At 40.8% G+C, this 576,716-nt stretch overlaps 8 protein-coding genes and 1 long non-coding RNA gene across 20 annotated transcripts; 3 read left to right on the plus strand and 6 right to left on the minus strand.

Moving 5' to 3' along the window:
- Nucleotides 1-77,576: 77,576 nt before the first annotated feature.
- Nucleotides 77,577-125,647, minus strand: TINAG (tubulointerstitial nephritis antigen). The gene is made up of 11 exons (XM_069851520.1): nt 125,149-125,647; nt 118,835-118,898; nt 117,743-117,832; nt 116,061-116,175; nt 110,293-110,416; nt 107,768-107,918; nt 100,132-100,312; nt 99,636-99,681; nt 93,832-93,937; nt 78,845-78,890; nt 77,577-77,771 (listed from the first exon to the last, which is right to left on the minus strand). The coding sequence occupies exons 1-11, from the start codon at nt 125,582-125,584 to the stop codon at nt 77,661-77,663; spliced, it is 1,470 nt and encodes a 489-aa protein (XP_069707621.1). The 5' UTR covers nt 125,585-125,647; the 3' UTR covers nt 77,577-77,660.
- A 7,678-nt stretch (nt 125,648-133,325) lies between these two features.
- On the minus strand, nt 133,326-244,480 carry MLIP (muscular LMNA interacting protein). Of its 9 annotated transcripts, none has more exons than XM_069851501.1 (14): nt 244,295-244,479; nt 199,497-199,655; nt 197,144-197,512; nt 190,866-192,476; nt 185,363-185,431; nt 176,838-176,903; nt 176,672-176,755; nt 176,516-176,575; nt 174,791-174,835; nt 169,240-169,284; nt 160,830-160,955; nt 142,210-142,263; nt 135,667-135,701; nt 133,326-133,673 (listed from the first exon to the last, which is right to left on the minus strand). In XM_069851501.1, exons 1-13 carry the CDS (start codon nt 244,355-244,357, stop codon nt 135,675-135,677), a joined length of 2,778 nt encoding a protein of 925 aa, XP_069707602.1. In that variant the 5' UTR covers nt 244,358-244,479; the 3' UTR covers nt 133,326-133,673; nt 135,667-135,674. The 9 variants fall into 9 exon arrangements, with proteins under 9 accessions (XP_069707602.1, XP_069707601.1, XP_069707604.1 ...); XM_069851500.1 differs by having other exon boundaries at nt 185,363-185,434; XM_069851503.1 differs by lacking the exon at nt 185,363-185,431.
- On the plus strand, nt 182,879-426,670 carry KLHL31 (kelch like family member 31). The gene is made up of 3 exons (XM_069851516.1): nt 182,879-182,893; nt 416,858-418,061; nt 419,993-426,670. The coding sequence occupies exons 2-3, from the start codon at nt 416,890-416,892 to the stop codon at nt 420,723-420,725; spliced, it is 1,905 nt and encodes a 634-aa protein (XP_069707617.1). The 5' UTR covers nt 182,879-182,893; nt 416,858-416,889; the 3' UTR covers nt 420,726-426,670.
- LRRC1 (leucine rich repeat containing 1) lies at nt 252,807-355,652 on the minus strand. Of its 4 annotated transcripts, XM_069851510.1 has the most exons (20): nt 355,308-355,648; nt 337,931-338,048; nt 323,278-323,356; nt 320,056-320,145; nt 306,076-306,132; nt 304,459-304,522; nt 303,638-303,712; nt 301,752-301,896; nt 297,989-298,107; nt 296,845-296,928; nt 288,352-288,467; nt 287,286-287,458; nt 285,607-285,743; nt 283,595-283,714; nt 272,563-272,769; nt 270,177-270,413; nt 268,265-268,354; nt 267,523-267,600; nt 265,664-265,759; nt 252,812-253,486 (listed from the first exon to the last, which is right to left on the minus strand). In XM_069851510.1, exons 1-20 carry the CDS (start codon nt 355,464-355,466, stop codon nt 253,343-253,345), a joined length of 2,388 nt encoding a protein of 795 aa, XP_069707611.1. In that variant the 5' UTR covers nt 355,467-355,648; the 3' UTR covers nt 252,812-253,342. The 4 variants fall into 4 exon arrangements, with proteins under 4 accessions (XP_069707613.1, XP_069707611.1, XP_069707612.1 ...); XM_069851512.1 differs by lacking the exon at nt 283,595-283,714 and having other exon boundaries at nt 252,807-253,486; nt 355,308-355,652; XM_069851511.1 differs by lacking the exon at nt 268,265-268,354 and having other exon boundaries at nt 252,813-253,486; nt 355,308-355,646.
- LOC138717622 (elongin-A-like) lies at nt 386,738-407,564 on the minus strand. Its single transcript, XM_069851194.1, is given in 14 exon segments — nt 386,738-387,770; nt 387,911-388,020; nt 391,373-391,502; nt 392,005-392,185; nt 392,730-392,827; nt 393,354-393,530; nt 394,324-394,423; nt 395,858-396,560; nt 397,336-397,433; nt 397,435-397,452; nt 399,406-399,462; nt 405,565-405,794; nt 406,797-406,970; nt 407,537-407,564. Coding segments are annotated over 14 exon segments (2,166 nt in total). The 3' UTR covers nt 386,738-387,708.
- LOC138717749 (uncharacterized) lies at nt 409,143-413,907 on the minus strand. Its single transcript, XR_011336932.1, has 2 exons — nt 413,760-413,907; nt 409,143-410,021 (listed from the first exon to the last, which is right to left on the minus strand). It is a non-coding gene; the product is annotated as an uncharacterized lncRNA (long non-coding RNA).
- Nucleotides 426,671-454,716: 28,046 nt separating the features above from the next.
- GCLC (glutamate-cysteine ligase catalytic subunit) lies at nt 454,717-490,910 on the plus strand. Its single transcript, XM_069851492.1, has 16 exons — nt 454,717-454,924; nt 470,204-470,316; nt 471,701-471,883; nt 473,486-473,599; nt 474,440-474,498; nt 474,589-474,725; nt 476,494-476,568; nt 477,412-477,528; nt 478,390-478,528; nt 479,068-479,180; nt 479,862-479,954; nt 481,823-481,927; nt 484,033-484,114; nt 484,206-484,309; nt 484,412-484,532; nt 489,234-490,910. The coding sequence occupies exons 1-16, from the start codon at nt 454,775-454,777 to the stop codon at nt 489,437-489,439; spliced, it is 1,911 nt and encodes a 636-aa protein (XP_069707593.1). The 5' UTR covers nt 454,717-454,774; the 3' UTR covers nt 489,440-490,910.
- A 26,292-nt stretch (nt 490,911-517,202) lies between these two features.
- On the minus strand, nt 517,203-525,296 carry LOC138717624 (keratin-associated protein 5-9-like). Its single transcript, XM_069851197.1, is given in 4 exon segments — nt 517,203-517,214; nt 524,563-524,892; nt 524,894-524,944; nt 524,946-525,296. Coding segments are annotated over 4 exon segments (744 nt in total).
- A 2,177-nt stretch (nt 525,297-527,473) lies between these two features.
- On the plus strand, nt 527,474-567,693 carry ELOVL5 (ELOVL fatty acid elongase 5). The gene is made up of 8 exons (XM_069851521.1): nt 527,474-527,620; nt 549,161-549,226; nt 551,124-551,311; nt 560,147-560,224; nt 560,570-560,741; nt 562,250-562,374; nt 564,200-564,334; nt 565,778-567,693. Exons 2-8 carry the CDS (start codon nt 549,169-549,171, stop codon nt 565,907-565,909), a joined length of 888 nt encoding a protein of 295 aa, XP_069707622.1. The 5' UTR covers nt 527,474-527,620; nt 549,161-549,168; the 3' UTR covers nt 565,910-567,693.
- The last annotated feature ends 9,023 nt before the right edge of the window (nt 567,694-576,716 follow it).

Below are 576,716 nucleotides of genomic sequence, written 5' to 3' on the forward strand. Positions count from 1 at the left end.
TACAATCTCTATCAAGAAGATTAAAGTTTAGAGTTGCAAGAGTATGTCAAATCTCTCAATAAGACGAGCTGTAAGAACAGAGTAAAGAACTTTAAATGGAAGTTTCCATTAGGCAGGTGGACAGCATTGTTTAACATAAATGCTCTCAAACCTGTCTTGGAATATTTGTGTGAAGAAGAGGTAATTGGGTGAGAACTATTTTCCGGAAATATAAAGTCAATGTAGCATAAGTGCCCTCTGTGTTGTGAGTTACGCATACATTTATTTTATATCACATATCAGATATTACGGGAACTTTGACACAGTGCACAATTTTCTAAAAACTTTGGAGAAAAAGACATTTCTAGAATAAATTCTGCACTAGACCTGCTGCTTTTTTTGTCTTATCATGAAGTCTTTTGTCTCCTCCAACAGCATCAGTCTTGGACAAAGAAGGGAAAGTGGTAAATACACAGTGATTGCCAGATTTAGCACTTTCCAGCTTTAACTAGTGAAGTTCCCAGGATGGCTGAGTACACACAGCAGGCTTGCCAATTTTCTCATACCTCACCTAGCAAACTCTGTAGTGGGCTGAGAAAAGAGTCTGTGAGCAGCTGCATGCTCTGTCCTCAACAGAAGATGCTGCAAAAAGAGGCAAACAGGTGAATAAAGGGATGCTTCTTTCACCTCCACCACACCTGGCAATTTTTGTCGCATGTCTGAAGCTATGTCATAGGTTAATTGGGATGTGGCATTTTGGGGTAATAGAAAATAATTGACTCGGCTGTCAGCAAATTTTCAGGTTTTGACCAGGGTTTCTTCATCCAGGGAACTAATTGGGTTGCCGTAAGCTGAGCCTTGGGAGTCAACTAATATGTGTGCTGTGTAAAATGGTCATTTGACTTGACCCTGGAGAAAACAAGGAAGCAGTATAGCTGTATTCCAGCATGACAAAAGGTCACCTACATTTAGTTAAAATTGATTTTTCCATCAACAGATGACCTATCACTATCTGTAGCAGTGAAGAATTGTTTCTGTTTATTGAATGTGTTATAAAAACTATACTCTCTGATACGCAGCATTATAAATATAAAGTTCATGCTAGGAGGACTGTTTGTGGCAGTGAGGGCAGCAGCTGTCCAGCTTAGGACACTGAAACAATTACTTTTCTAACATATATAGATGTAATAAATTTTGAAGTGTTGTTCTCTTCTACATGGCCCAGCAGAGGACAGTGATCTAGAAACCATTGGATGCAGCTCCTGTTCTTACCTTTGCCAATAATCAGCTGTTGGAGACATAACTCAAATTCTATGGTTAAAGATGATACATTTTGATAACAGAAGTCCTGTTGCCATAGGAAGTCAACAAATTTTAGTAATTCATCCAGATTATGCATCAGCTCTGTAACTTTCCATAGACATGGAGAATACATTTACTCTGAAAATAAATAGAAAGAGTTTATTTTCTAACTTCATATTTTAAAAAGGCCAAATCACAAAAGAACTGCATCATTTCTGTTAAAAAAATTTCTAGTTTGCATTGACATGAAGATCTCATTCATTCCATTATTCAGTTTCTGTGTTTCATCACATAGAGAGGGAAAATAGATTACTTGAAGGTTTTTTTGCATGAAAAGCCTATGCTAATGTCAGTAGATGTGCTTTAAAAATAACTTTTAATCTTTGATTAAATTTATTCCAAACAGAATTTTAAGAAAAAATATTAATCAACACTTTACTTATTTGTTGGATTTTTAGCCTCAGATGTTGCAATGCTCTTTCTGATTAATATATTTTAGATTTGTTTCCATAGCTATAAGGTTATGGGTAGGCAAATCCAGATCTCTCTGCCTTTTTTTGCTCCTGAAACATCAAGTTGCAGAATGGATCATGTCATAAGCAAAAGCCTGAAGCTACAAGTCATGTCCTGTATGTATTTCTTTGAGTACATCGTGAAATGTACCAGCATAGGTTGAGGTCTGGTGACAAAACCTGAAAGCTGTCGCTTGCAGGGGAGTGGATCAGACTGACTGAAATACATGAAGCACTGTCTTAGGGATTGGGAAGAGTCACAATGTGGTAACTGAAGTTAGGTAAAGCATATGTCTGGCTGAAAGAGAGAACGATCCGATGATACTAATTTAAACAATTGATATTTGACAGCTTGGTGAAGCCCAGATGAGGATCAGGGGCACCAAAATGAAAGAAACTATTATGTTTTTCATGAGGGTCATTTCTTGGTCCCAAATTCTCAAGCATATTCCTCAGATGACTGTTAATAAACTGATAGTTTTCTCAGAGCGTGGGCAACATTCTTCCTAAATGCATTTTCAGACGTAGTGACACAATCCTGAATCTGATTGCTCCATAAACATTATAATCAACATCATATTTAGAAGTATTTGCGGTAAAAGCTGTTACCACTATTATCGTGACAATCCTTTTCTCCTCCCCTTTAAGTCTGAAAACTCTAAGTAGCCTGAAACAGGAAATTTCACAATGCATTGTTCAGGCAGATGAGATCTGTTCAGGGAGGAGCCCACACCACACTAATTTGTGGCTACCTTTGCCGTAACTCACAAGTATCTAAGTTTGTTTAATAAAACGTATTCCTTCCTTGCCTAATTTAAGCACACAGTAACTCATTGCAACTGCATAAGAACACGCAATAACTTAGGACACAACAGCCAATTAAAATTTCTTCTTAACGAAAGAGAAAAGAACAAGGGCATGAACAGTTCCTTCCAGCACATGACATATCTCCAGAAAGACTGGATCCCACTTTGTTCTCACGTGTCCTATAAGGTTCGTCTTAGCTAGCTAGATAAGTTTCCCAGAAACTCTAGGTCCTCTAGGCTCTCTCTTGGTCCTTCTCATCCTTCATGACACAGATTTAGTGTAGTTATTTCTGTCCAAGGTATGCTCAGTTCCTGCTGAATGAAAGTAGGAGACAGGAGGTGTGCATTTGGAATTCTTCATGCAGAGGGGAGACCTGAGGGCCAGGCTTTGGTCTGGATGAACCGTGTGAGCAGTCCAGTTGCCCAGCACCCAGTAACACCTCAATTCTGTGAGGAAGGACCACAGGAGCAATCAACTCCAAGAGGTTGAAAAGTGACGTGTCCTAAATGTAGCAAAATGCTTTTCTATAGCTGAGGATCGATTGCACCTCCAGGTCCCTGAGGAAGGTGAGACTCGCCCAGGTGTCTGTTTAACTTTGCTAAGGGGCAGTCTGGAGAGCTCTGAGCTGGACACGGTTTTTCTGGTTATGAGCCTTGATAATTCCTGATTGCTCTCCTATTGCAGGTAGACAATACACATCAGTCCCAAAGCTCTGTTCACCCTGTGTTGGTGTACAAAGGCTGGCACTGTCAGACGTGCCTGGGATGCATCCCCTCACTGTTGTCTTCTGGCTGTGGGCTGGAGGCAGCCAAAGAGCCAGCCCGACGCTGCCAGCCCAGTGACAAAGTGGTGTCAGCTCTCCACGAACCACACTGAAACCACCCGAAACTGAGCATATGTTGGCTTTCAATAAGCTTGTTTGTACTGCAATCTAGTCATCTGGCAAACATCAAGAAATCAAGCCCCTCCAGGGCAGACCCAGGCATTTAGTAAGTCTTACACTGAAATGGTAGAAATTATAAATGTCTATCTCACTTTGTCAAATTTGCAGCCTGGCTTTCTACCTTAAACAGCTAGTAGAGGTGGCTATGGGCTAAAATATCAAAGGTTTTCCATGTCAACATGGACAGAAACTTTGCATAGAGAGGTGGATATTGGGCTGTGTATTCCATCAGACGGGAATGCACCACAGGCTTGGACACTGCCCAGCTCCTGTGTACACATCTCCCTTGTACACTAGGTGCTTGCAATTCAGGCTTTCACGGTTGTGCCATGTGAGCCAGGCTGAGTGAAAGTAACGGAATTTCCACCAGATATCAGTAAAACCTGGCAAAAGCTGACACCAGTAATCAAACTGTTTGCAAACTGAGGAGGAAAGGGAGTGTACAACTTAATCAGAATAACAACTCTCTGCTGAGCAGCTAAAATACAAGCAATGACTCCTGGTAAGTAAGAGAAAACCTGAAAATACAGCAATTGTGACCTTTATTTAGCAGTTAACAGGCAAGTACACGCAATACCATGTACCTTTACACAATCAAGCTCTAACAACTTAAGAGATGTCCTTCAAAAAAGTGCAGCCATACAGTATTCATTGGGGTGCATGATAGTAACCTGTTGTTTGTTCCTAGTTCTGAATAAACACCAGTGGAACTGGATCTCTGTAATGGGATGTGGCATGAGGGAAAATATCACTTGGTTGAAGGAATTTTTTGTAGTGGCATCTAAGAAGCAGTCTCTTGCAAGTACAACATTGCTTTTTGGTGTTTGGGGTGTTTTTAAGTTTAATCACTGGTGTGGCTGCAGATGTTCGTGAAAGAATGAATCACAGAAGTTACACAAATGTTTAGTTTTTCATGTTTATTCACTTCACACTTGTCCTAACAGAAGGAGGGCTGAGTATTTGCTTGCAACGCTTTGCAGCACCTGTACGGCTGTTGCACTGCTTGTTCTTTCAAAGGAGCAATTTGGCCCATCCCCTTGTCTCTGTCACTTTTCTTGTTCTAGAATCTCAAGGACAAGCACAACTTAGAGGCTGCTGGCCCTGTCTTCTTTCGACACCATGGGTAGACATAATTGAAAGAATGTCAGCTAATTTCATCTCATGAAACTTTCTGGCTCTGCTAATCTCTTTCAATGACACAGGGAATGGAGAAATAGTACGGCTCTAAATTAAGTACTGGATGAGTTAAAAACCCCTCAATGTCAAAAGCAAACAAACAAAATGTAGCGACTATAAATGAAAGCAAGTAAAGCAACAAAACTGTGTAACAGCTGTTGATGTGGTTAGAAAAAACTATTATTCTATGAGAAACAATTAAATCAAACAATTAAGCATGAGGTTGGCATAAGGCAGCTAGGTAAAGCCTAAGAGTATGGGAAAGCAAGCAGGTTAAGCCGGTTTTGCTGCTCTCTCAATATCCCTGAGGCCCCTATGGATAATACTAGGCTTGACTTGCTCAAGTTTCATTGGAGTTACATCAGAGATGCCAAAAAACTGGCATTGTACTTAAGGAAACCCTGGTCTGCTCCCTTCCCCAAACCTGTGTTATTGCTGTCACAAGAACAGGGAAGCCTTTAATAAGTGTTTTCTTGCTCAGATTACATAAACGAGCAACTTCTAAAGAGAAGTCAGTGGGAAGGCTGATCTGAGGTTCCTCTCCCACATCTGGGAAAAAATCCTGACAACGAGCTAACATCTGCTCACACCTTTGACTTAAGATTATCATTACAGCAGCAATGATTGTTACTTCTTATTTTTCAAAGGACAAGTTAACCATACAAGGGTCAAAATTATTCTACCAGAGTGTAATATGAATAGGTAACTTTGTTTAATATGTTCATCTTAAAAGAGAAAAGACCAGTCAAGAATTTTTAAATAAATGTAAATGGATACCTAATCAGAGGAATAAAAGAAACATGACTGTTTCGAACTAATATTTGCATCCTGAAGCTGTATAGGGATGAAAAATATTCACTGTGCCCAGAGGAAAATATGCCTTCTGATTTACTGTGTAAAGTGTTAACCATTCTGAATGCCCACCTCCATTCCTCATTATATGTGAGGAATTTTCTGATTTGTTTTATATTTTATAGGAGTTTCTATTTTATTTTATTTACAAACCTTCCTTGACTCCTACATGATGTAGGATAAAACATGTATATTTTTATGAGATCATCTATTCCATTTCCAGTCAATATTTTCCTAGGTATTTTAAATATTTCTGTTATAATTTTATGGACCTCATTCAACATTTGACTCATATAAACTAGAGGTACACTACGTTTACTTCCCATAGTGATTTAAAGAAACAGAACTATAAAGGCAAAATTGGGCAAATGTGCAGGATATGGAATGGGGTAACATCAAAGTTCTAACTAGTGTCTATGTCTTGTAATTTATCTACAGCATTCCTGATGTCAAATCATTCTTTTATGAAAATTTGTTTGGCTTCTGTTCATGAACAGAAGATGCATCGGGCAAAATCATAGATTGCAATGTTTTTGCAATACAGTGGAAGGCTATCACTGCAACAGATGTAGATTACTGATCCAATGATTCTGCTTCATACAGTCATTAATGATGAATAAGCAGGGTCTGGAAAATCTTAGTAAGGCAGGACTTGGGACAGAGTCCCCGGTTAAACTCCCTGTGTGAACTGGCAGGCATTTCAGCTCTTTCCTTAATGTAACCCTTGCTTTCCTAGTGTCTGTCAACCTACTTTTACATCAACCACCTGGTTTTAACTTTTTGAACTTCCTGGGTGAAAAAAGCCAAGTGGCCATCCAATCTGAATGTAACTAGAATTCAAAGAGCCAGCTGGAGAAAGGAGAGATAGCTCCAATATCCCTTCCTGCTACCCTTTAAATCACATTTAAAAATCAAGATCTAATTAAACAGAATATCATAGAATCATAGAACATAACCCAGCCTGACCTTGAACACCTCCAGGGATGGGGCATCCACAACTTCTCTGGGCAACCAGTGCCAGTGCCTCACCACCCTCACAGTAAAAAATTTCTTCTTAATAACTAAGACTAACTTAATAACTAATAACAAGCCCAACTCTCTCAGCCTGTCTTCGTATGGGAGGTGCTCCAGCTGACTCAGGCGCAGGACCTTGCACTTGGCCTTGTTAAACCTCGTGAGGTTTGCATAAGCCCACCACTCAAAGCGGTCAAGGTTCCTCTGGATAGAATCGCTTCTCTCCAGCATGTTGGCCTCACCACTCAGCTCAGCGTTGTCAGCAGACTTGCTGGGGGTGCGCTCAATCCCACTCTCTGTGTTTGTGACAAAGATGTTGAACTATACTGGTCAAAATACTAACCCCAGAGGGATGCCACTTGTCACTGGTCAGCATTTGAACACTGAGCCAAGTTGTGTATGAGCTAATGTGACAGTGGATTATGTAATTCTAGGTTGAAATGGAAACAGTGCATCAGAGTCCATGTATTTAACATTTACTTATAACCCAGTGATTCTCTGCTCTTCATCTCCAGGTTCACAGAATCACCAGGTTGGAAAAGACCCACAGGATCGTTGAGTCCAACCATTCCTATCAACCACTAAACCATGTCCCTCAGCACCACATCCACCTGTCCCTTAAACACCTCCAGGGAAGGTGACTCAACCATTTCCCTGGGCAGCCTGTTCCAGTGAAAGGTTGCTTCAGACTGTACCATTGTGTCTTCTCAATAGAAGCCTCATGATCCTCACATTTTGCCTTTAAACATGCATGCAGTTTACACTCAGCAATCCTCCTTTACACTAAAGGTTGTAAGAAGAGACAAGTAAAACCTCTATCTGAGATGTATTTTTGAAACTCTCTTTGTTCCCTAATAGGATGGGGAAAATGTCTTCTGCTTCAGGGATACAAGGGCGCTATTAACAGATCAACCATACCTTCCTCCATAATTTTTGAGTTCTAGTTGTGCTGTACACCAATTTCCCCACGTTTACACATGAGGTACAAGGTAGTGCTATAAAGATAATAAATTAATGCTTATAATGCACCAAAATTTCCCAGAAGGATTACATGTAGCAAGCACTTAGGAAATGCCAAGTTTCTTGCGACATTGTAATTGGTTGTAGGATGTATTTAGAATTAATTGTATTTTTCTGTCAAAGTAATTAGATGGTGTTTTCTGTGATTTGAATTCTTAGGATGAAACTTTGTAGATTTTTCAAATTGCATTTGTCTTAAAAAACCAAATAGGAAAAGAACTTTTTCAGCAAAATATTTAAAATATTTCTTTGATCTTTTGAGAATGAACGGCCTAATTTTAGTTTACACTTCTCACATAGAATCACGGAATCATAGAGTCATTGAATCATAGAATAGTTTGGGTTGGAAGGGACCTTAAAGATCCATCTAGTTCCAACACCCCTGCCATGGGCGGGGACATCCCACTAGATCAGGCTGCCCAAGGCCCCATCCAACCTGGCCTTGAACACCTCCAATGATAGGGCAGCCACAGCTTCCCTGGGCAACCTGTTCCAGCGCCTCACCACCCTCATGGTGAAGAAATTCTTCCTTACATCTAGTCTAAATCTGCCCCTCTCCACTTTACACCCAGTGCCCTTAGTTCTATCACTACAAGCCTTGGCAAACAGTCCCTCCCCAGCTTTCTTGTAGGTCCCCTTCAGGTACTGGAAGGTGCTATGTTTTAATTCAACTTGTAGGTGAAGGTGAATTTGCGATACCATTGCCCCAAGGTTGCTTACACTTAAAAAAAACCTATGAGGCAGCAAGATTGCATGGGCCCCACAACATATTACCTGATACCCACCTTTGTTCTGAGACTAAGACTAGAGCTGCCTAGACTATTCCTGACAAATACTTGCCTAATCTTTTCTTGAAATTTTCCATTCCATTACCTTACTTTTCAAAACTATTCAGAAATTATGATCCCACATCTGGAAAACTTATTTAAATAATTTAATTTGATAATTTGAAAGAGTAGCCTAAGGATTTGGAGTGGGAGGGAGGGGAAATCCAAGTAAAGAGATTGTATTAGAAAGTTGATATGAAATGTGATTATATTTTGGATCTGAAAGTCAGCCCATTTAAAAACTGGCTTATCAGAAATCCTAAAGACTGCAGTGTATAATAACAAAATGCTATTACATTAACCTGTAACAAAGACAGAAGAAGAAATATAATTTGAAAATTATTCTGGAAATGGTATAGAATTTAAAAAAAAATATTGGAAACTATGTTTTAGGTCATGTCTTAAATGTATTAAAATAATTATTAGGTATGAGGGTTTATAAAACAGTTATCTTTTTCTATTAAGTTCTTTATTTTAGAAAGAAAACTTCTATTCAAGTTTAGAATTAGAGGATAGAGATGAGATTTAAATAAGGAATAATGTCTGCTTCTTGCATTGACCCTCCATTTCTTTTTTATGAACCAGAAATTATATTACAGTAGACCTTAGGAGAACCTGAAATACTGGTATGATTTTTTCTGAAAATATGGATTAAGTTGTATCATTTGCTAAGTGAGACATAATTCACTCACCTCATAAATTATATAGCTTGCTCTCAACTACTGTTAATCTGAGATGAAGCTCTCTGGTAGGCCTGGAACATGCCTGCTGCAATGTGTCTCCCAACATTTAGTATGTAGGAGGTGTTTAAGAAAGAGCCAACTCTGGCAATGTTGGCACAGATTGCCTTGTTCTATCTACTTTTCCTTAACAATACTCTCCAAATCGCTTGAAAGTTCATCCCACACATGATTAACCACCATGTTCAGGACAATGAGGTGAAGAGTAGGTTGGATTACAGTGCCTCACCCAAAATTGTGTTTCCAAATTATAACAATTTCCTCCCAAGCAGGACCTTGACCTTCAAAATATACCTACAATTGTCCTCAACATACTGCAAACTTATGCTATGCATATTAATGTATGCAAGGCACATTACCCGCCTACTAGTCTCTCATGCCACTCAAGGTGTGTCTTGCTAGTTCTAGCTTGCAGAAGCAAGGTTTTCATTGATATGCTACAGGATGTTCAACCAGTTCTCACTATATTTGCCAATAAACAAGCATGACTACAGATATAGATACATGTTTTATCCAAGTGGAAGCCATCATATGATAATCTTCAGCAGGGACAGCCACAATTTCTCTGTATGCTTTGTTTTTAGAAGGCTATACACATACCTCATTGTATGTAGTATAGAAACATCAGCTTTCATTTCACAATCAAAATGTGACATAGCACCCTTTCAGACTTTTACAGCAATGGAAAAACCTGGACACTGAGAATTAGTAACTGCTCAGTGAAAATCCTAACTCGGTAATGCCTCAGGAAAGTTGTGATTAGCTCTCCATTCTATTTCATCTGGCCAACACGGTTGCATTGTGAAGAAGTACACAAATGCATTAGTGACAATCTGAGCCCAAATCTGAGACAAACATAGTCCTGAATTCTCTTTCTGAGTCAGTTAACAGGATTGGATTAGCTTCCAAAAAGGTTCACAAGGCTTGTGGTCTCTAGGAATGCTGAGAGGGAAAATATTATCAGCTGTGGACTCCTATAGTTCCACTATGATGTGGAACTGAAGCCCAGAGGAGATCACTACCATAAGATAAGTTTGCCTGTGTAATCTTCCATGGATACTCTTCTCCTTAAGGACCAACACATATAAACAAAAAAACAGCTTCAAAATTAACATCCAGAATTATGTAGATACATTCCTTTATATAAAACTCCTTGAAATTCCATCTACTGTCTACTGAGAGTCTCCATTTCCATGATACCTCTTCAAATTCTTTCTTTTTTTGATCTACTCCCTTTTCATTAGAGCTCTGACTTAACCATACCTTGACACCCAGCATTGGTCGATCTTTTTTTCCAATATTATTCATTATAGCTTTCTCTTTTTTGCAGAAAGGCATGTATTTAGGTCTTAGACTTTCTGTGAAATTAACTTTTACCATTAAGCAATGAGTTTTGAGCTCACACAGTCATCACTCAGTTATCAGGGGTAACGGAGGGTTGGGAAAAACTAGATACAACAAAAATACAGATAATAACAAGCACACGAATTACCCTGTGGGAATACACTTAGAACAGTCTCTTCTCAAAGCCTAAAAAGTCCTGTTTATCCAGTTTTCACTCAAGAGAGGGCATTTTTACATAGCAACAAGCAGAGTTCAACCTGTTAGTAACAAACCCTCTTTATTACACATTTTAGAGACAGTTCTGTTTGTGATATGTGCGTGCGAGAGGAAGGAAAGGGGAAGTGTGGATAATATACAATTTAGACAATCCACTCAGAAGAATCAAGTTACCTGAAACCTCTGGTCCCTGTATCTCCTTCATTAGTACTGGTCCTGCTATTTTTAATAGGATAGGCATGTACATATGCAGAGTTTAAAACTAATACACTACACTTGATTTCTTCTTTGCTTACAACTACCTCTCCCATGGGGGATTCTGGGAGCCATCAGTGCCGTCATACTCTTTGACCATGAACCATGTGCTCCCAGGGTGTTTCAGATATCTCCCTGCTTGATGGACGTAGTTGCAGTAGTCACATTTGGATGATGTTTTGGGCAGAACGTGGTGCTCTTGATCTTCATAGGGAGCTCAGATTTTGAATTGTTCATGACTTTCAACCTGCTTCTGACTGCAGTAATTTTGGGTCTCAGTGTTGGACTTGTGTCACAGAGCAAGCTTCATACAAAACTAGGTGATTTTCTTTCTCAGCGCATTCTAGTTCCTGGCCTGAGTGTTAGCTCTGGGTTTCCTCAACATTTCTATGAGCATTGGCCTGCATCCCAGTCATGATTTAGCCTGTTATCAGACTCCATTAACCCCAAAAACTTGTAAGACTGGATCTGCTACCTTAGAGTAAAGTGCCTTGTTTTATGGGTGCTTTTTGGGGGGTTTCATGTTCTTCAGAAAAATATCTGTATTTGCTCAGGATGTTGTATTCCCTGAGCATTGTTAACTCAGGTATAGGTGATTCACTGTGCCTTATTAAGAGCAAGGCCATCTGTGGCCAGGAATAATATCATCTTCTGACTAGCTAGCACTGTCCACCATTCCTACATGTTTCCAGAGAGTGTCACTGATGCTTTTAACGGATGCACTAAAGGTGATTTTTAGCTGCCTTTAATTACGTTAATGTATTTTGCTTAGTCAACATCCAGAGCCAAGAGCCTTAGATAGATCTGAACATGGGCTCAGGCAGTGAGATGCTGTTGTCCATACTAGACAGTTGCTAGCATATTCATAACATAAGAGTTCCAACCAGTGTGGTCTGTAGCGGTTCAGTTCCCAACATCCACAGGCTATTCCCTTAAAATTAAAAGTGCTCAGTTCGGGTTTTATCCACAACATTATGCCAGTGCCAGAGGAGGACAGGGAGAGAGGGGCTCATAAGGAGGCTGAGGACCAGCGCAGGGGCAACCAGGGAAGTCTCTGCAGCCAGAACTGAGCCCTGTTTCTGATCTCCTTGCAGTTTCATCTTGCAGGGGGAGGAATTAAGGCTTATCTTCCCCCAACACCCTCCCTGACTCCAAAGGGGCATGTTCTGTTTATTACATATTAATAATTAGATCACACACTAGTTATCACAGCTTAACAGTCAAACAGTACTAAGAGGCCACATCTGATAATGATATATTGAAGAAAAGGTACTGGCCTACTGGCCATGAGGCTGGTTACACAGAGACAGTGAAATGACAACGTCCACACTCAGGTTGCTAGTAAAAATATTCACTGATCTTTAGCCAAGAAATAATTCCTGAAATGCCCTGCAGAAATATAATGAAGAGTTTTCCCTTAAAATTACAATTTAAACATACAAAATATATAATCATCACATATCCTGTTGTTTCAGCCTGTTCATCAAGAAGTCATGCAATAAAATTAAGATTTTTTATATGTCCAAGTAAATGAAACCGGCACTATGGCACTAATATCCAGTTGTTTGATAGGACACGCTTTCATTAGATACATTTTTAGTATTAGGTGTTTGGTATTATTTATATTCTCATCCTTTAACTTTCTATTAGTAATGCTTCAGATCACCTTCAGCTTTTATGTCTTTTACTCACAGGCCTGCCATTCTTAGGTGACATAGTTCAGTCAATATTATACAGAATTATTTTTCTTTGATTTCTATGCTCATTTGATCAATACCTAAAGATTTAATTTGATATAAAATATGAGTCAATAAAATACCTTGCTCCCATGCTACTTTGTCTCCTGCTGAAGATTATCACACAAAATTAAAAGCTTCATCATCTAAACAAATACTCAATAATCTATTTTTCTTGTATGATTACCAAAACCTTGACACACAAACCCAATACAATAATTGTATAAAAAGATACCAATTTTTTGCCAGCAGTGAGCAATATCAGTGGAGATTTGTTAATGAGAACTCCTTAGGGTATTTTTTTCTCTTCCTCTTAATGTTATGTAAGAGGTGGTTTGCAAATAAGACTTCATTTGCACACAGGTTATTTTTTTCAGCAAAAGATGTGTGAACAAGAGTTTTCTGGTTTAGGTGGGGCTTTGTCCCACGAGTTCTGATTAATATGAATGCTGCAGAAATAGGAGGTCTGCTCTGTATTTTCAAAGTGTATACACAGCAGGAGCCAGAACATGAACTGCCTAAATATCAAGAAATCATCCAGGAAAGAGTACAGTGGCATATGAAGTTTGGGGTTTGGTTCTGTTATTTCCATCCATTGTTTCTGATATTTCTATGAGGCTGGAGCTACATGAAGTCATTTTAGAGAACTATGCTCTGAAACTTACGGTGAATTCAAGCAGCCCAGGATTTTTCTGTCATTTCTGCAAATAGGCTACTGCTCTCAAGGATGCTAGATTCATCTCTTTCTGAAGGTGGGAATGGGGTAGTTCTAACTTACTGCTTGCTTTCATAATAGAAAAAAACATAGTACTTTTCTCATCTGACGGAACTAGAGGATTTAGTTCTGCTCTCTCACAGAGAAAAGTCTCATCCCTTTGAAGGGATCAGCTGTTATGTCACCAATTGAAGTTAGAAATGTACCGTAAGCTACAAGAACACTGAGTGAGGCCACCGTTCTTGCCTTTATTCTTATTTACTTTTCCCAGAGGTCAAGATTTTTTTTATTTTATTCTTTCAACAGAAAAATGAACTGCTTAAATTGAATATGCAATATTTTCTTTTTATGTTTAGTCTGTTTTTTTGCTTAACAGCTCATTGGTTTCTGTTCATCCTAACATTCTTTGCAGAGCTTCAAATGTGCTTTTCTACTACTATTGTGAAAACTAAATTGTACAATCCATCTGTGATTTCAGATCATTTGCATTTGGGGCTTGCTTTTAACTGCTCATTGACCGGAATCTTGTGAAGTATTGAGAACATTGTGGGATCGGAATTTGGCCAGGTAACTCCTGGGTACTGTGTCCAGTTCTGAAATCCTCCACGTAAGAAGGGCATGGAACTGTTGGAATGGGTCCAGAGGAGGCTATAAAGATGATCAGAGGGCCAGAGCTCCTCCTATACGAGGACAGGCTGAGAGAGTTGGGGTTGTTCAGCATGGAGAAGACTCCAGTGCCTGAAGTGGGCCTACAAGAAAGCTGGTGAGGGACTGTTTACAAAGGCTTGTAGTGATAGGACTAAGGACAATGTGTGTAAACTGGAGAGGGGCAGATTTAGACTAGGCATAAGGAGGAATTTCTTCACCATGAGGGTGGTGAGGCACTGGCCCAGGTTGCCCAGAGAAGCTGTGGCTGCCCCATCCCTGGAGGTGTTCAAGGCCAGGTTGGATGGGGCTTTGATCACCCTGATCTAGTGGGAGGTGTCCCTGCCCATGGCAGGAGGCTGGAACTGGATGATCTTTAAGGTCCCTTCCAACTCCAACCATTCTATGAGTCTATGATTCTATATGCAAAAAAACAGCAAGATACAATTAGCTGGACATGGTCATGTACATGTATGGACTAGCATGACCCAGCTATTACAAGTTAAGCTAATAAACCTGCACAAATACATTGTATTTATTTGATTAACGGCACTTCATGTCATTCATAGAGTCGAAAGTCAACAAGTTTTCCATCTGGAAAGATGTAGCAGATGTAACATAATTAATACAACCAACCTAACTGTTTCAATATAGGAGGTTTCAGAGAGTGGTTGTTTTTCATTTCCATGGAAACTGTTGCCTTGTTTGTCAAGTACCTTTCTCCACTCCTGGGATCCTTCAGGAACACACAGTTAATTAGGGTTCCACGGGGGCTTTTACCACATTTTGTGGTTTTCCCTGTTCATTTTGCATCTCACAAAACAGAATTCCAAAGGTAATTTAAAAAATCAGTGGTTTCTGAGTCTTTATAGAAAATAATGCATGTTTATGTAAAATGCCAAAGAGAAGGAAATAGAGATCAAAGAAGAAAATAGTTGCAGCCCACTGATGAATACTATTTTTCCATTTGACAACTGCATCACGTAGGAAATTCAGAATTAGTTTAAACTGATTTTGAGGTTCTTTACTGAGGTGGGCATTGGTCTCTTCTCCTAGGTGACAGAACAAGAGAAAATGGCCTCAAGTTGAGCCAGGGGAGGTTCAGATTAGACATTAGGAAACTTTTTTTCACTGAAAGTGTTACTGGGTGCTGGCAGAGTCTGCCCAGGGAGATGGTTGAGTCCCCATCCCTGGAGGTATTCAAAAGACAGATAGATGAAGTGCTTAAGGATAGGGTTTAGTAATGGGCAGGTACAGTTGGGCTCAATGATCTCGAAGGTCTTTTCCAACCAGGTGATTCTATGATTCTGCTGGTTTAACACACACACAAAAATGATATAACACAAAGGTTTTTACCCATAAGAGTGTTTCTATGCATGTATTTCTCAGTTAATATCATACTTCAATCTCTGGCTCTGGGTTTTGTCACATTACATTTTTTATAAGGCTTTTTTTCTGAATGGATTGCAAAACAGTTTATAAATCATATGAAGGATAGTTAAAGTTGTATTGCATATATATCCTACAAAGTAACTTCCTAGTTAGGAAATGCCTGAATCTGCATCTGTTATTGGTTTGGTTTGAGAAGATAACAGGACTGGAGGAAGGAGGGGCACTGCAATGAGCATGTTTGTGTGTGGGTGGGCAAAGAGAGGGCTGAGAGAGGCAGAGGATGTTTTGAGCAGTTTTGGGTGAGGAGGGGGTGAACTGGCAGGATAGACAGCTCACTTTAATTAAAGAAGGATGGCAGAGAAGACCTACATGGGATGCTGAGAAAGCGTGAGGAGTCAGAAGGGTTCAGGCATCTTCAGAGGTCTGTGTAGGAGGGAGGAGTCTGGATAGTTTCAGAGAGAGATTTCTGTAGCGGATTATGGGTGAGTTTAGGGGAGACACGAAGGCCACCAATGCTCTTTCTTTGCTCCTTTACTCATCAAATTCCTCCTTTTGTGCTCTTCCAGGCTGTGAGAACAGTGCTTCCCCTTTTTCTCCTAGCAGTTCTTTCTCATAGAATCATAGAATCACCAGGTTGGAAAAGACCCACAGGATCATAGAGTCCAACCATTCCTATCAAATACTAAACCATGCTCCTCAGTGCCTCACCAGGAACAAGCTCAAACCATCTTGTTGGGCTTCTGGGACCTCTTGGCAAGGGTGAGGCTGTTTTCTTTGGGAGGAGAGAAGCAGGGTGCTGCCAGGGTGGTTCTGCAGCTGCAAGTGCATCAGGGTGAGTGGTGCAGTGGGACCAGACAAACTGGGCTGGACCGGGGGGGGTGTGGGCAGATGGCAGGATATCTTCTCAGGTAAGGCTGCAGCAGACACCGTTCTCCGCACCACAAGCCACCACTGCCCTCAGCTCTTCTCAAGCATATGCCAAGCCTTTTCTCCAGAAAAAAAATGGCTGGAAAGCAAACGTCCTGCCTGTAAACTGAATCTCCAGCTGCCAGATTCTTTCCATAATGCCAGCCCTACCCCACTGATCTTGGATCTGTGCAAGGAGAAGTGTCAGGACTTCACCAGCAGCTATGTCCCTGCAGCTGGCTGTCCTCTCCGCAGCAACAGCTGTAACTGGAAAATGGGAAGTGTGGGCTTGGGTACATTCGGGCTAAGAAGAGAAATCTTCTTACTTCTGGATGATGATTTTGAATTCAGGGCCATTTATACATTACTAGGGAGGAGTGTAACTCTTCCTAATATAGTTTGGAAAATAAAAGCCAACATTTTTTTTATTTTTATGATAGAGAATATGTTTTCAGCACTGTAAATCCAGAGCATAGAAGGCACCTTCTATCAGCAGGTGACTGATCAATAAATATCCCAGACAGACTGTCCTTGACATTTCCTACCTTGGATAATTCCAGTCTTCTTCATACACTATCCTCTGAACTCTGTTCCTATGACAGGCTGGAGGCACACAGGGATGGCTTTTGATCCTGCTATGGAAATCAGATAAATAAGTCCCATTGGGGAACTTGGGCTGAGGTGAAGTGGGAATTAGAATAATTTAATATTTTAATTAGGAGGTACTTTAAAAAGATCACTTAGAAAAGTGATTCATTCATTTTATCTACATAGTACTTTATGTGTGAAAATTAAATTTTATTAAAGGAAATACAGAGTGCTGGTCTCAGTATCACTTAGGCACTGAGAAATCAACTGCATGCTAAATGAACTTCAAGCAGTGGAAACTCTTATTGATATAGATCACATTTAACCAAAAGGATAGCAATAGGGACCCAGCCTAGCAAAAAATCTGTTCGTGAATTCCAAGTTACTCCGGGCTCATGGTCACAAATGCTTCCAAGCAAGCTGCAAGTCGGTATTGTTGAGGACTGTTGAATGGAAACACTTTATTTAAGAGGTGGCCTAGCAGAAGGACCTCCACTTAACTGTGAGTCTTAGAGCTACTGCAGCTCACAGCTCTCCATTTTCTCTGTGTTCCTCTTCCTTCTTCAAAAGCATGGGAAGGACAACAGTGCCTTGCTCATTATCCCTTTTTGGAGCAGGACTCAGTTGTACTGGGAAAGGTAAAGTGGCCTATACTAACTCATGACTCAAATGTGTGTGTACTTCTTCCCAGTTTTGAAATGACTGGCGTTAGAAAAGCCTTTGCATCTCTGAAGGGATTCTGTTATGGCAGCCGAGAAGGCCTAAGATTGACCCTTCAAAAGGTCTCCACCTGCCTGGCTCAGAATATGAGTTGATGACTTATCACTTAGAATAAGTAAATTTTCATCTTTATTATGGTATGGATACAAATAATCTTTCTGGAACACCAATGATGTTTCTGACAACTTTGGTGTGACCTAGACTGTATCCTTTTAGTTTCTCCAAAACAAACTCCCTATCTTTCTAGACATATAGTGAGATCAGGTTTAAAAAAGGATCGGCATGTCTGGAGTTACCTGCAATATCTATTTGATGATTTTTTCTTTCAAGTTTTCTCTCATCTGAACTATTAGAATACGTAAATCGAGCTGTACTTGCATGCTGTACCTTCTGGAGATTGAGAGTACAGCGTCCTGCTCATGGGAGTGCTGTAAGTTGAAGAACTGAACTGCAAACATTTAAATTCATCACAAATTCATAATTATCAATTTTGCCACATACCATGTACACCACAATGGAGTTTATTAAAATTAAGAAAATATACAGGTAGGTTTAAGAATAATTGTTACTAAAATACATCTTATTAAATATAATGCAGAGGATAATTTCTTTCCATTGGGTATTGTATAGTTCTCTGTAACTATGGGAGAGGAAAGGAAAACCACCCAAAAGAGTTGCTTGAGGCATTTCTTTCTTCTACATCCATTGTGAAATCTCTTCAGCTCTTGGCAGGAAGCCTGACGTTTGCATACACAGCCAAAGAAAATAGTTACAGTTTTATACATTAATATAAGAAAGAAAAAGATGACAGCTATTTAAAACAAAAAGAAATTTAGCACATAGTAGGTTTTGGTCTACAATATATGATGGACTGACGTTATAAGAAAATAGATGCAGTTCAGTTTCAAAATCATTTGAATGGTCCACTCCAGGATTCTAAGGGATAGCAAAGTCATCAAATAATTAAACTATCTCAAAAAACGCTCAAATGCTATTTCCTGAAACTGTGAAAACTAGGGATTGAAATCTGAATTTTGTTATTGAAAAAGTAGAGTCCTTCAGGCAATGCTGTGACTGTTTCTGAAACTGCTACCATAAATGCAACTTCATCCTGAAGCACTACAAAACATCTTTCTCAGCTTTCAGTTGGGAGAAGCACCTGAGCAAGGGATCACCGAAGGTCCCAGCAGAAGAGAAAAAAACCCAAACAAAGTAGAACTTTGTTTCATAATTCCCATGTACAAAATTGCAGAATAGAGATAATCAGAAAGTGATTGTATTCGAGAGGTCTGGTGGAGGAATGTCAAATCCTCAATAAATATCAAAACCAAGTAAGCTAATCTTTCAAACTATTATGAGCTAAAGACAAAGCAGGAATTTCATTATTTTCTGCCAGCCTGTGATGATTTCCACCCATCTTAAAGATTCAGTACAATCCAGACCATATATATCAACAAAAGAAATCAAAAGGGCTACATTGATGTCCAAAAATATGAGAGATGTTCAAGAGTTATTGAAAAAAAAAAAAATTCTTTGTCTAAAAGTGGCCAGAACATTATGATACTGATCCAGAAAATCAAAACCAACAGAGATTTAGAGGAAGAGGGTAGGGATGGATAATTCACTATTGTCAGAATGTCTTGGGGACAACTAATGAGATGATGAGCTGGCAGATTTATAGCTAAAAACAATTACTTTTTTTCTGCACAATGTATAATAAAACAGAACTCATTGACAGGATGTATTAGAGAGAAGAGATTATAATGAAATACAAGCAAAGAAATAAATGTTAGTTTGGTCCATTGCTGAGCAGTAAAACCATTGATGTTTTCAACATAAAATAGCCTAGAATGACCAAAAACTGGGAGGATTTTCTATTAAAAAATTGCTTTATCCATGCAGAATACTTCAACGCTTGTCCTCTAATGGTGAAATTCTGACCAATGGATCAAAGACCTGAGGAAATAACAAGTATCTCATTTTGTAAGAAACTACAGGACTAAAGTAAATGATTTATGAGACAACAAATAAGAAGAGGAATGGTTGGACTCGAAGGTCCTGTGGGTCTTTTCCAACCTAGTGATTCTGTGAAGAGGAAAAAAAGAAAATTAGATGTTTAAAACAGTAAAATTAGAGATGCCTTTGCTCTGCACATATCCTTTCACAATAGCATTGAAGCAGCTAATATTATGGGCCAGCCTGGAGGCAAAACAAAACAAAGGATATGCAGGAGGCCCAAAGACATGTCCAAATTGCTAAAATAATAGGGTCATGACAATAGCTCAACATTATTCCTATCATCTGTACGGTTTCATTCCTAGAAGCCTTCTAGGCATGGCAGGGCTACTTTTAGTGCTGTAATGACTATCAGACAACGACCAGGAAAGATGTGAGGAACGGCATGAACCAGGGATTTCCAGTATGCAATCTGAACAGAGGTGGGAAGTTTCAGTTAGAGAAAGGAGTTTAGCAATGGCAAGGTTTACTACACTGCTTGCCCTCAGGACCACGTAACAAATCTTATTTTCTAGTATGGATATATGTAATCATAGGAAATTGTGTTAAAATTTATGTAGAGTGGGTGGGCTTCTTGCTCTTCACCACCTTGGAAGGGTATTGACCAGGAATTCCCAAGATTACGAAATCATAAAGGATATAAGATGAAAAGCTGAAAAGAATATAGCCAGGACGTCAGTATAATGTTATAATATGTGTCTTCATGTCACCACAGAAAACAGAAAGAGAGAATAGAGGGATTCATTGGTATTGTTTGGGGTTCAGTGGAAGGAAAATCCACAGCACTGTTCTTGGGGCAGGAGCAAGAAGGATGGACATGAATTGAAAAGACGTTATCGTGGCTGACAGTAACAGGTAAGTGGGTTATCCCACTTAGGCTGAACTGGATCCTGTAGGTGTCCTAAACATCCCCCTAGGAGAGGAAGTAAAAGGCTTGACCTGCTTCCACACTCCCCTCTCTCCTCTTTAGGACCATGCAAAGATGTGGTTCTTACTAGAGACTACACAGGGCACGTGTCTGTTAACCTCATTTATCTCAATATTGCCTTTACACTGGCTGATTAACAGGCAGTGACTCTACCTCCAGCAGTAATATCTATAGGTGTTTCTTAAATTCAAGGTGCAGCCAAGATGATAAGTCTTTTAGAGGATATATATGTTCCTATGTGTATGAAAAGCATTCATATAAACAGTCATTTTTGTTGTGTTCCTATTTAAAATTCACAGGAACAAGCAAAAGAAATACAAGCCTCTCTTTGAGCCTTCACTCACAAACTTATGACTTTATGCAGATCGAAAGAAGTTCCTGTTTATAATGAATATACAACAGCAATGTAGCAACTTTGACACAGATCTTGGTTTAAAACATGAAATATTTCTATGGACCCCAACAACCACCCAGGCTTGTCTTTGCCTTCCTTATATTTTCACCTTGAACGAAACCAACACACCTGACAATCAGGCCACTCCAAAGAGGATCTCCTGGGGCTGTGCGCTCTGCTTTTCATTTAATTTATTTTTGAAGAGGAAAAGTAATAGTATCTCCCAAGCATATTCCATTTTTTACATCAGGAGAAGTTCACTAGGTCAGTTATGTCAATCTGTGACATGATTTCACCTTCCTAATTCAAAGAGAAAAAGTGTTTAATTGCTGATAACTTGTAACGAGGCAACACTTCTCACCAACAGGAATGGGTTAATATGAAGCATCCAGAGTTGTTGTACAGTATGCATGCCAGGGTTGTCTGTGCATCCCCGCACTTAGTTATGAGCAGAGTTCTGTTTTCATCAGAATGACTCCAGCTGAATAAAGCAGGATTAAAGCTAAGGTTGTGGAAAATCAAGCAGCAGTATATGAGCTACACATATAGCCAGCAGGCATCAACCAGCTATTTCCAGCAGAGATGAGCACAATGAGAAAAGATGCCATTTATGTGTGTAACTGTGAGGATTTTTTAACTAAGATATCTATTGCCCTCCTTGTGGGTATGGGATAGAAATGGATAATAACAATTTAAATGGTTAACCTGGTCACAACCTTGCAATATATAAACTTACGAAGAGCTCCTTTGATTTAGATTTCTTAGCTCCAACATCTGCATAAAGGGGAAAAGAAAGTTGCTTTTTCAATTACATATACTTGAAGTGGATGGATATTGATGGATTTTTCTTGAATTTATTCAGGAAGTTAGACACTGAACAGTCCAACTGTGCAACCCAAAGTTGGACGAGTTCCTTCTCATAGGCCCACTAATTTCAGTAGGTTTTCTTTCTGAAAAAGAAGCAACCATCCTGAGAAATCATTGCATGAACTGGTCCAAATTGTATCATTTTGACTGCTTTGGACAGTTAAAAAAAAAGAAAACGAAGGTACTTTTCGATATGTTTCATGTTCATTTCTACCAATAGGTGTGGGAGAAGCCATTGTCTGAGTACTTTTTATTCTGTGGTGACACAAAATAGCAAGTGCCAAATAACAAGCATAAAAACCTGCTGAAGAAAGAAGTCAGCAGAGTCCCATTTTATTGAAGAAGAAGAGGTGTTAATTACAGACCTTGTGGTAACTGAACTGCCAAGAACTAGTAAGTGTAGTATTCAAATTCAAATAGCGCATTATTTCCTGATTCTTACTTGTTCTGATATTTAGACTAAGATCAAGATGGACAATAATTTTCTTTTTACTTCCAAAAATATTCTACACTTCGCATTAAAGTATATTTTATCTGCTAATACAGGGGAGAGCATAAGGCAGTAAGAAAGGCAATGAGGTCTTACCAGAAATGTAACTACTAAAATATCCATAGACCTAAAGACAAAAGTAAGCTTGAAGCAGACATGCTACATCAAGAGAAACCAGTGCAGGTCCAGTCAGTAGTATCAATTTTTCGTTAGTGTGCAGCAACAAGCCCAGCTCTCATCTAGGTGGAAAGTGCTGGTCCCAGTGGCCAGATGTTGCCCCAAGGTTCTAAGGTCCAGGTTAGGTGTCTCTTCTGCATCAGCAAGATTTGGGTTTCAGCCTTACCTCATTTGTTTGGAGAAATGTCATTTCATTGCCACAGCAGTTTCAGGCATCTATGTTCCTCTCAAACGATGTGGTTAGGTCTCTCGGCACTGCTAGTGGGTACCTTCAGGTGCGCTTGCCTGTTGGTTGCACTCTGGCACAGGTAAAGATTTAACTCTACCCAAGCCTATTTGGCATTTAGGTGAAGCACCTCTTTATCCAAGTCTCTTTGAGACCTCAGTCCAGCCTTCAAACACCTTTGATGCTAATTATAACAGCCATGCGAATTTTACTCTTTATTTGAGTTGACTAAGACAAAGTCTCATTACTGAAACCCCTTAGGATTTCCTGTACACAGCCTGTTGAGTGAGTGTGGGATTCATCTTCGCTCACTTCAGCCATCTAAAAGTTAAACTGCCAATCTAAGCTACATGACCTCAAAGACACTTCCAGAAGATGATTCATTTCATACACCATGAACACCTCTCAGAAGTATTTTTCTCTCTGTTGATCACAGCATGCTCTGAGGTGCCTGACTTAGGCTATGATTAAGTAAAAAAAAAATAATTTAATGTTAGGGCTATTTTTAACATACAATTTGGTGTCTTGTAACCTATTATGTTTTGTGTATAAATTAGGTTCTGTATGGCAAATTAGTTATCAGAGCTTCCTTTTGTCAGTAATTTATTCTGTAATTCTTAATAATGATCCAGCAGAAGAAGATTATTTGTACATTTGTTTTCTTAAATAAATACTGCATCGATCACGCAACTGAAGTTTGAGCTTAGTTCATATTTGCGGAGGTACTTAAATTGTGGTTTTACTACCATTTCTTATGTCCTTACACTGTTCTTCAGAGTAAAATTCTAACATGCTACTATGGACACACAATACAGGAAAGATTCAAAATATGCAGACAGAAATATGATTCCCACTGATTTTTAATAAATGTTATACCTAACTGCTATTTATGTCTTTAAAGTGTTCCCTGAAGTGGTTTTAATCATAGAGAAAACAGAATCTTCAAATCCTAGCAAGTACAAGGAAACTTTGTGAGGATTTTAAACCTGCATGCTGTTTTGGTACTTACATGGTCTGCTTAAGCATCATAAGCATCATATCATTAAGAATTTAAATACAGATCTGCCCTTCTCTCTTGATGAAAGAAAAAAGACACGGGCTACTTATTTTTGGGTTTCCTGCCCCAAATCCAAAGTGCACAGAAAAACTCATGCTGAGATTTTGGTTATTCTTATTCCACAGCTAGTGCCTAGCACCAGTGAAGGCTGTGTTCCACCACATTGTAAAAATACTGTTCAAGATGTGCTTTGTTGAGTGAAGTGTTGACTGTGGCCATGGTGACGACCGGCACTGGAGATTCACAGGTAGCCAGGGCACACAGTTTCTGTGGGAAGTTTGACACGAGACTGTGTTCAGGAGAAATAACAGTAGTGCTTACAGCCACATCTTACCCAGTGCTTTTGGAATGTCAATGAGTTGCTGCTTTTTCTAACTGGAAAACTGTGATAATCTGGTATTTCCTGATAACTAGCTCACATATGACTGTACATATGGGTGTATCTACTCTTTCTCCAGATGTCATAGAATCATAGAATAACCAGGTTGGAAGAGACCCACAGGATCATCGAGTCCAACCATTCCTATCAAACACTAAACCATGTCCCTCAGCACCTCATCCACCTGTCCCTTAAACACCTCCAGGGAAGGTGAATCAACCACCTCCCTGGGCAGCCTCTGCCAGTGCCCAATGACTCTTTCCGTGAAATTTTTTTTTCTGATGTCCAGCCTGAACCTCCCCTGGCAGAGCTTGAGGCCATTCCCTCTTGTCCTGTCCCCTGTCACTTGGGAGAAGAAGCCAGCTCCCTCCTCTCCACAACCTCCTTTCAGGTAGTTGTAGAGAGCAATGAGGTCTCCCCTCAGCCTCCTCTTCTCCAGGCTAAACAACCCCAGCTCTCTCAGCCGCTCCTCATAAGGCCTGTTCTCCAGCCCCTTCCCCAGCTTCGTTGCTCTTTGGACTCACTCCAGAGCCTCAACATCCTTCTTGTGTCAATCCATGCTAATGTGTCATCAGAGTTTTGTGCTTATGATTTAAGTGCACTTGCTATCAGCAGTGCACTTGCTATCAGCAGTGCACTTCCGTCCTGCTAAATCCAGAGAAATCACACCTGAAACAAAAATCATATGAAGGGGCTCAAATAATACAGGAGATATAAATTTTTTTAATAGTACTTTATGGGAGTTGCTTAGGAAACCAGAGTAACTTCAGCCCCTACATTTTGTCCTGAAAGAAAGTACTTGAGAGAGCTCAATTTGCCGCATCAATCAGAAAGAGTATTGGTTATTAGCAGTCCACAGTCAACAGAATATGTTCACGCTCTCCCTTCTAGTCTTTTCTGTGGTACCACTTATCAGATGGAAGAGTTTAGGATGCTAGTAGCAGGCAGAGACAAGAGATTCTTTGAGGAGTTATGTACATACTAAATACATTGATTATTTGTATTCATTACGACTGTAGAATCTACCATTCAAATGCAGGCTGGTAGATCTGAACTATCAATGTCTTGTTTTCTGTACCTTATATTTTACTAACTAGTAAAATCTAGTAAAACTTGATTGGTGTTGGTCTACTGGTAGTTTTAAATGTAAACCAAACCCTCTTTGTGGGTAAGACATCTGAAATGACAGGAATAAAAATGCGATTAAGAAGAATGAGTTTCTACAGCCTTCAGCTCTCACGATAACAAAAGAATTTGTACCAAAAATTCACAGAGTAGGTTTCAGGAGAGAATATGGGACATCACAGAGTATTTCAAAGTAAGTTTGAGATCTCAGAAATACCTCGTCAGAAGAAATTTGATAAGGGTTAATCAACAAATCATTTTTCTTTCTGATATTCCTCATCTGATCTGAGACATTTCTAGCAGAAAGTGAGATATTTTATTCTGTGTAACCACAGTTTCCTAGCAACAGTTTTAGACCCACCTCTGTCCAAGTGGGTATTCAATGGCCCCCTCTGCTTCAGACCTGAGTCATTGTTGAGTTTCCCTCTGTGATTTGTAACAAATTCTTTATGTCTTTCTTAGTTGTCTTGCAGATACTGCATTCTCATTAGCTATTTACATCAACTAGTTTCCTGGTTTATATGATCAATTTTATGAAAATTTTTTATTTCCTATTAAAGCCTTTCTACCAGAAATCTTAAGTCAATCATCATGCCTTTAATTTTATCCAAAGCAAGTGGTTTTCATTACACTGTGCTTAATCAAATAAACAACGATAGCTCATAAGTAGCATTATTTGAAATTAGTCTGATGAGCAGAGCAACTGGAGGAGCCAGAGAACAGAGCAATAAGCAGGAAAGCAGGTGATGTGACAAGTAATGCAAGGTAGTAAAGGCCATGATGGAAAATGATGCAGCAGTAGAAGCAATCCGAAAATGTAAAGATGTGTTATGCTTGCGTAGATGTAAGCTAGTCATACAAAGGAATTACAACCTGACGTCTTCCATTTCCATGTACTCTGAAAAATGGGGATAGAGCTGAAGAAAAATAGGTATTTGAGGGAACAGCAAAGAAAAGATGATGCTTCAGGGGCAGCTGAGCCCTTGCATATAACTGCTGAAAAGCAGTGCCTGGAGAACAGATAGATATTGAAGAACAAAAGTTTTATGAGCACGGCCAAGGACTGTGGTGGCTGGTGGAACAAACAGAGAGAGCTGTTGACTGCCACATTAGATATGGGGGTTAATCCATGTTATTTCTGCATTGACACAATGAGTCATAGAAAGCCACCAACTTCAGCATCAAACAAGATAATATTGGTGGTTTTAATGCCAAAACTAAAAGTTCTGAAACACAACAATCTTTGTACTAGCCAATTGATCTACCATACCAAAGAGGATGGATAGAGAGGGAAACATATGGCATGAATGAGCATGAAAATGCCCCTTAAGCCCACTCTTATTTTATTTTATATGTATTCCACACTACTATGTGTATACCCCCAGTACAGTTGAGTTATTTTAATTTTCTGGTTGAACTTCACTAACGGCCTTTAAATATATTATATATTTGAAACAACAGTAGGAGTTCTGTAATCCTTATCAAAATTACATAGACATCACAAGGTATTCTGTCAAAATACTTGGCATCAAGGCATCCCAGTCTCATAAGTATTTTGTGAGAATATTCTCATTACTATTTAAACAGCTTTCAATTCAAGAAATCAAACACACCAAATTAAGCCTGTTAACACACATATCTTGTATCAAAACCAAGTAATTTCTTTGCATTAACTATCCATTAAACTTCCCAGTTACATCTATCAAGAGATCAGGGGTTTTTTTTCTCACTTTCAAAGCAACTAACAGCACAAAAGAGAAAAGAAGATTATAGAGATAGTCAGAAGGTAGCATAGATTTCAGATCAGAGCTGAAGGTGCTTCTCTGGAAGATGTGAAGGGAAAAAGTGAACTTGAAGGGGGAGAATAAGTTTTGCACAATAATATGAATTCTGAAACCAATTTGAGTCAAAAGAATTAAACAGAGGCTTCAAAAGTTGATTTCAGTGAGGACCCAAGGTCCTCTGTAGTAATAATATAGTCAATTTTTGAAATAAACTAGGACTTCTCAGTCAAAATGTGTTTACTGGTTACTGCCTCACTGACTGATGACAGAGAACTGAAACACGCACCAACCTACCCACAGACAATTTGGTTTTCCGATGAAACAGGAACATAAATACAAGAGAAATAATAGAAAAGTCAGAGAAGTTTCCTACTTCTATTACAATGAAAGAAAGGAAGCAAATGTTATTTCTGAATAAAATTGTCTTTGGTCTGATATTTAAGAGATAAGAATTTTCCTCATGTGCTGTTGACTCCATCGCACAAAAGCCTTGAAGGAGTTTTAAGACAGCCAGGTAAAATTGTTGGCAACATGTAACTTTTTTACACAGTCACGTTTTAACTTGCAATAAAATGGCAGATACTTAAAAGAGTTTAAAAGTTCACTTAATAGCCCATTTTTGGCTATGACCATGAATCTCCTGTGAATTTCTTCCACTGGATCCTTTTTGCATAATACATTAAGTTTGAATGTGACCTTATTATATTTAAGTGCCATCCCTTGCCTGCTGAGAACATCATCATGGACTTCACCTAAACTATCTCCTTCCCTCTTTGCCATCTCCTATATGTCGTTAGATGCTTTCTTTGTTTATATATGGATTTTAGTTCATTATCTGTCAAAACCCCATGTATTTCTTTTTCCTAAACTGTATCCTCTGCTATGAGATATTCTGTCAGTGTTTTAAACTAACACCCCTCCTGCTATATGAAACTATGCCCATAATGCTTAATATTGGCAAATTCCCTGTTGACCACTGCATTCCCAAAGATATTCTGTGCAGTTTTCAAGTCTTTTTCAGGAATATACAGCATGGAAACAAACCATCAAGCTAAGTTGATATCAAAGTTGCAGCTGCAATTCCAGCTTGATTTCTTCAAAAGAAGAAAGATATTTGTATTTCCATTGCTGTTGTGTTCAAAGCCTCATTGTTATGAACAAGATTGTTACAATTAAGTTTGGAAAGAGATGACATGGGGTTTTTTTTACAAATTACAGCAAAACGTTTTGCATACTACAAGGCAGACTTTGGCTTCCATGGGAAATTTTGCCCAGATAAGACTTAGAATTCCATTTCTTTAGCCCAAGTTCCCTAATGATTTCTTCTATTTCCAGTTTTCAAAATTTTTTTGTGTCTGTCCTTGACTAATACTAATTAGGGTGCTCTCTTTAAACTCTCATTCTCGCCACCAAGTGTTTTAAAAGTTGCCAAGCATACCATCCAAATTTTGTGTGCTGCTTCTGCCATCTCCTGTATATCTGTTTAATCTCTGACAGGTTTGTAAAAAGCAAGAGAGGAGGAATAATTTAATATTTATTAGCAAAACCAATTTGAGAATAGTAACAATGCAACCTACTGATTCTTCCCCCAGCAAACAAACAAACACAATACTCTAGCTCATCATAAACTTATTGTATAGATTAGATATTTAGATGAAGAAAAAGGTTTTCATCTTACCATGACATTTTTACAAGTCAGCAGTGTTTCACCAAAAAATGCTAGATGAGAAATGTTCAAAGAATGTCCTGGGTTGGGAGGTCAGCATTTTATTTACTTGATCCTGGGCATAACGATATAGAGATTTCATAAAATTAATTAAATGATGACAAATTTCCTGGTTACACACTGTTTGAAATGAGTGTTCACAGTTACTGCAGAGACCTTTTTAGAATTTTTTTTTTATTGTATTTATGAGACCTTTCTGGTTCTATTAAGTGTGCTAAACATAGACCAAAGACAAACCTAAAGCCCACTGAAGTTATTATGTTATTTATCTACAAAGGTAAGAAATCTACCATCTCTTTCCTGTGCAGGTTTGAGGTCACCTACAAATGAGCTTTTTCTTGCTCATTTACAAGAGTTTTTCTAAGCCTGCCTAGGAAAACTCTTCACTTTCAGAGAAAACAACCTTCCCTCCCATTAATCAGCTTCTCCCTATGCTGAGGGAAAGCTGGTGTACAAATTCCTTCTGAGAGCCCCAAAAAGACAAGAAAATTTGCATCAAGAGGAGAGGGAGGAGGAGGAATTTGCAGATGCATGGGCAACCAAGAGAACAAGGGAAAAACTTCAGTCTCCTCTTCTGCTGCTTCTTGCTGAGGACAGCCCACATTGATTGGTGCCAGACTACAGATTGTCCTGCTATTCAGAGGAAAGCAGAGAGTAACACTAAGGATATAAACAGCAATTAAAGAAAAAATGGTCAGGTGCAGGTGCCACTATTTTTAGGTGATAAAAAGAGACAGTTTCAGTTAGTTCAGAAGGGCTGTATGATTACTGATGTTGTATATGCTCCAAGGACACCAGAGGAAATCAACTTTCCCTACATGGGACCCAAAATCTGCAGGAAGTTCATCTTTTAAAGCCCAGCTTTTTAAAAAAATGCTATATACAGAACTGTGACTCACCACCATGTAAGTAGTTCAAGAGAAGAAGTTTAAAGAAAAAAGGAAATAAACAAACCCAAGCTTGGTGTCTTGCTCTCTCTCTCTCCCCATCCCTCTGCCTTTCTTCCCCTCTTCCCAGGAAAGATTCAGAAGAGTTTATAATGATAAAGAAGCATAGCCTTATAAAACTTTAAAGAGGCCAACAGAAAAATCTGCTTTGAATGTCTCTATAGCCCCCTTAAGCTCTTAATTACTAGTGACATTAAAAGCTCTTCATACAGACTCTAATTGAAAATTAAGGGTAGGAGAAGTGAAATCTAGCCTTATTTAAGTCAGTGGGAGTTTTATCATCAACACTGACAGCAGCAGAATTTCACACAGGATATTTACTGTTGCCATCCTCGTAAATCATAGAATCATAGAATGGTTTGAGTTAGAAGGGACTGTGAAGATCATCTAATTCCATCCCACCTGCCATGGGCAGGAACAAAAATAACTCAGCCCTTTTTTTAAGACTCAGCTGGAAACTTTCTAGCAGCACAGTATAACAAAATCTTACAGCCTGATCTTTGGTATATCTTCTAGTCACAGTGAATAGCAAAGCTATACAGAGGTGACAACAGTTACATCTTTCTAAGATTGCTTGGACTTTTACAAATGGGAAGTGTTAAATGACTCCTATGAGCATTATTATGTAGTGCCTTGCATACAGGTGACCCCTAAATTCTTTGCTGTTTTCAGTTGTGTAAGAATTTAGAATTATGTTTTGCACTGTTCATTTTTTCACAGGCATCATCCTAGGACTGCGGAAGGGTCCCTTTCAAGTCTGAAATGCAGTGGAGGTAATTTTGCACTTCTTTTGCTGCTTGTTTATCATAGAATCATGGAATGGCTTAGGTTGGAAGGGACCTCAAAGGTCTAATAGCTACTTACTGTAATTCCTATTCAAATAACATTGAAAGAAAATGAACAAACTTGAATTATCAATTTGACTGTTTGCAAAAAGCTGCAAAAGACTGAGATTCAAAGGCACAAAGAAATTGTGAGAAAATATTTTGAACAGAAATAAAATACTGTGAGGCATTACAATTAGATAACTGTTTATTTAATAGAAAATATACTATCTGAATCGAAATGAATTATTTTGCTTACGTATACAGCTGTGCATGAGTGTGCTTTACCTCTTCCCCCAAAAACAAGACAGACAAGGAGCAGTTACCAGTGTTCAGCAGAAGCACAAAAATACTGGAAAACTTAAGTATTCCAGGAATTCAAAAATCACAATCCATATATGCTTTTGTGCCATTTAAAATGCACAAAATCTGGGATGCAGACAGCAATTTCATGTGTTTCATTAAAATCCTTCTTTTTGTTATTGCTGTAACCTGTGCTTTTTATTCACTAAAGTGAAGTTCTGTCAATACTTACCTTTTAGTCCAGCTATTGACCTTTTGCTAGAGTGACTCCAGAAGGGCATTCTTGCAACAGGAATGTACCCTGTATCTGATAGAGAAAAAACAAAGAGCAAGCCAGGCATGAGGGAATGATCTATCTTCATCTATTCTGCGAACTATTTTTTCCCCCTCTTTCTCCTCCTATTCTGTTTCTTTCAATAGAAGATGAACTGCACTGTCTAGATTCTCACCACTTGGCAACTGCAGAGACATCCTTGCCTATCTGAAGTTTATAACTAAAAGACATCAGTTCATTTCAGAATGAGTCATGATTCAATGTATTAATTCAAACTATTAAAATGGCAGTGCATTTAACTAAGGAGTTTATGGGCTTGTTTTTCATTCTCATTTATGATAAGTCTCCAGGTTTTGTAGCATTTTCTTCTTTGATAAGATTTCTTAAAACATATGTAAATCTAAGTGACATTTTCTTCAAAACAGATCCCAACTACTTTCTCATTGTTTTGCCAAGTGTTAGGAACGGGGTTCTTTAATCTCAGTTTCTCAATAGCCTTGAAAGGAGATATTACTGATACGCTTAAAGGTATTCTACTTTCTGGCAAAATAGACCTCAGCATTTTCAGGACAGCAAATAACAGATGTTTAATCTATTTTTATGTATTAAATCGTAAGTCTAACAGATTTAAGATACAAAGGAGTCTGAACTGTGTGTGTACAGTTTGTATACTTAGTACTGTTTGAACAAACGACTCTGTAGTGTTCACCCAGGGTGAATTCATTTAGTGTATTAGGCTCATTATTTGTCTACAAAGCAAAAAAGAAATCCTGTATGAAATAAAACTTAAAGGAAAATGGTATTTTCACATAAATCAAAGTTCTTCCTGTGGAGGCTTAAAATAGATTTACTATAGAATACAGCACTCTGTTGTGGTAACACTTCTGTAAATGAGGATAAAAGATAAACAGCAGTTTCCTTAAAGGCAATTGATAAATAAATGTAAAATTTCTTAATGGATGTTACAGTAACATATCTTCAGATATAACCCATAGGCATATGTTACCCATTTATTTATTGCTCTAAGGTAAGAACTATTACAAAATAGAAAGCAGGTATGGGTAAACTAGTATTTAGTTAGTTGTTTATCTTATAGTAAGACTAAAAGCATCCAAAGCATGCTTCAGGGTACAGTGGTGTCATCCTGGAAGAAACTACCAATAAGATGAACAAGGAGTGAACAAGGAGACTCTAGAAGAGTTGTCATCTTTGAAAGATCTGGATTTTTGGAAAATTGTTACAACAGATCACAAAGAGGAAACAATTTTGTAAGTAACTTTTGTGCTGTATAATAACATAGGCTCAGCTTATCCCACTGTATTTCTGTGTCACAATGTAATATAAAATCAGACACTCTTTGAAATCTTCTCACATTGATTTGGGAATTTGTACAAAGTAATCTACCTTTGATTCTATTATCTTATTTTATAGGACTCTTTTTCATGTCACAATAGGCCTTGATAAAAATTCTGTCCCCATCTTTCCTATAGGCCCCCTTGAAGTACTGAAAGGTCATTATAAGGTCTCCCCAGTGCCTTCTCTATTCCAGCCTGAACAACCCCAACTCTCGCAGCCTGTCCTTGTATTTGAGGTGCTCCAGCCCTTGGATCAATTTTGTGGCCCTTCTCTGGACCCGCTCCAACATCTCTATGTCCTTCCTGTGTTGAGAGCCCCAGAGCTGGACGAAAGACTCCAGGTGAGATCTCACAAGAGCTGAGTAGAGTGGCAGAATCCTCTCTGTCTCCCTACTGGCCACGTTTCTTTTGATGCACCCCAGGATACGGCTGGTTTGGGCTGTGAGCATGCTTTATTGACTCATGTCCAGCTTTTAACCCACCAGTACCTGCAAGTCCTTCTCCGCAGGGCTGCTCTCAGTCACATCATCTCCCATTCTGTATTGAAATCATGGATTGTCCTGACCCAGGTGCAGGACCTTGCATTTGGCCTTGTTGAACCTCATGAGGTTCACATGAGCCTGCTTCTCTGGCTTATTCACGTCCCTCTGGATGACACCCTGTCTTTCTAGCATGTAAACTGCACCACTCAGCTTGGTGTCATCTGCAGATTTGCTGAGGGTGAAATTAGGTAACTGAGTTGTAATACCAGTGTTTTTTTAAAAAAATAATTACACCAGATTTTCAAGGCAATTTGGTTGTAAATTATTATACCATGGTGTTTTCTTTTTCATTATTAGGATAATTTACTTGGATTCCTCACAAGTCTCCTAGTGAGTAGTGTGGATCAGTGCTCCTTCATAGATTTTGGAGGACTCAATAATTATTCTTTTATTATTGTTTTTCTTGTCTTTCTATTGACACTTATTTGCTCTTTGAGCAGATGAACAAGTTCAATGCCCACTTAACAGTCTGAAAACATTGGGTCATTAGTTTTAAGCACTCTTCTCCTTTTCTAATAGTTTTAAAACATTACATATAGGGTAACATAGCCCATTTATTTAGAAGGTAGATGGCCAGGCAGGCAGAAAGGGCAGTGGACAGTAAGTAAGAGTAGTGAGAATAATTTAAGCCAAAAGACAATGCTGGAACAAGAATACCTCCAGTACCTGAAGGGGCTACAAGAAAGCTGGGGAGGGACTGTTTACAAAGACTTGTAGTGATAGGACAGGGGCAATGGGTATAAACTGGAGAGGGGCATATTTAGACTAGACATAAGGAAGAATTTCTTCATGATAACAGTGCTGAGGCCCTGGCCCAGGTTGCCTAGGGAAATTGTGGCTGCCCCATGCCTTGAGGTGTTCAAGGCCAGGTTGGATGGGGCCTTGGGCAGCCTGATCTAGTGGGAGATGTCCCTGCCCATGGCAGGGGGGTTGGAACTGGGTGGGTTTTAAGGTACCTTCCAACACAAACTATTCTATGAGTCTATGAAATTGCCCATGAATAAGATTAAACTTAATATTAAAAAGTTTCTAGTCTTTTAATTGCTACCTATTATAATACCCACTTAGCTTCTGTACATGGTTGTTATTTTGTACGCAGAAGAAACAAAATCTGAAATCTGGCAGCTCCAGCTTTCACTCCTAGATATTTTTTTACTGTTATAACAGATAGCGGTGTACTTGAGGCAACTCTTGTAACAGCCTAATGTGCAAGTGAAATATTAAAATTAAGAAATATAAGATGCAATTGTAGCCCACAGGAATCCTTCCTGGCTGCTTTGATACCTCTCTCCTACATATCCTTCAATATCTCCAAGCATCTAATGGAGGTGCAGAACTGGAGATGTTCCGTTTCCCCAGCAGCTCCACATGTCTACTTACTCCTAACCTGCTTTCATTTAGGGTTATATTTTGGACAATAGTAGAAATTTTCTTAACTAGAGGCAGCTTATACAGATGCTTAAGTGTGGTTACTTGTAACTGGCTAGCAAGCAGATATGAGTCTTCTATAAATACCATTGGATAGACGTTGCTGGAATGGGGAATACCTGATATTTAAGGAGTTTTCCATATGCTTGTGATTAACTCTACCCACCAGTTATTTCCACCCAGTCGGGACTATTCACTTATGCCACATGCCTCTTCTCCCAAGTGACGGGGGACAGGACAAGAGGGAATGGCCTCAAGCTCCACCAGGGGAGGTTTAGGCTGAACATTAGGAAAAAATTCTTCACAGAAAGGGTCACTGGGCACTGGAACAGGCTGCCCAGGGAGGTGGTTGATTCACCTTCCCTGGAGGTGTTTAAGGCACGGGTGGACGAGGTGCTGAGGGACATGGTTTAGTGTTTGATAGGAATGGTTGGACTCAATGATCCAGTGGGTCTCTTCCAACCTGGTTATTCTATGATTCTATGATTCTATGAATACTTGCACAAGTAATATAACAAATTTTACTGAGATATTAAATTAATCTCATGATCTCTAGTTCCAACACAAGCTTTTTGTAGAGTGCCTTGTCCTATCCATGTCCAGTAATCAAGCATCAACCATACAAAAAGAAAAGATAAACAGTGCTTTGCATATTTTCTAATCAGGAGAGCTATGCCTTCTGTTCAGCATCTGTTAAAGACATCATCTGCATCAATATGCTTGATCATATAATAATTGCAGATGCACAATTAACCCGAATCATTCAATTATTTCTGTTGGTGAAAATGAAGTTCTTGTCTGTGTTCCAGCAAACTAAGTTGCTTCATATAAAGTACAAGAATGTAGCTTTAAAATCCACATACTATATTTACAGTTTAAGTTTTCTATAATATCGAACAAAGGAAAACATGTTCATTATTAAAGATCACAATTATGCTAAGGAATAAGCAATGGTTTTGTGGGACTATGCTATTTTTCTTGGTTTAAAAACAAATTGAACCTGAACATTGATGCTGGAAGACACATCTGGAATTTTTTAAGCAAGTGTTCTTGTTTATTTCAGAGCAAAGCCTGATGCAGGCACATTCTCCTTGTATCTGCAATTCTTTGTAAATTGAATTAAAAAAGTTTTCACATACAACTTAGCTTTGGGTTTAGCTCACTTGCATATTTAAAAAATAAAATTTTAATACCTTTGAAAACAAGAAACTGATACTTTAGTTGGAATTTTAAGATTCTGCTGAAAGCAATAAAAATAAAGAACCTCATAAAATGAGTTGAAATGAAAGAAAGAAAAGAAAAAATAAGAGGTTTTGCAGACTTGGATAATAATTGATTCACAGTTCTAAAATGCCTATCAAGCTAAGTTTCTGGGCTGTTGTAGTCAAGAATAATGATCTTCGAAAAAGAAAAGATGCTAGCAAATTGATGGGAAAAAAGTATTCAAGACTGTTATACTTTACACATAACTGTGAATCTGTGTAATCCATACTTATATAAGTGAAACAAACCTAGATCAACAGTATTTTAAGTTTTTGCCGCAATGACTACTCCCCCAAGTGAGGGTCATGCAGTCAGGAATGGATGCAATAGAGCTTTCTCTCAAATCAAAAACTATTTTACCATAGATTTGTGGATTGTATGCTCACTTCTGATAAATTTTAACCTCTTGCTTTCTTTATTTTTGAAGACAATGACTATGCTTTTGTGTAGGTTTATGCTTGTCCCCATGGATGTTCCAACTTTTCAGACATGACAGTCATAGAACTAATGATCCAGTTGGTTTACTGGTTAGTGATCCAGTTGACTAGTAAGTTAGCCATCAGGGCCACCTGTTTATGTAGTGTGTGCTTGTCTTTTCTCAGGACAGTGTTCATCTTTGTACTTTCTAGTGATTTACTAGACATATTTTCCACAAGCGCTTTCCACATTATCACATTCTGTAGCAAGGTGTACAAAACACTGTGGTGACTCCAACTCTTCTGCAGCCTGCTCCCAATGACTTCAACATCCTGACTGTAGACATGATCCAGTCTGAATCATAAAACCAGGAAAACCTTGCTATTTTCCTTACAGAAGAGATCCAAGTGAGGCTAGTATCTTAGCCATTTCCTTCACCCATTCTTTATTGCTGCCTACTGTCCTTCCTTCCTTGTTCACCAATATGCGTTTTTGACCTTTTCTCATACAGGACTTCCTGATTTTATTACACTAGTTTTCAACTCCTGCTTTTTTCTTTTTGCACCAAGTTGCTGATGTCCAAAGTAGCCTATGCAATAAGCTTTTTGGACTTTTTAAACTCCTTGTTTGTCATTAAATATACTTTTTGATTAATGCATGTTATATGAGAAAGTATGCTGTATCTTACTAACACGGAATGAAATTTAACAATGGCATTGTTTTACAAGAAGAGTAAGTTTGAATTTTCTTCTTTTAAGTATGATGGGTGGACTCAGACAGTAAAATATAAGATTATTTTTGGACTATAAAGACAACTTCTATGCAGTACACTGGAAGTTTATTGTCATGTTTTAAAGAAATAGCCATTCTGTGTTTACCCGCTAGCAGCTCAGAGTGAAACAACTCTGGGATGTCAGCAAAAGATCCACAAGCTTGAACAGCCACATAGGGAAGACCCTCTGAACTGTAGTTTTTGTACTAAAATGGATGAGTATGCTTACAATTCCTCTCATCATCTCTGAACTTAATTGACCACAAAAGTCATACCATAAAAGATGCGTTAAGAAATATCTACATCCAGTTTTATTATTAAAGGAAAGTGATACAAGGCAAATCAATAGGAACAATTGGATGGAAATTCAAGTATTTCACATGACTTTTAATACAGCAAAAGCAGCACTGAGACCTGACTCAGTGTCTGAGCCCTGACCTTGAGGTCATGAGAATCTGACCTGATTAAAGTATATGCAAGTACAACCTAAGGCTGTAACAGTTCCACTTACAATTTAGGGGCTTTTTTTCATAATTCAGTTAACTTCATGATACCTGTGATCATCTAATTTGTGACACGACACAAACTGCATGAGCATTATAGCAAGGGTGGGATGGCAGCTGAGTCTAATATTGTGTTTACAAGGCAAGTTTCATTAACATCAATGTTATGAATCATTATGTGACAACTTGCAAAATGAATGCATACAAACAGTTAATTTCTTTCATTTGAATACATTGTCACAGGCTCCCAGCTAGCACAGAATTGTTGACAGTTGATTCTTAGATGATCTCTGTGACTATGTCCCTGCCCATGGCAGGGGGGTTGGAACTAGATAATTTTTAAGGTCCCTTCCAACCCAAACTATTCTATGATTCTATGATTCTATGGTTCTATGGTTCTATGGTTCTATGATTCTATGACTATGAGAACTGGTACAGACATTCATTCTGTTATGGTGTTTACTAAAACTCCATTTCATGTAGCACTGAGATACTCCACCTAGAACATAAATCAGAAAACGTATGCTTCAGAGTTAAAGATGAAAATGGGTCAGATGTGGCAGGATCACTCTGTTGTGCCTCTTCGAAAGCATAGTCTGTTCCACTTGCCCACTCCCTTCACTCCAAGGATTATCTATTGTCAGCAGGTAAAAGCAAGAAAAAAAATAATAAAACAAATCTTCTGAAAAGTTTGTGAAGTCATTCTGTACCTGAGAAAATCTGGCTGCATTCTTTTTGAATCAACCTCCAGGAAATCTTTTTTCCATTAATTTCCTATGGTAACACAGTGTGAATTAGTGAGTCAGTGAAAACTCCCAGTACTTAGTGCATTTCTCAGAAATCTCATGTATCTTGTAGCACAAACATCACCTCTTTTCAGTTCACAATCAGAGATGAGTATGAACACAATCACTACTCTGCATACATTGTGCTAGAGATAAAAATTTTAAAATTCATTGCTGCCTTTACAAATACAAATGGCTGTCAACTTAAAAAGATGGAACAATAAAAAAAAATCTAAATATAGAAAAGAAATAGAATACTTTCATCTTTTACGAAGGCCTTTTTTTTTTTTAATTCCACAAATCCCCTTTTAAGATATTAATTAACCAATTGTGATGTCCAGCTTCCAGCAGAAAGGACTTTGCCAACGTGCCTCTATGTTCTCGTTCCATTTCCTTTCCTGAGAAAGTGGATTTCTTTTCTCGGGCATTGCTACAGGGTGAAGAGACAAAAGTATCAGCAGTTCTATCCACTTTTTGTATTGCAGGTCCTGAGGGATTTAAAGAAACTGATGAAACATATGACACAAACAATGCTGTGTGTGGAGAGAAGCACGAGAAGCATGTCTTTCTAAATTGCATATCTTTATACTGCATTGCTTCCAGCTGCTCTCAATTTCAGAAATATTTTCTGTAGGCTGTAATTGTCAAGGTCAATCTCTACCTTCTTTTGGAAAGAGAAACAAGAGAATAATACTCTTCAAAAAAAATCTAAACTATGTCAGGTAGATTTTAGCTTTTGATTTAATATTCTTGTAAGGTCACCTTTTAAGGTAATTTTGTGCAAGGCATTATGTTCCATGAGAAATGCTGAGAGGAATGAGAGGTGAAAAATCTACAAAAAAGGATTTTTTACTCATGGCAAAATCAAGGAAATCCACCACATTTCAGGTTAATTGACACAGTTTAAGTTCCTTATTTTGTATCAAAATAATTAAATGTTCAGTGTGAGCTTTCAATTATCTATTAGCATAATAAATTCTGGACAAAATGGCTTTTTGTTTGATTTTGCTCCTTGTTTGCTTGTTTTTTTTAATCTGACCCATTGCAGTTGGAATTCAATGAGGGTACTTGGCAGCTGCTTCTCAATCCAAGAGGCAGAATCTATAACTCATGAGATTGTGCTATCTATCAGCCCTATTCTTCCTAAATGGGTCTGTTCCTGACAGATGAATTTAAAACTACTTTGTTATGTTAAGTTATTAAGTTAAACCATACAAAACATCTGATCTGGTGGGAGATGTCACTGCCCATGGCAGGGGGGTTGGAACTAGATGATCTTTAAAGTCACTTCCAACCTCAACCATTCCACGTTTCTATGAAAACATCAGCTACAGGGCTAAAAAAAATATGACACATTGCACTTTTTTCATCAGTGAGTTAGATTTGGGTCTTCAGCATTAGCTGTAGCACTGTAGTAGCTTAGTTATCCAAATTTAAAGCCAATATCAATTGATAGATATTTAAATTACATAGCCATAAGTCAATGCAAAGGATAATAAATGGGAATTTTACTCCAACTTGTCTGTGTGGCCATAAGACTTCATTTTTCTGGAACAAAGGAGGGAAAGATGCTGTCATACTTCTGCTGTTGTTTGAGATATTCCATTTAGGCGCCTGCTGGTTCACAACATGTTCCCAACATGTCACTCATTTAGGGTGTGGTTCCATTTTCAGATTATCTGGCAGGGAGGGGAAACACTACTATGGTCAGATCTCACCTTGCTCTGCTTTGGTCAGATCTCACCTTGCAAATGCCCCACAGGTACAAGGGGCAGTAACTGCCTCTGCCCTTGGCTGGGCAACTTGCCCCTCTCTTGCCATTATGGTTTGTGGAAAGAAAGACTGGTTGTACTGGGAGGGAAGAGCAGAAATTCTGAATGTGCTGGACAAAATTGGTCTTTTTGGTATTTAGGCACTTTAGTGCAATTAAGTTTATAGAGTCTAATAGGACTAATTTCTTAAGCCAGTCTTGGTCTGAGCATGAATACAACTATGAACAAATGAGAATTTCATTCACTCTGGTGTAAAAAACTTATAATCTAAGTTAAGCAGCTCATGAGTTGTCATTCTGAAGCACAATTTTATCAGCATTTTAACTCCTATAATATTTTTAAGTTCTACTTCATTCACTGAAAGTCTATAGTGCACTACGGAAAGAACTGGTCTGTCTCAACATTACACCTAACCTGAAGATTTCATCACCCAGACAACTGTATGTGGACTGCAGCACTGAACAGGACAGGTCTGCAGTGTCCACCCTGATAATGGGTATGGCTACCAGGCAAAACAACTGCCAGCAGCTGAGCATGGCAAAACAGGTGCACGTTTTTGGTGGGAAAATAAGGGATGGAGTTAGTGAAATGAGCCTATTAGTAAGGACTGACCCCGAGCATATAAAGGGACGAAGCAAGGGTGAGGACTGGAGAATGTTCTTCCACCAGACTGGCCATCAGACTGGTGGAGTGCCACATGGGTAGCTATCTTTATCTCTCTCTTTCTTTCCTTCTATTTCCACTTTTGATGCATGCCTCATAACCGAATAAAAAATGGCATGTGACTTCATTTGAGTCTTAATTCTGTGTCCAAGTATCTTAGCTAAATATACCCATATCGTTGTAGCATGTATCAAAGTATTCTCTTTGGATATGGCCCTTTGTTTCTTTAAAGCCCTCAGCTTTGTTGGTAAAAGCAGATGTGGTTTCTATATTTCAAAGGAATGTGACAGAGGTAGACATATAGCCATGATGAGATGATCAGCTGTTGTGGTGGTGTGGCTGTAGAAGCACCTAAATGGCTAGATGCATTTTCTTAAAAGATGTTTCCAATAAATTTATCAAAGTCTATAAAAATTCCCGCAAGGACTCGAGATGTATTAGTATAACATTGTCTCATTATTAAAGAAAATTTGCCAAAAAAAAATTAATCAGTACTCTGATCACCAGTATTCAAGACTCCTATGCTTATCGTATATTTAAATATTAACTGAAACACTTTACCACAAGAAAGGGATTGCTTTCAATGCAACACTAAATAAGCTTTGTTAAAAGATTTTGATCTGCAGTCTGACCACTATGTTTAATATGTATCAATTATTCATAGTGAAGTCTGGAGTTTAATTGATTGCTTTGAAGACAAATTAATTTGAGATTTTGAAAGCGGTCTTGCATATGTATTGTTTTGTATCTTCAGATCAGAATTATCTCAATTGTATTACCAAAAGAAGGATGAAATTTGAAAATTTGTGACCTTTTCCATAAGATTTAAGTGTAGCTTTTTAGTTTTCTAGATGACTGGGATGTTGTAGATGAGACAAGAGATTATGCGTGCATCTTCATACGTAGCTTTCTAGTAATTGTACAAAAATGAAGTACAGGGCAAAGACAAACTAGCTGTTACATTTTGTTTGTGCTAAAAATAGAAAACTGAACTCCATCTTGCAAAAATACATAGGAATATTCAACTCTCGGGGCACAACAACCCTATGCAGTGCTACAGACTAGGAGAAGTCTGTCTAGAAATCTGCCTGGAGGAGAGGGACCTGGGGGCGTTGGTTGACAGCGACTGAACGTGAGCCAGTAGTGTGTCCAGGTGGCCAAGAAGGCCAATGGCATCTTGGCTTGGATCAGAAACGGCGTGACCAGCAGGTCCAGGGAGGTTATTCTCCCTCTGTACTCGGCACTGGTGAGACCGCTCCTCGAATCCTGTGTTCAGTTCTGCGCCCCTCACCACAAGAAGGATGTTGAGGCTCTGGAGCGAGTCCAGAGAAGAGCAACAAAGCTGGTGAGGGGGCTGGAGAGCAGGTCTTATGAGGAGCGGGTGAGAGAGCTGGGGGTGTTTAACCTGGAGAAGAGGAGGCTGAGGGGAGACCTCATTGCTGGGCTCTTCTACCAAGTGACAGGGGACAGGACAAGAGGGAATGGCCTCAAGCTCCACCAGGGGAGATTTAGGCTGGACATTAGGAAAAAAATTCTTCACTGAAAGGGTCATTGGGCACTGTCAGAGGCTGCCCAGGGAGGTGGTTGATTCACCTTCCCTGAAGGTGTTTAAGGCACGGGTGGATGAGGTGCTAAGGGACATGGTTTAGTGTTTGATAGGAATGGTTGGACTCGATGATCCGGTGGGTGTCTTCCAACCTGGTGATTCTATGATTCTATGAACTGGCCTTTTATCCCGAAAGCGAGATTTGTAGCTTCGGAAGGATGTTAATAATGATTGCATGGGTAGCGTATGATGCTAAATTGAATAAGCCTTCAGTTAGATTTGAACTATCTCTATAGTGTCTGTATGTACATTGTCTCTTGAAGAATCAAGGATATTGCTTACTGTGATTGATACCAGACTGGTCTATTTTATATGGGCCTTTTATAATGTAAGCAGCTATCATTTTCCAGCTAGATACATAGTAGGCAATGTGTGAAATACAATGTGCTGTCCTTTTCCATGAGGTGTAAAACCATAATCCATTCTGATATAAACCTAGTTCTCTTGGCCTGACAACCAGGTCTGCCGAGAGTGCTGAGCAGACTTGGCGTCAGCCTGGCTGAGGTTTAAAGCCTCTCGCTGCAGACTCCAGACACTGCTGACCACAAACACTTCAGGAAGGAGGGTCAATGCTTGCCAAAGCCCCCATCTTTTACTTTATTGTCTCTTTCCAATTGCTCTTAGTTATTCCCAGAACACCCCAACTTCTGTAGCTTTCTAGCAGAGCTTTGCCTCCTTCCTCCTCCTGACAATTCTCCATTATAACAATGCAATTATTTAAGACTTGCAAATGTGAAATGTAAATAGTTCACTCTCGGAAATACTCATCTCTATCTGCATTCCTGAAATTGTTCCTCCTGCTTCTGTAATTTTCTTTTTGCCTTCATGTTATTTTAATTTGTATGACAGAGAGGTGAGTAGCAAGATGCACGTAGAATGCAAATGGAAATAAAGTCTCATGGAACAGAAGCAGGAAACAGTTTAAGAACAGATACTGGTAGTCAACAGCAATATAGGTGATTAGAGTTCATGTAGTGCCTAGAGCAGAAATGGTGATTTGACTATCTGTGTTCTTAGTTAAAAATTTCAAAATTTCTGCTTGTACTGACTCTGTGAAGTTATGAGTCTTTGTTCATAAACTATATGGATGGAAAGGGAGACTAGACATGTAACTGCAGATTTTAATGCAACATGGCATGAGAATTCCAGTTATCATGAAGGAAGTGAGATAAATGCTGAACTGTTTCTACTATAAAAATAAAAAAAATCCTCCCCAAAAAAGGTATTGAAAGTTGCTGTTCATGTAAATAGTATATTTTATCTTTGTGTTTGAAGAGCCGAACTGTTTTATTACAGTGAATACAGGAGACATGCAGTTTTAGAAGATCAGTATTTTCAATCAGTAGTTGTAACAGTGGCCCTTTAAATGTTGAGACATGTAATAAAGTCCAAAAATATTTTTATAGTATTATGAATTACTGGTGATTGATGCACCATACTTTCTATACTTTCATGAGAAAACAGTAAAATAACAACAGAGCAGGAAAAAGCAAAATGGTTTTGAAAGGATAATCCCACTTAAAATTGGCATTCATTAAAAAAAAAAAATATGCATTTTTATCTCAAAGCATTCCTTTAAGAACCATATAATTTACAAAAGAAGAATGGAATCAATATAACTTTCTGAAGAATTATTTAACTGATGATAAGATATTTAATGATAATTTTACTACAGTTTGTCAGTCAGATTGATGTCTCAAATAAATAATCCAGTTATTTTTAAGAATGTGAGACCCCAATCTTTGGAAAAACCTACAGGTGTATTTCTAGTATCATGACATTAAAAGTACGATACACTTCCCATGTTTACATTAATTTTTCTTTAAATTTCTTGATTGTAAGGAAGTTGATTGTGTGTAAATTCGGTTTTGCATATTGTTTCACCCTTTACAAAAATTACTGTTCATCTTTCCGTGCTTGTCAGGTTTTATAAATAAACCAGGGGAAAAAAATATCAACTCACATGCCTGGTTTGGATTGACATATGTTTTTCCATAGAGCAAACAGATACACTTAAGCATCTGGATTTCTTTTATATACTGCTGTAAAACAGTGGCTTATTGCAGACCCAGGAGCACAAAGGGGAGCAATATACAGAAGCTGCACTAGGACATAGATATTGGCTTTCCAGTACTCTGTGACAGAACCAATGCAGATAACATAGGCTGTAGAATTTCCAGGTCACCAGTCATCAAAGAATATTCCATAGGTCCTGGGCTATTTAAGAATCTGGTGTAGCTGGGTTTTTTTGCTTCTAGTTTCATTTATTTATTGTTAACCATCCCTGACAGAATGTGCTTATTGTATGAGACCTTTCTGTAAACCTTCATGGTTTTTGTCACTTCTTTGTCTAACGTCTTTATTTTTTCACCTCTAGGTTCTTTCTTAATTTTTAAGAAGAATAATATGCAAAACAGGTTGTAAAAATAACAATACTCTCGCTTTCCTTATAACACTTACTATTTCTTGATTGCTTCCAAAACTACAGCATCTTTTCTCTTCTTGGCTTTTCTTCTCTGCTTCTAATTTTATTCTCTCCCTTTCCTGGATTTTGCTGCTATATAAAAGAAAACAGCAATCCCAATCATTTGCACTCAGGGGATTAGTAAATCATAGCACATTTAGACCATAAATGATATTCATTGATCAGGCACAAGTATTTACCAAGCACATCACAATATTATTCCTTTTTCTTTAAGAAAAGCATATCGATATAAATCAGATTTACAAGGTAGCATCTATTTCCCTGAAAAATTGAAATGTCTGTTCCACATATATAGCTTACTTTTTTGAAGCATTCCTCTTCTTTACTCTAGGGTTACCATAGAGGATGCAAAGCTATTGGTTCTGATATCAATATATCTGATGGCTAATATATGTTTGGTGGAAATGAGAGGGACTAGAATTTTGTCATTATAATACAGTGTTTAAAATGTGTTTTATAGAAAAATAGTGCAAAAATGTCGACTTTAATTTTAATCAATTTCAGTCAAATGGAAAATCTTGGATTTGAAAAAAATGCTGTAAGTAAAAATATAGAAAGGGAAGCTGTTGAGAACAGTGAAAGAAATTTTAAAGGCGGTCATTGCACCCTTGGTTCCACATTAACACAAAAACATTAAAATGCTAAAATGTTAAAATCCATTAATTCTTACTGAGAAAACATACTTGGCTGTGGAGCAAAATATATGGAATGATGATGTTCAGCGCACAGTGGCTGCTTTATTTTGTCTAGAAATTGTAAGAAAAGCTTTTAAAAATGAGTAAACTATTTCAGAGAAAACCATACAAATTTCCCAAACGTACGTTATTTTGATAGACATTGCTGTTGGGCATAGGAACATTAAACCATTTCAGTTCTTAAAATTCTCACTGAGTTGAAAATATGTCCTGTTTGCAAAGTGTGGGCATTTGTCTCTAAATTGTGTTTAGGCAACGCAACCCGCAATCACTGCCCAGTGTGCTATTCAGGAGCATTTTCATGCTCCTGTGTGTGCTCCCCCATCTCTTCATGTGCTGTGTACACTTTTTGGATGGATCTGGCAGGCGTGAGTAATTCTCACCACCTGTCCAACCATGCCCAGCAAAACTAGCACTCACAGCACCGCCCCCGCCGCCTTTATTTTTTGGCTCAATACCTTGTTTTTATTTTTCATTATACTTACCAGTTTGTCACAGGAATTTCAGAAAATATCTTCACCTTGCAGCCTTCATGTCACTGAAAACAAACAAAAATTAAGAGCACAGATTACTTTGACCTTCCTTCTGCTTTTCACAGCTGGAAAGGTGGGGTTTTATACTGCAGTATAATCTTCTTTCAGGATAGGTTGCCTCGGCTTCCTATGGTTCTGCCTTTCAGCTAATTGTTCCCTGATGGGCGAGTCAAATACTAGGGGCAAATTGTCTGCACATTGTAATGATTTTTTTTTAACGTAAGATTTTTTTTTCTTAAAATAGTGACTCTTTTCATCACCATTCTTCAGCGAGCTAGGCAAGCAGTTATAAATGTATCATACTCTATGATCTCGCAGCCCAGGGCTGCACAAGTTGTGTGTCAAGGCACAATTTGGCCTCTAAATGCGTAAACATCTGAAATGCAATGTACATGAGGAGAAGGGCAACTGTAAGGGAAACAGAAAGCAAACTCGTTTTGTTAAAGCAGCAATGACTGGCAGATCCTTAGAAATAAGTAATTTATATATGCTTATTGCAGTACTTAAAGCTCTGCCAGATTATATTTGAATGTATTGATGAGGATGGGAAACCTTGGAAGTCCAGTTGCGAAAAGCGTTTTTATAGAACTGCACTTGCTTTCCAAGTAAATAGAACAGGTGCAATAAAACAGTCTTGGAAAGAAGGAATATAAAAGAGAAAAAGAAAACAGAAGTTGGATTAGCAGTAGCCAACCCCAAAAATTCAGATTTCTGATGAGGCAAATATTTACATTTTGGGTATTTACTCAAATCTTGGAACCTGTGAAGTTTGCAGAAATCATGCTCAGATTTTGTGTACAATGTAATTTAATCTGATGTAGGTTCTTTAGACAGCAAGTTTCAATTCTTGCATGAAGTGGTTTGTAAGGGTTAAAAGACAAAATCTCTAAGAAACAATATATACTACCTCATGGTACTAGCTAGAAAAATAGGAGCCTGAAAATGAAGCTTCCAGCTATTTCCAGAGCCTGAAGCAATATTTGCTTCAGTTCTACTGTTCAACATGGATAAAAGTTGAAGATGAAGTTTATAATGTTAGACACATTCAGCCAACCTATGAAGGCTTTGATATTAATAACTTTTCACCTCAAATGTAAGAATAATGACATCTATGAAAAATTTATCCAATGATCTTATGAGGGAAGAAAATTAAGCTGATGGTTTTACATATTTAATGGCATCAGTTACAATATGATTACCAGCGTGTCATAAACATCAAAAAAAGGACTGTGTTAATGTTTTAACCTAAAAAATCAAACACTCTGCCCAAGCTTCAAGGATATTTGAGCACCTTAAGTGACTGATAGTTGCCTCCACAATTAGATATCAAATTTATGTCAAAGCAAAATATGCCCCTAACAATTGCCCTAGTTGTGGGTCACATTTCTGCATGAAAATGGCTAAAATAGCTAACAAAAAACCAGAACATCAAACAAGATCTGTACCTATTCAGAAGATACTGCCACTTACATGGCAAAGTTTCACTCCTTGCAGAAGATGACAAAAGAATAGGTCAATAAAAAGAAAAAAAAAAGATGATTAAGTGGTTAGATAGAATTAAGATTAATGGTTTCATTCAGATTCTCAGGAAGTCTACACAGTTTCCCATTCATTTCAGGCCCTGTGATGATACAATCTAATCTTACAGAAATTTGTTCTTTGTACTTACTTATTCGATAAATAACATTAAAACTCTGTTTAGAAATATGTACTGAATTAATGCAGTTATATAACAGAAATGTGTTCAATAGCCATAGTTCTAGCTGATGACATTATCTGACCTCGTTTACTGCTGCATACTAAAAGGAAGTGAATGAAGAGCTGTACAAAGTCATCAAAGCAAGGTAGAAGTGACCAAGTTTCAGTGGAACTAATACATACAAAAAAAATTAAAAGCAGATAATTAAAATCATAAAAAGGATGCAATGCATATTAAATTTGAGAGGAACACGCATGACCTGAGGTTGCCTTACAAGGTGATGGAGTAATTATTATCAGAATTTTGAAAGCACCAGTAAAGAAATACAGTTAAAAAGGTGGCTTTATGTGAGTAAAATCCTATAAGATAATTATGGCATCTGTAGCTGAAAATTCATTAAACTTTAAAAACTGGATACTGAATAAAACAGAATACAGTCACCATCCCACTTTGATTCTTATTTGTTGCTGTATGAGAAACCATTCCGTTTCCTATTAGAAAGCATAGGTAGAAAAAGCTGGTTACAGTGGAAGGAAAGAGAAGTTAATAAAAACACTGACTGAAGAATGTGTGTCCGCTTTCTCATTTTATATCGTATGTGACAAAGCATTCAAACAGCAAGAAATTAAGAGGTCATCATGTACGCTTAGCTTCTTTCACTGTCAAATAATGTATGGTTGCAGCAATGGTGAACACTGAGGAGATCTGTAGCAAGGATAGGCACTGAACACGTGCCCTATAAACTTGATATATGGCTTTCAACAGACTGGTTTCATGCTTTTGTAAATATACTGCTACATGAATGTAAAAGGTTTCTTAATGCCTCAGTTAAAGGCTGCTTATTGGTAACGATATTAATGATACTAATATCTTTAGATAACATGAAAATTGTTTGGAAGATACAAGACTAAGGAAATAACTTCGAAGTGTCCTTTTTCTCCAAAAAGAAATATACCTTCTGTGCCCTAGGCAGAAATAAAAGAGACTGCTGGCATTTGTGTGCCTGTTGAATACATACGTAACTTGTGAATGCAAAAGAAATTTTGCATGTGGTTCCAGATGAATGCCTTGGTAAAACAGTGAAGAGAAAGTTAAGATTTGTTCTATTTGTCTTAATTGCTTATAGGTGTTTTTTCCTCTATTTCTTTCAGTGAGTTTATGACCTTGATATCTCTGTTAAAATTATTTTAAAATGAAATCTTGCAACTGAGTTCATTTATGCAGTTGATATTGCAGAAAGCTATTGTGTAATGATACAGTCATGGACAAATGAACTGAGGAAGTTACTAGCAGCCATAAAACAGTCCTAAAAACCAGAAAAGCCATTTAAGAACTGAAAAGAGAAAAAAATGAAGAATAATCACTAATGGAACATTGTTTCCACTAGATTATTTGTTTTATCAATGTGTTGGAGTGAGTCCAGAGGAGGCCCACAAAAGTGATTGGGAGATCAGACCTGTTTCCTATGAAGACAGGCTGAGAGACCTGGAGTTGTTCAGCCTGAAGAAGAGAAGGCTCTGTGGAGACCTTATTGCAGCCTTTCAGTACTAAACGGAGGCCACAAGACCAATGGAGACAAACTTTCTAGAAGGATCTGTTGTGACAGAGCAAAGAGTGAGGATAAATCCAGACTGGATAGAATGAACACATTTTTTATAATAAGGGTGGTGAAACACTGGAACGGGTTGTCTGGAGATGTGATAGATGCCCCATCCCTGGAAATATGGGTCAGGTTGGACGGGGCTTTAAGCAATACGATCTAATTGAAGATGCCCCCGCTCACTGCATGGGGGATGGACAAGATGACCTTTAAAGATGCCTACTAAGCCAAACTATTCTGTGATCTTACATCTCTCTTTACTTTTTAAGCGTTAGCTTAAAACTTGCATACATTGAGCTTTGTACATATATTGAAGCAATATATGTATGTCTGTTAGCAATAGCACAAAGAGTTTTGTTTCAGCCAGTTCAGGCCCGCTCTGAGAGTGCATGAGGTGAGGAAAGGGATCCTGGTTCTTGCTACATCAGGCATTAGGGGTATGAATGCCAAAGTGTTAATTCCAAGAAGATTATTTCCACCTCTTGTTTATCAGAGGAGAGGTAACACATTAAATTAGCAGCTGAAATGGATAGTTGCTACCAGCAAGGTAATTATAAATTGTTATTTTATAGAATGCTAATATTTATTCTTAAAACATTACGTTATTGTAATTAGTCTGCTCCTTTACTGAACTTCAGGTGTCATCTGTTGCCATTTGTACCCATGATGATAGGAGAGAATTGCCACTCCTGATATTACTGGTATTTTGTGTACTTATTTCATTAGATTACATGAGACAATTTTATTGTCTGGCTTACATCTCTTACTCCAGTTTGGTTTTGATGGTTTTTTTAAGTTTCAAAGGTATTCATATTCTTGGCTGTGAATACTCTCAAATGCATTTATAAAGTCTTAGAAAAGCAGATTTTGTAGTTCTCATTTTGCCTTAATTTTTCTCTACTGTTTTAAAATATTTAGCTGTTTATTCAAATGAATATATAATATATGAAACTGCAAATTGCAGTGCTTTGCAAATTGTTACTTATACAGGTAGGAACTATTATCTGTTATCTGCTCTTTTGATTTAGCTTTTTCTTTCTTAAACAATAAAGTAACCATTTTTGGTAGCTTTGATTACTGAATTTTTCTGCAGTGGAGGTGTCCTCTATATTCTGATAAGGGTTAAAAGAGAGGGTCCTCCTTTAGAAAGTGGATTATATCAATTCACATTGCAAGGTTAATTTAATGTGGAAAAGATTCCAAAAAAGGACTCTGCTAACTAGGTCTTCAGGTGAGTCACAACAATTCTTATCCCTCCCCTCCTGGCTTATGGATTTCTCTACAATTAAAAGCCAGACATCCTGAACTAAATCAAAGCTGAATCAGTTATATAATAAACTTGCTATTACAGACTCAGTCGGTTTCGGTATCTGGTCCAAGGTCTTTAGGTAAAATCCCAATGCTGATGCCTTCTTTGTAGAATGATACATAGCAGGAATAAACATCAGAGCATTCAATTTGGACAAAGATCGTTGTTCTTAAGTGCAGGTATAACAAAGATAAAGTCATAATCTTTTTTAATTCCTTTAACAGAATGAAACAATCCAGGAAGAATGGAAAGAGAAAATTGTTTCTAAGTTTCTATTCAATAGCTGCGATCGCTGATCAAGGTGACTGACATATTATTGTGTGGTCTCAGCAATCTTTCCTGAATTAGAGTACTTGAAAAATGATAGCATTTTAAAGTTTTTTGCAAATGTGAAATTTTTAATGAAATGCTTTGATTTCTTTTCTTTTTCTTTTCCTCCTTTTTTTTTTTTTGTTCATCTTAGTCTATCTTTTAAAAGGGCTAATTTGTTAATTCATTACTGAACTGGAGACCAAGAACATATTTTGACAGGGTGTCCTTTATAGTAAAACATATGAATTCATGTGCCGTTAACTGCCTCTGTAAAAGCCAGCAGATGTGAAGGCCATTGTGAAAAAAATATACCTCTCACACATCATTTGTAAAATATTGCAAATGTGGATTTGTAACTTTAACTCAGTTGATTTCCTAGGTGAAAAAAAGGTTTATATGGGTAGAGGAATCAGAATTAAGGAGAGGAGAAGCTCACTAATTTTCAGATAAACTGGAAAGCAATGTATTGAAATGTCCACAAGCACCAGATACCTAAATGAAGACAACAGTACAGATACAGAATCATAGAATAACCAGGTTGGAAGAAACCCACTGGATCATCGAGTACAACCTTTCCTATCAAACACTAAACCATGCCCCTTAGCACCTTGTCCACCCGTGCCTTAAACACCTCCAGGGAAGGTGAATCAACCATCTCCCTGGGCAGCCTCTGCCAGTGCCCAATGACCCTTTCTGTGAAGAATTTTTTCCTAATGTCCAGCCTGAACCTCCCCTGGTGAAGCTTGAGGCCATTCCCTCTTGTCCTGTGCCCTGTCACTTGGGAGAAGAGGCCAGCACCCTCCTCTCTACAACCTCCTTTCAGGTAGTTGTAGAGAGCAATGAGGTCTCCCCTCAGCCTCCTCTTCTCCAGGCTAAACACCCCCAGCTCTCTCAGCCGTTCCTCGTAAGGCCTGTTCTCCAGCCCCCTCACCAGCTTTGTTGCTCTTCTCTGGACTCGCTCCAGCTAGCAGATTGATATAGATGTTCGACAGATGTGATGTAAGGAGCAGTGCCACTGGGCTGGGCCCTTGCAGCCAGAAAAGGAATCTGAGTCATCTCTTGCTGTAATGAGAACACGAGGTTGAGATCTGGTGCATTTTTGAGTTTGAACCTTCTTGTGTTTTTATAGGATCAAGAGATAATTCAGGTCAGAGGAGACCTCTGGTCACCTCCTTGTTCCTGTCTTTTTCTTTCTTTCTAATCTTCTTTCTAAGTTTGCAATTAAGGCCTAGAGTAAATTAGGTTTCTTCCTAAGCTTCTGCCACTTTACAAAGATGGGACAGTGCATGTCAATATACACAGTGCGGCTTCTGTCCACATCGAGAATTATCAGATTACTCAGCATTATACCCTTGTGTCTATTGCTGAGGCATATATTACGTACACTAAATTCACAGCATCATCTCTTTTTTCATATTTATTTTCAACAGAACATATGGAATCTCTTCTGTATAGAGTAACTCTCTTCCTTCAGCTAAGATAGCTCACAGGAATATTTTATGAGAATGAATTGTCAATTCCCTGTCTTTCAGAAGTGTGTGATTACAACTAAGTGTTTTGCCAAAGTGCCTCAATATTGTTTTATTCTTCTTTTGTTGATACAAAGACATTTAAAATGATTATTTCCCATTACATATCTCCATGCTTGCCCTTTGTAATTCAAGCTGAATTTAATTAAGCAGCTAATGTTGACTCTAAGCCTTTCACCGAGATGTGAAGATTGTGGCAAAGTGTTCCTGAAGTAACTATGCACGGGATAAAAAGAGTTCTCTTTTATCAGCTTTAGATTTGCAACTCTCAGTTTCTCAGGATGAGTCTGGTACTTCTATTATAAAACCCAGCTCATACAGTGTATGATACACATTCTGTGATTTGTGGTTCCTTTATATATCCATATCTCATGTCCTCTTATTCATCAGCTTTACAAAACCAAGTAGTGATATCCTGACCTGATTAAACTCTGTAGGAGTTTTGACCGTACCTTCAATAACTCTGGGATTTCACCTAAAATCATAGCTTTTAAATGAAAGAGCCTTTGGTCCTTTATTTTTGGAGGTGGAGGAAGATCACCAAGAGACAGGGTGATAGTATGCACGTTTTCATTAGAATTATCCCTTTGAATTGTGAGATGTAACTGTCAATGGGATCAGAGAGGATACAATGGTGAACTAATCAGTATTTGCCAGCATGAGAATTCATTGGCTGAAATCTGCATAAGCATTTCTTTTGCCAGTATGTGTAAAGAACTGGACTTAAGAGACTACATTTACTCATTTGGCTTGCCAGCAATAAGCATAAGTAAGTTAAAAAGAACTGTAATTCTGGTCTCTATTAAAGAAAAGCCAGGCCTTAAACAAAGTTCTAAATGAATCAGAGGAAGGTGAAACAAAACTACACAGAGGTTTAATTATAGTTTGAAATTAATGTAATTTCCATTCCCTATTCATTCCTTTACTTCCCATGATTGATGGATCATTTTCTTCCCTCTCACTGAGTGCAAATACCAGGGATGGGAGCCCCTTTCATGCTGGGTTGCTATTAGAGAGCTTTCTAGTATTCCTTCCAGTATCCTTTGTGCACTAGACTCTACTGCAAAGGAAATGAAATGTGTGTAGGGTTTTAGAGATGGAAAATAATGTACAGCTTTATACTTCAGATGTAGAAAGTGCAGTCTAACAGGAGCCAGTAGTGTTGGCTGTGGGCTCAGCACAGGAGACTTGGCTAATGAAACCAAATTCCTTGAACTTGATGCCATCACTGACATTAGACTCTAAAACTCCCTGCTGAATTGTGCCAATGGTGGGACCATTACTGCTGTGTTGCCTATTAGCTGATGGAAAATTGCTGCTTGACCAGTCCTGTGACTGCTTCCCTGTTTCCACTCTTTTGCAATTTCCCTTTTCAGCTTCTAAGCCTGTAGAATTTCCCTTTTCAGCTTCTAAGCCTATTGAGGAATACACTGAGCCTCAGTAACAGTGCTCTGATGTTGAGATGACGCATAGAAGTTGCATATGACAGCAGTAAACAGGAGTCAAAGTGGAGCCTTGGAATGTATCCAAAGAAATATTTTCAATATTTTGTCTATCAATTGTCAAACACATTCTAGGGAGTTATATCTTGACTGATTAAGCGATGTGCAACGTTCAGCATGAGGTAAGCAAGCTTCCAGCAGCTCCTTGAGCTAAGCAGGCTGGTCTGTACTCCTCTATCTATGATTACATTATTACATTTATTGGTGGCTCTGCCACACATCCCATGCTCTCACTCCACTCTATTCCATTCCACTGACATTACTTTTGACGGTTATAGTCTCTCAATCCACAGACGTAAGCAAATAAACACCTCACAGGCTTTATTAAACTTAGCAATGTACTGTGCCTCTGAAATGGAAAGGTTTTCTTTATATTATAGATGGGAATGGAAGCTTTCTGTAATCATGTCAAAACAGAATTGTTCCTGCTTTATGGAGGAAGAGTTGGCCATGCAAGATTTCCAACATCTTTTGAAGGTCATGCAACAGCTGAGTGAATAACATCCAAGTTTCTGTACTTCTGGCAATGGGTCATCAGATAATGTTTGGGTTTGTGCTATTACTTACTCCTTAGATGTCAACCTGAGAGATATATCTTAGGACAGAAAATCAAGCAATTATTTTTCAGTGCAATACAATCTATTCAGACTTCTTAGACAATAAAATTCCATTAAGGATGCAATACAAAAATAGAAAGCTGTTTATCAGAAAGGGCTGAGAGTTTGGGGCTTTTGGACAGCAAAAATATCAACAAGATAATCAACTCTCCTTAGCAATTTAGAAGTATTTTCTACCAGGTCCTCAAAATGACAAATGTTTTTGAATGACTTTTTAGGTGTTTGGCGTAGAATGCTAAACTGAGACATAAAAAGAAAGATGCCCCCAGACAGAAGTCAAGCTGAATGAAAAAAAGAGAAAGGAAAAGCTCAAAAGAAATGCTGAAAACTTAGTTAAGTTCAAGAAGGAAGATCTTTTCTTGCACTCAAGTGCAGAATTCTCTTGCTAAGATAAATGCCTCACTCAAAAAAAATTATACTTATATAATTTTATATTTAAATACTTAGAACTTGTATATAAGGTATACATTTAGAACTTATGAATGATACAGGAAACATAAAATCTACATACTAGAAAGGAGACTAGCCGCTATTTTCCATCTCTTTTGTCATCAGGCTTTAGCAGAAGTTGGATGCTATACTCATCTGCTCCTCTTGAAACTATTCCACTGGCCAGTGACTGAAAAAGTCACCAGAGAAGATATGTAAAATTGTGGGAATGGAGACTGTTTAGGGGCTGTTTTTTTCTTGAAGGACTATCCAAAGTGTTGGGACAGAAAGTCATACCTTTCTCTTCAAGCAAGGCTAATTTTCCCTCCCCGGGTGGAAGTACTTCTCAACTACTTATGAATGCCAGTGCTGTGCTTGTGTGCAACAGGGTAGGCTCTGCCAGCAGCTTAGAGACTGATGACCTGATGGGCCATGGTGGAAAGCCCCTTTTCCACAGCTCCAGAGCAGGGTGAGGTGTGGGAACTGGGTACCTGACTTCTCAGTCCTATCAACAAGTGACTAGAAACAGATCTTCCAGTAGTTGGTTCAGCAGTTCGGTTTAACTGTTGACGGCAGAGTCTATCTTATCTAGGTTCCTTCAGTGTCCAGTAGCAGCTGAAAAAACATTTTTAGGATCATTTTTGGAGCCTTACTCTAAATTTAACTGAAATTTTTCATTCATCTTGGTCCCTTGTGTATGTCACTACTTGCTTCCTTTATTATTCTCTGTGGTATTCTAGAAAAGTTTAAAGTCATTTTATTGATTTCAGTAAACCAAATTCAATTGCTTATACTTTGGTGATTTTTAATAAGATTTCAGCCATTTCCCCTAATAGTTTCCTGATTAACATTAATTGTAATTTTGTGAAGTTACCTTTAGAGCTTTAGAGCATTAAGGTTACCTTTTGTGAAGTTACCTTTACCTAAATCAAAGTTTTTCAGCTACCTTCAGTGCTTGGACAACTTCTGTACTGATACATTCCCATCTCTATTAAACTCAGGATTCAAGCACAAACATTGCAATACCTAACTTCGAGCTAGCCGGTTCTCCTGGAGTGGAAGCGTGTAGGCTTTTTATATGAAGATGTACAAATTTCATCCCTCTTGTCAGGGTCCCCAGATGAAGGTGGTGAGAGTCATCAGTGACCTCCTATAAGCCTCAAGAAGTTATTGCAGTCAGACATTTCTACTCCCAACTGCAAATTCTGTCCTTGAAAATTTTTAGTTAAAAGTGGGTGGCAATGATACCAGGGAGAGGGAGTAGGGAAAAAAAGACCCCTGACCTCTTCCTAGGATACATTTTGTGTTGGCAGTGGATGAAAAACCATAAATAGTAATAACTATGGGAGCTTGACCTGTGTGCGAGTCTCAACTTTACCATCCAAGAGCTCTTACCACTAGTTCACTGATTCATATTCTTTGCTTGTTTTTCCTCTTAGTCCTAAGTACACTTTTGAGTCTGGCTCTTAGATATCTAAGACATACTTAGTAACATAATGGTTATCAGAGGGGCTGAAAATTATAATTGTTTTAACTTATATCCTAGTGGTGGTAGAGGTTATCCAGAATCTACTGCAATGAGTGGCTGCAGTAATTTGTACTTTTGATGTATGCCTGTTGAGCCATAGCCCTTGTGTTTGACCTTGGCATCAATGAAAGGATCATGATGGGCCCCAGAGGTTTTCATGCATCTGTTAGCTTGTTTGAAATTATTACTGCAGTGACCTCTAATTCTAGTAATGAATCACATTTTCTGCATGCTGTAATGTCAGTGATTTTTTACATTGTGTTCTTCATCAATTACAACTATCTCTTATTAATTCTACAATGTATTTCCCTTGGCTATATTCTGTTTTAAATCACTTCTTACATAAAAAATAACAACCAGACCTAGTGTGTATTTTCTGGTATATTTTACAATGAGGAGTTGAATATGCCCAGATCACAAGTTCTATTATATGTTGTTTTCATTGTTTTGGTCTCAAACCCCAAATTTACTTCTCTTAATTTAATGTAGTAATCCATACTGTAGTAATGAAGAAGAATTCATCAGCTCTCCATTGTGAAATTTTATTACTTGTGGTATTTAAAATTACAGAGATGCCCTAAAGATATTTCCCAGAAGCTTAGAGACTAAAACACCCTTCAGAAAACAAAAATAAAAGTAAATTGTTTTTGTTTATAGGCATTCTCTTTGGGGAAGTTTTAATACAAATTAACTCAGCAAGGCATTTTTACAGTCTGAGGACAAAAAAGTAATGATATTCTCTGTAAAGAGATGTTCTCTCTTGTGCCATAAGGCTATAACTCATAAGGAAGATCAGTTTTCTAGCTGATAGTCAGTCGTGTCTAACAGCTATCTCTTGCAATTACTAAATGTTTTATTGGTTATTCTCATCATTGGAACATTACATATTTACAGTAATGTATTTTTATTATATGTGTTTGGAACTGTTTTCTAGATCAGTGTTTCCCACTCTATTTGGTCTAAAAAAAAAATGTAACCATGTCGATGGATCTGTATTCATAGTTTCCTGAGAGAAAAGAAACATTCTTCCCCTCCCAATCCCATGTGCTGTACAGTCTTTGACCACAACACGTTACAATGTGACTCCTGATGTCGCACATTTCCCTTGGAATGCTAATCCAGTCTGTCCTCAATTCCTTTTCAGTTATTGCAAGAACATACATTTAAATTCTGCAATGTACTGATCCCACAACAGTAATTTTCGAGGAAATCATTCAAGTTTGGAAAGACCCCAGGAGGAAGAAGCAAATTGGCTGGAAACTGCTGTGTTGTCAAAATCCCTTCTGTCTGACAAACAAAATCCTCACATTGTATCTTGGTCCAGGTTTCCACACAATGTGTCTTCCACTTTCCTGCCAAGAAAAAATTGTCAGGGAGATCACCTGGTGTGAGAGGTGTCTTCTGTCAGGCTAATCAAGTGGGAGATCTTGGATGACTGAAATTGGTTAAGGAGTTGCAAGACCAGAGTTATCAACATAATGGACAAGGAAATCTCAAGTGCAGGGGGAACTGATTAGCTAGGACAAGATGCAGCAGTATCAGGAGAATAAATATGCTATTCATTAGGTCATTTGCTTCCCATCCAGCGTCCATACCACAGCACCAAAGAGAAATTACTTGCAGTGATGGACAAGGAGGAAAATTTGTTTGCCCCTGAAGATATTCAATTACTACTGTGCAAATTGGAAATAAAATTGTGGTAATGGTTGGCTGGTGTCCCTTATAATCACAACATCACAGAATCACTATGTTGGAAAAGACCTCCAGGATCACTGAATCCAATAATTCCTATCAATAACTAAACCATGTCCCTCAGCACCTCATCCACCCGTCCCTTAAACACCTCCAGGGAAGGTGAATCAGCCACCTCCCTGGGCAGCCTCTGCCAGTGCCCAATGACCCTTTCCATGAACAATTTTTTTCTGATGTCAAGCCTCAACCTCCCCTGGTGGAGCTTGAGGCCATTCCCTCTTGTCCTGTCCCCTGTCACTTGGGAGAAGAGGCCCTCATCTCTACAACCTCCTTTCAGATAGTTATAGAGATCAATGAGGTCTCCCCTCAGCCTCCTCTTCTCCAGGCTAAACACCCCCAGCTCTCTCAGCCGTTCCTCATAAGGCCTGTTCTCCAGCCCCTTCACCAGCTTTGTTGCTCTTCTCTGGACTCGTTCCAGAGCCCCAACATCCTTCTTGTGGTGAGGGGCCCAGAACTGAACACAGGATTCGAGAAGCGGTCTCACCAGTGCCGAGTACAGAGGGAGAATAACTTCCCTGGACCTGCTGGTCACGCCGTTTCTGATCCAAGCCAAGATGCCATTGGCCTTCTTGGCCACCTGGGCCACTGCTGGCTCATGTTGAGTTGCTGTCAACCAACACCCCCAGATCCCTCTCCTCCAGGCAGCTTTCTAGACAGACTTCTCCTAGTCTGTAGCACTGCACAGGGTTGTTGTGCCCCAAGTGCAGGATCCGGCATTTGGCCTTGTTAAACCTCATGCCATTGGTCTCAGCCCAGCGGTCCAGCCTGTTCAGATCCCTTTGGAGCCTCCCTACCCTCCAGCAGATCGACACTTCCACCCAGCTTAGTGTCACCCGCAAACTTGCTCAGGGTGCACTCGATGCCTTCATCCAGGTCATTGATAAAGACATTGAACAGGGCTGAACCCAGCACTGAGCCCTGGGGAACCCCACTTGTCACTGGCCTCCAGTTACAAGTTACATAATGGATGGATGCATCGAGGCGATCCCTGACAGGAGCTCATGCCTGTGACAGAATGAAGGTTTACCAAAGCTCGGCAAGGCATGCTCTGACTACCGCACTGTGGCATGGATGACACCTGAGCAAAGGTGACAACAGGTTATGAGCCTAAGGACAGTCAAAGATCTGGATGCGACAACAATCTTCCATTCCTCTTGCCTAGCACAGCAGCCACACAGGGACAGAGCCATGGAAACACGACTGTAGAGGTAGTGCCTCCTTGGGAATGTTTTTGGTTTAATTTTTGTTTCTTTTTTTCCTTCGTCATACACTAGTGTCCCAAGAAGGAAACTCTTGAGTAGGAATTATGTCTTTCTCACACAGAAGGGAGAAATAAAAAATCTCAGGCCTGGATTTTCTCACCGGATGAGGAGAGCTACAATAAGGACTGATAGCAGCTCATGTCAAATTTGGAGGTATGTGGCCTAGCTAAAGCCCTGAAAAACTGATGAAGTACAGAAGGGGGATCAAGTAGGTCAATCAATCTACCAAATATTTTAAATGCACCTACACTGCAAAAGAACTATGGCAAACCAAAATGGGTACGTGTAATTAACATCATTGCTGCACCAAAGCTATCACTCAGTTGATCTTTTCTATAACATGAATGCTGATGAAGAATAATGCCACCTCTTAAGAAATGGAAAGAAGAGACAGAATTCTATTCAGGGTGCATGCACCTTCCTTGAGTCCAAACTGTAATGATAATTAAGCTCATTAGATCTTTGCACAATCACAGAAGCTAAAAACTCAATAATATTGCTGTCATTGCTGTCAGGTATGGTCTATTGCTGGCCTCTAAAACAGCAAGATTGGGTGGAAGCTGTCTTTAGAACAGAATACGAAGAAAAAAATTGTTAGTACAATCATGTAACAGAAAGGCTTTGATGTTAATGGCAGGTTTCTAACTCCTTATCTACTGAAGAATGAGAACAACAGCAGACAAGCAGGGTATGGCTAAACATCTTTAGATCCAGGAAGTTAAGACAGCACTCAAAACAACAGCAGCCTCTTCAGTTCTGAACAACTTTTGAAAAATGGCACTATAGGCGACAGCAGTCATAACATCATGCAGTGTTTCGCTCCTGGAGAAAAAAAAAGAGACCAAACAATAGTATAGGCCTAAAAGCTACTGAAATCAATGAAATTTCTCAAAGAAAAAGTCTACTTATTATCTAGAAGATACAAAAATAGTCAGTATTAGTGAGTCAACAAGAAATCATGTTGAACCAATTAAATTTCTACGACACGACACCAAACCTGGTAGTTAGGTGAAAGCAGGTATTTTGAATTGAACAGGACTTTTGACCCTGTCCAGCAGGATATTCACTTGACTGCCTCAAAAAGTCTACTCATGATTAACTTACCACAACATGGGTAGGCAACTGTAGAAAAAATTTCATGGGGTGAAAAGTTAAAGGATGAATTAAGTATTACGGGAGGCTTTTGTGGGTTCCAACATCTTCCTCTGCAGGTTTTAAGAACTAACCAAGGATCTGTCAGAAATAGTTTAGGTACAGCAAGTCTTGCCTCAAATGAGAGAGAAAAAAAGAGATGGACTTTCTATTCCCAGCCTATTTTCTGTGATTTTGAGAAAAAAATTATTTAAAAAAAAAAAAGAGGGAGAGAGAGGGAAAGCAGAACCCAGGTTAATAACAGTAAGCTACATTGGATAACTAGCATCATAGGAAATATTTTCTTGCATCGCTTTCCACTATGATTTGTGCATTTTACAGGTATCATTTTTACAGTTTCAAATCCAGCAGTTATTCCTGGTTTTCCAGCACATATTCTCAGCTGCTCAGTTGTCATTTCAGCTCAGACCAGCTTCAGGCTCTGAAAGCTTGATAACATTTCTTGTGCAGTACAGCAGAGTGCTTGTACAGTATAACCATGCTGGCCTCTTCTCCCAAGTGACATGGGGCAGAAGAAGAGGGAATGGCCTCAAGCAGCACCAGGGGAGGTTCAGACTAGATATCAGAAAGAAATATTTCACAGAAAGGGTCATCTGGTACTGGAACAGGCTGCCTGGGGAGGTGTTTGAGTCACCTTCCCTGGAGGTGTTTAAAAGATGAGTAGATGAGGTGCTCAGGGACATGGGTTAGTGGCAGATAGAAATGGTTGGACTTGATGATCCAGGAGGTCTTTTCCAACCTGGTGATTCTATGATTCTATGATTCTATGAACTAATGAATCGCGCCTCCATCCCAAACGCTCTCAGAAAGACTTTTACTTGAATTAAAAATCCTCAGGGTTTAAAGCAGTATTCTTTCTTACCTCCAGTCCCATTCCAGTTTGTTCCTGCACTGGGCTAAGACTGTGTGTTGATTCCTCAGCTTTGACATCATGCTTTGTTTAATTTATTGGAATTCCATGTAGGCTAGAATGATCCATAAGATCTGTTTGCCAAATGGATCATAAGAAAGTACGGTCACTCAGCTGGAAACTTTTTGTTTTCTTATCTCAATAGCATTCAGGCAGCTACTGCTTTTTGAATGTGAATTCTGTGTTTGTATTGCTAATGTGTTTGTCTTGATGGCAATTTCATTACAGAAACAAAGAGCTTCATGCTTTTTTCCAAGTTAAGCCTAATGTTCCACATTTGTTCAAATCTTTAGACTCACTAACATAATTTGACTTGTGTTTCTGTGCAGGAAATTATATAAGCCAAGCCAACAAAGTTTGTATATTCACTTTTTATTCAAAAGAACAATGCAGCTTTAATACAAAAAGAAAATAGTATTCGTGTGAATGCATGTGTTCCTCTTAGCTGCAGGAAATACATAATGGGAGATCACTTAACTATCCCATGTGCTAGAGTTTTTTATGTTTTTAATGGGACTGGCAGTTATCCTAGTGCAGCATCGTGTAAAGGTGCATTAGGAAGAAGTGTAAGAAACATAGTACACACAGAATGATCCCTCCTTAGCATAACTTCTTCTCTTATCAATTTTATAAGCTATAGTTGCATTTAGAAATAGTTATTTTAAAAATTGATCATCAAATACTTCCTTTCTAAAGAAATAATGTAAATGTTACCATATATTGGGAGGAGGGGAAGTGCCCCCATGGAAACATTTATCTTTTATATCACTCCTTGTTGGAAGGGGAAGGAAGATCATCTACGTCAAAGCTATACTCCTCAGTGTAAAACCAAGAAAAGCATAAGTTTTGGGTTGTTTTTTTTTTTGTGCTTTTAATACAAGTAGAGGTGTTGAATCCCTAGCCCTTTGGCCAAGTCCCAATGAGGACAGGACAGCATTTAGTCATGTTGCATCTCTCAGAGGAAAGCCCTTTGCCCTTTCTAGAGGTGTGCAAAGCAGGGTTGCCCAGCCTGGCTGGGCACACAGAGCATGCCTTCAGAGCGTGCAGTGGCCCACATTCATAGAATCATAGAATCATAGAATCATAGAATCATAGAATCATAGAATCATAGAATCATAGAATCATAGAATCATAGAATCCAGCCACCAGCTGAGTGGAGTAAAGAAGTTTTGCCACCTCTCATGCACTCCTGGCAGCCTGCATTTAATTTTTGCAACTACATCTTTGATATAAAGTTGCTAACAAGGCACTGATTTTGAGATAATCAAAAGGAGAAGGTTCTTGCGTTACACAGTAGTACTCTTCATGGTGGCCCAGGCATGCCACAATGCTCAGGTTAGCTTAGGAGCTCTTTGAAACAGAGTGCTGTGTAAAAGCCTTCTGTTCACTGTCACTAGCCTGGAGAGCAAACAAGGGATGGACGCTTGAACGTTTGGTATCCCTAGGGAATTTGCAATAGATGCTATAGCGCAAGTCAGACTTCACTGAGCAAGAAAGCAAGGAATGATGTGACTAGAAAAGTTACTTATTCATGTCTGCGAGAAAAAGATCAAATGCTTCTAAAACACTCTCAAAGCTTCTTCCAGATCATAAAATCATGGAATCATAGAATAACCAGGTTGGAAGAGACCCACCAGATCATCGAGTCCAACCATGTATATTGAAAGAGAGACACCTGTACTTCTGCACTCCCATGTTGTAGCTCTAATTACTGTTCATATGCCAGAAAAACTACAAAGAACTAAATGCATTTAATTTTCACAGACCCAAGGCAACTGTTTAGGAAGAAGCAGCAGCAGTGTTGAAGCACACTAGTGAGTGCACCAGCCACGTTGACAAGCAATTGCGTAGGAACACGCATCTGCCTTACACAGTTTCAGTACTTCACACCTACCCACCTGAGGTGTTATTAGCAACACTTCCTCTTAGGAAAAAAAGTGGTTAAACAGCTCATAGCTTGAGTAGTGCATGATGTTACTCATCTAGAAACTGCCTCACTAGATTAATGATTGGGACATCGGAATGAACTTTAATAGATACTATTGCTCACAGTGCAAACAGCAGTGGTGCCCTTTTTTACTGCAGTATTGGACTTACTGGAGAGCTATTGACAGCTACATGGTGAATTCTAACTAAGGCAGGCTGGGTTAAAAAACAGCAAGAAGAGTAACTGTGTGGAAATGGATTAACAGAGCTTCCAAAAGGGACCCTGGACTGAAGCTGTGCATGGCCTGAAAAAGCAAATTCCAATTGAAAGGAGTCTACTAAACATAACTTTGATAAGTTTACTAAAATGGCTCTGGGACTTTTCTGCCAATGCCTGACCACTAGGATGAGAAATGATTGAAAGAGCACAATGAGAGGAGACAAGGCAGCTGGCTGGGCTTAACCCAACAACAGGCTTACTAAACCATGATTTGTTATTTAAATGCAAATGCTGGCATACCAGCTAGCACCTCAGTGAGCTGTATCTTAGCCACTTGCTCTTTCTTCAGAAACTTGCAAAAATATCTGTGCAGGTGGACAGAGTGTGAACAGTAGAACTAAGAACATTTAATTTCTTTCTTTTTTTTTTTTTTGGCTTAACATCCTTTTTCTTCAAGTATGTTTGCAGCCCAGCAAATCCTCAGTGAGAGATCTTTAGGCATTTTCAATAATTTCATCCCCAGTGTGTCTTATCCATTGTGCAATAAGGGATGCTTCAACTCTAGCAAGGATATAAAGTCTGCCTGCAGTTACATCTCTAGATTAAGTTCCTATGTATTTCATGAAATTATCTGTGAGTCCTACCATTGAATTAGGCTGCAGCTGGCAATAAGTTATTAAGGGAAGATTCAAACTCACTTCTTCTTGAAACCAGAGTAAAAATCAGCAACAGGAATGTTTTGTTTAAGTGAAGTAAGAACTACTGAAGAAAACACAAGACTAATGCTGGTAAAACTCAAAGATCCATGATAAGGTCTGGCTATTTTTCTTCTAATTGCTAGATCAATTCCAGGGGTGTTCTACTGCCAGTATACTCTCCTATATCAATGCAACAGGATCATGTATTTTCTGCTGAACTTCTACATGACACTACGAGTCACTTTTCTTCAATTTTTCCTCTGTTTTTAAAATAATATTCATGTTTCTGTGCCTTATGAAGATTAATTCATCAATACTTTTCCATACCTTCAAGATATTCTGAAGGTCATATGATTGGCATTTGGTACAAGCATATAATTTGGTCCCAAGCATATAATATTGCCATTACCAGGGACAAAAATCCATCTGACCCAGTAGAGCTATTACCATGAAACACATTCTCATGTTTCAGGACTTTCAATTTGTGCTCCTGAGAATTTTGAAAGTGAAAGGATATACATCTTAATGAGTCACTTAGTGGATTTTGACAATTCCTTATTTCTTTTATCTTGTTGAATATTTCACAATTATTAATTGTAAGTGCTTCTTGTGAGATAAAAATCATGTCTCAAATATTTAAAGTTAAAATATACATTAAACAAGAAACAGCTCTCTTTATTAGATGCAACAACTGCTGGATTTATACAAGTTACTGTATTTTTCTCTACTTTGTTCAAGTGAGAATGGTAATAAAAATTCTGCTCAGTTAGCTAGCAGCAGAATCATTTAGACTTCTATTACCAGACCATAATTACAGGGCTGTTATTACGAGCAAGGCTTATAACATGGGATGCATTTCTGCAATGTGAGGCAGAAGAATAACAATTTCTTTCTATACATGGCAAATCAAAGTGCAGAAAAATGCAGAAACTTCCTCAGGGTGACACAAACCGCGCTGACAGAGATAAACTCCAAGATTTGAAGGCTGATAAATCAACTATACATTTAGCTTGTACATTGAGATGTAGCTCAGCTTGCCATCCAAAGCCAGCTGCCACAGGATAATTTTTTTATAAGATGGGAATGAAACTCCTAAGTCTAAGTGATTATTGTATTTTTATAGGAAAGTGTGCATCAGGTATGGTCATGGTGATTAAAAAGGACCTTTTCTCTTCGAGTAAGATTTCTTCCACCAAGTACAAGCTTATAAGAACTTCTCATAGTGGTGTGATATCTTTAATTGGTCCGGAAAAAAGGGTGACTCAAACCAGGGAAGCACATAAAAAAAAATTCCTGTATAATCTATTTGATTTATTCAATTTAATACTAGAACAAGTGGAAATGTCAATAACTATTGACAGCAGTCAACTTAAAATTGCCACAGCATGTTAAAATGTTTCCTAACAGACACACCAAATTCACTAGCATTCAGAATACTATCTTTACTGAATCTAAGGAATAAATATGCATGTAATAAATGCACACATTACTTGATACATTGTGATACATTTTTTTCAGCATTTTAAATTTCACATCCTGGAGACTTATCAAGTGTTTCATGTTCCTGAAGTCAAGTGAACGTGGGAGAGTTTTGGATTATTTTTACCACTTTTAAAGGGATTTCAAAGCTCACAGAGCTACAAATAAAGGGTTTGAAGTATGTGATCGGTATGTAAACCAGAAGTCCTTGAAACTGACAAAAAAAAACTAACAAAAAATCAGCTTTTAACTTTCTGATTCACATCAGTCTCTTAGTTCTTTGAGGTCTGATTGACAATTATCTAACTGTAGGATTTAGCCAGACACTTCTACTAAAGAATACAGTAGGTGAATGCTGCTTTTACTTTGAAACGTGGCATTGATTATTGTCTTCCCATTACAACTAGATTGAGATCAAGCTAGAATTCAGCAAAATAAAGCCCACCATACTGGAATCAATTTAAATGATGCATATCTAAAGAAACTAACAAATGAGATGACTTCATTCTTTGGTTCCATTCACCTCAGACAGAATTACAGCTATCCTGGAGAAACCGCAAAAGAAACTTGCTGCCTTTCTTAAAACAGAAATCCAAGCTTGAAATCTAGTGCCTCTACAGAGTCTAAGGAGAATAGAAATGTAGCTATAAGTAATATTTGGAAAGCTATCACTGCATTACAATGTTTGCTGATATTCAATTAGCCTATAATAGAATCATGGAGTTGTTAGGTTGGAAAAGACCTTTGAGATCATTGAGTCCAACTGTACCTCTCCACTCCCAGTTCGTATCCCTGAGCACCTAATACTTCCAGGGATGGGGACTCAATCACTTCCCTGGGCAGCCTGTTATGGTGCCCAGTAACCTTTCAGTGAAGAAATTTTTCCTGATGTCTAATCCAAACTTTCCCTGGTGCAACTGGAGGCCAATTCCCTCTCATCCTATTGCCTATCACTTGGGAGAAGAGAATTATATTAGCCTTTTTGAAGAACTCTCTATACCTTTCTACATTAAGAAGCTTTATCCAATGAAAAAAAAAGAAAAAGGAATTTAAATCCCTGTGTTCTATTACCATTGTGGGAACTGCATGTGTAAGTTTTAACAAAAGAAAGAGAAAGGGAACAAAGTGCTACACTAGGTTCAAAAACATTACTATTTTTTTAACTTATTCCATACAATTCATATTGTAGGAAGTTTCATTTCACCTGAAAAGGTAAATTCTCCATGAAAAGATTTTTTTTGAATGGTTATAATCTTAATTTATTTTTGCTTCAGGCTCATGTAATGAATGATTCCAGCCTCTTAGATCTTATGAATTGCTGTGGATTCTGCACACGTGTTCAGCTTCTCTTCCAGCCTCACACAGTTTAGAAGAATGAACACTACATGTGTGCTGAAATCAATCCGAGTCCTCCTGAGGGCAAGAAGTTGTAAAAGCAGACGTGATCATAGTTTCAAGAACTATGTGTATTTGGCAAGTAAAGAGCAGTAGTACAGAGATGGAAGAATCTAACACATGCCGATTTATTATGCCGAGCAAAGTTAAAGTAGGAATAAAAAGATAATGTGTGCTCTGCGTGCAGCTGGTAAACAGTGACAATACATAAGCTACAAGAAGGTGTATAAATGCCTCCATGTATTTCAGTGCACAGTATTGTTCAAAGCATCCATCACATTTCCTTTACTATCCATCATTTTAACCAGCCTCATACACCTCCACAAGTGAGTACAAAACACGCAGTTACCTGGCATCTTCTGCAGAAGATGACCCTTGTTCTGGTGGATGCCAGACCTGAGAGCAAACTTACCTAGCTGACCTTGGAGCAACTCTAAGTTTCCACTGTTAATACAAGAATCTACATGTAAATTCATATGCAAAATTGTGTACCTCTAAGCTCAAATCAGCTGCTTAATTATGAGCTGGATGTGATGTACAAATTTATTCTTGACAGAAGAAAGCAGTGTAAGGTGTAAATTAAAGAAAATGGCTGGTACCACATGGTAATTCTAGTGATGAAGGATTGCATGACCTTAGGCAGAATCTCTTCCTTTCTTATTCTAGGCAATATTTCTTGTGCCATTTAAAAAGCAAAAGCTCTCTTTATAAGAAGAGAAATATTGATTTTAGGTTCTAGCTAGACTCCATTAAGATGCTCTTTTAAGTCATATTGTGTCTGCAGAGAGTGGAGTTTTATGAACATACATCAGTTTTCTAATACCTGTAAGTGGGTTTTTCATAAGCACCCAGAAATAATTCAACAAACTCCCCTGTACATCAATAGAACTTGACCCGCATCATAAGCACTTTCAAAAAACCTTACCTGTATGTCTGGTATTGAATGTAACAAAGATGACTAAGTTATACTACAGACAGACTCTTTTTTTTGGTGAATATAGAAGCAATAGAAACAGTGTTCTGAAAACCCACAATCAATAACTTGCAGAGTGTTTCTTTGTGTGTTGAAAGCAGATGGTTTGAAAATACATTTGAATAAAGAAAGAACTGATTAACTTGATACATGGTTCAGGATGCCTCTGAGTTTGTTAGCTCTGGCTACATTGCCAAATGTAGCAACCCTCAAACTACAAGAGGAGCAAAGGCAGTGCTTCATCCTACTCTGTTTGGGTGAATATTAGCCCTGGAAACAAAAATAAGAGGAAAAAACTGCTGATTCCTTGTTTACCTCACTCTTTGCATGGTCCAAAGTTTTCCTGTGTCTCTGATGATTCTATCCAGTTACCTAATCCTGGGAAGTGTGCAGGTGGGCAGGACAGCCCGAGGGGGACAGACTAATAGGCAGAGAAGCCTCTTAGGGGAAAAAACTCACATGGACTGTAGTGGGACAGATTTAATTTCAGAAGAGAGGATTCCTTTAAAAGTAATTTACTAGATGATATATCCAGGTCTTCAGTTTTTTTCCCACGGACAAAATTAGTACTCTCTACAATATTTTTTACCTGCTGACATAAGAAACACATCCGATAATACCTTACACAAAGATCATGGATTTCTTACTTACAAATAAGCGCTGATTAGCAAAACTGAATATTTAAGGACACACAAAAGGATATTTGTCCAGTGGAGGATCAGGAACAGTTTTATTTTTCAGCAATAACAATTTGACATTACTCATGCCTGCTGTTATAGTGATACTGTTGGCTTTTTAAGAGTTACATCATAATTTGAAAGTATTACATATATATGGAAATTTTCTATATTCTGCTCTATTGAAAAAAAATATAATGGTGAAGAAATGTAATTTTTTTCCCCAAAAAAGCCATTAGCACAGACATTAACTTCCTTGACCATATAAACACTTATAGAATGTTTATATTAAGAAGATAGATTTCACTTGTGTAGATGTACAGAGGCCTACACAGATGGTTACACATGTTTCTGATACAGAGTTTGACCTCTCTGAATAAGGACAACTACTATTACCCAGACAGGACTGGCTTCGAGGTCATATCATGACAGCATCTTGAATGCTTCCACGGGCCATACATGTGAATCCCTTCAGAACAACATGAGCATTAAGCAGCACTGAGAAAAAGTGTTTCAAGGGTTTTAAGAAAGAAGAAGACTTTCAAATAAATAAAAAGTAATGCTTTTCTCCAGTTCAGTTAAATCTGAATCAGGCCATCAGTCTCATTAAAAGCTAGGCAGAGAGTAATCTTTGTGCACACGTAGTATGCCAACACTGCTCCTTAGGGTTTCTACAGTCATTGGCAAAGGAAGAAGGAAACCAGTGAATAAAACAAACCATTTCAAATCTCTCATTATGACACCACAGGAGTTCAAATCTTTGTATTCAAGAACTTACAGGAATGAAGAGTGCAACTGTGATTTCTTTCCCCTCTCTGACCTTTTCTCCTCTTATGTGAAAGAGCATTGCCACTGATGCTGAAGGGTGTGATACTGTTGTTGAGCTCTTCCTGTGGTAAGAAAAGTTCTTGACCTCTGACTACAAATTAATTAATGTATAATGAGTCATAAAAAAAATACAGGAAGAAATGATTATACAGTTCTATCATGTCTAGTCAGTGTTCTCAGCAAATTGAATTTACCTGTTCTTTACAGATACTTTCATAGTATTTAGACTGAGCAACCTGCTTTTAGAATCATAAAGTCATAGAATTCCAGGTTGGAAGGGACTCACAAGGATCATTGAATCCAACTCATGTCCCTGCACAGGACAACCCCAAAATTCACATCAGGTGTCTGAGGGCATTGTTGAAGTGCTTCTTGAATATTGTCAGGCTTGGCACCATGACTGCTTCTCTGGGGAGCCTGTTTCAGTGCTCCACCACCCTCTGGGTAAAGAACCTTTTCCCTGAGATTTAGACAGCTCCGAATACTCTGACTACCTGCATTACCTACCAATGGGATTTAGCTCTGTTTCAGGACACCTCTTACCCCAAGACAGTGCTATGGAGAAGAAAATTCTCTCTGCGTGTATCCAGACACAGAGATGCATGCACCCACAGATGCACGTCTGTACTGTAGCTATTCTCTGCATCACACACATTCCAAAAAAGCTTTAGCTCTCTCTGGACCTGCATTTAGGCATGCGAAAACTCAGGGTATCATCTCACACAGAGGAAATTTTATATAGCATTAAAAGCCATTTATATACAACATTACCTTGGGGCACCAGTCTGAACTATTCAAACAATTCACTTTCCCAACCTCAGTATGGATTTTCAGAATTAATCCAAAGGCTTTTCTTAAGGTCTTTCCCTAAGTTGGCCCACTTTCTCGATATTTTATCTTCCAGTGAATAATAGTTTAATTCTTTTGTAGTATGAGCCTCTGCTGTTGGAGCTATATATTGAGTGAGCAGAGTACCCCAACAAGGACTGAACAAGCACTGTCATGCAGGAAGGGAAACTGGCAGAGACTCAGGCTGAAAGAATGGTGCAACTGAATCAGACTGATAGCCGTTATCAAAATTTCTGATATACTCATTTATATTTTTTTCCTCTCTCTGCTCTTGTCAATTGGATGGTCTGTCCATTGAGAAAATTCAGTACCCAGGAATTATGTTAAATTTCTCATTCTCCTGTTGTCCTGAAGTAAATTCCAGCAGCCTTTCTGAAACATCATGGAAACTTATGGGAGAACAATTTTTCAAGCATATACAGATGGCCTGCCTGCAACTTATTTAAATATCAACTTCCCTGTCCAAAACATGAACATGTCAGTAAGGACAAAATATATAGCAATGCAGCACACATTAAGAGGCAACGCACTATGAGGAGGCAGAGAAGCATTACAATGGTGAAAGAAAATTCACATTAAAACTAGCCAATTAGTGAAATGCCATCTGTTCAACCATTTTTCACTTAAAAGCAGGAAGCTTTCTTGTTTAATGAAATAATTAAGTCTTCAAGTTTTGGAAAAATGAGTGACTAGCTGTATTTTTTCCCCCTCTATCTGGCCTTTTATATTGGATGAATCATTACATGATTATTTACCTTTAAAATTCCAATACAGCAGCCTCCCCCATGGTGCTCTTGTAGTTTTGTCTGTAGCGGTGTTGTATGAAACTTGGCAGAACTGTTCACTGGACATCAAACACACTCTTTTTTTTTTTAATCTTCATGCTCTCCTTCAGCACAGCTGTGTTAATCTCCTGTCACAGCTCATTTTGGTTTTGGACAGTTTTCCAACAAGGAGATTGAGAGTGAAACAGGGTTGAGTTCCAAGCCAAGTTGGAATGAGTAAAACCATTACAAGATGATGTTTAATGTAACTTCCAGTAGAAACATACTCTTGCTTTGGGCTTTCTCAAAGCTTGGCCCAGACCTGATGGAAGATCTGTAAGTATGGCCCTAATTTTTGTTTTAAAATAAGCTGAAACACAGCAAAACCTGGTGAGTTTTATTTCCAGGAGAAAAGTACAGTTAATTTTTATTCCAAGTCCTGCCAGAAAACAGAAAGAATTATTAAACCCTTCCCTCTTCATCCATCATTTTTTGCCTTGCTTCTTACATCAAGACTTTCACAAATTTCAGCAATTTGGTTTCTTTCTATTGAGGTCACACATTTTTTATGTAGTTTTCCACAGGCCATGGATCATACCAGGTAGGAGTACAGGGTATTTTTTAAAACTACTTGTGCAGATTGAAAAAAGAAAAGATGCGCATATTCTAAAGCCTTAATTGTCCAGTTTCCCTGCTTGCAATGTCCTTGATGTTCAGAAGTGCTGTTGGCTAATTTATGCCATCTCAACAAGAACAGTTGTGCCATTATGTTCAATAGCAAACTTGCCAATGAATCTGGACCATCAGTTGAGTCCTTCACAGTATGACAGTACATCACACGAGGAATAAATATTTGTCTTTTGAACACAAGTTTTCTACACATTTTTCTTTGATAAAACATTGTGCCGTGTATAATGATCTGATAGACACAATGCAGTAAATTGATGCTTTTGTGCTGGTTTCGCTGCAGACGAAAGGAGAAGGTGATAGTCTTCAGAGTTCTGCAATGCAAATGTGGTTGTGCTTAGATTAAGGCAGTAGTTTAAATTCATGAGTTCCTATCTATGTGTTTATGTGCCTGTCATTCTTGCACAGGTAAGTGAAACCTCCAGATAACACTTAATTGTTTCATACACAGCCTGAGGCAGTCCATGGCTTCAGGTGCTCCCAAAAGCTTTAAAGCACTGAGAATTTCAGTGGCAAGCAGAAATCAGGCTTCTCCCTCACCTGCCTTCTCCAGTAACAGCTTTGCATGCTGCTGCTCCACAATCAAGATCTCCAGACACAGCAATGAAGTGTTACAGATGAAGTAATACATTCACTAATGTCATTTGGTATGCATATTTGACAGCCATTCTGTTATAAAGAAAAGGAAAAATTGATTCCTTTCCTTTCATTCATACTGCCTTTAATATACCCCAACAAGTTGCTGCCATACGAAGCAGAAGTTCAGGGCATGCGACCCTCACTCACCCACATCTGCCAAATTCCATGGCTCTGAGTGACTGCTGAACAGTACATGGGACCAGGAATAAAAGACCAAGAAAATTCTAGCAATGGGGAGTCCCTGCATTGAATCTATCTAGAAATAAACGTCATAACTGGATACGGTTGTATCTTCTCTGAAGGGACATAGGGGTGTTTCAGAATAAAGCAAGGTTACTCACAGGTTCCTCTGGTAACTTGGGAAAAGACACCCATCCTGCTAAAGGCTTAATCCTTGCAGTGAGGAATGGGTGCAACAAGGCAAGCCAGTTGTTCACATAGAAAATTGTTACATAATGGTAGGTGCAGCATTAAGTGCCCAGGTACAAGATCCTGTCATGTCTCCAGTAAAACACTAAGCTGAAAGGATTTAGAAGCAAATCTCCCTCTCTCTCTGGTTCCTAGAAGTGTAGCTTCTTTTCTTCAGCCTTGTTGTCAGTCTAGGAACTTTCCTTGATCCTTGGAACTTAAGAAAAATAGTCTCCTTGTCATTCCTCTCAGGGTTTGTTTAGTCCCTGTTCCACAGGCAAGTTCTTACGCCCCTTGGATGTCCCTTTCCACTCATTTTAGGTTGCATTTCCCCAGAACATGACATTTGTTGTACCAAGGTTCGCATAAAGCTGTGCAGCTTTGAGTCCTGGTGCTGGCTGCCAACTTGAAGCCCAGGAGCCTCCCTAAGCTTAGCATGCCCAGGGGAAGCTCTCCTGGAGGGAGTTCAACCCCCACATCCAGGAGAAAGCAACCATCCTAAAAACTCTTTTTTCCCCCTCATCTAAGGTAAAAGTACAGGCAGTAAAGAGCAGGCAGGTAAAATCCAAGCCACGTGTTACATCCCTTAGCTAAACGCAGGGTAGCAACAACACAGTGCTGGCACAAAGGCCTCTCAGTTTTCTTAAGACAATGTTTTGGAGGTTGTCCAATATGCCTTACTTCTCCCATATTTAAAGTGTTTAAATACCACCCTGGCAAAACCTTTCCCTCTGCTCCAACCTCATTTGCAACCTGGCTGCCTTCAGCTTTTTGTTCTCTAGCAGTTGTGCTCATTAGGAGAAGTATTCAAATGCTTCTCTTTTCTCAATTAATTTTAACAGGAGTATGCACATACTGTGCTTTTAAGCTATTGTATGGCTACATAAAAGCATTTTCATCATGCATGCTTCTAAAATAATGACATGAAATGAAAATCCCTACTTTGGCAAGTGTCATCATTTTTTCAGACTTGCTAATGATGATGAGCAAACTCTGGAGGTGGAGAAACCTGATTGTTGTGTGCAGTGATTGCTAGTGAGGTAAGAAAGGAGCTTTCTGTCTCTCTTAGCCCCACCAAATTCTCTAACTAGAGCAAGGTGTAGAGACACCTCCCTGTGACTCACATGTCTGCACATGACTCAGACCCCTGAAGGTCTGAGAAGGTAGAGCCTTCAGGAATTTGGTGCTTGTCAGGCACCTCTATGCAAACATAATGACTCACTCACAGAATATTACCAGACTTTATATGCTTTCCATGGCATAGGAATCCAATCTTCAGGGTGTAATTTTCTATAATATAGCAGATAAGTGATGTACCTCTAACAGTAGGATGGAAAAAAAAGGGGTGAAAATAACATGAAAGTAGTTGTGTTCCTTTATTTGCTTGCTACAGCAGTTTTAATTTTAAAATTATTTTCCACTTGAAACCATCTCAAAGGGTGTTAGCAGTGTTCATCTACTAGATATTGCCAGTAACATTTAGGACATGGTTGTGGGAAAGCCCTGAAGGATGATCATTATAAACTGCAAAAGAAGCCTGTTCTGCTCAGTTAATATTGGGGAGATTAAAACTCTCCCAAAGTTCATGGGTATTTCTGTTCAGAGCTGTATCTGAAACTGTTTCTAAATATATAGGAGAATTTAGACAGAGGGTTTTCCATTAGTTATGGATACTGTCAGCTACCAGGTCACAAGACATATGTCCTTCTGGCTATTACTTACCCCATTTTAAAATTTCACAGTTAGACTGACAACTAATTAAAATTTCATATACTATGTTGTTAACAAGAAATATTTCAATGTGTAATCTGAGTGAGGATTTTTTTTTTTCCTGTCATCAAAATGTTACCTTCCTGGTTTTATGGAAAATAAAAGTTAAACTAAGTCAGAAACACAAAGGTTATTCCTGCATTGCCTTCTCTTCCTGGATTCTGAGCTGTCTAATGAGTTAAACTGAGCCACCTATTGTTCCTTTCTATTCATACAGGCAAATGCTCCAGGCTGTATGACACTTTTAGTCCAAGGTAGAAGACATGTCTGAGAATTAATGATTGAAAAAAAAAAAAAGAGAAATGAGAGAAGTGTCATCTTAATGAAGAGGAAGTTTCCTTGTACTCCCACCAAATAATGGACTAGAAAAGCTCAAAGCCTTTCTGGCATTTAAAATCTGTCTCCAGGTGGTCTGCATGAAGCAGAGGCACTGGTGTCCCCCAAGCCCCTTTGTCACCTGATCCCTGTGAGTGAGAAGACCTGCACTGGGAAACCATTTACCTGTGCTCTGAACAGCAGCAGAAGAGCTGCCTCAGCATCAAGTTGGTTTCAAAGAGGTAATTGGCTTCCAGGTGCAGACACATTTGGCTACATGTTAAATTCCAGGTACTGTAGCATTTCCACGGATAGCAACTTTATGGTACTAGAGAGTATGGAGAGGATCCTGGACACATAAATCACTCAAAGTACCAGCTGTTCACTCCAGAAGGTACTTGGAGCAGTATCACTCTGTAAACCATTAAATTGCTTTGATATGGTTGGTTTTGCTTCACTTGCATATGATGTTTCATTCGAGGCAAGATGATTATATGATCAAGATCTAGGAAAGTACTTTTCTCACCACTGAAGAAACTTAACATGACAGACCAGATCATGGAAAGATCTCGCAAGCAAATCAAGAATAGCAACAGCCACTGTCATAAATAAGAGCTACAGCAGTGCAAACCAGCTTGAAACAAAAAAAGAAACCACAAAAAACCAGTTGTCTAGATATGTTTTTTTACAGTTCCATTCATTTCAGAGCTAAATTCTTCTTCTTGAAATCTTGAAGTTTATGGAATCAATACATACCAAAAGGCTGGGTAGTAGCTGTGTAGATGTCTCAGTACATTTCACTCTCAAGTACAGGTTTACCTCACTAAACCTAGAAAAGTTACTTCTCTCAGAGCTCTAAGATATTCTAAAATTCCTTGTGTTAAAATTTGATATAAATTTCAAGTGGCTAAGGTTTTTGTGTCCAAATTCAGTTTATTATATGATACTAGAGACCACAGAAAAGATGTTGTACAACAGCATGATACCAACATTCTAATAATCGTTAAAGAAGAAGCTGGCGAAGGGTCTGGAGAACAAGTCTTATGAGGAGTGTCTGAGGGAACTGGGGTTGTTTAATCTGGAGAAAAGGAGGCTGAGGGGAGACCTTATTGCTGTCTACAGCTACCTGAAAGAAGGTTGTAGTGAGGCAGGTGTTGGTCTCTTCTCCCAAGTAACAAATGATAGGACTAGAGGAAATAGCCTCAAGTTGAAGAAGGGGATGTTTAGATTGGATATTAGGAAAAATTTCTTTGCCAAAAGGATTTTCAGGCACTAGAACAGGCTGCCTGGGGAAGTGGTGGAGTCTCCATCCCTGGAGGTATTTAAAAGGTGTGTAGAAGTGCTGCTTAGGGACATGGTTTAGTTGTTGACTTTTCCGTGTTAGGTTTACAATAACCTTAATGGTCTTTTCTAACCTAAATGATTCTCTGATTCTCTGTTTCTGTGTGATAGGAGGGGATGTATGCCAGTAGGCTTTTTCTTTATAAAGAAGCAGCTATGAGAGCATTAGGAGTGAAAGGGTTTCTTGTCTGCACTAATGATCCTGCTAGCCAACACCAGGGACTGTGCCTGAACTGCAGATGTGTCAGTAGACACAAATAACAGAATGTCTTTTCTATCTTTATCCATTGAAAATAGGCTTTTGGGAATGGTGACACATGGCTGCTCCCAGATTAAACAGTGAGAGGAAGGCAAGAAGTTCAGAAGTTAGCCTCATCCAGACTTAACTGAGGAGAAATTATATTTTCTTCATTATTTTCCTCTAATTAAATAAGCTATTAAAATTTTGATTTTTTAATTGTGGCTGTGGGAATCGGAATATACCATTTCACTGCAACTAATTTTTTGTGTGACTCTAAATGCATTGACTCGGTAGGACCTACCAGTAAAAAATGAATTTCTTGGAACAGATAATGATACATAGATACAACTTATCTAAGATAGGATAGGAAATAATTATTCTGTAACAGAATCAGAACTCTGCTTACATTTCTTTGGAATTTTTTACCCAGTAAGACCTTGAGCTGTCTGAGCCAATTAGTACTAACAATGTAACTGTTTATTTCAGGCATTGTTGAATTAACCATTAATAATATAACAAGGTAGTGGTGAGATGGAAATAAAAGAGAAGGGAGCTTCCTGCTCTGTGAGACACCAAGTTTTTCAGTAGTCCTGGACAAAACTGTCTTTTAGTACAAGGAAATGTTTGTCCCAACTTACATTGGAGAGGGTTGTGGTGCCTGCAGTGTGTTCCAGTCAGGAAGCCTTAATAAGCCATAATAGAAATAAAGGTAACTTACACAGACGACATTTTTATTTCTCTAGAAATACTCAATACGTGATGATGGAAAGAATAGTTACATAAAGCAGCATACGGTACAATACAATTAGAGTAGACAACTATGGCTATCCCAAAGTAGTTAAAATCAGCTTCTCAATATCACACTCATTTTGGCCACGTAGAATCCTAAAATAGCCATTTTCTCCCCAAGATTTTCCCCAAGAATTTGCAGCAATCTAAAGGAAAACAAAGAGGAAGAAAAATTCCAATTTTAATTTTAAAGTATTATTTAAAAATGCAGAGCATAAAATGCAAAATAAATCTTTTGTACTACTTTCCTTTTTAAGAAACAGAGTTTCTCACATCTGGTGTACTGAGAATCAGAACACACCTTTTTCTGACTTCTAATCATTTTCTCCTTTTTGTTTTGATCAAAATTTCAGTTCCAAAACCGGGCTTAATAAAAATGGAATGCTATGTATGTGTGGCAGTTTCATAAACAGAAGCAGAAATCATTAGATAATTCAACTACTGGCTGGACAAAGTAGTCATTGAAACGACAGTGGACAAAATTCCCATCACAAATAATCTGTTAAAGAGAAACCCAAGATACAAAAAAGGTGACTTCTAATAAATTAGTTTCATTCATTTAGGTGTTGACATATTGAGTAACTTAGCTTCTAATGAAGTCAGTAGAAGTTTTGCTATAGGTGTCAGTGTAACTACCTACCATAAGCCCTGCCATCAGCTATGTAAACTCAAATTACCTTCTACTGAACACAGGAATAATGAGATGAGCTATTAATCATATTCAAAGTAATAAAATCTGACTTACTCTAAATGGATGAAAGCCAATGTTTTTTTTTTTTTCCTCATAGCTGGATAGCATTTGACAATGTTGTTTAAATAGATAGCTTGTCTTTTCCAAATGTTTTAATAATTAATATTAATTACTTTTATTGAGTCTCATTTGCAGACATCAAAGAGAACTGAGTCGTCATAGGCTATTTGAGTAACATTTGAGGATTTGAATAAGATCTGAGATGGAAAAGACAGCATAGGGAAAAGCACAGATATAGGTTGGAGACCGGATGAAACAGGCTTTGAAGTTGAAGTAGATGATGCTGTAGTTCAAAGGTCAGCATGATAAAAGTTATCATAAAGGTGACAGAATTATGCAGGAAGCTTTAAGATGAAGGGTAAGAACAGATGCAGAGAGAGTGGATGGAAGGAAAGAAGCTGGTTTAGACAATCTGTCTTGTAAAGATTTTGCTTTGTCCTCAAAACACAGTACTAAGGATTCACTTACCCAGAACTTCTGTTTCTGTCCATTTTTGTCAGGTAATGCTCCCCACCTGTAACAAGAGACAGTACTAGTGAGACCTTTGATGTGTACATTCACAGTTTGTAGCTTTATGCAAGCAACCAGAAATGAGAACTTGTCTTGCTTATTTGTCCTAATACCAGTACCAGACCAAAGCACAACTGATAGATGTCTCCATGTTTAAATACCAAACTCTGCTAATGATGAAAATGAAAATAAGTATCCTGGTAACCATGAGACAAATTGCCGTCAGGGACTACAAATACTCAACACAAGTGTTATTTTAGTCTGTCATTGGAAAAAAACGTTTTCATTGACAGAATCTCTCCTCTGGAGAGCTTGTCAGCTCAGCTGAACTGCGTAGGAGTACTGAAATTAATGTGAACACTTTTCTTCAATTCAGCAGAAAATCCTTAAAAACATTTCTGTTAAAGATCTTGTCCAACACCTTTAAAAAAATAGCTGGTTAGATTGGACTGAAAATGTTCCCACCTTTTCTCAGCTCAAATTAAATTGTTGACAACCTTATCTGTTTTAGTGTACAGTGTGTATTGTAAACCTGATGTTTCTTTGACATCTTTGAGGACATCTCAAATGTTGTGTCAATGTCCATGAAAACGCACAAGAGATTGTCCTTATCTGCCAGGTAATACAACTTTCAGAACTGTTTTGTTGTAGTGCTCTGAGTTTTTAGCTCTGCAGAAAATGTTCCAAGGCCATCGTCTGGATGTAGTTCAATAAGTAAAAGCTTCCTGCACAGCTTAGGTAGATAAGTATATATGGTGGATCTACTGATTGCTTAAAGACCTCTGCCACGATTTGCATTTATACAATTATAGAATGAAGGCTTATCTAGTTACTATTCACAGGTCATGATACTTGGATTCCTGTAAAAGGGCACAAATGAGGTGAAAACTGAAGATGTGAGCTTTCAGGTTTTTTTTCCACAGTATAAATGTAATCCAAGACTGTAGAGAATGCAATTGACATGGTGTTTATTGATGTATATCCTCCAATGTCGTATGTTTGAGTGGTATTTGCAGTGCTCCATTCACTTTGAAAGGCAAACCACAAAAATATAAGAAAGCCCACACTGTGAATGGAAAAAACTAGGATTTTGCTGTCATCTTAAAAAAACTTAAAAATGTAAGAAAATGTAAAAAAATTTGAACAGCCACAGTGGCATCATCTCTTCTTGGTTAATAGTGAACCTTAATGTATATGGAATACCTGCACTTCCAGCTGAAGGGAAAAAAGAGCAAGATAAATTAGTGATTAGCAGAGAGGTGAAGTCTGGATTACAGTTACAAGCATAAATTGTAGCTACTGCTCATTAAATGCAATGAATTATAACAATGATGTTAGTAGTAATGACCACTGAATGTAATTTTTTTTTTAAAAAGCCTCATGATAATTTTTCTTTGCACTACTATGCAACAGTTCAGGAATTATTAAAAATCTTTGCCATTTCTTTGCCAAATATATTTCAGATACAGTCTGTCATGATCATGAATTTAAAACAAAGATATAAGTTATCTGATTTCATATCAGATTCAAATTACTTCTTTGACCATTTTACTAAAAATTCAGCTGCGGTGTGAAAGTCCAATATTTACATCTGTCTTAAAGACAGAAGAAAATTGCCTTGAATTTATATTCATATAATCTTGTTTTCATTGCTTCATATTATATCTCCAATTCATTTCAGCAGGATGATGATCACTTCCTGTAGATTCACATTTCTGCCATTAAATTTTTTTTCCAATTTTTGTTATTTTCTAAAAAATAAGAAGTCAAATTCTAGTTTCATACTCTGATAGGAATTTATTGATTATCTGAAATGTTTCTAAATGGAAGAAAACTTAGAAACCAAAGTGGAAAAGGATCTTTTTTTATCTTTGATTATAACATATCCATGTATTTAATTTCCTGGGGTTTGTTCCATTACAAGAGAGGTACTTGACATGAATTTTGTCTTACAGTTTAGAAAGAGAGCTGCTTACTCACTAATCCATGCCCATGGGCGTTCATCCAAATACTCTAAATTAAAATACATTAAATTAAAGTGTACAAGAGTGCACCCAGGAGGTCAAGAAAAGTGACTAATCCCCTTTATTCAGTACCTGCCTGTCTGCGTCCAGAGCACTGTGACCAGTTTTGGGTTTCCCTATACAGGAAAGACATTAACAGCCTGGAACAAGACCAGCAGGAGTCCGCTGAGATGCTTGAGGTCTAGACCACATGATGTGCAAGGAGAGGTTGAGGGATCTGGCTTTGTTGAGCCCTCAGGGAAGGTGGCTCAGGGGAGATCTATTTATTGTCTTCTGCTTTAAAAAGGGAGGAATATAGAGAAGATACATTAGACTCTCCTGATAAATGCACAGCCAATTCCCCCTTCCAATTTAAAGCCATTTTCCCTTGTTCTGTCACTACAGGCCCTTGTAAAAAGCCCCTCCCCAGCTTTCCTGTAGCCCCTGCAGGCACTGGAAAGTCGCTATAAGATCTCCCTGGAGCCTTCTCTTCTCCACGATGAACAACCCCAACTCTCTCAGCCTGTCCTCAGAGCAGAGGTGCTCCACGAGGTCCTAGGCATGTTTCCTAAAACTCAGCAGTGTTTGTTCAGGTTTATTCCGAAGACTAGCTGTGATTCACTAATTCTCATTTCTCCCGGGCTAATGGGTGTCTCTCTCAGTCTAAAAAAAACACTGAGCTGTAATGGAAACAGCTGCTGTTTTCTGAACCATGCTCCCTATATATTGTTTAATGATGCAGTCTTTGTGGCCACATGCCAGTTTGAGTTGACTTCTTGCCTCTGGGAGTGAACGCCAGCTCCATCAAGAGCATTTCTGGGGATTTCTTGGCACATTCATATTAATATACCTTTTAAAGAGGAAGCAATTCTTTCAAAGTACTCCTATGTGGAACATGATTCTGCAGTTGTATCTTTAGGAAAGGAGGATATATTTTCTCAAATAGCTTTCTCAATATAAGTATTGCATTTGATCTTTGTAATTTCTCTTTTTCCCTTTTCTTGCCTACAAAGTTATACTTCAGTAATTTTCATGATTGCAGCTTTACTGCTGGAATAAATTCATTCTGCATCGTATCCCTTAATTGCACGTAACAAACATGTTCTGGCATCTAAGCACAGATTCCACTTTAAGCTTGATTTAAGTTAAGATTCCGCAGAGAAAAAAAAATTTCTAACCTTTCTGGTGCTAAGCCAAGCACCTGAAGGTGAATTTTCTGAGTTATAAAACATATATGCTATAAATTAATAATTTATAATTTAACTAGTGTTTTTCTTGCTGTTGTAAGTTCTAACCCTTGAAATACGTACAAAGAATGATTGATAAGAATTTACTAAAATGATCAGATTATAGTAATATAAATCCAGAGGATTTACTAAAATTCTTAGCCATCCACTAGGCTGAATGGAAACAGCATGGCATCCTATTTCAACAGTTCAAAACCCCATTTTTTCAATTGGATTCCTGCCCTGTATATTTTCCTATGCAGACTGGACTCTATACAAATATCTTTTCCTGAGTCTGGGTGATCTTTGAGATTTGACTTCTTTACTTATTTCCTATTTAAAAATAGACATTAGCCGCAAAAATATACTCATTAATAAATTAAAAAGGAGCCCTCATGGAAGACACTATGGAGTAAAAAGTAACCTGGTGTATCATTGATAACAACAGTGAAAAGTAATAACATTCCAGAACATTTTCTTGGTGAGAAGTAACTTAGAGAAAGTGTTTATTGGTCTGTCAAAATCTTAAAACACAAAAATAAAAAAATTCGAAACATCCCTAAAAATATAATCACAGAATCACTAGGTTGGAAAAGACCTCCAGGATCACCGAGTCCAACCATTCCTACCAATCACTAAACCATGTCCCTCAGCACCTCATCCACCTGTCCTTTAAACACCTTCAGAGATGGTGAATCAACCACCTCCCTGGGCAGCCTCTGCCAGTGCCCAATGACCCTTTCCATGAAAAATTTTTTTCTGATGTCAAGCCTCAACCTCCCCTGGTGGAGCTTGAGGCCATTCCCTCTTGTCCTGTCCCCTGTCACTTGGGAGAAGAGGCCAGCACCCTCCTCTCCACAACCTCCTTTCAGGTAGTTGTAGAGAGCAATGAGGTCTCCCCTCAGCCTCCTCTTCTCCAGGCTAAACACCCCCAGCTCTCTCAGCTGTTCCTCTTAAGGCCTGTTCTCCAGCCCCCTCACCAGCTTTGTTGCTCTTCTCTGGACTCTCTCCAGAGCCTCAACATCCTTCTTGTGGTGAGGGGCCCAGAACTGAACACAGGATTCGAGGAGCAGTCTCACCAGTGCCGAGTCCAGAGGGAGAATAACCTCCCTGGACCTGCTGGTCATGCTGTTTCTGATCCAAGCCAAGATGCCATTGGCCTTCTTGGCCACCTGGGCCACTGCTGGCTCATGTTCAGTCGCTGTCAACCAACACCCCCAGGTCCCTCCCCTCCAGGCAGCTTTCTAGACAGACTTCTCCTAGTCTGTAGCACTGCTCAGGGTTGTTGTGCCCCAAGTGCAGGACCCGGCATTTGGCCTTGTTAAACCTCATGCCATTGGTCTCAGCCCAGCGGTCCAGCCTGGGAACTTGAATCCTGAAGGAGCGAAACAAACCACCAGAATTTAAAAGTGAAATGCTCACCACCTTTGTCTGTCCCAGAAAATTGACAGATCTGCACAGATTATGAAAGGTACCAGCAGTTCAAGGGTCATATTAATCAATGCAAATTTTCCTTTGGGAATACTGTGGAAAAGTAGAATACATAATATAATTACAATGCTTAAAAAAATGTGCTTAATACAGTGTATAACTTTTTTACTGGTTTCTTCTGAGATTTAAGCAGTACATTGGTATAATAATGTAAATGTTGATGTCGGAACTGGAATTAGAATGTGTCTTTCTAATGACAGTAAAACACTGGGATTTATTTCAAGTTTAAGATATCTAAATGTGTGTGTCCCACCGTAGGAAACCGAGTATATTTTTATGCATTCACTTGCCTAAAAGCAGGTGTCTAGGGCTATTTCAGATGTCTTAGGGTGCCTGGGACATCCACAGGTTTCTGGCAGACGTGACAGAGGACCTTTGAGACATCCACATCCTTTTGGAGACACAACCAGCTGGAAAGATTTTTGTACTTCTGGTAGCACCAAGTACTTCTGTGTGGGAAACTAGTGGATCTGTGAGCAGTTGTAGCTGAGTTGCTCTCCAGCCTTGCACTTTGTTGACTCAATCACCATCTCTGTGATGAGAATTTGGATGTCTAGCACATCACATTTACCTGACTCACAAATTAAATCCTGACATAATTAATTGTCTAATGAAGCATGAAATGAGCAAAGGAGAAGATTGGAAATCTTTAGGAAATATAAAGTATTAGCATAGGAATCAGCAGACAACATTTGCCCAAAACTGTTAATGTGCTAAGATAATATAAATAAAAGTAATAATAATTGGCAATCTTCACATGTGTTTGATATTATTCAAAAGAAAGGAAAAAGAAAAACAGCAGTTATGAAAAATATATTGCCTACAGAAGACTGTCAGGATGTAAATTTAGATAACTGAATGTATGTAAACATGAAAAAATAAATATGGATTTATAAGCTACTATTAATTATGTATCAAAAAAATGAAAGGGAAGCATAGCAGTGTTTTACAGGAATTTAAAAAAAACTGCAGATAATGAAAAACAATTCTTGGACCTGTGCAAAATTTATTTTAAACTCCAAAGTCATATTTCACCCTAGAAAAAAAAAAAACCACAGCAAAAATAATCAAAAGTTATTTACTTTTAAAGTAAATGTCTTATCCACTTGTTGGGGAAATACAATGCATCAGCTTCCAAAACTACACAAATGTAACACATGATTTCAGAATAAATTATGAAAATTAAGACATTAGAGACTGAAGGACTCACATGCGATCCATTTTAAACCATCAGAGATAAAATCAAATCATTTAGAAAAGTGGGGAAAATTATCATAATAAACAACATAGAAATAACCAGTTTTATGTGTATCAGTTTTTCACAATATAGCACAAAATCACAGATTATACAATTTGGTTGAACAAAATTAAACCAGGAATGTATTGTGTGAAAAATGTTCTTAAACTCATCTGGGATGCTATTATGTTCCCTCATGTCTTGGAGCAATACCTGGTTTAGGGACCAACAGACTGGAAGGGAAAATGATACTTTAGTCATTTTTTCCTGTAAAACAGCTGTGCTTTGGAGTGTTAATCATAGAAAAGAACCCCTTTGTTCTGGACATTGTAAGTGAATATTATTTAGCAGAAGAGCAAATCTTGTTGCCATTATCTGCTTTCTGAAAGTAACCTTTAAAGAAAAAAATATAGAAGTATATTTATGAATCTGAGAAGTATCAGTATTTTGCCTATAAGTTAAAATCAATGGGAATTAATAAATTATTGTTACTACTCCATGAAATACTATGACATTTTCAGAGTTTTCAGCTGATACAATTTCTTTAATACAGTCCGTATTATATCTCCTCCTACAATACTTTTTCTTTGAGATTTCTTGTTCCTGAGACTCTGCAGTTCATGTAGCCAACATAGTCACTACCAGTTACTCCCTAAAGTAGACCTATCCAAACTTTGTGTTCCTAACTAATGACACTTTGATCTGATAGAAGATAATAAGAGATTTCTAGTGTCTCCAGGGAAGCCAAGTCCTTGGAAGTTTGTAGATGTGATAGTGAGAAGAAAATTAGACATGGAGTCTCCCTTAAGTATGTTAACAACATCAGAAAGAAAATGTAAGAAGCTGAGGCTAAAAGTAGGCAAGATCATGCATGTTTTGAGCAAAGAATTATGCAGTGTATGCTACACTAAATCCAGTAACTGCTAGGAATAAATAGAGCAGCAGTAACAAGCATTTGTGTGACAAACTGAGAAATGAATAAATGAAAATGTATAGACACTAACCATCTCAATGTGTGTAGGGCTCAAACGCCAAGCAGAAAGAGGAGATTAAATGTCCTATATTAATCTATAGGGAGAATAGGAGGAAGAAGTCCAGGAAAAAAAATCAAGAAAGAAATATCCCAACAATGAAGTAATTTAACTCTTAGTGGAATTAGTTTGCAAGTGGAAATTACAGATACTTTTGAAAATGGGTTGACAGGTTCTTGGATAACATCCATTAAAGAACAATATTACGTTTCTGGAAGATAACCAAAATAATCTGATAGTGCTTTTTTCTCTTGCTTTTGTGATAATTCCAGCTTGATATTTACTCCAAATGAATGACATTTCAAAAGCAAACAGCTGCTGGACCTCATTACTCACAGAGGCAGGGAATCTGTTAGGGTTATTTTTACAAAGGTTTAGACCACTAATGTCCCCACCTTCGGTATTTTTAGGAAAAGCTTTCAACCTTACCACTCAAAATTTCCATTTTTATTAAGAAGAAAAAGAAGAGATTTTAAGGAAACATTATCAATTACCAAAAAATCACTTTAAAAAGGGAGTTTTCCTCTGTCTGACAGAAATATCCTGTAAGAAATAAATCACTTAGTTTTCTAAAAGAAACTATCATGATCTTCAATCTAAAATAACCTTGAATAAAAAGAAGTAATTTCAATGAACTCCATTTGATTCCCTTCAGGAGAAAAAGAAGGGAGGTATTTCCATTTTCTCAGGGAAAACCACCTCCAACTGGCTCTGTAAAGAGGATTCTGGTGCTTTTCCAGATAAAAGGACAAGTACTTGTGTGCTTCTAGAAAAGGATATTCATAATTTCGTGTCCAGTTTTACACAGCAGAGGCACCCTATCTGTCCTTTCCAGTAACAACTTTCCCTTGATATTAATTCTGTAGGTGTAGGTCCTGAATGCACAACTATGCACAACACTTAAAAACTGGAATATGGAGACTGTTTCAGTATTCTTCCATAGAATGCAAATTCATTTTGCATGAACATTTTCCTCATTTCTTTTGTAGTGTATCACTACAATACAAGTGGACCACACAAGACTTGGGTGGAAATATAAACCAAAGGTTCAGGAAAAAAACCCCAAAACACACATAGCATTTGATAATTACATGTCATTGAATAAAACAGTGCAAAAACTGGAAATAAAACCTAAAATTAAAAAAGACACTATCAGCAATGGCTTCAAAACTGAGGTGTAGTCAGTTTTGTAGGATAACAGAAACTAGATTCAAGCATGGTAAGTAAAATGCTGTTAACAGCAAATACATCAAAGACAAAGCAGAGCATGTAACTGTTATTTAAGCTGTGCCCTTAAGACTGATGATGTTTACTAATAAGAAATCAGGTCTTAAGAGTGAAAAAGAATGACAGGTCTCAGATCTCATGCTATTAATTCCTACAGATGTGTCAATGTTACTGGACATCTGTGCTTTGCATTACCTTAGAAATTAAAGTGTTTACTGAACATGAACACCAATGCTCTAGGAAGCAGCATTCTACATAATCTTTCTATCTTCTGCCATTAAACAATTTATATCTGGAACAGACTTCTCAGTTCCCATATACAAATAAAAAATACACAAACGCTGAAATACAATTTAAAATCACTCCTGCAATTTTTTTCAACCATTTCAACCCACAGTCGCAGTTTCCAAGTTATACGGTTTATAAGTTGAATGTTGGATTCACTGAAGTCACTGGCAAAACTCTCAACTTTAAAGGAATAAAGCTAAGCTTCTTCTGTAGTTAGTCAGTCAATTTGGTTTTTTGTTTGCAATGGCTCCTCCCTGTCTTCCTAGACTGGGAGTTCATTGAAGATAGGATTGTGTTACATCCTATCTTCACAGAAATAAGCCATGAATGTGCTAAAGAATAACATACATAGAGGATGACTAAAGAAAATGTATGTATTCTGTTTTTAAGGTTATGGTGTTTACTCATATTTTGCTTTCTCATTTTTTTCCTAATTTTGTACTTTTTTTCAAATATTTTAATTGCTGTTAACATCTGCATTCACAAGGATCTTCAGGTCAAATGAGACAACTAGAAACCTTATATAACATCCAATACAATCACAACATAGACGTAGAAAAGAATTTTTCAGTTGGAAAGGACCTATAATGACCATCTCGTCCAACTGCCCAACCAATTCATGGCTGACCAAAAGTTAAAGCATGTTTTTAAGGGCATTGTCCAAATGCCTCTTTAACACTGACAAGCTTGGGACATTGACCACTTCACTAGGAAGCCTGCTCCAGTGTTTGAACACCCTCTCAATAAAGAAATGCTTCCTAATGTCCAGTCTAAGCCTCCTGTAGCACAGCTTTGAGCCATTCCCATATGTCCTACCACTTCATACAGGGTACAAGAGATCAGCACCTCCCTCTCCACTTCCTCGGGAAGCTGTGGAGAGCAATGAGGTCTCCCCTCAGCCTCCTCTTCTCCAAACTAGACAGGCCCAAAGTCCTTAACTTCTCATAGGATATGCCTTCCAGCCGTTTCACCAACTCTGTTGTCCTCCTCTGGATGCATAAAAGGACCTTCACATCCTTCTTAAACTGCAGGACCCAGAAGTACACGCGTACTCCAGGTGAGGTTACAGCAACACTGAGTACAGCAAGTTAATCACGTCTTTTGGCCTGCTGGTTAAACTGAGTTTGATGCATCGCAGGATGTGGTTTGCCCTCTCGGCTGCCAGAGCACATGAACCACAGGATTTCCACAGTCATACATTTAATGAGATATTTCTGACCCTTTCCATCTCTGAAAAAAAAATGCTGGTGATCAAACAGGACTCAGTGAAGTCCAGATTCATCCAATTCAACTTTAGGGAACTGAGGTATTTGGATAAGGAAAAGAACCACTTTGCTATTAAGAGAGAGGGGTAATTCCTGAAGTTAATTCATCCCACCTAAGTGCTGACCACAATCAGTGCTAAGAAATTAGACTCATTTATCTCTCTAATACTGTATTTACTATGTAGCCATTCCTAATTTGCTGTCACCACACTGGCCAAACAAACAATGAAGCCTCTTGGATTAAAATACCGTCTTCCCACAGACAATAAGTACACAGCAATAGGACACAAAGATTACTTAATGCCTCTCATCTTGACCTGGTTTATTTTAATAATAAAGTTATGTTTCTGTAAAAGGCTCAGTGTACCTCCTTCTCCTGATAAAAAGAGAGTAGGAGAGAAATACATGCAGTCTAAAGATTTCATCTTACTTTATTCCCTGAATTTAGTCTTATAACTACCACAATGTTACTTGACAAAAAAGGCATGATGATTGCAGGTTATGTCTTATTCTTAGTGCTGTAACACAAAATCAGTACTTCTCAAAAAACAGGATTTTCATCTACTCAGTTAGACAAAATTTAGTTCTTAATATTTTACTAATAAAAAGAAAGTTAGAGTTCCTAACTAGTATTCTCTGTGAGACAGAACTTCTTAGAAAATGGTTCCTGGAATTTGAAACTATGGTTCAGCATGAGAGATGAGTCAAATTATAAATGAGTCAATTGTTAAGTCATTTCCACAAATCAACTGTAATAATTTGTATGGGTTGAACTGAATGAATTGTCTGACACTATATCTTTTCCCCATTATTCTCTACTGCATTTCTCTTTGCTGTAAAATACTTTTGGGTGTTGCTGCTTGATTTTTAAGCTATAATATCTGATGTTGGTTGTCTGAAAACACTAAAGTAAATTTTTTCCCCCATGAAAGAAAAAGGGAACTCAACCCAAGGTTTCTTTAGTCAGGAAGAAAATAATTTGGGTCATAACTTTTGGTGGTTAAGATGTTGCTTGTTTGTTTTTATTCTGACTCTAGGCTTGAGCAAGGACAAGTGAGGAGGAAAATGAAGAGGAAAAAAGTGTCATTAAAGCCAAAACCTGAGATGTCACTGACAGTAGTGGACTTTGCACGCATGAGCCTTTGGACTTTGCATGGGTGAGTCATTTACCTGTGCATTAAATTTTAGAGTGCTCTTGCTCTGTCTAGCTATCCCCTCAACACTAAAACACCAGTTTTTGCATTATGTGTCAATTTTATCTCCCTTAGTAAGGCTTTTTGTGTTAAGAAGCCTTCAAACAATGTTTATTTAAGGGCATAGGTGTATCAATGCCATTTATTATGCTGCTCTATTGAATTTAAACCTTCCAGTGAATCATTGATAAAAATAGAGGTGGAATGTGTTTCCATTTAATGTACATCTCTCAGTGGCCTCTAATCAAAGTCTGTATGAAAGCAATTTCCAAACACCTGAAAATCTATCTTGGTCATGAAACAGCATCCAACTCTTTTAACAAAAATATCCTAGTCTCCTCCAAACCTTAAGGTCCATGGAATTCGTTGTAGCCAAAGACTTTGGCTTTTGGGGCCCTTCTGATTTTTTCAGTGCCAGGAGATCAGCAGATACAGGTTTTTGAGTGAAGGGATGGACCCGATATTGTAGTTTGGCACTGACACAGTGATGCAGTGAAAGAGTCTGAGATTTGTTTGAATGGGCTGCTAATATTAAAGATGAATACTTTATTTCATGATGTCTGCATTTGAAAAGAGATATTTTTTCTACTAGAACCATAGCTATTTAAGCCAATCTACTTCCTCTATGTTGAATAGAATTTGGGATGTTTACACCATCAACAAATGTGCCTCATGTTATCATTCCCTGTGGACACTACATTTCTCTTCTCTTGTCTTTTCCTAAATGGAACTAAGAAAACCAGAGAAGTAGATGGAACAGAAGATTAATTAAAAAGATACACCAGTTTTACAGAGAATCTGCTATAGAATAAACTTGACAGTTTTTTCAGCAACTCTGCTTACATGTAGAAAACTGGGAGATAAATGCTCTGCCAACTTCATCTTTGATGTGAATTCAGTCTGCCTTTATTATTAGTAAGAAATCTTGAGATAAAGATGACAGTTTTGCATGTCATTTTTCAGTAATTAGATTTCTAAAAATAACAGAGTGCAGATGACAAAGTGAAAATTCTCAGTCTTTGAACAATTTGTCTTAGTTCCACTTACCGTTTGCAGTTTCATTTAGCCTCCTTAGCTTATTTTCATTCTGGTGTTAGAGTGCAAGGAGTTGCATTCTGTATGTAGCAATTGTATATGTAAATACACATAGATCCATGAATGCGCGTGTGTGTACATGTACACAAACATATATGTAAGATCTTTTAAAGATACTACCTTACCATAAATCTTATGTACCTGTCAGACAGTTATTTTGTGGTTTAAGCTATTTTATGATGCTATAACAAGTGGGATTCAGCTAGTTGAACTTAGACATTTTAATCTTATCCCCACAGATTCTTTTATAGCCAGCAAAGATAATTAAGATCCAACAAAGCAGTTTAACTCACCGTGAGATGGACACCTAGGACAGAGTATATTAACAGCTATGGACATAAAGGGAACCACAGCTGCCTAGAAGGGACGTAGAAATCTAACTTTACACATCAAAATTTAGCTGTTGTGAATCCCAGTCTTCAATAATTTTTCTGCTTACCTCCTTTTCTCTAGAATACGCACATGGAAACTACTTCAGAGATCTTACTAGCTCTAAATGTCAGTGGAGTCAGCCCACCCTGCCTTCATATTGCCAGAAGCCCTATTTCACTGTCGACAGGGACTGTGATCAGGCTTAAATGCTCTGCTACCTGCAACTCCCTTCGTCTGACGGTTCCACACTTTCCCCTCCTGCTTCCGTGCTGCTCTATCTTTCCCGTTCTCTCCCTGAGCCTGAGGTCACACAGTACCTCACCGAAGACAGATTTGTAGTCCTATCAGAGCTGATTTTATAAATAAGAAGCTTTCAAATGATAGAAAATAACTAGTAATTTCAAGTTGCAGGACAATGTGGAAGCCAGTCAATGTATTTACCGTTCTTATGAGCTAATGATCAATTAAGGAGCTTATATTTGCTTTTCTGTTTTTGTACGAATGCCTCATGCAAACTTCACCAAAATTTATTTCCATTTTATGACTCCATCGCTCATATGTTGTACAATTCATGGGCAGTTCAAGGCCTCCTCAAAAATTTTTCTGTGAGATTACAAACATCAACTCAATACAGTCATTCATTATTATGGCTGCCTTTTACAAATATTGAATCTCTTTTACTGAAGGGGCTATAAATAAAAAAATCAGACTACAATAAACATCAATCCGTACAAAACTGTATTTTTCACCTTATGTGTCAGCATGTCTCTGCTTCTTTTTCTCTCTGCAGAATGCAAATGACCATGCTTTTTTTTTTTAAGCCTTTTTAATGAGATTTTTCTGCTTTTTTTATTTAGACACAGGAGTTTGCATTCTCCTTTGCTGAAAAAAAACACCCACCCAAGCTATATGTGAGTGGTAAAGAGCTTATACCTAGACCAGGGCCTTTACATTCAAATTAATTAATTATAATGAATGATATGAAAAGGTGATAGCTTAATCCTGAAGACATTTAAACTTCATTTAAACTTCTTGTATTAGACTTCATGCTGCAGAATCACATCTTATGACTGGTTTTATTATTGCTGGAGACTCAAGTACACCCAGCCTTGGGCTCAAACAGCCTCCAACTTGTCAAACTTGAATTCAACTTTCACAGTTAAGCAACTCTTCATATATTTTTTTATGGTGTAATCTCAGAATTCAGAAGACTTATGTATTAGACAATGAAAGGATGGGTAACTTTTTATAGTGTTGAATACGTTGGATACTTTAGCAATGTTCAATGAAACTAAGTAAATGCATTTCCCACATATTAAACTCCAAACCAGGCTGAGGTTTCTTAAATATCATCACCTTCAGTTGTCTTCTTTTTACTGCAGTTCTCTTATTCTTCTGCAGTATGTTAGATGCTTTAGAATCATAGAATAGTTTGGGTTGGGAGGGACCTTAAAGATCATCTAGTTCCAACCCCCCTGCCAAGGGCAGGGACATCCCACTAGATCAGGTTACCCAAGGCCCCATCCAATCTTGTCTTGAACACGTCCAGGGATAGGGCTTCCCAGGATAACCTGTTCCAGTGTCTCACCGCTCTCATCATGAAGAAATTCTTCCTAATGTCTAGTCTAAATCTGCCCCTTTCCAGTTCATATTTGTTCCCCCTCATCCTATCACCACAAGCCTTTATAAATAGACCCTCTCCAGCTTTCCTGTAGCCTCTTTCAGGTACTGGAAGGTTGCTATAAGATCTCCTCTGAGCCTTCTCTTCTCCAGGCTGACCAATCCCAACTCTCTCAGCCTGTCCTCATATGGGAGGTGCTCCAGCCCTCTAATCATCGTTGCAGCCCTCCTCTGGACCCATTCCAACAGCTCCATATCTTTCTTATGTTGAGGAGTCCAGAACTGGACACAATACTCCAGATGAGGTCTCACAAGAGAGGAATAGAGAGGAAGAATCCCCTCCCTTGACGTGCTGGTCACACTGCTTTTGATATATTTGAGGGGAAATCCACTAGTATGTTATACACATTCTTCTGCAGCAGTTGCAGTCCTGAGTATATATTTCTTATGCAACCAAAATAAAATCAGCGGCTTCCCAGCAGCAGCTGATTTCTGTTTGGGGTGTAAAGATCCTGGACTGCTGTGTCAGTAAGCTGTGCTTGTTGCACACTCACAATTTTCATATTTTCTTTTGCTTTCTGGCATGTTTGGATGAAATCATATACTTGATGTGTACCTGGAATATTTGAGAATACACAGCAAAACATTCTATTCTATAAACCAGTATACTTTTAGTTTTTGAGCAAATGTTAGAGTGAAATAAAATACTGTTTTTCCATATTTCTTTCCAATGGTCTCACATTCTCAGACATTCAAAAATGAAACAACAATCTCATGTTGGGATCTAAAAGTGCTCCACCTCTAGCAGTAAAATCTTTGGATTCCAAACTGGGCATTAACATTTTACTATATTCATGACTGAAAGAAGAAAAGGGTAAAAGAATTCGCTTTACTCACCCAAGGAGTTTGACTGAATGAGTTTTCCATTTAGATCCTGCTTTCTGGGAGCATCTATAGATCCCCTCTTTGTAAAGGAAAAAATCTTCATACACTTTCATTATAGCTAAAATACAACAGGGAAAATCAACAGTCAGTAAATATTGCTTGTATTTTTGTTTGCTCCTTGCATTTACCAGTACGAATTTTTGTTGTCTGTTGGACTGCATAAACGTTCTTTGCAATTATACTAAGTTCAGTAATTGCTCAGAAGTTCCCCGCTGCAAGTGAACCAGGAGAAATACTCTAGCAGAGTTCTCTCAAAGGCGTCTCATCAAGTTAATTTGGTTTCCCTGTCATGGAAACTCCCTATCACAGACTTATTCCAGTACAGTGAGAAGCAATAATGCCTCATGTAGACTTAGGTAAGTTTTCGCAATTCCAGTTAAATTTAATTCAATAAAACAAATCTCAAGGTTCATGCATGAAACCCTCTGTTTTGACAAGCATCTGCATATTCAAGAAGACAATTTAACAGACAGTTTAAATCCTGTGAAATACAGTGGAGTGACCTGTTTGCCTTTTTATGAAAGGCTCATAGAGTTCATTTAGTACACTGGAATCTCCTTACAGAAAAATAGATTTTTTTATATATGCATTCATCCTGACTTTCAGGTAAAACTGGGGGAAAAAACTTTGTATCCATGAAAATGTAAGGCCAAAGAGTTCATGTACTGGAAATTTCAGGCAAGAGAAAGATTACAACTTGAATGTTATATCTATTTTTTTTTCCTAAGAAAATTATTATCTTCTTTTTTAAGATAAATATTTTGGGTTTCCTTTCCACATTTGTTCTGCTACCTTAATACTATTTGTTTTGCTATATGGTGGGCTACTTGTTCTGGAAAAATGAAAATATATTCCAGGTCTGCATTATATTAGATTACAGTGAATCAGAAGCATTAAATACTAGCTTAACTCCAACTTATTAGACTGCCACACAGCTTGGAACGTGAGAATTGGTGAAATCCAGTTTCCTAAAGTCTTTTATCTTGGGCGTTCCATAAAGTACAAGTTTAACTGTCTATTTTTATGTGGTTTGAGAATTTATAACATATGTGCCTGGTATAGATCTGCAGCATTCAGTAAGGTGAGCTCATGCTACAACTTTTCTGTTTGACAGACTTTCAAATTTACTTCTCCTACCTGAATATTTTCACAAACTTGAAGGAAATGAACTGTTTTTACAACCTCTTCACCTCTGTCATACTGGGCAGAAAACATTCACAAATTTTAGGGGCTGAAAGGGAACAACTCAATGTGTGGTCAAATGAGCCCATTTGGCCAGGAAACCTTTATTATATACTTTGCTAAAGAGGTCACTGACGTAAAAAATGGAGGCATATATCAAGACATGGGGAATAGGCAGCTAGGTGGCCAGCCTAGGAAAAGCTATATCAGTTAATCACAGAGAAAGTTAAATGTGTGTGATGAACAATGATACAGCTTCTGCCAAGCTGCCTGCAGAGCCAAAGTTCACACATATTGACAGCAACAGGCCAAGTGGAAAAGAGCACAAACTTAATTCTTGATTTCTAGCTGCACACTCATGACCCTGTTAGAGCTCCCTGCAAAGGTTCTCCCTCTCCCCCTACCTCCAGGCTCACCAGTGCACAGAGCTAGGAGCTCAACTGCCGTGGGCGTCCTTGTACCGCTATGTAAAATATCAGCTGTTGAGGTCTCTGAGTTGCAGAGGATCCTGCAGAGGGAGAGCTTTCAAGAGGTACAAGGAAACAGAAAGGGCCTTGGCCCAGGTGAAGGTGTCAGAGGAAAAGCCAAGAGGATAAGTCATTCAAAAAATTACTACGGAGGCTTCCCTGGATCTTGTTTTGGTACCTTGGCCAAAGAGAGGCAAAGAAGAGAGGGTGAGTGCAAGGACTGCAAAATTCACTTCTCTCACAGAAGGTTTGAGGTTACGGGATCTCATCTATCATCAAGGCGACACAGGAGAAGGTAGTTTCATTTCTAAATTACATTGTTCTATGAAATCAAGATTAGTACGTCCAGTTTCAGGAAACAATGTATTACTTATGAGCAACTCTAAATCAGACATGTTCTTGACTCTGTGAAGAAATATCATATCGAAATTATTTGCACTGAAATAAAATAAAAAATTTTGAAGTGTGTTTCCAGAATAACTTTAGTCTACATGAGGAAATTTTATCCAAGATTGTACATTATATCTACATTTAGTATGTGTATATATTTTTATATGTATGTAAATATGTATACTAATGTATATGCATATGTCTATAAATATGACCTGCAATCAGGAGCTAAATAATGATATAGTATTTGGAGTTAAGCGAGCTAGGTTAATGAAGCGTAGACCGTGAAGAAACATGATAATTCGAAATCACAGAATCATAGAATCACAGAATCACCAGGTTGGAAGAGACCCACCGGATCATTGAGTCCAACCATTCCTATCAAACACTAAACCATGTCCTTGAGCACCTCGTCCACCCGTCCCTTAAACACCTCCAGGTAAGGTGACTCAACCACCTCCCTGGGCAGCCTCTGCCAGTGCCCAATGACCCTTTCCATGAACAATTTTTTTCTGATGTCAAGCCTCAACCTCCCCGGCGGAGCTTGAGGCCATTCCCTCTTGTCCTGTCCCCCGTCACTTGGGAGAAGAGGCCAGCACCCTCCTCTCTACAACCTCCTTTCAGGTAGCTGTAGAGAGCAATGACGTCTCCCCTCAGCCTCCTCGCCTCCAGGCTAAACAACCCCAGCTCTCTCAGCCGTTCCTCATAAGGCCTGTTCTCCAGCCCCTTCACCAGCTTTGTTGCTCTTCTCTGGACTCACTCCAGAGCCTCAACATCCTTCTTGTGGTGAGGGGCCCAGAACTGAACACAGGATTCGAGGAGCGGTCTCACCAGTGCCGAGTCCAGAGGGAGGATAACCTCCCTGGACCTGCTGGTCACGCCGTTTCTGATCCAAGCCAAGATGCCATTGGCCTTCTTGGCCACCTGGGCCACTGCTGGCTCATGTTGAGTTGCTGTCAACCAACACCCCCAGGTCCCTCTCCTCCAGGCAGCTTTCCAGCCATGCTTCTCCTAGTCTGTAGCACTGCACTAGAGATTAAAAAAATCAAGCACTGAGATAATTTTATTTATTCAGTGACTCTGTCCTGATATGGACTGTTGTGACTTGGACAGGATGAGATGATCACACTCCACCAGCCCAAGGTGTTACCTCCCACTTAGAAGAGACTTTGCATTTTCCAAAATGAATGGATTAATTAGTAGTGAATCAGACAAGGGAGCAATTTTCATAAGACTGACTGTAGCTCATGCATGAGCTGCCTCAGTCATGTTGAGCTGTCAGACCTGTGCATATAAATGCAGCAGATTATAAGATTCATTCCACTATGGATTCCTCTGCATAAAATACCTAAATAAGAATTTGTGTCTCTAAGACATACAAAGAAACAAAAAACTAAAAGTACTTGCTAAAAAAAAAAATTAACTCTAGCACTGTATTTTGAAGTAGCCCTCTGCTCTCTCCAGGTCTTTTTCTTCTATCAACAAAGTAAATATTCTTTTTTTCCCCCATGATAGCTGAAATTATAAGTTTTGTAGAGTCAAGTCTTTGATGCATTGCTAGCTATGTGTTAGCTTTTCTTTTGGCTGAGACTGACTAATGTGACAGAAAGGATTATTTTCCTATATCAGCACTATCACTATCAGAGTATTTCCTAAAGTCTATTTTTTTAAAAAAAAAGTTGAATAGGTAATATTAGATATTCTAGTTGAATGTTTTCAAAGCATCAATAAAACTTCCTTATGTTTGTTTGAAAGTGGATTTCTTTTAAAAAACTAGTGTTTCACCATTTACATCTGAAAGTTCTAATTGCTCAGTTCCCACACCATATGAACCAATGACATATTTCAGAGAGAAATTGTCATTTAAACTTGAAAGCTGTGTAACAGAAAATTTTCAATTAGATTCCTATACCTGCTGTTTCACAATTGTTAAAAAATGTATACTTTTCTTAACCTTGAGTATGCACAAACCCCCAAGTATATTCATCACCAACCAGAATGAATTTCTGCATCATGATCTTGAAAGGATCTTGAATGTTTTCCAGCTATTAAATATTACTTAGTACATTAGATAAGACTGGCCGTAAGCACTTTGCAAGTTCCTGAGGAACGACAAGTGAATGAATAATGGAAAAATCTCTTTTAGTAGCTGAAGACCATTTGCAGTATGTTATACTTTTTTTAATTTAAAAAAAAAAAGAAAAAATGAGTATGATATGTTTTTAAATTAGAATTATGCCCTGAGTGCATTTGTAATACTGGAAGATAGAAGAGTGAATCAATGACAAACTATTGGTCCATAACTGTGCCTCATTTAAAAATCACATTATAGCAAAAAGAAAAATCTGAAAGTGATTTCGCTGAGTGATACACACTCAGTTATACACTATCTTAGGTCTTGATTTTCCATATGCAACATTATCTTAACTTTATACAGACACTTTCTCAGAAAAAGCATTGACATTTCACAAAATGCTATGAATTATTGAGTCATTAAAACCTAACAAATGGCTGAATACAGATTATTTTCCATAGAAAATTTAGCACTGACAGGTTAATCCAGTGTATGTAAGGACTATGAATGCAGTATTAAAGAGTGGTAGAATATTTTATCTTGAGGAATCTAATTCTTTATTTTCTTAAAACCAGAGGAAGCTACTGTATTCACTTCTAGATCAAACACAGCATGGGGAAGAATATTCTCTTTGAGCAAACAAACTTGGGAAGAACCAATAAGACTGATAATATTGATCTTGTTAAGTTTGAGTTTCAAATTAATTGCAAGTGACCACATAAAAAGCTTTAGGAAGCAATTTCAACTTCACAATGCACTGAAATGTATTAAATCTTAGAATCAAGACCATATCAATAATAAATTGGAAGTTATAATAATTCATTAGATAATTCAGGCCAGTAGAAATGCAGAAGTATCCTGAAGTAAAATGCTTTAGGTTTGCACTGGCCATCCATCCAAGAGGGGTGGACATTTCGCACTGTGACCTTTCCCCGTTACCGCAAATCCCACATCCCTCAGCCTCTTCAGCCTCACCCGTCTGGGGTGCCAGCAGGGATGTGGGATTTTCAGGTGCTGCCAGCACCACCCATCTCTACCAGAGGAGAGTGTTCAAGCTAAACAATTCTTTTACAGTCCCTCGCTCCCTGCTGAAGCCTCTGTATTTCTCCAAGACCTCTGGGATTTCATTGCAAAGTTCAGCAGGAAAATTCAAAACTGATAACCCTCCACAACAAGAGCCCTTGAGCCACAACAGGGGAAAATCTGGGAGTGTTCTAGCACTGAATGATTTGCTGGAGGGCCCATATACTGCAGCATTGTGTGTTAACCTCAGCTAGTGGGGGAATTGATCCCAGCCCAAGAGAAAAAAACCTTTGCTAGCATTAACTTCTGCACAGCCCCAAACTGTAATTTCATCAATAAGCAAAAAACAGCCATGGGGAAAAAAGGCACATTTGCAGCATACAGATTTTGCTCACGTTTTCAGTAGATTCAACTTAAGGTCATTTTACTTATTTTGAACTCCGTATAGCTGCCTTTAGGGCTACTAGCTGTCCACCAAACATCCCTGGTTAAACTACACTGCATATGTCTGTTTTATTCACTGTGGAGTGCAATTTGTGTTTTCTCCTGTTATGGTACAAGGACATTGCACACTTGACTTATTTCAGTAATGATTTTATCATCTTCCAGACTTACCGTACCTTGCACTGGTCCTTTGTCCATGATCTCTTTCATTATATCGGTTTCCTGAGGGGAGGTGAGAGCGGCAGCAGAGAGGGCAAGGGAAAATAATACATTCTATTTACTAAAATTAAAACTTATACTAATTTATCATTGTGTACATATATATGGTATAAACATACAATTGTACTTGTATTTCTGCTAGACAATATTTGGTTTGCCTAAGGAACAAATCTTCAGAGACAAGTTTAAGAAGCACTAATGAATGGTTATGACTGCATACTTTCTTTTCTATCTCTAATTTCTATAGGACCACAAAATAGTACCTTTAAAAGGATGTGATAAAATTGAGAAACTATAAAGAATTCAAACTCTTCTCAAAATGCAAGAGCAATATAAAGGAAAATTCATGTCTCTAGTCTTCAAGATAAGTAAACTTATTTCCATATGCCAGACAATTTTCAAGCCCCAGAGGAGAAAAATGGGTGAGACGATGGGTAAACAGCATAAACTTACTTTTGAGGAGACCCTGTAGTGAGAGGCACACCGATATAACCGATTGGAATCTTCTAAAGCATTGGGACATGGCCCATTTGTATAGTTTTTTCCATATTCACTTGACACATAACAGTGATTTTCCCCTGATGGCTGCAGGTGATCATTCCAAAATGATGGATAACAAGCATAGGATACAATCCTGTTCAGATATTAAAAAAAAATAAAATAAAATTGATAAGCTTGTTTAAAAGTCTTTGCAGTTTTATTTCAAGCTTTTAACTGTTTTACAACTGTCACACCTCACATAAATTTACAGAGTCTCTCATTCTTCAAAAGTGTTAATGTCTCATATCTTCAGCTGGAAGGTGCTTGCTTCAGTTTATATGCATGATGTTTATAATTAAGTTTCATTTGTGGTAGCCCTCTCTCCACCATTCTCTAAAGAGAGGTAGGGTCAAAATCTGTGGTTCAGCACTTGTCACCTTGTACATTCATATCATTAATGATTCATGGAAGTTCACACTGAATAAGATCAATAAATTACCAGTGCTGTCAACAGGATTCATTTAGCAAAAATGGCTTGTGAATGAGTGTATTTGCAGCAGAAAAAAATTAAGGGAAATGAACCATTTTCTATTTTTATCTAAATTTTCTACAGGAATTTTGGTGAAAAGCTACAGGTCTTTTTATTTCTTTTAGCTAAACAGTGTCTGACCTTCCATATTTCTGACAATAGAAAGGGAAAATTTGCTCACATTTTTGTGAACATTTGATGAGGTAAAAAGTACTATATTCGTTTTTAAGGGTTTTTGTGCAAAAAATTCGTGTCCTTTTGGCACATGAGTAAATGTGATACTCCTTCCCAAGAGAGGTATAACCCTTACTGATGGATACCAATAGCTTAATTGATACTAACAGATTTGGGAGGGAGTGTACCTCCTTGAAAAAGAACTGAACAGAACTCTGGGAATAACAAAAGAAAAATTCATCTGTCCCACACATTCCTAGCTGCAGGCTTCAAAGACTGGAATAATTGGGATTTGAAAATCTCCAAAATGCTGAATCAAATGAGATTTGAAGCACAGTTTAAGAGCCCTCATCACATCCAGGAGATGGTAGAGGGGCAATGAAAACAAGAGGCGGTTTCAAGGAAAGGTAAGGAGGGATTTTTAATCTTTACCTTGGCAATACATCAAATGAACTTCTGCTTCATACAATAACTTTGTTTCTTGCAAGTAGTTTATCCTGAATTGTTCAGTGGTTTTGACTGATTAACTGAACAACATTTTTACTTCAATAAAGCAAAGGAAACAAAGTATATATTTAAAATGCACTTAGGAACAATCTGAAATACCCTAATAAAAGCACAACCAACCTTCCACTTATTATTTTATCCTTTTTATGAAATATTAGGACCTCCTAGTTTTCTACATTATACTGCTACATGTTTCCAAAACAATATACACACTGATAAGGCCATGGAGATCTATCAGAAGGCTTCTTTTAAAGAGCATAATTAAATATTTCAGTGAAGTAGAATATTTTAAAATAAGCAGTCCTATAAAAAGGATATGTATTTAAGTTGCTCACCAATTATACGAAACTTTCTGAATCTGAAGAACAGATATATCTTATTTCTACGCAATATGGAGGATAATTCTGTTTGCCTCTATATACTGAGTTGTCAAGATTTTTACAAGATGAGCCCATATATGCTTCAGCTACTTTGAATAAGACAAGGTATTTTCCCTTTAGCTTTTGGTGGTAGAAAAATTGACCTTGAGGAGAACATCTTTTTGCTTACCAAACTCTTTCTGCCCCAACTAGACCAAAACACCCGTGAACTGCAAAAAACAATCTTTCTACCTACTTGAAAAGGGGTTGGCCATCTAAGGTTATTAGGCTGCTATTGCTTAGGTCCTCGATCTGTTCACTGGCAACACCTTTTAAACCTTTCTGAATGTCTGAAGGTATTCTGGATTCCCAAATTTCCAACAGGGAACAGTAAGTATTTAGGCCACATATAAAGAGTTTGTTAATACTAGTTTTTTAAATGTATTATGCCTTATTTCTATTGTTGAGTAGAAGAAAACCTTTGGTTTGTGTATATATACATTTATACTGTTTATAAAATGTATCTGTCTGTTTATACATAATGATTCTAGTCACCACTGATCACAGATTTCTGAAAAAGTAAAGGATTGCTGCTGAGTGCAATCAGGCCTGCAAGGTAGGTAAAGTGAGCAAATACAGTCCTCGGAGCACAATCTTGCATAAGCAGGGCAGGAGTAGGTGATTGCATCCCAGCATAAGGAATGGTATGACACCTGTTCCTGAAGTGTACTTAGAAATATGTCAGAGACAGAAAATGGAGGAGAAATTAATTTCTGGGGCATAGATTCTTTTTCTCTCCCTCTCAGTCGGATTGTCTTGCTGGAGTGGTCGCAGATTCTGCATGGATGGGTCTTACTTCTATGGCAACGGAAATGAAGCACCAGATGACGCATCGACACACTGGAGCTGTGTGGTAATCCCGACATGATGACTCATTCTGAACTAATAGTCACTTCCAATTCTTTTCACTAATCATAGTTTCTGCAGTCATGATTAACATAATTTAGCAGTTCTTTGCTGAAACATGAGTTTGTTCATGCTGAAGCACCAGCAAAAAAATAAACATCAAAAACACTTCAAGTAGAAGACCTTGCCAGAAGGCTTGTTGAAGAAAAAACAGAAATAAATGTGAATAAATCTGAATGTGTTGATGCGCACTTATACGTACACAGAGACAAAAATACTACTAGGAGCAAGCAGCAACCAGAGAGAAGCAGCAAAATTCTGTGGTGTGTTTGTACATTTCTGGCAAAATTAATCTGAAGTCATGTTTATACATTCGATCTAATGAAAATTTTTGTGGCTTTGTTGTATCTATATGTTTGAACATTGAGAAGAGAACATAATCTAAAACATTGTTATTAGCAAGTTGACTGGAACTAATAACACTAATACGCTTATCATACAACTATCATGCAACTGCTAAGAACCCGAGGTACAAATCAGATCAAGCCCTAATTAGAAGCAGTATTTGCATTCAAGTGTGTAACTTTTTAGTGCCTGAAAATTAATTGTTTCTTCTTCATTCTGAAGGACTATAAGCTTTTAATTTCCCTTAGCAGATAAAACAGATGTTTTTCAAATCACATTGTTTCCTCTTAAATTATGACTTGTAACTGAAATGCCTAAAATTATTAATAACTAGAAAGAGAATACAGATTCATTTTTTAATTAATGGAGGAAGACAGAGAGAGAGTGAGAGTTAAACACTCCATTTATAGCAGATTTCACTGTTAATTGGGTACTTAGTGATTCTGAAAAGTGAAGTCTCAGCACTGGCTTAACTTCATTGAGCTTTATGAAGTCTTCCATTGACTTCACTGGGGATAGTTTAGGCCAGCACTCAATTTTCCTGAAAATCAAAACCCTCAGATAAGTACAATTCTGAAATCAGAAAACCAGAAGCTTTAAAACAGCATTGAACACCTGCTGTGAAAATTTACAAGCCCACACAGAAAATCAATTTGCTTTCTCCCTACTGCAAGGTATGGAGATAATAAAAAAACGATTGCAATATACTGGCTCATAAAATAAAAGTCACCCAAAAGTGTGAGGAAATAAGCACTATTTAACACGGCTCATTCAAAAGACACTTCAGTCTTTTATGCCATAAATTTCAATGTTTTTCATTGGCAAAGTTAAAAGGTTGTGGATTATGAAGGTTGTGGATTATGGGGTTTCAGCTACAAAAATGATTCAATTATCAGTCCAGTGAATTGAAAATGTTGATTTTTTTCTTCTTGCTTTTTCTTTTTCTTTCTGGTTTGTGGGTTTTTTTTTAATACTATTTGCTCTTGGCCACTGTCAGGGCAACATATTTGGCTAGCTGAATCCTTGCTCAGACCCAGCATAGCTTTTCTTGGGTTCTTCCAGTGTTTGTCCTCACCGTATTCATGGATATTTTTCTTAAGGTGTTCATTTGCGTCCAGAACTGTTGGAATAGGATTTGAAATATCACTTGACCTTGAGGAAAATAATTCAGGATTTAGAAATTTTGTTTATAAAAATTGGTAAGTAGAGGTATTTTTGTGTGTACTACTTTGATGGAGAATCAGTGATCGGAGATAGGTGGCAGGCAAAGGTCTGTAAGAGCTCAGTGATGTTTGCTACATGTTGGAGCTGCCTCCATGGGGACAAGAAAGCTGGATGAATGATTAAGAAAACAGTATTGATAATCCCCCAAAATCTGGGATGGTTCTCACAACAGCGTTGCAATGAGCAGGTGAATACCATGAGGTGGCTGAGCATTAATGCAAGTACTTAGGACTTTGGAAGTGAAAAGACAGTTCACTGGTGTACTCTGGTGAGCTGAGGTGCCTTGACTGTGTGTTTTCAGGCTTCCATCAGACATCTCTGCTCTGCACACCACTTTCAGGTTGGTACTCTGTAGGTCAGTCAGGGAAAAATCATAGAATCATAGAATCACCAGGTTGGAAGAGACCCACCGGATCATCGAGTCCAACCGTTTCTATCAAACACTAAACCATGTCCCTCAGCACCTCATCCACCTATGCCTTAAACACCTCCAGGGAAGGTGACTCAACCGACCTCCCTGGGCAGCCTCTGCCAGTGCCCAATAACACTTTCTGTGAAATTTTTTCCTAATGTTCAGCCTAAACCTCCCCTGGTGAAGCTTGAGGCCATTCCCTCTTGTCCTGTCCCCCGTCGCTTGGGAGAAGAGGCCAGCACCCTCCTTTCCACAACCTCCTTTCAGGTAGTTGTAGAGAGCAATGAGGTCTCCCCTCGGCCTCCTCTTCTCCAGAAATCTTCTCACTACTGTGTTTACACCAGCACAAAGTCCTCGATGGTCCATAACAAGGTGCCTCAAAACTCCAGCCTGCTTTTCTTTCTCTATAGAAGTAAGGTAACTCTTGTATATTAAACTGCCTCTGCAGAACTGGCTGCATTACTAACCCCACTGCTTCAAGTGAAAATATATAGCTTTCTGGCATAGGAAGAATCTTATTAATATGGGCTCGTAGTGGGTTTACCCACACAGGGAGAACAGTTACTGGTAACAGGAGACCAGGATGTTGTCTTATTGCCACATTCCTGTGGACTTATCCTCTTAAAATAGCTTGCTTCAACTTTTGTGGAGATAATATTAATTAAAATGAAACTCTTATCTTATCTGCACTGGCAATTCTTGTCCTTAACATGGTAGGCAAGCAAAAATTCCAGTGAGAAAGAGTGGTATTTATTCTCTCAGGAGCATGAGCTACTGATTAAAAGGACCTCGTTCTAGTTACAGAAAATCTTGCTTAAAATGTTAAGCTATAACTTATTTCTTTGTCAATTATGCCTTTGCCTTTATTCCCATGAGGTTCTGAGGGGCCTTTGCTAGGTGGAAACCATATACTGTCTACTGTAATCATTCGCTTAAAGGGTCTTTCACTCAAAACCTAGATCAAAACTTGTTTAGTGTTTAAACCACAGGAGAGAAAGACAGAGGAACACTTGATGAAAACTCTCCGCCTAACAACCCAAATCCCTTTTTCAGGTCAGAAATTGTTCTGTACGCTTGAAGAAAGCAGAATGATCGCTTTGTGTACTGTGTTCCTTTGAATGACAGTGCTTTAGTCTTCACCTGGGTCCCCAGGCTTCCACGTCAACTATGCTGTCTGATGCATCACGTCTGACTTTGTTTTGCTCTTCTCACAGTTTGTTTGTTTTTAACTAAAACTAAAACTTGACAGATGGCACACCCAAGATCTCTCTGTCTCTCAGTATCAGATATATCAAAGACAGAGTAAGGGATGAGAGTGTGTGAAAGTGAGATAAGAAACAGATTTTGGTATGGAACAGGAAATACGAAAAAGAATTCTGAAAATGTGAGAAATAGCAGAATCTAATTATACAGCACACTACAATTATACAGTGAACAATCACTACTGGGTTATGTTAGCAAAGACATAGCCAATACAGTGTGAAAAGTGATTATTCCCCTGAAAGTGAGGTTACAAATGCAGTATTGTGTTCAGTTATGGGATCCCCAGTAACAGAGCAAGTCCAGTGGAAGACGGTTAGGGGGGTGAAGCGTATGATGTGCAAGGAGAGTCTAAGGCAATTGGATTTGTTCAGTCCAGTGAAGAGAAGTCTAGAAGGGGATCTAATTAGTCTTCAACTATGAAGAAGTCATAAAGGAGACAGACTGGTTTTGGAGAAAAATGAAAGGTACCAATCACAAGTCGTACCAAGAAAAAATTCCGATTAGATATAACAAAAAAATATTTGATCACAAGAGTGGTCAAACAAAGTGACATTCTGCAAGAAAGTTTATGGAGCCTCCATCCTTGGAGAGACTTGAAATATGATGAGGGATATGGCCTGAACAGCCTAATCCAATTTCAGAGTTGGTCATGCTGTGAGCAGAACACCGGACCAGGTGACCTTCAAAAATTTATTCTAACCTAAATCATTCTGTGATACTATAAATTATTGCATGCAATTTTAAAAAGCTCTTGCTGTTCACGTGGAGTTTGAGAGCTGTTAACTTTGCTTATTTTGACCTGAAGGAAAAAGAATCTGGGTATAGTCCCTTCTATAGTGCTGCATTCTGGCACAAGCTTCATAGAATCATAGAATAACCAGGTTGGAAGAGACCCACCGGATCATCGAGTCCAACCGTTCCTATCAAACACTAAACGATGCCCCTTAGCACCTCGTCCACCTGTGCCTTAAACACCTCCAGGGATGGTGAATCAACCACCTCCCTGGGCAGCCTCTGCCAGTGCCCAATGACCCTTTCTGGGAAAATTTTTTTTCCTAATGACCAGCCTAAATCTCCCCTGGCGGAGCTTGAGGCCGTTCCCTCTTGTCCTGTCCCCTGTCACTTGGGAGAAGAGGCCAGCCCCCTCCTCTCCACAACCTCCTTTCAGGTAGTTATAGAGAGCAATGAGGTCTCCCCTCAGCCTCCTCTTCTCCAGGCTAAACACCCCCAGCTCTCTCAGCCGTTCCTCATAAGGCCTGTTCTCCAGCCCCTTCACCAGCTTCACCAGCTTCGGATGGGATGATTACAGTTTGCTTTACAGAAATAAAATGTTTGATCCTTTTAAATATTCAAATGCTGTCTCATGCAACTAGCTGCTTACTCAAGGTTGGGATACAGGCTTTTCATGTTAAACAAGAGCCATTGAAGTTTTGGTATAGTTTTTAATATAAAAAATATAAATCCTTTCTTGTTTGTCTTGCTGTTAGTGAGGCTACCATTTCCCTTGGCTCTATTATGGCTAATAATATCTAGTCGCACCGATTCTTAAATGGGAGCTAGGTGGTTGCAGAGTTTTCTCACTGAGAGCCCTCATTCAAAATAGTCTTCACTTATTTCATAGCTCCCAATTTTCATGAAGGTGATTTAAAGAAGGTGTAAATGAGAGCGATGGATAGTCTTGATGAAGTAATACAGTTAATGTGACCCGGGGCAGAGCCAAATGCTTCTTTTTTTGAAAGGTCAGAAATCATCATTGTAACACAAGCAACATTGTAACCTAAGAAACTTGTTTAAGTTAAAATAATCTAAATAGATAGATAAAATATTTACCCGTGTGTTTTCAGGTATCTCCAAGCACCATCAATACTTCCACCATTGCATCCATGTTGATTCCTGGTATCGCAAGAGATCAAATTCTGAGCAGAAAGGTTCTCAGTGATCTGGCCCTCAGAATGAATTGTTATTCTATCTGCTGCAACACCTGTTTTGAAATAAATACTCTGTAATCAAAACCAAAAACTTACTTACAATTTTACACTGGTTATTGTGAAAGAGGGATTTTCTTAGTATTTTCTGCCTCTTAAGACATCTTGAAATATATATATATATAATCTGTACAAACTTTCAAGAGAAAGTATTGTGAAACTGCAAAGCATCATGAGCAACTTTGATCTAATATCATAAATCGATAGACTTACTAGCTATCACAAAGTTCTACATATCTAAACAACAGGTGAGTCTTTAGTTTAGTTTGATAATCTCTCTCACGTTTGTAAGTATATATCTCTTGGTAACTTCAGCAGAAGATGCAAGTACTTCCCCACCTCTCTGCAGCTGAGTCTCCAAATCTCTTTTCTTTATTTGCTACCCTTCCTTCCTTTATTTGAGAAAAAAATAAAACCAAAAATTAACAGTTCTATGAAGAAGAAAATTCAAGGCTGAAAGTGTGCATTGGTGCTACTGGAAAGAATGTTTTAAAATGCTCATATTAATGTGTAAGTGTAGTATTCATTGGAACTCTTTCCCTTATCACACAAAATTCTTGCTCTGAGATAGACACTTTAGATTTCTGAACTCAATCAGATGTCATAATTCTGAGTACTAATATATTTATGCCCTGATTTAAAGGCAGACTAGCTTAACTAACTTGTAAGTGAAATTAAACCACTTCTCCTTTCTTTAACAAGTGAAAATACAATTATTAAGCCCTAATCCCAATCACTACCAGTGCTTAAATTATTTTTATTATTGTTAGAACTTCATTTTGAACCTGAAAATAATATAAAAATATCCCTTGAAATCTAAAGCTCCATCAAAATCAACCTTAACTTCAGTGAACTTTGGACAAGACTTCAGAAGAATGAATATGCTGATGGCAGCTGGTAACAATTGTGTTTTGTGCTTCTGTGAGGTGTAACACGATGATTAATTTATTTTCATAGGTATAAGAGCTTTGTACTAAAGAATTTTGGAATAATTATAGAAAATACTCATGATGAGAAATGATACAGTAGTGCTTGTCTGTTCAGTGAGCAACAACTAATCTTACAAAGAAGGACTGAAAATTCAGTTTGAAAATGTTAGATCCATGTAAACAACATGCAAAGGTATATTATAATTAGCATTGAAAATAATTAGGTGAATTAAAATCAAGAAATTCAGTTATGAAAGTGAAAATTTAGACTGAACATCTGGAAAGTCTTTCCCTCGGTGAGCTCTGTTCATCTCTGCAGTTGTCTTTCAGGAGAGCTGTTAGAACCTCTCTTGCTTTTCTCTTTTATAACTGCACTAGACAGGACACATTGGTGACAGAATGTGTTCAGTATGGATTTACCAGGGAGCTGAGATTAACTGGCCTAAATGTTGCTTTCACAGAATCATAGAATCACCAGGTTGGAAAGGACCCACTGGATCATCAAGTCCAACTATTCCCATCAATCACTAACCCATGTCCCTCAGCACCTCGTCCACCCGTCCCTTAAACCCCTCTGGGGAAAGTGACTCAACCCCCTCCCTAGGCAGCCTCTGCCAGTGCCCAATGATTTATATGAAGACAGATTTATATGACAAGATAATTAAACATACAAACCAGCTGCAGCAAAACTTATCAATTAACTCTCACATTTCCTCCTCTTCCCACTGTGATTTAAATAAACAGTTGCAGTTTTTTCTTTATATTAGTATATCCCAATGTGTGCTGAGATCTATTGCAGCATAAGAAAAATGAACATAACTGATCACTGTAGCTTCTTTGGAGAAAGTGGCACAAACACTTGTGTCCATTTATCATGAAGCCAGGGATTGCAGCACATGAGGTTGAATTACATTACTGACATGTCTTTACTTACAGAATTTGAAATATTTTCTTCCAAAAATATCTGAGCAGATATAGAGTTCTCTTTTAATAAAATCATTGAAAAGATTGTACTCAATATACCTGAGTAGCAAGAGTTGTTTAATAACAAACGCACAAATATATAAATCCATACAAAAAAAAATAAAATCTACCTGTTAATCTTTCAAGTCGAGCATATATTTGTGCAAGTAAGGGATGAAGATTTTTTAAAAGTTACTCTGCCAGTTACAATAAAATGCATTATTCAATTAATTTTCTACTTTCTGTTGCAAAAAAATCTCCCCATATTACACAAATTTGTGGGAAGCAAACGAAGTTCTACAGCTTAGATTGATTTTCTAAGACTTTGGGACAACTCAAAGGGAAACATGTAGCAATTTTAAATGTTTCTATTTACTGATAGAAAATGAACAGCAAGCTGAAATTACTTCATTAATGATCAATACAAATGTTGATCAAACATCTAACATTTGTAAAAGGAGAAAAAAAAATATATTACTTGCAGTTGAAAAAGCCCACGATGCTCCACAGTTCCGTTGATCTAAAGGGTCATGAATCCAATCAGGCCATTTATAAGTGGCTGAAAAAAATTCAGGAAATTTTTCTTCTGGGAGTGAATTTCCCTGAAACAAAAGGTAGGAGATCGCTATATGTTTCAAGTCAGAATTTTCTCTTAAATTTTACCCTAATTTTGTTTTTAAAATTCTTTATTTTTAAATTGAAGAAACCTAAAGCGTTGGTACCTGTGGCTTCCAAGCATCTCTGAGGGGGTTACCCTCCGTCTAGCTGCTTTGGATCCCCTGAAATCAGTGGATTCTGGCACTCCACTAATGCCAGGCTGAATAATCTGTCCGGTTTCTCTCTGATTTTCATCTCAAACATGTTAATTATTACTGAGCTGGCACTTTTGGAAAGAAAAGCCTTTTACTACATTTCGCAGTGAAGTTAGGTACCCATTGCCCTGTTCTCATTGAGACATGGGCTGTTGGTAGGAAATTTCAGTTACCATGGGGGAGGCGTAAGTATAATGTATCATTGACTTGTCTTTTACACAGATTTTTCAATCTCTAGCTCTTATTCTCATTCCAGAATGGAAATCAGTGATTTTATTTCTGCTCTACAATCTGATGTTGAGTTGATATAAATTTTTGCTCTGCTCACTAAAATCATTTAGGGAGCCATTCTTGGCATCTTCATCTCTCATCTTTAACTTATGTCTTCCAAACTTCGCACAAATATCCACATATGCAGGAACCATCTGATACAACTGCTAATAATCTACTCTGTATTGCATCTTTCTCATAAGCAGGGTCATATCTTGAAGAACAAAGGCTTCTGTGCTGTTCAAATTCCTTAATTTTACTTTAATTTCCTTAGTTTTCTAATTCTGGCTGCCCTTGCTGCACCATTTTGCTAAATTGCTTGTTACATGTAAGACAATTTTTCCTAAGGTGATTTAAATGTGAGGTCAGTTCTTTCAAGCTGTTTCAGGACTCTTTGTGGAACTGAACTTTCCTACTTTGGCTGTATCCACATCACTTAGTTGTGAATGCTGGAAAACAGTAGCGGCTCCATCCAGCTTGTACACTTCGGTTTCCCACAGAAAACCCACAGCTGAGAAGTGGGTAATCAAAAAAGAAGCTTGTACTTCAGCTCTGTATCTGACATTAGATTGGGGTGTAGCTCCAACATACAGATTGACACACACTGATCATACACCCAGACCCAGTAACCTTCAAGTGTTTCTAGGTTCACTGTGTTAGAAGCAGACTGCAGGTCCTAAATATCATCGATGTATACTGCAAACTGTTAAGTCACTTAAGTGAATTTGAAACTTTTACCTCCATCTGTAGCAAGTCAGTAATCTTTTAAACCTTGCTAAAATATTAATCTCAATATCTTGATTAATAACTTTCAAAAGACTGCTTTGGCAAAAGCTTGTTAGATACATGAGACTTGCAACCCCAAAGGACACACAGAAATCAACAATTAATTTAAAGAATATCTTGCTAAATTATCATTGTGTTCATTAGTAATGAGCAAGAATAAGCATGTGATTTACTTTAAATGTGAAGGGTACAGGTGAAATCCTAGACAAACAGGGTTTTTTTTAGTGGTAAGACTGTTCACTATCAACCAGTAAACAAACAAAAATTAGCAGAGGTTGTTTAGCATGATTATGTGGGCAATGACTGCTTACAATGCCACAAATGAGGCAGCTGAGGAAAGCAAAACTCTAAATAGATCTTTGGCCTGAGACAATGTGTTACTTTCTGTATTCCTAACTACTGCCGATGTATTTAATAGCCTCATATTGTAAACCCCAGAGCTAATCCCTCATTAACCCTCAGCCTTGTCATTTAGAAATGCAGGACTGACCTGTAGCCAGAAACACTAGCTTTTCATCTGAGAAAATGCTCCTCAGATACTGAGAAGCACCGCTGTTCCATGACAAATATTAAGTCTAGACAATTGTTTCTCGACATGTGCTCCAAGGACCAGCATCAGACAGCACTATACAATCAGGAAAATGACTGGTAAACTATTTTTAAACCTTCATGTGTATTCTCTGCAGTGAAGCTAGCAGTCTGGACAAAGGAAGGTAAAAGGGTACAAAAAAATACTCATACTTCAGCCTTGGCTTCTTTAGAAAAGCTAGATAGTCCATCAGAGAAAAAAAACCTGAAGAATACTGAACTTGCAAATGTAGAATAGTTTATCTGAGGGAAAGCAATACCTTTTTTAATGTAGGAAAAAATTTCACTTGCTTTGTGAAGACAAAATATGGACGTATGACCTACAGTTTGCAAGATGGACATCTGCAAGTACTGAGCTTTTTTACTATGACTCATTGTTCAGGTGTAGTCATGCTTTGCAGCAGAGCCATCCTCAGTTCAGAGTTAGTCCTCATGTTCCATATCATTGTCTATTAGGTACTCTAATGTGCCATCACGTTGAACTACACTTCCAGAAATAAACATCCTCTTATCCAGGTAATGTTATGAAGATACATTTGTAGTTGGCTATTCCAGTCAAAGAGACAACTAAAAAGCCTCTACTTCACAAACAAACTTTTGAACACTGATGAGTTTCTGCCATAGCTGATTAATACAGAAGGGCTTTACATTCTTCAATCTTTTTTTTCTATGCAACTGAGAAAGGAGCCCCTTCTGCACAAAAATGCTTTTCTCAAGGATCCCCAAAAGGCAGCAGAAAATAACAAGAACAGCAGGCTTTTAGGTTCCAGAAACTGTTATTTATTACCTAAATAGTAGACAAGTAGCATGCTGAAGAAATGGGTTTTGTTTAAAGTAAAAAAAAAATAATAATAAATGCTGTACTTAATGAATAGGTATCTATACTTTTTTCTTTCTGTGCTAGCAAAGGTAGAAGGTTTTGATCAGGTCAGCACAAGATACAGCCAGAAACTCCTGAACACTAATTCAGAATTTTTGATAACTAAATATATGACTTTGGGCAAATGACTTGCAGTTTTCTCTCTTGCAAAATAGCAAAGGCAGTAATAATCCTAGAGAATGTATGAATATTTAAGCAGTGCCAATTTGTCCACAGTAAGGAACTAGTACCTTGGCCTGCAGGTGAGTCAGTACTCAACCAAGTTGCTTAAAGGTCAAGTCATTAAGGTTTGGAGAAAGTCTCTGAAAAATATTAAAAAGTCATTATTTCTGAATTTCATCATTCATATATCTTTACTCTCTTCTGAGCTGTGGAAACACTGTCATGAAAACTCACATGTTCTTTTATCACTTAGGACTTTGCAAATGTGTTAATACACTTCCGAAAATATCAGTGACAGGAAATTCTTTATGGAAGGCAAAGCAGGGGCAAGCATCTCTGAAAATCTGTTCAGATACTTATCTTAAAAAGTGCTTGGAAGTTAACTCCATAGCTCCTGTTGTTTTGCCAGCTGTCAGAATCTGTCAATGTACTCCTGGTGAGCCCAGTTCACGACATGAAAGTGTTGGATTGTGCAGTGACCCCAGATATGGAACTGGCTATGACTGAAGCTGGTTAATGTGGCAGGCAGAAAATTTCCCAGGGCAGAACAAGGACATAAAGAGATTATATTCTTCTAGAATACTACAGAAGGGAACAGAATCAGGGAGATGTGGAGCTTCATAGGAAGCTTCAGAGAATAACATTTTCACATCTATACTAGTCAAGACAGAAAATACTGGAGTAAGAACAAGAAAGTTCTAATAATTCTGAAGAAAAGCTTTAGGTAGGAGATGGACTCATGTACAAATCAGAGCAATTTTCTGCAAGCCCATAGAATTCTTCAGAAGCTGAGAAAGGCATACAGAGATCATTATTTTATATTTTTAGCTTTTATAAGTAGAAAGAAAGATTTCTCAGAATCCTGTGCAAGGCTTGTGCTTCTAGCATCATGTAGGACTTCCTGAAGGCTAAATGCATGATTGTTCAAAGCTGGATTTCTGAACAAAACTACATTGAAGAATAAAACTTCTGGCACTGCCACAGGTAGTGGGGTTGTGGAACACAGATTTTGTAAAAGACAGCAGATAGAGGAAATACACCTGAGAAATGTATCAGTGGAACAAAGGCTATAAGCAATATAGGAGTCAAAGAAACTAGAGGGAGCTTAATAACAATGATTCAATAGCCTGGACATAATGCAGGACCACTGAGTGACCAGCTACCCCAAAGTGAATGGAAAAGAGGAAATATCATAATTTCTTGTAATCTTCTATTTCTTGTTTCCCTGGGTGGGATTTGTCTCCCTTAGCTAAGTATCTAGGAATGTAGATGCCATCCTTTGAGCCAGGTATATGATAACCACTTCTAGCTTCTGCTGTATCAAGATCACATTGTATGCCTCAAGGAAAAAGTCAACTACAACAACAAATCAACCTCACTCCGTTGACCTTCAATGAAATTCACTGGTAATTTGTGGCAGATACCTACTGACTATTGCACTAAACTCTTTTATGTCATTGTCTTATTTTGACTTGCTATTTTCAACTGAAATGGGTCCTCCTTTGGCTGCGAAGAGTAGTCCAGCAAATCCTACAAGGCAGTGCTCCAGAAATCAATTTCTCTCAGCTTCTTGCTCTGACAGCCCTCCACAGTGTAATTTCGAGCAAGCTGGCCAATCTGGGCCAAAGCTCCACCACACTGGTGCAGCGAGTTGACTTTTTCTGGGACAAAGACCCAATCTACATCAAGAAAGGGGTTAGGGTTGTTAAAATTGTTGCAGAAGCACATGGACCTCACATCCTGTTAAGTGGTAGCTCTACACCTCTGTCCCTGCAAGGTCTTCTGTGATGTAGAAATTCTTCTGCCATAAACATATACAACAAGCATTAACCATTGACTTGAAATAGGTGATGAAATTACGTCACTTGCCTGAACGATATAGAAGCCAAAGATGTAATCCTGTTATATTTAGTGTCATTCAAAAGCCTTGGATCTATCTATTTATTCTTGCAATTTTCCTCATTTCACTATGGTGAAGTACTTAGTTTTTTCAGTCTATGTTTTCCATAATTTCAAGTCTTGTAAAAAAGAAGCCAAGTAATTGATACAAAGCAATGGAAAATTAGTTCTGGATTCAATAACTATGCATTTCTTCCTTAATTGCTTAACCTCCCTAGATAATTGAAAATATATTTTCCTTGCTGCAGAACTAATTTTAACATAAATTTATTATAGGAAATTTAATTTAGCTGCCACAAAAATGGCCATGACCAAGAGGTTTAAGAAGCTGGGAGTAGGGAATCTTCTCTTTTTTCCCAAGCTTCCCATCTTCTCTTTCTCCTCTTGGCCAGAACTTCATCCTTCTGCTGCATCTTTACATTGCTTTATCCTATGGGCTTTCAAAGATTATTTCAAAGATTACTATTTAGTCTCAGCTGTTAGCTTTAATGAACTATGCCCAGATTTATTATCTGATGGCTATGGCTATGTGTGCAATTATTAACAAGTGGAGAGCATAGTATGAGACCATCCTAAATAAGTAAAGATTTCAAACACAGTGATCTACAATGATAAGTTAATATTGGTGAACAGCTTGCCGATGGTCAGCATTTGCTTTTCCTTCTCCTTGTTTGATTTCCATCAACAGGACCACACAGATTATGGCTAAAAGAACTATTCTGGGATCTTCATATTCCACATGGAAGCGTTTAGTGTCAAATCACTGAATCATAATCTCATAGTTGTCCACATTTATTTTTCCATGTGAAAAAGTTATTAAAAAAAAAAAACATTGTACATGATACTTACAGAAGCTTCTCTCATATTCAGCAAGGAATGAGATGGAGGCAAGGTGCCCAGGCGCTTTTTGAAACCTTCTCCCACTGTCATTCCCCAGAACTGACTGTAGTTGTCAGCTTTCCATCTTACTCACAAACAAACAAAACCCAGGTTAGAGATACCACTCAGGTTAATACTTTGCTTCTTTGTAAAAGCATCACTGACAATAACATCTAGATAAAAATATTTTTAATTATATTTCAAAACCTTGTGTTCAATAGGCATGAGAAAATATTTAATACAGGCTCTTCCACTGCAAATGAGTGTAGGATGGAGCAACACAGCAGTATTTGAAAAGTGATGATTTGAGGTCAGCATCATGTCAACCTACGGGAGATGAGCATGCCGGGCTTCAGAGAAGAACTGGAAAACAAGACGCTTAGTCACGACAGTTACTGTTATCTTTAACTTATGCTCAAATTATGCTTCAGACCAGATGCCTACAGAGAACTAGCAGCTTCATGTAGTAGATTGCAGTGCCTTCAGGCTCTGGTGCAGCAGCAGCGAGACACTGTTGAACCCAACAGAAAGCCCAGCTGACACTTTCTGCCTGAGTTTTACACCAATAACCAGGCTGAGAGAAAGGCCTCCCTGTGGCTCTTAATTTATTCCCTCAGATTCAGATGGTAGCATTAACTGTATGCACAACAGAAAAAAAAATACCTTATAGCCACTCATATTTTGAACTCTCTGAAAATTATTATTACTAGAGAAGAACTGAGCCATAGAGAAGAGCATTCTCTTTACCCGTTTCTTCCTTGCTTGTGTATGAAGAACAAGGGGATGGGATTCATAGTGCATAAATCAGAAGCCTCATTGCTCTTGTTCTGCCTGTAGTTAATGAAGAGTTCAAACACCTGCTGAAATTGAGCCGGCTATCAGATGGCCCCATCCTAACCACCCTGTGGCAAACATAATTGCTTACCACTGACAAGAGAGAAGGGAAGGGCTCCAGGTGCCTAACTTAATTGTCTATATTAACTCAGTTGGTTTGAATGTCTTCTATGAAGTATAAAATGTTTCAGTGATGAGTCAAAGCTTGCAATCTGGGCAGGCTTCATGGGTGAATTTAGCACCTTAGCTCCTAGGGTGGTAACCTCTTCCTCTCTGTCTGTAAATGGCCAACAGGCTCCCAAGGCAGAGCTCCAGAACTGGGGTGTCCCTCATCTCTCTGCACTCCCTGAGGGGAATAATAACTACCAGCACGAAAAATACTGAGTCCCACAAAATTCTGATCCCTGTTTGGCCCATTCTTTCCTCTTCCAATGCTACCTAGAGTCCTCTTCTGTGGAACAATGCTCTCAATGGAAGAGAAAAAAATACTTAAATATCTAACCCAAGTAATGAATACACTGAAGAATAAGAGAGAATTGTGAGAAAAAAATATTGTACTAAATTTGGCAAATAATTTAGACAGATGTTTACAATGTCAACTCTTACCAGCATGAGACTTCCAACGTTTCTCCATTTAAAAATGATATAATCTGCCAGAGATTTAGGAAATTTTCACAGATGTACATTTACTGTCAAATTGCTGTAATTTAATAGAGGAAGGAAGGGGTGGGGAGGACCGCATAACCTGTAATTTGCACACATATGCAATAAGCAATATGGTGATTTACAACAAAATGTTAAAATATAATAGTTCTCACCCATAATCTCCAGAATTGATGCGTTGAATTAAGTCCTGGCGAACAAGGCATACTTCTTTTGAACACTTCCAGAGACTTTGGAAGCATTTGCTGAAAGGGCAAGAATATCACTGAGCAGAAAATTGATTGTCAAGGAAAAATACGCGCTTTAAGAGCAGAAGGAAAATGGAAGGGGAAAAAGCATAGATAATATAAATGCCACATAGCATTTATGAAAACATAATGCTACTTCTCACTACTTCACTACCTAATGAATCCTAGTTGAAGCAACGTAGGAAGCTTGTGGGAAAGGTCATATTTGGACAACTTTTTTGCTTTCTTTGTGAGACCAGACCAGGGAAAAACAGGCACTGTCCTGTAAATAAGATATATGGAGGAAATTTCACTCTGGAAATCCAGAAAGGAGCCATGTGGCCATAGACCCCTTGCTCCAAGGACCCTGAGCTAAAGCCAGGGCAGTGGGAGACCCAGACCTGCTTGGGTGACACTGGAGCAAACTTGTCTGACCTGAGGCTGGTTTTTAGAGAGGCAAAGCAGGGAGATGGCTCAGGCTGCTGACTGCCAGGGCTGGCAGCAGAGCTCTCCTGTCTGCACTAGGGCAGAAAAAAGGGATGCTTAGGCAGTTCAACCTTTTCCTTCATAAATACTTATAAGTATACATACGTCCTTATGAAATAATGTAAGGTCTCATCACTCATGCCAAAGAAACAGCTGAAGGTTTTCTAAAATAATCCCCTAAACTTTAATGATATTTATTTTGTTCATGTTCAGGCCAAGGTCCAGGTCTAGGCTGAAACCTTTTGAACTCAGGTCAGAGCAAGCAGGTTAACTGATCAGGAACAGAATTAGGCCAATGAGGAGGAGATTTTAATTCTCTCTTTTTTATGTCTCTATTAGAAACATCATTGACCTCTTGCTGCTATTCTAAGCTGGTTGTAATCTAGTTATGCAATAGCTTATTACAGCACTACTTTTCCAGACATTTTGATTTGATTACATGTTTAATATGAATTTAAGGATGCTCGCTACCTTAATTCCTGTTTCAAGACATATGCTAAATAAAATTCAGTTTTCTGTTCTCTGAAACATTACCAGGAATTGCAGTTGTCTTTAATTATTGTTCCTTCTCCATAATATTGGCCATCTTTATAACAACCTGCCAACATAACATATAGATGTGTGAAAAAAATAACAATTTTGAAGTGAATTAACTCAAAACTCTTGCAACTATTGAAATAAATGGTTGAATACAGTATGCATAAGTTCACAGTAAATAAAACCAGCAACAGATTCAAAACATCCACTGAAAAATTATCTTACATATAAATAAAAATAATTGATCACTTATTTTCCAGTAATAAAAATAATACATTTCTAATAAAAATAATTTTCTAATGTCAATTAAAGTAGAAATAAGTTTCACCAGTCATAGAATTTAAAACTTATTGTAATATATACTTTTTACTCCTCAGTTTAATTCCTCTTTGAAAAACATACATCAATGTATTTCACATACTTTCCAAAGCCCAGTGTAATATGTAAATTTTTTATTTTTTTCTTTGATAATGCTTCACTGAGAAAATACTTTGTGCCTGCTTTAAGAACTTCTTCATAAACTGTTTTTTTGTGTGTGTGCTTGATTGTCAAAGGTTCAGTAAAAGAAAGACACAGAATGCTTACACAAGGTTTTGGATCAAGTCTATAACAAATGTCGTACATTTATCACACGAGCCGCTGTTTTCCATCCTGTTCTCACAGTGTCTCCGGCGGTGAACCAACAGGTAGAGATCATGTTCCTTACCACACTGAAAGGATTTGGAGTCAGAAGTTTGGACCACCAATTTCTGCTTAGTCCTCCATTTTCAAGAAGCTTAAACCATATTTCATATCCTAGTCGTACAGACTAGGAGAAGTCTGGCTGGAAAGCTGCCTGGAGGAGAGGGACCTGGGGGTGTTGGTTGACAGCGACTGAACATGAGCCAGCAGTGGCCCAGGTGGCCAAGAAGGCCAATGGCATCTTGGCTTGGATCAGAAACGGCGTGACCAGCAGGTCCAGGGAGGTTATCCTCCCTCTGTACTCAGCACTGGTGAGACCGCTCCTCGAATCCTGTGTTCAGTTCTGGGCCCCTCACCACAAGAAGGATGTTGAGGCTCTGGAACAAGTCCAGAGAAGAGCAACAAAGCTGGTGAAAGGGCTGGAGAACAGGCCTTATGAGGAACGGCTGAGAGAGCCTGGAGAAGAGGAGGCTGAGGGGAGACCTCATTGCTCTCTATAACTACCTGAAAGGAGGTTGTGGAGAGGAGGGTGCTGGCCTCTTCTCCCAAGTGACAGGGGACAGGACAAGAGGAAATGACCTCAAGTTCCACCAGGGGAGGTTGAGGCTTGACATCAGAAAAAAATTGTTCATGGAAAGGGTCATTGGGCACTGGCAGAGGCTGCCCAGGGAGGGGGTAGATTCACCTTCCCTGGAGGTGTTTAAGGCACAGGTGGACGAGGTGCTGAGGGGCATCGTTTAGTGTTTGATAGGAATGGTTGGACTCAATGATCCTGTAGGTGTTTTCCAACCTAGTGATTCTATGATTCTATTCTATGATATTAATATAGTGTTGACTGGCATTTGCATTATATCATGCTTTTTGCCCACTGCATTTGTGAGGAAGGCTATTCCCCTCTCACAGTAAGCGCTGGAGTCTGTCTGCCCAGACATACACATGTATGTCTCGGCTGTCTAGTCCTCTTTTATTGGCAGGACAGAAATATGCACTGTTAAGCCATAGCTAATTTCATAGCAAAGTGCAGAAGTAGACTAGAGCTGATGAATTATAAGTGCCTGTCTTTCCATATTAGTCATACAGCAGGCTACATTAGCTAGTGAAGAGGTAGGTGAGAGATATTCCACCTAAGCAGTCTGAGGCCCAAAGTGTCTGCCTTAACTCAGCTTCTGCTGAGATACAAGACATTTTTAAGAGAATTCCCAAAGCAAGTTAATTTAATGTCACAATTTGCCACAGCCTGCCCACAAAGTCAGTTAAGACAGTAGTTAAAAGAAGGTATCAAGGAAGATGTTTTCATAGAATCATAGAACCACAGAATCACCAGGTTGGAAATGACCCACTAGATCATCGAGTCCAACCATTCATATCAACCACTAAACCATGCTCCTCAGCACCTCGTCCACCCGTGCCTTAAACACCTCCAGCGGTGGTGACTTAACCTCCTCCCTGGGTGGTCTGTTCCAGTGCTCAATGACCCTTTCTGTGAAATATTTTTTCCTAATGTCTAGCCTGAACCTCCTCTGGAGGAGCTTGAGGTCATTCCCTCTTGTCCTGTCCCCTGTCACTTGGGAGAAGAGGCCAGCACCCTCCTCTCCACAACCGCCTTTCAGGTAGTTGTAGAGAGCTATGAGGTCTCCCCTCAGCCTTTTAAATATATCAAGGGAAGGAAGTATTGATGCAATGTCTGAGAGACAGGATGGAGCCTCCTTGGTGCTCTCCTGGCAGAAGACCTCACCACCGATGCCTGAGAAAAGATGCAAACAAGTACAGGAGGTTTCTAATAATGTAGGAGAAGGGAACTGAAGATTAAAACCATACAGTTTCTTTAGTGTAGTCAAATTAAGACTTAGAGGGTCAGGAGTGCTGCCTGAGGTATCAGTGGCAGAGTGCAGAGATATCCAGGCTAAATATGCTTTTTGCATGAGAACACAGCGAGTGTCTGGCCATGAATATGTTAGATTGAAACATTAATATATTAAGTGGGAAATAAATTAATTTGAAGATGCAGCCTTATTATGAATGGGATTATATGATGTGAAAATCATGAATGAAAGGAAGAGTATCTGACAAATAAGGACTTCCCTCCCAGTCCAGTTTTCGTTTACCGTACGGCTCTTATTTCATTTGCCCTTAGTATTGATGTAAGTTCTTCTGTCAATGGAGTGTCCCCAGGTTTACTCACTTGTAGGCTAGAACCTGACCATGTAATATAAAACCAATTGGCAAACTCTCTGATTATCGCTTTCACATGACCACCGGGGTGAGATCCAGTGTGTTGACTCTGACAGGGCTTTTTGTACCATGAGAGTAACTGATACAAAAGGATAAAATAACTAATGAACATAATCAATAAATAAAACTCTAACAGTTCTTATAGTAACAGAAATTTAAATGATAATAATTGAATTAAATTAAAAATTAAATTGTTTAGCCTGGAGAAGAGGAGGCTGAGGGGAGACCTCATTGCTTTTTACAACTACCTGAAAGGAGGTTGTAGAGAGGAGGGTGCTGGCCTCTTCTCCCAGGTGACAGGGGACAGGACGAGAGGGAATGGCCTCAAGCTCCGCCAAGGGAGGTTCAGGCTGGACATTAGGAAAAAATTCTTCACAGAAAGGGTCATTGGGCACTGGAACAGGTTACCCAGGGAGATGGTTGAGTCACCTTCCCTGGAGGTGTTTAAGGCACAGGTGGACGAGGTGCTGAGGGGAATGGTTTAGTGTTTGATAGGAATGGTTGGACTCGATGATCCTGTGGGTCTCTTCCAACCTGGTTATTCTATGATTCTATGATTCTAAAAGGCCTAGAACTTTTGGTATACAAGTCAGGAATGTGGACAGTTTCTTCTGGAGGCAGGAGCACCTCTGCTATGAGGACAGGCAGAGAGAGTTGGGGTTGTTCAGCCTGGAGAAAAGAAGGCTTCGGTGACACCTTAGAGCAGCCTTTCAGTACCTAAAGGGGGACTACAGGAAAGATGGAGAGGAGTTCTTTATCAGGAAATGCAATGATAGGACCAGGGGTAACAGATTTAAGCTGAAAGAGATTTCGATTAGATATTAGGAAGAATTTTTTTACTGTAAAGGTGGTGAGGACTGGCACCAATTGCCAGGGAAGCTGTGGCTGCCCTATCCCTGGAGGTGTTCAAGGCCAGGTTGGATGGGGCTTTCAGCATCCTGATCCAGTGGGAGGTGTCCCTGCCCATGGCACAGGAGTTGGAATGAGATGACCTTAAAGGTCCCTTTCAACTCAAACCAGTCTATGATTCTATGATTCTGAAACTACACAGGAAAACCATCAAAACATACCAAAGGCTGTGCTCCTAGAGGCAAAGGCAAAGCAGTTCCACATATTTGTATGGAGACAGGTCCTCAGCATGGTGCACATGTGTAAAAGAAGTCACAGGGTAGCACACTGTTGCTGTGCACCCAGTCAGAATAGATGGGGATTCAGAAATAAAGCACTAAGCAATTTTATTTCTGCTCCTTCTGGCCCATGTAAAGCACTTCCATTTATTGGTCTATTTAGAGAAATATGACTCAGGAAGCACCGAAAGCAAAACCACAGGCAACCAAAAGATCAGAATCTTCCAGATGAAAAGTACTTTGTCATATGTGGTCTTCTAGTGTTTAAATAATTCTTAGCCAAATGCAGAAGTGTAGTCTCAGTTACTAAAAGTCAACTAAAACAACTTATGTCATTTCTAAAAATGCTTCATATTTTGCTGCATCTTTAGGCATTCAGTCCTTTTTGTTTCTCCATTTTTACCTTTCAATTCTATTATCTTTTTCCCTGTTCCTCAGTCATTCCAGTTCTAGAAAGTTCCTTTGGAGTTATTTTTTTTCCTTCTGCATTTTGTCTGCTTTGTTATTCTCCCTTTACCCTTTAAATTACTTACATAGCAAGTATCCAATATTTTTAAAAGTGGCAGATATTCTGTCAGGGAAGCACATTAAGTATTGAAATAACAGGATCTTTTTTTGAGATATATAGAAATACATAAGTTCAGCTACAGGACAGTTGACAGGACAAGAAGGAATGGCATCAAGCTCCACCAGGGGAGGTTGAGGCTGGACATTACGAAAAAAATTTTCACGGAGAGGGTCATTGGGCACTGGCAGAGGCTGCCCAGGGAGGGAGTTGAGTCACCTTCCCTGGAGGTGTTTAAGGGACGGGTGGATAAGGTGCTGAGGGACATGGTTTAGTAATTGGTGGGTATGGTTGGACTCGATGATCCAGTGGGTCTTTTCCAACCTGGTGATTCTATGATTCTATGAAATAACGGTGCTTAAATAGAGTAAATATAATTGCTGCCTCTGGCAGGTACGTACATTCCGGGAGTTACAAAACAGTGAACACAACATGCAAAAAAATAGAATAAGAAAAGCAGTAGAAATATGACCCCCTCATTTATTTCCTTATCTAAACCTTCTGTTACGCTTTTACCTTTTGGAGGCAGGACCCAAATGGCAAACTGCTGCAAATGTTGCAGTGAATCAGTTCCAAGAAACAGTTTGCCAAACTAGGCCCACAGGTTGTCAGCTCTGGAGCAGAAAAGCTGCTAAATGTTTTTGCAGAGCTTACTACAACCACCCCCGATCTGTTGGAAACAGACACCACAACAACAAAGAAGTCTGAAACAAATGTCTTTTTTTACATAAACCACAGAACATTCTTTCAGGTTATAAGAAACACTTTGGAAAATCAGGTTTTTTTTACAACATTTCTGTCACTCCTGCTTATCAGATACTGGCTGTGTGCCTGGATTAAAAGTACAGCGTCCAGAAGAGCTTGTGATCTGAGTACTGGAACACAAGCAGCAGTGCTATTGCAAAGAAACATTCAATTTTAAACATTGTGATGGTATTCTTGTTGATTTTAGGCTTTGGACAGTTTGATACATTCCCCATATTTTCAGCTAAAATTGCTCTACTAACAGTAACAAGCTACATAGTCTTAAAATTCATTATTCTAAACTTTTCTTGCCAAATGGGATTTAGCCCATGGAGGAACCAAGGGAGGACAAGCTGTTTGTAGATTCTCTACTTATAAAACAAATAGATTGAGTTCAGAGTTCTCCTGAAGGAACTTCCACTACAAACTAATGAGTAAAAATCTAAAAGATGCCAGAAATCCATGTTTTAACCACATTCCATCATCTACTCCTGCACCTGAGCTGTTCTAGGAAAAACGGTATTCCACAGGGAAGCAATTCTGAATTAAAACTGCTGAAGAACATTTCAGAGCAGTATCATTCACGTTAACCCTCAATTTTCTTGATGATTTATTTGTAGTGATTGATTAAAAAAAAAATAGATCTTGCTGTTCACCTCACGTCAATCTGTGAAACTCCTTTGAAATTGATGAGATTACAGGAATTTTGACCCAATGAGTTTATCTCTGAGAAGTTTCAGGTAAAACAGAGATTCTGTCCAACAGAAATGTGATCTGGCCAATTCTCAAAATGTGACCTAGAGACATAGAAATAGCAGCAAGCATAATTCTTGCTCAATGTCTTTGTTTGCTGTATCTTTAGTCACATTTATAAGAAGTTTACAGTCTAAAGATTAATTAGTATCGAAGTAAACTTTTATCACAATGCATTAATGCCAACCGAGCATTTTCTCTGTACCTACCCGATGCTGGAGGTGGCCAAGGTTCATCTGACCTGGTGGGCTCAGCAGGGTGGTCACAGACTTCCCAGTAGTCAGCACAACAGTCTACAGGGCCAGGAGAACCTGAGGTACAGAACTGGTCACAGTAACATACAGCTGCTCTGGAGATGATGTTAAAGCTGCAGTCATCATCTCGTCCTCTGCAGCAGCCTCGTACCCTGCAGGACCTTCCCTGATACAGATTCCTTTTTAGCCTGTTCCCCTTTGCAGAACCGCCGTCCTCGACAGAGTAAAGTCCTCGGGGAACATTTTTTCTAGAGTCAAGCTGTCTTGCCATCCAAACTTCACTCGCAATGCAATATAAAAGCAAGATCTCACTTTTGAGCCACATTCTTCTGCCCCTAGGAGCCTTTTTTTGAGATACTCTGTGATTCACTTTATCTGCAAATGTCCACATGCAGTAGATGTGATACCTTCAGACAGTATCGAGAAAGAAATCTGAACAGAAAGCTGCAGACTATGGTCTTCTAGGAAATCTCTGCATGTGTTAATTATTAGTCAAACACGTTACAAACTGATTTATTTGCCAAAGGTACAGAGGTACTTGAACCAGAGCCACAACTATACATTATGAAACATTGCGTGCGTTCTTTTGCAAGTGAGAAAGTTTATAGCAAAGGTCTCAGAGCATACAGAATAAACATGGTCAAATATTTTAGTTGTATTACTACAATTAAATCAAAGTGATATAAGGAATGAGCACAAGGTGTCACAGGAAACTTTCTTTTGGTTTTTGTTTACCTGTAATTAACCTGTTCTGCTTATAATTGAAAACTACATAATACTCAGTTTGCTTCCTGATCTATATTTTCTTTCCTGATATGTAGGGCTCTATCACTGCCATGAACTTAACCTGCATCCTCCACTTCAACGTTGTTTCCAGTGATCTAGCTTAGCTTTATGTGCTTAATTTTGTGCTGGTTTATTGTGGGTAAATTTTTAAAAAGTCATGAGATTCTCAGGAGAAACTATTACCCCAAGATATTCTTTTAAGTTTTGTATTTCTTTAGTCAAAACAATTTGGTAATCTCTGAAAAGAGTGTAATAAATGCAGATTGATGAGTGCTCATTCCTATTTAAAAAGGAAATGGTTTTATTTATTATACCACAAAGGAAAACAGACCAGCTATCAAAAATTAAATCTAACAGCCTCTACTACTTGATCTGTGATTTCCAGGCTTTTGAACAGCAGACATAAAGAAATATGCATGGTGCTATTGCCAAAACTTAAAAGATTTGGGAAAAAGCAGCAAAGAACTTTGAAGTTCCTAACAGAGATAACATATAAGGCTAAATAGAAAAAAAAAAATCATGGTTTCGAATCTTTGTCATTACAAGACAATTTAAGTCTCCAAAGCTGAACAAACAGAGGTAAAATCCAGCCATCCTTCTGCCTCCATTTTGTAGTAAATGAGATGAACCTGGAGAAGTTAGTGGCAGACTATTTTCTATGGAATGAAGGGGATCTTTCCCCTTGTGACTTCAGCTGGCAGTTCAGTACTGCAAGGAATCACAGCATCAAAGGGCAGCTACTTTTGGCAGCACAGCTGGTTTGGATGCGTTGGCTTGAATGGCAGAGACGTGAAGTGGGAATATGTGTGTGTCTGTTTATCTGAGTTTGTAATCCAAATGTTCAAGTCTTTAATACAATTTCTTGCCAGCACTGCTTTTATTGGACCTGCCTCCCACTACAGCTAAAGAACTGCAGGAAAGAGAAAATTGCATCAGGCCACATGATTTTTATTTTGTTCTATTGCAGGCAATCTTCTATGTGGGAGATAATATAAAGGCCAAGGTCAGCAAAATGCAATCACTGTACATCACATAATAGGGCATAAATCTTAGCCTTCAAAATTGCTCTGTGTTTTTTTAATTCAGTTTTGTTTATGAGATGAGAATCTGGACAATGTTAAGTCTGTCAGTGACTGCTGTAATACATCAAATGTAGCGTCAGAAAAATAAGAAAAGACATGTTCACGTAAACTCAGGTGAAATGCTCACTCTACAGGATAATCCAGTTCTTTTCCTTATGTCTATATGGCTCTACCAGTTCCAAGAGAATGACCCCTGATTTGCACTGACACAGGAAAAATGCAAATATTCTTTGTTATTACAGATCTTTGGAAATAATTTTATGAATTACAGTTATCTCCTTGCTCTAGAAGGATAAGAAAGAAAATAAGTATGCGATAGATGCTATCAGCCAATCAGGTTAAGTGATGAGGCATATCTGTGTTTTAAGTAACAGACCTCTGCTTTCATTTTGTTTTGTTTGGTGGGGTTTCAGCTTTAAAGACTTGTTAACAATACAGCAGAGGCAAGGGATATTCTTGGAAATGACATGAGCTAGTTTACAGAGGAATGAGATTTCTTTAAAAGGAATGCGAAACTGTGACTTGTTCTAAACAGCTTTGTTTCGACACACAAGAAATTGTGCTGAAACTTGATAAAATCTACTTTTCCCATTTGTTTGCATGTGTTCCAACCTTAAAAAAACAACCCATGAATCTATGCTTTTGTGGTTCAACAAATATTCTTATTTCAGTAGTTTCCTCTGTAAGGAAAAGTAGCATTCTGTTCACTGTATTTAAGCATGTGTTGACTTAGCTGCAACAATTTAGAAACAGTTAAGCATGATCAGTTTGCTCTATTGAAAATTAACCTATTCCAAGCATAACAGCTCTGCTAAGCATTTCAGTTAGGGTACTAGTCCGTGATCTAGTCTTCATAATTAAGTACAATAATACTTGACTTGTACCTGCATCAGCACTATCTGATGTCTACCCCTGAGCTTCAAAAACCACCACATATTTAGCAGGAATTCAAATATTAATATCACTAAAAATTTAGTGAAGTAGCAAATAAAAACCAGCTTTATATGTCCAAGAATTTCTTTAAGGTGAAGTGGGATTATTCCACAGCCTTTCTTTCAAGTGCCTCACTGATTTGTCTGAATGAGCCTCTTAGATACTCTAAAAATCTTATTTCTAAGCACCTTCAGAGTACAGATGATGGCACTGGCCAGTGGGGCTCTAGACACTGGAGGTCACTCCCAGGACAGAGAGCAGAGCCCATCCCATCAGAAGACCATGGTGCCTTTCCTACTTCTGGCTGCCACGAGCAATCTGGAGTCAAGCATTGTGCCCAGACCCAAAGGGAGTATTATGGTACTGCTACTTTGTGCCAGGAAAATGAAGTGAGTCTTGGCCAGTTTAGGAATAAACCATGATGCCAGACCCTGATTCAGTCACTTGCCAGGAGACAAAAGTCAATGCATCAAAGAGCCTCTGTAATTGCTTTTTTTTCCAATTTAAACTCTGTAATCATACAGTCCACCCCTTTATTTGACCGTAAATGGAAACTTCACCGGTGACTCCTTGCACAAAATACTTCACTGATCTGCAATGGTGCTGCAATGGTTTGTCTTTAGTCTTTATTATTAATGGTTGCAATGCAGTAAAATATTTTAAAGAAAGGACTCATCCTCCCAAACTGTCAGAGACTGGCTCCTAGATGTGTTTATGCAAAAAAAATGCTGCACGTTAAAATGATTTCCTCACTGTCACTTTCATCTCCTTATGTTTGGAGAAAGTACAGGAATAGGGGTGCTTTCAGTCTGGCAGCAGACTGGCAGCTCACTGTTGTGGGTTATTGGCACAAAATCAAGCAATGCCACTTTTAATTCAAACATTTCAGAGCTGCCTATCTCGATTCTTACGGTGCTAATCCAGGTTATGTGTAACCCAGAATAGCGGTCGCTTAGGTGACAAATTTGATCAGATGTATAAGTAGAGTCCAGCCACAGCGCAATCTGCTATGCACAACCCTTGGGACCAATGCACCCAGTTCCTCAGATATTTAAATAACCAGATTTAGCATCAAAGTCAGTGGCGGAGGGAGAGAAACAGACCTTGATTGCCCTTGCAAAGAAATCCCATTCCTCATACACACAGACTCACACAGACAAATTCTCAAGAAATCAGAATCAACAACCACAGGTAAAAGATTATTTTATAGTTACTACACAGTACTAAGTGGTGGTTACAGCCTTACAGCCTTTTTGTTCTTCCCATCCCAGCTGCATCCTTTGGTCAACCTCCAGTCAGCAGGTGCCATCTCACTCTTCCTGTTGTCAGCCGTAATCTAGCATCGTATTAGGAAGAATTTCTTCACCATAAGAGTGGTGAGACACTGGAAGAGGTTACCAAGGGAAGTTGTGGCTGTCCCATCCCTGGAGGTTTTTAAGGCCAGGTTGGATGGGGCCTTGGGTAACCTGATCTCATGGGATGTCCCTGCCCATGGCAGGGGGTTGGAACTAGATGATCTTTAAGGTCCCTTCCAACACTAACTATTCCATGATTCTATGATTCTATGATCGCCCTGAGGCCATGGCCAGCCCACTCTGGGCTCAGTGAGTAAATACATGGGAAGAACAGGGGAACCTGTGTGTGAATCAGCACAATGCGCATACAGTTACATAGCTACAAGTGCTCTCCTCAATAGTGATTTACTAAGGGTTGCAGAACAGGGAATAGTAGTGGTTTATTTCTGGACAGGAACATCTCAGAAGACACACTAGGGTTGGAAATCTTGGCAGTGGCCCCACCCTACCATTGGTTATGCTGTCACTGCAGACCGTTGTGGACAAATGAGCCTGTGCACAGCTGCACATCAATACTTAGATACATAGAGGTGATACTTGCAGTGAGTTTGTCAGTTCCAAGCTGTTTCCTCACCATCTGGTTAAAGGTGAAGGTCAAAGTGAACACGACGTCTTTCACTATATGAGCTTTCCGAAGGCATTGTGCCCGTTTTACATCGCAGATGTGTATCCACCAGTGTTCATCTGAAATGTGTGGCCCTAGCTGACCTCACCAGTAGGTGCTGGCACCCCAAGTCTATTCTCTTGTCTATGGGGAGACTGACAAACACAGAGGCAGAAGCAGCCTCCCAGACCAATATCAGAAACCTGAACAGGTTTTCCATGTGCCCTACCACCAAGCAGTCTTAGAGGCACTTCAGATACATATTAAGTCTGTCATTATTGCAATGTGAGTGTCACTATTTGCTTGCAGCAAGCCTTTCCCTTAACTTGTAAGCTACTCTGTGTGATTTGTTTTGGGCTGTATGACTTGACTGGTGTTGAAATAGTCTAGGATTGCCCCCTGTATGGTTAGATACTTCTTGCATAAGTGAGAGCACTCCTACATAGAAATAACCAGCCCATTTTTGTTCAGTCACCTTGTACAATGTACAAATTGATACTGCAAGAATGATGTATGCAACTTATTCGTATGCAACTTTTTCATATGCAGTAATTAAGCCTTGGGTAATGCACACACTAGTTGTGGGGCCAGGTGGTTAATTGTTAACTGAAAACAATAAAGATATTATTGTTCTGGTAGGCAGGAGACTGTGGGATACAGAAGGCTGGAGATCGCAGGACCCTGGTTGATGCTAAGAGCTGTAGATAATTGGGCTAAAAACAGACTTTGCAAGGTTGGAAAACAAGAAAGCATAACTGAGCTATTTCAGCAAGTGGAAAAGCATTGCCTCAATGAGTCAGGAGTATAAAAGGGATTGCTTGTGCTTAATAGATTCCGTTTGTCACCCCAAAGATGGAGTCCTTGCCTCAATCACTACAGTTAGTCACTATTAGTGTACTCGCCAACCCCAGTGAGGCACCCAGCGAGCTTGTGTAGATGAGGAAAGTAGCTGCCAGCTGGGGAAGAACTACACCTCTTGATCCTCACAGGCTGATCCTCATTGTTGCTGAGCTGCCACTTTCTGATTCTCTGGTTTTAAGGGGTTTTTTTTTACCTTCAGGTATATATTTTTTTCCATTTGTACCTTTGAGATGTTATTGCTAGCTTTTTAATAAAATCCCCTATGCTTTCACTTTATTCATTTTGCACAAATTTAACTTGTGAACTTCCTGATATTCAAGGAATTTTCTTATTCAAACTGATTCAAGAGCACAGATCCATACCACACCAAACCAGGCTTTGGATCCCAGACAGACGAACCCTTGGGCCAAGAGATGCACTTAGTCTGATGCAGCACCCCGTTTTTTCAAGGAATGAATGCTGACTTCACTTTTCACGACCCATTATATGTTGCTGCCCAGGTGTATTCCTTGTTCTAGGCAAATCTCCCTTCTGGTCACTTGGACCAACTTTAATAAGTCTTTTTTTTGCCAGCTTGAGTTGCACATAACAGCAATAGAAACACCACAAACATGTACAGGAAGGGGTGTCACTGTCTATCAGACTATGAGAGAGAATGAGGGGAAAAGGGGGTTATAATCCCTCACTAGACAGTCACTGTGATCTTGACAGGAATGTGTATTTTAACAGAAAAATAATGATTAAAAGCAAAGTAAAGGCATCAGAACTTGGACTAAATGCTCTGCATCACCCATTATAGTACTACTGCAAATGTAGTCAATTTTTCAGGTTGAGTTTTGCTCTATATAATCTCTCCTTAAAGGATTTTTTTCTCCTAATACTTTTACCATTGGTTTCTTGGCATAGACTTCCTAGACAATGATTGCCAATATATTCTCATTTGTCATTCATAGACAGAAGCTGTTTGAATAGATAGGGAAAATATTTTTTAAAACATGCACAGATGAACAAACTCACAAACCCAGAAATCAACAAAAGGATTCCTCTTTTGCCTTTTCTATAATCTCAGCAGTTTTTTCTCTCGCATATGTTCCTTCCACCTATGGGCCTCAGTCTATCACCTTGACTATTTTAAAGCTAAGCCATAGCATGTGAATAATCCTCTTGGCTAGATGTGCTGGGTAAATTTAGGCTTTAAAAAATGAAATTCAAGAGAAAAAGAAAGCTTGGTTTGGAACAAATTCAGAACAAGTCATATGCTTTGAAAAAAATAAAGACATAGGAAATCTTGCTACAACTTTTGAGAAGCACATAGATCATATTGTTTCTAAATATTAATTTTACCCACTTCAGTGCTCTACTGAAAATAAGAAATACTCTTAGATCCTTGGTGGCTAGACCTATTACAACTTGTGCAGTAATTATAACACCTTTATATTTATAGATGTGTTTATGAATATCTCAGGAACTCTCTCTTGAACTCACTGAAATGCTTTCCTCATTTTTTTTCACCATCTGGTTAATGGGCATACTGTCCAAAAGAGATACACACTTAACTTCTATTATTTTTTCACTGAGAAAAGAAACTGGTACAAAATCAAACCTTATGTACCTATAAATCTGTTCATGACATTCTGAAGGACATGTGTGCTCCCGTATCAAGGGAAAAATATACATTTCACCTATATAGAGAAAATCACTGATTTCTGAACTTGTCTTCTGTTTTCACAGTTCCATATTTCATGAGTTTAGATGTGGGCTGGACTGAAATTACACCAGGTCCAATACTGCAAGAAACTAAGCCTAAGGACTATTCCTTTTAAACTGGTTTTAATTTTGATGTTTTAACTATAATAATATTTTATAAATTAGTTCACTTCATTAATTTTAATGAAAGCAGCAGCAATTCTCATTAAAACATTAATCTTAACCACAACACATAGCAGCGTGTCAGGAGGTAAAATGTTCCTGCACACCAGGACAGGGCTGTGATGCAGAAGGTCTGAAGATGTGCCTACCTGGTGGGTGATCTGTGGTTCAAGGGATCAAAGGATCAGGGAGAAGGTGGTTGACTCATGCAAGAACAGTCGGCTTCCTTTTATAATGCGTTTTGGAAGCAAATTGTTTAAGAACCGGGCTCAGGAAACGTTGTGTGGGAGCAGCATAGGGTGAAAAATACAGCAGCATAAAACAGAGAGGAAAATGGTTCATCTTCCATGTGCACCAGGAGTGCAGCTGGCGATTCTGCCTGCACTGTCTGACCAAAAGGGCTATGGACATTGAATCACAGGGAAGAATTACTGCGCATGCTGATTGCTCTGAGAGCTGTTACAAACATGAATAATTCCTGGAGTATTTCACAAAACATAAGTGTTTGTGTGATGGCAAAATCTGACCAAGGTCAAGAGCGTGGGAGCTTTCCTTTCCCAGTGATGCTGACATCCATTCTCAGCTATTTGAAACGTGTGGAGTGAGATTTGCAGGAGTAAAAATAAGAATCACAGTAGACGCTTTGAAACAAAAATACAGCTTTATTTAATTTCAATGTTTATATTAATTCTAAAGAAAATATGCTGTGTTATATTGGGCATCTCTTAAACCAGCAAGCACTTCAAGAAACAATATTTCAATATGGCACATTCAGGTGTGTATCTCTGGGGTTAATTATGCTAGTACATAAGATTATCTCTTGAAAGAATATTTGATTGTGATTACAGCTTTGCAATTACCATACTGGAAGCAATTTTTTTTTGTTTGTTTTAAGTGGTGCTTTAAATAACATCTGTGCCGTGGATTCCTTCTCTATAGAAACAGGCCTCAAAATACTCTACAGTGTTAGGTCTTGATCCTAATTCAGGGCTGGAAAAGAAGAGTTCTCACATGAACATAAGTTATCAAAAGTACAGATTAGTAAACTGTATAGCATGCACACTGATCACTTAGTTTTCCTAATTAATACAACTTGATGATCAAACATCGTTTCACAGAAAAAAAATCCCTAAAGGTGTATTCAGCCACTTGAGTTTTGCTATAGCTGTGGGAGAAGATGAGCTGCTTTCCTGTCTTTGCAGCAGCCTAAAGTAAACCGTTTTAGCTCTTAAATTTCCACATAGTTGTGACTGTTCAAATTCTAAACTAAATCCCTCTCCCTAAAATTTAAGTCCACTTCTTTTTCTCCTGATCTCAGGAAGCATGGAGAAGTGACTGATATCCATATTTAACGGCCCGTTATGAAAAGATATAAACTGTTGTGCCTCCACTCTGACCTTTTTTCTTCTCTGTGAAGACACTGAAAGCTTCACATCTTTTCTACATCTCCCATTTATTTCCTGTATCCCATGCAACTGATTCTTTGCTAACACTGAACAAAGATGAGTAATTATCTCCATCATATTAAAAGCACTCCCTTCAGCATCTCCCTGGAACAGTATTTTTCATAAGAAACTTGCCTCTTCAAATCAGATTCAGTTTATGGTCCCCTTTAATCCTCAGATTCTCTCCTGCAGTATTGTTGTCATTCCTTTTCTATCTGTGCTTTTCATATTACTTTTGTATTTTTCTTCGATGCATGTTATCACGTTGATTTCAAGCCATTCCTCTAATATAAATGGCATTTTTTGAATTCTTATCCTGTCTTTCAGGCTGCTTGCAAGTCCTTCTAAATGGATATTATCTGTAAATTGGGGAAGCTTACTGTCCATGTGATTGAGCAGGCAATTAATGGCAATGTCTTACAGTGCTAGAGCTAGAAGACAGCATTGTGGAAGACTGTGTGAGATGTTCTCCCACTTCAGCAGCAAATGCTTGTTTCTAGAGTCCAACTTTCCAATCAGTTGCACATCTACCTTACATGAATTTAATTTACTCTGTATCTGCTTTACTTGCGTATGAATATCTCACGGGACTGTGTTGAGGACAGGCTGCATCAAAAGCAACTCCTCTATCTGTTTTGCTGTCAAAGAAGGAAATGAGATGAACTTGATAGGATTTGTTTCTGACGTGTCCCTATGCAAGTCCTCTTATCTCCTTACTATTCTCTAGAAGCCTACAAAAGGTTTTTTTAATACTGTGTTCCAGGGTTTTAGAAATGCTATTAGGACAGACTTTTCTGTAATTCTCTAGATTTTCCTTTCCTGCTTTTTTAGATATGACGTTGTGTTTGCCTTTCTCCATTTCTCTGGGAATTTACTCACCCTGCTAATAACAAGTGTTTGAGAAATTGCTTTGGCTGAGTATTTTAATGGTAATTTTCATTAGTCTGTGCCATCCTGAATACTCCAATTTACGTCAGTATTCCTTCAGATGTTCTCTTCCTTTTCTCCCCATGATCTACTCTCAAGTTCTTAATAATAAGTGAAATAAACTTTAAGTCATGATTAACCTTTTTTACGAAGGTTGAAACAAAAAAAAGTATTGAACGTTTCAGCCATTTCTATATCATCTGCACTGAAGCAAACCATTAACTTTAATGGCACTATATGGTTATGCACTCAAATATAAAAGAATATTAGTTTTATCTCAATGACATTACTTCACAATCTAATTCCAGACCATACCTCAGTGTCTTCTAACTGTTTGGCTGTATGCTACTTAAAATCAACTCAATTCTGACTTTATTTTGTGATGCTAAGAAATGGAGCTATCGTGCATTGATCATTTTTAATAGAAAATCATTCACCAAAACCAGAAAATCATTCACCAAGGCCGGCTTATTATTCAAACACTAAATTGCATAGCTAAAGCATCTTATCATCCTTTTAAAGAAAACCATAAAGATCTGTTAAAATGACTGTAAAGTAGTTACATATTCAAAGTGTGACTGTAATCAAGTCAGAAAAATATTAATACTCACCATCACAGCTAAACAGAACCTCTTTCATTGGCAACCTGAAGAAAATAAAAAAAAAAGATGTAAAAGGTGAAATCAAAATGGAGAGGAGAATAAAATATGCAGTATGTTAAGAAGGCACAGCTCTATAAACCATAGGACAACTTCATACAGCACCTTGTCTTTTAAAAGTGTTGATTCCTTGTACTGTTAATTTATAACCATAATTAGTGAACTGGGGGTGATTTTTTATGCAGTGATATTTCTGAGGAAATATACTGCACGTGGCAAATATTAACAGACAAATATCATCATACTTAAAAGCATGTTAGAGGACATTTCAGACTCATGCTGGGTTTCCACTACTTTTTTGGACCACATCCTGGGAGGAAGAAGGGTGTGGCCAACCTTGCATTGATATGACACTATGCTGTTTTACTCCACTTTAACAAGGCTTTCAGCAGAGTCTTCTACAGTAATCTTCTACCAAAACCAATGAGCAGGGTGGACTACAGAGTGAACGAATAACTGGCTGGACCACTGGTCTAAAAGGATCATTGTCAACAGTTCAAATTCTGTGGATGCCACTAGCTTCAAGGGAAGAGAGAGATTGGTAACTTAAGGGTACAGCTCCTGTTCTGGAGGACTTTGCCAAACTGCGAAAACGGGCTAGCAGGAGCTTTGTGAATAAAGGCAAACATAAAAACTTGCACCTGTCAAGGAACAAGGTGGGCAGAGGAAGTGAACAACCCCATATGGTGGTAAAGGCTGGTGGCTGACTATCCAGGTAGCAGCTCTGCAGAGAAGGACCTGAGGTCTGACTGACACCAAACCGAACACGAGTCACCCTTATTGTGGTGCATTAATTAAAGCATAGCTAGCAGGCTGAGGGAATTGATTATTCCCTTCTGCTGGGCACTAGTGAGCCTGCATCTGAACATAGTTTCTATTTTTGAGCCTTTGCAATAGGAGAGAGTTGTCAAGCAAACAGAAGAAATCCAACAGAGCAGCATCAGGATGGATACAAGCATTCCTTGATTTCTGGCAAAAAGCATATGACACGTGAGGGAAGGCTACAGGGCTTGTTTAATGTGAAGAGCAAGCTAAGGGATATCTGTTTTTCGTCTCCTACTATTTAAGTGAGGTTTATAGACACCTCAGTGGCAGAAGGTGAGGAGGAAACAAGCAGGGAAGATTTAACTAGCCATAGGGAAAAATGGTTTTTATCCCAAGAGCTGGTCAGACACTAAATGCATTGTCTGTCTAATTCTGTGATTAAAATTACTTGTGCGTTACTTTAAGAACTGAATAATAAAAAAGCTTTCTTCAAACTACAACTGTGTTCTGACTACTTCTTCAGGGGAAGCTCTTTTCCTCTGAAACTACTATATGATATTCCTGCCACTACTTAAAAGGGACAAAATACAAGAGCTGTTTCTTAAAGCCAAACCAAATTAGATGAAAATGGCAATCTAAGTGACATACTGACATTTTGTACTTTCTCTGTATCACATTTACATTACTAGCCTTTCAGCCTTTTAAACGTATACTTACCACATTTGCAGTAATCATTTTTATAGCGATCATATTAGAAATAAAATGCTATAAATCCATAAAAAGGCTTTTTCCATGTTAATGTGTGATGATATAATATGCCCTTCTATGTCAGTAGACTATAACCAAAACTTTTTACTTAAAACAAGGAGATATCAATGAAATTGGCCAAAAGTATCACCCAAATACACGTTGCAAGTAAAAATTTCCTATTACATATATAAAGTATTAAATATTTAAAAGCTTAAAACATTGTTAAAGTAAATAGAAAGTATGTCTGCTGATACTTAAGGTTTTTATTTAAGAATTTACAAATGTATATTGTTTGGACCTACCTTTCTATTTAGAAATATCAGAAGACGGTGGTTGACTATTCTATTCTACTGGCTCATCCATTTAGGAAGTTAAAGAATTTGTCACAACTAACACCTGAAATTCTTATTCTTTTAGCAAAAGCATTTTACTAAAATTAAAAGCTCATTTCCAGGGTTGTTCAATTTTCAGTTAAATGAACTGTTACGATGATATGGGGAGAGCCTAGGGCTGCATCCTTGGTTTCGTCAAAATAAACTGAGTGATGAGACTATCATTTCAGGGATGTGCTGCTTATTTCATTCCCAAATATTTTGGAAAATCACAGGCCACGTCAAAACAGTTCTGATTTTGGAAGTAGGTAACATCAGAAAAAAAGTCTAAGTTGCATTATCTGAGAGTTTTATTTATATGCATTGCTCTTGATCTTTGCCTTATTATTTGCTGCTTTAATCTCTAGGCCGGGTCTCAGTTTTTGCAGCATTCTTTATGAATTGCCTAGTGCCCCCTAGTTCACTAAATAATTCATAAACTCTGCACTGCTGCAAAATTTGCTCAGACAGTGGAACACTAGTATATACCAGCTTTCCACTGCCCTGAGGGCAGGGACTTAGTTTTATGCAAAAACTAAAAGTAAAAAGGGATTAGTGTGTCCACAATTCATGGAGAGCCTGTGTTTGTCAGCAAGGAAAGCACAAAGAGCAATGCAGACTTTTACCCCAATATGTCTGCATGCAGGGAAGGACCTATCCCAGCACCAAATGGAAGAAGCAGGTGCTTAAACAAAGGAGATGATGTTTAAGTAGCTGTATCCTGCCCTCATACCTTCCCACAAGAGGAAGGGAAAGGCAGGTCTTCGCTGTGGGCACAGCTCTTCCATCCCTGCTACATGCTCTAGGGTTTTCTTTGTAAATACAGAGTTCAATAAAAGTATTTTTAACTGGAAGAACTTTTTGCTTTAATATTGCCATTTTGAGTTTTGGCCTCACATAAAATAAATTTAGATGAACGTATTTAGTACAGGAACTCTTTCATAAAATGGATTCGTTTTCTTCTTATATGTAGAATCTATCAATGATTAATACTAACGTTGACCTCTGACCAGAAATATTCCTTAAGTAAATAAAGATTAAGAGCAACATATAATAGAACTTTAGACCTTACTGACATTTTCATAGAATAGAAAATTTCAAGACTTTTTTGCCATTAAAGTTGTTTCAAATGTAGCAAGGTGGATTAACTTTTCCCCTTAGTTATTAAAAAAAAAAAAAGCTTCTTGTACTAAAGCTCTCACAAATTCTCACAAAAGAGAGAAATCCTGTTCAGGGAGGTGGTTGAGTCACCTTCCCTGGAGGTGTTTAAGGCACGGGTGGACGAGGCGCTGAGGGACATGGTTTAGTGTTTGATAGGAATGGTTGGACTCGATGATCCAGTGAGTCTTTTCCAACCTGGTGATTCTATGATTCTATGAAGTCAATGGAGTGAGTTTTTTCTCATGAAAAATCTCTTTTTATGAATGTTGACCTTACAGATGCTATTATTTTGTCAAATAATTATTTCAGATCTTTCAGGAATAACAAACAGATAAAATAGTGTAACAGCTGCAGCAAAAAGATTATATGAATCTAAAGCAGTTGTACAATAGACTTTGTTCAGTACTTCTTGACTGAGAATAAGCAAAGGAGTTTGTCTCCCAGGGTGCTTCTGTCTTCTATGCATAGAAAGACATTGCTTAGTCTCAATATGGCCAGCACAGTGTCCCCTCCAGCTAAAATGAGATTAATAATTGGGGACTGGGAGGGAAATTAGATATCATGCCTTGTTTGAATACTTTGAAAAGTTAATTGGGGGAGACTTCCTTTGATTTGTAACAAAGAAAACAGAAATTGTGTCATCTCTTTACACTGTTTCCTGACCAGCTTGTGATGAACCTGCTCACCTCCTTTCTGCCTTGTCTACATGTGGTGACCCAGAGAAACAGCACAAATACTGATCTTGCTCAGCTGTACCAAATTGTATCAGATTATTTTTTTTTTCAAAGCTATTTGCCTCTAGTTAACATCATTGTAAGTGGTGAATGACCATCATCCAACAAGATGTTAATCAAGGGAAATAAAAAGAGTACTGGAAACAAACCAGATAAATCCTCTTCTTTTCAATTGATTGTCTTCTCTCTTTATAAATGTAATCACCATTTCATTGGGGATATTTATTGGTACAAATGTTCCAGTTGTTTGAGTATATTTAGGGTTTTTTTAATAAATTGGTTGATAGAAGTTCTGTTTAAAGTGTTTGTTTCTAATAAGAAGGAACATTTAGGAGACAGTGTTATATATTTTATCTACCTTGGAACAGACCAGCTTGGCCTCTGACCAAAGGAATTTTTCACTTTTGTTGTTACTGACATAAATTTAGAACATCCTACAACCTCACGTTTTCTCAGTCATGGTAGTCTGACTTTCCTATGTCAGTACGAGATGCTTCACATTCTGAACCGATTTAGATAGTGCATCAGTCAAATTATGTGTCATATTTCTTAAAAGATTTCTCTCTGAAAAGATTGCACTCTCTATTAATTCTGCAAAGCTCACCCTCAGCATGTAAATAGTAAAGAAGTAGAATGAGAGATGGGAATCTAGATATTGGCTTTTCCCTGTATTATTTTCAAATAGAGGAAAATCAGTTGCATCTTAAGAACCACACATGCCAACTAACACATACACATACACACACACTGATACCTATACACAGCTATACATAAATGTGTATATAATATATGTGTGTATATATGTACACACACATTTTAGGGTACCTGATGTAGACCAGATCCGTTTCATCTCAACAACTAATTTATCCTCAGACATATTCAGGCCTCCACATTGCCTTCCAATGAAATACCTTTACTTCAATAATATTACAGAAACTTTACAAATGATATGGAGAGAAAAATCCTATCTGAGAAGCTCAGCAAGGTATTTGTTGTCCAACCTCATTTTTTGAAGAATCTTGGGGCTCCCTTTGGATGGATCAACAGCTGAAACCGTAACAATTGCTTTCAAGAGAACCAAGAATTGGCTCCTGGGAGGCAGAGGAAGTAGATTGATGATATAGAAACAAACAGAAAGGTCAAAGGCAAGGAAAGAGGGAGGTGGCCAGAAGGTCCTGGTGGAAATTCAAACAATAAGTGATGTGAAGTACCACCAAATCCCTGACTCCCTGCACAGATGTCTTTTATTTTTCTTTCTTTTCCTTCCTTATTTTTCAGTGGACACTAAGATAAACTGTAAGGATATATTGACAGGCTCTGCCAATAAACTCAAAATTCAAGCAAACCCTCTGCTCTCAACATATGGAGGTCTTGGCCTCAAAATTCCCCTCAATATTTTTCAAAATAATGAGTTACTCATTTGATAGCAATTATTGACATCGCCATCCCTGGAGGTGTTCAAGGCCAGGTTGTATGGGGGCTTGGGCAGCCTGGTCTAGTGGGAGGTGTCCCTGCCCATGGCACAGGGGTGTGGAATGAGATGATCTTTAAGGTCCCTTCCAACCCAAATCATTCTATGATTCTACAGTTCTTTGATTCTATGATTCTACGACAAGCACCCATTATATTTATTTAAATGCTCATTTTGCTCCTTTTATTGAGACTAGAACCTAATTTTAAAACAATAAATTGAACATTTATGAAAATTTAATTATCATTCCCATCAACATTGTTAAACTGATCAAAAAATTTGTGAAAAAATTATAAGCATGCAACTGGCAACCAAAGAAAGTCTCGGGAGCTAAATTCATTCTTGCATCAGAAATGTGCTCGTACTGCTATTATAGGTAGTAAGTTACATCTTCATATGTGAAGTTCTAAAATAATGGTGAAAATATCATTTAATTAAAGATGTTCTACTACATTCTAAACCCTGCAGTAAAGAATATGATTGTTAATTACATTATATATGTTTATTTAAACATTGAGGCTATACTTCAGCTTTATGTTCATGACCTTTTCGGAAAAAAAGGCTTTCCTGTGCCAGCAGAACCTTTTTAATTTTTATATGCTCTATCTCAAGAGAAAATTAATGATGCATAGCAGATTGCTTCAGCTCTCATTGAATGAATTATCAAGGGTGGTAACCACTACGGTCCTAGATTTTAGATATGTAAAAGCAGTAGGGAATTGGTGACAGAATTTAGACTTCAAGATTTGCCTCCTTCCTCAAAGTCAAATAAAACTGGCACCGAATTTTGATGTTGGGCAAACTTGCAGTATGTGTTGTCTTATGTTTTCTTGACAGTTCTTTATTAAATTCTCAACATCTAATTATTCTTAGTGCTTCTGATAGTTGTACTTGGTATTTAAAACAGAAGCTATACCAGTGACTGAAAATTGTGGAATGTGTGATTTAAATTGGGCTAACAGCAGAATTTAACAAATCCCACTTGATAACGTTCCAACAGCACATATCAGAAAGCTAAAGTGTAATTGTTAGTGCTACTCTAAATTCACATAAACAATATCATCTGCAAAATAGCTCTTTTTTTCTTCATTGATCATTAAAAATAACTAATGCTTAACTAGTATATGCACTGGACAAAAGTAGATTTGGGAGCTGAGCATATTTTTGCTCATCAATTCTATCCAAGCTACATAAATAAAAGATAAAGCTAACATGCAAATGCTTAAACCCATTAAATTATTACCTCCTTGGAGATGAGTGCTTCATTTTCTGGAATAGGCACTATGGGATGACTGGGCTGCCAAGCCAAGATGTCACAGGTTGGAGGGTGCATGAGGTTAAAAACAGAAAAAATAAATCCATTATCAGTTCAGTTTCTGTCTAAAATATGATTGAAGTTTAATAATCAAAGCCAATACTCTCAGTCATGCAAACGATAGCAAGGCAATGAGATCCCATTCATGCTCAACAGGTTCATTGTTGAATAGACTCTTTCTTAGTACTCCTTGTCTATATGAAAATCTATTTCAGGGTATGGTCTGCGTTTTTTTATATCACATTCCCATAATTAAAGGGGTGGGGAAAGGATAAATCACTTTCCAATCTGAAAGAGACATCTCAAGTAAAAATCATAGCACGGGTACCCACCTTATAATACATTTATTATGAGATAGTACACATAAAGTTATTTAAAACTGCAACCATATTTCTGTCACTTTGAATATCTGTCTTCTTAAATCTCCTTCAAAATCTCCTAATCTTGAATTTCATAGACATAAACCATACAAATATTTCACTAAAAAATGCTATATAACAATAACTATTATGCAGGCAGGATGTTTAGATCCCAATAATTTTCCAGTGTTTTGAGTACTGTAGAACTTGCATCTGAGCAATGAAGTTTGGTATATGTGACTCAACTGAAAAACCATCCCAATTTCAATAAGATTTTAATTAGAATACATATAAATAGATAATCCAGAGCATATGAAGACAATGTTAAGATCATAAGTTTGTGAGGTTTTCCTATACAGTGACACTGAGACATCCCCTTTAGAGCAAAGGCTGTTGAAAGTGCTTGGGTATTTTAGGCTTGTATGAAAACAAAGTTGGAAGAGGCCTGCTACTTTTAATATATAAAAGGCATTACTTTGTTTTGGTAGTTAGATTGAACAGTAAATTAACAAATGATTTGTTTCTTAAAAATGAATTGGTCTTTCCCCAAGAAAATTAATTTTGAAACTGTGTTTTTTCAGAAGCAAAACTGATCTGCTAAACTGTCCCTATACACAAAGACAGATAATGGAGTGGCGTATACTCTAATTTTCTGTAGTTACATTATGGATGTGCCATGTGTTTCTCTCTCTCTTTGTAAATTTGCCCTGATTAATTTTCAAGGATGTAAGATTCAACACTAGCAATGATAGAAGCAGTTACAGAAGCTTTGAATCATTTACCAATTTTTTTCCCCCAATAAATAAAAAAGCAACTGAAAACTTTAGGCAATAAGTTTATTTGTTTACTCAGTAAATTTAGACAAGGAAATAATTTAAGGCAAAGGAAGGATATGGAAGGTTTAAGGATGCTAGATCCTCTCTGGCAACATCCCTCCCTCTGCTGCACACCTGGCTCACAATTTCAGCCAGCACAGCCACCAAGGCAGCTCCCAGACCTGACACAACTCCAGTGCTGCAGTACAGCTCTTCATAACAGATACAGGAGGTGTTTAATGGCTTACATGGGAGACAGAAGTCCATATCCAAACCCATCCTGCAGCTACTGAGGGTGGAAAACCTTTGGTGATACATAGGTACAAAGTTATAGCAACACCTGAACTATCTTTCCAAGTTTATTTCATTGAAATAAACCCTAGAGTTGAGTTACCTATTACCTCACCAGAATACGGCATCTCTGTGTTCTGAGCAAATTAAGAAGGGTCAATCATAAAGAGAAGAGGGAAAGTATTGTTCATTTGCCATTTAATTTCTTATGTATACCTAACCTCTCTGAGAATTATGAACTGCTTGCAAGAATGAAAGGCTCCTTAGTCAGGTAGTGATCATAGAATGTAACAGCTCTTTTTCTCAAATTGCACAGCCATCCAATCAATGAAAAATGTACTTTTATTATGTTATTTTGTCCTGACCTTTCTTGCTTGTATTCATTGCCTACCATGTTAACTTGAAATGCCTCTCAGAGTCATGACCCTGCCTTACCTTGTTGCTTGAGTATGAGGTCTCAAGTCCCTCCTTATACCTGACAAAAGTAATGATCTCTTTTTTAGTCCAAGGAATACATTTGCTTGCTTTATATGGATAGCATCCTCTTTTGAAAGAGCTAACTTGTATAACAGTATCAAAGGGAGGAAATTATCTGTATTTTCTGGACAGACACTCTTGACACTGATAATTTTGGAGAGACTTGAAAGAAGACAAGTGAAAGGTAGACAAGGACTTTACTGATTAATAATGGGGGGAAAAGTGCAATCTTAAGACTTGGACAAAAACTGAACAATATACAGTCCTCTATGTTTTCACAAGGCTTCTCTGACATAAAACCCCTGAAGATATTGTATAAGAGTCTATATATTCTACTAGTCAGGTGCCTGGAGACCTGATTCTACCATGACATGGGGTCTAGACTTAAGGAAGTCACACATGGCTACATTTATAAAGAACTTTAAGTACTTCGTGAATACAGAGTAGATAAGCCAAGTGCTGCATCCTTTCTGCTGAAATAGCACTTGGTCTTGCAGGTCTCTGAAAGGAAGGCATTGGGTTTTTCCCTGGAATCATACAGCTCTTCCTCCCCCAGCTGCAAAGAAGCTGAGTGCCTTGCTCTGAAAAAAAGTCTTGTGCCTGTCCTGCTGGGGTTTTACCAAGAGGCTAGAGAGTCTTATTCTTTCATGGCTGATTTTTCATTACAAATATGATTTTTCTGTTCTTAAATGCACACCGTGCAAGTCCCACAAGCAGGATGGAACTCGCTGTCCCAGTGCACTCTCTTTCTGCAGCTCCATGGGTAAAGACTGGACTCTATTGGAAGAGAAAGAAGGTAGAATCTCTAGAGGGTGAGCTAAGCACTGTAATCAGGTCTTTCACTGTCTGGGGAAGTACTAAAGGAGGGCATTGGCATCACCATGTCATCTTTTCTGCCCACGTTATTTGGAGGTTGCTTAGCAGCACGGAGAGAGCCTACCTTATTAAAATCATCTTTGTATCTGAATCATAGTGCAAGTTATGACTCTAGGCGCAGGGGAAATATCCTCAGAGAGTATGGTCATCTCTGCAAAACTGAGCTGTCAACATCACAGTACCAGTACTTAAAAGTACCAGAATGCAAAGCAGACAGAATGAGGTGGGATTAACCCTTCCGTACTAGACTTTGCGTGACTGTCATCCCTCAGAGTCATACAGGAATGTGCTTTGTCCACAAGATCTGAAGTGTGAATGCAGCTCGGTCTGTGTACTTCTGGATGTGTTGTCTTATATTTTCTTCTACTGTAAAAGAATTGCATCTGTTGATGGTGGAAGATTACAATATTTCTTTTGTAATTTGAATTCTTGATTCCTTTGCCAGTTACGGACTTCTGAATTACGCTTACAAGTAATAATTCTTGACTTTTTCCAGATGTCACTCAGTTTTCTAGTAATGTAACATTCATTTTATTACTTCTAAGAACAGTGAAAGAGTAAACTAGACAAATCTACATTTGTGGCTGCAAACCTTGTACTGAGGAGAGTAGAATATCTTAACAATATGTAAGTACTTTCAGTATGTAAAGTCAAAGTGAAATTAAATGCCTCACCAAAACAACCTCTTGCAGACTCAGTCTTAGAAAGGCTTAGAAAAGAGGTGGTTATATAACATCTTTAGTTAGACCTTTGTTCATTTAGCTCTGTGGAGTAATCAGCAAGACATATTTGCCTTTAAAAGGTCAGTTTATCTTCATTGTGCTATGAATCACAGCTGCCTCCAAACTAATACAAAGCTTTCTGAGGTGTTCTCAATGTACAACCTTTTACATAAATTAAGTAACTCTCTAGAGGGTCTGCAACCTTTGCTAATAGAGACACAGGTTAAAAACTCTTTGGAAGCAGTGAGAGGTAATGTACATTGGAAATAAGAATGTTTCAACTAGAGTAATCACAGCAAATTCATGTATACAATATTCTTTCAAAGTACTCTGTTAAGTCTTTGATCCACTTCGAAAAAAATTAGGTACTCTTGACTCTTATGAAACATGAAGATATTCCTTCATAATAGGAAAAACTAGTCATTTCTCAAGACTAAAAATGTTTACTCACACATGCATAAAAAGCAAACTTTTTGCATAAAATAGTTGCATAGATAACCACTTCTTCTGAGTACAAGAACCCAGTAAATGGTACCCAATAAATGGGTGCCAAAAAATGGTAAAACACCCGCAACAGCAAAGCAAGGACTAGCTTGAAATAAGGGGAGAGAGAATATTTAATGTAAAAGGGACAATTTACAATTAGGATGTCTATAGTGTCTCTGAAATCACACAGTGAAACACTCTGAAATGGATTGAAAAATCCGTTTCAAAGATTCAGCCAGTTAAGTACCCAATTCTTCTACACCTCTCACCTTTCTGTTAAAGGAAATGTAAAGTAAAAAGTTTGTGATCACAACAAAGACTTATAATGTGCCTTCAGGCACATATGGGATAGAACATACTGATCTGCAAATCATTATTACACATTACTGTACCTTTGTATTTACTTGAAGATTTCAAAACTTTCTCTGGATACTGGTAAGTACATGCCCAAGAGGGTCAACTCTCACACAGATCTGGTTCCCTGATAGAATCCCACAGGACACCAGAGTGGGGAGAGGCTGAAATATTTGTATCTGAATAGCAGAGGCTGGTGAAGTTACAGGGCTTTGTTGTAGGGATTCCTTGTCTCTGAGTGGAGCTGGAGATGTATGCAAGCCAGCAAAGGATTGATTTTCCTTGGGCTGCCTTTTCCCAGGCCAAGCTCAGGTCCTCAGACAGGGCTAGTCTGTGGTGGAATTGGCTGTGAATCATTTTCTGCAAAAATGATTTTTCAATGAAAAACACTAGCAACAGAGAAATTAAGTCATTTGCAAAACATTTTTCTATCTCTTGCAAACTCTCACTAGTCATTTTGAAAATTAAAATTGTTTAATTGTAAGAAATCCCATCCATAGTTGGAACGTTGTATTTTCTGACCTAGGTGCTTCATTTTGGATCACTTCCATAAAATATTAAAATGTATTTTACTATCAGTGCACTTTGGGGCAATTATAACAGCATTTATATTCTGCTGTGAGGTGATTACAGGGGCTGATGGGCAGCAAGGGCATCAGGCTTGTGATGAAGACTTGAGGCATGAGAACTGCAAACTATGCACCTATAAAGTAAGGCAGCAGCAGTCAAACATCTTCTAGTTACATGGACTATGACTATCTGCTTTGAGTTACTTCATATAACCTAAATTAACTTCTGGTGTTTTAATGGCTTTCAAATTTTCATCTGCATCAGAAGGAGAGTTTCAGAATTTCCAATAACACAAGTGTTTGAAATTCCCCTCAGTGTATTAACTATGAACTATTTATGGACTTACAGAAATGTAGACATTGTGTAGAAGAGCCAGTGTTTCCATGCCCCAGGAAGGGGCTTGTTGTTCATTGACTGATAACAGCTGAAGAACTTTAACTGCTTTCCAGGTGAGAGTGTGAAATGAAATGGATTTAATTTTCAGAGCTGACCTTCCTCCAACATATTGTCTTCCCAGATTAGCTGCAAAGCTGAATAAGCCTTGTTTTCTGAGTAAGCTTCTCATGCAATGGAATTCTTTGACCTTAGCTACTTTAAATCCAAACCACAAACCACAAACCACAAACTGAATGAATTTTCAAGGAGTATATAATATCACCTACTATATTAACATTTGCATTAAGATCATGTTCTGCCTGTCATATAACTAGTAGAATTATAGCCAATGATTAAGAAAAAGAGAAAACTAGTACTACAATTTACAGTTTGTCATGAAGAGTTTGTCACTCTTCATCAGAGTTCAGAACACTTTGCCAGAAAGAAGGAAAAAACCACTAATGCCTTGAAGTTCATAACATCTCTGTAATACAGGTAAATATTGACTTCTTCGATTCAGACTCTGGGATTTCAGCAGAACTAACTATATTTTATACATTTTTGTAATGTAACTGGAAGTGGAGTTAATTAAGGACATATTTCAGAGTACACACTATATCAATACTTGCAATAAAAGTTAAGTGAATTCTAATTGTGCCAATTTGTCCTTTACAATGTAGATTCCAAAGGTTCATCAGATCACTGTTTACTTTTCCTTGATACCTCTGAAGAGTTTTTCACAAACTAAAACATCACCAGGAAATTGTCTAGGAACATCTGTGTTCAGTGAGATCTAAGATAGAAATTTCTCTATAGCTCTAGATATTTTGGGATAGTTTCTATTGTTTTTTTTTTTTTTTTTTGCTTCAGACTACCTTTTCTCACTGCCTTCAATAAGAAATGTACAAGTATCATTTTTGTTTCTCATACAGGTTACATGCCCACCAAAACTTGCTTGATATCTTTCATGCAATAATGTATTTCTACTTTTGCTGCTAATAACAACCTTTACCTCTTAGAGACTTTTGATCTTTGAAATTTTCTCTTTTGCTTTTATTACTGTATTACAAGCGAAGACATGTCCTCAGGTTGTAGTTCCCATTTGCCAAGTCATTAGTAGAGTCTATTTTTTAACATTCCAATTTTCTATGGTTTCAAATGCCCTAGAGTTTTATCCAGTCCAAATCCAGCCATGGATCAAGGTCCTAGCATCAGAAGCAGCCTCCGACCTATGGCAACCTTCCCCCCATCACCATAGGGCATGTCATAGAATCTCCTCTACAAAACAATAGATATTAGAAGCTGACACTAGGATTGCTGTAATATTTGGGTTATTGTGTTTCCTTTAGTTGTTTTCCTAAGAAAACGTGTATTCACATATTAAACTGAAGATAAAGAAGGGTAAGATAAAGGCATGTCAGAAATTAGTGGTTAGACAGGCCAGAATTTCTGCTGTGTTTGGTACTGGTTTATGCATTAAAAATGTCTGCCTGAAAGCCACTATGCAAAAGACTGGATGCAATCATCCTAGAAAATCAGACATAAGATTGAACTCAAGTATTATATTGTGTAAAGAACACTAAGAACAAAGGCAAAGCATTTTAAAGCTTTTTTTTTGGTGCTTGAGACTGGTTTAATATATCCCAGCAGAGACAACTTATATAAATGAGAAGGCAGAAAGCAACAGAAATGGCAACAGAAGTAAATAGTTCCATGAGAAAACCTGCACACTTTTGTGCACAGCGTTCACCGAGACGCACATTTCAATTTCTAAGTATAGAAAATGCCTGCTGGGGTTTGATGCTACTGCTTTCAAGAAAACAACTTCTATGTGCATGTTTTCCAAGTGAAGAGAAGTACCTCAAAGAATTACCAGGCTCCCACCATCAACGGCTTGTCTTTGTACAAATAAGAGCAAAGCTCTCAAAATTGCCAAAATACCCAGGCCAAAAGGAGAGTGACATGGTAATCAATTCCTTTTTCACTTCTGGAAGTGATGTCTCTACAAGAATGGGCAGCAGGGTTCTTTCCAGGTAGTGCCATGCTTGAGGCACTCCCACATGAAGTGCATGCTGCTCTGTCTCCTGTTGAGCCTAAGCTACCTTCATTTTCTCTTGCTAATTTGATGGCTTCAGAGAAAGTGATTGATTACCAGGTTATGATCCTTCTAAAGTGCTTTAGAAGAAATGTCTTTCTTCAAAGATGAGGTGAACAAGAACTCTAGAGGCATTTTCTGCAGCCATTATCAAACCAAGTCCAAAGTGACAGAAATGTCATCTAAGTGTGCTATGATTAAAACAGTTCACCAAGCCCAAGCAATGACATAAAAGAGTATGCAAAGGAGAAAACAATATTAAGCACTAATATTTTCCAAATGAAGAGGTCTAATTTGTAGCATAGCAATAATAGACTGGGTTGTTTGCCTCTGATTTCTTTTTCTACACTAAACCAATTTTTCTGGATCACAGATAGTTGAAGACTGATCAACCACACTACACCTACACAAATCCAGCATTTAAATATCAAAGTTCAAAAGAGAGAAAGAAACTCTCTTCTGGAAATAAAAGCAATTGAGATGATATCTGGGAGAAAAGTGCTTTTCCATGGCAACCTTGAAAGACTGCTGTGTTCACAGAATGTCAATCCCCACTATGCTACTATTAGCATAATCAAACACAAACTCCAATGAGTAGGAGATTGGATGGTGAGGTAAACACCATTGATTTCATTTAAAAAAATAATAAAGGTTCCCTTCAAATATTCTGCCTACCTATGAGCTTGCAGACCTGAAAGCGATTATTCCAACATGACAATATTTAGTGATTTCAACAAAACTCCATTTAGGTCCTGGGAAAGAAAAAACTCTCTTCAGTATGTCTGCATCGTTTTTCAAATTGCAAGGACCAGAACTGAACAGTACTCCAGATACGGAGCTGTGTTTTTCCACTGTACACAGTCCCTCATTAAAGGCTGGAGAGATTCCCAGCAGAAGCACACTTCGGAAAATTAACCATAGAGTTAAATGTTTCCTCAGGCTCTCCATCACTGCAACAGTTGCATTCAAGTCCAACTTCCAGAACTGTTTTATTCCAAACAAAAGGAAAAGGAACATTTTTATAATAAGAAGTTCAACTCTCAGAATTATTCAAGACCAAGGAGCATAAATAAAAGCAGCAATGCCTGGAGCCTGGGAGGCAGACTAGGGAAGGAGAGGACAAGGAAGATGACAAGGCCAATGAGAACAGAATCAGCTCACTTGAATGGGCAACATTTTTGCTTCAGAAGCAAAGTGGAGCACAGAGGAGTGCAGTGAGCCTTCTCTGCTCTTCTCCAAGCAGAAGGACAGACAACACATTGGTTCTTGCTGCCTCCTTCCACCAAAGCTAAAACCACGCTGTGAAATTATTTAGGGTCAGCCTACAGATTTAATCACTCTGAAGAGTTATAATCTACAAAACCTTCCAGGTGTATCTTTCAGCTTTATCTGTGTAATTCAATCAGCTATGAAGATTCAGGTACTCGGCAAAAATTCGAACAAAACCAGCCTGGCACTGAATCCAATTTTCCTCAACACCACCACAATGTCCTTTCAATAAAGTATTTCAGATAGAGACAGCTGTTATTTCCTTGCTCCCTGAGCCAACAAATGAAATGAAAGCCCACTCTATTTGCTTCCCTAATATTAGACATAGGTGGTCGTTCTGATTTTTTCCTATATCTCATTTCCCATTTCTGAGGGAACACTTGTTTAAGGTAATTTTTCAATGAAAGTGCTGGTGAAGGGTAGCAAATCCATTAACTGGTACATCCTGTCCTGTCTGCTCTCTGTAAGCTGTTTACAACACATTTCAAGTGATTGTAAGAACTTATGGCAGTGCATTTTGCCCTCTAGTGGAAGGCAAAATAAAATACATAAGGTTAAAAATGGGACATATGTACAGCTTGACCATGTGGACATGGACTGTGTGTTTACTGGATGCCTGGAGAGAAATCAAGTGAGTCCCAGTGAATATTATCCCTTATCTCAATGAATGAGGAGTGGAGAGGGGGAACTCAAGGGAATTTACAGTGATGGCAGTCCAGGTTTTGTAGAGAATGGAAGGAAGTCCCCGTGATTTCAGGATGTTGTTTATGGAAGAGGTCTAACTCTCTGAAATTTTAACACTTGGTACCATGTCTACTGTACTATGTTTTCTGTTACTTCAGTTATTTATGAGAATAAATTAACTCATTTCTCTTTAAAGACATGAATAGCTCAGACTGTAGTTGGGTGGTGCAGAAGACAGGGTTATTGGAAGAAATAAGAGTCAAATATTGTTAGGGGGTTTATCAAATATATTGACTCAAACATTAAATATGTGAATAAAGTTGAGATTAATCTTCTTTTGGTTATCAAAAATGTTAATACTATAGACTAAACAAAAGACATTTAAAAATATTTTAAGTGGTGAATATTATTTCATGTGTAAATAAACTTCTGTTTGTATTAAACTAGCCTAGTATTGACATCTGATTATTCTGTTTCCTACAGTAATGGGTCATACCTACCTAGAGAGTGCTATCAGTTCAGAAATACAATACATTTTACTAAAGTTATTTACTAACACTACCACTAGTCCTTAAAAATCTTACCTACCTCTGACAATTTAGTCATCTTATTTTATATTAGTTAACGTTATTGTCATTGGCTGAAACTTTAAAATTATTGCAAATAATTAAATAATTAAAATTATTTTAAAAACAGGGAAACAATCAATGGTAAATTGAGTTTTACTGAAAATTCTCCAAAGAAGTCTCAAAACAGACGCTGATCTTGGTCTCAAAAATCTTGGTCATTCTCACCAATCCTGCTTCAGAATATCTAATTCTTGAATAACTAATCATGGTTGATATCACACATTCCCATGGATTTTCACTGAATCATATAGGATGGAAGAGTGGGCTTCCTACAATAACTAAAGTTGTGTGTTTGGAGAAGTTTACACAGATAACACAACCAGGCGCATGCAAGAGATTCCCACAGAGTTTTGATAACTTCCTGACACAAGTGGTAAAGGGACCGATAAGGAGTGCTACTGGACCTTGTACTAATAAGCAAAGAAGGTCTGATTGTCAATGTGCAAGTCAGGGGCAGCCTTGGCTGCAATGACCACAGGATAGCAGAGTCCAGGGTCCTGCATTGAAGTAGTAGGGCAATAAGCAGGATTACAAAACTGGACTTCAGGAGAGCTAACTTTAGCTTCTTCAAAGCCTTACTTGGAGGAATCACTTGGGACAGGGCTCTAGAAGGTAGTGGGGTCCAAGAGAGTTGGACAATCTTCAAGTACTTCTTCCTCCAGGCTCAAGATCGGTGCATCCCTAGGAGCAAAGGAGGAGCAAAGGAAGTAGGAGAACTGCATGGATGAGTATGGAGCTTCTGGGAAAATTCAAATGGATGAACGTTTACGAAGGGTAGAAAAAGGGACTGGCCGCTTGGGAAAATATAGGAAGGCTCTCAGAATATGTAGGGATGCAACAAGGAATCCTAAAGCCCACTTGTAATTAAATCTGGCAAAGGATGCCAAGGACAACAAGAAGAGCTTCTTCAAGTACATCAGCAGCAAAAGGAAGACTAGAGAGAATGTGGGCCCACTGTTGAATAAGGTGGGTGATGGAGGATGGAGAGAAAGTGGAGCTCCTGAGTACCTTCTTTGCCTCAGACTTTGCTGCTAAAGAAAACCATGTAAAACACCTTTGCTAACAGCAGACAGTAAAAAATGACCCAAGCAAAAAAGCAAATTCATGTTATATAGGGAAGCAGAAGATATCAAAGAGATGACGTAGCTCTTGTATTTAGATTGTACAGGAAGAACTTGTTAACATCAGTGAGGTGTGGCTGCCTTTATCAGTTCACAAAGCTCTCAAAAGTTGCTTGGAATGACAAAAGTTCCTTGAGATAGAAGATTGTGGATGAAGAGGCCTTGTAATCATCACGTTATATGTGAAATGCAAATACACAGGCTGGGCTGCCCTATGACCTCTGCATTCAAGAGAAGAGTTTTGAGTGCATAGCCCAATGGGAAATCATAGTAGCAGTAAAATTTCCTTATTTCAGCAATTACTCAGCAAGAATATTCTTGTTTGAGAAAATGGTTAACAAGATGTATCAAAAAAATTCAGTCTTAAATATCTTCAGACAGTTTTTCTCTGCCTTATTCCTATACAAATTTCTGAGTGCCTAGCAGTGTTTTCATCAGCAACAGCAAATAACTATTTTCACTATAAAAGTGGCTTCAGTGATCATACGAACTTCGTTTTTTCATGTGAATGCCTTGCAATGAACCGGGGAATTTTTTGAAATATTCTTGATCATAAAATCATTGGTCTTACATAAATCTATCATCCCAGTGTACTAAAAATTGGCATGGAACAAAGCACACTTTAACAGATGTGAAAAGGTGCTTATGTTCAGGATGCCTCAAAGACAGAATCAGAAGCTGGGTTTAGTGTTAGTTGTCCACCCTAAGAAGTAGGTAAAATGGTAAATTCCATAAATCCCGCAGAACAGAGGCCAACTTCAGGCACTATTAACATTGGCTATCAACCTAAATTATGTTTCTAGTCAATGAGGAGAGAAAAGCCTTTCCAGGTGTTTCTTCAGAGTCTGTCAGATGACCAAGGTACATTCTCTGCAAAGCTGATGCTTCTCTCCAAAGCAGTCTTGGCTCCCAACATTCCCTAAAAGAGTAATGCATATTTCTCCCTGGTGATTCCCCTTGATGAGGAAACCATGACACAACCTAAAGAAACAGCATCTAATGTCTGTCTTTTATTCTCTTGCATTCCAAATAAAGCACATGGTACATCTTAGAGTGGGTTTATCTCTCCTGGCATCAAGGTTTTACAGCCAGATTCTGTGCTACAAAGAGGACACAGAAAGGATGCATCTGAGGGGTTCAAATAGCATCTTCTATGGACTTCCACAACTGATGCTTTTCTAACTCCAGGCAGGGGCATGGAGGTTATTGTAAATACCTTGTGCCAGCTGCTTTTCAAAAATAATTCAGTTAATAATAATTCAATTGGGGCTTGGTTTTCACCTTAAAAAACTCATTAGCCAGCCTTGTAACCCACACACCTTGGACTACAGAAACTTTGTGTAACTTCTTTACTGCTGTTTCAAAGAAGACTCAAATGTCAGCAAGAGTGTAATTCACTTTGCATTGGCAAAAGAAAAATGCTTGTCAGGATGACAGATAAAGCCACAGGAAAAGTCTGTTAATTAGGTTAATGTCCCTTCCCTCAGTCCCCGAGAAATAGTCCATTATTTTAGTATGGGTAAATGTTAAAAGTAATCTGAGCATGAGGGATGGAATAGATTATTCCTCCTTTAGAGAGCAAATACCTTGAATGAAGAGTGGTGGGAGGCCTGTCCTTGCTGGTCTGGAGGAAGCACGTTCTGACAGGAGCTATTCTGAGGAAAGAAGTAACATCTCTAGGGATGCTGGAGACTAGGGTTCACCTGGGATGCATCTCCCAGAGAACCTGCCTGCACTGAATCCTAATGACTGAGCTCAATCCTGCCTAGGATTTAAAGGATAAAAAGCCTGACAAAGCTCTTGAATTGCACCCTATTTGATGCTCACCTTATTGTACAAAGAGTTGTGACTGTAAGGGGTATAAGGATTCTTATGAACATCACATGTGAAGGAGGACAAGTGGCTGAAAGGTCCAGGGTTTAGATAATCATCGAGGGAGACGGATGGAGGATGCAAAGGGGACCTAGTTGGAGGGATCAGTTTAGGTAGATACAGAGGGTGTAGGAGAGAAGCCTCCTATGAAAAAAAAAAAAAGAAAAGTAAAAAGAAATGGATTACTGGATAGAAAAAAAAAAGAAACTTTGAGCAGAAAGCAAAGTACTCATCTTGCACCTTTTCTACATTTCATAGGGCTTGATGATTAACTAGGAAAGATACTATAGCTTCATGCCAATACAATTGCTCTACACTAAACGCTTACATCTGCATGAAAGTACACACAAAAAAACATTCTGTAGAAGCCATGTTAAACCAGCTACGCTTCAGCTGGGGTCCAATGCATCCCCCTCTTGCAGCTCAACTGGTGCTGCAGTGGCAGAAAAGAAAAGCTCAGAACAATCTTGCGCTAAGATAAGGTGACCACTTTTAGCACAGTTTCTGAAAGAATCATGGAATAGAATCATAGAATAACCAGGTTGGAAAAGACCCACCGGATCATCGAGTCCAACCATTCCTATCAAACACTAAACCATTCCCCTTAGCACCTCGTCCACCCGTGCCTTAAACACCTCCAGGGAAGGTGACTCAACCCCCTCCCTGGGCAGCCTCTGCCAGGGACCAATGACCCTTTCTGGGAAAAATTTTTTCCTAATGTCCAGCCTGAACCTCCCCTGGCAGAGCTTGAGGCCATTCCCTCTTGTCCTGGCCCCTGTCACTTGGGAGAAGAGCCCAGCTCCCTCCTCTCCACAACCTCCTTTCAGGTAGTTGTAGAGAGCAAAGAGGTCTCCCCTCAGCCTCCTCTTCTCCAGGCTAAACAACCTGGGTGGAGTAGAAGAGGGTGGAAAGAGGGTGGAGTAGAAGTAAAATCAATCTGAAAAGGTGTCTGAGAGGTACAAAAGGAAGTCTGCCTTGTCTAGGTACTAGCAGGAGAACGTCAGGCTTTTTGACAAGACTCTAGCAGGACTTTTCACACATTTAATAGTTAAACCAGTGAAGGTGCACGTGTAATTTATTTCACTACTCTAAGTTGTCAGCAGTTAGTAGTTTTTCTGGTTAAAACAAAAAGCAAATATTTGGAACAGAGCCAGTGGGGCATACTCAGCTTTTGGCACGACTCCCATGCTTAGGTTTTGTCAAGGCTGTTGACACGCTACATCCCAAATTCTCAGCCACTTGGCTGGCTGAGTCTAGACTCAAAACTCCCCTGCACGCTGTGCCTTTGAGCCTAAGACCCAGAAAATTTGTGACAAGAGGGGCGATTAGTTCCAGCAGAAGTTAATGTGTCTTCTGCCAAGAGGGTGCATGAGCAAATGAGTGGATCGGAGTCCAGTAGCAGCAAAAGTGGCTGGAAGGGGACCAGGCAGCAGTCGCTTCTCAATGACCTTGCCTCCTGCTGTTCCTCCTCACAGGCACTAGCCCGACTTCTGTCAGTGATAAACCTTGGTATGTTGGTCTCACAGTTTCATGCCATGTGTAACTAACCCTTTAGTTCATCCTTATCTTGCTCTTTTTTGCCCAAAGTGGCTTATTTTTTTAATGATAAAGGAGCCTATGTACACTCTTGTTAATAAACATTTGAAAGTGCGTGAGCTCACTAATATTCATTTTGAGTTGTTTTCATATTGCTGTGTAAAAACCTAACCTATTTATTTTTTTTAAAAAAAAAATCTATTTCCCTAGTTTCATCTGAAATTTTTCATTAAGCCATCACATATACTTCCAGTATATTTTACAGTGCTTTTTTGAACAAATTGGGGCATATTTGCAAAATTCCTGAAAGATTACTGAAATGTACTAAGAAAGAAGAAAAAAAAAATATTTCTTGTGATGGGGAAGCTACCATCTTCAGTAAGGGCATATAAAAATGTGGGAAACTTAATACTGTCAGACTGGAACCCCAGAAACACCACACTCCGTAACAAGTGTTTCATGGGGGATACCACTGAAAAGCCAATGCTACAAGTTGTATAGGTCCTCAGGAAAGGGGAAAAAAAAAAGAAGGTAGGATAAACTAATATGAGAAAAAGGCCAAAACAAGTGGATTTTTTCCCCTTTTTCCCTCATTTATAAATTTTATTGGCTCAGCAGTGTCCATCTATATAACACATGTGCATAGAACAGATATAATCTGCTCTCTCTGAACAGAGCTCCATCCTTTCCAGACAATCTTTACTAATTTAAAAATCTCTTTTTGCTTCCTCCATTACTTTGGATTATCTGCATGAGAACAGCTCCCTGTTAAATCAAAAATTACTGTGCTTTTACAAGGGAAATGGCCTTTTCCATGTGGGGACATTTCTTAATGAAGTGAAAAGCAAACAAGCTACAATCTGTTAAGAAAAAAAAATTTGTGTTCAACACGGGGATGTGAAGCTGAAGGTCAGCAGTTACAGCTGGCTGCATCATAATGTCTCAAAGTGAATGTCACCCACATAGTCACTAGTACTGGGTGTCGTATTGGGAGGTTTGACAGAGAGCGGAGAGTAATATGGAGGTCTAAGAAAAATTAGAAGAGAGAAGGTAATAAAACTGATGCCATCTGGAACCTTATGTAGTCTGTACATCCTCAAAGATGCAGCCTGAAACGGTCTTTTCAAGATAGGTTGGGTGAAGGAGGAGCAGCAATGTCACCTAGGGAGGGTGCTGTTGGAAATGGTGTTAGAAAGCAAGGAAAAGATAACACAGAGAGAGGGAGAGATCTGAAATCTAAGAACTGAACCTCCCGGCAGGACTGGGAAGATCTCCAAGGAAAACCAGGGAAAATCAGTAACAGTATGAGAATTTTGCCCTCAGCCACAGAAGATGCCTGCTAAATTCTTATTTGAGGACAAGTGGACCTCCTCCACAGAAAGCACAAAGTATACCTCCTTGTTCTAATCCACAATTTTCATATCCCATCAAAGAAGTCAATTTACCTGATCTGAGGGTAATATTTGTGAGAACACCTCCCAGTCTGTGGAAGCCAGCCAGCGTGCAGCCAAAAATGATAACTACTGACAGTAGGTGAAGAGGGAGAATGAGTGTCCTTATAGGCTGACAATCCTGTGATTAAAGATAACCACCGCAATTTTCAAGCTGTTGTCTGGGCACCAAGCCCAGCTGCACAGGCAGTGCTGCAGCTCTTTTACAGGCACTAAAACCCTTCAGGAGAGTTTTTCAGATGCTATAAGACTATGGACATCCTCATATGGGCACCCAAATTTCTTGCACTCACAAGGGACTCACATTAGCACAATAAAAATACTCGGAGAGGCAAGAGCTGAAACCATAAGCATATGCTCTCATGTTCAGCGCTTTAGTGTTTTCCCCAGATCTGGCTGTCATTGTACTATTAATTGTTATATTAAACAAGCACTAGAATCATAGAGTCATTTCTCACAAACAAAACCAGTTTCTGTTAAGTCAGTGGATCCATCTGAATGCAGGTCTAAATACTTCCTTTTTCAAAAGGAAGATGTTTTAAAATCGAGCTCCCAAAATAACAAGTATTTTCATAGAATCATAGAATCATAGAATCACCAGGTTGGAAGAGACCCACCGGATCATCGAGTCCAACCATTTTACAGCAACCTGTGGAATTTCTTAGGTTAGGGTGAAATACTAGTACAGAAATTTATTAAAGCATATGTCATTATTCTTTTAAATCATTGAAGTGAAACCGAGTGTATTCATTGCGAAATTATCTTTTCCTTCTACCAAAGTCTATTGTTTAGTTCATTTTAAACTATTTGTTTAGTTCATTTTAATACGTAGCTTTTCTATAAAATCATCTTGGCTCTTGTTATAACAACCACACTTATTCATGGACTTATTACATCTTCAGTACTTCAGCAATACGCACTGTAAGTAGTTTATAAGGTGTAAGTTTATCACTTTTCACAATTAGCTTCAAATATCAAAAAGCTTCAGACTATGGCAATAATCCCAGGTTTGTATTTGCCTGAAAAGTTTGGTGATTGTATCATTCCTTCATCAACAAAATTACAGCCAGCAGAATCAGTGCCCAGCCCTGATGAACGGAGGTATGAGCTGCCCCTACCTTTACAGAAAGGCCCTGCTGGGATGGCCTAGACCAGAAGTTTTCTAGCAGCAGCTCCAGGTCAGCTCTCTTCCTCTTTCATCTCAGGCAAATAGCAGCACATTTGCATTGGCATCAGAAAGTTTTCAGCAAGTCAAAGCATGAAAAACTCACTATGAACTCACCTGTAGTCTCTGAAGTCAAATATTCACTGTCAGCCTCAAAAGTTCAGAGACCAATTGTAAATCATAATTTTTATTTATTTTTTCTTATGTTTTACAGAAATTCTACGTTCTATTGAAATCTATAGAATGAGAAACCATCTGATGCCATCCATTCATGCTGCTGTAACCCACTAATGCTACAAATAAATCTTTGTCTCTTTGTAATGCTGCAATGCTCTTGAGAAATGCCAAAATTGCCCTACAGCAAGTCAGAACTATGGGGATGAACAGAAAGAACTGAAATGAAGATCTTAAAAAAAATCAGTTATAAAAGGAGGAAGAGAGGACTTACACTGCTAAACTCTCTCTCTAATTTCAGCAGAGAGGCATAAAAATAATAGAAATCCAATTAGTAAGGTATTTTATTCACATAATGTCTGACAAGGATTATTGGCTTACTTTCATTACCCTCCAGATGGAAAGTTCCAAACATATGGGATAGATTAATAAAAAGCACCTACAGGGATATTCATATTATGTGTCATATTTAGGGTTTCATTCACAATAATGCACGCAAACACTAATGCATGCAAAAAGGCTGACAGCACCATTTATCTGTTTTTTTTCCCCAAGATGCTGCCTCACAGAGGTCAGCAAAGTTCAAGAGATGTTTTTGCAAAAATGATCCTGAGGTTTTATGCAGAGGTCTGCAGGAGAAGACAGCACTTTTCCTGCCCAATGGGCTGCCCATTAATACCCCTCGGATGTGGTAGAAGAACTGCCCTCTCAAGATGTGGAAGGGTATGAATACAGGTCTCAGGGAGCTACACGTTAGGAAGTGACATGGAAACTCAATGGAGCTCCTCTTCAGTCTCTCTTGGAGCAGGAAGAGTGATCTTTGCCCAGCGCGTGTTATCCTCAACTCTCTTCAGAAAGGATTTGAGTCCAGACCTCAAATGAGTCCAGACCTCAAATGGAGAAAGTGTTTTCTAGCAAATATTACCCAGACAACTTCTTGACAAGCAAGCATAAGATTTCCACTCTCTTTTGTACAGTGTTTCCTGTGGACATAGTTAAAAGACCCTCTCCTCCACATACAGGTTAGATTGCCGTAAAAAATGTCCCTTTAGAAAACCCTGATGCCCATCTACAGTCAGGACACTCTCTTCCAGGAGACAGGTGCCCCTCAGGGAATCACCTAACTTTGCAAAAGCAAGGCACCAGGACAAAGTGAGGGTCTAAAATTATCCCATCATCTTAGAGGAAACTAGCCGGGGCTCCATAATCCTTCAAAGAGTTACTCACCTGCTCAATATCTTGATCACAGATTTCTTCAAGGTACTTTTTAAAAGGATTGGGTTGATAGGGCTCCTCCTTTGGCTGCATACTCTTTGCTTTCACCAGCACAGGACGAATGACACCAGGTTTTGTCTTGACCCATAGCACACCCATGAGAAGAGATGGAAGAAAAATAAAATAAAATACTTTACAATTTACAGAATATTTGTTAGACAAATCAATTCCAATGAGGCTGTAATAGCTAGATATTTTTTAGATGTTATTAATAGCATCTTTCACCATAAAAATTACTCAGGTGTCATGCTGACTGGCAAGAGCTGGTTTTATGCACAGAACCTCATCACTGACATCTGTTTGTTACTGACACAAAAATAGATGTCAAAACTGGGCTGTCAAACTATTGTTTGTGGGTTTTGCTGGATGTTTTTCTAGCTGTTCAGCTGCATCTTGATAAGTTCATCAAGTCACACTTTATGCACAGCCATATGTCTGCTTGCATGCTGCAAATTCTGTTCTGCACTCCTCAAAAGAGTAACTATGAATAAAGGAAGAGCAACGTCATGTTAACTTACAGCCAGGCAACAATAGATGAGGGGAAAGTCTGGAAAATAAAACCAGTGATTGCATGCTGGATTTCAACAGTATCTTTCAGAGTTCGCTTGTAAAAGTGTAAGTTAGTCAACATGGGTGCGTGACACCCCTCATTTCAGACAAAATTTATTTAATCAAGAAAAATTTATTGGTTAGCTACCAGCCAAACAAATAATTGACTATTAACTTGTCAATTTAGTACATCCTCATTTCAGGATTTCATTATTTTGAAACAGAAAATTTGTTCAGTAAGCAAAGAAAAGGAAGAAAAAAGTGTACATCCCCACTGGAATTTGATAAGTACTGAAGTCCTGGAGGGGGGGCTGTGACTGGATTTAAACTTTTCAATAACTCAGTTACATTCTTCTCTGATACAGTTACCCCATAAAAAAATGAGCAGTCTTTGTCTCAGCTGATACAGATAACCAAAGATGCTGAGCTTCTTCTGTGGTTGCAGCCCAGAGGGCCAGCTTGCCCAGCAAGGACTGAGAAATAGGTGTTGTTACAGTTCCCAATCCTCAGTATCTAGCAGGGTATAAAAATGCAGAGCAGAAACTTGATGCATCACTAGATTTATTTTTAAGATTTAGACTGCGCCTGTTTAATAACACCATCTGCCTATTTACAAAAGCAACACACCTAGGCGGTCTGTCTGCATTAAAGAGACACTGTGAAAATAAGCTAAAAACAACGCACCTAATACCACTGGGAAATGAACCTAATACACTGGGAAAAGAGAGGGTAGTGCCCAGGGGTTGAGTGGAAGGCAGCAGAGGCAGGAGGAGTACATCATGCCTGGGGATAGCAAGGCCCAGGCAGCAAAATATCTTCCCCTTCCTTTGCGTTTTTTTATCCCCTCCTTCCTTTCCATGGGTTGGGATCTTTTCATCTCACTCATCAAATAAGAAGAAACTTATTCAACTGAAAGCAAAAAATAAGCCCTGAGGGGATATTAACTTTTTAGAAAGACTAGTGACTGCCTAGTTGCATTACAAACTTAAACTTTTTCACTAAGGTCAAATTAGTGAAAATACAGTGCTCATTTAATGAATTTATAATCCATAGTTAATGACTATTTCTTTATAGAATTCACCATAAAATAATTATTTTTCTCTCCAATACTGTAAAAGTCAAAAACTCCTCATTTTCAACACGAAGATAAATACAATATTAAAAGAAAGAAAGCTGATGATGTTATGAAGTCATTATGTGGACAAAGGACCTGTGGCCTTCTAGCACTACTCTGCATCATGTAACCAGGCAATTAAAAGCCCATTGAGGTACCTGAAATCATCAAGCATAAGGTATTCTCCTTATGTTGGAAACCTCTTCCAAAAGCAGACTGCAGAAATGCTTTTAAGGAAGCATTTTCTAAACAACATCATGCACTCAAGTGCTGGCTGAGTCATATGTTTATGTCCAACGCTGCTAAGAAAGCAGCAGATAGCAGCCAGTAAACAGCGTTTGAAACACTTTATTAGCTTCCTGTCAACCTATATAAAAACTTTGATCCAAAACTAAAAACTTGAGCTCTTTCTTTGATAGCAGGTGACAAAACTGATACAAGTAAAGTTGTGGTTTACCCACAATAGCAGTGAAAAATGGAAAGGCTGTTACGGTAGCAATGGTTGTGGTCATATGGCTACGACCCTATTAAGAAATTGCACAGGGTCAAGACAAAAGCTCCAGAGGTGACTCATAACCAGTTGTACTGATTCAGTGTCAGAGTGCTCCTGGGCTTGGTTTTGACCTGGGTCAGCAAGCACGCAGTCAGAAATACTAGAGGAGGCGGGACCAGGGAGCATCTTGATAGGTAGTGTGGACATGGCTACCTTTCTCCAGAGACAGAAGATATTCTGGCTGTGTGAAATGAGCCTTGCGCGATATTTGCCTCAAAAGTCAGAAGACTGTACTTCTCATCAGCTGGTGTATATTTCATATTCACCTGTAACTTTTTCTCTGTTATTATGACATTTGTTCTCCCCAAGATCTCACAAATGAGCTGCAATCTCATTCCTCTCAGCAATGGCCTGAAATCCTCTGAGTACTTCAATCTCCTGTGTTAGTCACTGTCACTTGCCCTAATTCAGACCATTCAGAGATCTCGATGGTATGTATCTCGATGATGGTTGGACTCAATGATCTTGTGGGTCTTTTCCAATCTGGTGATTCTATGATTCTGCGTAGGTCCAGACCCTTCTTTGACAGCTCACAATGACTGCAGTCACTCTTTGCAATGTTCTATGTCACTACGTAAACGTTAAGTCATTTGGGATACCTGATCAGTTTTCCTGTAAACAAGAAAGTTGCTTCTTAATGTTTAACAAGGAACTGGCTTTTCAATACATTTTTAATGCAGAGCTGTTTTGAATTTTTATTTCCTTCTTCCTTTGAGTCCATCAGACTTCATTTTGACAAATAGCAAGCACCACATCTATTTGCCTACATAGCCTTATATCCATCTTTTCTTTACAATGTCTTGTAGTCTTTGAAGGCTACTGCTTCAAATGGGATAACCAAAGAATTCCCTCATGGAGAGGAACCATTCCCAGTCCTTTCCAACAAACTCATTAAGGACCTTGGAGCAGATGGGGCAACGATGCAACGCAGCAATCCCCAGTCAATGCAGTCCTCTTCTGTCGGCACTGGGAAGTCAGAGCCACCCAAGGAGCCTCTAAATTGTTGAGAATACCTGCTTTCAGACAGTGAGGAAGCAGCTCCTTTGTCATGAATAACTATTGCAGCTTCTGCCATAGGCAAAAAGATGCTTTTTGCCCTAACTATACAAACATAAATGTTTTGTCTAGTTGAACTGTGAATCAAGGGAATGAAATATTTCCCTTCTATTTCTTTTCTGCCACAAATTAGCCTTCACAAAGGCTAATTGTTATTGATCAAATTATTTTATTTTAATTTTCCCTGATGGAGGCTTCAGGTTTGCAAAAATGCAATAAAACTTCCCAGGCTGTGTATTAGTCTACAGTGAAATTCTCTCTTAATACATTTGAAGGTCTGAAGACATACGACTGCAGTTAAAAGTATTTTCTTTTCCACTGGCTAAGTAGTAAATTATACACGTCACTTTGAAAAGTCTAGAAAGGAAGGATACTTATTTTCTCCACATCAATTCTGAAGCAACAGCAGGTCTTGCAACAGAGCAGAGAGAACAAGGACAGTGATTTGTTTGGAATTCAAGATGTCTTTGGTTTTGTTCATACTGAAATATTTGCATTTCATGAAACACTGAATTTTCAACAAGATGTCTGTTACTATACTGTGTAGTGCTTTCCACTGATCTGCTCTAAACTAAACCAAAGCTTAAATCAGCACACAAATGAGTTTTTTCTCAAAGCCCAAAGAAAAGAAATGGACCCACAGTAAGAGTAGTGTGAAGGAGACACTCACCTTTGCTGCTGTTCTGGGGAAAGGGGACTAGAAAAGGGAACAGGCTTGCTCAGGCACTGCTTGTTGCCCAGGCTGGTAGCAAGGAGGGAACTAAGGACAAGCCCTTAGCACTGATGCTACTCTCTACTTCTTTCTTTGCTTCCTTCCCTTCCTTTAGGAAACTTTTTTTGCGCATTTAAGTTCCCTTCACACACCTTCTCATTTGGCACATCAGGAATCTCTTTAATTTCCTACTATGCTGTGTGATGGCTCTTTATGGACCAGTCCTCAGTACAACTGATGTATTTCACTTCAGCATTGCCTGCATTTTGCTGCTTGGCAAGGTGTGGATGTACAGTCATGGCAAACACTGCCTTCCAGAAGTCATTCATCAGTGCTCAAAGGCCATGAAATCATTTTAGGTGAATAGATGCACCCATTACTGATTTTATGCTGCACCTGACAATTATTCTGTATTTGATGTCATTCTGACCTGAAGGGGGTCTTAAAAGATGCTGAATATAGTACTATTTTACTTTAAAGCAATCATGCCGTAATTCTTGAAATGTCATACTCTCAAGCACAATTTAATTCACTTCATGGAACTTTGGGTTCAACAGCTTTAAATGTAGAAAATACAGGAATCTCAGTATTGCATGTGTTTCAAAATGAATTAATTAGACAAAAAATACTCTAGGCTGCCAAGTCACATCTAGAATATCACAGACCAAAATAACCCATAGAAATATGTCTGGATATTAACTGAAAAATCCTGGAACAGGCCATGAGGATTGTTATCTGTTTTTCTCTAAGTTTTACTTCTTTTCAAATGTTTGAACTCATCCTCTGTCCATCCTCAAGTCCCTACAACTCCTAGTCACAATCTTTTTCATGCATGAAACTGCACTGTGTTCTTTCTGATACTATCATTTAAACCTGCTCACAAAATACAGAAATGCCATTCTGTATTCACTCTAAATATATATGACTCCTTTTCTACTATTTTTCTACATAAATCTATAAATAGGTTTTTATAGATCCTTCCATTGCACGCTCAAAAATCAGGGATAACTGATGAAGCATTAAAATATCTGAACTAGTAAGAATTAGAACAATGGTACCGAGGTATGCCCCATGTGAATTTTGCCTTATTTACGTGATATATAAAAAAAAATTACTGCTAATGATGATGAGAATATTGTGTGTTGTGTTGGTGTGCTGGGTATGGCTTTGCACTTTATTACAATGAGTCCATTCATAGTCATCTTTTAAAAAGAACAGAAAATCTGTCAATAAGAGTCACGGTGGCATTCCCAATGCTTTGCCTGTCTGTTGGATAGAAGTCACATTGTTGAGAGGTACAGATAAAACATTTCTGGTCACCATAAAAGATAAGTCACTGGTAGAGCTAGCAAGACATTCCAAAGGACACGTAATTGGTTGAATCATAAATACTGCAAAGTTTCTTAGCAAAAGTATTACTACTGAAGAACCATTATTCATGAACGGAGTGCAATGTGCTCAGAGACAGCCTTGTTGTCTGAACAGGAAACATGCACAAGAATTTCACTGTAGTGATTGTAATTTAAAACAAATGAAATAAAACATCTAGTTAAATGTTCATAATAGCTATGAAAAAACTAAGAAAAAAGCCAAAAGAGCTGCCAAAGTGATTAAATGGTTATAAGTGACCAGAATAATGCCTAAGACAGATTTTTTACTAGTGGTAACTATCATTTCAGAGGAGAGTATTAGGTTATAAGAAGAGTTTAAGAGATCAGTAAATTCTGGGTTGTTCAAAGGGCAGTGCAAAAAAAAGTGGGGAAAAAAAGAAGGAGGAGAAAAAGACTCCAAAGACAGAAAAATGTGTTCAAATAGAGTCTAGAGGGAAAAAAAAGAAAGAAAAAAATAATAAAAAGAAAAAAATTCAGCCTATAACATCCAAATGTCATCTATTAGGCCAAGGAAGATAAGGAAAAAACTTGCGAATTTCCTTACACCTAAAAGTTTGTGGGGCTATTAGGTATAATCAAGACATAAAAAAGATGGGCAAAGAAGAAGAGACTAAGGCTGCAACTGAATTCTTCACTTCAGCTCTCCTCACAGGAAGACTTAGTGAGATTCTTACACTGACAATGAAACAATAAGAGAGATTCGAGAACAAAACAATAAAGTGAGCAAATAAAGTGCCAGGAATAAATAAAGTGGTAAAGCAATTCCAGTGTGAAATTGGTACACCATGAATTGTGGTATCTAATTTCAGACATAAACAGCACCAGAAGAAAGAGAAGCGGCACCTATAGGGGCAGCTTTTACTACAGGATCCCGAAGAGGACCAAGAATCACAAATAACCACATGTGACATTTCAAGTTGTGCTAAGTAGAACGTGAAAACTATAGATAAGAGTTAGTATGAGTATGGACAAATAATAGGGACTGGCTTTTGAAAGGGCACTCATGTCTGATAAATCTTTTGCATCTATTTTAAAGAGTCAGTGATGCAAGAAACCTGGGTCATACAGCAGATGTATGTTACGTTTAAATTAGTAGTACAATAATCTTTCAGCATCTAGGAACATATGTTAGATGAAAACAAGATCAGTGTTTGAGGTTTTACCCCAGCAGGCCCCTAAATGCATGATCAGGGAAAACAAAATGAGGTTGCATCAGAGATTATAAAGTTCAGGGGAGGTGCAGCTATGCTTCACGTGGGTTTCCAAAGGCTTTGCTGAAGGCCTTTCATCAGCGTCTACTGGGAAAATGAAACTGCTACAGTGTAAAAGAGGATTTTTCTATGGAACAGGTAAAAGATAGGAAGCAAAAGGCTGGAATACGTCTTTAGATGTTGTGATGGAAGTCACAAATAGAGTTTCTCAGAGATGTGCTATGGAATCTGGGCTTTTAATTGTGGGTGTACAACGGGTAGAGAAGAGTGCTAGTAAAGTGACAGAGTTTGCTGGTAATACTGAATAATTTAGGGAAGGAAAAAACAAAATATCTGTGCCAAGAGTTGCATATAGATCTTATGTACTGAGTGAATGAATAATAAAAAGGCAGGTGAAACTTAACTCAATTCAACATTGATACATTTCACAAGGAAAAACTAAGCCGCATCCTAAATTTATAAATGCAGCAATGTGCTAGTTAGCTCAGAAACTAGCTCTTACTACTCAAAAAATTTATCTTGAGTTTATTGTATGAAGTTCAATGCAAACATTGTCTTACCGCTTGATATGAATTAGAACCATATAAATAAATCAATAGGAATTGTTAAGAAAGCAATAGAAATACTGATGAAGAACCTTATCATGTCATCATTTAAATAGGAGGGGCTGTGTTCTGAGCTAGACAAGAGCAGTTTATGGTTTTAGTCTCCCAACCTCAAACACAAAAAACTGAAAATTGTATAGAAATGGTCAACGAGGATCATAAAAAATATGGGATACTGTCCATATTTCTCAAAGAGTGATTGAGCAATCTTGACCTTTTTGCATGGAAATGTGGTGGTTGATAAGGTATTATAGTTATTATCTCAAAAAACATTTCTATTATTTAGGAAGTGAAGAAAGAACAATTATTTGCTGTTTCAGTACAAGAACAGAGGTCAAACAGCAGATTTAAAACAAAGAAATAAAGCACCACTTTGTATAATGCATAATTTAAGAGTAAACCCTATTTCTACAGAATGTTGTAGAGGCTAATGTGTAACAAGTTTCAAATAGTAACTGGAAAAAATCATGAAAGAAGAAATGGCCAAAGATTACTAAACAGCAGAAATTGATTCAGCAAGTCCCTAGAGTTCACTAGCTGAAATTCAATAGGGAGAAATCTCTCATCCACATCTTATTTTGTCCCTAAGAATTCATTAATGGTCACTGTCACTGATATAGGTTCATGACCTCTCTTCTGACTCTTCTTCAGAACATTTGGCTCCAACAGTAAGAAATTGTCATCAAAGCTGAAATGAATGCCTGATGCATAACCCCCCTTTCTTTACTTGATTTTACCCTTGCTTTTCACTGGTTAAGCCAGCTTTGATTTAAAACAGTGTGTAAGAAGAAAATAGATGTCAGAATCTTGTTGTATATATGTAAGATTGTAGAAGTGGAATATTAAGAGTCGAAGAACTACCAGCAGTAGATTCTACAGTTGCCATACACCTCAAGGTCCAGCAAGACTCTAGTTTGTCATTTGGTTCATGGATTTATAAGCAGTGTCAGGATTTACAGGTACTTATAATGATTATATTCAATACAAACGAAAACAAGGAAGCCACGTAGAAGCATTGCAGGTCTGTAGGAGGATACTGACTGTAGTTTCTTTCAAAGTCTAAGACAGTAAATAATTACCTTATATTTTTTGCTTGTGCAAATTTTGAAATACCAACATAGCATAACTTTGCATTAAATACTTGATGGCTGTTGTATCTGTGATTACATACCAGCTGACTCTCTGTCATCATAGGTGTTGATTTGTAAAGGCTGGCCTGCAAAAAAAAGTAAATATATACAGTATTACAAAGAAGATTGTGACTGCTATAACAATGATAGAAGAAAAGGCCAATGGGATAAGTTTTTTCACCAAAGATAGTTCACTTTTTTGCTGTTAATGGTTCCTGAATGAAAAAGTACTGCATTCACATTTGTCATTTCACTTGTATTTTCCTGAGGCCTGTTTTAAGAGGAGGAAGAATACATGGACAGCGTATGCTTAGATACAGATCCTTTTACCTCAGATGCAGTGATGTGCAATTAGTAAAAGACATTAAAATATTGTCATTTCCATTTTACCTCTAGGCATAATCAAATATAGACCATGGGTCTCACTTGAGAAACTTGGTCTACTGAGTGCCGATGGGGTTCATCTGTCAGAGAAGGCGAAAAGCATCCTTGGTCATAGGTTTGCCAAGCTGGTGAAGAGGGTTTTAAACTAAAATTGCCGGGGGAGGATAACCTCAACCCATCCTTCACAGGGAACTCCAACCACCCTAGTATGCTTTGAAGGGACAAAAGGGGATTCCTTCTATCCTGCTGTGAGGGACAACACAACAAGGCACAAGCAATCCAGGAGGTTCTTGGAATGCGTTGATGAAAACTTCCTTCTCCAAGCGATAGAAGAACTGATGAAGAAAGGTGCTCTGCTGGACCTTGTTCTCACCAACAAGGAGGGGCTGGTGAGGAATGTAAAGGTCAAGGGCAGCCATGATTGCAATGACCATGAAATGCTGGATTTCAAGATCTAAGTATGAGGAGGGCACACAGAAAGATCACTACCCTAGACTTCAGGAAAGCAGACTTTGGCCTTTTCAGGGAACTTCTTGGTAAAGCAGAGCACCATGGGATGAAATCTTGGAGGGAAGAGAGGCCCAGGAAAGCTGGTGAATATTCAAAGATCACCTCCTCCATGTTCAGTAACAACACATACCAACAAGGAGTAAGTCAGGCACAAACACCAGGACAGCTGCTTAGATTAACTAGGAGCTTCTGGACAAATTCAAACACGAAAAAGGAAGCCTACAGAGGGTGGAAGCAAGGTCAGGTAGCCTGGGAGGAATACAGGGAAATTGTCTGAGCAGCCTGGGACCAGGTTAAGAAAGGTAAAGCCCTGGTAGAATTGAATCTGTCCAAGAATGTGAAGGACAACAAGAAAAGCTTCTACAGGTATGTCAGTGATGAAAGGAAGACTAGGGAAAGTGTGAGCCCTTTCTGGAAGGAAACATGAGAACTGGTTACGTGGGTTATGAACAAGTCTGAGGTATTCAACTACTTTTTTTCCATAGTGTCCACCAGCAGGGGCTCAGACCACACTGCCCAAGGCACAGAACGCAAAGGCAGGAATTTGGAGAATGAAGAACCAACCATTGTAGGAAACAATCAAGTTTGAAACTATGAAACCTGAAGGTGCCCAAGTCCATTGGACCTGATGAGACACATCAATGGGTCCTGAAGGAACTGCTGGATGAAGTTGTTAAGCCAGTGTCCCTCATATTTGAGAAGTCATGGCAGGCCAGTAAAGTTCCCACTGACTGGAAAAGGGGAAACATAACTCCCATTTTTGAAAGCGGAAAAAAAAGGAAGACCCTGAAAACTACAGGCTGATCAGTCTCACCTCTGTGCCTGGCAAGATCATTGACAAGACCCTCCTGAAAACTGTGCTGAGACACATAGAAAATAAAGAGGTGATTGGTGACAGCCAGCATGGTTTCACTAACGGAAAATTGTGCCTGACAAGTTTGGTGGCCTTCAACACAGTCAGTGAATAAAGGAAGAGCAACTGGTGTCATCTGTCTGGATTTGCGCAAAGCTTGCAACATCATCCCTCACAAATCCTTGACTCTAAATTGGAGAGATGGGTTTGATGGATGGATCATTCGGTGAATAAGGAATTGACTAGATGGTCACGCTATAAGAATTGTAGTACAAGACAAGTCAGTGTCATTACAGCCTGCACCCTGTACAGAAGAACTACTACAGCTGGATTTTTGTTGACTCAATGATATCTTCTGAGTTTCAAGCAGAAAAGCAATTTGAGCACATTTGGAGAGGAAAGAACATGAATCATAGAATCATAGAATCACTAGGTTGGAAAGGACCCACTGCGTCATCAAGTCCAACCATTCCTATCAATCACTAAACCATGCACCTCAGCACTTCATCCACCCATCTTTTAAACTCAACCACCTCCCTGGGCAGCCTCTGCCAGTGCCCAATGACCCTTTCCGTGAAATATTTTTTCCTGATGTCAAGCCTGAACCTCCTCTGGTGGAGCTTGAGGCCATTCCCTCTTGTTCTTGATCTTCCTTTGTTTCCCTATGAGAAAGACCTTGTGGAGATTTGGCCACAAGATTCCAGGTGTGATATCCCAGGTGCTAGAGATGTTTAATCACTTCCCAGACCTGCTGGCTCTACTCTTGCTTTGTGGTGGTAACAGCATCACCATGAGTCATGGTGGAGGACTGTGCTTCTCACTGAGAGCACTCTCATCCCTGAACACACCCTCTGGTGGAGGAAACCTTCACACCCACACAAAGACAGCTGTGATTTAGCACTAAATCTACAAGAAGTACATCTTTTATCCTTGATAGAGTAAACAGGAATTTTTACTAGTGGTTACTTACAGACTAGGGACTCTCTTTCATGCCATTAACCAAGTGTGATGATGAATCTCATTGTAAGTCTAAAGGCATCGAATCCCTTCAGAATGATCTACACATACAATTAGCTGGAATTAAATTTTCTCACTGCGATGGTGCATATTTAGAGTATATAATATTTTAGAGGGATAACCTGAAATGTATATAAGCACAGCAGACCTCAGATGAAGAAAAGCAGTTCTTATTTCTGTGTGTTTGTGTGCATTTTTAGCTGCTTCACATTCTCTCTTTTTTTCACTTCTCAGTTTCATGTCTATAACACTTCAAGAATAATTTTTGTAGAATAGAACTGTCAAGAAGAACAAAAATGTCAATAGTGTGCATAGTAATTATTCCAATTAATAATCAGAAATTATTTTTACAGTACTTGTAAGTGGGGTTGAATGACAAATTAACAAATTTGCTAGAACTTGGAATTAAAGTTAAGAATGCTTTACTTGGTGACAGTAGTTATATGGAAACACAGTGGCTAAGTAAATATATTAGGTCACTCGCTTCCTGTAAAAGCAATTTGTTCAGAGAATGATTATGTTTATATAATTTAAAATCAGCAGTATCATCCTTAAAAACAACAGCAATGCATTACTATAAAATGGTCAATGGGATTGTATCAAGGACCACACAGTTTAAAAAGATGTTAGTAATTGTAGTACCTGGTACAAACTGCTGTAACTTTACTTAACTCAGATCTTTTTTGGTACTTTTTCTACAGTCCCTTACTACTTGTCCAGTCTTAAAAGGATCTGAAGTGCATGAGAAGACAAAGAGTTACTGAGGCCAAACTAAATCTATGCCATTTTAATTGTTAAATGGCAAGATATTTCCACATTTGTGAGGTCTACTACTGCATATAACCTAATTAAATAGTTAGTATTATTACCATATATATACACACATATATATGTTCTTGTGTGTTTCTAAGTAATGCTTTTCCATGATGACAGATTTTTCCACCCTTGACTCATGCACAATTTAAAGTTTTTCTGTTAACTAAAAACACCCTCAAAGGAACTTTTTGACAATCATCTTACTACCAGACATTATACATACAAAAAGATTAAGAAAATTATATTGCTAAGTTACTATTTTAATTCTTTCTAGTAAAACTCCTCTAGAAAAAATAAAGATTTACTAAAACAGACTGGCTGAAAAATGTTACTCCAAGAAAGCTCACATGAAACACCATTGAGCTCCCAGGGTATCACGGTTTGATATTATGATAACAAATGTTCAAGTAATACTCAGTTCCTGGTTTCTACTTTTAGATTGGCTCAAATTAGGAATCTTGTTTCAAAACAGAAATGTTATACTAGTATTAAGAAATGCTGCTCCCTGCTACGGCTCTTCTAGTCAAACAAAGTCAGCGCACACAAGCTCAGAAGCAGGTCCTTTGCGGTTAATGGTTAACACACTCTCTTGCCTGCTTCTCCCACCTTGCTTGTAAGCTGGGACAGAAATAGCCTTTGCATATTTTACCAGAGAAGCAGAGCAAGAGAGGAGGAAAAGCTGTGACACATGTGGGTGTTAGGGACACCTGGTCATCCCTCAGTAGACTGCTGCAGAATGCAGTGACAGCAAAGTCGAGGTGAGCGTGGACCCTCCAAGTTCAGCCACCACAGTGCACCCTGGAGACCAAAGTCTACTAACACAGTTGACCAATCTGTTTTATGACATAAAAAAAATCACCATGTATGTGCAATTTATAGTGAAGTTTAATCTTCTGCATTATTCTCAAACATATTTTTAAATGCTAATTCATTTCTTTTATGCAGAAAGTTTCAGAAGATACCGGGAAGTAAGTGCTTGTTAGGGTAGTTTTCTTTTATCCCTAGGCATGTAAGTTGGATGCCTGAATTTATGGTATAGGTCAGCCGCAGTTTTGTGAGCTGAAGACCTGCACTGGAGCATTATTAAATATACTCCGTTCTCACAGACTACCTCTGAATCCCACTCTTTTATTTCATTAAACAGCTCTTTTCCAGTATCCTTTCAAACGAGGATGAGCCAGCACAATCTGCTAAGCAAAAATCACAGTATGCAATTGAATAGGCATATCGCCACAGTCAAGAAGTACAAACGAATTATTGGTCAAGCATCGTGCTGGCATAAAACCAGAAGGCCTCTATTCCTTTAGCAGCACTGCTTTGATTTGAGGTTCAATCAAAATGCTGGATGATGAGTAATAAGCAGAGATTTCTCACCACATGTAGATGACTTGTAAGTAAAATATGGAACCTGCAGTATCTGTGTGTGCTAGTGAGAATTAAAACGTTAAACGTGTTTAATGTTTCAATAACTGAATGGACAAGTTGATGTAGAGATTTTCTTTGTACGTTGGAATGTGTGTATATGTGATAAAACAGCTTCTGTTTATCTAAGGCTAAACTGTAGGGTTTCACCCAGCTCTGTAGCTCAGAAGTAAAAGTCAATCCCAATTTCTGATGGATAGGCAAGAACCAAAGACTGATTTCTACCAAAGCAAGTCTCCTTCAGTACAGTTTGAAGTCAAACAAACGGATCCCTCAGCACCCACAACAGTATCAAATCAAACAACGACAGCAACGTGTGTGAATAAATTAATTTTAATATCATATTCACACAGGTAAAATTATAAGCAGAAACTGAAGAGGTTTGAGCCATGATTGATTTGCAGCAGTAGATATACATCTCAAGCCTCAATTGCTTGTGCTCTAACACATTTCTCTGTACTGGAGTCACACCTCATGTCATGAGTAGATACCTGTGTCTGCTATGTGCAGACTCACTCAATGTTACAGCAAGAGCGGATAAATTAGACTTTTCTGCATGCAAAATATAGAGTAATCATAACTATACTTACATATCTGGTTTCACGCCCAGCTGTTCTCTGCTGCGTTGTTGATACCTTATACAAAATAAATGTGCATATTAAGACCAAAAAGACACTCTGAAGAGTAACTCAAAGAGATTTTTATTATTCTGACATGTTGTTAATTGCTTAATATCAAGAAAACTTGTGTATTCCAGAAAAATTCATGCCATACTTGAGAATAAATTATATTAAAGTTTTGCTTAATATGTTTGTTGTAGAAAATAGTATTTCATTTTTACTGCTTAAAAACTTTGATCACATTGTATTGAAGATGGCCTTTAAATAATCAGAACAAAATGCTCGTTAGTAGACAGCCAGGGTTGTGGTTGCCCTATGAAATTTAACTTAGATTTGCTCACAAAGTAACTTGAAATATCCTCTTTCCATGTTCTTATTTGCAATAACTTGAAGACTGATCTTTCTAAAGAATTTACTTAGAAGGTACACTCTTCTGTCCTTCCTGTGTACGACTTATCTTCAATTTAAGCGATTTTCTCTCATTCCAAGGTCCTCCCAACCTTTATCTTGGTCACTATGCTATATCCTGTTAAATTCACCTTTTGCCCACTTTATTTGGTTTCATGAATCCTAACTGACGCTTTCCATTTGGTCAAGGCTCAATTCTCAGTTACCCAAGGAAGCAGGTTTTGATGCTGTAGCTCAGAAGTCTAAATTAATAGTAGCATTTTAACCACTTCAGACTTAGTGCAGGCATTGGAAAACATTTCCTCAGTAACAGTCTCTGCCAGCTTTTTCAGCTATTTTCTGATTTCCATTTCTCAGCTACCTGAAACCTGATTCACTACTGTGTGCTGGTTAACAGAAGTAAGTTAAAAAAATGAAAATTAATTTTGAAGTGCACGTTGAATATACTCACCCAGTAATGCTGGTTCTGTGCCTTATTTTTGCACAGTGGACTGCACATTGTGCAGGATATTTTGAATGTATTAACTTTTTGATGTGTTCCTCTGCCAAAAATCCCTTTCCTCCTGTTTCATTTTGGATATCTGCCATTTTTACTTTCCTGTAGCTTCTAATACCAACTTAAACTTACGTGGGGCAAACTGAATACGAGACTCTCCTCCCGTGGTTATTCATCTTTCTGAAGCCAGAAGACATGCCAGTATAACATAGTGAAACCGCAAGTTTAACATTTATATAGAAATTTATTCCTGCCTCTCACTACCTGTTTCTGAGTTATCCAAAGGAAATGGATGTAGAAGACATCCCCCTTCTTTCAGAGGCCAGAGTTGAAAGGAAATCAGCACTTACGAGCAGGTCTACAGATTAATTATCCGATTATTTGAAAATCAATAATGAATACAAAAAAAAAGGTATTCTGAAAAATGTTTCCAGTCACTGAACCTAAACCATTGGCTCCTCTGTATCAAGGACCCATAGATGAAATCTGGGAGATATCCAGAGACCCTGCAATACGGAACACAAGATATAAAGGATTTCTTTCTTGTGGATCCTGGCCTCTGAAACCTTAAGAAACAGCTTCTCTTTCCTAATATAAGCCCTTCTGACTTAAGGAAAGGATCATGCACGGGCTCCAGAACTACAGTTCTGTTCTTCCATTTCATTCAAAATGTCATAATTCCATTGATATTGCATCTCTTAACTGAAGCTCTCTGTTGCTATAGGCTTTACAGTTGTGATGTTTTTTGCTTTATGCCCACCTAGAAAGAGCATTTGGGTTTATTCACCTACCTTGCCAACATCTGACTCTGTGCTCATCTGTAGGAAACTTGGAGAAGACTCACATCGGCGCTGGAACATGATTTTAGTCAGAAATTAGACTTATTAATGACAAGAGAAAAAAAAGCAAAGGAAGAAAAAAGTCAGCCCCACACATAGATGAGTTACCATAGTCAGTGGGTCCTGTAGGACTTGATCAATGACAGCACACAGCTCTTCCGTTTGTTGTCTGAGTTGGGCAGGGGAGCACATCTGAAAAAGGAGGACACATCACTCAGTTAACTCTTGCTTTTCATTTTCAAATGAAGATTTAAAAGAGATTTAACAGCACTACCTCTGAATGGGTGTCCAAAGCAGTGCCTTCAGTCATATTAGCAGTTTTGGCTGGCTCTTCTAATGCCTGCAATTCAAAATATTTGGGTGTGATACTGCGTTCAAAATTTTAAAAACCAAACATACTTTTTGCAATGCAACATTTCCAAATGTGGCGGGTTTTGTTTCATCATGCAAAGATGGAAAAAGAAGTAATTACAGGCCCTGTGAGGTTCTTCAGGCTACCAGCTACTGATTCTGAGCTGGAGACAAGGGGTGCAGAAAGGGAGAGAGAGTATTCAAGCTAGATGAATTGTCTCTGCTTTTACAGATCAGAAACTACCAATATAAATCACCTTCTTCTTCGACAATGTCACTCTCCTGCACAGTAAATGCAATGTGGTGAATGTGTATGAGGAATGCTATTGGAGGAACACTACTGACTATAAGCAAGAAGAGAAGGCAGGGTCTGAGCATGCAGAGACCCCTCTCTTTTCCTCCAGTGCATATTTTCTTTGAAAAGCACCTCCTGTTTAAAGCGTATGGTGATTCCACATTGCAACAAAATCAATGCTTCACTTGTTTGGATTTTAGGCTGAAGTCAGAAATGTGTAAAGCAAAATACGTACTATACGTACTGCACTAAAACATAGCTGGCCTAAGCAGGTATGCAATCTCTCCAAAACCAAACACTGGCTTCTGGTGGTTTTTTATACCCTCTGCTTTCCTATAACTATACTTGGAGCAGGTTTGAAGAACAGTGGGAATCCTTTGGCTGAGTCCCTCCGCTTTATCTGGAAACTCACAAAACACCCTCAAAAGACAAATTCCAGTGCTTACTTCCACTTTTATCGTTGTCCAGAGTCTGCAAGGCACAGTCTAACTGTCCTCACCTAATTTTGCTCTCAAGCAATTTTCAAATAGACTCTGTACCGAGACCAAAAATTGCTCTGAAAGCCTACTGATGCATGAAGCTGGACTACAGATGAGAGACCTGCAAGGTTTGTGGAGTTTTATCAAGTTTGTGGAACTTTAACAAGAGAAAAATATAAAAAAAAGAGCATTCTTTTAAAACACTTCTGCATGCATGTGGGATTCTGTGGGAATGCTCTGATCCCAGTGCAGTGGGTATCAGGGCTGCCAGTTACAGAAGCTGGGGGGAAAATGGAAGAATCTTTTAATGAAAGAAAATAAGATTATATTTAAGTAACTATTTCTGAGTTTGGTTTTGCTGAGAATACCTTTATTTGTCTCCTTGTCAAGCTACTGGCAGCATACGTCTATGTATCTGTAGCTGAAAAGTTAATGACAATTTACTTTTGATGTTATTTTAATACCATCCATGACTGATCGTGCGCAGAAACATATTTATGGAACACCATGTCTTCTGTCAGAGAGCACAGTTAAGTTTATTTCCCAACACATTTCTTTCCTCCCCTCCAGTTTCAGATAAACCTTTCGGCCCTAGAATTGTTGGAGTTCAAAAGGAAAAAAAGGAAAAGAATGATTATTTCTGATGTGCAGAGATCAATGTAATCTTATCCCAAGACAGAAGATGAAAAGTTAAATAGTCTTTCTCATCCCTGCTATGTTATGACTGTTAACCAGCTTAAATTCTCAGATCAACAGAGTCCTGTAGAAAAGGAATGCTCAGCCAGAAAGGGCTCAGCGCTGCACTGGAGTACCATGTCCCTAGTTCAGTTTCGGTTGAGATTGTATCCCCCTGGTTAACATAAAACTACAACATGTTTTAATCAGTCACGTGTTCAGAATGAAGAAGTTGCTAAGCACTCATCACCCCACCATCACCCCCCAAGAAATCAGTAGGGAAATGAACTTAATTAAGTAATTGCTAAGAAAAAATACATGTTTCTGCTTAAAATTCACGTTTCTGTTTAAAATTCACTTTAGCAGAACAGCAGGAGAAAGTGAACGCAATTGAGGGTAAGAAACAGCTACCCAGAAGCTACTGAGGAATCTTTCTAGGGGAACTACAGCCACATCCACAAGTCCGTGTTCAGAACTAAGACTCTGAGCAATTTAAGTACCAAACATCCATCAGGCTCAGTAGAAACAGGGAACCCAAACATATTTGCATTTTGGAGCTTTCACTGACTGAAGAACTCAGGTGATCCACAGTATCTATGGATACTCCCCTGGAGATGCAGCCATCATGTAGGAGCTGTGCTGCAGAAAGCTGTAATGTTCTTTCCCTTTTAGAACCTCTGGGAAAAGAAAATTTTAATCTTCAAAATAGACATCTACTTTCTTTCTTTGGTTTCTTATCACTTTTTTTTCCCTCTTTATTTTTTTCTATTTGAGCAGTCTAAGTCCAAGACAGAGAAGAAACAAAAAGAATTAGATTTTAGGCATCACTACCATCTCCACAAGGAAAAATTGTTTCTGTTTAATCTGTTCTTACCTTGTAATAACACAACCAATTTTTTACAGCAGTGTCTTTTTTTTTACATTTATGCACAGACAAAAACATGAGATTAAAAATTACAACTAGAGTGTCTGAACTCATCACCGGAGTTAGCATGCATTAATGTTATGATTAATTTAAAGCATTAGTGTTATCAACAGTACTGCTGATTAACACTATTAACAGTATTCAAGCTTCACTTCCTAAGCCAATGGTCTAACAATATCAAAAATGGAACATTACTATTTAAGCTTTTTTTAATATTGTATATGAAAAATAATAGTTGGACCATAATTTGAAAGGAGAGTGCAATTTAGAGAATGAAGATATGTTTGTGACAGAATTTAAATGTTTGGATGAAATAGCCAGTTGCCGAATTGTTATTTTTTTTCCTTGCAAATGGCATCCTTGAGGGTGTTACGCATATATGCCAGTGACGTCAATAATGACTAGAGCCTCTCCCTCCTTTTTCCCTCAAGCTACTTGGTTGCTAAAGCTATATCAGAGCTGAAAGGATGCTGGTGAATGATCTGAACAGGTTCTCAAATACTTTGTTAGAAGAATGAAAGCTATTGGCAACATATAGAAAAAAAGAACATGGTTTCATCCATCAATGAACTGCACTAGTAGTAAGAAAAAAACCCAAATATTGTAACCTAGACCTGACACAACTTCCTTCTTACTGTATTGTGAGCCCTGGGCTGAGCAAGACTCAAAAGGTTTCCTCTCCTTTTGTTTCTCTTGCACATTTTTCCCATCAACATCTTTTTCTTAGCCTGTGTGAAAAAAGAAAAATCCTCTCTATAATGGGTCTTCATACGCTATGAGTTCCCTTCACTTACTCCTTAAAGATCCTGGGAGATGACTTTGAAAAGACCCGACTACTTCTCCTCCTGTAAAATAATTCATATTAAAAGCTACAAGGACTTTCAAAGAAAGAGGGAGCTCATAGCATGCTTGGTTATTATTACAGACAAACTAGGTTCTTTATCACTCTACAACTGCACAAATTATTTCCTTTCTTTCTTACCACTAGGTATTGATATCTAGCCTTGGGAAGCATTTTGAAATGAACAAGTAATCCGGATGCAAGAAATTCAAATATTAAGTGCACACCAGAACAACTTGGGAAAAAATATGATTTTTTTAATCAAACTGTTCTCAACAAATTATTATCAGAAATGCTTTCTAGGTCCAGAAATATATTGACATGCTTGATAATAGACAATTGTCCAGCAGTTAAATCTACCATCTGAGACTGTTTAAAATGGCCTCCAAGTTCCTATTGCATGATTTCAAGGAGCAACAGGAATCTTCATTTGCTGTGATCAGTCCCTGTACCAAATGATGTTTAATAATGCAATAGGTAAGAGTTCCTTTAAGGCAAGAACCTAAAGCTGGATTTGCAATGTAGCACATCGCTGCCATATTTACTAAATTTCATTTCTTTCTTTTCATGAAAATTAAAAACACTCTCATTTTCCTTTTGCAAGAGGAGGTAAATGCCTTTTTTTTGAAAAGCATTTTTCCATTTTTTCATATGTTTTTCCTTTTTTCCTCTGCAAAAAGAATATACTGCATTGCTGGAATTCCACTATGTAAGATGCAATTACTACATCTTTGAAGTTTTCCTAGAAGTGTAACATCATTTGGAAAGACTATTACAGATTCCTTGAAGTTAGCCAAATTGCATTGTGACAAGAGAAAATGTGGAGATAGACAAAATCAATAATCTAAAAAATTTATTCTTTAAGAGAGAAGATTTTTTTCTACATTTATTTAAAATTGAAATTATAGTTCTTTACTTGTAATTAGTGGATAAATACAAGTGAGATAAATCAACCATATTTTCATTTGCACCTCTTCCATCTATAGCCAGTTATACCTGGTGCTTTTCAGAAGACTTGCTAAGTGTGGGATGAGCCCCAGCCGTGAAGCAGGTGTGCTTTATGGCATACCCCATCATCCTGGTTTCTCTGCAGTTCAGACTGAGAGAAGTCTGAACAGAACATTTGCAAGACCTCTCCCCCACAAGTCTGTGTGCCCAGGTTTCTTTTCCATCAAAATGATGCATAGATAAGGGAATTTCACCTCTACCATCACAGAGAGCAAGTGTGTATCAGGACAAACACAGCAAACCTAAATCACCTGCATAGACCTTGCTGTAGACCAAAGACCACTGAACTGTTAAGAGAATTTTATGGATTCCAATTCCAAGACATCCCTCAGTTTTGGGGTTACATCTCAAATTTAACATAATTCTAAAAATGACAAAGGATCTGGTTTAAGATACTGTTCTACTTAAAGTGAAGAAATTTTCCGTAGCTCCCTGAAATAAACTCTTGATCAACATCTATTTTGACAGAAAAATATTTTAAAGATGTTTGATAAATACAATATCTAATTAATAGATGAATTACTTTTTAAACCTGATCTGATTGGGGAAGGAATTTTGAATTAGATCGTGACTACTTCTATGTGACTGTAGAAGCTATAAGAGTGAATGTCAGTAGAGGGCTGACTCATTGACTCAACGCTAATAAGGCCAGAAGGAATCACAGTGATCACCCAGTCTGACCTTTTCTTTAAATTACAGAACAGCCTGGAAATACCGTAGGAAGCACTAGGAAAGTGTCCTGTCTTGATTTTTCAGTTTCTGAGATAAAAAGCCCATTTCAAATCTCTGGATTTTTTTTTCTAATGTTTAATTAATTCTTTGTTAGACTTCTGCCTTATGCCTACATTAAACTTTTCAAATTTCCTCTTTCAGGCAGTGGATCCTATGATTCACTGGGCTGAAGAGTTCCTCGCTGTAGTCTGTGGACTTGCCTTATTGCTATGAATTTACTGTGTTCAGTTTTGGGTCCCTCACTACAAGAAAGACGTTGAGGTCCTGGAACACGTCCAGAACAGGGCAATGGAGCTGGTGAAGGGTCTGGAAAACAAGTCATATGAGGAGTGGCTGAGGGAACTGGGGTTGTTTAGCCTGGAGAAGAGGAGGCTGAAGGAAGACCTTATCATTCTCTACAACTGTCTGAAAGGAGGTTGTAGCGCAGTGGGTGTTGGTCTCTCCACCCAAGTGACAGGTGAGAGGATGAGAGGGAATGGCCTCAAGTTGCGCCAGGGAAGGTTCAGACTGGACATTAGGAAAAACTTCTTCACTGAAAGGGTTCTCAGGTACTGACAGAGGCTGCCCAGGAAGGTGATGGAGTCACCATTGATGGAGGTATTTAAAAGACAGGTAGATGAAGTGCTCAGGGATAGGGTTTAGTAGTGGACAGGTACAGCTGGTCTTGATGATATCAAAGGTCTTTTCTAACCTAGTGATTCTATGATTCTATGAATCTGTGCGGCTAGGACGTCACTGCTGACAGACCGTGGTTATCACCACCTCGTTATCACCTCTCTGTTTTCCTTGCTCAGACACTGGAGCTGTGCCATTGCTGGTGAAGACAGTCCTGTCAGCCTTGCTGTCACTCTTAGCTACAAGTTCACCTTCCTGGAGGAACAGCCCACTCTTCCTTCTCCCTGACAGAACTTGACCATACTGTGGACAAATCCCTTAAAAGCAGGATTTTGCTCTTCTGGCTGTAAGATAAGTCACAACCCGGCGCTTCCGAGAGATACTCTGGATTGAGATTTTTCTGAGCAAAGTACAGGTAATGTGAGGAACATCAGGTGCATACAAACTCAAACAGCTGCAAAACACGCCAGTTAGGAGATTTGATGAGAGTAAGCCAATTCTGGGGTAACAAAAAATGTACGCATATGTAGTCAACAAGTCTTTTCTTCTCTGCTAATGAGCACAGATTCAACCATCTAGCTTTGACTGAGAGCACTGGAGGATAAGAACATGTTCTGAAAAAGCCATTAAGATGATAATAACCTAATGGTTTAGTAAGGAGAAGATGAAAAATTCTGGCTGAAATTAAAGAATCTACAGAGACAGAAAAGAAAAAATTAACTCAAAAAAGAAAGTTAGACACAAGGATGCAATTTAGAGATAGACAAAGCATTGTACCTTACATGACGTATCAATGGCAGTTTTCTGTCATGGGATCTAATTCATACTGCACATGAGTTGTCACTAGGATCACCCACATCACCATTCTGACTAATCTTATTTCTCATGTCCCCTCAAATTCAGCAATATAATTACTCACACGGTGGAAAAGTTGAATTCTGAGAATGTGTATGTCCAATTCAATGCATAGCAAACCACTTTTCTAACATTTGAGGCAGATGATGCATTCCTAATCATGTGTTCAGCTCAGTGATGTCTGTGCCTTGCAGATATTACATGCTTGTCTTCCTTGTGGCAAAAATGCCACTCACAAACTTCTTCTCCCCACAACCATTATCTTAATGTTAATAAAATATCACTTATGTAATTAAAATCTTATCTTCTGGAATACCTCTCAAATATATTCTGCAGACTGTAGAATTCATTTCTATGTACTGGGGATAAGCAAGACACAGGTTGTGAATCAATATCCTGGAAAGCATCAGTGAGACCATCAAAAGGAATCCCTTTTCTTCTGAAAATGTCTAGTCAGATGGCTGATATTAATCCACTACTTCACATCAGCAGTGTGCTCTTAAATTGAACACTCTGCTCAAAGTCACCTACCTGACTTGGTTTGCAGAGTGGTGCAGTCTTAGAGCACACAAACTGGATGTCTTTCAGATGAAGTCAACCATAAGGTGGCACTTCAGGAGCCACCAGATGCTTCCAGGCACTAACAGGCACTCTGCCCATACAAAACTCTCCAAAAATGCATCCCATAGGGGTGTAGGACCCTCTGCATGAGCTCTTTTCCTTTACAGAGCCCTGTCTATTGGATCATATTGCAAGCTAAAACAGACATACCCTTCACTAGTGCATTCAAGATTTTAGTAAGGGGAGGATCAGGTTTTATGCAAATGTTTAAAAAATTCATTTGAGATTAAAAGAATATTGTAAAATAAACTAATGTCTCTTTTTTGGAAAAAAAATCTTATTTATACCAGTTAACACAACTACTAGATCACAATCAGTAATATTTCAAGGATGAAATTATCATTTTTAAAATATTTACACAGTTAATTTTACTCTTTCCGATGCCTTTAGGCTCTGCAAAATTCTAGTGCAGTCAACTGAGAAGCATATGTGAATATGTATTTAAATATGTAGTTAGGAATGCTTAATCCTACAGCAATTAATCAGAGGCCAAGTTCATGAACTAGGTCCTGAACAGAAAGATTTTTCTGATAAAGCTCTAAACTGGGTGTCAGAGTGATTAAGCATGTCTTTAAACACATAAGACGCTTAGCTCTTTGCTCATCAGCAAAAATTTGTATTAAACTTGGCTATTTTTTTTGTGCAAAATTAATTTTGGGGGGAAAAAAGAATAAAAATTGATGTTGGTAGGTACTTTGCAATGCAGAATTTAAATTTTCAGTTGACTTCCAAAGATGCTTTATCTAGATAAGGACTGCACAATCCAGCCTTTGTTGGCTGTATCTTTGTTAGTAAATAAACACACTAAAGACTGTTCTTTGGATCTATCTTCCTACCCTACAGAAAGGATTGTTACTCCAAAATACATACTGGGAAGAACTTCTGGCCCATGCTAATCGTTGAAGCACTCAGGGAAGTTGTTTGAGAGAATGGTCATTAACAGAGGCCAGTGCAATGGCAAGGACCATTCTCATAGTTTAACAATCAAGCTGGTTGGGTTTGCCTGTTTCAGGATGTTTAATTTACTAGGTAAGCATAGCCCATGAATAATCATTAACTGACCAAGATCTACTAATTGGAAGGTCCTAGAACTGCAGTGCTCCAAACACTTTCCAACAACAAAACAGATTTTGAAATATTTCCACAAACGGCAATTCCTGGAGGACATATATATATATATTTTTTACAGTAGATTTATTTGCAGAAATTCAGATTAGTGAAGGCTTTGATCTTCAGTGGAAAGTGTTTGACCCTGAAAAATGGTTGGAATTGTAATCCTTAACAGTTAGCTCCAAGAGCTTGCATTCTGCAATATCCCCCATGGAAATGTCAGAATATGTACGTAAAGTTGAATGGTGCCAAATATACAACGCAATTCCCACGTCTTTGAGCAAACACTAACCTTCTGTTCCATAAGTAATGTGTTTGTAGGGATTGCTGCAAATGCCTTGTAGCTTGTCTTGATCTTGTACTGCTAAAAGGGTAAACCAGAAAGCAGGAAGAGAAGTAAAAGAGGGTAGAAGAGGGAGAGGGAGAGAGAGGGAAGAGAGGGGAAAGGTATGACAGAATGAAAGACAATTCCAATTGTCTTGCAGACACATTGCAACAATACAATGCTCTATGTCTTGCCTAGGAAGGCTATTTCTTAAAGAAATACTAGTGTTCCTGTTAAGATTTTTAAGGATTGTAAAGTACATCTTTTGCTTTTAGGAACGAAGAAGGACAAAGTGAATTCCTTGCACCAACTTATAACTTCCAAAGCAATTTTGTCCATTTTCTGTTGACTACTATCCTTAAATGAATATCAGGAGAAGCTGTGAGGTTTTTTTCAAGGTCACTTGTGATTTACCATGATAACGCACAGCTACCTCTGCCAATACATCCACCTCAGCAACTGCTGCTGTGTGGTGTGACCCTGATCCAGTCAGAGGGATTTCTGTGACTGGCTTTAATGAGACTGATTAGGATCTTTGAATGCTGCTCTGTGTGTGTAATGGATAGATCATTTAAGTCATGACACACCTTTTCATCTTCCAAATAAGTAACTCTACCACCCAAACAAATATTTTGAAGCAGCTATAGGACCTCTCGCATTCAAATCAAGCACACAGGACTGACAATCTAAACCATACATAATACACAGATCTGGGGACAAAAATTCTAAGACCAGCCTTAAATCCTATTCTTTTAAGCAGTTTATATTTTAGTCTGCATTAGCTTGCCCAGTTATTTTTAACTCTTTAGAAATCATACTTTCTGCATTTTCTTTGCAGTTATGGAGGTTGAATTCAGTAATTTTTAAATGATTAAAGAGAATCTTCTGTAGTTACATGAGTTCAAGAGCTAGGATTGTTGGAATATTTTTTCAGCTGTTAGATATTTCCCATTTCAGCAACATTCTAATAAAAAAAACATAAATTCACACAATAATAGGGTTTTAACTTATTGATTGATTATTAGTCACACAGAAATAAAGTTACTTGTTAATCAGTTCAGGTCTTTTAATATACTGTTTTCTGCAACAGTGAGTACTGGTGATTATAAGATAATGGCCTGAGAAGCAGACTGTACTTTGAGTTATTCTTTTGTCACTTATTTCTTTTCTTTAAATCTAACAAAAGTCTCAATGAGAGCAAAGGGGTCCAAATTTTAATTCAGATAGAAGAATCATATCATCCTTGCACCTCTCTAGAAATACTGCAGGACTTCACCCTTTAATTCTTTCTATATATCATATTATGCTTGATTTCAACTTAACTCATATTTCTTAGTCAGAATTTGGAGACAGGCACTCAAGAAGCCAATAATCACAATGAAAACTTTGACAAAGAAGATCAATGCAAATGCTCTAAATGCATTTTTTGGAGGGGTAATTTACATGAGTTGTAGTGATTCTAACTTGGATGTCTAATATTTAGGTGCTTTAGTCAGAACTAATGCCTTTTATAGTCACAGACACTTCTACAGGATAATTAATCTCATCATAAAATAGGGAACTAAAAAGGTAAAATAAAATCATGATGAAAATACACAGGATTCTCTTCATTAGCTATAATAGAGTTGCCCAAATTGTGCTTACGCATCTACCTCTCAAATGTAAAAGCCATGCAACTTGAATCCTGCCATCTAGAAAGCAACACTTTGCTATAAACATATGAAGGTTCATATATAAATTTAGGTCTACACAAAATCTATATGCAGACAAGACAAAACACTGCATGCACACTGAATTAATCTGGAAGAAAAAATTCCAAACATTGAAATTGGAATATCCACAAAACATATGCTTTTTTGCTTATAATTTATATTCAGTCAAGCAAATCATATAATTGAACATGTAAATGAAATGCAACATCTTCACTAGACAATGGGATTTTACATATGATGAGATAGGAGTCATATATGATGAGAAGACTATGATGACTTTGTAGTTAGCTGGAGTTATATGAACTGAATAAAAGCATATCAGACTGTTAAAATTTTAAAAGTTTCTATACTCCTCTAATGTGCTCTGACACTTCTGGATACTGTAGAACCTCTGAGCAATGTACTATGGTCACAGTGTCTGAGGTAAGTGGAAAGTCTTCAGTTCAGTTTCTCATCTATACGATCCTGTTTCTTGGTGCATTAGTTTGCATTACTTAGGATTATTCTTCAATGCCTAAATATATTTAATAATCTATTTTGTAGCAATCTAGCAATATTTTTAAACAGCCATAGACAGTTAAGCCTGCTGGCCTGCACCGTTGTCCAGTCAGAAGTCAACCAAGCCTAATATCAAAGCTCAGGCAAATATCTGCTTGGGGAGCCTGGGGGAAAGTTTTCTACTTTTCTTGCTCAGATGATCACCTAGGGCACCCACAAGGCACTGACAATGTGCAAAACACATATAAAGGCTTAAAAACAGCAACTAACCAAGGCAGTGTAGAGCACCACGTGAGTAATCTTTCCTGCTCTGTGGCAGGTTTTGCAGCTGTGCTGAGCTCCACATTGCTACAGTTAGTTTGCTCCCCAGCTGTTTTGGGTAGTTCTACATGCATTCCTGTGATATATTCAAATAGGAAAAATCAAAGAATATGTAGATACCCCATGAAACCACTGCAAAGAATTTTCAAACAGTATCCAGAAGTTTTTATTCTAGTTTATTCTGGCAGAATCAGCAATTTTATATGTCTCCACTCCATCCTGATGTTCATTTTGCCATATCAGGTCCATGAAGATGATATTAAATTGACTGCAAAGTTCAATGAGAGGGTTTTTATTTCCTGTGATCACCCCCAGTTCACACTTCACGCTGCCCTGTAAGCGTACGTTTATCGTCACATTAGCAAAACAGTCATATCTTTAAATCATTAGTGAATATAAGGATAAATATATGAAGATAGGAAAGCACATATGTTTACATATACAAATGCAAACAGTTAAGTAATTTCATAGGTTATTCTTTGATTTACATTAACTGTTGCACGCATAGGCGTAGAAATATAAAACTCCATTAAAGAATCCTTTTTGCATAATTGTTTTGATATCGTGCTAATAAAACAGTTCAGTGTGAATACTGAAAGGTACATCCAATGTCAAAATTCTGGTTTAATAGGCATTGGTTTAATATGTGTCATAACATCGCTTAAAGCACTGTTGAAGCAACATCAAGGTTGCAGAATTACACGTCAAAGTCAAGCACTTCTAGATGCTGTGCTTTTCCCCTGATAGTCACTTAGCACTTTCATACACACAAAAATTCAATCATGCATTGACAGTTATCACAGAAAGCAAAGTATTTTTTGTCTGGTTCTAAAGCTGAGCTGGCTGGTATTAAAGAAACCGAAACGCTGCTTAGGATGTTAATGCTGTCTCTCCTCAATCTTTTCCATTTTTCTCCAGAAATATATTGAAAGCTGAGGCTGGATTGTTATCAGAGAGCTTGGAACCTTTAACACGTCAACAAAGTTCACTGAGTTCATTAACTAGATATGGAAACAAATGGGAGCAGGAGGAAAGGGGGACGTTGAATAAACACTATTATTGACTGTAAATGACGTCTCAACCTCAAATTCTAAAGCTGCAAGAGACCTTTCATGCACTGAACACCCAGCTGGATTCAATTTAGAGATATCAGATCTTCCACATCCCCAGTAAACCCAGCTTTATCTGCCTGATTTAAAATTGCACCAGACAAATGTTCCAAGTCTGTTAACCTGGAAGTCACTCTCCCAGTCTCAATGGGGTGGTGGGGCGGTTTAAAAGTGTCACTGCATCCCATGGTAAAGCAGAATTAGCAGGAAAAAAGGACAGTAGGGAGGACAGAAAGGGTGCAATAACCTCTCCAAATATAAACTGAGGCAATAACTCTGTGTACCTCTGTGTGACAATTTCCTTACTGCCAGAGACTTTCACAGTGTTCATTGCACTAACTAGCAGAAACTGCAAGTGCTTTGCAATCTGCAAAGGCTCAGTTATGCCTTCCAGTTTTGTCTTGAGGGCATTTTTTCTTGAAATTTCTTCAATCTCATTTCTCTTGCCGTTTCATTCAGTAATACTGACAGGGTGTAGTGACACTGCACAGCTGCGCTTGGCACAAGTGTTCCTCTTGGGTTGTATGGTTTTTAAAAGAACCATTCATGACAATTGCTGTTTTGTGTAGAGTTAAACCTCTCATTTTCAATTAACATTTTCCAAGCGGTTCAAGTCACCCTTGCCATGGCCAAGCTGTTAGGAACGCATCTGACACAATTTGATCTGGGAGACCAGGCTATAATTCTGTGCTGTGAACAAATAAATCAATAAACAATGATAGCTTTTCTGTGATGGGCAGAACTTAGATATCAGCAAGAGGAGGCACAAAGGAAACACAGAGTGCAGAGATAAAACAAAAGGGGCTGGAAAGCATTGTGTCTTCTGCCACCAGCTCTTCCTTTTTGCTTAGTAGTTCCTTTTGTTTTCACCTACTTGCTGTGTGGTTTTGATCAACTTTCCTTTCCTTCCCTTCCCTTCCCTCTCCCATTCTTGAGATTTATCTTTAGGTTTAAAGTTTGACTGGTTCCCAAGCCCCCCTACAGCAATCACCAGCGTTGCCTATTTTCACTCAGCTGGGACTCTCCCACCTTTGGGCGGATGACAAGCAGCGGGAGTGTGGCTGATCCGTCGAGTGTGAGACTTTCGTATTTGCAGGCAGCCCGTGTTGTAGGAAGCTCAGCGCTTTTTTTCCCTTGCCCTCTGTCTAGCACAACAAAATGACAGAAGTACTAAAGAAAGGGAAGAAGCAGGAGACTGTCCTTATCTTCCTCCTCTGGCTCTTAATCCCATAGTCCTCGCTCAGACCAAGCTCAGCTGTGTCTCAGAGAGGCACAGAATGGCTGGAGTGAGTACAGTCCCCCCGAAGCTGGGGTGCCTGGGGGTCATTTGTCACTGGAACACCCAGTTCACATCAATCAGATTAAGCCACTTCTAACTCAACCCAATATCACAATATCACCATACCTCTATTACTTTCAGTGGGAATTCATGTGGATTTACATTAGCATTGGGTGTATAGAACACGTTTTCTTGTTTATTTGACATGGTAGTGCTTTATGTGATCTTTGAAAGTAAGCACGCTAAATGTATATCCAGAGCCACTGGACACAAATCCATCTTTAGTAGTATCTCCTCCCACTCATGAATGAAGTATTTCATTTTTAAGCTAAAGGATTCCTACGGCATCTTTCCACGTCATACAAAACACATCGCTAGTAATTTGATATGGTAGGATTTAGTCTTTTCTGTCTTTGCTATCAATACAAAAACATTCTCTTTTTAAACATTTTCTTTATGGCTCATTTATTTTACTAGCGTAGGGCAACACAGATACGATTTTTCCTACAGGGATAAAGAACTATGAGAAAATAAGCATGCACCAAGAGTACCTTGGGTTTGATGTTCTCATGGTCAGGAGGCAGGGAAAAAGATTGTGGTGAAGTCAGCTCTCTGGGTCTTGATGGCAGTGTGCCTTGTAACTTGTCTGAGACAGGAGATCTGCCCTTTAGCACCAGTGAGGTATCAGATTGCTCAGGTCTTCGGGAGGAGGAATTAGACCTATAATTGGTGTGCACTGATGAAGATTTAAGCTGCAGTGGATGGCAATTAACATTACCAGTTTGTGGACCTGGTGGAGTAGAATGAGGCCGTGAAGGAAACCACTGCTTTGAGACACTCAGAGGGGAAGGAGATGAAGCACTCAGCTCCTGAAAAGATGTTTGGGGTGAATCTGATTTAAATCTAGAACTTGAATGTAAAAGACTTGGAGAAGGAGATGAGTGTTTTTCTAGGGTGGAAGCCAATGTGCCACTAAGACTTGTAGGAGAAAGCAAAGGGTATGACTGGCAGGTAAAGATGGGTGAATAAGTATGTACTCTCTGAGACTTTTGAGGTACCCAGGAGCTGGTGGCAGCATACTGTAGCCTTTCTGGAGAAGGAGAGGTAGGATATGCAAGGGAAGAGGGTGCTGAGGCACTAGGAGGAGGCAGCGTAGACTGCAAATCTGGAGAGGCACCTGATTTTCTGTGGGAGGAGATGGGTGATGACAGAGGACTTTGAGAAATTGGAGAAATTGTTCTGACTGGAAGGTGCTTTCTAGGAGAAAGGGGTCTCGCTCCAGGAGTGGGATGAGACTGAGGGGGTAAAATCAGATGCTGAGCCCATTCTGAAAGCCAGTATTCCTCTCTGCTGGGAGAGCTTGAAGCAGGTTTCTTGGGTGTTGGGGGAGTTGTTTGGGACTTTTGATCTATTGCCAGTGTTGAGGAACCAAGGGAGCTAGGAGAAAATGTGGGACAAGAAGCAGGGGAAAGAGGTCTCTGCTGAGAAGAGCCTGATCTCAAAATAGCAGTTAAGAAGGTCAGTCTGGTTGGCAGAGGGGATCTAACTCCTGACTTTGTTAAATTTCCTCTGGATGACATTTGTGTACAAGGCTCATTTATACTGCATATGGTCGAAGAGGAGCCATAAAGAGAAGGTGGAGACAAAGGTTTAGGACTGGGACACAATGAATGTGTTATTATATGAACAGGGATAGGAGATAAAGCTTTCAACCTTTTGGAAGAACTGGGGGATAAGGGCTGAGATGAAGATCCTTGAATTTCAGATGAACTTCGAGGATCAGGGGAAAGACTTGAGGTCTTTGCTGGAACATAGGATGTGGTAAAGTTTCCCATTTTGCAAACACAGCCAGGGGGATAGAGACTCGGTGCTCGCAGGTTATCATACAGTCGAGGAGTGGAGTAACAACTGTCTGGTGCAGAAGAGGATATTTTAGACATGGAGGGGGGTGAACTATGGGAAGAACCCTGAAAGTAGAGAGATGAATCTTGCTTAGAAAACCCAGTTGCTGACTGCCAGTTGGTACGGGAGTCTTCCAGCGAAGAGGCTTGATTCAGGTTAACCATGGCACCACATACTACTTTCTGATTAGTTGGAGAAGTTAAGTGGACAGCAGGTGGTTTAGAGGAAAGATGATCAGAGGTGGAAAGAGTAGAAATTAACTGGAGAAAAAAGAAAAACAGAAATGTTAATAGAGGTGGAACTTGTGGAACTGTTAAGCACTCCACATTTCAGTCCTGTGGACATACATAGAGTGTTTCCATTTGTACTGCTCTGTGGGTTAAAAGCACAGGGCTGTCTTAAACTCAGGAATACAGTCTGATGGATATGACTCTCCAGAGAGGTCACTGACTGCAAACAAGTTATACGTTACTTTATTTTATGACATGTCAATTTTGGTGACATTAACAAGGTTCAAAGCTACTGTACTTTTCATTTTAGGTAAAACTCAAGACGGTTGTGCCGTCAGTGTCCAGAATCATGTGACGTCATTTGTGTTAGGCAAGCACAAAGGAAAAAAAGTGAGAATATTGCAATATTGCCCCATCTTGCTGTACCAGTCCAGTGGAAAGCAGCCTTTCTGTAAACATGATTCAAGTCAAGTACTCATTTTCTCATTCAGTAAATACCTTCTGCAGCACGGTGATCTCAGGACGAAAGATTTGCTCAGAGCTACTTAAATCAGACACCCAGTTTGTTTTTCACTTTTCTTGTCATTCACAGAGCAGTGCATTTGACAGTTTTCAGGCATATAAGAGTCCTTATCCCCCTCTCCACTGTCTTACAGTACACTAATAAAACAATAATGAGCTCTTTCATGAATGCAATTTTTCTTAGGTCTCTTCTAATTAGGATTTATTAAAACTAATTAGAGCATACAAGTATATTATCAACATTTTATGCAGTTTTATGCTTCTAAGGGAAGAAATTCTCTCAAAATCTTCCAAGTTATTATAATGCTGAAATTAAAAACTGGAGTATACACAATATGAATAAAACATATCAGCATGAAATGGTGAGCCAAGTCAACTGTAAAACCAAAACACAACAAATTATCACCTAACTTTTAACTGAGCAATTCTAAAGCATGGAAATTGACTCTAATCCTTACGTACTTCATATAAAAACAAGAAAACATAATTATCTATCATCTGATACCCTGAAAAGACTATGCAATTCTATAAAAGAAAATTATAACATCCAGTTCCCACATACATGACTTAGGCAGGTCTTTGACTCAGCTTATGAACTCTATATTTTAATACAAATGTCATCATTGTAAGAGAGAGGAATTATTATTATTACATGATATAGTATTGACTAAATAATTTTCAAGTGAAAGATTGTGATAGAAGAAGCTGTGACAGGAGAGTAAGACTTACTGGCTACAGATAGTTTCTGTATAAGATACCCTCAGGAAAGCCAGAGCAATGCCTTGATTTATAGAAATAAACACCAGCCATCAGAATGTCTTTACAACCACACTACCCTCCTCTTATTTTATACGTGTGTTAAGATGTCCTGTTTTGAAGTGGAAAGTCAATGGACATACTCCATGTATATATCAGAGTACAAACCAAATGTCCACGTTACCATTATACCATATTCTATCAGATTTTAAAAATTATGACTCTTGTTGAAAAAACTGTTCATTAAGAATAAGAAAAAAAATGCTGGAAATTGACAATTATTTAACAATATTTAAGCATTATGAAGAAATGCTATCAAATATGTCAATAAGTCTATCTGGACTTCTGTAAGGTCTTCGACGCAGTCCCCCATTACAACCTTGTCTCTCAATTGGAAAGAGATGGATTTGATGAGTAGACTGTTCAGTGGATGAGGAATTGGTTGGATGGACCCATACAGAGTGGTCAACAGCTCGATATCCCAGTGAAGATCAGTGGCAAGTGGTGTCCCTCAGGGGTTCGTCCTGTTTAATATCTTCATCAATGACAGAGACAGCGACATCGACTGCACCCACAGCAAGTCTGCAGGTGACACCAAGCTGAGTGGTGCAATTGGCATGCCTGAGGGATAGGATGCCATCCAGAGGGACCTAGACAAGTTAGAGAAGCGGCACTGTGTGAACCTCATTAGGTTCTACAAGGCCAAGTGCAAGGTCCTACACCTGCGTCGGGGCAATCTGTCAATATAGGCTGGGGGGTGAATTGATTGAGAATAGCCCTGCCAAGAAGGACTTGGAGGTACGCTGGACATGAGATGACAATGTGTGCTTGCATGGTAATACATCTGATAATTTGGAGCAGCCTGATGAATTTGATAACAAGTTCTGAAAGCTGATCAAGTACCAAAAAAACCTGGGGAATCAAATCTCTGTATTTCAAAATAGAATAGTAAATTTCCCTTACAAAGACAATAGATTAAAAGAAAATGAGGAATGAAGGTGAAACTCCACCATGAAAGAGCAGGATGTTCAATGACTTCTCGTTAGCTAAAGCTTAATAAGAAAGATTTATAAGCAGCTAGGAAAATGCTCATGGCAATGAGGGTCAGAGAAACATATCAAAGTTCACAGAATCACAGGATCACTAGGTTGGAAAATACCTCCAGGATCATTGAGTCCAACCATTCCTATCAACCACTAAACCATGTCCCTGAACACCTCATCCACCTGTCTTTTAAATACCTCCAGGGATGCTGACTCAACCACCTCCCTGGGCTGTTTGGCAGTGACTTCTCAAGGTCATCTAATCCAGCCTCCTACTTAAAGCAGGGCTCTCACCACCACCACTGGGTAATGTCAGATGTAGCCGTGTCTCACCAAGTCTCCATCTCCCCTAGTGGAGGTGCCTCTAGCTCCCAAGGGCAGCCTGGGTTAGTGCTGAATAACCTCCCAGTGAGGAAGCGTCTCCAGATGCTTCAATTTATGGCCATTGCTGCCTCATCTGCCACTGAAGGGAAAAGTTCAATAAAGCTTCAATTTTCAAAATATTTTTCTTTTTTTCTTCTTTATTTAAATAAAATCTGAGATGACTGAATCTACAGGAGCTCTCTGGTTCAGTTAGAGTGATGCTCTGTACGATAGTCCCTGATGCTGATCCTTTTTTTCTTCTCATCTCTGGCAGGAAATCCGTAGTCTAATTATGCTTTTAAATGAAGGTAATGCAACTCTTTAGTGGGACATGATACTGTCATCATAATCCTAGAACCAACAAGGTAGCCCATATATGGAATCCTTCATACATACGAAATCAGCCAACAGATAAATAATGACTAAAATATTTAATCATTTTATAATTTTCCTTAATTTCTCAATGTGATACCTCATTAGAGAATAAACCAGAAAGAGTGATGCCCAAAGAAACACCAAAGAAGAATCAGAACAACATTGAAAAGTAACTCAGTAAACACCACCTTGTCTTCTGGAAAGAGAGAGATAGAGATATTTAGAAAATGAAGACAGAGGAGGAACTTAAGTCTTGAAATACTGTGACTTTAAAATAATGATGAGATATGCATTACCTATAAAACATACTATCTTTCTTCACATTCAAGTGAATAGCTAGGGAAGTTAGGCTTTAATTACTTGTTATATGAAATCTGTATTTTCTGTTACTTTACCAGGCAAATGTCTGTTTGCTTATCAAGTCATCAAAAGCTTAGGAAAGCTACAGCAGATGAATTTTTCTACACATTCTTACAAAAAATCTTCCCAATTTTTGTAACAGCTTTTAAAGAAACTGCCCAAGTAAGCCTGGAAGAATCTGCATACTAAACATTGTTAAAGTAAATTTGTATTTCCCTAGGACAATTACTGATTTACAAGCTGCTTCCCCATTTGTCTCTGTCTTTTCACTTTCCTAGGGTAAAATTCTCACTGAGATATTGGGAGTTTCTTGGAAGAAATGAATGTTTCATAATGCCATAAATCCCAAATCAGACTGGATTTTTTATTCACAATTTCCTTAATCAAAAATTTACACTGAATTTGATGAAAAATTGAGTAGCACAAGTATTTTGACACAAGACAAAGTCAGAGACAAAGTAGCCATACTCAACTTTTTAAAGCTATAAATGAAAAATGGCATATTCAACTGATGGAAGCCCTGATGAGGTCAAAGGAAATGTCTGAATTTATGCCATGTGAGAAGGATGTTGCTATTTTACTAAAGGTGGAGTTTTCCACTGCGTATACACCCTTGAAAACTATCAGTGCTCTTTCCAAGATGACAGACACAAATTTTCATGCAGTAAATTCATTTGGCATGTTTTGAAAATAAAGCAGTTCACAGATCATTTTTTAATTCTCCCAGTGGCAATTTAAAATTTCAATAAATCGATATATAAACCTTGGAAAGTTCAACATGAAATGCACCTTTCAACTTCATCAGTTCATTACACTTACGCGAAAACAGTGCTAACAATCAGAAAAATAGGATTTTTACAGCTTCTGTCTCTAGCATAAGGGGCTGCAGAGGATGCTGAGAAAAAAGTAGGCCTGGGAAGTTTGATGCCAATAATTCAAATTATCTACAGGCTTCATTGATTTCAATAACCTTAACCAATTTAGACTATCTAGGAATCTAACACCTTCTGATTAACTTGCTCTCATGATGACCGGCTCATATAGGAAAGAGCAATAAATCTGCATTATCTGCTCCACTTAGACACCTGAGTCACATGGAAAAGCAGTAAGTCAGAAGGGTTTGGACAACTCCTTAGAGCCTAAATGTTGCAGGAATGACCAAGAAAAATGCTCATTAAAGAATAAATTGGCCAGGCTGCTTTACATGTGGACTCAACGTCCATGTCCTGAAAGCTTTAGAAAGCAAAGGTTAACTCTAGAGTTTGAAGAGAAGTTTACCTGATGTTTTTGCAGATCAGCAGTGCTGTGGGAAAGAGCAGCACCTGGAACATGTCCATTGCCAGGAGGTTTCCCTGCCCCGGGGCCAGGGGAAACATGGGATGCGGTCAGCAGCTGAGCACTGATGGGACCATAGCCATTGGAAGGTCGATGGATGCTGCTTGAGGCAGCAGCTACTTCATCTTCATCACCGGAGTCCGTAATCAGGATAAACTCAGCCTTAAAAAGGTCATTCTCCTGCATTTCTCCTTTGCTCAAGTTACGCCCCGAGGATTGGAAAGCTGTACAGGTGCTCTCTGTACAGACAGCAGACACACAGCCTGGTCTGGCCCCACTCTTTAAGGCCAGCTCTTCAGAGACTTTGCTAGGCTGCAAAAGATACAAGGGAAAAGATTCTAGTTAGCTGCATTTTATTTGCATACCTCAAAATGCGAAGTATTATAATTCTGGCTTGCAGCAGCGGCTGACACTGCACTAGCCAAACTGCAGAGGGCAAATGAAGAGTTTTGGCATGAACACCCAGCAGAAACCACCTCCGCAAGGAGCCTCCCCCTTCCAGCCCCCAAGACAGGGTCTTCAAGATAACCAGGGAGCAACAGGAGACTCGGTGCACAATGATGGGCTGAGACTGGGGCTGGCACGGGAAACAAAAAGAAGAGTGCAGTCAAGCCGAATGAGCTGTCAAACCTGACTATGCCAGACATGATGTGAAGGCATCCCTACCATGGAATCCATGGGAGTGGACAATGCTCCTCAGAAGAATCTGACAGACAAATCTGGGACAGAACCTATACATATTAATGAAGAAACAAAAGACTTTAAGCTGGGGTATTCTCTGAAGAGGGCAGACGAAGAATCAGAGGTCAGAGAGCTTTACTGTATATATTCAAGCTTCTCTGCACAGTCTGCAATTGTTCTTCATGTTTTCTCCAAGTTCCACTTTCAGTATGTAGCTTCTCAAGCACATTTTTTATGAGAGCAGGAGTAGTGCAGGTTGGGTACACAACACACACATCATTAAAAGACTCAGTTTTGAAATTGCTACAGTAAATCATATTTCTTTCGAAGGAGGAGTCAGGTAAAATAGAAACGGTGTGTAATGCAAAAGAAGACCTGCAGATGGGGCTCATATTTGAATCTTACTTGAGGAATATAGTAATGACAAATTTCCACTGACAGCTCCATGCTGTCTTAAGGCTCAGTTCTTAAAAATAAATACTGGACCATAAATGAGGATGCCACAGTATGAGTTTGGAGGTGCTATTTTCATTATCTGAGGTTTGTGTGCTTTTTCAAAAATTGTTTAGGCTCTAGACACTTTAGAAAAGGGAGTAATCAGTGCAAAGAGGCTCTTAGTACTGCATCACCTGCCAGGATAAATTTTCTCTGCTTACAGAGATACATGGAGAGACAGAGGTCAGGAATACCTGATTCTACATTATCCAGGGCACTACCTACAGCAAAACCAATACTGAGTGGCTGGAAATGTAATTCATGAGTTAAGCATTCTGTGGATAATATTCCAGTGCATGTCTCTTCAAACATGTCAGTTTTCTGCCCAGACTAACCCCTTTTCTGATCAGATGGGCCACTGAAAATGTTGAAGCACGTTCAGGTCAGAGAACAGCGAACTCCTGTGAAAAGTTTATTAGCACCAAGAACTGCAGCTCCCAGGGTTACACAAGAGTAGAATCATCATAAACATTAATATTAATCTGAGGTTCCAGGTTTTTTCTCAAGCAGCATGGAATAAAATCAGAGGCTGTTAGGTGCTGGGAAACAGGAAAGGACTAACAAAAACTATGGGCTGTCTAAAGGCAGGAGAACCAGGAACATCATGTTGCTGACTGGTCACTGGAAATCAGAGGAACAAGCTTTCAAAAACAAAAAACAAGCTTTCACTTTGATGCATTACTACACAGCTATGAAAGGTATTGACACCTTTGCTGGAAGCCATAGCACTGGCATTTGCTGAAACCAGGATCCAGTGACTAATTATTGGTCAATTCCCATGTGATAACACTCCTCACACATTACCCTTGCTCCCATGAAGATCTGGAAGGAATCTACCTTCATCTGCCAAGAATATAGCTCTTGCGTGACTGACAGAGTACAATATTAAAATGTGCAAGGGTTCCCTTCCAAGACAGGCTCTGCCAAAGGGAAAACAGGCTGTTGAGCAGATATCAGCCTTCTCATGCACAACAGTTCTGTCTATGGTAGATCCGGAAATTAAAATAAAGCACAAACCAAGAAACAGGTCAAGAGAAAGCATTTCAGTTCAGTGATGGTGCAGACAAAATTTTCTGTATCCTTTGAAAGAGTGGAAAAATTAGCTCAAACAAAAATCTACCTTATTTATAATTTCTTGATTGCTCAGATCCCTTGGCTCCTCTGGAATTGTCACAAGGAACTGAGAGATATCTACAACATCAACATGCGTTGGAAGTCTTCCAATGGATGGTATAAATGTGAAGGTCAGTGGTTTGGTTCCAGATTCTTGAGAAGTGACCTACAAAACACACAATTAGTTCAACTACTTTGTCCAAATGTGTTTGCTGCAGCACAGCAGACAGGAGAAAATTTATTCAATAATTTGTTATTTTTTCCATTTTTCATTCCAGAAACAGAAAACCATACTCAATTCATTTCAAAATTGCTTTTATCCTTAACTCCACTTTAGTAGAACAACAATGTAATTGAACCCCTGTATCTGAACATAAGAGTGTTTGCTTAACAACTTATAACGAATTGGAAGAACATTTGCTCTGCAAAAAGAAAATATATATGTGTTTATATTTCCTAATGTAAATGCAGCTAATTCTGAACATGTGGGATGAATTCTCATTCAAGGAAAGGATTTTCTCCCATTTTCTTTGGACCATTCAGCCAAAAACCCCAAATAATTCTGTGTCTGTCTTCTCATTTCTCCCTCCCCAACTCCCATGCTTGCTAGGACTATGTGTGCAGGGCACAAGTACGCTGAAGAGACTAAGAGAAGGTAATTTCCGCTAAACGTTCAGTTTTATTACAGTGCTCTCCCATCAATTCCTTCTTCTTCACAGGTTATATTGGAAAGGAAAAAGAAGTCCACACCGTGGTAAAACTCTCAGTTGTTTTGCCAGATATCAAGGAGAGGAACTTCAAAGGCCTTGGCAAGGTAAGTAGAGGGAACCACATCCAAAACCAATGGACGCAATATGCTGATTTTCCCACCACTTGGTGTAGAAAATCCTTCTTTCTGGTTCAAAACTATGGAAGGTATAGATTTGCTTTTGTTTTATCATCTGATTTAAAGCTTGTGGCAGTTAATTGAATTTTCAATGAGATCCAATATACAGAACCTTAAACCATACTGAATCAGAGAGAAAAACAGGACCGTTATTTTGATTCATTGTTTTTTGGTTTGTTTTTTTTTTTTTTTTTGGCTTACTTGTTCAAAGTGAAACAAATTGGAGAGCTATGGCTCTCATTATGCTTCTTTGTAATTTGCATCCATAAGTAAATAGCAATTATGGAAGAGAGTAGGATTATGAAATACATTAACATGACCCAGCCTTCTCATGGCTGGAATGCTTAAAATGATAGATGCAGACTTCTGATTTTTTAAAAACCTATGGAAATATTAGTCACTTCCACTGACAGCTGTCTCCTGGAGGGCTTTAGCAAAACAGAGGCAGGTTATTTATACAAATGCTGTCAAGTGCTGTTTTCTCTATGATTTAGAAGAATTCTTCTGCTCTTTCACACAGAGTCAGAATAAATCGCCATGTGTCCACCTCTAATTCTGAAAGAATAACATGATTTGATATTTGTAAGTCAATAAATGGCAGACATGTAGGGCCTTTATATTCACAAACTCACACGAGTAGGTTATGTTATACTGGAGGCTTGCTACCCAGTTAGAGGTGTGCAGTGCAAGAGTGCAGGGACAAGGTGGTCTCCTACTTTCCCCTCCTTCACTTCACACAAGCGGTCAAGCACCAGAGCACATGATGCATGAATCATAGAATCATAGAATCACCTGGTTGGAAGAGACCCACCGGATCATCAAGTCCAACCATTCCTATCAAACACTAAACCATGCCCCTCAGTGCCTCATCCACCCATCCCTTAAACACCTCCAGGGAAGGTGACTCAAGCACCTCCCTGGGCAGCCTGTTATCAGTAGCAAAAGGGCAGCTGCTGACAGCTCCACCACACCAGGATCTCTGGATGTTATTTTGTCTGGGGGAGAAACAACATAGTTCTGTCCTTCACTTAGTAGCCAAGGTATTTGAGTTTGATCATTGCTCTTCATAAAGCAGCAATGCCATTTTAAAATATTAATAGCTGGCACATTAAATGCTCAGTCCTTGCCTCTGATACAAGCCGGCAGATTAACATCAGTTCTCAAGGACATACTCATTAACAAGCAGATGCCAGTCCCTACCATGCAGCCACGGATGCAGCCTCCCCCCACGCACCTGCTGCACCCAAAGGTGCTTTTCAAGAAGCAGGATTACCTGCATAGAGGCAGGATGACCCATGATGTTTGCAATAGTGACCTCTGTGCAGCCGACAGTCTTACATGGCACCTGGGTCTCCACTGAAATCAGCTAGGGATGGTCTTTCCCTTCCTGCAGATCTGTAGCTGTGTTTTTGTCTTCTCTCTCTAATCAGGAAATGCATTTAGTGACTCTGACTACCTTGGTCATCTTTAGTAACATATTCCCACTCTACTTCACCCTCTTGCTGTGCTGTTGTTTGACACTTGACAGCAGCTGTTCTGTATCAGTGGGTATTCTTGTGTCAGAGCACAAAATATTCCTTACAAAAGAAAAAAGAAGAGAGAAAAAGTGTGCAAATAGAAAGCCCAGACACAAACAGATTTATAGAAAATTCCAATCAAATATGATGGTGTTGCCAAACTCCCAGTATTTTGTCTCTGTGTTTGTAATGAGGTAGCACAAGAAAAAAAAGCCAAGTTATGAGGCTCCAGATCACCGCATTGTATTGCGGAGATCTTGCCACCACCTAATTCTGCATTGTTTCTTACTTTGCACTTCCCATTTTATTCCTTTGGTGGAAAAAATATAAAATACATGAAGAAATCTTGTTGTAGTTGAGCTAAACACATTATGGAAATAACCATCAAAATTGCCTGCAAGCGAAAATTAAGATTGGAAAACACATTGCATGTGAAAGCTAGAATATTTTTTCAGAAGGAAGATGCTATTAAACCATGGCATTATTTATGTTCCCCTGGTATATTTTCTTTTTTATAGAGTTTAGAAAATTTAAACCAGTAAATAGATTTCAGAAAGTTTTCAGTTGCTGGGTAATGTGTGAGGTAGTGTGCAGAATTGCCTTCCCCTTAGATTCACTCATAGCAAGTGGGAAACAGGAACTTCTAACAAGTAAAACTGGTCAAGCAATCAGAGAAACCTGGAGAATGAGTAAATAACACAAGAGTGGCTAGAAAATTTGAATGTTTCCTCTAGCAGAAACAAAAGAGAGAGAACTCTTGCTTAAAAATATCTTTTAAGTGTTCTTTTAGTTTTATAGAATTTAAAAAAAATAGGGAAAAATACTTTGACACACTAGAATTTAAATTTTAATTGGATGATGCAAAGTAGCAGGAACGATTACATAGGTTTTCTTGAAGGAATTTTGCACCTTTTGTATATCCTTATCTCATTTACTATATCTCTCTGGCTGACGTTTATATCCTTGAGGAACTGAAAGAAATTAACAGGTGGGACTTCCAGCCCTTAATTACACATATTGATAACAACTCTGCCATGCAGGGGGAAATAACAGAAATAAATTTAAAATTCAAATATATATAAATATATATATATATATGAAACTTCCTTCCATACCATCACCTTTTCTCCCAAACCAGTAGTAACAGCAGAAGGAATTCAGTGCCTTACATTCCCTGCCACTGTAATTCACTGGAATCAATAGAGTTAGGGTGGCAGAAAAATATTATATGTAATATCTATTCAAGTTAATACCAATGAATCCTGATTTATCTTCTATTATCAGCTTCAAGCACAATTAAATAATTGATTGTTCTTAATGACATCTTTTCAAGTTACTTAGTTCTTTGAAGAACATAAATAGCCTTTGAATAAACATTGAGGTCTATAGGCTGCTGCATGATACATTGCAAAACAATTTCAAAAGAAGAGACTTATTCTAGATTACTTCCATGGCTTCCTACGTCATCAATTTACTAACAGGCTTGTTGCATAATTAATACCATCAATTTACAGCTGCCTCAGGGGTAGTAACTTAAATTATACTCATTATTGTTTTGATTACTACAGCTTCTACAGTCTTTACTTGTAGAGCACATTTTTATTGTCTTGGTTACCTTATGAAGACAAATGAACGCTTCCATTTAATCTCTCACATGCTCAGTATGCTTTCAGCATACTGCCTATTTTGTAATTTAAATTGAGGTCCCATTGTCAGTGATTGCTTCCCAGGATTTCCTTCTGGAATACAGATTGCTAAAGTGAAATTGGATGTGCTGGTTCATATTACCACTTCTTCCACTAATTTGCTAATGCAAGTCATTTTGCCAACAAAATGACACCCCGAGAAAACCTCACTCTTGAAATACCAAATACTTCTTTTGGAGGCTGTTTACTTGTTTGTTTAAAGGACAGAAAAGGAAATATTTGGATAAATAATAGCAAAATAACAAGCCTGTTCATCGTGGCATGGAAACATGTTGACTCGATCACTGTTTTGGTCAGAGCACAAATTCACATGCCCACAATTCCTGTGTGTTAAATATAGCTCTAACACATAGAGCAGAGCTGACGTGCTCACCCAGCCAGGGAGAGTGGCCATCTGAAAACACATCTGGGTTGTGTAACCTCTCCTTAAACTCCTTTTCTGTATTCAGACTGAAGTCAAACCACAAAGAGACGTTATCTCCTCCTTGAGAGAGAGAAAAAGGCTAGTCTACTATAGATTAAATTATCAGTCAAAGACATGTAAGAATTTTCAGTGTGTCTTCATATCCTGACCTATAATAGCTATCATGGCAACCTAATACTGAGTATCTGATTATCACGTAATCGGATCATTTGAACATCAACTTTGTAACTGAGAAACTTCAGGGGAAAAAAGCAAAATAGAATCATAGAATCATAGAATCACCAGGTTGGAAGAGACCCACTGGATCATCGAGTCCAACCATTCCTATCAAACACTAAACCATGTCCCTCAGCACCTTGTCCACCCGTGCCTTAAACACCTCCAGGGAAGATGAATCAATCACCTCCCTGGGCAGCCTCTGTGCCCAATGACCCTTTGTCTGAAAAATTTTTTCCTAATGTCCAGCCTAAACCTCTCCTGGCGGAGCTTGAGGCCATTCCCTCTTGTCCTGTCCCCTGTCACTTGGGAGAAGAGCCCAGCTCCCTCCTCTCCACAACCTCCTTTCAGGTAGTTGTAGAGAGCAATGAGGTCTCCCCTCAGCCTCCTCTTCTCCAGGCTAAACAACCCCTGCTCTCTCAGCCGCTCCTCATAAGACCTGCTCTCCAGCCCCCTCACCAGCTTCGTCGCTCAATCCACCCCAAATCCACTCCAAATCAAATCCACTCCTAAATCCCAAGATGAAGTTACAACCCAGTAGAAGCTTGTGCCAAAATTCCCACTGACAACTGTGGTCCAGGAACTTCCCCAAGCTGTCCACCTGGCTTTGTGATGTGTCCATCATATCACCTTCAGCAAAGCACTATTGCTTCTTTCAGTACAGCAGCACACACTAAAACACACGCACAGACAAGTATCTTTTGAAAATTAATATGTGTAGAGGACTAGAAAGAGCAAATGAATAATAGTATAAAATTGTAATCTATTATTCAAAGTGCAAGAGCTCATTCAACTGAAGTGTTTCGTTTCAACAATAATTTAATTAGCTCTTCAGCCCAGCAGACTTTATACAACCGTAATTGCTCTATCATACTGGTCTACACATATGCAGCTAAGCACGCTGAAAAGTAAGTAAAGATAAACTTTAATATCCTCCTTCACAAAGGGAGAGCAAAATATCTTGCCTGTTCTGTTTAACTTATTTATTTAAATGTAGTTTGACTAAATGGTCATAAATCATTAGACCTTAAGGTGACCTGGATGTTTAAATCATACCTTAGGATCACTGGCACCTTAAAACTCTCATTTGCTCCAGTCTCCTAAACCTCCTAGGAAGCAACGTCTTCCAAGATAAAACCACCTTTGTGGTAACATCCCAAGCTGCTTTAGTCCATCATCCATGTACAAATGTCTAGCTAGGCAGCCTCACACACAGATTGCCACTTGCTGCTCCCTCAGCAGGTATTCACCATTTCATCTCTCTGTCCTGCATTCATTTTACTGTCTGGATAAATCAGAAACCAGAAATATCGCTGCTGATTTTCATAGGAGGGTTTTCTGTAGTACATCCAGACTTGCCATCTGGTCTTGTATAGAAAAAAAAGACTGGCAAAAGTAGATTGAAAGTATTTGAAGCCTGATTGTAAAAGAAGATTTTTAAAAATCAAACAAACTTGTGCAGTTTAACATGCACATGGACCACTTATCAAACACGTTAGTGTCCAAAAGACCTCCTGGGAAATGGGAAACTTCAGACCAAACCCAATGCCTGTAAATACATAAAAATATCTGCATCTAAACAAGGTCATATGGCTTGTGAGTTGCTATTTGGAGCACTCATACTAAAGTATACAGAGAAGCATTCACACACACTGATAAACATAAAATGTGCTTATACAATGTCATGATACTTCTGCCCAACAAAAGGGCTGCAGACTGCTTAGTCACATTAGTATGACAGCAGCAAGGCACAGCAGATCCCAGGTTTCTATTCCCTTTTTAAACAAATCCATCTCAATTATTGAGTGAGAAACTGAAAATTAACCAGAATTTGTTCTTTTTCCCATAAAAGTTTATTGCAGTTTCGGGCCTGCAAGAGAGTCCCAGAAAGCTCCTATCTCCCTCACAGCAGTCTTGTAGCAAAGTCTGATTAATGTATATGTCACAATTACTCTTATTTTTTTCCCAAAACCTGCATCAATCAGTCAATAAGTGTAATTTTCAATTTAATAACTGGGAATAGAAATAAATCCCTATGGACTTCTGTTAAGGCTGAGAGGTCAATCACGTGAGATGATGCTAGCAAGGAACTTCAATTTTACATTAACACACCTTAGCCTCTCGCCTTTTGGTTTCTCAAGATGCCTGAGTGGTTGAGGGTCGGAGGGATTTCAGCCAGACCAGCTCTCCCCCCACGGAGCTGATGCTTCCCCACCACAGCGCTGAGCACTGACAGTCTTTCCCTCACCACCACAGGAGGATCAAACCCATGTGGTGCTGTCACTACAGGTTAGCATTTTGATAGTTCTCTGTTCAAAGGTGCATTGCAAAGCACCACATCGGTGATAATCATAGAATCATAGAATCATAGAATAACCAGGTTGGAAGAGACCCACCGGATCATCGAGTCCAACCGTTCCTATCAAACACTAAGCCATGCCCCTTAGCATCTCGTCCACCCGTGCCTTAAACACCTCCAGGGAAGGTGAATCAACCCCCTCCCTGGGCAGCCTGTTCCAGTGCCCAATGACCCTTTCTGTGAAGAATTTTTTCCTAATGTCCAGCCTAAACCTCCTAAACCAGCCTAAACCTATAAGCAATACATTTGGGGAGCAGATGCTGCCCAGTATCACATCTGTGTCTATACATATCCCTGTATGTGCCTACTAATGGACTATTATTTCTGTGCAGTGAACTAACTATTGAGTGAGTCCAGAAAGAGGATATATATGTGCTAATAAAACTTAGGTGACGTTATCAGACAGCAATGCTTTGAAGGCTGTTGAAGAAAACCAGGGGATTCTAACAGATGCCTCCAAAGCTACAAGCACAAGATATTAGTAGAAACCTTGAAAGTGCAAGTACAGTATGGGGGCCCCAAGGCTACAAGCATGAATCATTAATAATCAGTTACTGCTCACTACAGGAATGCAGCCTTATGTGCTGATATTAAGGATAACAGAGGAAGAGAAGTACTAGGATCCAGTACATATAAACCATGTAAAACAATGTGGAATTTGGATATAACACAGAATTTGCAGGCCAATGAAGAAAGAGTAAGTGAACTGTTAGCAAACATATAACTGGAAGTAGGTTAAAGGTACAGGGGAAGTAAGCCACAATCAACATTATACACCTCCCTGCAAACAGCTGGGGATGCTGGCAGTTTCTGTAACAATGCATAGAAAAAAAAGAAAAAAAGGGAAGAGATAGAAATTATAAAGTTTGTCTAGGTCAGTTTTAACTGTACAGTTTTGGGGAATTAGCTGTAATAATTGGAACATTTGGACTTGAACTGTGAGTATCACTGTAGCTGGTCTAGTAGTTGTCATATAAGACCCTTGTACGTGTGAATTTGTGTGTATTTGTGTGAACAGCACAGTGACAGTGGTGAACAGTAGACTGAAGAGTGGGTAAGTATAAGAAGTCGTACATGAAATTCCCTGTGAAACTGACAAACTCAGGAGATTAGTGGTTCTATTGAGTACAAAAGAAATAATAAATTCAGAATATGAAGAATCAGCCCAATCTTCCCAAGGCCATCAGGGCACAGTGGCATCAGCAGTGAACAAGCTGGACACCATCCAAGGAGGCAAATGATGCTGTACATGGAAAAAAAGGTTGTGGTATTATACATACATGCAAAGAAAAAAGAGGCATCTGACATAACTTTCTGACCACTCACCTAGAAGCCAAAGACATAGGAATACAACTTTCTCCTTCTGCACAAAGGGTTGCCCTCCCAGCTGTGGCTCCAGCTAGGTAGCTATGAGTTAGTGTGTGACAGTACAAGACCCCCTCATGAGTATTAAATCATAGAATCATAGAATAACCAGGTTGGAAGAGACCCACTGGATCATTGAGTCCAACCATTCCTATCAAAATGCACCTTATGAATAGTTATCTGCTGTACGTGAATAGTTATAGCTAATAAGAACAGCCTCATTCTAGTGAAGATAATAGTTTGGTTAATAAAAAGAGCTCTGATAGACTTCGGTTGTGATGAGTGCCTTCTCCAACTTGAACCCCTGTTAGGGAAAAGGGAATTAACAACATTATAACTCTGTGGTTAGACTGTTAAGATTTCTATTAGATCAACTACAACTCTTTGCATCTCTATGTGTTTCTCTAGTTCACATGAATTGCACAAAGTGTCTGGTCTTCCAACTCACCCTTGAGGCTCAGTGGTAACAGGAATGCAAGAGATGACATTGAGCATGTCCCACTCATGTGATTTCTCTGCTTATTTTTTAAGAACTGCCTCCTGCTTTGTTTACATGGAACTAAAGAAGGACTGGTACAGCCTCACTTTAGCAACAGATTCTTGCAGTGGGGCTTTAAACAGCTCCACATTACCTGTTGTTTGTGAAATCCCTCACAGGCTCTGCTAAGGATGTGCTGGATGTTGGGCCTCTCAGAACTTCACTGCAAACCTGCTGCTAGTACAGGCGTTTTAGCACTGTTTCAGCATACACAACAGCACTGGTAGTCTCCTTGTGTTTCCACAGGTATAAATATATCCAAAACACTTCAACACGGAGTGTGAACACCCCTATCATCCAAGTCTGACAGCAAGAAATGAACAAACATGGCCCTTTATAGCATGGTCACCTGGTATTGTAGCACTTACTCAAAAAAAAAAAAATCTCAGAACTGAAGGACCACAGGTTCATATTCACATATTCATTCTCACTTTCGGTACTTTCCACAAAGAAAACCATGTCATATCCACCAGTACACTGAAGAGAGGGTAAGTATAAGAGGTGGTGCATGAAAATCACCACCATCTTATGTCTACCAGGAGAGGATATGAGACGGTTTAAAACACTGGGAGTTCTCTCCCCATCCAGAGACTCCAGTTACCTCTAGGTGACTTGAATACACCCGTTCTCTCTGCCCCAGGTTAACAGCTCTTGTCATTACCTCCTGCCCCCAGATGTTATTCAAACATCCAGCTCCACCTGTGCTCACTGAAACATCAAAAAGCAGAGATGCTGTTACTCACGCACATGCTATATGTGCCATATGCATATGCTCTCCACTCACAGCTGTCTCCTCAATCATTTTGACTCTTTCTGATTCCCTAGAAGTTTCCTTTACCCCTTGCTTCCTCTCATATTAACAAAAGGTAATTTTTCCAACTTTTAGATTTACAACAGAAAAAATATATTTAAATTTTGGACAGCTTTTTCAGGTTCATTTGGTAAAAATATTTGAATTTAGAAAAATTTAAAAAATGGAGCAGGTTGAAGTTTAAAACATTTTGGCCAAGTTTGGTTTAATCGTAAAATAGCTCCTCATTTAAAAATAATTGATATGAAGGTGAAAAGACAAGGATGATGTGATTTGCTCTTGGCAGTACAGACTTTCTCAAGTCATCTCTTGTGTTCAGACTCCTTCATTATTACAAAACTTTCATTTTCATTTCTTTTAAATCTCTGGAGCATGACATTCTCAATAGATACCTCCTTTCCAAAATTGCTGCATCTTGTGTCTGGGCATTTGTCTTGCTAAGGAGCTATATTTATGGAGCAGGGATCCAAATAATATGAAGAAAGACAGAGCTCTACACCTGAAATATTCAAAGTCTGTGTCTGGCAACTACATATCAAAGACAGGTAATAGCACGTCATTCCTGTTTCAGAGTTATCTCTCTAAGTGATGGTGATAGATTCTCAAATATGATTTTCAAGATTGAAAATCCATCTGGCATCTGGATTTGTTAGGCTTTTGATCAATCAGAAGAAGGTATATTCAAAACCCAACCAAGCAAAGATGCTTTCATAGATTTCATGAGATGCAAATTAAAACCCATCTCTATCCACTCTTATATGCTCAGATTGAGGACTTCTAGTTTATCTGCTTTCGTTTTTTCTGCTGCTAATCCAGCAGATAGCAGTGAAAGTCTCATAATAGCACCTAGCCCCCAGCTCCTTTTTATAAGGAAGAGAACAGAGTTCTCATTGATGATAGTCTTATTTACAGTGTTTTGGAAAATATCAGTTCCTAATTTTTCAGCTTTTTAACCAAGCATAGGAGGAGGCAGTTGGTAGTTTAATCAGTAAGAACTGGATTATTTCATCCTGTGTAATCAGCAGTAGGCTTTCCATCAGAAGCTGCTCCACCCTTTATAGTCATCTCTGCCAGGTATTTAACAAACAATCAATTTGAGCCCATCTGCAAGCATTCTTACCTGTCCTCTGCTAATAAAACTCAGTGAGCTGATAATTCTGCTGTCTCTTTCCCCAGGCTGCTGTCCACAGCACGTCGAGCGCAGTTGGGAGATAAACGAAAAACTGAGAAGCGGTGAAGAGATGCATGTGATAAAACTGAAGAGGAGGTCATATTTTCCCCTTCTCAGCAAGGATTTTCAGAGGTCCTTTTAACAAGCTATTTTCTGAGTAGGTCTGTGTGGGCCCAGAAGAATGCTGGCTACAAAGAGTAATTATACTGGCACTCTGCTCACTCAAACAAAAAGGTAAAGCTGAAGGTCTGCTGGCTTCTTCTGCACATTCACACAACAGCAGGAAGATAAAGTTAGGATGTTGTTTTCTTCCCTTGTGCTAATCATTAAAAAGCAGCTGTCTTTCAGTATTTAACTTGAGCTATCCCAGATGTCAAGAATCCTGCATGTCTAACAGTATTATGCTCATTTTCATTCAACATTATCTGTTTGGAAGGCTAGGAACACTTGTTCCAAATAGGTCATTTTATTTTTATTTTTTCCAACAAAAGCATTTGTGTGAAGAATTGTCATTTTACAAACTTGACTTTGTCTCATCAGAAAAAAAAACCACTTTGATTTTTGCACTCTGGCATAATTATTCAGCCAAACACAGTCATGTACCATTCCTCAGATATTTCAGAGTGTAGGAGAAACAATAGGAGTAGATTTTCCACAGCAGACTGTACATTTTGTACCACGAACAAGCATAATTTCTTTAACCAACAAATCTGGGCAGCCTGTAAACTGAAATCTATAGTTTGCCTCAGGTTCCCTGTGCTACACTGAGTAAGTGCCCATAACATTGTCTATACTAAAATGTTCTGACAGTCCACGTGTAGCTGCAGCTACTTTGCCATATATTCCTAGGTATCCTACACCCATATGATATTATTTGACTGGTATTAATAAAAGTAGCAGGTGTAGTTAACACATGCCACCCTTTACTTAAGACAACTCTCCCCTCTCTGGTTGCTGTACCTAGGGATAATACATGTCATCTATTGAAGCTCCCATATGAGTCCAGCCAAGCAGCTCTTCACAACTAGGACTAACCCACTGGATCATTGAGTCCAACCATTCCTATCAAACACTAAACCGTGCCCCTCAGCACCTCGTCCACCTGTCCCTTAAACACCTCCAGAGATGGTGACTCAACCCCCTCCCTGGGCAGCCTCTGCCAGTGCCCAATGACCCTTTCTGTGAAAATTTTTTTCCTAACATTCAGCCTAAACCTCCCCTGGCGGAGCTTGAGGCCATTCTTGTCCTTATTAATCTCTTATCTCCTAGATTTCTCTTGGTCACTCTTCTCTCCATTTCCAGTTTGTACTCTACCTGTAAGTTATGACAAATAAAGTTTACAACATCTGAATAGAACTAGAAAAGTGAGAAAACACAGTGTATTTAGGCATGGCTGCGTGATCAGTCATGCTAGTAATGCCAGGCTTCTAAAGAGACTTCCAATTTTGATCAAAATCCTGCTAAATGTTATAAATTACACTTTAGACTTTCAGCTGAAAATGGGTAAATAACACTGCCTCTATAGGCACTATGAGCTAATCAAAAGGATCACAGTATTATAAAAAGGGCAGGCGATGTAATAAAAATCTGTACATTACCACATATTTCCTACCAAGATTTTCTTCAGGAGTTTCCAGCATAAGAACAGAGTTGACAAGTTAATGGAAAACACTTTTCCATATAGTAATGAAGAATGTAGTTTCGGTACATAATTCCTAAGTGTTTGTACTTTCATGTTGTATATTCATTCTAAGCAACTGGAGGAAGGCATGAATGTAATAAGTAAAGCCTAAGATTAAAGAAGCAATTGAGTTACTTTCTTGCCAGAACTACAATTTCAGAGATTTTTAAAAAACATTTTTAAAAAACATTTTTATTACCTTAAAATACTTCAAAGCCTGTGTTTCCTATAATACCTCAAAATAAACTCAGCACAATCAATGCTGACCCTGACAGCAATTCCGTTATATTCCATATAGACCCTTAAACTACCTTCATCATCTGGGAGAACTGGTTACTTTCTAGTTGTGTATTAAGTCACAAAACTAACACCTGCCACGTGGGATGCACTCTTTCTCTCCTCCAACAGTTTAGCATTTTGATTATGTTAAAAGAGTTCTTAAGTCAAAGTTATTTAGTAGATTTTTTTTTGTATTAGCTAAAGACACATACCTTCTGCTTCAAATTATGTTTTATATTCAAAAATTCAACAGCCTCACAGAGAGACCATTGCTTCTTTTGCCTTAGTGGCAAATAACTACAGTATCCTAAAAGATGAACTCCCAGATTAAGGGAAAATTTACTTGCTTACTGCAATGTTCTAAAATGTCTGGATTGAAGAGAATCCTGCAAGACTTCAGAAGAAATGCTAATTTTTTTATAACTTTGAACAGTTCTTTGCTGACAGTTACTTGGAATAAGTGAAATTGTCCCTGAGAACTGGGTGAAAATGGATGTGATTGCTGAACTTGGCCTTAACTTTGAAAAGGGAAGAAATGTATCCTGGTTTTCAAGTAAATATTCTTGCTGTCATTACTCATAATAAAGTAGTACCATTTATCAGTATGCTCCCAGTTACCACAATGCACATTATTTCAAGAGAGACTCGATTTTGAATTAGAGTAAACTTCCAAAGTCCAGAAAATAATGATATATATACATGCAGTTTGCTACCAATGTATTTTAATTCTCATCTGTCTCCTGAGAAGATGTGTTCCAGACAAAAATGAAGACTGCAATTCAAATTATATAAATTAGGAGGTTAATACAAAACTTAAAAAACTTAAGATGTTTCAGTTATCAGTTTGTTGGTTTGAGATTTTAGTTAGTATTTAGTTTTAATTTCCACTTACAAGAATCATTAAAACAGACATCAAATACATATCCTTCATTTAAATTCAACAAGAAAAACCTTATAGCTTGCTACTTTTCCATCTTCTGTTTTGACAGGTTAGAAGATTTACAAACATATTTGGACTTAGTAAAACTTTTTCTTACGTTTCAGGAAAAAACCTCTTCCTAGGATTCTTTATCCCTGAGATTACGTATGTCCCCTGAACAATATCAAGCAATCACAAGCATTTTTAATACAGCTTTCATGTCTGTACACACAAGGTTCATACAATCTGAAAGCTTCAGAACTGATGCCTCCTGAAAGGCTTCATATGTTAAATAACACAGGAGCATATCTACTCTCAAACTAAAATTAAAATATATATTTTTAAAACCCCTAAAACTGTAAGTTGTGCATTAATAATGTCTTAACAGTGATGTATTTGCAATACAATGTAATGGTATTTTTGCACACTTTGTAGTAAAGCTTCATATTATTTTAAAATTGTATTAATGTAGTTCTTGAAAAAAGGGTATTTCACTAATTCTTTCGAATTCTTTTTCACAGTGTTAGATTTTTTATTTCTTCTAAGTAAGTGTGTTTCTTCAAGAAAAAAAAAAAGTGCTTAGGACCTCAACCTTGTTAACATTACCCAGCTGAGTTTTTTCAATACAGCAGAGTGAGCGGGAGAGCTCAGACACTCAAGAAAAGCACAGGACAGATGTGCCTGCAGGATCCATCCTCTTCTCTGAAATGCTTTCTCAGACTTTTAAAGGAAGTGTAATAAATGACATGATGTTTACAAAATAAAAAGCAGTTACCTCATGTGGTTCATGTTTCAACAGCTCCAGTCTCTGATTTCAAATTTGCCCTGCCTATTACATAGTTTCTTAATTAGCCAGAAACTGGCACAGAGGAAAAGATTGGGAAACTAAGGAAATTAAACAAGTTATTTTTGGAAGTGACTCAAAAGCCTTCTTGAACCAAGTAGCTATTTTTCCTCTATTTCCCAGAAAAGATCCTTGTAGGAAATGATTGAGTATACTAGTAGCTGGTAACATTTCATTCGTTTAAAAGGTTGCATTTAATTTCAGTAAAAAAAGTCAAACACTGTGTTTGCTGCCTGTATTATTGCCTCAGATGACTCTATCTTGCCATTATACATAGGAAATCTCATCTCCTTTGCAGTTCTGAAGTGGACCAGGAATTTTTCAATTAAGTATTTTCTTCCATATAAAAAAAAAAAAAAAGGTCAGTTTGCTTGAGCAAAATCTTCCAACAGAACATATTTACTTTTACTCACTTTTCACCTGGAAGGTTCCTTGAATCCAGGATGGACTGACCAGTGGAAACGTTACAAGGGAGAGACAGAAGTGCTTTTGAATATGCCTCTCTTTGAAGGACAAGATGGAAACTTACGCCAAGATCCCTACAGTGCTAATGAATGCCCCTGCTACCAAGCTGTTTTCAGATGTCTCTTTCTCAGACGTGTTGTTCAGCATAAGCTTTGAAAGATGTCTTCCTCTATTAGCATCAGAAAATAAATTGCCAAAGGTCAAAACTTCCCTTCAGATAAAGTTTTTTCCTAGCCAGAGATGTCAAGCCTAGTCATCGAATGTTATAATTGTGATGCGACCTCCTAGGGTCAGGAAGCATTCAGCACAAAAATCCTGAAGCTAAAGGCTTGGGTGATGGATTTGAGGAGTGAACAAGGAGTTTAAGGCAAGTTTGAGAGGACACCTTTTGTTCTGCAGCACTCACTCGCACCTGCCTTTCACCAGTGAGCAGCTGAGACCCACTGCAGCACCTGAAGATCACAAACAAGCCAGGGAGCTGCAGATGGAGAATTTGGATTGAGGGTTTGTCACCAGCCTTTAGTCTTCTTCTGATACTATGCATTTGAGGAACACACATGATCACAGATAGATTTGAAGCAATTGTCAAGCATTTTTGTTTGGCTTCTATCCAATGATAAATACATAGAAGATTTAAGGCTGCGCTGCCCCTTAGATGTTCTTGGCAGAATTTGACAGCAAAAAAAGTCTTATGCAGATTATTTCTGATATAAAAATGAAATTATATCTGCTTCAGAGCTCCTTGTGTATTACACAGGCCACAAACAGTTTCTTATTCATTACACTTTCCTTCTGGCTTACTAGAACCCCAAGCATTTACTAGAGCATTCAGAATTAAGATTCTTTTGGTGTGTTTTTCATTGAAAGCGTGTGTGTGTTTGTAAATGAAAGAAAGAATGCTATGTGGGTGGAGGTGAAGTGTCAAGAATTTGGGATTTGCTTTTACAAATAGCTATGTAAGTAGACTACGTACTTGTCCCATTAAAATAAATTAAGCCTTTCTTACATGAAACTCCAGAGTCTTTAATGGTTACTTAGGAGAAATTCAGATTTTGTGCTATTTTTTATGGTTTTGAAATGACATAAAAACAAGGATAAAATGTGTTGTGAAACGCTTGCACCTGCCTACTTAAAAACATACTTCATTCCATCAAGACTAATTAAAGACACAGTCCCACAAGAACTACGCTGTATCACATCAAAATATCAAATTCTAAATGATCAGCTTTCAGCCATCATAATTACCTAAGTAGCACACTTCAGAAGTTGCTTTCCTCATACAAACTCAGCTTATCTCTCTTGGAGCATCTGCACATGATTGTGAGTCTATTTTAAAAGGTTATTATCTGTCAGCAGAGTACATATAGTGAACCAGCCGTCTGTGGGCTGTTGGACATCTGCAACCGAAAAACAAAGAAGTGACCATGAAATAAATGGGTTATTTAAACAGCTTATGATTACTTCTTCCCCAGGCAACATGAGAATGTGTCTCTGCTAAGAAAGGGTAACTTGTTTGAATGTGTTAATTAAGTGCTTGCAATCACATGACATCTCATTTCTGGTAAAACAAACCTGTAACATCAAAAAAAACCAAGCCCTCTTTTGCAGGATTTCTTAGTAGCATTGAATCCTGCATCACTTTTAATACATATAGCTTTTTTTGCTGTTCATCACCACTTTAAAACAACTACTATACAAATATGTACTTTAAAAATATATTTTAGGTAAGAGGGTTTACGCACTGTATTCCTCATAGCAAGTGACTGGCAAGATAAACCCTCTGGTAAGGTTTCATGTTTCTTCTCTGTTCAGATTGAGCTCACACTTTTGCAGCACCCACACAATATCTACTAACCATGCTGTCCAACACACACCTTCTGGAGCCTAATGAGTGCTGGTTCAATGCACAGACATTATTTATTTCATTATAAACTGACAATAACATTATTGAAAAACTAAATCTAAAGTAAAATAAAGGCACAGTATTTCTGAGGCATATGCAAAGAATGCAGTTTAGTCATGTGGCATCAAAAGATGGCATAAAAAACCCCACCAAATATTAGTTTGCTAATTAGTTTGCTGTCATATATAAAAGATTTTCAAGCACTCAACTAAATTCTGTTCAGAATGAAGAATATTTTCAGAACCCTTAAAAGGTTCCTAAAATTTTCTAAGGAAAATTGAATCACTTGAGAAACAAAAACCCATAATAAGAATATTTAGAAGCAAAAAAATTTAAAATACTAACAAAACCTAATTTAGAGTGAAGTAGCACAGATGGATTCATTTAAAAACTCATAGAAATTCTACAAAAACGTCCATGTAAATAAGAAACACTTAGGGCAATGTAGAAGAAACGAAGGACAAAGTGGTCATCAGTACGTGGGAATGAAATGGATGGTTTAGATCCACATCTCTGGCCCACTGAATACTCAGTCATGTCAACAAAATGAACTTTGGTTAGGAGAAATTCACTCACATACGTTGTTTTTAATGATACGGTATTGTAGTTCTGCAAATGAAAAGCTCCGAGTTCAATTTGCAGTCCTTCCCCCTTTCTCACTTCTCTCTAGGTGTCAGCTATCAGCCAACAGGACGCTGGAGAAGACAATACTCTGGTTCATCCAGGGTGGTGGTTTTTATGGTCTCATTGTCACAAGAAACTGATATCTAGTTTAGAGGCCTAAATTTGGAAAGAGTCACAGCTGAGAATGCTGAAAAGGAGACTTGCTTCTCTGTGGCTGAGGACTAGACATTTACAAGGCCAGGGTTTAGGCTCCTTTCTACATCTGTTTTCTCCTTATGGCTCCTCAAGTCAGTTTGGGGTGATAACTTTCTTGGATGCCTACTACACAGTGACCTAAGTGACCCCTGCTTAAGCTCCCGAGCTTGGAGGACCTGAGCCAGTCTCAGTAAGCAGCCATGTAAAGCTCAAGCTAATTGTGTAACACATCACTTAATTTAATAAGCACAGCACGGCTCTGGGCTGACCAAATGACTCATCCCCCACGCTGAAATGGTTCCCATCCAGACGGAGCAAAGCGTGGTAGAAGGTGATTGCATCTTTTCTACAAGCTGTAGAGGGATCATGCATGCAGCCCAGCCCAGGGATTGCAAGAGACCCCAAAATACCTGAAGGTGAATCCTGCAAAGGCAACGCTGCACTAAGAGCCATTGCAGGTCCACCCTGAATGACTCACAAGTCACGGCAAACACCTCTAAGTTCTCACAGAATAACTTCTCTGTTAAAATTTCTTGCACTCCCAGATCATCTAGACAAAAGCCCTCACCTACTTTATCCTTCCAGAGTAGCCATGTGGTGAAAACAAGATAAAAATCTATGGCCAAATGAATTCTAGTGAATGGCAAGTTATCATGGCTTTGTGCAAATTACACCCTCACAGCTCAGATTCCCACCATCCATTCAGAGTCTGTGCCAGTTACATTCTCCTCAAATTCCTTTATTTTGGAGGGTCATGCTTTTTGCAATGTGATTTACCCAGAATATCCCTTTTAAAGCAGCCTACTATTTTGACATCAGATATGTCAGATATGACCCCAGAGCTGGGGTTGTTTAGCCTGGAGAAGAGGAGGCTGAGGGGAGACCTCATTGCTCTCTACAACTACCTGAAAGGAGGTTGTAGAGAGGAGGGTGCTGGCCTCTTCTGCCAAGTGATGGGGGACAGGACGAGAGGGAATGGCCTCAAGCTCCGCCAGGGGAGATTTAGGCTGGACATCAGGAAAAACTTTTTCACAGAAAGGGTCATTGGGCACTGGCAGAGGCTGCCCAGGGAGGTGGTTGAGTCACCTTCCCTGGAGGCGTTTAAGGGACGGGTGGATGAGGTGCTGAGGGGCATGGTTTAGTGTTTGATAGGAATGGTTGGACTCGATGATCTGGTGGGTCTCTTCCAACCTGGTTATTCTATGATTCTATGATTCTATGATTCTATGATTCTATGATTAATTTTCAGAAGTTACTATCCTGTAATTAAAGTGCAATCGAATGATTAGCACATTTTAAAGATATATCAGTCATTACATGAACAATACCACAATTCCATTTTCAACAGAAAAAGTATGTTTTCCAGATATTTAATTTTGATGGAAAGAGCCAAAATGGGTTTGTACTCTTTGAAGGAGGAAACAGCCTTTAATGACATGGGATCTATCCACAACATCTGAAATTACTGGGAATGAAATTAATTGTATGACAGTCTCTCATATGAAAATGTTATCTACAAAGCCTTTCATGTTCAAACTAATAAATGCTATCTCTATCATTAAAAATAATTAAAAAAAACCAAGCACAAAAATAGATATCAGCTTATTGGCTTCTGAAGGAGATGTTAAGGGCAATGCTAACAAGGGAACTGAAGCAATATACAATAATCGTACTCCTGTCAAGGAATATGTCATGAAGAAGTCAGTCTGATATATATGTTAATACATGCCAGATTTACTATAACATCAAATCAGAGTCTTAGGTCAATGTTTTGAGTAGCTGATGATAAAAGTGACACCACTAATAGCAGTATCGCTTATCAAGATGCATTAATGTCAGCTTTCTTCTGTCACTGTCAACAGCGAAAACATATAGTGGTAATGCACTACACATGCTTTTCACCTCTCTCTGCCAACATCAATGTAACTTATGTCAAATCTTTCCGGAAAACACTAATCAACATGCTCTGCTGCAGTGTTGAGACACTGAGGCTATATAACTTAAGAAGCTGATGAAAAAATAAGAAACTTTCAAACATTACAAGCAAATTAAGATTCCTCCAAATGTAGATCTTATGAAAGGGTGACGATGGCTGCAGTTGGACATTCAAATTAGTTTTATGTTAGGAAAATACCTCAGCTTTGTTGTACTACATATAGCACCTATTAAGGGCAGTATAATAGAAATATTTGATTACCTACACAAGACCTTGAAGTCATTTTATAGATTTACTCCCAGTAAAGTTTTACAAGAGTTAAAAGACTCCAGTAGAAGTAAGCAAGAGACATGTTGCATTTTTGATTGTCAATAAAGGAGACAAAAACACCCTCACCCTTTCAAACCGTAGTTCTAGCCTAACTACTGATTTCCAGCTGTGACAACCTTCATAAAAAAAAATAGAAAAATCCCTTAAAAACAATATGAATAACAGTAGCTTTTCTGTGGCCAAGTATCACCTTCAAGAATGACCAGCCTCTAAACCTCTAACAGCTTGGAAGAAGTCCTTGGCATGTCATTTCTACTTAAATGAGCTTCAGTTAAAATTGCTGCAGTGGTTGTAGTGGATGCTAACTGGTCATCAAGCAGTATGTTCATATGTGACTCAAATGGAGAAGTACTGATGTAGCAGTATATCTGTTTAAACAAATGAATTGGTCCTGAAGTGGGGAGAGGTGGGATAGTAATGATGGGAGCAGAGGTCAGCAAAGTTCCTTCCTAATAATATAGAATACCAATGGTATAAGGGCAATAGCCTCAGTAATCTGTCTATCTGTTATCTCCAAACAGAATTGATTTACTTTTTATATATATGCAAATACATATAAATGTTACTGCACATTGTTGAATCTTAACTCTCTAAAAGCATTTCCAGAAAACATATTTGATCCGTGTAATAAGTATCATAATGAAACAAAACTTTAATTTAAACCAAATAACTTCAAAAGTGACAAAGTACCTGACACTGAGAAAGGAAATGCTAATGGTACTTTACTCTTTCATTCAATCCCCATGAGCTGTAAGGAAATCATAAACTATACATCAAACGACACAGAAAGAAAGTAGCAAGTGAGTTTCTAACCACAAAATAACCACTATATTAACTCCTTTGGGATGGATAATCACAAAAGATAAGCAAAATTTCATTCATTATCACAAATCACTGAGAATATCTGATGAGTTCTGAGTTATGATAGTAATTACCTTTAAGTTTATTATCTTCTGTGCTATGTGTTGATATATAGTCCCACATAAGACACCGTATATCATATTGCACCATCCCTGGAGAATACTGTGCTGCAGAGCAGGAATTTAGAATCCTACAAAGCATTGCAATCTCCTTCTTTTTTTCTCTAAAGCTCTCTAGATACGTTGACAGTAGTAATCAAAGAAAAATAAAATTTGACACCATACTCCATAGGAGAAAGCATTAAAATAATGATGGAACAAAGTTTATAAAGAGCTAAATTTGTGCTATTGGACAGAATGATTCCTATGGCTTCAGGAAGGCATAATTATTTGAAGCATCTGAGGAAGAATATATGAAAGAGGTAAAACTAATCTGAAGGAGAATTAAAGGACTGTGGGCTACTTCTTCAGATCGTGTGAACTGGCACCACTCCTTGTATTTCCCTGTGGCCTTACTGGTCCATACCCAGAACCAATGGAACAAAATGGAGCTGGAAAATATTTCAGCTGAGTATCAGGAAATATTTCCCAATGCCATCTATCACTCTGTGAAATAATCCCGCACGAAAGCAACATGCAGATTCTGAGATCAGATTTTTAGTAACTGAGGAAAGTAGGTAAGGCTCAAAAGGTGTTTCCTGTCCTAAATTGTCATTAATCTATAGTAAAGACTGCTACTTATTTCTTACAAGTTTTCCTTTAACAGCTACCCCACTTCTAAATACCTTCTCAAATCTTATTTAGCATCCAATATATCCTCATAAAGCTATTTATAACTTGTTTGATTCAACAATTATTTGCAATGCTCAAGAACTCTTCCTATCATGCCAGGAATGAGGCCAGCTCTGTAGGCGTGGTTACAGGACTAAACATTAAGGCAAGTATGTAAGAAAGATAGATGTTTTTCTTTTTAACACAAGATTTTTGAATAAAGTCTGCCTGAAGAAACTCAAACTTATGTATTCCCCAGCCACAAGGCAAGAGGAGGTTGTTGCAGGAGGTTGTGCTCATTGCTTCTTTTGTCACAGCTGCTTTATATTCAGCACTTACAAACATATTCTTAATGCAGGGTGAGATTTAAGGGTTTGAATGCATCCTAAGATTGGTTTAAACAAATTATTCGATGACTGGGTCTTCAGGATGCTGGAGAGCCCCTCATCCACCAGACCCACCCCAGTAGAATGTCTTCCAACAGGGGCCAATGACTGTCCCTTTCCCTTTGTACTAAGCAGAAGTGGCCATCTAGTGAATCTCTGTTCTGTGAATTGGGCTTGGATCAAACCCATAGGATCAGAAGGCATGTCAAAATAACTCCTGCTTTCTGCGTTTGTCATGAGGCTACAGTTTCAGACAGGCACCAAAATATTCAGGGTATGCTGTAAAACAAAGTCATTGAAGCTGAAATTGATGTGCTTGGGAAATTTTGATGTGAAAAAGCCTTGAATGCCCTTCTGTTACAGCTGCCCATGACTTGAAGGGAACTAAAATGAGCTTTTCCAGAATTTTGACCAAAACATTTAAATTCTGTCTGAAGCTTACTCTGGATGTGAAAGGCTTTTCAGCTCAGGTCCCAGAGTAGGAGACTGTTCCTTGCCTAGCACTGCAGTAAGCTAGCTTGCAACTATGGTCAGTAAGAGCCAATTACAATTTTTGTCTTTTGCTTTCTCTTAATGAAGAATTGTGGTATAAATCTAGAAAATAAATAGGAAGAGAACAGATTTGTTTTAGATTAGAAAGACTAAAAATGATCTACATGCCATAGTATTACAAAAGTTGCTTTGACACATTGCTGATACATTATTTAAGGTTCAGAACTAGGTTTCTGGGATGGGGGAGAAGAGAAATCAACCCTTCAAGACAGTAAATGAACACATGATGCTCTGATATAATAGTACCAAGCACTTCTGCCCACTGCTGTACAATGGACCCTGGAGATGCTCAACATCTCTTGTCAGTTAGAAAAGTTGAGATAAATACTTGTACATCCCTACGGTATCCATACCCAGCTATTCTCTGCACACTGTGCAGAGGAACAGCTCTGGCACCAAGTAGAAGAAACACTGTTCAGCCAGCCTAGGCTATTAAATAGCACTTGCTGTCATTTTTACCTTACCTATCTATGAAAGAGTTACCAGGTGATTTTGCATGGCCATGAATCTTGTCAAGTTCACTCGTCTAGGTGCCTGTCTAAAGAAGTAATTCTCAAACCATATGGGCAACCACCACGTGAATACTTACATCTTGGCTTTAACTTTCAAAACTGATGCGGACATGGATTTAATGCTGTGGTTTGTGCCCTAGCTTCCTAAAGGCATTTTAGGATTTTTTCCCCTGGAGAATTAATTTTCCTCTGCATGAAAGAGTCTGCCGAGAAAAGTATTGCCAATGACCCCTGATTTCATGATAATACTTATAAATCACAAAAGAAATCAGGCAAATCCTAGGCTAGGTGCAATGAAGCAGAGTACCTTTTAAGTAATACAGCTATTAAATGGGTTCATCTGCTATGGGTACCATGGTCAAAATCTTTGACTAATCTCATGGCTTTCACTCCTGTTTCTGCCACTATGTGGCCTTAGGCAAGTCGCACTTCAGCTTATCCTTGCATATAACAGGTTTGATTTTGTTTATGAGGCTTCAAGTTCACAGAGTACATCACTCCTGGTGATAGAGCATAGCACGGCTGTGTGCATTAATAAGGTCTGTCAGGTGATACAGAACCCAAAATCTCTCCCTTCCCACACAGGAATGTCCTTACTTCTTTATTTGTAGACAGAGCACCTTTTGTGAAGTGATTCTTTTTTAAATGAGAAAAGCTACTCTTTCTGTTCAGATTTTGTGTTGCAAGGCACTTATTTTTCTAGAACAGAATTGTTCTGTATTATGAATTTCTAACAGAAATGGAAAGTATATGAGAACAATCAACTGGCTCCTCTGTTGGTGTAATTCCAGTAAATTCTTGCAAGAAATTATGCAGAGTTCCTGCATAATTTTGCTGCTTACGATGGATTTAAGTGAAATTCAAGCAATGAGAGTAGGACATTTGCCACATTTTTCTATCCCTCCATTTCACGAAAAAGGAGTAGAAAATGTCTTCTCTGTACTTCAAGTAAAACTTTCATTAATTCTTTGAAAGAAGATGGAGTGACTGATCCAATCTGTGAATACATACATGTAGTTAGAAACTCCTACTTATTGCTACACTGCTACTAGGAGAAAAGCATCTATTAAGTATTTGTAATACCATTAGTATTGAGACCTTTTTTCATATTTCTTAATTCTCTTTTCCCAAAACAAAACACAAGAAGAAAACAGATAATTCCTTTTATCATTCAGCCAAACTTTTTCTGAATATGTGATTGCCCTGTATCAAGAAATGTCATAACCCTTCATATTTTTGTTTTTCCTGACTTTTAACTACTAAATCATAGAGACCAGCCTGAATTCACAGATACAGCAAAGAAAGTAACCTTCCAGGACTATAAAACAATAAAAACACAAAATGTTCAGGTCAATCCCATTGCAGCAGTGATGGCTAAATGTCAAAGCTCCTAACAATGCTCGCATGATTAACAATACAATTTGAACACTTTCCCAACCATTTTATCCTTTATTGTTCAAGTGAGAAACATGAGCAGAGCCTAGCCAGCTTGCCAAATATATTAGAAGGGATCTTTAGGATGTAGTAGAATATTTAACCAGGTTGTGTGAAACAATGACTTCGGGAAAGACAAAAGCATGTAAGAAAATAAATGCCACTGACATACTTAACATGCTGATAGCACCCTTTCAGATTTAAACCCCTTGTACTATCAATCAAAAAAAGAGTGGCTCTTAAAATAGTATAACACTTTTCACAGGAGCAGGAATTTCACAGGCTATTTCTTGGGACTCTGCCCAGATTTCAGGCTACATTTTCTCTGTATTTTCACTTATGTATATCTTGAAATTCCTATCTAAAATATTGGTGTGTCAGCTGATACCTCCGTTCCATGCTAAAGATAATTCTGAGTGATGAATGAAATAATTTGAAAGGCAGTAAATCAGCATTGCAATACTCTGAAAGGCCAAAGTTTTTGCAGACTTAGATTGCAGTTTCCTGTGGTGATAGTTAAGGAAATGTATATACTTACCACATCTACATTTAAGCTTTTTCAAGGCTCCACTATGGCCAAAGAAAAGAGAACATGCATTTCTTAGAAAAGAATTGATTTTGCTGTATAGTCAAATACTTTAGATAGGCATCTAAAATATTTCAGAGATAATGCCTGAGAAGCCCCTGTTTGCATTCACTGATTGCAAGAGGAGTCTAAACACCCTATTCAGGTGGAAATGTGTGTGTCTAAAATTGGGAGAGATGAATGACAACCTACTGTTTACTCATGCGAACTAAAATAATAATTTCTAAATTTCCAAATTTAAGGAATGAAGACTGGATAATTAAACCAAGATTAGACTCTAAACTACCAGTAGAAAAAAGGATTGTAACGTGAAACCTAATGACTCTCATCTCTTTGATTATTCCTAAATATTCAAATTTTCTGTTAGTCTCATACACCTAGAGCTTGACTTTCACATCTGAAGTCCACAGCATAGGTCTTAACTTAAAATGATACTCTGATGGTTTTTTTTTTCTGTAATGAAATCGCATGCTGGCACCTGAAATTTTTTGTGGGAAGGAATGCTGAAATGTCAGAACAACAAGGAAATGTTCATTAATGTATTTTTTGTTTGTTTTGAAGAAACCGTAGTGCAAGGATGCCAGAACATGCTACTAGAAATTAAATGCCATTTACTGTTACTCACAGAAACTGCAAAACCAGGGTAAGTCAAATGCTACAGCTTCTTGAATGTTTGTTTACTGGCTCAATCGGGGATGGTTTATGTCCTTGGATCAATTTTCCTCTCCTATCTTTTCACTGGAAAATAGTTAAAATCAAAGTATCATTTCCAATTACCTAGTGGAATCAAGGAGTATGGATTTAGCATCCGGATCAGAAAAGACTTAACATCAAAAGGGCAACATCAATCGCAAGGCAGTATGTTTGTGCCAACATGCAGTATGGCACTGACAGATTCCTGAGCCATCAGAGAGAACAAATTTTTGGCATGGATTTGAGATGGCAAGCTCTCAGCTAAATGCACACCACCGAGGCATTTGGAAGCTGTGGCTCACTATCTCCCAGATGCAGGGACGAGCTCTTGTCTTCCCCTGGCCCTGGGACCATCTCTTATTCTCCAGCCCGTGGCACACAAGTGTGCTTGTGATGCCTGTCATCTTGTTTTAGTTAAAGGAGCAAACTGGGCTTTTTTTCCTTACTTCACTTTTTTCACATTCTCTTTTCCTTCCTTCTTCCCTAGTGAATGACCTCTCCAAGACTGATATTCATTTGACTAAATGCAAAGGTGTTGAGAAATCTACATCTGAATTGTGCTCTCTTTATATACAGTGGAGACAAAACAACACTTCTGAGATGCAATTCTTTCTACTCGAAGGTAAATGTCTAATATGAATCAGATAGTTTATGGTCTACAATTCCTATGCTTGCTTTTTTTTCAATTGACTGTAAAAGAAACTCAGATGACTTTCTCACTCAGATGTACATTATAGACATTTGAAGGAGGGGATGTGAATACAGTCCAAGCAATATCAGTTGGACCATTCATGTACAAGATTGTCTATAAACATGAGTCATCAGTACCTGGGGGAAGATTATGCCTGCTGCAATATTCTGTAGAAAATATATATGTATCAAGGTCAGTTTTTACTACAATGTCATGGATTCTTAGTATAAGACCAAAATTGCCATAAGGCACCACATGAATTATACAATCCAAACCGATATGGTTTCATGAAACACATAATTATGAAACTCAGTGCCTCAGGAAGCTTCAGATGCCAAAAAAAAAAAAAAAAAGAGAAAAGAAAAACAGTTTGAAAATCAAGAAAATACATCCACAGTGAATAGATCACTCATTTACACTAAGGCCAGGAGGAATAGGAAGGTGCAGGTAGGTCTACCCTTTTACTCACTCCTTTTTTCCTTAAGCCTGAACTGCAGGCAACAGTCAGGGATAGGATGCTGGGCTAGGTGAGTTTCAAATTAAGTCAATACGTTCATTCTTATTTTCTGATCTGCTATTGATGGCACACTTCTTAAGGTAGAAAGGTAAGCAGGGAATATAACAACCCTGTTTCACATATACCATTTTTCCCAGGATTACCAAATGCAGGTTACACCCGAAACACAAACACAAAATGCAAGCCATTAGCCCTCCTGCTTTTACAATCCTACTTTGAAACTTCTGTGTTTGGTCCAGTTCTCTATTCCTGATGTATCCTCTCAGTAAAGATATTTACTAGTGAGGACAGTTAGTGAAGGAGCCAAATACTTACTTCACATTAGCCATTCTGTTTATCATCAATATGACTCATAAGCAGTAGTCTCATCTTCCATCCCTTTGGACAAAGTTGAAAAATTGCTAAGTATAGCAGCAGAACTTGACTGCAGAGTATTCTGGGGAACTCGACTCTTAGACTGTGACTAATGCTGCTAATTGAATTTTTACCTCCATCTTATTAGGGGAGAACATGAACAGTAGGAGACAAAGCTGCTTTTTATTATGCTTTTTTTTTTGCATTGTCCCTGTCTCTTTTTAAGGCAGTGAAATACCAAATCAGTACACAAAACCCTCTCCTAAAACCCCTGCAACTATTTTTCTGAAGAACCAGACACATGGGGATTTTCCAACAGTAGCCTGGAGCGCAATGATGAGCTATCATTGCCACTCAAAATAGCATACAAACACTGGTAAAACTCCCTGATCTGCTTGTCATACAGTGTATCCTTTTTCCCTCTCTCACACTTCCTTTTAAATTAGCCATCAGTTTAAGTTCTGTATTTCAGCTGTGGGTGCTGCCATGCCTAACCAAGCCTGACCTTCTATGACAAATTGAAACAGACACACCATATTTTTCACATTAAATACTTCTCCTAGATGTCTGGAAGTATGTTATGGAATAAAATTTGTCATATTAAGCTAAGAGAATCTCTTTTGACCCCTTTCAAATTAGCTCTACAGGAAAAAAAAGTGAAAAATGCAAATAAACACAGGAATCCTAAAAATATTTTGCACTTAGTAATAACCATTCCATTTGTCATGTTGCACCAAAGAGCAGTGAATTACTGTTCTCTTCTAGAGCGATCAGTATAAATTAATTATTTCAAAACTGAGTAGAAACTGCCTCCGCCCTGCAAAAAGGATGTTCAAATGCTGCTAAAGCCAAGAAATAGTTACAGCAGTTAACAAGAAAATTCTTCAAAAAAAACCCCATAAAGTTTCTTATTCTTTTATAGAAAAATATTTGAAGTTTTGTTGTTTAGGGTTTGGGGGTTTTTTAATAAAAACAGGATGATGTATAATCAAAACTGGCTGCATTTGTAGAAACGGATCCGCATGGATCCGATCACTAGCAAGTAATGCTGTTAGTGCTTTTTCTAATGGCAAATACAGTCAGTGCTTACATTCATCTCTGCACCAGCAGCCAATCACACGGTTCTTACAACAGTCATTGTCGTGGAGTTATTTTTTAAACCACAAACTGTGATCCCTGTGGAGATTCAATCACAGAAGCAACCTAAACAAAATCAGCAGAGTGGTTCTAATGAAGTATGTGCACAGATCCACGCAAAATCTTAGCCTCGAGTATTTATCAGACAGTAATCAGGCTGGTAACAACATGCCAAAAAACCAAATAATATGTCATAAATTAAAGACTAATAACAGCCAGTTTGTTGTTGCTCTAGGGGACAGAAGACAACTGGAGGCAAAGTAAAGGAACCAAAATACAGACTTGTGAGATCCCACAAACATACAGAGCAACCAAACAATCTCATTTGTGCTATCTGATATCACTCCAGGCTTCTTAATGCTGAAAAAAAAAAGGTGAAGTTATCTCTAGACTTAAATAAAGAACCAGCCACTGGACTGAAGAATGCTGCAAAGCTGTGAAAGAACAATTCTTGCTATTATGCCCAAAGCTCTCACCAGGCTGCAGGAGAGTGACTGGAGCGCAGTGAGCTAGAGACAAATCCTGTAAACACTTCAGAAGACATGGGAGAACAAGAGGTCAACGAAAAATGTGACATATTGCCTAGCACTGATGAATTAGAAGGCTACCTCAGCACTGAAAGAATAGCAGGACTCTCTGCAGATGCTGGAGAGATATATACCAAAGAAATAATAAAAGTAAAATAAATCAAGCAAAGACCTGAAGCGTTTTTCTTGAAGATGTGATCGAAAGTATCACTCCTAGTGTCCTGAGTAGAAATATATCTTCTAGTTATACGGCCATCCTCAGATATAAGAGTCTTCTTTATACCTATCTTTATCTATTTATATAGATCAATATAAAATCATTTGTGTAAGACTGAGTAACAAAAGCAGTCAAGCGCTTTATGTAAAAGTGCTGGAGGGAAAGGAGGGAATCTTGTTTACAGTTCAGGTAGGCTCAGGTATGAGAGTCAATGGCAAAACTTGTTTGTACAGAAAGAAGTGTTGTCCCCAGTATCAGTATCAGCCCACATGGAAAGTTGTGCTAATGAAGCCAGCAAGCAAATGCAACAGCAGGAAGGGTTTGGTCTCCTTACTGAAATCCTTTATCCTGCAATATGTTAAAAAGCACAACTCAACAGTTTTTTGGAAGAGGCTTTTAAGTGGCTAGTAAGGAGTAAGGAAAAGTTGGGATAATCACTTCATCAATGTGAAAGGATGTTACAAGCACATTAGCAGAAGGAGTTTCTTCATTAAGCCATGCTTAGAAGTTACTTACAGGTGTTCCGGCAAGTAATCTGTGAATTCTACACAATTAATTACCAAATCTGTGAGGGAATATTAGGTTTAAATTATGAAGTATTTGATAAATCAATAGAATGCAGCTATTCACTTCACGTATGTCAATTAAAAGAATAAGGCTGCGGAACATTCAGCCCATCACATCCCCTATTTTTCATTCTCTTTCTCTATTCCCATGTTTCTTGAACCTTTTTTATTCACACTTGTCTATTTAATTGTCTCTTCCTCCATCTTTTTATCTTTTAGTGATTTTACTTCATTTTTCAACTGTACTTCTCTTTTCTTCCTTTTCTTTCCTTTCTCCCATTTCTGAACCCTATTACTTTTTCTCAACCTCTTTTTTTCAGGACTCCTTATCTTCCCTTTCATACTGTCAGCTCTCTCCCCAAGCCTTGTCTAATATGTGCATTACGTCTGTAACCTGCAATACAGTACTAACAAATTTTGTGGTGTGCACTGCATTGCTTGGAACTTCAGCCAGATTAATTCAGCTACTAACACTGTGATTTTCAGAGTTTGCAACAGCACTGCAGAGCGCAAAGACACTCCCCCACAACTCGCTCCACTTTTTACTTCACCAGTACTTTTCCCTAGAGCACTGACTTCACTGTCCTGCATAGGGGAGGAGTAAAACAATTTGGCCAAGACTCATAGCTTCAGGAAATAACTAAGTGCTGAAGTTCCTACCAAAAACAATTTAACAGTTCAAAATAGCACTCTATGATTCGAAAGTGCTCCTAGCTTCAACTTTTCAACTCCAATTCCTCTTCCTTTCAATGTCCAGCCATTTTCAGCATCTGCGAATCCACATGTGCCTAAATTTAGTAACTAAAACATCCTTAGTCCCCTAAATTTGAGGAGTAAAACTTCCTATGCTACCACTATTGCTTGTCCAAAGGTTCTACTTCCTTGGCTCAGCTCAACATTGAGGTAATCATCTCACATTCAAAGCCAGTCAGGTATCACAGACCCACATCTCTTGATAGGTAGAGTGCAACGCTCGGAAAAGGCAGGGATAATACATTATGAAACCAAGCACTGTGGAGCACACCCAGTCACCAGAGGCGTTTCCAACAGAGCAACATTGTTGTGCAGCTGAAGGAGGGCAGAGTTGGATGAAATCTCATACTAATGGACCAAAAATGTAAACTTAAAAGGTGAGAATATAATGAAACAAATTTGAAAAATAACAGACTGTTGCAAATAACCTTCCCAGAGAAAGAAACAGTTGTTCTGTGTCTGTTTTTAAAGGTTTAAAAGTAGCTTTCAATTTCTTTGTGGGTTCATAGTTCCAAATAATCGCACTCGCCATGCCACACAGTACCTAGTGTGTCATTTCAGTAATTTTCCAAATAACTTATTTCAACACACAGCTAACAGACATAAATGTATTTCCTGATGTTTTTTTTCTCCAGGTTAGATATGTTCATTCTTTTGAAATGAAAGGAAAAACAAAGAAAACATCTTAAACTTATGATATAATTACACTTTTAATACTTATAACTGCTTTAAAACAAACCTCGTTTTCCAGCCAAAAAGATACATAAATTGTAATTTTTGGCCATGGCTTTTAGCTTATAAAATCTACATGCTTAAAATTGCAGACATTTAATTACAGAACTATTTCTTCAATTCAAAAATATAATAAATGTTGGGGTGTTTAGTCATGAACTAGAGGGGGAAAATGAACGGTTTACAGTCTTCAGAAGATTGTTTCAAGATCACATAAACATGAAATAATGCTTTTCCGTTTACTCTAAACACCTTAAAATGAATATCTGAATTTGAAAGACATTTCCAAATAATTCACATGAAGAACTTAGTTTACTATAGCACGTGCAGTGTGCTCTGGAGACAAGAGTAGTCATTGATTATGCATTTGCTCTTAACCTTGAGATAAGAAAAGACCCTGATGTAGATGATTCATGAGTGAACTTGTAACATGCATCACATAAAATTATAATATTAGTAATGTTAATGATGACATAAAGATGATTAATATTTATGCTATAACTTAGAGTTTCCATTGCTTTCCAAAACACACTCCAAACAAGTCATGGTCTGAAGAGCAAAAGCTGCTGCATTGAACTCAGAAATACCTAATAAAGTTTCAATATAACTTTGGGTTCTGCTTCAAAAGTGAAAGCTAGTTTACAAAACAGCTTCTTAGCTCCCTTCACGCTTGCTGTCACAAACGCCATCCCATGCCTGCATAGCTAAATACAAAAATACAATTCTTCGTGGTTCAGCATCTGTTCTGCTGTAGGGCAGTATTTCAGACATGCTACACGGCTCATCACTCTAGTTAATATAGTCTATATGCAAGAAGACATAGATAGATAAAGTAGCCACAGATTTACTGGACAATTATCATATCCTCACTCAGACATTGATTGAAATGGGTTATCTGCTTTTGAAGGGACTTAAATGTTTTGAGGGCTATTGATTAAACATCTGAATTGTTTACATGCAGTGAATATTTGATAAATCCACAGACCTACATGTAAGTTACTGGAGAAATTGTACCTTCTCACAGACATTAAAAATCAGGTCTCTAAGACTGAAGGCTATGATATATCTCTGCACTTACAAAAGAAGACAAACAACTATCAAACTGAATTACCATTACCCTGAGATAGCTCAGTGAGATAACTATTAGAACTATTTATATTTTATGTAAAAGCCATTATTTCAAAGATAATTCCACTATTGGAACAAATTGTCCTTGTTCAAGAAGTCTGGAAGAAGACAACTGAAATATTTAAACCTTCTCCTGCATCATTCATGAGGATTAGCTAAATTTTAAGATTTTGTGTGAAAAACAGTAATAAAAACAGAACCCAGGACACTAGTTGTAATATTGTAATATACAATTTCATAGACAATTAATGTTTTACAAGACATCTACAATACACAACAAAAATAAGTCTACATAAGAATTTCTGTTCTTAAGTGCATTTTCCTCAAGAAAGTTATGGATGAAACCAGAGAAGAGATGCTTTCAGAATATACTAAGGTCAAAATTTCAAATTATATTAGGTTCTGAATTTTAAGTAGAATGTAATATTAATTGTTACAGGATAGCATATTCTGAAAATTAACATCATCATGTGTCGAAACATATTCTGATACAGCAGTGTCTGGTCTCACAACCCTCCAAAACCTTACACTGCAGAGCGAATCGTGAAATTTATTTCCTGACTTCTTCATGGCACTCACATCTGCAGTGCTTGAGCACTTCACAGAGACAGTTATACAGCATTCATAGGAAGTCGAGTGGCCTGACCATTTCTACCTGTAAAAAATTACTAATAACCCCAAAGTCTGAACTGTCTTTAAGAAACAGCTTTAACTTTTCCCTAGTAATTTCCAGCTTCCCCTATGCCCCTACCTGCAAGTGGGTGATTTTGAGAACACTTTGCAGTGTGTAGAACTGTTTCTGAACTCACCCCTTTGACTCTCATTGTGTGGGAGGGTCAAAATCCCAAGTTTCCTTTTATTTGGACGTCTCAACTATGTGACATATGCTTTCTCTATGTGTCAGGAAGTACATGTTTTGAAAAATGCAGAAAATATTCAGCTGGAAACAGAAGGGTGAAATACTAGTTTCTATCTAACTGCATTTTACTTATAAAGTACATTGTGGATTGTTACTCTTTTGTTCTGATCACAGCATATGCTGATGTAGGTGGTGGTGCTGATTCCTAGGCACAATTACCGTTTGAGAAGAAAGAAATAGTCCATAAACCTGTTACTGATATTTGTGTCATAACACTTACAAATAAAACAAAGGGAAAATTAAATGTGCTCAGTTAATCATGATTTCTAAAGTTCAAAGTGCATTTTTTGACTGTGGATTCTTAGGAGCCATAAATATCAGAGCTCCTGAGAACCCGACACACGATGCAGCACTGTGTCACCACAAGTCATTGGCAAGGCTGGCAACCTTGGAGCCCATCAGCCCTGACTTCTGCTCCTTAGAAACTGGGGAGGACCTGAAGGTTGACTTCATTACAGGAATAATTTATCATCGTAATATTTCAGCACATTCACTTTCTGTCAAGGAAAAAGTCCCCATAAACCAGAGCACCTTGCAATAAAACAAGAAAATTCTTGTTAGATTTAGCTACTCCTTTCCTGACAAATAGCTCACTATGGTTTCTTGGGATTTTTTTATATGCAACTATCAGTGTCCATTCACCTAACAGATTGTAAACAGGATAACTATAATGAAATCTGCTGTATTTTCAGCTCAGATCAGTTTCATGACATCAGCAAAAAAAATTACCTTACAAAAGAAAACAGAGAGAAAAAGCATGTCCTACTTTCTGTTGGGATTTCAAATACAAATAATTTCCTTTTTTTGTTGTTGTCTTAGAAAGATTCATCACAGTTTTGACTCATGAGTTTTGCTAAGAATTATCCTCTCTTTGTTTGATTACCACTTAGTTCAACTGATGTCTAGCTTTTGATCTGGATATATTTCAAGGTGCATTTACTAAAGAAGAATACTAAGTGACTTAGCTCTTGCTTGAGGATAAAAGATGTAATGATTTTTTTTCTAGCATGTTTGCTATATAAAATCATCACCAACAGCTATATTTGTAAGTGGTAAAATGGCAATAAATGTGCTGTCAGTAACTTTTTATGAGATGTATGGAACCACCATGATGTAATTTTAAATCTATTCAACACGGGAAAAAAAATGATGGCTCTTTCCAGAATCTTGAATTTCAAGTGGTTCAAGTGAATCCAATTGATTTATTTAACATCATTTAAAAACATAGCATTTAAAAGTCCCTATATTTTTCCAGTGTTTCAATTCCAAATTTTCTTCATCATCAAGATAAGAAACATGAAGCAGCAAAACCAGAAAGGTAATGACTCAATTTCTCTCTCAGACACAACATGAAATTGGTTTTTGGATTTCTGTAAATACATCAGTTCTGGAGTATGAATATATGCATATGTGTACAATTCAAGATAGGAAACACCTTCAGCCTGCTGCTTTATGCTTTTCAGAATCCTGAACAAACTAAAAGCTGTTCAGCAAAATTAATTTTTCATCTAATTTCAGCAAACTTCCTTTTGTCCCTTTTCCTCAAGGAAGGATCTTCATTAGTTCAATCTATATTTAATTAATCCTTCCAAGCTTACCAGGTAGGGACAAATATAATAAAAATGCCACTAGAAAGTATTTGGCAGTATGTACTACAGGCAACCATCAGTCCCTAAGGAAAAGCTGTGACTGAACTCATCAATGTAGTATTTAATGCAGAAAGGTTTCCTTTATGACCATCTCATTGAGTCACCTTCCCTGGAGGTGTTTAAGGCACAAGTGGATGAGGTGCTAAGGGCCATGGTTTAGTGTTTGATAGGAATGATTGGACTCGATGATCCGGGGGTCTCTTCCAACCTGGTTATTCTATGATTCTATGATTCAATCAAGACTAATACTGCCTTAAAACAACACCATCAAATCAATCTGGTGGCAGGATGACGACTGTCAAAACATAAGATGTAGGTTTTTCTACTGGACAATATATATTATAGTTCAGGAATGTATTACATGATAAATGTTAAAAATTAAGATGTGAACAAAATTTTTTTGTGAAAACACAGAAAAAAATCATGGAAATCTTCTAATTCTGGGCAGATGTTAGTCTTAAGATCTGACTGTGTGGTATTGCATAGGCTGCAATGGCATTTGCAGGGATATATTGCAGTATCTCCCCTGCCTTGGCACACCAGAATGTGCTCCCTGGCCTCTCTCCACTAGGACTGGCACAGCTTTTGACTCTTAGAAAGGCAAGGAAGGCTGCAGAGAGTCTACTACAGCACTTAGCATGCAATGTGGTGGGTTGATAAGCTAGAACACTTCCTTATTCCTGACATAGTGGGGAACCTCCTAGAAGCTCTGCTAAAGCACGTGGAAGACAGTGAAGTGATTAAGGGCAGCCAGCATGGCTTCACCAGGGACAAGTCCTGTATGATCATCTTAGTGGCTTTCTATGATGGGGTAAACGCAGCAGCGGACACCGGTAAACCGACGGATGTGATCCATCTGGAATTCTGTAAAGCCTCTGACAGTCCCCCAATACATCCTCCTCTCTAAATTGGAGAGAGATGGATTTGATGGGTGGATGGTTCAGTGGATAAGAAACTGGTTGTATCGTCATATTCAGAGAGTAGTGGTCAATGGTTCAAAGTCCAGATGGAGATCTGTGACTAGTCATGTCCCTTAGGGGTTCCAACTGGGACCGGTGCTGTTTAATATCTTCATCAGTGATATTGACAGTGAGATTGAGCGCATCCTCAGCAAGTTTGCAGATGACACCAAGCTGAGTGGTGTAGTTGCCACACCAGAAGGATGGGATGTCATCCAGAGGGACCTGGACAGGCTGGAGAAGTGGGGCTGTGAGAACCTGATGAGGTTCAACGAGGCCAAGTGCAAGATCCTACACCTGGGTCAGGGCAATCCCCATTTTTAGTACACGATGGGGGATGACGTGATTGAGAGCTGCCCTGCAGAGAAGGACTTGAGGTTGCAGGTCGATGAGAAGCTCGACATAAGTTGCCAATGTGCACTTGCAGCCCAGAAGGCCAACTGTGTCCTGGGCTGCATCAGAAGTGTGGCCAGCAGTTCAAGGGAAGTGATTCTGCTCTTCTATTCCTCTCTTGTGAGACCTCATGTGGAGTTCTGTGTCCAGTTCTGGAATCCTCAACATACGAAGGATATGAAAGTGTTGGAACAGGTCCAGAGGAGGCTACAAGATGATCTGAGGGCTGGAGCACCTCCCATATGAGCACAGGCTGAGAGAGACAGGGCTGTTCAGCCTGGAGGAGTCTCCGAGGAGATCTTATAGCAACCTTCCAGTCCCTGAAAGGGGCTACGAGAAAACAGGGGAAGTACTGTTTACAAAGGCTTGTAGTGATAGGATGAGGGTAAATGGGTATAAACTGGAGAGAGGCAGATTTAGACTAGGCATAAGGAAGAATTTCTTCACAATGAGGGTGGTGAGGCCCTGGCACAGGTTGCCCAGGGAAGCTGTGGCTGCCCCATCCCTGGAGGTGTTCAAGACCAGGTTGGATGGGCCTTGGGAAGCCTGGTCTGGTGAGATGTGTCTCTGCCTATGGCAGGGGGGGGTTGGTACTAGATGATCTTTAAGGTCCTTTCCAACTCAAACTATTCAGGCAAGTACCAAATCAATATCATACCACAGCCCAGTCTTTGAATTTAACTGAATTTAAAAGAGTTCCAGGGCCTAGGAACATTTCCCAGAACTGTTTTCATTTATTAATAGGGGCTGTCTCTCCATGTTAATACTCCTTTCTGTGCTACATCCCCTCAAAATGCAATCATTTGCATTGCCCTGCATGGCTTTGTTGCTGCAGTTGATCCAAGTGTTACCTTTCCTAACCCCCCAGAAAAGTTAAAATATCCAATTACCTTTTGTTCCTAAAAAGTTTCTTCTAACATCACATTCAATTTCCTGGAGGAATCTGCTGCCCTTCCCGTCCAAGCCCCTGTGTGAATTTCTGTGTTAATGTTTCACCTAACTTCCAGCCAAAAATGTGCTGATGACATCTCTCCAAGGTAGCTTTTCTCACTGATGCAATCGAAGCCTACCTCAAGCAGTCCAGCAGCGCCTCTGTATGACTGGCATTAGGTTAAAGAAAAGGTAGCATAAGCTCGGGTAAGGTGAGAATTAAGTGACGGAATTGGAAAGGAGGGCAGACCAGGATTCCGTACTTCCCTCTTGCTTTAGTCCTGTTTAATGACACATCAACAGTGCTAAAAATATGCTGCTACTTGAAGCCTTCAAGTTTATTCCTTCCGTCTCAGTGATCAGTGGCTGGAGTTATCCGAGCCTCCACACAGCTAGGCAGGAACGTCTCAGCTCTAGGTACGCAAGAGGAAATACTGATCCTCTGGCTGAGTTGCTGTCTGAGCCATCTTACACCTGCACAGCAAAATGCAATTGCCTCTATGCTAGGATTTTATCAGTTTCTTGCTTTAGACACTACAAAGTCACAGTCCTGATCATCAAAACATGGGGATACTGAAAAATGTGTCTCATGGTCTATCCTTTTAGCACAGGCTGCCTTAATCCGGGACGAGGTAGCACAAAATACCTTAAGGGTGACCAGTCACCCAGCTCAACTCAGCTGCATCTCAGGAGCTCCCAGAGGAGGTCACAAACAACCTCCAGAGCAAGAAACAAACCTTTCCTCTTAGATAAAAAGGAAAGGCCTGTTCCTGGCCTTATGAGGAACAGCTCAGAGAGCTGGGGTTGTTTAGCCTGGAGAAGAGGAGGCTGAGGGAAGACCTCATTGCTCTCTACAACTACCTGAAAGGAGGTTGTGGAGAGGAGGGAGCTGGGCTCTTCTCCCAAGTGACAGGGGACAGGACAAGAGGGAATGGCCTCAAGCTCCACCAGGGGAGGTTCAGGCTGGACATTAGGAAAAAACTTTTTCACAGAAAGGGTCATTGGGCACTGGCAGAGGCTGCCCAGGGAGGTGGTTGAGTCACCTTCCCTGGAGGTGTTTAAGGGATGGGTGGATGAGGAGCTGAGGGACATGGTTTAGTGTTTGATAGGAATGGTTGGACTCAATGATCCAGTGGGTCTTCTCCAAACTGGTGATTCTATGTTTCTATGATTCTATAAATAGGGACCATTTAAATGTATACACTCATAAAAGCTTCTCTGACTCTATAATAAGCATGTGTTTTACTTTCGTTTCATATGCTATGCTGGAGACAAGCATGATGTTCATGCTTCAATACTGAACTGTCAAACTGAGGAACGGATTCCGGCAGGCAACATACTTTCAGGAGTTTCTTTTCTGGGCAGGTGTATTGCTACAGGAGATAGAAGTAGAAAAGTCAAGGTGCAAAGTAAACCAGCTAAGAAAGAGGATTTAAACAAAGCAATCTCATCTTAACTCTCACCTATACCTTCTGATCTGAAGCACGTGAATCTGCAGTCTAGCAGCCACCAGCCTGTCGTCTGCTAGGAGAGAGACCAGACAAAGAGGACAAGGGGGTTGTATCTGGCAGTCCTCTGCATACCTGCTACTGGCTTTCTCACAGACCATAACATGCTGAAGCAGCAATGTGTTCTGCATTTTGGGCCATATCACTGTGTTTTGCCTCCTCTGAATCTCTGTTATCCTCCCACAGCAATTGTAACCTTCTCTCTCTAAAGAAGAAGATGATGCCTGGTTGACCTCAGCAGTGCTGCTCAGGCTGCTACTGCTGTCCTGGCTAGACGTGAACAAGCATGCGAGCCCCGAGCCGTGTGCAGACATGAGATCTCTGATACATGAGGAACCTTTGGTTCTTTCCCTCTCACAGACTCCAATGCAAGTGGCTTCCCTTGAGCAGCAAGTACATCCCCTCCCATCTCAGCCTTTCCCTGCTCACTTCTCCCACCCACTGCAGTGAACCTGGAAGGGCATTTGCTTGTGGACACCAGGAGGAGCAGCTCACAGGTTGGTGTGTCTCACTGGCATAAATACTGTTCCTCTCCAATTATGTGGGCAGAAGCAGCTATTCTGCCATTACCCAACAACAGAGATTTCCACTATTGCTAAAAATGATTCTGATTTTGGGGTGTTTAACATCCTATATCTTCACAAAGAAACACTGGTAGAAAAGGTACTCATGGTAGGGTGATTGTACCCAGTGTCTCTTGCTATGTCCACTCCCACCAGCCTTCACCCAGCTCTCCTCCTCTTTTCTTCAGCTCCTCAAGCAACAATTCCCATCATATGCTTGCCTCTCACCGGGTTTACATGTAGTTAAATCAACAACTAAATCTGAAAGCAAGGCCTGTCTCCACCTTATTAGTCATTGCCCTCTGCCCTGTTTGGACTCCCGTAGGCAGGTGGCAGACTTGAGGAAATGGGCTGTCTTCTTCAAGGAGTCTTTACTTCCCACACTTCTCCAAGAGAGACCCTAATCTTGACAGGACTCTCTCTCTGTTGTTACCAGTGTACAAAGATTAATTGTTGTTCATTTGGGTAGGCTTGATCCAAACGGTCTCACTCCCCATGAGCTGCACCCATATATTGTTTGTGAAAATCAAATGCTAATTCTCTGAATGAAGTCCTGCAGCCCTTTTTTACAGAGTACACCCTCTCGTCCAAAACCTAACCTTACCGTCATTTCAAGCAATCAATGACATTGTTTCTGATCTGTATATTCCTTTGGTTTAATGTAATTTCTGTACTTTCTTTATTACTACTTAATGTAACAGGGAAGTAAGAAAAAAAAAAAGAAAACACCCTTACTAGAAAACAAAGTACAAAGATTGAATGTTTCCTGTTAAACATACCAGAGTAAACATCATTTTAACTGCAATACTGCATGTGCTGTATTTTCAAGAGGAGAGAAGATATCAAATAGGAAATAGAAAAGTGTGAAATATAATCAAAATAATTTCAAATAACAGGGGAAAAATGCATTAATGGAGGACAACTTCAGAATGTAAACAAAATATTTTGAGCTGAGCTGTTGTTTCAACAGGGAAACTCTAGAATTACTCTGTCCTTCTGAGCTACGCTAAAATCAAATATATGAATAGGAAAATTGAGTCCATCTGCTCAGTCCAATCTATTTTATAGTGAGTCATTCTATTTTCCCATCACAAAATGAGCCCTCCATTATCTTTCATTTTCACAGCCATCTCTACACAAAAACTCTCTTCAGGATTCTGGCCACTGAGGAGTCTTCCTCTGGGAATCAAGGATGAGAAATCTTTAACAATAACTTTCACAAATATTAAGTGAAATAGCTTGAAGCAGTAGAGAATTCTATATTATTTATCATATCCACAGTAAAAACTGAATGTAAAGGTATAGCACCATTTAATAAATCTGCCTGTAATGTTGTCTTCTCTGGAGGTTGCATGAGTACGAACTGACCTCTATTTCATAATATTTTCATTCTCTGCAGTCAGAATATTTTCATAACGATATAGTCTAGATTATGTCTTTGTTCTTTTGAAAATAGGTAGAAATATTTGCAACAAAGTATATAAAGCCGAGATTTGTCTTACAGAAACAAATATATATAGGTCTCAGAACTATGACATAGTCGAAATAACAGAGATGTAGTGGAATAGCTCACACAGCTATGAATGGACACAGGCTCTTCAGAAAGGCAGACGGGGAAGGTAAGGAAAGGATCTCTTGGTGTTAAGCAGCAGCTCAGATGAGGGGACCTCTTGTACAGGTTGGACAACTGCGATTTGTGAGAGCTTGTGGGTCAGGATCAAAGGAAAGTTCAGTGAAGGTGACATCATGATACGACTGTGCTACAGACAGCACAGCTGGGGCAAAGAAGTGGGCAACACTCCTCACAGTAACTTGTTTAAACAGTTCAGGGAAGTCTTTGGGTTGTAGACTGTTTTTACAAGAGACTTTCAACTTCCCAGGTGCCTGCTAAAATAAAAAAACAGCAGGACACAAGAAGTCCAGAGGATAACTTCTTCATACAGGCATTGGATGAGCCAACAAGTGTCATGCACAACTGGATCTGTTATTCAGAAATGAGGAAGAAGTGGCTGGGAACGTGATATTTGGTGGCAGGCTCAGCTGTAGTGACTGGGAAGCTGAAGATTTTGTTGGGGACTGAGAAAGGCAAGTACCAGAGCACAGCCTGAGCTTTAAAAGAAGTGACTTCGGCTTATCCAGGATATGGTAAGTGGGGTCCTGTTCGATGTCAACAAGGCCCACAGCATCAAGGCCTTCTTCACTATAAAATGTCTCCACAGGATCCCATGAGATGCAGCTTGGAAACACAAGAAGCTTGGGAAATCCAGCATGTCTGTGTAAACAGCCTCTTACACATGCAAGACTGTCTATGCTGATATTCAGGAAGACAAACAGACTTATCAGGACACGAGTATGACTAAATGGGGAGTTTGTAACTCAGCTGCAGTGCAAAAAAGGCAGCACAGGAGATGGAAGCAAGTATGGATGACGCTAGGGAGACTCAGTGACGTCTTTGCCTCAGCTTTCGCCAACAAGATCTCCCAGACAGATGGCTAAAAGGGTGGTTGGACAATCAGGCTCAGATGTTTATGGCTAATGCTTTGTATTCTTCTTGGAGGACAGTAAAAACTGGAGTGCTGCATGGCTCTGTCCCAACACCTGTCCTGTTTAATGTGGACCTGGGAAAGGAGGGCTCCCCTGTCAGTGACCCAGGCTTGTGTGTGACTGCCTGGGGGGCACCTCTGTTGAGGAGACTCTGGGGGTTCTGGTGTGTAGTGAGCTGAGCCTGAGCCAGCAGTTGGTCCTAGCAGCCAGGATGGCCAACAGCATCCTGGGCTGTGCTAACAGGAGCATGAGCAGTAGAGCAAGGGGAAAGAATTATCCTCTTCTACTCAGCATTGACTAAATTACATCTAGAACAGGGCATCCAGTTTGGGGCCCTCCATAGACAAATTTGAAAGATTGAAGCAAGTTCAGTGGAGACCACCAAGATGGCCAAGGCTGGAGTATTCACTCTGTGAAGTGAGGCTGAAAGAGCTGGGCTTGTTCAGCCTGGAGAAAAGGTGGCTCCAGAATAACCTAACAACAGCCCAAGTTTCTGTTGGAGGTTATTGAGGAGCTGGAGCCAGGAACTTTTATGTAAAAATATGGCAAAATGAAAAAAAAAACCAGAGAAAAATTGAAACAAGAATGATTTTGACATGATAAAAAGAGAAACTTTTTCCCCATGAGGATAGCCCAGCAGTGAAGGATGTTGCCTAAAGGTTGCACGGTCTCCAACCCTGAAGGTTTTCAAGGCTGGATAAAGCCCCAAGAAGCTTGGTCTGACCTTGTAATCACTGACCTCCTCAGCTCCCTTATCTTATGATTCTATGAAATATACACTAAAAAATAGATCATCCAGTTACACTTATATAAAGTACCATCCAATTTATTGGATATAATCTTGAAAATGGATGCCTCATGGTACCTATAATGTAAAATAGTTTATGTATTTGCTGTAGTGAAGTTAAATATGTGAACAGACATCAACAACAACATGTACAAAGAGTATCTGTACCACAGATTGACACTGCTGCTATGCAGTGTTTGAATATTGATCCAACCTGCATGTCACAAAGAGAAAAGGGCAGAATCAATAAAAGCCCAGGAGGTACAAAGCCAGGGAAAAATACGTAGGGGTAAAGTGAGATCCATCTAGCAATCAGAAAAAAAAGTCATTCGGGTTAAACAGGCAAAGAGACTGAGAGGTGGGATAGAAAAGAGGCTTAGGGCTTAGCTGGAAGGGGACGGGGAAAGGCGTGGGAGGACTGGCACAGGTTCAGGGCATTCCTCTGCTGTCAGCAGAGCAATGTGAAACCCACCAAGCCAGAGCCTCCTCCATTCCTCTCTCCGAGCAGCACAGGCGTGTGCCCTGCTGCTGGTAACAGGGACTCACTTAGCTCAACAGGTTAGGATTTGGTTTTGAAACAATTGAATAGCGGGTGACCTGGCACAGGCACTAACGTGACTCCCATCAGTGCGATCCCTGTCTTTTTAAAATTAGTAAATATTGCACATAGAGAGTTATCAGAAGATCACTAGGGTTCCAAATACAGAGCTCAGAGTTTTGGAAAAGCGTCTCTTAAGGTCGCCCACTCAAGTCTTTGCACATCACGATACAGTTCGCACTTAGATAATCATGCTATCCAATTACATTCCTATATATTTTCCCCACACATGAGTTAGAACAAAATTTTAAAGGTTTTCTTTGAAAGATTTCCTGAAGATTTTGTGAATGTTATAATTGCTTTAATTTTGAAGATTTTTCCTTACATTTTACATATCAATCACAAACATTGAAAATGAAGACTCTGTCTAAAGTGTTAATTTATTAATGAGAAAATGAAGAATTAAAATATTATGTAATATTCATACTATAACTTCATGCTGAAGCTTCAGCAATGTTTTTTCAGATAGTACACTTTAGATAAATATTTTTTTTTTAAAAAAAGAAAAAGAGGTACTTTAGGCCCAGGTCATTATTTCACTTCAGCATTTCCTGTATTTCCGACCCAACGCACCTTACCTCGATGAGGTTGTATTTTAAACTGTTAACTAGCACACAAGCTTTCCAAGTCTCACTTAGCTCAAGCTAATGGAGACAAATATCACGATGAAACAGGAGTAAATACTGTGGCCTACCATGAATCTAAACTAATGCAACACGACCACTATTTAAGATAATTACTAAAAACTTCAGCATTAATTTATTTCTTAACAAAAATATTGGCCACCTTTTTTCACAGCTTTGCGAAGCCAAGAATAAACTGCCTTTTCCTGGCAGCAAGAAAACAACCTTGTTAATGCAAGGCACTTTGTTAACTGTGTCTCAAGCCTACACTAATTAGGAATAAGCTGGGTTTTGACTGTTCTCACTATGTGTTATTAATTTTTTTTGGTCACACCACTTTTTAGTAAGCCCCAGACACACTCCAGACACAGGAAAATTATTTCCTCTGCTACTTACTGATACGAAGTTATGGTAAATAATGTGCAAAGACATGAAGCAGGCCCTCAAGAAAATCCAAGAAAAACACAAACTATTACCTATCAATCGGGATTATGATAAAAAACTAACATTGAAATGGATATCAGTTTCTGCACTTCATACGCACACAAAATGCATGAACATATTTCCATAATTACCACAGAAATGTGCTCTCATAATTAATTTAACATAAATGAACGGAATTTTAGTAGTCAAGGTCACTAGTGAAAGGAAGCTGGGCAATGCTCCTATAAAGTACAACAGCTGGTTTTCCTTTCCTTTTTATCATTAAATTAAAAAGAAATATACCAACATTTCTCAATGTCTTACCATTTGCTTTTCCTCTAAGGCTCCTCTTCCTGAGGCTTTTCTTTCGTGTTTTCCTAACTCCATTTCTCAGAGGAGAAAAACACCTTAATATCCTGAGCAGGAGTGATATAACCTGACTACATGTTAGATATCCTTGTACTTTTGGAGTTGGGAGAGAGAACTATGAGACACTGCTGGTGGTGATTTCTGGTCAGCATGTGTTTCCATTTATAGCTGTTGAAAATCCACAAATAGAAGCGTGGAGAGAGGGCAGGCAGCTGCCTCTGATAACAATAAACGTTAGTTTGGCATCACAGCAAAATGTTGGAGAAGGATTTTGGTTACTGGCCCCATTCATTCCCTCCTCACCCCTTCTACCCCAAAAGGTCATACTTCTAAAGTCCGTGGAAATGTAATGAACTATGTTTCAGAAGCACTAACTTGTGCTCACAGAGATTAACAAACAAGTAAAATGGCAAATATGATGCGCTGGCAGCACATGTTGCTACACAGAGATAGAAAGCGTACAGAACAATGTTTTAAAACAGTGCTTTAGCCTGGCTATTGATCTCTCCCTGCTGAGTGTTTGAGACTGAGCTGTCCTAATACACATTCACACAGGGTATACTCCCCTTTTCTTCTATCAGAACATAACATCTTGGATTTTCAAAATGCAGAAAGAGTTGCAAAGTTTTCAGCAGGCACTATGAGCACCTCTGAATACAAGAAGTGATCAGTGAGCACCTAAAATGGAGCTAATACCCATACAGACAGCAGTTGTGCAGGCTCCTAGTTGACTGTAGAAGAATAACCTGGCTTTGGTTCACAACGATAAAGTCAGGAGGCCAATATTAGAAACTGCAGCATGGGGGGAACCTCTCAGTAGCTCTGCTGTGGATGCCAAGGTTTATAACACACCCTTTGGTTGCCACATCAACTGGGATCATGTTGTCTCAGAAGTGATTCGCACGCAAGTCTGGTTCTGCATGTACCAGGAAAGGAAGGGGAAGTGCAATGACAGAGAATCACACAGAAAATATTTATTACTATTAAATAAGATTATGCTCTCTGGTCAATCTGTGGTTCTTTAAGAAACACATAACCCCTTGAAAATCTGGCAGTTTAAGCAACTTGCTAAATCCTTGGTAAAGAAAAGACACATTCTTTCCCTCTCTTCCAACATATTGGTAAAGGAAGACACTTCTAAGCTAGATAGAGAGATAACTAAATAGCTATAAAAACCTTTTTCATCTATAGTTTTTCAGTTGTCTTTGTGGAAATGATAGCCAAAACTAGATACGCTCCCTTCTGTTCTGGTTGTTTCTTAGAATCATAGAATCACCAGGTTGGAAAAGACCCACAGTATCACTGAGTTCAACCATTCCTATCAATCACTAAACCATGTCCCTTAGCACCTCGACTACTCATCTTTTAAACACCTCCAGGGATGGTGACTCAACCACCTCCCCGGGCAGCCTCTGCCAGTGCCCAATGACCTCTTCCATGAAAAATTTCTTTCTAATGTCCATCCTGAACCTCCCCTGGTGCAGCTTGAGGCCATTCCCCCTTGTCCTGTCCCCTGTCCCTTGGGAGAAGAGGCCAGCACCCTCCTCTCCACAACCTCCTTTCAGGTAGTTGTAGAGAGCAATGAGGTCTCCCCTCAGCCTCCTCTTCTCCAGGCTAAACACCCCCAGCTCTCTCAGCCGTTCCTCATAAGCCCTGTTCTCCAGCCCCCTCACCAGCTTCGTTGCTCAATGGATGTTTTACTCAGATCTTTAGAGCCTTGGACTGGAAGAAAAGGCAGCCAAACAAGTCATCACACAACAGTTTATACAGGTTACATATGGAAAGCTGGCCAACGAAAAATACCTAGTGTGTTCTTTTTTCTGAATGTTTTTCAAAGCAAAGTTACTCCAATGACAATTATTTTTCTTTAGTCTTTCTCTTACCTTTGTTTTCAGAATAACGCAGCCAGCAGACGAGTCGTGCAACTAGGCAAACACAAAGAACCAGTCAAACCTACAAATGCTGCTGCAGCAGATGGAATAGATATGAGCTTGATGTCACAAGAGTAAAAATACACCTCACGGCATCTCCTGGAAGTGCTGGGATAAAATGAACTATAGTAAATGACGTAATACCCAGATGAAAGCTGTGGGGCTCTGCTCTTCAGTAGGAAAGTAAATAGTATCAAGAAGTTCATATCTGCAAAATCCTTTCAGTGAGGGTAAAACCTATCCCTGTGGCAAGGGACTTGTATAATGCCTTTGTACTACTAACCATCCTCAAAGGAGGAATGGTAAGTGGGATTTGAACACCAGCTTACATTATGCCACTGCTTACATTGCCACCCATTCCTGTGCCATGGGTGAAAAACCTGAATCACCTTCACTCCCATTAACCTGTTTGCAGCAGTTTTAAAACACAGGCAAGGACCAGAGTGTCTCAGGCAGGCATGGTCATCTGTGTTTGCTTGGTGCGCTCCCCAGCCCTGTCACCCCCATAGGTGGAATACCTCAGCTTTCAGCAGGGTCCCAAGCAGCAGCTCCCAAGGGATTCGCTCCCTCTTCCTGCTGGGAATGTACACTCATGCTGGTAAAAGAGCCGGCCGTCAGTGGTGCTACAAGTCAGCAACACAGGACTCAAGACGTGGAAGTCCATACAGACTTATACCAGCACCGGCGGATTTTATCCAGACTTTATGCTGTGTGTAACTTTGCACTCATACTAACTACCCTAAAACTTAAACTTCAATCATAGAATCATAGAATCACCAGGTTGGAAGAGACCCACTGGATCAAGTCCAACCATTCCTATCAAACACTAACCCACGTCCCTCAGCACCTCATCCATCCACCTTTTAAACTCCTCCAGGGTCAGTGATTCAACCACCTTCCTGGGCAGCCTGTTCCAGTGCCCAATGACCCTTCCCATGAAAATTTTTTTCCTAATGTCCAGCCTAAACCTCCCCTGGCGGAGCTTGAGGCCATTCCCTCTTGTCCTGTCCCCTGTCACTTGGGAGAAGAGCCCAGCTCCCTCCTCTCCACAACCTCCTTTCAGGTAGTTGTAGATAGCAATGAGGTCTTCCCTCAGCCTCCTCTTCTCCAGGCTGAACACCCCCAGCTCTCTCAGCCGTTCCTCATAAGGCCTGTTCTTCAGCCCCCTCACCAGCTTTGTACTCACCACTTTCAGAGTCTTAAACAGATTTCATGTATCACTCACCCATGCGAATGTCAAAGGCAATCGCTACAGGAAGACCTAAGGAAGTGACTGTGAATTGATTTTACTTGTAATAATTCCAACATAAAATGCTGAAGAGAGTATACAGCTTTACAAGTGTGTTTTCCATCAACATTCTTGTAAAGGTGTCTAACAGCACTCCCAAGAAAAAAACTTAACACCTTTCCTTTTCACTGTATGGCTGCTACACCTTAAGCACCGGGGGAAAAAAAAAAAAAAAAAAAAAGTGAAAATTCATAGGATCATAGAATAACCAGGTTGGAAGAGACCCACCGGATCATCGAGTCCAACCATCGAGTCCATTCAACTACTATGATAGGGAAAAATCTAATTGCTCCATTTCTTGTAAATGCAAATTTATATTTTGGATGCATCATGCTGCCAACCGTCCACGTGCTAGGGAGTTGGAGCAGATTGCATCAGAGATGGGAACAGAACTAAAAAGCTAAGAATGCAACAGAATAGGACATCAGACTTCAGGCCATTCCATTGAAATCAGGGAGCACAAGAAACCTTGGATGCAGTGCTCTTCCGTAGCCTGAATATTAATATATAAGGATCCTGGAGATAGCACAGAAAGGCTGGTATCACCTTGTTATCTACCACACCTTCCTCAGCACATTTCAGCACTAAAACCAATGAACAACCATGATACTAAACATATCAGAATTTGGTTTTATATAATCATGGGAGTAAATTTCTTACCTCTACATAGAAATAATGGTTATTTTACTCCAAGAACTTTCTAAAACACTGTTAGTAACTGTATATTTCCGTTTTACTTCACAAGGGAAGACATAGTAAACAGGTGCTAAGTAAAAAGCATGTTACAGACGTTGCCTAAGTTACTGTGCTATTTTCAATTACTTCTTTGTATTACAGTCACTGATATCTTGACACCTGTTTTTCTTCTCAGAGCAGGACCTAACATGAGGCCAAAAGATGAAGTGAAGGGGGCAGGGGGTGACGGTGTTTTGCTGAGAAGCAAGTGCTGAATATCCAAAATAGTAGTATTGTGTAAATAAAACATTGAAGCAGATGTATTTTCCGCGCTCACTTGATCTGCTGTTCTTGGACAGGGAAGCAAGTGACTATCATGATGCTTGTGTGTCACCCTCAGCTGTTTTCACTCATGTTGCTACTGCAGTTCTCTCACTTTGCACGTTTTCATTTCATTCTTACAAGGCTGTAGCTCAGGGCTGCCAGCCAATCACTCTATCACATGCGAAATATCTGCGCTGCTTCTTTCTTAAGCCATTAGCTCAGCATCAAACACACCATGAGCATTCAGCAGTCTGCAGTATTAATTCTGACCCTGATGTGCTCAATCATAGAATAATAGAATCATAGAATCACCAGGTTGGAAAATACCCACTGGATCATCGAGTCCAACCATATTATATTATCCATCATATATCCATTATATCCATCATATTATAATCAATTGAAAGCCACCCAGTTAAGTCACATAAACCAGTTAAAAAACTTAGTCTTATATAAAAGCTGTATCTCTAGTGGCTTTTAGACACCTGATTTGGAGATGCAGTTTCTTTTCCACGCTTAAAACAGGAAGTCAAAAAGTTAAAATAAAGACAAACAAAAAACTCAAGTAGGTTCCCTCACTACATGTAACCAGCAGAAGCCAGAAGTTAAACTCTCCAGCTTCTTTTTGGTGTCCACCCTCCTCTCAGCCCGAGCATACCAGGACAGCAAGTATCCCTACGTTATTCCACCACATCCACCCAAAGTCATCCGTACATGCCTAGAACCATCAGGACCTCAAGAGCATTTTTAGCTGGTACTCCATGGCATGTTCTTTGCAGAAATGAAAAGCACACTGGAGCTGTCGGGGCTGTATATGGAGCAGGCTTACCTTCCAGGTGGCCAGGAGCCAAGAGAGGGAAGCTGATCCTTAGGAGAGGTGGGTCCACATTCCTGCCGCAGCACCCAGCAGCTGCTGCCGTCGCTCCCTGGTCTGCCCCGCCGGCTCCGCAAACACTCACGGAGCAGAAGGCAGCAGGCGTGGAAAAGGAAGGAGGCTTCACAGGCACCACAAATCTCTGATTTGCATGTGAGGAAGCTGGGCCTTACGTGTCACATATGGGGAGCAGGAGGCTCCTTGACAAATTTTCTGCAAAGAGCCAGCTATGAATATGTTTGAGGATTAAAAAAAAAAAGGAAGGTTATTTCAACAAATTAAAACAAATTGATTGTAAGAGCTCTGAGTTTTCTCTGACATGACAGTCCATGGAACTTGTAAGCCATTTCTTCTCTTCATGGGTCTTTTAAGTTAATTGTGTTAAAGTGGACTATCCTTGTGCTGGCAAGGTCCTGTTGGCAGAAGCACATGATATTTTTAAGTATCCTCAAAATATCTTAGGATTATAGAATCATAGAATCACGAGGTTGGAAGAGACCCACTGGAGCATCGAGTCCAACCATGATCCATGATTATCAGACAGGCGTGAGACTTACATAAGAGGAGTCCCAGTTAATGATTGTCTTTCATAATTTTTGTAGTATGGGATTAAATTCTGTTCAGCTGTATGACTCTCTACAAATAAGAGAGATTAGGCTTTTGGAAATAATAGTGCCATTTATTAGTATGACTTTTCAATGGGTAATTACGAACCTAAGTAAATTAAAAAGTTCCAAGCCAGGAGTTTGGATATATAGAGCCAATAACTAGGAGGAGAATGGGAGGAGTTGACCAACAGGTGAACTCGCAGGTAGTTTTTGGGCTGACAGCCACTAGGCATCACTAAAGATCCCATCAGAGCATGCACAGAAAGTGCAAGGAATGACCTGGTGCATATTATAATTACATGTAAATATGTGATTACATGTATGATGAATAACGTATGGCTTTGTGTAACTTTGTGTATAAATGAAGGTGACAAACCCCTTGAGGAGTGCCCGATTTCAGGAAAAACCTCCAAGCACCTGGGATTTGAACAAACCCAAATCAAACAATGCCTCTCTTGGTGATGTAGGTATTGGATTATTGCATAGTGGGTAATGGGTCCACATTTTCAGGAGTACAGACAGCAGTGGAACAACCAACCTCTGTTCTGTTGGAAAACCATTGTTTCAGCTACATACACATGATGTTCCTGAATATTGCTGCTCAATTCCAGCAAACCGAATTATTCCAGGTTGTCAAATATTCTTCAGTAGATGCATCACAAAAATAACCTTCCCTCCCATAGTGAGTGGTACCGTTTACCTTGCCTCCCTCCACAATGATGGACATGGCAATGATGACATTTGACTAATGAAATACATTAATAAATCATTAAATACCTTCTTAGCTATCTTTCAATTGATGTGGCAGCTGGGAATGAGAAGAAACCGGTTCCCCACATAAAATAAGGGACTCCCCCATAGTCAGGCAGCAGGCTTTATCCAGGTACCTCACATGTCAGCAGGAAACAACAGCACAGGGTAAGAGCTGTCATTAACAGACCAACTCCCACTGTGCCTTTTCCACCTTCTGCCCCTGCCCACACTTATCAAACACCAAACCTCAAAAGAGACATTACTCAGTGCTGATAAGGACACCAGCATCCAGCCTCCACCTCTGCCCCTCCTTTGCAGAATGAAACTTAAACACAATCAATCTGCCCCAGCAATTTATTTTTTGCTTACGTAAAGCCTGAATAAATGTGTAGAAGAGCCTCTGAATTATATATTTGGTGAAGCTGCATGTCCATTTATGAAACTATTGGGTTAATTTGTCAACGGTTTCAGGTTTTTTTTCCATAGAGAGTGTTACAACCATAAGTTTATACCCACAGAAAAATTGTCTACACTGCAATACAAAATTTTCCTTGAAAACAAATTCAGTTAAGAGGACAGAAAAAGATCCAAGTGCTTAAAAGTTATCTGAATACTGACAGCATTTGGTTAAGAGCATCTAATTTTCATATCATAAGTTTTGACTTCCAAGACCTAAAGAAGAATCTAAAAAATGCATCTGTGCATGAGGAGGGAAAAAAACCCTAAAATACAGTGTTCTAACTAAACAGAACTCCTACTTTATTTCACTCTCAACTACAGCTTATTCTGCAACCCAGGGCTGGTTTATAACAGCAGAATAAGTTTACTTTTTCTGTAGTCTAGTATAATGTAATAAAGCAATAATAAACTGTATATTACTCACTGGATTGCAAAACATTCATGGTTTCTAAGCTTGATGATATTTTTGCTATATGCATTGATCAAACATTAATTCATAGTAGAAGAACCCTGCTTATCTTGGAAGAAAAGGGATGGGAAGCAAAGATTTTTAAATATAATTTCATTTATCATCAACATTATTTATACTAGTTCAAATTGGAATGTTTATCCACATAATACCATCTTTATTATTAAAGCCATAGTAGATTTTAAAGTAATGTTAATTTTGCAAATGAATGACAATTAATTTAATATTCCTATTGCTGATAAATTATCTTCAATTAAAATGCTGATGTACAAAATAATTAAAAGCCACAGTGGATGCAGCTGAGAATCAAGAGAAATCTTGACATCATTGCATTATTGCAAACCTATTTTTTCAAAATAAAATACCCTTTTTATTAGTAGGAGAAGTTGTTCTATCTCAGCGATAGACAAGCTCTCCTGGAAACTTCCCAGTTCCTGAAAAGCCAGCTACTAGTATTAATTGAAGTTATATAGGAATGATGACCTGAGAAATTTTCCACAATGCGAATAAAAGATGCGGATCTACCAGGTTGCTTGATTGTGTGATATTATATTTACAAGAAAAGAAATTGTATACACGTTATAAATACTATCAATGTACACTTCATGCACGTGACAAAAAAAGTCATGACAAGAGAGTCAGTTGGGGCAGCCCCTCCTCTAAGACAGCACCACAGAATCCCAAATAAAGATGAGTTCCAAATGGTTCTTATTAGGCACCTCAGAAGATGCTAGAAACCTGAAGCAGTGAAGAAAATTAAAGGATTGAACACAAGAACATTTGCTTTTAAATGCTAACCTCATATATACACACACCCCCACGAAATACTCCCATACGTTGCAGTAAGGCACGTTTAAGGTGTGCTGCCTATATGCAGGTCAGGACGAGCAATAAGTTAGTCTCAGACAGTTTCTCAATCATAAGACATTGCTTCTCAGTTCACTCTTAGGTGCAGAGCTGTATAAGACGCCTTCTGTATTTAGACCTAATAAAATGTAGCTTACAAGTCCCGTTCAAATCTGATACACGTGATAGAACTGTTCTTTATTATGTTAGAATGAGATACAGAATTCCAAAGGAAATAACATTTTTCTGTGGGGAGAAAAAATAAACAGTGCTATTTAAAAGACAGAAAAGGATTTTTTTTATTCTCATACAAAACAACATTAAAAGGGACAATTCAAAGGAGCCTGGGGGTAGACAAAAGGGTGAGCTATACAGACAAAAAATGGACACGTCTTTCTTAAAAAAAAACAAAACAAACTATACAATTGTTTTCAGTGTGTTTCTGAAGGGGTATACTACCTTCTGAATAAAAATCAGTGGCTCTTATCACCATTGCATTCAGGTGCTGTAGGATGCCCTTAACTGGTGGCTGTTGAAACGCGTGACACTCACTTAACCTCACCCAGTGCATCTTGTTTCAAGCACACAAGTTCTGGCTGAAGGAAAGTTCAAGGCAAAGCAATACAAACACAGGTTCTGCTCCCCCAGCTCAAATCCATCCTCCCTGTAATGGTTTTCCCTACAAATAAGGCATAGCGGTTCAAGTACTACGTTAAACATCATCAAAAAAATGGGAAATAAAACCACTGGTGAATTCTTTCCTGAAAAGTACTTTATTAGGGAGGATAAAAAGCACTGTTCAGGCAGTCCGAATAGGAATGGCCTTCAGCGCTGTCGGGCTCAAAGTCATCCGTGTCTGGGGGCAACTGGTCTGTATCTTCATCAGAAGTAGAAGGGCGCGTGAGGATTATCCGAGGTATCTTCAATAGCATGTGAGAGATTGCAGAGAAAATAGTCAGATCAAGAGCAGGGAGTGTTCAGAGTGTATGTTTTAAAGGTACAGGGGAAGCAGGTGATGAGAAAAACAAGAAAGAGATGTAACACTGCAGGGCTTTCTGACAAGTGAACTGTTCAAGGCCAAAAAATGCATTGATATTAAAGAAAAATTGAGATAAATTGCCTTTTCCTCTCATTAGATGATTTAAAACAAAAACTTCCGTAAGAAAAAAAAAGGAAAAAAAAGAAGATAAAAAGATCCTAAAAATTAAACACAAGTAAATATGAAAAATATACACCCGCTTTTATTTACCTTCATTATTCATTAAATTCATGCACCTGAAAGCAATAAAGGATCAATTAAGGGCCATAAATTATTGAGCTTTGAAAAACCACATATTTTGGCTTTTTTACTGACAAAATATACTTAAGGGAAACATTAAGAAAAAAATTAATGTGTAAATTCAATAGTTAATAAATAGGTATACATGGCTTTGATTCACATAAAGTTTTTGGCCTAGAACTTCTTGTTCTTTGAGAACTATATTGTAATATTTTAAAATTACTTTAAATGCTGTAACTGAGAAAAGAGAAGAATGTCATTTTTATGTATAGCTGAATAATTCATCAGTAAAGGTTTGTATCAATGAACGGATTACTACAAATTTAATTCTGATGCACAAAGTCACACTATGTTTTACTGATTTTCAAAAAGAGTTTAACATATAATAAAAACAGATATAACAGTAAGTCAATATATCTAACCAGCAGGTAATATAATAATGTGTAATAAATAAAATGTCCAACTTACCAGCAGCCTGAAAATTTTCAAGAAACTTTCTTATTTATCAGCTAATTTATTGCATTTCTTCACACTTTATAAGAATGTTTAGTGTTGACACCACATAATATAATAATTTATATATTATTTCCTCGCTGTACATAACTTGAATAAAGAAATGACACAAGAACACAGGTACTTTGTGGCCTTTCAGTTGGCCAGCAGGTAGGTTTCTGCATTGACGTAAAATTAATTATTCCCTGGGCTCCACTAACTACATTGTCTCCGACTCCAGTGACTACTGGGACCCTTGGCACCACCTTGGTGCACGGGCAGGCTCATTACATGTAGAAACCAAATTGCAGCTGTCAGTCTGGAGGTGAATCTCACCCATGATAGCTGTAAACTAATTTTAAATCCAGGTATTAAATTTAATATTTCCCCTCTCTTATGCTTTGACTAAGAACACATTACTGGAAGCTTTATATAACGTATATAGATTGGAAGTACTGGCCACGCTAACAATTCCTGGGAAGATTTGCTTCTGCCATGCACACCTGCATGGCATTGATGAGCTTTTCACACTGGTCCTGTTCATTGCTGAATGTTTTTTCTTTCTTAATGATAACCTGCAGCCAACTGTTTGATGCTCCAGCAAATGCCCATCCGATACGTACACGCAGTGCACAGGATCATATACTGAAATGTTATTCTCTCAAAGACTAGTGTGGAGGTTTATGCCCTGTCTGAAGTGATCTGCAGAAATATCCAGAAGCAGGCTTTGCATTTCATTGAGCTTTCTTTTCAAAGCTCAGGGAAGACCTTTCTTTGCATACTGTGCCACTCAAGAACGGACACACACATTTCCCCAAGACAAGGCATGAATTGTGTTAGCAAGCTGGAAGGAAGAATTGCGAGTACATTGTTTTCCTTTTGAAGGATAGTCCTAAACCATTTTAAATGTCAGTTGTTGATATACTCTGTCAGCATGGTTTCTGCTCCCCACTGTTACCAATTGCTAGGAATCAAATCAAATTACCTAAAGAAAAAAAGCTTTTCCTCAAACATTTCATGATTTCTGGAGCCAGATACTATCTTCTAAATACTATTATGGGACTAGGCCTTACCATCACAAAGTGAATTTAATTGAGGAAACAGAAAATAGGCAAAGAACATTCCAGCTGTTGAGGCATAACCCTAAAAATTTAAATTAATAACTTGCAGTTCTTGTGGGTTATTTCTCTCCACCACCACCCTCAATCACACACACTCAGAATTTTGTTTTGGCACAAAGGTCTTTTAGAGATCATTATTCATTTTAGTTATCACCAAAAAATAAGTCCTCCCTTTTTTTTTTAATTTTTCAGTTAATTGTCTACCTCTGAAAGAAACAAAACTCTGAGATTGCAACAATATTGCTAGAGGAACACACCCCACAGGATGCTCAGTTCTGGCATGAACACTCTTTTGCATTTCTCCTCATGTTCGATACCCTGCAAGCTGTAGTTTGGCTTTCACAGCTTTCCTGGAAGCGCGTGTCATCTCCTTGGTTTGGAGGCATGTTGTTGAGTTTCTCTTACAAATCAAATGTTCTGGTCCAAATGCAGCTGCATCCTCAGTCCCTCTGCTTGCTGCACATCTCCCCACCCACTCTACCTCTGAAACCTGGTGTCTCTAAACACACCTCTGCTTCTTCCCCAAGAATCAACCTGCTCTGTGCCCACCTCCCCGACAAGATGTGGAGGAGCCCTCATTTCCTCACAGCTGTTTCATAGGTACTGATGACAAAACAACTCTTGGTTGTGTTGTGCCACTGCAAATTGAGAGCAAACCCAATTAATTAATAGAGTACGCGTTTGTCCACAATCTAACTCAGTGAAAAGAGACTCAGGCCTCTACTTTCTATCTTCTAGCATAAAAAGTTATGAATTAATCTCCTGAAAAAAAAAGAAAAAAAGGAAAAACAAACCAAAAAAACCCCAACGAAACAAAACCCCCCACATAAAATGGATTTAAGAAACAATCATCATAGTTCTAAAGCAGCCTTTCCATCTTCACCTTCCTAGTCCTGAGAAACCCAGCACTCTCCATCACTGCCTTCGCATTCACCCCGCCTCTAGGAAAACCACAAACTAAGATTTATCAAGCTTCCTTTCTTCCTTCAGTTTTGTTTAAAAAAACCCAAACAAACTAAGAAAGTAAACTCAACTACTCTAAACTTGCATTATCTTGTTTTAATCCTGTTCTCAAACCCAGTGCTTCTCTTCCCAGAATCCCAGGGTGATTTCACCCTTGCTTTCAGATTCCAATGCTTATCCTCACTGACTGCAGCTTCACCGTATTAAATAGGCAAGTTTTGCTCTTGAAGCCTTCCTTTAATATTCATATTGAAATGTTTTTCCTGGTGAACTGCAGCTGAGGGACAGCAGAGCAGATTTCGTATGCAACAAATATCATAGCAAAGAGGAAGCAAACTATGTCCAAGGCCCATTACAGGCAGGGCAAGACTTCCACTTCAGATGGAAACAAAGAAAACCTCTCCAGCTGGGGCAGCTGAGCTTGAGCTGCTTGCCTAAGACGTGTGGGAAGATGTAGAATTCCCACATTCTATCAGTAACTCTTCAGAATAAGTTGATCCTGGTGTAGGAGGGCAGATTATCCAGGATCCTGGGTTATTCCATTGTTTTACTGAATAGTGTCTGAACTCGTTTGAAATATTTTTGTTGAAATCACAAAGTCCTCCTCACTTTCCATCATCATGTGTTCATTATTAAAATAATACCTGAAGTACTAGTGAATCCCAAACTCTCAAAATATGTAGAATACTTTTTCATAAAAAGGTATGATTAATAATTTGAAACAGCTTACTCTTTTCTTTTTTTCCCCTGAAATTATATTTCAGTGCCTAAAAATTAAACTTTGTGAAGGACATTTCCTGTATCAAAGCCAGCATCTTCACCATGAGAATTTCTTCCACTACCGTCTTTGCATCTTTCTATATTGAGACTTTGGGCACTAAAAAGATTCACTAAAACCCCCAGTTTTGTTTAAAGCAAGAACAGCTAAAAATCAAACTATATATGTATATATAAAACCGTCATTTACTCAAACTTCCACTCTTCGTTGAAAGTCAGAGTTCTTCAACTGCAGCAGAGACATGGGATGTCTCTGGGCACTTCTAGTCCACTGCAAGAACCAGTAAAACAAACCCATCTAAATAACCTGAGCCAATTCATTTGAGTGTTGGCTGCAAAAATTGTTTCATATTGAAACAAGACAGGAACAAACCCACAGTGAGCAACGATACTTCGGTTGAAAGCATCTCCTTAAAGCATGATAAATGAGATGTCCTGCCAAAAGGTTAACATCCAATAATATTTAACTTCTAGTTGTACACGTATGCTTCCCTTTTTCACTTGTATTACAATAAAAATGTTTGTCCAAAAGGTTGCAGAACAGTCCATAAAGGACAGTTCATTTTTATAACCTTTTCAAAAACAAAGCCAAACAGAACAAACATCATTGTCTTTTTTTTCCTTTTATAAGCCTTCCCTTTCTCATGACCTCCCAGCCCTCACAGCTTCATACCACACTCCAGTCTTAGCAGAAAAAGAAAGGTCTCAAGGCAAGAGTCGCAGCTAAAGCCCAAGCTTCACGTGAAAGACGTAACCAGCTGTGACAAGGCAAAACACAGCTGAGAGCAAGGCCAGCTGCCAGGGAGAGGGGCTATGAATGGGAAAGCAATAGGACACACGAAAAGTCCATATTTGAAAGAACACGGGCAGGGAAAAAGGATTTGGATTGTTTTTTTGGAAGAAAATCAGACATAATTTTAACCCTAGTTCAAACAGACCACTTACGAAAGAATACATTCCCCAGCTAGAAAATACCTCTCTACCAGGGAAGCGTGCCTTGTTGACCTCCATGTATCTAAACAGTAAATATTTTTGAAATTTGAATTAGCAGCTGATCTTCACTGACACCAGTGCTGAAGCTGGTACCCTTCATCTGGTGGAAACAGCAGGAAAAAAAAATGTTGAGAGCATTTGCAGGGTTTTATTTGCATAAAACTCATGAATAATGTTATGATTTTGTAACGTTTCAATTTTACCTTTTTTATCAACATTGGTGATGACAATAGTATTTTAGACTTGAACAATAGGAAATTCAGGCTTCTAGCTCTACAATGAAAATGTGCTTTTGTTAGATGCAAAAAGTAGCATTTGATAATGACTGTATCCATAAAAGAAACTCTCTAGATCAGATTTGGAGTGAAGAAGGGCATTTAGTCATAACTGAAGAAAGTTTCACAGTTGGATTTTTAAAAAATAGTTTTAGAAAGAAGATGCCAAAATGTATCCAGCAAGAACAGCAAAGAACGGGCTGATCAACTGCTGCGCAGTTCAGACAAAACTGGCTTCTGGTGGCTTTCTTAATTAAAGTGATGTGATGCTTTGCTCTTGAAGACAGAGACAACGAACAAAGGCAGCCTTCTTCCCCAAAGAAAACATACAGGAAAGACAGTTAAAGAAGGAGAAAGAGATCTAATTAATTCTTCATCATTTTACTCCTCATAAGCAATCTCGCTGCCAGCTGGAAGCAGGCAAGGCAGACAGGGTGCAGCGAGGAAGGCAGCCGGGGCAGGAAGCAAGAGGGGCACGCCAGCAAAAAACACTTAATGTGCAGCCACGTATACGAAACTGTACAAATTTGCGAACCCCATCGGGACTTACAGCTTTCCTTTATGTTTCAAGGCCAGGTTAGATGGGGCTTTGAGCAGCCTGGTCTGGTGGGAGGTGCCCCTGCCCTTGGCAGACGGGTTGGAACTGGGTGATCTTTAAGGTCCCTTCCAACCCAAAGTATTCAATGATTCTATGTAGCATGTTATCAGGAACATTTTTGCCAGTGTTCTATGGAGAAACCTCAATACTCCCAGTCTCAGAAATCCCCTGCTGCATCACTTTCCCTCACATGTTGCAGAGATATTTCATTGCTTTCAAGACCTGTGGCCAAACTCCACAAATCGTGAATTTGTTTGGAGAGAGAGGTATAAGCCTCTCCTGCATCATGGGGAAGATAAATCTATTGACAGGCATCTCATTATGCAGGGCAACAGAAGATCTCTGTACAAAGAAAGCAGGGTGGCCCTGGCCACCAGCCTGACCCTCTTCTTCAGCTCATTGTTCTTCCCACACTGTGCCTGGTGACCTGCTCTGAAATCTAAATCATCTCAGGGTGATTTACTGGAGGTCTGATGTACCAGAGGAGGTGCTCCAGGTGCTTATCCCTAAAATCTCCTCTGTGAGAATTTTTGTAGAGATTGATATCGTTTAGAGATCAGGTTTAAAACTGGGTATTTTCTCTATTTGTTATTGGGATAACAAGAAAATGCCTTGAATGATTCATCTGTCTCCCAGTGTGTACTACATATACCATTTGTGCATGGCACACTTAAAGTGAAGCTCCCTTCTGTCCTTCCTATCTGGCAGTTCAGTGCCTCCTAAGGGACTTGCACAAGGCAAGGAAGGTGAAGTTCAGTCAAACTCACCGTTGCATTTTGCAACAGACAAAAAAATGAAAGATCAATGTCTGCTGTGTCATATCTGCAGTGCCCTTGGATAGAAAAGGCTTTTATGTGCATCAAGCTACTTATGAAAATGGTTCTTGTTCCATTTCTTTCATTTTCTAATGTACCACTGGACAGTGACTTTCCTGACACTGGAACCTAGTACACAGATTTTCATTTAAATGCTTTCTGTGTAATCATTGATGACCTGATGTTATAAAAATACTGAAGAACTGGGAAACTTAAAAGATTCTGCCCCCATAATTAGTGCTACCCATGGCCAAAGTTAGCAAGTCCTTTGACTTTCAAGAAAGATCCTCTCTCCTGTGAAATGCAGAGTCACACCTGAACAAACTTCTCCTCTGGTGGAATCCCACACTCAACAAAGATGTCTTTCCCAAAGGGAGATGTTGCCAATCACTTGTGTCAATATGGTTGTTCAAATATTTATCCTCTTCTATTCTTAAATAGGATGCCAGGTTCTACAGCATGATTCCACGTGCCCTGCTTAAGTTTACTTGTCTCTTGTATGGATTTTTGCTTATATTGTCTGCAGTGCTTATATTGTCTGTCATATGATTGGTTTACTTTGCAGACTTTTTTTTCTTTGAAAATTTTTGAATATGCTATCTTGAAAAGATCAAGTAATTAATTTTTAAAGGTTTTTCCTATTTAGCATTGTTAATTACAAGCTCTGCAAAATTTTAAGTTCGAAGTGAGTCAGTTCTGACTCAGTCCCATGAGAAAACTACTTAAAAGGAAGAGAAGAACAAAGAAATTCTGTACAAACCAAAGCATTTGGTTGGAGCAGCAACTTAATCCCAAATTCACAAAACAAGTTCCCTACCCACTACTACGGAGGTCTATACAATGCCTGACCACACAGCTCTTATTTTTCATTCTGACCCAGATGAAAGCCATTACTTAGATAAAAGTGGAATCAAACCAGCAGGTAAAATGGAGAAGCAGATCCCATGGCAGATGGATGCTTACACTTTGCTGAAGCTCAGGACAGGACAAGAGGGAACGGCCTCAAGCTCCACCACGGGAGATTTAGGCTGGACATTAGGAAAAAATTCTTCACAGAAAGGGTCATTGGGCACTGGCAGAGGCTGCCTAGGGAGGTGGTTGAGTCACCTTCCCTGGAGGGGTTTAAGGCATGGGTGGAGGAGGTGCTGAGGGACATGGTTTAGTGTTTGATAGGAATGGTTGGACTCGATGATCCGGTGGGTCTTTTCCAACCTGGTCATTCTATGATTCTATGATTCTCTTACACTCAGTAGAGGGTTAGCTAAGCTAACAAGGCTGCACATGGGACTCTTTGAAAGAATGTCTAAACCTGCAGAAGAATCAAGGCAGTGAGGAGTCAAACTTCTGACTTCTAAAACTAAATTACCTTGTTAGAATAATAAAAAAAACCCCAAACACTAAGTTATGACCACTCTTACCGGACAATATTAACAGTCATGACAACACTTTGGGGAAAAGATAAAATTCTTCTTCATAAAAAACTTGAAGACTGAAATATCAGGTCATAGTGTTATTGGAACAGGTCAATCAAACACTGTGAAAAAGGTCTACAGTCTTTATTGTTTGAAATGAGTTCTAGAAGAAATCATCCTTTGATGATGATGGGGACATTCTGAATCCAATTTTAGTTGTTTTCTTTTATAGCCCTTCTTTGAACTCAGTATTCTGCTGGTTTTGCTTTTAAAGTTGAAAAAAAAAATGTAAGACAATGACTAAAGAAACAAGAAAGAAGTTTTATTATGTTTAAGTTATATGATTACAGTTTTCTGATATGGCTAGAACTAACCTGCTCAGATGAAGAAAGAAAGGGTCTGATACTTAGATTTCTGAAGATTTAACTGGTATTAGTGCATCAAGAATTTTTCAGCTGGAAATGAGGAAGAAAGGACTGCTGTGATTTTCATCCATCCAAGGTTTTCCATAACTTGCATCTAAATATCTTGCATCGTGTGGGAGAAAGGCAGAAAACCAGCAACCCTCATATTTTGGGAGCACGATATATGCTTATTCACTTTCTGCAGGCACAGAAGCATCCCATTTTGATATACATCACAGGTCTGTTTTCTCATCATATTAGGGAACATTTGACATCTCTGTGCTTTTAACAAAGCAACCAAATCATCTGGCTTTGTTAGCTTGGAAAAGTTCTGGTTTTTCCAATAGTGTAAGTTCCTTTTACACAATCATTTATAATTGATAAATCTTACTTTAAACTTCCTTGAAAATCCTCAATGTAAGTGAAAGTTGTACATACAGTGAACTATGAGAAAAAAATCCAGTTGAGGAAATTCCCCAGGTGAAGGCATAACATATGATTTTCTCTAATTGTAAGAATTAAAGTGAAATACTAGATTAAAATATTTATTAGATTTTATATTAATTACAAAGTATCTAATATTCTTATGATGTCAATAGCCCTCAAACTGATCGAAGATGATGACATGGTGATGCATGTCATGAAGTGATAGGAGATGCTGAAACCTGTCAACACTCTCTATTCAGTCAGGTAAAATCCATTGGGAATTTCAGTCAGATCTTGAATGGAAATATTTTTGATGGAGCAAGATTATGCAATTGGTTCTGTGTTTGAAAGGATGAGTAGGAAATAAGGAGCAGAGGGCAGCAAACAGAAAAATAGAGAACTGGAAATAAAGACTCCAGAATCCAAGTTAAAGTTCCTTCTGTTAAAGACTGCATAGGGCACTATTGGCAATGGTTGTATTACTGATTTTTCTTTTTCCCCCTGTAGTTAGACAAGCAACATTTTACACACAGTCTGAATGTAGATAGCTATATCATTTGTGGTTCTTATGTGATATATTTTGATGAACATCTTTACATAGATACTCTTATTCTAAGATTACCGTTTAAAAATCCGAAGACTCAGTTCAATTAAAATATTTTTATATGTAGGATTAAAGTAAAAAAAGATTCCACATTTCTGAGATGTGATTAGCATAACTGAGACAAGACTATAAAATATGGTAGGTTAAAAAGTATCTAATTGAAGTTAAAGCTCTGGAGCCTCTACATTTCAATCATAAATAAAACTAAGGCTAATTTTCATCTTTCCTTTGCAAAACAATGACTCAGAGGGAGAGAACTTTTCATTTTCTGTCCAATTAATTACTGGTCATTCACACTGTTATGAAATCTTAAAGCTGGCAGAAAGAATTTGAAATTAAGTTTGGCTGGATGAGTTAACAATTTAAATGAGCCTTTCAGAAGAAGTTAAGAGCAACCAGGCCCATGGAGAAGAGAGAGGAAATCTGAATCTGGCAGCAGCAAAGCCCTTTGTGATGTCAGAGCACCAGGCTCAGAGGCAGGATAGGTGATGGCAAGAGATGGCTCGAGGGCTACAGCTAGCAAGAGACAAATATTATCACAGATGACATGTGCAAAGGGGATATTTATTAAAATTCAATACTTTGATGAAGACACGGTGATGACACAGAAGAGAGGGAGAAGGAAGATGGGCACCATCCAGCACATAATTCAGCTTTGCAGGAAGAATAACAGTAGCCTTTGGCTTCTTAGACACCAAAGAAGAGTCTGCATTAAAGTCCTGCTGCCATCTCCTTATCTAAACATGCAAAGCACATCCTCCATTAAAAAATCAGTCTGTATATATATTTTTTTTTCAGATAAGACAGTTACTGAGGAATAAGAGAAACTTCACCAGAGTAAACTCAGATGATATACTGACCAGTTCCTGAGTCAGCAGGATGCTCCTCAAAAGCCCATAATCCCCTAGACTGTCAAACTGCTTTAAGATAAAGGCAATAGCATATACAATTTGCTACAGTACAAAGAACTTGATAAAAAATAAACCCTAATCCAAAACAGGAATACAATTTTTTCCTGCACAAAGAACTTGCACATTGTGTACTTTTGATATTTAGTACATCTTCAGCCTGTTAATTCCCTCTGTGCACTGTGCTCTAAGGTAGGTAGCTTGGTCTAATCTGCCACTTCCTCCCCTTGCAGATGAAGAACTTTACAGGGAGGCATTATTTTCCAACATAAAAAAAATGTTCATTTCCTCTTATTGGTTGAAAACACTAAAAGTGAGATAATATTGCAACAGATCCAGGCCATTAGCAATGTGTGAATCCACACTTTCAATAGTGGTTCCTGCAACAGGAAGCCTTGTGCTTCCTGCAGTGCAGGTTAGAACCAAAAGAAACAGCTACCAAGTAAAGCCAGACAAAAATAAAATTAATAAAAAAAAAAAGAAATGTTTGAAACATTTCCAACTGGAAAATAAAACTGGTCTAAATGTCTCACAAGATTATGTTGGAGATCAGAGGCTTCAAAATAAGCTTTTTTAAACACCTGAATAGAAGAGAAAAAACTTTATTAGTCCATCACAAAAGCTGCATCTTATGCTCAACTCTTCTAAAAATAGTAACTCACAAAGAAAACTAGAGGAAACCAGGCTTGCATGGTCCATTTGTATATTTTTCAGTCAACTAACAAAACATATTATTAAATAAAAAAAGTGAATGGTCAATAAAAATTGAATGTGATCTTTGATTACAGCCTTCTATATAACAGATGAATTTTCATTTTTTGCCTTCAGATTGGTTGTGAGTGGTATTCCTGGAATAGGATACAAAAGGCTGGAAGAAAAGGAATCACACAAAGCATTCCTCTGGCATTTGTTGTAGGAGAAACATTTGTTGTTTCCTGCTACTTAATATAAGTAGGATGCTTTTTTACCTTAATCAGTCAGATACTTTAGTCTTATTGTATCTTCCTAGTAAATCCATAATTTCAGGTGTGCAGGCATATGACCATGACTGGGGTAGGTCTTCAGAGAGCTGATTTTTTTTTTCCCAGAAGTTTACAAAAATGGATCAGGTTTCTAAAAGCCACCCTACAGGCTCAGCCATTTCCTCCTGTGATGCGTGTAGCAGGCTTAAACTTGGCTGACATCAGTCACCTAAAACATGGGCATTCAGCCTTAGCCTCACGCAAGTTCCCCTCCAGTCAAAAGTTAAAAAGGTTTCCTTCCAGGTAGCAGCTCAGCTTCTCCCTCCTAAGAGAAGCACCCTGGAGATGCTGCTCCTTCCATTAGCTAGAGAGGGAGTCCAGACAGCAGAATAAACAAGCTGGAGAGAACAAACGTGAAGTGCTTCAAAAGCTCTGGTCCACTATGCTGGCACTTAACAAAGAGCTGAGTTCTGCCAGAAGCCACGTCTTGGCTGCAGTGAGAGCCAAGTAAATGCATGATGGGGTTCACTGATCTCTGACATGTATTCTCTTTTTACACAGCCACTCACAGGTTTTGTGCCAGCGTTTATCATCCTTACTAGCAATAGTGACAGACAACACAAAGTACTTTAGCTAAGTATGGTTTGTTATTAACTGGGGCTATCTTAGAATCATAGAATCACCAGGTTGGAAAAGACCCATCAGATCATCGAGTCCAACCATTCCTATCAAACACTAAACCATGTCCCTCAGCGCCTCGTCCACCCATCCCTTAAACACCTCCAGGGAAGGTGACTCAACCACCTCCCTGGGCAGCCTCTGCCAGTGCCCAGTGACCCTTCCTGTGAAAAAATTTTTCCTGATGTCCAGCCTGAACCTCCCTTGGCGGAGCTTGAGGCCATTCCCTCTTGTCCTGTCCCCTGTCACTTGGGAGAAGAGCCCAGCTCCCTCCTCTCTACAACCTCCTTTCAGGCAGTTGTAGAGAGCAATGAGGTCTCCCCTCAGCCTCCTCTTCTCCAGGATGGGTTGTATCCTTATTCCTGGCAATTTAATAGACATCTTACTTACTGTTATGACATGGTTTACTGCTGGGAAAGGGCTGCCCTTGGATGAAGCTTCAGTAGGACCAGCATCGAGGGTATGAGGTTCTGAAACGAGGGATGCCTTTAAAAACAAAGCAACAGAAACACATTTTCATTCTGAATGCTGTTTAAGAAGAGCAATTCCCTCCCTTTCAGGTCAGTATACAAATGCCTGCCCCTCGTTATATACGGCTGCGCAACAAAAGCAAATACAATTGTAGTCTTTGCCTGTCCCCATTTTTCATAAACACAATGTAGAGCTGAAACAGTCAGTTCCAGAACAAGAAATCATAACACATACTACCAAAAGAAAAGTGCTGGTTATTTGTACACCGATTCGTCCTGTGGTCAAAACATTAGGACTCCCACAGCACACCTGAGTGTGTTAATTCTTTCTCCCACACATACAAAAACCAGATTTTTTTTTCCCCGCGTTCTTCAAATAGATGAATGATTCTGCCATCTTGTGGGAGACAGAAATCATAACTGTGTGTAGGATGACAACAGCACGTCAGAACAGTATGGAACAGAAATTTCTTCTCTTTTTTATTTCTCTTCACTATTCATTAAATGTACAAACATCAGCAGCCAGTATATTTCAAACAGCTCCAAAAATACAAATGAATTATAGCTTCATGGAGGAACCTGAGCAAAATAGTTGATTTTTAAGATACTGACTTTACCAGAAATCTATTTAGAAGTTAAATGTACAGCAACTACAAATCCTGATTTTCTTTTCCTGATGATCAGATAATGTGAAATATGTAAAGAATTATTTGCATTGTCTCACATCTGTTAAAATACAAAAATTTGATGAGGATAATCCTCTCATAAATGAAAAAAGGTAAAATTGTATATAATTTTATCTGTAATTAACCTTTTAAATAATGTTAAGCTAACTTCCATAAGTGGACTGTGGAACACAATCCTCTGTTAGTAAGTCTACAGTATTGTTTTACAACATTTAGATTAATTTATCATTAATTAGTCTTTCATTGATATGGGTTGTATCCTTATTCCTAGCAATTTAATAGATATACCATATTGTTTGCTCTACCGTACCTTAGCTCAACAAGGAGTATACTGGAGTAAAAACTACCAATTAACTGAAGCAAGTATAATTGACAGTTTCAGAGAACCAAGGGCTGAAGAAAAATCATGGACCAGTTTCACCTCAGAGCAATTTTATAGAGGCTCTCCTCCCACTCTAAATTTCTCCGTACGTGGAAACAAAGCATTAGGTCAAAAATCATAAAAGTGTACATGATCACTACTGCTCTTGGGAACCTCTAGAAGCTCAGAGTGGCTGCTCCTAGGAAAGGCAAGTCTTGAGGTGGTGCAGCCCAAGAGACACTTTTATCCCTTGGTACTTGGCACTCGGCACTCTAAGCCTCCAACAGGGAAGTTACTTTGAGATATTCTCTCCCAGTCAAAAATTACGTCAGAGAAACAAGATCATCTAGTTTACATTCCTTCATAACAATGGCAATGAACTCATCTAGTAAATATAATACAATGTCATAAGAATGCTTCTTGGACCAAGTACAACAGCATTTGTGCTTACATAACTGCTTACTAAGACCATTATTTTCCTTTACGAATCAGCCATTTAAGTGAATAATATTTTGTTAAGTACTTTGAACATCGAGATCTGAAAGGCAAAATATAATAAGAAGGAACACGACAGTTTGCTTTCATTATAATTTCTTTTATAATGCAGTTGGCAAAGTGCCTACAAATCTAAGGCAAGCCTAGATCTAGGTCTCAAATTTCCCAACTCTGAGTGATTTGGTTTAAAGATAACAACAAGAGAACACACCCCACAGTAACAAACAACCCATCTACCTCTGTCATTCTGTCTCCTGCTTGTACTCCAGCCAAGTCTGCTGGACCTTCTTTTGGCAGCCGTGCAACCATTATCCCCTGGTAAGAAAAGAAAAAAAAACAGGTTTCAGACCTGACACAGTTTCTTTCGTTGTTCTTAGATGTAAAAAGCAAACAGGAAGTCATTTTCAAGATTTGTTGATCTGTGGCTTCAACTAAGTGTCTTAGCACATTAGCAATAAAAAAAACCTCCATGGCTGACACACACAACAATGAACAAAAGTCATTAATTGTTTACATTGTGCCACAGGGGACAGAACGGGAAACAAAGATTTGTTTAAATGATAATTCAATGAGGATATGTGAGAAAAACTTCTCTCAAATCAAGTTAGCTCCTGGGAACGAGCAAATGGGATGAGAGAGGCAAGTGAATTGCCAAGAGAATGACCCCAAATTGAGGCAGAAAGTGGAAAGCAGCCAAGACTGTTTCAGCCATTAGGCTGTCTTTGGGAAATCATTGGTTTACATTGGGTTTTCTCTCCAAAACTATCCCCCCAGGAGCTTCCCCTTTCAAAATCTACTGCTGACTTCTACTTTGGGAGAGAGTTACCCATGTTTCCCCTTGTTAGCTGTATTACAAAGACAGCAATGTAACATTGAAAACAACCTCAGAAAGGAAACAACAAAACACAACAGCTTCAAAGAACTGCTCATTAGTCTCTTTCTAACGCTTACTAGATAAATTTTGAGTAAAGAAATGCACCTCATCATTGTCTTTATATGGAGATGAGCCCTTTCCACCAGCAATGCTAATACCAAGACTCCCCATTTGACTGCACACAGTAATGGTTATCTGGAAAAGAATTATAATGGATAAGTGGCCTGATTAATCAAAAACATTGCCTATTAATTACATGAGCAATGCAAATCTACCTCCCACTCTGAACACCAGCAGATCTGCCCCTGTAGAGCCCAGCCCTGAAAAAAAATGGTGCTACCATTCAACACTGGCACATGCAAGACTAGTCTTTTCTCTTCAATAGCTCCAAGAAAGCATTACTTCTCCAGATTTTAGAGTCATGCCATAACCATATAGGGCTGTTTATAAGGCTGCTGTTCAAACTAGTTGCTTCATAAGACCCATCAATTTATTGATCATCCATGTTGGCAACACCACCAGTACACAGGAGGAATAAAAACTATTTCTTGATACATTTATGAAAAAGCTTAGCTTTGGAACTTCATCTTCAGTCTGATTTGCTTACTCTCAACTCTTTTGAGAGCAGAAAACTGAGTTTGAGTACTATTATAGTAAAATTCTTTTCTTTAAACAGGCTTTCTGTGTGTTTGTGTAACTCTGTTAAAAGATTTGACAATACCATTGACTTAAAAGTAAAATTATCAAGAAGTTTCTATTTAAAAAGCAGTATAAATTGTAATCTATCTAGTCTATTCTCCTCCTGCTTGTATTGGAAAAAAATCACTACAAAATTTTAGATAATTTTTTGAATTTACAGAATTCACAACAAAAGCCAAGTAAAATTAGTTTAAAGTTCCAAAGACAGCTTACATTTAAGAATTATTCCTCCTGGTTGCTGGTTGTTTTTTCCTTTAATATATAATATGCTTGGTAGTAAATAATAATAATTTACTTGTTGTTAAAAGAATAATCATATTAAATTTAAGGAATATTTGACCATAGTGTAGTTAAACCTGAATGCAAATTGCATTTCACCATATCACATTAGTGACATGCGCTTGTTTTCATTGATTTGATGCATACCTCTAAGATAATTCAAGCCTTGATAACTTCTTATATTTCATAATTAAGACTATTTCAACACAGCTGCATTTTGAAACGTAACAAATCTATGCAGTTAACTCTTGCATGCATAAACATAATCATCTGAAATTCCTAATTTTAAAAAGGCATGAAAGTACCCTAGCAGGCAAATGAAAACCACCCTGTCAAGTGTGGCTTAGACTTGGCATTACATACACGCTCAAGACTTCACGAGCCCGTGATTACCAACAGTGCTTTGGTGACACTTCCCAGTACAGAGGCGACAATGGCTGAGCTGTGACCCCATGGACACAGCACAATTCTGCAGTTGCTGTTTCCAGAGCACGGCTGATGAGCCACGGCTGTTTGCCCCCAAGTCTCCTCTCCACACTCAGCAGAGGTGGGATCTGTACTGGGTCGGCCCTGGGAACCAGCCCATAAGGCATGTTTCCTCACGTGCTCCAAGGCACATCAAGTTGGGATAAATCCATTGACTTCAGAGCAGAGCATCCTCCAGAAACTTCAGCTCAAACCTTGGTGTTCTCATTTATAAATTGTCACCTAAACATTCCCATTGCTTCTCTCATGCTACAAGGGCAAGGCCATGCCTCTGCTCCTATGCTCTAGAGTCCTTATCAAGTGGCTACAAAGAATGTTTTGTTTTGCTTTTTTTAATAGAAAACTCTTTTTCTGTAGAAGCCAGTGAGAGCAAGGATAACCTCAGCTTACACTCTCTGAAAGATAAGTCTCATGACATCTACACCATGCAATGTCCTCCCTATTATTTTTTTTCATCTTTTCTTTTATAAACTGCCTTGCACAAGAAGCAGACTTCCCCATGGACACAAGGACACCCCCATCAGCAAGCCCAGCCTACAGAGCAGTTTGTTACCTTCAGCGGGGGCTGTGGTGAATCTACAGCCCTCGATTCCTCCAGGAACCGGCTGCTCTCTCCGGGGAAGCTGCCTGCTGCCGAGACAGGTGGCTGCACCTTAGTGTTAGCCCCTGGAAGAGTCTTGCCTTTCATTGTTGACTTGTGCTTTTCTTGAAGAGCTGCTCTGATATTTCTTTGATCTCTCATGCTATCATCAGTATCAAAAAGACTGCCAGAAAACTTGGAGATAGGTTCCTGGAGGTTAAAGATAAAAAAGGTAAACATAGTGACAGCAAGGAGAATACTCATCTGATACCCAGACCCTACCTGTGGTAAATTGGATTTGTTCCCCTCTCTCACATCGTTGTGCCTTAGGATTTGTCTCACAGAAGATGAACCTACAGCTTTAAGGCAAATGTATCTTTCTTTTACCATTATTTCTCTGGGCATGTTTTTCTTTTAACATGAGGGTGAAAATTGTAGAAACAGGGAGAGGATTGGGATTCATACAGCATTTCTCTACATCCCTTAGCATACTGAAGCACATATAGCACACGTACACCTTCCCAAATCCTGTAAAGCCCTATGAAAAGGATGGAGCATGAGAACAAGACTATTTTGGGCAGCCTCTGGCTGCTCAGCAGCACTGAATCCACTGTCAGAAGGCAAGGAACTGCACCCAAAGCAACGGAAAGGGCATTTCATACAGAAAATAAAGCATTTCTCATAGTTCCTCAGGGATCGTGTTTTATTTTAGGAAGCACAGGTGTGAGAGGGAAGGCAAGACCCTACCATGCATCTAGATCTCCAAGAAAAGATTTTGTCTACATAATTGGATTGACTTTATTTAGCTGCACATGGTGGTGGGTAGAGACCTTCAAACTTAGTAAATTAGGGGTCCACTGGAGGTGATACCTCAAAGGTGAGGCATCCCAAAGCCTGCCTTGAAGCCTGGCATTAGGATATACCTACTCTGAAACGCAGTGAGGAACAGACAAGTTCACTCTGTGCTCAGCTAAACCACAGGGGCTTGAAAAGAGAAATATATAATTAAAGCACATCCACCAATTAAAACTTTAGACAAGTTTGACTGCAAAACACAATGATGTTTTCCAGTTATCGGTTATGCCTGGAAAATTTAGCCATGATGTCCAAATTCTTTTCACATTTTATGGATGTTTTATTTATATTTAGTTGATTTTTGCTCCTTAATTTGATGGTTAAGGTTAAATCAGTTTTTCATATTATCATAATCCTTACATCTTCTGTTGGCAGTAAAATGATGCACAAAACAAAGGTCAACACCTTTGAAAATAAACCTGAGAAATGTCTTCCTAAGCTGCAAGTTTAATACCAGAAATAAAAAGCAGTGGCATTACCATGAACAGCTGTGCAGAAACCCCACCAGACACATTAGTTTTCAATCTATATCAGAGTTTTCCCACAATCGCTTTTCAGTTGAGATGGAAAGAAGCATCACTAACCCCAGGGAGAGCAAGCAAGGCATGATTGCTTCCTATTTTCACTTAAAATTAAAAGGGAATTTGTTTAGCTTTAACTCACATAAAACTTATATTATTTTTTTATCTCTTGTGGGAGATTCTTCTTTTAATAGTCTCAGGATGACTAACCCAGATCCATCAGCAATGCTGCAATGCCAGGGGTGCCAGGGAAAAGGCTAGAATCAAGGGCTGGGAGTTGGGACCAAAGGAAGGACCAAACCAGAAGCAGTTGAAAGCAAGGAGGGAACGGGTGTCCTGGCAGAGGAGCAGGAGCCCCAATTCCTTCTGCAACACTCAGAAACATCTGGAGCAAAGACTGGTGAGCCGCGTCCTAAAAGGGAAAGGCTGTGAGAGTGCAACCACCTCCTATACAACCTCCTTTCCCCAGGTCATGACCGAGAAGACAGCAAAGCTGCCACCCAGGTGGAAAAAACTGGGTAGGTGCAGGCTAGAGAAACCACAGTATCCAGGTTTTCCTAGATATCAGCATCCTGGAAGAGCACTATCCAAAACTAAATGTTTAGTAGAGTAGCAGGGCAGCCTCACTTTTCTACCAGCCAGTCCTTGGGAGACATTGAGCTTCAAGCTCTACTAACAAGCTGCTTACCTGAAAGAGATGGAGGGATATGGTAACTGGGGATATAAGTAAGAGTAAAATAAAAAATATGTTTCTCATCGTCGCTCGGATTACTCATCCTAACCAGCAAGTTGCACTGTACTCTTGGGGATTGGATAGATTCTTTAATTGCAGGCAAAGTAAAGAAATAAAACATCTAATATGATTCTGAACCCTCTGCACAAGCAAGGCAGGCACAGCACTAACACTAAGTGCTCGACAGCATAGTACTGTGAGCAGACAAACAGACAACATCATCCCTCCTGACTTCAAGGAGACTACCTACATCCTCATCAGGATCCTCCAGTTCCTCCGCTTCTTGCTCGGGACTGATCCTTCCTTCCCTCCATTTTCCATTAGCAGAGCTGAATTTGTACAGGTTACCACCATGAAAATGTTCCTTTCCTTTCAATGAGGCCCAGCGAGAGCCCTGGGAGCTCCAATTATGACCACTGTACAGTTTAGGAGACTTGGGATGCCACTTAATAGAGTCCTGAGAGGAAGATAAAGAAAAATAGGCAATGAATAGATTTTAAGAAAGTGACTGAAGTATGCACATGCAGAAATTGTCCGGCAAGTTTTGAAAAGTGTTTTAGTTTCTCATAAATACAAGGTTTCCACTTTTTACCTTGAGAGGTACCTTTAGTCACACATTGCCAGTTAACGGGCAATACTGGTGACACAAAGAGCAAGAAAAGGCTGTTGAAAGTATCGGAAGCCATCAAGGACTCAAACAAGCATGGAAACAAGCTACACCTTCAGCATAAAGAAGAATTAAATGATTAACACACTCTTCAATAATATTACACTTTCTACTATTAAGAAAACCAACAAGAAAACTTATACATTTAGTAATCATTTCATCTCACAACCTGTGGTACAAAACCTACCAAGCTCCCACTCTGTTTTTCACTGATCTATAAATAAAACGTCCTGTTTGTTGAATGGTCCCAATAGAAAGTACACTACTAAATAAATGTTTTAAGGTTTGCTGATTTTCAAAGTGGTTATAGTCCAGTTTTCCCCTAATATCCATTATTTATTTACATTCAAAAAACCCACCTCTCCTTCATACACAGCAGTTCATCCACAGCAAGTTGTGTCATGGTTGCCTATGCACATTAATTTCACTGAAATTCAGAAGTCATTTTCAAAGAAACATTTTTCATTAAGCTTAAAAAGCTTTTTTAATTTTGCCTTTAAATTTCCTTATGCTCACATAAACCCAGCAGCAGAAAGCAGTCTGACACTATCAATAATATATTAATGCACATGCTCCAACAAGGCAAAGAGACGGGGAACACAAACTAATGAAAAACATATCAACAAGCTTACAGCCGGCAATCAGCAGCACAGACTGACTTTCGCATCATTTAAGCAGGTGTTGAATTCAGATTTAGCAATTCTTTAAGCTTCAGTTTTACCCTTTTTAATGCAAAATGGTTATATTCAAACAGATTTCTTGCTGTCATCAGCACCCCAGATGTCACCATCTCTACTAGATCTAAGGATAAGAAAGAAACAGAGATAGGACAAGGCTGTTGCTGCTGGACATACTGATTCGTCTTCAGCTGCTGACAGAGCTCCCCTTGGGTTTCTTCATTTGCTTTTGGTTCTAGTATGACTGAAAAGACGAGGAAATGGACAAGAACAATACCTCAGTGTCTCATTTGCATTGTACATAGAAGGCATGTCTGGCCTCTGTAAGAAATTTGCTGTTAAATCACATTTTGAACTCCACTGAGATTCAGCGATACCACTGTTCACTGATAAATAGCCAAGATTTCTGGTTATTCTAAAACACATGGTTCAGGACACTCAAGCCGATTGTCAAGTTAGCTCATTGGTGAACTGAATGCAAAAGCAGCACAATTGTGATATAGTAGAGGCTCCTATTCTTCCCAGCATTTGAAAATGCAGGGCAGGATATGTCCTGGTATTCCTTTACACTTGCCTAGAATAAGGAAACAAAGGGGTGCTCCTAAAGAGGAGCTTAGTTTCCTATGAATATTAACTAGGGGGACTGCGATTCTAATCAGACTGGGAAATAGCATGCTAGCTGAAATTGTTTGCTGTTGTTTTGGTCTGTTTTATTTCAGAATACCTCATGTGACACCTCAATACATTGAGGGTATTCTGGGAGAGTTTAAGTCCTTGTCAACTTTTAACCTTACTAGGAAATCATAAAGCAATTTTACTCTAAAAATAAACACGAGTACAGAGAAGCCTTTAACTTCTTCCTAGGAAGCGCATCGTCTTTGTTTAACTCTGATCCCCAATCCTAAATAACAGCCTCTCAAACCCAGCCTGCCAAATTCGGTAATCATAGAACCACCAGGTTGGAAGAAACCCACTGGATCATCATCGAGTCCAACCATTCCTATGAAATACTAAACCACGTCCCTCAGCACCTCATCCACCCGTCCCTTAAACCCCTCCAGGGAAGGTGACTCAACCACCTCCCTGGGCAGCCTCTGCCAGTGCCCAATGACCCTTTCTGTGAAATTTTTTTTCCTAATGTCCAGCCTAAACCTCCCCTGGCAGAGCTTGAGGCCATTCCCTCTTGTCCTGTAAGAACAGTAAAAGGCTATTCTCTCAAGGCAACACATAGATTTTTAATTAAGTTTATCCTGACAATCACTTCACCATCCTAGGAGTACTTTCAACCGCTGTGGTAGCCTCCTGTATGCAAAAGGAGCGAGCTGATGTCCATCAGGAGATCTTACATCCCTATGCCCCTTGCAGCCAATCTGGGAAGGCAGAACTGCAGGTCTCTCCTGCTCCCTGCCTGTCTTCTCCTACAGCAGGATGCTTCTCCTCATGCTGACATACAGTTCAAAGGGAAATCCAGTATCTGTTTCACACCTCACGTCATCTGAAACCTAAGAGAGTTTAGTCTTCAATTTATTCTTATCTACCAAGCTTTAAAGCAAAATAGAAACAAAATGGCAATTCTGGGTAAGAGCTACTCACATTTTCATTAGGTCTATAAAATACCATGGGTGGCATTATCTTTAAAAAATCAGCTTCGTGGTTTGGTCATATCAAACGCAAAAGATTGAATGGAACAACCAGAACTCCCTTTTAGCCGACATTTACACATACCTGTTGTAAGCAAAACAATCTGTGGATTGTGCTTTTGTGAAATAAAATGGAGAAACCTGTCCTATGAATGCCACTGCTGCGCGTGTAGGCTAACACTACTTTGAAAACAAATCTTAATCCTCAGCCATTTTTCACAACTCAGTCCTTTTTGATGAAAGACAAGGGGTAGGGGCTGGAAATAAGAAGACGTAAGACTTTTAGTTCAGAGGTCAGTAGCAATATAAGGTGAGGAACAGAGAACGGGACGCAGGGATGCTGTTACTGTGCAGGGCTCTTCACATCCTTTTGGACAAAAGCAAGAGCAGCCTTGTTGCTACAGAAAGCTGCAAGTTCTTAGTGAGTCCAGTAGCACGAAGAGTTTGCTAGTAGGAGACGAAAGGTACAGCTCTGCTCTATGTTGTGCTTCAATGCAAAGCAATCATTTTATTTGTGGGTTTTTCTTTTTTTCAAGAAATACCCATCCAACTCATTACTCTGGCTTCCACCACCCTTCAAGTCAGAGGCTGCAACAGTTCAGCTAACAGTCAGTAGATCTGTACTCCAAATACACAGCTATCTTTAAAAAGCTCCACTGATTTATTAGTTCATTCTCATTAGATTCAATGCTGTAAGATCAGGCTTTGAGACAAAGAAGCTACAGGTCTAACATTATGAGAGAAAAACCATCCCCCTTAAAGAATTTCACAGAAATTTGTCTTCTTACTACCAAAGTAAGGTAAGAAATTTCTTCTTGTGTTTTAGACATAAGAAAGACATTTTAGACATTAGAAAGTTCTAGACAATAGGAAGAAATTCTTCACGATGAAGGTGATGTGGCCCTGGCCCAGGTTGCCCAGGGAAGCTGTGGCTGCCCCATCCCTGGAGGTGCTCAAGACCAGGTTAGATGAGGCTTTGAGAAGCCTGAACCAGTGGGGATTGGAACTAGATGATCTTTAAGGTCCCTTCCAACTCAAACCGTTCTATGACCTGTGATACATGGGAAAGCTGAGACCCAAAAAGATTAAAATGGTCACTGGTTTAAGTCATTAGTAGCAAACACAGAGTAAAGCAAGTAGTTCTGCACTCTCTATAAAATATTTGGAGTAAAATAAAGGAAAAGGGGGAACTCGGCATTTAGGGCTTTAAATTTCTTGGATCTTTGGACCGTGTAATACTGACTTTTTGTAAATGCATAAGAAATGCTTTGGAGGGAGAACTATTTGACAGCTTCAAGAGTTGTTCCATTCCATGGAAATACATTTTTCATCTCCCTTCATTAGTAATGACCTTTATTGATTTGCAACAGATAATTTTCTTTCAGTATTTCATCAGTGTGTCAGGTGGGCCCCTTTCTACCTCTTTTCAATGTTTTTCATGTTTTCAAAGGCAATCTCTTCAGCACATAAATACTCCTCTGTATCATATCCCTGTACGTTAAGAGGACAAATTGGTCTCACAAAGTACAAGGTGTCTATTCTGATAAGATCTTGCCAATAAATCCTCTACAGAATGAATTTCTTCCAGGCAACAAAGGTGTGCAAATGCTATGTATCACCCTAAATCATCCTGGCAAAGGAAAAAAAATCCAAAACACCCAAGCATTAAAAGCCAAGACATGAAAACCACACACATTTCTGAAATAACACACTGAAACCATGCAGTGACAGCAAAAAATATTTGCTTAAATAGCTTAATTAGTAAATATGGGAAAGAAAATATCTTTAAAGACGTATTTTCTAGAATATAAACACTCTTTTCCTTTAAAAGGCGTACGTAAAGTACAACTATACATAACATATGCTACTAATTGAAAACCATTTCAGGCTCATTCCCATTTTGAAGTACAGAAGGCTGTTTCTAAAACAGCTTCCTGTGATTCACATGAAATAATAATGAAAGCTAAACAAAATGCTGCTGAAACAAAGGCATCCTTGAATATGATTTCACTGTAAAAAAGGCAATGTAAAAGCTACCTGAACAGATTATTGAAGCAAACCTTCCACATGGAAACTTTGCTAGCAGTTAAATATATGACTTAATTTTTAACTTAGATGTTCAAGTGTTAACTAGCCAGATAAGATTTTTTAATTTAATGAAGACACCACTTAAAAAGAAATGAAATTACTGTAGATTATCCTGAAAACATCCACTACGCAAACGCTCTTCAGACTTGCCATTTTCTCCTCCTTTGAATGGAAAAAAGATCATCAGTAATATTCAAATAACCATTCTTTTTTAGTTAGTTTAGATTTTGTTTTGGTTTTAAATTGCTCGGATGAAGCCTTGAGCAGCCTGGTCTGGTGGGAGGTGTCCCTGCCCGTGGTAGTCGGGGTTGGAACTAGATGATCTTTAAGGTCCCTCACAACCCAAACCATTCTATGCTTAGTGGAAATCCACTATGTCAACAACCTGTAGAGAACCATTCAGGTAGCAGCTCATCTAATAATCCAGAAATATGGGACAATTGTATCTCCTGTGAGCTACTTTGAAATCAGTTAATGTAGGCCACTTATTTTGGGTTTGGGTAAAACTGAGAGAGCGATCAGAGAATCAAACTGCTTACGTCAGTAGCACAGTCCCATAATTTGCTGAAGTTTGCCTCAGGACCAAAAGAAGATAGTTTTAGTCTGACACAGAACTCTCTTTGAACAGTTAAGTCCCGTCTCTGTATTATTCTAGGGATGCTCACAAACCAAAATTCAAGCTGCTGATGCTTTGATGGTTTTTGCATGCTGTGCGTGGATTTTGAGGAAAGTTACCACAGTCAGTACTTGTCTACTGCAGGGAACATCGCTAACATTTTGGGCATGGCTGTTACCACACCTCCAGCTGCACATCCAGAGATACTGGTCAAGACAACACTCTCCAGCAACAGATGAGCATGAAGAGAAAAAGTGTCATAGGTTACTGAACATCAGGTTTCCACTTTCTGGTATTAATGCCAAGGGAGATTTGCTAAATCCCTTCTCCAAAACATCACTGAGAAGCCACAGAGTTCTTCACAGGGACTGTACTTTTCAGAAGAAGACTTCTTCTCTACAAAGATCATCTATAACAATACTTAAGATCTGTGCTAACAGACTAAGAACATCAGTGTTAAGAGACAACCGTGAACAAATTACAAATTTGAAACCAGGCTGCCACAAACTCTTGCTCCTGAAGTTAGGCAAGGTAAGTCCGGTCACACACTAAGCCCTTCAAAGCTTTCTGCTCTGGCAGAACCCATGTCTGGCCAACCTGTTGCCACAAGAACTGTACAAGAGGTGGTAAAGTGCATAGTCTCTCCAACAACAGAAGAAGAGATAAGATGGTTCCTGTCCTCCAACCAGGTATCTGCCTTTCCACTCTGAAGAAACTCACATTTTTCATGAATATTAATTATATTCCTGACTTTAGAATAAAAGAGGAAGGCATTGTTCAGCTGAAAATTTCACAATTGGTTCAGGAGGAAGGGAACACCCAAAACATTTATTGATAGCCAAGGTCGGTCTGCTTTTATCATCTTCTCTGATAGCAACCTAAGCCTGGATGCAGATTAGTGTATCTGATGGAAACTGAAGATGGGAAACACTCCTATCAAGTCAATTTAAAAACTCAAGTAATTGGACTTTCCAGAGTCAAGGTAAAAACTGTCAGCGAATTCTCCATTAACTAAAGGTTTGGACATCTGTGATAAATAGGATGCTTCAGTCTCAGGGGGAGACAGACATTTACACTGAAGCACAATAGGATCAGCTAAAGAATACTCAAGAATTTACTTAAAAAAAAAATCCTAGTGCAAATACTCTCAGCTGAATTTGTGAGTAGTGAAAACTTGTTAAGTAGCTAGTCAGCTAAATGTGGTTTACCCAGCACTAGTAAAGCACTAAAATTAGACAAGATGCAGGCTGAGCAGCTTGCCCCAGATACAAACAAGTCATTTACTGGAAAGGACAACAGTATGCAAGTTTCCAGTACTCACTTTCCCACAATACGCTGATTATCAAGAATATGGAATGCAAGCCAGAAAAATAATCTCAACACATAAATTATATGCAAGCTGTGGAAAAAGCCTGGAGCAACACACAGGGGATGGAAATTTTTTTTACTACACTAACTACACTAAAAATGGTAGCAAGAGTGGGGTTTTTTTCCCTTACTCTTGTAAGACTATGGAATGGTGACTTTCAATAGCAAACTCACATGCAGTAACTGACAGGTTAATATTAAACCCACTGCACCGCTACGGTCAATTGGTTTTCCCTGATTACCTGTTTAGCTAGTAAAGCAGCATGCAAGTAGTGCAGTGTTTCTTTATTGCAGTGTTTTTTCTTTGCGTGACACCCACCTCCCAAAAGACTTACAAAGCAACTGAAAAAAACACAAGAGAAAAAAAAAAAAAAGGAAAAGTCATGCTTACAAAATTATAATCACTAGGCAGGCTCCTCACAGCTATCAGCAACAGAAAAGAGCCAAACAAAGACCAGGAAGGTAGGACTCATGCATTCAAGGACACAGTGACACACACTGCTTCAGCATAACAAACATCATCAGGTTTTTTTGGCTATAAAATACACAATTTAAATTGCCTGGAACTTTACTGACACTGCTGGGAGGACAAGTGTACTCAAACCTCTTTATAAAATGGCACACGTACAGCTCATTCAAGAGAGCAGAGGGACTGCGGGGGTCTAGGCTGCTGGAGGTCTGACCGGGTGGAACGACAAGCAAGTCACCCTTTCATGATAAGCTACTGTGAAACAGATATTTAGGATTTGGGGGAGAGAGAGGGTAGCCACTTGTCATTGTTTGCACAGGGAATATCTAAGCATCTTTTCAGCCGTGAAAACAAACACTTCAGCTGCTATTATTCCACACTACCAGCAGCTGTTTTCAAACCTGGAAAAATGTGCTTACTGCCAGTCTCAAACATCCTACACTAAATTGTATATTCTGCTGAATTCTGCAGCAGAGCAGAATCTCAAATTGCCTCCCCCAAAGAGCATAAACAAAAGCCATCAACAAGACACAGTGCTACACAGTGTTAGTGAAGAATGTGAAAAAATACACCTCCTCTTTCAGATCTGCCCCAAACATAAAGGAAACATAATGAAAATCCAAACGTCCATTACACAGATTTGCAAAGCAAAGACTGATTTCCAACTGCAGTGAACAGTGAGGAACACCAGCTCTCCTTTGGGGATAGCAGCAGGATTGTGTGATGATGGACCTCAGCTCCCATAAAGAAGTGACTGTTAGATTCTACTCTGAGCTCAATTTATTTTCTTTAACAAATGAATGGAGGGAAACACCGTCAATAAGCAAGGTGTATCACCTGTCTTTGGCTGAGATGACCACAAGAACATGGCACAAGCCACCTAAAGTAAAGAAACCATCTCAAATGAAGGCAACAAGCCTGGATCAGCCAGTTCACTACAGCCCAAGAAACCAAAACAAATATTCATTCCACTATTTTACAAGAATATAAAAATAAATTGGCTGCTGACCAGCTACTTCATGTAAAAGCCAATGCAGCAAGTAGTGCCTGTCTTCTGGCTAATTTCTGGGCCACAGAGCAGGCTCCACGAGCCTGCTGGAGCATACAAAAAGCAACAGCCCAGTGACAAAGCCCTTATCAAAGAACAAGGTTTACATCTTGGGGTTGTTTAGCCTGGAGAAGAGGAGGCTGAAGGGAGACCTCATTGCTCTCTACGACTACCTGAAAGGAGGTTGTAGAGAGGAGGGTGCTGGGCTCTTCTCCCAGGTGACAGGGGACAGGACAAGAGGGAATGGCCTCAAGCTCCGCCAGGGGAGATTTAGGCTGGACATTAGGAAAAAAATTCTTCCCAGAAAGGGTCATTGGGCACTGGCAGAGGCTGCCCAGGGAGGTGATTGATTCATATTCCCTGGAGGTGTTTAAGGCACGGGTGGACAAGGTGCTGAGGGACATGGTTTAGTGTTTGATAGGAATGGTTGGACTCCATGATCCGGTGGGTCTCTTCCAACCTGGTTATTCTATGATTCTACGATCTTGTTCTGACTTCAGCAAGAGGCAGTGTGTGCACACAGGCAGAAAATTATTTTCATATGGTGGCATGTTAGGCAAGGCCCAAATCCAGGCTTTACACATGTATTTCATTTTGCTGATGGAGCTCTCCTGTTTATATTTGGAGCAGACACTAAAACCAAAACAAACAGACCACAGCCTCCAAATGAAAAACTGTCATCGCAACGTCTTGCTGCCTTTGGCTTCAGTCTGTCCTTTTTAGGAACTCATTTTCATCTTCAAATGAATTTGCCAAGGTTTGCTTGGACTCTGGGTACAGTTTCCTACATTTTTAAACTTCTGTTGTGTTACCCCAGTATTTTTTTTAATAGCAGCTTACCAAGACCAAGTGGCAGAACTCTGCTTTGCGAAGAATGAAATTGCACTATCCATGAACCTATCAACCAGCAGCAGCTCCTGCAAAGAGGCCACAGCTTGAAGCTTAAACAAGGAATCCCTGAGATGAGAATAGATCATAAAAATTGATGCATTTTCCCAGGTTAGATTTGTATACTTGCACATGGCTTGCAATAGCTACATGAACACCTTTTGTAAAGGCTTCAAATCAAAACGTTAAATTACAAAATCACTTAATATTGCAGTTATTCACTTCAACACAGAACTTAGTATAATTTACCTGATCTCCTCCTTTGCCTCCATCCCAGAAAACCTCACACAAGCAACACTTACCAGAAGAAACGTTCAGCAGAAGAAGGGATGTGCTTAGCCATACACAAAGTGTCAAGTCTTTCATTTTGTGGAAATTTGAGTCCATTGCTCACACTAAATACATCACATTCTTGCTTTAAACTCACACTGCCCAAGTCCCTCCACTGAATAAGTTACTGGTCTTCCTCAGTTCACAACACATACAGAACCCAGAGACACCAAAAATCAATCTCTATCTGCCTTTTGCAAAATTGTTAAATTTACTGAATTCCATTTGGTTAATACTTACCCTTATAAACAAATCAGAAACCACAGATTTAATAAAACCTGGAAATCAGCATTGGACCACTGGAAGTGCAACACAGTAACAATCATAGTAAATTCCAGTATTAATTCATACAGATTTTAATTGCTATTTTAATGACACAATAAATCTACTGACGGTTTTAAAGATTTTTTTATTATGGTTTTATATACTTATATAAAACCACCAAAGCACTTTAAAGTATCATGCTTTCTTGTGTAATACATAAAGCTAGTTTCATACTGTGCTTCTGAAAGTCTATCGTGCTGTTTTTCAAGTTATTTTACAGATGGCACGTTTAAAAAAGACAACGGAAGCATGAATTTCTAGTGACTGCAATGCAACACGGCATCCAAACCAAGATGTTTCATTACAACAAAGTTAAAGTGTGAGTGCATTACGTAATAAACAATAGCAGTTTGGTCATTTTAATCTTAATTCTGTTTACAACAAAACCAACATTTGTGCTTCATAACCTAAAATCCCATGATATAAGTTGTCTACTGTAAAAATCCCAACATATTACTGTCTGAAAAGAAAAACACATCTAAAACAGGAGACTCGAGTTTAAATCTTGCCATTTTCCTCGAGACTTGCTATATTTAAGACCAATATGACATACGAGACACAATAAGGCACAATGGGTGGTACAAATGAATGAATACACTTGTCCATGAAACTTCTTCTCTTCCACAAATGCTAAAATATGTACCGCTCAAGATATATTTTCTCTTAAAAATGAAATACATCATTTTGTTATGAAAGTCCTATACAAAAATTTAAAATTTACACCATCTGAGCTGCCAAAAAAATAAAAAAGTGTATCAATTTTCCACAAAACTATATTTCTCACCGTCACATCCAGCCACTGGGAAAAGGCTATCCCAGCACTCTGGAAAAGAAAGGCATTATCTCCCCTGTGTTTAAGACAAAAATATTCTATTCTGCATACAGTAGTGTATCATACTTAAAAAAGCCTAGCACTATTAAAATTACAATATTGATTTGGAAATTATTGGTTCACTGCCTGGATGAAATAAGGCACTTTCTTCCAGTGGGCAGCACTTTTCACACATATGGAGACGATGAATCAGGTTCTGGTTAAAAACAAAGAGGGGCTCAGTGAGGTCCCAGAAGACGACAGGAACATTTCAACAGCAGGGGAAGACACAGGAGGTAAAACCTGGAGATGAAACTCTACACAGAAGTGGTCACTCTGTCAATGGCATTATTGACCTCGTTTTTGTTTGAATCCAGTCCTTTAGCAGCATTCATATCATTCCGTAAATTCTCCACTGTCTTTTTCATGTTCTTTAATTCTCCAGGGTGTGGAGTGGCTCGCCTTAGAAGTGTTCTCTAAAAATAAACAGCGCAATAAGTGGTTTTGCCTTCGTCTCTTTGAAAAGCAACATATACTTTCAAGGCTTTAGCATTCACATATCAAATATTAGGTATTGATTTTTTTTCCCTCTCCCCCCTTTTCTTTCTCAAACTACAGTGCTCTATGTTGAGCATTATTTTCATAGCTGTTTCGTCATGAAGACAGTTAAAGAGGTTTTAGTAACTGTCTGGGAGCACATTTTTTCCTCTCTTGACCTACTAATATGAAAGCGACTCAAGTGAAGTACAGTTACAAGTTATGAAGTGAAGATTATTTCATAAATATAGTTGGGAATTTTTTTTTCCGTCCCAAAAAAACATCCAAGTGATTTAAGATCACATTTCAAAAAAGAAATATTCAGCTGGTTTTAAAAGTATATCACAAGATCTCTTTACGGTATCAAATACATGTTTGTGTGGAGTTCTGTATGCCTTCCAGCCCCACTACATAGTTTGGTTCTCTTGCCAATAGAGGACAAATCTTAAGAAGAGGGAGCATTTCTCTCCCATCTTAGACAAAAGAACATTTAACATCATTATGCTGAAACCTTTACAAGAAAAAACAAAATTTACAACCCCCCCCCAGATTTTGCAGATTAGAGACCAACAGAACACTATGAATAATTGCACAAATACGTATCAGTGCAATACATATATATATTATATATATATAAAATTACTTTTCAGTGGTATATATGTAAACTGTACAGATTAATATGGAACTGATGACCCATAAACGGGGGCACCACTCAAGACTGCTGCGGAAATCTGCCTTCCTTCCTCCCCAACAGGACCATAAACTTCTTTTGCTGCTAAAAAGGTTCTTGCCTCAAGTTAGGCCACAAAATCATGACCAAAAGCAGTGATCATTAACACCTAAGCCTTCATTATTGTATGGATACTCCTCGCTTGATACAGTTCTTAAGAAGCATCCTTCTGAACTCCCTTACCAGTCAGTCTATGAATGACATTTGTCAGAGACAGTTTCTGCTGCTTTAGATTAAGCAACCATCTCGCTTGAAAACTTACAGGTTCATGTCCCTACTAATAATTTTTTGTAGTCACTTTTTAAAATAAGATCAAGTTTGTAGCATGCAACAATCCAGAGAATGCCCTGAAGTATCTCAAGCAGAGCTCTAGTGAGAGCGACCAACAATTTTTTTAGAGCATCAGAGAAGCATGCTGAAAATCTGATTTAAGCAGTCGTAAGCTTTACAAAGAGTTTTAATTGTTAATGAAGGTTAGTAAAGCTAAAGATCATGTTGCATTTTGATCTTTAATACATACAGAGCCTAACCTAATGGAGAGGTCTTATAAGTACAGTGACAGATGTTCCCACATCCTTTGTTTAAGTGGGAAACTAATGAGCAACATTTTTGATATTTATGGACACTATGGTTGTTTCAATGCAAATGGTGGAGAAAAATAAAGAAGAAATAAAGAGACAGAAAGAGATTGAAAACAGAAAGTAGAGAGACAAACAACGGCAAACTTAATGGAGACAAATGCCAGAGTGCTGGAATCCTAAATTAGATTCTATATACTTTCAGGCAGTAAAGCTTCACAGATGCAGACAAAGATCCTATCTTGTTTCTGGAAGAAAACATCCTGAGCAGACACGGGAAGACAAAGCAAAAGAAAGTGTGTCCTGCATCAGGACATATAAGTTATATTCAAAGCAGAAAAAAAGAAAGGCATTTTAAGTCAATATGAAAAGTTTCACCAGTCAACATGAACAGTCTCTGCTACAAAGGAACGCAAAACCACACAGTAACAGCTGAAATATTTACAGCAAGAGAGCTCAGATACTTTTTACAGTTTTGCATTAAAGTCAGTGTTTGCAGGTATCCAAAGGCTTGGAAACATACCATTTCATTATCCTCTTCATCTTTTTCATCTTCTAAGAAGCGAATTGCACTGACTCTATTCACTGCCCGCTCATTCCATGTTTCATCTGACACTTCATTTACCAAACTCTCCAGGGCACCACATCGTGGTAGGTTATCTGTTAAAACAACAAAACGTAAATAAAGATTCAAAGCAAGTCTAAAGCACCAACACGTTATACTGTTAGTAACTGCAGTATCCAACCAATCACTAATCTGTGATTTGCAGATGATTATTTCTATTTTTTTCATAGAAAATAGAACTTGAACCAATTTCCTGTTACCAAGTACACACGATAAATAGTTTATGCATAAATGAGAAATTTCTGTACTTGGACTGTTTTAGGTTTGTAATAGTTTCAGAGCACTAATTATATAATTTAATACATCTTGTATACTATCTATACTATACATGCTTTTCTTCCAGATCACGGATGCCATCCAACATTAGCCAGTTCCCTAAATGGTATTCCATAACACAGGATCACTGCTTCTATTGACCCTTATCCTTTTAGTATTGCTATGCATACAAGTTCCATAATCTTCATTCCAAGCCTTCAACCCTTGAAGACACAAGATTAATTAGGCAAAGAAGAAAACTAATTTCTAGTAAGGAGGCCTTTAGAGAGAGTCAGCCTGGCTCAGTTACTCTTCTCAAGCTAACTTAACCTTCTCTAAATCTAAAACGTATGAATTTATTTACTTATTTTAATTTTTAATGCAATTTGTATCCTTAAAATCCAGAAGCTGACACAAAACAAAGCCATTTTCACATTTTTGCTGCTTTAATGATTTCTATTTGTGTCAGCTGAATAGTCTTGAAAGAGAGGAATTGATCTAAGTCTGCGAACCTACGATACAGATTTCTACAGCTGATCTTTTCTCCTCAAGCCGCCTTTGTACTCAGTGGAGAAGAATCCACATAGTCTCTTTTATAAGTCTATTATTGTGTGGGCTAAATTATTCTCCAGTGATTAGAGTACAAGTTTTAAATATTAGCTAGGACTAATCCCCTAGAATGTTCACACATTGCTATAAAAGCTTAAGGTCAAAAAAACATCGAGAAGTTACTGGCGCAGCAACCAGACAACAGTGAAAGAGTTTATGGTTCCACCTGACCTAGAAGCAAGTTTCAGCACCAGAGGTAGAAGCAACTTACAGTGCACTTCTACACTTGCTGAAGAATACAATAAATTTACTGTACAGTATTGCTGCTTGAAAGAAAATTACCTCGCTAAAATGTAAAATGTCTACTCCTTATCACAAGCTATGCAATTATTTTTCTGGTAAAGAGACTGTGGATGGAAAGCCACCAATTTGCACTGCCTAAATATGTATTTAAGATGCATGGTCAGTATACACAAATATGGACACAGCTACTTGGCCCACTGGCAAGCCTCAGAATCATGATATTAAATCTTCTTCACGGTCTGTATTTCATTCATTGTAGCTGGTGTCATTGTATTTTAAATAATACTTAGAGCCATGTTTTTCCAGTCTTTTAAAAATCAGAATGATTACAACAGGAAAAAGGTGTTTAATGGTGAAAATTTGCTACTTTGTTTATTACAGCTTATGCACAGTTTACAAACCTTTATGGAACAGACAACACCATAAACAAAGAAGATGTACATCATGAAAAACTGACTCTAGGCACTTACCTTGGCAACCAGGCTCAGAAGGCATTTGAGGAAGCAATACACACGTTAAAATCTTTTCTCCAGTTTCAGGGTCTGTGTCAGTCTGAAACGTCAGCAAAGGTTGGGACTGGTTATCAGACAACCACAAAGCCTTCAGCTTTAAGGTAGTCAGTGAGAGGGGAAGATACGTCAGCCTGGTTCAAAAAAGAAAAGTAAAAAAGTCAGGGTAATCTCTACAAGATTTACTAGATGGTCATGAAGTCACCTCATAAGCATATATCCCTGAGTTGGAATGCACAGGATTGTGATTAATGCCTCTAATAGAAGGCATTGCAGTAGTCAGACTCTAACTATTCTGTTATTTTAAGAAGAATCTATAGCTTAACTATATACCATAATTCTCAGCAGATGTGAATAACAGATAAAACAGTGCTGAGCTTTTTCTGCTGCAGTAAAATGCCCTGGAAGGCAGACAGCTGCTTCTGCTCTGGAGCCTAATACATACAGAACTGCCAGAACAGAAACAATAAGTGTTTATGAGACAATTACACTGCATAGATGAGATGCCGTTTGCTTTTTCTTTTTTTTTTTTTTTTTCACTTAACCTCCTACTAAGCAACTGAATTAATTCGCTGCTCTATGCTTCAGCCAGTGCCTTTTTGCATCTTGATGTCTGAAGCATATCAACTAAGATTCATGAGAAGCCACAAGGTCAAAGTGGCATTATTTGTTACTTGCACTCTATCTCTAAGGTAAGACAATATCAGTGTTATTTGACATTAAAGCTGGCAGCTTCGGCTAAATTGCCTAGTTCCAATTCAGAAATATACAAATATACAAATCCAGAGGGTTTTTTTTAAATCCTATCTTTTGCCCAGGGTCAAAGCAACTCAAGAAACGTATTCATGACAACACACAATTTATGCTACTTTGGCCCAAGGGAGAAGACTGGCAATTGCAAAACTAGCGCTAACACAAAAGTTATAATTGGGGTTTTGTGTTACTTCATGCTTAGACAATATTGTTTGTTGTTAGAAAGAATTGAATAAATCCAGCAAAAGAACATTACAATACACAAATCTCTTACCTGTTTCCAGCAACATCGAGGACATGAAGTTCAGTGGCTTGGGAAATTTCAGAGGGGATTCGAGATAATCTGTTGTCACGTACAGAGAAGACATTCAGACTGCAGCACCCCCCAATCTATATTAGAGAACAGAAAAAAAAAAAAGTCTGGTTTTGTTGCAGTACGATAGTATAAACAAAGGCATGCAGTACGGGTCACATAATATGTCATAGCACATTCAGGTTACGATGCCTGCCAGACACTTCACCCAGAGGTACAGACTGCAAACAAGTATTAGCTATAAAGAAGCCTGACCTGAAGCGAGCCCGCTGCAGCAGCTTCTTGAACAGCTGTATCTGCAAATGCTGTGTATTGCTACAAACAGGTTGGGTTCTACCTACATTCTAGAGCCTTCCAAGACAGGAAGGCATTAGTAACATCAGAGATGTCACTTTGCAGACAACCCTCACAAAAAACACTAGCTTCAACTTTTCCTAGCTCTGTGTTTTACACATTAATCCTTTCTTTCCTCATGGTAACTTTACATACAAGCAAGTGCAAGGGAGCTTTAGGCAAAGCAAAATGTCAAACCTATCAACTCCCAACATTTATTGAGTCCTCAAAGAGTAATAAAGAGTTCACAAAAAGTAGAAGAGTTTATGAGTAACATCTGTGATGTCTTGTTTTATGAGAAGCATCTAATTTTAAGATGATTCCCATATGCATCAGCCATTTTAATCTAATTTCCTCTCCCTCTACCAGTTTATCCAAACATAAGCATCTGCATTCCCAAGCTAATTTTGGGGCACAAAAGATGCAATTTTTCAGTTTTAGCCTTAAAATATATACATTTTCCATCAAAAGTACATATTTTCAGAAAAATAAACCCTCTACATCTGATTAAAAAAAAAAAAATCCACCTTTTTGTTCCAGATGGCAATTACTATTCCAATAAACACCATGTTTATTAGTTTTAGCAACCTGAAAGCTGCTTCAAGTATCTCTCTGTTCCTTCCTTTCACAAAGGAAAGTTACCTTTGTTTGCTTATCATAGGGAACTTCAAAAAGCACTGTATTTGTTCAAAAACACAGTTCCAAGACTCACCACAAGAAGGGGGGGAAAAAAAAATGTACCTTCTCTGACTCCAGGTATTAGAAGCAAGATTTCCAATGCCTTTTGAAGCTTTGAATTTAAACAGACTTAGAACATAAATATAGACAGCAAATCTACTGAAAGATCTTGGTTCAAAAATTAGAGGATTTCTACAGTCACACACATGTAAGAAGGTCCTTCTGTCACAATATTCCTAACATGCCACTACGTAACTATACCTTGGTCAAGTGTCCCCAGTTTTGAGCTGAAATTATTTATGTGTCCTAGTTAACTGTCAATTCTGTCTTTGCAAAATCCACAAATCAGTCCAAACCCATGTTTGAGATTACGGACAAATATCACAGAAGCCTTCCCACAACTCCAAGTAAAAATCACATTGATTTAACCTAAATTACTTACCAAGGAAAAAAGCCATTTTTAAAAGGATGCAACTGTGACTCTAGAACATAACACAAACAAATGGAACATTTATACCCCACTCACCTTCCTTTCTATGCTAAGTATATTTTAATGGAACAAAGCAGCAATCAGCTGCTTAAGGCTTCTGATTCACAAGCTACATGTAGTGCAAAGTATAGAGCACAACATTCTCTTGAAAAAAGAAAATCCAGGATAGATTCCCTTAAACCACTGCATGTGAAGATGCAGAGGTTTCTCAAGGGTATCAGCGTTCTCAGCCCTGTGTGCATGCTAGAAGCAGTAACCCCATTAGCCATTTTAGCTTGTGAATCAAAGCCCTCAGAAACCCGCGCTTAAACCACAAGCAAACATTTCTTGGGGCGATAATTCTGCTTTTCACTTTAAAGCGAGTATAGATTCTCAAATAATGTGCCTTGACACATTCACAGAATACAGTGCCATACAGAAGAAAAATAATATATAAATACACAAGTGTCTAATTGCTGTATCTAACATGAGGAGCTGTGAAAAGCAAGGGATACAATTAGTGAATGTTGATGAGCTGACAAGTGATGCCCTAACCTTATACAAAGTGTTCGCTTTTCCATGAATGAAGTTTGCATTATTCAGTCTTGGAGCATGGAGATCCAAACAGTTTAGGCAAACAAACAAAGTAAAGCCATGCAGCCCTGATGAGACCAAACCTTCTGTAATTTTGACAATGGAAAAATGCAGCAGTGGAACCAGCTGGCCTGAGATATCATGCATTTAAAGCAGTTTAATGAAAGGTAACAGTAGAACCATGGACTGAATAATACTTACAGGGTTATCAATTTACCTGACCCATAATTTTCCAAGCTGCTAACAATTAAGAAAATACAAGAAATGTTCAATTTATTTTTTTTTTTACCCACACTGGACAAGAGCAAGCCAACAAACAGAGACAGAACATATATTCTTCTACTGCCAAAGAAGGTTAGAACTCCTAAGTTATTTTAACTTTGCTCTATCAATCACTAGGTAAGCGTTTAAAGGTTTTGTTTCACCCAGAGGTAGTAAAGACCTTTTTGGCATGGGGGAAATAGATAGAGACCGAAACTGTTTTATGAAACTTGTTTTTAGAAATGCAGGCAGCATCTAACAAGGAGCGCTGGGTGAGATACCACAGAGAAAAAAAGACAAGTTGACAGTTTAAGTAAACTAAAATCTTTGTCATTTCACAAAAAAGATGGCACCCATCCAGCAGTACAGAAGAAAGGCATCAGGTCCAATGTTTGAAAACCTAAACACGAAGTGGTACGACTGAGGCAAAGTGTGCACACTAAATGGCATGCTGGAAGGAACACATTGTTGTGAACATCATGAAGTAATACGGTATCAGAACGCTGCTGGTTTGGCTGAGAGTCATTAACTGACAAAAAGCCATGCTTTCCAAGTGTTTGATTACATGCTTATAACAGACTTTGCCAAACCACCGCATAGACACCAAGTACACAGTCGAGACCACAAGCCCATTTAACAGTTAAGCGCACAGTTCACTTTGACTGTAGACTTCAATTAATGGGGACAAGCATGTGCTTAGTTCTAGGCACAAGAGTAACTGTTCCAAAGAGTGGAGGCTTAAAGAAGTCCTCATGTTCTTCTGTAGTGAGCTAGACATCTGGAAAAGGTCTCAAATGAGTTGTGTGTCTAAGTCATATTCCTGAGATGTATTTCATTCTAGCAACTTTAATTAAAGGGTTATTCACTTGTCTCATCACACCATCTCCAAAAAACAGTCAGCCTAGATAAAAAACAAAACCAAAACCCACACATCAGTCAGGCAGAAAATGATCGTTACTATGAAATGCTAATATTGAGATCACTGATTTTACACTACTATAAAGTCTGAGCAGAACTGCTTATTTGCTTCCAGGTGGATTTGCTGCAGAGAATGAGCGTGACCAGAACCCCTCAAGGTTCCATGTAAAACTCTGCAACACGGAGGATTTTTTTTTTTTCCCTCTTTTCTTCTGCTCAGCCTGAGGCTCATCTTTATAACAGATTCCTTGTTCTGGAGACTTGGGCATACACAGGATGGCAGCTTGGCTGCTAAAACTCCCCTCTACATTCTGAACATTATCAGCGTTTACCACTTCAGCCTCCTACTCTTTTGACATCTACATACCCACTGCCAGTCCCTCACTTCTCTGCTGATGTTTCTGATGATTCCTCTTCCCTACTGCAGACAGACTGTTGTTCTGACACCTGCATCAGTTGCACATTTTTGATCACCCTACTCTTAGTGCACTTCTCCGTTAAAAAAACCTGGTCGATCCCATTTGATTTTTCTGACTGATAACACTTCTGCAGCTTTCTGGAGATAAACCAAAGAAGAGTTTGCAGGTTCATCCCTCTCTTCCCATTTAGATCCCTTCCAAAAAATCCCATTTTGCACTCTCTCCTGAGCCCTGCTGTCGGTTACAGCCATTCATCACCACAGAACAAATTTCACCCATTACGATGGTGCATCCTCACATTGTTGGTGCTCTAAAGCCAAAACAGAAATTAAAGGTGGAAAACTTAAAGGACCTTCATGTTAGGTTAGCTGAATGTCTTTTGATCTCACCATCTATTAACTGATCAAAAGCTACGACTCAATTCTGCTGTCCTTTACTAGTTAGTATCTTTCTAGGTATAAGCAGTGCAAAATAAAATAAAACATTGTGATAAACACTACAGTAGATATCATTTAGCATGTGATTAAAGTCCAGTGACACATCTCTCTTATTCAACTCTCAATACAGCTCTCAGTATCAAGAACTCTCACTACTATTTATACAATTCTCTTGTAAATTCCCAACATATTTATCACAGTTCCTATTGTGTTAGATAATCCTATCCAGGGCGTCATAATCAAAATTTTATTTAGAAGCAAAGTAAATAAAATCAGGATTTTCCTTGACTCCAGATAAAACAGATTAATTATTTAATTGCAAGAATGGAATACATTTACAGGTCGAAGGAACTACCTAGTTCACTATTATTAGCTACTACTCAGTTAGAATTCACTTTATATTGGCTAGGAAAACCTTTGGCTAACTCACTCCAACTCATCACACACAACAGGTGCACGGGAGGAGCACAACAAGAGAGTTTCTCTGCCCTATGACTCAAGACAAGTTTTCCTGCATTTTTCCTTAGTGCCTTTTTCCCTTCTACAAAAATAAGGGGAGGGACAGGACATCAGAAGTTAGAAATGGAAACAATAAAGCATCCCCAAATCATTTAAAAAAAAAGGAAGAAAAATGTAAAAAGCACAGTTACTGCCAAAAAAACCCCTGCAATTTTATCTACTGTAGTAATAATTTTCACAATATACTTCAGAGCCAGGTCTGCAGGTTGTAGAAACTCATTAACAAAAGCACATGAACTGGAAAACATTCCAAAGAGGTTATTTATGCAAGTGCCAAAATCAACACACCGGTTTCACTAGCATTCCAATGCCAGGGTGGGATTTCAATACCAAGGAGTCACCAGGCAGGTCTTTCAACTTTAGGGGGAAAAACATTTGTAACTATGAACAGGTTTAGACATTCTCAGTTCTTGCCGAAGTCTGTTTCACCACTCAGCTCTGTCAGAGAGGGATCGAGCTGCAAGATGAGATACTGAAGATAAAATCTGTCAGTGACTCAAGCCTTGGTCATACATTCTGCTGTTCCACGCTTTACCTTATATATCGGCACCAGATACAGAAGAACCTTTGAACCAGGAAACTTTGAAGGGATATTTGCATACAAACTCCTCTATAAGCCCAAGTCAGGAAATCTTACACCAAAAGGCAGCGACTGGTGTTATAAGTGTGCATTGAGACAGTCTGGTAATGTACTTGTTTAACAGATTGACTCAAAATCCATTCCTGATCAACTATTAACAAAACAAACAAACAAACAAAAACCATCCAAAAAGCACCAAAAAAAACACCCTCCCAAAAAAATAAGCTAGCATCTCACCAGGTATATAATTTCCACCACCCTATCTATACAAGCTCTCTTTGCTACAGGAATAATTCCAGAAGCAAGGACAGAGACACTAGCAGGTAGATATGATAGTGGCCACACGCACTCTTCTCCCTAGCAGTGTTCCATTTTTTTTTTCCACAAGAAAATTATCAGATTCTGTGTCTTTGTCCCTATTCAAAAGAAATCAGTAAATGTCTGTCCCACATCTGTTTCTTAAAAGGGTAAAGATCACAAATGCACAGCTGTTCTAGCACTCTTAGGCAGAGAAAGAATAAGAGGAAGTGGGAAGGACAAAAGAAAGGAAAAAAGGAGAAGATATCAAGCAAGAATGTCTGCAGTGCATATTCTGCTTCTACATTTGATTCTGCTTCTGTGAAGAGGGAACCAGTGTATTAATGCCGATTGATACGCTAAGGTCTTAGATCTCAATCTTCACCATAGTATCTCAGGAGACTTCTTAAGCAACGCACATTAGGTAAGGGAGTTGAAAATGACTGCTGTCAGAAGCTCGTGCCTAGCTTTAAATATTAATTAGTCGGTTTGAGATGAAAACAAATGGAAAAGATGGTAAGCTTTCTCACTGCCATGAAGAATCTTTGAAAAGACAGACACAGGACATATTTTTCAGTTTTGCTTAAGTGCTCAGCCAATGCATTTTGCATTTTTGATTTTTCCAAGTCAGTAATGATGAGATGGAAAATGGAAATCGAACATTTCACCAAGACACCAAATTGTCACTCCCTGCCACCCAAAGGGAAACCCAGAATTGGGATCTTTGCCAGTACTGGCACTCTGACCCCTGTGGATGCTTTGTGTAATAGCAAACCGTACCTGTTACACCCGTGTGGTCTGTTTATGCAGACAGTTTTTCTTTTAAAGCTGTGAAACACAACTTCACTAAACTCCTCTGAATTTTAACCAGAAAACTTGTCCTACAGAAATATTCATGTTTGGTTCAAAGCAAAAAGCTACTGGTTAACACTACACAAAGAAAACACAGCTCCAGGAGCAGAGGAAATATGAGCAGAGAGCGATAGATTTCTTTGTGGTTTCAAAACTAGTATTTCAGCGTTGTTAGAAGGCAATCTAAAGACTTGAGGGAAAAGCGTTTTTAAGCACAAAAAATTGAAATGGAAACTTGAAAAACTGAAACCAAAAAGTCTTGGTAACCAGATGATAGCTTCTGAAATACATGCATGCTAACAGTACTTTTGAGACAAACCAATGGATCAGTTGTTTATCATTTCTGCTCATTATCATTACCAGTTTGAGATTCAAATCCACCGATCTAGAGGGTGGATATGACCCTCCAGTTGGGGAAGGAGTGACTTCCCTTAAAAATAAAAAATATTTTTTTTTTTAAATCCACAGACCAAAACATACTTTAATGAAACTCTCTGGAAATCTTACACTACATGTAATTTCAAAGTTTTTGCTCTGATGAGAAAAATATATAGGTGCAGAGATATTTACAGGAAACGAAAAAACCTGTTTCAAACAAGTGGATGCCAAGAAGCTCAGTTTCCTCTGCTTCTCTGCCAAGATTCCTAGGAACCATTTTTGGCTCACCTTATTCCAGATACCACCTTCCATTCCCTCATCACTCGCCTTCTCCAACCACATATTCATCCCTGAATTTATGCCAACCCTTGTACAGATGTCCCCTCCCCTTGCTTTCACAGGCACTACTGTTCTCCACTACTGTTCTGGTTCTTCACCCTTCAATATCCCAAACTCCTTCACCGAATGGACAATGCTTTCCACCTCTGAAACTCATTACTGGCTCCAAGTCTCCCGTTCCTTGTTCAGCAACAAAGGTCTTTTCTCAAAGGTCTTTTCCAACCTGGTGATTCTATGATTCTATGTAGTGGACACATATGGTTGGGCTTGATGATCTCAAAGGTCTTCTCCAACCTAGTGATTCTAGGATTGAATCCCTTTACTGCTCCGCACTGAGTCTCTGACCTTGTTATTCCCCCTCAAAGACATACACTCCATACTTACCCTGCTTTACCCGCTTCAGACCACTGACTCTCCCCCACCTCCCACTTCCCAGCCACTTTGCTTCCTCCTCATACCACCTTCTCAAGTTGTCCAAGCTCTGTAAGTAAGCACACAGGAGCAAAAGTGTATGCTTACTAGCCAGAGCTGATACTCCTCTCAGTTCTCATCTATCAGCTGCTACCTGCTCCTGAAGTGTCTTAAAGTGGTGAACTAGAGCTACAATCTCAGAGAAACTTGCTAGAAACAGACAGGAAAACTAAGTGATGCAAAAATTACACAGAAACAGCAGTGCAAACAGAACCAACTCACAGTACCGTGCTCCAATCACAGGATGCCGCTTTCCCTGATCTCCTTCCAGAATTTACCGCTGAAGTAAACTTGCAAGGGCTTCATTATATTTGGGTCAACAACAGTAATTCTAGCCTCATTCCATTCCATATACTGTTACGATAGACAGAAGTCCTAGTGATCATAGCTGTAAGACCTGAAGTATTGGTGATCTTGGTCATTTCAGGTCCTCATATTAAAAGGCAAATGTAGTCCTGAAACCTCCAAAACAGCCTCTTAATCATTTTTCAGAATACGAAACCTTCCCTCTGCTATTGCTCACAAGAATGAGGTGAGGATGACTCTGGCAGTATTTTTACACTACATTCAGTAAAGACATCTTGATGTTTAAATGCATTCACTCTAACAGAACTCCGGTCTTCAAATAGTGCTGGACCCGGCACCCACACTGGGAATTACTAGTTACAAGTGAATTAGATTCAAGCCTTCTTGTTCAACCACAAAAACATTTTGCACTTCCAAGCCACCAAATCACCACAGCTGCTGTTCAGATTTACGCTGTTCAGATCTAATGGACAAATTTATGGTTGCAATTGGTTTGGGAGGAATCCCCAGTGGATCAAAGCTGTTACTGCTTGTAGGCATATGAAATGGAGAGTTTTCTGTTCATACAATCACATCCGTGCGAGTTAATTGCACAGAACTTACCTCTTTGGGCAAAGAAGTTAATTTGTTTCTATCAGCATTCAAATTGTTCAGCTTCTTTAGTTTTCCGATGCTTTTCGGCAATGACTGTGCCAACAAAGTAATACACAAAAAGAATTTGTAAATTCATAGAGTAAGAACAAAACTTATCTACTTCAAAATTAATTCATTTTAACAGACTTTATAGACTTATTTATAGATTTAATAGATTAGTTCATTTAATAGAATTAACAGACTGGTACATTTTCAAAATTGGAGTGTACTTAAATCCTTGTTACCACCAGGCCTTCCAAACAAGAGTGAAGATTTTACCTTGACGAAGTGTCCACAATTGTTAGTTTCTAATACAAATTTACTCCTGAGTTTCCTCTGCACTAAGGTGACAGATGCATAACAGCTGTGTGCAGAAGGATGTATGTAGAATGTCCACACTACCTAACTTTAGGCTCCCTAAATAGGTAATTGAGAGGCAAGCTTCTGGCTTAGGTGCTATGAACTGACCTCTGGAGAGGCGTCTTTCCAACAGGCTTAAGCTCCTAACTCAACAAAGCACTAACCTAACCTAAGAAATGCTCAAACCTAGATTTTTAGAAACATCTTTAATCTCCAACTCTCGGTGTCACATGAAAGCGGTTTCAAAATGATGGAAGGAAATACCTAATAGACGGAATCCCGAGTTTTTATTTTAATTGACCACACATCATATTTATTACCTGGCCAGAGTACATCAGCAGAGCAAGAAACAGTACAAGAGCAGCTCTGCAGTGCTAAGAACTTCTATTCAGTTCCAACAAGTCTGAGTCAGATAATACTCAGCATAAAACTGACAATAATGCAACATGGCACAAACTCCACATTAAAAACACAACAAAGCAAATGTTACACCAGTCCCCATGCTCCAATTCCCTTACTGGTCATGAAAGATTCAAGAGTGAATATGTAACTCCTTAAGCCTTTGGAAGGGTGGAATCTTACTACATATAACCTGATCTTCAGCATTTGTTTAACAGATAACGAATAAGATGCATTTAAGGAAACTCACCACTTAGCAGCAGCACAAGTGAGTAACCTTACAAGCCAAGTAATTTGGCACTTAGCAGCAGTTCTTATTACCTCCAGCCTTTTGAGCAGTTTTGACCATGCTTACCTGCAGTTGGTTTTCTGTTAGAACTAGTTCAGTAAGGCTTTCACAGTCTCCAATCGAATCCGTTAGTTGAATAAGTTTGTTCTGATCAACCTTCAAAATTGATAGCCTCTTCAATTTTCCTGGACAGGAAGAACACATTTATTCAGCTTAGTATCCTCCAATATCTGCTTTAATTACAGAAAATAATTCTGCTGCAAAACTTCTAGAAAGCTCTAACACACTATTTTTTTTATTTTTTTCAGATAAAAAGAGAATTCAAGCACTGCTTCACTTGGCACTATATAATACTTTGCACTATTTTTCCAAGTTTATATAAAAATAGTCATATTAATATTTCATATTAAAAATAAATATTGATGTTCAATATTTAAGAATATTAAGTTGTATTGAAGTTGAAATCAGAATGGTACCCCATGTCAGTGTTAAGGACGTGTCTACCCAAAGGCCTCGAAAGAGGGGAAGATTATCACTTCTTTTTTCAGTTAAATATTGTTAATTCATAAAGGAATGTTCAGAAGATCACCTATGTCTACTCAGCCATAACAAGAAAGGCTTACACTGAAGCAGACAAGTTTGCAGACAGTACTAAGCTGGGTGGAAGCGTAGATCTGCTGGAGGGTCGGGAGGCTCCAAAGGGATCTGAACAGGCTGGACCACTGGGCAGAGTCCAATGGCATGAGGTTTAACAAGGCCAAATGCCGGGTCCTCACTTGGGGCACAACAACCCTGTGCAGTACTACGGACTAGGAGAAGTCTGTCTAGAAAGATGCCTGGAGGAGAGGCACCTGGGTGTGTTGGTTGACAGCGACTGAACATGAGCCAGCAGTGGCCCAGGTGGCCAAGAAGGCCAATGGCATCTTGGCTTATATCACAAACGGCGTGACCAGCAGGTCCAGGGAGGTTATTCTCCCTCTGGACTTGGCACTGGTGAGACCGCTCCTCGAATCCTGTGTTCAGTTCTGGGCCCCTCACCACAAGAAGGATGTTGAGGCTCTGGAGCGAGTCCATAGAAGAGCAACGAAGCTGGTGAGGGGGCTGGAGAACAGGCCTTATGAGGAACGTCTGAGAGAGCTGGGGGTGTTTAGCCTGGAGAAGAGGAGGCTGAGGGGAGACCTCATTGCTCTCTACAACTACCTGAAAGGAGGTTGTGGAGAGGAGGGAGCTGGCCTCTTCTCCCAAGTGATGGGGGACAGGACAAGAGGGAATGGCCTCAAGCTCCACCAGGGGAGATTTAGTCTGGACATTAGGAAAAAATTCTTCACAGAAAGGGTCATTGGGCACTGGAACAGGCTGCCCAGGGAGGTGGTTGAGTCACCTTCCCTGGAGGTGTTTAAGGCACGGGTGGACAAGGTGCTAAGGGGCATGGTTTAGTGCTTGATAGGAATGGCTGGACTCGATGATCTGGTGGGTCTCTTCCAACCTGGTGATTCTATGATTCTATGAAGTGACAGCCTGAACACAAACAGGATTAGTTGTCCTAATACAGGACCCAGTTAGTCAGACATGAAACTCAAGTTCATATTTCAGAAGAGCAATCAAACTTCTTTGAAGGTCTTCTCCCCAAGGAAGGACAAAATACAGGAGGTCTGCTGGACAGGACCTCGGGGTTATGGTGGGCACAAGCCTGAAGATGAAATAGCAGTGCACTCTAGGTTAGGAGGACTACAGCTAGTAGATCAATAGAAATAACTATACGCCATCTACTTGGCACTGGTGAAGCCACACCTGTAAAACCACGCTCAGTTTCAGGCCTTGCCCTTCACAATCTCCACTACCCCAAGCTTCCAATTCAAGAGCGATGCTGATGGGGATCCAGTATCAAGATGACCAGGACATATGTGAGCTGAGGCCAAGGGAGCTGGCCCCATTTACTTCAGCAGTGATACAGACAAGAAGGCATCTATCAACAGCCCATACCCACTTGAAAGACAGTCACAGAGATGACAGAGCCAAACTCTTCCCTGTGGTGGCAGATGAGAGAGCAATGGTCACAAACTTAAGCATGGAAGGACCCAGCTGAACATCAGGAGAAGCTTCCTCACTGGGAGGTGGTGCAGCACTGACACAGGCTGCCCTGGGAGTGCTGAAGCCACCTCCGTTATGGGGCTTTAGAGACTTGGTGAGACACAGCTACAGCTGACCTGACCCACTGGTGTCTGAAAAGCCCTGCTTTGAGGGTTCTACAGATCCAACATTCCAAACAAGCATTTCATCATCAGCTGAGCAACTCCCAGTAGTTTCTACGGAGACCAGTGAGGTTCACTACAACCACAATACCAGACTTCCTCAATTTCATGTAATAGGTTCTAATATTACACAAAAAGAATAAGTAGTTCTACCCAATTTTACAGAGACAAGTGAGCTATTCTATACACATAAGTAGCAATTTTTTTTTGCCTTTACAACAAAATTATATCCAAAAAATGTCACAAAACACACACGCAAACTAGGCCTGGCCTGAAATGGCCTGGCCCTTAATAATTGCATGTCCCTGCAAAGGATATTCATTTAACAGTATCCTTGAGAAGCAGCAGCTCCTCTTGTTCAACAGCCGGTGTTACAGACAAGCTCTCCTCTTGCAGGCTGTGCAGGCTCTAGTCTTTCAGAAGATACAGCTCTGTTTCTGATGTACAACAGTACTGGCCAGCTCAGGCCAGAACACTATAACTGTCTACCAAACCCACGCTAGTCAACAGCAGGACCCAAAGGAGTTGTTTCACTCCCTCGTGTTTTACTTCCAGAATCATAGAATGGTTTGGGTTGGAAGGGACCTTAAATCCCATCCAGTTCCAACCCCAGACCCGGCTGCTCAAGGCCCCTTCCAACCCAGCCTTGAACACCTCCAGGGATGGGGCATCCACAACTTCCCTGACCAACCCATTCCAGTGACTCACTACCCTCATCGTGAAGAATTTCTTCCTAATGTCTAGTCTAAATCTTCCCTTGGGCTCATATTGCACATGGAGGAAGGTCTGCCCATTCTTTTCCACATTCCTGATTAAACCACAATGACAAGTCCTCCTTCCCCTACACCTTTTCAGAAACAAAAACAACACCCCGACAAAACCTGGCATGGAGAAGGCATGCTCTTGCAACACAAAACTCATAAAAAACAGCTGATGAGTAGCAGAAAAGCAATGCCTTTTTGACTACTCGAAACAACTACTGCAGGGGTAAAACATTTACCTTTCAAAAGGCACTGATAATGCTTCAGAAAACATTCCTTTGTTATGAAATCTGTTTTAAGGGGTCAGACATAGAAAGGCTGTAGTTTGTATCCTCAAGGGTGAGGAGTAACAGGCTGAATGTAGAACAGCCTTTCACTGAGTTCAGTATAAGATTACTGACATTGTCCAACTAAAGATTAATACACATCCCCACTAAAAATGTGGTCTTTTTTATAGTGCTACTGTCAGTCAGTTTTATCAAGTGACCTACAATATGTTACAAGTTAGAATTTTACAATGTTAAAGAATATTGATAGTGATGTGGACACAGTAAGAACAGAGAGGCTAAATTAACTTCTATTTTGTTCAGGTAGGCATCAAGTGAAGGCCAAAAAAGGGATTACAAGGTAGTCATTATGCAGACAATTAAAATGCAAAATTAATAGAGCTATGCACTTCATACTAGGAGAAAAAAACCACATGCTGAGACAAGCTCATTTCTTGTACAAAAATAATTCAAAAGTCTTGAAAGCAAATGATTTCCATTTTATGTTGGATTAAATGGTTCTGTGTGATAGCATTGACCTTGTACTTACCAATGCCATCAGGTAAGACCTGAAGTAAATTCTGAGAAACAAGCAAGTCTGTTAAAGAAGTCAGACCACTAATTTCTTCAGGAAGGCATTCCAATTTATTTTCAGAAACATCCAGACAAAGCAGGTTTTTCAGGTTTCCTACTTCCTACAATACAAGACAAAAAATTTAAGTCATGCCCAAGCATGTAACAAAGCAATTTGAAAAATGTACCATCACATTGAAATTCCAGAATGAAAAACAATTCTCTGCATGACCTCTGGATTGGCCATTCTTTGTATGTCCTCTAAATGAAGAAAAAAAAGTAAGTTAGTCATCACATTTTACATATGATACACCAGCTAAGCGATTCAGTCAAAGTTTCTTATTCTAACTGGTTTCAGTCGTCAGACAAGGTATGCTGAGCACACCCAGGCAAGCACCAGCCAAAATTGGAGTTTTCCTCAAGTAAAGCCTGCAAAGTTGTTTTTTCAGAACTACAGATTATCAACCTCCATGTAATTAAAGTCGGCCCCTCCCAATTAACCCTAGGCAAATTAGGATTATTCTCTCCTGGCTGATACAGCAACATGCTATGACATCTAGGGATTTCATATCTTCACATCTCCCAACTGCAACAAATGTAGAAACAGGGATTGGGAGTGTTGCTTTAGCAAGCATTTTTGGACTGTCAGGTTATACTGACATCACCTACAATTACTAACGATTACTTAATTTTTTACAATGGTAATCTACCAATTAGCTCAAAAGTCTAACAGAGAAATATCTTTGACCCTATTAGCCATCAGAACATCCTCCCATTCCCCGTGTATACACGCCCCCCCCACATTCTAGAATAGTTCTCATTTTAGTCATCCAAATTGTCTTTCAGGGAACAGAATGGCTGGGGTAGAAGTGTCTTTTACTTTTACATATATGAACTTTACATACACAGCGACAGCCTTGATCCTAACTCAAAAGATCAGTCTTTTTATCTTGGAAATGTTTGCCTCTAAAGAGGATCTTTCATTAAACACACATCCTCTTTATCCTACCAACTTATCTGTTGGACATTATACAAAATATACAATAATGGCCAGCTTCAATAAAAACAGCTGTTGTAGTTATACTGGACCTTTTATGAATGATTATCAGTGTTAAACTACATCTACTTAAAAAATTATTAGGCCAAGTCAACAACAACAAAGTCAACAAAGCCCACTAAACTGTAACTGATTTGCAAGTTATGCTGTTGACAATGAGATCAATATAGCAAATAACAGCAAACCGCAGAAGGAACAGGGGAGAACAGGTTTTGACTTGGCTCTAAATAAAGAGGGAAGAAACCTTCCCACATTATCACAGTTCCTAAGAAAAGGAACTTAGAGCACTGTAAGCTTTAAATGCTAAGGCCCCTTATCCCATGACTGATGTCAGATGGGAGATTTGCCTGCATAAATCAGAATTTCTATTTATAGCAACAGTTCTATTATTGTACTTCTCCCAAACACTATATCTGAATGGAAGATGATGACTGTAAAAAAAAAAAGGATTCATCCTCAAAACTGTCAAAACCACAATTTAGATAGATAGAAAAGGTGAGGCTGATTGTTGGGCCAGGACTGTAAGAAAAGGATGTGTTATCTACAGGCAAACAGCACAACGTGCCTATTAGGAAACAATTCCTTTGTCAAAATGTTTAAAAGAAAACGTATGACAATATATGATATCCTGTACAATCCCTCGCAGAGAAACTTATTATGAGAAAGCCCTTACACATTTAAAACCAAACACAAGCAAAGTGAATTGAGAAAACTGTTTGATTTTAGATCATCTCCCTTTAGGTATGAACAAAATAGTTTTCTTTTAAAAGCATCTTCAAAACAGTATCGGTAGAGCTTATCTTTACCTGAGGTATTTCAGCTAATTGGTTTCCATCCAACCAGAGGTCTTTAAGATTGAAAAGTGCACCAATTGTTTCTGGCTATAACATAAAAAATAATAACATTAAGTATCATAGGAGCTTCAAGTAGAAATCAAATGGCCACTCCATAATTACAGTCTGAGCAAACCAATCCTTACTCCAAGCACTGTTTGGAGGTGTCGTGGTTAAATGCAGCACGGGTGACTGTAAGCATTTGGGAGCTCCATCATATAAATAAATTGTTGAAGTTTAACAACATACTTTTTAACATACTTTACCTGACATGCACTAACAAACTGCATTCACACTGTTAATCTACTGCAAATCCAATACTTAATTGAGTCAGCTTAAGGGAGATGACACATATCTTTTGAGAGATCTACCTGTCGTTGTGGCAGACACTAGAAGGCTTAAAAGTCTGCCTTGGCCCTTTCCCAAATATTCCTACTCCCATCATGGAAATAGCTGAGCTTGTATCTGTGCTCAGCCCATCCAGCTCCCTATGGAAACCCATACATTCACGGCAAGTGCAGTCAAGAGTTTGTGTCCTTCCACTCTTTTTTCTTTCTGTAAAAAAAATCTGTGCAGCGCTCTCATTTTCTAGAGATCAGCTGCAGTTTTTTGTACTGAATAAGACTAAGCAGCTGTGGGAAGCACCAACTCACTGCCAAAATTCAGATGTACATATAGAAACACCCCCCCACTTTGTACATTTTTTTTTTCAATTCTGACATCCTACAACCTATTTAACCTAAGTGATGCATAAAACAAGACCGACGTGCACTTTCAGTGTCATGTTCTCTTACCAAATTATAAAGTTCATTGTTTCCTAAATCAAGTTCTTCTAGTCGCTGCAGCTGGGCAAGTGATCTGTGAGATAAGTCAAAACAAAACCACAGCAGACTTAAACCAACAGAAACCCCATTTTTTTTAATGAGCTCATTTTACTGAAACTCGTATTTCAAATTACAACATATCACAGAGATTTTATTGGGCACAGACTACTGACAGTAGTTTCTTACTGAAAAAAAAATCATTTGTTTTGTCAGTATAACTGTATGTCCTTGAAAGTTAAAAATTAGTACCAGCAACTGAACTATTATTCTTTATTTTAACCATCAGTTCCTCAGGGTGGACAATGCCACATAGTTTAGTACAGTTTGTTAAGATTTATTTTTAGGGGGAATTTACAGTTACGCAATTGGATAAAAGCTCCCCATACTGATCACACGCAACAGTGTGACTCAAGACTCAATAAATCCATCATTTATCTTCTCAACCTGATCTATCCATTTCTGAGGTATTTCAGGTTGGATTTGAGGATGCGAACAGAGGAAAGCCCAAAAGGATGTAAAAGAAATTCTCTGAGCACAAACACACAGAGGGGGCCGTCTTTCTACTTCACAAACAGTCTGTGTAGAGCTCTTGCTTACCTTCCCCAAAGCTTCAGTAGCACAAAAGCTAGCGAGACAGTCAGAATGTTCCAGGAGCAAGACAATTGTCAACATTTGTGGCAGATTCATTCTGATATTGCGTGGCAAAATCTAGCTAGCAATTCCTACCTTCTGGCCACTGACATTTGAAGCATTTGAAGTACCTTGTGGCACACAGCCATCATCAGCCACAACTGAGGAACTGGGCAGACTGACAAGAAAAAAGGACCCCAGAGCAAATGGGCAAGAGATTCTGATTAAAAAAGGTTAAATCTATTACACTATCTATGAGATTATCTAATTAAGCAGAATAGTAGTCAGCAAAACTCTTGCAAGCAGCAGCCACACAGCGAAGGAAGGAAACCCCCATCACAAGAGAAAGAAGAGGTTTCTTCCAGGCAGCCAAAAAAAAGGATGCCCAAACTGTATAATAATTGATTAATCTTAAAAAAGACCACCAATTCCTCTACCACAATACAGGGAGCACAGAGACATCTAGATATCTTTTTTGCCCCAAAATCATGGTGTGTGGAGTCAGGCTTCAGAAGCCTAGTTTGTCACCAAGGCTTTGATCTCCAGCGTTCTGAAACTTTCGGTTTCTTAGCCCTGAACACGAATGCTTATTTAAATGCTTATGAAGGTCTACAGTTGAAATCTCTGAGGTCCTGTGACCCTACTTTCACAGTCATTGAATTTCAGCCTGAGAACAACCCAAACCAGTACTCCCACGGCTGATGTGCTCCATCAATGCATGCAGGAAGAAACATTTGGTGCTGCTGTATCGTATATGGAATAGTTACATGGCTGCAGGCTCCTGCTACTAACCAAGTACAACTACAAGTAAAGGATGTAACTAGGTGTTGCCCAAACAAAGCTGTATCTCATAAATGTTTTCAAGAGGCACCGAATATTTTTTTCTAGCTATCGTTCGGTTTCATATCTTAACAACATTTTATGTTAATATGATCAAACACATTAAACATCACTTACTCAGGTAAATATGTCAGCAAATTTTCTCTAAGTTCCAGTGAAGCCAGGTTATAAAGACTAAAAAAAAAGAAAGGATCAAACACATTTTAATGCAATCCCATTTTTATATTCCATGCTCTCAAAAGAAAAGTGTTTGTTTACACAGTTCAAAATGAAATTGCTGTGAGCTGATTTTTTTTCTTGTTTCAATCAGACCATTATACGAAAGGCAACATACAAAGACTGGAAGTTCTTCCTTGTTTCTCTGCCATATTTCAACACATTAAAGCTAGAAAGTAAACAGATAAAACTCAAATTTCTGTTTGTTAAAAGGTCAATAGTTGCAAGTTTCAGAAGAAACCATATTCATATGAATTGCATTTACTTACTTGCTTTCAGAATCTGGCACGGGCTACCAAAGTTACAGAGCATCAGGTAAGCCCATCACTATTCTCACGACAGCATGTTCATTACTGAAAGTGACATTATGCTTCTAAGCGGCTCACTTACTCCATATCCCGGGCTTTTACTAACATCACCATAGCAACATTCAGATTTTTCAGGGGTTTATTTATGACTAAATGGAACACAAGGAGTCAGACGTTATCCCAACACTATAATCTGCTCTGATCCCCCAGCGTCCCAGGGAAAAATAAAAATCAGATATGGTGACTGCAATAAGTAGTTCCCTACAGCAGAATATGTTCTGTCCTGGTGTGCAAGGAGGGGGACAGTGTTCTAGGACTTAAATAAAATCTAGATTAAAAAAAGAAATTCCATTAAATTTGAAATAAATGTTAAATCTAAACCCAAAATATTTTTGTTTGTACACCTTAGGAAAAAAACCCAAATCAACAAGCAAGCCCATATACTCAGGTCACAAAACTGAAATACTTGTTTTCACTTCAAACAATACCAATATACTGAATTACAGGACCATTAGTTAGCCCTAGAAAAAAAGCAGCTGATAACCTGAATAAAGCTAAAGAAAAACCTTTATATTGTTACTCCAATACAGAAGGAAAAGGAACTTCACTGATGCAATAAGAAGAAAGAAGATTTTTCATGGATTAACTTTGGATGGTGCCTTGAAAGTATATCCTTATTTCAAGCACTGATTTTGTACCACATTCAGAAAACAGTGAATAAATCTCACAGGAGCTATGATTATGGTCTCAATAGCTTTTGAAATATGCATATTCTACCCAATGGGTTCTGCATTCCTCCTCAAGAAATACAGCTAAAAAATATATAAAGGTGAATATATTGTAGTAGCAGCGTCTTATGAATTCCATTGTCAGATAAGTGAGAATAACTCAGCTACTCTTACTCATAATCATTTGACAGAAAGAAGGTAGTAAGAAAGCCATCGTTCCAAAGACAAAAGAGAAAACTCAACCATAAAACTTTCAACACTACAAAACACAAGTCAATATGGGACACAGTACCAGACATCCTCATATAAACCAAACCAGTGGAAGGAGAGGGGGAAGAGGTGATGGAGAACCATTTATCTCAAAGAAATGCAGGTTTGCTCTTAAGCACGTGGCCACCTGCAGATTGTCATTACTTTTTTGTTTACGGGTTTTCCAGAAACCTATTCCAGGCTTCCTTTAAATTTCGCACTTTCTCTTCGGGCCCAGACTAGATGAAGCCCATGATTCACTTTTATAAAGAGTCTACAAAAAAAGATGCACACACCGCTAAGCTCCCTTGTAATCTTGTGTTTACAGATTGTCCCACATCTACTTATCTCCCTCCCCATCACGTTGAAGTGTCAATGAGTAAAATGGTGCAATCTCTTAATTTCTCTTCTTACATCAGACACCACTTTGGCTGTGGTTAAACAGAAACCTTTGTCAGCAAAACCACATTCAACAGCAAGAACTTGGGAACCACCATCTTAACCAGCCTCACCATATCATTAAAGTGGGGCGGGCCATTGAATCGGCTCAGGATACCGATCCTGCTTAAAAATAACCCATCGAAGAAGAATAACACAGATCCCTAATCCAACACAGAATAAATCCCCTTAAGCACCTGGGCTAGTACAACTGCCAGGAAGACACAAGGAAGGCATCTGTACTGTCCGAGCTAGCAGCACTACAAGGTCTAATTAGGTAGCTGTGTCTCTATGGATGATGAATTTGCATCCAACTGCACCTTATGTGTTTCAGAGACTGCCTGTGGCAGATTGCAGTCCCAGCTAAGTTCTCCTCTAATGGGAGATACAGCTTTCTGGAGGAGAAATGCTCTATTCTACAGCTATTCTCACCAACAGCATGCTCACAACTCTAAGTCTACCCTGGAACAAAGAAAAGGCACTGCCCTCTACCCCTTTAATCTATCCTTTGTACTTCTTCCAAGGTCTCGAGTCTAAATGCAATGTAAGGGGACCCCAACAGGGAAAATAGTTTCCCACCATGTAATGTAAAATAAGAGACTAAGACTCTGCCCCATTAAAAGTACTATGTTTAATAACATGGATCCATCTGAAAGAAGACAGAAAATGAGAAAAAAATCTTTGACTCATTACTCTTAAATTTCAACTACTTACAGAAAGGGGTCCTAGCAAACTCATGTGCTGCAGCTTAAAACTGGAAACCATAACAGTAATAATACAGAATAGCAGGCAAAAATGGAAAAGGCATGCTGATGTATTAAAGCACCAGCCTCTGATACATTATAGAGCAGAGGTATAGCTCCTCCTTATTCTTAACACACTGTACATTCATCAACATTTTTCTGCTTTTAAGGTATGTTAAGAGACAAGATTTTCAGTAATTTGCAAGAAAAAGCCCAGATTTCTTCCAATTTTTCAAATAAGTTTTCTGATAGAACAACACATTCTCTTCAGAAAGTCTAATTATTCCTCTTCTCAACTACAAATAAAGATTTTTCACAACATACTAAATGGAATACATTTCTTGTTTTCCCTCTGCTCTGAATTTTCTAGATGCAGTGTTATTTAAGAGTCCTTCTGAAATTTTTGAAAGGAACTAAGAGAAGCCAGACTTTATTGATTTCCAAATCTCTCCCTAATCCCAACTTTCACCTATGATGGAGAAAAAAAAAAAAACAAAACAGTTGGGGGGCCTTACTTGTTTTAATCCATAAAACAAAGGTGACCACAATCACAAAGGTGACAGCAATCTAGTCTACTCAGACAAGAGGCACGGTTCTGTCAGCAGCTGTTAACCAACTGCATTTAGAAATAGAACTGCAGGCTGTCTCCAACCCGGAGAAGTGGTCATCACTCCCCAAAAAACCAACAAAAAATAAAAATGAAAACAGAAAATGTCTGTATTCCACATCTGTATTCTAAAGGAGAAAGAAAACAAATTAAAAAAAACAACCATCCAAACAACCAAAACCAAGTATTTTTTTCCAAGACTACTATCACAAGAAGCTATTTCACAGAAACTTGTAAAAAGTATTAATACTGCAATAATTCTCACCACAATAGCTACCACACACCCTGAACGCCGAGGATGTGTGTGAAATTCCTGAGCACCAGGCAACCGCCAAACCAGGCAGAGGATGCAGTAATTGAAATAATTATAGTATTTCAGCTCAGCATTCCAGATGATTTCTGCTGTAAGGGTGGAACCAGGTAAAATTTAAAGGTACAACATGGCTAAAAATACTATTTTCAATATGAATCAGACACATTTACCCACTGCTGTACCTAAATAAGCTGCAGAAACAGGTATCCACCATGTGAGTTTGAAGAATGAGAACAAATATGAAATAAATAATCAATAACAAAACTAGCAGCAACAAGGTAATACATAAATGCCGCAAGTATCTTTCCTGAGCATCCTTTTCAGGATCTGAGAGAAACCCTTAATCCAACATGGTCTACAGAAAAGGACACACCTGGGGAACACCACAAATACTCCTCCATGTCAACCACAGTAGCCTCCTCCAAAATAAAGGCAAGACTAGAACCAGCCACCAAACCATATTGTTGTTCTTCCAAAGCAAGCCTGTTTTTCTTTAGATTAATTGTAAAGATTAGGCTGGAACACGTCCCTTACGAGGACAGGCTGAGAGAGTTGGGTTTGTTCAGCCTGGAGAAGAGAAGGCTCAGAGGAGATCTTACAGTGACCTTCCAGTAACTGAAAGGGGCTATAATAAAGGGACTGTTCACAAAGGCTTGTAGTGATAGGATGAGGGGCAATGGGTATAAACTGAAGAGGGGCAGAGTTAGACTAGACAGAAGGAGGAATTTCTTCATCATGAGGGTGGTGAGACCCTGGCCCAGGTTGCCCAGGGAAGCTGTGGCTGCCCCATCCCTGGAGGTCTTCAAAGCCACATTGGATGGAACCTTGAACAGCCTGGTCTGGTGGGAGGTGTCCCTGCCCATGGGGTTGGAATGAGATGATCTTTAAGGTCCCTTCCAACTCAAACTATTCTATGATTCTATGATTATCAATAGCAACATGCCTTCCGAAATAACCATTTCCAAAAGCAGGTTATTCTGCAGACAACAGCAACCTGCTGCAAAAGGTAGGACAACATTAACTGCAGTTTCAAAAAGAAGTTAAACAAAACTGAGACATGTTCCCTAGTTATCCTGGATGAAATCACAACATTATCAGTGTATCACATACATTAAACTATACCCTGAATTGTGACGTTCTAAAATACAAACCTCAGAGGAGTTATCCTAGCGCTTGAGCTAAATCAGGGATGCCTGTGTCATTCCCCTATTCAAGGGGATAGAAAGCCAGCCTCAAGGGTGACAAGAGACAACATTATCTGGCCCATCTTGACCCCACCCAGCCTGCAAGATGACTGGAAGCACTCAAGCACCCAGCACTCAAGCCCCAGCCATGGCTTCTGAGGAAAGCACTGGGAAGCACAGGGAGCCACACACTATTTTACTGTGAAAATGAAATTGAAAATGCAAAGGTGGAAAAGGAAATGTGGAAAAAGCTAGGAGAAAAGGATGACAAAAAGACTAACATCAAAGCTGAAGGTGCTTAGTCAATAAAAGCTGGACAACAGACTTGTCTTATTTGTGGAATCAAAGTCACACATTTTTTGACTTATGTCAAGAGCACAGCACAGCTAAGTGTGCACGACAAGAAGTCAAGACTTTGGGAAACAATGGAGCAGAGTTTGAAGAGAGATGAAGATTAACAGACCTGCAGAAATGCACAGCTCCATCTGCACCCCTTCCAGCAAGGTCAAGATAGTCAGGGGAATGCAAAATCCCACATGTAGTTTCCCACAGCTAAGTGCACAGAGAGAACCTTTCCTCCCATTTGTAAGGCTGCAAAGGGAAGGGAAAGACAGGAGAGCAGGCATGGGTCCCATATTTATAGAGAACAAGGGAAGATCCTACACAATAAGGATGACTCAGGGGAGAACACAATACAGATTCTCAATCAGGTCCGGTACTACATTTTTAATGCAGCAATAGTCACGGCTACAGAACACAGTCCAAGGATGCAGCATTCAGAAACGCAACATTAAGTCTGCATTCTGGCTATTTCCATCAGTTCGAAAGGACTTCAGCTTGCTGGGCCAGCATCTAAAGATTACTGTTACTTATTGATAACAGCCTGTCCCTGCATCTCTACTCAGCATGTGCACTCTGAAACATTCATCCTAACACTAGACTGGAAAGGAAGGGAGTTTAAAGTAGGCAACTCATTTTCTTTTTCTTTTTTTTCTTTTTTTTTGTGCAAAAAATGAACACACCAGTCTGCCAATCTTATCAGTGGTATTCTGACAACAGCATACAAGATGCATGAAACTAGCTATGTTTAAATATATTGCAGCTCATTCCCACTGCCCAAATAAAACTACCAGCAACATGTACGACCCTGCCCCAGGACACATCAGTTAGGTGACTCATCTGACAGGTGTCAATACTCTTTTGACAGGATCCTATTAAGCTACTCACCATCCTACAAAGCTTCTAGCTACTGATGCCCAAGGAGGTGGTTGAGTCACCTTCTCTGGAGGTGTTTAAGGCACAGGTGGACGAGCTGCTAAGGGGCATGGTTTAGTGTTTGATAGGAATGGTTGGACTCGATGATCCGGTGGGTCTCTTCCAACCTGGTTATTCTACGATTCTATGACTTTTAGCAGCTTTTTCCCCCCAGGAAATTACAGGATTAATCACTCACCAGCCAGCTCTCAAAATGCCACTTACTCAGACCATAAGCAACTGAAGGTATATCATGCACTTTTGGCATAGGCTCCTGTTCCAATTCACTTCCAAAAGAAGTCTCTTTCTCTCATCCTTTCTTCATTGACTGTACCATTCACTGCAGAAGGAGTCTGAGAAGACAAGTCCCCAACTCCTATGCCAATCAAATCGCAGGCTGCATCAAAAGAAGCTTGGCCAGCAGGTCAAGGGAGATTCTCACCCTCTACTCCACTTCTGTGAGACCCCAACTGGAGCACTATGTTCAGTTCTGGAGCCTTCAGCACAGGACAGACATGGATCTGTTAGAGCAAGCCAAGAGGAGGGCCATAAAAATGATCAGAGGGATGGAACATCTCTCCTATGAGGAAAGGGTCAGAGAGTTGGAGTATTCAGCCTGAAGAGAACACTGGGAAGACCTTACTGCAGCCTTTTAATATATGAAGGGGGCTTATAAGAAAGATGGAGAAAGACTTTTTACCAAGGCTTGTAGCGATAGGACAAAGGACAATGGTTTTAAATGGAAAGAGGACAGGTTTAGGTTGCATATAAGGAAGATATTTTTTATGATGAGGGTAGCGAAGCACTACAACAGGTTGCCTGGAGAAGTTGTGGATGCCCCAGTCCTAGAAGTCTTCAAGGTCAGGTTGGATGGGGCTTTAAGCAACCAGATCTAATGAAAGATGTCTCTGCCCACAACAGAAGGGTTGGATTAGGCGATCTTTGAAGGTTCCTATCAACCCAACCATTCTATGATTGTATGAAATTAGATGTGTAAACTCGGATGGTTTCAAGAACATCTGTAGCGCACACGCCCCTTTGCAGAGTTAAGTACCATTTTATTTCTTCACTGTCCGATTTATTTCACACGCACACAGTTACTATACCTGTCAGCATCATATCCTTCCATAGTGTTTGAAGAACCAGCTCCACGTGAGTTTTTGGTGCAATGACATTTCCAATGCAACAAAAGCAATATTAACTTTACAGGGAAAGATTATGCTTCTTGAATTTCCAAAGGCTGTGTTAACATATAACTATGTAATTCGTGGTCTGTACAGTCCCACTATGCATTTTGTCCTCCTTTTCAAAAGACTAAACAGTAAACCCTTTTCTGTTTCCAACTACTGCTTAATGCTGACATATAATTAAACAAAGTTATCATGAAATAACCTTAAAATTCACATTCATCACATGGCAACCCACAAATAGCAGAGAATTAATCGCAGCCAAATTCCTTTCTCAAGGAGACTATTTCTCAAAAAAGCATAGCTTAGCTTAAAGCATTTATTTTAAGCTTTAACAAGCCTCCTGCCTCTTTGTATGGTTACCTTTTGACTATGCAAACCTGTTTTACAGTGTGAATGATAAAGAAGAGCACTAATGAATATTTGTAAGATTAATTCACTAGAATTTAAATAGAGAGAACTGAAGACCACACCGAATCCCAGAAATTCTTTCATGATCCAGCAATTACAGGAAATATTAATTTCCTAAACGAGTGCACTTATCCATTTCTAAGCAAACTGTCTTCACACACATGAAATCCCATGGTTCTGCCTCAGAATACAAGGGATGCTGTTAAAACAAATGCAAAGCAAGGTAACTAGATTTAGTTTTGACGAAACTATTATAGCTCACCGGTTATTGTCAAAGATCATTCTTCCACCAGTCATTTTTGAAAGCATTCGTCCTCCTTCTTTTTGGAGGCAAAGTGATGCGAAATAACTTGCACTTAAGTTAAACACTATTCTTTCCTCTCAAGTTTAGGTGTATAACAGGCAAGGAAAAGGCACATTAGGCTTTCCATAGAAGTCCATTTCTGGAGTTTGACAAGTAGGACGGTATTCTAGTAATAACAATTCCAGTAGGAAAATCTGAAAGTAAAGATTATGTTCCTAACACTTGTCATTTGCTATAGAGCTGAGAAAAGTGAACACAAACATATAGGGGGAAAATACTCCTTCCCCAGCAGACTGATTTTAAATAGGCAGGAAAGAAAGTGAACTTGGTAATTTTGTCATCGTAGACTTAGTCAGCAAAAAACCTGAAAGCTAGAGGATGAGCTTCTGAATAGTCAGTTACTTGAATTGAACTGTCAATATCAGTAATTGGCTTGTATAAAGCTACAGGTCTTCTTCCACAAGTGAAAACAGAAAGATTAAAAACAAAAAACCAAAACAACACATTAGTAGTTTATCAGCCACTAACGGGAGGAAAGACTAAACAGACAGCCAGTAGTACAAGTCACATCCAATTTTTTAAAAAAATAGAGGTAAGTTCTACAGCTCGTGGCCATGGAATTCCCTAGATATGTAACAGAGGCAGCCTAAGCTGCTAATTAAGACTACTTTTCTACACAAGCTTGGTTTTCAGGTTGCTGAGATCAATTCTACTCTCTCTCCCCCTGGACAAGCACGGTCCAAAAAACATAGAGAACACTGAGCTCTCTATAACCTTACAAAAGCGAACATTCAGAAGAAGAGAGATTCATAATTATGGCTCAGTCTATCCACTCCTGAATGTTTTAAGGGCGCATTCTCTGATTTTCTTATCAAGCTTACTGAAACAGGTTAGCGAGACTAAGCCAATTCACCACTATTATAAGAGATTTCATTTTCAAAATATCTTCCATTCTACTCACGCAACATCAATCTTCAATGACTTAAATAAACTGAATTACCTTCTTTCAAAAAAAATATTGCTAAATATATGTTAAATATTTCTTACTTGTGTAACATACAAGATGTAACATTTCTTATTTAAAGTCCAGATGGCACTGCATTCACTACTACATTTTTAAACAGTGTTCTTGAAATAAACTTCTGAATTCCTTAACATCCAAGTTTACCATTTAGCAAACAGCTGTGATTAGCACTGAATGCTCTACCTACTCATTCTCCGTAAATATTATTTGTCATGCTAAATTCAGATAGGACAGAGTGAGAGCTTTTAATACTATCAGCCTAGCCAGACCACCAACAAGTAATTCTCCTCCTACGTATTTTCAAGATAAGACTCCCCATCACTTTTGTGGTATGATGTAAGATCAGATTTTAATCAGACATTATTATGCTAAACCTTAAAATAGGAATACATTGTATTGTTCCACACAATTTTGAGAGCATTTTCCATTCTGTGTGATGCTACCAGATCTGTAATCTACACTTGGGATATTCTAGCATATACTAAGAAAAACAGAGTCAAGGGCTGCCCCAGGAATCTATTATCAGAAGCAGCATGCTATTCTGACCTGTTTCTGGATCACCCTCATTGAGTTGCATCCTTGCACCTCTGAAGACCTTTTATTCTCCAGCTACTCCTACTCAGATCAACAATAAAGATTCAGGGTTCACAAGTTGCTGAAAACTTCAAAATCTCTAGAATTAAACATACATAAATATTAAAAAACCCCACGTTCATTGACTTTCTTTCTCTAACACAAAGTCTCTGAATATTTCTGGTTCCACGATTCTTGAAAAGCATGCCTGCAACAAATCCTTCCACAAAACAACGCTCCTATGTGCAGCAACATCTGCTCTATTGTTTTCATTATGTTTACGGTCATAATGAATTGCCTATTTCAGCATTGAACCTGCTTGGCTGTACATGCTGAGAGAAATATTTCTCTGCTTACCTGGTAATCCCCTTTCAGCAGTGAGGTCCACAAATTCATTCAGCCCACTTGCAGCTTGGGTGTAAACCAAATTCATCAGTCATCAGCATCAGAAGAATTCCCTAAATACATCTAAAGAAATTCACCCCTCCCAAATTCAGAAGTTCCTAAAGCCATGATTCGATTCTATTCAATTCTACTTTCTTGCATGACAGACTGCGCAGGTCTCTCAAAAAAAGGCAGGGGGAGTCTGTGATGATGTGGATAAAACGAATCATGATATTATTATGATCTTATGTTGAATCCTCGGGATTTGGAGATCATTTCCAAGGAGACTATCTATACATCTTAGAGTGGGGAAAAGATTTAAAGGTTGTATATAGCAGAGGAAAGCTTTTTATTTGCCATGCTAGGATTCAGGCATGCAAAACAGCCTACCTGCCAGTCAGAAATAATCTTGCATGTTAAACCTTAGCATCAAGGAAAAAAAAAAGGTGATCTGTATATTTTCCAGGCACAGTCAAGACTGCCGAAAAATAGTGAAAGCTAAAAACTGGATAAGAATTTGATATTTGGTGAGCTGACGGTCCTTAAAACGCAACATAAAGCATTTTAGTGAAGCTCTGGCCTCTGCTTCAGCTGTTCAAGAAACTTGTTGATTTTGTTGTCTCCACAGAGTTTGGCAGATAGATGTCTTATTCAAATATGTATTTCATGCTGAAAGGTCTGTTTCTTTGGCCAGGGTCAAACCCTTGTTAAGCATCCATCTGAGAATCTGATGCTAGACTAAACATCAGAGATGCACATAAAAGGCTTTCCAAAGAATGTACCTGGACTTCTTTCAGGCCTAAGAACCACAAATAAATAAACACACAAAGCTGACACAACCTCTCTTCTCTTTCTAGATGTTACATCATGAGAGCACTGTGTGCATCTCCAAGTTCCCAAATCTTTGCTGGTAAAAAGCCAACATCACAGTGGGCTTGGAGATGAAGGTGAACTAACCCTGAAGCCAACACTACAGAATGAACTCATACAGAAAAGAGAAGGTGCTGAGAACAGATTAGATTATTCATACCAGTGCAATGTATGCCCTTGGAAGGCTTACACACAAATACTTTTATTTATCCAAACAGTCTTATATACACAAATACATCCCAAATTTTTAATTTCAGGAAAAAGTTATGCCCTGTGTTTTGGGCGTGACACATATAAGGAAGTATTGAAGCAAAATCCTGGAAGCAAGTGGAAATTCCTAAATGCCTCCCATCCTGGGAGGAACAGGTTTGAGCTGCCCAATAAGCAAGCATACAGATACAGATGGTCCTGCAGAACAGGCACGGAAATTAGACTTGCTCTCATTACATGGAGAAATGCTGAAAAAGACGCTCCCACTCACAGCTTACATTGTATAACTTGTTTCTCAGAATGGTTCAACTAGCCAACAGGACAACTCCTGCTCCAAGCTGCACCCACCTAATTATCAGCTAAAATATCTCACACAGATTATCATTCACTGTTTTACTCCAGATAGCAACAACAGCACAAGTTAAGAGAACACAATTCACAGAGAAACACAATATATAGGATTGGTTATATTAAGACATCCAGTCTGTTATCAAGTCCTAAAGCAGTCTCTTGCCCTAAAATAATACATGAGCTTAAAAAAGGAATGCTTCACCTAACAAGGGAACACTTTCAGCACATATAGCAGCACTGGATAAACAGCTGGAATTGGTCACACAGAAGCAGAGCAGTTGACAGAGCTGGAGCATGGCTATGTAGAAGCAAGAGGAAAGACAAAAGGTTAAAGAGAGGCCTTGACAATGTTCTTCAAACAGTTGGAACCCTTAAACACATGCTTTTTGGCAAGACAAAGGAAAACACCAGGCAGTCAGCTGCGCCATCAAATTCCCTTGCAATAAGTGATGAAAATTTTGTGAACTGAAAAATGAAAGTTGCAGTTGTTGGTCGCCAGACTGAAAAAAATAAACCTATTACTTGCAGATCTAATGCTAGAAACGTAGTAAAATTCACTCTCAGAGGTAAGTGACCCAGAAGGACTTCAGGTTGCAGTTCTAACTGGCTACAGACAAGACCTCCCAATAATTTACAACCAAATGAGAGACAGGACAAGGCAAGAAACCAAAGCTAGTAACCTCTCAGGGAAGCCAGTACCCTTCCTCTAGTTACTGTCTGCAAAGCAGCTCCTCGTTCTTTGGGAATCATTTCAGCTTGCCATGTTTCTTGCATTCATTTTAAGAATCAGGCAGGATCCCAAATTTTTTGCCTTGGTTTTCAGTAACCGCAGAGCCTGAACAAGCCCGTCCTTAGCTGCCAGTACTGTGAAAAGTTGCATGAAAAGCTTTGTGAACCTTTACAGAACAGGAAAAATGTCACGAAAGCCCCTGCCCGTGCAATTTTTAGGTAGGGCTTTGTCATACTCACAGGGTCCACGTTAGCTGTACCTGTTAGTGCTTGCGGAAGGTTTCAAAAGACATTTTCCACTTCTGTTGCTGCTGGAATGATGCCAGCTAACAGCTTTCATACTCATGGGAAGTGGCTAAAGGAATGCCAGTCTGAACTTGACTACATTGCAGAAGCCCTTAATAACAAGAACCCTTCTGGAGGACTCCTCTGTTTAGAAACAATTGGGTTTTACTACTAGGAACTATGCTGACTCCCCACACAATCCATGTTAGAAACATTTCACTTTATGAAAGCATATCCAAGATGAACACGCCTCTAATGATACTAAGTGTATGAGTTATTGTGGTTTTTTGAATAACAACTGAAGTGGGTAAGTGCAAGGTAACTTAGAACAATGATAAGGTCAAGGTAATGATAAAGGCAGATGCAGATTAAAAAAGGGGGGAGGGAGGGGAGAAGACAGAGAACAAGCAGGTGCTGCAAGAAATTCTCTAAAATGGTATGCTACCCACTTGTCTTAAGTTCTGTGAATACTATCCCTGAAGCTGGAATAGCAAGTTAGACTCTTCAGCTTAGAAAAAAGCACCTGGGGTTACGGCAGAAAACTACAAAGGCATCAATGGCAGATCAAGTGCATAGGAATGAGCTGCTGACTGCCTCTTCCAATACTAGGGAAGGTGGGTAGAGACAGGCTCGAAAAAATCCCCAACAAATCAATGCAATCAGTAATAGACCTGTGCAGCTGCTTGTCAGGGGAGAATACTAAAGGTGTCTACACAAGCTCAAGGAGAAACTGGACAAGTACATGGAAGAGAGATTCATTATGGGCTACCAATTAGCTAACCAAAATCTAAAGCTCAGGAAATCCTCTGAACCAGAAACAGCCAGGGGATGGAAAGAGTGGTAATCAAGCACACATTTTTCTTCTTAATACTCACCAGGCATCTACTTACTAGAACTGTAGAAGGAAGCTGGGCTAGACAAGCCTTTGATCAGAACCAGCACAGCCATTCTCACATATTCAAGTGAGGAGACAAGGAATTACCTCTTCTCTTAAAGTGGAAGAGATACCCTTCTGTCCACTAATAGGCAAGAGATTTCCCTTCTGCAAGCGTGGATGGCCATTTCAGTCAAAATGAGACAGACAAACAATGTTCACTTTACTTGCCACGTGTCTACGCTTTGGAAGCCTGTGCATGCAACCCTGTTCTACTTTCCAGAGTTAACAAGTACATCTTAAAAGCTCAAAAGATCTAAAAGATCAAATTTATCTCAAGAACTGTTCCATTAGTTTTCACTTCCACAGCTCTCACTGGCATTTTTTTTCAGAACCACGCTACTCCTATAGTTAGGTACCTTCTAATTTCCATCTTGATCACAGTCAGCTTTTACTCATCTGTTCCTGTTCCAACAATTGTCTGGGTTTGAGCTAAGCTGAAAGCCATCTGACATGTTCACAATAATAGATCAATGGTTTATTCTAATGAAGGAAAGCAAAAGGTCAGACCTGGATCACAAAACACCAGTTTGATTCTCCACATAAAATTCCAGCATATTCCAAAACACACACACACATGCTTCAGTTTCTGCATTAGCTTGCTAATGTCAAGTGAAAATACAAAGGGATTTTTCTTAAGCGGATCCCTCAGACTGCAAAGAATATAAAAAGTAAGCACAGAACCGTAAATAACTTTATTGGTATATTACATACAATTATGCAAGTAATTTATACAACATGTATAACAAGGAAGAGAAAGTAAATTAAAACAGTAATAAAGTATAAAAAACTTACTTCCCAATGTTTTCAGGTAGTGCTTGCAGAGAGATGTCATTTACTGAAAGACATGTTAGATTCTGTAATTCAGGAAAGCTTTCAGGCAACCTATGGAGATATTAATTCAAATCAAGGACTTCCAGCAAAAGTATTCACATTCATCTAATACATATTGGAAAAGAGAACGTAGTGGAAAATAAGTCTGTTTATCAAATACCCACAGAGGGAGGCAAGCCCAGGCTCCAGCATGACTCAGAAAATTCTAAGGATCGCAGCAAGAAAAAAAATCCCATGGCTTAGAGAGTTTAAAGTTTCTTCTGTGTAAAAAAACAGGCAACATCCCTGTCTCCTTGCTCCTCTCTTCCCTGCCCCCAATTTGCAACTTTAAAAAGCTACAGGGCTTGAGAACATTTTAAGCATTTTAACAAATTTTACAAATCAAACACATTTAAAAAACCCTTTTTACTATTATTTTCCTGTCTAACCTAGACAGTAAAATAATTAAACAAGTTATTTTTATTCAGGCTTCAGTCACATACATGCTTACAGCATGGCCGTTTTGTATTAGCTACTAGGCTGCTCTTCCATTGTAGCTTTTGAAGAATCTGTTCACTATGAAGACAATGTTCTGCTGCCACAGCATTTCACATTTTCTGGTTCACATCACCACGTAATCCCTTCCTTCTTACACTATAAAACACAGTGATATGCAAAACAGTCCCAAAGTTTCCAAAGCTTTTAGGTCCATCACCTACTTGGTCTTCTGCAAGGCTTGGTTTCCCCACCCCTGACACAGACAGATTCCTGTAGCACCCACTGCTCTCTGGCAGCCAGACTGCACAAGCTGCACAAGCAGCTCAGAGCCAAGGTGGGGTAAAAGGGGCAATGAGGGAGAAAAAGGAGAAGCCCCTGGGCCAGCCATTTGACTTCTGCTCAGCACCTAGAGCATGCAACCTAAGCTCAAGCTGTAGCATCTGGTTTGGTTCAAGCTCTCCCCATCACCCAGCTCAAGGCGCAATGAGCCAGAAGGAGACACACAGCTACCAGCAAATAGGGCTGGGCATGATAGGGAAAGGGAACCAGAAACTACAGGGAGCGGGCAGGGATGTCTTTTCACATGCTTAACTCCACTCTGCACTCTTCATCGTTTTCTGGACCTTATTAACAGAACACACTCAATATCTCCGAAGTGTGAGCTCCACTGTAACTATTCGTTACTGTTGAGGCTCTGATAGATTTAAGACTAGAGCTAAATGATATGATTATCTTTTGGTCAGCCCTGAAATGGACAGGTGATTGAACCAGATGATCATTGTAGCTTCTTTTCAACCAGAACTATCCTATTCTATCCTTCTACACTCCACAGTGGACTTACAGACTAGTCTACAATAAATGTGCCTGCTTTTTATTAATTAAAACCTGAAATAATCTGAAAACAGCTAGAAAAAAATTGCCTGTCAGCCACTTTTAATGCTGCAAGATCATCAATGATTAAGTCTGACAATGAGGCAACATAGTGTATTAGTGGTAGAACATTGATCGGGAAGACCTCTGACTGGCTTTTAAGCTTAGAGGAAATAAGGACAATAATTGATTGCTAAAAAAAATTCCAGGATATCACTCACAGAAGGAAATCCTTACAAGACTTTTCCACTCTGCCTGGGCAAGCGAGTGCCAGAGTTTACAAAGTGTTATATAGGTAAAGCTGAAATTCTGGATCTCATCACAGAAAATACCTGGCAACTGTGTGCAAACAGCTTCTGGTATCTGTGTTTTCTAAGTCAGTAAACTGCTTGGAGTGATGTTTTCCAGGACACACACACTCTTTGGAGCCACCTTATCAAGAATTTTTAAAATTCCCTTAAACTGTCAAAAGAGTTATGAGAAAACCCTTAAAAAGCTCAGCAGCACTTGTTAACTCCACTCAGCTGTAACTGTGCACTACAGCTTCTGTTTAAGGAAACACATTACTCGGGGCCCCAGGCCTTTTTCAGCACACAAAACAGAGAAAGATAACTGGCACACTACTACAGACAATTCTGATTCCAAAATGATGAGATGCAGCTCTAAGCTTAATATGCTGCACACTGACGGCTGTGAAAAAGCTGTTTGGTGACCCCCACCACTTGTGTATCTAAACATCAGCTCAGCCACAGTTTGCTTTACCGCATTTTTGTGGTATTATTATCCTCGCTACACAAATGGGCTACAGAGGCACAGGGATTAAGATCACAAGTGTCCCTTTAATGCTCAGAGATGTGATTTTTCTAGAGAACTTAGGATCCACTGTGGGCGATATTCAAAGTGCACTTCTGAAGAATCACAGCTGCACACGTGGGAAAAGTCATCTTGCAAAACCACTGGAGCGGCTTAAGACATTAGACACTTGCCTGTTTGTTAGCACTCCTGCACCCCAGCCAGCCAGCTAATCCTGCAAGTATTCCTAACCCATCTCAGTGCAAAGCAAAGCAGGTCGGCGAGCACCCACTGTGAATACTCTGGCTTATGTGACTTGCTCAGCACCACAAAGGAGCTCTGTGGCACAGGCTGATTTAGAAAACAGTTCTCCAAATAGTATTCAAACGCCTTAACTAACAGAGCACCTTTTCCTTGCTACTTCTAGCCTCATTTCACCAGATAAATTCCAAAATGGAATAGAGAAATGAAAACAAAACTCCTCTTCTAAACTAAAAGCGCGTGTAATCCCCAAATTAGAACTCACTAGAACACAGACCAGCAGCAGCCGCAGCAGTCACTGACATATGCAGTGCATTTTTGCCACATGTTACTGCATGTCACTGTGTCCCAATTGATGGGAGGGTGACGAAACCCTAGTCCAAGCTTTAATCATTAATAAAAGCCATTATCTGCAGCAGCTGATCTAAAGTTTATTCCAAATCGTCGGGCACCTGGGTTTGTGCCAATGCATTTGTGCTAACCATTGCCTTATCTCTAGCAACCCTGAGCATGGTTTTCCTATGCATTTAAGAAGGGGAATGAAAATTACTTAAGAGACAATCGGATTTACATTTTTCCTGGTTGGCTAACAAATTTCACCCCCTCCCGGGGAAGATGCACATCATTTTCTAAACGTGAACTTTTCTGCCAGGGACAGACACTGTTGGCAAGATTTCATAGAGATCCTAGATGACAATTTTTAAGGGCTTATTTAAAATTAAAATTGTTACAGCAAGATTGTAATTCTGGTATGGCAAGTACTAAGAAGAAGGTGGAAGTTACCTAGTCAGTGGATTCCCACTGAAATCTGCTACCTGTAGCGCTCTGCAGAATGAGATGCTTTCTGGTATTTCAGGAATATCTGCAGAAGAAAAAAAAGGGAAAAAATTGTCAACAACTGTACTGCATCTACACCAAAATTATTGCCTCATTACATTCAGAAACTTGCTACTGCAAGGAGTTATCTTGGTTTCTTTCAAGACATTTCAACATGCAGACTACTTCACATTCAAGTACAAAGCTAATGCAGCAGAGCCATTTTGTGCTTTTTCATCAGCACATTTCCCACTCCTGCTCCACACTCATCTTCCCAATCCTAGACTACTCGCTTGTCCTTGGACGGATCTTTATCAGCCTCTACCCATCGAAAAAAAGACTCTGTATGTGCCAGGATCGTCCTAAAGAACCGATTAAAATCTGAACCTCTTCTAATTTGATCAATACACACCCACAATCTGTGCTGGTAGAAAGTACTTGGAGAGGGAAAACAAGAAAAGCAAGAAGAGAATGTGCAAGTCTCTCCACCTGTAACATACACCCATGGGAGCAGAACCAGCCTCTCTCACACTAACGCCAGATAATTTGAAACTACTATTCTAATTGATGGGTCCTAAATAAGTGCTAGTACACTGTCTCAGATTCCCAGCAAGTAGTCAGGGATATTTGTGAAAACAAATACTTTTTTTAAGTCTTTTCAACATTTACCTATTGAGGTTAGGCATGCTATCTTAAAAATAAAAATATCTTCTGTGCCTCTTACGTCAAGCTGTATTTCCAAAAACAGGCTGTAGGTCCTGTGTGAAAGTCCTTGTTTACTGTCACTGAGGTCCAGCAAAAATGACAACAACAAAAAATGTACTGCTTTCCTTGTTTAACAGATTTTTATGATTCATTTTGAAAAGAATTGGGGAAAAAAAAGGCAAATATTAAATTAAAAATTTATCTTCTCCTCTAAGCTTCTTCCTATTCCCATTTTTTGTAAAGAGCATTACATCTACTCCATCACCCCTTCCTGCTGTTCTTATCACGAAGAATACTTCAGGAAACACCTTCATAGATTCTCCTTATGCAAGTGACACCACTGACCTCAGCAGCCATCACTGATCTAAACACATTGAAAAATAGTTGAAAATTAGGTCTCTCTGACATTGCTGAGTAACTCAGAATCGAGTACCTATGTATTTAATTCAGCTTTTCTTCCCAGAAGCAGTGCAATGGGGAGAGGAGTAGAGGAGGGAGGAAAATACCATACGGTTCACCTCTTGCCAGGTAATCTGAGCAAATGTATCTATTCTGAATGATTCCCAGCTCAGAATTGAACTCAGAGCTAGCAAGAACATCTTTCAAACCCACAGGTCACCAGCTGTGAATGATCTACAAAAGGGCAGTAGAGGAGCCTCCTCTTAGGAATCTTCTTCAGTTTCCTACACGAGTGTGAAGGGCTGGAGGGAAGAAGGGAGATGGGCACCCAAATGGGTTTCATTCCATTCCAGGAGGTTCTTCCTGTTGGAATGGAAGCAAATAACTCTTTCATCACAAACCTCAGAGTTTCCAGTACATTCACCAGGCACAGTTTTGAAAACTGACAGGGTACATGAAGGAACAGTTTGTAATACTGCAAGTAGTTTCATAGAATCACAGAATCACCAGGTTGGAAGAGACCCACCGGATCACTGAGTCCAACCATTCCTATCTGCCACTAAACCATGTCCCTGAACACCTCGTCTAGCCATCTTTTAAACACCTCCAGGGATGGTGACTCCACTACCTCCCTGGGCAGCCTGTTCCAGTGTCCAATGACCCATTCTGTGCAAATTTTTTCCCTAATATCCAGTCTGAACCTTGCCTGGCACAGCTTGAGGCCAGAGCTACTGGAATGCTCTAGCCACTAAACCCAGGAACGCACAGCATATTCAGAATGGATATCACTGTTACTAAATATCAAATATTGAATGAGAAGGGTGAATACCCAATGTGTAAGGTATCAAACAACCAAGCTGTGCTTCCACAACAGCAAACAAAGCAACCTAGGGTGAAGTCTGCATGGAGCAGTGTGCACAGCACAAACAATAAATTTGGTGTAGGAGACTAAGCTACTTTTAAATCTACACAGATCTTAAGGCCCATCAACAGCAGTAGTTATCCCATAAAACGGAACATGTGACTTTAGAGACTAAGTCCCATAAGAGATGTTTTCTATGTTCTTACCCACCTGCTCCTTTGTAACAGCTTTGGTATTTGTGGGGAGACAGTTATCCCTTCCCAGAAAGCCAACAGCAATGAGATAAATTCAGGGTGAAACATTAGGTGAGACCTTTGAGGTTAGAAGGGACACGGTGTCCCCAAACCAGGATTAAGAGAGCCTCCCCTGTGGCAGCTTGCCTCACAGAAAGAACAGACCACATGGCAGGACATCAGTCTGGCACAAAGGACAGAGAGACGCAGGGGCCACAATTTGGGACCCTGTGCAGAGGATCTCGGGCCAGAGAGCAACCAAGCCTTGTGGTCAGGATCTTCAGATCTCTTCATGAGTTTCATCTCATTCACAAGCCCAAATCCAGCACAACACGGCAAAGAAACAGTAAACAAGGAGATCCTCCATGAAGGACTTCAGAAGCAGCCATGAAGCTACTGCAGGAGCCACCATGCTCTCAAACTTAAATCAAGGACATTTGAAGTGTCACATTCACAAGCGCCTCTGCTGACAACAATTCAGGTGACAAAACCTCACACTTTATTCCTCTCAAATGGAAGGGACAAACAGGTCTGAAAAGGGGCATCTGAGCAACTGAGAAGAAAGTCTTATTAAGATTGCCTGATTATACGATGACCTTAACACATTCTGTGATACAACGTGATACATTCTCACCCTACTCTAAGTACTTAAAAGCATTTGTCTGTCACTAACACTCCAGAAAGAAAAAGCACTGACGATCATTGCAAGGAGATTGCTCTGTTTGGCAAAATAAATGACCAAAACTACTACTATTTTTTTTATCTAAACATTCATGTAGAAGCATTCACTTTTGAAAGGGCTTTGTAAGAAATACAAACAGTACACAGAAATGGAAACCTTCCCTTTCCCTGCATAGAAATATATATAAAATCAAAACGAAATCAGAACTGCATTTACAAACAGGAAAGTTTTACACATTCCAGTCCTCTGTGATTAAGGGCCACCTGCAGAAGGCTGAATTTGTACTACAGGATTATTGAAGTCCTATGTGCATTGTTACTTCTGTCTTGCATTACAGCAATGACAAACGCTGAAACCAGGCTGTGCTAACCAGCAGCAAGTAGTGCATCATCCACCATCCAGTCTTCATATCATCCTTCCCTGCATAACTAGCTAGAAGAGTCATAAAAGGCACATCAATATTTTAAAGCTTCTGAAGGCTTAGAATAACTCTTTTCTTTGGAACCAGAAGAGTGTCCACAACTTTTATACATGTATATGTGTACACACAAACCCCTTTCATACAGAGATACACACTTTCTCTGTGTGTGAATCATTCCCCCATACAAAAACCAAACAAAAAGTCTCACAAAAATTGAAGTTCAACTATAAGTTACTACCCTAATTTGTCTGGAAATAAATTAAATATATACATAGACACACACAAGAATGTAACATCTAAAGGAGAAGAAACTCAAATCCTTAAAGACAAAGTTTCCAAAATTAACTGTGCTCCCAAATTCCTTGATCGATACATAGTTCATTGCCATACTGCAAATAATTTCTCTTCTACTTCTGTATGATGGAAAAAAAAAATCAAAAAAAGAAGTCTTCTCAACAAAACTATTTGAATACCTCTTTATGTTACAAGTCCTGTGTATTATCTGTAAACGCCAACAAGTATCTGAGCTAAGTAAAAATTACACCAGCGTAAGATACTAATTGAAATAACACAACATAGGCACTGCTTAGACTTTGGATGCATTTGTAGATTATAAAATCTGTTCTGAAAACGAGATGTGCTTTCCCAGCCTAGATATTCCAGACTAGATATCCCAGCCCAAATATTCCATACTTTGAAGTCACTACCATGAGCAAAAATCTTCAATAAAACAGTAACTGGCACAAGGAAAAGAAGGGAAATTCCACTTCTACTTGCAAAACAAAGCTAAACATAAAGTTTGTTTTCCTCCCTGCATTGATACTACTTCTTTATCCGATTCTTTTTTCTCCTCCACCTAACTGGACAGACAAAAATTTAGTGCAACTATTTGAACTGAGGATCATTACACATTTGCTACATTCAACAAGGTTTAAGTATAACTCACTTTATTTGTAAGGCATCTTAGAGTTCTCTGGCAAAACAGAACCGAGTTATGAGCAAATACTTATCACAAGATAACACTGCATTGAATAAATAAACTCAGAAGTGAACAGGCAAGGAGCATTTTAGTATACAACAAGAAATCTGCAATGATTATTACAGCAGAGATGGTCTATAAGAGAAGTATTGACATAATAAACCAAAATGCAACAGTATTAAAACACATAAAGAAGTCCTTCTGTCTCTTGATGAGTTAAGCAGTTTTCATCATTTTTGTTGACTACTCGACTTCATTACAGACATTAACATGTACATCTCTGCCAGTATCAGCAGCAGTAAGGTTGAATGCTTTTCTTGCCACTGCTGGATAACCAGCTCAAATCCTGCTTAAATATCTAGGATTCTTCTAATGCTACACACTGACGAATTCCCTACATTTACACGATGCCCCAGATGTTCTGGCATACAGATTGTGCAGCATTGCTAATAATAAAGCCATAAACCAAGCATAAGCCCTGTGACGTATGACAATACAAATACGCTGGCAGCAAAAAGAATTCGTGCCAGCAGAAGTGGATGACAATTAAGCTTGGCAGTCATGTATATAAGAGGGCATACTCCCCCCTCCTATTCAAAATACTCTTCAGATATTTATCATTCTAGTTTGCACAAGAATTTGCTAACGATCTAGCAAGTCTTGTACAAGCAACTTAAGAGGTATGTTTGACACTAAGGAATTCTGTACTGTCTGAACGAGAAAATTACTTCTAAAAATCCTTTTGTTTGGTGCTGATCTATTTTTCGTTGAAGATTTTTACAACAGTGACATCTCTCAATTTTCATCTCCCACTTTCCTCCTTTTTCAGGGCCATGAGGGTGGAGAAGACAGCCTTAATTTTAAACTGATAAAACTTTTCATCCTGCATGTTTTTACAGCACTGTATTTCAAATTTCAAGAACTGACAATGTTTTTTTTGCCTACCCAAAGGCTTCACAGCCAGCATCCTTTACACATTCTACAACAGTGAACATAACCTCCAATCCCAAATCAAGACAGCGATGGCTGGGAAGGTTCTAGACTGTGAGAGGGCTATCAGACCAAAGCTACTCAAACACTCTAGCTCGAAGTAAAGACTTTTTTTACAAGAACTTAGCTGAAGTCTCAGATATATCACATTCCTAGGGGAGATTTACAATGTTCAAGAGTCTTTCAGGAAACAACTACTGGATGCTGTCATATTTTCCAGCTATGAAGACATCATAGAGCACTGTAGTTTAGGAGGGTTGGAGCCGGCTTACGCCATAAATTCCAGCAAAAGTCAACCAAACAGTCCTGATCTAGACAGCCATAGGAGGCCCACACCAGGCACACACAACACAGGCAAAACACATTAACCACGTAATGATTAATGATTCGTTAACATATTAAGCAGTTCATTAGTTCATACCAAATGCATACCCAGGAAGCCCATTCCAGACTCAAAGACTGTGAATTCCTGCAGCATAATCCCTCAGGAGAGAGAGAATCAGAAGCACACCAGATCTCATCTATCCAATTCAATACGCAGAAGAATTTTCCCCATCACTTCTCACATATATAATATACAATACCTACTAGAGTATATGACACATACACACACAAAAAGTCCAATAATGCATTAAACACTGCAGTGCTCAAGTCATTCAGGAGTCTAGAGGTTCTCTTCCCACTTCTGCAGAGTTTCCCTCTGTGCCACCCACCAGAGGGGTCTCTGAGATGCTTGCCCTTGGGAAAGCTCTCCCACCCTGCTCTCCAACTCCTCCACCTTTTGAACAGAGGAGGAGGCAAGTACCTGATCAGTCAAACATCTTAAAAGAAAGAATTTGTGGTCAAATATTTGTTTGCCTTTAAGAACGGCTCTTCAGCTGCAAAGCACAGCTGAGGAGGCTGTCATCCCACAGATGCCACCACCACCTCATCTCTCTACTGTCCCCAAAGCAGCCAAGTGCAGCTCCCAGAGGTTCTGTCTCTGCAGGGAAGAGGGATGGAGGAGGGTCACTCCTCCTCTCCCTCCATTTCCACATTAGAATCATGACATACATAATGACCAAACAGCCTTTTTTTCTAGAAACCTGAAGGTTTTGCTGCTAGCCCCAAAGGCTGCAGTAATCAACCTCTTTAGATAAACTACAGTTTTTCTGGGGCACAATGTGACAGGAGTCACAGGGTGCTTGCAAAGCCTATTGAGATTAAGGGGCTCTTGTACAGGTTGTAACATCTTTCTCTTCGAACCCTGAGGTTGAGGAAATACAGGAGATATGGCTCTTTAAGAACCATCTTTACAACTTTAAGGAAAATTCACAAACAGTTTCAGGTTGCTTTTCTCAACTAAATCCCTTACTGTATAATTAACAAGAAACCGAAGCAAGGTACGCATCTCATTCCTCCTCCTCATTGCTTCTGGTTACATCCCTTTTCCAAGGGAGGAGAGAAGCAGGGGAAAAAATCCCCACAAAACTGAATTTCATGAATATTAGGCAATCTACTGGAAAGAAAACTGCAGGGACGTAAAAAACAAGCTGGGTTTTGAACAGACAGCATGTGGTAAATCAACAGACTGTCAGCAGCAGGAAGAAGCAGTAATAGAGGACCAGGAGCTGTAAATTAGAAACAGGAGGAAAAAGAAGTGGGGGGTGAAGGGTGAAACTCAAAGATCAAATCACAAGGAAACAATAGTTCCAGGTGAATTAAGTGGAAGAGCCCAAGCTCAGCAAGGAATTTAGGTCTTCTACCTTTTTACTGATACATGCCAATGAAGAGTTTAAAAAGGTAGGAGACATAGAGGCTAGCAGGAAAAACTAAGAGTCTGAGAAGCAGAAAAAAAAGAAGTAAAAACTAGTATTCTACCAACAAAGCCGTAGATAACAGAAAGCGGATTACGTATTTTAACAGCAAAATTACAGATTTATTGGACCGATTCTTCAAAACTTCATAGTCATGACATCTAACATTCCCAACAGAAAAAGAAACCAAAACCCAAGCTACTGCTCGGATACCAACACCTGTTTGCAGATTGTCATTTTATGATCTCTAATCTAGATTATCCAGAAAATGAAGTATTTATTTTATGTCACTCCCATATGAATTGGCTGATGTTTAATGCTTTGGCTAGTATTACAGCAGGCCAAAGGTTTCTGACTCCAACTTGTCCTGCTGCTTTTAAAAAAATAAATAAATAAAAAGCTCATTAAAAAAAAAAAACAAACAAAACCACTCCTAAACCCAAACATAAAACCCTTCAAAATCCATAGTCTTCTTTTAAAGCTGGATGAAGCCAGACACGGTTGCTAGATGTGCACACAAGTACGTCAGCCAAGTTCCCTTAGAAAAAAACAGTTAAATCTAGCAGGATATACCATGATGGAAAAATCCACTTTTCTGTAAGCCATTTAAAAATAACACCTTCTAAACTTCTCTAATTAGATTATTCCATCATGAGATTTCACTTATCTTCTCTTTCCCAATCACAGTCGGCACTTACTGCTTCTTCTTTGCCCTCCCTGGTGAGCCTTGCTCAGTGATGTGGTCCAGTCTTTTCTCTCTCACCTTACTTCTCCTGCTGCATAAAAAGGTAACCTCCTCCTCCAACTTACCAACATCAACTTCATTTTAGTGACACAGATTCACAAATTTCAACTGTTAGATCATTCATTCAAAGTGAACAGGAATTCCTACACATCTGTGAAATTCTTCAGCGCTCCAGAATCTAAAAGCAATTTGCAGTATGTGCTTCTTTCTTCGAAAATATATGACATTAGAAATCAGATGTGTCAACAAACAAACAGAAATTGTCCCAATCACTCAAGACAACTGCTAGCAAGCAACCATCTAAAAGAGTGAAAAATTCTATCTCCATATTTGTAACAAGGGAGCTTTGCTTTCAGTAACACAAAAAAAAAACCTTGAGATCACCTGCAGTAGTGTTCTACCACCAAACAGACCACAACAAGTCTTTGCTGGGATGTCCCATGGTTTTCAGGTGTTCACAATGAGGGCTACAGAAGTACGGGATGCTTTCTTATACCAGGTAAGATGTGTCCATTGAGGACTTAGAAGGGCAATTCTTGTTTGCCTGTAAATGCTCACCTGGACACAAATCAGTTCAGAAGGTGAACAAGCAACATCCAGCAGTTGTATGCGTTAACAAAAAAGATGCATTTGCCAACTGTACCACTGCATAGCTTACAGGGTTTAAGTTTTTTTTTCACGCTCACGGAGCAAGAAAAGTGTCAATTTGTCTTTATTTCTCAGCATTCTGGGTTTTGCTGTTTACACCCAGACTTGTACCAGCACATTCATGTCACGACAGCTGGTGGCAGGCAGAGATGAATAAGATTTCATGAAGGAGGTCTCTGCTCAGACGCTGCTCAAGTGCAGCAGACGTGGATAGCCAGATCCGAGGGTAAAGCACGGGGCAAAAGGCAGCGGCTGTTTAGTGAGAAAGTGGAGCCCATGCAGGGCTGCAGGACAGGATCAGAAGACTTAGAGTGCTTCTGCCTAATTAGCTTATGTCCTCACTGTAAAATAGCTGGGTCGCCAGCTTAGGCTGAACTGAAGCAAGTGTTCAAGCCTTTCCTCTGTCAGTATTTCTAGTTTGTAAACACTGGATTTCCTGCCTTCGATGGGAGGAGAGGAAAAGGGAGACACTCTACCCAATTTTATGGGCAGAAGGGAGGTAATCCTATAGTATGGATGACGGGTACATCTTTGAGAGCAGATGGCCAAATTAAAAAGGAAAGCATTGCTGTGCACGCAGCGATACAAACAAACGAGTCGAAGCCCCAGACAGCAAAGGGAAGATTACACACCACTCCTCAGTAGCATGGACCGATGATGCTCTGCAGGTCAGCTGCCACATGCTCACCCAGCCTTCTAAGGAAGCTTTAAATGAATAAAATGTACCTATCACACAATACACAAAGAATGCAGCGTCCTAAGTATGACTAAGATCTCTAAAGAAAATATTAATTAGGCTGTAAAGCAGCTAAAGAGAATAAACACTTCAAATAAAAAGTCACACTATCAAACCACCTGCAACTGGAAGTAGAACAGTTAAATATCATCGCTCTTGATTTCTGGAAGTACCCTGATAACTTAAGACTAAACAAAATAACAGTTACTACATCTGCAACTACAATCCATTTTAGAAGCAAGGAAAAGGTAAAAACAAGGCTCATTGAGCATTTCAGCTACTGGCCTACAGCTCCCGAAGACTGACCTCCAAAATCTTGGACATTACTCAGACCATCAACCTTGCACAGCAGCAGCTCTCTCCTTACACCAAGGTGGTGTTAACTATTCACATGCTTCCAAAGAACCATTTCTACTGCTAGGGTAATCCTGAAGTAGCTTATTTAAGGTTTTGTGAAATCATTCACATAAATGACAGCATATTTACCTTGTGGCAACTGTGTTGGGAGAGGATTTTGGAATGACAATATTCTGATGTCATAATATTTATGCCCAGAATAACTGCATTTTTTTTTTTATTATCATTATTATTATTATTATTTAGCCTGGAGAAGAGGAGGCTGAGGGGAGACCTCATTGCTCTCTACAACTGCCTAAAAGGAAGTTGTGGAGAGGAGGGAGCTGGCCTCTTCTCCTAAGTGACAGGGGACAGGACAAGAGGGAATGGCTTAAAAAGATCTGCCCACACAATAGATGCCACAGCAAACCCATAGGTCTTCAGTTCACGAAATAACAGATCTCAGCTCCACTGAAAGTGGAGTAGCAACAGAACCAGTATAATCCATCTATGAAATTATCAAAATCCATTTAATTCTCCCATTGCATGTACATTTGCATCTTTTTGACTCTTTGGAGACTCGGGGCTCAGACACCAGACTAAAATGTAAGATACAGAGCACTTCCATGGAGGAGCAGTTAATTTGAAATCCCTTATCTGCTTGCCAGCCACAGAGAACCACTACAGCGCAAATCAGACAGCGTAAATCTGACAGTACACAGAAACTATATTGATACTATGGGCTTGCATGACCAAGCCCTTGGTAGATACGTTCAATAGAAACAAGAAAAATAGAAGCAGAGAAGCCTACCAAGCTTTTATCACAGAGACACAGCTATCTTTAGGCAGACAGAGAAGCGCAAGAGGCTCATCCCCTACATACGCAAGAGAATTAGTCTTCATCTGAGAAGGGGGTAGACGGTGGGATGGTTCAAATGTCACGCCTGCAGCTGGGAAGGATATAAAAGCCACCCCAATGCCCAATACCTAGCAGCCACTGTCCAGTGTGAAAGCTCACAGTGATTTTCTTCTTACCCTAAAAGAATTGAATGAAACAATCTGCTGACAACCTGTCAGAGACTGGAAAAGGTACAGGACACTAAAAAAAAATAAATAAATAAAATCCAGACTTCAACATCTGTTTTAGGGGAGGTGAGGGGTAGGGGGTAGCAATTTCTTTCAAATAAAATTAAATTGACACCTTCAAGGCATTATAAGGAGTGAGCAATATCATGACAAAAGTATATCAATGGAATCTGCAGGATTTAATACTTGTCAAAGGCAAACAAAAAGCCTTCTTCTTGGAGAATAGGAGACTAAAAAGGAATGCACCAGGATTGCAAGAATGCAGCATACCTACGTAGCATACATAATCTCAAATACCAGCATGCTTTACATTAACTACAGAAACTTTATGCATTACCCCTCCTGTCTGGAAGAAGCTACAGAACAAGAAAAGCCATTAACATTTTAATGAATCTGGGGTGGCAGGGCACTAAGCTCTAAGAATTCAGCCTCCAGGGTTTGCAGAGAAGAAAAGGGGGGAGGGATTCACTGGAGGAAACCTCTGTGGGATGAGCAGTATGGGCAGTGGCCTGCAACAATTCCCAGGGTTCTTAAACAAGTTGCCTTCACTGTGGGAGAATGTGAGGCTCAATGAAGTGCCAGCCAAGATGCAAGGAAAAAAAACGCTGAAAAAGAGCACATCTTTCTTCCTTTGGAGATTGTACTTTTATTCTAAGTCACAGACTTTTGAGACTTCTCCCAGAGAGTTTCCAAGTGCTATGGAGAAAAAAAAATACCACACGGGTGCTTCTAACTGTGTCTAGAGAATAACCTCTCCTCTACCATGAAGAGCAAAGACTTGTGCTGAAACTCAACGCAAACCACAGGAGTCCTACCCAAAGTTCAAGGACATCAGACAAGGACACTTCAGCAACCCAGAGTCCTTGCAGAATTCACCAGCGATATGAGAATCCAGGAAAAGACTCAAGCTTAGGCAGTCTGAGGGAACCAGCAGTAGTTTCAGACACGTAGCCATTGAGCATCTATCTCAGAAGATGCCACAGGGAATACTCAGAGCCTCAGACACGCTTTGCCAACAACACAAAAGCTGAGGCATCCACTGTTGAAATCCTACAAGTCTGTTTTCTTTAGCCTCAGAACTAGTACAACAGCTTTTTGAACAACCTAAGACCAAGGGGCAGAGAGAAACTGCACTGCCAAATAACCTTCAAAGTGTTCACCATCATTATGCTGTTTTCTTAGCACAGCTTCCCTGCCCTGATATTTCCATCCCTGATTTATCCATTCAACCTCTGCTCAAATAACAGCCTCAGCCAGACTACAAAAGCACAGTGGGGATGCTTCCTAGGAAATCTGCATAAACACATGGTCTTGCAGAGGAATAAGAAATGGCATCAACATGCAAATAATCCAGGAAAAAAAATAATACTATATGGCTCCTACCCTTCCCCAAATCCTTCTTCTGCATCACTAAGGCAGAGCATCTTACTGTCCCCAGTCTTCTCTCACATACACTCAAAATCACAGAAGCATCAAGTTTACACCTGCTTGAACATTTTTGAGATTGCTGGCCACTGCAGCCTGGAAGTGCATCCACGTCCAGCCATACAATACACCCACCATCTCACGGAGCCTCAAAGATCATATGACCAAAGGATTAGAAAGTATGAGAAAGGAAGGCATGTTACCATTTCATTATGAGGGAAACTGAAGTACTTTGTTTATTCAAGCCCTTTCCTCCTCCCCCTGTGATAAAAGGTTAAAATATAAAGGGCTATTCCTCTACACAGAACATTAAATGAATTTATATTTGCATTTTTGAGCTCTTGAGGAAACAGAATGGCCAGAACTGAAAGCAATTAGTGCACCAAATCAGACAGCTAAAACAACAAAAATCACAGAACAATGATCTCTTATTTCCCAAGTTCAGATGTCACCATCACGCTTTCCTATTCATGCAGCAGACTGCGTTTTGAAAAGCTGGGCTATTTTTCTCTGCCTGAAAGGAACACAAAGAGTTCCTATTTTTTTTTTCTAAGTACTTTGGTAGTTAGAAAAACAAAAAATGATGGAGTGCAAACCACTGAACAGGAGAAAACTTCGGCAGGTTGAGAATCTGACATATTGTTCAAAATACAAAGCTAGGAAAAGAAAATACTGTAAATCTCCAAAATCTTATGTGAGAATTACCCCTGCAGGAACCCAGATGGTGTGTATTTTGCATTTTAATTTGAGGAGTTATGAGACAACCACAACATGACCAAACAGCAGAAAGTAACATCAGTCATCTTCTGCCGTGACCTCCCTGCATCACCTCGCACAGTGCGTTTTTCATTTCAAGAGTCAAGTCTTGCAGTAATTTTGATATGATTAAGCAGAGGGAAGCAGTATCAGTCAACTTCTGCAATGAACCACAAGAGAAGAGAAAGCAATGCAGTAAAATAGGTGATTATCTCAGAACCTTGAACATAGGGAAGCAACTGCTCCCAGCTACCTGCACTAGTCCAACCCATCACTTGAAAAAAAAACTTCCCTGTGCAGTAACTTCTAATGACACGCATGCATGTACCCAACCATAAATGTTCACACCATCTGTTCTCGTTACAGTTGAGCTCTCAAGCCAACTTCCAAGTCAGGCCGACGAGAGTTCACATGGCTCTGATCCATCAGTTCTTTTGCAGCTAGTTATTCATTTGCCAAGAGAATTACTAAGCCAGAGTGTTCCTTTTTGTACAAGGTCTGTCACAGACAGCACCCAACACAGACAAAGTCAGTAACCAACACACTGTGTCAATTACTCTGTGTGTATTTCTAAAATGTTTTAAATAATGTGGATTTCGTAGCTCAGATTTGGTTTTTTTTCAGTTTTCTTTCTCTTACAAGGTTTTGTAAATGTGCATAAAATCATATGGTTCACAGAAATATTTCAGCAAATGCCTGCAGACTCATTATGCTTCATCGATTATACAGTCGGATAAAGATGGCATTAAAATCACCCAAGATGCAAATTTCAGATAGTTACACGAAAGCAAAGTGGCCATTGAATATTCTTCAGTGGCAAAGGGTCAATGTGACGCTAAACTGTAAAGAAAAAGAGGCTTCCTATTGCACTATTTTTTCCCTTGAATATTTGGTTACACCCCTTGCTTATTTACAAGGTTATGCAACAAGGTTATTGCTCTCTCCAACCCCATCCATCACACCTCAGAGAGCATTTTGTGTATATCCACTGCTTATAAGGAAGCAAAAATAGCTGACAGCTGCTCTAATTTGGTAACACAGATTTTCTGCTTCTAGATCACTGGGTCATAAGGCTGCTTAAAGGTGACTCACCAGGCCCTAAACTTCTCGCAGAACTGGTAAGTTCACCAGGCCACAAGTAAAAAAAAAAAAAAAATGTTTTCACTCCATTTCACTCCATCACAACTCAGGAAAACAGAAGCAGCAAACATTACAACCGAACGATAATGTGGTTTCCAACAACACATTTTAAAAGACAGTTTCTCCAAGCATTCTTTTCTGAATTTATCTCTGCAGGTGACAGACAGCCTGCTGCTGCTTCCAGCAGTACCACCAGCACTCTGCCTCTTGCTAATCACAGGTAAAGAGGAGAGCAGAGATAAAGACTTGGACTTCTAACCCATTGGCAGCCTTTTTTGGGGACAGAAAAGAGCTTTTTTCTTTCAACTTCTGTTGGTTTGGGTGTTTTTTTTTCTTAAATGGTAGGCATTTCAGAGAGCTTTGGGAAAGAAATCAACACTGTGACAGATGCACATACAGAAGTAGCATGCAAGGTATTCTTTAAATTGGAAAATAAAGCAGGCTCTCAGAAAAGCAGAACTACAGTCAGGCATTATCTTATTACCGTACTTCCACCATCAACTCTCCTCTGTTCTTTCCCTCCTCTGCATGTAGAACTACAGGCGAATCCATGAATTACATGGAAGAGCATTCTGCAGTGCATAGATTGCAACTTCAAAGACAGAAAAATCCTACTAACCCAGTTTAACAGACCCTGCCATAGGACGGCACAGAATCAAGCAAATTAACACTGGAGCTTACCGTTTCGAGACAAATCAAGTTCCACCAGCTGCATGAAATTCGCTATTTCTGGAGGGAGCCGCTGGATTTCATTATCACTGAGTCCAAGCTTCCGCAACTTCACAAGTTGGAAGAAAGGCTGAAAGAAAGAAAAAAGTCCATGTCAGAAAATATTTGCACATAAGCATGATAAATGCTAACCAATAACTGGAAGTCACTTTCAAAATTTGAGCTAATTAAAGTTATTGCTTAAAATTAGTTATGCAGAACTCCTTCAGAACTGCATCAGAACGAACATTTTGTTTTACTTTTTACACGCAGACTACAATCTGTGTTTTACCCAAAATGAAAATTTATCTTTAAAGAAAGCCATCTGTAAAGCTCTCTCTTAATGATCAGAGCAGAGAGACACCAGCAAAATTCAGAGCCCCTGCTTCAAAATCATCAATAGGGTGAGCAGGGTAATTAAAAGCATCCTAATTGCACACCAGGACTCATTAGAAAGTTAATATAAAGAAACACTTCTAAAGGACGATCCAGAAAAGCCAAAGAGGGGCTGCCAAGGTCTTCTTCACCAGTGAATACCACAACCAAGTAGGTTACACAGCCAGCCTCCCTTGGGAAGGCTTTCTTTCTAGCCTCATACATCCTCCGGTTCACGACCCAGTTTCAGAAGGACTAATGAAAGTTGGCAGGATATGCACAATTCTAGGTCTTCCCAGCCTGAAGAGGAACCCATTCCAGCCCTTTATCCATGGTGAGGGCATGGGCATGCAATGCAGACAGGATGCTAACTCTCCCTGACTCCCACCTATGGGCTGAGAGGGTCTGGCAGCCCCATGGAAGAAGACAGACCAAGGCGCAAGTCAAGTCAACCCCAGGCGCCAGAAGCAGCTGGTGACCGAAAGACAAAATGGTTATTAAAAACCTATTAATACGTAGGCATCCCTAGGAAAACTGGACAACTCTTATAGAATCACAGAATCACCAGGTTGGAAGAGACCCACCGGATCATCGAATCCAACCATTCCCACCCATCTCTAAACCATGTCCCTCAGTACCTCGTCCACCCGCACCTTAAACACCTCCAGGGAAAGCGAGTCAACCACCTCCCTGGGCAGCCTGTTTCATTGCCTAATGACCCTTTCTGTGAAAAATTTTTTCCTTATGTTGAGCCTGAACCTCCCCTGGTGGAGCTTGAGGCCATTCCCTCTTGTCCTGTCCCCTGTCACTTGGGAGAAGAGCCCAGCTCCCTCCTCTCCACAACCTCCTTTCAGGTAGTTGTAGAGAGCAATGAGGTCTCCCCTCAGCCTCCTCTTCTCCAGGCTAAACACCCCCAGCTCTCTCAGCCGCTCCTCATAAGACTTGTTCTCCAGCCCCTTCTTATCTCATCAAAGCTCTCCTCTCTTCCAGAGAGGCCTCTGAATGAGCGACTGGAAGCAGTGAGGATTTATTAGAAGTCGTCTTGACCATAACTGACTGGATTCCCCAAATTTCAGGACTGTTTTGTGCTCCCAGACTGCACAGGCATTTTTCCTCAGCAGTCAGAGCCTCACCTACTTGCAGCATGTTTGCATGCCTATACCCTCATGGGTTTTGCTTCTCAGGGCAACAGGAAGATGTTAGCAAGTTTTGGACATCTACTCAAATTTAATCATTTGTAATCCTTTCTTGAAAATAAGCAACATTTTTTTAAATTATTATTATTATTCTTTTTTTGGGTGCTGGAGTGTGTGCTCTGAATGTCACTCTTTTCCATCTCCAATTGGCAAAAGAACAGGCAGTAAAACAAACATTATCAGGAAAAAGGGTGAAAACACAGTCTTATGAATCTGCATTACGAGACAGATTTTCAATCTCAGTTTGAGCATCTTATGCCCAAGATCATAAATCAGGCTTTAAGTGCAAGGTCTTGCTACCTCAGCACCAATCTTTCAATACACATTGTTGTTCCTTCTCACAGAAAAATGAAACACAACTGAAATTAACGTGTTTTCCCAAAATAAAACAAAGGTTCCTTCTTGGGAATAAAAAAGAAAGAGCACTAAAAAGTTGAGTTATTTAAAAAAGTATGTCCAGCAACAAATGTCCAGCAGTCAAAAGATGCACCAAACCTGAATGCTCAAATTCAAAGGCATTTTTTGAGTCAGAATGGCACTCATTGCCCCCACAAGTATTAAAGGACTCTGATAACACAGTTTAAATTGAGAGAGGGAGATAAAAAAAACTTTACAATGCCACATTTCTGAAAACAAATATTACAATTAAAATAGGGATGGTTTTCTATTTTAATTATAATATATATATGTCAATGTTCACAAATGTGTTTCTAATCCTTTGTCTTCATAGGATCCATAACTGCATTTTCATATTATTAACATTTTCTTATTTTTTAAAACAAATACATTCCTTTTGCTGAATTTTTATTACTATGACTAACCAAGAATTCACTAGAAGTTTAGAAAACCACTTCAGGATACTTTTGTGAAAACACAGCAGGAGTACGCTCCACAGCAGAGATCCCAACCTGTCCTAACACTATCCAAAATTAATACTTGCCCAGAAAGTGTTCCTCAGCCAGTGTGTAGCTGCTAAATTCTGTGACAGTTACAAACATTGATGTTCTACCAGAAATCTTCTCATATGCAACAGTTGTCCTGGACAGAGATGCTCTAGAATGGCAAGTGAGAAAAGACAGGAGGAACGTGGTTAAGAGACAGGAGGAATGTGGTTAAGAGACAGGATGGTCATCCCTAAGGTAGGTTTAAAGGCCCTCAGAGCACCAAGTGTCAGTGTTGTAAATATTTACTAAATGTGCAGAGCACATGTGTGCAGCAAACAAAGTTACATAATATGTAAGGGCATTCCTATTTCTTTAAGTGATTACATAAAAAGAAAAATGAAACTGGAGCTTTATTTCTATCTTGCATAACAATTTTTAATAAATTACACCATTTCCTAGATAAAATCAGAAACTGCAGTTATGTGAATGGCATTTCTTTGAACTTCTTGTTTGGTTTTTTTTCCTTTAAACTACAGAACTGAATCACTCTAGCATGCTTAGTACTTCCTACACTCATTTCAGAAACTACTCTTCCTTTGTCCGAGCTACATCATTAGCGCTCTAAAGCATTACTGGAGAGGCAAGCAACTCCTTTTTGACACATTTATTTTACCTGTCAAAAAGACCCCAGGGAAGAAAGAAAAAACCTCCTCAACAGAGTTCAAAAAATGTAAAAATATGTGCACATATATAAAAATATCTGTAATCTCTTAAATATATTATAACCAGAAACATGTTCCTAATTCAATATATCAGATAGAGTTGAGCCTCTACTTGAAAAGCTCTGACATGAACCAGAAGGGCAAATGAGGCTGCCGGCCAGAGCAGCACATCCACCCAGGATGCTGTAATAGCAGGTTTTGATTGCAGACCCAACATCTCTACGAGTATCTTGGCAACACTTCTAGTGCTGCTTAGTTTAGCCAGCCTAATTAATAGTGCTTCAATGAGACAACTAATTCCATGAGCATCAGCACTAAAGAAGCCTACAACTTTCTATTTAGCAGCAATTCCCAACTTTCAATTGAAGCTGCTTCTCCCGCTATCAAAGAATTTATAGGGGTTTCTCTTAAATGGATTTTCCAAGGGCACACATCTTGAATAGAGCCCTTCTCACACTGGAAAATTAAGTAGGTCTCTCTCCTTCACCCAACCACATGTTTTTTAAAAACTTCCTTCTGACAAAATTGGGTCGATGTCGGCCAACGGAAGAAAAAAAAAAGAGATAAGTGGATGACTCACTGAAAAGTATTAACAGACAGTGCGATCCCACAGTCCTCATTTGTTATACTTTTTAAAAAAAAAATACCACCACAACTGACAATTCCAGAAATAAAAATAAGCCAAACTAGTAGGATTGATAAAACTCAAAGTTTTCTTCTGCAAAAGTGGTCAAAACAACAAGCCTCTGGCTTTCTTTCAGTGGTTCATTCCTGCCACAAAAAACATTCATGCCTCAGAACCTTGATTGAATGCTTCAGCACCCTTCCTGGGAGAAAAAAAAATGGAAATAGACGGAAACAATAGCCAACTGAAATAAAAACACAGGAGGGCATGAAGACCCACTTGCAGCTAATGCTGTTTAAGGGGAGGAACAATATCACGCTGCTAGAGCCTTTCCAGTGCTAGAGGCTTGTCACACTCCAAACCCATTTGGCATAGATACAGTAACTAAATGCTTACTGTGTAAAGGAAAATGTTTCCATAAAAAGGCTACTACTAGCAGCAGAGAGAATTAAAATTAGAAGCTTTATGAAACCCACTGCCTAATTTTCAAGAGGGCCCAGCATGAGCAGCAGAAATTAGAATGAGAGGGCGAGGAAGAAGAAAACCGCAAATTAACTCTAGTTTCAGGGCTATAGTCACACAAGATAGAAAGAGCTTGTTGTTTTGGTTTGGGTTTTTTTTGATGCAGGCACTTGAGCTGTCGCTGACAAACTTGAAAATTTATCAGTACCTGCTCTTATGCCAAGCTTCCCTGAAACACCAATGTGGATTTTCAACATATGCATGCTGCCTCAGCTTTTACAGCTTCTTCAGGAAATTACAGTATGATATTCGACAGGAATTAAGTAATCTACTGGGACAACCGGACCGTTACTAGGTCCTGTTTCTTAAATACTGTCTACAGTTATTTCACCCATTTTCCAAAACTGTACCCGAACAGCTAAAGGACATCCACGCTTTAGAATTCAAAAGCAACACACAGCTAATTTAAACATAGTTTAATTCCTAATTGTGCTCCCGCTTCAAATCTTCCTGCGGGCTCCATTTTCTTCCCTATATCGTAAATGAAAATCATTGGGGGAAGCCTTCACTCCATTTGTTCACTTCCATTCACAAGCTACGTGTCCTCCTTTAGTCGCCAGATAAGAGAAATTACAATCAATCCTTCCCCCACCCTGTTTATTCTGCCTCAGAAAGACATCGGAATAAGGTCTTTCTTCAGGCAAACACAAGCAGAAGCTGCAATTTGGGTTTGGTAAGCAAATCTTTGAACAAGATAAGGCATCAAATCCCTGAAATAACCTGATAACACGGCTGACACAACACTCTACAGCTCCCCAACAAGGTCACTAGACTACAGAATCACTTGCTTTTGACCCCAAGAAGTTGAGGGATTTTGTCTGCACAACTGCACAGCTTCAGCAAGAGAGCGGGGGAAGCCAAACCATTTTGACCAAGGCGGAGAGGGAAGTGCAAGCTTCTCCTCAGTCTTTCCCCACCTCCTTTTTGAGAAGTCATCAACCATCAACTCTTAAAGACCACCCACAGGGGACACTAAATGCTAAGGATTCCAAGAGGATAGAATCATAGAAACAGAGAATAGTTTGGGTCGGAAGGGACCTTGAAGACCATCCAGTTCCAACCCCCCTGCCATGAGCAGGGACACCTCCCACCACACCAGGCTGCCCAAGGCCCCATCCAACCTGGCCTTGAACACCTCCAGGGATGAGGCAGCCACAACTTCCCTGGGCAACCTGTGCCAGTGCCTCACCACCCTCATTGTGAAGAAATTCTTCCTTATGTCTAGTCTAAATCTGCCCCTCTCCAGTATAGGATAGGTCACTTCCATGCCCTACATAAACCACCTGGTGGGATTTCAATCACTGTTTCTACTCCAAAATCAGTCACTGGACACACCAGCCTGGAGCCAATCAGCACCACAGCTACACTTAGCGCAAGCTCTAACACACCTTGCCCTCCACAAGGCACCCCGAGTCAAAACCCACAACTAACTTGTAAGCAAAAAACTCCTTCTCAGATGCAGTCCTGTATATCACCATCTTAAAATCCACCCCAGAGAAACTCACTGGTAGCACAAGTAGAACCACTAAGAAAAAACAGCAAGAGCACTGAAAGCAGACACCTTCCTCTAGATCCATCCTTACTAGTTGCACAATGAAACATCGAGGAAGCTGGATCCTACTCAGGATTCATGAAGTGTGTAATAAGCTCCCAGCAGACTCCAGTGAAGTCTAGCATGGAATTTATCAGCTTGGCATCTCCCACAAAACTTGATATCAACAACAAGATCCCTCAAGTCACTCCACCTGCTTTCACGTGCGAGCAGGAACAGCTGGTGAGAGCAACAGGGTTTCACAAATGTGCATCCCCTGTGCCCTGTTGAGCCAAAAACAATTTTTTATTTTCAAATAAAGTATTAAGTGAGATACTGAAAAGGTTTCCGACAGCAGGAACTAATTCACAGTGCAGCACAGAAGAGTCATCACGCAGTTGATGGCTCTATCAAAGTGTTACTGGAAGCACCCACTGGATTTCCTCTCAAGCCAGAAGATGAAGCAGCAGCAGCTGGTGACGGATTGTGGTATGAAGACCTCTGCACGTTTGCTAAGTGACAAGTGAGCAAATGGACAACTGCTTCACGCAGATGAGGTCTCCAATTCTGTCTTTACGTGTTTCACGGCAAAATGAGAACCACTAAAGCTTTTTGGCATGGTGAAAGATTGTTTCCCACGCCCAAACCACACCTGTAGAATATGCGCTGTACTTTGGTCTTGCAACATCTCAGCGCCAAGATTGTCATCATGAATAATAATGGAAGATGGCATGGACGCAGACGTTCAAGCAGGAATCCACACAAAACACTAATAAAATTACCAGATTTCACAACAAGAGAAAGTATTAATGAAAGATCACAGTTCATGGGAACATACCCTAAACAGCACCAGATGCTGCAACTGCTATCTCCCCTGCCAATGGATGCTTTAAAGGCTTAGCCAGGCAGAAGGGCTGTGAGTGAAGGGTCTACAGGAGAAAAAGCAAAAATTACAACCAATGCCTCACTGAAGCTGGCATTCAGCATCTACCTACTCCATTTCTGGCTGCTGTTTTCAAAGCACCAACCATTTTCAGAACCACTGTCAAGGATGGGCCAGCTGCGGGTCCTACTCTCGGTTCTTACCATCAGTTTTAAAGAATGAATAAAAAGCAATAGGCTGCAGCACTGAACTGAAACGCTGTTCTACCGAGCAATGCGTTGAAAAGGTTGCCTTATACTGTTTCCTGGCACACAAGGATTTACTTTCTCTTTTATGTCAATTAAGCAGAGGCAACAAAGGTAAGTGAGCACTTGATGCTGTAGCCATTAGAGTACAGTGGCGAGACGAATATCTCTGCCTTCACGAAAGTCCAGAAAACCTCTGCTACAACAAAATGCAGATTCATCGCAGTTAAATGCATTTGCCATGTGGAGAAACAAAGAAACCCCACATTTAATCTCACTAATGAATTTGTAGCATGTATTTTTTTCCAGTATACAAGATTGTTGGCAGGAGGTAACATCATCTTTTAGACCAACTGATATAATTACAAAAATAACTCTCTGTATAATAATAAAATTTATTTTAGAGCTACAGACGTATAACCTCTACCCACTTGTCTTACCATGTGAAGAAGTGGATGCTACCAATTTACTACAACAATACACGCCTTATAGAAAAAACAAATGCTAAAAGTATTGAAAAATAACCACATGACTACTTTCTTTCACCTCAGGTGAAAAAAAAAATCAGTACAATTCAGCTGTTACTTGGAGGATGTTGGGATTACAAAAAAAAAACAGCCATCAGAAAATATTTCAAACAAAGCAGACTTCAAAATCTTCTGAACGATTGTCTGGACACCAACAGGGATGTCAGACTACAAAAGGGACACCAGATCTCCCTCTGCTCCTATCACGCTGTGGTCCTTCAAATTTGATGTCAAACGGCATAGTATTTCCTTCAAGTCTTAAGCAATGCAAGAGAAGAATCTGGAAGCTAGCAGAAAAACTAGAGATCCTTATCTGGCAATAAACTTATTTGGAGCTTTCAATGCAGTCTTTTAGATTTAAAGGGATGTTAATCTAAGAATACAATGTCACTTCTCTACAAGCCATTATTTAGTTTAATAATTCAAGCATGCGATGCACACCAGGAGTGACTATACTCACGAAAGGGTTTTACAAAGATAAGAATTCTCAAGACACTTAAGCTGTGAAGTTGCAGGTGTTCTTAGAAAGTAAAACTACCTGCACCACTGGCATATAGTCTATTTCAGTTTCACACAGTGGCATAGTTCTCTCTCTGGTATTAACTAGAATCATAGAATCGTAAAATCACCAGGCTGGAAAAGACGTCTTGGATCACTGAGTCCAACTACTCCTACCTGCCACTAAACCATGGCCCTGAGCACCTTGTCTATCCATCTTTTAAACACCTCCAGGGAAGGTGACTCAACCACCTCCTTCGGCAGCCTCTGCCAGTGCCCAATGACCATTTCCGTCAAAAATTTCTTTCTGATGTCCAGCCTGAACCTCCCCTGACGCAGCTTGAGGCCATTCCCTCTGCCACTTGGAAGAAGAGGCCAGCACCCTCCTCTCCACAACCTCCTTTCAGGTAGTTGTAGAGAGCAATGAGGTCTCCCCTCAGCCTCCTCTTCTCCAGGCTAAACACCCCCAGATCTCTCAGCCGTTCCTCATAAGGCCTGTTCTCCAGACCCCTCACCAGCCTCATTGCTCTTCTCTGGACTCGCTCCAGAGCCTCAACATCCTTCTTGTGGTGAGGGACCCAGAACTGAACACAGGATTCAAGGAGCGGTCTCACCAGTGCCGAGTACAGAGGGAGAATAACCTCCCTGGACCTGCTGGTCACGCCATTTCTGATCCAAGCCAAGATGCCATTGGCCTTCTTGGCCACCTGGGCCACTGCTGGCTCATGTTCAGTCGCTGTCAACCAACACCGCCAGGTCCCTCTCCTCCAGGCAGCTTTCCAGCCAGACTTCTCCTAGTCCGTAGCTGCACAGGGTTGTTGTGCCCCAAGTGCAGGACCCGGCATTTGGCCTCGTTAAACCTCATGCTATTGGTCTCAGCCCAGTGGTCCAGCCTGTTCACACCCCTTTGGAGCCTCCCTACCCTCCAGCAGATCGACACTTCCACCCAGCTTAGTGTCGTCCGCAAACTTGCTAAGGGTGCACTCGATGCCTTCATCCAGGTCATTGATAAAGACATTGAACAGGGCTGGACCCAGCCCTGAGCCCTGGGGGACACCACTTATGACTGGCCTCCAGCTGGAGTTAATTCCATTTACCACAACTCTTAACAACATTTACCACAACACAAGGACACGCTTGTTCAAATTGTATAGTGGTATATCTTCAAGGATTTAAAGAAAGATGTGCAAAACCACTATGACATCATCTATGTTAAAAGTACAATGCCATTAAATCTTTGAGGGTGAATAAACAGTGAAAAACACAACAATTCTATTTGCATCCCTAAAACCATCAAAGCTAAAGACAAGTGAAATCCTTTATATGGCCTCTATAGAATCATAAATGAGTTGAAGGTGGAAGGGACCTCTGGAGATGATGTAGTCCAACCCCCCTGCTCAAAGCATGGACACCTACAGCAGGTCACCTGGGACCATGTCTAGTCAAGTTTTGAGCATGTCCAAAGATGAAGTCTCCATAAGCTCTCCAACGAACCTGTGCCAGTGTCTGGCCACCCTTACAACACAAGTATTTTCTTACTTCGGATTAAATTCCCTGTTCCATTCTGTGCCCGCTGCCTTTTATAACGTCAAGGAGTGCCACTGAGAAGAGTTTTACTGTGTCTTCTCTACAGCCTCTCATCACGTATTTTTATACACCAAAAAGATTTTTTCTTCTCAAGGCTAAATTATCCCAGCCCTTTCACCTCCTTCTCACACGACAGATGCTTCAGGCACTTAATCACTTTGGTATTCCTTTGCAGGACCCAGTCTAGTACGCCCACGACTCTCTTCTTCTGGGAAGCCCAGCACTGGACACAGCATTGCAGGTGTTTCCCCCAGTGCTGGCCAGAGGAGAAAGAGCACCTGCTAGCAAAGCTTTTCCTAATGCAGCCCAGAAAGCCTTCTGTGCCATGAGGGAGCACTGCTGGCTCATGGTGAACTTGTCCACAAGGTCACTCAGGGCCTGTTTTTCTTTTTGCAAAGCTTCTTTCCAGTTGATCCCCAGCCTGTGCTGGAGCATGGGGTTGTTCCTCCTCAGGCATATGCAGGGCTTTGTATTTCTCCTCACCGAGCTTTACAAGATTCCTCTTTGCCCGCTTCTCTAGCCTGTCAGTGTCCCTCTGAATGACAGCATAAACATGTTTCTTAACAATACTCTCCAAGATCCTGAACATGCCAAAGTCTATTTCCTGCAGTCACAGCTGGTTTGCTTCTTTTTGCCCTGTTCTCTCCCCTCAGAATCCTGAAATCCACCATCTCACAGTCACTACAGCCAAGGCAACTCTAACCTACACATCTCCACCTGTCCTTTTCCCTTTTCCTTTTTATGAGGTCCAATAGACCTCCTTTGTCCACTGACTCCTCCATCACCTGAGTTAGAAAGTCATCAATGCACTCCAGAAAACTCCAGGACTGCTTATGCCTTGTTACGTTGTCCTTCCAGCAGACCCACATGAGGACCTGGGCCACTGAACATAAGGCTTCTTCCAGTTACCTGAAAAAGGCATCACCTACTACTTCTTCCTGATCAGGAAGTCGACAGCAGACACCTAAAACAATGTACTCACTAATCCCAACCTGCTCTCAGCTGGCCCATCATCCATCCCAAGGCAAAGCTTCATGTGTCCCTGCAGCTCCCTCACATCCAGGGCAATTCCTTGTCCTTGCCTTCCTGACCTTTCCTTCTTAAAGAGCGTGTATTCATCCATTGCAGCACTCCAGACAAGTGAGGTATCCCACTACCTTCTCTGTGATCCCAATGAGATCTATAAGTGATTTTTTCTGGGATATTTCCATCTTAAAAAGGGAACAACCTGTAAGCACAAATTTAAAAGCAGGTATAGTAATGATACCACCTCTTTCCACAGCAGATTATTGGCCATCAACTAAGCAAGTGTCCTTCAGGCTTGTGGCTGCACACTGGGAAAAACTATGGTAAAACCAGTGAAATTTAGTCTAAAAAGTGGTGCGTTTTTTTCCGGAGAAAGAGGTGTGGTATGGAAAGAACAGGGAGATTTTTTTCTGGAGGAACTTTCACAAGATTTCCATTTGACAACAGCACCATGGATTTCAACACCATACATAATAAAGAGATGCAGGCACTGCCTAAGCTGAATGACAAGCAGGAGAACACCATCAGTTTCTCCAACGCTTCTGTTTCTACTAAGGCACAGGAGGAGGCTGGGGTTTAACCAGGTATCCCAGGGACGGGGTCTTGCATCAGTCAAACAACTCCACAGAGTACCTTTAGCATATAACACCACGAAGAAAAAAGACAGATGACAGATAGATACAAGCTGTAAACCCAAACAGAGAAGTGAAATGATTCAGAGTTGCATCAGATTAGGTTTACAATCACTACATTAAAATCATCCCTCCAAAAACATAAAGTTCAGCAAATGCTTAAGCTTAAACAACATCTGCAAAAAGTCTCACAGGAAAGTGGTCTTTATCCTTGGAGTAAAACAACTGAGCAGCAACAAGATAAAACAGAAGCTGAACAAGAGTTCAAAGCTATTTCCACCACTCGCTAATGCAAAGAACACTAGTGATTTAATATAATAGCTGAAATATAATACTGCATTCAGAAGTTCTTAAAAAAAAATCTTTTTTTTAATAAAAATGTGGGGAAAAAATATGCAGAGCTCCAATTTTATACTGCCAATTCCATCCATAAAGAAATGAAGTTGACAAGATGTATTGGCCCTTAAATTCTCAAGTAGAAGTACGAAACAACATTTAATTAACTATAGGCTGATCTATACAATTGAAAGCATTTTATTTTTATCTGATTCTTTTCATTAGAAAACCTATTGAAATGTATCGTGCAGAACATGTTATTTTCTTCTATCAAAGCAATTTGCCAGAAAGCCTACTCTTTGGTGAAGTAGAGTATTCGACGTGCAGCAAATGATATGCTACACATTACAGCTTGAATTGGAAAAGCCTTCAAGTTTTCACTCCTGAGGAAAAGAAAAATGGTCCAGGTTTAGAAAAATTAAAAACACAAGCTACGTTTTTAAGTCACTCTGTGCACCCTGTTGACCACACACTCTGTTTTTTTCCAAATCAAATCAGTCAGACCGACTATTCAATAGAAGGCACAGAGGATCCAGCACTGGAGAAGGAATTATTTAAGGAAGTTAAGGGCTACACTCTTCTACCGGCTCAATACAAAGCCCTTCCTTTTGAAACCAAAGGGTGCAGCTCTTTAATTTGTCTCATAAAGCAGAAGTGGCGAGAAGCATGCTGACAACTAGAAATTGCTGTTCTGTGGGAAATCAGTCACATCTGCCAAGAAAGGCTAGAGAGACCTCACCACTGTGGAAAACCACCAGCAGCTTGACAGTACACAGCCTGCTCCTCCAGCACATCCCACCAGGCTGGCTCATCCTGCAGCAGGGGGAAGAGCAAAAGAGGGGAGCTGGGAAGCAGCAGAAAGGAAGAGGAAAGAGCAGAGTGTAAAGGAAAAAGAAAAAAAAAAAAAAAGGGCAGCAAAGAATCCAGTACAGAAGGGACAGGAGAGGAAGCAAAGAATCAGAAACACAAGGCAGACAGAGCTGAGTAAGATCCTGGGACACCAACCAAGGGGGAGGATGGGTAAGTATGAACATGTGGGGCAAGGAATCTGAGACACCAGTGGTATCACCAGAAAAGGTCACTGTCAACACAAGTCCTCCATCACGTAATCAGGGAAGGGCAGGAAGAAGAAAGCCAGGGATCCAGCAAAGAAGTTAAGGAGACCTGGGGAAAGAATGAGAGTAGTGATATGGGAAACCAAAAGGATCCGTTGTAAAAGGATATTTGTAAATTACTGCGCAAACAAAAATTATTAACTTGTATTTCTGAGAGGCTGATAGGGCCAGCTTAGGAAAAAGGCATAGCTGTAGGGAAAAGGGAACCAGAGAAACCACATTTTACTATTATTTTCCTGGACCACATATGCATTAATTCACAAGGGAGCAAACAAAGAGATGAGTGGAAATAACTGGGGGCAAAGACATCTCCCTCTGCTTCCTGGACATTTCTTGTCACATGTTTTCCAGACAAATCCTTCCTACTCCTCTCCCGTAGAAGAATTCTACCGTATATTGTGGTCAACCAACACAACCAAAATAAAACCAACAAAGTAATTATTTCAAAATATTTCAAGTGTCTTTCTTGTTTCTCCTTTCCTCGCGACCCTTCAGACGATTCTCATAATGTACAATGTAGGCTGGGTCTTCCTTCTAGTTCTTTTCAATGCAAGACCTACAGCAATTTTTTAGGTTGTCTTCTTTTTTTTGAGAGGATTTTTCTGCGTTTGATTTTTCTTCTTTTCAGTAAGATCCTAACCTATGCCATGCTTTACTGTCCTCTAAAATAATAGCGGATTTAGCTACACTAGCAAAGACTGCAGACTAAATAAAGCCTAAGACTACTTCTGTACTTCAAACTGGAGGTTTTAGGGTTTATTAGAGTATATTCTTTCACAGGTGCAGTGGAGCAAATCGACCAAAGAACGCTTTTCATTCCTACTTAATAGGAACTGGAGCAGGGAGAAACAGGGGAGAAGGATGGAAGTGTGTGCATCCAACACAACGTACCCCATCCACTTGAGAAAAGTGGAGCAAGTTCATATATTCCAACATGTCACTTGCTGATTTTTACCCACCTCAGAAAGCTTTGCGTTTGAAGGGATGAAAAAAAGTTGTGCAAGTGGAAGGAAACATGTCTGGAGACAAAACCATCGCGGGTTTCTCAGACCTGCCACATGGCAAAACCAGGAAAAGAACTCACCTACATCACCTTGGTTTCAGAGTACTACAATACCTCCTACCTGCTGTAATAGCCATTTCAGACCACACTGAGAAGATGAGGTCTGAGCTACTAGTGTAGTGGGACAGCAGAGTTGGGGCGTTTCTCTTCCACCCAACTATTGCAACTTCAGCTGCAAGTCACAGGGTCTACAGGGAGATTCTTCTTTGGTATTTCACACCAAGTCTTACAGCAGCAATTTCCTAAGGAGGATCACAACCATCTCGATGACACGAACACCTTAGCAGTGTTATGGGATATATTATGGCATCAGCACAGCCCACAGATGATTCAACAGGAATCATTACAGATCACTGTGAACTTCAGCACTTCATCAAGTCTAGGAAAACATCTAACTAACCAGGCACTGAGGGTTAAACAAGCCTCCTGTCTCGCTTAGGCCTGAACTGAGCCCAAAACCCATCTGATTTTGTCAACGCCTTTATGGACATAGTGAAGAAACTCAATGAAGGCAAAGCAATATAATGCATTACATTATATTAAGGGCATAACAACCACTAAGACCTATGCTGACCTAACAGTTTGTTCGTTATACGCCCTAACAATTTCCAACCTGTTTTATCTGCAATAAGGAATGGTGTATCCTGGCTTTTTGTATTTATTTCCTATTCTGTATCTGTACTCTGAATCAACACTGCTCTTTTAACATAAAGAAGAATGAACAGTGTACCCTATAACTACCTTCCACAGAGAGATCGTCGCACTATTTTCCTGAACCAGTGTCTTACAGTAGAACCTGTAAAACTGTTTCTTGGTAGAAATGTAAACAGGGCTCTTCCCATCCGTTCCCACCTTCAATAAGTTACTTTCACATCCAGGACTGCAGCTATATTTTTGTACCTGAAACCCCTTCAGAGTAAACACTTAATTGAGACGATGGCACCAAACTCCATTTATCAAAAAACATTAATAAGGAACTGACACAGAAAGTTCATAGGTCCATACAAGAATCCCTAATAAAAATGCCTTCCTGCATTGCTGACAAGGCACAAAGTACTCAGGACAGATACTACAAGTATGTTCCTGCGGTTGTATTTCATCAGATTCCTCCTAGTCCAGCTAAAAGCCCACAAATGTATTCCTACAGTATATTTAGGCACTCCTGTAATCTGATCCATGCACATAAAAAAAAAAAAATGTTTCTAACTTCAACTTTTGCTTGATTCCACTGCAATGCTAAAGAGCCTGGGCTGGTTTGGGGTTTTTTTCCAATCCCCTCAACTATCTTTTACTTTTATGGGAGTTAATAGGTTAATATATAAGCAAAGGGAAGAGGCTATCACGAAGGATATTTCAAAAAAGATTTTTTAAAAAGGCTATTTCACACATTACAATTCAATGAAGAGGAGAAACAATGCACAGTTGCACTCTATTTACAGAAATAAATAGCATATAATGCCATGAACTACAGACATGTACATATATAGTCTACATTTGTACACAGCCACCTGTTTGGGGGGGATTTCTTATTTTTCAAAACAAGGAGTCATAGGTCTCAATGGGATTTCAGTCACAAGCACATTCAATACCTCTGCAATAAGAAGTGTACAAGCCTGAAAGCCAACAATAAGTAGAAAAGTCTAGTCTGTGCACAAAGCCAGCAGAAACTGCTAGAAGTAAAAATAGCACCCAGACAGAGGCTATGTAAACCAGTTTTGCTCCACTTCAGAAGGATAAAGAGCTCAGTCACAAAAAGATGCAAACCTGCGCCTAGGATTTTCAAAAGAAAAAGCCAAATTTAGTATGTCGGTTCAACTGAACACCTTTACTACTAGCTATAGCAAAACTTCTCCACCATAATAAAAAAAACCCAAACAGTTTATATAAGAGAATTGAGTTTAAAAAAAAAAAAAGTAAGACTGTTTAAGTTTTGGTATAAACAGAACAACTTTGATTCAGGTGGAAACAAAGCTGCTTTTGAAAATTTCTCTGGCTAGTGAGTTCAGTTTCTTGGATTCCAAGCTAGTAAGTGTTCACACACTTTTAAGCTGCAGCTTCCAGGTAACAGTTCCCCTCCAGTGTCAAGCTCTACCAACCACAAACACACAAGGGCTTCTGAGGTGTCCGAAGCTGAAAGAGGAAACACTGAAAAATGCCCTGGGTTCATCCAGTCAGAAGTCGATCACGCCTCCCACTCAGTCTGTATCCATGGAGTCCAACAGTGCCTTGCTGGAATTACTCTCGTGAAGTTTCTTTAGCAAAATCAGCAAGTGCCAGCCAGCAAGTCATGCTGGCAGGTACCACGATGAATTGCAAGGGAATTCGCCTTCAACAACATTACCGAAAAAGTATCACGCACAAAAAAATCTGGATACGTGTTACGTGCAAGAAGCAGAACAGTAACAACTGTGTGGGACTCAGCACAGAGAAAAACAAAAAGCTTATTTGCCTCTCGTGCTTTGCATGACGAAGTTTCTAGGAGTGGAAGGCAGAAACGGGAACGCTGTTGTCTGCTAAGAGTGTTTGGGGCTGTTTTCCACATGTACAGAGCAGATAGGATCTATGGAAAGGGGGGAAAAGGGGAGGGTTTAACACCCTCCAAGGTCTCATAATTCCAATGACGTGAATGTTAATCACAAATTCACATCCTGTGACTCCAACCCTAACCCCTCTGCCCTCCAAACAGTCCTGCAAGAGGCACATCTCCAGGTTTTTGCCCGTGAAAGCTCATTTACTGTCAAAACTACTGCGAAATGCCAAACGCTAACCCAGATCCCAGACGCAGGCTTCCTCCTCTTAACTCCTGGGGTTCCAACCACAGCCTGACGGCCCTGGGAACAGCACCCCCATCCCTCCCCACAGCCTGGGGGTGCATCCTGCCAGGTCGCCTCACCTTGTGGCTTCAAGTTATCCACAGGGAGGTTCAGACTGAACCCAAAGGAAAAGATCCTTCACCAAAAAGGGTTATTGGGCACTGGCAGAGGCTGCCCAAGGAGGTGGTGGAGCCCCCATCCCTGGAGGTATTTAAAAGATGCGTGAATCATAGAATAGTTTGGGTTGGAAGGGACCTTGAAGACCATCCATTTCCAACCCCCCTGCCATGGGCAGGGACACCTCCCACTAGATCAGGCTGCTCAAACCCCATCCAACCCGGCCTTGAACACCTCCAGGGATGGGGCAGCTACAACTTCCCTGGACAGCCTGTGATGATGCCTCAACACCCTCATAGCGAAGAAATTCTTCCTTATGCCTAGTCTAAATCAGCCCCTCTCCAGTTTATACCCACTGCCCCTGGTCCTATCGCTACAAGCCTTTGTAAACAGGACGAAGTGTAAACATCACGGAGCGTCAACGTGATGCTTAGGGATATGTTTTAGTACCAGAGAGGTAATGCCGGGCTTGATGACCTCCAAGGTCTTTCCCAGGCTAGCGATGGGTTGGAATTAGCTGCATTAACCTCTGCTTACCCGACTTTAAGGTCCCTTCCCACCCAAACCCCTCCAGGATGCTCGGGTGCCGCCTGCATCCCGCGGGGCCGGGGCCGGAGCGCTCCCCTCCCTTCCCCTCGCTCCCCCCCCCTCACCTTGGGCAGCTCTCGGAGCTGGTTGGCGTCCAGCAGGAGCTCCTCCAGGCTGCGGCTGTAGCGATAGATCTCCTCGGGCACGGCGGCCAGCGAGCAGTGCCGCTTGTCGATGGACTCCACATGGCGGTTGCACCGCCACAGCGGGATGCAGTGGAACATCGCCCGGGGGGGAGGACGGAGCCGGAGGGGGAGGCGGCGGGGGGGAAACCGGGGGGCTGCCACGGCTTCACAACCCCTTCCTCCTCCTCCTCCTCCTCCTCCTCCTCCTCTTCCTCCTCCCCGCTGCCCCGGCTCGGGTCCCGGCGAGCCGGCGGCTGCAAACCCGCATCCAGCGGTGCCAACCCCGGGAGAACAATGGGGTGGGAGCCGGGCCGGGGGAATTCACCCCCCCCACCCCGGGACCCCCGAGCCTCCCGGGACCCCCTGTCCTACTTGTCAAAAGCGATTTTCTCTTTCTCTCTGTTTCTCGCTCTCTCCCCCCACCACACACACACCCCCCCCCCCCAACCCCGTCAGTGCTCGGAGCGCAGCCGCTGCCCCCCCCGCAGGGGCATCGCGGGGCACGGCGCCTTCCCGACCCGGAACACGGCCGGCTTCGCTCTCCCCCCTCCTCCTCCTCTTTTTTTCCTCCTCCTCCTCCTCCTCCTCCTCCTCCTCCCTTCCCCTCCTCCTCCTCCTCCCCCGTCCCGGCTGACATCAGCGGGGCCGGGCCCTGCCGCCCCGCCCCGGGCAGCGCCCGCACCGAGCCGGGGAGGGACCTGGGGGGAGGTCCCAGGGGAAGGCGGCTGCCAGGACTCTCGGGGGTCCCTGCTGTAGGGGGTCTGGCAGCCGGGAGAGGAGCCCGGGAGCAGGGACCCCCTGCCCTCGGCATCCCGAGCGGTAAGGTCTCCCCTCAAACTCCTCTCCACACCCTCCTTTCAGGTAGTTGTAGAGAGCAATGAGGTCTCCCCTCAGCCTCCTCTTCTCCAGGCTAAACACCCCCAGCTCTCTCAGCCGCTCCTCATAAGGCCTGTTCTCCAGACCCTTCACCAGCTTTGTTGCTCTTCTCTGGACTCGCTCCAGAGCCTCAACATCCTTCTTGTGGTGAGGGGCCAAAACTGAACACAGGATTCGAGGAGCGGTCTCACCAGTGCCAAATACAGAGGGAGAATAACCTCCCTGGACCTGCTGGTCACGCCGTTTCTGATCCAAGCCAAGATGCCATTGGCCTTCTTGGCCACCTGGGCACACTGCTGGCTCATGTTCAGTCGCTGTCAACCAACACCCCCAGGTCCCTCTCCTCCAGGCAGCTTTCTAGACAGACTTCTCCTAGTCTGTAGCTGCACAGGGTTGTTGTGCCCCAAGTGCAGGACCCGGCATTTGGCCTTGTTAAACCTCATGCCATTGGACCCTGCCCAGCGGTCCAGCCTGTTCAGATCCCTTTGCAGAGCCTCCCGACCCTCCAGCAGATCGACACTTCCACCCAGCTTAGTGTCGTCCGCAAACTTGCTAAGGGTGCACTCGATGCCTTCATCCAGGTCATTGATAAAGACATTGAACAGGGCTGGACCCAGCACTGAGCCCTGGGGAACCCCACTTGTCACTGGCCTCCAGCTGGATTTAACTCCATTTCCCACCACTCTCTGGGCCCTCCATCCAACCAGTTTTCAACCCAGGAGAGCATTTGCCTGTCCAGGCCAGAGGCTGACAGTTTGTCAAGCAGAATGCTGTGAGAAACTGTGCCAAAGGCTTTACTGAAGTCAAAGCACTCACCATCCAGGGCTTCCTCTGCTTGGGGCCGGATTTGCCACTGCCGCAGGTGGTGGTTATAGGGTTTGCTTTGCATTCAGGCTCTGTAACACGGGTCACGGTGCCTGGGAACATGGTGTTTTGGTTTGGGCCACTTGTTTTTCCTCTTTCAGATACGCTGTTCCTTACCTAGGGTGCTTGCGAAGGTCACTGAGTCGGAGTGTGCCCCAGCTACGCTTAACATTTCCTTTGCAACTGAGCGCTGCCAAGGTACCATGGCCATGGATGATGGTTTTGCTTTTAAACTATACTGCTGTGGCATGAAAAAAAAGATTGATATATAGAGAATCAACTATAGAATCATAGAATGGTTTGTGTTGGAAGGGACCTTAAAGCCCATCTAATTCCAACCCCCCTGCCATGGGCAGGGACACCTCCCACCAGGCCAGGCTGCTCAAGGCTCCATCCAACCTGGCCTTGAACACCTCCAGGGATCCATATCCACAACTCCCCTGGGCAACCTGTGCCAGTGTCTCACCACCCTCATTGTGAAGAATTTCTTCCTAATGTCTAATCTAAACCTTCCCCTTTCCAATTTAAAGCCATTGCCCCTCATCCTGTCACTCCATGCCCTTGTAAAAAGTCCCTCCCCAGCTTTCCTGTAGCCCCTTTCAGGTTCTGAAGTTTTTTAATTCCACTTTCAAAAGAGCTGATGGTAAGGTCAGAGGGTAAGTAAAGGTAAAAGCACCAGCAGCCTTCTGCCTGTGTCCGCCGGCTCCAGCAGGCCCACTCCTTGTACCTCTGTCAGTGGGACAGTGTGCTGAACTCCAGCAGCAAAACACGCTCTCAGAGCCTCTGTTAGGCTGCATAATAGCAATTTTGTGACCTATCTAGTGACATATAATACTTTGGAAAACAGGCACTTACCACCAGAGCCCTCTTGAAATATTGCTAATTACTTGCATAATTATAACTGAGTCCAGATACAAGAACAGGAGAGGGGGGAAGTTTATTGTTGATGTCTCTGTTCTTCAGTCCCTGCACAGTATTGACAAATATGTAGGCAATGTATTTATTGTTGTGTTATTGTTTATTTGTACTGTTATTGTTTATTTACCAGCTGTTAAACCTTGCAAGCAACACTTGTTTGATTTCTGTGGGCATTGCAGCGATCTGTCCTTGCAGTGACCTGGTTTTGGTTTTAAAAAGGAATATTTTAGGACCTTGTTTACTGTTACTCTTTGCTCACGTATAAAACAAGAAGCTTTAAGAATGTTACCGTATTCTTTTAAATACACTGAAAAAAAAAATCAGTGTAAACCAGGTTTCTTTCTGCAACTGATATATCCAGCAATGACAAAAAAAAAAAATATGTAGAGACTTCCAATGTGTCTAAATAAAGTCTGTAAAGAAATCTGCTGGGCCGTGGGGGGTAGAACTGTAAATATTGCTGACCTGATAACAACTGAACTGAAGTGGATTTTTACAAAGCCACAGGAAACAACCTGACTTCTGACTATGCCATGATTAAAAATTGTAAGTTGGAGCAAAAATGTGGGCATTTCACTTCAGAGGACTATAACTGGGTTTCCAACATAGTTTTCATACTCTACAAGTATACAAACCATTTACAACGCACGGAAAAAAAAGAAAGCTGCGATTGATCTTTTTCATCCTGCACTTGAAAGCAAGATAATTACCTAATGGTATTCTAAGCAGGGCTTGGAGATCAGTTTTTTCAACATCTGCAATATTTTGAGGCAAAGGTTTGCTCAGTCGCTGCAGAACCCATGGAGGGAGTGGTCATAAATGTGTTCACGTGTGCTTGGAATCGGGGCGGGCATGCATTAGCACTCTCAGGCCTTCCCAGCCCTGGAGCAGGAGATTAGATAACTACAAAACAGGAGAAAATCCAACAAACATGTGGCACATCGGCACAGGGCTTGGTAAAGGCAGGGATGCAGGAAGCTGGCCAGCAGATCGCAGAGGGGGAGATGAGGAGGACCATTGCTCTTGGTGGGTCCTAGCTGGTGGCATCCTTCTTCCAGCTGCTGGTGAAGCTGCTTCTCCTGGAGGGCAAGTAGAGGAGCCAGGTTCAGAAAATCAGGCTTCTCATTGCAGCTCCAACCCAAGCTTTGACACAGGAGGTCTCAAACCAGACACAGGGAAGAACGTGCTCTCATCAGAGACCAACTGAAATTGCATTGCCTAAATTCAGCAACCATTACAGCTCCTCAGTGGCTTTCTCCTGGAGATCCTTTTGCAGAAGTGGGACTGCAGGAGAGCCATGCAGCAGGGCAGGTGAACAAAGGAAGGCTGTGGCTGACTGCCCCTGTTATGCATAGGACATACAGTCTGATAAAGGACTACATTGTAGGGATGGGCCAGCATGAAAGCATTTGAAAGAACAATGTGACTTGCTTAATTACGGAATGGGAGGGTGAACAGGCTGAGTCCTGAGCTGCAGCTTTTAAGAACATGCTCGTGAGTGGCACTTCAGGCTCTCCTGCACATCTTCTGCTTGGCTGGAAGCATCCACATTGTCCCACGGCTGAGCTTGACACAAAGCAAGAGCTCCAGCGGTGGCCTCTGTGGGAGCTTGCGATGCCCTCTGTCTTCTGTGCTGTTTGGGAAAGATACCCAATACACCATCCAGACAGAGAGGGCTTCACATCCCAGCCCAGTGATGTCTCAGAGGCTTGTAAGCATTTTGAGCCTTTCTTGCATGACACAGACACGAAGTTTGGCATGAGATGTCACTTCTGCAGATACTGTCATGTGTCTTATGACTGGGTCTGACTGTGACAAGTCTAGACAGTAACAGGAGGGTGACTGACTATCAAGTGAGTCTGTGTACGTTAATGAAGGATGAGGCAAAACACTTGCATGCTTCTCATGAGCGTCAGGGAGTCTGGGGGACAGAGTGATGGAAAGAGAGCTTAATATAATACTTATTTATGAGATCTGTCTTCACCAGCTGACATTCAAAGTGAGGATAAAGAGCCTCATCCTCTCCTCTGAGATGGACAGCTACTGTCATAGGGTCTTTGATAAAATCCTCGGGAGCTTAGGAGATCAGATTAGTGCTAGGGGCCCTGGTCCAGTGCACACCTGAAGATAAAGCCTGAGGCTATGGTATGGAAATAAGCATCAAGGAGGCCAAAAGGCAAACCAGCATTTTTGCTGAAGAAAGACTGTTCTCGCAACTAAAAACATCACCTTGAGCAGGTAAACCTGCTCAGCTCTGGTCAGTGTAATGAGTCACTAGTCTCTTTTGTTCTGCTGTGCTAAGAAAAAGCAGCAATAAAAAACCCAGGAAGAGACAAATTCTCTATCCTGCATGGCCCTGTCAGGGCAAATTTTGCTGGGAGAGCTTTCTGAAAAGTGAGAACTCTGGCACAATAGCATATCTAGAAGCTATAAGCAGGTACATTAGAGAAGTTGCAGACAAACAGAGGAAGACACCAAATAGCCAGGGCTCATACTAACACATAGCTGACAAACTTCTTACTTGGGGCAATTGTGTCCCCTGGGGGGTAGGAAAAGTATTGCCCTCTCTGATAACAGCAGCCCTGCTGTGTCACACATTGCCATGGCAAGCCAAAGGGTGGCTCATGTGCAGAAGGAAATAAGGTCTGTTGCTCTTCCAGTTCTGCAGGGATTACCTGGCTCCAAACTGCCATTTGATATCCATTTGGTCTGATTTACTTTCCTTTTTTTTTTTCTTTCGGGGCAGGGAGTAATCTTTGTTATTTACCTCTTTCCCTTTCTATTTTTTTTTCTTTCTTAGTGTTTCTGAAGGCATTTTAGCACTTTTCTATATTGGTTGGATGAATTTTAGTTACTTTGGACAACTCGATATTATTTTTAAGACTCTCCCAGCAATGCCTGGAGCCTTCAAGCTATATGAAATCTGTAAGAGAGGTAATGTCACCAGCTTCTTTGTGAGAGCAATGGAAGAGTGTGGGGAGCAGCTTCATGCTTCTTTGGTGGCAGGCTGCTTTCTTTAGCCTTGGGTGGACAAGGTCAGTTTTCTACCAGTTCAGCTTTGTAGAGGAACAGATGAAATCTGCTCTCACTGTGATACCATGGTTCATATTTCTTTCTGCCATTCGCACTGGGAATGGGCAACCAATATCAGGTTTTGTCAGAGTCACACAACATTAAGGTAGATATAAACAAAGGTTGCACCTCCAGTTCATGCACAGGACATACAGAACAGGAGAAGAGCAAGCTGTCCTGCACAGGATTGCTGGCAGGGGTGTGTGGCATGCAAGAGATTGCCCTGCTTAACAGGTCAGTGCTTCCAGGGCTGTCTGTTGGGAATGACAGCAGGGAAACCAGTTACACATACAGTCCCGTCATAACTGAAATCTGGGAGACAGGTCGTGACCAAAAAATTAATGTCTGATAGTCTATCAAACAAAGAACCATCCTTTAGTCACTGCCAGTCTGGTCTGGGCACGTAGCCAAGAACCTCAGTGCTGAATATCTCAATTTCTCTTTCTAGATATCATTGACCTTTGTGCTCTGAACAAAAAAACAGGTTTTTGTGACTTTTAAGGAATTCAGACAATTACATGTAAAATATAGATAAGGCTGGGCCAATCCCAGAAGTATTCCTGGAAGTTATTGTTTGAAAGAAGTAAGAGCGAGGTCATGCTGCAGCTCTCCCTCCTCAGCACAGCTCAGACAGAATTGCTTTCTGGCCTCTCAAAAGGCAATTCAAGCAAACAACACCAAGTTTTAGATTGGGATTCTTATAAAATGCTCTAAAGCAAGGATATTCATGGGTCTGGATGAGTGCAGAGGAGGTTAGTGCTGCTACAAAGAAATCAGTAATATTCAACATAACCAGAACTTAGCAGTAAAGTACGATGTGGGGTAGAGAGGAAAAAAAAAAAAAAGAGAATGGATGGAAATAGATTTTGCATCAGCATAGTTTAAGCAGTTCACAAAGCTCACAGTTTAAAACCCACTTAAATTAACATTAGGAAAAATTCAATAAATAATAAAAATAAAGCAAGTCAAGTTCCTGAAGCTTCTTCTGTGTTTGGAACTTCTTCCCTCCCCCAGTCAGGTTTCCCCAGCCTCATTAGAGATAAAAAGATGCAGCTACAGAGCATAGAGAAACCTGGGCAAAACGAGTGCAAAGGGGAGAAAGACTCAAGTTCTACAGGCAATAGGATGGGTTGGGGGGTTAATATTCTAACCCAGTTGCTGCTGAAAGAGTAGTTACACACCCCCTCTGACCAAATTAAGGAGGAATACTACTGAGCCCACAGTAACTGTACTAGCGCCTGCAGAGCTGCTGAGAGCCGTGCCTGGCAGGGCACTGGAGTTAATTAGCTCTGACAAACTTCTTTTTTCTCAGTTTTGCTGGCTGAGGACTCCAGTCACATTTACTCTTCAGTTTCTATGTAAATTGTTTAGAAGGGAGTTGTAAAAGCAGCAGGTAGACGCTGCTATAAAATGTTCCCATACTGATTGCAACACTACAAATACAGTTACAGATTATGGTTACACCAGCACAAGGACCATGTCTACAAAGCCTTTGCCTGTCAGAAATAACTGATACAGAATAATTTTCATGTGCTATTGGTATAAAGACATCTAAGAGTTACAATGAATTATTATAACCCTGATACCAAGCTTAAGCAGCACGTGGCAGCATATTTAACATATTCACCACTGTCTTAAGTGTTTTAAATAGCAATCACTGTGAGCAAAACTGTACCATCTCCTCCTTTCCACCCCCACCCCTAAATAAATCACTCACGATAACGTCAGCTTTTATTTGAACACAATGAGCTGTAATCACATGAGGTATTACTCTGATTTAATCCTATTTGCTTCAGTTTGATTTTTAAGGAGTGGCCAATAATATGTAGTTGTGTTATGTCTTAGGGTTTCTTATTTCACACCAGCTTTCAAGGGCTGACACCCATCATCATCTTTGGCCAGCGAACAAAGTGATAGGCTCTGGCAAGTAAGGAGAAGAGACAGTCTGGTAGCTAGAATGGGAGTTTTCCCTTCTTTCCGTTTTTTTCCCCCTCCCAGTTACTGGGCTAGCTGTCACAGCTGACAGAGATTCTGAGCCCCAGCTATTCAATTTTTCACTATTTTAGCTGGTCAAACACAACCAGATAAAAACTCTCACAGCAAATTTTGCTTCTCCAGCCACCCCGAAGAGAACAAGTGGAGACACGAATTCGGGTCTGTGTTTACTTTTTTCGAATCAACATCATGATGTAGTTAAATGCCACTTGACTGTGTCTAGTTCGGTGCTCTGTTTCCCATGGCCAACAGAGACAACCATGCTGCTGGATCTGGCATGAAATGAAAAGGCAGATACCAGCATGAGCTAAGTCAGCCCCAGCCTAGGGATTTTGGTAGGCATTAAGCCACACCTTCATTTCATGCCATTTCTGATCTTTATCCTCTGAACGATGAGAGACCCCAAGCCACCAGTGTGCTCTGGGCCAGGCTGCATTCAGCATCACGAGGGCCAGGAGGAGACAGCAGCTCTGTGAGGGAAGCTGGGCTGGCACAGGGTGGTACCAGAGTAAAGGCAGCAATGAGGAGCATCACTCTGTGTCAAGAGCTCATTTCAGGAGCATCCTTACAGCCCATCATTTCAGGTACTGATTCATAGTATCATAGAATAGTTTGGGTTGGAAGGGACCTTAAAGATCATCTAGTGCCATCCCCCTGTGATGGGCAGGGACACCTCCCACCGGATCAGGCTGCTCAGGGCTCCATCCAACATGGTCTTGAACACATCCAGGAATGCCACGACTTCCCTGGGCAACTTGTGCCAGTGCCTCCCCACCCTCATCGTGAAGGATGATGGATGGAGAATGTTTTACTGATGGGAAGTTGAAGCAGGTTGCACTGGCACTAACTTAAATTCGACAACAATGAAAAATATTTTGACTGGCTTCTAATTTGTCAAAACTTTTTCTTTTTTCTTGCCATGTGGTCCCTAATTTCCTTCTTTCTCTCATCTTAGCTGGAAGGAAAGTTTAATGCCCTTAGAATAAACAAACGGGGTCTTATCTACAATTACACACACATGCAATTCCACATTTGGTATTCATAAATGCAAGTTTAATGTTGAGTTTACTCTTCACTAATCATCTATAATAGTTATTTAGCTTATATGATGCATGTTAATTGGACAGTTGTACTTCAATGACTTTTACTATAGAAGACTTCTTTCATCAAATTATAAAATAACACGTCAGAAGATATGAATAATTAAGAATAATGAAGAAATTTCTGGTGTTTCTCCTTACAGCAAGAACTGTTAGACTGTAAAAGTTGGTTATTTAAGGAATCAAACCCAGGATAAAGGAAATATAACTGTAATTTATTCAGAAAGCTAAATGGAAAAATTGCACTAAGCAGCTGCACCAAGTAAAATATTTTTTTCTGCCTTTACTTGTGTCACAACAACAACTGGCATTAAAAGCAGATGTCTGAATACAGTGAGCTACCAAGTATGACATAACCGTTCAGTGAGAAGCATGATTGTCTTCAGAATTAAACACCTTCCTGAAGAAATGTTATGCTGAGTACCAAAAGGTAAGCTAGCAATTTAGAACATATATGCAATAGCTCAATCTGCTAGTTAGAAAAAAAATACAGTTCAAGAAAACAGCTAACATTAAATATTAAGTAAAACAGAAAAATAGCTGCCTTTACTCTTGATAACAAAATGATAGAGCTGGGGTGTCCAGGTCAGAGCGTTTATTAACCAGCTACCCAGTTCTGTAAAGTCTGCGCTACAGTTGTCACAAGAGATGGTTTTCAACAGAATTTAGGTCAAGTAAACACTTGGCAAGCAGACATACTGTTGTGAACTGGGAAATTCATGCAGGCACCTCAGAAACCCTGCAGGTCAACAGGAGTGAAATGGAAAGCAAAATGGGCTGGAGCATGACCCTGTCCTGCCCTTAGTGAACTCCCAACTGCAAGAAACTTCAACCAGCCCAGTAGCTAGAGTAGGTGATCATTGTTGGTCCCTTCCAACTATTCCATCCCGTCCCAGCTGCAGAGAGCTGGGTGCATGGCCTCAAGTTGTGCCAGGGGAGGTTCAGACTGGATATCAGGAAAAAAACTTTCACAGAAAGGGTCATCAGGCACTGGCGGAGGCTGCCCAGGGAGGTGGTTGAGTCACCTTCCCTAGAGGTGTTTAAAAGACGGGTGGATGAGGTGCTCAGGGACATGGTCTAGTGGCAGATAGGAATAGTTGGACTTGATGATCCAAGAGGTCTTTTCCAACCTGGTGATTCTATGATCTTTGCAGAAAGTATTACAATTAATTTGATTATCAGAACATCTGAGACAACTGAAAAAGCTTGAAAACACGTGGATCAGAAAGGAATCTGGTGATCCTGTTGGACACAAACATAAAAAAAGACCTCTTCCAGCTGACACCAGTAGCGCAAACATACCTGGTCTTGCCTATTGGTGGAAATCTTTGCATGGAATCATCATCACCCACCATGAATACTGCTCGACCTTCATTACAAAATACCAGGCATTTCTTCAGCCAGCATGCAAACACTGATCTTGAATCTGGACATTTGATTCAGTTTTTCATCACATATTTCTATTTCCAGTTCTTAACACTTCATCCAGACACCCTGCAGAGTTGTAGGCCTACAAGCAAGAGTAAAAGGGAAACTCAGTCTGCTTCAGCACGCTCCTTGCAGCCACATAGATGGCAAGAGGCAGCTTTTAATTTTGCAGCCTACACATCCATACCACCTTGCTGCACACAGCACCAGGCTCCCTCGTTTCATGTCACAGGTTTGACTTCTCGTACACCTGAAATCTTTCTTTGTCATGGGCTTGCTTGGTTTATACCATTCATAAGGACATTCATACACTAGATGATGCTAGACATTCATTCCTTAGATCTTCCCTAAGGATGATTTGACTAGACATAAGGAAGAATTTCTTCACTATGAGAGTGGTGAGGCACTGGCACATGTTGCCCAGAGAAGTTGTAGATGCCCCATCCCAGGAGGTGTTCAAGGCCAGGTTGGATGGGGCTTTGAGCAGCCTGATCCAGTGGGAGGTGTCCCTGCTCATGGCAGGGGGGTTGGAACTGGATGATCTTTAGGATCCCTTCCAACCTGAACTATTCTATGATGCTATGATGCAAACACGTCAGTGCTTTCAGGATTAGGAGCCATGCAGATGGGTTTGTCCCTGGATGGAAATGCTGCTGGGACATGGGCTTCCCTACAGAAATAGAGCCTGCCCAGGACCCCCTTTCTTGATATCGCTTTCACCCAGTTTCCCTACACAGCCACACTCGTCCTGTGGCAAATAGTCTGTTCCCAGCAGGAAGGACAAGCTGCTTTCCAATGAAATCTCACCAGAAATCTGATCCCAGGATACCGATGTGGGGCCTAATGCAGATCACACTGGATGATGCAGATTTTCCCTCAATTCTTTTGTTTCCCTCTTCCTCCATGTCCATTTCCTACAGGACTCACATGAGATCATGACATTTATTTTCTGGATGGTGGGAAGCTCTGTGCTATAATCTGTATTAATATCAAGACTTAAAGAGAGAGAAGGTGAGAGGACACAATAGATATAAATGAAGCCAAAAATAAAAGCATTTGGCCTTTCTAGCTCCTGGAGATAGACTGTTAACACCAATTGGATAACTTCTCCCCTAGCACACAACACCCAGCTGCTGCAGGTTTCCTATCTTTGTCTGCTTCTCTGTCAACCTTCCTCAGCTGAAATCCACCCTCTACCCCCTACTGAAAACAAAGCCCCTTTCTTTATATTTGGAAAACTCCCTAGGAGGCAGAAGGGCACCTTTTCTCCTTCTGTCATCAGGAGAGATTGGAAGAGCTGATAATCTCCATTTAGCTGGCCCCGTACTTCCTTTTGTAAGATCTAGTTTCTACTTGCTTGCAACTTCCCCCAGACTCCAACTGCCAGGATGTTTTCTACCTTCTGAGTCTGACTCAGAGTCAGGTATTTTAAAGAAGTTTTCAGCTAAAATGATCAGCTGGTTCTGAGAACCCACTTACCAGAAAATACATTATGCTATACCTTGAAAAGATGCACAGTAATTTTGCTACCATGATCATTTGATTTGGAAAAAAACAAACCAAACCAAAACAGTCCTTTTAGCAGAAGGGATCACGTAGCAGAGAGCTCAGCCTCTTGTCACCACTGTGCATTTTGCTGCCACGGCTAGGAAACTTGTCCAAGATTCCTCTGAAAAATAATCAAAATCAGTTCACATAGGCTCAGCAGCGTATGCACTGAACAAGCCTAATATTAGCAGCTAAAAATCCCCTAAATCCTCTAGACTTGGTCAGCTCTGCGTCATGCTGCCTGGGCTGCCCCTGAGAGTGGCAAGAGAGAGAAGGGGGCTGCCTCCACCGAGGGCTGCGACATGAAGGGGACACAAGGGACAGGAGATCAGGGATCGTGGGGGGCAGCAGCAGGAGAGCACTGAAAAGGAGGGGGTAGAAGTGGTGACTGGTTGTTGTCAGAGCCACACAGCTCAAAGTGCCCTCAAGAGCTGGGCCCCAAGGTGGATGCCAGCAATTGCTTCCCCAGAAAGGGGGCTACTTGGGTCTGCTGGTGGCAGTGGGGGCTGCTCCCCCCAGAACCAGGTTTCCAGTAGTGGATGATGTCCTGGAGCTCATCCCAGGGCTCTTCCCTGCAGCAGAGTGCCAGCAGGATCCTGCAGCTGAGACATGCTCATGGGATACCTGCTGCTGCAGAGACATCTCACCAGGACAGTGCTGGAGCAGAGGAGCCCTTGCAAGGAGCTCCCAGCCAGAGCAAGACACTGGTTCATTAACCAGCTGAAGCAAAAAATGAAATTCCTTGGAGATCTGTTATTAATATAGCAGGATTTCTTTTCTATACAGGGAATAAAAGTGTGTGACCCATAGTCTGGTGTAGCTGCACAGTCAGTGATCTGAGACATGGAGCACTGAAGAGGGGAGAGTCACAATACATTTGCTCAGCCTCATCCCATATAATAGCATCTCAGAAAACAATAATAATAATAATAATAGTTTAGTTCAGCCCTACAGGCTGCATCCATGCTGGTTATCTGGAGGCAGATTTGTTTTCCATGCAAGCTACATACTTTGGGGACTGCTCCCATTTCTCAAGAGGTAAATACTGGCTGTTCCCTGAGCTTTAAAGGGTTCTGTGCTTTTCTAACAAGCTGTGTAACAGTCCAGTAGCTTCCATCTGTTTTGTCAGTCCTCTTCTTGTCATCTAGCATTAAAAAAAAAAAAAGGCCCCAACTCATTCCTGCAAGGGACCAAGCACTGCCCATTTGTTGAGCAGATAGATTTGCAGGCAGCCTGAGAACAAGGTGCTTAAAAGGAAAATATGGGGACAAGGATAAGGTTTCACAGTCTACATGAATGTAGACATATCTGTAAATGGACAAGGATCAATTATCGATTTTAATTTGAGCTGCATCAGGGTTTTTGTATTGAGGAAGAAAAATCCTCCAGGTTTACTGTAAAATTAGGGTTTGCTGCTTGCAAAACCTTTAGTCTCTTTTCAGTGCTCCAAACCCAGTTTTGCAATGACTAAAAGCAGTGTCCCACGTTTCCCAAAGAACTCACCAAAAGCTGCAAGAAGAAAGCGTAGGTAGATTCCCCTCAAAATCACAGGGGGCTTCAGGCTGCCCCTGAGAAAGACAGAAGAAGATCAATAAGCCTCGTCTTCCAAGAGGGTGATGTCTGAACCCACCGCAGGCTGTCACTCATTCCTAAGCAGCTCAGAAGCCAAATTTTCAGCTGAATGTTAGGTTTTTATCAGAATCCAGAAACTGGCACAGTTACTGAGCTGGCAGCAAATCTCAGGACTAAGAGTCCTGTCAGGAGCACCTCAGGATTCTGCCTACCTGGGGCAGCCCTGGGCATGCCTCCCTTTCCACAGTGGGCATGACGGGATGCATAAGGGGGGAGAGAGTTTCCCTGAGGATCTATTAGTCCTGCAAAGCTGCATGTGGAAAGGCAGAATGTTCATCTCTTTTTCTGAAGCACTCATCCAATGCTGAACCACTGAAAAGACACATTAGCAACTACATAAATAAATGCATACCTGGTGCTAGTGACCTTAGGAGACTTCAGCAGCTGCAGAGGCTGATTCCTGCTGGAGATATGTCTCACACACCAGTGTGAGATACTATCATGCTGATGCATGAAGTGTACATATCTAGTGTAAGTATGCCTATTTATACCAGAAGGTGAGTTTCATTTTATGAGGGAAAGAAGCATTGCAGCACTTACAGGCTTGGGGAAGAGTGGCTGGAAAGATACCTGGTGGAAAAAGTTCTAGGGGTGTTGGTCAACAGCCAGCTGAACATGAGCCAGCAGTGTATCCAAGTGGCCAAGAAGGCCAGTAGCATCTTGGCTTGCATGAGAAATGGTGTGGCCAGCAGGATGACAGAAGCAATTGTCCCCCTGAACTCAGTGCTGGTGAGACGACACCCCAAACACTGTGTTCAGTTTTGGGCCCCTCAGTACAAGAAAGACATTGAGCTCCTGGAGTGAGTCCAGAGAAGAGCAATGAAGCTGGTAAAGGGTCTAGAGCACAAGTCTTATAAGAAGCGTCTGAGGGAATTGAAGTGGTTTAGTCTGGAGAAGAGGAGGCTGAGGGAAGACCTTGTTGCTCACTACAACTACCTGAAAGGAGATTGTAGTGAGGTAGTGTTGGTCTCTTCTCCCAAGTAACAAGTGATAGGATGAGAGGAAATGGCCTCAAGCTGCACCAGAGGACATTTACACTGGATATTAGGAAAAAAAATCCTTCGTGGAAAGGGTTGTCAAGCATTGGAACAGGCTGCCCAGAGAAGTGGTTGAGTCACCGTCCCTGGAGGTGCTTAGAGACATGGTTTAGTGGTGGACTTGGCAGTGAGGTTAACTGTTGGACTCAATGATATTAAAGGTCCTTTCCAGCCTATATGATTCTAAGTCTAAGTGAGTTTTTCCCCTGGCAAAACCTGCTGTCACGATTTCAAGTAAGCATTTACAGAGTATAAACTGCTTCTTATCGGAAAAAGAACGTGATTTAACAGCAGCTTAAATTACAGAAATTAAAAGGCAGAAAGCTAAGAGATGCAGATTTTTTTTTTCTTGAAACTTCAGACCAAAGAGAACCAACAATGCAGATATTCACTAACAAGTTTTCTACATTTCATGAACAAACATGAAATACGTGTGTGGCTATGGGCAGCCCTTTGCCAATCTTTCTGCCAGCTCAGATTTTTATAAGTTGTCGGAAAGTGTTTGACAAACAATGTCAAATCATAATCAGAAGACAGGAATGTTTGGCAAGGAAGATAATGTTATTAGAGTTGCAAGAAAAGAACGAGGAGGCTGGATGAGAGCTTTAGCTGCAGGGGAAGCTCAGGCTGAGAAACATCCTCCGTACAGGTGCTGGTAGGGGAGTTTGCAGTGAAGAAAAGGCAGGTGGTGACAGCTCATGGGCTGCAGGAGAAAGCAGGCTTTCTCAGAAAAAGGGAGGCCCAGTTCTCTGGGCAGCTGTAGCAGAGTGGTCCCCGCTATGTACATGATGCAGTTACCTGTCATTGACAATGTCTTTGTGGGATCAGATCAGGGCTCCTGCGAGCAGAGGGATGCACTCTTGGAAATTCATAGGAACTTGGAAAAAACAAGCTGTAGTCAGAATTTGCAGTTAAAATGACAATGGACTCAAATGAAAACAGCACTGGAAAAAGAAAGAAATGTAGTGAACTTCACAGTGTTTAGGAATCCAAGAGTCCTGTAGAGCAAGCTTTTACATAACTAGCAGCTCAGTCATCAAAAAGAAAGAAAGATGGGGAAAGGAGCAGATTAAATACCTGTTCTGCCTCAGCAGGAGTTTAATTACCTTGAGAAGTGAATCCGATTCCATTGCTTTCTGGGTGGTAAGCTTGGAGTTTGGCAATACCCAATACACATGAAGTATTTTTTATGTAATGCTCTGAAAACAGGCAACAACATGTGGCTTTCCAGCGGATCAACCTTTGCAGACCTTTGAAAATGAGGACATCCAGTGGCTGAACATTATAACTGGGATTTTCATCAAGGATTTATGTCCACGGCAGAACCTCAGCAGTTATGCCAAGTTCCTGCCCTTCACAGAGACCTGGTAAGTCCTATATGGAGTAAAGGCTTTTAAAGAAGCCTTCTACGCTGGGGTAAATTACACTTAATAAAGGGCTCATGATTGTAATAAACTGCTTGAGGCAGGCTCAGTATCATCCAATAATTCCCTAGCCAAGAATATTGCTTCACCTTTACTTCTCTGCTTCCCATGCTTTTGTTGATATAGTTAGAAAAGCTTTCAAATCCTATCATGTTTTTAGTGTGGCCTTTAAATGTCTTATTTAGTTAAAGACAGTAAATACGGCTGTGAGTTTCAGAAACACTTACTGCCTAACCAGTCCCCCTGGAACCAATCAGTACAGCAAGCATTTGCATACCAGGCATTTAGTAAATTAGCCTTAGATGCACAAGTTCAAATATTTACACCTAGCTCCTGTATTACTATAATATTTAAAGACCAATTGTAGCAATTAATTGTATTTCCAAACACACATTGTAGGAGAGGAACTAAAATATTAACAAATCAATTTCATGCTTTACTCCCATGAAACTGCAGCAGCTGATAACTCAACAATATTACATTTCAGGACAAGAATATTGCATCTTGTATGAACCACAGCAGAGACACAATGAAAATATGTAAAAATCAGAGTCAGATCCAGAGGAAATGGGCCAGTAGAGTTTTTGCACATTTCCAAGCCGTGATTTCCCCTGGGGATGTACATACAATATCTGCAGTCTGCAATAAGTAACACCTTACTTGACACCGGGCACTTAATTTGGCAGCTGGGAATTGCAGAACTGTGCTGAACTGTGATTTCCAAGATGAGACCAGTGAGTAGAAAAACCTTTGCCTTTCTAAAAGTTGATTTGAACTAGTGTCATTTAGGACTATATTGACATGCCTCAGAATAATCCCTCAAAGACGTGCCAGGTAGCCCTTCATACAGCTCATAGCTCTGAACCAGCAAAGCCAAGTACTGAAAACAGAGGGTATAACAGTACCTCAGATCTTTTCTATCAGTTCTTTTCGGCATAGAGTGCATAGTGCAGGTCCGAGAGCAGAGACTTGTGTGTTCTCCACCTCCTGTCCCCACTTTTCTTTCCTGTCTAGGCTGATTGTAGCTGCAGTCACTAAGATTTCCCACCTGGACAGATGTAACCTGCTTCTCAGCTCACTCTAGATATGAAATGCCATCACAGTTTAAGCCTAATGCTCATGCAGGGACATGACAGTCAGTTCAAGCAAGCCAATTCAACGAGAAACCAATCCAGCCATCATTAGCAGCTCTATCTACTCTCTGAACCACTTCAATCCCAATTTCACGGGGCAAGTACCATTCAATCCAGTTTTCATCCATTACATGCTTTTAGGCTATACTTGCAGTTTAAGCTTAAACCAGTAGACAGCCAGTTAAGTTAGGCTTATACCACCAAGTCAGAAACCAAACCCAATGCCCCTTGTGATCAGCAGAGGGAGGGTATAGCCCTGAAGCTCCCTAGCACAGCAATTCTCTCCTGCTTTGCCAGTGCTGCTGTGGCCCAGCATGCGCTGGATTGCCTCTCAGAGCGCTTCAGGTCACTTTTAGCCAATCTAAGCCACTTTTCAGCCTAAACCTCTCTAGTTGCTGGCTTCTGCTGAAAAAAATACTCTTTTCCATCTTCTCTTCCCCAAGAACTAGACACAACAGCAGGGTTAAGATCAAGCTTGCTGATCTCATGGGAAACCAAACCAGTATGAAAAATACAAAAAGATTGTTTTATTTCATTGGCTTTGAATGCTGAATCAACATATCATATACTACATGAGCACTAGACCTGATTCAACACAGGAGATAGAAATGTTTGGTCAGCAGTTTGGGAGTCTATTTTTACCAATTTGGCTGACTGCTACATTAGAAAAACACTCAGCTTGGTGCAAAGAAGGGACCATGAGCGTAGGGCAAGAGAGGAGAGAGAGATTGTGGCAATGCCAGTTTTGATCAGCTGTCATTATTTTATCCTGCATTTAAATTATTTACAGCTTTATTGTTTGGGAACTATGTTTAGAGCTCATAAAAAAAAATTAATTGCTGAGGAAAAAGCATGCTCAGCAGACCCCAGGAACTTACTGTCTTTGAAGGAGAACTTTAATTTTCATGGACTGACTCTTTCTCGATTACAGCACACTTTTCTTCTCTGGCTTGGGGGTTATGGAGAGCAGAATGTAAATCCCATCATGGATGTGTGCACCCTTATATTAAAATTTCCTGTATGATAGGTTATGTTTGAGATGGCCACACCGGCTGACTAACAGTATATAAACTCCTGCCACTTTTCACATGTAATGTGGAAGCAAAGAGCGTGTAAGAAATTCTGGGGGCTTTTTTTCCCCATTACTCTTGGTGCTATCTGCCTACCTAATATCTTGTATCTTTTCTAGACCATTAGTGTCATCCTTAACTGCTTATCTGATTTTACTTACTGGTAAAACATACAATGTTTTGGGGACAGATGCTTAAACACCAGTGCACTAAACAAAGTCAAGATTCAATATTGGGAGCCTCAGGGCTCTTTTCTTTCTGCAACAGTATTGTGATTTTTTTTTTTTTTTTGATGTAGAGCCCCTACCAGCTCACAAGAATTTCATCCTGAAATTAGAGAGATCTTTTCAATTAGCTTAGTCTTATAGCTAGATTGTGCTGGCTTTCTATGAGGTATCTGCATTTCATTGCATTCATTATGAATGCAACCACAGAGCACGTACTTATTTCTTCAGAGGCTGCCTCAGATTACATGTTGACAAATTACATATTGACAGATTATACGGTGACAAGCAATTAATCTTTTTATTCCCTTCACCAGTCCATCAAAGACAGAAACCCCACTGTACACAGGCTCAGAATGACAAAAAACCACATTAGTTCCCTCTCATGTGTCTAATTTGCTTTAAAATGCCTGTTTTCAGCTGAGAGACATAAGGGCAAAAATGTTCTCCTGCTTTCTGCTTCAAGTGTAAAGTGGAAAAAAATTGCGTGCGTAAGTACTTTAAGTAAAATAACAGCAAATACGTATCTTGACTTTACTAATAGTACAAAATTTACATAGCCATTATTGACAGTAGACTCCAACTCAGATGTCTGTGGAGGTGACTAAATACTCCCCCTCCCTCCGCTCTGTTAGGCATCAAAAGTGTTCTTTTCAGTTAAAAGCCTTCAAAAAGTTATGTCGTACCCATGCCTCATCCCCCACAGATTTAAAAAAAAAATGAAAATCTATATTCTCCTTTTTCAACAAACTAGATGCTACATCATCATCATCATCTTCTCTGCATCAGCCTAAGCCAGTGATCTGGATCAAACCCAGCTGTAATAAGACCAAAAATATAATGCAGAGAATTTCTTACCATTCCCTGCTGAGATCTGAAAAAGGTGAGGCAAAGTATACTGTGTTTTGAATAAATTCATCTATACTTTCAGCAGAGAGGCTTGCAATCTTGCAGTCATACTGAATACAGCTGTACTTACCATACTGAAAAAAACCAGATGTGTATTGCAGAGCTTTGTCATTCCAGTTTGGTGATAGTAGATTTTTTTAATTGGACTTAATGGGCTGTGAATATTGCAAACTGAGCAACTTGTCTGATGGCCTGGGTTGATATTCCTGTATTTCTCAAGCTCCAGCATAAATTTTCTAGAATAAATCCGAGTGCTGAGCAGTGGCACAGATTCAAATGGTTCAGCTTTGCAGCTATTGACTGCTGAACGGGTACAGAAACAGCCTTTGCATTTGTCATGGCTACTTGTCTGCTGATACTCATTCTGCTTGAACAGACACTACGCAGGCATTAATAGAGAGATAGGATCTTGCACTGATGCTCAGAAAACAGATTTTGAAGGGATTATCCAACCAATGGAAAATTAGTTTTCCTGAGTTCAATCTGGCATGCCCTCCCCCACCCTTGCAGTGTTTAGAGTCAACATCTCTGCTGAGATTTATTCTCCAGTCGAAGTCTGGGGGATTTCAGGGGATAACTCATACTAACATTCCCATAAAGTACACGTTACCACCTCTCTGCCCCAGCAGCACTGGGTTTCTCTAACTTTCTGAAACTCCTATCTCACCATAAGCATTGTCTCATGCAATCAAGAGACTTTTAGATGATGTTGGCTATTTAGAGCAGATAAAAAGAGGATGAGTATAAAAAGCTGATGGGGCTCCCCACGAAGAGAAGCAGCGAGCCTCACAGTCTGCACACAAATGCGCTGCGGCATGTCTTGAAAGCAATGTCACTCTCCTTCAACCTTTTGTGCTTAATTTTCTGCAGTGGGAAGTGGCAGGCCATTAGCAGCACACTCACAGGAATTGCTCATCCCAAATGAAATCTGGAGGCTTGCTGCCTGCTGCAGCCACACTCCAGCCACCGCGCTGTACCAGGGGTCTGATGTGACAAGGAGACATATTTTCCATAACCCAAATGTTAAATGGTAGAGCTACTCAAGGAAGATTTCCCTCTAGCAAGTCTTCCCCTAATTTAATAGGGAGAAGAATCATAGAATCACCAGGTTGGAAAAGACCCACAGGACCATCGAGTCCAACCATTCCTATCAAACACTAAACCATGTCCCTTAGCACCTCGTCCACCTGTCCCTTGAATCCCTCCAGGGAAGGTGACTCAACCACCTCCCTGGGCAGCCTGTTCCAGTGCCCAATGACCCTTTCCGTGAAAAAGTTTTTTCCTAAAGTTCAGCCTGAACCTCCCCTTGTGCAGCTTGAGGCCATTCCCTCTTGTCCTGTCCCCTGCCACTTGGGAGAAGAGGCCACCTCCCTCCTCTCCACAACCTCCTTTCAGGTAGTTGTAGAGAGCAAGGAGGTCTCCCCTCAGCCTCCTCTTCTCCAGGCTAAACAACCCCAGCTCTCTCAGCCATTCCTCATAAGGCCTGTTCTCCAGACCCTTCACCAGCTTCGTTGCTCTTCTCTGGACTCGCTCCAGAGCCTCAACATCCTTCTTGTGGTGAGGGGCCCAGAACTGAACACAGGATTCGAGGAGCGGTCTCACCAGTGCTGAGGCCAGAGCACTGAGCCCTGGGGAACCCCACTTGTCACTGGCCTCCAGCTGGATTTAACTCCATTTCCCACCACTCTCTGGGCCCGGCCATCCAACCAGTTTTCCACCCAGGAGAGTGTGCGCCTGTCCAGGCCAGAGGCTGACAGTTTCCAAGCAGAATGCTGTGAGAAACTGTGTCAAAGGCTTTACTGAAGTCCAGGAAGATACATCCACAGCCTTTCCCTCATCCAGCAGCCGAGTCACTTTGTCATAGAAAGCGATCAGGTTAGTCTGGCAAGACCTGCCTTTTGTGAACCCATGTTGACTGGGCCTGATCACCTGGTTCTCTTGCATGTGCTTCATGATAGCACCCAAGATCACCTGCTCCATGACTTTCCCTGGCACTGAGGTCAGACTGACAGGCCTGTAGTTCCCTGGGTCCTCCCTGCGACCCTTCTTGTAGATGGGCACGACATCAGCCTCCAGTCCAGTGGGACTTCCCCAGTCTTCCAGGACTGTTGGAAGATGATGGAAAGGGCTTGGGCCAGCACATCTGCCAGCTCCTTTAATACCTTTGGGTGGATCCCATCCAGCCCCATAGCAGGTCCAGGAGGGCACCCTCCCGTGTCGGTTTGCTCACCAGTTGTGCGAGGAAATGACATCTAATTAAATACGTGAGCCCAGACATTGATCTCTGGTCTTTGCTGCTGCTACACTAAGGCCACCAGACCTCTGAACAACTGAGCCAAGTGTGGCCTTATATAGAGATCACCACAGCTACAGCTGCTCCGAAGTACCTTGCCTCCACAAGATAAAATAGCACACGGTAGAGGGGGAGGGGTGGTGATGGTGGGTGTAGGAAAAAAAAAAAAAGACAGAAAAAATAATCAGGCTTTAAAAAGCTGCCAAAAGGCACTGGAGCCAGAGTTCGGTAAAAAGAGGACAGTGTGTTTATCTACTTCCTTCAAAACAGGCACAGCCCACTTGCCACATGAGGCTGTAAGCAGAGCTGTGGATGAGCAATATCCAAGAGCAAGGAAGGTTTCAAGTACGGAGAAATCTAAATTTTTTGAAAAGTCCCATTTTCAAACACAGGCATCAGAGTTGGACTTTCTAAACCTGAATTTGAAGCATGTGCTTTTGGTAACACAGGCACCTATTTCATACTTAGTGACAAATCATCAAGTCAAAGTGTGAAGAAAACAAATTTAGCAGACCAAAAATTATGAACAAGCACTTGAAGACAGCAAACATCCTTATTTTTGAGCATGTTGACTGTATCCTGGTTATTTTGGGATACACACCAGGAGAGAGCAGCTGCGTCTCTGATGCTAAGAAGCTTTAACTTCCTGTAAAAGAGCTCTGAAAAAGAACAATGCCACTGGAAACACATTTATAAAATCATCCATGATGGGGAATAAGGAATGGCTTGAATGTGGGAGCTAACGTGACATCCCTGAAAATGAGAGGGAAAAGAAAAGTGTGTGTTCAACACAAAACAGAGCATAATATACACTAGGTTATCTCATAGATATGTTCCTTCATGTGACATATTGCATCAAGAGCTGGAGGAGAGAGGGTTGTGATGGAAAGGACAGACAGCCTGCAAGATCTGGGTGGACAGATGAGGTGCCAGGGTAGGGGTAAGGACACAGTGTGGGTTATTGAGCCCTTCCTTTCAAAGGAGAGACTGGAAATGCCAGTGGGCTTTGGGAAGATAAGCGGGAGAACCAAAAAACACATTACTCAACATTACGGGGAAAGCTGGCAAGGCAAACAGCTACACCGGCATTTGGATGACAGACCAAAAAAAACCAGAGTTTTATTTTAATCTCACGGTTGGGGATTAGCTTGATGTTTCTGTTTTTTTCAGAGTGCCCATACTTGTGGTTTGGCATCTATCTGGAAGGGAAACAAAAACCCTCTAAACTGCATGCCAGTGTGCTTGGAAAGGGGCTGTTAAGAGGAAATTACCCGGGCCAGAATTTTCATAATTGCCGGAGGGAGTTACAGCATCAAACTGTACCCAGCCTCAGGAGAAAATGGGAACCTTGTTCTCCCAGGCACTTCTTGCAGCACTTGAACCCCTCTGGAACAACCTCTCCTGGGCCACAAAGGCGGCTTGTGGGAAGGACAGACAAGCAGGGACAGGAGTCATGCTTCAAGAAGTATGGAAGGTGGGATGCACAGCATCCACCTGACTCCTTACCATCCTCAGGACTGCATGGTGACATTATCTTTCTGCCAAACTTCATTGCCTGGAAGTCACACTATAGGAATCCTTAAAAAGCCAAATAATCTTTAAACTTTGATAATCAGAAGGTACCTCAGAGCATAGGAAGGAAAAAGCAGCCTACTGCTGTCTACCTGTAGGTAAAGTCCTCCTGGTCCCCTAGCAGAGGATGCTGGTAGCTGCAGTGAGGTAGGAGCCAGGCACTGCCACAGGGAAGAAGGGAATAATGGACAGGCAACCAGGAGGAGGGCCAGCACCAAAGCAAAAACATCTTCTCTCCTATAGAAACAGTAGCACCGTAGAAAATTGTCACTACAAGAACTCTGACAGAAAGGCGTTATTTTTAATAGAATCCAACAGATTGTTATAAATGATGGAAAAGAAATGAAGCTTCCTGTTCCAGCACAAGGAGAAAAAGGCTGGTAGAATGAATAACTCTCCTGACCCTTACAAGCTCAGAATCTCAGTGGGTTTTAACTACAGAGAACTAAGTAGCATGTAAACCACCATACTAGTCAGAGCAGCACCAAAAACATCATCTGTCCCATCCTTGGTTTTTCCCTAAATCCTCAGAAAAAGCCTTTCTGCTCTATAAGTGCCATAATTTCAAGAAAATTACAGTGTTTTCAGTGTTTAACATTGTCTTGTATGCAAAACATAGCTCAGTCTTACTCAAACGACCGAGACAAATACTTCATACATTATGCACGAGTTCTTCCACAAAGCTCTTGATACAGATTATAGAGAATCAAGATACGCTGTCATCTTAGCACTGAAAGTTTTGATAACACCGAATGATTAAATAACTTCACAGTATACCCGACTCTGAGGTTTTCCCTTCCCTAAGCCTCTCTTGATAGGCAGGCCAGAGAGATTTGAGCCCTCAGTATTGAAAAACAAAAGAGCAGAGGAAGAACAGGTACAGCTGAGTGCAGCTCTTCAGATCAGGAGACTCCTGGGAACAGCATCTAATGGAGACTGGGTACATTTCCCTTCTCTGGGACCAATGCATTTCTGAGAACATTAAAATTTTACATCTTCAAGGGGCTATTAGGAACATACGAGGACTTCTAGAGTAAGTTAATGTCTTGGCATGTACCTGTTCTAAAAGTATTTGTCCTTGAAACAGTGATGGGGAAAATCAGTTTCAGAAAATAAATATATCCCTGGTTCACCAGGCCCAAAGAAAAGATTACATTGAGAAGTCCAAGAGGCAACATAAGCTTCATTTCCTCACGTATTTCTCCCCTTCTTAAAGCACTGAATCATTTTTGCTGTGATAATAAAGGACAGGGAGGCTGCCAGCCCTCTTGCCAAATAAAGGAATTGGAAATTATGACAGTAGATTAAGCAGCCAGTGATCGACACCCAGATCACAACAAAACCTTGTGGCACAGGGCAGAGAACTCCGTATTATAATGAGGTCCCCAATACATGATTTTGCATTTTCAGAGCCACACGGAGCATTTTTCTCCTTCCCTAGAAGGGCTGAGAGATCAATACCCTCTACTCAGGGTCTGTGGTGTTCACTCCTCAACTGCAGAAGCAAACTCAGGTCTCAGGCTTTCTGGAAACCTGGAGAAGCTCTTTGTGCATAAGCCTCTAAAACATCCACTTTCTCCATGCTTTTCTAAATGCCTAAGCCCAGAACTCTGCTGTCAGCACTGCTCCAGCATGATACTAATGCTCTGAAAAGTCACACTTTAATGCTCCACTTTAGTGTTTATCTAAATTTCAGGCAGCATAATTATCTAACTTTCAGGCTGAAAGGTCTGAAAGCATTGAGAAAGCACATCAACACAGGTAACTCCTGAAAAACATGTTTTGCAGAGAGTTAAGTACAGCACATGCATGGGAGAGAAAAAGCTGAGAAACACCTAAGTGTTGTGAAAAGCTGTAAGTAAGTAAAGTACCTTGTCTGGTGAAAGAAACTTATGAATTATATCAAGCAAGGTAGCAGGAGGACAAGGGCTTCAACATATTCCCACTTAGAGTGGTCAGCATCTTCAAAAGAGGGAATATTACTTCCCAGTGAGATCTCAGCAGCTTTCTCCCCTCTTGCAGAACAAATTCCCTTTTCTTCCAGATGCAAGCATCAGCTTGCTCCTCTTCATTTCTGCCCAAGCAGCTTATTTTGCTGCTTCTACAGGCTTCAGCAAGCAGCACCCCTTCCTCTACAGCCTCAACAACTCCATGAACACTAAGGAATAGGACCCAGAGAAGTGGTAAAGAGCTTTGTCTACTGCTTGGATACCCACTTGCAGTTCTGTAGGAGGACAGCTTCGTAAGATTTTCCAGAGCTGCTCAGCCCTCTCCCCTAAGCAAGTGCCATTTTTAGGTCTGTCACCAGGGATAAGAAGCAGCAACTTTTCTGTAGACAGAGTTCACAAAACATACGCTGCTGAAGGCTTCCACTGGCACATCCCACAGTGAGCACAACCTTTAGGGCTTAACCTATACGCTGTCAGCTGACAGGCTGAGAGAGTTGGACTTGTTTAGCCTACAGAAGAGAAGGCTCTGGGGACACCTTATAGCAGCCTGCCAGTACTTCAAGGAGGGCTACAGGAAAGCTGGGGAGGGACTCTTTATCAGGGAGTGTAGTGATAGGATGAGGAGTAATGGTTTTAAGCTGAAAGAGGGGAGATTTATATTAGATATTAGGAAGAAAATATTTACTGTGACAGCACTGAGATGCTGGAACAGGTTGACTGCAGACGTCGTGAATGCCCCACTCCTGAAGGTGTTCAAGGCCAGGTTGGATGAGACTTTGAGGAACCTGATTCAGTGGAAGGAGTCCCTGTCCAGAGCAGTGGGGTGGATGTAGGTGATCCCTTCAAGGTCCTTTCCAACCCAAATCATCCTACGACTCTATACGAAGATGACATTCATGACTTCATAGCTTCAAATTTAAAGCAGGGATTTTAAAGTCCTCCAACTGTAGGGGGAGTGAGGGGAGGCCCACACCCCCATCCTTCTGCACTGTCTTGACCTGAACAGTTTCTTCTGAATCCAAGAGACACTTGGATTCTGAAACTAAACCTCTATGCCTTAAAATATTTGATACTTTCCTAAATATTCACTGCTTCATTTCTGAAAAACTATGACAACCTTAAATATTTAATTCTGCAATTCCGGCAATTCCAAGCTCCAGTTTTAGTATCATTTTTGTCTAGAAGCTAGGGGGGGGTTAAACGCATGGGACTGTTGCACCTCAGGTTCCAGGATACTCCATCTTGGAGAACACAGCTTCTCCTGCTTTTCACAGTTCTAGGCCATGAGAGACTTAGACTTCATGTCCACCTCCAGAAAAATTTTTCTGGGATTACCACATTCCTTTGCACGCTTCAAAATGCCTGGTTTTCATCTGGTTTTTGTTGTTTTGACAGATCCCAACTCCCTACAAACTGTATTTATTTTCTGAAAAGCCTGCAATTCTGCTTCTAAAACTAATGTAGTCACAGATGCCCCTTTTTAATAAAGTTTTAAAAACAACCCAAGGCATGTAACCAAAAAAAATGACTGTACCACAGAGTAAAATGTAGTTCAGCTCTATGAAGAAGCTGAGAGAGGGAGATCAATAGCTGTGTAAGGACACAATTCACACGCGTGTAAAAACATGTTAAAAAAGAATTTCTGAAAAATAAGAGAGAGAAGGGCAACATTTCTGTGCACTGCACATCACACTCACTAAGCAGAAGGAAAAAATCATAGAATCATAGAATCACCAGGTTGAAAAAGACCTCTTGGATCATTGAGTCCAACCATTCCTATCAGCTACTAAACCATGCCCCTGAGCACCTCATCCACCCATCTTTATAAACACCTCCAGGTATGGACACTCAACCACCTCCCTGGGCAACCTCTGCCAGTTCCTGATGACCCTTTCCTTGAAAAATTTTTTTCTGATGTCAAGCCTCAACCTCCCCAGCAGAGCTTGAGGCCATTCCCTCTTGTCCTGTCCCCTGTCACTTGGGAGAAGAGCCCAGCTCCCTCCTCTCCACAACCTCCTTTCAGGTAGTTGTAGAGAGCAATGAGGTCTCCCCTCAGCCTCCTCTTCTCCAGGCTAAACACCCCCAGCTCTCTCAGCCGCTCCTCATAAGGCCTGTTCTCCAGCCCCCTCACCAGCTTTGTTGCTCTTCTCTGGACTCGCTCCAGAGCCTCAACATCCTTCTTGTGGTGAGGGGCCCAGAACTGAACACAGGATTCGAGGAGCGGTCTCACCAGTGCCGAGTACAGAGGGAGAAGAACCTCCCTGGACCTGCTGGTCACGCCGTTTCTGATCCAAGCCAAGATGCCATTGGCCTTCTTGGCCACCTGGGCACACTGCTGGCTCATATTCAGTCGGCTGTCAACCAACACCCCCAGGTCCCTCTCCTCCAGGCAGCTTTCCAGCCAGACTTCTCCTAGTCTGTAGCACTGCTTAGGGTTGTTGTGCCCCAAGTGCAGGACCCGGCATTTGGCCTTGTTAAACCTCATGCCATTGGACTCTGCCCAGCGGTCCAGCCTGTTCAGATCCCTTTGCAGAGCCTCCCGACCCTCCAGCAGATCAACACTTCCACCCAGCTTAGTGTCGTCTGCAAACTTGCTAAGGGTGCACTCGATGCCTTCATCCAGGTCATTGATGAAGACATTGAACAGGGCTGGACCCAGCACTGAGCCCTGGGGGACACTAACTAATGATTTATTCCCATTCTCGTGCCAAGCAGCACAATTGCAAAGAGTGATCCCACCACTTTCCTGAAGAGTTTCAGTGCCAAACAGTGGCAACCCAAAGCAGAGACTCATTGAAAACCAAAGTCAAATAGCAATACCAAGATATAATAAACTCGGCTGCTGCAGTGGGTCAAATCTGATTAATTCTGAGGAGACATCAGTATTCTTCTTCCATGACCAATTTAGCAGATGAGAAGGGTAAATGCTTTGGGGGCTGGAGGGAAGAATTGCTCATATGCAAATTACTGAAAATAAAAAAAGTCCATATCAGCCTGTAAAGAAACAAGGAAAAGGCCATTTCTCCCATAGGTGGTGAACCAGGAGAACAAGCTACTCCTCCTTTCTCCCTTGCCTGGTAGGATTAAGCTTGCCACAAGCAGACATTACAAATCTGGAGAGAATTAGACTTGTTCCTTCAGTGGCAATAACTAGTTCCAACTGCAGGAAAAGGATCTTGATAAATTGTGCTGTGGACATTGCCTTTGGCAGCTCTGTTGGAGGACAGAAACCTCTGCTCAGTGGTGGGGGCAGCTACAGGGGAGATAATAGGCTATCTAAACACAGCCTTCAGTCACCCACTCAAAGCTATCTCCTATCATTACAGTAAAGGCAAAGAAGGAAAACAAGAATCAGGCAACCCTCACTGGTTGTTATGGACTGGGTTGTTTTTTTTTCTGTTGGGGGGGTGTTTTGTTTGTGTTTCTAATAGCTGTATATCTAAGAATGTCGACTTACTCATCAATCCAACATTTTTCACCACACTAAGTCCTGGCACAGACATTTTCCTGAGCTTTCAGATGTCAGGGCTGAGATTCTCACTATGTGACAGGGTTTCTTTTCCCTCCACTGAGATTATCCTGTGACTACCAGAAATCCTTAGAAATCCCCAGGTACCAGACAGCATCACAGTCAGAGCTGCAACATCCTTCCTGCTGACAGGGGTCCCAGTTGTGTCTTGCTTCAGCAGCAGCTCTAAGACTGATCCTTGAAACAACAACAGCTGACAACAGTATTCATAGGACAGTTCACTGAGGTCTCCAAATTCTTCCAGAAGGATCATGGCAAACCCTAAACCCCTTCCTGGCTTTGCCCCAGGATTAGCCTAGCATTTGAATGCCTATGTGGTTGCGGAGAAGAGCTTAGGTCCTGGAACTTCATAAGCCTTCTAAGCAGCGTCTCATAAGAAAGAAAGCTTCATCTCAAAGTTGTGTTTTCTCCTCCTGCCACAAGGACTGTTTAAGTGGCAAGATCATACATCCTTTTAAGTGAGCAGTGGTCAGGCCAAGCTTTCTTCTTGAGCTCAACCACTAACTGGATGGAAAATATTCCTGAATGCTATGAAACAAACATTGGCAGGAAGCGGAAAGTGGTTTCTATGCATGAAATGGACAGTTTGAGGAGAAACTAAATACTCTCCATTTGTGGTCATTTCCACAACAGCAGGATTTCTCTTTTGTGACCATACTTTTCCTCCCATAACTCATTTAATTTAATAGAAATGAATGTGGAACTTGCTCATCACCTGGAGGGAAAAGCATTATGCTGCTGGGATGAAAGGTTCCAGAGATACTGCAGGAGGACTAAGAGCAGCTATGTGTTTCTAAGGAAGAGGAGGCCATCAGCCACTCACAACTTTGTGAAAAGTCCCTTACCTGAGAAGGATGACAGGACTCCTCCTCCAATCTGCCCTGAGTCAGGCTCAGCTTTCCACCAGGATGCTCAGAGCCAACAGGCTAGAATAGAGAACAGGTCAAACACAACAGGAGAATAAAGGATTTATCAGGAAGCAGGATGTGGCAACCAGCCTGAGGACTATACCACAAAACCAACCACAAGTCTTCCCAATACATCTACCAGCAGGGAACTGATCCACCTCAGGTCAATATACTCCAACACCATGTATTGTTAGGTATGCCTGATGCCAAGAACACAGATTTTGCAGGATCTCACCTCTACTGGATTAACTGCACACCGAGATGGAAGGCAGAAGACCAAAGAACCATCTACAGCAGTGTTCTAGTTCAGATTAGAAGTGTATGCTTTTGAAGTAAGCTTTGAATTTACCTCCACATATGCTTTGACCTGTGTCATGAAGCAGTATCAAACCACAAAACAATTTCTCACAAGTGAGCTGGCAGATGCATTCCCAGAACACCCACGGCACACTGCAGCCTCAGGTGGGCATTCAGTCTGTAAGAACAAACAACAGCACATAAGGTGAAAGAAAAACTCAAACTTGAAGTGCATGTAGCACCAACTACTTTATTGTAAATAGAATTGCTTGTCTACAATATTTTCTGATGTAGACACATTCAGGAAAACAATCTGATTCCATGGATACGCTCTCCATATCTTTTATCAGAGGTACATCTATAGCCTTTGAAGGGAAAGAAAGAAAAGAAAATGAAAGCCACTTAAAGTCACATTTGTCCTCCACACAGCTCTGTCATCAATGTCAAGGATAAGAAGTCATCTCCTACTTCAATTAACAATGCAAGTCATCTAGTTAAAACTGTTTATCCTTCAGTCTCCTGAGGGTATGCTCCTGTCATCTATAGCTGCTCTGAATGCTTACAGCTTGCTCTCTAATGCCAGAGACCAACAGAAAGCTTAGTTATGGCTTTGTCTTTTCTTACATGAAAGAATACCTGCAACAACTACAGCAAATAAAGTGATTTAGCAAAGAGGCAGAATTCTTGAACAATTCACCCTCCACTTGATAAAAACCTCCAGATGAATTAAACTTTCTACTGATTAGCAACTACATAGTGAGCAGAGCTGTTTGATGGACAACAGGTGCTACATTGGCCTTTCAGCCAGGTTTAAGTCCTGAACTGTTCCTCCCAAAACCATTCTTTACAGATGCAGATGTCAGACACTGCTGTACCTCTCTGATGAGTCAATGCTTGTTTTGATCTCAGAGACAGAGAAATCTCTCCACAGCATTTCTAGGTCAACACACCTGCGACCATCTTTCATTCTTTTTAGTGCAGCTATAGTGTATAGAGTAAAACCACAGCACAGTAGCACACCTGTCAACTTACAATCTCACTGTAAACAGCATTCGCACAAGCTGTTATGTGTGGATGAACACATTACCTGACTCTAAAAACTATTTTTAGCAGCAGTATTTTTGTGATCTACATGAAAATTTACAAGATGGTGAGAAAATTCACACACTAGGTTATCTTGAGTAAGTGACAGTAATTGGTTTCATGATGATGTTATCCTTACCCTGTGCCTCAGGAGTTCTAAGATGCCAAATCCTAGAGAAGTAGAAAGGAAGAAACAAGACCTACTTAAAGGTACAGTGTGCAGTCCATAGAAAGAGGGACTATTTCTAAGCCTTCAAGGCAAACCCAGATGTAAGAACTCATGCAAGTGCACTGGTTTAGACAAAGCAAGCACAAAGTGGATTCTCATCTCTAAATGCAGATGCATTCACAGACCAACCCCAAAAGACAGCAGTGCCTATCTCTTGAACAGACAGCTATTCAAGACCAAATAGCTCTTTCACTTTGAACATAAAGACTCTTAAGGTTGTGAGCTAAGTCTCTTCACAACACGCTGAGAGCAGCAAATCAGAGTATAGCCGTAGTTCTCACATCTCCACGCTTCAATGGATTATTCTGCATGAGTTCAAGATGACCGTAGCATCAAAACTGAGGACATTCTTGGTTTCCTTCCCTTCTGCTCATTTCCAAAATACTATCTCCCACACAAGGACTTAATGCCTTTACATGGTACAACAAAAGGACAGGCCTGGTTTTAATTATTGTACCAGAAACGTCCCATCTAGACAGAGGTTCTGAATAACACATGATTTTTCATTAACTTGCTGTCATGGCCTGTCCTATTTACCATGGCAGAATATAAATCCCACTTTAAAAAAGCAATTTAGACATCATCTCCTACCTCTCCTTTAAAGGCACGTTGCCTGAGTCAAGTAAACGAACTGAAAAGCATTTGGTGACCTGAGTAAGGATGTTTCACAACCCACTTCCAGCAAGTCAGAAGTCAAGCTCCATGAACATCTTATAAATAGTCTTCTCTTTCTGGAAAAGGAAAGCCTAAAACCCAACTACATCATGTTTTCACAAAAAGAAAGATAAAGAAGTCTCCCTAGCAAAATTTTCAGTGAAAAAAATACACCAAGTTTCCAAAACACATTTGTAATAGAGACAGAGACCTCTTTGCAGCTGTATCCAAGCACACCTTGCAGCTCTAAGAGGTAAATTTAACTCCCACAAAATACACCAACAGTTTAAGTGCTTCCATAAAAAGCGTATGCAAACATGTACATAAATTGATAAAGACAGCACCTATAACAGTTCATACTAAATGATTTATCATTAATGTGTACTGACCTTATTTCAATTTTATCTTCCTCATCCATTAATAAGAAAGCAACAGCATGAAAAGGAGTCAGATATTCCAATTTTTGTAGCAAATCATTTGCCCCTCTGAAGTTTCATAGCTATTTGAGCAAAGGCAAATGCTTACATTGTCATTACTTCAATTAGCTGTAGCATAATATACAAATAGTCACATAAGCTTCCAGTTCGCAGCTTCATATTATCGTCGTCCAACTCTGCTCTTGAACGCCTTCAAAGATTTCCTCATGATTGGTGCAATTTCTTCTTCAACATCAACAACAAAAAGACCAGTTAGTATTACAGCTGTGAGTGACTTGAAGCTGTATTAGCATAATATTAAGCATATGAGTACACAGCAAGTTAAAACAATTATCATGATAATCTTAGGAAACTTCATTTACTTTTTACTGGCTTCTTTCCATCTTGAGTCACTAGGCTTGAGCCAGAGTTTCCACTGTTGCTAGCTGGGGTTGGATTTGATGCATTATTTCTGTCTCTGTTTTCAGCAATCCTTGTCCTTTTAAAAGAAGGAAATAAGAAGTTAGCTTTTGATATGAAACTACCATTTTCTCTGGCTCATTTCAGAAGAAATAAACCTGAACGTGAGCATCTAAGACCTTACATTTTAAAGACCGTACTTTAAGAAATCAATTCTGTGATATATATAACAATTACAGGATAATTCAGGTGAGAAGGGAAATCAGGTGATCAATAGTCCATTTCCATTCTTGTAAAAATTTGATTTAATGCATCTTGTCTTTAAAATTAAATTATGAGAATTTGTGAGAGATCAAAATGGTTAGCAACACACCATGGTGGTACATAATGCCCTGTGTTCTACTTTCCTGTGTGTTTATTTTTCTCTTTGAACACAGCTGAACTACTAACTAACTCTCTGCCAGAAAATGAAAGCAACATTACACAAGTTTTTGGGGTTTTTTTTAAAGTAGGAATTCCTAGGAAAAGGCATAGTAACTAGCCCTAAATATTAGGTTGGGATCCTCAATCAACAGGACAAAGACTGGAGCAGTCACAGATACAGAGTTGATGCCTATTGCTAAAGACAGTTAAACCAACACAACATTGAAGTGTCAGCATAATAGCACCAATCTGGGCAGCCTTGTACATCTCAGAGCCAGTCTGACGTCTGCTGCCACTTATTGAGTACTGCTGCACCCTGGGCTGCAAACAACAGCCTGTTAGGGATCTGTACGTCTTCCATAGGACCTTTATAGCTCCTGCAAAAACAGCTGTTTAAGTGAAGATCTCAGATACACAAGTTCTACTACCTGCAAAACCAACAGCTTTTCAGAGGATGTGGTCAAAGCAATAAAATTAAACTCATCGTGCCTAAACAAACTTGTTACCCAATAGAGCAAAGCAATGATCCTCTTGTGACTTCTCTCTCACAACAGTCCTTCCTAATTTATCATGGCTCAGAGAAAAAAAACATGCAGGGCTTGGGGTACATCATGCAGTTACTGGTCCAGAGATTACTGGAGCAGAAAGGACATTTACACTAATGCTCTTGAAGTACCTAAACTGGAAGGTTGGTCTGTCACAATACAGATATAACCACTCACAAGGCAACTGAAAGCAAAAGCCTGACTCAAGTGCCTTAAGCTGCTACCTTGGTGGGGGACTACCTTTTCACTGAAAACAGCAATATTAGAGGGAGAAGCCTCCTAATTTAATCACCTCATGATGCAACTATTATATCATCATATCTGATGTTTTACAAGCTGATCATAAGAAGTCCCTTTACTCAGGCTGTCATTCCTGCCCCATACCACCAAATCAGGAGCAGAAAGTCAAGGCTGTTCAACTAAGTCGGGCTCCTGAAATTCATAGGAGACACTTTCCTGTGGTTTTGTAGGGTTCTCACCCTCCCCATCAATAAACCCCCAGGTCAGTTCAGTTATCCTGTTCTTGTGCTTAAGACCAAACAATTACTCAGCACAACAGCACGCGCTGCAGCATCAGACCAGAAGCAACTTAAAATGACTCTCCTGACATGTTCAGCTCTACTAAGTCAGTCTTGCTACACATTTGCAACAGCTTAAGTTTCATCATAGAATCACTAGGTTGGAAAGGACCCACTGGATCATCAAGTCCAACCATTCCCATCAGTCACTAAAACATGCCCCTCAGCACCTCATCCACCCGTCCTTTAAACTTCTCCAGGGAAGGTGCCCACCTCCCTGGGCAGCCTGTTCTCAGCTATCTGTCACTATGCACTCACATATTTGTGAGCAGGGACGGACTTTTTACAAAGGCATATACTGATAGGACTAGGGGGAATGGCAAATGGCTATTAATTGGAGGGGGAAGATTTAGATTGGACATTAGAAAGAATTTCTTCACAATGAGCGTTGTGAGACACTGGCCCAGGCTGCCCAGGGAAGCTGAGGCTGCCCCATCCCTGGAGGTGTTCAAGGCCAGGTTGGATGGGGCTTTGGGCAGCCTAGTCTGGTGGGAGGTGTCCCTGCCCATGGCAGGGGGGCTGGAATCAGAAGATCTTTAAGCTTCCTTCCAACTCAAACCATTCTATGATTTGTCAATCTGTGTAACTTCTCCCTAATTCATATTAATGAAAAACGTTCCACCTGCCACATCCCCAGAGGGACATTTAAAAGCGCTAGTTGCAGAGCAGTTACGCAAACATGGAAATAACTGAAGGCAACGGGGACAAGGGAGGGCAGCATGCTCACCAGCAGCCACAGCAGATCAAGTGACCACACAGCTGAAGATACTGACCTTCAGGCAGTATGAATACTATCCAAGATTTTATGGTCCAATTGCTGGCATGTGGACTCATCAGCCCACATGGTGCTTCTGAATCAAACTGCCGATTTTTCTTTCAGACAAGAACAGTTACTCAAACCATAAAAAACAGCACTCTGTCACAAAACAGTTGAGAAGGGAAGAGGTAGCTTTAGAGTTAATTTAAAGCTTCTTTAGAAAGCCATTAAAAGATGCACATGGGAACTGATATTTATGGAGAACTGTAGCCAGTTCTAGTGGCAGAACACAGACTAACAACTAATTTACATCAATTCCATGCAGCAGAATTGCAGACTTTTCCTCCAGGATTTTTAGTGCCCCTGACTAGGAGGTTTATGATTGAAATCTATGACTTTAGGCTTCCATTTTAGACCATCCTGATGTTGCAGCTGGTTCATCTCATCTGCAGCCATCCTCTTGGCTACAAGGGACTTCACTGGACTGGCAGGAATGGTAGGAAACACACCACATCTCAACTTTGGTTCTCGTGGCTGTTGAACTACTCTGAACTAAGATATCACAAAGAGGATTTGGCTTTGTGCAGTACAAAGGAAACATCTGAGAAATCCTAGTTTTATGTTTCTCCAGCGATTAGTGTTGGCTACTGCTACAGACTGCTCCAGATGCTCTTTTAAAAGCTGCCAAGGCAGAAACCTACAATCAAGAGTATTAAAGGTTATGGAGACCCACTCTGGTCAGCTATATGATTCTGGACAGTTGACTGGGATTTTATGAAAGCAAGGGAACACACGAGGCTACTGGGCAGGTTTATAAACACAAAACATCAACACTGGAATCTCCCCAGGATGTCAAGTGGTATTAATGTAATCTGGAAAAAAAAAAAAAAAAAACAGTGTCCAGTCACTGTCTAGCTAGGAGGTTGAATTCACCACTGGCACTTTGGAGAAATGTGTGATGACAGCACAGGCATAGTAGGGGAGCACATAAGACTTAAAAGGCAAGTTTGTCTCCAGCTACTAGCTGTTTTAAAAAAAGGAAAATAGAGAGCCATGTATAACTTAAATTACTCTGCCAGCAAGCTGACAAAGACATCTAAATGTCCAAGTGTAGTACAGAACACTTGCTTGCACTTCTCTGTTGGATGAAGTTGGGTGACAGGTCCTGCTGTCCCATAGATTTCTTGCTGTCGGCGGATGTCCCTTGGTGGTTTTGCCGCACTGGTCATATAAGCCATTTTTACTTGCCTGCCTAATACAGAAACAAGAAGCAAAGTGGGCGAAAGAAAAGTCACATATCCTCTATATTCCAAGCTCAGTTGATAATATGGTTGTGCAGCAATTTTTATGTTTAAATCAGGGGAAAATGTAATTCAGAAAAGCAGAATCTGGTACCAAAGCTGTAAGTGAATCATGGCAAATGACATACAGACTGCATACAGCATTTCTTTACATTAACTTTGGTATCTGTAACTACATTCATACTCTTCACAAAGTTTCTTAGAATCCTCTGACTCACCAGTAAGGTTAGATTTGTCTACTGTATGCTGCAAGTATTATGCACTAGTGTATTGTATTACTGTGTGTATTCATTTTTTATTAAATTCTAAAGTGTTCTTTCTTGACATCTTCTTCTAGAGATAAAGCATTAGTGCTTAGTGCAAATAAATCACTAAACCCTACACAGTTAAGTTTCAAGAACAGCAGAAGAGACTGCATTTTGTTAGTGGAAAAGCTAACCATATATATTTTACCTTTTGGTTTCTCAGATTGAGCTGAAAGAATACTTTTTGTAAGCATCTTCAGTTTTTCTTCTCTCTCATTGAACAGCCTCAAGTACATCTCACGCCAAGACTCATATTCTAGGAGGCTCTCGTTTTTAAAATCTCTCTGGCAATGTTTCTTCCACAAGTGGTCAGACTCTTCTGTAAATGTCTAGTTTCAACACAAGATATCTTAAATCAAAGATTGAAAAATAACACTTTCCAGACTGAGCCTGTAGACAAAGCCCAATCCCCCAGTGGAGAAAGGTGCAGAACAAAACCCACCGCGTGCACTCTCACAGGTAACGCCAACACGGAGTGTGACAGACCCACACAGAGATGGTGACTTCACCCCAGATACTTCTTGATCGGTTTGCTTTGCAGCCTTAAGTTTGCAATTGAAAACAGTTGGTTCTATTATGACTTTCCCAGCTATTTCAGTGGTAAATATTGCAGTCTTGGCATTTCGTTTCTTATTTTTTGGAAGAGATACACTTTACTACACACATTGGCTTTCATGTAGCCATCAGTAATAACTCTCCACAATGCTTTAAATCCTGACCCTTGAGAAAGGGAGCCTTGATAATGACAGCTGAATTAAAAGAAATAAGTATGCAAGATAGAGAACCAGCGTAGCCCATGGAGAATAAATAGAAGGCAGAAAAATATGCCTCATGTCCTCCGTGGTTCCCTGAATTTAACACGGCAGAATTTACCGGATTATATTCCTCTATCCGAAACAATTGCTCTGGTGTGCAACGTGTTAGCACAGGCTCAAGAATTTCAAAGGGCACACCTCCTACTTCACGTAGCGCTACAAAAAAGGATAGTACTTTAAGTATTTCATTTCTTTTCTCAATGGGTGAAACCACTCTAACAGTTTAAGAATAAAAATGCAAGTTAATTTCAACAAGCACTAACAGGACACATGTTTTGAAGTCATGCTATGAAAATGCTTATAAAACAGCAGTTCCATGCCGACTGGCATTTATATTTGACAACAGAGAAAGCATCTTTCAATAGCTATTGCCCCATCACTTCCCTCCCAGCCTGCAAAAGGGAATAAACAATGTCCTGATCAAATACCTTTGAGGCAGAAAAAAATAAGGAGGCTTCTTATAATTTATAGGACATAATATTTTAACTAAAATTGCAACTTTAAAAAAAGATAAGCTTTCAAAAACTACATTTTAAAATCCATTTTAAGTGCCTTTCAACACATTTGGAGTCATCACTTGTAGGACTATATCTTTCTGTAGGCAAGTTTTTGGCATTAAAAAAAAAAAGAAATCCAATACACCTGCAGGCACAGCCTGCTACAAAACCCTTAAAATACTCACAATCAATATTATTTTGGAGCACACGGATGCAGTGTTCATACAGCGTAAGCATCTTTGTAAGACTGACTGGTTTAGAGCCAGAATAAACTTGCATTTTAGAGTTCAGTCTCCGTCCTGTGAATTGACCCGTCTCACTGACTTGCTGGGGTGCTTCTGCAACAACAGGTGCTACAGAAACTGCAAAGACGACATTGGGAAGGGTTTCCATTACCTCCTGACACTTCACAATGCTTTAAACATTCAGCTTTGAGAGAAACACAGCTGGTAGAATAGATGTGTATTACTTTTTCTTGAAATGCAAAGTTACTGCATTGAAGTTTTGGGTCCTTACAGGTACTACACGTTACAGAAGTCCATTCATCAGCACCTAACACCAAGACAGCGCATACGTTGCACATGAGCTCAAACCACCATTAAATTATTTAGGTCAGGACTGTATGATCTGTATCCACCTCTAGATTACTCTGTTATCAGTCTGCTGCACCTTATTGATCTTTCTGACTTATCCTAGAGAAGCACAAAGCTGCAATAACAGTGATGTTTCAAGACCAGAGTGATATGAAACCACTAAACCCTCACAAGAGCTGCTAGGAGAACCACTGGCACTTTGTGTCACCTGCTTCTAACGATGCTAGCAAGTTCCTACACTGAAGCTACACCTAGTGCTTCCTGTATTTGTTTTATCTATGATAATTTCTACTAAGGCTTTGTCTGCTATCAGGCAAAGGAATAAAGACAAATGGAACCTGTAGAATTATCACCTGATCTGCGCTTCCTCTACATCTGTGGGAACTTTCTGCAGCATTTCTTTATCTGGCAAGCTATAAGAGAGAAGCCTTTATAACTACCTTCAGCTAATGATTTCTACATATGAGAAATAATACAGATTATTAGCAAATGGGATAGACATCTCTACACAGAGCTGTAAAACCAGAGTATTTTACATTTATCAGCATTGCATGCTACTTGCCTTTAAAGTCTGCAGCATATGGGGGAGAAGAGATTGAGATGCCTGTCAGAAATTTAGGCAGTGGAGTATTAAGAAGATCTTGGAGGGATGACATCTTGGCCTGTACACAGTCAAGGAAACAGTTTTAACATTACAAATTTGTGTTTACCTCAAATAAAAACTCCAAAAAAACCCAACCACACCCTTAGACAAGCCCCAGAGTTAACTAGGATAACTAGAATTATTGTTTCTCCGCACTAAAATTTTCTCACTGGATTACTTTTCAGTGTACCCTTTCAAACTCTACTCACAAGACTATACCACAAAAGGAACTTCATGGGATATCTGCCATCAGTGCATAAAAAGAGATTAAAGAACAGATTGGATGTGCTCAGCTAACAGGCTTTCAGATAAATCACTATTGAGGTTAGAGGTGTGCAGTGAAGGAGACAAAACCACAAGATGACAAAACCACAACTAAAAGTTTAAAGGCAAACTAAATGCCTTCTCGGAAGATAAGAAGCAGCTTTACACCAGGTCCTATTAAATCTCCTATATTGTGCCGGATATGCCATTTAGCCTAAATGTTTTGGGTTTTTTTTTTTACAGACAATCCCTTAAAAAGGGATTTAAAGATGCAGCACTCCAATAAGAACAGGTTTCTTATAAATGCTTGGCATTATGTACAACATCTAAATTGGGTTTTGTGTTGTAAGCCAGGCACTTAGAGTCCAAAACTTGCACCTCCCTGAACTTCATTTGAGTATCTTAAATAACCTTCCATGACTGCTTGAACATCCAAGATTTCTCCTCAAACAGCTTATGCTAGAGTATCACACGCAAGCCTCTACATTGATATTTCTACATTTGGGACAGAAGATACCACATTCGGATCTCAATCTTCCACAATTAATAAAGCCTGAAGCTTTCACATCACAGTAAAGATAGAAGACTGAACAGACTTCCAACTCCCAGTGCACAAAAAGGCTTCATTTAAAAGGTCTAATTAACATGCACATTTAGAGCTACCTTGGCTCAGAGGAGCTACTTTAGCTTCTCCCATTTCAAGGGAATAGGATAGTTTGCATTATGAACATGTGTAAGCTGGCTTTATATGCAGCATTGTGGTTTACTTCAATGTGTTAAAAGAGGAAGGTTCAGTTCCACTGCAGACCCTTTAACATTCGCTATCAAAGAACCACAGCACTTGACAAATGACTGGGCCATACACAAAGAGATGCTACAGACACAAACCAGCCTGCTCAAGAATGGAAGAAGGGGACATCTTTGCAAAGGGAAGTAGTAGATCAGCTATGTGGCTCAAAGACTATTGCCATACTGGAAATCATCCTAAATATACAAGTCAACTGCAAACTGCCAGTATGCAATAAACAATCTTTTCTTATTACAATTATTAGCAATCACAATGTAGCTGATAAGCCACAGCCAGGCAACCTTTTGCTTAAAATACAGCTGAATTTCACTGAAAATAGAGCCCAAAGCACTTATTCACCTGCAGTTTATTTGCTATTATCTCAACCGTGCAGTGGATTACCTTTTTATTAGGAGTTTCTGACTGACCAGCCTCACATTTTTTCACCTCTTCCTCCCTTTCTTTTGCATGAGAAAATTCTGAAGTCTTTTGTGGTAATGAACTCTTGTTCTGTTTACTGCACTTCTTTGGCTGCTCACCTGTAGAACAAGCTTTCCTCTTTCTTTTTTTGGTAACCTGATCATAATTAAGGTAAGATTCAAAAGACATAGTAGGGGGCTCAAATTCTTCATCACTAGATGATTCAGCTTTGGATTTTATAACAGGCTTTTGATTTGGCTTCTTCACATGCTTAGGATTTCTCTGTTTGGAAGCATTCTTACTAGGCTTTTCCTTCACAGGTGATGAGTCTTTATTGGCTACAGAGGAATGCTGCTTTTCAGAAACTTTCCTGCTGTCTGTGGAGGTTCTCTCTTCAAAGCCTCTTTCTTTAGCTTGAGGATCGGTATCCTGGGAAGCATGCATAGAACTACTGCTGCTACCTTCTTTATTATCACATTCTCTTTGAGACTCAGAAACTGTACTTTGGTACTTTTCACTACAAGTACGCTGCTTTTTCAGCTTTTTAGAAATAGGGACGCTATTGGAACTTCTGGAAGCCAGTACAGATGCTTTGGACTTCTCTGAAGGCCTTGTCTCCTTAAGAACAGAAGATTTTGTCTCATCTTTCTCTTTTTCAGTATTTTGTTTTCTTTCTCTGTGACCACTGCAACACAAAAAAAAAAAACACATCCTATGCTACAGCTGTTGCTAAATTCCTGAACAATCAATATTTTACCTACATTTGTAACACTAAAAGCATTAAATCACACCATGCGTCATAATTTGACAAGACCAGAACTGTGCTCTGCTTATTCTTCCATTAGCAGTACTGAAGCAGCTCTTGGGTCCAGAACCACTAAATACTGGAATAAGAACTAACAGCAAGACAAACGAGGAATAGAGACCCGACCATCAGCAGGAAAACACAAATAACTACTATTTGCTTATAACAAGTTGGATACCACTTTTACACAGGTTTCCCTGCATGCTTTCTAACATAGATGTGGTACTTGAAATAACTAGAAGACAGGATTTATTACATGCTCTGCAGGTGATAGAGATTACAACAGTTCAGTCTTTATGCTTTATACTTTTTGTATGTAAGTCTCTCACTTCCCTGAAGAAAAGCAAAGCAGTGCCCATCACTGGCTTAGTCCTGCTTGCATCAGCACCTAAGACCTCATGCCAGTCAAGAAAATGCTGTTGAAGTCTTTGAGCACTGGCTGGCTAATTAATGTATATTGTCACTCCTATTTGTTTTCTGGTATTTTATATAAGAAAGACTAATTTCTTCCATGCCATTTATGTATTTCTCCTAATGCATATTTTTCATTCCAAACAGGAATGAAAAGTTAGGAAAGAATTAACATTTCCAAGCTGCATTTTAATAAAGGTATACCACAGTATAATTAAGTTATTTAGTAAAAGTTCACACTTACCTCTTGTTTTCTGGAGGAGTAAGTTTTTTCCGTTGTTTTACTGGGGTTTTAGCTACATTCCCAGCCATAGCATGTTTCCTAAAACTGTTCACAGGTTTTTTTGCCTATGCCAGTTTCCTGTTGAAGACAGCGCAAGAAAGATGGGTAGGATAAATCACAACTAACATCCCAAATAAAGCCTTTTCTACAACTGCTACAAACAGCATTAGCCCACTAGTCACAGAAGTCTTATGGCAGCTAGAGAAATAACAAATGCACTTGTTATTTTGCAAACCACTGAAGAAAAGGTAAATATTTACAACTAAATATAGTGAACAAAATGCAGTCTTAATTCATTAACCTAAGAAGTAATTTTCTTCTAGTAAACATAGGTGCTTCAGGTATTTCACTTGGCATGAATGCTTACACCCACGAAATGCATACTGCCCCAGTGAATTAGATTAATCTGTTTAAATTCCCCTTTGGCTTATGCAAGTGCATTTTAATATGTCAGAGAGCACTTATACGGATTTATTGTAATCCAAAATGCATCTCACCTAAGACCAGTATGGGGCAGAGGGGTCAGAGGAGCAGAGTTCATATGACTAAACTCAGTCTCAGTTTCAGCCACATAAAAAAAAAACCACCCTTGACATTTAAAACCTGCCATTTTCTGGTTTTCCCTCAGTACAATTATTTTCATTCTACCACTGTGTCTTCAAATCTTGCCCTCAGGAGTCTTATGTTGTTGAGGCACAACTATCTTGTAGACTTCAAATGTGTGCAAGTACCACAGTTGAACTCTTTTAATCCTCTATTATCAGTAAACATCTCTAATTCACTGCCACTTTTAAGATGCATACAAAACTTGGAATTCATTAGTAGCTGTTAATGCTCTTGCTAACTACCTAAGAGATACTTCTGTGAAGTCTGAGCAAGAGCTACATGTCTTATTCCTCAAAAGTCAGTGCATGCCTTAGAAAGGGCTTCCTTAATTTCACTTTAAAGAGATCTAGCTTCTATATAAACTTAGCAATACTAGTTTGGTACATCAGCATATGCAAATTGATGCAAGAAATTCGGTGAGATTATTTTTAGCATATTTGAAGAATATAAACAGCTATAGGAAATAAGTGACGGCCTCAGTTGCAAGACAGCTCCTTCCTCTGTTTGACCGAAGGCTTCCATCACAGTGTGTGACATTATAAAACCTGCAAGTCTGCTGGCAACATACAAATAAAAGGGCTCCTGCAGACAGAATGAGACCTCATTGCTCTCTACAACTACCTGAAAGGAGGTTGTGGAGAGGAGGGTGCTGGGCTCTTCTCCCAAGTGACAGGGGACAGGACAAGAGGGAATGGCCTCAAGCTCCACCAGGGGAGATTTAGGCTGGACATTAGGAAAAAATTCTTCACAGAAAGGGTCATTGGGCACTGGCAGAGGCTGCCCAGGGAGGTGGTTGAGTCACCTTCCCTGGAGGTGTTTAAGGGACGGGTGGATGAGGTGCTAAGGGGCATGGTTTAGTGTTTGATAGGAATGGTTGGACTCAATGATCCGGTGGGTCTCTTCCAACCTGGTTATTCTATGATTCTATGACAATTAAACTAATTAAAATGCGATTATTTTGTTTTCCAATAAAATACATTAATATTGTGGTATTCCAGTAGAATTCTATCATTGTTTAGGCAGGCAAATGCCTGAATAGGCCAGACAAATACATTAATTACCATATTTTTCTCCTACTCTTCAAAAAGCCACTCCATGAAAACCACATTTTTCTTCTTCTTGAAATACAGACACATTGCCCTAAATAACCAGAAGAAGAAATGAACCCTGAGTATAGCAAAGTGTTCTCCGTACGCTCAGATCCCCACTCAGTACTATCACTGTTGACATAACACTGCATTTGTGAAGTTGTATGCCCAGCTTCCAAGGAGGCTTTTGGAAAAGGCTCCATGGTTCCTTGTACAGAGCTCTAAATAAATCATGATCAAGAGTAAAAATCACAAAATGTACCCATATTCACTGTTTCTATGACTGCAACCCTCTTTACACAGCAGTTCACCAAGGAACTTATTATTGGCTACTTACCACTAGAATAGCCAGTGATATATCCCAGTCTTGTAGTACCTTAAGTGTTTTTATAATCTGGAAGGAAATATTAGGGTTTTTTTAAAAATAAATATTCATAAATTCTATGCCGTTTTTCTCGTCCTCACTCACATCTGCAACCAAAAAAAATACTCAGTAGCGCTAAGAGGAATATCCAGTATTTTACTCCTTTCCTGCACATCGAGGCTGTGCTGTGAATAAGTACAGTTCCACCAAGCCTTTTCAGTAATTCCAGTAGGTGCAAATTTACCTCTACAGATTAATACAGGATATAATACAGCACAGGCTACACGTATATGGCCCCATGGCTCATGTAGTGGTGACCCTCATTTGTCACAAAACCAGTGGAGAAGCTGCATTATGCAGAACCAGCATGCAAAAAGCAGCAAGTCTCCCATGAGGTCTCCCATTCCACAGCATCACTTCTTTATTAGCCTGGGTCAAGAAACAACAATCATGCTTGTGGGAGCTCAGCTTACAAAAAATTAATAAGGTTTTGAGAACATCACAGCAATCTGTATATTAACAAAAGAGCTCAAGCTAGAGCAGTTGTTTTGTTTCACATGGACAATTAAAGACTAGGAGTGGCTGTTTGCTTTTTAAAGAACAAATACGAAGCTCCAGTACCTATCAGACTTCACTGAAGGCCACAGAAAGGTATATTGTGAAACATAAGGCACGGTAAAGCGTGTAACTGAAAACTACAGCTTATTAGAAACAAGCTTTGGTGTCATTATATTTACATGGCAGACCATTATATATATTACATAAAATAAGGCAAAAAGATAAAGTTATTTATCCAAATTCTATTCTGAGCAGGCCTTCAAAAAACAAAGTGACAACTGACTGCTGAGGTGTCTTGCTATATCTTCTATCATAGCATTTAGACAAAAGCAAAGGTGACAATAGCAACAAGAGTGACCTAACATGAAAGGGCAGAGGGAAAGCAGAGGGCACAGGTAACAAACAAAGGGTAAGGAGCATATGAGCAAACAAAACATTCCAGAGTCAAAATTTAAAGCAGAATGATGATAACAGATCCCAGATGCACTTGGTTCAATCTCTTCCCATGGCACCAGTGCTGCTCCAGCCTCCCTTTTAGGAGGGTTGAACAGTTGCCTCACTTCTCCTAGATAAGCCTAGACCCTCAGGAAGGTTGGGTCCCACTAACAGGTCCCCAGGCCTTCTGTGGTGAAGGGACTAACTCAACCTGTCACCACAACATCTCCTTTTGCAATCTCTCCTTCCCTCCTTCCTCTTCCTCGCTCACTAACTACATCTGCCTCTCAAAGGGCTCCTTATGATTATTCAGCCTGTTCTCTCCCATAACACAGCCCATGAGGTTCTACCAAGGGTAAATCCACATCAAGTCCATAACTTCTGGTTGAGTTAGACAGCTCATTTGAAAGAATACCAAGACTTTGAAAATAACACATCAGAAAAAAACCCAATGAATTCCAAAGCGAGTCATTCCTATGTCCTCGGTAAAAAGTTTCCCTAAAATATGTCTAGTTTTGTGTTCAGCTTTTGAATCTCATGTTCTCTTTCCACTAAATAACAGAGTCATAGAGTAGTATGGGTTGGAAGAGACCTTAAAGCCCATCTAGTTCCAACCCCCATGCCATGGGCAGGGACACCTCCCACCAGACCAGGCTACTCAAAGCCCCACCCAACCCGTCCTTGAACACCTCCAGGCATGGGGCAGCCACACTTTCCCTGGGCAACCTGGACCAGTGCCTCATCCCCTTCATCATGAAGAAATTCCTCCTTATGTCTAGTCTAAATCTGCCCCTCTCCAGTTTATACCCATTGCCCCTCGTCCTATCACCACAAGCCTTTGTAAACAGTCCCTCCCTAGCTTTCCTGTAGCCCTTTCAGGCCCTGGAAGCTGCTAGAAGGTCTCCTCAGAGCCTTCTCTTCTCCAGGCTGAACAACCCCAACTCTCTCAGTCTATCTTCATATTGGAGGTACTCCAGTCCTCTGATCATCCTTGTAGCCTCCTCTGAACCCATTCCAACAGCTGCAAAAGGAATCTTAGAATCATAGAATCACCAGGTTGGAAGAGACCCACCGGATCATCGAGTCCAACCCTTCCCACCAATTTCTAAACCATGTCCCTCAGCACCTCATCCACCCGCACCTTAAACACCTCCAGGGAAGGCGAGTCAACCACCTCCCTGGGCAGCCTGTTCCAGTGCCCAATGACCCTTTCAGTGAAGAATTTTTTCCTTATGTCGAGCCTGAACCTCCCTTGGGGGGGCTTGAGGCCATTCCCTCTTGTCCTGTCCCCTGTCACTTGGGAGAAGAGGCCAAACATCTTCCAAACATCTTAAACACCACAGAAGTGTAAAGACTAAGCACACCCTTTACCTTGGTCCCTTCAGGAAGTTATGCTAGCCAGAGCTATAGCCATTTTCTGGCTGTCTTACTGGCTTTCCAGCTTGGCAGCATCATTTTTAAAAACAGTCCCCAGAACAGGACATAATATTCCTGTAATTGTTCCTCTACTACTATATTGCGGTAATAACATAACCCTGCTAAGCTACCCAAAGATAGCATTTATTCCATAAGCCACTGCATTGTACTGCAATTTCATGCTCAACTGGTAATACATCAGAGCTCTAAATCATTTTCTGAGTCAATGCTTTCCAAAATCCAGTCTCCTCTCTCCGAGTGACCTATATTCATAGCTCCTAGCTGTGACTTTCCACTGAGCCATGTTAAAATGAGTGTTGCTGAAACGCATCTAGCCTAGCACATGATCAAAGTTGGTTTCTAGAAGTCTCTCCATTTGACACAAACCACTTCAGTACTTGCAGTATTTCCCTACAATGCTCATAGTCTTCTAAATTAAGAAAGATTAGAGTAGCATCATGTCAAGAACAGATGCACAATCACCTCCCATTCCAAAACAAAACCACCACAAACTCACAACCAAAACCACAAACAAACATTGTTTTCTGATGAGGTCTGGCCCCTATTTCTGGTGAGGGCAACTGAGATCCATTTTATGTATTGCATCAGGTCCATAACATTGCTGCTGTAATCAGCATCATGCAGAAGCAAGTCAAATGCCTTAAGAGATTTGCATATATTTATGATAGCGTCAGCTAAACACAATTTGAGATAAATTTGGCAGCACATATCTACATAAAGTCTCATTGAGTGGCATGGATCATGGCACCATCCTTTAATTCTACACTAATTACATCTTAAAAGCAATGGGATGCAGCTGCTCAACACATTCTTTCATGATCAATGTCAATGAAGACCATTTAATTTCCCTGATAAACAATAGCACAGGTTTTTTTCCTATCCTACTGAAATTCCCTAGTACCTTGAGCATCATTCAATACCTAAATCATTAGTTCTGTTCATTATTTGGTCTATTTTTTGACAACTCACTGGGGTAGCCAACAAATCTTGCACATTGATTGTTCATGTCAAAAGCTTCTTAATGTTCTGCATCCTCAGTGGTCACTATCAGATCAGAAAGTATTTAGCAATCATTAAAAAGTGCTGAGACAAATATTATTCTCAAGCAGGGAACTGAAATACTTGACATCAACACTTACCTACGTACATGTCTAATATTGACTTACTATTCTTTCCACACATGCCTAAAACTCTCCTCTTTGCCTTTAAAGAGGATAAACACATTTTCTATTACTAGGTTTACCTTTTATTAGCAGCACATTTCATGACTGCTGATTTACATCTATCAATTTTTCACTTTCCCTACCTCTCCTTGCCCTGTTAACTGTAACTACTTCTATTTCACTTTTACCAGGAACACCAGAAGTGCTGCAGCACCACCATTTGTCCCATTTTATGCAGCACCTACTTGCAGTTATCTGCCAGGGGCTATTCATATTTTTCACATTTTGAAACTTATTGTTTGGGCATCATTTAAGAATTAATTACCTCTAGAATTGTTTCTCTCTTTTCCCTTTCAATCTCTTGTTCTGAATAGCATATCAATACCAACCCAAACAATTAAAAAAACTCCAAGACTGTAATATCTGATCCTTTCTGTAGCAGAAGAAATTTTAGGTTCATTGAACTGCAAATTAAAACATCTGAAGAAGCACCTGCAGAGATATTTGTATTCTGGATAGATATCATCTACAGCACTGGCAGTCAGGTAGATAAGACATTATTAAGAAAAGTAAGTACTTCCTATATATGCACACACACACTTGGAAAACACACTGTAGATATAAATTAATAACTGAGCTTTTCAAGTTCATTAACTACAAAATGCGATGCAGGTTAAGTTTTACTGCTGCCCTTTGCTTCCAAATACTTCCACAAACTTGTATCAAGTTTTAATAAGTTTTAATATCTTAGAAACCCATCATGGCAAATACGTCCTGTACTTTCAAACCAAATTCAAGCCTCAAGAGAAAAACAACCACACTTTTGAATGCACTGTCTTCAGTTAAATGTGATTTATCTCTTTGTAAAACAGCAAACCAAACTTGGCACAGACTGCTCTGTTTCCATTTCCTTTAGAGACCAGGCTGTTGCTTGAAGAGCAAAGGGTGTCTTCTTCCCTCCTTCTCCCTGGAGCCTTTGCTTATCTCCCTGTCTGCCTCTCGCAGCCTCAAGAGTGTCAAACACAGCTCTGTAGGCTGCTCTGATCCATCACCCCCTCCCATGTCTGCTTGCTTCAAGTATTCCTTATCTAGTCCTTGCAGCTGCCAAGCAGCTCCGCTACCCCACAGAGGTGGTTTATTTTTCTCTCCGAGATAAGAACAGCTTTATTATTCTCACACCAGGAATAACGGCAGCGCAGGGTGTGACAGCTCCCACTCCTCTCGCTGCCCACCACTAAAACAAAGTGGAAACAACTACTTCACCGACAAAAGCTCTTACAGACACCAGCACCCTAGCTGTGAAGTTCTGACCTTCTGGCCAGGCTGACAAGACTTCAAATGACCAGTGCTACCTGTTATACAGGACATGACAGCCAGCCAGCTCTGGTTGAATCATAGAATCACTAGGTTGGAAAACACCTTTGAGATAGAATCCAAACATATCTGTCCACTACTAAATCATATCCCTTAAGCTGCCCATGTTTTAAATACCTCCAGGGATGGAGACTCAACCACCTCCCTGGGCAGCCTCTGCCAGTGCCAGAGAACCCTTTTGGTGAAGAGATTTTTCCTAATGTCTAACCAGAACCTCCCCTGGCAGAGCTTGAGGCCATTCCCTCTCGTCCTGTCCCCTGTCACTTGGGAGAAGAGCCCAGCATCCTCCTCTCCACAACCTCCTTTCAGGTAGTTGTAGAGAGCAATGAGGTCTCCCCTCAGCCTCCTCTTCTCCAGGCTAAACACCCCCAGCTCTCTCAGCTGTTCCTCATGTGACACCTACGGCTTGCACAACTACTCCTAAGCACACCACACCTACACCTATGGCTTGCATATTTACTTCTAAACGCTGCATAGCTACACCTATGGCTTGCACGCCTACTCGTAAATGCTGCACCACCTATACCTATGGCTTGCACACCTACTCCTAAGCACTCCACACCTACGGCTTGCATATTTACTTGTAAACGCTGCATAGCTACGCCTATGGCTTGCACACCTACTCTTAAGTGCTGCACCACCTACACCTATGGGTTGCACACTTACTCCTAAGCACTGCACAGCTACACCTATGGCTTGTACACCTACTCCTAAGCACTGCACACCTACACCTATGGCTCGCATGCTTACTCCTAAGCACTGCACACCTACACCTAAGCACTACACACCTATGGCTTGCATATTTACTTCTAAATGCTGCATAGCTACACCTATGGCTTGCACACCTACTCCTAAGCACTGCACCACCTACAGCTTGCACACCTACACCTAAGCACAGCACACCTATGGCTTGTACACCTACACCTAAGCACAGCACACCTATGGCTTGCACACCTACACCTAAGCACAGCACACCTATGGCTTGCACACCTACTCCTAAGCACTGCACACCTACACCTATGTGTTGCATCCTTACTCCTAAGCGCTGCACCGCCTACAGCTACGGTTTGCACACCTACACCTAAGCACAGCACACCCCCTCTTGAGGCTGCACGCCTACCCCATGGCTTGCACACCCCCTCCAGAGGCTGCAGCCCCCCCATACCTCAGCAGGGTCGCTCCGGCAGGTCCTGCCCCCCCCCCCCTCCTGCTCTTGTAGCTGCTCCGGGGGCGGCGCCGGGGGATGCACTGGGGGGGGCGGTGCTTCTGCCCCTAAAATGCCAGCAAATAAACTCTCTGGGTCTCTTTTCGGAGTTTTAAAAAGCAAGCAGCCTTTATCAGGCCTGGGCGACACGAGGCAGTGATCTCCATCAATCCCGAGCAGCAAGACCAGAGCTGGGACAGAAAAGGTTTCTCACTCACATGCACATGGATAAGTTTTCCCAAGAATCTTATGCATATTCTATTCCTTTCCAAAGACTCATTTTAATGTTAGTATGAGCTTCACAACAGCCAAATCTCATGCTAACTGGAGCTTTGGAGCCAGCTCTGCCTGACCTTGCATTTGAGATGGGGAGAGGCTGCAAACAGAGGTGACTAGAGAAGAAGAGATGCAGATCACAAGACATCGTCATCTCCAAAGAATGAAGAGTGTAACAGTGTCTGAAAACACGTGCTATAAAACAGTGTTTGAAAACCACATGCTATAAAACCCGATGCTATCAGAGGGACGTTCTGTCTGACTTCCAAAAAATACGGTTACTTGGATGAACTTAGCTCTACTTTAGCTTCAATCAAAATATTCCACTTTTTGCAATAGTAACTGTTGCTTGTATCAGAAAGAATGACTTTTTTTTAAAGAATTTTTTCTTTGGAAAAAAAAAAACCCAAACCATGCTATCAGAAGGACATTCTGTCTAATTTCCAAAACGATATAGCTATAAAGATGAAGGCTTAACTCTACTTTCGCTTAAATCAAAATATTCCACTTTTTGTAATAGTAACCACTTCTGGTATCACCCATCCCCACCGAGCTCCATTTCCTCAGCTCCCTCCAGTCTCTCTGCCCCTCGCAGCGCTGCCAGCCCAGGTCATGGTCTCCTCTGGACCCATTCCAACAGTTCCATATCTTTCTTATATTGAGGCTTCCAGAACTGGACACAGAACTCCAGATGAGGTCTCACAAGAGCAGAGCAGAGGAGGAGAATCCCCTCCCTCACCCTGCTGGCCACGCTGCTTTTGATGCAGCCCAGGACACCGTTGGCCTTCTGGGCTGTGAGCGCACACTGCTGGCTCATGTCAAGCTTCTCATCCACCAGCACCCCAAATCCTTCTCTGCAGGGCCACTCTTAATCACATCGTCCCCCATCCTGTACTGAAACCAGGGATTGCCCTGACCCAGGTTCAGGACCTTGCACTTGGCTTTGTTGAACCTCATCAGGTTCTCACAGCCCCACTTCTCCAGCTTGTCCAGGCCCCTCTGGATGGCATCCCAGCCTTCTGGCATGACGACTTCATCACTCAGCTTGGCGTCAACTGCAAACTTGCTGAGGGGACTCTCGATCTCGCTGTCTGTATCGTCAATGAAAATATTAAACAGAGCATGTTTCGTTGTGAGCCCTGCTGGCAGCTCAAGCCCCAGCCTGAGCTCTGTTCTCTTCTGCTTCATGAAGACAATCTGGTGGATCTCTTCCAACCTGGTTATTCTATGATTCTATGATGAGTGCAGCCAACAGGTCCTGACTCCAAGTCGCGTATCTCAGCAAGACTGTGTGCTAGCAGCAGCAGCTGACCTGGTTGTTTCTACAAAGCTATCAGCAGTAATAAAGAGTACATACTTTTCTTTGTTGTGCCTCTTTAGAATATGTTCAAATTCACAGTGCGGTACCTAGCAAGCAGAGCTATAATTGAGGTCATCCCATGGAGGTGAGTCGGAGGGGGAACATCAGTCTGCTCCAGAAACGCTATGGCTACAACTCTCACTCCGCAAGAGCAGCAAGGTAGCTCCATTGGAACAGCCGTGCCAGCCTCAGCAGAAGCTGTGCAAGTTCTCTGCCCCTGGGGTGCATCCAGTGGCAAATGGGGCACCGTTAGCATTAGTTTCATTTGCACTTGCTTATGCAGAAGTGTTCACTTACCTGCAGTTATTGACAAGGTCTGTGGCATTTCTGCTGTTTTCTGCCTGTCTGTGAGGCTACTTCACAGCTATAAAAACAAGCGATGAAGCTTGTGAGGGGCCTGGAGAACAAGTTTTACGAGGAGCGGCTTAAAAAAAAACCAAAGTGAACATTAGTGTGATGTCATGTCAGTTTTAGATTTGAAATCTGCTCCAAATTGCTTCCAGAGTCTTGTAACTTTTCATTCTCTAGATGGGTGACATTGGACTTCCCGTGCCAGATTCACAGATACCTTCTACCCACAGCACACTTTGCTTGCTTTTCACTATCAGTACTTTGAAACTCAGAATGCTACTTTTAGGATTTTGTGGAAATTTAGGAAGAGGAGATGATGTCTAATTTATATTGGAAAAAACATCTCGCAAATTCTAGCAGGACACATTATTTTCAACAAGTTCTTTATGTGTGAAGGTAGTGATTACTCCCACACAGCTATGTTAAAGCAGATGCTGTACTTAAACACATCAACATTAGGTGTTCCAGCTCTTGCTGAAACAAAGAGCCAAGAGTGCAATACAATGTGAGACAATCCCTAAGAAATGTTCTAAGGAGTCTAGAGAAAAGCAACAAAGCTGGTGAGGGGGCCGGAGAACAGACCTTATGAGGAGCGGCTGAGAGAGCTGGAGGTGTTTAGCCTGGAGAAGTGGAGGCTGAGGGGAGACCTCATTGCTCTCTACAACTACCTGAAAGGAGGTTGTGGAGAGGAGGGTGCTGGCTTCTTCTCCCGAGTGACAGGGGACAGGACGAGAGGGAATGGCCCCAAGCTCCACCAGGGGAGGTTTAGGCTGGACATCAGGAAAAACTTTTTCATGGAAAGGGTCATTGGGCACTGGCAGAGGCTGCCCAAGGAGGTGGTTGAGTCACCTTCCCTGGAGGTGTTAAAGAGATGGGTGGAAGAGGCGCTGAGGGGCATGGGTTAGTGTTTGATAGGAATGGTTGGACTCGATGATCCGGTGGGTCTTTTCCAACCTGGTGATTCTATGATTCTGTGATTCTATGAGAAGGGAAGGGGTTGCCTGGCCAAGCTTGTGAAGATGTGACTGGTGCCCACAGACGCACTTCTGCAGCCCCAACCTGTAGGTGAAGACTGCGCTTAAGCTGAAAAAGCCATCCCTTTCTTTCATTAGCCTCATGGCTAATGCTTTGGGGTTTTTTGAGTGGGACAGAGTGCTTTTAGGCCATGCAAGTTTCAGCATGGCTCCTCTGTAGTTTACCTAATGTCACGAGAAACGCAGGGCCATCAGTCCCTTGGTGCTGTGTGAAATGCAGAGCTGAAAGAGGATCCCTGCCATGGAACTTGCTGGGGCTGAGCACATGCTTGAAAGAGTCCAAGATGAGCAAGTCCTTCCTAATAAACCTATTGTGTTGTTGTGTTCCCTAGGGAGTTAGTGTAGATATAATTAAAATAGATATGTAGACCACCTTTCACTGTTTAAAGTGGTGTTTATGGCAAGTGTTAAAAGAGGTGAATCCATTCTGAATTACAGGGAAATTTTAAGTAGGCAGGAGTCTGGTATTGGCATGTAAGGGTTACTACTCTTGCAAAATAGATCTTATTACAGCTTGGCACAGCATATAGCAAATTTATTAGCAGAGAAACCAAAATAGCCAGTAGTGTGATACAGTAGGTACAGCACTCAGGTTAGATATGGCAAAACAAAAGCCATGTCTGCAAATCAAATTGTAGGCTGGATCTCCAGTTCCCGTGCTCGTATTCACAGAAATATTTAACTCATCTTCACAGTGAATAGAGACGTCATCAAACATACCATAAAATCGGCCATCTGCAACTGGTTGCTCTTTGTTTATTTTTCTGACCTTAATAGTAGGAAATAACTTACACGAAGTGTCAGTTATGCAGAGAGATTCAGCCCACACCAGCATTATGATTAAAGTCATCTTGGAGCAGGGACACTGGGGCTCAGATTCTCCTGTGGATTATGCCATTCAAGCTGGGTTTCCTATATGTTGTTTGAAAGCCTCAGTTATTAAATTACTGGGTTTTCTGGGATGAGGAAAATCTCCTTGATGCACTTCTGCCCAGTTATTCTGAAAAATCATGATTTCGTGCCAGTGAAGAAGAAGAAAGCATTTCAAAACTCAAAAACTTTCCTAGATCAAGGAAAATGTTGAGGCCTAACTGCAGCATTTCTCATGTCACCTGTCATAACTCTTGCAGAGGAAAAAATTCCAAGTTTACTTGGTCCTTCAAAACTGCTGGCCAATGCTGATCATTCTGAGGATTTGTTTGCTTGGCATCAATGCGAGGCTCCTGTTAGGAAGAAGGGGCATTGCTGCACCCAAAAGTATAGTTTCAATAACTGCTCTGTCACCACACGCTTGAGAACTGTGCCTCTTGGCTTGCAAGTGGGAGGTCTCTCATCCCTAGGGTCTTCTCCATGCCCTCCTTCTAGGGCTCAGAGAGTTTCTGAGGAAAGTGTGAAATCTGAAAGAGAAATAGACTTTGTGTGAGCTGAGGAGAAGAGCGAGGTGAGAGTTTCAGGGGGTGGATCAATGCAAGAAGCTTGGCTGGGTAAAATTAAGCAATGAACTTGGAGCAAGTGGTTGAGCGCTGGAGGAGATCTGCCTTGAGAGGGAGGTCTGAGTGACTAAGTTGGAGCTGGGTGTCTTGTTGAACACAGCTCCTCAAAGCCAACTTCTCTGAAATCAAGACCTGTGTATTTGATCCAGTCGTTCTTGAGTTTATTCAGCAGCTTAAAAAGAAAACCCGTTTCTTTTCCAACTTTTCATTGAAACGACTACAGTCCCCACTGAAATTCAGTATATTTTCACAGTATCTCCAACCTGCATAAGGAGCTTCAGCCTCCCTAAAGGCATTATTGGTGTGATTACTCAATACGTTTAGATTAATGCATTTAGAGATATTTACATAACTATTTATCATAGTGATTAAATATGGACTGAGGAGGTACATAGTGTTTAACTGAGTATACATGAAGGGCTCAGAGCAAACATAGCAGCCATGATCTAAAGCAGACCCCAGGTTTTGTTAACATCTTTAATAGATCAAGGTAGATGTCCGTGTGGCCACGGCTGTGATGCTGGCATTCCACCACATCAAAGCACGATTCAAAGGAAACGCTTTATATTTTCCAGAAAGAGTGCAGTAATGACTGTGCATGGATTAGGAAAAAATGATTATAGCTGCCGTGAACTTTCCCTGTTGCTTATTCTGCCTCATGCACTTACAGCAAATAATAATTATTCTTGTTTATTGGGCTAAGAACAAATCTTTTGGAAATGCTTGCACTTTCCCCCTCTAAAAATGTTAAGACGTCACTACATGACCTACTGCTGCTGCATAGACTGATAAGATTGCCCTTAGTGTTTCGCATAGACCAGATGATTATGAAGCACATTAAATTAATGGTTGGACTCGATGATCTGGTGGGTCTCTTCCAACCTGGTTATTCTATGATTCTATGATTCTAAATGTTTTTTCACTGAGATTCACTCCTACTTAAAAGGATACATCTTGACAAGCTTAAGAAAAAAATGTACTCCCCGCTTTTAATTGAGGAGATAGCTCATAACTGAATTGCAAGGACTTCAGTCAATGTCAAAATATTTTGTAGTAATTAATATCTGTGTCTTTGGAAAGGAAAGAATCTGAAAAGTAACGAGTTATTTTCAAGATATAAAGGAAACAATGTTAAGAATATGTGAAAATTAAAGAGCATTAAATCAAAGTTTGATTTTAGAGAACGTATCATGATTTACAGCTAATCCAGGTACTGTTCATTTTTTTAAAGACTTCACTGTGTGCAAATTGATGGAAAATAAGAATGACTACTTCCAAGGCCAACTAGCATGCTGCATAATAGCCACATACGCTAGTGTTTTTCCTCTGATCTTGAAGACCAAGTAACTAAAGGGTTTATGGGTGTTGCCCTAATATACAACCAAAGTTTCAGAACTATGGGAGATGTTTGATTCCATCAGCATTAGTACATTGAGATGTCAAGGCACGCCCAACAAGATGATGGTGCAGCTCAAAGCAGGTTCAGTGTTTTCTGAAAATTAGTTTTGTATTTTCAGTGGGAATATTTACCCATTGTTGTTTCTGCATTTTTTTCAACACTGAATCATACGAGGATGCTGGAAACACATTTGTAGAGGCTGAATAAGACCTAGATTTATTTTACAATGTGCTAGTAGATTTTAAAGATATGGTATGAAAATTAAAAAGATCTTTTTCTTTTATGTAGGTCATGATAGTGTATTCATTCTGGAGAAGTGTCCTCATCATAAAAAAAAAAAAAGCAGAACCAAGAAAATCCCAAAAAAACTAAATGAAATAATAATAAAAGAAAAAATATATTGTTTCTCAGAAAAATGCTGACTTTCTAGGACATGATAAAATTATAAAAATTGATAAAAGTCTGGGCACAAGCTGTTAGAAATGGGAACGCTGAATAACTTGGGTTCTCTGGCATGTGTGTGGTTGAGAGTTTTGTTTTAGAAATGCACCTTTACAAAGTCTTAAAACTCATGAAGTGCAGTGGGGAATGTATTCTTTATGTAAAAACCATTACAGCTGATCCTGTTAAGGCAGAGCTTAAAAAAAAAGGTAAGAATAATTGTCTACATAAGGAATTTTATGATCATAGAATAGTTCGGGTTGGAAGGGACCTTAAAATCCATTCAGTTCCAACCCCCGTGCCATGGGCAGGGACACCTCCCACCAGACCAGGCTGCCCAAGGCTCCATCCAACCTGGCCTTGAACACAGGGAGGGGGCAGCCTCAGCTTCCCTGGACAACTCGTTCCAGTGTCTCACACACCCTCATGGTGCAGAAGTTCTTCCTAATGTCTAGGAATTATTCCGTATGATTAAGTTGAACTGATAAATTAAAATATATTGAGATGCATTAAGATGATGATACATGACATCACAGAATCACAGAATCACAGAATCACAGAATAACCAGGTTGGAAGAGACCCACCGGATCATCGAGTCCAACCGTTCCCATCAAACACTAAACCATATCCCTCAGTACATCCTACGTAGTAAACTGATGTTATACTGTGTTGTATATTTGAGGCACTCTACATGTGAGAAAAAAAAAATGGTATAGTAAGAAGTTCCTAAAAACATGTCTTAAAGTAAGGCTTTGTCCTTAATTTTTTACAGCCATGCTCCCCTCTTTCAGAAGGAAAGTTGGTTACCTTGGCGCTGTTGGGAATGCTTGGCTCTGCATCCCTCTCCTTCACTCTCATTTCACAGGTTTGATGGCCTCTCATTCCCCATTCTGGTTTTTTGTTTTTATCTTGTAGCTTTTTTGTATCTCCACTAGCACAGTGATGCCCTTTTGGTCAAAATGACAAGCATTATTTCACAGCTGTAGTAGTAATAACCCGTCCAAGCCTCAAGGCAATTGAATAATCTACCAGGTGAAGCATCACACAATGTAGAGCCAAGAGAAAAATCTTTTCTTTCTCTGACTTCCACTTCCTCCAATTTCCTTCATTTCCCATGCAGTCACTCACATCTCTTATCTCTCCCATGGGATGAAATTCTCCTCAGATGGTGGAGGTTTGGCTTTACATTATTCCTGAGGTTGACTGGCAAGTGGTGGGAGTAAACTATTCAGGGGTACAGTATAACCCACAAGTTTGGATACTCTCCTGTGAGACAGGAGATCAAAGCTTACATCTCTCTGCAAATATATCAGGGGTTGTGAGTCAGTATCCTTGAAAGATGAGGTGAGTCTTTACAGAAACAGTGACGCAGCTTCTAGAAGTAGGACATGGTTGCGAAACCCCATCAGCCAGTCTCCTCCCCTCTGCTCAGTTAAGTACCAAAATCCTAAGAAAAGAGGAACTGAAGTGCCAGGTTTTCAGTGGTATTTCCTGGTAGTTATTTTAGACCGTAGAGTAAAACAATCATAGAATGGTCCAACCACCTGCCATGAGACATCTTCCACTAGTTCAGGTTGCTCAAAGCCCCATCCAACCTGGCTTTGAACACTTCCAGGCATGGGGCATCCATGACTTCTCTAGGCAACCTCTTCTTGTGTCTCACTACTCTCACTGTGAACCATGAGAGTATGTCCAATGTCATTATGTATAATCTGAAACTCTCCTCCTTCCTAAGCATCCTGGCTTTTCCCCAAGCACCCAGCTTTGAGGTTGAGAGCCCAGCCGTCCACCTTGCACTTACCTGGGACAATTTACCTGTTGTGGATCTACCATCTTCACCTTCCCATCCCTTTCCTCCCTTGTACCTGTTCATTTGCAGGGTTTAGGCTTGTTCCCCCGTTCCCAGGGGCCAGGCAGCCTGGGGAAGCTGAGCTCAGGCACGGAGAGGAGGGGTCATTTTAAAGAGCACCCGAGCGCAGCCTCCAGTCTCTTTCGCTCGCTGTGACAGCAAAGTGTCACACTGGAAACCACAAGCTGGGACCTACCAGGTGGCCTCTGATTTTTCTCTCCCCCTTTTTTTGCCACCTTTCCTTTCTTTTTGTCTTCTCATTTTGCCAGGGAAGAGGCATTTTCACTGACAGCTTCTTGGACAGCTCTGGGACAGTTTTGCTGAGAAGGGTAAGGGGGTTTTAACTCCTCACTTTGACAGTGGTTAGAAGTAGCATTTTAGAAGCGGGGGAAGGTTGTTTGAATGCATTGGTTTGGGACCTCAAATATCCTTTTCCATGGGTCGTTCTTAAGCTAAAATAAATTAGGTGAGGGCAGGCTATAGAAAGCTAAACCATCCAGGGTTTTCAAAGTTCAGTAACTTGGATTTATTGTGGGATTGTTTGATTTGCTTCACTGGTTTTGCATGTCCTGTCATTTATGTGCTTATAGGCTAAACTAGCTCATAACATTTATGCTGGTGGAAAAGTGTTGTTCAGGAGAAACTTTGGAGAGTGGACATTTTTTAATAGAGAGCTTAAAATGTCCCGTATTTAAATGAGCTCTGCAATGACATTGCAGTGAGGTAATAAACATTGTGTGCTTCATGTAGTAAAATTTCTAAGTTATGGGTCTCTAAAAATATTTAGAACCACAAATATGACTGCCAAAAGACATATGCCCTTGCCAGCTATAAGGTTGTGGTTCTTAATATGCAAAGCTATGACTATGTGGATAAGACACAAAGACATCCAAAAGTTTTCTTCTGCATTTATTCCTTGCCAAGAAATATGCGCAACACTTACAATATTGTAGTTTTTCTGCACGGAAGTTGCGTTAAACAACCAAATATACTAAAACACCAGCTATACCTTCAATTGAACCTGTCTTAAAATGGCAAGCTGCTGGGAGGTTGCTATTCTGGGAGGTGACTCTGATAGGTCTCAACAGATGCAGCTCCCGGAATGCAGCCGGCGCGGGGGGAACTGGGCAGCAGCTGACCCCCAGGCTGGCACAGCGACATTTCAGGGATCGCAGCTCACGTCAGCACAGGCTGACACTGACACTTTGGGCACACATGGCCTTCTCCCTTTGCCTGTTTTGCACACGGTCGTCACCCTGCAGCAGCAGCAAAAAAAAATACCCTGGTGCTCATAGGCAGCAACCATTCCTTTCTATAATTAATTTACCATTTTGTTATGTGCTGTGTGCTTAAGATAAAAAGATGATGTGCTGAGTTTTCAGATTGAAGTATTTCTGGAGTTCTTTATTAAATTATCTAAAATAATCCAGTCCTTTGTTTTATCATTAGGTAGTATTTCTTCATGAATGAACACAAGGATGGCAAATAGGATTAGCTGGTGTGAATTGTTTTAAAATCAATGGATATATGCTATATTTGAATATATATGAATTCTGATCTCAGCAACTCTCTTTTAATTCTGTTATTGAAGATCACTGCTGTCTTTCATAGTGTATTTGCACATACATATGTTTATTTGAAATAGAATCATAGAATAACAGGTTGGAAAAGACCCACTGGATCATCGAGTCCAACCATTCCTATCAAACACTAAACCATGCCCCTTCTACCTCGTCCACCCGTGCCTTAAACACCTCCAGGGAAGGTGACTCAACCACCTCCCTGGGCAGCCTCTGCCAGTGCCCAATGACTCTTTCTGGGAAAAAGCTTTTCCTAATGTCCAGCCTGAACCTCCCCTGGTGGAGCTTGAGGCCATTCCCTCTCGTCCTGTCCCCTGTCACTTGGGAGAAGAGCCCAGCTCCCTCCTCTCCACAACCTCCTTTCAGGTAGTTGTAGAGAGCAATGAGGTCTCCCCTCAGCCTCCTCTTCTCCAGGCTAAACACCCCCAGCTCTCTCAGCCGTTCCTCATAAGGCCTGTTCTCTGGCCCCTTCACCAGCTTCGTTGCTCTTCTCTAGACTCCTTAGAAAACTTCTTAGGGATTGTCTCACATTGTATTGCACTCTTGGCTCTTTGTTTCAGCAAGAGCTGGAACACCTAATGTTGATGTGTTTAAGTACAGCATCTGCTTTAACATAGCTGTGTGGGAGTAATCACTACCTTCACACATAAAGAACTTGTTGAAAATAATGTGTCCTGCTAGAATTTGCGAGATGTTTTTTCAAATATAAATTAGACATCATCTCCTCTTCCTAAATTTCCACAAAATCCTAAAAGTAGCATTCTGAGTTTCAAATTACTGATAGTGAAAAGCAAGCAAAGTGTGTTATGGGTAGAAGGTATCTGTGAATCTGGCACGGGAAGTCCAATGTCACCCATCTAGAGAATGAAAAGTTACAAGATTCTGGAAGCAATTTGGAGCAGATCTCAAATCTAAAACTGACATGACATCATACTAATATTCACCTTTTTTTTTTTTTTTAAGAATTTCTCCTATTCTTAATGTCTTCTGCTCACATTCTGAGCTCACCTGTAAGTCTGTACTGACCCTGGAGTACGGACGAGCAGTGTTGGGGCCCCGTTGCGTTCCTGTGCTTCAGACTAATGAATCCAAATCTAGAGCCAAGCTGATTTAAATGTGTGTTTATAGAATTTTGCACTTGAGAAAATTAATTGATTTTTTAGGAATATAATTTAGCTCTTTGAATGTGGAGACAGTGGGGGAATGTTATTTTTATGATCTTACTACTGTAAAAAAAAAAGGAATTGCTTCTAGGTGCATTCTTCACAATTTGAGTATCCATTGCCATTAATAAGTACTCGCACTACAACCTAGGACAGCATAATAGTTCTTAGGAAGATAGATTATCGTATCTATTTTGTTTTTGTGGCATTTATATGTATTGACAAATGTTAGATTTGTTACATAATCACTCTGCTATTAAATTTCACAACTTCAGTGTAGCTCTAAATGTTTTAATTCTATTTTTAGCAAACTCTTGACTGTAATATTTCATTGCAGTCATGGCGCCTAAGAAGAAGAATGTGAAGAAGAACAAAGCAGATATAAATGAAATGACTATAATTGTGGAAGATGGGCCCCTCAGTAAACTAAATGGCTTAAATGGACTCTTGGATGGAGGAAATGGTTTCAGCTGCATCTCATCTGAAGTTTCTGACCCACTATATAGCCCAAATCTCTTGGAGGGTCTAAGCAGAATGAGACAGGAAAATTTTCTTTGTGATTTGACTATCAGTACCAAAACTAAATCCTTCAATGTTCATAAGGTGGTGATGGCTTCAAGCAGTGACTACTTTCACAACATCCTAAAGAAAGATCCCTCCACTCAAAGAGTAGACCTCAATGATGTATCCCCGTTGGGTCTAGCTACTGTTATCACCTATGCTTACACAGGAAAACTAACTCTCTCACTTTACACAATAGGTAGTATTATTTCCACAGCAATTTATCTACAGATTCATACCCTTGTAAAGATGTGCTGTGATTTTCTAATCCAAGAAATCAGTGTTGAGAATTGTATGTACATTGCCAATATCGCGGAAACATACGGACTAAAAACAACCAAGGAAGCAGCGCACAAATTTATTAGAGACAACTTCATTGAATTTTCAGAAACGGATCAGTTCTTAAAACTTACTTTTGATCAGATTAATGAACTTCTTGCAGATGATGACTTGCAGTTGCCTTCTGAAATTGTTGCATTCCAGATTGCAATTAAATGGCTGGAATTTGACCAAAAAAGAGTAAAGTTTGCTGCCGATCTCTTAGGTAATATCCGTTTTGGCACCATCTCAGCTCAAGACCTCGTCAATTATGTTCAGACTGTGCCGAGAATGATGCAAGATGCCGACTGCCATAAGCTCCTAGTGGATGCCATGAACTATCATTTGCTTCCTTACCACCAGAATACATTGCAGTCCAGAAGAACAAGGATCCGTGGAGGCTTCAGAGTCTTAGTTACTGTTGGGGGACGCCCTGCTCTAACAGAAAAGTCTCTTAGCAGAGACATCTTATACAGAGATCCCGAAAACGGATGGAAGAAGCTGAGCGAAATGCCTGCTAAAAGTTTTAATCAGTGTGTAACAGTGATGGATGGATTTCTCTATGTGGCTGGTGGAGAAGACCAGAATGATGCCAGGAACCAAGCCAAGCATGCAGTCAGCAATTTCTGCAGGTACCTGGTTATTTATTTAAAAGGGATGGAGAGATCATTTCCACGCGATGCAGGTAGATAGACCAAACTGGTTTGTGATGTGCAGTGTGAACTGCTCAGATAAATAGAAAGCAGATGGGGTGTGGATGAGGTGTGGATGCTATTCTGTATTAAAGTTTGAATGAACAGAAATATGCAACTGAAGTAATGCAAAAGCTTCACCATGGTTACACATGCACAATGAGAAGTGAGGAAGACAGAAAAAAGAAAGAGTGGAGGAAATAAATAGGAACATAGGAAGTTCTGGGGTGTTCTAAGGTACCAGTAAAATGCACCAAGTCAGACAAAGTAAGACTTCAAATTTCAAGAGCTTCTGAACCTCACAGGAAGTTCTGCAGAACACCTTTTAGATATTATACTCTTCATTTTCTATGCACCATCCACCACGTTTTCAGCAGCTTTCATACTGCATTTCATATCCTTTTGCTTTTTTATTTATTGAGATTTTTAGAAACAATGTCACCATCTCTTGAAAGCTATATTTCACTTCTACAGGGTACTCCAAATAGTACCTCACTTCTGAAATATTACAGTTCTTATCTATAGGCATCCACAGCTTGCACTGGTGATAGCAAGGTCAGAGGAACGCATTGGCTAATGCATGGTACTAGTTGTTAAATAGTTCAGCCTAAAAGCTGATGACCCACAATAGCTGGAAGTAAAGGCTGGAGGTGAGACGACTCAGCTTTTTCTGAAAGACTGTGGACATGCAATGGCAATACGCAGCCACAGTCCTACCAGTGCTTCCTTTCTTGCTCCCAGAGGGAACATTCAGATAATTTCTCCTGAAGACATCATGCAACATGCAAAGCTAAGGAATAAGGAACCTGCTCTAGATAATTTTTACTGTGCAATCACTTTGTCAGAAAAATGTATTGCATACAGGAGATTACGTTTTTGCTCTCCCGATCTTTTGCTTTTAAGCTGTGCCTCATAGTCTCACAAGAAGTTTTGTGCTTGGTGAACACCTTGGTGGTGGGAAGGAGATAGGGGAGTCTTCATAGTCCATGGCTGAATGAATTCCGCTCCCTGTTCTGCTATTAATATCAAGCACGTCACTTTACATCAGGATGTCTCTGGACTGGCTTTCAGAGCCGCAGCTGACAATGCAGTATGACAGCTAACAATGATTATTTACTTTCCCATAGTCTTTCTCTAATGTGATTCTCTGGCCACCTCAGCCTGCAACAGGAGAAAAGTATGGTCCTACTAATATACCACACCGACCCCTTGAGGAGTTGTGATTTGCTATTTCCTACTTCAAAATCGAGCATTTAAGTGTCAAGGACAGAGAATGTTATTTCAGATACGTATGGTGCTAGGAAGGAAAGTTGTTAATATTTCTTACTCCGTATGAGTGGCAGGGAAATAATACTTACCATTTAGAAAGCACTATAAAGATGGAAGCATAAATCACCACCTAACATTTTTCAGAACTCTCTTAAGTAAATTTTGACATCTTTGCTGTAGGTGTGAACTGCAAAAAAAAAAACCTTCTAAAATTTCTATTGTGTGCTGAAAGTATCTCTTTCCGATATCCTAATGAGGTTATTCTACAAAATCGAATTACAGAAAAGAACAGATTTACTTTATTGAAATAGAATCATCATAGAATCATAGAATCACCAGGTTGGAAAAGATCCACTGGATCATCGAGTCCAACCATTACTATAATACCAGGTTTGAATGATACAAATTTTTTTCTCCAATCAAAAAGTAAATTTATTTGGAAATTTAACCAGGAATGCCAGTTTCATTCTACTGACTTCTAGCGGACTAAATGAATAGCTAAAATTTTAGCAACTCTGCAGCTGCAGTGGGACAGAGAAAGGATGATGGAAATCAGCTGAGCGGTATGTGAGACAGTTACCCTCTTCTTTTAATGCTTTCAGATATGATCCTCGTTTCAACACCTGGATTCACCTGGCAAACATGAATCAGCGGCGCACCCACTTTAGCCTGAACGTGTTCAATGGCCTCCTGTTTGCAGTGGGTGGTCGCAATTCCGAGGGGTGCCTCTCCTCGATTGAATGCTACGTACCCGCAACTAACCACTGGCAGATGAAGGCGCCCCTGGAGGTGCCCAGGTGCTGCCACGCCAGCGCCGTGGTGGATGGTCAGATCCTGGTGACAGGAGGTTACATTAATAACGCCTACTCTCGCTCCGTGTGCATGTATGACCCCAGCAAAGATAGCTGGCAGGATAAATCCAGCCTCAGCACCCCGAGAGGGTGGCACTGCGCGGTGTCCCTTCTGGAGAGGGTGTACGTCATGGGGGGGTCTCAGCTGGGAGGGCGAGCCGAAAGGGTTGACGTGCTCCCCGTGGAGTGTTACAGCCCTTACACGGGGCAGTGGAGTTACGTGGCGCCGCTTCAAACTGGAGTTAGTACGGCCGGTGCCTCCACCCTTAACGGGAAGATTTACTTAGTGGGTGGCTGGAATGAAATAGAGAAAAAGTATAAGAAGTGCATTCAGTGCTATAACCCAGATCTCAATGAATGGACGGAGGAAGATGAGCTGCCCGAGGCCACCGTGGGTGTATCCTGCTGTACAATATCCATGCCCAACACCAAGACAAGGGAGTCCAGGGCCAGCTCAGTCTCCTCTGTCCCAGTCAGTATTTAAATACGGGTCTAACTAGCAATAAGTAGAAATGTTTACCAGCACTGCGGTATAATTAACCCTTTAAGTAGCATTTCTGTGCTTGTATGGAAAAAAATTATTGGCTTTGCAACAGTTTAAACAGTGCAAATTGGCCAGTTTTCATGATACAGGTGGTGTGAAACAGCATATTAGGGATAAGATTAATTTTCTTAGCAGGAAGAGAGATTTAACTCATCACTGCAGAACTTCCTGACTTTGCCACTGACTTACAGTACTATCTGTGGCAAATAGTTTAATTTCTTTGTGCCTTGGTTTCCCTGCCTGTAAAATAGAGATGAACTTGCTTCAGAAGATTGTTGTGAGGCTTCTTTAATATTGTGTTTTAAATGTTTTCAGAACCCAAAACAAAAGTCAAATATTGCTAATCATAGATCTCAACAAACGTTATCATAAAAGTGATCATAGAATCATAGAATCACCAGGTTGGAAAAGACCCATTGGACCATTGAGTCCAACCATTCCCATCGATCACTAAACCATGCCCCTTAGCACCTCGTCCACCCGTGCCTTAAACACCTCCAGGGAAGGTGACTCAACCACCTCCCTGGGCAGCCTCTGCCAGTGCCCAATGACCCTTTCTGTGAAAATTTTCTTCCTAATGTTCAGCCTGAACCTCCCCTGTTTTGTTCTTTTCCAAACATTTTCTATTTTGACAAACAGAAGGGAAAAAAACAAATTCCCCAAAAATATAGCATGTAGCATGTGCATACTTTCCTTTTGGGGCAGTTGTAGTCACAGAAAATTTCTCAAGACACGTTCTCCTTCAGAGGTTTGAAAAAGAGCCCTACCTTCTCCCACAAACCCCTGTAATTCTCATGTTTAATGCTGTGACGTGGCTTTCAAGACCTGAATCCACAAAATACCTTAGCTCCTGTGGATATGATGGGCCAGCCGCAAGGTTTCTATGCTGACCTCCATGTGTACACCAAGGAGCAAACCACCACTCCATTCTCCTTTTCACCCCAGGGAGATTCTCCTGGCACTCCAGGTGGAAGGCATGAAGGGCAGTCAGGATGTGTCCTCCTGTTTCTACTCTCCCTGTCTGTGTAGGAATGTTTGTCTAGGTTATCTTCTTGTTCAATAAGGTCCTTGCCCCGAGCACGGAGCTAGGAGACGCCACAGCAGGGCTAAAATCTGGAAGCTGAGTTCATGTCAGGAGGTGCCAAGGGCCAATGGTGTTTGAGAGTGGAGATGCTCCTTCTCAGCAGTATTCTGACAAATTCCCAGTTGAATGAGCAATGAAGATGGAATAAAGACTGCTGGATATGCCTATAAGAGTAGGGTATATGTGTGGAAAACAGTGAATCGTGGGAAAACTGGGTGAAATCATAGAGACTTTCCTTAGTAGCACCAAAGAGATACCTTAACATCTTTCTTACTGGGTGTAGGTACAGCATCACCCAAAGTAACATCTTCCAGAGTATACCACTAAGTATGTCCTTTTGAAGCCTTCCTTACAGCCCTGTTTATAGAATCATAGAATCACTAGGTTGGAAAAGACCTACTGAGTCATCGAGTCCAACCACGGAGCTTCTATTCGTATTTGTCCACAGGCTAGACTAATGTGCCTATTGAGGTCTGTGAAGTTTTCCCATTGAGAAGAGTGAACTCATACTCAATTTAGATTACCTTCCAAGAACTTTTCTTCCTAATGTCAGCATGCAGTTGGATAATTAAGCATGAAACCTAATCCTATTCCCTTAGCCAAAGGGATAAACAACCTATAATGTCACCTGAGAATTTCATACCAAAGGGCTGCTGTCAGCACGAAATGTCTACATCTTTCTGTTGTGAAGCAATGCAAGGATGTCATATAACCAAAAGAGTAGAAGTTCACTCACCTTAATCAATTCATAGAGGCTTCATGAGCATTTCCCTCAGACTATTGCTGACGCCTCCTGGCCCCAGTGCCAATGAGAAGGCACGTTTTTAGCAATATTTGCATGGCATCCAGGTTTTTATCTTGTTTGCAAAAGGGGAACACTACAAAATTATCTGTAAGTGCAGATACTCTTGAGGCAAGCATTTTCAGGATTTATGCTCTGCTCTTTGTAGCTTTGTTGCAGTTACACGTTGAGCATCAGCATGAGCATGACAGAGGATTAGAGAAGGAGTAATTCACTCTGTTGGTTGGGATTAAGTTCCATGGTACTCTGTCTTGTTTTCCAGTTCTAACTTAGAGTTCATGTCTGCATCCCGACGACACAATTTTAAATCCCAAATTCTATTTCTAAGTGCTGCACGTTATTAGAATATACTCTGCTGCAATGACTTTTGGTGAAAGTAGCACTGTCATATAGGATTGATTGATTTAATTAGCACACAGTTATCCTTTTTCCCATTTAATTTGTATAATGATAATTCAAATCCACAGTCACAAGACAAAACATGGAATTGTCTGAGTAATATTACTTTTGTTTTAAATAAAAAATGCCCTTCTTGCTCATTCCAGCCCCCAAAAGCATTCTCATGGATGACAAAAGTCATGATTGTGTATTTTAAAAACTCTGAAAAATCTATGTGCTCCAATATTTTTGTTGCAAATTCTTAATACTGTTAGATGAAGTTGATTATCTATCACCAGTCCAATGAAGACACACATACACATACGCAATTATGGCTGTATGAATCGTCTAATTATTTAGTATTTCTAATGGTCTAATTATTTAGTATTTCTAAGGTGAGGTGGTACTTAGGAGCTGAAGAAGGAATAATTTTGGCCCCAGACAAGCGCTGAAAAAAATTCCATCAAATGCAAGCATCTCTCTTCCCCTTTTTGAATCGAGTTCCAGAATGCTATGAGTAGTCAGATGTCACAGCACACTTTCCTCTTTGTGAGCTAACACTCCCTATATATCAACAACCATCTTCTGTTTTCAAGTAGAAGGGTATTTATGAATGATGGGCTAAGTGCAATGAATCTACTCTCTTACTACTTAAAGGGTTAAAAACTTTGGGGGCCAAATCCTTTTCATCTTACTCACAAAAAAAAAAAAAGTTCCGCTGGAACAACTGAATAAGATGTACAGGATTTCGAACTCTTGGCCAAATTCTCGCAGAACCGTGGACATAGATGCCTGCTAGATCTGTCAAGCCCAGAAGGAAGGCTGCTTCTCAGCCTCCACCATCCTTGGCCATGACAAGTCCCTAAAGATGCGTCCTAGGACAGGATCCAAGCACCACTGGCCACGTGGTCCTTCCGTAGCACAAAGTAGGTACCTACTTCAGGCCAAAAATCTTAGGTAGATTAATAAATGGGGTTGTTACCAGTATGGCACTTCACTGTAGCTTTATATTATCTTCTCTAAGCATCTGTTTAGGCTTCAACTGCACATTGAGCCAGGATTTGGCCCTTAATATGTGACAATATCAGCTGGACTTAATATTATTTTGATCATACCGATGTACTGAGCTATTTGTGACATTTTTATGTACAATCTTGTTTTGTTAGAACTGTGAAAATTGATTTGTATGTTGTGGTTTTGGGGACAGTGTTCTTTCATTGTCCGGTGTGGTATTTTCAATCTCCAGATGTTTAATAACAACATCTCAGTTGAACTTGAAATATTGTATATCCCAGAAAGAAATTTTAAAATGCAGTTTAGGAAGTTCTGTGTATGATAATATTACGTAGAGCAGCGGGCTTCCAACTGTCTGAGATGCAGATTGTTAAAACACTACAGGGATCATCTTTAATGCTATACTAATAGTGAAAAAATAAACTAATATATGCTGTAATCTTCAAAATTCCTTATGCCCATGCATTTTATAGCCAACATCTGTGCTTCCAAGGAATTCAAGTCTGAAAATAAGTTTTTTTCAGTCTCTGAGTGAAACAGTTTGATAATGTTTTGTTTTCTTGTTTATTCATGCTTGTGTAGGTGCATGGGAGAGTGTGTTACAAGGTTGTGAGTGAGGATCTTACTGTTGGAAAGTTATGCTGAAAGGAGGATTTCGTGCTTAGTTCTTAGTCAAGATGAGATCGTGATCATTTCATCTCTTCCCAAAGTTAACCCACAAGATAATCCGTGGTTCAGTCAAGAGTTCAGTAAGGTCAAGTGCCAACTTGTAGCTGGTCAAAGAGGGAAGCAGAAAAAAAATAGCATCAACCAAAGCTATGAGATGTGGGAAAGTGTTTTTGTTTGTGTTGAGATTTTAAAATGGCAATTCTTGCAGGAAAAAGTACATGATGAATGAAATGACGGAATAAGACCATGCTTTGTATTGTCTTGAAACATAGATTAGTTGATCCCGCAGTTTTAACTCTTTCCAAACCCATACTGGCTTTTTAGGGGGAGTTTTTCACTGGTAACAGAGCTGGGTTTGGTGATTCTGATTGAAAACCCAACAGTCAAACAAATAGTTGTATGAGCATGTGTGCATTCTTGAATGCAGTGAGACTTCTCCTATGTGCACTTAGTCTCACGGGCTTATGTTTGGAAAATTAACATACAAGAACTAAATCCATGGCTAGACCAGTATCCATGTCCAATAAAAGCCAACACGGAGGTATTATAATAATCCTCCGTATCACCATTCAACTACCCACTTACCATGCAGGCACATGACTAGATTTCCCCACAAGGATTATTTCCTTTGGGTTGGCTGATCAATGAAATCCTCTGTATGCCCCAAAGGCTTTTGTGCAACTCACAGGATGGGAGATGCAAGTAGCTCCGGTCAGTGGAAAGGGGAAGATGGAGCCCCTTTGCACACTCAGCAGGCTATGATTTTGTTCCCATTTGAGAAATACTTGCTGGAAGGAAGTACCTGCTTCAACATACACCTTTCCATATGCAGCCTTTCTTCTTGTTACCTAACCGAGGTGGCCCATCCTTTCTTCTGAAAAGCAAGACTCAATTTTCAATTGCCTGTAAATTGAGTTCTTAGTTGAATTGAATTTTCAATCCATTTTATCCAAGTTTACCCAGGCTGGGAGATCTTTTTCAAACTCTGTATCTACCTACCTGGAGAAGGCAGTTGAAGCCAATAGTCCTACTATAGTCTCCTGATCTTTCTGCAATGAATCTTCTCATCCTTTTGTTAATGGCCTACTTTGTATAAGTAATCAAACACATTGTGATGCACAGATTTGTATTCTGACTCCTCCATGCAAGAGGAGGATCTCTTGTCCCTTTTATTTTCTGTTTTCTAGTCCATCACCCAAAGGCTCACGAGGCACCAAAAAAGATGCACAGATGCAAATGGCACACTAAAGCTCATTTGTGAATCTAATTTAAAAAATCCCATCACTAGTAACCACAATAAAGAAAAGGACACTGCAATGACTTTTAGGGGAAAAGGGGGTCAAAAATGAGCCCCTGGTGCTCATTTGCAAGTGTGGCACTGCTCAGAGCTCTGTTCCCAGGAAGAATAAAGGAAACTACATGCACTTCTATATAGCTTTTGTGAGACATTCAGTTAATATCAGATGAGTTTTGCAATGCAAAAGGCTAGTATGAGTTCATTGCTGTCTCAATGAAAACTAAATTTTCAATAAAAATAAAACTTATGAGGAGTACACAGTCTATTTCTGTTGGTAAGAATGGGAACATACACATTTCGATAAACAGAACGTTACGCTAGTTGCTGCCATGGCCATTTTGTTGCCAACAAGAAAAGTTAAAAATCTAACTTATTTGTATAAAGCATTTACCTGGCTTATAAGGGTTAAACATACTGCTTAGGCAAACAGGTTTTCTAATTATACACTTTAAGGATGGACTGTGACAACACAAGGGAACACATTTCAACAGAAAAAAAAAATCTGTAAGTGTAATGTGTGAATGTTACTACTTAAAAATTAAAATTTGTGGTGCAGCAGTTGTCATTAAGAGGAATAACAGCATGTTGGGTTTTTTTCATTGTATGCTTTGAATAAAACTGTTGACACACAGTGCAAACAATTTATTCTTATTGTAAAATCAGTTGGAAACTGCGAGACTGTCTTTCCGATGAACGCCTGGTTGCAGTTGAAATATGCTTTGTTTTCTGAGCCCTGTGCTGATCCTCGCTTTCATATCAGCCAACTGGAATGTTTTTTACACCCAGGCTGTCAAACCACCTTCACAATAAGCTACAGAGTGTGACACTGGAGCCATTTTTATCTCTTGCCTTTTATTACAAGGACAACAACTTGGCTTGTAACACTGAATTTCACAGTCATTTGTCATAATCAAAATGCCTGACAAAAATGATGATAGATCAGATGACTGATTAAGACTTCAACATGTTTCATTTGGATGGTTGTGAGTAACAAAAAGCATTTCCCATGTTTTGCCACCAAAGGTTTTGGATTAAAGCATGATGTGGCATCCAGCAGAAGTTGTGACCTGAAGGGATACCCATCCTGCAGTTGTGTAAAGGGTAGCAACCGTGGGTTCCTTTTTCCTAGTAGAGAAAACTTATCAACAATATAACAGCAGCTATACTTCTGATAGATTACTTATATAAACAAAAATAATATTGATATGAAACAAATTAGATTTCAGAAGGAGGCAGAGCATCACAAAAGGAAAAAACAATTCCAAGGGGGACACCCAGCCATCCCAAAAGAGGAGATGACAGACTCAAGCAGTAAGATAACAGAGTCTCCCTTCAAAGCAGATCCACATCACAGTCTGGAATCAGCTGGGTATCCCCACTGAGAGTCCATGAGCTCGTGGAAAGTTTATGTGGGATTCATCTGGGAAGTTCTCAGAGAGAGAGGCTCTATTTTGAATAAAAATTAATTCCTTCTTATAACAGAGACATAACAGAGAGTAGGTATATGACAACCTACATTAAGCAACCAACAGGTGCTGGTAATTTCTGTTTTTCATCTATAATAGCTAATAGATGATGCTGTTCTGTGTTCTTTCAGAGCAATCTTATTTTTCCAAGCTATTCCCCACCTTCTCAGATGATAAGTTGCCATAACAGTCGTTTGTTTTCGTGCTTGTCAGTGGTACCTCAGGGTGCCTCTGGTTTCTAGGTCCATGGCTGCACCTTTCAAGGATACTTGTGGTTCCCAGGCTCAGTCACCAGGCTCATAATCCCAGGCCGACAAGACTTTCTCTTTTAATAATTTTCAGCAGACAATTTCTTCTGTTCCAGAACTTTCCCCTCCTAACCAGGCTGCCTTATGGCTGCTCACAGCCAGGTGAGCCATCAGCCAGGACCCATCCACATCTCGAGCAGGAGTTGGGCTCATTAGGGCACCTGAAAATCTGCTATGTATGCTTGTGGGTGTGCTTACTTATGCCTCAAATCTGGAGGTCATGACTCTGTTGTCTTCCCTCCTCAACCATTCTGTGACTCTATGATAGTGTACAGAAAGCAGTGAAAAAACTTCTTGAGGAATAAATATATCTTTCAAGACTGCTTTTATACTTCACCTGGTTAGAAGTGTAATTCAGAAAGCAAAAGATTCAGGGAACGTAGGTGCAGAACTGCCCAGCAAGCATGAGTTGGCATATATCAGTAAATCATTTCTCAACAATCCTCAGACTCTGGACTTGAATCTTGATTGTCTCAAGTGTGTCCTTTCATGCAAATAATGCCATTGCCAGAAAAAAAAAAGTTTCTTTGCTTGGCATAAAGAGATTTCTTTGCGTGGAGGCATAAGCTGTAGAAAGAGCTATGTTATTCACTTGCTTTAACCAAAAGTTTATTGTCTATAAAGAAAACCCAGCCAAGATCACAACAATCTGAGCGGGACTGCAATTGTTCTTGTGCAGAAAGAGAAGATCAAGGCTCTCCCTTGGTCTCTTCCTGGGCTAAGTAGCACACAAGTCTTGACTCCATAGAGGAAGTAAAGCTGATGTGACATTGCTATGTCCCCACCACAAAAAGGCTAAACAATATGATACTGGCATAAGTCATTTTTAGATGACTTCTTCCTGAAGCTAGAGAGGGGAACAGGGAAGAAAGGTTCCATTTCCAACCAAATCTTCTACAGCAACACAAGTATCTGTGATCTGTTATTGAAAGCAGTCAGTAAATTGATCATCCAGGGCTTGTCTGCAAAGAAAAAGATAGAAACTAACAGAGTACCACAATAATTTAAGATGTCTTTCTGAACTGGCAGGTCATTCATATTCTGGTTATAGTCTTCAAAGCAGACCAGGTAGTAGGAGTGGAAAGAATATGTTACGTAATGCCAAAATAAAGAACATAAAAGTAAAGAAAAATATATATCATTGCCAGGAGCTAAAGTTGAGCAGATCAAAATTCAGGAATGATTCTGAGGGGGCAAAATACAGGAGTCAAGCCATGAATCTGTGTAGTAAAAGCTGCCAAAAAATGCACAGCTCACAATTAGACATGATAAAAAAGAGAAAAAAGTTTAAGCACGTCTTGGCAAATGTGTTATCTCCCACTATCACCAAAATAAAATTAAAAAATGGATTAAAGTAGAAATTAGTTTGTTCCTTTCTTTCTTATATTTTCTTTGTTACTCAAGAGTCTGAGAAAACTTATTTTTCTATATTACAGATACATCCCAGAGCTTACTATGTCCTTATTTTACTTAAAAAGCTGCTAAATAAAGTCAGTGAAATATTCACTTAGTGAAATCAGTTTTTCCCTAAATTATCTGTAGTTTAGCTGTAGCTCTTGCATAGATTTATGGTGCCCATTATACCAGCATGCAGAGGCCTATGAATTGGTGTGTTTCTCGGTTTTGTGAAATGCATATAAGGTAAATGTTACCCAAGCCCATGGCAACACATTCTTTCTGCATTCCTTATGCAGAATCCCCACAGAGCGACACGAGAAGAGCCATTAAGATCAGTAGGGTCAGAATTTTGCTGAAGTTAATTAGAAACAGTCAAATAGAACAGATCACTTTTATTTTGTGTTATTTATAGATGGGATTATTCTGAGCCAAACAGTGACTTTGTTGACGTTACTCGTCCAAACAAAGAGAAAAACTCGGAATAAAAGTCTTGCAGTCTGTAACTCATGTTGCCCATGACTTAAAATTCAATGTTCATCGATGCCATCTTTTGACTACTCTGCAAAAGGTCATATCAGGAACATCTCTGGTAAGGCAGTGCTCAAATAGCTGCTCAGATAAGCATGAAAGCTGTGTTGCTTTCCTAAAATCTGGGCTTTCTCAGCCTAGGTTCATGTCAGCAGGGCGCTTAAATATTGTACCTTTAGTCAAAGTTGCACTGCTGACCCAGTAAATGAAATTCAAGCTTAAATTCAGTGCCTGGAACTCACGCAGGGGCTTTTCTCAAGAGCTTTGCTCTGAAGAGCTGTTTAGGGAAGGAAACGCTGGAGGGCACCAGAAGGACGGAGTTGGAAACCCCAGGGCAGGAGAAGGATGTCCCAGTGGAAAGCTGATGGCAGTGAAGGAGGGGAGGCAGAGGGAAAGCCATAAAACACTTATTTCAGCCAGCAACTGAAGGGGAAGGGGAGGAAAGAGAGGAAAAATACCAAAGGCAATGGTCACATCATATAAAAAAGCATATTTCAGCAGTGACCTGTCTCCTTTCCTCCTTTCATAGAATCATAGAATAACCAGGTTGGAAGAGACCCACCAGATCATCGAGTCCAACCATTCCCATCAAACACTAAACCATGTCCCTTAGCACCTCGTCCTTTCTTCTCCTTTCATGTCCACCTGCTGCCCTCAAACATTTTGGGAGAAGAGATTATAACTCAGGAGCATCCCAACAGGCAGGGACAAGGATCTGAAAAATGCAGTGTTTAATTCAACAAGGATGAGCTGAAAAATTACAGTTTGTTAAAGCAGACAACAGTAGGAGGTTGGACGACGTTTTCATCAGGAAGAGGTTTCTCAGGTCCAGAATGAATTTCTGGTCCACCATGAGAGAGCATCATCCCTACAGTCACAGTAACAAGGACACTCAGTCATTACTGGGGAGGACTTGCCTCTTTCATCTTTTCAGCTCACAGCAGGACCTTTGTTTGCATGTTTGGGATCTGTGATCTCACCACCAACCTATGTGAAATTTCTCTTTCTCGGTCTCCTCTGTCAGAGCTGTTTCAGTTTGATTAAAGAGGGAGGGTGAACAGACTTGTTTTCTGTCTCCCAAACCACTGCCCTGAATGCTGATCTCTTGGATGTTCCAGGACAGCAGTTACAAGAACAGTTTTTGCTTTCATCCCAGTGCAGTCTGGATACATTTTTTAAATTACCAAAGTTTAACAGATGGGAAAAAAAACAGTTCTTTCCCATGGTGGTCGGAGAACGGTGCAGCCAACAGATTCCTGGCCCAGCTGCTGCTCTGAAGCTGTTACGCTGGTTGCTGCATACACTTGAGAGTTCAGCCAGTGAATTATAGCTTGCTATAATAAGAATGTTCTGCTTTCCATTAGATCACACTCGCTGGAACAATAGCAAATGCACTGAAGCAGCCAACGCGGCCGTCAGTGACATTTCAGGGTCTCTCTGCTTCATTGCTGATGTCAAACAAGTTCTGGCAAAAGGACACCTTGGTCATATTATCAGAAGTAACAGATCAGCTCTTCTGAGGGAGAAACAGACGTGTCGGGCCAGGTGAACAGCAAAGCGCTTGGACTCCAAAGGAATCTCAGCAAAAGCTGAAAAAAAAATGAAAGCAGAGATCATAAATTGTACTAAAACTCAATGCAGGGCTCTCCTGTGGTGTTATGTGAGTAATAAATAACACTCTAAGCTGTTGGCAGCAGCTTTAATACTTCTTTATCAAACCACCCTTTGAAACATAAGATACACCTATCTCCTGAGCTGAAATGGCTGCAGAGAGTCACAGAAAAGAGACTGGTTCACCCAGCAGAAGCAGAACAGAAAGATACTCTGCACTGGTGAGACCGCTCCTCGAATCCTGTGTTCAGTTCTGGGCCCCTCCCCACAAGAAGGATGTTGAGGCTCTGGAGCGAGTCCAGAGAAGAGCAACGAAGCTGGTGAAAGGGCTGGAGAACAGGCCTTATGAGGAACGGCTGAGAGAGCTGGGGGTGTTTAGCCTGGAGAAGAGGAGGCTGAGGGGAGACCTCATTGCTCTCTACAACTACCTGAAAGGAGTAGTACCTGCCAGGAGAGATTCAGGATGGACATAAGGAGAAAATTCTTCACAGAAAAGGTCATTGGGCACTGGCAGAGGCTGCCCAGGGAGGTGGGTGAGTCACCTTCCCTGGAGGTGTTTAAGGGACGGGTGGACGAGGTGCTGAGGGACATGGTTTAGTGTTTGATAGGAACGGTTGGACTCAATGATCCGGTGGGTCTCTTCCAACCTGGTTATTCTATGATTCTATGATATGTCAGTTTGGGTCACACTACCAGAAGCTGGACCCATTCTTATGAGAAATAAATGTTCAATGAATTCTCATGTGATCATATCTCTTTGGAAGGGCAGGTCACTTAAAAAAAAGGCCACATCAGTCATGCAAGTCATGAAACTGAGTAGTTGCAGGCATTAGGTCTTGGGCAACTTAAGTCATTTCTTATCTGCCACTCCTCCTTTGAAACAGAGAGGGCAACTCAAGGTCAGGAAGCATAAATTTAGGCATCTGCATATGCCCTAGAAGTTAAGCCTCTAGTTACAGGCAATACAGCCAAAGGTACAATATTAGCCAATACAGGCATACAAAGTGATTCATGCAGTCACCCACAAGGTTCTACTTTAGGATGAGCTGAGTTGCCTCTTAGGTTTTAGTGACTGTATTGGCTAGAAACAAGATTAACGTGTGCATGTCCAGCACCATCTGAGCACTGGGAGGGTGCCCTGCCTGGCATCCAGCCATCCAAAAGGACATGGGTTTCCCTTGTGTTGTGAGTGCCAGCCACATGTCTCAGACTTCTGAAATACTTCCGATGGCACCAACATTTAATCAACTGAATCAAGCTACTGGCTTCCACTGAGCTATTGATCTCCACAGTCGAAAGACAGAAAGCAAGCATATTTCTATACATACCTATGTGTAGACACATTAATTTAAGGTCCTCCACCTTGGACTCGATTCCACTCTAAATGCTGCTTATCTTTCCCTGCACCTGAAGATTTCATTGGCTTGTACTTTCGTTTTGAGACTGTTCTCTCTTTTAGTTGTGGAAGCTTGAATGGTTTATTTCACTCTTCTGAAATACTGTTCAAAAACAGTTCATGTTCTTAAGCCTTAATGGGCTGGTGCAGAACAAATGGAAGTGCATGCAGGTAGCTCAGCATTTAGAGACTGCTTTTGGGCCTTCTTGACTTTGGTTTATTTGTGTCCCTCGAGGGCAGCTCTATGACCCTCCTTCAGAGTACAGAGAAGAAAAAATTAGTTGGGTAGGTATGAGTGAAATAGGAATGAAAGTATGCGAGAGCACCAGAGAAAGCAGTAAATTAAGGACAAAGGAATAACCAAGGACATGAATGGCAGCAGTCACACTGGAAAATATTGAAGACTGAGTTGTTAATTTATATTGTGACCAGAACTCCTGTGTTCCTTCAGCAAGAAGTTGGCAACAAGAATGTTGCATGTGCTACGCTTCCTTCTGCTGTCCCACCAGGAAGATTAAGATCACGCAAAAAAAGAATAATGGACAGCATACAGCAGCCTTACTGGAGATTTATGGAGAATGATGCTTTTGAGGATGAAATGAGATCTGGCATTCGCTGTTTGTCATTCGGCATACAACTCCAAACCAAATTCCGGGCAGCATTAGCTTGGGAGTGATTGTTCCAGTTCATTTGGTTTGAAGCTTTTGTTTCAGCCTGCATTACTTCTTTTGTTTTTCCTGGAATGAAACACAAACAAAACCTACCCATTCGCACTGCTCTGCCGATGAGTCAACTGACCCCCCACTCCACAGCTTTGAGCAAGCAACTAGCTCGCTCACTATGTCAGTTGTGCCTTCTGAAAAGCCAAGTAAGGATTGATACTTTGCTGATAACGAAAAAAGTAAACATGAATGGAGTTGTTCCCAGGAAGGAAATTACTAAATAAATATGCATTGCCAAGTGATCCTAAAATGAGAACGTGCTTGTTGGAGCAAGTGCAATTTTCACTAAGGCCAATCTTGATCAATGCCTTATGAAACGCTGTAAAGTCACCGTGACAAAGCACAAATTGTTACCATGGTTATTAAGGTGGTGATGACTCTTTTATTCAGTGATATCACATGCATTAACAGAAGACATGGCCCTTTCTGGGTTTTTGTTTCCTCCTGTTCTTGTTCCGTGGTTGCCCCTCTTGCAGGTACCACTCGATCCTACTTCTGAGTCTCCTGAATCAGGCAACATTTTACTGGGGAGTCTTTTGCAGAGACATAGTCATAATTACTTCCAGACCCTTCATTTTAGAAGGAATACCACCAACCTTCACATGTTTAGGACAGAACCAGTACGGTAATGCATTCTTATTTATTTACTTGTATTACCATAAATTTTACAGGCTTGGGTTTGTAGACTAAGATTTTTACTGTGCACAACAAAGAACTGATTTGACTGGAAGAACTTGGATTGGGAGCCATCAGTTGGAAAGCAACAGGAAGCAGACAATCAATCCTAGGCAGCAGCCTCAGCATTATCAGGACTTCAGCAGACCTTCAGAGAAAAGAATGAGGTGGGTTTGAGGTGTTTATAATGATATTTTCAGAGAAGAGGGGAAAGACACCTTAAGTGCTTGTTTGAGAATTATCAGGTTGGAAATGGAGATTTGCATCATAAGCTGATCAGATGCAGGGCTTGATCTCTAAATGCTGACATAGTTACTGGAGAAGTTGTTTCATCTGAGCAGTCCCAGCACGCAGAGTTCCAATGAGCTCATGGGGATAAGCAATTAATTCTGTGAGCAATAAATCCGGTGAAGCCTTGTTTCTTTTGAGCTGATGTCTTACTTTCTTATCCACCCAACACAATAACCCTGACAACTCTCCTGGCACTAAAGCTCTGTATGACTTTCTCCTCACCTCAGTAGTACACTCATCATGTACTCACATCCTCTAAATACCAGCTAGGTGAAGGGCAGTGTGAACTCCCTCTCCTTCCCAACAAGGGGTATGTGCTGGCTGCTAGCCTGATACCTACAGTGACTGACCCCACTGTGGCTGGCGAGGGCACACTTCAGCTTCTCCCTCATTAAATTTCCTTTCTTATGGTGAGCAGGTCTTCAGAAGTCATGTAGAAAATTCCACTATTCCACCTTTTTTCATCTCAGCCCATCATCCTAACTAAGCAGTCAAGAGAGAAAAGCACTCTTAGGTCATGATTCATCTCATCCCAAAATAGATATCTAAATCAGGTCACTTGAATCATGGTGAAAAGTGCCAACTGGTCTCCACTAACTGTAAGGACAACATAAGGTGATATCTCAGATGAAGACATCGATAGCATAGAAGTCTAAACTTAGGTGAAATGAATCCTACCCTAATGCCTTTGAGCTGTATGTCACACTACTGCGTGATGTTCAAGTGTGGCAGTTGGTTTAAAAGTTATTGTTACAGTGGGACAGATGAGTGGATGTTCTGATCACCAAAGCCTTCCTTCATCTGGATGCTAGGCTGAATAATCAACAAGTATTGGGAAAGAGTGAGAAAGTAAATATATTTCTGCATGTTTCCACAGAGGAAGATGCTACATTCGATGAATAAATTATTTGTTGTGTCGCTCAGCCTGTTCTACACCCCATGCCTGAACATAAGGTTTAAATATTTAAGGACTGATCTGCCACCTAATAAACTACAGAAAGCTGCACCCTGTTCCTGCATAAAATTCACAGTTGTTCCTTAAAGCAGAGAATGTATGGAAAAATATAACAAATCATAAATTGAGACAATTTTTTTCTTTGAAAAAACAAACTCAGAAAATTATATTTATCTCTTTAATAGCTTAAAAAAAATTTTTGAGCTTTTATGCAGCAGGTATCTCAGTCTTTAAGGCATTCTCTGCCACTTTGTGAGTTCTCTTTTTCAGCTCAACAGCCCCTGTATGCATGTGAGTGGGTAGAGCAAGGCACCTCAGTGCTGGTGTCATCACCATGGTCCCAGCGGCTAAAACTTGGTACTTGGCACTGTTTGACAGCAAGTCCCAAGTTGACCTATTCCACAAAGCTGAAGTTAGTTCAATCACCTTTTTGTCTTTCGCAAGATTTTCTAGGAATTAATGAATATTTTTCCAGTCATAGATAAAGAAAAGCAGTGAAAGAAAAAAGATGAAAGAGAAGTCATACAAGACACATGCATTCCAAAAAAATGAGCAAATTTAGTTGTTCTGAGTTGGTAAACAGAAAAAACATCCATTAACTTGTAAAGGACCTTGAAACTTTCTCTTGCATGTCCCTTTTTGAGCTTGAATTTCCACATGCCTCTGTTTCTCCAAGCCTGGAGCTCACCTGCAAAATCCCTGCTAAGGGCTAGTGTGCAAATGCAGAAGTGCACCACGATTCTGAATTTGTTTCTCAATACAAAAAGAAGTCTAGTTTGGGCAACTTCTTTGTGAAAAGGCACCCTGAAACACACTGTAAAGGCTCACTATTAACACACGAGTGAAATCCCAGACAGCTGGGATGGGGGCACCTCCCTGTGCCTCCTACACACTACTTCCCATACTCAGCCCAGGCTACCACATGCCCATCTCTGCAATTTTGGTGACCGCTTGGCACTTGAATGTATGTTGTTCTTGCAAGGGGGAAATGAGGATCAGAAAGATTGCACCAAAATTCATAAATTCCTTTTGGAGTTGGGAGGTAACCACCACCTCCAGGCTTGGCCATCTCATGTAACCTCACCCCACAAGGAAGCGCAAGCACCCAGGGACAGCAGATGAGACCACCTTGCACCCTTCTCCCCACTCCCCCACAGAGACAGCTCTCTCTGTCCCCTCTAGCTCTGCCTCCCGCAGGCACACGTGTCTGTGCAGCTGGATGGAAAACCACATCACGACCCCAAGCCGGATTACAGCTTGTGGTTTTGTTCCTGTTGACTGAGATTTCAGCTGGATCGATTCCTCTGTTGTTCACTTCAGGCTTGTGGAAGCTCAAAGGAGAAGGTAGGAATGAGCAGGTGAGTGAGGCAGCGTTGCATCTTTTAGCACCGATCCTGGCTAATGCCAGCTTGAAGATGTAATTTGGACCCCTGAACTGAAAATGCTAGGAGAAGAGACTCTGAAAGTATTAGCTTCAGGAAAGTCACCAGGTTTTTGAAAAGCTGAACAAAGTCAGCTGCCCACATTGTATGAGAGCCCTCCTGGCAGACCCCAGGGAACAGAGGCTGTTCTTTGGTAGGACTGGCAGCCAGAAGGTGACCTGAAGCAGCGGGGTTGCAGGCTGGCCCCTCTGGATTCAAGAAGCAGTCTCACCAGTGCCGAGTACATAGGGGAACAACCTCCCTGGACCTGCTGGCCATGCCGTTTCTGATCCAAGCCAAGATGCCATTGGCCTTCTTGGCCACCTGGGCCACTGCTGGCTCATATTCGGTCGCTGTCAACCAACACCCCCAGGTCCCTCTCCTCCAGGCAGCTTTCTAGACAGACTTCTCCTAGTCTGTAGCACTGCATAGGGTTGTTGTGCCCCAAGTGCAGGACCCGGCATTTGGCCTTGTTAAACCTCATGCCGTTGGACTCTGCCCAGCGGTCCAGCCTGTTCAGATCCCTTTGCAGAGCCTCCCTACCCTCCAGCAGATGAACACTTCCACCCAGCTTAGTGTCATCCGCAAACTTGCTAAGGGTGCACTCGATGCCTTCATCCAGGTCATTGATAAAGACATTGAACAGGGCTGGACCCAGCACTGAGCCCTGGGGAACCCCACTTGTCACTGGCCTCCAGCTGGATTTCACACCATTTCCCACCACTGGCTGTTCTGTGGCTGTTAAGATTGGAGCATTAAGGATTTTGAGAAGTTTAAACAGGAAAAATAGACAAAATGAGTGCGGTCCTTATATTATGTTTGAAAGACATAGAGTTTAATAAAATTAAGAGTTCCTGAATGACTTTGATACAGTTTCTTATTAGCCTAGTGAAGGGAGTATACACATACACAGCCATGGCCACAGCTGCTTCGAGATGTACCTGCTCTGCTGTGGACTTGCTCATGGCCACAGATGCTTCAGCGCGTCCTGCTCCCTTGTGGACTCATCCACAGGTCACAGCCCCTGCAATTCCAGCCTGTCCAGTACAGTAACGTGGAAACAGCAGGCACATCACCATTTCTGTTACCAAAATATTCCCAGGCACAGCAGAGTAAGGAAATACGCAGCACTGCAGCACAGCAAGCAGTGAACGCAAAAAGCAGCCACTAATGAGCCCTAGACTCTAGTATACAGTGAAGAAAGCAAGCCCCGTGGCAAACACAGAAGCCTGTCGATTAACACCTAAAGAGAAGTAATGGCTATAAAATTCAGTCTAGCACATTCCAATCAATCCTGTCATTATCTCAAACCCTTTGAGTCCCATGTTAGCATTGTAGTTTAACCCCAGCTGGTAATTAAGCCCCACCCAGTCACTTGCTCACTCCCCCCAACAGGATGAGGCATAGAATTAGAAGAGTAAAAGTGAAGAAACTCACTCATGGGTTGACATAAAGACAGCTTAATCATAGAATCATAGGACGGTTTGAGTTGGAAGGGACCTTAAAGATCATCTAATTCCACCACGCTCCGCCATGGGCAGGGACACCTCCCACCAGACCAGGCTGCTCAAGGCTCCATCCAACCTGGCCTTGAACACCTCCAGGGATGGGGCAGCCACAGCCTCCCTGAGCAACCTGGGCCAGTGTCTCACCACCCTCATTGCGAAGAAGCAAATGAAGCTTAAGAGGTAAAGCAAAAGCCACACATGAAAGCAAAGCAAAACAAGGAATTCATTCACTGCTTCCCACCAGCAGGCAGGTGTTCAGCCATCTCCAGGAAAGTAGGGCTCTGTCATGGCTAACAGTAATTTGGGATGACAAACACCATCACTCCAAGCACACACTCTCCTTTCTCCTCCTTTCTCCACCTTTCTCCTCCTTTACCAGCTTTTAGTGCTGACTTTGACACCACATGGTGTGGAACATCCCTTTGGTCAGTCAGGGTCAGCTGTCCCAGCTGTGTCCCCCCCTACTTCTTGTGCACCCCCAGCCTACTCGCTGGTGGGGTGAGAAGCAGAAAAGACCTTGACTCTGTGTAAGCTCTGCTCAGCAATAACAGAAACAACAACATATTATCAACACCGACTTCAGCACAAATCCAAAACATAGCCCCGTACTAGCTACTAGGACTGACTTCTACCCCAGCTGAAGTCAGCACAGAGCATCAGCTTTCTTCTGCTGATAGCACAGCAGAGTTGTGCAATGACTGCCTGCCCCCGTGCCACGTGGCTCTAGTGCTCTCACGCTCAGTGTATCTTGCAAATAGAAAGTTATTGGTTTGCTAGCAAGTTTGCTCATGTGAAACAACGCCAGCAGAGAATGACTGGACAGAAATTACAGGGACTTTTCACATCACAGAAGGCCACATGAGATGCACCATAGCCTGGGACCAGGGACATCCAGCAAATCTAGAATCATGGTACAAACAAATTATGTTTTCAAATTTAAATTAAATTACCCCATATTATTTTTTTTGGCGACCACTCTTATTATATGGATAACAGTATACAGAACTTTTTGCTCCATCTTTTTAATTATGCTTCAAGTTGATAGTGACTAAAGAACTTCACAAATTTTTCCCTCCCCGCCCCCTTTTGCAAAATGAATTAGTAGATTTGGGCTGTATCAGACCATGATACATGCAAACAGCACCTAAATGTGTCCTGCTCCTTGAAAAGGGCAGGAGAGACCTGGAGAAGTCACTCTCTCCCTGAAAAAGAAGTCAACCTAGCCTGGCCTGGAGCTGGAGAACGCATGGGTCACAGCTACACTGTGAGCTCTCCATAGCTACCCTGAAGGCTGCTCCTCTGGCTGTACATTTCCATTTCTTCACAAACACAACAACACTTTGAAAAATAATTCACCTGAATTTAATTACTGACACCATTTTTTTTCTCCTGAAACTGTTGTGCAAGCTGTGCTCCCTGGAAGTACCAAAAGTCTGTTTACCTTTGCATTTTCCACTTGAAGCTTTTGGAAATAATTTACAGTGCAGAGGATTAAAAAAAAAACAAACAAAACTCATTAGTTAGAAGAGAAAATAGAGTTGTCACATTTAGTCTGCCTTAGATTCCTTCTTACCACTTTTGATAGGAAAGTGGCAACATCAGTGGCAAATTTGGTCTGTCGATGCAAACGAGGAATTAAAGTTATTTATGAAGAAGAAGTGCCATCTGGAAAACAAGCAGAACACTTATAAATAATTACAACTGGAGGTATTCATTCATTCATAATCCAGAAGGCTGCCCCTTGGACTGTCCTGAAGATAACATATTAACATTAGGGTGAAATGCTGGCATGCTGTCCAAACTTTTCACCTGATAGTGAATTATAAGCTACAGATGCTGAGTCACTGATCTCTTTCATCATCTCAGAGAAATAATATGACATTGCTCAATGATGGAGAACAGCCTGAGTTTTACAAAGACAGGAAATGGATTCATTTCCTCCCCAAAGAAGCCCATGTCTTTCAGGCTTCAGTTGGTGATACGTCAGTGGAAAACCAAAATGAACTGATCAAAAGGATCTGCTCATGTGATTTCCTAAAGAAGACCTGATCCTTTTAGATTATTCCAGACAGCATCATACTGGGTCTCTGACTACCAAGGAATTAGAGACCTGATTTTCATAGCACTGCTGCCATGTAGTGATGTAGTTTGCCATGATAAACATGATGCAGTGATTATCTGTGATCATAGTATGGACCACACATATAGAAAAACCACAAAGGAACCCATACGTGAATTTTAATTGTTTTCAACTCCTAGTGGCCTGAGACGGAAGCAGAAAGTTGGATTTTAGGTGGGCACAAGAGCAACTACTTCCGTGGAGGTGTTTAAGGCACGGGTGGACAAGGTGCTAAGGGACATGGTTTAGTGTTTGATAGGAATGGTTGGACTCGATGATCCGGTGGATCTCTTCCAACCTGGTTATTCTATGATTCTATGATTCTATGAATTACTCAAGTTGGCAGAAGTAACAGGGAGCACAGTCAGTATTCACTAAAAGACATCAGCTTATTGTATTCCTATGAAATAGTGGTATTAAACTTTCAGAAACAAAAATCCTACTGGAGGGTCAGTAATTAAAGAACAGTTTGATCCAGATCAGCTCCTCTATTTGGCCTTTTGTGGATTTTTGGCAATTACTTTTGGTACCATCTCTCAGAATAACAGTGTCCAATTTCAAAGTTTCAGTTTCTACTTGCAGATCTCTTAAGATATTAAAGAATATTTAAAATACACTATATCTTTAGTGCAGTCAAGCAAACGTTTCACTATCAACTAGGACAGTTTCGGTCTTCAGGTCCCCTTTAGGTTTAATTTTATTTTAGATTCTGCTAATAATCTGCTCTGTGGGTCTCGGAGAGGTCAGAGTGTAAGTGGGACAAGTTATCAAATGCAGAAATCTGAGACACAGAAACTTTCTTCCTTCACAAATACAAATGTATTATGCTATTGAATAGTAGCTTTTATCTTCATTTTATAGAAGGTAAAATTAAGTGCTACACCTTAAGGAAAAAGAACATCTCAGTGATAAAACCAGGACAGAAACCAACATTTTCCGATTGAGTTCTGTTTAGGTTTTCTGATGGGTACCATACACAGAACTGGCAACAGCATTTACAGGAAAGAGTGTTCAGCAGTTCACATCTGAAGATCCTCATTTGACTTTGCAAAACTTTCCCACAGCTGAAAGTTTTCACCCTTGGTATCACTAAGATTGCTTGTCATTAGCAAATGTTGACCAAAACAGTTGTCATTGCTGAAAATAAGACAAGACATGAAATAAGCCTTCATTTTTGGTGTTCAGTCACTGTTGAGATGGGAAACATGCCGTATTTCCTAAGGTAACAAAAATACAGTTGAGCCTTCAGGAAGTTCTTCAGTAGCTATGGATTTGGTGGGGAATTTCATGTTTGGAGATGTAGGGGTTATGCTATGTGAGAAACTCCTCAAATTCCAAGCATGCTACAAATACAGGTGGGAAGTGCTCAAGACAGACTTCTGCTCTGGTCTGTGGAGATAGTTTCTGAACTCAGTAGGGTCTGATGGAAGTGCCATCCCCAGGAAGCACGGCTGCAGCTGCTCCAGCTGGGCCAGCCCATGCTCTTATAGAAGCATAGAATCACTAGGCTGGAAAGGACCCACTGGATCATCGAGTCCAACCATTCCTATCAAACACTAAACCATGCCCCTCAGCACCTCATCCACCTTTTAAACACTGCCAGGGAAGGTGACTCAACCCCCTCCCTGGGCAGCCCCTGGGCAGCTCCCAAATGACCCTGTCAGTGAAAATTTTTTTTCTGATGTCAAGTTTGAACCTCCCCTAAGCTTGGGGTCATTGGGCACTGGCAGAGGCTGCCCAGGGAGGTGGTTGAGTCACCTTCCCTGGAGGTGTTTAAGGGACGGGTGGACGAGGTGCTGAGGGGCATGGTTTAGTGTTTGATAGGAATGGTTGGACTCGATGATCCAGTGGGTCTCTTCCAACCTGGCTATTCTATGTTTCTATGATTCTATGATCCAAGGCTCCCACATACCTGCCAGCCGCACCTGCCTGTCTAAAGCAGGATGCCAAAGGCACCAGTGAGTCGTTGCATTGTTCACCCCAAGGTGCTGTTGCGTGAGGAACATGAGTTGTTCTTGCTGTGTTTTGCTTTTAATGGGGCTGAAGCTGTCCTTCCCACAGAGCTTAAAAGGTGGAAAAGCAAGCCTTGGATGACCTTTCAAGGGAGGATAGCTTGGGAGGTTCCTTACTTTTAAACTAACCACAGCAGAAGAACGAAGAAACAATCAGATAAGTCTTAAAGTGTATGACAAATCCACACATCAGATAACTGACACAGTTTTTAAATAATAACATAATATACTTTATTATTTTAGACTGGAAAACAAGACTGTTCAAAACATAAAAGATTAAAACTACTCCAACAGCAGCCAATGGAAATATTGTCTTTGGCTTCAACAAAACCAGAAAATCTCTGAGTTAATCTGCAAAAACTTTGAATACTGGAGTGGTTACTAGTTGCTGCCAATCATTAGCTCTACTCCTTTCCCTCCAATTCAATCACATGAAATCTTTCAGAGGCAGCACATTTCATTATCATTTATTTATTTGCTCTCTGGCTTCACAGTTTCTCTACAGAGTTTTCAGAGGAAGATGAAAACCTGATCTTTTTACAGAATCTATGATAGGAAACCCCCAGATTTCATTGATGATCTTCCCTCAGAGCAAAGCCCTGTTGCTGCTTGTCCCTCTGGCTAATCTGTCACATTGTCCTCCCAGCTTTATCCACCTATACCCACTCTGTGAAAGACAAATCCATAATGGCAAATAAAACCAATACATATATGCAGAATGGTGCTGAAAGTGGACTGTGCATGGTCTTTTATTATTTGGGGGTAGTGGCACATTACCACAAAACACATTTGCCAACTTGCCTCTGCTGTGTAGATCTTCTTTCCTTTTCCTCCTCTTCATGGTTGGACTCGATGATCCGGTGGGTCTTTTCCAACCTGGTGATTCTATGATTCTATGATTCCTTTCTCTAGACCCATAGCCAGTCACACAATCCCATCCCTTGCTTTGCATTAGCTCTGGTGCTTTTCAGTACGCTCACAGTTTGAGTCAACTCCATATTCCATCACAAAACGATTAACCTTTTTCCCTAGTTTAATATTCTTGAATTTGAATTGGCTTGGTGCAGGGTCAGAAAACATAAGCCAGTGCATGCGAGGGGAAGGGGGTCAAGGCAGGAGAAGGGCAGAAAGAAGGGAACAGAGCCTCTTCCTTTATGTGGAAATGAGCTGTTAGACCATCTCAAGCCCAAACGTGTAACTTCACCCATGGCAACTTTGCTGCAGACACTTTAATTCTTTGTTATGTGGCTTGGTGACTTGTCTTAACATCTGCAGCCTGACGGTAATTATAGAGCCTGGATCAGATGATTGAGCAATCATGGAATACATAGTGAACATAAAGAACTCCAAGAGAAAATTATCTTGGAGACCAGATACTAAATGTGTTTAGAGGCTTAAAATATACTGCAGCATCTACTAAGACGTTTCCAATGCACGTAGCTATCCCTTGAGAGCTGTACATATCTTTGTAGTTGTAGCACTTTTGTCTTCAAGAATCTGGCCCTGACCTCCACACAACCTCCTCAGTTGTTTAGGACCGTGTCTTTCTTTCTACAACACAGTCTGAGAAACAAGTGTGGTGGTAACACCGAAGACCCTGCAGCCCACAGTCCATAGCTACTTCTAACAACCATGTTTACAGAGTGTGTGCGAGCAGTGCTGAGAGCACTTTGCAGAGCTGTTCCCTCACACAACGTGGTTTCTCACAGGGAGGGAGCAGAGCTATTGGGCTTATGTTCCAGCCATTCCTCAGGACCTGAACATCTATCCAGGAATACAAGCTGCCAAAGAAAGATACAAGTGGGATGTAAAATTATTTGAATACCTGAAGTACTCAATGGAAAGCCAACGTTTCCTTTTTTGTTCTAGTTGGTCTATTTGCAGGTAGGCATTTCAGCTTCATTAGTATTTGCTGAGCTAGCTAAGAGCATACTCTGCTCTTGAGATGTCTGGAACATGCTTAGACTTACTAATAAATTTAATCTTCTGTTACATACAGTAATAAACAGGTTTCTACTTGGGATTTTGAACAACTATTTCATGATTTAGTTAAAGCCTTTTCCTTGGTGGAGTGCCACAGAATTACACAGCTGTTATGAAAAGGAAGATTAGAGCAGAGTGGTGAAACTGTAGTCATGAGAAATTTGAGAAGAACAAAGGTTTCTCATGGGATGGTCCGTATGACTGAAAACTGTACACATGCATACACCGAAAGGGAGGTTATAAGGTACCATAATTGCCATATCCAAGCCCAAGAAAAAAAAATAACTACTATTAGACTGAATATTTTTGAGAATGAGGTCTTTTGGCTGTATCTGCTGTTCTTCCGTCTAGCTCTGCTGCTATATGACTAGAAGAGCCTGCACCGAGTGAACCTCGCAGCCTTCTCTGCCCCTTTGGACCACACACGGATGCGTGGAGAGCACACACCCCACCAGCAAAGCTGCCTCAACACTGCTGCTCTACAATCCTAGTTTTGGAGAGAAACAGCAGGCAGCAGCTAATCTTCTGGGCAAAACCTGGGAAGCTGGTGTCAGCACCACAGAGAGTGGGAGCACTGAGGGTTTGGCAGGCGGACTGTTGCTTTTTTACACAACTGTGCAAAGTACAGTTCTCATGATAAAACATTAGAATACATTACAGGTTATTTGGGGCAAGGGTTACATTTCTCCTAGTCTTATCTTGGTTCCCGATGCATTCTTTGGAAGACATGGGGATTTGGACCAAGATTAAAGGAGATGTGGATGTGAACAACTGGAGGCTGTATTACTGTTACTGGCAGTATTAGCAAGGGTTAGAAATGTGAGGCATATAATCATTTACAGGCATAGGAGAGAAATCAGGCTGTTATTCTCTATAAACCTCAAATACTAGAACAATGGAGCCTCGGGGCACGTAGCGGTACAAAGCACGGTCTGAGTTCCAACTCTTACCTCACCTGCTCAGCTTTTTTCATACTTTAGGTAAAAATCTCCCTAAATGCCACACAAAAGGCATCATGTATTGCAGAACCTGAGCTGAAACAGGGAATATAAACAACTAAAACGTGTAAGCACATTATAAACACAGGCTCAATGAGGAACGGCTGAGAGAGCTGGGGGTGTTTAGCCTGGAGAAGAGGAGGCTGAGGGGAGACCTCATTGTTCTCTACAACTACCTGAAAGGAGGTTGTGGAGAGGAGGGAGCTGGGCTCTTCTCCCAAGTGACAGGGGACAGGACGAGAGGGAACGGCCTCAAGCTCCGCCAGGAGAGGTTTAGGCTAAACATTAGGAAAAAATTTTTCACAGAAAGGGTCATTGGGCACTGGCAGAGGCTGCCCAGGGAGGTGGTTGATTCACCTTCCCTGGAGGGGTTTAAGGGACAGGTGGACGAGGCTCTGAGGGACATGGTTTAGTGATTGATAGGAATGGTTGGACTCCATGATCCAATGAGTCTTTTCCAACCTGGTGATTCTATGATCCTATGATTCAATTATACAGCCGTGTAGCACTATTTTAAAAGCTTTTTGCATATCTTTATTACTTTGTGATCATGGCCTTAGTTTCAGCTGTTGAATGGCCAGCAGAATATGGCTTGTCAATGTTCCTGAGGGAACAAGGCTGAGAATCAGTGAGGACACAACACATTTCATCTACCTGCTTCTCCAGCCTTCTGCACAGAGAGATCACTAAGTCACCAGCCCTCCCCGAGTCCCATGTCAGAGGTTTGACAGGGAATATACAGCTTTGAGCAATGGGGCCCTCAGTAGCCCTGACCTTTTCAATGGTCCTCTTGGTGAGGTCATTGGTGAGGTCGCACCTTGAATACTGTGTTCAGTTTTGAGGCCCTCATTACAAGAAAGACATTGCAGTGCTGCAGCGTGTCTAGAGAAGGGCAATGAAGCCAGTGAAGGGGCTGGAGAACAAGTCTTACCACGGAGCAGCTGAGGGAAGTAGGGGTGTTTAGCCTGGAGAAAAGGAGGCTACAACTACCTCAAAGGAGGTTGTAGAGAGGTGGTGTTGGTCTCTTCTCCTAAGTGGCAGGTGATAGGACAAGAGGGAAACGCCTCAAGCTGCACCAGAGGAGATTCAGATTGGACATTAGGAAAAATCTCTTCACCGAACAGGTTATCAAGCACTGGCAGAGGCTGCCCAGGGAAGTGCTTGAGCCACCATCGCTGGAGTTATTTAGAAGAGAAGTAGATGAAGTGCTTAGGGACGTAGTTTAGTAGTGGACAGGTACGGTCGGGCTTGATGATTTCAAAGGTCTTTTCCAACCTAGTGATTCTATGATTCTATCACTACTCTTCCTTACATAGTAATTTCAGGGCAGACCTTAGGGGAAATCGAGACTCCTACTCTAAGGTAACTGGATCAAGCCCTGGAGCTGGCAGCCTACAGTTAAGGTAAGAAATAATTATTCTAGGTACTTAAATTAAGCATCCCAGAGCCTACCCAAAGCAGCTTGACATCTCTGCTCCTCAGCTTGCCTACCTGTACATAAGACCACTTGTCAGCTCCTCAGAGGAGCTATAAATAACAACATATTAAAAAGTGCTGTAACTCTAAGTACTAGGCCAACTTTTAAAATATTATCAATTAGTTCGCTTTGAGAAATTTCACAGAAGGCATTTCCAGTATTTCGTTTGACTTGCTCTAACAGGTTCATATCCTTCTTATGTTGGAGACCTCAGAGCTGAGCAAAATACTCCAGGTAGGGTCTTGCCAGAGTGGTGTAGAGGACAAGAATCACCTCCCTTGACCTGCTGGCCACACTTCTTTTGATGCAGCCCAGCGTATGTCTGGCCTTCTGTGCTGCGAGCACACATTGCCAGCTCATGTCCAGCTTTTCATCCATCTACACCCCCAAATCCTTTTCTTCAGGGCTCCTCTCAATCTATTCATCCCCCAGCCTGTATTGATACTGCCCCAACCGGGGCAGGACCTTGTACTTGGCTTTGTTGAGCCTTATGAGGTTAGCACAGCCCACTTCTCAAGCCTCTTAAGGTCCCTCTGGATGGCTTCCCTTCCCTCCATCATAGTGACCATGGTGTTGTTGGCAAACTTGCTGAGAGTGCACTCAATCCTGCTGTCCATGTCTCAAAGACGTTAAACAACTCCAGTCCCAATAACGACCCCTCCAGAATGCTGTCCACTTAAGACATTGATCCGTTGACCTCAACTCTTTGAGTGCAACCATCCAGCCAATTCCTTTCAGTAGTACTTTATACTGCATATAGAGTAGATTATACACCATACACAATACAAAGTAGATGAGATGAAAATACTTTGTAATTAAAGACTTGGAGATAAGCTTGCAAGTGAGGAAGGCATAATTGATCTCTGGAGACTATTTAGTGCATGATTACTAGTGGACTATCTTCTCCACTCCTACTACTTAACTTATTCCAAGTTTTTTCATTATATTCCAAAAAAAAAAAATACGTTGGAATATTATGCCTGAAAATAGGTAAGTCTCCACTAGCTATCAAAAGCCATAGGAACTAAGGTATGGTACTCAATAGAAGATTGAGATTGCTTTCCAGTAGTTTTGTAATGACCATTGCTAAGTCGTACTATTACATAAAAGCCTGTAAGTTATTTTTATTGCCATGTGAGGAGTGTGTGAGTCTTAAAGGAAAATAACGTCCTGGTTATTAGCAAAGTACAGAAGAGTACTTGCTGACCGCCTCAATCTTTCTAACTAGATGCAGTTCTTGAGGTTAAAGCTACTGCCTGAGACTTAGTACTCTGGATAAAAATCAGTAAAAGAAAACTTATGCATAATCTTTTTGCGACCATCCCTGCTTCAAATTGACAAAAAGATTATGTGTTCAAATTAAATCATTTCTTGAGACTCTGGACTGAGTTCAGGTCTTGGAAAGCTTTCACTACAGGTTTTGAAAAACTTTTACCTTATCAAATTCTACCCTGCTATCTCATTTTCTTCCTGAAGGTTAGGTTGTTTCCTGCTGCTGTTTTATCTAAGGCATGAACACCTGTATGTATGGCCATTTAAAATGCAAGAGGATTATTCCCATTTGCTTCATTGTTACATGACCCAAAGCCTGCAGAATGAGCAATCTTGTAAATATTGACTACTCCCATCAGGAATCAATCCAGTGTAGCTTACACTCTAGTAACAGTATTGAAAATCAAAGGAAAACACTTAAGACTGAAAACTTGCGTTAAAACCAAGGTAGGAGCTGTTGCTAATGCTGCCTACTTAGGAATTCTGCTGGTTTTGCCTGATGGGCCAGTATTTTAATCTTAGCTGTTAAAACTTCTCTGTATAAAATAAATACAGTTTGAGTATGGCAGGAAAGATGAGGCCACTGCTAAAGAGAAAACCACGATTTATTTATTCTGCTTTTCAGCTAACTTTTGAATTGAATATTCAATTAATATTTGGGGATTTGCAGGTTGCTCTCAGAAGTTAATCATGGAGTTAGGATTTCTTGATGTATCCTCTTCCACTGCAAGTAAAGTGCAGAGAGTTATACTTCTGCCTCCAGTGGGAATCAAATTAACCCAGGAAATCAGTTTCTTTCATAGGCTGCACACATGTCCAAATTCAGACCTTTGAAAAACTTAGCCATCAGCCAAGTCTTTGGAAGGACTTTGCACACAGTCTCTGTTTCACACCGTGCCTCTATTCTTTCTTCCATCTTATGCCTAAAAAGAAATGTTACTGTTTCTGATTTTGACGATTTTTGACACGTTCAAGAAAACTTGGCAGGCAGAGAGGATGAGAAGATAGTCAGTCTTCTGCTTTGTTACTAAGCACCTGGCATTCTTTTATTTTATCTTACACACTTATTATTTACTAAGAAAAAACCAGTAACTTCAGCCTATGGAAAACAATATGAAGATGGTCCTCTAGTATAGGCTCTCCAGCTTAGAAGATGCTGGAAAGAAGATCAACTGAGAAACAATTTGGAAGTTCTTACTTCCCTTGGAAGTACTTTGTATCTTGCAGGCATCACCAAAGAAGACCCTCTTTAGAAAAGATTAGGACACAGTAAAAGCTGAACTGGTAGACGAGGGCATCTCCAAGGGAACAGGCAGTGTCAGGAGGAAAGGTGAATAGAATGCAATAGGCATCAGTCACCACACTAGACTACTCTGAGAGGTAGCGGCACAGCATTTTGCACACAGAATAACTCATGCACAACAACCTCTGTTATTACCACTAGCAGCACTCATGACATGATTCAATATGTCAGACTCAATCAAGGTACCGTAATCATGCATTGTGCACAGCAAAAGAATATATGGGCTACTAAGAAACTCTAGAAATTAAAGTTCCTTGCAAAAGGAACATGATGATACAGGCCAGAGTGATAAAAGTGTGATGATTTTCAGTTTTGACATGAACATATGGAACTTTATAAACTTTCATTCTTGTTAAAATAAGTAAAAAATTCCAACCCTCAAAATCAATTGTATGAATGAGAAATCCCACAGAAAAATCTCGAAATGCACCACAGAGAATCATAACAGAATCTAATCCTATGGCAGTTGTTTCCATACATCAGGAAAGAGCAATAAAAGAAGTTTTAAAGCAATATTGAGAAGTCACAACAGTGTATTTCAGGCACTAATTGTGAAGCTAGCTTGGAGAGGAATCACCATTACACCTTTGACTAGAACAAGTCTGTTATCCATATTCCTCACTGCAGAGCAGGAAGACCTGCACTTGAAGATCCATCAGAAGACCCTTCACTTGAATCTTTTTCATTTTGTGACTCCCTCACTGAAATATATTATTTAACCCAAGTTACTAGTTGGAAAGACTTACTGCATCAAGAAATAGTTGCCTGAGCATGGATCTCTGCAGTGCCTCAGAAAATGTCTGGATGCCTCCTTGCTCAGAAAGAGGCAGTTGTCACATCAGCTGCTCACCTGCATCAATTATACCAGACACAGGTGCATATCATAAATTATAGACCTGGAAGCATAAAAAATTTATCAACAAAAGACAATGGCCTTTTATTTTTTCTACCAAACATACCACTCAAAAACTCTGAAAGCAGGCTGTTCCATCTGAGTCTTTTCATTTTATTCAGAACATAACATAATATTCAGCAATGTCAACTCAACGATCACCTTGAACAATGGCGCTTTAAAAATTTTTGCAGATGATTCATGAAGAAAAACAAACCTTTCTTTCTTCCCTGTAATAACAATCTCATCACAAGATATCTACTTTTTACTTAATACTTATAATGACAGCCAGCAAAAGAAAGGGTTCTGCAGGAGTTGTCTCATCCATGAGTTTACACATCTTTCATTTCTTCCAGCAGGCATATTCTCAAAGTGCCAAGCTACTCTATTTAGATTTAGAGGCAGCTGATATTAACAGCTTTGCAGATACATGAAAGACAAAGTGGATTGTCCTCTGTGGAATTTCTACGAAGACAGGAACATGTGAACCTTAAGGGCAGCTCCTCACAGTTGCAGGTGAAATGTCATACATACTCCTCACACCAACTTATTGTTTCCAACTTCACAGTACATGGGCCTTTTTCCTCAAATATTCCAACATTTTCAGATCCCTACTCATCTTCATCTAAATACTAACAGCTGATGGTTTTCTGATGGTTTTCAAAGTGAGTAACTTCACTACATTTTTGTTTATTTTGTTTCCTGGCACAGACATTTCTGGGTGTTGTCATGCTGCATCAACACTATCATAAACAAACAGCTGTATCTCACCTGGAAATGATTTCTCCATCTCTAGAAAAATAAAAGTTGTTTCTTTTTTTACAGCTTGATGCAGACAATTTGTGTTCCTTTTCATACAAGGCAAGGCTTCTCCATTTAGTTTCTGTTCTAAAACTAAGCAGGGAGGAGAACAAGAAAGGAAAGCTAATATTTGGGTAACTGAACATGAAATTTAATTAAAGCAATTATTCTAATTGCTTCAGCTGAACACGGTGTTTAGAAAAAAAAATGAAAAATGTACTAAGGTCACTGGACACATTTCCCAAATAAATGCTAATTTGTTCTGTGATCAGTGGATATGGCTTCAGGAATGGGGAGCAGTCCCTACCTGGGACTGAAAAGCAGCTGCTCAAGAAAAAAAAGAAATAATAAAGCAGCCTAGTTATAAAATAGATCTTGTGGGAGCAAAGGGAGGGCTTAAGGGGAGTTTGGTCTGAGTCTACATTAACAAAAGTTCTGTGTTGCTAATTTTAGAAAAAGGATGTTTTTCAGGAGGAGATAATTCTTCTCCACAAAATACGTTTCTAGCAAACATTTTTTTTTTTCCCAAGTCGAATCCCAAAGGTTTTCCTTTGGACTGTCGAGACAAACTAGTCAGATCTTAGGGCTGGAGATACAGGCACAAAGCTTAACTAATAACACCATTCAAAGTGTACAGTATTAACTGTTCTGGAAGTAATTATACATGATATTAAATGTACTGGAAATAATTATACAACATTATGCATGTAGGCAGATATTACACAATGGTGGTTTGTCTTGAAGTCATATTTTATGTGATGCACAAATGAATACTTCTGCATGTGATGCTGTCAGCTTTAGAATGGCTTATACTCCTTCCCTGTGCCACAGTCCCCTGCAAAAGGAAAAGGCTATAGATAGCCCCACACTGCCTGAAAACATACATTAGAACTGAAGGGAAAAAGGCTTGAGCTGAAGGCAGTAAACACCTCATGAACACAGCTGATTTGTCACGCTGTTATGTTAGAGATTACAATGCGAAAAAACAGAGTTTACATTTTTATCAGTTTTACTGGTGTGGAAGGAAAGTATCTTGGATTTGTTACAAACAATGTAGTACCGTTGATAAGACCAAGCACATAGGAGTAGAAATGGAACAGATAATGGCACTGAAATAACAATAAAAAAATGAGCTGAGCATAAACGCGGAGAAAGACAGACACTGAAAATGTGCTCCTGAATTTCGGGTCAAAGGGTAGCATTAGTGGTCAGCTGAAGAGTACGGGCTGCGTAATAGCCGCCTGTTTTATAATAAAGTTATCTTAGCTTGGAAATTTTGTGTATGTTGCTGGAAATGTTTACAGTCAATTACCCACCGCAGCAGACTCAAAGAAGCTGGGATCATGCCAAACACCCAATTCTTTCGAAAATGTCTCTCAGCAACATAGTGCTCCTGCTATCAGCCAAGTCAGCTGGAAGCAAGGATCCGAAATAATCTGGACATTCATAAGATGACAATGTTAAGTTTGCTCTAATATAATAATATTTGCTTCAACACCAAGCGCAGCTGCCCCCAGAGAAGGAAAGGGACCAACACAGCTGGAAGAAAAGCCATTAGGTGTTACTTGGCCACATTTGTCATGGCTGGGGCTCCTCAGGTGCTCCAACTTGATCTTAAAGCTTGGGAAAACCTGAGGCTGGGCAGCAGCGTGGTGGCACCAATGCTGAATCTTGATCTCTTGGTGCAACTGTCCTCAAATATGCAGTGCAGCACATGAAATATCTTTGTCCTCGCAGGTCAGCTATAAAGTACAACTTGGCTTTTGCACAAGGGATACGATTCATCGGACTTGTGTTGTCAGGCATGAGATTTTTTTCACCTCCTGACTTTTCAAAAACGAAAGAGGCTGTGGGATCTTTTTAACTAAAAGAAGGTTGTTTTCTTCTCCCTCAAACTAACCCAACAGGCCTTCTCCTGATCTACAACAACAGCATTGTCTTCAATTAGAGATCTGCCATCAAAACTTTAGCCAGAACCATGAGTTTGAAAAAAGCCATAAGCCCCTAAACCCAGCACATTTAAAATGCAATGTTTGTATTTTAATTATAATGGTCACTGCTTGTTCTTGTTCTGTCAATACTGCTCTTTGTAGACAAACTTGGGTCATTTAAAAAGTAACCAAGATATAAAAAATTTTACTTTTGAGTGGTTTTACTTTAATATTTGATATTTTCCACTAATGCACTTTACATTTATTATTTTAATGTGTTGGAAGCTTGTCCTATCCTTGAGGCACCTCATATCCTGGAAGAAAGACAACAGGCAGTTCTTCCCAGTATAGTCATTCAGTTAATGAAAGATCTAATAATACAATTCATCCATTAGTGGGCTACACCACAACCTAAATATTCTACTAATCCTCAAACCCTTAGCTATTCAATCCTACTGCATACCAGCAGTGATTGTCCCCAAGGCACAAGAAGGAGCAATGTGAATACGATGAAAACAAGGGTTCAAGGCATGATGAATTTCAGTTTCTGAGTCCTTGTTGGCTTTGCAAACTAACTTACATCCCTCACCTTTTAATGGTATCCTTAAAGCACAGACTTCTCAGAAGAGAGAGACTCTCTCGTCATGCAATGTTCAGTTCCTTGGTTTTGACTCTTCCTTTGGAAAACACTTGAAATAGCACCAACAGGCCTTTCCTCTATTTTGTATCAAATGTGAAACACACATCATGACATGCCTCTGTTTCCTCTTTCATTGGATGAACACCGTTCCAATTCCCCCAGGACAATTTTCAGATAACCAACTCACTTCAAACATCTTCGTTCATTGGGCTTTCCCTCAGCACAGCAGGATGAGGTCTCTACAGCCCCAGCCGCCACGTTCCGGGGAGATAAGGTCTATGAGGAGCGACTGAGAGAGCTGGGGGTGTTTAGCCTGGAGAAGAGGAGGCTGAGGGGAGACCTCATTGCTCTCTACAACTACCTGAAAGGAGGTTGTGGAGAGGAGGGTGCTGGCCTCTTCTCCCAAGTGACAGGGGACAGGACGAGAGGGAATGGCCTCAAGCTCCGCCAGGGGAGGTTCAGGCTGGACATTAGGAAAAAATTTTCCCAGAAAGGGTCATTGGGCACTGGCAGAGGCTGCCCAGGGAGGTGGTTGAGTCACCTTCCCTGGAGGTGTTTAAGGGATGGGTGGATGAGGTGCTGAGGGGCATGGTTTGGTGTTTGATAGGAATGGTTGGACTCGATGATCCGGTGGGTCTCTTCCAGCCTGGGGATTCTACGATTTCCCAGGGCAGCGTTCTTGCACGCAGCCACTCAGCTTACACACACACCCACACACACACACCCACACACACACACACACACACACACCCCCACACACACCCACACACACCCCCCAGAGCAGCGTCCGTCCCCCCCCACCCCGGCTCTCCCTCTCCCTCCCTCCCTCTCTCTCTCTCCCCGCCGGGCGCCGCGGGGCGGGGCGCAAAGTGCTGAGTCACGCCGTGACGCAGCCTCCGCCGCCGTCACGCGCGCGCCGGGCCCCGCCGAGCGCCGCTCCCCGCGCCGGGCCGCGCAGCCTCCCCGCCTTCGCCTTCACCTCCTCCTCCTTCTTCTCCTCCTTCTCCTCCTCCTCCTCGTCGTCCTGCTCGGGCGGCGATGGGGCTGCTGTCGCAGGGCTCGCCGCTGAGCTGGGAGGAGACGCGGCGGCACGCCGAGCACGTGCGGCGCCACGGCGTCCTCCAGTTCCTCCACATCTACCGCGCCGTGCGGGACCGGCACAAGGACGTCCTCAAGTGGGGCGACGAGGTGAGAGACACACACACCCCCCACACACACACCCCACACACCCCGCCCCACCCTTGGGGGACGGGAGCTCTCCTCGCCGGGGACCCGAGGGAAAGGCGAGAGGGTGCGCCAGGGGAGGGTTCGCTGGGATATTTTGGGAAAGCTCCTTCCCCGGCAGCTCCCCGGGGATTCCTCGGGGCCTCGCGGGGTTCCTGAAGCGCTGGGACACGCGTCTGCAGGCGCTGGGAGCGGTGGGCTTCCCCTCGGCGTTGGGATGGATGGTCCTTGTGGGGCCCTCCCGCCTCGGGGCGTTCTGTGAGTGTGGGAACTTAGGGGGTTCCTTGACAGGACGAGAGGGAATGGCCTCAAGCTCCACCAGGGGAGGTTCAGGCTGGACATCAGGAAAAACTCTCCCAGAAAGGGTCACTGGGCACTGGCAGAGGCTGCCCGGGTAGGTGGGTGAGTCCCCATCCCTGGAGGGGTTTAAGGGACAGGTGGACGAGGTGCTGAGGGACATGGTTTAGTGATTGATAGGAATGGTTGGATTCAATGATCCTGTGGGTCTTTTCCAACCTAGTGATTCTGTGATTCCGTTGGGTATCTGGAAGCAGCCCCCGGGGAAGTGGCGATGCCTGGCAGTACTGACTCAAGTTTGTTTATTTTTTGTAGAGGGAGGTCTGATAAAAGTGTGGCGATGCTCAGACTCCAAACTAGCTTCAGCTCAGCCTTGGGACTGGGTTCTGGGATGGGAGTGAGGGAAGCAGGGAAAGGCAGCATTCGAGTGGCTTGGCAGTAGCATCCCTCACCGCTCAGCAGGTCATAGAATCATAGAATCAGTAGGTTGGAAAAGGCGCTTGAGATCATCGAATGCAGTACTAAATCATATCTCTAAGCACTTAATCTATCTGTTTTTTAAACACTTATAGGGGTGGGGTCTCCACCACCTCTCTGGGCAGCCTCTGCCAGTGCCCAAGAACCCTTTCAGCTGAGGAATTTTTCATAATGTCCAATTCGAACCTCCCCTGGCACAACTTGAGACCATTCCCTCTCATGCTATCACCTGTCACTTGGGAGAAGAGACCAACATTCACCTCTCTACAACCTGCTTTCAGGTGTTTGTAGACAGTGACCCTGTGGAAAGGGACTCGACATGCCTTGCTTTACCCCAGACCTGCCTTTCAGGCAAGGATGAGGATGATTGCTCAGGTCATGACTTGGACTTTGTTACAGGTGCTTTGCACCCAAGGACCATATTTGCAGGCCTTCTGTGTGTTGCCATGCAAACTGGTGCTCAGTTGTGTCCTAGTCTAACAGCACTCTGTGAGGAGCAGAGTCTTCCCTCCTGTATTGATCTGTAGGATTCCCGAGGGTCCCAGCTTTCCGTGGGGACAGATTGCTGCTTCATGTGTGCTGAACTGGAAGCCCTCCTCAGCTGTGGTGTCAGTGTGGTCCAGCTCTTGTCACTTGGAGGTGTCTGTGATGCGACTGCAGGGCAGTGGAAGAGCAGAGTAGGAACTGAGCAGTGTGGGATTTTGTTCATCGCGTCTCCGTCTCGTGCTCTGTTTCCATTTTGAGTGGCAAAAGCATTTGTGAGAAAACTTTGTTCAGGTGGTACAGTGGCTGTTCACAGATGCTCCTTGCCAGAGTCAAATGCTGATCCCCTTGTGCATCTTGAGAGACCTTTTCCCTTAAAGTCTCTTGTTCATTTAAGGAATTGCTCTTGTACTTCACATAACTGAGCAAGGCAAGCATCGGAGCGTGGGACCAGTTTTGCAGAGGAGTGGGTTGGGACTTGGCTGCTAAAATCTGTCCAGTGAGGGGAAGGATGCTGCCAGCTTGCATAGCCTACACCACACGGTTATACAGCCAGAGTGGTGTGGACTTGGGAAATTTAAATATAGGTATATCTATCTGCCTGACATGTATGTGTATCTACCGCCTCTTCTGTGACTGAAGTTCTGCTAACATAAGAGCCTCACAAAAAATGTCGTAAGTTCAGGAAAACAGACAGAGCAGAGACTCCCTGTTGCTCTGAGACTTAGCTTGAGGGTTTTCTCATTAATCTTTTAAGATGGGGTACTCATTTTTCAATGAGTGTTACGTCTGAGTTGTCCTTGCTCTCTCAGGGTGAGATTTCACGAGATGGCTAAGGCTGATCGCTAGCAAGCTGGTTCAGCTTCCCTCCCCTTGCTCCAGGGTTGTGTTTCTTCTGCCTTCCTCATGTCGTTACCAGCTATGCAAATTCAAGAAGCTGAACCAGCAGAAAACTCGTCTCCCATTCAGTTTTCTAGGGTGGTTTGTTTTCTCAGTGAGCTTCTGCTGTTCCATCACGAGATCCAACAAGTTCTGCTCAATGTGAGGAAAGTAGCAGAAACATGGAGGAAAGGGGCAGGCAGAATTGTCCTTTGCAGCACCCATGGCTGGTCACTTGGTAAGCTAGCTGTAGGGTGAAGCTGCACCTCAGGAGCCTTGTTCTTCCTTTGGCCTGGGGACCTTACTGAAGAAAGTACTCCCACTTGGTAAATAGTGGTGTGCTGTGTTTAATAAGACCCACAGTTTTCTTTTGTTATGCCCAGTGTGGCAAGAGGCAGAATTTTAAAAGCTGCTTGATTACTGCTGTGCTTCTGATAAGGAAGTAAGAATCGTATTTTAAATGCCTGTGAACATTCAGAGAAGGTCAGTTAACCTGGGTCATCATCTACCTCTGATTTTAGCAAATGGCAGCAAAGTCAGGTGTGGCAACTTATCTTTATTCCACTCTATTATGCAATTATATATTTTTTTACATAACACAGCATTTAGGAGTGTGGTCATGTGCCAGATACTTGTTGCCAGTCTGCTCTTGTTCTGCAAACACCAAACCACACCTGCATCTATAACTTATTTCAGTTGTGCTGTAGATAGACCAGCAGGGAAAGCAGTAAATTTGTTTTTCATTTTTTTTCCTATCAAATATCTAGTTATTAGTAGGTGGTGCCATGCTTGCAAGCACCTTAGGTGAATCAGCTGACTAGCTGGACAACTTTCATAAAAAGCCTTTCGTGCACTTTGACCTTCATGTATAAAGTCATAGCCTGGGGGTGTTTTATTGTCTTAGAAACTTCTTGAAGATAGAAATCAAGAATGAAGATGACTGCCCTCATGTAGTGGGAGAAATGTAATCAGAATAAACACAATTACTGTCATGTTTGAGAGATGCTTCTGAGACTGCTTATGAGGGGAAAACAACCCAACTTTCTTAGCACTTACTGAGTTTGTCTTTCAGGGCAGAGTTGTGAGTGCTTTGAAGACTGTCATCATCTAGGTGAAGCCATTGTGATAAAGAAATTCTGTGTTTGCTCAGAGTATAGAACCAGCCTTGGCTTGTATCTTGGTTTCAGCTGGGATAGAGTTAATTTTCTTCCTAGTAGCTGGTATAGTGTTGTGTTTTGGGATTTAGTAGGAGAAAAACATTGGTAACACACCGACGTTTTAGTTATTGCTGAGTAGTACTTGCCCTAAGTCAAGTACTTCTCAGCTTCCTGTGCTCAAGGAGGTGCACTAGAAGTTGGGACAGCCAGGACAGCAGACCCAAACTGACCAAAGGGATAATCAATACCAAATTGCTCATTATACAAGCTGGAGAGCTGGCTGGGTAGTGGGGGCAATCATTGCTGGGGGGTGGGCTGAGCATCAGTCATTGGGTGGCAAGTAATTGTATTGTGCATCATTTCTTTTGTGTATTCTATTATTCTCTCTCCCTTTTGCTGTCCTGTTAAACTGTCTTTATCTCAACTCGCAAGTTTTTCTTTTTCGCCATTCTCTTCCCCATCACACTGTGGGGAGTGAGCGAGCGGCTGCGTGGTGCTTAGTTGCCAGCTGGTTTAAACCATAACAGCTTGGATTCTGTTTTCAACAGGACTCCTCTTCGCAGTGTGTATTTTAAGACTCATAAGAGCCGTGGTGCTCCTTTGGGGTGTTTGTGACCTCAGGAACTCCATTCCCTGTCATCCCAGGGAATGAAACAGTAGGGAATCATCGTATGTTTCTAGAATCATAGAATAACCAAGTTGGAAAAGACCCACCGGATCGAGTCCAACCATTCCTATCAAACACTAAACCATGTCCCTTAGCACCTCGTCCACCCGTGCCTTAAACACCTCCAGGGAAGGTGACTCAACCACCTCCCTGGGCAGCCTCTGCCAGTGCCCAATGACCCTTTCTGGGAAAAATTTTTTCCTAATGTCCAGCCTAAATCTCCCCTGGTGGAGCTTGAGGCCATTCCCTCTCGTCCTGTCCCCTGTCACTTGGGAGAAGAGGCCAGCACCCTCCTCTCCACAACCTCCTTTCAGATAGTTGTAGAGAGCAATGAGGTCTCCCCTCAGCCTCCTCTTCTCCAGGCTAAACACCCCCAGCTCTCTCAGCCGCTCCTCATAAGGCCTGTTCTCCAGCCCCCTCACCAGCTTTGTTGCTCTTCTCTGGACTCACTCCAGAGCCTCAACATCCTTCTTGTGGTGAGGGGCCCAGAACTGAACACGGGATTCGAGGAGCGGTCTCACCATTGCCAAGTACAGAGGGAGGAGAACCTCCCTGGACCTGCTGGCCACGCCGTTTCTGATCCAAGCCAAGATGCCATTGGCCTTCTTGGCCACCTGGGCCACTGCTGGCTCATGTTCAGTCGCTGTCAACCAACACCCCCAGGTCCCTCTCCTCCAGGCAGCTTTCTAGACAGACTTCTCCCAGTCTGTAGCACTGCACAGGGTTGTTGTGCCCCAAGTGCAGGACCTGGCATTTGGCCTTGTTAAACCTCATGTCATTGGACTCTGCCCAGCGGTCCAGCCTGTTCAGATCCCTTTGCAGAGCCTCCCGACCCTCCAGCAGATCGACACTTCCACCCAGCTTGGTGTCATCCACAAACTTGCTAAGGGTGCACTCGATGCCTTCATCCAGGTCATTGATAAAGACATTGAACAGGGCTGGACCCAGCACTGAGCCCTGGGGAACCCCACTTGTCACTGGCCTCCAGCTGGATTTCACACCATTTCCCACCACTCTCTGGGCCCGGCCATCCAACCAGTTTTCCACCCAGGAGAGTGTGCGCCTGTCCAGGCCAGAGGCTGACAGTTTGTCAAGCAGAATGCTGTGAGAAACCGTGTCAAAGGCTTTACTGAAGTTCAGGAAGACACATCCGTAGCCTTTCCCTCACTTCCCTTGCCCCGAGTTCTGGGCAAAAGTATTGATGCTGAGTACTTAAAGAGCAGGATGCTGGTGTTTATTTTGAAGAGAGTGAGACAGCATCACAACTTGCATTGCAGGGTAGCATTCCCTAGTGCTCCCATCCTCCCTCGGATAAAGAGCTGGAAAGATTGAGATGCTGGTTCTACAATCTCTTGAAAAGTCAGGTATCTTCTTGTCTGTAGGGTTAGTAGAACCATGGGGTTTACCAAACAGCTGTTGTCTCTTTTGAGGACAGGTTTTTTACTGTTTTCCACAACCATGGAGTGGTAAGAAAAAAGGCTTAGAATCATGAGTGTTAAAAAGAATAAGATTTACTTAAAAAAAAAATATCTTTCTGAACGTCTCTTCGAACCTGCACTTGCAGGTCAAAGTTCTTTACCTCTTTATCATCCTTCTGCCTCGTTTGAAACTGACAGTTGGCCTCTCTGTTCATGCTTGGCTTCTCCAGACCATGGAAAATACGGAACACTGAACTGTCTCATTATCCCTCATCAAACCTCTCCTTATTATCCTTGCTTTAATGCCCACAAAAGTTGGGCAGCAATTAGATCTGCTGAGGAGACCCCGTCATGCTCACCAGCATGGTCTCGTGGTCTCCTTAGGGTTTAATCTTCCTCTCCCATCCAAAGTGTCTGCTTATTTTGGATTTGTGTAGTAATGGTCATTAAGCTTATTTTTTTCGTGCAGCAGATGCGAAAACCTGCAGCTTTTCATTACTGCATTTTAAAAATCCAGTAGAGTTAATAGGTCCTATGTGAGACAATTGCTTTGTGCAGCTGGCAGACGTTAGCGATACCAAAAGAGTTTAAAGAGTTTTTGAGAGCAAGGCAAAGCCTATTCGTCTGCTTCCTAGCTTTTGTCCCAAAAACCTCTTTTCCATGCCACTGCACTGCCCATCTCCCGTGCTGTTCAGTGCCTCTTGTCTGCTGATTGCATTCCTCTAGCTGACGGATGTTGCTTAAATTTCACTTTGCAGCTTAATGCAGACACTGGGATCAGACAAGTGGAATGAGTGGCCCTTGGCTACACTCTCTGCCACTGCTTTGTGCTGGGTGTGCACGCACGAGTGTACGAATCACGGCACTGCACGCGTAACTACATATATGTATGTATTCATACATGCATGCATGTAATACTAAATTAAGTTCTTCTGTGTTGCTGCTAAATGCAACAGGCTGGTTGTCGTCCAGGCTGAACACCTATTTGGACCGAGAAGAAACACTAGGAGGAAGAAATGTTGGAAAAGGAGAATTGATGGGGACAAAGAAATAGTAAACAGTAAGGAAGAGCTGCTTCAGCACATGAAAATATTGAGGGAGGTGTGCTGGAGGGAGATCCACTCAAAAGAAGGGATGTAGAAAGCAAGCATGGACAAAACATAATAGTTTTATTTGAAAGTACATGTTAATCAGGTGGCAATCTGATTTGCCCAGCCTTGTTCAGTGAAATCAGACATAATGACCCTTTTGTTGTGTGTGAGTCTGGTTCCTGTCAGTGCTGGGGTACAGCACACAGTAAGCATCTTCAGAAAGTTGTTTTCTTCATGGAGACCTGAAGTGAAATTTGGAGACCTTTCAAACATGTTTGATAATGAGTTGTAGGAGGCGGTGTGAAAAATGTACGACCTCACTGCTTCCAAGTTGAAATATTCCTGACTTAATTTTGGTTTGGTTGGGTTTTTTTTTTCCCCCTGAATGTTATTCCTTTCTCAGTCTTTTTTAATCCACTTTTAGTCTTCTGTGTTTTGGATTAATTCCCCTCCTTATCCATTAGGTTTTTTAATTATACCTTATAAATAAGTTAAATGAGAACCAAAATGAACATTTGCTGGTCAGCACCTCCACGTGCAAGAAGCGAAGCAGCCTTTGTCAGATGGTGCAAGAAGAGAGGCCAGAAGTTTCTTACTAGAATGTCCCCAAGGTGTTGCTTCTGATTAGAAGATGTGTCATTCTCTTTAAAGCTGGACTGTGAAGAGCTGCTTTTCCTTTTAAATGTTTCTTCTCAGGACTTAGCTGTCCCATTAATGTCTTGCTTGTTTACCACCTCTGTGGTTTTGGGTTTTTTTTCAGGGCAGCAGCAATGTGTAAATGACACGATCAGTGATATTGCCTTACAGTCTGCAGAACTTCAAACTGGTAAAATAACTGCTACAGCTTAAGAAAATAGATTTAGGTTCAGGTGCACACAGTTTGGGGCTCCTGTTTGTCTGTTAGAAAGTCTAGGGCGTTTCTTTACAGCAGTGAATCTAGCTCCCCAGCTGCATAAAAATAAGTACAGCTACTGTTCCTAAAACGCACAGATGAAGCTTTGGTCATCTCTAAAAGACAGTGGTGAGGCTTGATGAGATACACATACACTTGTGCGTAGGAAAGTTCAATTAGAGATAAGAAAGAACTGTGACAGATAAAAGAAGCAGTAGGTTCAGAGTGTCACGGTGTGCAGGAAAGGTGTTCTTTTCTTTTTTTTACAAGAAATGTGGCTAACCTAATGGAACAGAAAAGCAGCGGATGTCCTTTTAAGGTAATTACTTTACCAAGCCTAGATGTCCCGTGGAACAAGATGCTACATGATAGCTTTGAAACCAAGATAGATACGTGGATGACAGGAACAGACAGTTTATTATGGTTTCTTTAAACACCACGTGCTGCAAGATATATGTCCCACTATCCAAACCACTTGGGTAACTGTCAAGTGACTTGTGGGGTTTCTTTAATATTCATCTGAAACTTTCTAAGTAGCTTTTTACTATGTTATAAATAAAAAGGAATAAAGAAAAAAAACAGTTGTATTTCCCTGACTATCAATACTAGATCTTCTTAAAAAAATTTCAACCAAGTCATTATATGGATTCATTGTCAATATTGTCATGACGTCACATTCTACTCATTCTACTTTGTATAAACTGCTGCAATATAGAGTTACGTAGAAATTGCTTTGTGTTAAAGCCTTTCCTGGAAATCTTGTGCTTATAATAAAGCTGACATAGCCTGAAGTCTTATATTATTATTTTTTTACATTTGAGCTTTTGCTATTTTCAGACAATCGCTTTTAGTCTCCCCTTCCCCCAGCAAAATTCTCCAAACGGAATGCATTTTTTAATTTCTTTCATGCAGAAATTCCTCGTGGTGGCCTCCTGCCAAGTGTGGCATGTGTGGATGCATCTCAATGGGAGCTGTCTTAGTCGATGTACTTGCCCGCTTTCCACGTGGGGGAAAGCAGCACTCGTGAATGATTTGGTTATTTGTCATGTGTCTGCTCCTTCTTTCTTTCTCTCTGAGCTTTATTTGGCTAAATAAAGGGACATTGGTATTATTTGTTTACAAATAGATTGAATGCTTCCTTAATGTGTATTTTTTGTTAGATTTTTGTTTTCCTATCAAGCTGCAGTTTGTCATAAATAGGGACCAGTCACTGCAATATGCATTGATTTCCTCCTTCCCAATCTCAGGTCTTAATAAGAGGAGCTTAAATTACTGGCTGTTGTGTATTACGGATAGGGGAATATTCTGTTCACAGTGAACTTCCTTCTCTGGATGTCAAGTGAATTGCCATGGTCTTGTCATGGAATTGTTGTCCATTGCATCGACTTCCTCTTCTCCTTGTTGTGCAGATGCGTTTTTTTACATAACAGTGTGAGAAAAGCTGCATAGCAAGGAGGAGTACAGGAAAGATTTTGTTGTTGATGTTATTTGTTCATTGTTTAGTTGTGGGTTTGTGTTTGGTTTTTTTCATCTTGCTTTCTGATGTAACAGACGACTCAGAAGATTGCAACGTCTGGTTTCACAGTTGAATAAATGGTCTTCTAGGAGTCTGTAAAACCATCTAGCCTGTGGGGAAGAGAAAACTTAGTTGTGTCAAAAACACTTGTTCTGTTCTGCATTAAATTTGAAAATTTGTAAGTGTCTTAAAGTTGGTTTTGCTACAGAAATATAAAATTCATGTTATCCTAGCCCTCTTTTTGTAGTATTACTTGAGGTGTTACTTAACTTCCTTCTCTGGATGTCAAGTGAATTGCCATGGTCTTGTCATGGAATTGTTGTCCATTGCATCGACTTCCTCTTCTCCTTGTTGTGCAGATGCGTTTTTTTACATAACAGTGTGAGAAAAGCTGCATAGCAAGGAGGAGTACAGGAAAGATTTTGTTGTTGATGTTATTTGTTCATTGTTTAGTTGTGGGTTTGTGTTTGGTTTTTTTCATCTTGCTTTCTGATGTAACAGACGACTCAGAAGATTGCAACGTCTGGTTTCACAGTTGAATAAATGGTCTTCTAGGAGTCTGTAAAACCATCTAGCCTGTGGGGAAGAGAAAACTTAGTTGTGTCAAAAACACTTGTTCTGTTCTGCATTAAATTTGAAAATTTGTAAGTGTCTTAAAGTTGGTTTTGCTACAGAAATATAAAATTCATGTTATCCTAGCCCTCTTTTTGTAGTATTACTTGAGGTGTTACTTAGTACAGGGGTCAAAGAAGAGACACTTTGTTCTCTGATGTGCCACATCTTGTTCTTTAGAAGCATGCAAATGATTATAACCTTTAGATGTGAGTTTTCAACAACCCAGCTTCCTGGTCTGTGGTATTTGCAGCACAGGACGTCCTCTAATCACGTCATATCATGTGCAGAAGAAGGAAGTCTGTCATCCTGATATCCATGAGATGGGAGGGGTTAATGGCAGGAGCACTTAGCTGGGGCTGGGTGTGTTGGCACTGGAGATAAGAGCCCCTGCATCCTCTTTGTTTTCTATGGTCACCTTTAACAAGGCATAGTTTTCTTTTTTTTTTTTTTTTTTTTTGCTTATTGTCAGTGTAATATAAACCATTAATTGTGTTTCACTTTTAGGGCATAGTTTCTGTGAGCCAGTTATTGGATTGGCCAGTCTGTTTGATCAAAACTGAGCATTGTGGGAAGTACATTTTCTGTTCATAGCGGATTTTTCTAATTATTGCTGTGACAGAGAATACTCATAGTAACCTTGTCGAGCATGGAAGTGCTTTGCCTTGTGTCAGTGCACAATCTAGAGGCTTGCTGGCTAGATTCACTTTCCAGGATGCTTCCAGAGTTGTTTTGCTCCAAAGTTTGCTCCCCCAGGGCTCAACTTGCCTTTGTGGACAAGCAGACCTGCTATTAAAGGTCCATTACCAGCTGGTTATTACTATGGCTCCGTGTTTTATCACAGCAGTGGTTGGGAAATAACCACATAAAAAAATAGTTCTTGAATATTATGCTCTCCATCCATCAGAAGTATGTGTACTTACAGAAAAAAATCTGCTTTTTACATCTGAACACTGAAAACTTGTGGCAGAGTTTCTTTAAGGAACAATCAGATTATTCATTAAAACTTTGTTGTCCAATAGACTGTTGTTTTAATTATACCTGGTATTTTAATGACACATTAATTGACTAGTTAATATATGGGAAAATACATTTTTTTTGCTATAATGGAGCTTAATAACTAGTGAAATGGGTTTTGTTTCTTTGATGCTCAAGAAGAAAGCTTACCTTGCTTTTCTTTTCTACCATAAACATAAATATGAGGCATGCTGTGCCTGTATGTGGCATTTAGTAATGGTAAACAAGAGCTATGAGACCTTGTTGGGTGTTCAGGAAAAATTTCCAATTTCTTTCAAAGCTCAAGGCCTCAGGGAAGGCACCTATGAGGATACTGCTAGCAATTGCTCCACGTACACATGACAATAGTTGCTCAGTGGAAGGAAAAAGAAGCAGTCAATAAGATTGTTCTTAAAGAACAGTGGTGGTCAATGAGTCACCTGTGATCAGTTGGGTGTTTGTGGTTTTTTTAGAATCACAGGATGGCTTGGGTTGGAAGGGACCTTAAAGATCATGTAGTTCCAGTCTCCCAGCTGTGGGCAAGGACATCTTCCCCTAGATCAGGTTGCTCAAAGCTCCATCCAACCTGATGCTGAACGCTTCCAGTGATGGGGCATCTTCAGCTGAGATGGATGATCAGGAGTGTGGTAAAAGGCGAACGTGGGGAATTGTTTTTCACAGGTAGAGTGTACAGTCTTGCGTTAGTTTCCTGTCAAAAAAGCTCCTATTCATATCTTTCTTCTTCAATTATTTTCCCTTATTATAGAATCTTCTCAGCACCTTACTTCTGAGCTTACCAGAGTCCGGAGCGTGTGTTTGCCTGTGTTTTCATACATTGAAATACCTTGTGGCAAATACTTTGAACGTTAGAAGGATTTTAACAGTAGCTCTGGAGCGGAACCTTTACTCTCAACCAGTAGATAGGTTTTGTTCCCAGTGTATTTACGATGTTAAATTGACTGTGCAAGGAGGGGTTTTGGTACTGGAAACCAGACCACTGCCAAGGCAAGTGATACAATGTGGGACATGCACCAACTCCAGTTCTCCTTGCTCCTTAGAATTGCTATTAAAAAAATTGCTTGACTGATATTTCATCGGCTTTAAGTAGTGTGCTTTATGCAGAAATAATATGTAATTATGGTCAAATAACTGAGGTGTTCAGACACAATTTCAGACATGCTTGCCTGTTTCCAGAGAACAACTGTTTTTCACTTTGTCAGTGGGCAAGTCCAGCACAACTATTTGGCTTCAAGCATGGAGAGTGGTTTGGCCCCAGTTGAGGGGCTTCAAGGTCTCATTTGGGTTGTACTTACAGACGTGACATCAAAGAATTTTTGAAAGCCTGAAGTTTCCTTGGTAGCCAACTATAAGAAATATTCGTGACAAGTGAAATAATGGTGTTCTGTGTGCTGTCCTACTTGCAGGCTAATGGTGCGTACTCGTTCCCTAGAAGATGCGGCAGTGGAGCGGAGCTGGCATGGAAGTGCGCTGTAGGTGCAGTTAGTAGTTGTGAGGAAGACAGGCTGTAAAGAATAGTTTTTCTTTGTGTTTTTTAGACTTTTTCTGTGTTTGCGTGTGGAATTACAGCTTTTGCCTTGCAACCTTGCTGGCCAAACTGTTGTTCCTTCTCACGGCAAGGTGCTGCAGCACTTCTGCAGGCTGGACAGTCCAGGGCTGGTTGGAGCGGTTCATCCACTGAAGCATTGCTGAGCCTGTCTGTCTGCAGGGAGAAGATGGGAAGCCACTTCTTGTCCTCGGCAGCTTTACAGCACATGCCAGCCAGAGGATGGAAATGTGTAGGATTTGTTGTAGGGTGAGAGCACAAACTGGGCGCATGGGTCCAACGTGGCCCCCTTTTTTACTGTGGCAGGGTGCGCTTTCCTAGCTGGCCCTTAACAAGGCTGCTTGTCGGTCGTCTGCAGCAGTGATTTGACCTTATGTCTATTTTGCTGCTTGCTAGGGAGCCTAGTTAATATTAGAGAGAAAAGTGAAATCTAAAGAGCTCGGCAAAATGATGAATTAGGAATGTTGGGTGAAACCCCCCATACTTGGCTTTCGGACTTCTGAAGCTCTGCCAGGCATGCTGATGCTTTCACCTTGGCTGCAATTCTCTGGACCTTATTGTGAATAGAAAACAGAGAAATCTATGAATGATGAGCTGAAGTTAAATGTATAAATGTGTGAACTCTGAATTTGTTTCTCTCTTTCTAGCTGTAGGCTAAATCTTTTAATGAGCTTAAATTAAATTCCTTAAGGATGCCCATTCAGTCAGTCCCTCTGTTGGTGAGATACTCTGTGGGTTTCTTGGAATTGTTGGCAGCTGTCTTAAGGTTTTTTTCTTTTCTCATTAAAATTAATGGCAGATCTTCTATGTGTTAAGACAGCTTTGAAGATTGAGTCAGTGTTTCCGGAGGCAAGAGTAGTAGCTGTTTCTAAAGCAAGACACACAAATGCAATATATTCACTGCTGCACTTGGGTTATGAAACACTGATTTCTTTGCTTTTGCCTTCTTGGCTTAATGTTTCTTTACAGTTTTAGATCATTTTCTTTTGTGAAACTTGTAATATGGTTTACAGAGAAGTGCTGTGCTCACAGCACTGGCTCATTGCAGTTGCATTTGGAGAGGGATCTTTAAGGTAGGAGGCCAGTTACAGTAACATATTCATGTAATAATGGTGGACAGAGGTTCAGCTTTAGGGTCACTCAAAGGCAGCTACAATTCCTTTGCCTTCTCTTCTGCTGCCAGCCCATGTAGGTGGTGTAGTAGGAGGCCAGATGTCCGATGGGCTTGATGTCCATTCACGTATCCATCTGTATGACTTGGAGAACTGTGTGCTTGCATAACTCCTCTAGTTTAGGCTAGATTTGAGTGCAGATGATGCCTTTCCGAAGCAGGAGGAGGTGATGTTGAACATGGTAGGAAACTGGAAGGTATGAGAGAAGTCTGTATTGCCGATAATCATGGGTCAAAGTCTCACTGGAGAGAGTGGTACTAGATAGCAAGTAGATCAGTGCTGGAGTGCATTCTGGTTGACTACAGTCTGTAGTTATCTCAAGTAGGTTTTTTGTGGCGTAATACACAGAAACCACAAAATACGCCACTTCAAAAAAATTACAGATTTCTAGTTTAGGGTTTTAAAATTTTGTCTTAAAAAGTATTGAGAATATGCGTAATTGCTGAACGAGTTCCTCCTGAGTTTGTGTCTAATCAGATTAGAATCTAATCAATAGAATTACAAACACTCTTGGTTAATGCTGCTTGTGATTTAATCACAAATCCCGACAGAGGATTATATTTCTTGTCACAATACCTAGCAATAGGTTCCATGAACACTGAAGCAACCAAAGAACATGAAGCTCGCAAATACACTTGGAGTGTACGGGAAAACACTGCACAAGTTCCCAGTGTTTTGGCAAGCTGTTTTCCTGTACATAATCAGACTTGTGTACCAAATAGATGTTGCCATGAGTTAGTACACTGCAACTTTAACATCGGTGTCTTGCATGAACCTGATCTCCTAGGGCTGGAGCAGTGGTACTTGGTAAGTACCAGCGGATGCATCTTTAGGCAGTGTGAGAAAACGAAACAGAGGAGCACAGTGCAAAACCCATCGAGTTCTGGCTGTGGAACTACAGCCTGAATTTTTAACAACAGGTCGATGCTTGTATTGGGTGAGCTGTGAAAGTTTCAAGGCTCTGCATATTACTGCTGATCTGGCTGGAGGGTTTCCAAGCTGATAGTCTTGTGATGTGCTTCTGCTTAGGCACCACATTGCACTTAGGGGCTGTCTTGCCTTTCACACTTCCCAGAAAAAAAGAATTCCCCACCACATAGGTGTTAGGAAGTAGATTATATCAGTAAATGTTGAAGATTCAGGTGACCTTTGGGTTGCTATAGTGGATAGCTTCCTAAAATTCTTCATGGAAGCTTTGATAGAGAGTATGTGTGAAGATTAGAAAGCTTGACACGAGGGTATTTCAGACTTGGCTGCTTTCAGATAATCGCTGTTAGGGAAACAATATTCTCCAGTGCTGGGAGGCGATGTCACTGCTGCTGTAGTTAGGGACTTGTTGGATGGGGTTCTCTGCTGCTATGTCACTGGGAGACATGGTGAGTCCCAGCCTGGGGCAAGGACATGGACCAGAAGGCAGAGATCCTGAGGTGTGATGTTCCACTGGGCAGAAGGGTGAGAAGAGGTGGCAGCAAATCTGCGTCTAGAAGGGGTGGAAACCCCCGTGCGGTGCCAAGCACTGGAGTGATGCTCTCTGTGACAACCGTGGGCTTTCCATCGCTCCAACAAGCGATGGGTGTAAATAGGTGTCTGTAGAATGAGAGGGTTCTGTTTGTTTGAGTTCTTTCTCATCAGCAGCAGAGAGTAACTAATGGGATGACAGAAGGATGGCTTGCCTGGGGTTTTAATTTATATTTTTTTGTCTGAAAAATAATGTGAAGGGTAATACAAATTCATTAATTTTTTTTTAAATAACCACAATTAGAAATGTAGGGGGGAAGAATTCAAGGCTGATTTCAGGGAATTTTATTTCTTTATTCAAGGTGAAAAACGCCTGCAGCCATCTTCTCCAGTATTGTTAACCACATTCATAGTCAGTGATAGTTTTTAAGCTTTTGTAGAGATAAAGTTCAGTCTGAAATCTCTTTTTTTTTTAACTTAATGCTTAATATTCTGTGCCAGTGTGTTTGTGTGTGAACAAAATCTTACGATTTGATTGTTTATTTTGGTTTTGTTATTTACAAGGTGGAATATATGTTAGTAAAATTTGACCATGAGAATAAGAAAGTACGCGTGCTGCTCTGCGGTGAAGATGTTCTTCAAACGCTGCAAGAAAAGGGCGAGAAGGTAAACCCCAAGTGAGTATCTGTTTCCTGTTTCTTTTCTTTTTTCTTTTTTTTTCCCCCCTCCTGTTATGATATAGTACAGAATTTTGTAGTCCTAGTGTAACGTTCAAGTCTGCTGCCAATAAAACTGTAAGCCACAGATACCAATATTTTCAGATATAGCTGGGGCACAGGAAACGAAAGGTTTTGAGCATGCTTGCAGGCAGTCTGTGCACGTTTTTTCTTGTGACTTGAAAAAAAAAGATGTCATGGTGAGCCCACAGAAGTTACAGGTTGTGTATTTGTATTGTCTTACTCTGGTTTCGTGTCTGTGTACACAGTAATTGTGTGCTAGACCTTCCCTGCCCCGTGAAGCATGTGTGTGCGTGCTCACCCCTGTGCCCCTGACTGCAGGAGCCAGCCAGGGCTGTGGGGGGAAGCCTGTCTGTAAGAGCTCTCTCCCATTTTTGGCAGAAGAAGGAAGGTAAGGACACCAGGACGCTTCTTCCTCATCCTCTCCCATAAAGTTTTTGGGACTAACTGGATCATATCCCTGCATCAACTCGCTGGAGAAGCGTGGATTGCCTTTTAGTTGATGGCAGCAGAGACATGAGACCAGAGACAGTGAACTGCTTTGGCTGAAGAGAGCCTAAAGCAAGTCACAGTTTACAGAAAGGTGGAAAAACTCTGCTGCTGTGCTGAAAAACTTCTGTGCCCTAGGCCTGTCTGCTTCTTTCTAGGTACCTCAACCTCATCTGCCAGCCAGTCTTCCCTATCTGACCTCTTCAGTAGAGGGACTGCTGAGAAAGCCTGCAAGAATTAACCCCTTTGCTTTTAGATTTTGTGCTTGAAAATGGTCTTGCCGAAAGAATGGGAGGGGAGATGTGGCTCTGCTCTGGTCCATTGTGCTCCAGGGAGATGGGGTGGCTTCTCAAGGGGTGGGAAAGTACCACTTCTCAGCTGTGATTAGGTGCACTCAAACCTAATTTCATTCCTTAACCTGATAAATTTCTGAAACAGGACCAGATTTTCACAGGCAACAGAAAGAAGTAATTGAGCATTAAATTTGCTTTGCTTTGTGGAAGTAGTGGAATGTGCTGTATGTTTCAGTTTCAGTTAAAACCCAGAGAAGCGAAGCTGGAGACAGATCCTAAAGATGATGGCAATTTGACATAAGCAAATCCTACTTATTGCACTATGCAGCAGTACTTCTTATGGCCAAATTGTGCCTTAACTTTTTTCACTGCCTCCCCACAGTGAGGTACGTTGGAAGGTACATAGTGTTACACTCTCCTAAAGCTGATTACTTGGTATTTTTCTTCCAAGTTGCATTCATTTCTGAAATTCTTGCAAATAATTTATCTTTTTTGGAAATTGTATAAATATTTAAACAAGGCTTTTTTTTTTCTAATTATAGCCACCCAACACTCTGGCGACCAGAATATGGAAGCTATATGATTGAAGGGACACCTGGGCAGCCCTATGGGGGAACCATGTCCGAATTCAACACCGTGCAAGACAACATGAGGAAAAGACGGCAAGAGGCTGCTTCTGTGCTCAAAGAAAATGAGGCTGTTTGCACTGTGACGTCATTTCCAAGGTGAGATGGGTGCTGAAGTGTAATGCTGTGTTTCCTAAAGCTTTTATTGCAACAAGAAAAACAAACCATCTTTTATACTTCTAGGTTAATTCTTATCTGTGATGTTTTTGTATTAGGAGAGAACACCTGAGTATTTCTAACATGAAGTATTGTTTGTAGGGTCATCTACTATCTGGAACTGGTATGCCAGATCATGTACAATAGCATTCTATTTACCCATTTTGCAAGCTTTATAAATAGCAGTTTTGTAAAACATGGCTAACCTGATCTATTTTTTAACAACATTTTTTGTACAGAAGCACATGCAAACTTATTTTGGTGGCTTGGAGCACACAGTAAAACAGGGATGTGATTATCCTTACGAAATGAAGACTTAAAATGTCTGTAATACTCTACTTACTGAATCTAGAAAGGAGTGCACCTCTCCTGGGTTCGTAACACCCTTATGAAGGATAGATTGTTTCCTTCTTATTGTTGTCAGGAGAGTCTTGAAGAAATTAAATTCAGGATGTACTTCATGACCTAGGAGAAACTGTACTTTGTCACCTTCCTTGCAAACATAACTGTAAGCAGGGGCTTATTATGTTCATTTTAACTAGCCTAGTTAGTCAAATGAAGATAAGTTATGCTTAAAATAGTAAAAAAAAAAAAAAATTGCTCTGTGGTAGAAGAGAAGCAGCTGGCCTTGCTGGGTGATACAGAATACAGTGGCCCTAAACTTTTGCTGAGAGTAGGAATGGTACAAAATGTGACTTAGCAGCAAAGTTCAGGGACCAAAATGTCTGTATTATGCCCAATGGACGCTATTTTAAGAACAGTTTGTTCACAAAATGTTTCCTCTTCATGAGAGCTATACTAGGTATCGTTATGGTTATAAGAGCCTATTTAAAGTGCAATAGCTAAGTAGTTTTTAGCATGTTACTGAGTTGAGATTTTTTTGTCCTGTAACCTTACAAATCGATTATTTCATTTAATAAACTTTGTGTGCAAACATTTCAGATTTGGTCTTGCAAGGAATAAAGAGAGACAAGTTCTTCATCGCTCTGTAGATGCAGATAAATATATTTTACATCCTGTAGGAACAATAAACTAGACTTCAGTAAAAGCCAGTAAATAATAAAATGTAGTTTGTTTATTACTTGGGGATCATCCCATAAGTAGTTTCATCCTTCAGAGATTGTTCTTCCTAGACTATTTAATTTCGTATTTCTGTGTTTTGCTGTCTTGCCATTCAAGTCCCGGTTGGTTTAACTGCAGTCTTGCTAACATATATTTCTGAGGTTTTGTGGGTTTGGTTTTTTTTTACTACAATCTCGCTACAATAATGTGTATACACACAAAAAAAGGGGGGGGGGGTGTTGTTATAACCACCGCAGAAGCTGGTTGTTGGCAAGCACTGACCTTTTAGTGGCAACTGTTTTAAGAACTTTTTCTTTCAACTCCACACGCATAGACAGCAGTCTTGAAAAGCACTTCAGAATTACTTACAGTACATATAAGTTTTAAAAACATCTCTACTAGAATCCTGATCTGGGATCATCTGGCTGTTCTAAAATCAGTCTGTTTCCATAATACCTTAAATCTCCTTTTTGTGCTGCATAGGTTAGGGTGTCCTGGGTTTACGCTGCCGGAATATAAGCCAACGCCAGTAGAAGGAGGAGCTTCAAAATCCCTCTTTTTTCCAGATGAAGCCATCAATAAACATCCTAGATTCAGGTAAGTGTATTTGTGGTTGTGAGAGAGATGAATATTTTTTTTCTCCCTAAATATCATAGGCATACCTGAAACTTCTTTACATTACTGGAGTAGAGATCTATGTAGATAGTTGCAGCGGATATCCCAAGGACTTGGACAGAGAAGATTGTGTTGACATGTATTTTCTGTCAAAGTGATTTAAGAAAGTGAACTCTTAAGTTCAAGTAACTTAATACAGTGGTTTGTGCCATTACGGAGCAAAAAGTGTTGGTTATACTCCAACAAAATTGTTTCCAGTTTGAAATCCCATGACTAACTGCTTCCATCAGTTAAACAAGCTCTCCCTCAGTTATGTCACAGCAACATCTCCATGTACGCCATAGCTTGCCCTAGTTACTCTGAAATGGTCTGAGAGGGGTTTGCATTGTAAGGTGAGACTTCAGAGAATCAATCGTAGACTCATAGAATGGTTTGGGTTGGAAGGGACCTTAAATATCAACCAGTTCCACCCCCCCTGCAATGGGCAGGAACACCTCCCTCTAGGTCAGGCTGAAAAATCATTCTATTTTAAAACTAAACATACTTTTTCACTTGCCCTTGTATTCATCAAGTCAGTAGCCTTTTATTTCTGCCTTTTCTATCAGCATAGTACCGTGAAGTCCATCAAAATAAGACTGACTTTACTTAAGAAAAATTCAGTGTTGTATCTTAACCGGGAAAAGAGGTGTCCTGAAGGAAAATGCTCGAAATAAATGGGAAGTTGATGTTCTGAAACCCTGAGCATTGCTGAGAAGCTAACTATGAAAACATTTGCATAAAGAGAGAATTGCAGGTATTTCAGCCAACTCTTTTTTGTTGCAGTACACTGACCAGAAACATTCGGCACCGAAGGGGAGAAAAGGTTGTGATAAACGTGCCAAGTGAGTAAATTCAATCTATCCTTCTCGTTTTTCAAAATAATTGATCATTCTAGTGCTCTGGGTTACTAAAGACCTGCATTTTCCTCACAGTATTTAAAGATAAGAACACACCATCACCATTTATTGAAACATTTCCTAATGACGATGGAGAAGCAGCAAAGGCAGCCAGGCCGGACTATATATACATGGATGCTATGGGTTTCGGAATGGGAAACTGTTGTCTTCAGGTAAAAACCTTTCCAGATGTTAGTGAATGTCGTCTTCCCTAAATGCTTCCTTTTTTAAGACTTGCCATATGTTTAATTTATCTAGCTTAATTCAACTGATCCATTTTCAGAATGGCAACGGGGAATAAAACCACCAGTTTAATCTTATACCTGGTAATCTAGCCTTAAAATCCAGGTTTGTTAGCTTGTATCATGTTTATTTTCTGATAATATCCAAATGTAGTTGGCAGCCTTTCTGAAAGAGTTTCTTGAACTGGTCAAATCCCATTTGAGCAAGCACCTTCTGGAACTGCAGCACTTTTCAAATATGAAAGATCATCTTCCCTGTGGTCTTATTTCAGACGTGACCAAAGGACACTGGGAATGGAAACTGAGCTGTCTTGTAGGAATGGGTGGGGGTTTTGGTTATTAATCTTAGGTTTTCCCTAAAAAAGTAGTAGCGTGTATTTGGCTGTTGGTAAAACCTGCCTGTAGCCACTGCCGTCTTGGAAGCAGAGGTGGGAAGAGTCTAGTGTTAAGTCTCTATGGGATTAAAGCAAATTCTCCAAGCTCTTCTTGTTTTACAACACTGGCAGAAATAACCCCATTCAAAGCACTTCCCTTTGAGACCGAGACAGCAGCTAAGTATTATTTCTTGTCACTAATGGTAAACTAGAGAGAATATGATGTAGTAGTAAAGTGTATATAATACTGCTTGTTTTTTACAAAGTGTTAAGCTTGATGTGGTCTGTCCTGCATCATCTCTTTCTTACTTAAGACCAAATAAAAAATACAGCCTTACTTTTCAGTTATTGTATGAACTTGTTTAAAAATACATTAAATTCCTTTTTTATGTAATACCATTTTACTGTTTCCGTTCCTGCAATCAGTGGTCAAATTCAGTAGCCTCATCATCATCAAAAGGAGAATGGAAACAAGGCTGGGAGGTGCTGTAAGAAGCTGCTTGTGTATAAACTGATAATTCTTGATAACAAAAAAATCATACTTAGTTGCTTCCCTGCAACAGAGTTACATAAATAGTCTTGTCTTTTCAATTTTTTTTATTCTGATAGCCACTTGAAGGACAGACATAGAAGAAATGCTTTCTCTGCCACACACCCTTTTTCCAACATCAGAATTTTTTTTAATGAATGTTGGCTGCAGATTCAAAAACACAAACAAATTCCCATGTTCCCCCCACCCCACCACTCCCCTTCCAAAAAAATCTACCACTGAGCCCGCCAGTGAACTTGGGAGTCTTTGAGGTTTTTTGGTTGATTGACTTTACAGTCTCAGTCGACATGAAGATATTTTTTGCAGTTCTGCAGGATCAGACAAAGGCGTTTTAAAGTGTTCTCTAAAACAGGATTAACTATCATGTTAAATAAATGTTACATCTGCAATAGTTTGACTGTTGTTCTAAGTAAGTAGGTTCCTGGCTCATTTCCTGAAGGTGCATTACCAGCCCATGTGGATTGTAGATGTTAACTCAGTTTTCTTTGGTTCTGGCAAGTGTTTTGTATGTTCAGCCTTACAGCCGAAGCATTGTGGGCTGAAATCTTTTAGTGAATATGGAAGTAGTGGAATGAAGCTTGTGGCACAAATGCTGCTGATAGATTGGGCAAAAGTTTGTCTAAGAACCCCACCCAAGCCCAGCCAAACAGAAAAAAATGCCTTAAAATTCTGGGTATTTAAATCATTTTATTATATCATTGATTCCAAATCTAGGAAGACTGTGCTTGTGTAATAATTACAGAAATTGTGATAGCAATTGTACTTTTTCCAACAGGTAACATTCCAGGCTTGCAGCATTTCCGAAGCGAGGTATCTCTATGATCAGCTGGCCACGATTTGTCCCATTGTGGTAAGTAATGGACTTCTATCACACCAGCTCTTCATTACACGAGAGCCACTACATATGAAAAAATGAAATCTAAATTAAAAAAAACTTGAATGCTACTCACAAATTTGGTAGTCTAGGAGAAGTGTCAGTCTCCTACTAGGTTGTCATGTGAGCAACATGATTTATTTAATGACCAAATGAGACTACAAACCAGCTGATGTCTTGATTCTTCTCCTCTGCTCTCCTTCCCACATGTACAAGACATACTGAATAATTCTAGAAATACATTTGAGGCAATTTTTCACGAAAACGAGACAAGCTGACTCCTTAATTTTTAATTTTTCAACTCTGGTCTGGTGTTACAGATGGTTTCAGCCTAGGATGTTTAAATCTGTCCCTTTAGTAAGCATGTGGTTATAAACAGGTATTTATAACAGGTATTATAAAAATAAAGTATTGGTCCGGTCTAGATGGTGAGCATATCCTGCTCCAATTTGTTTATTGAAACAAATAAAACAATTGCCAGGTGAACTCTTGGAATCTGGAAGTGTGTGAGCAGAATACTTGCTGATTTGTCATGGAACTGCCTCTGATCGTCCTTGTGTTCCTTAGATGCTGACCTGTAGAGGTAGTAAATTTGAAGAGCCTCAGATGCCACTCCAGTAATACAAACCCTTTCTCTAGGTGTTTTGTGGAGATAGCAACTGGGAGATTTGTGGCTGTGTGGGCTTTGGCTGTACATTAAATTGAAGTATATACTTCAGTTACTTCTGGTCCAGCAAGTTTGCCTTTCTGGTGGGGTTGTATTTTGCTTTTGGTTCCTTGGCTTGTCCTTTGTTTTCTTATCAGGCTATTTGATTTTAGATGGCATTGAGTGCTGCATCTCCGTTCTACAGAGGCTATGTGTCCGACATTGACTGTCGCTGGGGAGTAATCTCAGCATCAGTAGATGATCGAACACGGGAAGAGAGGGGGCTAGAGGTAAGTAATGTTAGGTAGTAGTTGTTTTGGGTTTTTTCCAGGCAAAAAAGTTAAACCCCCTTTAGTATCAAATTCTGCTTGGTGTCATCAGAACCACTAATGAGGGAATGTGGCGATCTTTGTGGTAAATACAAGAGAGATGGTGTAAACATTCACCTTGGCTGTGCAGTTTACATTAGCAAATGTATCTTTTTAGTTAGTTATGGAAACTCCACTCGCTCCTCCACAGCTTGCTGAAAAGATCCTTCTGTGGCTAAACTTCCCAGCCTGTGCTTGAGCCCAAAAAGCAAAAATTGCTTTGGATTAAATAGCAGGGGCTGCTGAGTAATCTTGTAATACAGACTAGAAAAATGCAAAAAGAGCCAGATGTCAGAACTTGAATTTAAGGAGTTTCTCTAAGCAGGAATTGGCATTCAAGGCACTTGTAGAATTGTAGAGAATAAAAAAGTAATTCTGAATAATCTGCTTGAATATTACTCCAGATGCCCGCTTTAAGAGCATCTCTCACAATGTGCACATAGTGAAACTGTCTTGGTGTGTGTTGCAATAGGTATAATAATACTTTTCAGGTACTTGGGGTAATGCTATATTACATCAGGGAAGCGTTTCCACTTTTAGAGATTTCCAGTCTGTGTGATGACTGGTTTTTTGCTCAGATACATACATCTGCAAAGGAAATAGTCATAGTTCCAGAATCACTTTCTATTAAACCTATTTAAGACTTGTGCTTTGAATAATTTTAATTGAGGCAGTAGGTTTTTTTAAGCAGGGTAATAATTCTCACATAAGTATCATTAGTGAGCAAAACTTAGGTAACATTGTTAACAAGCTGTTAAAATATTGTATTCTTAAATTATATAGCCACTGAAGAACAACCATTATAGAATCAGTAAATCCAGATATGATTCCATAGACAGTTATCTATCTGAATGTGGTGAGAAATACAATGACATTGATTTGACAATAGACAAAGATATCTACGAGCACCTAATAAAGGAAGGTAAGTGTTTGCTTCATTATGAGCAGGTTAAGAATTATGCTTGCAGTGTGTGGGGATATTTTCTGTTTTTGTTCTTGTTCATTTCAATCATTGTGCATCCCTCAGAGTGGCTCCTGCTCAGGAAGTATCTGTGTAGCGTGGTCTTGAGAGTTCTTGAAGAATTCATTTGTTTTGGAAACTGTCTCTAATTCCAGCTTGAGAAGCTCAGTGTTTGATGCATTAATGTTTTGTTTTTGTGGAGAGAGCACAACTGCTTTAGGAAACGTGGCACAGCGGGGCATCAGAAAAAAGGAAGAATGGCAGCCACACCAATATTCAGCTGCCATTTCCAAACAAGAACATGTTCTTTTTTTTTTCCTTTTTTTATCCCCCTCTTTAATCACTTCCTTCCTTCTCAAAGTCATCATTTAAACTTTAACAGGATGTGGTGGGTTGAGGTAGCATTGCAGAGTTGGATGTTTTCAGTCTTGTAGGACAAATCGTTTCCTAGAGCCTGCTTCGCTATGTGTAAATTGTTTGTTTGAATTTTCATTTTGTAGGTATTGACCACCTTTTGGCACAGCATATTGCACACTTGTTCATTCGAGATCCATTGACATTGTTTGAGGAGAAAATACATCTAGATGATGCAAATGAATCCGACCATTTTGAGGTTGTGTCTAATTTAGAGGAATTTAATAAATATATACTTAAAATGGCTTATTCTTTATAGAAATGCTTAATTGGAGGATGACTGTATTAGCTGAGATTTCTTTTTTTCCTGGATTTGTCATTGCAAGTAGTTCTTTAGCATATGAATTTGCAGTTATAAGCGCATTTATTTCTTTGTTTTGTCATTTATTTAGGAGAGGACGATAGCTTATACTTTAAACCAAATAAAATAGGAAAAGGCCAAGCTACAAGTCTTGTCTACAAGTGTTACAGGGGACTGTATATTTTTATGGTTTCCTAAAAAAAATGCTTTATATAATTTTTGCATATAAATGCATCTCTTATACAGCTTTATGAAATAATGGTAATACTAGGTATTTTTAGTTTGGGATGTGTCAGCCCCTCAGAAAAAAAAGAAACCAGATAAATCACAGCCCCCAGGTATCTTATATGTAATCAAACAAAGTAGCATGAGAATTTGTTATGTATTTGCTCCTATGAAAGGTGGTTATACTGTGGGTTTTAGGAAGTTATACCACTTAGTTTGGAAGCACTTCTCTAACCTGATGGGCTGTTCCAGGGACAGTATTAGGGCTATTGTTATCTGCTTATTTTTCTTTGATTGTATTATAGAATGAAGCATATCTTGATTGTGACAGATTTTTTCTCATGTGCTTTGCAGAATATTCAGTCTACAAACTGGCAGACAATGAGGTTTAAGCCACCTCCCCCAAATTCCGATATCGGATGGAGGGTGGAATTCAGACCTATGGAGGTAAGGAAGGCGTACATGTGTACAAAAGCACATTTCCCTGGAAGTGGAAAATTACCAGGCATTCTGCCTTCCCATACTAAACCCTTATTACTTATGTTTTCTCCCCATTGAATTGCTAGATGCTAGTGAATTGGACAGCAGTGTTTAATCAGGCATGGACCGTGGGAATGTAACTGACAGGAGAATCCACTGCAGCACGAAAAAGCATTCTAATGGATTTGGGGTGATGGGGAAAGGAATTAGGCTTTTATTAGAGCAACAGTAAACAAAGCCCCATTTAGCTTCTAGGGATAGTATTTCTCCAGTACATTTCCTCATACTGAACAATGCAACTGTCATTGTTCTGGGTTTTTTTTCAGAAGAGCTTTTATTTTATAGCTATCTCTTTTTGAGCTCTCTATCTTTAATCCCTTTAAAGTGGAAGTTTTAAAGCTGTTATACATTTGTAATTGCACAGAGGGCCTGAAGGTGCAGGTTATTAGATAGTCTCTTAAAACACGAGCGTGTGTTGGTGTTGGATTAAAGGGTTGAGCTTGAAGCATGTGCATGCATTGTGCATTTGAAGTCACTGCTGCTGACTCCAGCTCGTGCATCAGGATCCCTAGTAGCAGAGTGTGTGAATACGGGTGCCAACAAGTGCCTTCTGTCTAAACTCATGCAAAATGTTCAACACTATCCCACACGACATCCTTGTCTCTAGAATGGAGACACATGGATTGACAGTCAGATGACTTAGTGGGTAAGAAGCTGGCTGGATGCGTGCAGTCAAAAAGTTACGATCAATGGCTCAGTGGCCAAGTGGAGACCGGTGACGAGTGACATTCCTCAGGAGTTGTTATTGGGACAAGTATTATCTAACATATTTGTTGGTGAAATGGAGAGTGGGATCAAGGGCCCCCTTAGTAAGTTTGCCAGTGATACCAAGCTATGTGGCATGGTCACACGCTGGAGGGAAGGGATGCCATCCAGAGAGACCTTGACAGACTTGTGAGGTGGGCCTGTGCTAACCTCATGAAGTTCAATAAGGCCAAGTGTGAGGTCCTGCACGTGGATTGGGGCAATATCAGTACAGACTGGGGGATGAATGGATTGAGAGCAGCCCTGAGGAGAAAGACTTGGGGGTGCTGGTGGATGAAAAGCTGAACATGAGCCGGCAGTGTGCACTTGCAGCCCAGAAAGCCAACCATATAGTGGGCTGCATGGCCAGCAGGTTGAGGGAGGTGGTTCTGCCCCTCTACTCCACTCTGGTGAGATCCCACCTGGAGTATTGTGCTCAGCTCTGAGGTCTCCAACGTAAGAAGAACATGGACCTGTTGAAGGAAGTCCAGAGGAGGTCCATGAGAATGATCAGAGGGCTGGAACATCTCTCCTGTGAAGACAGGCTTGACAGAGTTGGGGTTGTTCAGCCTGGAGAAGAGAAGGTTCTGGGGACGCCTTGTAGCAGCCTTCCAGTACCTGAAGGTGTGCACAAAGCCTAGAGAGGGACTTTTTACAAGGGCATGTAGAGATGGGACAGAGCATAATGGCTTTAAACTGAAAGAGGGTAGATTTAGATTAGATATAAGGAAGAAATTCTACACTGTGAGAGTGGTGAGGTACTGGAACAGGTTGTACAGAGGAGTCGTGGTTGCCCCATCTGGAGGTTTTCAAGGCCAGGTTGGACAGGGCTTTGAGCCACCTGATCCAGTGGGAGGTGTCCCTGCCTGTGGCAGGGGGTTTTGGACTGGATGATCTGCGAGGTCCCTCCCAACCCAAACCCATCTACGATTCTATGAATGTTGAAGTCAAACTGTTTTAAACTCTCCCAGATACTTGCCTACTTCCATGAATGTGTTCCCACTAAACTAATTTAATCCTTTCATGTTTAGGTTCAGTTAACAGACTTTGAAAACTCTGCATATGTTGTGTTTGTGGTACTACTAACCAGAGTGATTCTGTCATACAAGCTGGATTTCCTCATACCTTTGTCCAAGGTAAGTGTGAAAGATCAGGTCTATTAGAGCTGAATCAAGTCTGATTTTTGTATTCTGCAAGCTAGAACTAATGTTTGTGCACTTAGTAGAACAGTCATTTTTGTCTTTCAGTCAGTTTTCATTTGTACCAGTCCTTTGAATTGATTTCAGCTCTACAGTATTAAACAAATATTTTACTGCTGTCTCATAGAATTAAGCTTATAGACAATTACTGTGGGAATTGGTGTTGACTAGCAGTGACTGCTGCAGAAATATTGAAATACCATTGTCACAAGACTGTTTTGACGCTGGGAAAGGATGTGTTTCCACCATTTTTCATGTGGGGGGAAGAAAACCCTCTGGAGGTCAAATAAAAACTTTAGATATTTATTTTAACATGGCTGTTGCCTGTATCTCATGCTTTCATTCTCTGATTTTGTTTGTATCTGGTGGAGAGGGAAAGGAGGAGCTCAGCGTGCTTAGTGTCACATGGTATTTGAGTGAAAACAAATACTGCTATTTTTGGTCACAGCTGTGACTTTATGTTTAGAAGACCAGCCATGCAAAATGCGCCTTTTTCTTAGTCTTGTCCTCACTTTGGTTGAACTGATTTGGGTGAAAATGTCCTTGCACATCTTCTTTCTGGGACATCTGACCAGAAAATGTCTTTTAAAACAGATAGTCCTGCAACGTTACAGGCGGCTTTAAAAAAGGTCTCGTAGTGCAGAAGGCTTTTGTCAGACTGTATGCTAGAAAACAGTTCCAGGGCTGGCTACAGCATAGCTGTAGTACCCTGTGGCTTTTCTCTAGTGTTTTTAATTAAAATGGAGCAAAATACTGAAGTTGTAAATTAACAGTTATCATACCATACAGGCAGTATGATTTCTAAAAGGAGAAATTAATCTTCCTGATGTCAGGGAGCTCAGACCTCATAAATAATGCAACAATATCGCACTTACAGTACATAATTACATTGTTGTTTGAAATGTCTCAAAAGCACAAATTTTTTAACTAATGAATACCAGTTAAGGCTGAAAAAGAGATTGGGTGCTGAAAGAACCTGAACAGGATTGGGGGGCTGGGGGGCCCAGCATAAAATTGCTTCAGCTTGCCAAGTAATTTGGCAAGTAACGCAACACAGAATTGCACAACCAGTAGTAAGCCTGCCTCTTTCACGTAAAATAATACGGGTTTGTGGGGCTAATCTCACACTAATCTTTCCTGTCTGAGTGCGGTTGTACTCCCATCAGCTAGGACCGGAGTTCTTTTGAACTTTCAAAACAGCCTGTTGTGTAAATTAGTTTCATAACATAAAATGAACGAAAATAGACATTTGAAAACAAAGCTTTGAAAGGTAAGAAGTGAGTGAAGATTTTGCATTGCCCTTAATTAAAGGATAAACAAAGAATTCAGTAAGTCGCATCCTTTCTTCTGAAGGCAATACAGTAAAGCTAATGTTTGAAAGCTGTGGGATGTTAATTGCCTGAGAACACATCGACCAAAGAACTTGGACAAAGTCTTCCATCCAGAAAGGCAGAGTGATGCTTATGTCATTTGCAGATGTATGAGCAGAGAAGCCTGCAATTTAGAACTTCTTCACTCACAGTCTTAAGTTTATCTAACTATTTAACAGATGCTTGGATATGGAATAGATGTGATACCTGTACAGAATTACTGGAATTCTGTTTCTGAAGGATTGTTTAATGTAGTGATCGTTCTTCTAAAGACTTTAATGATTTTGTTAAAAAAAGCAGCAAACTATGGCCAGGGAAATGGCAGTTTTCTTCTGTGCTCATTTAAATTACATCTAAATATGCGAAGAAGTCTGCCAGATGGGATGCAACCTGTTAATCTCAGCTGTTCCTGTGTTTTCATCCAAACTTAAAAGATTAGTGTAGCGTGTTCTAACATAATACTGTTAACCTTTTCTGCTGGTGACCTAATTTCATAGAACATCATCTCTTTGTGGTTTTGCCTGGGATCCCTGAAGAATGCAATAAAACCTATTGCCATAGCTTGGCCTTGTGTGATGAAATAATGAGAAATATAGCAGGTGTTTCAACTAATGAGACCAAGATGTATGGGTTTGAGAGAATCCTAATTTTCTGAAATACTTATTTTGCCAGGTGGATGAAAACATGAAGGTGGCCCAGAAAAGAGATGCTGTCCGGCAGGGAATGTTTTACTTCAGAAAAGATATTTGCAAAGGTACCATAACGAGCAATCTGATTAGCACTGTTGTTTAGTGCATCTCTTGCCCTCTTGACCATTTCTTCCTTTCCTTTTCTCACCCATGTAGGCGGAAACGCTGTTGTGGATGGATGTGGCTCTGCACAGAATGGGACAGGCACTGACACGGAGGAGTACGCCCTAATGAGCATTGATACAATTATCAATGGGAAGGTCATAGCCTATTCTACCTGTAACACACAACTTTCCCCTCCATCCCACCCTCCCAGAAACCAATTTGGGTGTATTTTATGCTGACTCTGTTCTTTTACACAGGAAGGAGTTTTTCCTGGCTTGATCCCAATTTTGAATTCCTATCTTGAAAACATGGAAGTGGATGTGGACACAAGATGCACCATCCTAAACTACCTGAAGCTAATAAAAAAGAGAGCATCTGGTATGTTTGTCATTTTTAGACATTGATTTTCCTGGTCTTTTTCTTCTTAGAGAGTAATTGAGCTGTTCTAGTTTGCATTTGGCTAAAACTGGTGGCAGCTGTGGCTCTCTGGTTAAGTGTTGAGGAGCTAAGGACTGGAGTGTGCTCTCTGGCTTAAATCTGGTCATTTCTAATTCTGACTGTAAATGTTTCATGATCCATTTTGGAACCTAAAGCGTTCCTAAGGACCTAGTCTTCAGCTCCCTGATTAGAAAACTCTTTTCTAAGTAGCAGGACTCCTTTGAGGCGGAGCAAACCAAGTTCTTCCCGTCTTCCTAGTGTTGCAGTGTCTTCAAAGGCGGTATAATAACTCTTTATGCTCCTTTATGTTCCTTTTTGTAAAATGCAGCAGAATGAGTAAAAGGTGCAGGCTAAACTTTAACTGGGCCCATAGCACAATCTGCATCTACGTGAAAATCTCTTGTGTAACTGCCTTGCTATAAATTTAGCTAGACAGTCACGTAAGTCAAGGCATCCTTTTTTCCTGCCTATTAAATACGTTCATTAATTTTAAGTGTTGCATTCCTTTTTAATCCTTAAAATTGAAGAAACTTCTAGACAAAGCCCCTTTTAAAGCTGAAGTAGAAATCGGGACTTTTGCCTGGTAATTCAGTACTTTAGCAGTACTTCAGAATCGGAACAAGTTTTAGTTAATGACAGTTTTCACTGTAAATGTTGTTTGCTAAGTCTGTTTGTTTGTAGGAGACTTCTGTCCCTCAGGTAGCATTGATGGGGATTTGATGCTTGGCTTAACTGAGAGAGAGAAGAAAACTGGCATGAAGAGTGTATCTGAGGCACATCAGACCTCAAAATAGTGATGCTTTCAAAATACTCCAGTATTTGTAGTTGGGTTTTTTCCCTTCAGAAAAATACTCTTGGAAAAACATGGAATGCATAGTCTTATAGTTTGGTTTGGGTTTTTTTGCAAGAGCTAATGATGTGGGCTTGAACCCCTGTGCAGGTGTTCCCCTTCCAAAGAACAATGTTGATGCTTGGTGCAACGTTGCAGGCATCGCAAAAGTCATCTCATGTATTTACACAGACCAAAAAGGTGTGAGAGTGAGGTAGACAGAGTCTAGGGTTTATATCTTAATGCTGATGAACTGATTGTTAAACGATGCTTCTTAAGAACCAGAATTCACAGAATAAAATGCGTTAGGTGTTGTATTACTGTGCTATTATGCTTCTCAGTTGTAAGCTTTGGATTTTTCCAGATTACTCTCCATTTTAAATCAAATGTTCCTGAGCTGCAGCCTGTCTAGCAGGAGACATGTCCACAGAGTGGCCATTTCTCAGATTTCTCTTGTCAAATGGCAAACAAAGAGCACTTAGGAGAGTTAAACACTGGCCCTTTAGCTGCTGTGACTTTTACCTTGCCCTCACATAGTGTATCTGTGCTTCAGTCACATCTTCTCTTGCAGCACAGCTTGGTATTGCCCTTGTGGTCTGTATCTAGCTGATGCATGACTGCCACCACTCAGTTAAACTGCAGATTTGCTAGGCAGGCAGCAGCTGCTGACTGCCACCAAATATTAATGAAAGCACTGTTAAGGTAGCAGCATCGATTGATCCTTGTCCAGGTGTCATCTCCTTGTCCCTGGCTGCCTGCAGTGTTGGCGCTTTCACAGCCAGAGGTGGTGCAATAATCACCATGAAGATGACCATCCACAGACATGATTTCCATGATCATTGCCTTCCCCTTCCTGAAACAGTTACACTTTTGGTCCCCATAAAGTCATTAAATGAGAAATGCCACAATTTTATTATATGCTCTTTGAAAAATATAATTCCTGTAGTTAAGCATAGAATAATAGAATGGTTTGGGCTGGGAGGGACCTTGAACATCATCTAGTTCCAACCTCTCTGCCATGGGCAGGGACATCCCACAAGATCAGGCTGCTCAAGGTCCCATCCAACCTGGCCTTGAATATTTCCAGAGGTGGGACATCCACAACTTCCCTGGGCAACCTGGGCCAGGGTCTCACCACCCTCATCATGAAGAATTTTTTCCTAATGCCTAATCAAAGTCTTCCTCCTTCCAATTTAAAGCTGTCCCCTCCCACCTTATCACTCCATGCCTTTGGCAAAAGTCCCTCCCCAGCTTTTCTGTAGCCCCTTCAGGTACTGGAAGGCCATTATAAGGTTTCCCCAAGCCTTCTCTTCTCCAGGCTGAACCCCAACTCTCTCAGCCTGTCCTCATAGCAGAGGTGCTCCAGCCCTTGCATCATCTTTGTAGCCCTCCTCTGGGCCCGTTCCAACAGTTCTATATCCTTGAGGATTCCAGAACTGGACACAGGACTGCAGGTGGGGTCTCACAAGAGCGGAACAGAGGGAACAGAGGATCACCAGGAATGGTACTGGAGGGAGGCCAAGCCACCAGCCAGCTCTCCAGAGCCCCCCAGATTTTGGTGAGCAGGAAATATGGCAAGAGTAGAGTAGAGGGGCAGGATCACCTCCCTCACCCTGCTGGTGTGTTTAAATGCACTTCCCACTTATTTCATATGTATTCTAGTTCCTGCATTGTAGGATAGTGTTGCTTCCAAACTTCCAATTCCCCTTGTCTTGTCTCTGCTTACTCAGAAGTTGTCCCACAGCTTTTGTCAGTCTCTGGTGCCTTTTCCTGATATTCATACACCCTTTGAGAGCTGCAGGCTCTCTTCATCGTGAGGATGCTGCAGATTTATTCTGGTATGAAGGACGAGGGGTGATAGGGCTGCCTGACCACTAGGTGTCTGCCTTGGTGCGAGCTCTACTGCTCTCCCATCTCCTCCCACACTGACAGCCCACAGAGCCTTTTAGTCCAGAACTGTGTCTCTCTTTAAGCTTTGCTCTGCTTGTGTCCCAGCCCAGCTGATTTTCTTGCAGATCCCTTGCTTCTTGTTGGTTTGGGAAGGCTTTCATGTGAGTTTTTAGTTCCATCGACAAATAATGCTTCGTGGGTATTTTTTTTTCTGCTTTCTTTTTATATAGAACTGTAAACTCTAGCCTGTTTTCTTTAAGACATGACTTTTCATTTTTGAGGGACATTTTTGTTTCTAATACCTTTTACAGTGTACTTTTCTCTCCTGTACTTTTCACCATTTTTCTGATTTCTGTTTGTTTACCTTTGTTGAAAACCAATAATAGGATCTATTTAATCAGTGTTGGATGCTTTTTATTTATATGTCCTTGATTTCCGTAACTTGATTCCTCTTGCTTATTGTAGTAGTCTCAGACCAGACATTTCTGTAGTGAAAGCCCTTGACTCTTCCTATTCTTAGAAAGAAGCTGAGGTTCCAGTAGTTATGAAGGTTTTGCTAGGCTCTTTGAGCATCCGATCAGCCTACCTAATGTCTTGCTGTCAGAGTTACTTTAAACTTCTACTAGTTGTTGAAGTTTGTTTGCATGTGTTGCATTCAGGAGCAAGATTCAAACAAAGCCTTAACAAAGGTGTCCAGCTAGGCTTCTGCTCCTATTTTATAGGGATGCAGGTCTCCTGTGTGGCATTTGATGATGCTGTATAGAAGTACTGGGGACCCTTAGGCACCTGCTGACTGCCCCGTGGACTGCATAGTGAAGCAGAAGCAGCATGTCCAACCCAGGAGTTGGTATAACTGGGAGCCTGCCTAGTTTCTCCTAGGGGATCTGCCAGAGGGAGAAAGAATAATAAGTCAAAATAGACGGAGCAAAGCTGGCAGCTGAGTTGGATGGATTGACTACAGAATTATTTTATATATATGTATTAGTTGTAGAGGTGTCTGTTGGTTCATCTCAGCCAGATTCTCTTCTAAATAACATGTTTAAGACCTCTTGCTGTACAGACTGTTGGTAACACTTCTTCCAGTAGCTACTTCTCTCTGCCCTGTCTCGTTACAGCATCTGAAAGTTTGAAAATCGCACCAGACAAGTGAATTTTACACTGTCAGTGATATGTAAGCTTAATTAGGCCTGCAGTGTAGCCATATTTAAAAAAAAAAATCTTAGAATTGTTTGGTTGGAAAAGACCTTTGAGGTCATCAAGTCCAACTGTACCTGTCCACTACTAAATCATATCCCTAAGCACTTCATCCATCCATCTTTTAACCACCTCCAGGGATGGTGACTCAGCCACCTGCCTGGGCAGCCTCTGCCCATGCCTGAGAACCCCTTCAGTGAAGAAGTTTTTCCTAATGTCCAATCTGAACCTCCCCTGGTGCAGCTTGAGGCCATTCCCTCTCGTCCTGTCCCCTGTCACTTGGGAGAAGAGACCAACACCCACCTCGCTGCAACCTCCTTCCAGGTAGTTGTAGACAGTGATAAGGTCTCCCCTCAGCCTCCTCTTCTCCAGGCTAAACACCCCCAGCTCTCTCAGCCGTTCCTTATAAGAATTGTTCTCCAGCCCCTTCCCCAGCCTCGTTGCTCTTCTCTGGACTCGCTCCAGAGCCTCAATGTCTTTCATGTGGCGAGGGGCGCAGAACTGAACACAGGATTTGAGTTGTGGTTTCACCAGCTCTGAGTACTGGGACACAATCGCTTCCCTGGTCCTGCTGGCCACGCTGTTTCTGATACAAATACCCTTATAGGAATGTTTCTCATTAAAGCATGGATGGTTCATGAATTGCCTATGTAAAGCATAGAACTTCAGGTATTGCACTGCTAAATGAAATGTACAAACTGTGAAATTTGATTTCCCCTTGCCCACAGGAGAACTAATGACAGTTGCTCGATGGATGAGGGAATTTATCGCACAGCACCCAGACTACAAGCAAGACAGTGTGATAACTGATGAAATGAATTACAGCCTTATTTGGAAATGCAACCAAATCGCACAAGGCCAGGCAGAGTGTCCTGAACTACTGGGGGTAGGATTTAATAAGAAACAAAGTGGAAACAAAACAGGTTCTTTGTAATGAACGAATGTTTCTTAAACAGTAGAAAGTTTAAGCCTTTTAGCGAAGCACTAGCAAAGATACTGTGAATCTGGTACAGTTTCATGGTGTGAAGACCAAAACAGGGATACTGCACTATAAAATGGGCCAATCTGCCTAAATATTCGTTTAAGGCATCCGAAAATGGGCATATTCTTATTGTTAAGGTTTATACAATGTACATGTAAATAGTAAAATATTTTTATGATTAACATCAATGTATTTTAATAACATTGTATCTAAAGTTATTGTGAATTAGCTTGTAACTTTTTTATGCTTATTCTAGAAAGAAAAATCGTCCTCAACAGCTTTGTAAATGTAACGGTACTTGTATATTAATTGCATTCCAGTTACTGAATGTTTACTGTAACTTTTTTAACCTGGAATGTGCTAAGTAATCTACCTTATTATGTAAGAAGAAAAAGAAAAGAAATCTTCTGGACCTACCTGATTCACAGATACTTCTCCCATTTGGGATTTGAAAGTGTGTAAGAACAGATAAATGCATGTGCATCCCATTTGTTAATCTTTGCAAGTTTCTCAGATGCCCCAAGACCTACATCCACTCATAAACTGTCTTTATTCAGATAACACAAATCTGCTTGTCTGCAGATGCGTTATCTTTTTCCCCTCTGAAGTAAATTTGTACACTATCGCAGTTGAGAAATTTGCCTGAACACTTAACGGAAAAGCATAAATGGGGGGAGACGTGGTGAAAGAAAGGAGGAAGTGAAAGCTGAACACAAAGCTCTCTTAGAGGAACCAGAGAGACCTGCTCTGGCCTTCAGCGCTCCTTAACTGCTCTTTCTCCCACGTATCTGCTGTTGCCAGTCAACACTAACTGCAGCGAGAACCCAAGGACCTGTCCATCCTTCCTAAAGGTTGAGTTTCTCATTTGTCATTCATTAGTATAAATGTTCTTGTCAGCATGTTGATCTCCTAGAAGGTACTTCATGTAGGTAGCTGAGGTACCTACGTAGCCGTAGGTATGGACAACTTAATCCCCTCTAGAAAGTAGTCATAAAGAAATCGTGGAATGCACTAATCCTTTGAACTGGGAGCCAGTGCTGGGAGTGAATGTAAAGTATTTAAAATTTAGCCATTGCAACTGTAAATAAAGCAAACTTAAGGGGCCTTTTTTGATGTAGCTTCTTAACTGACTTCTAGAAGTGACTTGCATAAGGGGTAGAGTATGCAAAGCTTAATGCAAGCCTATATAAATACCTAAGGTGTAATGATTTTTTAAAAAGAACTAATGGAGAAACTGCAATGAAGAGGTGCACTAAGAAGAAGCTTTTATACATTACATTAGACTTTGTTCTGTGTTCACAGGTGTGCTTTAGAGAATAAAAGAATGCTTTTTTTCTGCGGTGGTGAATTTGGTTTTAATCAAGATGTAGGCATATGCTAATTTAGTTTCTGTATTAAGGAAATAAAAATAAAATTTGCAGTATGTGTTGGTCACTTGCATGACTTGAGCCCACATTTTCAGCTTCAAAAAAAGGAGTTGTGTGTGTGGCAAGTGCAGCTCCTCTTACCCAAACTCACGTTGTTCGCAGTAAAACTTCTCAGGTGTTGGCAAATGGTTGACCCCTCCTGCCACGGAGAAGTCCTGGCCCTTGTCTTGTTGGCATCTGTCTGATTGCACAGCATCGGGTGCTGTGCTTGGAAGGACCCTAAAAAAATTTAGAATGCTTTCCTACTCGTGCTGCATCAACACTAAATCACCCTTCTGGCCTAGTGGGTGACTTCTGTCCTGTGAGAGCAAATTCTGTCATGCGGTCACTGAAGTTTCCTTTGTGAGATTTTGCCTGTGTGTTTTTGGAAAGGACAAGAAGGGTCAGACACAAAGCTGCTGCTTGTTTATCGACGTATCCATGGTTGTGGTATCTAAGCAGCTTCCATTCCCTAGAGAAGGAGCTAAGGTATGTGTTCCAGCCTGTTCCTGATGGCGTGGTGAAGGCTCTCAGAGGACAAACCCAAACTGCCGCAGGGAAGGGCACGCTCTGCCACTAGTTTTGAATACACCTCAGAAGAGGCTGTGTGGTATCTGCACCGGCTGGGAGGTGGAGAGCCAGCCCCACGTCAGGCTTCAGGCTCTCGCTGGCCTTTGGCAGAAAGTATGAGAAACTCCCTTGGGCTACGAATTCAGGAATTTTGGTGCTTTCATGGAAATAATGACCTCAGCAGAGGGAGGGGAAGAAGCACCAAGTGCCTGAGGTGAAATGTGATTGATTCCTTACCCACAGACCTCAGTGATGAGTCAGGCATGGCACTTCCTGCAGCCGCTATTGTGTTGGCCCAGTGATTTGCTTCCTGCCTTCCATTCAGTTTTCAGCTAGAAGAGCCTGGTGTTAATGCTATAAATGCTATAAACTATACTCTGATGCTCACTTTTCTGTTGAAACTACATGGAAAAAAAAGTGTCTTTATTTCTGTATTATTTTAATTACATTTTTTACCATGGCCTAAATCTTCAAAAAGTGGCTCCTTTTGTGGGTGCAGAGACCTCTGGAACCAGTTTGCATCAAGCGTATTGTACAACACTTCAGTGCTGCAAAGTGACCTCTATAAAATAGGCATTGCACAGCTTGTAGAAGCTGCACTGAGGTTTCTTTAAAAATGACCATCCTATTTGCAGCCATTTTGTTTAATGTTTTTAAAGTATTATAAAGTGTTATAAAGTATTGGTGTGCTGATACAGTTTTGAAACCAATTTTGAGAGACCTGCTACGTGGGAAGCTGCCCACAGAAGCGGTGACAGCAGAGGTTATTTCAGCCACTGCCTGGATGGAGGGAGCTGGGTTTCAACGGGAAAGGATCGCTGCAATCCTTTCCCAAGAGCCAGACCCTTCAAACTGCCTCTTAAGGGTGGACACAAACACATACACATACAAATATCATACAATCGCTAGGTTGGAAAAGACCTTGTGAGACCATGAAGTCCAACCCTACCTGTCCACTACTAAGCCCTATCCCTGAGCACGTTGTCTACCCATCTTTTAAACACCTCCAGAGATGGGGACTCCCCACCCCCTCCCTGGGCAGCCTCTGCCAGTGTTCGAGAAACTTTTCAGAGAAGAAATTTTTCCTAATGTCCAATCTAAGCCTGCCCTGGTGCAACTTGAGGCCATTCCCTCTCATCCTCTCACCTGTCACTTGGGAGAAGAGACCAACACCCACCGCTCTACAACCTCCTTTCAGGTAGTTGTAGAGAGCAATAAGGTCTCCCCTCAGCCTTCTCTTCTCCAGGCTAAATAATCCCAGCTCCCTCAGATGCTCCTCTTAAAACTTGTTCTCCTCCCCTTTCTCTGGGCGCACTCCAGGACCTCAATGTCTTTCTTGTGTCTCTTGAAGACTGAAGGATCTGATGGTTTGTTGGTGTTTTCTTGCAGCAGCTTTGGAGAGAAGAAACATTTGTAGATGGTGAAGTTTGCGATGAGTGTACTTGTATCCTGATGGAGGAGGGGGACAGTGCAGCTCCTGGGGTGGGCAGGTGGCAGAGTAGGAATTTCTGAGACTCTATCACATGAGCTGAACCAAACCTACCCACACAGCATTGTCGCTCTGGCTGTGACCTCGTTGTTGTGTCCTTTAACTGAAGAGCTTCAGAGTGCAGGCAACCCAGAGCATTTTACAGGAATGAGATCTAGTGAAATTAAAGGACAGCTGATCTGCAATGTCTCCTGCCTGTAACTCTTGAACCACTAACACCGAAAGGACTCAGTGGCCCCAGTTTTATTGCTGAGCAGGATGCCAAGTGACAGGGGCGATGGCTTGGGTACCACTGCAGCCAGGTTACTTCACTGTTGCCTCAGCTGTCCTGCAGCCTGCACAGCATCATAGAATCATAGAATCGCCATGTTAGAAGAGACCCACCGGATCATCTGCCTGGAGGAGAGGGACCTGGGGGTGTTGGTTGACAGCGACTGAACGTGAGCCAGCAGTGGCCCAGGTGGCCAAGAAGGCCAATGGCATCTTGGCTTGGATCAGAAACGGCGTGACCAGCAGGTCCAGGGAGGTTATCCTCCCTCTGTACTCGGCACTGGTGAGACCGCTCCTCGAATCCTGTGTTCATTTCTGGGCCCCTCAGCACAAGAAGGATGTTGAGGCTCTGGAGAGAGTCCAGAGAAGAGCAACGAAGCTGGTGAGGGGGCTGGAGAACAGGCCTTATGAGGAGTGGCTGAGAGAGCTGGGGGTGTTTAGCCTGGAGAAGAGGAGGCTGAGGGGAGACCTCATTGCTCTCTACAACTACCTGAAAGGAGGTTGTGGAGAGGAGGGTGTGGGCTCTTCTCCCAAGTGACAGGGGACAGGACAAGAGGGAATGGCCTCAAGCTCCACCAGGGGAGGTTCAGATTGGACATCAGAAAGAAATTTTTCACAGAAGGGTCATTGGGCACTGGCAGAGGCTGCCCAGGGAGGTGGTTGAGTCGCCATCCCTGGAGGTATTTAAAAGACAGGTAGACAATGTGCTCAGGGGCATGGTTTAGGGGCAGATAGGAATGGTTGGACTCGATGATCCTGTGGGTCTTTTTCAACCTGGTGATTCTATGATTCTAAGTCCTGCTGTGTCTTCTCAGCCTGTGGCCATTGTAAGAGAAGAGTTTTTATTTAAATCCCTGCAGCTAACAGGTTTTATGAAATCATCTTGCAGGCTGACAGCAGACAGCCAGGTAACGGGGGCCAACTCTTACCTGGGAAGTTATCAAGACACTTATGTCCAATTGCCTGCACATATGCTTCCTTAAATACTAGGTGGCACTTATATGGAGGGGGTCTCAAAGAAGGCAATGAGGGAATGGCCTCAAGCTCTGCCAGGGGAGGTTCAGGCTGGACATCAGGAAAAACTTTTTCCCAGAAAGGGTCATTGGGCACTGGCAGAGGCTGCCCAGGGAGGGGGTTGAGTCACCTTCCCTGGAGGTGTTTAAGGGACGGGTGGATGAGGTGCTGAGGAACATGGTTTGGTGTTTGATAGGAATGGTTGGACTCAATGATCCAATGGGTCTTTTCCAACCTGGTGACTCTATGATTCTAGAGGGGAGCTGTAATCATGCTGGCAGTGAGAATGTAAAAATGACCCCAGTAAAGCAAAGTGAGGGTAACACCCAGAAACATCACAAATGAAGGTGTTGTTGCATGATTTCTCCTTGTCATTGACTTCCAAGAGTTAGTGTTCTGGCTGGAAAAACACTAGTTTATAAAATATTTAAGCAACAACAACTGTTCGTACTCTGGAGAAAGTCCAAGCTCCTGTGAAATGCAATTTGATCAAAAGAAAGCAGTTTTTTTCTGAGGATGGCAGTACAGATTTTTATGAAGGCATCTTGAAGACTGCCCCGTTACCTGACTGCAGCCAGCCCACGTGGAGGTGAGGAGTCACCTTGTGTGTGTTGCTCTGGCAGATCATGTTCAGAAGAGGCTGAGGGCAGCCAGAAGAAAACATTACGGAGTGAGGCCCATTAGCATCGAGTCTCCAAAACGTCCTCCTTTCTCCCCAGTCACTCTTTGATTTGCGCTGGGGAAGCAGCTGTGCCAGCATGACCTCAAGCTCTCCAGCATTTTTCAGTTAAGATTTATTCTTGCCCTTAAACCATTTACTGAGTTGGACTATACGCCTTCCTGCCCGTTCCCGTCTGTGCTCGCACAGGCAGTGCTGGACATCTGATCCCTGCCAGCTTACTCACAACATGGGCATTCAGAAGCCAAAAACTTGCAGTGTTTTTCTTGGCGGTGTAAGGGATTGGGACTCCTTGCCCAGAGACCATCACACAGCTGCCTAATGAAAAGCAGGAAAGCCTCCCAGAAAAAATTCCAAAGAAAAAAAACAGCAAAACCCCTCTCCATCAAGGGGAAGCAAGGCTTGGCATCACCAACATTTCATAGCCTTCACCCCACCCTGCAGTGTCCCAGTGTGTTACTCATCCCTCTGGCATCGCCTGAAGTGCATTTGATTTTAATAGAATCATAGAATCACAGAATGGTTTGAGTTGGAAGGGACCTTAAAGCCCATCCAGTTCCAACCCCACTGCCGTGGGCAGGGACACCTCCCATCAGATCAGGCTGCTCCTCCAGGGATGGGGCAGCCACAGCTTCCCTAGGCAACCTGGGCTAGCACCTCATCACCCTCATCGTGAAGAAATTCCTCCTATGTCTAGTCTAAATCTTCCCCTCTCCAACTTAAAGCCATTCCCCTTCATCCTATCACTACAAGCCTTTGTAAAAAGTCCCTCCCCAGCTTTCCTGTAGCTCCTTTCAGGTACTGGAAGGTCGCTATAAGGTCTCCTTGGAGCCTTCTCCAGGCTGAACAACCCCAATTCTCTCAGCCTGTCCTCACAGCAGAGCTGTTCCAACCCTCTGACCATCTTTGCGGCCTCCTCTGGGCCTGTTCCAACAGCTCCATCGCTCCACCTCCTTCTTATGTTGAGGATTCCAGAATTAGACACAGGATTGCAGGTGGGGTCTCACAAGAGAGGAATAGAGGGAACAGAGGTTCACCAGGAATGGTACTGGAGGGAGGCCAAGCCACCAGCCAGCTTTCCAGAGCCCCCCTGATTTTCATAGAGTCACAGAATCACAGAATCACCAGGCTGGAAAGGACCCACTGGATCACCAAGTCCAACCATTCCTATCAATCACTAAACCATGTCCCTTAGCACCTCGTCCACCCATCAAATCCACCCATTTGGTGAGCAGGAGATGGGGCTGTGTAGGACTTTGTCTCAGGCACAAACCAGACAACTGAGCACAAATCACTTTTGCCTGTAGTTTCTCCCCCCAGCAGGGTGAACTAGATAAACACAATATAAACTCTGATGTCATCCCTGAGCTACAACAGTGTTAGCATCGCCAGCAAAGCAAAAAAAAAGTGGAAAACCAGCAAGGATCCTCACACAGGAGTGTGTGACATGCTGGTAGGGATAAGGTCAGGAAAAGCTCATTGCTAACCCCAGGGACAGCCCTAGGTGGCCTCATAAGTTAAGAGGCAACACAGTGAGCTGGAGAAAGAAAATACCTGTTCTCAGGGGAATAAAAAGGAGCTAGAGCCACAAGGGTATTTCAGGTCCAAATCCCCTGTGGAATTTGGCCCAAGTGTCTATTCATGGGCTTAGCTCCAACCCACGTGCTGGGTGCATACTTGTTCATATCCTGGTGCCCTGGGCACTGCTCTGGGTACCCAGAAGAGCCTCTAGAGCAGCTTTGCAGCCCTCCCCTGCTGCTTTCCACCAGGGAAAGGGTGGAGGGGAGCTGAGGCTGGTGGTGGGGCTGCCCAGGGACGCTCCAGCCATGAGCTCTCCCAGGGATGTGCGCTGTAAATCATAGAAAATCACCAGGTCAGAAAAGACCCACTGCATCATCAAGTCCAACCATTCCTATCAAATGCTAAATCATGCCCCTCAGCACCTCATCCACATGTCCCTTAAACCCCTCCAGGGAAGGTGACTCAACCCCCTCCCTGGGCAGCCTCTGCCAGTGCCCAATGACCCTTTCTGTGAAGAATTTTTTCCTAATGTCCAGCCTAAGTACATGTCCTGTGAGAGGGCAGACTCGGTGAGTGTTTCTAAAGGGTACCTTGTAGCACAGGCTAGAAAATAGGCCAGTGTGTTCCTCTCAGGCATTCAGTTTAGCTGCACAATTGCACTGCTGAGAGCAAAATCACCACTATCTGAATTAAAACATGTAGCATCCAAGTGCTTCTGGACACGCTGTATCCTGAACAGCAACGTGAGAGGGTCTCCCCGTTCAAATGCGCTTAGGTCTTGTTCTTAAAATACTCACTTTCAGACAACAAACTTCTCCCATTGTTTAAAAACAAACAAAACAAAAAAAATAAACAAAAAAACCTGCCTGAGCCTACTCAGCAAATGGCACAAAATAACATATTCCAGATTTTTGTCTTTTCCTTTTACTTCTGGTGCAGACTGACTGGCACAAGTCCCACGGCTTCTGCTGGGTGAGGGATGGGGCCGTTTCCAGAGCTGCGGAAGGGAGCGTCCACATGTTCCTGGAAACTCCTTCCAACGTTCCACTTCCCAGTCATCTCAGCACACGTGATGTCATCGGTGTCTGCCCATTCTCACTGAATCCGTCAGGGTCTGAAGATGTGGTGTGGCTAAGAGAGGAGAGGGCAGTCCCACAGCCTGCTTCGGTCCCTCTGGCTGCAACTCCATCTTCACTGACCTTGCGCCAGGGCAAGACATAATTTCCCAATTCTATCTTGAAAAAACAAAATCCATGCAATACAAAGGAAACTCGGAATATTCAAACAGTGTAATAAGAGTATCCAGGCTCATCAGGCTGCCGTGTTTCCCGCTGGTTGCCTTCTGTGCTCATTTGTTTGTATTATACACAGCTCCGTAACGTTTTTGAAGATATACCCAGGCAAGCTGTTCAATGGGGGAGAGGAACGCTTCCCCCAGGACTGTGGTGTCCAGAGGGGATGATCTGCCAGACAATTCACCAGTCAGGACATCAGCAGAGCTGGTTTCTGTTTCCAGCTCTGCTTCCGACCTGAAAAGGAGGTTTTATCTTCCTTTTGTCTCAATGCAGCCAATGGGAGTTTTGTAGTGTGAAAACTTTGCTGACAAACACATTTGCAACGACACGCTACACCACCCCACAGTTAGACCTGTGGCAATAATGAAGCACAATGCTGGTCTAGAAGAGCCTGTGGGACATTAGGAAAAAATTTTTCACAGAAAGGGTCATTGGGCACTGGCAGAGGCTGCCCAGGGAGGGGGTTGAGTCACCTTCCCTGGAGGGGTTTAAGGGACGGGTGGATGACGTGCTCTGGGACATGGTTTGGTGTTTGATAGGAATGGTTGGACTCGATGATCCAGTGGGTCTTTTCCAACCTGGTGATTCTGTGAGTCTATGATTCGGTGATTCTATGATTCTATGATTCTATGATTCGGTGATTCTATGATTCTATGATTCTATGAATCTATGATTCTATGATTCTATGATTCTATGATTCTATGATGTGGTGTGGTGAGTCTGGTGCCCTAATTGCAATTAAAGTGAAAAGCATTATGACTGATTTCATCAGACCGCTCTGTCTTTACATTTCCTCAGCTGCAATCTCCCTCTGTCTCCCAATGTAGGACGTCCAGCCTAGAACTCCTCCAGGGATGGCGCATCCACAGCTTCTCTGGGTAACCTGTGCTACTGCCTCACCACACTCACAGTAAATATTTTCTTCCTAATATCTAATCTAACTCTACCCTGTTTCAGCTTAAAACCATTACCCCTCCTCCTATCACTGCACTCCTTGATAAACAGCCCCTTCCCAGCTTTCCTATAGGCTGCCTTGAAGTACTGGAAAGCTGCTATAAGGTCTCCTTGGAGCCTTCTCTTCTCCAGGCTGAAGAACCCCAACTCTCTCAGCCTGTCCTCGTATGGGAGGTGCTCCAGCCCTCTGATCATCTTCATGGCCTCCTCTGGACTTGCTCTAACAGGTTCATGTTAACCACAAAAAAAAAATGAAATAAGTAAAAGAGGGAAATGTTGAAGAGCTCCAGTTCAGCGGAGCTCAGTTTATCTGACAGCTAATCTCAAAGAAACAGGCTGAGGTTTCAGAGTGGGCAGAAGGCAGCAGGTTTGGCTTAGACAGTGAGCTGTAAATTGTCTGCAAGGAGACACGCAAATGAATTTCTTCTTTTACCCAGAGATAGGAGCACAGACAGCAGAAATTGAGACCAACAGGCCTTGTAAGAGAGGTGAGAAGATGAGAAGAATCCACCAAAAGCAACCTGATAAAGCAAGCAGATAGTCAGGAGGGAACCCAGGAGTGGACAAAACAGTAAAAAGCCAGGGAAGATTGGACAGTGGGGAGAGTTCAGCAGTGCCTGTGAAGTGTGATGGTCCAAGGGAGATGAGGCTGCTGTATTATTTGGGATGGAAGGCCTTTTTGTTTGCAAAATTTTACCTTAAAAACAAAATAAAAATAAAAGCTCCTTTAATTTTGAGCCACTCCTTGCAACTTAGACATCCTCAAATGATTGCCAAGGAATGATTTCATATTCTTACCTTGTTAGCTTTGGCATGCAGCGAAGCAGGCAGGAACTCCTCTGCATCTGGCTGCTGTGGAACTAGTTTTAGACATACATCTGATATCTCTTTTCCAGAAATCCTCGCAATTCCTTCTTCCCAAGCAAAGCTGGAGTTTCCATCCTCTCTATTATTCCTTCTATGTAGCAGCTAGAAAGTGAAAAGGGATGAAGCATTTCTGAGGGAAAACAGTGCTTGTACAGGAAGACCAGGCTGCTGGCCATGCCTCAGCTGAAATGTCAGGACTTGGTGCTGAGGAGAGGGAACTTCTTGCTGATGAGGCTGGGGGGCGAGCAGCTGGATCCAACACGACCAGGGCACCATGTGTCCTGCAGCTGTGGGACTGCAACTGATGCTTTATATCACTCATGGCAGTGATCCTAACATAAACTTTGGCTTTTGAAGGCATACAGCATTTTTTAACTAAATCAGGAGTGATAAAAGTTCACTTATGTTGAGAGTTGGGTTGAGGTGTCAGATCCTTGCTCATTTGTTGTCTTGTGCAAGGGTCTAAGCTCCAGACTCCTCTCATATTTGACCTCCAAGTTGCTCAGGTATTTCAGCACACAACCTTCAGACAGAATCACCAGGTTGGAAAAGACCCACCGGGTCATCGAGTCCAACCATTCCTATCAAAGACTAAACCATGCCCCTCATATATTTTCTAAAGAGTGTCTGGAAAGGGTGGAAATTCTCTGTCCTCCTTATTGGACTTTGCTACCACAGAGAACGAAACAGAAGATATTCTAAATGTCTGTATAAATCTGCAGTTTGTTGCATCTTCTTTACTATAAATCTGCCTAATGTCAAAAAGTATAAAACAGAGCAAGAGATGGGGGGGGTGGGAATGTTTGAAAAATAGAAGGTCTTTCATAGCAAGGGAGATAAAGTGAGTTGTGGATGCTCCATCCCTGGAGATGTTCAAGGCCAGGTTGGATGGGACCTTGGGTAACCTGATCTCGTGGGAGGTGTCCCTGCACATGGGAGGGGGGTTGGAACTAGATGATCTTAAAGGTCCCTTCTAACCGAAACTATTCTATGATTTTAAGTTAGAGTTTGTTCACTCATAAAACAAGCATCTGGGATAATAACATGATAGGGGTATATAAAATTAAGTCATCTAAGTAAATTATGGAACTGATCACTGCTAGATGTTATGAAGGCCAAAATCCAGAAGAGTTCAGCAGGTGATTAACCCAATTGATGTGAAAAAAAAATGTAGCTACAGTAGCTAGATAGTGGCGTTGCCATTACTATTGTTGTTATTTTCTGGTTTAACATTCAGCTTTCTGGCAAAGCCTCAGAAATTTATTATTCATCCTTGTGAAAATCAAGCAGCATTTTAGTCTCATAAAACAGACATTCTTCAAGCCCAACTTTTTTGTAAAACACCTGAAAAGCTACATCCAGACTTTGTGTCTGAAATACCACAGAGATGTTCTCATCCACTGAGAAGGTCTAATATCACTGCCTGTTACCTGTAGCGTAAGCAGGAACTGATTTTCTTTCCTGATAAAAGAAAGCATAGTTCAAATGCACAGCAATTTAGAAAGTACAGAACAGAAGTATGTAACAGTTGGGGTTGGAAGGGACTTTGAGAGATCATTTAGTCCAGCCCTCCTTCCCAAGGCAGAGTCAGCTAGAAGAGGTCACCCAGGACCACGTCTTGATGGCTTTTGAAAATCCCTAAAGATGGAGAACTCATAATATTTCCAGGGAACCTGTGCCATTGTTTGACCCCCCTCACAGTAAAAAACTGTTTTGTTATCTCAGATGGAACGTCCTCTTTTTCAGTTTGTGTCCATTACCTCTCATTCTGTCAGTGGGCACCATTAAGGAGAGGCTCTGTCTTCTTTATACCCTCCCATCAGGTATTTATACACGATGACAAGATACCCCCTGAACCTTCTCTTCTCCTGCCCAAACAATCCCAGTTCCCTCAGACTCTCCTCAGATGACGATTCCTCCAGTCCCATAGTCATCTCTCTCTGACACTTCATGGGACCCCATCCAGTAAGTTCATACCTTTCCTCTCGTTCACGTCCCCTCCCTGGAGGTGTTCAAGGCCAGGTTGGATGGGGCCTTGGGCAGCCTGATCTAGCGGGAGGTGTCCCTGCCCGCGGGAGGTGTCCCTGCCCACGGCAGGGGGGTTGGAACTAGATGATCTTTAAGGTCCCTTCCAACCTTGACTATTCTGTGAACTTCCAGCTTGGTGCCCTTTTCCTAGATCGTTTGCAGTACTTGGAGAAACCCTCCTGATCTTCTAAGCACAAACTCCTGTCCCCTCTTTCTTCACACGGATTTCCAGTTAAAGGCATGTTTCCAGTGCTACCGACTTCATGGTTGACTCCTCAACTTCTACTGTTCTTATGGCATTTGTCTAAAAAAGATAGTAGCTCAAAGCAGAGATGTGTTACCTGTAGAAACTGTGCAGAGACGCTCAAACCATTGCTGGTAGCGGATGTCCAGAGCATTTTCTATTAAAATGAGGTAGGCAGCCAAATTTTGCTTCTCTCACCTGTGTTGCCATAGGTGTGGAGTTACAGCACTGAGGTTACCTCAGCATTACACCAACAATAACTGACAGCAGAAAGTCACCCAGCAGGAGGGTTTTGCAACTGGAATGGTAAACAGATTATCTTTTGTTGTTTTTATCTGCTTATGCATCCATTGGTAACCTTATATAACCTACACCTGCAGTCAGGGTTTCTTTAAACATATGAAAGCAATAACCTTAAAGTCCTTTGCAAATACGCTGAATTTATTTTGGGGAAAAAGACTGTTTAACATTTTTATAAAAGGCAGGCAGGAGTACAGCACACTGGGCTGCTGCTCGGTCCTCTCCATCAAATGGGGAGAGACAAAAAGGTGTTTCTGAGGAGTACTTTCCCCTTTTGAACGCTGCATTTGAATTGTGCATTTTACACAAATGGGGCAAGTAACACAAGAAGCCTAATTTTGATAAAAGCTTCATCCTTTACAAAATCCGCAAGGTATGGTAGGTGACTTCGCTGCATTTAGACTTTGTCCTTAATTGTCCCTTTTGCAGGAGATGTAAAAGAACAGCGTATAGTTTCAAGTTACTGCAACAGAAGAGAGTGTTTATTGCACTATGGGCACGTGTACTTACATACATCTTTCTGGCAAAGTTAAATAGCCTGCAGTGTATCCACATTTGAAAGCCTTTCCCACTGCCAGAGGACACAAAAGCACAATTAGGTTGCAAAGTGCTTTAAGTGGTTTCTTTTAAATTATTCTTATCTTTCCAGTGGTTAAGATTAGTGAACAAATTAAGATTTTACAATGAAAACTATTCATTTTGTGCTGTTTTCAGGGCAAAACCGAAATTGTCTCTTGCTGCAAGCTGCATTTCTTGTGGAATCTGGAAGGATGTGTAAGAAATCAAGAAAAGGAGTGTGCAGATGCGCTCTTGTACTCTCAGTAAACCCCCCCATTGGTCATGAAAATACATTTGTAGCTATCATCATATGTTTGACTTCTGCAGTTACTGCCTGGCAAGAAATATTGTGCTAACACATCCTTAGAAGTATCGCAAAAAAATCACACGGTCAGCTTAGGAATACTTAAATGTCAATAATACCTTGTGCTTATCTAACAGGCTTACTCAGCGCTTGGAGCAAGCACTGAACTAGAGAGCTGGGAGGGGAAAGAGGGAAACGCAGCTTTGAGGAGAAGTGCAAACACACCCCAGCCAGGCAGTGGAGGTGACAGGCTGTTTGCCAAGGTTGGGGAATGGTTCACTGACAAAGATGGGAAGAGTTGATGCTGTTTTCGCCCAGGAAGGCATGAAAACTGTTTCTCCCTGCTATTGATGCCACCATTTTCAGACAGGCACAGAAAACAAATGATATTTGTTCTTATGGGTTTAAAAACATACAGTTTGCTTTATATATAGTCATAATAACTCTATTATTTTTCTTCATTGTTAGACATGTTCTTTTAGGGCTTATGGCCATTCATGTTCAAAACTCAATTGTTTTCCCTTTTTTGAAGGTGGGTTTTTTTGAAAGTTGTTCCTGTCTAACTGTAGGGCAGCAGAAGTAAATCAGCTTCCATGTGTTTAGAAACAAAGGAACAATGAAACATTCAGCTAAGCTTGCCTCAACAGATTTTTTTTTTTTTTTTTATGCTTCCAGGGCAATTTGCAACAGGAAAATTGCTCAGAGGATTTGGGAGGAGGAGATCCAAGTAGCACTATGACTCTCCTGGGAGACAAGGGGCCAGATCCTCCCTCACTTAAGCTCCTGGAAGTCATGCAATTGCCCAAACAGAGCTGGGAGAAGAATTTGAACCATTTCCTTGCAGCGGTATTTTGGAGGTAAACTACTGTGTTCGTCATCTGAAATGCAGTAACCGGGTGCATTGAGAGCCAGCTCCAGGTTTCTCAGCAGCATAAGCAAAATTCAAGTGTGTAACTACCTACTCATTGTCCTGATAAGAAGGAGAAGAGCATAGTGGGACCAGGGTGGGCAAGGGCTTCGTTTGCGGAAGCGAGTGCAGCCAAGGTAGGCAGCACACATCTCCCCTGGTTTGCTCTTGTGGGCAGCTGCCCACTCTGGTTAAAGCATCATCAGTGCCTGGAGGAGAGGGACCTGGGGGTGTTGGTTGACAGCAACTGACCATGAGCCAGCAGTGGCCCAGGTGGCCAAGAAGGCCAATGGCATCTTGGCTTGGATCAGAAACGGCATGACCAGCAGGTCCAGGGAGGTTATTCTCCCTCTGTACTCGGCACTGGTGAGACCGCTCCTTGAATACTGTGTTCAGTTCTGGGCCCCTCACCACAAGAAGGATGTTGAGGCTCTGCAGCGAGTCCAGAGAAGAGCAACAAAGCTGGTGAGGGGGCTGGAGAACAGGCCTTATGAGGAATGGCTGAGAGAGCTGGGGGTGTTTAGCCTGGAGAAGAGGAGGCTGACGGGAGACCTCATTGCTCTCTACAACTACCTGAAAGGAGGTTGTGGAGAGGAGGGTGTGGGCTCTTCTCCCAAGTGACAGGGGACAGGACAAGAGGGAATGGCCTCAAGCTCCACCAGGGGAGGTTCAGACTGGACATCAGAAAGAAATTTTTCACAGAAGGGTCATTGGGCACTGGCAGAGGCTGCCCAGGGAGGTGGTTTAGTCGCCATCCCTGGAGGTATTTAAAAGACAGGTAGACAATGTGCTCAGGGGCATGGTTTAGGGGCAGATAGGAATGGTTGGACTCGATGATCCTGTGGGTCTTTTTCAACCTGGTGATTCTATGATTCTAAGTCCTGCTGTGTCTTCTCAGCCTGTGGCCATTGTAAGAGAAGACTTTTTATTTAAATCCCTGCAGCTAACAGGTTTTATGAAATCATCTTGCAGGCTGACAGCAGACAGCCAGGTAACGGGGGCCAACTCTTACCTGGGAAGTTATCAAGACACTTATGTCCAATTGCCTGCACATACGCTTCCTTAAATACTAGGTGACACTTATATGGAGGGGGTCTCAAAGAAGGCAATGAAACCAGGTGCATGCAGCCTCCGATAAGGCTAGGGCCACATTTGGTACCTTGAGAGCAATTTCCAGTTTTTTGGCTTGAAGCCGTTGCATAGTTATTAATTGTCTTGCTGTAAGACAGAAAAGGAATGGCAGAGGCAGAGGGAGGAGGGCATCTCATACACCCTGTCAGTCGGAAGCTGCAGTCACGACATGACATGGGCACGTCTGCCTAGCAGGACATGCAGAAAGATCCCAAATTCCATTCAATCTGCTGAAGGTAAATATTGCAGCAGGCGGATTGCAGTCACACAGGCTGGAAAAGTGCCAAGATGCTGATTAGTGTCCTACAAAAAAAGTTCCTAGGGATCATTAATGATGAAGGCTATTTGATATAGCGGTCGTCTGCCTCTGAGTGCAGAGCACTGTGCTTCCCACCATGCTCCACAGCTCTCCCACCATTTGCCCTTCACACCAGGACCAGTTGGGGAGCTGAGCAGAAGAGGTGCCTGTCCCTGACATCTTTTGCTTCTGGTCTTCAGCCTGTCTGTGGGAGGAGGATTTGGGTGCCTGGTGAAGCTGGGGGGATGGTTTGCCTTCAGCTGGCTAGACTGCTGGCGCTAGCACAAGAAAGCTAAGCTTACAGCTTCTATGGCTGTTTTAAATACAGATATTTATAGTTCTGGGGTTTGCCACTGGTATTTCAAAAAGAGAAAATTAAAATAGATTTGATATGAATGGTTATATTCTTTGGAGTTTCACAGTTTTACAGTTAAATTAGCCTGTTCAAAATGTCATCTTCTTTTCCAGGCAGCACTTCCCTGTTACTATCTCTTCAGACATTACCTAATTTCTTTCTGCTCCCCATATGTGTCTTTCAGTTAACTCCCTTTTATTTTCTTTCCAGTGTTCTGCATAATTTCCACCGGCTTTCCGTTTTACTTTCTGAGCTCCATTCTCCATTCTTTCTCTCAGCTAACTAAAATGAACAATCAACATCATAAATATTTGTTATTTTAGTGGTACTATATAATGTAAAAAGAAGGGAGGCACAGGAAGGAAGTACATATTTATAGAAGAAAAAGAGGATGTTCTGTAAGTACCTGCACAGAGAGGCTAGCAATGCTGGTAACAGCATTGAAAAAAATGTGCATGAAACGGGTAAATGCTTTTATGATTTGGATTTTTCTGAGGGATGAATCCTGGACTGAGAGAGAAACTTGGGTCCCCACCACAGGGATCAACCTGTTTTTCCTTTAAGATAAGAACGTGACCACACAAATTTAGTGTGAAGAAAGAGATCTCTGTAGTCCTGCAGTGAACGAAGCCCAGATCCCCCCATGCTGGGCTGTAAGGTTGCAGTCAACAGCTGTGATTAGAAGAGTATGAACTGACAACCTAGATGAGACGTTAGTGGGACAGTCAGTAGGGGCAGAAAATCCTGAGCAGAGGTTCGTGTTACTAACACAAAACTGTCCTGCAAATGGCAGAGACCAATAGATTAAATACTAGGCAAGGACGGAGGCAATCTGGGTCCCAAACATCTGGTTAGTTCATGTCCACTCAGTCTCAGCCCACTACCCTTACTGATAGGTAAGAGCAAGTCTCCGTAGTGATGAAGGCTGCAATGTTGCACCAGGGTACATCCTTGGGTGTGGCATCAGTGTCTGGCACTGGCTGCTAGAATTTAAATTATTAAATTTAATTTTTAATAAAAATCTGGACTGGTTAAACACAAGAAAGGGCTTGTAAATCTCCCACCAACCAAAGCTTCTGCTAATGATGTGCAAATGCTGCACTCAGCATGAGGATAGGCTCTGAATAATGCGAATTGATTTCCTTCCTGAAGATGCATGGTTTGCAGCAGCAGCCTCAGTCCTTATTTTCCTTTGCAAAAGCTGTGGTCAGAACCTCATATCTCCTGTTCATTCTGGAAACTCTGTGCTTCCTTCCCATGTCCCTCCCTGACTCTGCACCCTAGAGATACGTCTGGTACCTGGTACCTTGAGGCAGGGCAGGGCACATTTGCACCTCAGCTAAGGTTAAAGCATTGTAAAGAGATCATGACACAAATAATTAGTCCCTACAAACCTGCTGTGACCTCCATCTGAGGTGTTATCAGCAGCTCAAGCTGCTCCCCCACACCCAGGCACCTCTCTGGGTGCTCCGAGGAGAGTAGGGAGTTTGAACCAAGCCAAACCCAGCTTGTCTCTTGATTTAACCAAACCCCCCTGGCCTCAGTGGCAAAAAAACCATGCCTTGAAGTACCTCCCGGAGTGGCCTGCAGTGGCACATCCTGAGGCAAGAGGCCAAGAGGCAGTGCTGACTAAAGCCATGGAAAACAAAACACAAGCTTCCTGGCAAGGGCTGGGCTGAAACACCCACACCTGAGACTCCAACGCTGCCCTCAGAACTCACACAGCAGTGGAAATGCCTCTCCCTCTGCAAAGCCCCTATGCACATGGCAAGGATGATCCTTTCCAGCCTTCCGTTCCCACCTCTGGAAAACGGGTGCGTGGTGCCAGACCTCTTGAGTCGAAGCTCTGACCCGCTTCTGGTCCTACCAGTCTGGAGAACAAAGCAAAGGAGCCCAGGATTTTTCAAAAAAAAAGAAACCACAATGAACTGCTACAGTCTTGTGTCACAGCCTCCACAGCATCAAGAAAGCAATGGGAAAGGAAGGAAAGACCAGTTGAGAACATTGAAGTTTGAACCTGGGGGAACCTGTTGATGTTCCCTTTGGCTGCAGGGCAATTCCTCCCGATTTAGAGTGGGTTGGACAAAGACAGTGACTGCAGTTTGGAATGACTTTTTGTCATCTGAATTCAAAGAAGAGCCTGAGGCAATGCTCTCAGTTTTATCAAGAAGGAATTTTAAAATTAGGTGGTTTATTTGCACGCAGGTATGTGTCGCAATCCAGCAGGTGAGCACTGCCTAGCAAAGCCAGGGTGATCCTGCTCTCCAGCTATCACCATTGGTATCTCTAATTTCACTCAACACAGAATGCAGAGCCCTGTCTGGCAGGTAAAACTGAGCTGAATACAGAATTTGGCTTTTTTCCTTCACAAGAGATGATTTTCAGCTAAAATGACATTTAGAAGGGGAACATGATAAATACAGGTTTTTTAATAGCTTTTACCTGAAGTGATGTAACAAGTCATGGTCCAAGAACAGGTTGCCACATGACATTGAATTTTTAGTTGTTGTCTAAATCAATGCAAAGCTCATGCCTTCTACTGTTAAAATAATCAGAAATTTAAGTTTATGGAGAAGTTGGGCCCTAGTTCAGTGAAAATGTAAACCAGATCTCTCCCTCTTGGCCCGGTTCATCCTATAAAAAAGAAACCCAGCAAATCTACTCTATGTTAAGCTTCTCTCTTTTCTAAATATATGTTTCTGAAAAGGAGTCAAAAAATATTTCACTCTTTCGGCTCAAATATTTCCTTTATATCACATTACCCATATAGCTGGATCTGTAGTGTTTCAGCAAATGTATGTGAATTTCCCAAAGTACATAGGCTGGGCAGCTTTAATGTACGTGATGGTTTTTCATAGCTGTGTGACTCTGGAGACTCTTACCCTGCGCATCCTAGCAGGCTCCAGGGACATTCCCGAGACCCTGGGAAGCAAAGCCATCACTCCCACCCTCTGTGGACATGCTGCAGTTTGCAGGGGCCAGTCACAGCACTGATTCACTGACAAACAGAAAAACAATCGAACCAAGAGAGGTCCATACATGCTGCTGTAGAGCTGCTTTCTTTCAGCTCTAGTTGTGTGAGATCTGGCATCAAGGTTCGCCTCCTCCTTGCAAATTCAGCCAAAGAAAGAGGAGCTAATGCAGGGAAATAAACCCTTGGGGAGTAGGCAGAAACACAAAAGAATAAAACCAGAAAATTTATTAAGGGTCCATTTTTGAGAGACTGCAAGCTCTTAAACCAGAAAAATAAGTGAATATTTTCAAAAGGCTGCTTGAAACTAGAGCTGGAAATGAGAGGTCTAATCCTAGGTATCATCTAGAAAAGGAGACCATCAGCACGAGCACGTTGCAGTAAGCACAGCACCCACACTTCTGTCTGCACTGATGACTGACACGATAGCTCAATGACCCATCACGTACTCTTGCTCGAGCAAGAAGGGACAGGCCTGTCTTCTCCCAGTTCTCATTCTACATGAAAGACCACGCAGCCTGATGGAGCCTAACACTCTCTGGAGAGGTTCTTTCTGATATCCCATGTGAGCAAGGTTTAATGTTTTAATACTAAATTATTTACTCATTTGATGATATTTGACATTACACTGGACTTTTCACTCAGCAGAGCAATACTACCAATATAGTGAAATCACAACACAAGCATAACATAGTAAATAAAATACACAGCTGAATAGCAATGTAAGCATGATGATTCCATTACCAGTCTCTGAACGCTCAGTGTCAGAATGCTGGGTGTCTCCATTCGCCATTCTCAATAGGTGGATTGAAGCCAGCTCAAGGCTATTTTCTCGTCACAGGTCATTTTGCTGTTTTTTTAATATTTATGCTCCATGTCGGATGAGACACATATATGCTTCCCCCACCCTGATCTGGCTGGCTCAGGAAGATAATAATTCTATTGACTGTTTTAGGGAAACCTGTTTATATAACCAGCTAAACCACTCAGCTGACACAATGGTGATTCTCCTCCTCTACTCCGCTCTTGTGAAACCCCACCTGGAGTATTGTGTCCAGTTCTGGAACCCCCAACATAAGAAGGACATGGAACTGTTGGAATGGGTCCAGAGGAGACCATGAATATGATCCAAGGGCTGGAGCACCTCTGCTATGAGGACAAGCTGAGAAAGCTGAGGTTGTTCAGCCTCGAGAAGAGAAGGCTCCAGGGAGGCCTCAGAGACCTTCCAGTACCTGAAGGGGCTACAGGAAAGCTGGGGAGGGACTGTTTACAAGGGCATGGAGTGATAGGACAAGGGGGAATAGCTTTAAATTGGAGAGGGGAAGATTTAGACTAGACATAAGGAGGAATTTCTTCATGATGAGGGTGGCGAGGCACTGGCATAGGCTGCCCAGGGAAGCTGTGGCTGCCCCATCCCTGGAGGTGTTCAAGGCCAGGTTGGATGGGGCCTTGGGCAGCCTGATCTAGTGGGAGGTGTCCCTGCCCTCCTCTTCCACAGGAGGGGTTTGTTGATCAGTCCCACAGCCCTATGGACCACACCTATTCATTTAATGAAGCCATGCAAAGAAATGTGGCCAGGAGCTGGAGCTCAGGCATCCATGCTTAAACAAGAAGAGCATACCTTCTGGCCACCTCCCAGCTGAGTTCTTGGTTATGACTTCAACCACATGGAAACACCACTGTTAACTGAGAGGCTTTTTTGGACAACCTGCTGTGGGTGGTCACTTGACAGTGACTGTGATAGCATGGGCACAGAGAACAGCCAGGAATGAATTTAATTCATTTATGTTGGTGTAGACTTTCTTCAAGTCTTCCTTGCTTGTGCAAGGTTCAACCTCAAGGTCAAGCAAATGGCAACAAGGGACACCTGGAACAAGCAGCCGCAGAAAGCTGACCACAGCACTATAGCCTGAAAAAATAGGTCACAGGCACAGTTGACGGGAATGAGTGTCATCTGCAAGGCTCTCCAAAGAAGACCTGATCTTCTTGGGGAGAAAAAGAGTCCACTGGGAAGTGAAACACAGAGAGATCAGATTGGGCAAGGTATTGCACGTAGCTACTCCATAGTTATAAGCCTACAGCCACTTATTCTAGACCTTCCTTAGTCTTTCAGTTACCAGGACATCTATACAAGTCACTAGTTTTCAAGAGATGGGACCCATCTTCCTGATCTGTGGCCTGCTTGATGCATTCTGGCGTTTACTCAAGTGAAAATGGTGAACATAAAGCCTGCCAGGCAAAAACTGAGTTTAAATTTCCAAACTTCATTTTCCTAGAAGCCTTTACTCTGTTTAAGCTAAAATAGGATCTGGACAACAGATGAACGTCTTGAATGCACACTACATCCCTGGAGGCGTTTAAGGGACAGGTGGACGAGGCGCTGAGCGGCATGGATTAGTATTTGATAGGAATGGTTGGACTCGATGATCCAGTGGGTCTTTTCCAACCTGGTGATTCTATGATTCTATGATTCTACGTGGGCAGATTGCTGGCAAGGTTCTGCATGTGTGCTGTGAGGTGCAGGATGTTGTACTGCAATCATGAACTAGGAATGCATATTTTACAAAGTATATAAGTTATTTGGGAAGGGTAAGCTTCCCTGGCTGGTGGATGACAAAATACAAACTACGCGGTGTGGAGTACAACAGAACAATCAGGAACACTGATTAATGTTAATATTAAACACAGAAACCAGTCACAGAATCACAGAATCGCTAGGTTGGAAAAGACCCCCAGGATCACCAAGTCTGTGAAGAGTTCAAAGCCTTTCAGCCCCTGGGGACAGACATGCTTTAAAGTCCAGGCACTGGGAACACTAAACTTCCTCATCAGAGTGATGGTCCAGATGAAATTAGATGACTGTATCTTTTGAGTCAGTCTAGCAGAGGCTAGGGTTGAAAAGAGCAGGGGAAAGGCAAGCACCATATCTTGAAATAAACTGCAGGCTCCAAACGTAACAAAGCTATCTGCTAGAAGCAGGAGGGGCGGTTAATAATCCTGCTCCAGGTCACAGCCCTGAGGAGCTCCCCACCGATGGGGCAGGACCTTGCAGCAGCAAGCATGGTGCAAACAGGACCGAGGAAGAGACATCCCATGTTGGCTTGTCTTAGCGTTCAGGCACTCGCAGGGCTAACACACGTTACCTCTTCAACGTAAGAAATGAGCCAGGTGTTATTAACCGAAACCCACTTTCTCACTTTCCTTTAAAGAAGACAACTCTCCACTATCAAAAGGAGGAGTTAGGCTCAGTTGGCCAGCAGTTCTCATCTGAATGGGCTTCACGCTGCTGCCGTTGTTAGACAAGCCTTCACCATGTGGGTGGAAGCAGTAAAGCCTGCCAAGAGCTGGGAGACAAATAAGAAACTATGTGAAGAATGGGGAGTTCTGATGAGAGCCTCTGATGATGAATCGCCTGCTACTATGCTCATGAGAACGGGGTCAGAAGTCTCAGCTCTGAGCTGCCTTTCCTCTGCTGTCAGCGCTCTCACTGCAGGGCTAGAGCAAAAATGTGATGGTTATAAAAAGTGACACGATCGATGATCCATACAAGGGATGTAACAAGGCAACTACCTTGTCAGAATGATACGAGGAGGAGTGGTTATAGCAAAAAGCAAATAGGCCTCAGCGGTACTTTTATTTTTCCGTCATGAAAGTAGCTTGAAGAAACCAAGATACATTGAAGATGACAGTTTATTGAATTTGGCAGCAATTCAAAGCTAGAACCTCTTGTCCGTGCTGTGCAGAGCTCACACCTGCTGTCTGGGAGAGGTGAAGGACAACAAGCACAGATACCTCACATTGAATAAAAGAGTGAACTGATTGTTCTTCTCAAATTTCAGAGGATCCTCTATGCAGCCCCCAGCACAGGAAACAAACACGTTCAGTGAGAAACTGCTGTAATAAAATAACCCTGATGCTTAAGGCTGGCAGGTGGCATAGAGGAATTATTTTTAAAAATGCACTTTATTGAGCCTGTAATGCTTCTCCTGGTACATAATAAGAAGACAAGAGCTGCTTAAAAGGCCATCCATGTATGTTAAGTCCCCAGGAAAAGCTCTGTTGAAGTGAAAGGTGAGGACGACGTGGATACGCCTATGCCTAAGCTAAAGCTTCAGAGCAGTTTTTCTCAGTAAGAACTACATATGGAATTTAGCACATTTCAGCACAAGTAGATGCTCACCCAATTTTTAACTTGTCTAATTATAATGTGTTGCTAGTGATACTATAATTATGAGAACAGAAGTGCTTTCATAGATACGCCTAGAACAGTTTCTGGTGCCAAGGAGAGCTGTTAGCAATGATAAGTGTCCCCAGCACACAGTATCCGAGCTAATTCAGTTCTTGTGAAAACCTATGTAAGGGCTTAGACACCTAAGTGGTCCCTGCGGCTGAATAAGCCCCTGTGCAGAAGCAGTAGCTAAAAGCTCAGTCACCACAACAGCAAACCATGCTAACTTTGTTCTGCATAGATTTAGGCTCATGTATAATATTTCATTTCTCATTACCAACAGGAAGTAAGAGCAAAACAAACATATTTTTGTAGCTGAAGTAATGTGGCAACTCATTAAACAGCAGCAACTTGGTACTTCTGAGTTCCAGCTGTCTCATCCTGACACAGAGAAGCCATCCCAGAGATGAAAGGGTCCAGGAACAGCTGTTCCCATACAGAGGATGAAGGCAGTAAAGAATGAGCCACAGTAACTGCTAAAAGTCTTTAGCCCTTACCGTGTTTTAATGAAATATGTCATGCCAAGGGGATCTTAAAACAGGAGCTGTACAAGGTTGACATGAAATAAAGGTTCAGAAAGTCTAGGATCACCCAGATAAGTGAAGTAGACCTTAAGATACTTAATATCATAGAATCATATAATCATGGAATCATAGAATCATAGAATCATGGAATCATACAATCATACAATCATAGAATGGTTTGATTTGGAAAGGACCTTAAAAGATCATCGAGTTCCAACCCCCTACCATGGGCAGGGTCACCTCCCACTAGACCAGGCTGTTCAAAGCCCCATCCAACCTGGTCTTGAACACCTCCAGGGATGGGGCAGCCACAGCTTCCCTGGGCAACCTATGCCAGGGCCTCACCACCCTCATCATGAAGAATTCCTTCCTAATGTCTAAAATTTCTTCCTAATGTTCTTTTTATCTTAACAGACAACCTGAAATAAGAGAGAAAGAAACTCCTGTAAGACTTCACCTTTGTTACATTCCAGGATATAATAATAGTAAATGCAAGCTATTTGCCTTGTGCTACTGCAGAATTCAAATAAATTGTCAATTTTTATATAATTTGAGTTCTTTTGTCAGTTTTTCAGAGCTAAAAAACCTCACTTCTAGTTTCTTTTGGAGGACACAAGAAAACACTGAGGCAGGATATATATTGCTATTGCTTTCAGTTTAAGAAAAATTCAGTGCATAGAATTGCTCTTACAAGAAAACAGAACCATCTACTAGACTAATCATGCTAAATCTCTTCCTTTTAAATGAGAAAGACAGTCACACGAATGAAGGCTCATTGCCTGATGACTAGTCTGTCCAGAGCAGCGATTTCAGTGAGCGCTGTGATAGCAGTGAGCACAGAAATCACAGCAAGAGCAGTAATAGCAGCAAGTGGAACACTGAATACGAAATCTGGATCATCTACCCACCCCCCCAGCCAAATTTCCAGTTTTATACTGAGCACGATGTTGTGGTATGGAATGTTTTGTTGGCCCATTTAGGTTAGCTGTCTTGGCTCTGCACCTTTGCACTATCAAAACGTGGAAAAATGAAAAATCCTTTATTTTTCATCAACAACTGAAGCCATCAGTGATTATCAACACTCATCTCATATAAAAAAAAAATTTAAAAAAATAAAAAAAAAGCAGCTGCTTGGAAGAAAATTAACTCTATCCCAGCTGAAACCAGGACAAGGAGAAATGTTGAGTGTCCCTAAAATAGGCATAAGGCTTAATGAAAGACCATAAAACTATTAGACAGGATTGTAAACTCAAATGTATTCATTCATAAAGGAAGAGTATATTATTCTTTCTTTGAACAGCAGCAGCACCGTGCCCCTAGAGACTGCAGCCTCCGCTCAAAGTGAGAACTCTCTTCTTTCCCAGGACCCCACCATGACCTCCTGTGGATTTCAACACAAGGCCTTGGTTGGCAGTCATAATCTCAACCTATACACTTGGGACATGGTGATCTCTGTGGCTAGGGGTGTTCATTTTGGCTACTAAACTTACACAGCAGGAATAGTTCAGTATCTTTGGTTATGCTCAGGAAAATCTCCCTGTGCAAAAGGGTGAGGGAAAGGATTTGACCACCTTCAGGGCCTTTGCTTACCTACCACCTCATGATGAGCCCATGAAGCTACACTGGAGACCCACCAAAACTGTACACAGTCTTCATTTAGAGTTTCTTGGGTCATTATCAAAATTACTCTGCAGAGTGTAATGTTCCTATACCCTTTTCCCACCTCCTAAATATCTGATATCTGTTTTGCATGCACATAGCAGGAACGAGTCCCCGTCCTGAGTTTATATGTAAGTAGCCAAAACAAGCAAAAAGTTGGAGAGAAAGAGATGAATATCCACCATTATTTATTTCAGCACCTACCTATATCCAGGACTGTTCATAGCTGGGAAAAAATGCATTCCTAGGTGAATAAAAGCCAAACCACCCCTCCATCCCTGGGAAAACCAAACTACTTTTCAACTAAAAAGAAGCAAGCTTATGCTAAAATATCCCCTACACAAAAACTGACCTGGACTGGCGTCAGCATCACTCACCAAAGATTATTCCCAATAGTTGGCAGGGTGCTGCTGGTAGCTTGTAGCCAGGGAACTACCCAGGGTCCACTCAGAGCTCTCCCAAGGTCAGCAGCAGACCTGACAACTTGAACAACAGCCACTGGTTTGGGTTTCAGCTGCATCATCTTCAGAGAGCACTCTGTAGATGGCCAGTGAGAAGGTGAAAAACACTAAAATGCTAGTTACTTTGAGTGTTTAATCTTCAACTTGGTATTAAGTTTCCAGCCTTCCTTCTTCCCAGGTCATGTGAGTGGAGGCTCCAAGAAGGCTACAGAGACCACAAGGCAAAGGCAGGTTCTGCCTTCCCAGGGGACATTTTTTAGAAGTGGGAAAGGATAACGGAACACTATATCAGGCAAAAAGGTTACTGTTGTCTTGGGATGTGGGCCTAGCAAGCAAGAAACGGAGCATGTGGGATTTGCAGTGAGTGGATCTTCTGGGAAGAAGACAGGCAGGGAAGGGCTCAGTGTTGTGTGCTGAGGCTTCTTGCAGCCAGGAAGGGAGGCTTCGGGCTGCTCTGCACAGACAGTGATCCCACAACAAGAAAGACTATTAAAATCATGTGCAATAGTTTGACTGAGGACAAAAAAGGAAGTTGTGGAGAGGAGGGAGCTGGCCTCTTCTCCCAAGTGACAGAGGGCAGGACGAGAGGGAATGGCCTCAAGCTCCACGAGGGGAGGTTTAGGCTGGACATTAGGAAAAACTTCTTCACTGAAGGGGTTCTCAGGCATGAGCAGAGGCTGCCCAGGGAGGTGGTTGAGTCACCTTCCCTGGAGGTGTTTAAGGGACGGGTGGATGAGGTGCTGAAGGACATGGTTTAGTGATTGATAGGAACGGTTGGACTAGATGATCCGGTGGGTCTCTTCCAACCTGGTGATTCTATGATTAAGACAGTACAATTTACTGTTTGTTCTAAGTAGTGAGAAAATATTTTCTCTCAGAAACAGGATTATCTTACACAGTTTACACTGGCTACAATTAAAGAGAAAGGGACAAGGAGTATGGCACATGAAGAGGAATTGCAAATGCTGCCCTTAACTGTCTCTCCAAAACAGAACACGTAATAATTAAAATGGAAGTACAGCATGTTTTTCTCCAACCAGCTGTGTTATTCTGAGTAACCTGACAAGTCCGAGTCCCGGTTCGACTCGTTTTGAGATAAAGCAGAAAACTGGTGGCAGGCTGCAGCAGACAATGATGCATTGATGATGTTTTGGAAGAACAAATGTTGTTTTGAAGGATTATATGTTGTAATTTGTGCAGTAAATCAAGCAAAAGGCACTATAACAAGAACAGGCAAGGAGCAAACATCTAATTACTAATGCAAAATAATGCAGTTTATATTTTATTCACCTTACCGTGATCACCATAAGCTCTTACAACATCACCCTATGGCAGCAAAAACTGCTTGCTAGATGAAGTGACAAGACACTTTTCCCATTGAAGAGCTTCTTCTCTTAACTGCAGTTGTGCCCAAATTGTGAAAAGAATACCCAAAAGCAGGCAGGGAAAGAGAGAGCGGGGCCAGGCGTCCAGGTGCCTCTGGGGTCACACCAGAGTTAGTGGGACAGGGGACTTATAAGGGTGATCCTTACATTGTGCTCCCTCCCTCGCACACTACAACCATCAGCAGAAGTCCTGTATGGGCTAAGGTGGGTTGTGCCTTACCAGGGACTGGGTTTGCCCCAGAGAGAAAGGTGGGGTTTGATTACAGTCTCTAAATGAGATGCTCCTGATTGCCACTTCTACTGCAGGCACTGCCAAAGAGGAGACAGACTGAGGAGGACACATGGGCACAACCCTTATGGATTAGCTGAGTATCTGTGCCTCCGGCTTAAGTGACCACTTTCTTCATGCTCATTTTGAAATTACCTCTTCCTTTACTACTTTCTCATCAGAAACACCTTTTAATTCTTCCTACGTCTCCCAACAGCCGCCACTGCCAGTGATAGCTGTCTAGGAGTGGCATAGGAGCAGACCAGCTAGTATATAGTGGCAAGATTCCCAGGACTACTTGTTTCCTCGGCTCAGGACAAGCAAAGCTTTAGCAGCCAAATTGATGTCATCAAATAAAAATGCACACATCCCAAGTAACTAAGGTAAGCAGCATTGACAAGGGCTGACTTTAATCACATTTTTTTTCGGAGATGATGAGCAGCATGGTGATAAAGAAAAACACGCTAACTCCAACGGCAGAGAAAACTTGCTAATTATTTGACCTGCATTCTATTTGGCAAGAAACAAAGTATTTCTTTATCGCGAGACACCATCTGTTCTGCTTCTAGGCTAAACCTGGCTCTTAAAATACACTGCAAGTTTGGTGAGTCGGTGCAGGTCTTCAGTCTTAGAAAGTAATCGTTTGCATACAACACTGCACACTGCAGGGAGATGTTAAGAAGAGGAAGGGGAAATGCAGAAAAGTAACTGTTGTTAACCAAAAATGCGTGAAATTGGATTAGAAACACAGTTAGGGCCAAAAGCCTGCCTCTGCTCTAGCTTGTGAGAGTAAAAGCAGCGGAGAGTAAAAGCACCCTCGAAAGTTAATGACAGTTTGTAACGTGATCATACCTCAGAACAGAGAGTTAGTGTGTTCACACCAGTCTTGTGTTGGAATCTCAAAATAGCAGCTTCATCTAGCCACTTGCTTATGAGACCTGCCAAGTACAAAATTGCAAAGAAAACCTCGGTTGGAAGCTTTTTCTATGAAGATCAAGTAATTAAAAGTTAGACAAAGTTGTACAAACGGCATGAAGCATTTGTGTTTTGCACAACTGAAGAAAATGCCTATTCAGGAGAGAGAGAGATGCTGAAATTTCAAGCCTCATACTTTAGTCCAGCATTTGATTTAAAGAGAACAGTAATTGCATCCTACTTATCTTGGTGATAAAGAACATGGAGCTGCCGCAGACAGCCTGGAGGGAGGCCAAGGCAAACCTAGGCAGAACTGAAAATTCCCGTTAAGATGACTGAGTGGCAAATGAGGGTTATTTATTCTAATCAATTTGTTAATTTACTCTGGAAAAAAAAAGTATTAATTTGCTTCTAATCAAAACAAGGACTTATTAATTACAGTACTGATGAATCAGTACCAAATAGGCATACCTAGGTTTCTAATAGATTTAAAAAAAAAAAAAAAAGAGAAGATTTGATACCTCCCCCCGCCAAAAGAAGACAATCAATCAAGCTCATTTCCTTGCAATGCACAATTCCACGCTTTATCCAGGCTAATTTCAAACACCACATTGATTGACCTTCTACAAAAATTCTTTCATCTCTCCGATCCCACAGCCCCCTGCTGACTCTTCAATCTACTTTCAGTTGTTCCAGCTATTCTCCTCCTACTCGTACTCTCAAACACTAGTAACTCTTTAAGTGCCTTCCTTTGCTTGCCACTGATTTCATGAGGATAACCATATCTGCTGAGGCCTCTTGTCACTTCTTTGAGGGACATGGTTTAGTATTTGATAGGAATGGTTGGACTCGATGATCTGATAAGTCTTTTCTAACCTGGTGATTCTATGATTCTGCTGTTGCTACCTAGGCTGGGTCACTTAGGACTCAGCTTTCCATAGTGTTCGGATTCTACCTCTTCTCTTTCAGAAAGCAGGATTACAGTAGTCATGAGATGAAGGGAAAAATTAAATGCACGCTGTAACACTTTAAACGTATCTTTGCAATATTTCTGTCTAAATCCCCAATAATGTTTGATTGGCTCTTCTGTGAACTCCAGCCTCATTGACCTCACTCTAACAATGAGGTCTCTGAAGCCTGTCCTGAGCAAACAGACCAGCAGCAATTTCATCAGCACTTGGTAGAGAGGTCAACGGCGATGTCTGCACTCCCTTGCAGATGCTGCAACAAGACAGGTACAATGCCAAGACTCAGTACATCTGCAGCCCAGAACAACACTGGGCAGCCTGTACCCCTCGTTAAACACCAAATATTTAGCACCAAAATGTCTGGCACTGTTTGCTTAGTTCTCCTGAACATCTAATTCTGAAATTGCATTTCCCATGTTGTGACCTTGCTCTTGTTCTCTGCCTGATAACAGCATAACCACTTCGGAGAGGCCAGGAGAGGGAAGAACTGGCAGTCCAGTTGGCAGAAGTGGGGGGTGTCTCACGTTGAAGCTGGGCTGGCAAATCCAAAGTACCCCCCAGCTTCATCCTTTCTCCCAACATGCTATCCCCCCCTCTCTGGCGTCAGCTACTTGATGCTCCAGGTGTTCAGAGCCTCATGAAAACCACACTGCCAAGAGAGAAGAGCAAATGCCACAGTGGAGGAAGGCCAAGCAGGTGTGTGCAAGCCTCTGGAGGGTTCTGGGCAGCCTTCCCTTCCTGCTGGCCTTCCACGGGCAGGATGGGACACTGCATGAGTACCAGACAGCAGCACATCCCTCTCCTACGCAGAGTGCCACTTGCTTCACAGCTATCATCGACCTCTGCCCACACTCCCTATGCTCCACTCCATCCCTTTTTGCATCTAAAGTTGCAAATGGCTCTTACTTTTTATTTTTAAACCACCAGATTGAGTCTTAATTATTTAAGCATCTTCTAGATTTAGAAAGCTGTTTTGGCTGTGAAAGCAACACTTGGTGCAATCATCTCTCATCAATAAACCATGGAAACAAATGTGTATGCCTGTTGGGAAGCAACTTTATTTAAAGCACATTGTAAAGTCAAGCTCACGTTTACAGATGAGGAAAGAGCTAATGCTGGTCACCCTTCAATGAGCTCATGACATTTTAGTTCAAGTGAGGAAAAAAATGGGAATTGTGCCTTATTCCATCAATTTTGCTCATAGCAGTATTGCTTGACTCTCGTCAAATCATAAAGGATGCTTTGGAAACATCCAAAACACAGACTTGGGCAAAGAGTCTTCCCAAAGGGCAGACTGGCTTTAGAGTTATGCTACCATTCTTTTTTATCGGAAGCATTGAAACACACAAGTATGGATGGCTGTGAGTGCTCATACACTACTGAAAACTGGTACAGAACCTCAAATCACGCACACAGAAATCATACTGGGGTTTGTTCCCTCCAAGAGAAAGGAAAGTGGAGACTTGGGCTTTAAAACAAAAAACACCCGACCCAAACCAAAACGCATTCTTATTAACACCTTCTATGGCAAAGAAATAAGACCAAACAAAAAAACTGTGGCATGTCGATGTCTACATTGGAGGAAGATTTCTTTCTTGTCCCATTAAGAGCCTCAGGAAGATTGTTTCTGATCTGGGCAAATACGTCGTGTTATCGCGTTGCCTGTTTACAGCCCAGCATCACCTCCGGGGATTGTTTGCACACCGAGCTTCAAACAGGTTAGGTTATGTTGCAACACATTGGTTCAGCTAAATGACCATGAACAGGGGACCAGAGTACAGGAGAATTGGGTTGGCATGGTGAGCCTTGATGGCCCCCCCTTTATGGCCACCTTCTACAGCCACAGAGGAAGCTCCAGGAAAACCTTTTTCCTCCAGCTTTCCAAAATTGCAAACTGCATCCCGCTAAGTGCAGATATTTGATCTTGAATAAAACCCATGCAAATTGCCGTGCGACTCCTCTCCTTTGCAAAGCAAAGCTGCTCTTTATTTATGCAGCATTTTCATTTAATTAGGAACGAGATGGAAAAAACTCTTGGGAGGGCAGGGGGTGGCAGGGGAATGTAAAATTAAAAGGTCATTCTCCAGCACAAAACAGTGTGCGAGAGAAGGAAAGAAACAAACTGCTTTCTTCACGTTGGCCATACTAACACCACGGTGTCCTTGCTGTTGCCCCATTACAATATCACAGGCGTACAAAGAGTCTGGAGAGGCCATAGGAGACTTTTCTTCCTCCGTTGAGCATGCCGGCCATTGGAGAGGAGCCAAAGAGGATGCTTCAAGATTCCTTCCTCAGATATCTGACACTGTAAGGATGGACTCGGTATATGCATCTAAATTATATGACAAAACCAGGGGGTTAATACACAACCGAGTTAAGATTAGATTTACATTAGACATTAGGAAGAAATTCCTCAATGTGAGGGCGGTGAGGCACTGGCACAAGTTGCCCAGGGAAGCTGTGGATGCCTGGAGGTGTTCAAGGCCAGGTTGGATGGAGTTTGAGCAGCCTGGTCTGGTGGGAAGTATTCCTGCCCATGGCAGGGGGGTTGGAACTCAACAGGAGTTGAGATGCCTTCCAACCCAAACCATTCTATGATTCTACGGTGCGATGGTGCTATAATTCTGTGATTCTATGATTGTGTGATTCTATAAGGAGGTTGCAGAGAGGTGGGTGTTGGCCTCTTCACCCTAGTGACAGGTGACAGGACAAGAGGGAATGACCTCAGGCTCCACCAGGGGAAGTTTAGATTGGACATTAGGAAAAATTTCTTCACAGAATTGGTTATCAAGCATCGTCAGGGTCTGCCCAGGGAGGTGTTTCATTCACCAGCCCTGGAGGTGTTTAAAAGGCAGGTGGATGAGGTGTGCGGGGACATGATTTAATAGTGGACAGGCATGGCTGGAGTTGGCAGGATCTCTCAGGTCTTTTTTTTGTGATTCTAGGATTCTGTGATGCTATAATGCTGGGATTCTGCGATTCTCTATTTATCGTGCTCAGAGCTTATAGAATCATAGAATAACCAGATTGGAAGAGACCCACCGGATCATCGAGTCCAACCATTCCTATCAAACACTAAACCATGTCCCTCAGCACCTCGTCCACCCGTCCCTTAAACACCTCCAGGGAAGGTGACTCAACCCCCTCCCTGGGCAGCCTCTGCCAGTGCCCAGTGACCCTCTCTGCGAAAAATTTTTTCCTTATGTCCAGCCTGAACCTCCCCTGGTGGAGCTTGAGGCCATTCCCTCTTGTCCTGTCCCCTGTCACTTGGGAGAAGAGGCCAGCACCCTCCTCTCCACAACCTCCTTTCAGGTAGCTGTAGAGAGCAATGAGGTCTCCCCTCAGGGAATTTTTTATATTCAAAGACGTTAGAACGCCGCGAAGCCCATTACTCAAAACACAGGAAACAGCCCCAGGCCGTTCGCCCGCGACCTTTCATTAAGGACCGCGGCTCATCTCATTACGACAAGTCTTTAATTACAGGATCCCCTATTGTTTTTCACGGCACACCCTGCGGCTGCTCCATATCCCTTTCCCTCCCCCGGGGCGCCCCCCCCCCCCCGCCTCACACCACCCTGACCGGGGCTGTGACGTCACGGTCAGCCCACGGCGGCCGGGGGCGTGGCCTCCGCGCTTGGCCACGCCCCCTCCCCGACCACCCCATTCATAGGCCACGCCCCCTCCCGCCGACAGCGTTCTAGCAATCAGCCATCCCTTTGGCCACGCCCCCTTCTGCTTGACCGCACTGTCCATTGGTCGCGCTCCCTTTGGCCACGCCCCCCTCCGCCGACCACCCGCTTTAATTGGCCGCGCCCACTCATTGGCCACGCCCCCTTCGTCGTAGCAACACGCGCCCCATTGGCTCCGCCCCCTCCCGCTGGCCACGCCCCCTCCCACTGGCCACGCCCCCCGGCGGCGCAGCGTGCCCAGAGCCGGCCGGTGCCTCCTGCCGCCCCAGCGCCGCCAGGTACCGGGTGCGAAGCCGGGCGGGAGGGGGGGAGGAGGAGGAGGAGGAGGAAGGGGGAGCGGGGAGCGGGGACCGGGCGGCCTCGCCGCGGGAGGGGGGCTCGCAACAAGTGGGGCGACGGAAGGGATGTGGGTTTGATTTGGGTTTTTTTTTCTTTTTTTTTTTGTTTTCTTTTTTTCTGGGGCCCGGGAGCGGCTTTTCTTGCCGCGGGGAAGCGGAGGGAGGCGCGGTGATGCAATCGGGCATCGCCATGGCTACTGCATCCCCGGGCGGCGCCCTCCGCCGCGGGGCAGGGGCGCACGGACACACGCACGGACAGACACACACCGAGACACAGGCACACGGACAGGCGGACGCACGGACAGACACGCGGACACAGGCGCACGGACAGACAGACACAGAAACACAGGCGGACGGACAGACACATGGACAGACACACAGAAACACAGGCACATGGACAGACACTTACAGATGAAGACACATGGACAGACACACGGACGGGTGCACAGAGACAGACACACAGCCAGACACAGGCACATGAACAGACATACACAGAAACAGACGCACGGACAGACATGCAGACACAGGCGCAGGGACAGACAGACACAGAAACACAGGCACACGGACAGACAGACACATGGACAGAAAGACATAGAAACACAGGCACATGGACAGACACTTACAGACGAAGACACACGGACGGGCACACAGGGACAGACACACAGCCAGACACAGGCACATGGACAGACATACACAGACACGGACAGACACATGGACAGGCATGCACTGAGACACAGGCGCACGGACAGACAGACACATGGACAGACACACATAGAAACACAGGCACATGGACAGACACTTACAGACGAAGACACATGGACAGACACACGGACGGGCGCACAGAGACACAGGCAGATGGACAGGCGGATGCATGGACAGACACACGGACACAGGTGCACGGACAGACAGGCACAGAAACACAGGCGCACGGACAGACAGACACACGGACAGACACACAGCCAGACACAGGCACATGGACAGACACTTACAGACGAAGACACACGGACAGGCACACAGGGACAGACACACGGACAGACACACAGCCAGACACAGGCACATGGACAGACATACACAGAAACACAGACACACAGACAGACACACGGACAGGCACACACAGAGACACAGGCACACGAAGAGGCAGACGCATGGACAGACACGCGGACACAGGCACAGGGACAGACAGACACATGGACAGACACTTACAGATGAAGACACATGGACAGACACACGGATGGGTGCACAGAGACAGACACATGGACAGACACACGGACAGACACAGGCACATGGACAGACATACACAGAAACACAGACGCACGGACAGACACACGGACAGGCACGCACTGAGACACAGGTGCACGGACAGGCGGATGCATGGACAGACACGCGGACACAGGCACACGGACAGACAGACACAGAAACACAGGCGCACGGACAGACACACGGACAGACAGACACAGAAACACAGGCGCACGGACAGACACATGGACAGACAGACACAGAAACACAGGCGCATGAACAGACAGACACAGAAACACAGGCGCATGGACAGACACAGAAACACAGGCGCGTGGGCAGACAGACATAGAAACACAGGCGCATGGACAGACAGACACATGGACAGAAAGACATAGAAACACAGGCACATGGACAGACACTTACAGACGAAGACACACGGACGGGCACACAGAGACAGACACACGGACAGACACACAGCCAGACACAGGCACATGGACAGACATACACAGAAACACAGACACACGGACAGACACAGACACACATAGACACATGGACAGACACACAGCCAGACACAGGCACATGGACAGACATATACAGAAACACAGACGCACGGACAGACACAGATGCGCATAGACACATGGACAGACATACAGACATAGACACATGGACAGGCACATGGGTGGATACATGCAGGCACAGACACATGGACAGACACACAGACAGACTCAGACACGTGGACAGACACATGGACAGACACAGATACAGACACATGGACAGACACACGGATGGATACACACAGACATATGGACAGACACACATAGCCACATGGACAGACACATGGACAGATACACACAGATGCATGGATAGACACAGAGACAGACACATGGACAGACACACAGACACATGGACAGACACGTGGACAGACGCAGATGGATACACGCACAGACACAGATACACCAGCAGACACACAGACACATAGACAGATGGGCAGACAGATGGACACAGACAGACACACAGAGGCACATGCAGGCACACACTCCACCCCCCCTGCACTCACCCCATCCACCTCTCCCACCCGCCCACCCCCTCCCTGCACTCAGGTCCCTCAGCTCTGGCTGTTGGTGACCTGCTGATCTCTAGTTCCCACTCAGCATCAGAGTCTGGGCGAGTTAACCAGGTCAGATAAGTATAAATTCACCTGGGCATGGACTGGAAACTAAAAATTTTAGAGAAGGAGAAGCAGCCACATAGGTTCTTCATTGTCCTTGAGAGCTTTGGGCAAAAAGGAACAGAGGAGCTTTCATCTCTGTGTTGTGAGCGGCAGAAGTGTGAAGACAGAGGTTGCAGGAAGGTATTTAGGTGAGGAATGAAAAGATGTTTAGGGATAAACCTTGAGTGTTCAAGGCCAGGTTGGATGGGGCTTTGAGCAGCCTGGGCTGGTGGGAGGTGTCGCTGCCCATGGCAGGGGGGGAACTGGATGGGCTTTGAGGTCCCTTCCAACCCAAACCCTTCCATGAGTCTGTAATGGGAGAACTACTGACAGAAAGGTCTCACAGCTGTCCATTCCTGTTCTATTAAAACCAGGAAAAATAAAAAATACAAGCAGTTAGAGAACGGCCGTTACGCCTTTATTTATAGGTCAATACTGAGCATGGAACAAAAAGCCCGGAGCCGTTTTTTTTTTTCCTCCATGATGTGCATGTGCATCCTGGGTGAACGTGGAACGTCCCACCTGTGAGTGTGAATCGTGAGTGTGCCTGAGCATCCCAGGTCTGCGTGTGAGCATCCCACCTGCGTATGAGCATCGTGAGTGCCCGCATACATCCCTCCTGTGTGTGAGCATCCCTCGTGGCCGCGCTTGCGGGGATGCAGGGCTGAGAGGGCAAGACTGCCAGAGGCAGAGCTAGTGTCAGCAGAAGGTCTTGTCAGAAGAGTTCTTCTTCTTCCCTGAGACTGTACTCTTGTTCACCGCCCCTGACCACATTATTGGTTCAGAAATGGAGCCACTGGTACTGTAATTCCCAGGTCTGGCTCTGGGACACATTAAAGTCGCACCGTGGAGAGGTACGGGCTGAGGGGAGATCTTATTGCTCTCTACAACTGCCTGAAAGGAGGTTGTGGAGAGGAGGGTGCTGGCCTCTTCCCCCAAGTGACAGGGGACAGGACAAGAGGGAATGGCCTCAAGCTCCGCCAGGGGAGGTTCAGGCTGGACATCAGGAAAAAATTTTTCGCAGAGAGGGTCATTGGGCACTGGGACAGGCTGCCCAGGGAGGTGGTTGATTCACCTTCCCTGGAGGTGTTGGGTGGATGAGGTGCTGAGGGACATGGTTTGGTGATTGATGGGAATGGTTGGACTCGATGATCCAGTGGGTCTTTTCCAACCTAGTGATTCTGTGTTTCTACTCTGTGATTCTATGATTCTGAAGAAGTGGCTACTTGTTTTAAAATCTAAATGTTTTTAGAGTACAAGCATTAGGGAGTAAGTAGAAAGGGAAGGGCATGCAATAGAAATGTGTCAGTGTGTCAGGCGTGTGTGCAGGGACTCTCTTAAAAACTTTATGTTTGCTTTTATCTCTTCCATCTCCCTGAAACGTTCAAGCATCAGCAGCATCAGGAGTTGGCAGCGCTCGGGGTTATGCAGAATATCTGTCCTGGGCAATTTAAGTGTTTTCTCCTTCCCTGCCTGCTCCGGCTGCTTTTTTGCCCTCATTCCCTGGCTGCCTCCCAGGGACGCAGCAGCTGAGGATCCATCCGACTCCAGAGAGCTTTCCGGCACCAATCCGCGCTCTGGATCTGCAGACAAAAAGGCCAGTTTTGCAGACCTGGGCAGGAATAGTAACACCTTGGCTTGCTCAGCAAGAAGGGCTCCTGGCAGATGACGAGAGGCGTTTCTCCCTCGGGCAGCTGGGTGTTCCGCTGGCTCGGTGTCCCGGCCACGGATGAACGGCAGTGCCCCGCACGGCTAATTTGTATTCTCCGTGCTTTGAGCAATCGCTGTGGGATTCTGGGCCACGGCGAATAACGTGAGCAAAGAGCTCGGCTGGCTGCTAGCGATGGCGAGGGAGGACAAGGCAAGGGCATGGCAGCTGTTGGGTTAGGATGCTTCCGATCAGGAAGTCTCTGAAACCGCTCTGTGTAAATGGAAACACGCCCTGCAGCTGAAACCAGAGGAGGGCAAGCGTGCAGGCGTGTCCGGCAGCCGCACAGCCTTTCGCTGGAGTTTTGGGCCAGGTTGCTTCCAGCGTGAGGCTATCTCTGCAAGAGCAGCTCTCCTCCAGGACTTGGCAGCTGCGGCTCTGCTGTAAGCGGTTGGCTTAAATTATCGCTCGTGGCCCTGGCTGGGTGGATGGTTTTGCAGCTGTGCAGTTTTTGTAGATACGGGCTAACGGTGTCGCTGCATCAGTATTAAACTGCTAACATAGAAGGGAGGGGGTATTTATTTTTCATATAAACTTGTGAATAATGCTGAAGAGATTTGCAATATATCCCTGCCCGTGGTGGGGTGGTTGGAACTAGGTGATCTTTAAGATCCCTTCCAACCCAGACTATTCTGTGATAGCTCTGATATTTCACTCTAAGCCCTCCTCGTTCCTTCAGTGCTGTCACGGCCTGAGATTTTACCCTGCTGTTGGAAAACTCCAGAGCTAAAGAGAAATACTGATTTATCCTCACTGCTGCTACAGGAGTTGAAGCTGTGTCAGGGAGAATAAGCTCGTGGCATGCCTGATCATCTGAAGCTGATTAGCAATGAAAGCTGGACTTTCTTATAAAAGTATTCACGTATTTGGGGTGTGCTAGGCATAATCTCTTTTCGGAGCGGCGAGTAGCCAAGGCACGTACTCTGCCTGGGGGGAGCTGGGCTTGCACGCACAGATTTCCCTTGAAGACTTTCTGGGGCTTGGGAATGGCTGGGGTCAGCTGGGTGGAGATCCCTTTCCAGATTTACATGAACTGAAGAGCAGATGAAAGGGACCGCTGTGCCAAGTTTGCTGAAGTTAAGAGTGGGTTTGGCCTCAAAGATGCTGTTGCCAGCTGACGTGGCTGAAGGACGCTGAAAGACATGCCAGAATTTTGCTGGATCTTACTGAATTTCTTACAACGCACACGTACATACGTAACGGGTGCTAGAAGCCCTTAGGGGTGACTTTGTGGGTTTTATCTGTAAGTAGCTAAGTGAATTTATCATAACTGAACTAACTTAACTCTCCAGTATTTTAGCATTCAAATGCAACCAGGAAGAGCAGCAGTGAAATTAATATGCCATGGAGCTTTGTCTTGCAAACTGCGGAAGAGCCTGGCTGTTAGCCTGTTTGCCTCACTGTGCTTTTTAAAAAGCAACTCTGCTTTGTGTGATTTAGTATCTTTTATATACTAGCAGCTGATTAAATGGAGTATCTTTGACTAAAACTCGTGCATACTCGGCATATAAACATAGCATCACTGAGGATACTTAGTTTACATGCTGTCTAACCTGTCTTGGGGTATACTTAACTGTGGTATTTTTAGTAAGTTGATATTGTCTCTACATTTCTCAGCAGGGATTCCTCTTGTTGCATTCCTTGCCTTTAGTACAGCCAGAGTTGAAATAAAATATTTTGAATTCTCTGCTCTAATCTCTTCTTTCCCTGCTGACCTTCATTTTGTGTTGTTTACAAGAGGAATTAACTTAGAGGAGATACGATTAACTGAACAAAAAAAAAAATAGTAAATGGGAAATAATTCCATAAAAGCATCAGGCACTGGGCAGCACCTTTAATCACTTGTCGTTTTGTGACTCTCCAGGAGGAGATTTTTGGAAATGTGTTTGAAGAGGTAGATTTTTGGAACAATGGTGGCACTGACAATATTTTAGGATTTCAAGCTGACCTGGTGCTCACGTCCAGCAGCTGCAGGTGGAAAGCCCTGTGCTTACAACAATCCAGACCTGCCCCTTGGGAAGCATTTTCCTTGTAAGTGGCATTCGGTTGGTAATTGGTTAAATGTCCTCAAGTACTGAGCTGACCTCGTTCCTTTACCTTCCTCATTTTTGGGGCAGCAAACATTGCAACATCAAAAGCTTCTGCTTCTGCTGAGCTTAGAAAAAAACACCCGTACAAAGCAAGGTGATGGTGCTTACAAGGTTAAAATGCTCATCTTTTGCCTGTCTTCTAGTGGTCTTGGCAGTGCTTACTCTGCGGAGGACGAAACAATCTCCCAGTTAATGCTGTCTGCGTCCCACTTCAAACAGATCTTGGGGAGAGAAGAGAAGCAGTGATTGCATACGGTTTCGTGTTAAAACAGTGTTCTTCCTCTGTGTCCTGTTGCCCCCTCCCTCCTGGAGCTAGTGCTAAAGCGATGAACGTGTGTCCTTGCTTCTGCCCAACAGCCAGGGCAGGATCCGTGTGGTGGTGTGAGACAGGGACTGGGTGGGAACGTGTTCTCAGGGGCGTTTTGGGTGTCACCTTGCTGCTAGCACGAGGGATGGTTTAGGCAGTCCTCTGCATGCTACCAGACAGGGTCCCATTGCAGCAGCAAGGAGCCACAGCTCCCATGCCACGCACGGAGTCGTCTCCTGGGATGGTTCGTGCCCGAGAGGCTCCTTCAGACCTTTTGGAGCAAATGGGCTCTTGGTGCATTTTTTTTTGTTTCATGTGATAAGGGTTTGTTCTCTGATTTCTCACAGAGATAAGGATGCTCTTTCACTGCTGAGCAGCAGAGCCACAAATACCTCTACCTATTACTTCTTGTAGGTTTTTTTTTGCTCATGTGAGGCACAATGTCTTGAGATGGGTCACAAGCAAACTCTATTACCTGTCCAAAGCTACTAAACCTCCACTTCGATTTGGCAGCTCTTTGTATAGATCAGAAAGGCACATGTAGTGATGCTGCTGTTTGCTATAACCTCCCCTGTGTAACTGAATAACTTTGTCCTCTTAATCTCCATCCTCTTTCCTTAAATTCTTTCATTGCCACTTCTGAAATTTGGCATATAGGGGTGAGATCTATAAAACTGTATAAACATAGGAATGCTCTGGGGGCTGTTGGCTTCAGCTCTTTCTGGTAATGCCTTTGTTTTCCTGTGTTTACCATGTACAAAATGATCTTCTTCCAGGATGCAACATATGCTTTTGAAAGCTGTTTGACTACATAATAGACTTAAGAAATTGATGTTTCCTGAATGCCACTTCTCCGTGTGCATCCAAACACTTCACAAAACTGACAATAATCCTTGTAATCTGTAGCTGTTTTGTCATACAGAGTAGAAACACTGATCTGTTTTGCGATTCTTAAATGTCTTAAAAATGCAGAAGATTCCTGCAGTCCAAAAGTTTTATGCATGCTGGCATTGGAAACATTTCCCCTTAGATGGAAGATCACACGCAAGGACAAATGAAAAGGATAATCGATGAATTACACAGAAGTTTGTTTAAAAACTTATTTCCAGTTCAGATTCCGTTGCTGTGACCGCTCCCAAGGCTGTTTAAATTTGGTATTGCAGCAATACGGTTAAGAGGGCACTGCTTAGGCTGACATCCCTGGAGTTCCTAAGTGCTGACTGGCAAAGAGGTTAATATCTGGGTTCCTAAGGGCACCGAAGCCTGTTCCCTGCATCCAAAAGAATCACACAGAATCATAGAATCAGTAGGTTGGAAAAGACCCACTGGATCATAAAGTCCAACCATTCCCATCCATCGCTAAACCATGTCCCTCAGCACCTCATCCACCCGTCCTTTAAACACCTCCAGGGAAGGTGACTCAACCACCTCCCTGGGCAGCCTCTGCCAGTGCCCAATGACCCTTTCTGGGAAAAAGTTTTTCCTAATGTCCAGCCTGAACCTCCCCTGATGGAGCTTGAGGCCATTCCCTCTTGTCCTGTCCCCTGTCACTTGGGGGAAGAGGCCAGCACCCTCCTCTCCACAACCTCCTTTCAGGTAGTTGTAGAGAGCAATGAGGTCTCCCCTCAGCCTCCTCTTCTCCAGGCTAAACACCCCCAGCTCTCTCAGCCGTTCCTCATAAGGCCTGTTCTCCAGCCCCCTCACCAGCTTTGTTGCTCTTCTCTGGACTCGCTCCAGAGCCTCAACATCCTTCTTGTGGTGAGGGGCCCAGAACTGAACACAGGATTTGAGGAGCGGTCTCACCAGTGCCGAGTACAGAGGGAGAAGAACCTCCCTGGCCCTGCTGGTCACGCCGTTTCTGATCCAAGCCAAGATGCCATTGGCCTTCTTGGCCACCTGGGCCACTGCTGGCTCATGTTCAGTCGCTGTCAACCAACACCCCCAGGTCTTTCTCTCCCAGACAGCTTTCTCTGTTTGATAAAGTTATTGCAAATAATGACACAGATTGATTTTTTGATTGACAAATCAAATGCTGCCTCCTATCTTACTGTGGATGAAACTGGTAGAGTTGCTGTGCACTGAGTACACAGTAGCTCTCCCTATGTCTATTTAATGAAATTAATCTCCTAAAATTTATGGCTTTGGTTTCTCTATTTGTATTTTGGCATTTAGGACACATTATCCTCAGAGGGTAAATAAAAGCACAAGACCTAACTTGTCCAAAGTACGTGGTCAATAAATGTTTTCCTGCTGCGTTCGGTGCGTTGGAGAATTATTTAATTTCCTTGATGAAATGGTTGACTCATAAAACAAAGCATCAAGCACAATAGCTGTCTAATAGATCCCTTACCAGGTGTAGAGATTTTACAGATGTGTGCTGCTAAGTGTAATTGTCACTTCTCCAAGAACAAATGAATCATGCTACTTCTGCTGAACACAGTGCTGCAAATCAAAAGTTGGGCTCAGCATCCTGTTGGGTCTGGATATTTTGCGTGTCCTTATTACAGCATTATTAGCTGTAGAGTTTGTGCTTCTTTAATCTTAGCTTTGTTGATGACCCGTAGCATACCGAGCAGGTAGAAATATAAAAACCTTCTGTGAACTTGTATTTTAGCATGCTAAAGTTTCCTGGATTTAATTGGCCTCTGTGTCAAAGCTTCACGTGAGCATTTGCCTGCCAAGTGAGATGCTTTGGGCGATGACTAAATATGCTGAGTTGCTCTAACATTTACAAACAAACCTGGCTTGTGGGAAGCTGCAAGAAACATGGAATAAGCCTTTTTTCCTGCATTTTCAAATCCTGCCCCGTTCTCTGATCCCTACATAACCCTACCCTTTGAGGGTCAGTGATTTGAACAAAGTGACTATTCCTCTTCAGTTATCACTTGGAAGCATTCCTCTCCCTCTGTGACCTTGAGAAAATGGTTTCTCTTTTTCTCGGCTGTCTTTGCTGTGACTGGAGGGTAATTGCTTTTTTTCTATGCGCAAGTTGAGGCTTTCTGCTATAAAACGTAGAATTGATTTCAAAAAGGACATAGTCCTGATTTCAAGTAACACTTCAGCTTTTAAGGTGTCTTAGTGTTGACGGATGTTTCTGTTGGTATCCTAGTTCCTAAGGATGTTACCAGTGTTAGACGGAAACTAACAAATACTAATTTGCAGAGTAATGTGGTTTGGTTATTAAATCCATACACCTCAAAGCATCATATGGTTTTAGGCCATATGTTTAGCTAATTAATTCATAAGCAAGCTAGTTTGCACTCCTGCCTGTTTTGCTTCTCGCCTCCATCCCTTTACTTCGTTCTGTTATAAACTTGTGTGGAGGCATTTTGGATTAAGAAAGTGTTTCTGCTGTGTGCTTGTTGGGTAAGGAGCCCCTAGCAAGTGCTGGTTATGGAAAAATGCCTTCTCTTAGACGCTATATGGTTGCAGGTTTGGAGCAGACTGCAGCTTGGTAGAGGAGCTCCTCTGCATCTCTTGAGTTAAAACCATGGCATCCATATTCAGACAGAGGTCTTCAAGCTCAAATCAGGTCTTACAGCTCTTAGAAATGAGCAAAATAAATCCCCTTGTACATTAACCATTATTTTACCACTTGTCAAGGTAGGTGTCTGAACATACACGTCTAGTTCTTGACCTGGTCCTGTGTCTTCAGGTTTAGTTTCACTCGATGCGATGAAGACTTGTGAAGCTGTAGACCCTTATACCTTCATCTTTATAGGCTTTCCCTTAGATGTGCTATTTCTATGCACATAATTTAATTGGAAAGCTCCTGTTAACCTTTTCTTGAAGAATTATCTCCTGCTCCCAGGAGGCTTTTAAAAATGCTGACTTTTTGAATCATCGTTTTGAGAGTCATCTAGCCAAACAGTAGGGAGAACCTTTGACTTAAATAACAATAATTAAACCTTTAACCAGTTAGGAGGATGACATTCTCTAATGTTTAACGTTGCCCTGCCCTTTAGAAAAAGAAACTTGAGAAACATTTTTGCATGCTCAAGTTCAAATGTCATGCTAGTTGGGTGCATGGCACGTGTGCTTGCTGAAAAGCATGTATGTGTTCAGTTCATTCACATGGCTCCTTGCAAGCTTTTGAGCAAGACCTCACATGTTAGCTGCAAGACAACGTTGGTAGAGGCACAGGAATCTGGATTTGCCTTGAAAGACACAATGATAATTAGTTGTGCTTGCATTTTTATGTACGTGCTTGTGTGGATTGCAGGATAGCAGATGCTTATAGTGACTTTCTGATTCTGGTTTGGTGGCTCATTCCTAACTGGCAGTACTGGTATGGAGAGGTCACTCTAAGCTGATCACAGACCTTGTGAACTGGTGCAAGCTTTCAGCTCTTTGTCCTGGGTTATGGTCATGCATTTATCCCTTGTGTCATATATTTGTCCCTCAGTTCACTCGTGTACAGTGGCCTTTTGGCGTGTTGTTAAGCCTTATAGTAGTCTTGTGAGCTTGACTTATTGCGTGCATGAAGGCACATTAATGGGAAAAATAATTGCACTTGTAATGCGGTTCAAAATTTCCTAGTTTTATTTAAAAATACATATGACATAGTGATAAAAAATAAGCTAGTCCAGCAGGCCTGATTACTTTGGGATTTTTTCCCCACCTCCCTACCAGGTGTAAGCAGAAAAGCCTCTTGCAAAAAAATTGAGCTGTTTTTTCCATATCTTATTGAATTCTGACTTCTATATCGCACAGAAGGCGCAGCCTGTGCCACGGTCACCTTTGCAGCCTCGTTTGCTCTAGCTACAGCTGAAGGGGCTGCACTTGCCAAGCTCAACCGCAGGCTGGGAAATTTCGGATGGGCATTCCCATCACCTTCTGCAAGGGGTTAAAATATAGTGTAAGGGCTAGAGAAAGATGCAAGTGCAAGGGAACACCAGTGTATATATGACTGGGTGGCAGTCCCATTACGTAGAGATGACACTAAGCAAGTCGGTGAGGAGTACTGCATTCGGGAAGCCTTGTCAGCTCTGTTAAAAAACAGGAAAAATTAAAAATACAGGCAGTTGCAGAGAGGTCATGATGCTTTTGCTTGCTTTATAGGTTAATACTGAGCAGAGCATAAGATGTTTTTCGAGCCAATAGGGGTATCAGACCGCTTGTCATGAGAGTTTAAATGACTGTATATCTGTTCTCTGGGTTTGCAGGCTTTATCAGATTCCCAAGTAATTCTGACATCTCTGGAGGTCTTTGAGGCTATAGTCGGTCCTCTGCTTTCCTTGGCAGGTTCCTGGAACCTCTAACTTCCCTACCGTTTTTTCTGGCCTTTCAAACCCGTTGTCATCTGCCTTTGAAGCAAGCAAAAGCAGGCTGCCGCTCTGACCATGCCTTGCAGAACAAAAATACCCTTTGGTGGTACTTTGTATTGATTTCTTATTCTATTCCCACTGCTAAGTGGTTGCATTAAGGTACAGAAAAGGACTGCTAATGTTTTCAAAGGTTTTTCTCTCATTTTTGGAAGGCCATCTAATTGCCTCATTCTTTCTAAATTCAGTACAGAGCTCATTTAGATAAGATATTCTGATCTGAACTCTAGTTGAGCAATTGCAGAGCTATTGTGAATTTCCAGTTGTGCAGACTTGAATACTTCTTGGTTTCACAAAACATATCAGGCTCAAACAATGCACTGACACTGATATCAGCTGCATATAGCTTCTTATGGTTTTTAAGCATTTAGGGGGAGTTTTCTACCCCTCTCCCCCCTTGCTGCTCCTTTTCTCAGGTTCATATTTCTCTCCATAGCTAGTTTTCAAGTGTTGCCTTTTAAAAGCTTGCTCAGTCCCTGCCCTGGGAGGTTGTTCTGCAGCGCAGAGCAGCAAGGCTACCTTATGGGCTGAACCCATGAAGAAATCCTGGTTGGACATTGGTGGCTGTGACATATCCCTCCTTACACTGCAAAGCGCAGTCCCCTACCAAATTCCTACTTAAGCTGTCGATCATTAACATGAGAGTAGAAAGTTAACCAAATCAGGTTCTGGGTTTATGTTTTTTACCTTCATCTGGTCCTCCACCATGTATCAGTTCCTGCATGAGGCTGTGAACTTAACCATTTAGCTTCTCTGGCCCAGAATAACAGGTCTGTTTAAACAAAGAGTCCTTTCACTGCTGTTTATTTTAGTGTGGAGGACTTTTATTCCAGGGAGATAAAAACTTTGTGGAAAAACAACCTCCAAACACTGGGCTTGTCTTTTGATATTTGAAAAATTGGTTCGTGTAAGAGTTTTTTGCACAAAAAGATGTTTTCCTTTTAGCATGCAGTAAAAATAGAGCCATGATGCTGGGGAAATACTAGAGGGGGAGAATTCCAGAGAGCTGCCAGCATGGATAAGCAATTTCATTGCCTGAAACATCGTTTTGTATCCTACACAGGCTGTACAGAACATGCACGAAATCGGTGTGTTCAGAATGTAAAGGTCTGGGTTTGCCTGCTGAGCAACTTTTAGTATGTTGCCATCCTCATAATAGATGTGCACAGGGATTTACTATAGAGGCTAAAGAGCTTGTCTTTTGCCCAGAGTTTAAAGAGATGCTTTACCAACCTGACTGATGAAACATGACTTAATTCTTTCCCATATTTCACTCCCAGCAAAACATGATCGCTTATTAAATGTGCTTTAAGTTAGGTTTTCTCTTTGCTGCAAGCAGAGCAGTAATGTAGAAAGATTTGTTTTCCATGTGTAAGCCACCTTCTAATTACCTAGTGATGTGTTTTTCTCCTATAAGTATTTTAGGGCATTGAGTAAAGAATGTTTAGTATTATTAGAAAATCAAGCTTCCCTCTGAAATTTAGTCTCAGGCTACTGAGACTAAGTGTATCCCAAAGTGTATCCCAAATTGCTAGTAAGGTTCTTAGTGTATCCCAAATTGCTAGTGAGGTTGTTAGACAATAGTTCCTTAAAGTATAACATGCTTTGAGGATGAGGATTAAAGGGGATCCTTCCTCTCTGTCTTCACGATCCTCAGCTGCAGGCTGAGCAGTGTGTAGTAAGTTTTAGGTCATGTTCACCCTCTGTTTAGCTTTTTATGATAATGTTTTTTCAGTGTATTCCATTAGCTCTGTTTCTATTGAAATACTTTTGCTGCGTTTAGATGTAATAAAACATTCAAGTTGCCTTTTTTGGAAGAATTGTGTTGTGTTGTTGGCCTCCATCTGTTGGGACTCGATGGTTAACGTTCTCTCCATTCCCCTTGAGTCCTACCCCTTCACATCTGGCCTGCCTTGAGACCATCCTTAGTCCTGCAGTTTTCAAGAAGAAAAACATTAATGCATCTTAAAATGTCTCCTTCATATTCTGAATATTTCAGGGTGATTTTTTTTGTTGTTGTTGTTTACCTTCTGCAGTGCAATAATCTGTCAGTTCATGCTGTTAGGAATATATTCAAGAAATCTAAGTTAGCTCTGCATGATGTTAGCATGTCCTGTATGACCTTTTATTATTTCACATTTTCTTTATTCTGCAATTCTTACACTTCCACTGGATGCATTCTTGTATGTAAAATGATACGTGTGCAGTGCAATTTATTTTGGCCTTCTCTTAATAGTGTTCTAGATTTCTGCTTTAAACATTCTGCATCTTTCATAGAATCATAGAATAACCAGGTTGGAAGAGACCCCCAGGATCATCGAGTCCAACCATTCCTATCAAACACTAACCCATGCCCCTCAGCACCTCATCCACCCGTCCCTTAAACACCTCCAGGGAAGGTGACTCAACCACCTCCCTGGGCAGCCTGTTCCAGTGCCATGTTCCAGTGCCATGTTCTTTTTGTCTGTTTTATTTACCTTTCTTTTTGGTAAGGTCTTGGTTTCTTGCTGGTTGTAATGTGATGGCTTTGCTCAGCGTCAGCCAGGTAAGACCTCTTTGTCAACCACGTGCCTGCCTTGTGCTGGTGCTTCTACTGCAGTAAATTAGGTGAAAACTGACCTTGTTTGGTTGCTTTTTGAGGGGCTACCTCAATTTTTCCCAGTTTCTCACTACCTGGGCAGGAGAGAGGGATAGTAGATGAATGAGAACACCCCTTGCAGCAGCATCAGAAGCTGATCTTGGTTGCTCCTGGTCACTGCACACCCCCTAGGCATGGCTTTATAGCTGTGGAACTGGCTGTATGAAGAAATTAGAGCAAGGATGAGGCAATGTAAGCTGGAGGGTTATCAGTAACATGGCACTGTAACAGGCACAATCAAGAAAAATGCCTGTATGGAGGGAACTTTTTATCTTTAGGAATGAGGAAGTTGCCAAAGAAGTTGTTCAAGAAAGACTTGGCACGAGCAGCGAGGCAGAAGAGATGCCCCCTTCTCCAGGGGACTGCTGCCCTGTGGAGACATGATAGCTTAAGGGCTGGGGAGGAGACTTACTCCCTGCTGCTTCTGTGAGTATTGATTTGTCCCTGTGTTTGAAACAGATGTGCTGAATTACAGTACTGACCCTGTCTTTGCTCTGAGGCTTTTGAAAGAATAAAGCAAATCTCGTAAAACCTTCTGCACCTTAGTGCTAGAGTTGGAGTTCAGTCTCTCTGGGTTCTTCATGGTTGGACTCGATGGTCTGGTGGGTCCTTTCCAACCTGGTGATTCTATGATTCTACGATTCATTGGAGCAGATTTTAGTGGCAGTGGGGGTTTCCTCTGCACCAGAAATTTGTTGCCTCTTATTGAAAGAAGAGAGTGGCTCAGTTTTGGAGGAAATAGACTTATTTTACTGGAATTCCCTACATGACCTCTGCAGGTGCCTGAATGTTTTGTTATGAGCTTGTAGAAAACAGCTTGGCAGCCAGATGTGTGGACACTGTGGGTTTTTTTCCCTTCAGTAGTCTATTTAAAGTTCATAGAAAGAGTCAGTGATAAGATCACATTAAGCGTTACCACTACAATATTTCCTTTTCATTGGTTGATTGCTCTTTCTCTCCTGAAAACAAAGAGTAAAATACAAGAAACCACAGTACTTGCATCCTGGGGCAGTGTCTTCTGATGAAGTAATATTTAAGAAAACGCTGCTGACATCAAGCCAAGGAAATGTATAGGTACACATGCTTTCTTTTCTGACTTCTCCTGGAGTCAGTCATCTTTTTCAGTGGCCCTCGTTACACTGATGATTTGGTACCCTGAAGCTTGCTGATTCTCAGCAGCGGTTGATTTGGCACGGGTCTGGCACGGGTAAGGACATTGAGCTCTTCAAGACCCACCAGGCTTTTCAGCGTTGAGCTTCTCTAACAGAAATGCCATTAGCTCGCTGCATGGTTGGGCAACACTTTGTTTACAGATGTGCTAAGTGCGTGTTTTACAAGACGGGAAGCGGAGAGGGGGAGGAATTTATCTGCCCGATGCATCTGTAAGAAATCAACTCCTGTCTTATCATCTTCTGCTCCTACACTGGGACATGGAGCCTTCACTTTTAATACTCAATGTCAGTCTTGGGCAGGAAGAAAACAAGGTCAAAACCTTGCCTTTACGCAGTGTTAGCTCCTTTATTCTTTGGGCAGGAGATTAGATCTTCAAAGACGGTTGCATTTCTGAATGATGAGCCTATTATTTTTGTACTGGTTTGAAGGCAGGGGGTTTAACAGGGCACGTAGTGGTAGAGTTTTGTCCTGAGTAGCACAACGCCACGGTCTAACAGTTGCATCCAGAGTCGGTTTTTATCTTCTTTTATTTCTGAGAATGATGGGAAAAGAAACTTTTTTTTTATAACTTCTACCTAAAGCTAGCAGTCATTTGTACTTGCCTGACTTACGAGGAGCTACTGAGAGAGCTGGGGTTGTTTAGCCTGGAGAAGAGGAGGCTGAGGGGAGACCTCATTGCTCTCTACAACTACCTGAAAGGAGGTTGTGGAGAGGAGGGTGCTGGCCTCTTCTCCCAAGGGACAGGGGACAGGACAAGAGGAAATGGCCTCAAGCTCCGCCAGGGGAGGTTCAGGCTTGACATAAGGAAAAAATTCTTCACTGAAAGGGCCATTGGGCACTGGAACGGTCTGCCCAGGGAGGTGGTTGAGTCGCCTTCCCTGGAGGTGTTTAAGGTGCGGGTGGATGAGGTGCTGAGGGGCATGGTTTAGAGATTGGTGGGAATGGTTGGACTTGATGATCCAGTGGATCTCTTCCAACCTGGTGATTCTATGATTCTATGATTCTATGACTTTTTTGATAGTACAACTGTACGCAGTGAACAGTACTGTCTGGCATGATGTTTAGTATCTTAAAATGGAGGCACCATGTATCAGTGCAGCTGCAGACGTGCAGGGTTAACTCGTATCTTATAGGGGCGCAGCAGGAAAATACAAAAGTTTTAAGTTTGACTTCTTACAGGGTGGCTGGCCCTCCAAAGAAACAGCAGCAAGGCAAGCTGTGATGTGCATTTACAGTGTCAGTACACATCTTTTCTTCCTTTTGGTAAAAGTGTAGAAATTCACCTCACTTCTGTTGAGGGATGTAATTAATTCGGTGTATTGCTTGTATTTTTTTGTGGGTTAAAGCCCACCACAGAATTTCACTTCTCTTATAGCGCTCCAGATACTACCCCGTGCTCACTGGAGATAAAAGTACACAAAGAAATATTTAACTTACAAATACTTAACATACTGTAACTTGCCAAAGGGTGATTCATTTGTGGGCTTTTTCAGTGTGATCTGGCTTCCCACATATGAGTGGTCTTCTAAAAAGTATCATTTAACCATCTGAAAACAGGGATGTAGCTATACATCTTCACAGAGCACCTTGATTCAGGTTTTGTGTGCACTGTTATGCCTGTGCTTGTCAGTGTTGCATTGTGTAGCATTACCTTCAGGACTGTCACACTCAGCTTTCATGATCTTCCTCCAATTTCTCGGCTTTTTATTGGATTGCTGTATCGTTAGCATGTGAACCTTTTTATAGCTAAAATCTTGTTTACCGGATAGCTGCACACAGCTGTTCCTTAGTTTACAGGGTGTTCCACATATGCAGGACAATTGCAGGTACTTTTATAGATCAGATAGCAAGCTTTCATATGTCAAGTTAATAAATGCAAAGAATTATAGACTTGCCTTATACTTTCAGCTTTGTTCTTGAGATTTCCCCTGGGTTCAAACCTCAGCACAGCAAGGTTTTTGCAGGAGGAAGGAGCAGGCTGGTGCCAAATGCTCTCTTGGTGCTTAGAGTAGGTGCCTCTACTGTGGGTTGTTGGAGGAAGTGAGGGTTCATATGGGAGGACAACTCTGCTTGTAGGAGAAAAAAAAAAGTCGCTTCTATTTTTTTTTTCAATTTTAATATGCAATTATCCAATGTGGGCATTTAAAGAGAAGTAATTTGAAGCTTGCTGTCTTGAAGCTACACAGTGATCTTGAACTTTGCTGCTAGTAATGATTATGCAAGACTGGTCTTCTCCGTCTGTTGGACCTCTTGGTTGTGGTCTCATCGGCTCTGTTGTTACAAGATACAGCCTTTTGACCAAGAAGGCTCATTAAAACAGGCTTTGGGTTCCATACCTTTATTTTTGTCTTATGGAAGTAAAAAGTTGGTTTGAGTGAAGTGCACAAGTAGAAATTAGAGGAGTCCCTTTATTGGAGGGGAGTAAAGGAGTTTTTGAGAACTTCTTGCAGGTGGCACCTGAGTAGAAGAAAGGAGACCTGAAATGAAAACTGAAGTTTTTATGACCATCTAGACTTAGCTTTTGACTCCTTCATCTTCTCAGCTCTCTCTCTTTAACTTCCCAGGCTTCCTGTGGCTAATTTGCCTTTGTGAGCTACAGCAACAAAGTTTTTCCGATTGTGATAACCAGCACAGCTTTTCAAAAAGAGAGGGAGTTTCAGATTAAAACAGTAGCTGTTAATAAACACTCACATACTACTTGAGGAGGAGGACTTCGGAGCCAGGCTGTATAACAAGTGCTGTGCTTTGACTTTCCTTCCGAAAAGTCAGCTTGTGGCTCTTATGCCATGTAGATATTCTTCTTGTTTCCGTCTAACCTAGTTTGCTACAGATCCTCTCTTCTATTTCTTTCTCATTTTTAAAGAGAAAACCCAAACCAGTTCTTAATCCCTAGCTGGAGTTACCTACGCAGTGTCCTTGCACATTTTATAGTTGTGTGCTGTTAGAATCACAGCAGTTGAGTAAACCTGAATGCTTTGCCCTTTCTTCTTTCCTGTTTTATTTCTGTAAATACTTCTGCTATCTGCACTTTATTACTCTAACAGCACTGTGCTGTAAGCTGGCAGCGGCAAGGAAGTTTCCAGCATCACAGTGCTGGGGTATGGGCGTAGCAGCCAGGCACAGGGTACCCCCTTTAAATGTTTTATTCCAGGAAAATGCATGCGGTTGCAAAAATCATTTTTACTGTAACGCTGGGGGATGCCAGGTCTGCTACTGCTAATGCTGCTAATTGCAGCATGAGAGACCCTTGTTTCTAGCTGGATGCATTCTTCTGGGGTGGAGAGGTGATGGTCTATTCTTTTCCACCCATTCTCAGGACTTCCATGATTTTGTATTTTGTTTGTATGATTACATCCAGCTTTTTCTTCCCCCTTGGGTATCTTTCTACGTGTTCTCCCTCTGGCTGAAGTTATCCCTTGGTGCAGCAAAAGCTTTTGACTGCAAGGGGAAAAAGTGCATATGAATCCCCTAATCCTAGGACTTTCAGATCCTATTTTGAGCAGTTTAGATCTGCTGAAGTTGTGAATGAAACTGTAAGGAGGACCTGTGATTTGTCTTAACTCATCTATCTAAAGATGATTAAATTCTGATTTGATGAGATATTGAGCACAATTAGTTACTCAATTTTGCAGCATCCATTCTTGTATTTGTTTAGGAAATACTTGAATTACCACAATGGTGTTTATGTATGAAAGTTGTCCTTACTGAAGGACTTGGGAGGGTGGGATGACAAGAAAAGTAATGGCATGAAACCATCCCCCTAGTTAACCGGCCAAAGTCTTCCTTTACCCTCATTGTTTCCGAATGTTTTGAAATACCATTGAGGTTAAGCTGTTTGAGATGAGCTTCTCTCCTTTGTCCTGCATTTTTACGCTTCCCTGGGTTTTATACAAATCATTTATTTCTAAACTTCCTTACGCTGGTGCTGTCGGTGAGCGTGAAAGCTCAGCACTGTGGGTCCTGCTGAGTCAGCATCAGGCTGGAGGATTTGCCGCTGATGTGAGGTGGGCCAAAAATCTGCATCGCTTTGCTAGAGAGGCAGTTTCAAAATAAAGTTGAAAAGTAGGGGTTTTTTTTTGCATTTTAACAAAACTAAAGTGCAAAATCTGCAGCACTCGTGCTTCACCTGCTTTCCCATAAAATAAATGTACTTGCACTTTCAGATCAATGTGGATTATGATTTATAGAATCATAGAATAGTTTGGGTTGGAAGGGACCTTGAAGATCATCCAGTTCCAACCCCTCTGCCATGGGCAGGGACATCCCAGCCTTGAACACTCCCAGGGACGGGGCAGCCACAGCTTCCCTGGGCAACCTGGGCCAGTGTCTCACCACCCTCGTAGTGAAGAAATTCTTCCTCATGTCTTGCTTAAATCTGCCCCTCTCCAGTTTATACCCATTTATTCTAAACTCCTTTTTATTGCTAACGTTCAGCATGCTTGGGACTTAAGAGGGTATTGAAAAAGGGCAAAAAAAAAGAAAATCTGGGATTGGCACCAAGCAGAAAGGCAAGGGGAATACATGTGAGGGGCAGTTAAGGTTTTGGGAACAGAAAGGAGGAACCGGGCAGCTTTGGAAGGTGGACAGAGAATGGTTGACAGCATTGATTGGGGCTTTCTTCCAGAGAGCATTTTCAATTCTTAAGTTCATTTACAAAAGCCAACAGCAGCATGAGTGTTGTTTTTTTGGAGGAGGGTTAGTTTGTACTTTTGGAGGAGGAAAAAGAAGAGTCACTTCAGCAGTGGCAGGGACTGGGAAGCATCACTTGGAACAACAAAATGCAATTCAAGATTTCCAAAATGAAGTGCCTAAAATTAGGCTTCGAAGTCCTAATTTAAAAATGGAGAAAGTGGCTGTTTTCCAAGAAGGCTGAGCAGCCAGGCCTGACAGCACATTGCTCTCGGAAGCCAGCACGATTCTTTAGATGCCTATTTTGGGGATTTTTTTGGAACTCAAGTTCAGGCACTTAAATGTGAAAACTAGGATCCGTTGTTTCACGGAGTTCTCGAGCAGCAGGGTGAGAGCTGGAGGATTCTACTGAAAGGGAGCAGGCTCCCAGTGCTTTGAGCTTTCAGTCTAAAATGTTTTGTTCCTGCTGTTTGGTTTGCTTAAAAAGGGTGGCCTGAGGCGTGGGGTGAACCTTTATGTTTTTGTACCTTATCTTTGCACCTGGAAACTGAAGTTACTTCAGGAAGAAACTCAAGAAACAGCATTAAAATGTGACTAAGAATTCTTAAATCACTTTTTTGGCATAGTTTCTCCAGAATGTGTTTTCTGTGGGTAACATAGGAGAGAATTTCCTTTGAAGGGCTGGCACTGGTAAAATACATCAGTATTTAGTAGCCCTTTTCTCAGAGAGATGTAATGTGCATTAGAAGAACAGGTCATCAGTGGTGGTAGCCTGTATGAAAAACTTCCGTAAATATTTCTTTTAAAAAAGAAGAAGTACTGCAAGAAAAGCACATTTCTTTTTGATTATTTCTTTTTGATTTCCACACCAAGGAGCACTGAGGCCATCCACGCCCAGACTAAGCAGTAAGATGGAGCTCTCAACTTCTGCCTAAACCATAGAATCATAGAATCATAGAATCACAGGTTGGAAAAGACCCACTGGATCATCGAGTCCAACCATTCCTATCAAATACTAAACCATGTCCCTCAGCACCTCATCCACCCATGCCTTAAACACCTCCAGGGAAGGTGACTCACCCACCTCCCTGGGCAGCCTGTTCCAGTGCCCAATCACCCTTTCTGTGAAGAATTTTTTCCTAATGTCTAACCAGAACCTCCCCTGGTGGAGCTTGAGGCCATTCCCTCTTGTCCTGTCCCCTGTCCCTTGGGAGAAGAGGCCAGCACCCTCCTCTCTACAACCTCCTTTCAGGTAGTTATAGAGAGGTCGCTGCAGCATAGTATGTGTCCCAGCTTGTAATGCCAGAAGTGGATTAAGAGTGCAGAATATTCTGTGGAAGTCCAAAAAAAACCCCCAAACTGTCTATCTAAGATCAGAGGATTTTTGAAAATGCAATATTTTAATGATAACAGCTCAGTCTTGTTGAGGCAAGGTGTGACTCTAGCCTTCATTGGAACTAGATGATCTTAAGGTCCCTTCCAACCCAAACTATTCTATGATTCTATGATTATATTTGTGGTGCAGAATTGGAAGACCAGTAATTTTTTATTGTTTTGTTTAAAACATCAGATATGTGTTTTCCCAGATTAAATATTTGGACTTGAAGGAGTGAGGTGTCTTTCAGGTTGTAAGCCTGAGCACTTCCAGCCTCTGATCCGGCTTGCCTTGCTCTTCAGGCCTTGGTGCATTGGTAAGATTAGGTAGCAGAGGGGATGATTTCTTTCCTTTCCGTTCTAGAAAGGCAGGTTAGGAAAAAATAACTAGTGTATACAGAGGTATCTGTTTTAAGAAGCAATGTGTGGTAAAATTGGGTAATTTTTTTTCTGACCATACATACCAAATAAGGCTACAGATGTTATCTATCCAGACTTCTCTAAGGCCTTTGACATGGTCCCCCACAACTTCCTTCTCTCTAAATTGGAGAGATATGAATTTGATGGGTGGACTGTTTGGTGGATAAGGAATTGGTTGGATGATTGCATTCAGAGCGTAGTGGTCAATGGCTTGAAGTCCAGACAGAGATCAGTGACAAGTGGTGTCCCTCTGGGGTCCATACTGGGACCAGTGCTGTTTAATATCTTCATCAATGATGTAGACAGTGAGATCGAGTGCACTCTTAGTAACTTTGTGGGTGGCACCAAGCTGAGTAGTGTGGTTGCCATGCCGGGATGTCATCCAGAGGGACCTGGAAAAGCTTGATAAATGAGCCAGTGTGAAGCTCATAAAGTTCAACAAGGCCAAGTGCAAGGTCCTGCACAGCACCTGAGGCAAACCCTGATATCAGTATAGGCTAGGGGGTGAAGAGATTGGAGAACAGCCCTGCCAAGAAGGACTTGGGGAGTACTGGTGGATGAGAAGCTGGACATAAGCCAGCAGTGTGCACTTGCAGCCCAGAAGGCCAATTGTATCTTGAGCTGCATCCAAAGAAGCGTAGCCAGCTGATTGAGGGAGGAGATTCTGCCCCTCTGCTCTGCTCTGGTGAGACCCCACCTGGAGTCCTGTGTCCAGCTCTGGAGCCCACAGCACAGAATCACGGAATCACTAGGGTGGAAAAGACCCAGAGGATCGAGTCCAACCATTCCAATCCATCACTAAACCATGTCCCTCAGCACCTCATCCACCCGTCCCTTAAACACCTCCAGGGAAGGCGACTCAACCACCTCCCTGGGCAGCTTCTGCCAGTGCCCAATGACCCTTTCCGTGAAAAATTTTTTCCTGATATCCAGCCTGAACCTCCCCTGGCAGAGCTTGAGGGCATTCCCTCTTTTCTTGTCCCCTGTCACTTGGGAGAAGAGGCCAGCTCCCTCCTCTCCACAACCTCCTTTCAGGTAGTTGTAGAGAGCAATGAGGTCTCCCCTCAGCCTCCTCTTCTCTAGGCTAAACAGCAGAGACATGGAACTGTTGGAGCAGGTCCAGAGAAGGGCCACAAAAAATGATCAGGGGGATGGAACACCTCTCCTATAAAGATGGGGTGAATGAGTTGGAGTTGCTCAGCCTGGAGAGGAGAAGGCTCCAGAGAGACTTTATTGCAGCCTTTCAGAAGGCCTATAAGATCTAGACAGACTTTTTAGCAGTGCTTATAACACAAGGGGTGATGGTTTTAAACTAAAAGACAGTGGATTTATACTGGATATGAGAAAGAAATTTTTTACGATGAGGGTGGTGAAATACTGGCCCAGAGAGGTGACAGATGCCCCTTCCCTGGAAACATTCAAGGTTGGGTTGGATGGGGCTTGAGCAATGTGGTCCAGTCGAAGATGTCCCTGCCTCCTGCAGGTGGGTTGCATTAGATGTCCCATCCAACCCAAATAATTCCATGATTCTATGAATAGTGTGCATTGCTGAGGGGCAGCTTATAGGTAAAGGAGTGTTACGAGTGATCTGCTCATGTATGTGGTCACCTGCAGAATTTGCCTACTTCTAGTTTTAGGAAACATGCTGATTACAGTGTTTCAATTGGCCACTGCTTTAATTTTTCGGAGAGTTGATGTTCTCCTGAATTGGGAAACTATTCTAATTAAAAAAGAACCCTTGTAGTTACTGCTGTTGAAGCAGTGTTTAATGTTGTGTGGCTGCTGGCAGGCGATTTGATGCATTTTCACATGACCCCCTCTGGAACAAAAGCAGATTGTTTCCCTCTGTTTTTCTGTTACACAAATGAGTTCCTTTTGAAACAATTTCTTTTTCTGCAAATTCTGGAAATCGACACCAGTAGTTCTTCCTTTGCGGTGCCGTTTACAATCTGCTGTCTGATAATGCTGGCACAAAAAGCTTCTTTGGGGTAGCAGCCCAAAAAAATTTGAGACCTCTGCAGAACACCTCTTCCTCTTGGGAAATGAGGGTTTTTTCCAATTTTATGGAAGGGTTCAACATGGAGTTTCGTTTCTTGCTGTCTTTGCAAGAGCTAGGTGGACTTTGTTTCTGCTTTCTTAGTTCTTTCATTTACACATCTGCATTTTCACAGTCCAGCAAACAACGGTACGTAGAAAGTCAGTTCTGATTTGAGCCTTTTTGTGTATTTTTATAAAATGAAACTTTGGTTTTGAAACAAACTCTTCCATCTGAAGTCTTCCTCCACAAAGAGGAGAGATAGATGCTGGGTTATTGGATGATGCAGTGCTGCGTAACTAAATCAATTGGTACTGGATCAAAGGAACAACAGACAAATTAAATAAGTGGGGATTTCAAGCAACAAAATTAACTATCCCCTGGGGTGTACTTTTCCTGGCAATATTTAATAGCTGGGGAAAAAAGAAGAGCTTGCTCTGGATAACTTACTTTCTTCTCCTTGGAAATTATTTCTCCGTCTTCCTGATGTTCTGGTGGCACAGCATAGCCTTCTGTGTTAAATTTCCTTATTCCTAGAACACCAGCTTGCCAGTGCTGTGACCATTCACGTGAGCTTGCACAGTTTGTATGTCATAGTTGCTGGCGTGACGTAATCCCAAAAATGCACCTTCCTGTGAAATGTGTACTTATTTGGGCTGGGCTTCTTCAGTTGGAAAATAAAACTGGTATGAATCAGGATCGCAAAAGATTCTCAGCTATTTTAATCAAGCTGTTTTGTTTGTGCCTGGCGACCAGATTCTAGGGAAGCTTCTGTGCCTTTGCATAGTTCAAAGTGGTACAAAGACGATGCATGCGCAAGGGGAAGTCTTCTTCTGTGCGTGTCCCCAAGAGCTCTGTGGAAACGATGGGTTGGGTTTGCAACCAGAAATCCTCAGTGAACATGTCAGCCTTCTGCCTTGGAGCCCTGTGATGGTTCAACATGGGTGGAAGGGTAGAAGACCATATGATGTAAATGCCCATATCCAAGCCTGTTGTGTTTCTTGGTCCCATGGGCAGCCAGGCCCCCACCAGGAGTCAGGGGTCATTTTTTCTATGGCTTTGGTTGGCGTTTTTAGTAAAGAAGAAAATCATCTTCTCTTGAACAACTGTACAATTGTACCTGCTTGTGGAAAGTGTTGCTACTTCTTTCCTTTTTTAGCCTCAGGAAGATAAGGGGCTTATGTATGTACTGCAGCATATACTAGGTGCTGCCAATAAATACTGGCGGTGTGAGGAGCTCACATTTGAATCATTTTTCTGTACTGATGCTGGGTGAGTTTTATCTGCTAATGTCTTACCGGTAAGCAGTTTGTGGAACTGGAGATGCTCATGCCACGAATTGCAATATTTTCCTCACTTGCCTCTGCTACCCTCTCTATCATTTGGTAACTGTTTATCTGTGGGTTTTATGGGCTATTAATCAGAGCTGTAATCAGTCACCTATCTGCAAAAGCGATAGCAGAGCCGGTTTTCACTGCTTGCCTTCCCCTCCTCCTGCCTCGCGAGTGTTGCCAGCTATTCGAGGCTCTTTGTTTAAAGAGCTTCGTAGTATTTATTGCAGAATTTCAGCTCTGGCTTTCTGAAGGTCCAGTCATCCTCCTGCTCCTTGCAGAGGGCCCTTGCAAGATGCCAACCTGTATTTGCATTTAGAAAATACAGAATTAAAAAGAACATCAGGTTAATCTGAACCCATTATTTTAAGCTTTTGTGTAGCTAGATCCATGATTAAATACTTCAGTGCTAAATACTGCTCTTAGGCCAGTGGCTCTCTGAAACTAGAATAAGCTTTATGTACTTCACATATGCTGGTAGCATCGAGTATGTCCGCTGCAATTTTTGCATATTAGTATTTTCTTTGTTCCCCCTAGCAGGTAATAAAACTATTTCCACGAGATGAAGAACTAACATTCTCCTCCTCTTTCTGTGTCAATAGGTTATAGAATGGAACTTCTGGATAAAACAATCAATAGCTACCTTGATGTCTGGCTTGGACCCAGAGGTAAGATCTGTCAAAAAAAAAACCAACCCTAAATAAAATTGGTATAAAAGAGCAGATATTAGAGCATGAAGAACAGCTTCCCTATAACATCCTGACTTTGACGGGTGACTGCTTTCTATAGTATCTACAAAGCATCAAAATGTGTGATTCTGTAAGAAGTAAAAAAGTCTTTTCAATGATTGTGTTCTTCTGACCTGAGGAGCTGCTAATTTTTCAGCTGTGACTATCCTTAGATACTATTCTTCTTACTATTAGTTAAGGTCATGTTGTTAATCTCAGTGAGCAACGTCTCATGCAGATCTTTTTTAGAAATCTTTTTCTTTAGAATTTAAGAATAGCTCTTATTGAGAAAATATTTCTAAAAAATTTACATATGATGAAATAAAAATAGTCTTGGCCTCGTAGCTGAGCTGCTAAGGAATTTTTCAGTGAAAAAGAAAAATCTGTATTTTTTGGAAAGCATTGCTTCTTTGAAACTATTCTTTTTAAAGAAACAATGGTTTTGGTAGGTTCTTCACTGGGAAAAAGTCTACAGGTGGAAAACAATAATCCTGGTCAGCGCAAAGAAGAGAAAGGCAGTGGGACTGGGATAGGTGGTAGCCTAATGGTAAGGGCTTCCAGCTAGGGCGGGGCTGACCCCATTCCACCTGGTCCTGACTGGTGGGGAATAAATGTCAGCATCCCATATGGAGTGTGCATAATGATGCTGCTCAGTGGCTTGGCCTTTCTTCCTCCGATTGCTTCAGTGGCATCTTTCTTACATCTTTCTTTGTCCCAGTGAAACTCCAGTGCTGTTGCTGCTTCTTCGCAAGTCGAAGTCCACCAGAGGTAGAACAAGCCTTTGATCCTTCAAAGTGTATTTTCTTTTTTTTTAGTAGCTTGGTGCCCTTGTTGCCTGCCTCCTTGTACTAAGCCTGTTTAAATTAGTCTGGATGTTCTGATATAGTTTATTGCATGTGCTGGCATATGGTCTATATTTGCCACATCTTAAAAATAATGAACCCATAAAGGTGTCAAATCCAAGCAATTCCCCAACTTTCTTAACTGCTTCCCAATTTACATTTTAAGACCTCATTTCTTACATTCAAGATTTACATTTGACTCCTTTAAAGTTAAGTCAGGGCTGTGAATGCCAGCAAGACTTGAATTATTCATTTCTACTTCAGTAAACTTGGTTTCAATCCTTTGGGCAGGACTTCAGTGAGAAGAGTGAAATACGGTGGTGTTGCTGGGTATGGAGAGCACAGCTGCTCTTCAAAAGGATCGTGCACTTGTCCCATGTGTTTCCCTAAAATCCTCTCACTTGGGGTATTTCATGTGCAGACTGACTGCTCTGTATTTCATTGCTCATGCAAGGATTCCAAAAATTTAATCCTCCTTAGTGGTGCATATGCAAGTCTAATTGGGTTAGTAATGACTGGAAATTAATTATCAGGATCATCCACTGATAACCACAAAGGTATCCGCTTCACTGATAGCTTTGCTGGCTCTGTGAGGAAATAAGATGTGTACTACCAGGGAAGTTTGTTTGAGAGAATAAGGTGGAGAGGGTCTTTGAAGCTTTCCTTTTTGATTTAAGTTCATCTGTGGTATTTAGGATGGAAGAAGATTCTAAATTATTATGAGTAATGGTAATGATTTAGCAATACCTTATTCTTAGGAAGAGGATTATTTCTGTTTTCTTTAGCAACTATATAGCTAAAATCTTGTTGTTTGTGAAAGTCTATTGTAATGAGCAATGTGGTTCTAAACAGAAAGGCGTGCTGCTCTTCCTTTGTCCTCTGTGATTCTCTGGTAATTCCAGTACTAGAAGCATTTTGAGTACAGCTTTTTCTGGATGCATTGAACTCTTCCCCTTAAAAAAAACTAAGTGTATGTTTTTGTTTGTTTGTTTCAGATCCCAGAGTAAAAGGATGGCTTCTTCTGGAGAACTATACACCTACCTTTATCTTCTCAGTCTTGTACTTACTAATCGTATGGCTAGGACCAAAGTACATGCGGAATAAGCAACCATTCTCGTGCAGGGGTATTCTAGTGGTCTACAACCTCGGACTTACACTGCTTTCTCTGTATATGTTTTATGAGGTAGGAGAGAAGGAGGCTTGTGGGATTATTTTGCGGTATCTTTTTTAATTTTATTGGCCTATGTCGAAAATTATCTCTGCGGACAGTCCTCCTAAACCTGGGAAACTTCTTTAGAAATGTTGCAATGGTTCTTTGATGTAAATTCTCGAGGGAGAAAACCTTAGTTGTAATGTTATCTCTACGGATGTTATGAAACAAACGTTGCCTTAAACATCTATGCTGACCTTTGCTGGCAAATTTCAAATGTGCTTCTGTTGCTCGGTGCAAGTAAAATCCTGAGCTTTCAGCATGAACCTGGTGGCGCCTTCAGTAACTTCTCCTTGCCTAGAAGTTATGCTCAACGTGATTGTGCTGGTGGATCATAGAATCATAGAGTAGCTTCGGTTGGAAGGAACCTTAAAGATTATCTAATTCCACCCGCCCTGCCATGGGCAGGGACACCTCCCACCAGCCCAGGCTGCCCAAGGCCCATCCAGCCTGGCCTTGAACATCTCCAGGGACGGGGCAGCCACAGCTTCCCTGGGCAACCTGTGCCAGTGCCTCATCACCCTCATCGTGAAGGAATTATTCCTTATGTCTAGTCTAAATCTGCCCCTCTCCAGTTTATACCCATTGTCCCAAGTTCTGTCACTACAAGCATTTGTAAACAGTCCCTCCCCAGATTTCTTGTAGCCCCTTCATGTACTGGAAGGTTGCTATAAGGTCTCCTGGGAGCCTTCTCTTCTCCAGGCTGAACAACCCCAACTCTCTCAGCCTGTCCTCACACAGGAGGTGCTCCAGCCCTCTGGTCATCCTTGTAGCTGTAGGATTGTACAAAGTACTTTGCAGAAAAAGTACGGCTTCATTCAGAGTGCAAAATGTGTTTTATTTAAATATGTTTAATCGTGCACACACTCTTCACATCTGTTTCTCTCAGCTTGCAATAGCTTCTTTTGTGTCCTCTTAGTTTTGATGAAACAATTGCACCAACGCCGTTCTGATTCATCTGTTTCTTGGAAGTTAAAATTTGAACATACAAATCTATTTGAAACTGAATTGGACTTTCTGTGGACTTATTTTCTTTCCTGACAGAACAAAGATATAGGCAGTATAAAGCTTTCACTTCCCAGAGAGCACTTCAGCTGCTTTTACTTAGAATTGTATGATTTTGATTAAAGTGAAAATGAAGAACTATGTCAGTGTAAATAAGAATGTGGTCAGAAACTGACAGTGTGTGTGGCTTTAATGCACAGAATTATCTGGTTTGTTTTTAACCAGAGGCATTTCTTCCTTCTGTAAGGAGAGATTTCATTTTCAACATGCAATTACAAGTTAGAGGTAAAACTGCTACTACAGATTTTTTTTTGGCATTTGCTTAGGAGTATATGAAAGCTGTAATTCTCCTTTAAGTCTGTACTTAATTCTCTAGTGGTTTACAAGGTCAGTGTTTAGGTAGGAAGTGATTTACATTTGATGCTCTTTCTCTTGTGTAGTGAATTGTCTAGTCAAAAATTACTGAGTTGGATTTTTAAGAACTTTGACACTTAATTCTTTGGCAGGAACAGTTTTGGATTCAGCAGGTCCTTGGGACAGTTTGTGTTCTTGATGTGCTTACATTTCTGACCTCTCTGTCAGGGTATTATAAGCCAGAAAAATTTCTGTGTTGATCTGTTTAATTTGTCTGAAATTAATGCTGCTGTGGACTTCGTGGACAACATCTGCATTATTTTATGCAGCTACTATTTATAATTATTTAATAATCTATTGTCTTAACCTCTGATTATGTAATTGAGGGTTTACAAATACAGTCTTCTCTTCAGTTGTACTAAGGATGGATAAAACTCTTAGGATAGTCAATCTTTTTTTCCTTGAATACTTGGAGTAATACTCATAGTTTCCAAATGAAAATTACTGTAACATTCTGCCATGTTACAAAACCTGCTGATAAATTTAAACAATAGAAAAGATGCGAACTGTTGATCTTATAAATGCCTTTTTCTTGCTAGCAATGGACTGATTACCAAGAAAGGACTGTTTGCTGCTTCTGAAGTCCTCATACTGGTAACCAACTGAATAGCTTTTATATTGTGAAGGAATGAGACAACTAAAATACAGTGAATATTAAGCTTCCTCCTTCTTGTATAGTGAAAAACTTTGCATCAAAGTGAAAATCACTCCTAATGTAGCGTTACCTGTATGGAGGTGTTCATTGGTATCGTAAATATAGCTTCTCTTTGTCAATGGGGAAGACACAAAGGTGTTATGAAGACTATTAAACTCATGATAGTTGCTATGAAATGTGTTTGACAGCACTTGTAAGCTAGATGTGAGGGCCAGTGTGGCTCTGCAGCAAGAGACTGATCCCACAAAGATGCTGCCAAGGAGGGAGCCGTGCTGACCTAACACCGTGCTGCTTGATGTTTGCAGGGCCAAAGTTTGCATCTTCTTGTGCCTCCAGATGCATTCTTTAGCTGTAGCACCTTCACAATTACCTGTGTCAGTGTGAAGCAAGCGATACCCTTGCTTGGATGACATGAGTCATGGAAATCTGGCTTTGAAGCATTAGCCATACATAAGTAGCACTTTATTGTATGGGTACTCTGTTTTAAGATAGAATGGTGAAGAGCAACATCGAAAAAAAGAGGTATAACTCCCTGTTCTCTTCCTTGTCACTTTGAATTTCAGCTGTATTAAACTCTTTTCAATCCTAGAGTCATGGTTTAACCCCAGCTGGCAACTAAGCACCACACAGCCTTTCATTCACTGCCCCCCAGAGCAGGACGGGAGGATGAGAATTGTGTCAAAGTGAGAAAAGTTGTGGGTTGAGATAAGAACAGTTTAATAATTGGAATAAAATATTAACTTTTTGAAAATCGTAATGGGAAGGAAAATTTTAAAAGGGACAAAAATAAAACCCAGGAAGGACAAGTGATGGAGTTGTTTAGCCTGGAGAAGAGGAGGCTGAGGGGAGACCTCATTGCTCTCTCCAACTACCTGAAAGGAGGTTGTGGAGAGGAGGGAGCTGGCCTCTTCTGCCAAGTGACAGGGGACAGGACAAGAGGGAATGGCCTCAAGCTCTTCCAGGGGAGGTTTAGGCTGAAACGGCGTGACCAGCAGGTCCAGGGAGGTTATCCTCCCTCTGTACTCGGCACTGGTGAGACCGCTCCTCGAATACTGTGTTCAGTTCTGGGCCCCTCACCACAAGAAGGATGTTGAGGCTCTAGAGAGAGTCCAGAGAAGAGCAACAAAGCTGGTGAAAGGGCTGGAGAACAGGCCTTATGAGGAGCGACTGAGAGAGCTGGGGTTGTTTAGCCTGGAGAAGAGGAGGCTGAGGGGAGACCTCATTGCTCTCTACAACTACCTGAAAGGACGTTGTAGAGAGGAGGGTGCTGGCCTCTTCTCCCAAGTGACAGGGGACAGGACAAGAGGGAATGGCCTCAAGCTCCGCCAGGGGAGGTTTAGGCTAGATGTTAGGAAAAAATTCTTTACAGAAAGGGTCATTGGGCACTGGCAGAGGCTGCCCAGGGAGGTGGTTGAGTCACCTTCCCTGGAGGTGTTTAAGGCACGGGTGGACGAGGTGCTGAGGGACATGGTTTAGTGTTTGGTAGGAACGGTTGGACTCGGTGATCCGGTGGGTCTCTTCCAACCTGGTTATTCTGTGATTCTGTGATTCTGTGAAGGCATGGGTGGACGAGGTGCCAAGGGGCATGGTTTAGTGTTTGATAGGAATGGTTGGACTCGATGATCCAGTGGGTCTCTTCCAACCTAGTTATTCTATGATTCTATGATTCTATGCAAATGCAAACTATTGCTCACCACCAACCAACCCATGTCCAGCCTGTCCCAGAGCAGTGCCCACGCCTGGCCACCTTCCCCCCTCGTTTTATTGCTGAGCATGATGACATACGGTGTGGAACATCGCTTTGGTCAGCTTGGGTGAGCTGAACAAGCTGTGTCCCATCCCAGCTTCTTGTGCACCCCCAGCCTACTCGCTGGTGGGGTGGAGAGCAGAAGAGACTTTGACACCGTGTGAGCTCTGCTCAGCAGTAGTGAAAACATCCCTGTATTACCAACACTGTTTCCATAGCCCCCATACTAGCTACTATGAAGAAAATGAACTCTACCCTAGCCAAGATCAGCACACCCAGTTTGAGGAAAGTCATAGAACATCATCATTTATGAATGCATTTAGTAGCTTGTCTGAAAATAAGCGGCTTTAATAGCTTGTGTACGATACACCTGAAAGACTCCTTTAGAGTTGTTCTGGACTTATAGTTGTGGTGGTTCAGGTCATGATTCATAGCATCACAGCTCAGTTTAAATATTATATGACCAAAACAAGGTGTTAAAGTGAGGTATCCTCCCAACTAGGATAAGAAAGATGACCTGCTTGCTTTTGATCTGTACATTTGAATGTTTGCATGCAGTAACGTGGGGGGAAATTTTACATTGTTGGATTTGAATAATTTTGATTATTGTGTACTTGGACCATTTGGTCTACTGGCGTGATGTAGTATAACCTTATTTTAAAATCACTGGAAATCTTATACCTCTTGGAATTCCTGAAATAGTAGTTTCTGTGTGTACTTGCCATAAATAATTTATTTGGGCATTTAATGACTAGCAGAACAAAGTATTGGACTGTGCTTGTCCCAGACAATAAAAAAGGCAAGGAAGACCTAGGGAGTGGGAGAGGTTTCTCCAAGCTGACCTGTCACTCTGATACTTCAGGGGAAGCAGATGCTCATTAGGGGCAAACAACAACGTTTTACTCTGTATAAATCTACAGTGCTTGGACTTAATGGGAAAATAACTCTTCTGTCCTGGGTAGGTGGTGTATATACTGTAGGAAAAGCATCCTAAGAGCTGCACCCTGTTTTAGGAAGGAGAAGGCTGGGTGAAGGGGTGTGGTGGCAGGTGAGCCATGGGTGGCAGCTCACTGCCAGGCTTCTTTTTTCTCTCCCCTTCCTTTCTTTACAGGTCCTGAAGCCCTTATCTCTGTCCTGAGGTGACTGCGCTCGTGTAAAGATAAAATTTCATCACTCTGCAGGCATTTGCTTTCTTTGATCAGACCTCTGAACTTCTATTTCTTTTCACTCTAATCTAGCTCTGTTTTGAAGCTCGTAAACTCATGACACCTTGACAGCATGATGCAGTGCTGGATCCTTTATCTGCTCCACTCCAGCGAGTCTCAGACTTCAGTTTTATTAAGAGAAAACAAAATCCTCTCCAGTAACACCTTTCCTACAGCCCAGTCAGATTGGTGTCAGTGCGCTGGTTTATTTTGGAAGCAAAGTTGATAAACAAAGTACATGCCACAGCTTTTTAAAGAATTCAGCAACAGAATTACGAAATGAAAGCAATGTGAAAAAAGAAAACATCTTGCAGGGGAAGGAAGAACAAGTTTCTTGACCACAAAAGTAACTGAGCTGCAGGTTTTTCTCCTGAGCTGAGGGACTTTACATGGACTTTGGACACATTTTAATTGGCTCATGAAGGAGCTGTCGCTTTTAGTGTTGTTTAAGAATCACATACTCTGGTGAGGATTATTGTAGTAATTCTTTTCTGGATAGGTTAATTTCTTGAGAGGAGATACGCCCGTGGTTGTGCATCTGCACTGCCATTAGCAAACCTGGGCTCCTGGCAGCCTGAAGATGAAGGGCTTGCTAGGGACAGCAGGCAGGGAAAGGTTGTCTCGAGCCCGGGGTGGCTGAGGAGCCACCAGCCCATGGCTGGGCAAGCTGAGACGTGCTGTACAGAAGCTGTCAGGAGGGATTAGAAACACCGGTCATCCTGGAAGCAGATTAGAACAAGCACAAGCAGTGACTTAAATGTACTAGCTGGCAATTTATGACCCTTATGTTTAGTTTATTGCATTCTAGTTGGCACATACGCAGCTTCCCCGGTGCTGTACGCCCAGCCCCAGGCATAAAAGCCTTTTCGGAACCATTCATGGTCAGGTGGCAGACTAGCCCATTGGTTTTGTTTTCTGAAGTCTTATAACATGTGCTGAAAGCATTGTGGGTGCAAGAAGTAGTGATGTCAGGTAAAGGAGCAGCTGACTAACTCAGAAAAAGATTGTGTGTTGCATGTTTGAGCGACGAAGCTGGTGAGGGGGCTGGAGAACAGGCCTTATGAGGAGCGGCTGAGAGAGCTGGGGGTGTTTAGCCTGGAGAAGAGGAGGCTGAGGGGAGACCTCATTGCTCTCTACAACTACCTGAAAGGAGGTCGTGGAGAGGAGGGAGCTGGCCTCTTCTCCCAAGTGACAGGGGACAGGACAAGAGGGAATGGCCTCAAGCTCCACCAGGGGAGGTTCAGGCTGGACATTAGGAAAAACTATTTCCCAGAAAGGGTCATTGGGCATTGGCAGAGGCTGCCCAGGGAGGGGGTTGAAACACCTTCCCTGGAGGTGTTCAAGGGACGGGTGGACGAGGTGCTGAGGGACATGGTTTAGTGTTTCATAGGAATAGTTGGACTCGATGATCCAATGGGTCTTTTCCAACCTGGTGATTCTATGATTCTAAGCAAGGTTTGGGCAAGGACAACAGTAGCAGCTTTTCACCATTTAGTACCTTCTGGAAAGGGAGGGTCAAATTATTTTTATAACTATACCACTTATATGATAAAAGATGTTACCGTTTCCTACAAATGTTGCTTTGATTCTATCATTTAAACCCCTGTGTCTGTGAGATTATTACAGTTCCTACCATATTATATGTTCTTCTGGAAATAAGGGACTACTCGGATTTAGCTGGAGCTACCTATAGCCACACTGATGCCTTTTCCCTTCTGAGTGGTGGGAACCATCCACACACCATTGGTCACATTATGCTTTAGGTAGTGAAACGTACCACTTGCACAGAAAGCTTTTTGGGTTTCACTACACTAGCCTTTATTTGGGAGAAGTTTATGGACCGCAGCACTAGTGCTGGATGCTATTTGGATTAATTACAACATAAACATTGTGATTATCCCTCTATCCCTTACTTGAACTATGAGAACTGTATGAAAACATCTGTAAGCTCTTACCATGGTCACTGCACAATGTGATCTTCTGTCTGAGGGACTGGTGGGCACTTGCGAAGGGGCACAGGCTTTGCCTCGGTGCCCTAACAGTGCTTTGGTGCAAGGCTTCCTCCAGGACATAGCTAATCCTTTAGCACAGAACCACTTTTAAACTGATGTGCTTTGCAGAGCTCTGCCTGCTGTATGGCTGGGAGATGAGTCCTGCGACTGCATTCCCTTTGCTGCCTGGATAGAGAAATTGCTTGGATCTGCTGTTGATGTGCATGGCTGCCCTGCTCTCGCTGTGACCGGCTGGTATTGATTTATCTCTACTACACGAGATAATTCCAGGTCTATATGTTATGATATAACTAGATGCCTTTTTTTTTTCTCCCTAAATAGTGGCAATAATTCTATCTCAGAAAGTCAAAAATAATTACCTAGGCTGACTGGGCATTTTAAAAGTTAATTTAGGGAGAAAATGAGGCATGAAAGAAATAACATTAGGAAAAGGTAGATCATTTAAGTGATAATCTTTATTGTACCTTTTAGAATTATCTTCCCATTCACAGTTCTGAGCAGCATTTAATCGTACCAGTTATTGTAGTCCTTTAATCAAGTGATCATTTTAAATGACTTCTGGTACAAAGAGTGTTCCATTCTGGCTTTGCAAAGGCTCTTTTTAAATTCTGCACAAGCACAGGTAAGGCCAAGGCTGGATGACTTGCTTGTGCAGGGTACCTGCCTCTGCCTTCAAAAATACCTAACAATTCTTTTTTCACTTGGAAATCATCTCAGGAGGAAAAATATCTTTGTAAACAATATCCAGTGGTTCCTTCCATTGCAATATTAAAGGCTGGGCTTGTTCCTGTTCTTGCACCCACTCCTTCCTCCTGTCCCACCCATGGAAGGATGGGATGTGGACGTCCAGCTTGCCTCTTGCTTTTCCAGAGATTTCAGTTAGCCCCTCAGCAATGGGTTCCCCATCATCCTCTCATGACTCATAGCTACTTGTTACTCTTAAAAGTAATTCCATCATGTTTGAGGTGTTACTTGTTATGCCAGGAAGTCAGCCAGGCAACGGCATATCCTGTGGAGGAAGCCACTTGTACTGGGAAGGATGTTACATGCTTGGGATGAGTGAATTATTTAAAAAGATCTTGAAGAATCGTGAAAATTTTTTACAGAAAGGGTCATTGGGCACTGGAACAGGCTGCCCAGGGAGGTGGTTGAGTCACCTTCCCTGGAGGTGTTTATGGACGAGGCGCTGAGGGGCATGGTTTAGTGATTGATAGGAATGGTTGGACTCCATGGGTCTTTTCCATCCTGGTAATTCTATGATTCTATGATCAGTTGTTAGCTGTTAAGGATAGCAAAACTGAAGGTTTGCTCTGTTACATGGTTCAAAAAATTGTAATCAGATCTCTATCTACGAAAAATTCTTAAAAATGCAACTCTTTCCCAAAAAAAAAAAATCAGAAGAAAAATATATCTACTTTACTCTGATTGTTTACTTTCTTCAGCAATGAGATTATCATCCAACAAGTAAAGACATTTCGTAAGGATCTGTCTGGTATATGATTGTGCAAAACGCACACACTATGTGGGATATGTGGGGATAAGATGGTGCCTCCTGTTTTTATTTTGATATACCACAATTGGAAGAAATTGTTAATTCCCACTCTGCTAGGATTCTATCACTGCCTGGATCTTGAATTCAACCTAATGCCACACTCGGGTGCTGTGAATCCCTTGACACCAGATGTCTCCACAGAGCCCCTCTCAAGGTTTACATTTTTTGTGGGATGCAGCCTTCTCACCAAATGACACTTTCTTCTTTGATCTTCTCAGCTGGTGACAGGAGTATGGGAAGGAGGATACAACTTCTTCTGTCAGGACACGCATAGTGGAGGGGAAGCTGATATGAAGGTAATGTGATCAAGACTTATAGCTAATGGCCTTTCAAATTGTCTGCTTTTGTAAGGGGAGAGCAGAACAGTATTGATTAGGTGGATTTTGTTCAAGCTGTATGCTTTTTTTTCCTCCTTTTACAATACAAAGGGCAATGCATTGTCAAACAGTTAATCTACAATATTAATCGTGGGTGGTATTTTGGTGGGTGATTATCTGTAAATTTCCAGATGTTCCTAAGTCAAAACCCAAGGATTTGGTCTTCAGACTGTATCCAATCAACTGTGTGTTGTGACTTCCTTGAAAGGGGTTGAAAGCACTCACAGTGTGCAACGCTTCTAAAACTTGTTTCCTTCTTTGTAGATCATACGTGTCCTCTGGTGGTACTATTTCTCCAAACTCATTGAGTTCATGGATACTTTCTTTTTCATTTTGCGGAAAAATAATCATCAGATCACCGTTCTGCATGTCTACCATCACGCAACCATGCTGAACATTTGGTGGTTTGTTATGAACTGGGTGCCTTGTGGTCACTGTAAGTACTGGGCTATGGCAGGGAACACTTGCAACAAGGGCCTTGGTTTGGTTTTCTTTTGGTCAAACCAAACATTTCTCGTACCTTCAGCTGCAGGATTTGTTCTGTCCCATGTTAAAGTGCTTTGCTGAACTGCAAGAGCCTCTAGAAAAGGCAGGCTGATGTAGTTTGAACAATTTGTGTGACAGTGTGACATTTATCAGCTGCAGTAGTCCAAGTCTGATACCTGTCAACCTTGGATTCTCCTTTTTTTGTGGTGGTTGGTGGTTGCAGACGATCTAGTGAAACAACACTCTTTTCCAACTCAAGACCAGAAGCTTGTTTCAGCTGCAAGATGGCTAATAATGACTCTTGTCCTTGTATTTGTCAAGTTCATTTGAGATGTCACTTTCTTAATGTAATCTCATTATACCAGTAGCCATAACAAATGATTTCAATTAAAATCCTGTCTTCTGAATGCTAATGAATTTGACCAAATACATCTTAAGTAGAAGATTTCAATGTCTGTCTTGTCTAAATCCTACTAACCTCTGGCTATTTTGCTTTGATTCTTTAATTTCATTGTTGTTAGCCGGCATATAGTTTCCTAACTGCATTAGCGTGGCTTAGTTGAGGTTCAGATGTGCAGCTTATAGATACTGGCTTTGTTGAACACTCAGGCAAGAGAAACTTCTTCAAATCCAGTGGATGTGAACTACCAGCGGTGCAGACCGAGAAGCTGGGTTGCTCAGGAGTCTGCTTTCTGAGCCAAACAACATAGCAACTCATTTTTGTTTCATGTTGTCAGCACAAGAGTGAGTAATGCACTTATAAAAAGTGTGCATCTGGAACCACATTCTCCTCTAAGGAAGTCAATCCCTGTTTATACAACAGTCAAAAGAGCAGATACTTGGAGTCTATCTTGTGTTTGTGTGGTCTTGAAAATACTTTTGTGCTATTTCTAGTGGTGTGTTTTTCTTCTTCCTTTCTAAGCTTTATGTTCTGCTTGGTCATCACAATACTATGCAATTTGGTGTTAAGCTAAAAGTTTCTTTAACAACTAAAGGTGCTGTAAACAAGGACAAATAAAACAGTTAACTTGCAGTTTTTGAAGGTATCTGTTGATTTTAGTTATAAGTGACAAAACAGGCTCCTGCCTGGAAGGAAGTGAAATAAGCCTAAAATTAGATGGGCGAAGCTATTGATTGTTAGGCATGTTTACATGCCTCCTTTTTAACAGCTTCCTCGGTTCCCTTGAGAAGCCCGAATGTAGATGTGAAAAAGAATAAATTGAGGAAACAAAGCCAGGAGGCTGGTATGAACTGCACAGCTGCAAAGCAGCTCAGCCGCTCTGTTGGGTGAGGAGAAAAAAAAAATCTGGGGGAAAGAAAATAAATCTCTTGCCTTTCTTCTAAGAAAAATCATATTTTAAATAGTAACATTTTGAACTTGTTATTTTTGTAGGTACCATGAAACAGCATGTTCCTAGTAATACAGTGTACTCTCTTTCTCCTTTGCTCTTTTTTTAGCTTACTTTGGTGCCACACTGAACAGCTTTATCCACGTCCTCATGTACTCCTACTATGGATTGTCTGCTGTTCCAGCAATGCGTCCTTATCTGTGGTGGAAGAAGTACATCACTCAGGGGCAGCTGGTGAGTGATTAGCTCTTTCAGCAGGCTCTTGGATTTGTGATGGGGTCCTCTTGTCTTTACTGAGTTAGAAAACATTGACAGGGAGAATGAAGGCTGGTACTTTTTACATCTTTAAGCGCTTAAATCACCTTAGAAATGCAGCTTCTGCACCTCTCTTTGCTCTGTTTTCAGGACAACGGGGAGCTGAGGACTGATGGTGCACACAGATCGGTGCTGAGATCAATGGGATCTCTCTCCACCTCCCCATGTTGTGTGGCCAGATATATTTGGGGTTCACAGTGCTGGGTTTTTAGGGACTCATTAGCCAGGGAGGAGGGAGAAGCTTTTCTTCCGCGCCTGCTTGAGCTAATGCGTTTTTCTCTGTGCTTGGTTGCTCAGGCTGATGTTGAGATGACAGACCAGAAACCAAGTGCAACGCAGTCCACAGCTAACAAGGACCTTCATTCTAGTTCTGCGGGACAATGGCTTTTCTGTCTCAATTTTGCATGCAGTTGCAAATGGTTTATTAAAAACTGTTCAATATTTCTGCTCTTCTGCACTTTAAATGGGCGGATTTTTTTCTCTTGTTATGCTGTGTCGGGCTCCTTGCATCCATTTGTGTTGTTTCCTGTGTGTACAGTGATGAAGCCCAAATGGTGTGTACTGGAGGTGAAAAGACCAACAAAATCAAGTAATATGGCACATACTGTAGTAATACTGCAGGTTTCAATGTGTATAACGAGCCAACACCACAAGGAGACGTGCGTGGGTGTTTTGTCTTCCCCATGTTTTGTAGGTAGGGAAGCTGAAGCCTAGAGATAGACTTCTTTTTTTCCCCTCCTCGCTTCTCACTGAGCACCCCCTCAGAGCTGTGAATATGTTTAATAACATCTGCTGGTGTTCACCAGCAATTCAGAGTGTTGATTCTCAAAATCTTTTTTCCTTAACACTCTACCTTCCTGAAAGATGGCTAAGTATTGTAGCAGTGAGGTTGACTGGATTTTGGTGGGGTTGTTTTGCTTAGTGTGTTCTTTTCCTTCCAGATTTAGTCTCTGTTCTTCATCCCAGTCATTCGAGCGCTACAGAATGCAAGTATCTCAGTGCCTCAGTTGCTCCCCTGGCTATTGTCATAAGCTGCTTTTACTTCCCTGCCTGCTCTGCCTGCATAGCTGTTAGGGCAGCAAAATAGCAGAACGGAATGGTCTTTCCCTTTTCAAATAAACATTCCCTAATCTGGTAGCCTTCATGGGAATATGAATTTTGCCTAAGGCCCTCTGCAGCGCTTAAGCCCAAACTCTCTTTTTTGCAAAAGAGATTATTGTAGATGATGAAACCCTAGGCCTCCTCCGTGCCTCTCTAGTTTCCCTGCAGCCTTTCCCACAAGAATTCTTCCACTGGAGCCGTATGTCACACGGTCCCTATCTGTGGGAGAGGATCACAGGATCTGTGTGTAGACCCAGTGACCCCAAATCTTTTGCAGCTGAAGCACTAGGATGCCGATCTACTCTGTCAAGCTGGTAGAGTCAAACCCTGATGAGCTCTCACTAGGAAGAAGGTGATCTTTGTTCCTTGGTGTATTTGTACATCAGTTCTACATAAGTTACACTAATGCTCTGAAATGGAACAATATTAATCAAATAAAAGCACTTAAACAACAGAATACCACAACCTGAATGTCTTCTAACTCAGGTTTACATAGTTAGTAAGACGGAGAAGATAAACTTGTCAAACACAGCATTACATGTTTTTACTTGATTTGGAAATAACTAATGAGATTTTGATCGCTAATGGCTTTTTTTCTCCTTGAATTTATGTGCTCCATTTCTCTTTTTCTCTCTCTCCCCAGACTCAGTTTGTCCTGACAATCTTCCAGACCAGCTGTGGTGTTGTTTGGCCATGTGCATTTCCTCAGGGCTGGCTGTATTTCCAGATTTCTTACATGATTTCTTTGATTATCCTCTTCACAAATTTCTACATTCAGGTAAAAGTAATATTCATTTACTCTTGCTGGCTGTATCTCATTGGAAAGCTGCTTTACAGAAAGATATGATTGAAATAGCCTTTTGCTGTCTTACAGTGACATGCACAGGCACTTAAAGTACTGTACTTGTTGATCTGCCTTCAAATTTGGGAGCTTCTGATGGTTTGTGACTGTAATTCAGAGTTACTAGTAGTTTCAGTAAGCAGAGTGGCACAAAAAGGCATTTTACTGATGCAATTTTAACTGCAAATAAGAGAGAGGAACAGCTTTAATATAAGAAACAACTTTCCAGCCTGAAACAAAACAGCAACCTGTGAGCCTGCGAAGCACTCAAAGGAATTGTTTGTTACTGCACTTACAAGGGGAAATGCTTGTCTTATATCCAATAAAACTCTCTAAGCTCTCAACGTACAGAAATCTGGGTTTGGCTCACTTTTGCAAGCATTTGTTTGCCGTTCCATATGGAAAATCAGAATTTTGAATTGGATTTCTACAAAACTGATTTCTTGTCTGAACAGTTCCAGGCTTGATGTGTGTTGTTCCGAGTAGTTCATAGTCAGGCTCTGTGTGAAGATTTACCCGTCTTCAGCAAGTCAAACCAGCACAACCTGCTGCCCCTAAACGAGCAAACTCTCTTGCAGATTTTAAATGTCTCTTGAACTATTTGAGCATTGTGGGTCTGGTAAAAGTGATTCATGAGAGGAAGCATAGACAGCTTCCCTATCTGATCTTCCGGTAGTTCTTTTAGTCAATCCCATGGTTCATATAACTTGCTGCATGTGCAAAAGCTAATTAAACATGGTAGTACATTGCAGATATTGCATGACTTTCTTCAACAATTTAAGCATCTAACTTTCTTTCATGCACTTTGGGAAACACGCTTCTGTCATACGACTGAGACCCTTTGACAAAGACTAATTCATGTATATTTTTTCACTGCCTCTATTTGATTGTGGTGTCCCAAGCCTCCCCAATTCTGTTAGTTTTTGCTTCCTGTGTTGGCCAATGAAAATTCCTTTCATGTTTCTGTGTCTGAACTTCCTTCTCTGTTCTTTTTACCCACTTCTTGTTCTGGCTCTGTTTGAGGTCCTGTCACCTGCAGTTCATCAAACCTCCTTCCTCGCGTGATAATTTGAGTATATTCTGATGCCATAGTCTGCTCATAAAATCACTTCCCTTCTTTCTAATTTATGATTAACATAAAACTAGCAATGCTACCATGATACTTCCAAGCCTTTTTCTTTTCCAGTGAACTAATTCTCTTGCTGTGATGAGTGAAAGGCCTCATACACAAAAATGGTAGAGCTTCTTAGATTCTACCACCAGCACAAGGTCTTTAAAAATGACGGATGCAAGTTTACATTTGTGTTTCTAGAGTTACTGTGAGGAAGCAGTTATTTATATCTAGCTAAGCAAAACCATGTGTCATTCCTTATATTCTAGACTTACAACAAGAAGGCATCCTCGAGGAGGAAAGAGTATCAGAACGGCTCTACGGCCACTGTGAATGGGTACACAAACAGCTTTTCTTCCCTTGAGAACAATGTGAAACAAAGGAAACAAAGGAAGGATTGAAGACCAAACTGAAAAACCATTTTGATAACCCCAACAACAAAATCATCTGATTGTAAGCACAATAAGAGTTGTGCACTAATAGTCTAACGGCTACTGTAACTATTCCTGCCTAGAATAGTATGATTTATGTAGGACTTAACCAGTGCAAACACCCTAGAAACTGTATACAGAACATAAAAGTAGGTTAAAGTTTAAAAATAAATCTGGGCTGTCACTGACCCCGCTATAGACTGTGGAAGGGAGTATTATTGTAGTATCCGACACTGCTGTTGCCTTACTAGTCAATATGATAGGTGCTGAACTATGATTCACAATTTGAAAACACTGTAATCTAAACCTCTTTTTTTTTACTGTAGATCATGCATGTGTTTGTAGAGATAATTTGTACGATGCTGGTTTCAGTAGATAAACACACATGCCTTAAATTAAAAAAGCAGGGCCCAAAGCTTATTACTGGTTCAAAAATTAGGGTATGTTTCGACTTTTCAGTTGACTGACTTTTTATTAAAAGTCATTTAGGAGACTCCATGGATCATTTTACTGTTCTGTATGTGGTACACAGTGTTACGTATCTCTTACGCGATGCAGTGAAATTGGAAATGGCACATTTAGTTTTGTATATTTGGCTTTAACTGACTAAACAGTTGTGAACCAGATGGAAAAGTTATTTTACCTTTTTAATAGATCCTATTTTTTTATTTGAAATACGTCACTAATGTAAAATTAATTGGCACTTACACAGTTCAGTAAGACTTAAATATTTTCTCTAAGGTTTAGAGTATACACAGGGTGGACCCATCTTTTCTTTTCTTTTCTTTTTTTCTTTTTTTTTCTTATTTCTGAGAATTCTGAAATTCTAAATGAAGAGTGGTTTTTAATATGGAAACTGGCAGAATTTCAAGTGTTATTACCATAGCCATATGCACATTTTAGGAGCTACTGTTGAAGTCTGTGACATATCCAAATGTGTATTCAAAAACAAAGATACTTTTCAGATGGAATTGTCAGTATTTTCGTTGGTATCCGTACTGTTCTTCATGTAGCATATGTTCATTCTTAAAATGTGCCTAACACAAACATAGGTGGTTTTTTTTCCCAAACAAGCAAGATTAAACAGTCTTAATGTTTTTCAAATGTTACTGAAATGTGCTGGAAATGTCTGTTTTGGTAATGTGAGTTGTGTATGCAGCCAGTAATGTTTTGGCTTGTTACCAGAGGATTTTGGTTCGAGTGTTTGATAAAGTTACTCTTTGTAAAATCTTGCCTCGCACATATGAGGAGTCAGTTGCAAAGCCAATACCTATTGCTGTTATTCTGGTATCTGCTGTGGTGGAGTCAGGCTTATGAATATTTTGTTCATTAAGCTCTGAAAAATGGAATTGTGCAAGACATTCTGCTGGTTATTGCTCCAGTTTAACTACTTGTTTTTTTCATATTTATATAAATGCCAGTTTTAACATGTTTAATTTTTTTTTTTAAATTAAATCTTTTTAAAAATTTTTGCACATCTCTTAGGGAATTAATAAGTTCTCCGACTAGCCTTGTGGGTTTTCATTCCTTGTTTTGAAGGAGACAGTGTCTGTTATGTTTACATTATCAAAGCTTGTGCGTGTGTCTTCATTTCTAGGTACTGGTTTGCAGAGTCTTTACATAGCTCAGTACAGCAGCTACAATGTTCAAAATAGACTGTCTAAATGTGCTAGAATTAAACTCTCGGCTCATCTGAATATACCTACATTGTTAATGTTTGACATGGTTTAATCATTAAAACATTTTTGATGATATCTACCTGACTTCTGGTGGGTTTATACAGATTGAATGCATTGCCCCAGCCCGTGTCAGGCCAAGGAGGAACCATCGTGATGGAAGGGCAGGTGCAGATATTCAGAGGAGTTCAGCGTACCAGAGATTTGGTAACAAATTCTTCAAAGAAACCTTTGACTGTAGAAATGCTTGTCGGTGTGATGGATTAAACCTCCCTCTGGGATTACTGGCTCTGAATGTAGGGCAGCCCAAACGGCTCTGAGACAATGAGTGCCAGGAGCAAAGCTTAATGTGGCCGAGAGGGACTTTATGCCTCCGATATCCTGTCTATAAAATGGTAATACTACCTCTCTCCAGAACTGGATCACTTGCAATTTCCTTATAGCTCCCCTTGCCCTAAAATGATCATTTTCTGAACTCCCTCTGATTTGAGTGTTGAATGAGTGCTTTGCAAAAAGCCCGGTAGCTTGGTGATGCACTTAATAAAAACAGTACTACTTATGTAGCTTGCAGGCTCTTAAAACAAGCAACCTCGACCAGAGAAATGGGTTTTGCACTTGGTGTGAAAGGCTCAGAGATTTCTTGCTGTGTTGGTCTCCTCTGGGAAGGAGGTTCAAATATCTGAAATGGTTGCTAAGACACTTTTGTCTTCTGCATGTGAAAGTTCAATTTTGAAATTCACGGAATCATAGAATGGTTTGGTTTGGAAGGGACCTTGAAGATCATCCAATTCCAACCTCTCTGTCATGGGCAGGGATACTTTCCTCTGAGTCAGGTTGCTTAAAGCCTCGTCCAACCTGGCCTTGAACACCTCCAGGAATGGGGCTTTTACAGCTTCTCCAGGCAACTTGTTCCTATACCTCACCACCCTCACAGTGAAAAATTCCTTCTTAGTGTCTAATCTAAACCTCCGTCTTTCAGCTTAAAACTGCTACCCTCGTCCTGTCACTGTACTCCTTGATAAAGAGTCCCTTCTTGGCTTTCTTGTAGGCCCCTGTGAAGTACTGGAAGGTTGCTATAAGGTCTCCTCAGAGCCTTCTCTTCTCCAGGCTGAACAAGCCCAACTATCTAGGCCTGTCCTTGTATGGGAGGTGCTCCAGCCCTCTTAGCATCTTTGTGGCCCTTCTCTGGACGCGCTCTGTTGATCCATGTCTTTTCTGTGCTGAGGACTCCAGAACTGAATGCAGGACTCCAGATGAGGTCTCACAAGAGCAGAGTAGAGGGGCAGAATCCCCTCCGTCACCCTGCTGGCCACACTTCTTTTGATGCAGCCCAGGACACTGTTGGCCTTCTGGGCTGCGAGCGCACATTGCCAGCTCATGTTGAGCTTCTCATCCACCTACACCCCCAAGTCCTTTCCTTCAGGGCTGTTCTCAACCCACTCTCTGCCCAAAATTGAGTTTTTCTGAGAAGGGCTCGGTAAGGTGCAGTTCTTTGGATGATAAGCCAAGTCTACAAGGAGTACCCAGAAGACAAGCCACAGTACCAACCTAGCCTTCCCCAGTGAGCCAGGAGAGGCTGAGCTGCAGTTCTCCAAACCTAACCTTTGAGGTCAGCAGCACACAGTGACAGTGTGGTGGCTTGAAAAAGTGGTACCTGCTGACTGGTAGGCTTCACAGTCTGATTTCAGTATGATGAAAGGTTTCCACACAAATGGGAAGAATGGTTGGCTACAAAGAAGTAAACAGAAGATGGGAGAAAAATGTAGCACAGCTTTTCTGGTAGTGATCACACCTGACTTACCCACATCATCATTTACTAAAAAATTATTACCTAAAAAGTTATTTAATAAAAATTAATTGAAAAAATATTATATAAATTAAAGGGTATGGTGACCAGAAACAGGTTCTATCGTCAAGCAAGGGTCAAATTGCTGAGAAGATAGTTTTCCTCTATGCTTTCAGTCTGAGTGGAGCCCATTAATAATGTTTTTAGTAATTACTTTAGCATAAAAAGTAGGAATATTTGCAGTGATGTTTGCAGGTGACATTAGGTATCACTATTGGTGCCAAGGAAGATTACATACGTATATTACGTATACATATCAGCAACAACCACATGACTGGAGTAGGAGAGATGGGATTACGGTAAATCCTCCTTGGGGACCCAGAACTGAATTTCAGCTGTTGCCATGGGAGAGAAGAGAAGAGAAGGGAAGGGAAGGGAAGGGAAGGGAAGGGAAGGGAAGGGAAGGGAAGGGAAGGGAAGGGAAGGGAAGGGAAGGGAAGGGAAGGGAAGGGAAGGGAAGGGAAGGGAAGGGAAGGGAAGGGAAGGGAAGGGAAGGGAAGGGAAGGGAAGGGAAGGGAAGGGAAGGGAAGGGAAGGGAAGGGAAGGGAAGGGAAGGGAAGGGAAGGGAAGGGAAGGGAAGGGAAGGGAAGGGAAGGGAAGGGAAGGGAAGGGAAGGGAAGGGAAGGGAAGGGAAGGGAAGGGAAGGGAAGGGAAGGGAAGGGAAGGGAAGGGAAGGGAAGGGAAGGGAAGGGAAGGGAAGGGAAGGGAAGGGAAGGGAAGGGAAGGGAAGGGAAGGGAAGGGAAGGGAAGGGAAGGGAAGGGAAGGGAAGGGAAGGGAAGGGAAGGGAAGGGAAGGGAAGGGAAGGGAAGGGAAGGGAAGGGAAGGGAAGGGAAGGGAAGGGAAGGGAAGGGAAGGGAAGGGAAGGGAAGGGAAGGGAAGGGAAGGGAAGGGAAGGGAAGGGAAGGGAAGGGAAGGGAAGGGAAGGGAAGGGAAGGGAAGGGAAGGGAAGGGAAGGGAAGGGAAGGGAAGGGAAGGGAAGGGAAGGGAAGGGAAGGGAAGGGAAGGGAAGGGAAGGGAAGGGAAGGGAAGGGAAGGGAAGGGAAGGGAAGGGAAGGGAAGGGAAGAGAAGGTTTTCAAGAATAATCTGTACAACAACTTAGAGCTGCTACTATGAAAAGAGAGGGGAAAAAATAGCTTATTTGCTACTCAGTCTCTTTTTAGTAGAAAGAGGAACATGATAAAGCAGGAGAGTGGGGCTGAGGCTCTGATGGGACTTCCTTTTGATTAATACAATTTTTTTTTCCCTCTTGTGGCCACTTGCTCTCAAGAAAACTGATTCCAAAAGATCAGTCGTACAGAAGAGATACTGGGATAGTCAGAGAGATTGAGAAGCATTGCAAAACAGGAGCATAGCAAGACCAAGGCTGAGGAGGAATGAAATAGCAGCCTACACAGACACCGTGACAGTAGACAGCGTGGAAGAAAGGAAAATGAGCTATTTTAATAGCATTGACACAAAACAAATGGGTATAAGCTAGTCAAGAGTAAACTTGGGCTAGAAAATGGAAGAAAGCCTTTGTCAGTGGAATACAGCTCTGGAGCAGTTTTCCTGTAAGAGTGGTACGGAGATCTGGGGGATTGCTTGAAGATGGGTCACTGTCCACTTTTGAAGTTCATAGGACCAGGGGATGGGACTCCCTGGTGTCCTGCTCTGCATTTTAGCAAAAAGCATTTGTTGGTGCCCCTGTGAAAGTGTATTTAAGAAAGAGCAAAACACTGCCCAGAGAGAAAAGTAAGGACAAAAGCGTGAGAAACAACACTGCAGAAACCAAGGTGAGGAAAACAGGATGGGAGGAGGTGCTCCAGGCACTGGGGTGGATTCCCCTGTAGCCCTTGGAGAGGACTACGTCAGAACAGATATCCATGGAGCAGCCCATGGAGGACTACATGGTGGAGCTTGTGGACATGAGCTGGAAGAGCTACAGCTCCAAGCTGGAGCATGTTTATTTTGAGGGACTGCAGCCCATGGGAAAGATTCACACTGGAGCATAAGGTGGAAGGAGTGGCAGAGAGGAGCTGTTATGGACTAACCACACCTCACACACCACTTGGAATAGGGAGGAAATAGAAGGGTATGAAATGAAGGACTGGAGATGAGCTTTGGAAGAAGGTGGTAGGCGTAAGGCATTTTAGTTTTTGTCTTTGTTTCTTACTATCCAACTCTGGTTTAATTGGTAATAAATTAAATTTTCCTGCTCTTGACGATTATTGGTGAGTGACCTCCCTGTCTTTTTCTCAGCCCACAAGCTTTCCATCTTATTTCCACCTCCGGTCCTGCTGTGGAGGGGAAGAGAGCGGTTGGGTGGGCATCTGGCATCAGCCAAGGTAACCCACCCTACCTAGGCACTTTTTCTTCTTACAAATCCAACAGTTTGGGCACAAGGAAGCTTTCTCAATTGTAAGAAAGACCAGTCAAAGGCTGTGACACACCACAGCACCAGAAAACATAGCCTAAAGAGAACTGGCCATCATGATACAGCGGAGCTTTTGTGGTCTGGGAAACTTGCTCCTTGGAGTGAAGCAATTGTTAGTTGTTTTTTTCTTTAACGGTGTTTCTTCCAAGTTTAATTTGTGTTAGAGCAACACCTTTGCCAGGAATGTGACCCATAGGTCTTGGAAAGTTTTTAAGGGCAGTGGAGGAACCTCCTGTTTGCTGAGGGAAGATACCACAGCAGTACCGTGTGTGGAGGAAGCCCATGATCAGCAGAAAGGTTCCTCATGAGAGGAACTGCCTTACGTCCTTCAGAGGTTGCTTGAGCTCCAGCTTTTCAAAGGGGGATGATCTGGCTGCGTGACAATGAGAAATGCGAGGTCATTCTGGTTGTATTTCATTTGGGAACAGGTAAAAGTGGGAACTGAATATTTTGAGATAGAAATGCTGTCCTATATGAGTTGTCTCCTGAGCTGGCGTGATGGGGAACACAGGACCTCTATGGCACAATTGCACTATTACTGCCTTAGCCTTGTCTATGGGGATATTCACAGCATTCCCTCCAGGATTAGCCAGCACCAGAGGCAATGCCACGTGGTGATAAATCACCTGGTAAAAGCATTTAAAATGAAAACAACTGAAATTTCTTCCACATATACTGAAGCAAGATATTGTAGTATTTGTGTAGTTAATTAGACATACGGTGCCTCACCCCATTTAGCAAGAGGGAAGCTTGTCTTCATAAACTGTTCTGTCTGCCACTAGAAGCTAAATGTTTATTAGATGCTACTAATTCAATTTTACCAGCTGCTGTAGGAAGTCAGAATCTCCACTCTCATAGCAGAAATAGCAGCTTCTTGAAAAGAAAAAAAACCCCAAACCCCAGATCTGTAGCCTGTGCAGTTACCTAAGTACTTTGCTTCCTTTCACATCAACAGGATCTCAGTGCTTCAGGGCCTTTATAGGTCTAAGTTCCTAACATGTTTCTGTACCTTTAAAAGGGGTTGCCTGTCTGAAAGATCTTCTGTTATTTTATCAATTTCCTTTGCTTCCCACAGGGATCAGGGTTGGGAAAGAGAGGAGAGCAGCTCTTGATGTGCTGAGCTAGCGGGGCCTTGAGAGATCTTTGATGCAAATGCACTTTTGCTCAGCAGAATAGTGATGAGTTTGCTGAAAAGACCAGGAAATACCTCCCATGCATACAGATGGCAGAACTATTACAGGCTGACTAGTATCAGCTTTGTTTCCTTTTTAAATTGTTTGTATAGATCTTTGCAAATTATCATGAAAAAGACCCTTCTGCCCCTAGAAGGTTAAATAAAGAGTTAAGAAGTCATCTCTACATCTGACTCTAGTTTCTACACTAAGTAAACAGGAAGAATTTCTGCCTGTTCCCACTGTGGCAAAGCAAACCAAATAGATTTTGAAATGAGTGGGAACTCCTGAAACCAGACCAGGCAGTTTGGTGGTGGATGCTCTGCAGGGTCTGTCAACATTTTTTCCAATATGCAGTATTTAGGGATCTGAACAGGCTGGACCTCTGGGCAGAGACCAATGGGATGAGGTTTAACAAGGTCAAGTGCCGGGTCCTGCACTTGGGGCACAACAACCCTGTGCAGCTACAGACTAGGAGAAGTCTGTCTGGAAAGCTGCCTGGAGGAGAGGGACCTGGGGGTGTTGGTTGACAGCGACTGAACATGATCCAGCAGTGGCCCAGGTGGCCAAGAAGGCCAATGGCATCTTGGCTTGGATCAGAAACGGCGTGACCAGCAGGTCCAGGGAGGTTATTCTCCCTCTGTACTCGGCACTGGGGAGACCGCTCCTCGAATACTGTGTTCAGTTCTGGGCCCCTCACCACAAGAAGGATGTTGAGGCTCTGGAGCGAGTCCAGAGAAGAGCAACAAAGCTGGTGAAGGGGCTGGAGAACAGGCCTTATGAGGAGCGGCTGAGAGAGCTGGGGGTGTTTAGCCTGGAGAAGAGGAGGCTGAGGGGAGACCTCATTGCTCTCTACAACTACCTGAAAGGAGGTTGTGGAGAGGAGGGTGCTGGCCTCTTCTCCCAAGTAACAGAGGACAGGACAAGAGGGAATGGCCTCAAGCTCTGCTGGGGGAGGTTCAGGCTGGACATTAGGAAAAAACTTTTTCCCAGAAAGGGTCATTGGGCACTGGCAGAGGCTGCCCAGGGAGGGGGTTGAGTCACCTTCCCTGGAGGTGTTTAAGGCACGGGTGGACGAGGTGCTCAAGGACATGGTTTAGTGGTTGATGTGAATGGTTGGACTTGATGATCCATTGGGTCCTTTCCAACCTAGTGATTCTATAATTCTATTTGCCTAAAGCTCCTTTGCAACACTGAAAAATCAGAATAATTAACAACTAACTCTTGTTTGGTCAGAAAGGAGCGAGATACCAAGTTTTTAGAAATCTCCTAAAGTGTGGGGCCAACAACCTGGCTTCAGCTAGCCAGACCCTTGGGAGCACTGGTAGTCAATGGGAGATTTTACATTCTGAAGCAGAAGTTAAAAGCAGAACAACCAAACAAATGAATCACTGTCAAAACCACGCCAAAACAAACAAATGCATCCCTTCCCCCAAAACATGGCTCTGTTAGGTTTTGCCTTCTGGCCTCTGAAGCAGAGAGAAGAGCAGCTCTAAGCAGTATCTGTAGAGGTGTTTTATCTCTTAGGCAGAGGATTTTAAGGAAATTTAAGAATGATGCAAGCAAGCACTGGGGTTTTAAACCAAATCCTTCAAAATTCAGGTCTGGTTAAACCCAGGACTGATGTCAGGCTTGCTGTCTGAGAAAGGAGAAGCAGAGGAAGTGGTTGTGGGACCTGGTAAACTGGGCAAGCATCAAGCAGTCCTGGGCTCCCAAAGCAGGGCAGGGTGAAGGATAACTCGGGGCTGGGATGCAGCACTAACAGATGCCCTCTCCTGGAGACAGCTGTGAGATGACAGCTGGGGACAAGCTGGTGCCTCCCTGCACGGTGGAAACAGAAGGATTTCATAAAAAGCTGGAGCTGACACTAGTGACAAATATGCCAGGGGAGGATGGCATATGAACACTTATGTTGTGACACAAATATCACAGCTAGAGACCTTTTTCTTGGATTTCCGCTGCAATATGTTCTTCAAAGATGGTCTCAAGCTCTGCCAGGGGAGGTTCAGGCTCAACATAAGGAAAAAATTCTTCACTGAAAGGGTCATTAGGCAATGGAACAGGCTGCCCAGGGAGGTGGGTGAGTCACCTTCCCTGGAGGTGTTTAAGGGACGGGTGGACGAGGTGCTCAGGGACATGGTTTAGTGTTTGGTAGGAACGGTTGGACTCGATGATCCGGTGGGTCTCTTCCAACCTGGTGATTCTATGATTCTATGATTCAAAGATTATGTTTATCCCGTTTTTAAAAGAGGAGGACTGAACAGAAAAGTAAATATTAGGTAAAGGGAGCTCCCATCTTATATTTGAAACAGCTGCACAGTATAAATATATGAATATGAATGTATGAATGTGAAACACCTGCACAGTATGAATGTAGTATGAACACAGTATAATTAATTTCGCATAACGGACACAAGAATAAAATAACACGTTGCCCTTTATTTCACTACTGCAAAGACTTTGTAATTAAGAGCATTTCTTAGGGTGGAAACAGGGGTCATGAAGGAAGAGGAGATTAAAATAAAGGAAGAGGAGATTAAAAGCAAGCATATCCTACATAACGGATATTACAATGCATCTGACCTTGACTGCACAGGTGACCTTGGTTACACAGATAACCTTGAGAGCACTGGCTTTTGTGGAAAACCAGAAGCTATTTCGATTAAAATTATCAGAATACAAATTGGTTTATTCTGATACCCTGAACTATTTTAAAGCATTTTATAGGTAGAGATGAATTAATGTGTTTAAGCAAGGAATTATGAAAGAGCAAACTCATTAAACTCAGCCCATACCTCAAATTAAATTAACCCGTAATGATTATTAACATTAACATTACCAGCTGTCCAATGCATACAAATGGCTGGTAATTATTTAATAGCATGCAGTATTCATGGTGCTTTATACTACATAAAGTTGGGTGATCAAAACTCAAAATACCTGAGCTTGGAAGACAACCAGGAAGGGTGGTGCTAGGACAGCCGCTCTTCTGTATCACAGAACATAACATCCTCCCTGCTCCGATACCTCAGAGTTGTGCGGATCAGTCTGACTCAGCTGTGAGTAAATGTGAAAACATAGAGAATTAGACGAGTTTAGGAAGAGCGAGCTTCTAAAACAGCATGGTGAGTGAGGGATGGAGGGATTTGGTTGTGTTAATTAGACTTAATGATTAACAAGATCCTATCGCAACAATAGCATTGGGGAAAAACACCGTTGGCCCCTTCTTTTGAGCAAAGCAGGAGGATTTTTAGGAAAAAATGAGGCAACACTATTCGGTGGAAAGCATTCAGAGGAAGCAGAAGAAACATAAATTGCCAGAAGAAAAAGCTAACGAGGAGAAAGCATCTAGCAGGCCAGGAAGGGGGATGCCCTGGTGGCAGTTTTGAGAAGAATAACAGGAAGAGAAACTGGAGAATATGACCTGAATTGATCTAATTTTCAGCAAGGCAAAGAAGATTCTGTATAGATGCAAACACAACACCAGATCAGTATCTTCATCAGCTGCATCTACAGTCCGTCTCAGCAGTAGGTGTTTAATGAACACCTGAAAGCATTCCTGCTCTCTGAAGAGCAGCTACAGCTCAGGCGTGATGCAAGGATTGATTTCCTTTAAGCAGCACTAAGACACTTATTCTCTGTCTTTACTCCTTTTCTCCTTTAGCCTT

This window comes from Phaenicophaeus curvirostris, chromosome 2, assembly GCF_032191515.1.
Source record: "Phaenicophaeus curvirostris isolate KB17595 chromosome 2, BPBGC_Pcur_1.0, whole genome shotgun sequence".
In the NCBI taxonomy this organism is placed as follows: domain Eukaryota; kingdom Metazoa; phylum Chordata; class Aves; order Cuculiformes; family Cuculidae; genus Phaenicophaeus; species Phaenicophaeus curvirostris.

Excerpts from the sequence above, each read along its gene's own strand:
- ELOVL5 (XM_069851521.1), top strand. The coding sequence starts at position 549,169 with ATGGAACTTCTGGATAAAACAATCAATAGCTACCTTGATGTCTGGCTT. Across the intron at positions 551,312-560,146 it reads CTCTGTATATGTTTTATGAG|CTGGTGACAGGAGTATGGGA; the intron begins GTAGGAGAGAAG and ends TGATCTTCTCAG. Across the intron at positions 560,742-562,249 it reads CTGGGTGCCTTGTGGTCACT|CTTACTTTGGTGCCACACTG; the intron begins GTAAGTACTGGG and ends CTCTTTTTTTAG.
- GCLC (XM_069851492.1), top strand. The coding sequence starts at position 454,775 with ATGGGGCTGCTGTCGCAGGGCTCGCCGCTGAGCTGGGAGGAGACGCGG. Across the intron at positions 471,884-473,485 it reads ACTGTGACGTCATTTCCAAG|GTTAGGGTGTCCTGGGTTTA; the intron begins GTGAGATGGGTG and ends TGTGCTGCATAG. Across the intron at positions 474,499-474,588 it reads GGTTGTGATAAACGTGCCAA|TATTTAAAGATAAGAACACA; the intron begins GTGAGTAAATTC and ends TTTTCCTCACAG.
- KLHL31 (XM_069851516.1), top strand. The coding sequence starts at position 416,890 with ATGGCGCCTAAGAAGAAGAATGTGAAGAAGAACAAAGCAGATATAAAT. Across the intron at positions 418,062-419,992 it reads GCAGTCAGCAATTTCTGCAG|ATATGATCCTCGTTTCAACA; the intron begins GTACCTGGTTAT and ends TAATGCTTTCAG.
- TINAG (XM_069851520.1), bottom strand. The coding sequence starts at position 125,584 with ATGTGGACATTTGCAGATAAAGTGAATCACAGAGTATCTCAAAAAAAG. Across the intron at positions 117,833-118,834 it reads AAAGACAACTGCAATTCCTG|CAAATGCTTCCAAAGTCTCT; the intron begins GTAATGTTTCAG and ends TTGCCCTTTCAG. Across the intron at positions 93,938-99,635 it reads GGACAAAGGACCAGTGCAAG|CTATAATGAAAGTGTATGAA; the intron begins GTACGGTAAGTC and ends GTTGTATTTTAG.
- LRRC1 (XM_069851510.1), bottom strand. The coding sequence starts at position 355,466 with ATGTTCCACTGCATCCCGCTGTGGCGGTGCAACCGCCATGTGGAGTCC. Across the intron at positions 320,146-323,277 it reads AGTGGGAATCCACTGACTAG|GTTGCCTGAAAGCTTTCCTG; the intron begins GTAACTTCCACC and ends ATATCTCCATAG. Across the intron at positions 296,929-297,988 it reads TAACAGAAAACCAACTGCAG|TCATTGCCGAAAAGCATCGG; the intron begins GTAAGCATGGTC and ends TTGTTGGCACAG.
- MLIP (XM_069851500.1), bottom strand. The coding sequence starts at position 244,357 with ATGGAGTTAGGAAAACACGAAAGAAAAGCCTCAGGAAGAGGAGCCTTA. Across the intron at positions 197,513-199,496 it reads ATCAAGAAATTATAAATAAG|CCTAGCAAAGTCTCTGAAGA; the intron begins GTAGATTTTTGT and ends TATCTTTTGCAG. Across the intron at positions 185,435-190,865 it reads ATGAGAACATCAAACCCAAG|CAGTACAAGATCAAGACAAG; the intron begins GTACTCTTGGTG and ends TTACCCTTTTAG.